Genomic DNA, 576,716 nt, shown 5'->3' with positions numbered 1-576,716 from the left:
CACAGCTCCTTCATCTTTGTACAAGGTGAAAATAAACTGATTTGATTTGATTTGATTTGATATTATTGGACAACTTTCTGTGGCCATGCAGCGAAAGTTACGAGCGCACGTGCGCTTGCGCATATTGAGCGCTCATCGAGGCTGTGCACGCGCACTCTTCTGAAATAGCTGTCCGAGAGTATGGTGTGGTAACGGTGGTTAAGCGTAACTGCAGTTTAATTACGGTTTAGGTTACCCGCGTAACTATGGTATTAAAGGGACCATGAAGTCGACTTTAACGGATTTTTTTTAGAAAGGGGTGTTTTCCGAATCTCTAGTGACCTGCCAATATGTTCGATCTTTTTATGCAGTTCTATGATGCTTATTATTTCGTATAAAATAAATCAACAAAATCAAAATTCACGTTCGGCTTTCCCGCCATTCAACCAAACGAAGGTGATGTCAACAGTGAACCGGTAGGTTTCTATAAAATTTAGTGATCATGAGCGTAGATGGAGCAGTGAACTGTCGTAGCGTTTTGTGGTTTGAGAGCGTTGAAGCAGTCGTACTGCGTTACGACTGCGTGCAACCAGGACATTTGTGCTTCGTATACCTTTTCCAAGCTACTCTTTGAATAGAACTACTTCCAAAATCCCTGCACCCAACACTGTACGCTTTGCACTACATGACTTCTTTGGCCATGGAGAGAAGTGCAATGGCTTCAGTTTCCATTGCCCCGGTGACGAAGTGGTGAATCTCTGCACTGCATAAAAATAAGGCAGTGACTATTTCGACGTCCTTTGGGAAAATATATCAAATTATGTGGACGACTGTGACGTCACTTAAGTAAAATTTCAAAACAGTGGCTTTCTTATTTTTGACGTCCCCCGTCGATGCCGCCCTCGCAGTGATAGCCGTTTTGCGGTTTCGTTCTGCTTAGTTTCTGATAGTGTTGTCGGTGTTGTATTGACGTTGTTGACGGAGTCATGTGTTGCGTGCCTAAAAAGTTTCGATCCTCGTTGGCAGTGGAAATGCCCTATTCAGCGTGTGTGTGGGGCTGGCTCGACAGTTGATCCTTTGAGAAATGACACGCCCGGCGGCGATGTTTTGAGCTCTCACACGTTATTTCGACACGAGTTCAACTTAAAACTTTTTAAATACAGCAAAGACGAGCTGGATGTCCCTCTGTCCTGCCAGCAAGTAACAAATGCAAGTACGTACACTACGTAAACTGAGAGAATTGACACCGTCTTTTCTGCTTCCATATTGTGCGAGCGCGTCTTCGTAGGATTGCAGTCTCGCTTTGCGTCTGGCTCCCGCCATGTTTTTAACTGGATATCGTGAGTTCGTTGTTTAGATTAGATTTTCTTTTTGGTTCGTGTATAACGAGCGGGTGAGCGACAAAATTATCGGAATATTAACAAAAAGGTTGTGAATGCAAACATCGCCTCCTTGATGTTTCTTGACCGGTACGAATGAACGAGGGTTCTGGCACTGTTACGCGATATGCGCATTTTCCAATCGACTGTAAATTGTATGACACGACATTCAGCTTATTTGTCTATATAAAACACGTGAAATAAATCGTGGAAAGCCACGGTACCTCCTTATGTAATGTTGGGCACAACCAAGCAAACGTTACGTGCGATCATAACCTCCTCTATACTGACAAAGCCTGACAGATCGCCACGAGACGCGGCTGCCGAAAGTGAAAAGTAGAGCGGCAGACAAGACGCTAGGGTGCCTAGATGTCTGTCTGTCTCAGGGTGAAGACATCCATTGTTGTCCGGAATGTGCCAGCGCGTGACGCTCTCGCGCACTCGGTGCGTGACTTGGGCGGTAAGATGGCGTCTATGCATCAGCCAAAGCTACGCGCTCGAGCTGAGTGACACCGGATTGCGCGCACTTCAAAATGCATAAAAAAACGATTGGGCGGAAAAATGGCCGAGATGTCACCACTCAAGCAAAAGCGCGCGTGTGTATGAAGGCACTCTACAAGACGCATGTAACGGGCGCCCCGCTGCGGCGAGACACCGAAACACACTTGCCCCGAGCGATGGAATATCTGCTCGTGCTTCTCGCGTTCCTCGGGCTACCGCTTCTTTTCTCGTCGGGTGTGAAAACCATGTTTCGGGTCCTCGCTGCTTCAAAAGCTGTGCGCTGACTACAAGCTCCCCGAGAAATGCTCTGTGCTAGCAGATCCTCGCGCTCCAAATCTGCGACGGGGCACTCTATGGCTCCGTCGTCGAACTGCCAGGCTTTGTGAGTATAGAGGAGGCTATGGTGCGACCTGATAGCTGATGTCCATTGAGAAGGTTTTTTGCATGCCACAAAGGTCATAAAAACTGCAGTCCACTGCATATTTGTTTTCGGAAAATACGTGTTGAACCGAGATGCCGCCTCCAAGCAAACGATTTGTTTGACCTTCACTTTCGATCACTTTCCAGGGGTGCTATGTTGCGCTTTTTGCACTCCCAGGAGACTTGGAAGAGGGAAGTGACGTTAACGACACAGCAAATGCAGATCGGATGTTGACAGAAGAAAACGAAATCAACACCCAATCTGCGTTTGCTGTGTCGTTGACGTCACTTCCCTCTCCCTAGTCTCCTGGGAGTGCAAAAAGCGCAACATAGACCCCCAGTCCAGAGTCCTTACTTTGAGATGTCAAAATAATAAGAATCAAATATTGTGGCGGGGGACATCAAAATACTTTTGAAAATATTTTCACGTCTTCATAAAGTGGCGTCACGGACGTCAAAATAATATTTAAAATTCTTTAGAAAGTAGACGTCGAAATAGTCATTACCTAAAATAAACTTAGCGCTCGTTTGCATTGCACACATTCACCTTTGTGAGGGCTCCCGTTGAAACACGGACATCCAGCGGCCATAAGGACCTGCATAGGCTGATCGAGGATTAGGATCGAGTACGACCGGCCGCGTCCCTTACCTCTCTGGCGGCTTGGATACCACTCTAGGGTGCTGCATGACCCTCCCGGGTTATTTAAAAAGCCCAAGACGCAGGACACAATCGAACAGGAGGATCGGTTCAGTATACTTCTTCTTCCATGTTATATCGTAGTAGTCTGTTTACCTGCGCACAAACTCTGACACGTCGGGAGCCCCCAAAATATGTGCGTCAGCATTATATCCGTAATGGCAGGCAACACAAACAGTCATTTAAATTTAAGGAAAGTCACATATGTGAAAATTCAAGCACTGTATTTGGTCCTGACGGGATGTCGTCAAGTTAGATTGGAAACTCAGAACCGAAATTGTAGCCAAGGGATCCCAAGATACTTTCCGCGGAACTACACCGTTAGGATCGCTTCGAGATTGCAAGAAGTTTATTGGTTGCCACGCTTTACACGAAGCACTCGACTCGCGACCGTTTGTGTACGCAACGCAGTCAAATGCATTCAAACGCAACTGTGTCTAAACCTTTCTTCTTTCTTTTTTTTTTTTTTTTTTTTTTGTCGACATCGTTTATTGTTAATGGCGTTGCGAGCGGCGCTATCGCATTATGAAGAACAATAGGGAGTTTTCGTGGATGGTTTCCGCTGTTCCGCAACGTTCTCCACAACCCGCTACGAGATCCGGGACTCTGCAGGCAAGACTATAGTGCCGCGCATGCGCAGTAGTGGCGTCTTCGTTCCAGAGACCGTAGCGAAGGTTGTGTTTGCAGCTGTTACGAACCAAGTGAGACCGAACACCGTGACAGGCTTAACGCGGGCGCCATCAGCTTTATTAATCCAAGACATGACATAAGTATGATCCTATACTCGAGGAGGCTTGCCGTTAAAACGACGGAGTCTTGGACTTGCGAAAAGGCTTTTACCGATGTCCTCATTTGCGGATATTCGCGCACAACACTTCAGTACACCATAGGAGCAGAAAGGCCTCGTTGGATGAAAGGCTGGATGGATACGCAGGAAAGATCGGGGCATTCTAGGCGAGGTCTTATAGAAGTTTCTTGGCATCGCCCCGGAGGTGTACCGGAAACTGCAACGCGTCATCCTGGAACAGTTTCTGCAGCTTCCTTCACGCGTGGAACTAAGAATTGCGCGACAAAACGAACGAAACACAATGATGCGCCATTTTTGTTTGGGTGAGACTATTTTGCCGGCAGCCAGCACAATAGCCCGGGGAGAAAAATGCCGGCAATTTCGGACGGCACGTGTATCAATGGAGAGCGTGTTAACCCCCCCACCCCATTCCGGCCTGCGTTCACGCCGCTTCGCGGCGACAGTCTGAGGCTGCTCATTAGAAAAATAATAACATAATTGGCCCACCCGTACACGCCGCTTCGCGGCGGCCCAAGCCCCGCTGTCCTCCATTCACACCCAGAAAGGAAGTCCATACCTTTTAGTTCAGCGAAGTTTCGTCGACAACATTCAGTTTTTTTCAGTATTAATCGTAAAAAAGAAATGTCTTAAATATCGCCAAATGCCTCAAAAATTGCTCATCTACATGCCGAAACAGGTTCGTTCGACTAGTCCGCTCCCATGTGGATCCCCATATCATCACGGCAAACACCCGATGCAATCTCTGTACATTCACACGCGAACAGTGCAGCACCTGCAGAACATACCATAGCTTGCGTACAGAAAACAGGTTACATACTGTGGCGCGTGCAAAAATTGATAGATCCCGCCCTTTCCAGTTTTCAGCCTTTTCACGTAGTTCGACTACCTGCCTCCGCCAGTACGGATCACTGTCTCGGTAATTTTCCATTGGGACCCCTAATTATTTTGCAGGTGTTGTTACCCAACATACATTTTCAAACACAGCGGGCGTTGACTCCCACTCTCCGTGCCAAAACCTTTTTGCCAATTTACAGTGCTTCCACTATGTTTCAAAATTTATTAATTATCTTCCCAGTCCCTCTTATACTATTCTTATCGACACAAAATATGGCAATATCATTGGCCTACGACAACACGTGGACCTCGCACGACTGCAGTGCAAACCCACGAATAATTTTGCTATTAATTATACTCAAACAACAGGACTCAATATATGTGCAAAAAAGAAGTGGGAACACCGGACAACCCTGGCGCACCACCCGGAGAACTTGAATACGTTCACCTATCGATTTGTTAATGATCAGGTTAGTATACTTCGTTTCAGCTTCGGTCCGAGTGTGGCCGATGTTATGAGCCGAAGGGCCAATCAAACAGCGAAACAGGCACAGCGTCATGGCGTGCTCTCTGCAGTTGATAGGACCAGCCGATATTCGCCGTCTCTCTGTGCGTGCTCCTCCGTCGGCTCTATCAGGCACAGGGCGCCCGCCATGACGCTGCGCTTTTTGCGCTGTTTGATTGGCCCTCCGGCTCATAACATCGGCCGCGCTCGGACCGAAGCTGAAACGAAGTATATATAGTACGTACACCCATCGTATGCCATGCGTACCCCATTGTGAATTCTACGTTTATACGTTCCAGAATAGTAAACAATTTTTCAGGCGAGACCTGGTCGAAGGCTTTTTTGAGATCAAACTGAAGCATCGTCACTACTTGATTCATACAATCGCAACAGTTAAGAACGCTCCGGGCTACTTGAATATTGGTTACTATTGATCGACCTTTTATCCCACACGTTTGATGGGGACCAACTATATCATTCATGACCGTCTGCAACCTACCAGCCAATATTTTCAGAAATATCCTATAATCGACATTAGTCGAGCTAATTGGTCGATAGGCTGCTACTTGCCTTAGCTTAACCTTATCTTCGGTTTTGGGAATGAGAACTGTGCGTGCACGGGAAAAAGACGGTGATAGCTTTCTTTGCTCATACGCTTCACAGAGTACACGACAGACCACAGGGCTGATTTTATGCTTGGCTGTCTTATAGAAACCCGCACTTCGACCGTCAGGTCCAGGCGATTTGCCGGGATTTAAATTATCGATAGCTTTCTCAACCTCCTCAACGGTGATCCCTGCCTCTAAAATTGTAGTTGTGTCGCTGTCCAACTGCGGCAATAAACAAAAAAACTCGTTTTTAAAATTGTCTATGTCTACAGGGTAGTAAGAGAGCAATCGTTTATAGATATAAAAAAAAAACGCACGCCCTATATCTTCACGGTTACTAGTAACACACCCGCAATATCCAATTTACGCTATCTCATTCCGACTGGCATTCCGTTTCTCGGCGCCGAGTGCTTTCTTAGTCGGCGCTTCGCCAAGCAGCAGTTTTTCTCCTCGCGCTCGAACAGTCGCACCATGATATCGGTCTTTATCCAAAACCTCTAGTTGCGCATTCACAGTACAGATATCGTCTTTATAGACGCCAGGCGACCTACTTTTTTGGCCGAGAAGAAGTCTAAGATTACCTCGAAGGAGTGCTTCTCTTTTTCTTTCACTGTGTTTGATCGCGCTCGCTCTTTCTAGTGCTTTCATTTTTACTTCCTGCTAGAACAATTCCCATTTTATGCCATAGTTGTCCCCCACCGATTCGAACTAAATTCTCCAGGCGGTCCTCGACCGCTGCCATAAAAATATCCTCGCTCAACAGCCTACCATTCATCTTCCATAGCTCCCCAAAAAATTGTTTTCTTCTACTGTTGTCAGCTCCAAGCGTGAACGACACGAGACAGTGATCACTGAAAGAAACAGGCATCACACAATATTTGTAAAAAAAAGGGGCAGCAACTCCAATGAAACATACAGCCTCTCTAAACGAGCGTGATCGGACCCTTGAAAATGTGTAAAACGAAACATTTGCGCATTCCCCATGATATCACCGACATCGTCCAGCCCACTCTCATTTATAATTTCAATTAAGGTGTCCGTGCTAGCAACTCTGAAAGAGGTTGCACTAGATTTATCACGCGCGGAACATACACAGTTAAAATCACCAAAGAGGATGACTAAGCGTTCTGTATGAACAAAGAGCCGAATATTTTCAAAAAACTAATTCCTTCTCTCAGAACTGGGGCCCTAATCTGGACACTTGGCGAGAAACTCGGCGAGAAATCTGGCGGGCGTGATTGGCCAACGCCGCACTTGACCTTGGCGCCGGCCTATCAGAGCCGCGGGATTTCTCGCCAACTTTTTCGCCAAGTGTCCAGATTAGGACCCCTGGTAGGAGCATAAATGCCTAATAGCCCGCCATTCATGGCACAAAAATAAAAAAAAATCACAGACAACCAGCCGGCCCTCATCACAGGTGGTGACAGCTTGAACGACCGCCCCCAAACTCTTCCGAACCAACAAGACACACCCTGCCGAGGCACCTACCGCATGGCTGACGCCCACATCGTAACGCGCCGTAAACTGAGGCCACACCAGACTTGTACCGTACGCATTACAAGTAATCAAATTACTTGTAATCGATTACTTTTGGAGTAATTTTGTAATCTTTTATTAGGCAGAAATCACAAGATTAATATGATTACTTTTTGAAGTAATAAAAATTACTTCTAACCGTTACTATTTTTCCAAGCCCCCCCCCCCCCCCCCCCCCTTGCACACACCTTTATTTTTTTGTGAAATGACAAAAATAAAATTTGCTTTTTTTTTTCGAACAGGAAAAAAAAAATTCTTTTTCGGGGATCTGTAGGAAACGAGGTCAACCCCTTTGTATGTACAGTTTCTGTGAAATGTCCGTTTTTCGAGCTGGGACCGGCGGTGGGAAGCCCCAGGAAAGCCCCAGTGCGTGGCAAAGGCCATTCAGGGCGAAGTTTGAGGGAGCAGAATGTAGCTTTGTGAGTCCTTCCTTCAAACTAGCCCCCTCGCGCACACACACACAGAAATAAAAAAAAATAAGAACAATCCTGCTTACGGCACCTACTCGCAGCCTGTAGGAGAACCAGAACCGAAGAATGTCTAAAGCAGATGCAAAATATAACAAAGCCAGTTCAAATATTTCCCTATTTCCCCTAAGTGGTCTTTGTGACAAGCAAGATTTCGAGTTGAGAAGTTGTCGGGGCGATCTCCTCCGCTAAAGGATACTACATATGATCCGTTTCAAATCCTGGAGATGCTGCTTTTTTGTATAAGATGCGAGTTCATTTACATGTGAATAATAAAATGAGCGACGCAAACTTTGAGCAACAACCCTTGCTTAAGCTTAACAAGATCTAGAACTCCCTCCGCTCCCTCCCCCCCCCCCCCCCCCCCTTCTCCAACTGGCGAACGCCCAAATCATTAAACTTCTTCAAGCGACTGCTATCCTTGTGTCCGTATTGTGAGGGTCCAACGACCACCGACGAGGGAACCCGTTTTTTTTCTTCAATACTTGTGAAAATGTGAAGTTTAAGTTGGAAGTAGCTCATTGTTATGAGCGCTAAATGTAAGTCTTTCCACAAAAAAGTAATCGGAAAAGTAACGGTTACTTCCTAAAGTAATGTCCAATTACGTTTGCTGTCGAATAACCAAGTAATCTAATCGAATACTTTTCAGCCAAGAATAATAATAATTGTAATCGATTACTTTTTTTTAGTAACGTGTACAAGACTGGGCCACACCAAACGCCCCGTCTGGTCCTCTCCTTCCACTTCGATTTCCTGCAACGCGACGATGTCAATATCCCGCTCTGTGACGAGGCGATACACCTGCCTTTGTTTCCTACGGTTCGATAGCCCCCGAACATTAAGGGTCGTTACTTGCACAGGCTTTTCGACTGAAATCGTCATCGGCTAGGACCAAGCAGGGCGCATGGTGCTTACCTTCCTCGTACTGAGTGCACCTCTCACTCAGCATCTACTGGGACAGTCTATCGCCGCGCTGCGGCGACAGCGACTACGGCTGGTTCAGGACGCGCTTCTTTGCCAGATTCTTCGACCATTGCCGCTCAAGCTGTTGCAGCCGCTTTTGCTGTGATGCCTCGACGACGTCGTTTTGACGGCGCTTTACTGAGCTCGCTTCAATGTCCATCTCGGCAACAGGATTCTCGGTAGCAGGGTTCTCGCCCTTAGACGCCGGGGCGACGCTTGTGGCGATTGGGTCCGCCACTTCTGCCGACGGACGCTCAACTGCCGGAGCACTGCAGGAGCAACCGTCGACCCCTGTGACGTGCCAGCGTCGCTCACCTTGGCTGATACGGTGCCAGACTTGTCCTCCCGGCCTGGCTCCTAGGTTGCCGACACGGAAGACGTGTCTGCTTTTTCCGCCTCCTCCTGGTCTATGAATAGCTCGTTCTGGACATCAACCGTGCCCCTTCTTGCGGCCCGAGCGTACGAGCGGACACAGTCCGCTTCCCCGTGCCCAAAAGTGTGGCACTCGGCACACCTGGGAGCTCGACAGTTGCAACGAATATGCCACCCGGCATATTCGTCGCAACCCCGACGAAGCAGACCGGGGCCCGCCCAGGCACAACCACGACAGCCGTTCCGCTGCCGAGGCGCAGTTGATGCGGTAGACGGTCAAAGGAGGCGCCCTCCCGGAGCACGAGACGCACGATCCGGGTGGTAGACTCGACCCCGACAAAGTCGGGCACCCTTCACCGGTCATAGCTCACCCCCTTGACCTCGCCGTGTTCTTCGAAGGCCCTCTTTATGGTCTCGTTCGAGACATCGAACGACACCCAGTGGAGCTTTATACGGAGCTTTTGCCGGAACGGGTCCACGACGAGGCACGAGTGCCCTCTGACGAGGAGCCCCCCCCCCCCCCTTCCCCGGAGCACCTTGGGTTTCGCCGTATCCGTCTTGAACTTCACTAGCCAGACATGGGCCATTTGATAGGCCCCAATACCAGCTACGTCGCCGATGACTCCTGCAGTACGGTCGTCCAGTCAAGTCGCAGTGCAACACGACTGCATGCTTCATTGATTTACTTGATGGCAGAGGGGGCAAAATAACTCGATAATCCTGAGAATCGCATGCCTTGTCACCACGGCCGGCGTTGGCCGCTATCGCAGCTCGCGGGGAGCGTTCAGTTCTGCGTCCACTCCTATCGGTGGCTGGAAACAGAATCCTAAGCTACTCTACAGCTTCAAATACCTGTGTTCACAATTCATTTTATGCGAGACCCAATTGGGGACAACTGCCGGCATCTTTTTCCCGGGTTATTGTGCCGGCTGCCGGCAGAATATCCACTTCCTTTTTGTGTATCGCATTAGGAAAAAAGAAAAACCATGTTGCTGTTACACTAAACGCTTTTCAAGTCAGTCCCCGCCCATTATTTGCGAGAGAAAGGCGCTCGGCTTTTCAGTCTTTTCAGTCCACGCGCCCGCGGACTGATTCTTTTGGCTATATAGTATTTTATTTCTATTACACTATTCTTTCTGACATATATTATTTTTTTTATGATGTGTAATCTTTGGTTCTGTCAGTTCTTTTGTTGGTTTGACCCCATTGTTAGAGGTACGGTGTCGTGTCGTTTGTGGAGAGAGGTGCTGTGAAGAAGGGTTCTCTTTCCTTCCTTCTTTTTTCAACCCTATAGACCAACACGCGGCCCTGACGTCACACAGCTGCGGTGGCGCTATCGACGGCACTGCGCATGCGCAGACGCTTCAATTAACCCGAATTCGGCTTCTACGCACGCGCAGTGCCCACACCTGGTGTGGGCAAATGCGGGCTTGATTGTAAACAGCGTGTCGGTCTAGATTTGCTAGATTATTTGCTAGAGCGTTGTCGGTGTGTATTAATGAATGGTAAAAGTTCGGCATACGATAATGTTACATCGGGAGTCCCACAGGGCTCTGTCTTAGGGCCGCTTTTGTTCTTAATATATATCAATGACATTTCCTTGGGTATTTCATCTTGTGTTCGATTGTTCGCCAACGATTGTGTGGTGTACAGAAAAATTAGGGTAACAAAGATGATGCCACCCAGTTACAAATAGATTTAGAATGCATTACTACGCGGTGCTGTACATGGAAAATGACCTTAAATCTCAAAAAGTGTGTGCATTTATGTTTTACTAAAAACGAGACGAAAATTGAAACACAGTATTATATAAATAACAATATAGTAAACAAGGACTCTAAATATAAATACTTAGGTGTCATGATATCAACTGGCTGTTCATGGAATTCGCATGTGGATGACGTGATTGTAAAGGCTGGCCAGGGCACTGAACTTTATTCAACGAAGCCCAATATGCTCACTTTCTAACTTAAAAGAAACTGCGTATTTAACACGTGTTAGGTCGATTTTGCAATATGCCTGTGTCGTCTGGGACCCGGAACAAAAACCATTACTTGACAAACTTGAAAAATTTACAAAATAGAGCTGCTAGGTTCGTTCTGGGACGGTACGGGCTGAGAGACAGCTGTACTCAACTGAAGACTGAACTGAATTGGGAACCTCTCAGCCCGCCGTAAAAAAAAATTGTGTTTAAAGTTTCTGTTTTTGATATTTAAAAATAAAACTAGAATGAACAGTGAAACTTATTTAAAATAACCCTATTATATTTCTAAACGGAACGATCATGCTTTCAAAATTAGAGAGTACCACGCCAGGACGAGCATGTACGCCAACTCATTTTTTGATAAAACGATACGGGAGTGGAATGGGCTGTCGAAGCTGCAAGTGTGCAGTGAGAATGAAGATATGATTTTTTTCAGCATAGTAACCCTCCAGCTGTAACGCCCTCAGGCACTGCAGGGTAATCTCTGAATAAATAATAAAGAATAACGCTTCGAAGTGCGACTGCATTACATTATATTCTTCGGCATCCTACGCTATGCTCTCCCTGCGCCTTTTTGCGTCCGCCAAGAGTTTTTGTTATTAGAGAGTTTTCGTAGACCCTTTTCCCCATTCCGCTTCGCTCTCCGCAACGAAGACGCCACTAGTGCGCGTGCGCACCGCTGGCCTTGACTGCAGAGTTCCGGATATCATAGCGGGTTGCGGATAGCGTTGGGGAACGGAAGAAACGATCGACAAAAACCCCCTGTTGTCAATGTCTCGTTGTTGCATATCTGAGACTACTTTAAATCATTTAGTATTGAACGGCTGTCTAGCATTTTAATAATACAAAATATTGAAGAAACCGAAAAAAAAAACGGTTTTAGGAACGTGTAACCGGAAACCGAAACCGTAGATATTAAAACCGTAAAAAACGGAAACGAAACCGGTATCACCAGGACACGGTAACCGTAACCGTAACCGAAACGTCATATTTCTTTCGGTTTCAATCCCTGGTCAGGAGAAACGACATGCAGGCATAGCCCGAATCCCCGAGCAGATGGCCAGGAACAGGCCGGTGCTGGTAAATGGCCCGGGCACGACTCTTGTCGAAGATTCGGCTGTCGTGCACGGAGCTGGCCGGCTGGCGACGAGGTAAAGAAATTGCAGCTGGGGTCCTGCGATGGCCTGTGGACAGAAAGAAGCAGCACAGTGATGACTGGGTTGCCATGATGGGGAAACAAAAGTGCTCAAGCTGAAATTTCTACTTAGGTTAGCGTATGGAGTGCATCCGCAAGTTTTGAAAATAAATATGTTAGAGCATTCTGGCAATTTTATTTTACTTAAATAAGCTAAAAGTAGCTTCATTACAAGCTTTTTCACGAAGTACAATAGAAGGAAATTTGAATGTGCGACATTGTGCAAAATACCACCCCTCCCCCCCCCCCCCCCTAAAAAAAAAATAAAAAATAATGAAAACAATTGTAGAGTATTTTAAGGATTCTTCACTGTGAAATACTGAGAATAATGCAAACGACAAATATTTTATATCTGTTTTCAAAGACGAAGTGCGTCATTTTGGGTTTTGAAGAATCCGGCACAGTTTGTGATATGTCAAATAAGATAATTGTTGTTTTCTTATATTCTAGAATATTTTGAAAGTAAGCAGAATCTTTACAGAGCCCACCAAGGGCTCTCCGCACTATTTTTTCTTTTCACACATTTCTCTACTTTAACCGAAGCGACGCACTTTAAGGACGTTGTTCCTCGTTTCTGCTGAAGCCAAAATATCGAAATGATGAACTGTGGAGACTTTTGCAGAATACAGATTTGTTCTCAAGTTCTGGTGTATATCGATCGCAATATCTCCGCGCTCTCACGTACGGCACCGCGCTCCGGGGAGTCGTTGTATTTTCATTTTTTATTATTATTTTGCTGTTGCTATATAACAGCACGAAGAACAACGGAGGTGAACTTACCTGCACGTTGATCGACAAGAACCCCTTCCGGTTCCTGTAGACCTCACCATTGGGATCGCCAGGTGCCTTTATTTTGACTTGGGTGCAGTCGATGCATCCACTAACGCCTGGGAAGTTTCCAATCCCGTCAAACTCCAGCATCCTTTGATGGTAGGCCGCGTCGCTCTCGGGGAATTTGACCAGCCGGGGGAAGAGCCAGGACCCGCGACACTCGCTCGATCAGCCGGCAAACCGTCGGTTGCGAGACGTTCCCAAGGTCCTCCGTAACTATTTGGGAAGTTCCGACTCCATAAAACCTCCGAGCAATCAGGAGCTGCCGCTTCGGAGAGAGCGGCAGGCCGCGATCTCTTTCGCTCGCCTCCAGCGGCAGAGACTCGAGGAGGCTCACCGCGGTCGTCTTTCTAAAGCGGTACCGCGCATCAGGAATCGGCGGTCGTTCAAATGTTCGAGTGGGTTGAGCCTGTCCCTGCAACGACGTTTGTCGACTTGCTGGTTGTTGTCTCGGTCGCCATGAAAGAGCTCTTCCGCGCGCCGGACGAAGCCGACGAAATCCTCGAACGACGCGTCGGCCGCCAAGACTGAACTCCACTCCAACTCTCGAGTGCCGCTCAAGGTTGTTCCAACGCATACTCGAGATCTCGAGTAAATTTTCGAGTGTTTTCTCAAGTCGAGTGAAGTTTCGAGTGGAGATTTGTTTATAAATCGCAAAACCACCTCAAGTCGAATTTCGAGTCGACTTTGGAGTCGAGTAGCGTTTAACAATACGGCGGTTAGTTCAGGCTGTCTAAACGTACCCGCGCCCCAATTTGTTTTTCTTTTTATTTGTAGGCTGACAAGCTATTGTGAAACAGCTATGCAGCTTTGTCTAGAACCTCGTCAGAGTGCGGATAAGGGTTCGTATTGATTTTGTCTGATGCGCAATTTGGACGTCATCCTCGGGGTCACGTTTGAAGAAAACAATGTCCAGCGGCTATAGGCTGGTAAACTTTTCTAGCCACGTATAATTTATTTTAGTGTACAAACAACTTGGTGACCGCAGTCATTGGGCCATCAGCGCCCCCCTCCCCCCCCCCCCCGCATACTTTATATTTTAGAAAAAGATAAATAAACTATGCCGCAGTCAGGCCGCTCTGCCGCGGTTTCACCGTATTTCTAGGTTTAGAAGTCTACAGAGATCGGTTTTTCTTGCGTTAGCAAGAGAATGCCTTATTATAAGTTATGTCGAGCATTCTCAGAAGCGTGAAGGCGAAACACGACCCGAGTACACTTGGACAAGAAAGATCGACAACGACGTGGAAATGAGTTGTTAAGGTAAGCCTGCGCTAATTATGTTTCAAAGATTTTATTGCTAGGCAACCTATTCAGAATCACGTATCATACTATAAATTATTACTGCGTACTTGTGAAAATTGAAACTGATGCAGAACGAAGTGAAAAGTGAATATTGTTTCTGCAGTGTTGACATTCTTCCTAACTTGTCGCCATGACCGATTCATTTGGACAAATTCATTTGTGATGCGCAAGAAAGAAAAAAAAAAAGAAAGAAGTTTCCCTGTAAATTAGTGTGTATAATACCCTATTCACACGAGAATAAAGGTCCCTTTAGCTAAGGGACCTTTATGGCGAAAGGCGAATCACTTCGCGATCCTCCGCGCGTGGCATATGCTCGCGATCTACTAGCGCGGGCTGATTCGCTGGCTGCAAAGGGACCTATGTTAAAGGTACCTTTATGCTGGTCGTGTGAATCGGGTATAAGGCGGGACAGTGGGCTTGCACGCAAATTAGTACGCCATCGTAATCATATTTGACAACCTTTGTGATGACATCTGAATTCGTTGACACATTTAATAGATTGAGGTTCTGATATTATTTTTGACAAACAAATAGTGCATAAGAATCAAGGAAAAAATAAAACCGCTTAGGGACAAGGACAGACAGCACAGTTCTTTTAACCAGCAACGAAAATTTAAAGGGGCGGTGCAATGATTTTAACACTGAACGAATGTGCAGCTTGTATTTTTTATATTGTTTACTTCGGCATAAGCAAGAGAAAAAGTGCCACCATACCCCAAAATACCTATATTTCGCTGCGTAATCGCAAAATAAAAAAACCCTTTTTTTCCCAACCTGCGGCCACATGGTGGCCGCAAATGGAACCTGTGGTGTGACGTCATTCGGAGTGGTTTTTGTAAGTGATAGTGTTAGGCAATTGTAAGCTTGATTTAAGGTTAAGTTTAAAAAATCTTGTTGTTTAGACATGCAGAAACGCTTCAAAAGCCTATTATTGCCGCTAAAAGGGTATGAATTATTTGTGGCGCCATCTACCGCAAGTCAACAAAACCTGCCGTCGCCGTCATCCGTCGACGCCCGAGGCGCCTACGGCGGCTACACGAGCAACCCGGACGTTTTGTCTTTCCCTCGCTCGACGGAGTGCGTTGGTCGTGGTCCGTAGTATTGGGGTATCGTTATTATTCCTGGTGTCTCGACCTCGACTTTGACTTCGACTTCCGCCGCGCCGCCATGTTGGTCGGGAATCGACGGGCGAGCGGCGAGCCTGGCGAGCCGGCGAGCGCTCGGGAAACGGAAGCCAAAAGAACCCAACCGGAAATCAACGCCACTCCGAATGACGTCACAGGCGAAGCTGGTGCCGCTTCAATGTTGAGTTGAGGGGTGCCGGAGATACCAATTTCTTTTATTTTTTTTTTAATGAAAACTAGGGCAAGGAGGAAAGAATAGTTTTCGGTCCTTTGTTTTATATGTGGCCGGGATCAATTCCCGCAATTAATTAGCCAAAGTCCGCAAATTGTTGCACCGCCCCTTTAATGATGTCGCCTCCAATTCGTACATTCCTTCTCCCCACTTCTTAAACTGAAGAAGATACATGAGAAAAAACACCCAGAAAAGGAAGAAACCCCCGAAATAAAGATATGAGAAAAGAAAATAAGAAAAGAAAAAAGGAAAAAAAAAACAAAAAAAAACATTGACAAATTCCATTTTGACTTCAGGTAGTTGAGCCTAGAGCAACAAAATGAACCGCGCTTCGAGTACCATCACTCTGTTCCCCGATATTGTTGTGGGCGCCGCCATCTTCGTGCTTGTGTAGAGCACCAAGACGAACCATGACGATCGGCAACTGCCGATTGTCATGTTTCAAAAGTAGGGCTTCCTCAAAATTTGATTCGGTGTTAGGAAGCTCATGTAATATTGCTTTTCTCTATCGTGAACAGTTTAAACATTTGTGGAAGAAGGAGAAGCGTTTCCTGCGATTTCAGATAAAGCTTCAGATAACTGGCAACCATGATTTTAAGCCACAAGATTGGCGAGTGTCGTTACTCTAAAGCGTAGCTTATGTAGTGGCACTAGTTGAGCCTGTTGACTAATACCCCTGTTACACGGGCACACTTAACCGCGGTTAACTCAGCTTTAACTGCGGTTACGTGGCAGCACAGATGCCGCACTATACCCTCGGACAGCTATTTCAAAAGAAGTGAAGAGAGCGCGTGCACTGCTTTGATGGGTGCTCAAGATGCTCAAGCGCACGTTCGCCCATAGCTCTGAATGCATCGCCGCAGAATGTTGTCGGCAAGTATTGTGCGCTAATTGTGGTTTAGCGTAACTGCAGTTAAGTGTGCCCGTGTAACAGGGGTATAATTCAGTTCTGGCTTCAGGTAGTTGCTCCCAAGAGAAATAGCAGCGAAGTTGTTATCGTGACCAGCTATCCTGTGAGCTACTATAACCTCTCGGCCGAGCTTGTTCTTGTGCCTCCCAATAGTCGTTCTGATAAATTACCGAAGCATCAAATATAATACTGGGAACGTAGGTATACGCGTTTCACGCGTTCGCCTTATCAGAAATAAATTTGTCGACGTTTAGCGCACTCATGAACAAACATGAACAACCAACTCGCCCACTCTCAAGTTCTTACAGAAATAAATATTCCAAGTAAACAACCAAATTAAGAAGTTGATGAACGCGCGTTCAAGGTGCCGTTTGTTATGTATTTTTACTTTAGAACAGTTACTGCTGCAGAAGGCAGTACGCGCAACGCGTGTAACTATACGCCCCCGCACGCTGTGGTCGGCCTTGTACGATTGGCCGAATGCTGACTATGACGTCGGCTAAGGATTTCTCATCTACAGAACTAAGAGGAATGTAAGAACTTCAATTTTGACGGTGTTGGCAGTTTGGGTTTCAAAACACTATGATTTCAAGCTTCCACCATGTTCATTATAAACACCATCGAAATCGTTGTTCGCAAGGTAATGTCGTCACGAGAGGTAACCATACGAGGGCGCCACCGAAACATCTCGCCGTTAATGGACTATAGGGAGTATTCACTGGCGGCCATAGCTGTGTGCGTGAATGCTGAACGCGTGCTGATGGCGAACTTGCACAGTTCTTTTGCAACGTGCATCCCGCACCATCAAGAGCGCCGGTCTTAGCGGCCTATTGATGTGAGCTCGTTCTGAGCATGCGCTCTAAACAGTATTACAGCACCCACAAATATGGCGTCCAGTGAATACTCCCTATACTTCCATACATCCGTCATCGCGCGTGTTGCATTCCGGCCAGGAGCAGAGCGTGCATGGATTTTGCTTCCCACTGATTCCCCAATGCATAATGTGGTATTACGACGCGATGAGGAGCTTCGAGATTTGTAATAAATCTATTATGGTGGTGTCCTGGAGACGGGTTTCGCAATTCGTGCCAAGAAGCGTATGTACTACAGCGTAGTACACGTTAGAGGAACACTGACACCCCCAATTTAAAAAAAAAAAAAAAAAATATTCAATTTTGCCAGGCGATTTATTATGGTGTCAGGAGACTATCCAATCAATATTTTGCTTCAGAGTCATGTGCAGTTTTAATAAAGGCTGAAGACTCAACTGCTCGAAACCGAAGACGTAACACAAGCACGGAACCTCATGGCCGGAAGTCACGTGGCTACACCCGACCGCGTTTTACAGCGAAGCTGTATATGACTCGTTGGTCGGGTTTGTTCGTGTCCGTCAGCAGAACAATAGTAGACAGAAAACCATCGCGCGCGTCTTATGACCTTTCGCGTGCGCCTTATCATCTATCATGTGGTTTTGACACTTGTTTCAATAAGAAAACCAGAAAGAAAAATGTCAAAACCACATGAAAGATTATAAGACGTGCACGAACAATGCGAAGCACGTAGCGCTCCCCGCATGCGTTTCTCAGTAGACACTGCGGTTGCATAAGCTGCCGCGGCAACGGCAGAGTACGAAGTGGGGAGTGACGTCACTAGCCGCGCTAACCATGCGAAGCACGTAGCGCTCCCCGCATGCGTTTCGCGGTAAAGATTGGGGTTGCATAAGCTGCCGCAGCAACGGCAGCGTATCATGTCTTTCATATATAAAAAAAGTTTTGGTACAGTGAATTTACTTTTTCTTCGTCAATCATTTGATATTATAGATCCTTTTGCTGTTTACAAACATGAGCTGCCGCTTGCGTCCCAAGCGACTTCCGGTCACACCATCTTTGCAAGCCTGTCGAGCTTGCTTATGTCACCGGTCCTAGAAAGCATAAATGGTACACGGACAACAAAGTTGGAGATTTAACGAGGGCCTTCGGCTCAACAATATTACATCTCAGAGGAGATAAGATGGTTTACAAGAATACTCGAAAGATTTTAACAGATCTCGCACTCCTTCGTTCTTTTAGCGTTCACCTGGAGAATTGGTGGTTCTACGTTTCATATACATTTCAAGCAGCGGTGTTAAGCTGGTCGTTGTTCATTTTTTTATAAACCGGAAGTTGTCAGTGACGTCAAAGACTCCAGTATCACCTCGAGGCGTTTGCAATAAAAAGGGTCTATAATTCAGTGGGCAACCGTTGCAGGTTATACCCCAGCTTCGCTGTCCAACCACCTTCACAGCGTAAATTAAAGGCTAAAAAAAAAACTCTTTTTTTTTTCCCTTTTCGCCGTGTGAGGCAGACGACGAAGTTGCGTGAACCGTTTGTCCTGCGGTTGTTACGGAAATACATTATAGTGCCTGGAAATCGTCCCCGACTGGTGTGTTTACCACGTAAGAAAGCGGCCCCACGATTTCCGCCTGATGACGTCACAGACGTGTCAATCTGCCGCCGGTGGCGATCATGGCGGTGCTGTAACAAAGGTGGTGGATGTAGCTGACGCCTGTTATGCTGCAGGTCGCTGTCTAGAGTGGCAGTCCATGGAAGCTTCGGCAGCCAGCAGTTGGGACGCCACGACGACAGCGATATTCACGTCTGCTCGTGCTTTTCGCCAGCATTTCTACGACCAACCACCAGGATCGCGACATCCGAGAGCAGGACACCCCGGCTTCTGTGACGTCATTTGTTGCCACTTCAGAACCACTTTTGATGTATGAGAAGGGATAGGACTTTAAACATTCCAGTCGGAGAGGCGCTCCAGGCACCATACTTATATCCCTTTCGCTCGATGTTCTACGCTTGAAGATCGATTGGCCAGTACCACGAACGACAGTTCCGAAGTAGCGGCCCGACGTCCGTCGCAACGTTGGTCCGTCGTGCGCCGTCGTCGCGTCGTCCAGCCCGCGGCACGTGGCCATATTGAGAATGACGTGTACATGTACTTCCTGTGATCTGTGCAACTTAATTTTTTTTTTTTTTTGTATGCTTGATATGCTCCCAAGTGTCCGCTTGGGAGCATATCGAGGAACCCTAAGGGAGGCTAAAGCCCCTCAATGTGTTTGCGCTTTATTAAGGGGCTTTATACTGTAAGAAAAAAATGAGGGAAAAGGTAGCAACGGCGAGTCTTCCTCCCTTCTACTGACGCGCCCCCAAGCGGACACGAGAAACAGGGAGGAACGAAACGTTTTCCTCCTTCTCCAGGCAGAGGGGAGGAAGCTTTCGCCCTCCCGACTCATCTTTCGGTTTCGTTTTTCGAGCACGTCGCGCACGTTGTTTTATAAATGTTGTTGAGTTCATTGAGCGTCAGCAGCAGGGCAGGCAGGCTTTTGTTTCGGGGGAGGGGGGGGGGGGGGGGGGGGGGGGCGCCCATGACAAAATGCTGTATGAGGGAGAGGGGGGAGACGAGGTCCCACCAAAATTGAAGATTTCGGGGGGGGGGGAGGGAGCCATGCCCCCCCCCCCCCCCTGGCTACGTGCCTGAGGGAAGGCCGCCTGTTATATTGACGTTTTTATCACTAATTTTATGAAACGAGCAAACGAAGCCGCTAGAAACAGCGAAGTTCCGGAGCAGTGCCAGCAGCGCTACATACACTGGGTAAGATGGCCGTCTCCGGATTGCGGGACCCACGCCGAACTGCCGTAGCGGAACCACGCGAAACTGCGTCGACGTTTTGGACGTTATGGAAATCGCAGGAACTGCTTCCAAGAGAGGCAGGTTTTGCTGCCGGCTGCCTGCCTTCCATGCCGAGTTCGGTTCTGTTTTCCGATGACGAGTGCCAACCGGCGTTCAACGTGGTTCTGTATTTCTGCGTGTCAGCAACATAGCTGCAGCATCGTGATGGCAGTGTTGTGGGTTGTGAACAGAAGACTGGAATTATCGCCGATGTGACCGTGTGTTCGCGTATCAGTGGTGTAACAACAAGATGAGATTACGTAAACTCTCGGGCATTGATGCCGCTGGTCGGGCCGTGATCGGAGGGGGCGGGGTGTCGCAGGTTGACATTTCGCTTTACATTAAAAAGTTTAATACCACTTGAGGGATTAGGCACGTGCAATCGATCGACTTGCGGATAGTCATGATGGAACGCTCGTCTGAACAGTTAGATACTATCGTACAGTGGTCAATGTGACTGTCAGTATATATGTCCTCGCCGAGAGCGATTGCGCTCTGGGGTAAGGACTGAACAGTACAAAATTATGACGGAAAGTACGTATATTTCCAGTGTGGAATTTTAGCAGTAAAAAACAATAGTAGGTAAAATCGAAAAAAAGCTACCCTTTATTTTGCTGTTTAAATGTACTACGGTTCCTCGAGAAACTGCCCTTTAAGGTGCAACCCCACCGTGCATGACGTTTTCATGCTTTTTTGACGGCTTATGACTTTCTTTCTATGTATCTTACATTTATAAAGTTAATGTCAAATTAAAGAGCTGTTTTTCAACGATACTTTAATGTCTCGATATTACGATTATTTGTAGTGGTTAGTTAATTATTTAGCTTTTAATAGACCACAGTCTCTAATATTGGAAAAATTATTTCTCGAGTTATAACGTCTCATTGTCCACGATATTTTACGTGAGCGTTCGGTTGGATGTAATAAAGTAAAAAAGTAAGCAACGAACTGTACAGATGATGTATATTTTAAAATAAAAAATAAAGTTTAAAATTGTATTTTTTTATGACGCTGTAAAAGCGGAATCACGTCAACTAATCGAAATAACGAGACATTAAATTATGAAGCATCTTTCGATATTACAATTTCCAGAACTTCCATATTGATATATTACACGTTAATAATGTTATAAGACCTGAAACTTTTCCCATTCAGTTACGGCAAATTGTAGTTTATTATTATAAAATACAGATGGCGACACGTGTTCAAGAAGACCTTGATGTGCATTTTTCGTCGTGTGCCGCTTGGAACGCCACGGGAAAGACAGAAAAAGCGCCAGATGTCAGGGTGTCAGATGCCTGGATGCTCGCAGTGAGCGAGCCAGATATGTCAGAACAACAAGCGCGAGACTGCGGGTGCACCACAGCTCCTTTTCGCGCGTTCTATTTTGCGTCGGTTCACATGCCAGTCGCGATCCAAATGAAATGGGCGCCATGAAATGCATTCTGCCATTTCAGATTCCGCCACGTATGCGAAAACATTTTAATGTTTTTATCACTTGCAAAAATTATTTTCGCAATCAAACTATGCTTGTCGGAATGGTTCGGCTATATTTTGTTTCGAAAACCACCTCGGTGGCTCTTAAGTAGCAATGATATTAAAACAAAACACAAAACATTAAATCGTCTCGGTGTCTCTGAGCTAACGCGCTGGCCCATAAATCTATATTTGTCGAATTTAAATATCGGCCGAGGTGCCCACAATCCGACGGAGGCCAATCTGAGATTTCGGTTGCACGTCAAAAGATCTCCAGTTAGTCAAAATAAACCCGCATATTTTTTTTATTAGGGCGTGTTAAGTAATTTTTGTTGGTTTGGCTCGTGAGATACTTAGTTCAGAGCGCAGCAAACGCTACCGGCTGATGAAGCCACTGAAGCATCGCCAAGAGCGCGAGGTTAAGCTGTTCGTTCTCTTTCTGTGCCTGTACGGTCGGGATAAACTAGAGCCACTAAATAAGCTACGCTTTCATACACATCCTGGTGCATAAAATGATGGTTGTCAGTTATCTGAAACTTTATCTGAAATCACAGGAAACGCTTTACCGTCCTCCACAAATTTTTAAACAGTTCGAGAAAAAGCAAAGCAATATTACGTGAGCTACCTGACACCGAATGCTGAGGAAGTCGCACTTTTCAATCATGACGATCAGCCGTTGCGTTCGATTTGCTACTAACCAATAAGATGGCGGCGCCCACAACAATATCGGGAGGACAAGTGCCGATATTCTAAGCGTAGCTCATTTGGTTTACTTCACAGGCTAATTCTAGCAAAACCTAAAGCCCCTCCATCTTGGGAAAAGTGGCGCCATTCATTGTTGTGGAAATGCTCGAGGCACGTGCCGCGCGCCACTTCTGGAAAATTCATGGCGTCTGATATCTAGCTCAGTGCTGCGCTGTGCCGCCGTGATCTTCCCAAGAGCTGCTCGTTGCACGTGCCTCGTGCATCGACGAAGCTTGCGCTACTTTTGAAACATGGAGGGGCTTTAGCTAAACCAAGTGCGGTGGGGGATCGTTGACCGAGTGTGTTGTGGCCGGTTGTGGCACCGCAGACCAGAGCACGTGGAGAAATGCTCCTTTCAGGGCACGGAGCTCACGCTGCAAAACCTGTAGGGACTAAATCCCCTCGATGCCGTTTGCGCTGGTCTTTCATGTAACCTCAAACGTGCCAGTGCACGAGGCCCGTCTCTCGAGCCGCCCTTGGAGGCAAATGGCGGCGCAGCACTAAAATGACTGGCCCTTGAAAGAGAATGGCGGTGGAGCACCCACTCGTGGCACGTGTCTTGCGCGTTTCCACAACAATGGTTGGCGGTACTTGTTAAAAACGCTTTTACCAAGGGGCTTTGGCAGGGACCCTGGGTTCAGTCGCCCATCTGCATCCTACCGTCGTGCGATCGTGTACCACATATACTGCGTAATGCACGTTAAAGACACCGAGCTGACAGTTGTACAGCACTTTTTATAATCTTCAACGGGTAACAATGTCGCCCTACGAAACTCCTGGATAGCTAGGTTCGACATTGTACATGTACCTTTTTTTAGTACACGGAAGTGACGTCATCACGTCTGATTGGTTGGAAACAAAAGTGACCTAATTTCCCTAGAAAAATGTGGGCGGAGTCGGAAAAACTGGGCGGAGTCGGCTACCGGACGTGACAACAAAATGACGTTTCGTTTTGTACCGAGTACGTTTCAAAAGGTACTTGCTCGGAACTAGGTGTCATTGGCAGCATGTTTTCGGCGGCGAGGCGTCGCCGACGCCGTCTCGTCAGTTCGACTTTTTCTTTAATAGAGCTTTTTTTTTCGCCCGAAAGGCTGTATCGGGAACACCGCGATGCATTCGAGCTCCCGGAGGAGATCTTTCGGAAGCAATACCGCCTGCCCAAGATCGTGGTGCGGTGGTTGTGCGACGAACTTCGCGAGGAACCGGAGGTGAGGAGAGTGCGTACCTCGTGGACGGTCATGACTGTGGAGCTTCAAGTGTTGTGTGCACTGCGCTTCTACGGCACGGGGAGCTTCCAAGGCATGGTGGCGAGCTACGAACACGTAGCGCGGGACCAAAAGACAGTCAGCGTTGCGGTCCACGCCGTGTCCGTCGCTATCGTGCGTCGTCTCGGGGTCCAGCGTGGCTGGATCCACTTCCCCGAGACGCCGAGCGAGAGGTTCGACGCGGAGAAGGGCTTCAAGCTGCTCGGTAGGATACCCGGCGTCATCGGTGCGTGGACGGGACCATGGTCTCCATCGTCGGCCCGTCCAAGAACGACCCCACCGTCACGAAGGCGGCGTACTGGTGCCGCAAGTACTTCTACGCCCTCAACGTGATGGTGGTAAGTACACTCATGTTACGTTGTCAAAACGCGCCCCAAGTCTGTAGAAAAAAAAAACGTATTGCCGATACGGTTTAAGTATGCCGTTTTATGACTGCGGGCTGTGGGGTCTCACGACTGCGCGACCGTGTGCTCTACGTAGCATGTGAGCCGTGAGACTCTTCTCCCAAAAATAATACTTGTCTGTTAAAACGTGCAAGCTTCCGTAAAAAAAAAAAACACATTATTTTTGTTTCAAGGTAGTTAGTTGTACCTTGCATCCAGGAAGGTGTGTTGACATGCATGTGTCAGACAAAATAACTTAAAAGGTTCTGAAATTGCGACTGCTTTGTGAACCATAAGTACAATCTACTACTTGTGGATTCAGGTAATTACATGTCAATATCTCTCTCACTTTCAGGTGTGTGACGCCGACTGCCGGATAATGTGCATCGACCCACGGTATCCCGCGTCGGTGCACGACTCCTTCGTGTGGCAATTTTCCTGGCTCCGAAACCAACTCGAGCAAGGGCAGGTGCCACGCGACGGCCGGTTCCTGCTTGGTGAGCATACTAAATTCATTCCTTACGCACACGGTGGCTCCCACTGCTTGAAAGCCACAGTACCACACATACTGTGCTTGTTGTGAGGCACACAGACACAGTTGCTGGAACTCCTTGAAGTGAGACAACACCCAAAGTTTGGCCATTAATCTCTGTTTATGTCCACATAACTCTCACACTCTGCAGGCTACGAAAGCCACACTACACCAATCTCACGACAGTGATAGACTATGCAAGGCATGCGACCGCAGTGCGAGTCGCTGTCCGGTTCGGCCCACTCACTGTTACTGTCTGCCTGTACCCTCTTGCTGGTTGGTTTTTGCATGAAGTTGGAGCTCTTTCACTGATACCTGGGGGCTCGCCTGGTCGCTTTGACGGTCGTCCGTTTGTACGGAATGGCATCAATTCCTCCTTGGCCACTTGGGGCTCGCCAAATCTGTCCTCGGGTCATCTCTGTCCCACACACTGGATTTTTTTCCCTGACCCTTCTTCTTCGGTCTCCTTATATAGCTCCTCCTATTAGACCCTCCGTGTCCCAACAGGACCTGACTCCTTTCCAATCTAACCACCCCCTCTCTTTTCCTCATCTCCAACTCCACCGAGGATTAGGAAAGAGGTTCGTCGAACTGGCGCCTTATCCCCTTGCTTGCCAAAGACAAGGCCAGCGTGTTCTGCTCTGCCCGTGCCTAAGGTCACGGCCACACTCCCAAAAGCAACAGAGCTTTTATCTGTCGGATGCAAGGGCCTAATAATGCACTTGCATACAACACAGCACCCCTAAGGAATCGTGCACACATCCCATACAACCCACCAGGAAAACACATAGTTACATGAAATAACAGGGAGTTTGCAGGCAAGCTGGTGCTAATTAATCATAATGTAAACTGATACTGTAGTGCAGAAATATTAACACACTTTTAAGTCCCACTTAAGTTACATTATAATTGACATAGTTGCACACAGCTGTTTTCTTGCCTTTTATTTTAAAAAGTAAAGAATGTAATATGTTCCATCCTCTACATGTGCAGGTGACAGCGGCTACCCCTTGGAGCCTTGGCTCATCACCCCTGTCCCCGGGAACCACGCGACCTCCACCGCTTGCGGCCGGTTTAATAATGCGCATTCCTCGATCAGGTCTGTCGTGGAGCGCTGCATCGGGCTGTTGAAAAACAGATTCAGGCACCGGGCTCTGTATTACCACCCTTCAACAGCCACCGCCATTATTTCGGCATGTGCAGTGCTCCACAACATCTGCCTTGCATCGAGCGAGCCAGAACCGGAGTCAGACTCCGACCCTGAAGAGTCAGAGTTGGAGTCTGAGCCGAGCTCGGACGGTTCTGAGCCGAGCTCGGAGAGGTCAGCGTCGGCTCCCGAGAGGCTGGCTCCTGCCGGCCCTCCGGTCGGCCTTCCGGTCGGCCTCTCGGACAGGGGGAAGGCTCTGAGGCAGCGCCTTGTCGCCCGGTTCGGAACCCGCCGCAGACGTGCCCGTGCGGAGCGCCACACGCAAGGGGTCCGCCGCCACGACGGTAGTCCCGACCACCAGGGACACCGTCGGGAAGCCCCTCAGCGCCCTCGCTGCGGTGGTGCCCAGCACGGACGCCGCCAGCGACAGGGAACCTCTCGCCACCATGACTGAGGTCCTGACCAAGGAGCCCGTCACATCCTTGCCCTCAGTGAAGCCCTACGCGTGGAAGCCGTGAAGTGCACACTTCGCTTCCTGCTCCACAGTCATGACCGTCCACAAGCTACATACTCTCTTCAGCTCCTACACCTTGTGAAGTTCGTCGCACAGCCAGCGTGCTGCCTCCGGATACGTGTCGAGTGCATCGCGGTGAAATCGATACAGACTTTTTTTTATTCTTATGAGCAGAAGGCACGAGACGCAGTCGACAGTGACAGAAAAGGTTCGGAGGTTTAGTTGCCAGACCAACAGGTCATCTGGATTGCCCCTGCAAAGAACTCAGAAGTAATTTAGACTACCTCTAGAAAGAAATGCTTGCTTTTGCAGAGATTGCTTTCTTAGTTGCTGATTGAACCAGGGATATTGTTGTCATGGACATTGTTTCATTTTACAAATGCTTCAAAGCGTCTTGCCTTCTGCTCCATTTTATTATCTCTTTTATGGTACTTCATCAAAGTTAGGTGATTGTGTTATCTCAAGACAGTGCACATGTAGTTTGTTTTGAAAATTGCTTTATTTCTTAAAGAAAAACCTGTGACTTCATGAATAAAAGTGCGATAACATGGAATGTAATATTTCATTCTTGGAAGTAAAACTGAGCATCGACTGGAACCATGTAAGCAATTGGGCAATCTTAAGTATATATCACAGATATCTTGTTGAACACTCTGGTCTTATTGGAGCACAATAGTTAAATTTCGAAAGGAAAAAAAAAATATATTCTCTGACTAGCATACCACCATATAAACACTGGACCACTTTGAAAGAATTATCACAGATGTTGCGCCAAACATTCTTATTTGAGCACAGCAATAGCAAGTTCTCGAAAGATAAAAAAATTGTTTCTGACTAAAGCAGCCGTCACTCGCGCGCTCCCCGTTGGTTCCGCCGACCCCTCCGCTGCCCCCGGCACACCCGGCTCGGACCTGTTCGTAGTTTATTGCAGGGTATCGAAAAGTGTTCTTATGACTTTCAGATGACTGACTTGCAATTCCAGCAGCTTGGCGTGAAAAGGTAAAATATCTAATTGATACAACAAAATGCCATCAGCAACCCATCCAGATTTTATTGCGTGATTGACAGTAGCTACAGACCGCAACAAATTGTCAACTGAAGACATAGGTACTAAGCGTGCACTAACTTCGAAGCGGTAGAAACCCTGAAGTTTAAACGTCAACTTACCACAATGTTGTTAATGGCAAAATGGTGTTTGCGGCAAAGTGTTGGAGTCCTTCAGAATGGTGACGGCCTCCTTCAGACCGATGATGACGGTGACGAAGGTTTAGTTAGAGTTTAGTCAACGCACCCGACGACGTCGGTGTGCTTGTCATGGTGGCGACGAAAGCCTTCTTTCGCACATGCCTCAGCTGCCTCGGTCCGGGGTTTTGTCGACCCAACCGTCTCTTCCCAGCCGGTTGACAGCGATACTCACGACGGCCGTCACGGCTTTGATCACCATCCACTGGGCATTAGCTATGTGATCATCGGGGGCAACCGCGCCCTTGTAGTTCCCCGTTGCGAAAAATCTCAGTGCGATTGCTCGACGGTCATTATCTCTCATCGTCGCCGTCTCTCGTTGTCACACTGCGACCACACGGTGCTTTTCGACAAGCGTTATTGTCGTCAGAAACAGTCGTCGTGCATCGCGAAGGCAACCGGGTGCTCGCGGAAAACCCGTCATTGTACGCGTTCGTCGAGCCATCGTTGAGCAACAAGCATCGCCGCCATTTTTGTACGCTCTAGAATCCTGCCCAAATCTTGTTCCTCCGACCAATCGCTTAGTCTTTCTGGCCGCAATTAAAGGTTGCCTGCTGCTGCTGCTTCGTGCAATAGAAAGAGAGGTTAAAAGCACGAGCGCATCACCCCGAACGACCTTGCACGAACGTTGGCTTGCACTGCGCAAGCCCGCCTGCTCGACAGGGACGTTGAAAGCCCGGAGCACGTTCTTGTAGCTCCTACACCCGCACCCGCACTAGCTCGCACTCATAGTGAAACAGAGAGTAGGGTGTGTCGAGGAATACCGCAGTTAATCTAGTGACGCGACTTCCGCTATGTGCTACGTAGGTCGGACGTGGTCATACGTCACTTTGTCGTCACGGTCCGAACTCGAAGAGCGACAGTTACGGCAAACGGTTGCTTTCGTGTTTCGCGAACGTTCCCATGGGAACCGCGTGGAATTATCACGCGGGCTGTGGCCAATAGGAGCGCGCGGTTTGTAGGGGGAAGGAGTTTTCGAGAAACACGAACGTGACCGTTTGTGACCAGAATAGCACCCCTGCTCCCTAAAAAACTAACGACTTATTCTGAATGCCCCGTTACATTGCACTTTAAGTTGTGTTCGCGTGTTGGCGTTCTTTTTTTTTTTTTCTACATCTTTGATTATGCGGTTCTTACTTATGAAACAGACTATAGTTGTCGGACTACTGGAAAATATTATATAACTAAGAAAATGGCACGTGAACGCAAGAGACAAAAAAAAAAACGACAACAACAACAAAAACATACACATAGGAGCACTTAATAAACATAATTGAAATAATAGAATTGATTATAATTGTCTTTTCAAAGGTTTGAGCGCACCAAAAAGGCTATAAAAGCAAGCTCGATGCATTGGATGGTGCGCTTGCTCGCTGGAAGTGTAGTTCAGGGCAGTATGCTCGCACTTTTATGTTCCGCTTCGCTCACACGATAAAATCAAATACTCTACTGGTAATGGAATTTAGTGAAGCAAAGCTACCTTCTGCATATGTGCAAGGCCCTCGGTTTTCGCGTGATTACGCGGACGCTTGTTTATCATTTATGTTTTCGTTTCCCACTGCGATTCATTTCGTGCTTTTTTGTGTGCTACATGCATTAGATACCAAGCTTAGTAACCCAGGAGGATTCTATTTCGCGGATTCAAAAAAAAAACTATGCAGTTTGACACGGGTGCCACAATCAATACAAAATATTTTATAAGCTTCACATGTGACCGCTGGCCTGAGTAAACATTTTTGTTTGTCAAAAACAATTGCGATTGTATAAAATCACGTGGGAAAAGCTCGTTCTAAGCACACGACCGTTAGCATGCCGTGAATACTCATAATCGGCACCGAGATGATTGGTAGCTGTCAGCGGGTGGAGTTTTTCTATTAACACAGAGTTAGAATGTTTCCTTCTTTCTGTTGTAAGCAAACAGGAGACAACTTACACCAAATCTTAGGGTAATAAAGTGCTATGAACATTCAAACATTACTGCCTGAGCAGTATATGCGTGCAAACTTTAGCTTTTGATGCACGCTTAACTTTCGATACGCTCAACGCTAGCGTAAAATGTAGCGCTGTTTCAGTCTTAATCAGCGTACGATGTGCGTGCTTACACTGCATTTTATGCAACGTCATACTCTACCCGTTTGCATCTTTTTTTTATTTACGCACACCACTACTTGCGCGCATAAATCACCAAATTAAGACTGGCACAGGATGTCACAAAAATATTATTTTTTTTTTTACCGCAAAAATTAGCTATGCATCGCCTAACGCTCATTCTCCGGCCAAAGGCAGCACTAGGTCACAACCAGATGCCAAAGTTTTATCCCGAACGGACACCTTATTCAAAAGTTATGTGATTTTCTGAAAATTTCAATAGGAAAATGGAGCCCGTTTTTGCCCGTTTTCGGTTTCTGGTGCCATAGAGCCCCATGCATTCGAAAACTACGTCGGCCGTTATTTTCCCATTGAACTTTTTAGAAAATCACTTATAACTTTTGAATAAGGTATCGGATCGGGCTAAAACTTTGACATCTGGTTGTGACCTTTAGCGCTTCCTTTGGGCGGAGAATGACCGTTTGGCGATGCCTAGTTTAGTCTTGCAATAATAATAAAAAAAATCCTGTAATTCTTTTTTTGTGACAGACTGTACATTGCTTAAACTATGTGCAAAAGCTATCCACAGACCCAGAATCTTTGCCTGGCCAGTCATGCATTTATCACTGGATTCGTATTAAAATTAATTATTATAATTTATTGCCGTGAGTGAATTATTAACCTCGGCATTTTTTTTTATTATGACTCCCGCACCAGTCCTGCTTTGGATTTACCAAACTCAACATCTAAACCTGAGTGTCATTTCTTGTGTTTTCCAGCCTCGTGGTTTTGGTCAAATTAAACACCCAGCTACCTAAATGAGACACCTGACCGCCCAAAAATAGTTAATTTGTTTTGATATTTTAGGTAGTTAATTTCTCAAGCTAGAATTTCGGAAACCCATGTCTATCACGTCATCACGTTTTCCTGTAAATCCACGGAGAGCCAAACACATGCACGACAAAAGGGCCGGCCCGTCTCGTTGCCGCCCGCAGAGCCGAGAAAGCAACGCTCGGTCACGGACTTCTAGAAGATTCGCGTTCATTCTTGCACCAGACTTAACTTTCGCCCTGATTTCTTGTTCTCGAAAGTGCCAGTTCATCCTCGCCCCGAGCACGTGACGCTTGAACTTTCTTTGACGAACTTTCGAGATAGTGACGCACTGTAGATAAGCAGCTGCCTGCGACATTGTCGAGTCAGTCTCGCTCTCGCTCTCTGTTACGCTGCCGAATCGCCGCCATGCTTCTGCTGCCGGCCTCGACGCTCTTTCTTTACTTTTTTTGTTTGGCACAAGTTCGCCGATAAAACCTTTATTTTTCAGTTCACTGTTCGTCCTCTCGTCACCTTCATTCATGACAATATAAATCTGATCATATTGAAATATATGTAATTGGCCCCTGAAATATCCAATAGCGGCGCACGGGCAATTTTATATTTTTCAACGCGTCGGTGGTTTTGTTATGCATGTGCCTCGTCATTTGGCTCGGACGATTTTCGCATTTTTTTCTGCCCACATTTGCTGGAGACGTGAGCTCGAAGCGTAGGTAATTGGCCCCCTTGCACGAGAACTGGCGCAGCCGTGCGCGCTCCAAAGAAAGCTCGAGCAGAGAAGAACAAGCCAGGGACCAGGGATGTCAAATTCAGGAAATAGAAATATACCCCACTGTATCGGAGCGCCACCACGCACGATTTCTCGCATTGATGTACAGGCCTGGAAGGCGATCCCACCGCCATCTATTGGTTCAGAATCACACTTAGAAGTTTTCGAGCTCGCCACGGCGTAGCTCCGTGCACTTAACACCTGCCGCAAGTCGCGGCTTTGACCGCATTCCGGTTGATCGAAAAGCGATTTCTCTCCCTGTGAAGCATCACTTCCAACTGAGTGAATATCCGCTCTACAGAGATTAACTCAAGACGGCAATTGCAGCCAAATAGAAAAACAAACGCTACAATAGAGATACAGGCTACGACGTGCCGTACGGGGAAACAAACTCATGGCTTCGAACCGCATTGGAGCGATTTGATTTATTGGCTTTCAGATAATTACGGCATGATCGAGCGTTTACTTTTTAATAAGATATTCTTCCCCTGAGCCATTCAAAATACTCTCAGAGGTATAACATTGCTGGAAAAAATGAACATGCTGGGAATATTTTTTATTGCTTTGGGAGTCACCGAGAAATTCCGTACGTTAAAAACGACCAGTATGAAAGACGGAAACGCAGAGCTCGGGTGTAGGGTTAGGGTCAGTGTGCCGTTGTATTGATGTCTGTATGTGCCATGTATGTGTATGCGCCCAATGCATGTTCACCTGATGTTTGTGGTATGCGTAATGTGTCTACATGTGTGTATGGCAGAGGTCGCAGAGGTTTCCGAAGATCCCGATGCGTAAGGCGGCCTGAGGAAATAAAATATTTTTTGTAGAACATAAATTGGGCGGTACCTAGCGCTACCTAGCTTAGCTACTTGCAACTACTCTGCTTCACCCTGCTAACTGGTGGCAAGCGATTTAACCATCTTTCACGCTACAGTCAGTCAGAGTTTTGAAAGTAAGGAAAACAAAGCGCGATAAACAGCGGCTTCGAGTTTGTTCTTTTGAGAGCGGCTTTTGGTTTCGCGGATTGGTTTTCCATTCCCCCTGATTTGCGGTTGACGACAGTAATTGTGACTCAAGGAACAGCAAAGGTAAGACGTAAAGGGCGCAAAGTAACTGGGCATCGGTTATCTCCGCTTAATGACGACGAGAAGAGTGAGTAACTGCTTTCGGAAACGAAAGTTTCTGTAACTGCGGGGGGAATCTGGCTTCGGAAATAAACACAGCTCGCGGAAAGCTCGTGTTACGCTTTTATTTGCTGCTCCTCTCCTCCCGTACAAGAGACGTAGCGTCCTCGTTAAGCCTCACTGAGCTCGATTTGCTCCATTCAGGGCCAGCATAATGAGATGCAGGCGACGGAGGAACTACTTGCTCCCCTGCTTCAGGGACGAAAGTTTCTCCCTTTCTAAGGGAACATAGTTTACAAGACCGCCCCCCCCCCCCCCCCCAAAGGGAGGACTATCCATAGCCTTTTTTCTAAGAGTGTACGGGAGGCGGACTGAAGGGAGGGGGGAGGGAGGGGGGGGGTACCCCCCTCCCTGGGAGTTCAACAACTGAGGTAATGGCAATCTAGTAGCGTTGGTGCTAGTTGAAAGAACTGTAATTGCGAAGGGTGTGTAAGCGCGAGCAGGTAGCCTTGACTGCCTTCACTGGAGCCCTCGCTACACGAGCGCTCGTGCAGCCATCGAGGCTTCATTCAAAGCAACCAGCTCGCGCTTTTAGCATGCGCGACTATGCTAAGGGGAGAAAAAGTATAAGTGGTTTTTATTTTATTTTTGTATTCTTGTTCAGTTCATAATGCGTTTATTGGCCATAATCTAGGGGAAAAGGAGAGGGAGGGCGTCGGTAACTACGCGGTCTGGACGCTGGCACAAATTAAAAGAGAAGGGATTAGATGAAGATGTCCAACTTGGCCTCATAGATAAAATCTAGGAGGCCGTTCAGGATTCTCCTTTGGTTGTCCTGGGATCCAGGCGGGTATGTCCATCCCTCCAGGGAGCTAATGTTTGGGGGTCGGTGCTTTGTCCTGGCTTCCTTTGATTTGGGGCACTCCCATAGAATGTGGTGAGTGTCGGCCTTCTTGCCCATGGTGCACCTAGAACAGGTTCCAGACCTCGTTCCTTTGCTCCATGATGCGATGCGGGCGGGCGCGCAGGTGGTGTCCGTGCGTATTTTCGTGAGGAGAACGCTGGCTCGTCTGCCGAAACCCTGGGGAAGGGGATCTGCGTTCGGAGGAAGTTTCTCCCACAGTGTGGTCCGGTAGTGCTCTTTAATCTGGGCCCGTTCTTCATCCGGGTCGTATCCTTGATCTGTTTGGCCAGCCGTGTCCTGATCACAGGCGGGGGCATAGCCGTGGTCGTGTATATGTGGAGGGACGTCAGCAGCTTCGCGGAGAAGGGAAAGGGACGCGCGAGCTAGCTGATGAGCCTCTTCATTGCCCTCGATGCCTGCATGCGCAGGGACCCAGGAGATTTTCGTAGTCGTTCCTTCCTGCAGGAGTCGGGAGGCGAGCTTCTTAATTTCCCGAACTATGCGGCTCAGGCTTCTTGCTTTTTGGCATTCTTTAATTGCTTCTCTTGAGTCCGAGAACACTCGAAGTTCGCGAGGGAGCGGGTGTTGTGACTTGAGGACTGTTTCGAGGGCGAGGTGAATCGCCGCAAGTTCACCCCCTTTGATGGAGGTGCGCATTGGAAGTGCGTTCGCGGCCGAGGAGTCGAGAGCTGGAAAGTAGACTGCCGCGGTCTTCAGCGGAACCGGGGAGTCTTCTGCGGCGGTGTCGGTATATGCGGCCATGATGTGAGTGGGGTTTGTCCATGTCTCAACCATTCTGGAGTGCGCTTTTGCGATTTGTGCTTGCTGTTGGGAGTCGCCTTTTCGAGCAGTCGGCTTGTTTTCAGTAATGTTCATGTGATCCTCCCAAGGAGGGAGTTGCTCGGGAAGGTTGGGGAGGCCTTCTGTTGCGCGCCATAGAAGTTTCAGGATTTCCCGTCCTTGCTTAAAGTGCTTAAGACGTTCGCCGTGTGCAACCGTGCGAGCGACGACGGTGTCATGAAGTGAGTTGATCTGTGCGTGCTCCTTTAGTTTCCCGAGCGGGGTGAACCGTGGGAGGCCTGTGATGATCCTCATAGTTTGGTTATTCAGGGACTCAAGTTTTCGCCATTGTGCCTTGGTGAGCCAGTGGTGTCGGGCTCCGTAGCAGACTCGGGAGACTACCATGGCCTTTACCATCCTTCTGGCGATCTCGTCCGTTGCACCGCCCTTGGCGCTACAGATTCTTCTGATGGCATTGAGGGCAGAGTTGCAGTACTTCAGCGTGTCTCGAAGCCATATGTCCCCTTTGCCTGTCTCCTCCACGGTAATTCCCAGGATCTTGACAGATGTAGAGGGCTGGATTCGCTTTCCTGCGAGCACGAGATGGAGCTGGTAACCAATCTTCATTACTCGTTGTCGTTTGGGTGCTATGGTGACATAGTTAGTCTTGTCTGGGGAGGCTTGGATGCCTACCTTGTGAAGGTGGGCTTCAATCATGTCTAGGCCCGCTTGGAGTGTGTCTTGTTGCCTCTCGATGTCTTCGCTCTTGGTCCAGATCGATACGTCGTCGGCGTATATCGTAAACCCTAGCTTGTTAATTTTTTCGAGTTCGTAGGGTAGGGCCGCCATCACGATGTTGAACAGCATCGGTGAGATGACAGAGCCTTGCGGGACACCTACGAGGTTGGCCTTGGGTTCACTGCAGTTGGCTCCGCAGCGGACCGAAAAGGTTCTGCCTTCGAGGAAAGTCTTGATGAAGTTTAAGGATCTCCCAGTGATGCCAAGGCACTGAGATTCTTCTATGATTGTTGAGTGTGGAACAGAATCGAAAGCCTTTTTGACATCAACTGTGATGATGGTTCTGATGTTGGAGCGGTCAGGGTTGATGTTGCGGATAATATCCGCCGATATCAGAGCCAGGCTTTCTTGGGTGCCGACGCCGGGTCGAAACCCCGTCTGGGCCGGGTGAAAAGAGTTGTTGGATTCGAGAAGCCATTCTATTCTTGAAAGTACCATGCGCTCCATTATCTTGCAGGTGCAAGAGGTAAGGGAGATCGGTCTGTAGTTTGTGAGGGTACCTTTGTCCTTGCCCGGCTTGGGGATTGGGATGACGAGGGAGTGTTTCCAGCTTTTGGGGAGCTTGCCAGTCTCCCAGATCTCATTAATCCACTCTAGAAGGTCGGATTTGGTAAGATCTGGGAGATTTCTCAGCATTGTCATGGTGATCTTGTCGGGTCCGGGGGCTGTGTGGGTTTTTCCGCGTTGGAGAGCGCTTTCGAGCTCGCCCCGCGTGAAGGGCCGGTCCATGCCGTAATCCGGAGCCAGGACTTCGTGGTGGTATGGCGAAGGACGATTCCTCAAGTCGGGCTGGGGAAAAAAGAGGTCCCCTGCCGTTCCGGCGAGTTGTTTCTCAGTCTAGTTGAGCTTAAGAGCAAGTGTGAGTGTTGCCCCTTTGCATTTCTTTTTTCCAAGAAGCGCGCGATTCGTGGCCCACAGTTTCGATATCGACGTTTTCTCGGAGAGCGATGCGCTGTAGTCGAGCCAGCGGTGTTCGTCGAGTTTTTGTGCGTAAACCTTCGCTCCAACTGTAGCCCTGGTGATGTTGAGTCTGGCTTCGGTGCTTTTCGGCCCTTTACGGTACTTTTGTATCTTTTGAAGTCGCTTGGCCCACAGCTTGAGAAGGTGGAGATCGGGTGTTGGAGTATCTTCACCGATGTCCTTTTTGATGGTTGCAGTCCTTAGGGCGCTGTTGAGGCGCGATTCAAAGTCAGCGTCTTCAAGTTCCTCGCTGTTAAGGGCTTCCCTAAATTTGTCCCAGTGTACTATGTTCGCCGTGCGTTTTTTAACCTTGTCCTTTACCCGTCTCGTTGGCGAGAATTCGAAGCGGATGGGAAGTGGTCGCTACCCCACGTATCCGGTAGGCATTTCCACTTGTGGTGTTGGATGTATGAGTTCGTGGTCCAAGTGAGGTCGGGTGTGGTATCCGACTGCCCCGAACCTCCTAGTCTTGTTTTGACTCCTTTCTTGTTGACCAAGTTTAAGCGGAAGGTATGCATCTCGCCCACTAAGTCTTTCGCCCCCGGAGATTCATGGTTGTATCCCCACATAGGGTGGTGGAGATTAAAGTCTCCTCCGTAGAGCTTTTGCTCTTTGGGGTAAAGATCGTGAATATGGAAGATCCATAGGTTGGTTCTTTGCTGTGCCGCTGACTTGAGTGGTCTGTAGTAAATGGATGCTAGGACGATGTGGTGCTGCTGGACCTGGATTCGCACCGCCACGATTTCCTGCTTATCGTTGGAGTACGGGGTGAGGTCGACTTGGTGCTGAGGCCAGTCGTCCCTCACGTAGACAAGAGCCTTCCCTGGAGGAGAAGTCGTTTCTCCAGGGCGTTTGGTGGTTATGGAGGGACTGGAGTATACCAGGTATCCATAAAGATTGACGGCTGTGGTGTTCGTTTCCTGAAGTAACAGTACGTCAGGGCGTTCGTCAGGTTTATCCAGAAGGCGTACTCGGAGCTCCGCTGCCCGTTTGCGGAGCCCCTGACAGTTCCACTGGAGAACTCTGATCATTTTTCGTTGAGGATTTGGGCTGCTAGCGCCTTTTGCCGGTTAGCAGTTTCCCTGTATTGCTTGATTTCCTCTTGCTGGGACTGGACTGTGGCTTTAAGCCTGTCGAGTTCAGCTTTGAGGTAGCTGCACATGTTGCGAAGCTCTTGTGTTTCTGACCCTCCAGTGGGGGCCGGTGAGGGTGCTTGGATATTCTGCTTCACCTTGTCAGCCCATAAAGTGCCGCTCTGTGTTTTCGTAGTATTGTTTACTCTTTCTGTGTTCTCCGACGGCTGTTGGAGTCGGTGTTGTTTTTTTCAATTTCTGGATGTCCTCCCGCATCCGTTTGTTCGTTGCCGACCACGTTGGGCATTTGCGATCGGTACCCAGGTGGCCTTTCTTCTTGCACCCCTGGCAGTAGGGAGTAGAGTCCGGACATCCTGGTTCCTTGGCGGGGTCAGTGTCGGCTAGGTGAGAAGTTCCACAGGTCGGGCACACCGCCTGATTCGGGCAGATGTCAGGTTTGTGGCTCAGCCTGTGGCAGTTACGGCACGTAACAGCCTTTGGCTTGTGTGGAAATACCCTCATGTAGCGCTTGCCGTAGAAGATCGACCTCGGTAGTCTCTCTCCGTCGAATGTGATGACAGCCGTATTCGACTTGCCTAGACGACGGGCGGCCACGATGTCGACCTTCTCCGATTCGAGTTCGCGGTTGAGGACTTCGTCGCGCGGGTCCTGCTCTTTAGGGTAGATATCATAGATGATACCTTTGGTGTATGACGTGCCAAACGTGCGGAAGACTTGTACAGGAAGTGCTTCGCGCCCCTGCACTTTGATTTCTGTAATCTCACTCAGCATTTTTGCCAGCTCCTCCGTGTCCGTACGGACCGAAATGGTGTTGGCTTGCTCAATGAGGTGCATCGAGAACGAGGCTGTAGTGCGCAGCATGGTGCATTGCGTCTTGAGTGGTTGAAGGTAAGGCTTTATCGAGACTTGAGAGTTCGTAGGGCGAACCTTGTACTCGAACAGGCGCTGTCGGGGCCGTACCGTTCCATGGGCTTGGAGTGAGGGGTCTACTCGTACCCGCTTTCTTCTCTTGTAGGTGACTGGTGTCCATTTTTCGTCGTCTGAGGGCAATGGACCTTGCCACTCGGTTGCGGCCGCGCCATCTTGCGCACAGCCAGCTGTAAATATCATCAGCGCAGTTGTATCGGCGTCTTGGCGCCGACTTGCCGCTGTGATCGGCGTTTCTTGGGCTGGCGTTGTTGCTTCGGGCATAGCAATGCTTGCTGAGTTCGGCGATAAATTCGCCGTCGGCGGGTTTGTCTTGTCCGATTTTTTTCTTCTTGCCCTTGCTGGGTTTGCTTGGACTGGACTCTTCGAGAAAGTTCTTAAAGATGTCAATGAGGCGTACTCTCGGAATCGCCGCAAATAGAGCCTTCAGCGCGATTTCCGCCGAATCTACGTTATTGGTAGTTGTGGAAGATTCACCAAAAGAAGGTTTCTCCTCCGCGGTGCGTTTTGCGGGTGCGATCAGCGAAGTGGGAAGCTGGTCCGTCGCGGCGGCGGCAGGACTTGCTTGGCTTGCTGGGCGCGTGTCCATCTCCTCAAGGTTCCCGTCCACGGATAAGGCCGCGGCGGGGTGAGAAGCTGGGAGTCGGTGGTGTGTTCGAGGTCATCGGTATTAGATACTAGGCCTAATAGCGGGAGCTCAAGAAAACGCGTCCGAACTCGTCGGTAGCTTCCTCTTTCTCCTGTATTCTTGTATTCTCACCGACACTTTCTTTGTTCTTTGTGAAAATATACAAACAATATTTAAGTAATCGATTAAGTTTCTTTTTACATGGGGCAACTTTATCGGTGGTCTTTCTTTTAAAAATCTACTAGACTGAATGGGCTTAACTACGAGTTTAAGGTGGGAACGTGTGTTGCAAGATATTACTTTTCATCTTGCGGGTGAAGGATATTGCACACCATTAGGGTGTTCGTTCGTCCTTGTCCATCCCTCTTTTTATTGTGGCACCGCTGTGATGCTTTCGGTGCAGAGTAAACAATAAAAAAAGAAGAGAACTGGGTATATGAATTTTTGCAAAGCACAAGATAAAGGAGAAAAATTGTGGTGGCTTAGCTCGGATATGCCAGGATATACGTAGCGTGAGCTTATGCGCACAAAATGAGAGGCGCTATCAAGCGGCTCCGGTGCAGCGTCAGACTTGGCTACGGCGCAACGGAGGCGCACAGCTGGGCACACGGCGGCGCCAGTGCGTCTGACCCGGCTATGACGTCACTCCTGGAATGCGCAGACCGGCGAGGCGCGCGCGGCGGCGGCGGCTCCGGCGCGCCAGCTGTGCGCCGTGTGACGTCACTGCTCCTTGCGCATGCGCAGCACGGCTCTTTGGGAGCCACGCGAAACTGCTCAACCTCGGCCAGTGTAGCTTAAGCTACAAAAAGGAAGATAGAAAACGCGAGCGCGTCGAGGATCGGCAGGCGGTCTTTTTCTGGAGAAGGATTGAACCTCGGCTTCGCTCCATTCCAGGGGCGTAGCCAGGGGGGGGGGGGGGGGGGGGGGGGGGGGGGCTTATGGGGCTTCAACCCTTCCCCCGCCGACCCTATAATATACACATGCATTTTGACCGCTTCCCCCTCTCCGCACCCCAAGTCATGAACATCCCAGCCATCGTTACTGGATCGGAGAAGTTGACAAGCTTTGAGAAAAAAGTGACGCGCTGCCATTCACTGCCGCGCTGCGGCGGTCGTGTCCAAGCCCGCCCGACCCGTGCGATCTGGCTGGCCTCGGTACCCGTGGACTGGATACACCGTGAAACATCGTTTTCGTGTGGGTTCACAAAGTGTATTATTAACTACTGTTGCCAGTGTGATAATGTCCGGATTGAGACAACATTTCCTGGGGCTTTTGAGGTAAATTGACGCCCGCCGGTCCTTCTTAGCTTTGGCAGTTTTCCGACATTCGGCACCAAGGGAGGCAGCTCGGAGAAATGGCTACGTCTATCGCTCGTGGTTTCCGGCACATGGACCGTTGTGTTTTGGCCGTCTGCGGACTAAAATGCAGTCAACTTCCCTCTTCTGGTGTTCTGTATGTGTGTCAGAAGTTCAGGCGTAGACTGCTGCATACATACCAAAGCCGCATTACGAAAGAATGACAATTTGAAGACGTCTTCATCATTCAAAAGAATCGGGCTGTTTCTGTATTTGTATTCGGCTACGTCGAGGCCTGCTACTGGTGAAAACAACTCAGTTATTCCTCTCGTGTGTTCTTTACGTGTGTGACAACATCGCTCCCTTGCGTGTGCGTGCCATTCGGAGACGTGGGACTAAGGGGTAAGAATTTCAAGACATCACTTCCGATCAGCTGATCAGCGCAGATTCGTGTGTGTATATTTGAAGATTTATGTATGAACGTGGCGGTAGATATTAGAAGCGTTATTTTACAGTACCTGCTACAGCTTCGCGGCAGCAGTGCACGAATTGCGAAACACCCTCGTTGGCTATGTGAAACGAGATCATTTGTGTAAGTGTATGCATACTCCATGTGCCTGGCAGCAACATGCTTGTTGACGTGTTTATAAGCGGGCGTTAATTTAAATTCGCTTTATGTTAACTACTATTTTCTTAACGTTGCAGTTGTCCATAAATTATAATGTTGTTTTATTGATCTCGTGATGTTTCTGCGATCTATCTCGAGCCAAAATAAAGACATTTTAGCTACCCTGAGATTGCGATATAGGAAGGCGGGTATGCAAATACCACTTCTGATAACTGCAATGCCTCTTCGTTGTAACGCAAATGCTCTTCTACGCGAGATACATTAATCGAGGGATGACGGAAAAGGTGACTGTAGCAAACAAGAAAGCTCGAACCCTGTAATCGCCAACTACAGGTATTTTCAGTCCTGTTATCTTGCATTCTGCTCGGAATTTTTTTCATGCAAACAGAAAGAAACGTTGCACAGTATTCATCAGCAATTTTAGCCTTGCCGAAGATTTGTTGTGGTAACAAATAAAAGGCAGAAAACGTATTTTGTTCGTTTTCTTGTGACAAGTGGGAGCGCTTATCGAGAACTGCATACGACGCTGACAGCGCACGCGAGGCCCTGTTTGTGGATACTGGTCATAGACGAATATGAGAGATATCAACTATGATATAAATCCCGGTGTACGTATTTTGATATTACACGAACATTGAATCGCGCTCGGAAGCCAGACCCAGTGATTTCCCTACACACCCCTTAGGCGGAATGTACCCCCCCCCCCTTTTTTTTTTTCTTTTTTTTGTTCTGAAGGCACATCCCTTTATTCGCGACGACTCCTCTATTCTCAATGCCTGCCCCCCCCCCCCCCCCCTTCCCCAAATTTCAAACTTGGGGGAACCCCTGTAGGCACCCATGCAGCTATCCGATGAATTATAGAGTAAAAATCGAATAAATCGATTGCGTGCATAATTACAATCGTGACTGCAGCAGAATCGACTTGCAGCGTCCCGAAATTGCCCAGAGCTTGGCCGGGCACGCGGACCGGGCGGGCTGCGATGACAGCGCCACCACTCTCGCGCGAACGGAGGGGGCCCGCTTTCTGAAGCGCGGCTAATGCGGAGCTTGTCAACTGAGCTGATCTAGTAACGTTAATCCCAGTCACCTCAGCCCCCCCCCCCCCCCCCCCAAAAAAAAAAAAAATTCCTGGCTACGTCACCCTTAAAGAGACACTGCCACTCCCCAAAATTTATTTTTCATTGTTTGCCAGGTGATTCATTATGGTGTGAGAAGACTACCCAATCACTATTTTGCCACAGCGTCACGTATATTTTTAATAAAGTAAAAAAGAAAACGCAACTGCCCTAAACCGAAACCGAAACTGGACTGGGGAGGAAGAAGAACTATAGAGGAGGAGAGAGGTGGCGGAAATCACGTGGCTGTGATACTTTTTGCCCCAAACAACGCATTTGCAGATTTTTAGAAGCCTCAAAAAATAGGTATCATATTTCTTTTCTAGTTTTAATATTGTGTGCGTGCCATCGATGACCTACGACTTTGATTATATTTGGTGGTTGTGTCTAAACCATAGAAAATGGCACGTGACCACGAAGAAGAGAGTGAGCACGACTCAAACCGGCCAGTTCTCGATCGGCGGTATTCGGGCGGAAAGATACCGAATTTCGAGCCGCAAATTCTGTTCTGGGTAGTTGGGCCCTTATATGTCACCTACAACTAAACACCTCGGCGAGCATAAATACCCTCTCAGTCTTCCTTTAAGCTGAGACTAGAAGCTCCGCTTCCAGCGCCAACTTTCTTCTCCTGCTAACACAGTGGGAACGCGCAGGCACGCGCAACCAAAGTACTGCGGAAGCCAGCAAGCTCGCGCTGAAGGCCGAGCTTCTAGTCACAGCTTAAAGATGAACGGAGTAGAGTCAAGTGCTCCAGCAACCGGCCGCGCTCCAGGACCGCTGGGACACTCCCATCACACCGGTCAGATTGCCGCCGCTGCCGACGGCGTCTGGACTGCCAATCATGAGTTACAATGGGTATTAGATTTGGAGACGACGTGGACTTAGAACTATACTTGCGGACGACGTATACTTAGGATTTGTTACAGCGGAGCTGTTAAGGGCTAGTTTCCCCAGTTCTCTGTTTCTGGACCAAATATTCTCGACAAAACCCTCTGGACAGCTACCGCTATCGAAGAGTGGCTGCGGCAACCAGACAACCGGCTTGCCGGTTGTCTGGTTGCCGCCGTCGCTCATAGATGGCGGCCCATAGTACAGCTCCGCTGCCCTTCCTTCTTCACCAGAGTGGAAAGGCTGAAAGTTTTTTTGTTTACGTTTTACATAATTTGAGTTCTTACAATCCGAGTGGTGTTTTGCTCATGTAAATATAAGCATTTCATTCTTCTCTATGTTTCATCTCGCCTCCCATTTCGTGCGTCATTCCGGGCGAACGTGACAATGGCGAGCCTGCCAGGATCACTTTTCCATTAACTAATTCTTTTTATCACGTAGCCCGGGATGCGCGCGGTTCAGCGTTAGGCCGAGTTAGACAGGATGGCGAATGAGAAATTGATCGCGACGGGAAAAGTGTTGAGGTATTAGGGAGACGAGCTGAAGAAAGAGGTAGAGGAGGAAGAAGCTTATTCGAGACAGGAAAGCGTGAAGGCGAGGCAAGAACGGGAGATCAGACTTGTACACGTTACTGAAAAATTGTAAGGAATTACATTTACAATTACTCGAGGCTAAATTGTAATTTTTTACTATTACAATTACCCCCTCCTAAAAGTAATTGACCGTTTCTCCCAAAAGTAATCCGTTACTTTCGTGGCGTTACTTTCAACAATATTTTCCTCAATTAAGAAACAAAAGGAAGAAGGTTGTTCAAGTTCTTACTGTTGCCACATGTCCCATTTATTGATTTTGAGTATATTGAGCAACAGCTGGCTCTTGAAAAATCTTGTCAGACATATATTGCGTCATTTCTTACTGAAGATGTCGAATGCTACGCTGAGCACCATTTGAACTGAGTCACTGGATGGGAGTGCCGTACTGTGCCTCACGAATATTTAATTCTCAGCATTGAGCTTGTTCAGCGAAGCAATGGAAGTACCATTTAGCTCGAAAATAGAGCAAAGCTTCATCGTTGCAGCCGTTGCCTGATATTCGAGAGTTTGGCTCGATATTATTCTTCCTTTGATTCTGAACAGTTCGAGCCTCGGTTGAGGCGCGTTGGTGAATAAGAAAACATTTTTAATATATAAATAAAGGTCATAGAAAAAAAATCAGAATGTAGGTTAAAATAAGAATTGCAAATGCACGTTTGCCGTGTGTACCTTTCTTGATGCCGTTCAAAAACGCACGGAGCACGGACCGATTGCAGTTTACTCCGGTTTTCTCCAGATAAACTTCTGCTGATGCCACGGGCAGCGAAGGGTAGAGAACTGAGCCACACTATGGCTCCCCACTCATGAGTTTCACTCTCTCTTCAAGCCCAGAATCCCAAGTCTACCTCAGCCACCATTATGTTTTATTTGTAAAGATCTATCTTTTATTTGTAAAGATGCGTCGTGCTGAAATACAAACAGCGAAAAAAAGAAAAAAAAAAAACGAAGACAATTATTATTTTCGGAGTGATCGCAAAAAGCTGACTCACAAAGGGTGGCTGAGATGCGGATAACCTGACTGAAATTCACAAATAAATTGGGCCAACCCTACAAATTGGACCACAAAAAAAGTAGCTTTCAAAACAGGTTCCATAATGTGAAAGAAGCAGAAAAAAAAAATACATCCTGTTTTCTAAGAGAAGATTATAAGTGTGCAGCAACGAACGAGGATGCTTGTGGCAATAACACCTTCACGGATTATCACATCCCATTTAGTGGTTTTTAGGGCAGACGGAGCGTTGTCTCGTGTTGTGACATTATGAAAATGGTCGTAGTCACTATAACCGAGGACATTGTTAATTTTTGTCTGTGCATTTACCACCTAGAGTTTCTCGATGAGGCGTACAATCACTTGGTGTCCTCCTCTCCCCGCCTTCGATCGCAAAAACAACAACAAAGACACTAAAAAAAGCGGATAAAACTTGCCCCCTCCCCCCCCCCCCCTTTTTTTTTTTTTTTCGTACAAATGCTTATTTGGATTTTAGGACAGTTGTTAGGGTCTAAAAAGAAAATAGATTCAGGGGCTTGGTGTTGCAAAAAAAGGCTTTGCAGAACTGAAAAGTGCCAAGCCTCCCTTTGCGCTGGTCAATGCGCGTGACAGTGTCACTGCGCTCAACTTTACTAACATAAAAACGACCTTTTCTTTAGAAGGGGGGGGGGGGGGGCGGGCTGGTCCTGAAAAAAATGTAGCGGATTACAAGGAATCCGCTACGTAAAAATGTAAGGGAATTACTTTAAAATTACTCTAGAAAAGATGGAATTATTCCGTTACTAAATTACCGATAAATGCATAAGGGATTACAAGTAATTTCGTTACTTGTAACGGATTACGTACAAGTCTGCGGGAGATGGGAGGCATCCTACGTGAATACCAATCCCAAGTCACCTTCACTTTGTACCAGGCTTGTGCCTATCTCAAATACTCTACTCAAGATACTGTATTTCAAATACTTCTTGAAGTATCTTGTTATTTTGCAAATACTTTTGATCGAGAGTATTTGATACTGTATTTTAATTATATTTCTGAGAATCTTGTACTCAGTATCTCAAATACATTTTTAACATTCCGCCATTTTCCAAGTTTTTCGGTATCAAGTGGCGTCGGCGCGGCACGAGCAAACGTGAAAATTCTTTCGAGCAATCAAATCCTTTTGCTAGCTTGGATTAGCTACGGTGACTTTGATCGAGCTCGTGAAAACATCGTTTTTTTGCCGATTGCGACTCATATTTCAGCCCAAAGTTTGTACAATGAAGGTTTACCCTTCGTCTTCCCAAAGGCGCCTTTCGTTTCCTAAAGTTTCCTCCAAAAAACCCTCAAACAAAAGGTGTGGTTCTACGCAAGTAAAGATTGCCACCCTGAGGCGCAACGCAGAACGGGAAACGACACACGGCAACATTGCAGACACCAGTGTAAAAAAAAAGTAACAAATAGAAGAAGGTAAGAAGCGCACACAAAAATAATACACTTTTCTTGCTTGTTGTATATTTAACACCGCTACAATAACGTCAAGCATTCTGTTTGCTTTTTTGTCCTCAGTTCGGCATTTATTGCTGTCGCGAAGACTGTCTGTAAGCGAACATTGATGAGCAGTGAACAGGACAGGAAACGAACTAAGAGCAGGATGACCTCTCAAAATGCCAACAAAGCGTTTCCCATCGTTGTGTGCCTTTCTGTACGCAACCTGCTTAAAGAAGGTGTGACCGGTGCCCTGGCTATTATGTAGGCTCTCTGTGTTATCCATTCACTCATTACCGTATACTCCAAATATGAATTGTAGTTTAACGATACGTCTAAAGTGCGCCGCAGGACATGATATTCAGCGATGTCACTATAACTAAAGCGACCTCTTTTTTTCGTTTTTTTTTTCTTTTTTGTTTTAGGAATTATTAGTAACACGTATCAATGATATCCTGCTCCTTATAGTTGGTCTGCATAAATGACTCTACGATGTTTTTTTGTTTTTTTTTAATTTTTGGCCGTTTCGTGCTGTTGTTGGTTAATAAATTATTCTGGTAAACCAGATTTGCGCAACAGTATAATTGTGTTTTTCACTGACGTCGATACAAATTACAGAATGCGGAAGTATCTTCAAAAGTAATTCCATTACATTTCTAGTATTTGTACTCTACTCACGATACTTTACAGTGAAAGTAACTTAAGAGGTATTCAAAAATACCTTATGAAGGAGGTATTAGTAACTTAACTTAAATACTTTTATCGCGCATTTTGTTTAACACTGCTCTGTACCACGGCGCGCAATGCACGCATCAAATGTATTGATCCTCTCTTTGCGTGGACCCAAAGGCACGACAACTCCGGTGTCTGTCAGCTTCTCAAACGACGTTTCATCGGAAGATCGTTTGGTCGACATGCAACGCCTGCAACCGTGGCACGGCGCAAGCATATAAAGAAACAGTCAACACCCGCTTGATGAAACCGTGGCACGGCGCAAGCATACCGCAAAGGCGTAGCTTAGGAATATGATAAAGCAATCATAAGACGCGCATATGCATTAAAAGTTAATTCATGACTTGCAAGCACCTCAGACCTCTAAAACACTCTTGATAGATGAGCAGCTGTCATTCTTAGTTCACAGATATCAACAGATTAAATTGAGTGGCTCTAGAATGAATAGCATAGGAATAAAATTGGTGATAACTGGGATTAAATTATTGAAAACTTGGATTAAACTGGAGTACAGCTGGATTGTGCTCAGGGATTCTCGAATTACAAAAGTTGGCACTTGGATTATTATGATCGGGAAAAACTAGAAACAAAATGCCGTACCACTGTCAATACTAAGAGCTCGTACCGAGAGACGCTCTTTCACGCGATCCAGAGCAAAACAAGTAAAAAGAAAACGTTGCGAGTAAAATGGTACGTGTCACTCCATTCTTGTTGCTGTGCTTAGAGTGCTATGACGCATGACTTAAGAGCTAGTTGATGGCAGTTCGAAGCAATGAAACAGCCTGCTATGAGTCGTTTCAGAGGAGTGGAAAAGCGAAAAAGGCCTTGTCTTTCAATGCAATAGGGCGATAGCTAATCTTATTGAAGAGGTTTTGTGAAACGAATTAGAATAAAATACAAGCTTTTGCTAGGAATGTTTCTGGGGTTTCTTTTTTTACTGTCCTAAAAGGAACTTCTGGTTGCTCTAAAGTGGGTTTCAAAAAGATTCAATCGCTTCACAGCACTAAAAACTACCATGAAATATTGATCAAACCAACCAGAAAGGGGGGATTTCATGCCAGAAATTTATATTTAAAACAAGCTGACACTAATTTGTGAGCTTCCTTCCGGCTTCCAGCAACAACAGAACTGTAGCACCAGCTCACACTAGTACAAGTTATGGTATGCACTCGAACTGCCTAACTTAGAACGGTGTTTGAATCCTGAGGTATGTGGGTCGCAAGGCATATGCTATCATGTCCTACTTCAATGTCCGAGTTTGGGCGATTTTCGACATCGGGGGATTCTGTAGCTAGATTAGCGTAGAACGTAACAGACTAATCCAGAGGAATATATTTTTAATACTTCAAGGTATACTCAACAGATGAATAAATAAAGCTTATATGTTCGTCCGTCTAGGAGCACTAACCAAATATGCATAAGTTAAAAGTTGTCCTAAGTTTTCCAGTAGCTAAACCCACCTCACATTTTAGCATAACATTTCTTGCAGACGACTCGTGGGCATAAACCCGGAGGACGAGACCCGGCAATCTTCAAGGATGATGACTCTGGTGCACCCGAAGGTCCAATAAGCCCTTCAATTGAACTTTGAGAGCTCAAGAAGTAGCGACAGGACAGTTTAGCACTATAGTTTGTTGCAGCATAAGAAACGCAAGACAGGCTCCTCCCACAATACCCTCCACTCTTTCCACTATAGCAGACCGAACGCTGGAGAGGAGCCGAATGGAAAAGAGGGTATCACTAATCATGGTGAGCAGAGAGCTTTGCAGGAGCGCCTTGGGCCGCGCTTCTTAATCTGCGACAAACTATACGCAGGATTTTTTTTTAATGTTTTATAAGCCCAACTTATCCCCATACAGAGATTTTAGTGATTGAGCCAAGAGGTTTTGTCTGTTTGTTCATTCATTATGACAGATCTTTTCACAATTTATTTTCCAAGGAAAATTGTAAGTTGGTAAAATGTCATTCTATCTTCAGCTTGTGTTATTCATTTTTGGAAATAAATGTTAAGAATATTGAGACAATGAACACTTGGTTTGCTTCAAAATGTGTAGATTGTAATGGTTCAATACCATCAGGACCCAAGAATGTATCTTTCACCTTTCTTCAAATTTTTATGATTTTGGAAGTTTATTTCCTTTTTGATATACATACTCATATTGAAGGCAACCACCGATGTTCCTTGCACAATGGATGCCGTATCCACACAGTAAAGAACTTCGTCTTGATCGGCTATATGTGCATGTATACGTTTGTATGACACAACAGGAGCATGCAAATACTTTCACGAAATGGTACATGTTGCAGAACTGGGCTTTCAAAACCTGTTCAATGGCATAGCGTTTTCCCTAAAAACATTTACACTGTTACACTGTTTTTTGTTTTTTGTTTTTTTCACCCCAAAAATAAGCTATTCATTGCCAAATGCTTAGTCTCCGCTCAAACGTAGCGCTAACAGTCCAAACCAGATGCCAATGTTTTAGAACTTGCCATCTTATTCGAAAGTTATGTGATTTTCAGAAAATGTCAGTGGGAAACGATCGATTCAGACAGAAAATTTCAGGGGGGCACACTACCACAGCCGTGATGGAACATTCACGCATCCTTTTGCAGTAGACTATACTTCTGAGCATCGCCAGCAATTACGGGGCCCAGTATCTGGACGAACCATGGGACTCCACTGAACCGATCGCTCTCGAGCCCACCACGAGAAAACAGCGGCTCCCGGAACCCGTGCATGTGGATTTTAAGTTGGGAGCATTCGAAGACTAACACTGGTCGGCAGCTACGATGCCTGTACAAAATCCGCCATCCCACGCCGGTCATTCGGGGCACGCTACCACAGCTGTGATGGAACACTCGCGCATCTTTTTGCAGTAGTTTGGTTATTTGAAAACTTCAGCTTACCGTCGTTCAAGCAACTATTGTATGATTGTGGTATCACGCCTTAGTGATTGGTTGTGCCGTTTTCGTCGCGTGTGCTCTTGGTTTCGGGACGTCATGTCCGCAAGTTTGTCGTGCATCATTTTAATCCAATCGGGTGATGTGGGATCAAACCCCGGCCGGGATCTGACAATGACGCTATTGTGACAGCGGCCATGGGGGACCTTCTCGCAAATGCTTTTGCTACCGTTCATAGGACAGAGAATGAAAAGAGCGCCATACTTTCCGAAATAAAGGAGCTTTGGAAAAACAAAAAGCGAGAGATGGTACTGTGCAGCAGTTTTCCTCGAGGGTGACCGAAATTGAGGGCGACATTTCTAAAAATCTAGTGGCTGGAGCTAATGCCATACCAACTGACAGTTTGAGCGCTGTCGCATCTCAGATTCACGATGTACAATCCCGCTGCGATTATGCTGAGAATAGGCTTAGACGCTGTAACCTACTATTTAACGTTATCAGAGGCGATAGCAATGAGCCATGGAACGCGGCCGACGCCAAAGTTATCGAGTTCTGTTCAACGCAGCTTGGAATAACGCTACTACAGACCTTATCGAAAGAGCACATCGCTTAGACAAATTTCTATCAAGCAAAGATCGTCCCATCATTGTTGAATTATCTCGATTCAAAGACAAGGATGGCATAGTGAGTTTGGGACATAGGCTAAAGGGTACTGCCATCAGAGAGGATTTTTACTTAACGGTTCGCCAAGAAGTAAACTACTCGGATACGCTAAAGAAAAACAGGTTCTTTTTAAACTTCGCTTCGACAAGCTAAAAATAAATGACAATTTTTTTTTTTTTGTATGACAACGTGTCTGATTGCGTCAAGGAATCCAGATATCAACGCAAAGGCGTTCCTAATCGCACACATTGTGCACGGTCTTTATCAAGCTAACGGACGGCGTGCACAAATTCTTTCTCTTTCTTTCACTAACATACAAAGTGCTCTTCGTAAGCGCGACCAGGTAGGTGGTTTCATCACTTACAGCAAAACAGATATCATCGTGGTAACCGAAACGTGGCTGAAACCCGAACATACTGAATATGAAATACTCGATGTCAGCTCCAACTTCGAAATCGATCGTCGGGACCAACAAGATAAAGGGGAGGAAAGGGGGGTGGGGGTGGGGTGTTCCGACAAAGAAAAACTTATGTACAAGATATTTTAGCCTTCATTGTGTATTTTTTGGTGTGTGTTATGGGCCTCCTGATTTTGATGGAATGTTTTGTAGTGAATTGCAAAAGGTGTTATCGGTATTGAAAACGGGTTTTTCTAACAGCAAGATGCTCTTCAGCGACTTTAATTTTCCCAGCGCTGATTGGCCTACTTTAAGTTCACCTTAGCAGGAAACAAAGATGTTTATCGACTTGACTGTTGAATTTAATCTTGTTCAAATTATTGATCAACCCACTCGTCTTGGCAACATTCTTGATCTCGGTCTAACATCTGATCCTGAAATTGTAACGCCGGTATCATTCATTGACAGATTTAGCGACCACCAGCTGATTCACATGAATGTGCTACTCTCGCCTCAAACAAATATCACTTCTAAACTTATACTGGATGATAATCAGGCGGATTATGCCAAAATTAACGCAGCTCTCTATATTTTCAGAAAATTTCATTGTAATTTTTTTTGATTGTGCAGGTAATGACAACTGGTTACATTTTAAACAAAAATTACTTCAGCTTTTTCAGCTATGTTCTAATTCTGCGAAATGTGTTTTCTCCAACTAAGCCGTTGCCCACAGACATTTCAAGAAGCCTGAAGGTTTTCCCGACCCCATTAGAAAAGTTCTTGACAGGCTTTCAGACATTTCAAGGCATTGTAAACGGCACTTCAGGCATTTCAGGAGAGCCTCTGACGGGGCCAGCAAACCCACCAGGAAATATAGGTGCCCCCTTCAAACATCTTAGAAATTCCTAAAGTCCCCCTTCACACCCTTAAAGGGTAACTGCAAAGAAAAAAAAGTTTTTTTTAAATAGCCTAATTGGGACAAGCATGTCAAAAAACTATTTTTCCGCGAGAAAAAACATTTTTTACAGCAATATTTATTGCGTGAGACTCATTTTAGTTTGCGGCTATTTCGTCCGTTTTAAATCGCGCGCCACGAAGTTGTGATTATGTGACGTCAATCCCAAAAGGTTCTCATTGGCTAAGAGTTTGATTGACAGCTTAGATCCGGTTGTTAAACCTTTGTTATATGTTGCAATTTCCTTTTGAGCGGCATATTTTTACGTTTAAAGAATAACCCATATGATGCGAGTTATTATTCTTTACAAAAGGTTTACAAGACGGGCACTTCCGTTTGGATTCATACAAACAAAAGGCCGCCGAAGTCCCTGATCCCGGCTGTCTCGCCTACCTCGACTAATCGTTTCACCGAAGTGATCAGTGTTTCGTCGTTTCGTGCTGACCCAGGTGCTTGAGTGAGACTTCTTGAAGTGAAGTAGTGTGTGTTTAGCAGCTGTCGCAGGTGTTAGTGATAGGAAGCGACGCGGGGTTTTGGCTTTCATAGCGCGGTTCTTTCGTTTTCCTCTTTGCTTGCTTAGCGTGTCTTTTTTTTTTTTTTTTTGCTTGTTTGCGCGTGCAAATGCTGACTTTTCGGAGATGTCAGATGTGTGATCCCGACAGTGAGCCTTCCAGCAGCCATGTCGCCCCGAAAGGAATGCTATTTGGCTGGAGGCAATCGGGCGTTCGCGTAGCGACCAACGTGTCTAGTTACGTTCTCGTCATATCGCTCTGGAGGCCGTCGAGATTCGCCCCGTGTGCACCTAACGTCCGCGACTAGACAGAAAATAAAAAAGCACTATGTCCACTACGTAAAAATGGTCTCGGTTCATGCATCTGTAGGCAGGTACGAAATCATGCCCAATTGAATTTATTCACACCGCACGATGCAACACGTCGCTGTACAAACGCAGTCCAACACGAAGCATAAAAACGGCAGATTTAGGACAACAATTCGGAGTCCATTGTTGAATTAAAACGACGTAATTTTGTTGAAAACGCCCGCAGCTTTTTACTCACGGTATGCGTCGGGAAACTTCCACATTTTGAAACAGAACGAGGCAGATTTACTTTTAAAAACGCTCCCAGCGTCCTCCCGGACCAGTTTGACTGGATCAGCTGACGACGACGGGACTTAACTGGTTGAACGTCAACACCACAACAACCAATTTGCGCTCCGTGTTAGCACCGCATTACACACACCACGAACGTTTCAGCTCTGTCGCATCGCCGTGTTGCACCAAACAGAACGAGATCGCCGAAACCAACGCAGCGCTGTCGTGAACCTTGGCTTGTGGTTGCGCACTCGTGGATTCTGTGACTCCCTTCGCTTTCAAAGCGCGCACGACGATTACGAACGATACTTTTCGTCTTCCGGGAACATCACAGGAGCACTTCTCCGGTCACGTCTTCGCTACATGTGCTCGCAAACCGCGTCAAACCAAAACAATACGACAATACCGCGGTACCGCGGCCCGGCGTAGTTGCCAGATCTTGCCGGAAGTCGAGACGCTGCGTCGTTCAACTCCGCAACGCAAGGAGAGTGAGGGGCGGGGCGTACTCCTCTTCCGCGGGGGTCGAAAGAGCGGGAGTTTCAAATGTGGAGAGGTTCTGACTCTACTAAATTACGTTTTGTGGCGTAAATATTGATAAAAAAAATCATTTTTTTCGCGGAACATTTGTTTTGTGACATGCTTGTCCCAATTAGGCTGTTTAAAAAAAAACTTTTTTTTCTTTGCAGTTACCCTTTAAAAAACATCCTGAAGTCCCATCAGGGCGATTTTCAATAGGGTAGTGTTTATACGATTAGCTAGTTTCATAAGGTTATGCGCATGCTGTCTTGTGCATATACGGCACGACTGCTATCTTTTGTTTTCTTATGGTTTCTTCTGGACTATAGAGTTTAATTTTGCCCGACGCCTCTTGAGAAGCCCTTCCGCAACCGATACCAGCGCAGCCTTCGGGGAACCCGGCAGATAACAGACGTTCAGAGTGCTCCAACGAACTCGAATGTATCACATGGTGGCATGACACACACATAAAACCATCTCTCAGTTCACTGTCAAAACTGCGGCTGCAGGCCTTCGGATAAACACGTGCAATGTTCCGGCCAGCCCTTGGTAAGAACTTGTGCACTTAAAGTATATTCCAAATGTATTTAACGTACGTATTTATTTCATTTTCATTTCATATTTTGGCCACATACAGCATGCATTCAGAATGCATTTTATGTAGATCACAACTGCAACTTTATATAAATTGTAAATACATAACAAATAAGCCAGAAATATATGTGAAGTACATTCCAAATGACTTTAAAACAAGTATTCATTTCATTATAATTACTTAAGTTTGGCTGTATACATGCTGTATAGCATGTATACAGCATGTATACAGAAATACATTCTAGATGCATGCTGCATCTAGAATGTATTTCAATTATTCAGAAATGCAACTTTAAATATATTGCAAATGTATTACAAACGAGCCATAAATACCCGCATTCTGAGTATATTGCAAATGTTATTGGAAAAAGTACCTTTTTATTTTACTATATTATACACGATGCCCAGGGATGGGCAAAATACATGCAAATATGTATCGAAATACAAATACAAAATACTGCGTCAAAAATGTATTTAATTACAAATCTAATTACATTTCCAAAAAAGCATTTAATTACAAGATACAAATACAACCAAATGTATTTGGTCTCCTCCAAATACTTTTCCAAATACATTCCTCAAAATTAGCGTCAGCGACTTCAGGGCACCTGCAACGGGTTTCTGGGTATCTCATTTTAATTTTGCATCGCACACTCAGTAACGTAATAGAAATATAATCACACACAAAAAAAAATGTAATCCGCTTGGACGTAATAGGTGAAAAAAGTACAGAGTTTCAAGCAGCTTTTTTTGTCGATTACATTTTGGTATAGACCAACAAAGAACCGAGACGACCAAGACGCGCAGCACTATATAGCTAGAGAAGTTTTTATTGTTGCATCTAGCACCAGTTACGAAAGTCTGGACGGCCCGAGCATTTAGAATGTTCCGGGCAAAAATATGGATGGAAATCAGGCTGGAAAGCATGACGAGTTGTCAGAGGCACTTATTTAGCCAGTCTGCCTGTGAACGTCGATTTCGTCACTATTCTTGCCCTGGACTAGCACCGTAATCACAAAGTCACTAAACGCTTGTGCTTGATTGAGAGACACTGCATTTGGTGCAGAACGTAGTTATCTTCCTGCTCTGGACAGTGACAGTAAATTTGAGGGATGTATTTTCGCCCACAAAATTGTATTTAATTACAATTGTATTTGAAATACCCACGTTTTAGTATTTAAATACACACGTCAAATACATTACCCAATTTGTAATTAAATACAAATGCAAAATACACGAAGTATTTGAAATACGTATTTCAAATACTTGTATTTGAAATACTGCCCATCCCTGACGATGCCTATACATTATGCAGTGATGCATATAGCATCACTCAACATGTTTGTAATGAGCCATCGCAGACTGTCGCCGCAAAGCGTCGTGAACAGGTGGACTGGTTTGATGAAATCGTGCCCGAGTTCCACATGCGCGACGAAATTATACAGCGTGCAATCCGCGTATAACGAGTGTCGATGACATGTTAGTGTCGACGAAACGTGTCTATGAAACGTGTATCCACAAAAAGTTGTCTATGAAACGTGTTTCCGCGAAATGCAAAATTCCTGCGTATCCAGGTTGAAGACGAAAACAGGCGTAACCGATGGTGGGGGATGTGTCTTCGCTGACGTTGCGTTGCGATGGCGATGAAGCACCGCGACACACGACTTGTGTAAACAGTAGAAAACGAAAATATTTAGGACGTCCGCATACGCACGACGTCCGCCTACACAGGCGCCGCGCGTATGCTAACGTCGTCCTAGAGGTTGTCCTTGAGGTCGTCTCAGAGATCGCCCTAGACGTCGTTCATGAGGTCGTCGTTGATGTCGTCCTTGAGAACGCCCTAGAGTAGGTCCTAGAGGTCGTTTTAGACGTCGTCCTTGACGTCATAATCTAAAACGTCCTCGACATCGTCCTAGACGTCGTCCTTGAGTTCGTTCTCTAGATCGTCCTAAAGGTCGTTCTAGACGTCGCATTTGACGTCGTCCTAGACGTCGTCCTTGAGGTCGTCCTAGATGTCGTCCTTGAGATCGCCCTAGAGATGGTCCTAGAGGTCGTTTTAGACGTCGTCCTCTAAGGCGTTGTCCTAACAAGCAGATAAACCCGCGCCGCGCATTGGGAGCGGTAATACGCACACATTCACATGTGCACCCAAAATACGAAGCAAGTATCGCTTTGAGTTGAGCTAGTAGACCTTTTGCTATGTTACCCAAGCATCAAGGAGAATGCAGGGATTGGTGTTCCACGCGCCGTACGTGCTGGCCTCAGCAGTAGTAAATTTTTTAAAGCAAAAACCTAAAACAAATTGTATCTTGCACGCGCGTTCGTCAAAGCTTTATTTTGGTTATTTACTTCGAATCTTTTATACGAGGAAGGCGTGCACGTGTAGCGCGTGGAACACCAATCCCTGCATTCTCCTTAATGCTTGGGTAATATAGCAAATGGTCTGTTGGTACATGGTCAATGGTGGTGGTGAAACAGCTTGAACATTGAACAATGACAGAGACAGGACAAGGAACACACGAAGCTGCACTGAAGGTGGGAAACAGCTTAAACATAAAACGATTATATGGACACGGAATATTAAACGATTACGCAGAGACGAAGCAATCACTCCATTTCGAAGTGGCATGCAGCAGTCGCGCTGACGTCAATGATTGCGTCGTAAACCATTTATAAAATAAAGTGTCTACTCGAAATTTGCGTCGTCATATTCACAGTGAGCTGCTCCGTGAATCTCATGAAGAATGCTCTCACACTTAATAGACAACCAACAATAGTGGTTTCTGCAGCTTTTTTTTTTTTTCGCGTTTGCTTCAGAAATTTTGAAGACTTATATTTGCCGGAGACCTTTGCGTTATTTGATCTTGATGGGGTAGATTCCGTTGTTTCTGGCCGATGGCGCGCGCCTCCGGAGAGATAGCGCAAGTAGTTGGTGTCGATCGTAGTGTCCCGTCGAGTTCCTGTATATACGGTATGAGAGTTGCGCGTTCACACTCGGCGGGTGGCCGTAGCGCCGGCTTTCCTGCACGGCCCTGGATTCTTTGCTCGTCACGTGACCGATCTCGGCGAATAGCGGCGCGGCAGCACGTAGAAAAGAAACGCGCAACTCTGGCTCACGTAGGGAGCCTATACATGAACTCCAGTGTCCCGGAATCTTCTGGACCAGAAGAACTCAGACAGCAAGCCAGGAAGTCCAAAAAGACTCACCTGGTTGCAGTGCTGCCCTGCGACTGCTCTCCCCGCCCCCCTGAGTATCCAGGTGCGAACGGGTCTGCCTTCGCAGGTTACAAACACAATCAGTCATCACTCCTGTTTGATTAGCTAAGTTCTACGAACCCACCCCGCCAGGGGACACGGGCCTTAGTCTTAGTCCAGTGTGCATACAATGTCGAACGCCGGCCACATACACCAACTTCATCTTGTACTCCTCAAAATGCTTTCTTATTTTGGCCGTGGCCCTGGAGTATCACCCTTGAAATTTCACAGAGTGGACAAGCCCCACTCCATGAACCTCTCGACCACCGCAAGCAGATTCTGGACCCTCTGCTCTCTTGAGTGCGAGAGGTCATTCTCACTCGGTACATCTAGTCACCCATCTTTACACACATTCTATTTCTCTCGCTTCCGCACCCCTTTCCCTCCGGCTCGGATGACTTCAGTCAAGAAAACCGGCATTTCTTTTTCATGTATATACAAGGTGTTTTTTTTTTTTTTTTAAGCTTAACAGATTTCTTTAAAAAAAGCCGTGAAAGTTACACTTATGCCGCTTGTGGAGGTGAGTTATACGGCCAGGGGGACATAATATAGGGGGCTAATCGTAACAATCAGTCGTCTAATTAATTATAAATCGTTAATTAACTTTTTAATTAATAAAAATAGACATAAGGTTCCAATTAGAAACTTGCTCAGCGTCAACGAAAACCACTAAATCAGTCATTTTCAGAAAGCCTTTCGGCGCGTGAGAAGCGTAGTAGTGCACTAAAGTTACCACTCGTGGAGCAGGTACAAGGCTGGGGCTAGATAAGAGACGGAAAAATCGCGCGGGCGCCTTATCGCAACCGCTAGCTTTGTACCTGCTCAAAGAGCGGTAACTTTAGTGCACTACTACGCTTCTCACGCGCTCAAAGTCTTTCTGGAAATGACTGATTTAGTGGTTTTCGATGACGCTGAGCAAGTTTCTAATTGAAACCATATGTCTATTTTCACTATTTAAAAAGTTAAATAACAAATTTTAATTAATTAGCCGACTGATCCTTACGATTAGCCCCCTATAATATGTCCCCCTGGCCGTATAACTCACCTCCACAAGTGTCATAAGTGTAGCTTTCACGGCTTTTTTTTTTTTAAACAAATCTGTTAAGCTTAAAGAAAAAACACCCTGTATAAACGACATTGCCATCATCTTTGGAATGGGTCCCTAATTAGTGCTTGGTTAGACATACTTTTCAATTACCTTAAATACTCTGAATTAAGTGCGTCTTTTGAATCGTGTCCTATAGTGTGACGTGAAGGTGTGAATATACTTTGTTTCGGGGCATGGGAAGTCAACGTTACGAGCTCGAGAATGGGACACTGCCTCCAACTACAACGGCACTTTCACTGCGCGAGCGCACGTGCATAATGCCCGTTCAAGGCGTGGCCATCGCTCTCTTTCAAGCAGTTCCAGCTTCTAGCTGCTTCACTCGCACTTACGGTGAAACGGAGCATGGTTTACGAGATTTTTGGCGCGCAAAACTCCCTCGCCCCCTTCCAGCCGCTCAGTTGCCCGTCAGAAGAAGCGTATTGGTGACGTGCGCGATCGAAAGCGTCGCTGTGGTCGGCCTACTACGATTGGCCGAACACTGACTATGACGTCAGCAAAGGATTTCTGATCGACGGAAATAAGAGGAATGTATGAACTTAAATTTTGACGGTGTTGGCAAAGATGGTTTCAGAGCAGTATGATTACAAGCTTCCAACATGTTCGTAACAAATACCGCCGAAATTGTTGTTCGCAAGGTCATGACGTCAGGAGAGGAAACCAAGCGAGGGCGCAACCGTAACATCTCGCCGTTAATACAGAGCCGGCATCAGCATCTCAAGCGCTAAATGTGTGCACGCAGTAGAGAGCTTGTGTTTTCGTTAACACTGCGAAGGCTGAAGTGCGCGAGCGCGTTGAGAAGCGATTCAAGTGTTGCTCAGCTCATGCCCTTGTTATGGCAGTGCTTTCTTTCACCCAGCCCTTGCTAACACACGGCTTCTAGCAAACCGGCTCTATTCATCATTAAAGAGTGAGCGAGACTGCCGCACAAAATTCCACTTCGACGACAGGGCCGATTCGAAGCCGTGAAAGCCTGTCGATAGCCCAAGAACACTTGAGAGAAGCACCGAGAAGACAATGAAAACGATGGGTAAAATAAACAAACATACATACCACGAAAGCAACAACGTAATTTGAAGTCCCAAGCGAATGGCAAAACTAAAAAAAAAACAAAAAACGAACCCATCTTACCTCCTATTCAGTAAAACGATCTGTGAGGGAATAATGAGCATGACGTTTAGCCTGCTCAGTCACAGAAAGAAAATGGTATTTTGGGATTAGAAACTTTCTTAAGACTCGTCATTCAAACTCCCCTTTTTTACCAGATTCCATAAATATTGGTCACGCAGTTCGCCTGAAAACGATCGTGCATGTATGTATTTTATATATTTCCCGGTCTTAAAAGAACAACTTGGATTTCAACCGACCGCTTTCTTAAAAAAGTAATGCGCGGTGCGGTGAGAAGCAACGAGAATAATTCGTGCAAACGCGCGCCTTTTTATCCGAGCAGATAGCCGAGCAAGCTCGATTATGAGGATTTCCGGCCCTGTACTTAGCGCCACCTCGCGGCAGAGACAGCCTTAAGTCATTTTTATTCCTCCTCTATGTCTGTAGAAGCGTATGCACTTGGGCTAGTTGGTGATCCATGTATGTGAGGTTAAAAGCGCTAAAAACAACGGACAAGTAAAAGAAACGAAAAGCGCTCTGTGTTGTACGTTTCTTTTACTTGTCCGTTGTTTTTAGCGCTTTTAACCTCACATACTCCTCTATGTCAGTTTCTTTCGGCGAATGGAATGGCCGGAGGAGAGCTTTGTGGGCCAAGAATGTGTGCCATAAACGGGGGTGTTTCGGGTGTAGGACAAAATGGTCCCAAGGAGTTTTTCACACTGCAGGGATGTTCTTTGAGTTTTAGAGAACTGCTACTCGGAAGGTTTATTCAACACACGTGTATTGTATATTTTAATTATTCGAGCTTTTTGTGATATATTTTAGAGTGACAAGGCGAGAACGGCAGTGATAAACTTCAGTTATATACGGCCTCCTGCGCCAACTTCCTACCTTCGACAAGAATTCGGCATGAGGCGCGTGGTGGAGGCCAGGCGTTCGAAAGGTATACGCCCTGCCGTTCTCTGTTCAAAAGTTCATTAAATTTCTATTACCACTCACATGGCATGGCTCTATGGCTCATGTTCGGAGAAGTCAGAGAAGTGTATACAAAGCCGGATCTTGGAAGTCACTACACAAATACATATGCGTAGACTAAAAGCGCAAGGTCGGGACGCACTCTGCGCTTGATTGGCCTATCCGGTGATAGCAAATACGCAGAAAGGTAGGCGAACGCCTTTTGTAGGTTTTGTTTTTAGCACTCCATGACTGGTCCTGTCAGCTCGTGGCGTCGGCTGCACTCTGACTTTTGTGAAACGTAGTGCAGGTGCGGTGTGGAATGAAAAAAGTCACATTTTTCGAAAGTTTTTTTTTTTTTTTTTTTTTCGGTATTAGCGCTATGGAGCTGCAAGAAAACACATGAACTTAATGAATATCAAAGGTGTTATGATGCACATATATTTGTAATAGCGCGTTAAAGAACTTTTTTTTTTGTGCTGATTATGTCAAATATTGTAAAAGCCTTTATTTTCGCGGCCCGAATTTTTCGCTAATTCGGCAGCGGGGTCATATTCGCGACCAATAAGTGTTACGAATTCTTAAGGCTGGAATTCGTCTCTCTAGACAATAAAAATATTCGCGCCCGCTAAAGTTCACGACTTTCCAAATCTCGAAATTCGTGAAAATTAGGGGATCGCGAACATTAGGGGTTTTACAGTATTACAGATAGAATATTTGATACAAAGGTACTTTAATTTGTCTCTAGAATAGTTTCCTCTACTCCTTAACCTAGCTACTAACATGTAATGTGTTTCAAATTAAATATATAAACTTTAAAGTGGTTAATAACGTTCCATAACTTAGGTACTAAGCAAGACATTCTCTTTTATTTATGTTCAAATTGCATCGAATACAATCAACCTACCTCCGAATCCAAAATACACGTAAACTATGCCGCAAAATTTTCCTGGAATAATTGTGTTCGTGTTGGCAGTAGGGACCAATTTGACCGGGATCACTTTGTTCGAGCCATTTTGTCCGGGTTCATTTTGTTTGGATCCCCATGAACGATTCGTGCCGTGCCAAACGCCACTTCGACGCACAAAACTCAGGTTTAGCATGGAAGCATTGAATTCAAAATAATTTGCTCGATTTTTATCCAGTGAGTTCCAAACCTGAGACGGTACGTTAGCGTCATGGAGCTTCCAGGGGCTTAGCCTTCTTCGTGGAAATAATGAAAGAACTACTTACTTTACTTCTACTGCGCTGATGGACGTTGATAAACGCACAATGGTCACGCGGTTGCGTTGCTTGCATTCAGAGCGACCTAGGCAAGACGCTGATATGACAGTAACGACAGAGTCACCGGGACAACTTTTCACCCGACATAACATGACAAGTAATGCAAGGCAAACCTAACTGGTTAGGCCATTATGAGTCACGGTTTAACCGGCGGCCTTGCCGTTGCTGCCGTTTTTCTTGCTGTGGACAGAACCAATGCAACTTCTGTCGCTTTACGTCGGTGGCCATCGCGCCATACGCCGAAAACATGAAATCACGTAAGTCACATGTGACAAGCAGAAATCGCGAAACGACCTGAGGCGAGATTCACGAAGAGCTTCTTGCGACACTTTTTAGATAAATTCGCAAGTTACGCACATTGTTAGAAGTGGAGAAATCGGGATTCACGAACACTTTCTTAAAGGCGGACGTACAACCTCCGTCTTCTCGAGGGAAAATAATCCTCTTAGCGCACACCTCCCCTAAACTGCAAGAACAGCCGTGTTAGAGGAAATTGAAAGGTGGAGAGGATAAAAGAAAAGAGGGAGTAAAGAATGTGGAAAGCGCGAAGTGTACGTAGGCCTTAAGTAAGGTGAGGAAAGCGACGTCTCGTACGGAAAAACGAGAACTTCAGGTGTCCCCGCAAGCTCCCCGTCACTGCGAGAACGGGCTGTTGCTATGGCGACAGTGCTTTCGTCAACACGAACAGCCAATCGGAGAGCTCGACATGATCGGACATGAATTTTGGATCACAACAGATGTATGCGGCCTTTCCGGCATCGCACGGACAATCATGTTCTTGGGATGTAATGTGGACGCTACGAGATGTCCATGTAAAAGGGCCCGACTGCCCAGCTCTGATGAAGACGGGATAACCGCCTTGGTCGACTGCTAGAAATTTGATCACTACGAAGTCAACACAACTACCATCGTTGCTAAAAGAAGACGGCCCGCACGGCTCTGCAAAGCGGTATATGAAAGCAAATCGCCGCGGCGTTTTTCGTGGCCTCGGGGATGCAGAGGGAGTGAAGTTCAGGAAGGTATGATTGAACTACAAGAGTGTTAGCAAGTGCCACGTAAATACCTGTTCACATTGGGAGCGAAACCGCACTGGCAACGCGCTGTTGGACTGCGCCTTGGTATCCTCTTCAGGAACTATCTTTTAGAACCGATTATATGAACCGCTGGAAGCTGGGCCACTGGGCAATCGCAAGGGGGATCGGTGTCCAAGTGGGCTAGCGCACACTAAAGTTCCTGTATAGGCTCCCTACGGGAGCCAGAGTTGCGCGTCTGTTTTCCACGTGCCGCCGTGCCGCTATTCGCCGAGATCCGATCACGTGAGGAGCCGGATCAAGAGCCGTGCAGGAAAGTAGACGTTGCACGCGCCCCTGTTTTTGAGCGTGCCGCGCGCCTCGAACGCGCGGCGCCGCTATTCGCCGAATTCCGTCACGTGACGAGCGGGATCAACATGCCGTGCAGGAAATACGGCGCTACGGGGATGAACGCGCAACTCTGGCTCCCGTAGGGAGCCTATACACGGTATACAGGAACTTTAGCGCACACCAGCCCGGAGCACGTGGAGCGAAAGCTCGCGCTGCAGAACCCAGGATCCTGGGCTGAATCCCCTACCCTGCCCGTTTGGATCTGGATGAGCATCGTACCGGCGTGCGGTCTTGTATCACTACTGTGTGATGCACGTTAAAGACCCCAGGCTAGCGGTTGTACTGCACTGGCTAAATTGCTGATCTGTAGCTGGGAGACTCGTCGCCCATTGAGGCAGACTAAGTTCTAGGCTGTATAAACATAAACACAACCAAATTCTTTTTAGACAATCGCAACCCGATGTTGACGTAACGCTCAGTGGAGGAAGGTTGGACTGGCATTGCGTAACTACCAAAAACTGCGCTTTCCTACATGCGTTGGCAAGTCGGAATAAAAGAGACATTCTAGAAAAGTGCACATACCCATGTGCAATCCATACGGCGTTTATTTGAGCTCTATAACACAAAAAAGGATAATCTGTGTATACGGCACGCCCGCAAGTTTAGGCGTGACAACGTCTACGTGATAGGTCTAGTGAAACGAAACGGATGTATCAAAGTAAGATTTATTTTGATGTAACGGAATTAATGAAATAAAACGGAAGAATGAAATGAAATACATTTATTTGTTAGTCAAAGAACCAATTGAACGAAACAAATATTTAAACACGAGGTAAACTTGTATAAGTTTACCTCATGAACCGAAGAAACCGAACGAAACAAATGTTGAGACAACACAAGCGTATTCAAACAGAAATCACACAGTACATCGAAAAAAGTGCAGATCGAAACGCCAATTACATTTGATCTTTGGAGACAAAACTCATCGATGGGCAGACGAGAACAGATTATAGGACGATGGTAGGAGAAATATGAAATATCTCGTAGCGTTAAAGCGGTGATGTGGCCTCACGCCTCCCCGAGCGCCGACCGACGCTTATTGCACTGCCTCCGGGATCGACCAATACAGTTCACGACTCCACGACGAAAGACCGCATCCCCGAGCGCCGAACATGATTAATATAAGAATCTAAGAGGGAAAGATCCTAGGCGTTCGGGCCGCTTCGGAATGGTGGGGTATAGATGCGGACCTCAATGGTCAAAATTGGTGGTCCCGATGGGCCCAAATCACGGGCGACGCCTCAATATGCAGAAAGAAGTAGCAAAACATCGCTTGTAACGTCTGTACTTAGTTCTTGTCTAGCTTACTTTGCATGAAAACACAAGAATCTTAAAAGGGTATTCACTTGGGCTAGTTGGTTGTACATTTCAGGATTAAAAGCGCTAAAAAACGACGACCAGTAAAAGAAGACACACAGACAGTAGAGCGCACATGCAACTGAGGTTTAATGTGATTTAAACCAAAGAAGAAACATATATGCCTTGTCAACAACCATCCACGTCATGTAAAAACATTGTTCAATAATCTACACATAATCTTTCTAGCTTGGGCTAACAAAGGACTGAAGATACGCGACCTCCGAATCGTACAATGCTATCGATGCTGATGCACGTGTCGCTGTCGCACTTCCTTGTGAAAAACGCCTCCAAAATTTCCCTTGTCATTTTATTACGATTCCTGCTCAGGATAACAGTTTCCTGAAGCTTTGGGCCACAATCGCATCGGCTGCAATGTATCGCAAGATTACCCGAGGGCGAAGATCTTACAGCCAGTGCGTGTTCCCTTAGTCTGTCGTTGATGCACCTTCCGGTTTGTCCTATATAAACCCCCCCACACGTTAAAGGTATTCTATACACAACCCCCTCCTTGCACACCACATATTTAATTCCATGCTTCGTCTTACATATACCCACCCTCAAATCTCCCCTTTCTATTCTTGCACACAGTTTACCCAATTTCTGAGGCACTGAGAGTAGTACCGGTACTCCATGTTTTTCGCCCACTTTCTTCAGACTATGGCTAAATTTGTGCACATATGGTATCACGGTCGGTCTCACATTCCGCCTGACCTTTCCACTACCCTTTCCTTCTCCCCGAAGCTTTCGCACCAATCCTTCTGCCACATGTTTAATAAGCGTAAGAGGGTACCCTCCATCTTCTAGTTTCTTTACTTGTATATCAAAGCCGTCCACCATTTTGTGTGAGCACGACTTAGTCAGCGAGGCTCCTAAGCCCATAGTGGCAATACCTCTTTTAATAATTTTAGAGTGGTTTGAGTCGTAGGGTAACACCGCTTTCCTCGCTCTGGGGGAGTACATCCAACATATATGGGACGGCATAAATATCAGTTTCACGTCCAACAATTGTAAAATGCGCTGTACAGGGTCTTCTGTAGTGAAACTCAGACCGGCGGCGGAGCTCTTAAAAACATCCAAGGTTTTTGAAATAAACTCTGCTCTTTTACTTTCTACCCCCGAGTGGAACAGTACCAGGTAGTCGTCTACATGTGCGGATACGGATGATATTACTATCTAGTTTAGCTTCAATATCTCTGCCGCATTTGGCCAAAAATAAATCACTCAGCACAAGGGCCACGTTCGTCCCAATACATATACCTTCCTTCTGTATGAATTTCGAACCTTCAAACGCAACATAGGTGGACTCCAGGTAAAAGCTCAACATCTCCAAGAAACTTCCTCCATGAATACCGCATTCATTTTGGAACTTAACATCCCCATACGTCTCGACTGCATCTCGTACACTTTCGAAGAGCTCCTTATGAGGTATCGCGTAAAACAGGTTTTCCACATCAAAGGAAACCTGGGTTAGAGTCTCTCAGAAATTCAACCACGCCCTCCGAGTTACACACCTTGAAGGGGTCCTGGCACTGAAGACGTGACAGGTGTCTTTGAAGATAAGATGACATCTGTAGTTGCCATGATCCCCTCTGTGTAGCTATAGCCCTGAATGGCATACTCTCCTTATGTGTTTTTACTGAGAAAAAAATCTTAAGATGAAGATCCTTAGCCCGTACTATTGAGGCCTTTAGCCTGTCAAGGCCCAGACTGTGTCACATTTCGACGGCCCTATCCTTTACCTTCGTGAGGGAGATCTTTTTCACTTCTTTAAAATTCTTTATGACCGCCTGTTTGAAGTCGCACCAAAAGCGCTATGGAGCATGATCGTACTGAAAACGTTGCTCGGCCAATATTTGCGTCTTTGGCACTCTGCATGCAATAAACTTATCACTCATGCTTATTTCACCGGATCTCTTACAATCACGTTGCTCTTCTTGCGAGTTTCAAGAAAGTAAAATTATTTTTCAATGCTCACAAGCACTGACGTTGAGTGTGATGGCGGTACGAAGATGTACGGCATCACACGTGATGTCGGTGCTTGGGGGCATTGAAAAGTAAGTTTACTGTCTTGAAACACGCGAGAATAGCAACATAATTGTAAGAGATATGGGGAAATAAGCATAAGTGATAAGTTTGTTGCATGCACGGTGCCAAAGACGCTCATGTTGACCGAGGAACGCTTTCAGTATGATGATCCTCCATAGCGATCTTCGTGCGACTGGTTTTAAGGACCCTTTCGAAGCTGCGAAGCTTTAGAAATGTTTAAAATGGCGATCCCCGTGGCAGCCGACAGCGATGAGCCAATCATCTTGAGATGTTCTGCAGTCTGTATGTTGGTATTTGTTTGTGTCCGGCTAGCAGGTGGGAAGGCAATGGCGCTACTTTCACAGATCCAGTGACTTCAGCTCTCCCCACTTCTCTACAGCGTCATGTTGGACGAGTTCCTCCAGAGCCTGGACCCTGGTATTGGGTACAGTTAAGACCAGATGCAACTGGTTGGGATGGCTTTTGAAGATGATCTAATTGTCTTCGCATCGACCCCGGAACGTGTCGTGCCGAGACCGTCCCAACATCTTGACAGGAACCAGCGTCGCCAAGGTGGAAATGAGAAAGCAGATTCCAAACTTCGTCACCATCCAAGGGTACCGAGTAATGGCGGACTATCGTGGCCTGCGACGTGCGTGCAACCGGTGCGGACAAGAAGGGCATATCGGGCCAGCCTGCGAGACCGCAAGCTGTGTACGTTGCGCCGTTTTCGGGCATCCAACAGCGGGCTGCACCGCTTCTGGTTTGTGGCGCGGTCACACCCACGCTACCACGGACTGTACATATCCTACGCCGCTGTGGCCCGCCCAGCGGGAGCTCCTGGACCCCACCAGCCATTGCAGGGTGCTGCAGGCAAGAGCCTCCCCTCCCCCCGTTCCTGAGGTGCTCAATGACCATTCAGAACCCTCCAACCGTCCACGGGCTCGTCCATCGGCCCTAGGTGACACGCCCTCCGGTGATTCATCGAGTGAGTTTTCCTGTTACCCCTACCGCCATCAAATCACCCGATGTGTTTTCTAGGAAAACCCCTGTCAAGTCATCGTCAAAGCCCAAGTCGTCACAGCGACGCCCCCCATCGTCCCAGAGCAAGTCGCCGCCGCGACGCCCTCCATCGTCCCAGCGCAAGTTGCCGCCGCGACGCCGCCCACCGTCCCAGCGCAAGTCACCGCCACGACGCTCCCCGTCGCTTCGGCGCAAGATGACGCCGCAGCGTCTCGGCGCCCTCGACTCCCAGGAGTGGCGTGGCCAACTCGAGTCATTGCCCCAATCGTCTGGTCATCTCCGACGACGCGGACCCAACCGGCCAACGACAGCCTTCCACCCGTTCTGAGTTGTCACCGTCAACATAACGTGAGTCGTCCCATGTTTTTTTCTTTTGACGAAGGCGAGGACGGGCCGGCTGACCATGTCGGGAGGCACTCACTTGATCGAATGACGTTTTAGCGAACGCCCACGTTTGACCGAATGACACTTTAGCGAATAGTCGGACGCCGCGAAGCGGCGTTTTCGGGTGGGCCAAATGGGTTCACATTTTTGTAATGAGTTGCCGCAGACTGTCGCCGCGAAGCGGCGTAAAGCGCAGCGCGACGGATGGGTTAACGCGCGCCCCCGTTATTCGCTAAAACGAGCATTCGCTCAAATGTCGCCGTTCGCTAAAATGTCATTCGCTCTTGTGATATGGACCCGACCATGTCAACGCGAAGCGAACTTTTCCGAGCACTAGCAGCGACCCGAACGGGCCCATCGCGTCCACCGTCAAAAAAAAGCGTTCCGGGCCTCGTACGACTCTGATGAGGAATACACCCTTACGTTTTAGCCTATCCTGTGACCATGCTGTTTTGTTCTCATTTCTTTCTGTTTATGGGCCTCCATCTTATTACCCTGAATGTTCAAGGTTTTCGCACCCCGAACAAACAACGCGAGGTTGTATGTACAGTACATTTTGCTCAGGCGCAGCATTACGATCTGCTTTTTCTTCAGGAAACAATTTTTCCCCGTACGGGATGTAGCCGAGTTTAAAACGAGGTTTTCTATACCCTGTTACTTTCCTTTTGCAGTGTCACGCTCATGCGGCGTAGGCGTTTTAATTTTTCGTACCTGTTTCCTTAGAGGCGCTTTTTCTCTTTGTGATCATGACGGCCGAGTCCTTGTTTACTCCTTTTTCGTGGGTCATGCTAAGTTTCCGGTAGTGGGTGCTTATGCGCCTGCGAGTGTTTCGGCGTCTAACAGTTTTTTCAATAGTCTTTTTCAATATGTTTCCGACGGCGGTTTCTTTTTTCCTGCGGGGACTTCAGTTGTGTAGAAGATTATGTTCGAGATGTTCGCGGCTCTGGACGCGGACGTCCCACTTTGAATTCCCGTGAGCTTGTACGAATACTTGTGCTCTATAATTTGCGGGATGGCTGACTCGAGTTGAACGGCACGGCGTACATGTCCACGTGGTCGCGAGGATCCTCGTCGAGCCATCTTGATTGGAAATACGTTCCTTCTTGCCTAGCTACTCACATTGAAACATGCACGGTGCTTTCTTTTCCGACCGCCGCTGGCTCCATTTCGGGCCATTGCCCGGTATCCATTGTTTTCTACGTCTCTAGTTTTTTTTTTTTTTTTTTTTTTAACCGCGAGGCGACACATGGCAAATGGACGTCTCCCTTCTACGAGATGACCTTGCCCTTTCGAGCCTGCGACGATCTATACATGAACTCATCTCTGTTACGTCACGCCGCGGTGGTGGCGCGCCGGACGCACTTCCAGTCCGGGGCTGTGGGCGGAAGTGCCCATGTGAGACGTGTATTCCTGCGTTGTTTTGAAAGGAACCAGACAAAAACCTGCCTTCTCGTCAAAATGCTGCGACTGGGGCTGTACCAAAAGTGTCTAGAAAGATTTGAAGGTCAGTTTTCATGCGCTCGGTTCATCCGAGAACGTGGATATGTGCCGTGAAAAGGGAAAACCAGACGCCGTCGGGCCATGATTGCTGAGGAAGCATTTTGGGATGAATTCACGGATTCTTTTGGCCATCAGATTTATTTGCTTTGTTCCAAAATGTGCACCGGAAAATCGTCAAGTTGTACGGACCACCTGCGGACTACGTTCAGTGCGTCTTCAAGTTCAAACGGCCGCCTGATCGTTCGAATTGTCGTCTGCTCTTTCAAACGTTTCTGCTTGTCGTCTGCTCTTTTAGAGGACACCGGCCCGTAGATCAAACGTGGGCCCGGTACTTGCGATAAAAAGTAAGTGCAGGCCTCAAAAGACTCGGTTTGAAGGTTGGTAAGCAGGCTGGACGTAAACAGTAGATACAAGGAGATGTTGATCCTTGTTACCAGTGGCCATCACCGACTTGTTATGCGTGATTCACTTAATTGGATTCTGCTTGCGATTTTCAGTATCGACGTCGACATCTCAGCTACGGTTCACGCTTTTGCGGTCCGAGCGACGTCGCTACTGAAAATTGCGAGCAAAATCTCTTCATGTGATTAGGCTTTAGCGTACATTCTGCGGCGTCCACGCGGAATGAATCGCCGCATGTCAGATGAGTCACGCGAAGTTTTGCAGTGTAACGAGCCTCGGTAATTTCGCTGACGCCGCTCAAGTAGTCAGACGTCGTTAGGAGGACGTCGAATCAACAATTTCAACGCCAAAAAGAGCGCGGGGACTCACACCGACGCCGAAAACATCGCATTTCAATCGTTTGTTTATGGGCGACGGCGAGCTTCTTGCCCACAACCCCAGCGCGCATGCGCGGCGCCGTTGGTGTCCGCTAGGGGCGCTCCGGTTTGTTTGTAAACATGAGTTGGTGTATAGGGGTGTCATTGGCGGTCGGTCCTCTGTCTCACACCCGGTGGGATGGGATCAGGGCTGACTGCCGTTTCCTTGCAACAGCAGCCGGGGAGATGCTTCGCCGCAGGACGGATAGATGGATGGATGGATGAATGAATGGATGTTACTGGCTATACCCTTTGTAGCTAGTGGTAGCTTGCGCTACCTAGCCTAAGTCTAAGAAACCCCGACTACCGACGACCGATGCCCTCAACGAGGTTGTCAACCGCATCCGCGAAGTGCAGCGTGGAGTCGCGCGCACACCCCCGATGTCGGAATAGCTGGACGCGTCATCCGTGATCGACACCAGCGCGTTTTACGCTTGTTTTCCCGAACGGATGTCGAGCAGCGACTGCAAGACCGGCCTGCGGGTGACCCAGAGGCTCTCCGGTGCCTCCGCGTCATGCGAAATTATGGAGGCGGACCGCCTTTCATTCATAATGTCCAGCTGGCGGACGGGAGCTTTTCCGACGACCCACACGGCATACACACGGTTTTCAGGGATTTCTTTTCACAACTTTTTTGTTCGGATCACCTTGCACCCGAACATGTTGCTGAGCAAGTTCGCCATATTTGTGGCGACGTTCCTGGTTGGCCCGAGTCTTGGCGTCGTCTCCCGTGCGTCCCACCGACCGGGATGAACTTTTCGAGATCCTTCGCGCTATGTAGACTGGGTCTGCACCAGGGCCGGACGGCTTGCCAGCCGAATTTTACGTTTCTTTTTTAAGAGATATTCGGGGCCAGCTTGTCCAGCTGATCAACAAAATTCTAAAAACCAGCGCCGTTCCGCCATCATTCAAAAGTGGTCGCGTGGCGCTCGTCCCTAAGGAAGGTGGCTTACCGTCGGACCTTTCGGCGTGGCGGCCCATAACGCTTTTCAACAAACTACAAGTTGGTGACGTGGCTGCTGGTCTCCCGTCTGCTCCACATTTTGCCCCATGTTGTAAGCCCAATACTAGATGTGTTCCGTTCTCTTCAAGAACAACTTCTCGTCCCTGTCCCTCACGCGCGATCTCTTTTTGTAAGCCAATTTTACACACTTGTCAGGGTGCTTCGTCTCCCTCAATCAGGCCAACGCCTTCGACCGAGTCGAGCACTGTTTTTTGTTTGTTATTATAAAAGTTTTTGAGTTTCCTGTCACCTTTAAGGCCCTGCTCGGATCCCTGTACAGTGGGCTGACAATCTTGCTCCTTTCTTCGTGTCAAGGGGAGTGCGGCAGGGTTGCCCCCTGTCTCCCCTGCTTTGTGTCCTAAGTCTGGATCATCTCCTTCGACGCCTTGCGTCTTACTCCCGCATACGCTGCTTTCCGTTACCTGGCCATGATGTCGCGGTAGCGCGTACGCCGACGACGTCAGTTTGTTTTTGTGTGACTCACAGAGCTCTGAGTCCGCTCCACAGCTTTTCTCAGAGTGCGGTTTTCTTTCGGGAGCGCGTTTAAACACCTCCAAGAGCCAAGCTCTTCGTTACAGAAGCTCCCCTCCCTTCTTACATGTAGACATGCAAACTGTAGCCGTGGTTAGTGTCCTATGTGTGCTTTTTGACGGTTGTGGAGTGTCGCCACGCACATAGGAGACTATAAACTCCGCGCTCGAGCGCCAAGTTGCCGTGGCGGAAACGTTTCCGTTGTCGCTTCGTGACAGAGCGTATCTTGTGAGAGCAGTTTTTTGCAGCCAACTCTTCTATACGGCACAGCGCACGGAGCTCATGACCAGAGCTGTCCTCCGTCTCTCGACGTAACTCGGAGGAAAGTGAATGCCTTGTATCGACACCAAGTCGCGAGTGCTCGCGCTTCGCACCATCTTGGGGGTGCTTGAAGGCACAGAACACCCGGCGCACTGTTTGGCCTTGTATTTCTTGGATCCCTCACGTCGAAGGCTTGTACCTTGGGCCCTCGGAAACCTCTACCCGAGTGCTAAGACTACACCCCCTTTCTACCAAATGGTGGCGACTTTTCAAGAAGATTTAGGCATAATGGTGCCAGACCTAATCATGCGAGACGAGCCACCGGCTCGTTTAATCAAGGAGGCCTGCTTGATGGGGATCACAGCTGATGAGCGAGTACAGGAAAGCGCTTTTCCGTGGGACTCCTTGGTTTCCCGAAGTCTTCCTAAACACGTGGGAGGACCTCGAGTGGTGTCGACGATGGAAGGTTCTTCCGACCAGGGATCGTCTCCAACGTTAGGGCATGGTGCCCGATTCCCGGTGCCCCGACTGCGGAGAAGTGAAGATGAACTCCTACGTTTCTGAGACTTGCAGCGTTGCACCATTATTTTGGCGTCCCGTGCACCATGGTTTTCGCACTTTAGCATCGTGCACTACATATTGGGCCGCCGCTATCTTCGAGGCGGCTTCGCCCTCCTCCTCTTAGCAGTCGGCCAGCATATGCTCTGCCAGAATCGTTGTGCTGCTGTGGGCCAGCAGCATCGCACGCGAGCAATGTGGCCTCTGCTGTCCCGTCTTCGTAGTTCTTTGTACCGCTCTCTAGACCGCGAACGTTTTTAGCTGGGGGAGCAGGAGTTCCTGAGACGATGGCCCTGCCTCAACGTCCGTTTGGCCAATGGCCGAACATCCGCAAGATTCCGGGACATGACCCACTTTCGCCATCTCTTGGCGCAAGTGGGTCATGTGCGCGATCGCCCAAATAACAATAGAATCTACCCGATTAAGATAAAATAACAAACAGTTCCCCTGGAATTATTAAGATAGGGAGATTTATTAGTATGGGAGAAACTTCAACACGCTCAGATTATTTTTCTAGGTTCCCAAGGAAAAATTAGTTATCGCTCCCATAGACCCCTATGTAAATCCCACTTTTTTTTTTGTAGCTCTCGTGAGTTTAATAAACAATCATTTGGTATTTCGGAAGGTTCCCCTAGGTATATTAAGTAGAGACTGTATGCTGCCAAAATGTATCAACAGCTAACATGTAACAGCATTCTCTCAGGTTCCCAGAGCGGGCACAACAACGAATTTGGGAGAGAAATCATCGATTCATTTGCCATGGGGACTGTAAACAACACTTCTGCACCTTCATTATCACTGACAAAGTCAGAGTTCGAATTCCTAACACCAGAGATGACTAGATTACTGACACCTCGTCGTGACGCTAGAGCTTTTTAAACTTTTATATTTATAGTATATTTCCCTTTGGGACTGTAAAGAACAATTATCATTGACAATGACAAATGTCGAATTCTAGGTAATCAGAAATAACTAGGTTAGCGATACCTCGTCGTGACGCCAGCGCTTTTTAAACTTTTATATTTACAGTAAATTCCCTTTCCTTTTTAACAATTATCTACTTTTCCTCTTTGAGAACGTTGAAACCTTTGGGGGCGGTTTTATCGTTGTGCCATTCTATGTTGTTGCTAAATGGAAGATGCACTTTTCCCAACCAACAAGCTCGTTTTCAATTGTAACCGCGCCCAGCAGTGTTTTTCCCGCAGCACTTGTCTTGCTGCGGGAAAGACCGCTTTATGTTTTTATGTCTACATTCATGGTGAATTCTATTCGCAAGCCCGGTATGTCTCGAATTTGGCGCAAGCTTAATTTTTGGAAAATTTCCAGGGTACATATTTTTGCGAAGCGGAAGATCAGTAAAAACCCAAGACCCCTCGTAGGGTAGCAGTATTGTTGTTAATGATCAAAGCATCGCTCTCCGGAACACAAAAAGTAGATTAGCTTTCGCGATAGCTCTCTCATGGTCTTTGCTAACGGCATCGGATTAAGTTGACAAAAATAAACCAAGATTAGCATAGACAATAAGATCATGAGATTTTTCACTTAGTAACTAGTGATTTAGCGCACGAGCCAACTGACAATATGATGCCTCTCAACCTGAAAGAAAACATAACTACAGTGAAGTGTGACACGTTTTCATGCACCAGCAATGTATTTTACCCTAATGTTTCAAGTGATTAGCACAAATTACAGCCGAACTCCACGCGATACTAAATGAAACGCAGGATTTAACACCGCATGTTACACCGGGCATTCTTTTGAATTAAGAAATGGAGGTGGTGGTTATAGTGGCCAGCGACGACTCACTTGTTCGTACTGTGTCAAGACGCAATACAAGCCGGCTACTACCCAGCAGGAACTGCAGGTGGCGTTGTGAAATAAAGCTGTTAGGTGGAGGTGTTTTTTTATGTTATTGATTTATTATACGCACAATCGCGTATGACTCTATTATGCGAGTTTTGAGCATTTATATTGATGCTGAACGAAGCGGAGCGCCTTAATATTGTTTGCACAATATTGAAGTATCCCCAAGATTGTCAGACAAAGACTAGTCGCACCATTTCTCGGCTGAAGTGGCGTGGTCGGCCAAATAACAATAGAATCTGCGTGATGCAAATCGAATAACGTAAAGTTCTTCCAATATTACCTAAATTGGTGATATACACTAAGCGAGGAGAAATATCAACAATAGAACTGTTTCTCGGTTCCTCGGGTAAAACAGGTACTTGGCTCTTTTGAAATTGTACGTTTCTCTTGTTACTTTTATTAATTTTATAACTGAAAAAATGTTGAATTTCGCGGAAGTTCCCACATAATGTAGTAGGACGGGTACGCTGATGAAAATAGTAAGCAACTACGTTTAAATACATTACCCCAGGTTTCCTGGGAGATAGTTAATTACATCGCCAACTCGCTCGGCGTATAGGCCTTCCCTGCATGGTTGCATATCCTACGAGAAAGGCCACTTTACACTTTTGTGTTTACATGCATAAAAATGACACGTGTCACGACTACATTGTTTGACACTTGCTTTAGTTCTAGAATGTTTCTCGGGCACAAACTTTAATGACATCGAAGATGCAAAAAATACAAGCTTTTTATTAGTCACAAGCTTCGTTTTTGTACCAGAAGTATTGCATTTCGCACTGCCAAAATTAAGAATAGCCTTCGACAGATCAAATATGCATCCTAGTGGTAGTACTATACGATTCCATTGGAGGTTTTTTCAAGTTACGACTTAGTTGTTAATATAAAACGTGCTGAACTTAGCTACTTCGAGAATATAAGCGGCCGAAGTAGTGAACTGTGCATATTTTGGGCAAGTGCGCCTTCTCTGGAACTGGCAGGAAAGGACCTATACGACTTAAACAAAATTAAATAGACACTCTAGAAAGTGTACTACATGATTACCGGGAACATCGCGAGATAAAGCGACGTTGACTAGATAAGAAGCCCCAAGTTGGCATGTTTGACATAACGTCACCGAAGGACCAAACGGCGCGGTTTTCAACGAAGTCTGCCTTCGAAGGGAACCTACAGGAAACGCCTTAGGATTACAATTAATGAAATGCGTACACCAGTAGCTGTAGTGCATGATTTACGGGGAACTTTGCGCGATAAGGCCTTGTTGCCGAGATATCAGGTCCCAAAGTTGGCATGTTTTACATAATGTATCCCCCAAATGAGCTGACGGCGCGCTTTTTGACGAAGTGCACCTTCGAAGCGAACCTGAAGAGTCAGATTACAATTTTAAAAAAAATGTGCACACTGGTAGCTGTACTGCACGATTCCAGGGGAACTTTGCTCGATATGCGCTTGTTCCGAGGATAAGAGGTAAGAGGTGTTGTACTTGAAAATGAAAACCTTGCTTTTATTGTATGCGAGGAGCGCATATCTGTCTCTTGAGCTTTGTCAGAGACCCTAGAAAGTATAGCGTTTTGAGATTACTCTTTAAAAAAGCACAATAAGGACGATTTTAAGCTTTCTTTTTTTTTAACAAGTTTTTGGGCACCTTGGGGTCCTCGCATGCCGGTCAATTTTTTATAGAATGTTGTGAGGCTTATTTCTGTGCATGCAAATAAATTGGCGCTATCAAGTATTCAATGGTGTTGTACAAATTGTTTGAGTTATATCTGGTGATTTGTCTCATGCGATTTCGCGTGAGCTTCGCTTGCGTGCACCGCCTCGTTTTTGTTGATTTATTTTAATGTTTTTATTCGGAGAAAAGGGCTTCATTACGAGGCAGTCACCGGAAAAAATAAAATCTACGAAAACTAAACACTAAAGACTAGAAAAAATAGAAATTACTGCCAGAACGTTTTACGCAGGAAAAGCTTAGAAACGAATACGTTCCTATCGTAAATTATTATGAGTCGGACTGAAGAAAAACAGACCTGAACGACCCGACATAATATTTCTTAACAGGCTCATTCCTCACTCAATTTTAGACATTGGTAATTTAACCCACGGCCGGACTGGAAGCGCGCGCTCTCTTTCTCTTCTTACGGCCTTTGCAATTGGGGCAATCGCCACCTCCCGCCGCAATTCGCGGGGGGCGCTGTCACCTCACCCCTGGAGGGGCTTTAGCTCCTGGGCTACCCTTTGCCGTTTGCACAAAGCGCGTCTGACAGTGTATCTCAGCGCTGTCGCAACTTGCGGCCGAGATTTTTATAGCCTTTGACACCTGATCCTTACGTTTAGACCCTCAGCCACTACCTAATGCGCTTCTGATGAGCCCAAAACGGTGAATATTTGACGCACATCTCCGAGAGATTCGGGAGTAAAAAGTACGAAGTAGAGGCAGCGAATACTCGGAGAAACTATACTCGTCTTTACCTCCAGGACCTCTGTTGCAACTCAGGAACGCGGAAACGGACCCCTTCTACGTAGAGGATCTTTAAATGTTAAATAATTCGAACACTCTCGTGATATGTAAGGAGGCCCAATCTATGTATTGCCGTGGTCTGCATCATCATTTCATAGGCCGCACATGAAGTCGGTCAGCTGCCCTAGACGAGGGTGTAGTAGTCTGTACAATTTTCGCGCAGTGCATAATACAACCTAAAGTGCTTCCTCGAGGGCCTGTGCACATATCCAGCTGATTTTTCGTTTCTGTCCGTGACCGTCTTTGGATGGGTAATCAAGTATTCTGAGGAACTTGTTGCAAATTAAACCAGCCAAGCGCTCTGAGTGACTGTTGTCAATGCCCTCTGGGCAACTTAGGATTGGCGCGTCTTCAAGATAGAGTGCAATGAGTTGCACCCTATCGAGTTACAGAACTTCGTGCACATTTGTACGCGGAAGGTGCTTAACAGCCTTTAAAAAAAAAACAGCGATGTTTTCTAGAAGTGCGAGGAACCTAGGATTTGGATATTGAAATCCGCTTTTATCCTGGCCTTGCAATAAGACAAACAGAGGATCAACTTGTAGTCAACAGCCATAACACAGGCGTCGCACCCAAACCCACTAATGAGTTTCACCAGATAGACACAAACGTACACTAGACCAAAGTTGCCAAAACAACAACCTACGAAGCTCGAACACCAGCGCAAAGCATCTCGAAGGGACTCTTGAGTGGGGTGAAGTGGGGTGAAGTGGTTGCGCTCCTGGCGGCAATCAAGTGAACTACATACGGAGAAAAAATGCCATTGACTCCCGGGCGATTGCAAAGGCCGTAAGAAGAGAAAGAGCGCTTCCAGTCCGGCCGTGTTTAACCTCACCTTAGTATTTAATCCTCCGACACTCAAGGAACCGTTTTCGTGCATTCACTGGCGATATACGGCCCGACCAATGCATGGTTTTGCGTTATGACGAAACTGGAGATTGAAAAAATAAAACTGATGCCCGCCGCATTCGCGAGCAAGAAGTGATAGGTCACTACTATAGTTCGTTTCAGCTTAAGCCCAGACGCAGCCGACGGTACGATGTAATGGGACCAACCATGCCTCGTCAAAAGGGCAAGTCACCGGGCCTTTTCCGTTTATGATTGGTTCGGTGATGATAAAACACGTAGAGAAACATGGCCAACACAATGATGGTGCTCTTTTGATGCTCTCCGATACGTCCCATCAGATCGTAGCGTCGGCTGCGTCGAAGTACACCACTCATTTTTGTTTTATCATATAGCAACTACGACAACTTACAAAACAAAATCGCGCTCTACCGCGCATTTTGTTTTCAGATTTCAGCGAGTGTTAACCTACAAAGTTCGCAGGCTCACAAGTTTCCAGCCAGTGTTGCCTGGTCATGATCCTGATTCTTACGCTGAATTAAACAGTTTACAAACTTTAAAATAAAAACCAGATTACAATTTCGCTTTTGCTTTGATCGAATTTGTCACTTGTGAGCTTGTAAGGGGGCAATGAGAATGTAGGTGAAAATGTGCGTTTTACCCAGGAGGGGAACTTCCGATGTGTCACTGAAGTGGTCGCTGCTTGACGAATCGAAATTGAGACTTGACGGTTTGTCGGCGACAACTGCATTAAAGTTTTTGCTGCCCCAGTCTTGTCTGCGTTAGAACATGGCTAAAATTTTATGCAGTGATACTGAAACAACGAAGGCTCGGACGTCTCTTCCAAATTCACTCCCGTCTTCGTCATTGCCATAAGTTAAAAACTCCTAACCAGCAGCGACCCCGGAAGTGTATTTTACGTGGGGGGGCTGGCGGTCGAAATAAAGGGTGAAGTGTGTGTGTGTGTGTGGGGGGGGGGGGGGGGGGGGGGGGGCGGGGAGACAGAGAGAGAGAGAAAGGGGAAGGGAGGAATTAAAATTAAAAAAAAATAGTTATTACCAAGATTTCACTGTTTATGAAGGTTAATTATCATTTCGTATACCGTGTGTCCCTACATTAATCCAAAATTCTCGTCACAAGGCAATGAAATGTTAACATACAATTATTTTTATACATTAAGAGAAATGCGACTTTTTTTAGAACACATCACCACAATGCAATGCTTTTGGAAATTAAATCCAAAAGCCAGCCGTCTCCGTGGCTCCGGATTCCACTTCCGGCCGCCGAAGCGAAAGGACGTGCGATCATGAGCTCCGTCGGAGCGGTTTCAGCGGCCTCTTTGGGCCGCGGTAACAGGACCGAGGAAGGAACGCAGGAATACTCCGTTGTTTTGCCACCACTGCCAACAGGGTCAGTTGTTTTAAATACTGTTTTTCTTCACGCCGACATCAAGGGGCGGCCTTACCGCGTCGAAGAGTTCCGCGACGCCCTGGTTCGTCTCGCCTTACTGCCCGAGGTTATCGCCCTTGGGGCGTATCAAATGAACCATGTGTGGGCGGTGACCTTCAAAAGCGAGGAGGGCAAAAAGAAGTTACTGGCCGCGTCCGAGCTCGTCGTAAAGGGCCGTCGGTGCATCGTCATCGATCCAAGCAACCAGGACGTGCGGATCAAACTGCATTGGCTGCTCTACAACGTCGCTGACGACGACGTGCGGGCAGCTCTGGCTCCGTACGGAAAAGTCGTCGAAGTTGCCAAGGAGAAGTGGCGCGTCGATGGCTGCGGAAGCGTCGGCACAATGACGCGCACGGCGGTCCTCCGTCTCAAGGGAGGCGTGACTGTGGACGACATCCCACACCAGCTGCGGGTCGGCGGCGAGTTGGCCCTCGTCGTGGTGCCAGGTAGGGCCCCTCTCTGCCTGCGATGCCAACGGACGGGACACATCCGCAAGGAGTGTCGCGTCCCCAGGTGCAACGTCTGCCGGCGGTTCGGCCACGAGGGCGCCCAGTGCGTGCGGACGTACGCGGCGGCCACGGCCCCTGTGGGGAGCGACGAGAAATCGGAGCTTCTCATGGACGAGGCCGACGCCGAGGAGGCCGCTGCGGGCTCTGTTGGCACGTCCCCGGGTGCCACGCCTGCGCCCGTGGGCGACGCGGCGACCAGCGTGGACGGCACGGCACAGGGTGCGGATGCGACGCTGAAAGCGGCGCTGCGGGACTGTTCGGCCGGCGAAGTGACCGCGCCGAGCACCAGGCATGCTAAGGCCCACGACGACGGGAACGCAGAGGCCGTCGGAGATGTGCCCATGGACGACGCCGTGGCCTCTGCAAGTGGCCTGACCACGAAGCGAACCAGGGAAGACGGCGGCATAGACCCCGCCGCGGCAAGCCAGGAGGAGCCGCCCATCAAGACGGCGCCCATCAGGAGAATGCGCATCACCCCGAAACCGAACATTCCCGTGGACGAGAGGAGGGCGGCCAAGCCACCCCCTTGAGTGTGTGGGACAGAGCCCGATTGGGACCTCGGAGTCTGCGCGACGGGCAGTCAGTCGCCACCACTGCGTCGCGACAGAGCGAAGGCTGTACGGTCCGAGGTAAGCGCCATACGGTCTGTCTTTTCTTTGAATGGCCATCAGCCTAGAGGCAGCCCTACGTTTTGCCACGATTAACGTACGCGGGCTAGCGGCGAGGCGGCGGCAATACCAACTTAGCAGGTTGTTTGCGGACAACGAGCTAGATATTATCGCCGTCCAGGAAACCAAAGTGGAAAGCCAAGAACAGACAGACCGTATGGTGCAGCCTTTTCGAGCTCTCTTTAATGTCTGTGTCTCTCATGCTGTCGGGACGTCGGGAGGGTGCTGTTTGTTTATTCGCAGATCAGTTGGCGCTGTCGAGACGGCTGTAGGCGCGAGCGCTTTTGGCCGCTTCGTTTTTTGTGATTTTTCTTATTCAAATGTTGAATGGCGCGTGATTTGTGCATACGCCCCAAATCGCGAACGCGAACGCAGAGAATTTTTTGAAAGTCTCAGTCCGTACCTCGAATGTAATAGAGTTATTGTTTTTCTGGGTGATTTTAATTGTGTTTGCACTCTAGAAGATCGTTCCGGCCAAGTACGCCTACACGACCAAAGTGCTTTTTATTTAAACGATATCGTTGGGAAGAACGCTTTAGAAGACGTTGGATACTGCGCGTCTAACGGCAACGTACAGTTCACACATTTTCAAGGTTATAGTCACGCGCGACTGGATAGGGCGTATATTTCACTAGACCTTATTCACTTATGCAGCCAATACGCGGTTCAGCATGTTTCTTTTAGTGATCACGCGATGGTTATGTTCACCTTGGGTAACAGAGATAAAGCAAAGAAATGGAATTGGTCACTGTGGAAGTTAAACAGTAGTCTGGTGAAGGACGAAGTGTTTAGAGCTGCCGTCGAAGAGTCTTTTAGGACGTTACACGAAAGTGAACAAGTAAGGTGGGGGGTAAGGTGGGAACTTTTGAAAGAGGAGGTAAAAATGAACGCGATAGAAAGAAGTACTATATTAAACCATCAGAAAACGAGGAAAGAGAACGAGCTGAGGCGCCAATTGAACGTCATTCTAATCGAAGAGAGCTTAAAACCCGGCGAGTTTCAACAGGAAATAAGGAACATAAAGAATCAATTGGAAGTGATCGATGCTGAAAGATACAGGGGGGCCATTGTGAGGGCGCGATCCGAAAAGCTTTGGTTGAGCGAAATGCCTAATAAGCGTGCGCTGGGCGATGAAAAAAGATACGCGCAGCGAAATGAGATAAAAGAAATTTGCTGCCATAACACAGTCACACGTGATAAGAAAGCAATCGAGCGGGCATTTGTCGAGCATTATCGCAATCTTCTCGGGCAGAGCACACAACAAGGGGAGGGTTTTGATTCGGAATTTTTATCTTTGATGCCTCAACTCGACGAACACATCCGTGATAGTTTAGAGACACCGATTAGTGTTCACGAAATTCAGATAGCCATCGACGACCTCAGCACTGGAAAAACACCCGGACCAGATGGTCTTGGCGCCGAATTTTATAAGGAGTTTAAAACTGAGGCCGCGTATGTTCTCCAGAAAGTGCTAATCGAGGCGTACGAGAACAATAGTTTGCCACCGTCATTTTTAAGAACACATACGGTACTTATTCCGAAGTCAGACGATCCAGTTAAGCTTTTGTCTGTTGCTTCTTACAGACCGATAAGTTTAGCAAATGTAGATTATAAAATCTACATGAAAGTTTTAACCACAAGATTACAGAGTGTTATCCAATGTCTTGTAGGGTCGCATCAGACTTGCGGCATAAAGGGACGAACTATTGGCACTAACATACATGTTGCAAGAAGCATTTTGGAATGTTGTGACGCTCTCGACGGCCGAGTTGCAATGTTGCAGCTCGACCTAGAGAAAGCTTTTGATCGTGTGTCACATCAGGTGCTTTTTAGTATTTTGGAACATGTAAACGTCGGCTCTGTAATAACGAAGGGTGTAAAAATGTCGTACCATGGTTGCTCTACATGTTTAGTAGTGAACAAAAGTGTAAGCGAAAAAATCGAAGTTCGGTCCTCTGTGCGACAAGGTTGCCCTTTGTCACCCTTACTCTTTGCCATTTACTTAGAACCTTTTTGCTTAAGACTCATCAGTAATCATAATATCCGGGGTTTTAAACTGCACTCTAGCGAGGTGAAAGTCCTTTCATACGCGGATGATATTGCCGTTTTTTGTGTTGACCAAGACAGTTTGCGCGAAGTAGTCAGCACTGCTTCTTCTTATTGTGCGAAAACAGGTAGCTTAATTAACTGGGGGAAATGCACAGGGTTCTGGCACGGGAACTGGGACACAACACCTAAGGTTTTTGTATATGTTCAGTGGACAACCTTGCCTGCGAGGTATCTCGGCGTGCCGCTAGAGCATTACCGAGATACTGAACCATATTGGAACGACGAAAAAGAGAGGGTGAGAACAAAAACGGAGAATTGGAAAGGCCGGGATTTGTCCATGTTTGCGCGTGCCACTGTTTGTAACCTTTTTCTGACGGCAAAAATATGGTATGTGTTGCAGTTTTTGTCCATGTCGCGCATCAACGTGCAGAGGCTGCACAGAGTGTTCGCAGTCTTCATCTGGGGTTCAACCTGGGAGCGCTCAGCTCGTACGAACTTGTTTCGATCAGTTCGATGTGGTGGGCTAGGCTTATCTCACTTGTTTATTCGGCAAATTGTATCGAGGTTTATGTTTCTGCGCGATCAGGAAGATATTTTCTTACGCACTGTTATTCAAACGCGATTAAGAAACTTGTTGCCTGAGTTCGTAGTGTCGTCAAGCAACGTCATGTGTTTGAGTGTCCGGGGTTATTTGCGTGAAGTGGTGCTGTCATTCCAGATGTTAAAAGTGCGTTTTTCTTTAGAGTATTTGGGTTCGGTTTCACGGAAAAAACTGTATAAGGACTTAGTGGGTGTTTTATTGCCAATCCCCCTGTACAGATCTTTATACCCCAATAGCTCAGGTTTAGACGTTTTGAAAAGAGTTAAAAGAATGCCGGTAAAACCAACCGTTAAATCGTTTTTCTTTAGATTACACTGCGGCGTCCTGCCAGTTAAGACATGGCTGGAGGAAAAGGGCGTATTTGTACCGTGGTCTACCGATTGTCTCTTATGTAAAAAGCCTGAGACCATAGAACATGTATTCATTGAATGTTGGGATGCCATCTTCCACTGGGACATCCTCCAGCGCACTCTTAAGAAAGAGTTACCCATAACAGCGCAGGGAATTCGCTTCCTGCCCGTTGACAATGACGGCGGGGTTCCCTACGACATGTTTATGGCACTCAGCCTTCACAGTATATGGAAGACGAGGATGGGGGTGCGCCATGCGGACGTGAACGTTCGCACGGTCAGAGAAAACTTTGTTGAAAGTGTGGCCTACATTCGCGAGGTGTATCGGGCTCTACCTGAACCCCCAGACTGGTGGCAGGTCCTGAATGATTTGGTTCTCCTGAAGAGCCTTTAATGTAACCTCGTCGACAAAGAGTGATTGACGTGTCTTAGCATATTACCTGTACCAAATGCAAAAACAGGCAATAAAAAAAAAAAAAAAAAAAAAAGTCTCCGTGGCTCCGAGGCAAAGCGCCGGCCTATGGATCCCCGGGTGGTGGGTTCGAATTCCCTCAATCTGACGGAGGCTTATTGCAGAAAAGGCGCCCGAGCTTTTGGATGCACGTCAAAAAATCCCCAGGTGGTCCAAATTAATCCTCAGTCCTCCGCTGGGGCGTGCCAGATGCTCGTCGTTGGGTTGGCATGTAAAACCCCTAACTTTGACTTCTAAAACCAAATGCCCACCTAAAGCGGTCGGACGATCTGACATACCTACTTTGCCGGGAGTTCACGTACGATGTTTCGTTAGCAAGTTTGAAGTGACCGCGCAGATTGGCTTGCTAACGTAGCGTGCTACGATTTAGTACAGAGGTGCCCAAAAATGGTGATTCATTTTTATTTTCTTTGAAGTATGAAGACATAAACCTTTTTAGTGAAAGAAAAGAAGCATTTTTCTATGGGCAAATTTCCGCGGAATCTCTTTTTCGCGAAACTATCAAATACGTTTTGGGGTAACTGAGGCGTCTATTATGACTGAGAAAAATGAGCTGAATAAAAATAAAATACAATAATACATAACATTGCCTTCATTTCGCCAGACTTAACGCCACAGTGGCTTGAAATATTTGGTGTTTACGATTAAAAAAAGTTTTTTTTTTGTTTACGTGAACTAGCTTTATAAAATTTCACTGATTACTTCTACTATATAACTACGTCTGTGTGCTAAATACCTTCGCAATATATTGCAAAACTCTTTTATGCGGTTATTTCATAGGGGCAAAGAAACATCGTGAACTCCCTAGACTCCCTGCAATGCAGTTCATGCGATCTAGGATTACAGAATCCCCTCTTGATTTGCTACGCATGCACACACACAAAATTGAAACAAAACCTACCAGATTTTCGTAAATTCTGGGTGACCCTTGGTACGGTACGGTACGGTCCGCTGCTGCCGTGCCGATATTTTTGGATATTTCCGGTGGCTGCTTCCCCTGACAAACTGCCAATTTCTTGGGTCCCCGCAACCACGTATCAAGGAGCGTCCTTTTGGTCGCCATAATGATTAAGTGTAAAACTTTAAATACTGTTTTTTTTTTTTTTTAGTGTTGCACTCGTTGAAAAAAACACATCCGCTGATGTTCAGATGTCCGAAGAAACCGTCCGCGGATTTCAGTGACAGGTCTACAACTGCAGTTTCAGTGGAATGACAGGGCGAGGAGAAGGAGGGCTGGGGAAGAGGAAGCAGATGAGCTGCTAGAGATGAGGAAAAAAACATCCTTCTCGTTCCAGCAGCTTCACTGGCGATGCCTTTTTTTTTTTTTTTTTTTTCAGCATGTTTCCAGTGTTTATGGTCGTCTTTGAAAATAGTGTAAAACCGTCTGGGCGTATAATAGGGTGCCCGCCTGAACATAGCAGGCTGGCTCGGCAAGAACCAAATGGTGTTTCGGAAACCAGACACCGAAATGCAGGCGAGAATGCCGCGATTCTTTGATGTCTCCGACGACCACCGTGGTAGCAGCGCTTCAACACAGACTGCAGTGCGATCTCTCCCCTTACAATTTGTGTCGCTTGCTAAGGCCTCCTCTTGCCTTGGGAGTTTGGGAAACTTTTTCCCTTCAACTTGCTACCCCCATCTGTAGGCAGTCCCCCCCCCCCCCCCCCCCGTTCAAAAAGGGCTTTCTTCTCGCGCAGACCGTCTCCCCACCCCGCGATCGGCTCTCCACACGGAAGCAATTACCCGACCTTCGCGGTTACTCAGACCCCCAAAACAACAGGAAACACAACAACAAAAACGCAGTTGAAAAAAGAAATAGCTAGGAAAAGATTTTTGTACTTTTTTGGGGAAACGTCATTGCCCAAAATAGAAGCAAAACGAAGAAGCCGGCTAGCTGGGTGGACAAAAACAGTGCGCTGCGCGTTCCCCCGCATGGCCAACACGCGAGTGGAGTGTGGGAGGGCACGAGTCCCTGACTGTGCTGCTATGCAGGCCGCAGGCGCCGGCTCTTTTTCTTCTTTTTTTTTACTCCCTCCATTTTTTTTTTTTTTTTTTTGAAGCTGCTTGCGTTGTTTGCAGTTTACTGACACTTTGCTTTACTTCGTTTTTGTTTTTTTCGTTTTTTTTTCTAGAATTTCGTGGGCGAATGTCGTGCCGTTATTCGGTAAGTAAACCCCGGCAAAAACAGAGCCAAGTACGTGGCTTGGCGGAGCTGAGCGACAACGGCAACAGTGGGGAGGGGTGTGCAGGCATTGTTAAGTACGCCTCGAGCCAAACGCACGGGGGCTCGTCATATTGCCCAGCACCTCCTGGAAAATGTCAGCGGGTGCTCGAGCCCCCGTTGCCCCCCCGGTTCCGGGGTCCCTGCTAACCAGCGTTACCGAAATATAGTAACGAAATACGTTGCCCGTTACTTGCAAACAAAAGGAACGCGTTACCTACCTACGTTACCTCAAAATAAAAGAAAGCCGTTACCGTTAAAAAATAACGCGCGTTAATTTCCGTTGCTTTTTTACATTATGAATTAATACGTTTAACTTAACGTTGCAAGCATGCATAAGCGCCATATTAAAAAAAAACAAAAAAAAAACATTGTATTCATTTATAAACTGAACATACTTACCTTTTTTTTTTTACTGTTCCACTTAAAAGGTCAGAAGAAAAACAAAAGAAAACGCAAAATAAAGAGGAAAAAACTTAAAAAGTTATGACTTGGCGATTGGAAACACGAAAAAAATATAAGTAATTAAAAGGGGGAATATGTAACCAGTAACGTAACTAGGTTGCACGTTAATAAATAAAAGTAACGTAGGTACGTTACCCATTACTGTTTGTAAAAAGTAACGGTTACGTTACAACGTTACCGTGAAAAGCAACGCGTTACTGGTAACGCTGTCATTAGTGACGCATTACCGCCAACGCTGCTCCAACTACATATGTATTCCGTATCGGCGCCAACAAAATGTATACAGGCGAAGAAAAGTTTACTTGGTGAAATATTCGGACGCGAATAGGCATGAGCTTGCTGTCTCAAAAAATACAACTGCCGTTTTTTTTCTTTTTTTTTTTTTTTTTGTTTCTTTTTTTAGGTATGGTGAAAGTTTCGTGCTCAATAGTGCCAACTACACAACAGCTAGTGTGCAGCAATTGGTTCTCAGACGGCAGTCATTTTAGTGTTAATATTAGGTGGATGACAATGCAATAATTTTGTTTCGCTTGTTTTCTGTGCTCTGCTATTTTTTTATCTTAAATGACTGTAAAATCGCTTTAAAAATACGTCTTTAGATGTCCTGAGAGTGTTGCTCACATAATCCGTGTTGGCAGGTCAAAATACCTGTCTTCTTGTATTTATATATGTATTTACTTATTTATGTATTAACACAATAAGCCTTGTATATTCGCTTTTCGCAGAAATAAGAATGCATAACTCAAACTCAAACGTGATAAATCACGCCTACACAGTTCGCGCAACGAAAACATGTACAAGAAAAAATACAGCCAGGTAAAATAGTCGGTGCAAAAGATACGTATGTAAAAAATATGACCAACGCAAATGAAACACACCTCAGAGGTGTAAATAAGATAGAAAATCGGCACTTACAAAATGTAAATGTAGCTTGATATAAGCACCAGAAGAACAAGCCTCAACGCTTATCCCAGAATAATTCGCGATAAACTAAAGCCCTTCCAGCTTTGCTACTTTTGACGCGTGATGCAGCATTTCCTCGGAAAATGCGGCGGCCGGATTCAAGTGGTGAAAGGATGGGAGGACAGAAAGATGCGTACGAGATGAGGTTAAGATAGCGGAAAACCCGTTCTTTCCTATCTCGCGTTAAATGCCTCATCTTCTTTAAGGTTTGGTATTCGTATTCGTATTTATTACGTGCCCAAAACACCGTGAAAGCTTTGATATTGGTGCACATAAAAGTCACAAATGAGTTCGACATGCAGGAGTGACACGTCAGTCATGATAAAACAAATTAGACACAACTCGGTATTCAAAGTAAAATAAGGCATGAAAAAGAAATCATGCTGCGCAAGGCTATTACAAAAAAGTTGATACGCCACGTGGCGGGAAAACCTGGAACTAGGCCGCCGTGTTCCGGAAAGCTGGCCATGTCCTTTCTTTCACGCCACTTCCCTTGGTGTGATAGGACCTTTACTGAAATGGCATCCGAGTTTGACCTTTTTATCTCTCTTCACGTATTTTTCGTTTTTTCTTCCTGAATCAGTGTTTTTGGTACGCTATTTTTGCGTGAGGGATAAGATACTGTGTTCAGTTCCTTTGTAAAGTGTGCTCATTGTATCGAAGGGTCCAATAACTGTAAAAAAGCTTGAAGACCAGTGTGTAAATTATGTATGTGTCCAGTTCCATTGAACTGATGTCAATAAACATTTTCTAAACAGGTCTGCAGAAGAGGACAACCTGCACACATTCGTGGATGCGCGGGGACTGGCATTCAACACGGAGAAGTCGTTCACAGTCTCAATAGTGCCCTCGGGTCGCGAGAAGAGGACGAAGGAGGTGTCGACGTGCAGCTTTTCTGTGTCCGGGATTCCCTTCCCCGCATGCGGAATCGAGGCCAGGTGGAAGAGTTCACCCCAAACAGACGGAAAGTCTCATGAACTAAGGACGTAGCCAGTATGCTGGACAAAATAGCGAAGGCGCCTTTGAAACCCCAGCAAAGACTGGTGATTCTCCGATCCTACCTAATACCCCGACTCTGCCACAGGTTGGTGCTCAGAAAATGGAAGCGGAAGCTCCTAAAAAGGCTTGACGTCTAAGTCCGAGACGCAGTGCGTAAGTGGATGGCGCTCCCGCACGACACGCCCTTGGACCACGCACCTGTGAATAAGGGCGGGTTGAGGATTGGATTTTCCAGCACTGCAATCCCCTGAATGCAAGTACAACGGCTGTCTCGGATGGCCACCTCAAGCAGCCCGATCTGCCGACAGGCCGCGCACACCTACATGGTGAAAACGGCACTGGGAAAAGCGGAAAAGGCTTTCGTGGTGATGGGAAACATCCTAAGTGATAAGCAGAGCGTCGGAAGGCACTTCAGTCCACTCCTCCACGCTAGCAATGACGGCAGTGCCCTCCGTGAGGTACGGCATATGCCAGCAGCTGAGCGTTTAATCCAGGAAGGTACCAGCTTACTCAAGGGGAGAGCCTTCATAGATGCCAACAAGCTGAGGATCAACGCCCTTCCCGTACGCACAAGAACAAAGAGGGCGCGACACCAACACGAATTGTCGAGGGGGCTGTCGTGCATCCGAGACGCTGGACCATGCGCTGCAGAAATACCACAGAACCCACGCGGCTCGGTTCAAGCGGCATGATGGCTTGGTCGGAATAACCAGGGACCGCCTGAGGAAGAAGGGGTGGACGGTGGAAACTGAGAAGAGGTTCAAAGATCCACAGACACTGATTTCAGACATCGTTGCACGACGGGTCAAAAAGGAGAATACGGCGTTGAAAAAATAGAACGCAGTGATCGATGCCACGGTCATAACCTGTGGGTATTCGCTCCTGAGGTCCCACGAGAGTAAAGCGCGAAAGTATGGCGTGAACCAGATCACTTCGAACTGCAAAGGAAAGAGTACCAGGCACCGTCTCGTCACCAGTGCAACTCTCAATTTTCGAGAAGTTTGGTGCAAACAGAGCGCACAGGACCTGCTGTCGCTCGGGCTCCCGAAGCAAGACCTGAAGATCTTGTCCGTCCGGTGTCTGCAGGGGGGGGAGGGGGGGGGGAGGGGGGGCATTTTCTGTTTCAGGGTCTGCCACGGAATGACGCCCGTCTCGTAATGGACTCTCTGAAAGTGACCAAAGGCTGGCCCAGCTGCAACACCTGGTAAACTAGGGGTTTGAAGGGAACCCTGTGCCGGCCCCGCGTTGCCCGGAACAACCCTTGAGTGGTTTCGCTCCATTCGGGAAATTCCGGGGTGGGTGGAGGCCGACACCTTCACCCTTCTATACAAGTGAGTGACTGTTACACCAAAAAGTAATCCGTTACTTTCGTGGCGTTGCTTCTAACATTACTGTCCTCAAGTAAAAACAAAGGGATGAAGGTTATTCAGGCATTTATTGTTGCCACATGTCTCAATGATTGACCTTGAGTATTTTGAGCAGCACCTGGTCCTCGAAAGTATCGTCAGACATCTTGAATAATTTCTTCGTGAAGATGTTGACTGCTACGCTGAACACCTTTTAAAATGATGCACTTGATGGGAGTATATCGTAGTCACTATCACCAAGAGGGAAATTGTTAACTCGTGTCTGCGCACTTACTGCCTCGAGCTTCTCGAAGAGGTACACAACCACTTGGTGTCCTCTCTTCTTCTCCCGGTCTTCGATCGGAAAGAAAAAAAACAGAGACAAAAAAAAAAAAAAATATAACTTGCTTCCACTTTTTTTTTTTTTTTTTTTTATACACATTTGGAGATTTTTAACCTGTTAAGGTCTGCAAAACTAAAAATAAAACATTCAGGTGCTTGGCGTAGCAAAGAAATGCTTTCTACAACTGAAGAGTGGCAAGCCTCGTTTTGAGCTGGTCAATGCGCGTGACAGCGTGACTGCGGTTGACTTTACCAAAATTAACACTTTTTTCTTTTCGCTCGAGGGAAGGGGGGTCGTTTATTAATATGTAACGATTTACAAGGAAGCCGTTACGTAAATATGTTCTGTAATTATTACGTTACAAAATTACTGAAAATGTAGGGGATTACAAGTAATTTTGTCGGCGACGGGGTTATCTGCAAACATTAACCGCCTGACTCTACAGATTCCACACCCGGCCGAAGAAAGTACGTCTTCAAGGACAAGCCATCGTCTGCTCCGGAAACGAGGAGGGAAGCAACCGGTCACAGCAAGTGACAGCGACAACACTCACGGCAATAACTATTATAATGGAGTGACAAATAAACTAAAATTTGGTAAATGTTTTAATCAGTGGCTTTATTGGCCTTGTTTCAATAACATTTTTAAAGACAGTCATCGTGGAAGACTAAAGGAATTCACGCTCATGGCCTTTCTCCTCCACAATTGAGCGGCTACGTCAAGTAGTTGTGCAAGTGCAAGAGCAGTGCTCCTAGAAAAGTACCTCGTTAATTTTTGTCTGTGCCACTCCCCCCCCCCCCCCCCCAAAAAAAAAACAAAGTTTACCCCCCTCCCTCTCCCCTTCTCGGAGGGCAATTTGACATGGATGGACCCCCCCTTGTACAAGAAAGAATGGGAGAGAGAGAGAGAGAGCGGGCGAAAGGAATGGGCGATCCTACAATGGATCGCCCATTCCTTTTCTGTGTCTATGAAATTACACACGCACCTACATAAAATGGCTCGAGCGCGTAGCTGTGGGTCATAATTGACATCTTCTTACAGCCCGAAATCGATTTTAATCTTTGCTGCTACATGGGCTTGTACCATTCAACGACATAAAACATTTCTCCGCCGTGAAACGCGCGTAGATGTACTTATCTGAGGTACATGGCGCTTACCTAATTGAGGTTTTTTTTTTATTTTTTCATACCAATGGCCCGGCCTAAAAATGGCCGCAGGCCCTAATATTTTATAATAAACAAGTAAGAAACAAGATGTAGCCACATGTTTTGTTGAAACGTCAACCCGCGCATGTGTACACTTGGGATAGTTTACCCCCGCAGGCTCCGAGCAGAAGAAAACGAGGTTTTATTGGTAGACCTCGTGTCGCATTTTGGGAGGTCTTCAAAAATTATCTTGACTAAGGTCACTTGAGTATCTTGAGAACAGTTCGCTCTTGAATGTGAGAATGGCTGACAACCTCTGTCGTACCCAATTCTGCTATATGCTTACGTAGCTAAAATGCGTTTTTTTTTTCTAGGGTAGCTTAGCGAAACTTGCGTAATTCAAATATACTCAAAATAGACAGGCGATTTCCGTAGAGCCAGGTATTTTAGTTTTGCGCTTTACCCAAAATATTATTTTATAATTTTACTTTACACAAACGCGTTTCTTTTTTTTTTTTTTTTTTGAAGCCTCGGTATTTACAATGTCGTTCAAAAGAGACACCATGATTTTCTGCAGAACGCGATACAGTATGCAGTAGTAGTGCACTGAAATCATGCAACATATAAAGTTTAATAGTAATGCCTCGATCTCCCATTTCATCTTTCAGTGCCTACCTTTTAAAGTGATATTTCTACTGCTCATTTGCAACAATCAAGTTTTTTTTTTTACGTTGACTTTATGTAGCAAAAAAAACAAAAAAACATTACTCCACATACGTGTGACTGATATCACCTAAATATTTATAGGTCTGTGTTAATAATTTAGTTTTCAAATCATTACCCAGCTGCAGTAGTGGTGAGGCTACTATGCCATGGTAAAAAATCGACCGGAGAACTTCATCTCTCAACTGGTGAGTGATGGTATGGCTAAGTCAGAGAACTATAAATGGCTCGGGAAGTATAAAAAATCTGCAACAAGGCAGGAGTTCGTGTCTCCTGCCACAAAAGCAACGCAAGATGCCTTTAGTGACACTCATTTGGCTCTTCCTCAAGATGCCTGGTTCTGTTGATTTATGAGGGTACCAATGGCTCCTACAAATCACAGAACTGTTAGCATGAACAAGAAAGAGACTGCTAGTTTTTTCTGTGTTTTTTTTACGTCTGTAAGGCTGTTGCCAGAACTAATAGTGCTGTGTGCAAAACATATACCTTAGCTTGTCTTTACTCTGGTAAACTTGGTGAGCACAAAATGTATATTGCGTTCATTGTGCCTTTGTTATGCATATGTTATCAGTTGTCTTGCGTGGTTAACAAGTGCTATGGTCTTTTCGAATGTGTTGCAAAAAGATTGCACACACCCCTCCCTATTTTTTTTTTAACCACAAAGATAATTTAATGTTGGTTACTTTGAGTGCTCCGTGTGCTGCGTGTTGACCGGTGTTCAGCACGCACCTCTTGCAAGCATCGATTTGCGCCTGTTCTATTTATTCTCAGTGTTTTATGTGCCATGCACTGGTCGAGGCTTGGCACGCGCTCTCCGCACGTGCCAATCTGCGTGTGCCGGAAGTGCGCGCCGATCCGCACTTTTCAACCACATATTGCTTTGGCTAGCGTTTAGGGGTTTCACCTGCAATGACGCTCGATCTGTCCATCGATCGCTCACTCAAACGGTTTTTTTAACAACGCGCAACCCCATAACTCATCTTGTGTTAGAAATGATCAGTGCCATCCGCGACGTGCAGTACATTTAAGGAACACATTTTTCTGGAAATCCATGTAAAACGATAACATTATTTCGATCTGTAGGTTTTGGTGTTCGAGCATTGTTCTGAAGACTTGCTTGTGATTCATAATGTCACTGCAACCTCTTTTTCTGAAATTTGAAAAGAAAGTTAAAATATCTCTCTTTTTTTATCATAGCTGAGACTTAGAACGATCAAGGTTTCACCGGTGGTTGCTTTCGGCATTACATTTGGCCGTGGGCAAAATTTATTATATCTTCACTTCAAGCGTACTTACAAAAGCTTCGATCTTTCTATTTCAGCGTCTAGACTGTAATTCAAGCAATCCATCACCTCTTGTATCTGATGGCATTTTCCGCACAAGAAAACACTTCTAACTGTTAACTCTGTTGTGTGCATAAGCGCCAACTACGGGGGGGGGCAGTGGGGCTCGTGTCCCCCCCCCCCCCCGGACGGCTTCACGGGGGGGCAGAGCCCCCCCCCCCCCCCCCCCCCCCCCCGGCCCCGGCCCGGGATTTTTTTTAAAGAGCTTGGCTTGGGTCTGCGCCCATCGACAGTGGACTGTTGGCCGTCCTGACTGGCAGCTATTTCACAGGGGCCTGTTTATTCCCGCTTCTTATTTCCTTTCAGGCTTTTAAATGGTGGATCTCGGGACAGTGACAGGTCAGACATTCAGTGGAAAATTCCCCTCAGACGGAGTTAGATGCGCGGAATATGTTGTCTGAATGAACAGCTGAAGTGCCCGCTTCAGTTATGACAGGCTAAAAAAAGTCTTGAAAGCGTCGCGACATCTCTGTCGGTTTTTAGACAACTAAAATGCTTCTGAGAATAGGAAGCATCCCCGACACAGTGAGTCAGTGACTGATTCTGCAGACCTGCTCGCCAAGAAAAAAATTTTAATTTCTTGCGCGTCTACAAATGAATGCCCTTTCGGCCAAGAAAATATTGTACACATTTTTGATTGGTCAGTGAAGGGCTTTACTACCAGTCTTGTCACCGAACAGCGACTCGAATACTCGTCCAGAAAACAACTTTTGGCGGAAAAATTTGTAACCCCAGCTTCGCACAAGGTATAGTGGTATCAAATGGTCTTTGCTACCGTCTGAGAATTATTTTTGGCCCTCTTAAAATTGAAGTCAGTCGTATAATTAAAGCTTCTTGTGCCACCATTACCCCACTCTCCCCTGCTGCATGTGTTAACAAAATAAACAAAACATGACAATAAAATACACACCAGAAGCCAAATAACAGCATCGCAAAACACAACAAAAACAAAGGGACACTGCTTTGAAACAAAAGCCTGTGGGGAAGAGAGCGATTGGGCCTTCGGAGTCTCTACGAAGGCCAACTTTGGGGAAAGAATAATCATCATGCCCGATACGTGTTCCTTTTGTCATTTTAAAAACGTTTGTATGGACAGTGCGGCGCTAGGCGGCACAATCCGTTCCCCTTTTCACGAACATTCCCAGGGAAGGCATTCATACATATACGCCGCAAACGGTCAGTAGAATAGCAAGTGCTTGATCACTTCCTTTGAGGCAAGGTCACCGGAGCTTATTACCTGTGGAAACTATTTTATATTAACTCCCTGGGTTGAGGCTTATTTGACAAAGAGACGGAAGCAACTGAAGGATCGTGATTGGAGTCCCGGAATAACGAGCGGGGCCAAGCGAAGTTCAATTGAAACTTAAACCGTGAGCCGACACGAACACCGCAAATGGAAACCTAAACTCAGAACCCATTGACATTCTTGAAACGTAAGCCGTTCTCATAGGAAGTCGACTCGCCCAGTTCCGACTCGGCTAAGAACGTGACAGTTCGTCCGGTATCCTGTGTAAAAATTAAGACGAATGGCTCTCCGATGGGTCCCTGCGTTGAAAAGCGAAGTCCAGCTCGTCAAAAAGTGATTACACGAGGCGGCGCACCGAAAGGAACGAGCATCCCGGACATCAAGGTCGCCGCGTGGGGAGCGTGCCTCCAGGCGGAGAGTGCGCGTAGACAAGCCCTGCCGACGGCAACTTGTGTCTGCTAGGGATCAAAGGATTAACACTTTTGGTGCGCCTGCGTATCCACTCGGAGAGTTTGGTACTATATGGGCATCTCAAAATACACTTTACACACAAAATAGCCCGCAAAATTTAGATCCTTGGTGCAACAAGTAGGAATATTCCTGAAATACGTGTTTTACTGGTCACATTTATGCAACAAAATTTTAGACCCGAACTACCCCTGCAGAAAAAAAAAAAGATTCGCTTTTTTGTACTGGTAGTTTAGTCTTGCAATATGTTTGCATAAATTTGGCCAGTAAAACACGTATTCAGAGAAATTTCTACTGGATGCGTCAAACCGCTGAAGTTTCCGGGTCATTCTTTTGCGGAGCGTCTTATTTGGGGACACCAGGTAGTTAGCTATCACAATGTCCGTGTCCGTTTGTTTATGTCCTTGTCCCTTTTTCTCCAGTCTCGGGTTTACCAAAATGCTCGGTAAAGGCTCCGACTGCTGCAGGTGACCCTTATGGGGAGAACCCACGGAACAAATAAAACAAGGACCTTCTCCTCCTCTCCCCCCCCCCCCCCCGCAGCCTCCCCCCCCCCCCCTTTTTTTTTTTTTTTTGAGCCACATTCCGGGTCTGCCCCCCCCCCCCCCCCCCCCCCCCCCGGGAAAATGGAAACTCTACGCCGCTGGTTGTGTGTCCTAATCCTATTTCAGTAAAAAAGGTGCTTAGTTCCTTGTTACGTAAAAAATGCTATACTTTTCAGGACCAAGAGAAGATGTCTGGTGGGAAAACCGGGAACCAGCCGGAACAGGTCGCTTTGCGCCTCTCCGCGTCTCGGGTGGCTTTCGCGGACACGTGTTGTCGGCGCGGTGGCGAACAATGTAATTTGACGAAGGTCCGAATATTTTTTTAAGTTTGCCTGAATGTTCATTGGTGTGGTGAAGCCTCAGTAAATTGTTTCCTTCCATCACGTGTTTGAAAGCCCGTTTACTCCACAACACACGGTCGCGTGCTTTCGATTTCCTGAATGGAGAGGAATCACGGAAAAATGTTTTGATTTCTTGTCTGTCTCGAGTCACATTCAAAGTGACGACTACTTGGTAACTGATAAGGGGTTTCTTTATAAGGATGTGCGACAGTGGACTGATGACGACCGACGAGGTGTTTCACTGGAGGGAACACCAATGCTGCAGTCAAGTGAATGGGAAGGTTCGATGGCTGCTTTTCTTGAGTTTTGTTTTGTTCGATTAGCTTCAAGATTGAGCCACCCACGCCGTTCGGTGCTTTCGCTATTCATCTCGGCTGCTTTTCGCCGAAAAAGCCTCTGGACCATACCAAAGGAGTTGGGCTAATTTCGCAATTACATGATTCCGGAAAACCTGCTCGCTGCATGCGATTAATGAGGGAAATTGTCTGCTTACAAAAGGTGGGGGAGGCGTCTCGCAAAGTTAGAAGTTGTCACGACATTATGTTTTATCGCGCCTCCAATATTTATATTATACCCCCGTCGAAGCCAGCAGCACTATACGTCTACATTGCTCAGATCTTCCGGTCACAAAAAAATACTCATTTTCTCCGTTCAGGATTCGAAGTCAAGTTCAATGCAGAGAGGTTCTGCGTGAATCTCCGATAAAGACCCTCTTCGCATTCGTCTCCGTGCTGCCAGCTAGAACCATTTGGCTGAGTTTAAGTGGTGTCTCTCTGTCTGTCAAATATACTTTTATTCAGCAGTTCACCTAATAGCTAGTCAACTAAGCTCAGTGTTGGGCAAAGTACATCTAAAAGGTACTTCAAGTAAAGTGCAAAGTAAACTAGACGTGATGTACTTTAAGTAAAGTATTAAGTACACTGGATGCAACGTACCTGAACTAAAGTACTATAAATTCAATGTACTTTCAAAGTAAAGTACTATAAGTATTTTAACGCAATTTTTCATGATGTCCTTTCATTCCCTTATACAGTGATTTTTTAACAGGTATGCATTGCCCAGGGGTACTAGGGTGCATGACCTATTTTCAAAAGCAGGGGCGAATATTCGATAAAGTCAATTGTTGCCACAGAGTAGTTATTTTCAGGAATGGAGCCAAATTCAGAAGTCCCTTCTGAATTTCGCACCCCTTGCACTGGATTGTTACACCCAAGGGAGTTGAAGTGTACTAGAAAAGAGCATGCCGCCAGCCCCGTAGCTTCCGCAAGCAATCTTCTCATAGAGGAGTTTCCTTTTCTTAATGAAAAAAAAACATAAAAAACAGTGAGTGTGCAAGCGAGCTGGTGATAATTAAACATAATGTGACACCCGAGATTGGGGTGCGAAAAAAATTAAGGAACTTTCAAATAGAAGGAAAAGACAAAAGAGTGTCTCAAAACATTGTGACGTTCTCCTTTGTTGTGTTTTACTTAGACTTGAAATTTTAATTTTTCCGCACCACAGTCTCAGGTGCTACATAATCATTGATTTTGCTCTCCTAATATTTTAAACCTCCTCCCTTGTGCTAACCGACCGAGAAGTAGCAAGAGTTCAAAAAGCTACGGGAAAGCCGCCCCCAGAACAAATAGAGCGATGCGTCGTCTGCTCACGTTTCCGGTGAGAGTAGAGTATCCCTCCCAGTATTTCTTCGGAGTTGACAAACCATCATTTCGCGATACAAATTTAACAACACCAAATTTGGGGAATGTACTTTGAAGTCGGGAATTGTACTTTCCTCGGAAAGTACCAGAAAAAAATACAGAAAAAGTAAAGTACAAGTACATACTCATTGAATGTACTTCAAGTAAAGTACAAGTTTCCTAAACCTACTTGAAGTAGTACTTTAAGTACTATGTACTTAAAGTACTTCCCAACACTGACTAAGCTCATATTTCAACCTGAAGATACTAATATCGCTTTAGTGAGACATGTACGTAATATTATACATAACCTGCATATTCGTGAAAATGACTTCTCGATTGCTACTAAAACCTGAATTGAAAAGACGACTGGAGCTGTTTCTTAAACGCGAATACGCACAGAAGCTCCATTTCGCGGACAGATAAGTAGCATGGTCGAGGCATGCGAGTTAGCTGAAAATTACTCTCGGTGGAACAATTCTGTAGTCATCGCCGCTTTCCTTAGCTGATCAAAACTGATTAGAGTCTTAGCGTCTCTCTGGAGCCCATAGTTTCGGTTTTGAACGAAATCTCCGAAACAAAAGTTTGACATAAAAGAAAACAAAAAGCACCGGGAAAACAAAGGTATGCTCTGCAAGTTTATGTGCACCGGCTACACTTAATCGTCGTAGTTTAAATACCTATAAAATAGGGCATTAAACGAAAGAAAATGTATTAAATTGAATGCACCACCCGTTCAGGCGGCCTGGCCGAGCCGACGTGACCTGTTCCCAACCGCCATTTTTGTTTGGTGGTAGCGCCCCCTATAGGTTGCTGGAGTCGGGAATACCCTTTTTTCTCAAGATCGCTCTGGATCATCTGGATATTAACACGTGTAAGACAGCATCAGTCGTATCACCGTAGTGGTGCTCGGATTCCCGGATGTGTTCGGGGATCGATACAACTTTAGTTCTTTTATCGTGAATTTTTCGCATTCTCTTAGCTTTGTTTGAACGTTAGAATGTCTGAGAATCGATGTGAAATGTATGCGTCGGGCGTAGGGCCTAAAGGAACTTCTCTCAGCTCTAAATAACCGCTCGATCACAACAACCGAGGAAACTCCTGTGATTTTTACCTTTTGTGCTAATCCGCGATTTTACGATATAACTTTTCGCATAAAAATTTTCGCATCTTTCTAGCTTCGTTTGAACATTGTAACGTCTGAGAATCAAAGCGAAAAGTATTTATACGCCACGTGTAGGGCCTAGGGTAAGGAGTTTCAGCCCAGGGTCACCAAAAAACAACCACAGCAACTTTTAGCGAGAAAGCTCCTGCGATCTTTAAAGGGATACTACAACGAAATTTCGGCGCTCATTTTCTGGTCTATATGTGTTCAAAGGAGCAGCATCACATCGAACATATACCAATATCTTGCTAAAAAAGTCACGAAAAAGAATTTCAAAACGAATTAAACGATTAGCAAAGACCACCTGGTGGATGTTGCTAACGCCTCGCTTGTAATGCCCGTCTAGGAACCTTGACTGCTAGCAGACTTGTACACGTTACTGAAAAATAGTAAGGAATTACAGTTACAATTACTCAAGGTTAAATTGTAATTTTTTACAATTACAATTGCCCTCTCATAAAAGTAAGTGACCGTTACCTCCAAAAGTAATCCGTTACTTTCGTGGCGTTACTTTCAACAATATTTTCCTAAATTAAGAAACAAAGGGAAGAAGTTTATTCAAGTTTTTATTGTTGTCACCTGTTCCATTCATTGGCCTTGAGTATTTTGAGTAGCAGCTGACTCTCGAAGCTCTCGTCAAACATATTGCGTTATTTCTTACTGAAGATGTCGAGCTGCTACGCTGATCACCCTTTCAACTGAGGCACTGGATGGGAGTGACATATTGTGCCTCACGAATATTTAATGCTCTGCATTGAGCTTTTTCAGCGAAGCAATAGAAGTACTACTTAGCTCAAAGATAGAGAAAAGCTTCATCGTTGCAGCCGTTGCCTGATATTCGAGTTTTAGTAGAGTTGGTAACATATTCTTCTTTCTTGGTTCTGAACAGGTCGAGACTAGGTAGAGTCGTTGGTGAATAAGAGTTTCCAATATATAAATATAAGTAATAGAAAAAAAATCACCAGGACACTCATAACAACAATTAATTAGAACGTTGGTTTTAATTAATTAATTAATTAACAAGGAAATCTAAACGCATGTTTGCTGTGTTTACCTTTCTTGGTGCCGTTCAAAAACGCACGGACCACGGACCGACTACAGTTTACTCCGGTGTTCTCCAGATAGACGTCCGCTGATGCCACGGACAGTGAAGGGTAGAGTATTAAGTAAGCCACACCATGGTTCCAATCACGAGGTTCGCTCTCCCCTCAAGCCCAGAATATCAAGTCTACGTCAGCCACCATTATGTTTTATTTGTAAAAAAATATCTGCTTGAGATAAGATGCGTCCTGCTGGGGTAAAAAGAGGCAGAAGAAAAAGGAAGACTATTACTATTTTCGAAGTGCTCGCAAAAAGCTGACTCAGAAAAAGGGTGACTGAAATTCAGATAACTTAAGCTTGCTGGAATTCACCAATAAAGTGGGCCAACCCTAGAAGTTGGACTGCAAAGAAGTAAGTTCACTAAGTATATAACTTTTAAAAAAGATAAGTGTGCAGCAACGAACGAGGATGCTTGTGGCAATAAAACCTTCACGTATTATCACATCTCTTTTAGTGGATTTTAGGGTAGACGGAGCGTTTTCTCGTGTTGTGACAATATGGAAATGGTCGTAGTCACTATAACCGAGAAGGACATTGTTAATTCTTTTCTGTGCACTTACCGCCTCGAGCTTCTCGAAGAGGCACACAATCACTTGGTGTTCTCCTCTCCTCGTCTTTGATCACAAAGAAAAACAAAGAAACAAAAAAAAAAAAAAAAAACGGACATAACTTGCTTTCCCTCCCCTTTTTTTATTTTTTTTTTTTTTTTGTAGAAATGCTTATTTGGATTTTGCGACATTGTTGTTAGGGCCTAAAAAAATAGATTCAGGGGCTTGGTGTTGCAAAAAAGGCTTTGGGGGAACCAAAGAGTGCCAAGTCTCCCCCTTTGCGCTGGTCGATTCGCGTAAAAGTGTCACAGCGCTCGACTTTACCAAACCTTTACCTCAACCATTTCTTAAGAAGGGGGGGGGGGGGAGTCGGGTCCTGAAAACAAAATGTAACGGATTACAAGGAATCCGTTACGTAAAATATGTAAGGGAATTACTTTAAAATTACTCCAGAAAATATGTAATTATTCCGTTACTAAATTACCGATAAAAGTAATGGATTACAAGTAGTTTCGTTACTTGTAACGGATTACGTACAAGTCTGACTGCTAGTGACGGAGGTTGTCTCGCCTCCGGCCACGACGAGAGAAGAGGGGCAGGGGGAACTCCCCTCTCCCCGAGAATGCCTTTTGTGTGTCGCAGAAGTCGCTATTGTTCCCCTACAAGATTACAGAAGATTAACCCGTCACTCAAAATCCGTACAAGAGCAGCCGCTTCGGTGGCTGGAACGACTAGGCCATCCTCTCGACGTCAGCCTCACCATAGCTTTGCTCGTCCTGAGACGACCTACGTCACGATTGCGTTGGATGTCACGTGGTCTCCGCTGGGCCTTCTCCGAGCGCTTGCCAGAGTGGGCCGTTTAGAACGAAAAATACAGCCACCAGGCTCAAAATACAAACGTGCTATTGTCATTTACGGATATTGTGGATCATATTCAACCTATTTTTGAACACGACGGGAATATTTCAAATTTCGTTGAAGTGTCCCTTTAACCTTTTATGCAAATCGCCAATTTTACAAATTGGCAGTTCTCAGGTTGTTTATATAACGTGCTTTCATTGCAGTACCTTGAATTCGATTGTAGTACTCTTTTTTTTTTAAGTGAAAAGCTGATCTTTGTTTAAGTGACGTGGACTCGAACTCTAACAAATCATTCGAACCAGTCATTCAGAAAAAGGCTCCTTACTAACGTTCATAAAACCGTTCATTTATCCCCTTGGAATTCAGAACACAGTTAGCAAGTCTTCAAATTCCCCAACGTTTCATGCTTAGCTCGGTCCCTTGTCACGGGTGACTGTGGATTGGACGGAGGGGGAAGCTGCTTACGAAGGCCGGTTGTGATTGCTGCGTCCAGGTTCTTCTACGAAGCGACGAAGTTCTGACACATAGACGCTTGGGAGAGTGCCCGACGACCTGTTGATGTTACCTTTTGTTGTCTGGATGTACCAGGATTCTAGGTGCACACGTTTACGCCAGTGCCGTTCCGTGCCCAGGATCTCGCTTTTGTCGAAGGACACGCTGTGGCCCAGTTTCGCTGCGTGTTCAGCGAGGGCGCTGGCTTCTTCAGGTTGTATTTGTGACGACGGAAGCGTTCCAGGAAGTTCTTGCTTTCCCCCACGTAGGTGGCAGGGCAGTCTGCGCATAGGATGCGATAGATGAGGTGCGATAGACGTTCCTCATGTACGGCAGGCACAGACAGCTTGAAGGAGCCGGAACTGTGGAGAGACGGGGACGGTGCAGCGTCTTGCAGACTTGGTTAATAAATGTTTTGGTGTGGCCGTTGTTTTGGAGGTCGGCCTTGATCTTGTTGACCTCTTCCCGGAGATAATCGGACATGGCACGTCTGAACAGCGCAGTGACCACCGACATCGTGTGGGTTGTGAGATGGTAAGAGTCAAAATTCAAGTACCTTCCGGTGTGCGTAGGCACACCGGAAGGTACACCGAAAAGGTCAGCTTGTCTGAAGCCTTCTTCACACTGATGTCCAAACACGGAAGCGCGCCATCTTTCTCACGTACCACCGTGAACTGAATAGCGGGTGCGACCAGATGTAAGTGTTGGCAAAGATAGTCGATTCAGTATTCTTAATTACTCAAAAGCAGTCGTCTACATAACAAAGAAAGATCTTCGGCTTGAGCACGAACGAAGCAAGGCTTGCTGCTCAACATGTTCCATGGTGAAGTTGGCCATGGTGACCGAGATAGCTGCTCCCATGTCGGTGCCGCTTGTCTGCTTGAAGTGGGGCCCATCGAACAAGAAGTGGGTGCTGGTGAGGCACAGCTCCAATAGAAGGGAGATCTCATCAACGGACAACCAGGTTATGTCCGCTAGACTCGTGTCGTTCATGAGCGCAGTCCTAGCCGCGGTGCATTCAGACAACAAAAAGTAACATCAACAGGTCGTCGGGCACTCACCCAAGCGTCCATGTGTCAAGGCTTCGTCGCTTCGTGGGGAAACCCGGACGCAGCAGTCGCAACTGGCCTACATAAGCGGCTTCCCCCTCCGTCCAACCCACAGTAACCCGTGACCAAGGGACCGAGCTGGTCCCGAAACGTCGGGAAATTTTGTTTTTATTAAACTTTAGTATTGTTTCGAATTTCAGTCACTGTATTACTTTTCTAACCAGACAGAAAGATGTTTACGTTCACAAAATACGGCATCCCTTAGGAATTAGTAGGCTCTTGACCTTGCCGATCGGTATCAATAGTCCACAGTAACCTCCATGTGTATGATCGGGCTCCTCTTAGATGGTTGTTTAACCCATCCTTCTAACATCTAGAATCTTTAAAAAATGCAGCCCCACTCTTCAGAGGTCCAGAGATAGCACGACACATATAAATTCGTTAAATGCAATGCAACTCGGAAATAGAAGATTAACAGCACGTTTTTCCCTTTCCTATGATATATCGCAGCCATAAATTTATTCATCAAGAGTGCATTATATCAATCGGTCGACTGTTTACTCTTTCGTTTACTCTTTCTAATTACCTGGACAAGATGACCGGCATTTGGTAAGACTAGTATTTATGTTTGTCCCTTGCCCGAAGAGGCACTCTTCTTGCAAAATGTGTACTGCCATTCCTTTCAGCACTTTGGAGTGCAGACCGGAACCCTGGTTTATCGCTCTAAGCCCCTCTACCTCGTTGGTCAGATCACCCGCTCAAAGCGACAAAAGCGCGCGCCCGGGAACGAGACACTTTTTTGGCTGTGTTCGTTTCTTTTTTACTACTTTACAAATAAATAGCGCGAAGGTCATGCACACAAACCTTGAACTTCGCGCTATTAATTTATAATATGCGCATCCAACTAGCTCACCTTAATATTTTAGTGGGACACTTCGCGGATTTCACGCCGTCGACCGCGCGCCATACCGACGCGGCCAATTTTCGGCACTCCGCCAAAAGATTCCACGTTGACATCACGCCGCTCGACACGACTTCGACGTCACGCCGCGCATTACGTCACCTGTTACATGGCGTCAGCTGACACCGTGACGTTACATTGTCAAGTCACGTTGCACAGTGACGCCAAGCTACTTATGACGTCAGGTGACACTGGGAGTCACGTGATGTCATGACGTCACGTGACATTGTGACGTCACATGACAATATGTCGTCACGTGACACCATGACTGCACGTAGAAACATGAACATGAAACTAATAACAATGGAAACAATAAAAACAAAGCGTTTTCGCTAGGGCTGGGCATTTGACCGATTAACCTACCGATTATTCAATTAATTCTTTAATTACGATTAATTTTTTTAGCCCGTTAATCGGCTAAGTTTTAACCACGTCAGAGCACCTGCAATTGGCCAAGAGAATCGTAGCGCCGCCACCGCTACGCACAAAAGAAGACCACTTCTACGTTTCCCGGCACTTGGCAGCAGCGACGACTTGGAACTAGCGACTCTTGCAGGTTTGCGTGCACTCTTATATTAAGAAATTATATCAAAATCTCACGTCGCTGCTGCCAAAGTTGCTGTTGAAATTACATAACCTTGGTTGTTTGTTTGTTTCTTTTTTTGTGTGTTTTTGTTGTAGTTGCTTTTTTTTTCTCTCCTTTTTTTTTTTTTTTTTTGGGGGGGGGGGGGGGGTTTACTGCGATGGCGAAGAAGTTGTAAAAATATTCAACGAATTTAACGATGAATTCCGACAAGAATTTAAAACATTTCGCGAAACCATGGAACGAGACTTTCGTACGGACATTCGTGGTATGCGGGAAGATTTAAGAACTGTGCAAGAGAGAATTAATTTTATGTATGCCACTTTTGAAGAAATCAAGGAAAACTTTGATTCACCCATGAAGGAAAACGAAGGGCTAAAAAGGAGAAATCTGGGTCTTCGCCTAAAGTGCGATACGATGAAAAAGCATCTGAGAGAATGTGAGGACCAGTTGACAGGATGCGAGCATTACTCTAGGAATGCAAATCTAGAAATTAAAGCAGGAAAATCTTTCCGACTTGCTCGGCAAGATCGGCGAAGTGATCGACGAGATGATTACAGACACCGACATCGCAGCCAGCCATCGTGTACCAAGACAGAACCCCGAAAAGACCAACACTATCGTTCAGTTTGTAAGCCGCAAGAAACGCAATATGACCCTTGAAAAAGCGAAGAAAAAACGCTTCATTCACTCAGACTTGGGAATCCCATCGCAAGCGCCCGTGTTTGAGAAGGAACATCTTTGCATGTCCTTTAAACGAACTCTCGGAATGACAGTGGCGAAGAAACGCCAATGTCACTGGAAGTTCGTCTGGGTGCGCAACGGTAAAATCTTCGTCCATCAGTTTGATAGTACACCTGTCATACATATTTCTAACGAGGTCGACATTAATCAGATATGTTAGTATAAATTATTCCTCCTCTGGCGGTTAGACTACTTTTTTTATGCGCGTTCTGTAAAAAATAAAATTGATCAACTCGTTTCACTTTTTTTTGTGAATTTCGCGTATCATTTGATATAATAATGTTTTCTGAAACACGGCATTATGAAGACACTGATATGCTCGATTTAGGAGGTTTAAAAAATATTCAGTTTTAGATCGTAGAGGTAAACGTGGTGGAGATGTTTCAGTTCACGTAAAAGAAAATATTGCGGAAGTTCGAAATACCCACTCAATAATCACAAGCGACTTCGAAGTATTGAGCTTGAAACAAGGCAGTAATGCCATATCTGTCTTGTACCGCCCACCAACGGCAAACTTCGGTAACTTTATATATTTTCTGTCACAATTTTGGGAGTATTTTTCCGTTAATTAGTGTAATCAAATTTTGGAGGGCAATTTCAACTTTTACATGCTTCACGCCTCTCCTCGTCCCCCACAAGAGTTACCATTTCTACGTCAAACTCTATCGATTTTTTTATGACGAATATCATCACAGAGGTTAAGATTGCTGGTACAGTCAGTTGTGACGTCAGTGATCACAATCCAATATTCCTTTCTTTTTGTAGTAGGGACGCAAAAAAAGAAATCAGTAAATAGAACGATACGATTACTTTCTATAACATTTCAAATGCTAACATTAATGCGTTTTGAAGTGCTGTTGGAAACTGTAATTGGAGCTTTTTATATTCTCAAGTAAATGAGGACTATGCATATAATGAATTTATTCGAGTATTTAAAACACCTTACGATGTACATTTACCGAAAATTGATTATAAAAAAAAAATACAGGAAGACGCTTAGGGCCCCTAAAAAGGAAAAAAAAAATTTAACAGTTTGGTAGGGACACGAGTGTCAAACGAAATCAATTTTACGTGAAAAACACTTTAGAGCAATATTAACGGCGCGAGATGCGATTTAGTTGGTAGCCACCTCCTTTCCACTTGTTTTCTCTCTCGGCATTGCGGTCGCGTGGAGGAGAGGCGGATCGGCTTCGCCTTCACGTTGAGGTGGAAAGAACGAATGACCATCTCGTTGAGCAAATAACCATTCCGTGACGTCATGTACTTCGCGCCCAGAATTTCAAATAAATCTCCCGCCGTCAATATTGCTCTAAAAAAACATTTTTTGCGTAATATTTTTTACACGCGTGTCCCAATTAGACTGTTTAAAAAAACTTTTTTTTTTTCTTTTTAGGGGCCCTTTAAAGGGGCCCTACAAGGATTTTTTTAGTGGTTTTTAATTTGCACCGAACCTGAGCGCACTGAGCGTAGTAACTTCATGAAGCTTTGTTTTTTCTGAATTTCGCTATATTTAGAAATTATAGGCAAATTATAATTACACAACCAAGCAGTAATAACCTCCTTCATGACATCCTTGGTTGCTTGAGTGGCCGTGAACTAGAGAAGCTCTAATTCACGGCCGTGAGCTCAGCGAGCACTCACGGCTGCCGCACTCCGTGTCGACGGCTCGAGAGGGCGCCACTAAGCCATGTTCTGGATAGGCTGTATGAAGCGGGCAGCCAGGGCGGCTCGCATTGCATTTGCTGCGCAATTGAACACTAATTAAGCATGACACTTCATTGACCACAAACGACAGCAAACACGGGATGAAGATCAGTTCAGAACGGGAACCACTTCGCGCTGCCATACCACCAAAGGGCCAAACCGCAAGCCAAAGCTGCTCGACGAAGGCCTTGGAAACGCTTGGAACCGGTCGGATCCTCGACTGCAGCGCCGCCGCGTACATCCGGGACCTTTCTACGCTCGCCGCTGGTCGGTGCCTGACCCCACTACACATTTCTAGTATGCGCCGCCTTTTCCACCGCTTGGTGGCGGGTGTGTCGACGGGTCATTTCTTATTTCCGCACTTTATAAACTGCATATGTTTTTTTTCTGATCTAAAATACTGAACAAAAACTACTTTTATAAATGATTGAAACGGCTCGCGCCGCTTTATGTTTTGTATTTCGACTAAAAAGGAGCTTTTAGCGGCTCTGAACAGTAGAAAGGCCAGGACCTAAAACGCCACGATGTCGTCACATATTGCACGCTTTCGGCACTGCAGGTCGCCCCCATAGGTGGAGGAGGTTTCCGCGTCGTCCGGTTAAAATATGACACGCTAATATTTAGTTACTCTCTACGTGCCCGTTCGCTTGCCCGAACCCCAAGAGACGTGGAAACCGCAAAAAAGGTAGACGCTTAAATATGATTGCAGGGCCCCTTTAAGCTTCGCCTCGAAGAGTGGAACGCGAAAGCCGTTGAAGTGTGTCTACGTGGCCTCAAGGTTGCCCACTGTTTCCGTTGCTGGTCTGTATATTTCTAGAGCCTTTTTGTATAAACCTAATTAAAAATAGACTTTTATTAAATTGAAATGTTCTCCAAAATATATAAATAAAACTTCTAACTTACGCCCAAAATGTTGCCAGTTTTTTTTTTTTTTTTTTTTTTTTTTTTTTTAAGATAAGAGAGAAGTATTGTTGAAGCGATGCGTGAAGAAAAGTCCTACTGCGAGCTGACCAGCGCTGCCGTTAATTGGCTAAAATGCAGCGGCCTTTGGCATGAGACATGGGCCATGAAGCCCGAAATTTTTGAAGATATCAGCTTTATGTCAACGCCAACCGAGCATCTTGGTGTTCCATAGCAACGTTATAAAATATCAAATGAGTACTGGTCAACGGTAATTCAGGAGACGCGAGAAAAAGCTGGTAAATAGGTTGGGTGTCAATTTTTACGCGTGCCACTGTCAGTAATATCTTCTTAATAGCAGAATTCTGTAATGTACTTCAAGTTTTGGCTTGCGCTAGAGTAAATGTACAAATATTACGCCGTGCTTTCGCTGTATTCATTTGGCGGTCTGGGTGGAAAAGAGTATGTCGCGACAATCTGTTTCGCTGCGTCAAGAAAGGAGGGCTGTCCTTATTACATTTATTTGTCAGGCAAGTTCTTTCGCGGTTTTTCTTTCTTTTTTTTTCAAAGAATAAACTAACCCTTTTCTTTGTGCTCTCATCCAGATAGACTTGCAGAGGAAATTCCTTCGTTCGTTGTTTCTACGTGTTACACAAAGCAAAGGCGAATTGGTGGTTCTCTTCGACAGGTGATTGACGCCTGCCAGTTTTCGACTGCACATTTCTCTCTTGAATATTTGTTGGGTGTCACCCGAAAACGGCTTACGCGAGATATTATGGACGCTGTCTTTCCTGTACCTGTGTGCCGTCCTATGTTTTATGCTGGCCCAGGCCAGGCCGTGTTATTTTTAGAGTTAAGAAAATGTCAATACCACCTTCCGTAAAAACCTTCTTTAAGTTACACACAAACACTCTGCCAGTAAAAACGTGGCTCCATCAGAAAAATCTTTTTGTCCCTTGGGGCGTTGACTGCCTTCTGCGTAAAAAGCCTGAAACTAAACATGTATTATTCGACTGCTCGGACGCATTTCTTTTTTGGGATGTTCTCCAGAGAACTATTAAAAAAGATTTTATCTTAACACCGCATGGTATTGACATTTTCTTGCTTCTGGGCCTGCATGCAATATGGTGCAGTAAAATGGCTGTAAGACATGCTGCCGTGGACGCGCGGCCCGTTACATTATATTTTATGGAATCCTTTTGGCTGCCTGAAATCTGTGTACCCCACGTTAGAGTGTCCGCCCGATCGTGTGTTTTTTTATGATGCCAATCGACAACGTCCTGATGTTATGTGGAGATAGACTAAAGAAGTTTTTAATCGCAATAGAGGGTCAAAACGTATAGGTACATGAGCTAAGCATAAACTATAGAACAGTGTCTGGAGCCTCTCTGGCGGCGCATTTAACACCCATTTCGTAAATGCAGTATCTAGGCGTCATAGCGACAGCGTCTTATCATTTGTTCGTCATATCGGTGACATCAATTTTTGTTCAGCCTACCAATGAGCAGGAGGTATTTAATATCTTATGGGACTAAAAAATAGCAAGAGCTGTGACATTAACGACTTTCAAATTAAGTCCATTAACTTCGTAATGAATAATATTGCACCGCACTCGGCATATCTGTTCAACTTATCTATAAGCTCTGACCTGTTTCCGCAAAATATAAAACTAGCTAAGGTATTGCGGTAGGGTGAAGGAGGAGAACGGCTAAAAAGGGAAAGCTAAGGTGTTTGTTATTTTTAAGGCTGGTGATAAAAACACGCTAAGCAACTACAAGACTTGTATCTGTTCTTCCTATTTTGTCTAAGGGGTTTGACATTTTTATTTGTAAACGTCTTGAAATTCTTTCTTGTAAAACATTCTGTACTAACAGATTTCCAATTTGGCTTTCAAAAATGTATATCCACGGAGGCGGCTTTATTATTACAAAAAGCAATTACACTATAAAACATTGAAAGGCGACTTTTAACGATTGGTGCATTCGTTGATTTCAGTAAAGTTTTTGATTGCCTTAGTCGCGAAACTTTGTTTGCTCAGCTAAATGAATATGATCGATGCTCGCGTCATACCACTGATGCTTTTAAAATCTTACTTAAGTAATCACCAGCAGTGTGTAAATACTGACAATAAACATTCCTCGTTTCTGAACATCGTGTGTGGTGTTCCACAAGGCAGCGTACTTACGCCTCTTATTTAATGATTATATAAATGGTATTCTAAATATTCACAATGAAGCTTAGCTAATAATTTATGCAGACGACACCAGCCTATTTTTTTTTTTCGGACGGCGGTGCTAGTGGTTTCGTTAGAACTGCAAATTTAGTCTTAAATACATTTTTTATGTGGACTGAAGTTAACGGATTAAACGTTAACACATTGAAGTCTAAAGCAATTTTCTTTTTCGTCCAGTGAATAAAGTGGTGCATTTTTTAAGGCCCCTAAAAATTGGAACGACAATTAGTGCAGTAGCATAAAACGCTAGGGATATTTTTTTTCTGGGTTCATGCCTGAGAACTTTTATATTGATTACTTAATTAGAAAGCTTTCTCGTGTACTTGGTGTTATTGCTAGGTGCCACAACTTCTTGCCCGCTAATATTAAACTTAAAATTTATTCTGCCCCCTTTAATTCTCCCTTAGCCTACTTCCATCTCGTCTGGGCAACTACTGTATACAAAAACAAACATAAATAACATTCTACTTATTCAAAAGAAATTGTTGCGTCATATGCGCCCCTACGATTCTCATTCAGAACCTTCATTTTCTATATACAAAGTAATTCGCATCGAAAACTTGTATGAATATCGCTTACTTGATTCCGTTCGTGTTTCGTCTACAGCATTTACAATTTATTTTGATTTTACTTTTGAAATGACTAGGTACGAGAGCATTATGAACACTCGTCGTCAGGAAAAATGGCTGGCCCCTCGATACCGCACAGATTATACGTTTACAATCTCTCCATTACAACCTCTCAACAGTTCTAAATAAATGGTCTTTTCATGAAATATATATTTCTGATTTCGAAAGCTGATTTACGTTTAGGTTTTATCTAGTTTTTCGTGTTTTGATGTGTTTGATGTATTTTTATATGTATTTTCTTGTTGTATTGTATCATGTATGACTAGATGTTTGTTGTCGTTGTTGTTGTTGTTGTCGTCGTTGTTGTCGTTGTCGTTGTCTTCTTCTTGGAGCTGTAACGGGCTCCCAGACCCCGTCCAACTGCCTTTAGCAGTTTTTTGTCTGAGAGACCCCTCCAGTGTACATCTGGAAAATAAAAGCTTTGAACCCTGCGGCGTTTTGACCAGAAGCCAGGTTTCTGTTGGTTTCTTGAGCCGGTGAAACCACGGGCGTGAAATTAGGTGGAGCTACAACGATTGAGACTTGAGTGCGTGATTTTGCAAGTGTTCTTCAGTGACCACAAGGCGGTGTTAGTTTGTGTCCAATAACATTGCATAATACTTTCAGGCAGCCACACTAACGACAGGGAGCGGTTCGTGCTTGCACACGCAGTTTCGTCGTTCCCTGGATTTCAAACTTGGGCGCACGATTTTCGAAGTGTTCGTCAATGACCACAAGGCAGCCCTAGTTTATGGCGAATAAGCCTGTTAAACGGGTTTACGAAATGCTCTGTACTTAATGCACCGTTATTGGTTCTAAAACGCTATGGACTTTTCGTCCGGTGCGTTACTCGGTTTAAAGCCGGGAACACATTTGCGAACAAACGAACCAAAAATCGGACGGAAATCGGAGGCTGCGAAAATCGTAGCTTTCGATTTTCGGAATACAAGTCACATAAAGTCGAATGCAGGGCCGGCCTTAGAGTAGCAAGCGCCTTGGGCAAACTGCGGCCGTGGTGCCCCCCCCCCCCCCCCTCCCCCTATTTTCGCACCCAACAGCACGTTATAAGTAAATATGCCAGAGTGACCCAGCGCGAATGGTCGCGTTATTTTTGTTGTCAGTCGAGAACCATCCTAAAAACAAACGACATTCGCGAGTATTGAGAGTTTTGTCGGCACCGTGACCAAATATTTCAATATAGTACATATATTTCTCAGATTAACCAAATTTCAGCTGTGGGTCTCCCATAGCAAGCTAACGTCTGATAGAAGGAGAAAACAAAAGCACAAGTTAGCCATGTCAAATACCCTAGAAAGCAACCTTCCGAGCCTTCAACATCGCAAATTGGGCTACGGCTTGCGACATATCCAGGCTAGACGCTATCCTGTTTTCAATGGACAAAATTTCCAGTGACTATAACGTGTCATCTTCCATGGTTGATCTTAGGTATGTCTTAATAAGCTTTAATTTTGAGAAACTCCTCTCAGCGGTGGCCACTGAATTAATTTAACTGTTGGGCTAGTTGGTTAGACATCTTCATTACAAAAGCGTTTTGCGCTTTTGTAATTAAGGTGGCCACTGACACCGGCAAAGTGAGGAGGATCCTCAATGACATAAGGGAAGTTGTCACGTAGATGGTTGTGCAGGATGAAGTGGAGGATGTCCTGGGGATCACTGCATCCAGTGGGCAGCAGGCTGCATGGGTAGATCAGCTCTTTGCAGAGATCTGTACCGTCGATGTCTGCACTTTCTAGGTGTCTCAGTGCATGGTCAAGGCCTTGGCACAGTTTAACAAGTTCTGCTTTGTCGGGAAGTCGGGTGAGGTCCTAAAGGGACCTCCAGAGGCTCACGTGCTGCTCCATCTGCGTGAAGCGCTCTTCAATTGATATATTTATGGTGCCAATCATCTCTTAGAAGAACTCTCGTTTGAATTTTGTCTCGACATCATCAACCTCGTATTGGCACTCATAACTGAATTGACGCTTTTTACGTCGCAGTCGAGGGGCCGGTTTCATCATTCTGTCATCACCCATGCTCTCGGCAAGACCGTTCGCAGTTGCCAGTGCAGATTCGTACCCGACTTCGGGATGATTGTCGATGTAATCACTGCATGCTTTCAGCAGCTGGGTGGTTGCTACGTATAAGGTCCGTGAGCTGCCCTGCAAGAGTTCGAGCTTCATGTCGGACGCCAGGGTCTGCATGCGGTGATTCGGCCACTCCTGTGCAACATTATACATTTAGCGGTTTTTAGCGGTTTTCGGGATTCTTGCGGCGTGTTTCTGAATTTTTAGTTGGCAACACTAATCGGCATTGCGAGTCCAGAGTCGTCACTGGTCGCTCACACACACACAAAAAAAAAAAGAGCTGCGGATCCAAAGCTCTTTACACATGTTATTTTCAGTTGGGTTGAAGCCTCTGGGCACAGAGGCTCACCGGATGCCGAGGAGGCATTGGTTCGTTTAGCCTACTTCTAGAGACTCCAGAGCGAGCGTTGCCCAAAGCGCAGCTCGAATGCCGGGAGAAATCGGGTTCAATTTACCCCCGGTCAGACCTCCAGAGCGAAGGCATGCTTCAGCTCAGAATAACTTGGCAAAGGGGCGAAGCTTACATTTTCTGCGAGCCAATCAGAGCCTCTGAGCGAAGCACGTGATAACTAAGACCAAAAATCCGTTCCATGCAATAGTATTTTGTCACGTGATACATGACGTAATTGGCCCTCAAATATGAGGGCAAATTACGGCCCTTATTTTTTTAATATTTTATATTGGATTATGGTGGTGCAGGTAGAGAGAAACAGTTTATTTCCTTTTTTTTTAGCTCTCACTTAGAAATTGAGTAATTGAGTATTTTGTCACGTGACTCGCTCCGACACACTGATTTGCTCACCGATGAGCTTGGCGCCACCGTTTGATAAGTATCGCTAAGAGTGCGGCATGCGGACTCCATCGCTTTTTGCGAGTCAGGTTTTGCTCCGCTCGTAATTTGAGAGCTGTGCGGAGGTGATCGCTTGCCGTTCATGATTCATTCCCGGACGCTTTGAATTTCACGGAGGAGAGGTTCTCAATAGTAAAACATCCGCAGGTGGCTGTGAGTCGATGGACGCCAGTTATAACAATAGCCTATACTTGGTTTCAGCTTAGGTCCGAGCGTGGCTGTTGTTATGAGCCGAAGGTCCAATCAAAAAGCGCAAAAAGTGCAACGTCATGGCGTTCTCCGCTTTTGATAGGACGAGCCGGCGGAGGAGCACGATCTGAAAAACCGCGAACACCACTGGTCCTATCAACTGCGGAGAGCACGCCATGACGGTGTGCCTTTTTCGCCGTTAGATTGGCCCTTCGGCTCGTAACATCGCGCACGCTCGGGCCTAAGGTGAAACAAAGTATAGTCGCTGGTTTTGCGGCCGTAATGCCAAAGAGCGAGCGCCATCAACTTTTTCTACATGTAGGGGGGAGGGGGGCGCCCCTCAGCGAAGCGATCGTGTTTTTGTTTTTATCCCGTCGAGATACGGGTCCTGCATGAGCTGGCGGCCCTTTCGGCGCCCCCCTATGAATGGCGCCCTGTGCGGCTGCACAGGTCGCCCACCCCAAAGGCCGGCCCTGGTCGAATGCGCGGCGCGGACATCGCAATGCACTGCGGTAGTCTGGCGAACTGGCGTCCCATATTTCGCACCTCTTAAAAAACTTCAGCTATTAAAAGCTCGTTGAATGCCACGCGACGCCTTATCGCACCGGTAGCCTTGCTTTTGCTGCACCAGTGGTAATTTTAGCACACTAGTGCGCTTCTTACCTTGTCAATGTCTATCTAAACATTACTGATTTTGTGGTTTTCGATCACGCTCACCAAGTTTCTAATTGGAACCAAATCTCTCTTTTCAATAATTAAAAAGTTAATTAACAAAGTTTACTTGATTATCTGACTGATCGTTACGATTAGCTCCCTATATAATGTCCCCCTGGCCGTATATTACTCACCTGCACAAACTGCAAATACAGGGTGTCACAAAAGAAAATTTACACGGTCGTTTTTACCGCAAAAATAAACTAGGCATCGCCGAACGCTCATTCTCCGCCCAAAGGTAGAGCTAGAGGTCACAACCAGATGCCAAAGTTTCAGCTCGATCCGATAACTTAATCAAAAGTTATAAATGATTTTCTGAAAATTTCAATGGGAAAATGGTGGTCGACGGAGTTTTCGAACACATGGGGCTCTATGGCACCAGAAACCGAAAACGGGCAAAAATGGGCTCCATTTTCCCATTGAAATTTTGAGAAAATCAGTTATAACTTTTGATTAAGTAATCGGATCGGGCTGAAACTTTGGCATCTGGTTGTGACCTCTAGCTCTACCTTTGGGCGGAGAATGAGCGTTCGGCGATGCCTAGTTTATTTTTGCGGTAAAAAAGACCGTGTAAATTTTCATTTGTGACACCCTGTATGTAGCTTTCACGGCTTTTTAAACAAATTTCTTAAGCTTATAATCAAAACGATTTTAAGATATTTAAATATAAGTCGGGGTTGAGAGACGGATTGTCACGGAAGTTCACTAATTAATTCAGATATATTAATTAACTATTTATTTATTGCTTTTAGGGGTCATGTTGGAATTGCAGTTATGACGGATTACAATTAGAGGCTTTAAAAAACTTGTGAAAAGGTAATGGGTTTGGAGATATTAATCAATCAATTACCGCGTTTTAACGCCCGTTTTAACACTTGCGCGCAAAAAGAGCGCTGCAAGCCCTGCCACAATTGCGCATAAACTTGTGACGTAGTCGTTCATATTACGTTTGTTTACGGGTAAAACAGCGCGAACAAGGACAGAGAAGGTGACTACAGCGCTCCGTCTGTGTGCATCTTCTCTGTCTTTGTTCGCGCTGTTTGACCCGTAAACACGCTTCACCAACTAACCCAAATTTCAACGTTTATATTACGTCGTCACTTGCGTCGTCGGAGCAGCCACCAAAGACAAGCTGCCGACATAGTGACGACATGATTAAAACGGCGACGTCACTCTTCCAAGCCTCATTCTGGGCAGGGCCTGCGACGCTCTTTTTGAACGCTATTTTTAAGTCTGTCGAAAAAACGAGAAAATTGATCGATTCATGTTTCAAACACCCTACATTTTCGCAAATTATTGAAATTGATCTAGCCACCAATAGTCATTTCTGTCAATACCGCAATTCAAACATTGCCCCTAAATCCTATAATTAAAAAGTTAATTAAGATAGTCTGTTAATTCCTCAAGTTACCGAGATGATTATCCCCTCATCTAATGTCCGCCTAGCCTGATACATACTCCGTTTTTTGTCGAATTTAAATTACATACATTACACCGGGGTCTGAAGTCAGCCACAGCCGGAGCCACTTTCGGTACGAATATATGATACAACTAGGCGAGCACGGTCATGACTGCGAAGGCTGTTGTAGAATGCCCGAAAGAATTTGCTTTTATTTTTTTGAACAAGGTAAGTTTATCAGTTGATATTTTCACTCCAAGCTTCCACCACTTGGCCGCAACTCTGTGGTAAAACGCAGCGTGATACGTTGAGAAATCGATTTCAGCGGACTTTTTAAAGGGAGTTCAAATTTGTGTTAGTGTACATGATGCTGAAACGTCCTCCAGCGTGGTTCGATTATGTCGCTGGCATGCCACGTATTCATGGATTGCACGCAACGTCGCCGCACCATGCTGGTTGTCTTTCTTATTTCTCCTTTCCGAGAAGAAGGAGTTCAATGGTGCCAAACGTGTGCCGCAGAGGGTACGTGCTCAGCAGCAAGGATCCCTCAATGGCCGCCCATGTGGCCACACACTGGATCTGGCTACTTACGGACTCGCTACGGATAACATGGAGGACCGTCATCAGGCACCTGGATGACGGTGGGCGCCCAGCGTGGATGAACTCCTCTTGAATGTCGGCAAAGGATCCCGAGGGTGTTGCCCCCTCTTTAGACTGCAGAGCGATTCTCAAATTTCCAGCGGGCCTGAGCCTGCCCGCCTCCCTCCCCTGCGAAGGCCCTATAGTTACGATGGGGCCTCGTGCCATGTGTAAACGGTCTTGCGCTAATGCGTTCATTCAATGCGCGCCGGCTTTGTCGTCTTTGTCTCTTCAATGTGTCTCGAGACTTGAGGTGAGCGAGAAAACGACAAAAACACTTATAGCAAATCCACTTTTTTTTTTTTTTTTTTTCAATTAGTAAGTGTTGTTCTTTGTCGGGATATCTGGGGGGCTATGTTCGACAAATGTTTCGTTTCTCCTAAAAAGAAACGGAAGTGACGAAAGTGACGATATCGCGTCTGATTGGTTTGAGGCTCAATTGACGAAAGTTCCCTCTTTCGTCATTTGAACCTCTAGTCAATCAGACGCGATCTCGTCATTTCCGTCACTTCCGTTTCTTTTTAGGAGAAACGTAACATTTGTCGAACATAGCCCCCCTGGATTCGAGAAGGAGTGGCTAAAAAAGAGCAGGCCTGTGTGAATTACCTCTCCTGGCACACCCTGGGGTCTGCGCGGCCAAGTCTGTTGGCTTGGAGCTGCGACGAAGACGGGTCGCCGCCAGCGCGTATTTCAGCGTCTCGCAACAAGCGCGACGCTAGCACGCGGCGAACACCAATACGCCGGCATCTGCCGCTTTGCGCCGAACTCTCGTTAAGCTTTAGCGCGGTTGCCGCTTAGGCAACTCAGGGGTCCACTAACGACGACGTCATGCGCAAGCCTTGTATTCTAGGTGGAATAGACAATATGCGGGGGAAAAAATGAGCTGTATGTATGTTTATACAGTCTAGAACTTGGTTTGCCTTAAAGGGGCCCTGCAATGACTTTTTGACTGGTTTTTAATTTGCACTGAACCTGAGCGTACTGAACGTAGTAACTTAATCCAACTTTTCTCAAATTTCGCTTTATTTTAAAAGTTATAGGCAAATTAGAATTACAAAAACAAGCCAAAAATAACCTCCTTCATGACGTCGTAGGTCCTGGCTTGAGTGGCCTTGAACTAGAGGAGGAGTAGTGAGCTCATCGAGCGCACAGATTCAGCTCCAATGCCTTGCATTGGAGCTGAATCTCGTTATTAAGCTGAATCTCGTTAAGTTCCAGTCAGGTTCAGGTATATCGGTAGGAAGTTTCTTAACAATTTTGGAGTTTTATCTCAAGTCAACGGTAGTGGAGTACGAAGGAAGAACAGAACGTATATGCAAAAAGAAGGTGTTTGTATAGGGTCTTCAGTCGCACCGATTTTAGCAGAAGTTTACTTAAATTCTTTGGATCGTGCAGTGCACGGTAAGCTACAGGAGTTGTCCCCGGGTACGACATTAGTGAGGAGATATGTTGATGACATCTTAATATGCACGTTTAGGGACGGTCTAACAGAAATCATAGAAGGTGTGATAAGGTCAACGGCTCCAGAACTTAAGTTTACTGTGGAAAAACCGGAGGATAATGTTCTGCAGTTTCTCGATTTACGTATTCACGTAAATCGAGGGTTATGTTGGGAATATGGTAAAGAAAAATCGAAACCAGTTTTGCCAAGAATGAGTTGTCATTCGAAGACCGTAAAGGGGGGGATTGTAAAGTCATTGGTCAGGAACGCGTTAGAAAGGTCATGTGTCCATCATATCACTGAATCAGTAGAAAGGCAATGGAAAAAGGTTGATAAATGTAGGTTATGATGATAGTTTTATAAAACGGCAATTAGAATTATTTATAAAAGACGGGAGAGACACTGAACAAAAACCAAGAAATCGCTTTGCTGTCATCCCTTATTTTCATGACATCTCTCACAACTTGAAGGCATGTGCGAGGCATTTCGGAGTGGACACTGTCTTTAGTTCAGATTTCAGGTTAAGTAAACTGACGCCATTTTAAATAGCTACGAGTAAGTGCAAAAAGGCTCATCGGGAAAAGTCCGTATGTTGCGAGACTGGTGTGGTGTATGAGATGCCATTAGAGTGTGGATTTAAGTATGTAGGACAAACGTCACGCTGTATAAATGATAGATTGGACGAACATAAAAGGAATGTAATGAACAATGCACAAAACTCGGAAATAGCGAAACATATTCATGAATGTAACAACTGCACGGCGCACTGGTCGGAGACGGAAATAATACACAAAGAGAGGAACGATGTAAAGAGAGTAATAAGGGAGACCGTGCGGATAAAGTCAATAGGCAACTGCATAAGTCAGGCTTCACTACAGTTTGGAAGCAATTCAAAAAGCTTTCTAAAGATGTAATTCTCTCTTTTTTTAGATTGTCTGATTTTTCCAAAAACCTGTAAAACTTTTTGCTTTGTGGTTATCCATGTGTTTTGGCCCAACTACCGTTTCAATGTTTTTTGTTGTTTTTTTTTTTTCCTTGTGGAGAGGTTTTGTTATGTTTTAATAGAATGGACTGTGTATAGAATAATAGGGGAAACGATCCTTTTGTTCAAGTCTGAGGCTGGATGGATGTTGCACTTATCGCGTCGACCTGTAAACGTGGTCAACGTTCTTGCATTGTTTGACGAAGGCTGTGGCGCTTGAACTGTTAGGCTTGATTCTTTTGTGTTGGTGGAGATGACCTTGAGTTGGGTCTATATAAGGAGGCGGACAAAATAAATGGAAGTTAGCTGAGTTTGAGACGTCGTCCTGTCTATTTTCTGTCCCTTCTACGCTTTGATGCTTCTCCTCTACCCCAGTCTCAGGTTATTTCAACATGGTTAATATTCACCAGCTCACCTGCACCCTTACGATTTTTTCTATGGTCATTTCTCGTTTCCGTACTTTCTAAACTGCATTTGTTTCTTTTCTGATCTAAAATAGTGAACACAAACTACTTTCATACATAATTGAAACGATTCGCAACACTTATATTTTGTATCTCGTTTAAAACAAAAGCTCTTAGCGGCTTTGACCAGTGGCAAGCCCAGGACCAAAGACGTCACATTTTGCGCGCTTTCGGTACCGCGGGTCGCCCTCATCGGTGGAGGAGGTTTCCGCGTCGTCCGGTTAAAATATGACGCACTGATATTTAGTTACTCTCTCCGTGCCCGCTGGCTTGCCCCAACCCCAAGAGACGTGGAAACCGCAAAAAAAGGTAGACGCTTAAATATGATTGCAGGGCCCCTTTAACGGGCAACGAGTCTTCAGCTGTAGATGAGCAATTTAGCCAGTGCAGTACAACCGCTAGCCTCGGCTCTTTAACGTGTGCCACGCAGTAGTGATACACGACCACACGCCGGTACTGTACCGGTACGATGCTCATCCAGATCGAAACGGGCAGGGGCGGGGATTGAACCCAGGATCCTTGGGTTCTGCAGCGCGAGCTTTCGCTCCACGTGCTCCGAACTGGTGTGCGCTAGCCCACTCGTTCACCGATCTCCCTTCCCTTTGAACGGAGTACAGTTGAGCTCAATGACAGTTAGGAGATGCCAATGATTGTTGGTTGAATGACAACTGAGAGCGCTAGTGTAACTAGGGTTTAACTTGACCGTTACTAGCTGCAGTTACCAAGAATGTGGCGAATCATCAGACAAGTATAGTTAGTAGGCAACTACTACCATAAAGAGGAGACTATGGTACTACTAACTGTTTTTTCCTAAAAGTGTAGGTCAGGCACGTAGCCAGGATTTTGTTTCGGGGGGGGGGGGGGGGGGGGGGGGGGGGGACACGCCGCCCATGACAAAATGCTGTACGGGATTGGATGGCAGCGCCCTGAAGCCGGACTTGCAAACGTTGGCTATAATCATCTGTTCCTGACTTGAGTGGCTTGAATTGGCTACAAGTGGCTTAAAATGACTAGTATTTATAATTAGCAGCTATTCTTTGTCTACAAAGTGAAATGGTTTCATATGGCTAGTTTTGGCTATTACCATCTAACTGGCTTCAAATGGCTATTCGTGAATATAGTTGACAATTCTATGCTATTTCGGTGATTATGATTGAAAATGACTTCAAATGGCTATTATTGGCTATTAGCATGTATTTTTTGTTAGATTGGCTTGAAATGGCTTACATGGCTATCAGCAACTATTATTGGTCTCCGGTGATAACAAACACTGACGTAAATTCAGCCTGTAACGCTTTCACTGACATTGTAACAGATGGTATTCAGCGTTTTATTCCACTTAAAGGCCGGCCCGCAAGCAGAGAGAAGGAGCCCGACCCTCACTTTCCTTCTCGCCACTGTAAAAGGAGGAAATCGCCTCTCGTTTCCTCCTCGCCATTTTCCGATTTTTTTTTTTTTTTTTTTGTTAACTGCCTTTTCTTTTTTTTTTTCTTTTTTTTTGTTTTTGTTTACAAGTTTGGGGTGGAGGAAATGAAAGCTTCGAGGATTTGAAAAGATTATCCAGAAGCCAGCCGGCACACCTGCGACAAGGAGCTGGACCAACCGAGTAGCTGTTTTGAGCGAGCTTGGCACTTGCTCTTCCCAACGAGTTGCATTGGCTCTTTTTTAGCATTGGTTTGGAGGATGATTCTTGCTGGTTGTGAGAGCACAAATACCTCGTTCTGCTCAAAGAAGTAGTCATTAAAGTGTCAATTTTAATATAAATATCTGATTTATCATCTTTCGTTGTGGGATTCATGGCGACAACGGGAAGTACGAGCGGCGTTTCTGTATATCAGGGATGGCGCTCCACAGTCCAGTGGTTCTGAATCATTATGGTTCGTAAACCGCCAGAGGTGACGGAGGACCCCATCCGTAGTGGGTCTAGGACTTTTCGGCGTAGAGCGTTTTGCTGTAGGGCATTTCGGTGCGGACTTTTTGGTGCACAGACATTTCAGTGTACGGACTTTTTGCTGGAAAGACTTTTTGGTGTGGGACTTTTCGGTGCGCGGATATTTCGGTGCACGGACATTTTGATGCATGGACATTCGACGCTATGGTTTGCTCGCCGGTATCTCTTTTCCAACATACGCAGACACGCTTCACATCGTGTTTGCGCGTTGAGTTGATAGAGATAGTCTCCTCTATAAGGTTTTGGCTCTATTATTGGCCCTACGTGTAGGAAAGGACCCAAACAGCAAGACGTTTGAGGCTGTTTGTGTCTTCAGAACAATTCTGAATATCTTCAAATGCGCCTCCTCCGCTTAATCGCACAGCTCCGATTGTTAATAATAAATTGTGATGACCTCGCACGACAAAAAAAACAATGTAATTATCACTTGTAACTCATTAGGGAATAAAGGAGGCGTGTGCGGGTACAAAATAAGTGTAATGAAATCAAATATCGATTTGAATCAAGTAAAACAAGTCGAATTTGGTGAATGCTAAATCAATTTTATTTGGTATGAAATGTTTGCTCATTCTCGTACGAAAAGAAAAAAAAAAACAGTGACCACAGAATATACACAGCGTATGATCTGTGGTCAACGTCTCCTTCCATGCCGTAATGATGTCGCCGGACGTAAAGAACTGCCTTACAATCGTGTTTATACAGCTATGGCGATTTTTTTTTAACGACTAGACATTTTTCTAGAAAAGACGTCCGAGTAACGCAATTTCGGTTTGTGCCTTATCTGTAGTCATCAAAAACACCAAATGATTCATTTTTAAAGAGATGTAGTGCACGTGAAGTGGTTCATGGCGTCTTAAAAAGCCTAATTTGGACGCGAATCGTGTTACCGCAATCTTTTCGGCCACCGCACTCCTCGCCCCTTCTACAGTGGCGTTGTCACAGCGATGCGCATGATTTGTCGTTTTGGCTTCATGGCGTGAGGCACACGTGCCATAACTATGTTTTCGCACCCAAATTAGGAGGACGCCGTATCAAGACGCCGTATAATAGTGTACGCGTGTTACATCTTTCTAAGAATGGACGGTTTGGTAGCTTGCGATTTCGGCCAACAACTTTCTAAATACACGATGTCGTTTTTCTTTTCTAACTAAAAGGTTAATTAGCGAATTTTAGGCAATCGGTCGGTTTTAGTTGCGTTCTTTCTTGAACCTAATCCTCGCCTGGCCGTATAGCTCACCTACACAAATCGCAATGGCGCTAATTTTCACTGGACAATTTGGTGGCTTTCGATTATGCCCAACAACTTTATGAGTCAACTATCCCGTTTTCTTTTATATTCAAAAAGTTCATTAACAATTGTTAGGTAACCAGTCGGTTTTTGTTGCGTTCTTTCTTGAACCCAATCTTCACCTGGCAGTATAGCTCACACCCACAAAACGTTAATTTGCACATTTTTTCTAATATCTAGTAGGTGAAAAAAACATACAAAAAAACCAACGCTGTATATAAAACAGAGGGCAGTTGTCTTCTGATATAAATAAAGCGTGAGGCACACGTCTTGCATGCATCTCTTTTTTTTTCTTTTTTTTCCGGCCTATAAAAACAAGTTTCGGGACATTCGAAATTGAGTTTATGATGGGGCGGGCGCTTTATGACGGAGTATTTTGTCATGTTTCATAAGCTTTGTTACAGATCAGAAGGAAGCCACGCGAGCCGTATCACGTTGCAAACAGCTAATTCGGGTGTTTCTCAAGGAGCTCTAGAACTTTCCAATTGACATTTCGGTTCTTAATACATTTAAAAAAATTTGGTACTTAGTCCTAAACATTTAATTTATGTGGCATAATTAAAAATACTGCAACTCTCGCAAGGCGTCTGCCCAAAACATAAAGTTGGTTTCATTGGCGTAAAGTGGCTGCGCTCTAATTTCGCGTTACAGAGATTTGTAAGCGTCTTTCATTTTTATGCCTGGTCTTTAAAGATTCGTGAAAAGCATTCGCGACCTTATCTGTCAAGTCGCGTACGCGGACAGCGCGGCCTCCCCGGCAAGTTGTTCCCTCATCGAAGACGACAATGAATAAAAGGTACAATCAAAATCTTAATTACTGAAGAAAGCGCAAGTTTAAAATAATTCTAAGAGCGTCAATTGATTTTATTTCTACTATGTTCAAATTTCAACACTCGTCGCAGGCAGCATGAAAGGAAGCACTGCACTCTTGGCGCAAACCAATGCCCAGTCAACGGTCCTACACTCAAACACGCATCACCACCCGACCTGTTTGAAAAATAAATAATTTCCAGTACTTTTGGTACAAAAGGCGAATTTTCTACTGAGCGTGATATTTTGTGGACCCAAAAGTCCTGTAGCCGAGATCGGTATAGTTCATAGCTTCAGGGAGATGAAGAACGACGGATGCATTATTTCCCGCGGAAGTACTGTTTTGACGTTGAATCCCACACAAAATTGTATTTGCACCAATTGGTGGCACGATACCGAACTTGCTTGATTACTTTTCTTTTAGCGACAACATAACCAGGCATAATCTACAGATATTGCAGAATTTATTTTAATCCGCGTACAGCGCGAAAGACAAGTATAGACATAAGGACCACAAAAGAGCTCTGCATTTCTACTGCATTTATTTCTGTACTTGTGGACTGTCCGTATGACTATATTCAAAAATTGCAAAATCGTTTAAGCCTACCCCTTTTTATAGTTTTTTTTTTTTTTTTCATAGATGAATTGTGGCGAATCCCGGCTGGGTTCGGGTAAAGATCTCGCACGTGTTCAAGGACACATTTCGGCATGATTTCCCGCTTGGTGACAACGTTGAGCTGGCCTCTGTTCCACTTCTTTTCTAACTAGGCCGGGCAACGCCAGACGCCTAAATTAGTCAAGCAGCCCCAAAACTTGCGGTAGTACACCTTCCGAACTCCTGGGGGTTTTTTTTGGAGATGGTCGCTGGCCTTCGCCCACCCTGACAGAGCCCCGAACAATTATGATGCAAGGGCTGCAGAGGCTATCTGCGCATTCCATTTCTTAATCAGCGAACAAATGGGAAAAGAAGAGAATGAAAGCTTCGTAATACCTTTTATTAAATGGCATAATATGCTACTATTGCTAGTTACACTATTTTACGTGAAGAAAATTGTGATATTGCGGTTCAATCTCCGTGTTTCCCGTTCTCTTTGCTGATACGCAAGATATTTGTCGGCTGTCGAGTTTTCAGTTACATTTGTTGACAGAAACTAAATGCACGTTTGGCCACGAAGAAATTTTTTTCAAAGGCTGAAGATAGATGAAATATACCATAAACCGTTTCACTTGTTATGGAAGTTTGTTTTTACTCTTCTTAGTAGCTTCAACGAGGCGGCCGTCACTCTAGAAAACACCTGTAATGCGAACCTAAATATTATGCCCCAGAAATGGTTAGACTGTGTCCCTCTGACTGCAATATCTTTGACTTGTAATTACTCATGATTATTACTTTGTACAAACAACAGAAAAACAAAAACACAATAGTGATACAATCACTCTTCAGTGTGCCGTTGTTAGAACGACCAATTTTCAACTCTCTGGGTAGTGCTCAAAGTTCAGATAAAAATACCCATCTTTTTTTCCTTCTGCTGTGATGTTCAAGTTCCGTTCACTCGAGATAATATACCGTATACGGTGTTGTAGCGTATGTGGCCCACGCGGAAGTATCTGAATGTAAAAGAACTTGTTGTTGGGCTACTTGGTGTTGACTGTCTGAGTGTTTTAGAGCTGCAGAAAAAGAGTAAAAAAAAAAGAAGAAAAAAAGGAGAAAAGCGAGCCAGCCCGAACCCTTCCGAGCTCATGTCAAGGCTGCCTAACTAATCCCTGATGTTTGGGATTGAAGCAGAGAACCTTGAAGGGCTACAGAGATTTTGTCGGGGGACCGGTAAGACCATTAGCATTCGTGCGAGAAGGCCGTAAAAAAGCGAGGAGAAAAATAGAGGAGGGAAGGGGAGGAGGAAAAAAAGAAAAGAGGGGGAATTTCTGCCACGCTGAAGAAAATTTTGAGCGCCCGCCTTTAAAGGCCGGCCCGCAAGCAGAGAGAAGGAACCCGACCCTCACTTTCCTTCTCGCCACTGTGAAAGGAGGAAATCGCCTCTCGTTTCCTCCTCGCCATTTGCCGACTTTTTTTGTATTTTTTTGCCAGCTGCCTGTTTTTTTTTTTTTGTTTTTTTTTTTTTTGAAGTTTGGGGTGGAGGAAATGAAAGCTTCAAGGATTTGAAAAGATTATCCAGAAGCCAGCCGACACACCTGCGACAAGGAGCTGAACCAACCGAGTAGCTGTTTTCAGCGAGCTTGGCACTTGCTCTTCCCAACGAGTTGCATTGGCTCTTTTTTAGCATTGGTTTGGAAGACGATTCTTTGCTGTTGTGAGAGCACAAATGCCTTGTTCTGCTCAAAGAAGTAGTCATTGAAGTAGCAATTTTAATATAAATATCTGATTTGGCATCTTTTGTTGTTTAGGCGGATTCATGGCGACAACGGGAAGTACGAGCGGCGTTTTTTGTATATCAGGGATGGCGCTCCATAGACCAGTGGTTCTGAATCATCATGGTTCGTAAACCGGCAGAGGTGACAGAGGATCCCATCCGCAGTGGGTCTAGCACTTTTCGGTGTAGAGCGTTTTGCTGTAGGGCATTTCGGTGCGGACTTTTTGGTGCACAGACATTTCAGTGTACGGACTTTTTGCTGCAAAGACTTTTCGGTGTGGGACTTTTCGGTGAGCGGATATTTCGGTGCACGGACATTTTGATGCATGGACATTCGACGCTATGGTTTGCTCGCCAGTATCTCTTTTCCAACGTACGCAGACACGCTTCACATCGTGTTTGCGCGTTGAGTTGATACTTTATTATTGGTCCTGCGTGTAGGAAACGACCCAAACAGCAAGACGTTTGAAGTTGTTTGTGTATTAAGAACAATTTTGAATATCTTCAAATGCGCCTCCTCCGCGTAATCGCATAGCTCCGATTGTTAATAATAAATTGTGATGACCTCGCACGACATAAAAAAATACAAAAAACAATGTAATTATTACTTGTAACTCATTAGGGAATAAAGTAGGCGTGTGCGGGTACAAAATAAGTGTAATCAAATCAAATATCGATTTGAATCAAGTAAACAAGCCGAATTTGGTGAATGCTAAATCTATTTTATTTGGTATCAAATGTTTGCTCATTCTCGTACGAAAAAAAAAAAAACAGTGACCACAGATCATACACAGAGTATGATCTGCGGTCAACGTCTCCTTCCATGCCGTAATGATGTCGCCGGACGTAAAGAACTGCCTTACAATCGTGCTTATACAGGGCGATATTTATTTTTTTAACGACTACGCATTTTTCTAAAAAAGACGTCAGAGTTACGCAATCGCGGTTTGTGTTTTATTTGTAGTCATCAAAAACACCAAATCATTCATTTTTAAAGGGATGTAGTGGACGTGAAGTGGCTCACGGCGTCCTAAAAAGCCTAATTTGGACGCGAATCGTGTTACCGCAATCTTTTCGGCCACCGCACTCCTCGCCCCTTCTACAGTGGCGTTGTCACAGCGATGCGCATGATTTGTCGCTTTAGCTTCATGGCGTTAGGCTGTGCTACGCGGAGATGGAGTCCACATAAAATCAGAACTATATTTTCGCGCCCAAATTAGGAGGACGCCGTATAATAGTGTACGCGCGTTACATCTTTTTAAGAATGGACGGTTTGGTGGCTTGCGATTATGGCCAACAACTTTCTAAATACAAGATGCCGTTTTCTTTTCTAATTAAAAGGTTAAGTAGCGAATTTTAGGCAATCGGTCGGTTTTAGTTGCGTTCGTTATTGAACCTAATCCTCGCCTGGCCGTATAGCTCACCTACACAAATCGCAATGGCGCTAATTTTCACTGGACAATTTGGTGGCTTTCGATTACGCCCAACAACTTTATAAATCAACTATCCCGTTTTCTTTTATAATCAAAAAGTTCATTAACACGTGTTAGGTAATCAGTCGGTTTTTGTTGCGTTCTTTCTTGAGCCCAATCTTCGCCTGGCCGTTTAGCTCACATCCACAAAACGTTAATTTCCACGTTTTTTTCTAATATCTAGTAGGTGAAAAAAAATAAAAAAATAAACGTTGTATATAAAATACAGGGCAGTTCTTTTCTGATATAAATAAAGCGTGGGGCACGCGTCTTGCATGCATCTCTTTTTTTTTTTTTTTTCCAGCCTATGAAAACAAATCCCGCGACATTCGAAATTGAGTTTATGATGGGGCGGGCGCTTTATCACGGGGTATCTTGTCATGTTTCATAAGCTTTATTACTAGTCAGAAGGAAGCCACGCGAGCCGCATCACGTTGCAAACATCTAATTCGGGTGTTTCTCAAGCAGCTCTAGAACTTTCCAATTTGGTTCTTAATACATCTAAAAAAGTTTGGTACTTAGTCCTAAACATTTAATTTATTAGGCATAATTAAAAATACTGCAACTCTCGCAAGACGTCTACCCAAAACATAAAGTTGGCTTAATTCATTGGCGTAAAGTGGCTGCGTCTTTCATTTTTATGCTTGGTCTTTAAAGATTCGTGAAAAGCGTTCGCGACCTTATCTGTCAAGGCGCGTACGCGGACAGCGCGGCCTCCTCGGCAAGTTGTTCCCTCATCGAAGACGACAATGAATAAAAGGTGCGATAAAAATCTTAATGCCTGAAAAAAGCGCAAGTTTAAAATAATTCTAAGGCTGTCAGTTGATTTTATTTCTACTATATTGAAATTTCAACACTCGTCGCGGGCAGCATGAAAGGAAGCACTGCACTCTTGGCGCAAACCAGTGCCCAGTCAACGGTTCTACACTCAAACACGCATCACCACCCGACCTGTTTGAAAAATAAATAATTTTCAGTACTTTTGGTAGAAAAGGCGAATTTTCTACTGAGCGTGATATTTTGTGGACACAAAAGTCCTGTAGCCGGGATCGGTAGTTCATAGCTTCAGGAAGACGAAGAACGACGGATGCATTATTTCCCGCGGAAGTACTGTTTTGAATTTGAATTCCACATAAAATTGTATATGCACAAATTGTGGCACGATACCGAACTTGCTTGATTTCTTTTCTTTTAAAGACAACATAACCAGGCATAATCTACAGATATTGCAGAATTCATTTTAATTGGCGTACAGCGCGAAAGACAAGTATGGACATAAAGAACACAATAGAGTTCTGCATCTCTACTGCATTTCTTTCCGTACTTGTGGACAGTTAGTCCGCATGACTATATTCAAAAACTGCCAAATCGTTTAAGCCTACCCCTTTTTATAATTTTTTTCGTAGATTAATTGTGGCGAATCCCGGCTGGGTTCGGGTAAAGATCTCGCACGTGTTCAAGGACACATTTCGGCATGATTTCCCGCTTGGTGACGACGTTGAGCTGACCGCTGTTCCACTCCTTTTCTAAGTAGGCGGGGAACGCCAGACGCCTAAATTATCCAAGCAGCCCCAAAACTTGCGGTAGTACACCTTCCGAACTCCTGGGTTTTTTTGGAGATGGCCTTCGCCCACCCTGACATAGCCCCAAACAATTATGTAAGGGCTGCAGAGGCTATCTGGGCATTCCGTTTCTTCATCAGCGAACAAATGCCAACAGAAGAGAATGAAAACTTCGTAATACCTGCATGCTGTCTTTTAATAAACGGCATAATATTGCTAGTGGCATAATATTGCTAGTTGCACTATTTTACGCGAAGAAAATTGTGATTTTGCGGTTCTATCTCCGTGTTTCTCTTTGCTGATACGCAAGATATTTGTCGGGTGTCAAGTTTTCAGTTACATTTGTCGACAGAAACTAAATGCACGTTTGGCCACGAAGAAATTTTTTTCAAAGGCTGAAGATAGATGAAATATACCATAAACCGTTTCACTTTTTTTATGGAAGTTTGTTTTTACTCTTCTTAGCAGCTTCCACGAGGCGGCCGTCACACTAGAAAACACCTGTAGTACGAACCTATATATTATGCCTCAGAAATGGTCAGACTGTGTCCCTTTGAGTGCAATATCTTTAACTTGTAATTACTCATGATTATTACTTTGTACAAAAAACAGAAAAACAAAAACACAATAGTGATACCACTCTTCAGTGTGCCGCTGTTAGAACGACCAATTTTCAACTCTCTGGGTAGAGCTCAAAGTTCAGATAAAAATACCCATCTTTTTTTCCTTCTGCTGAGATGTTCAAGTTCCGTTCACTCGAGATAAATATGCGGTGGTGTAGCGTGTGTGGCCGCATGCGAAAGTATCTGAATGTAAAAGAACTTGTTGTTGGGCTAGTTGGTGTTGACTATCTGAGTGTGTTTTAGAACTGCAGAAAAAGAGCAAAACGAAAAAAAGAAGAAAAGCGAGCCAGCCCGAGCCCTTCCGAGCTCATATCCAGCCTGCCAAACTAATCCCTGGTTTTTGGGATTGAAGCAGAGAACCTTGAAGGGTTACAGAGATTTTGTCGGGGGGCCGGTAAGCCCATTAGCACTCGTGCGAGAAGGCCGTAAAAAGCGAGGAGGAAAATGGAGGAGGAAAGGGGAGGAGGAAAAAAAGAAAAGAGGGGGAATCTTCTGCCACGCTGAAGAAAATTTTGAGCCCCCGCCTTTAAGACGAGGAAAAGGCAGAAGTTTCCATGGTGGTTTTCATCTGAACTGAAACGTACAATCGAAGAAATATTACGGTTTCATCGTCATTATAAACATGGCCACGTAGTGATGCTTGGTACGTGAAATTTAGTAGGGCGAGGGTTGAAGTAAAGTTTCTTTATCAAAGAGAAAACTTCAGGAATAACATTGAGAACGAACTGCTAAAAAGTCCTAACAATATTTGGAAGTACAAAAATAAGGTACTGGGCACAGAAGCCAGGTTCATTACGTTGTCAAATGGTTATGGCTTTTATTGTGACCCCCGTGTTGTCGGCGAAATGTTTTCGTCATACTTCTCAAGTGTATTTTTGTGTGATATGCAATCTGCGAGCTTAGACCCACAAGCGATTAATCATGTTGTTGCGAAAACTGGTAGCCCCATTTACTGTCGATCATACTGTAGTGCACGATTATTTTAGACGTTTGAAACCTAAACTTTCATTGGGTTCCGATAGCATACCAGCGTTTATTGCTAAAGGTTGCTCTGATGCGTTTGTGCCGGTCTTGAGTCAAGACCGGCACAAACAATGTTTTGAATAGACAAGTTAAAAAGGTATGTCAATGACCTACCTTTTTAACTTGTCTATTCAAAACTGTATTTTTCCACAAAAGTGCAAGTCAGCCGTTGTGGTGCCTATTTTCAAATCAGGGGACTCTGCAGATGTTAGAAAGTATAGACCCGTTTCCTTACTAACCACATTCTCGAAACTGTTTGAGATTGTGGTAGAAATTCACGTTTATAGCTATTTCAAAGAAATATGAACCTCGGCACGGTTTTGTTAAATCTGTGTTGAAACTAACTTAGCTGAGTATTTGAGTCACGTTGGCCCCATTGTTGCCAACCATGGGCTGGTCGACGCCATTTATTTTGACTCGAGTAAAGCCTTTGACCTTGTGTAGCATGACTTCAGTCATATCTGTCCAAGCGCATTAACAATGCTTGTGTTAGCGGTGTGTTGTCGAGATCATGCATATCATCCGGCGTTCCTCAGGGTTCTATTCTGGGACCGTTGCTCTTTAATATTTTTGCCAACGACGTTTCTCTTTGCGTCAAACATTCAAATCTGCTGCAGTTCGCTGATGATATTAAGATCTTCAAACAAATAAAATCACATGTTCATTGTGACAGGAGGATATTACTGCTATTTCATCATGGTGTCTTCAAAATAAATTATGTCTAAATGCCAAAAAAACATGTGTTACCTCCTTATCGAGGAAGAAGTGTGCGCTTGATTTTTTTTGTATAAGCTGGACAATCGGCCATTGGGACACGAATATTGCGTACGTGACTTGGGAGTTTTACAAATCATGTGCCAAATTTGGCCAGCTCTTGCTTGCGACTTTTAGGTTTGTTTTCACGTATTATACCCATCATTTCAAAGAACCGTCCTGCCTCGTCAGGCTTTACACATCGATTGTGCCCTCAAAACTGGGGTTTGGCTCTGAGTTTGGAACTGTCTGGCTGTGACCAACTCTGATGGCCTTGAATGTGTGCAGAGAAAGTTGGCATGCATTGTTTACGACTGTTATTACGGCCGCCGGTTTTTTCGGGCTACGAGTTCATATTAGATCGACTAAACTTGCAATCACTGGAGGCTCGTCGCACTTTTCGTGATTATGTATTTTTGTATAAAACTGTGCCCTCGGCTTGTTTCTCTGCTTTCTATACATGTCCCTCAAGTAAACTGTCGACACCACAACACGTTTTACGTGCAAGACATATGTTCATTATCCCCAATTTTACAAATTCAGAGCAATTTTAATGTGCAGTGGTTGACGTTTTCGGGAGTGAGTGGAATTTTAAAAGCACACTAACCATTCACATTTACTAACATCAGTGTTCAGGTTTTATATGTGCTTTGCCATTATGTGTATGTTGTTTTTTTTTCTTTTTAAACTGTATTTTGCACGTGAGTGTGTAGCAAGGCATTGGCTGTTTCTAGACATAAGGCAAATAAATAAAGACAAATAAACATATTGGAATAAAGGTTGTTGCCAAGTTTAGTAAAATGGCCTCTTGTTATATATTAGCTGCGACATTTCTGAACTGTTGGTGATCTTTGATTGGTACCATTGGTACAAGGTGATTCCACTCTTCTGATGTGAGTGGAAAAAATATGGAAAAAGCATTAGCTCTGCACATTGAAATTCTGACCTCATGAACATGGTTTAATTAGGAAGCCATGTTTTTTCGAGCAATGGAACATGTGCCAGCCAGCACTCACAATGGACACTGTGTACCACTAGCTACATATTTCATCCTTGGCTGAAAAAAGAGTATGTGATATTTTACAATCTAATGTCAGTCTTAGCAGTGGCGGTTACTCGTCAACTGTAACAATCCGTTTTAAAGAACCACACCAAATATTGTTAACTGCAAAAGCAGATTTATTTATAAATGTAAAGCTGTAAAAACTATGTGCTCCACAATTGTTCTGCAGCAGAGCACATGCCCAGTGAAAAACATTAACGCGAGTGCTGGCCAAAAAACAGGGCCACTGCGGCAAAGTACCGAAAAATTATGGCGCACAAAATATTTACCAATGCCTGTCAATGTTCCCATGGTTTGTGACTGTGCAAAACCCACACAGCACTCTCAGCAACTAGCATAAAAGAACACACCAAAGTGGGATTGTCAAAAAAACAGCCGTCATGAGGTGAGGTCAATGAACATACATAAACTGTAAAATGGGATTAAAAGCAGTATGAGAATCCTTTTCCACAAACCACAAAAAAACTTTTTTTTTTTTTCAGGTACTGAAAAAGGGAAGCCAGTACAGCGTGGACAAAAGGAATTGAACAAACTTTAAACTGACCGCATAATTTGGTTTCTTAACTTATTGCACTGGGATTTATTTACTATAGAGGTGCCTGAAGTTGGTGGAAGCTTTCACTAAAATTGTGGAAAGATTGGCTCATCCGAGTAAATCGAGAAAAACCTACTAAAAAGTATGTGTCACTGTGGCACTTATTTGGGTCAAATGAAGTGAAGAATATTTAAGCCAATTCTATTTTCTTTCCATTTCACAAATTTTTTAATCGAAGTAAAAGCAACAGCGATTTTCTGACGATTTTCAGAAAACATAGATAAGGCCAGTTTTTATTTTCTTTCTTTTGACTCCGGAGGTTTCATGTATTCATACTCTAGATTAATGAATGCACCAGCTTAGAGCAGCTCTGATAAGTTAAGAAACCGATTTATACGGTCAGTTTAAAGCGCATTCAATCCATTTCGGCCACATTGTACTGCAGGCTGCCTGCACCAGCTTGACAACAGAAAGAACCACAAAAGCTTTCCCGCAAACGAAAAAATTAATTTGGATAGAAAATTTTTGAGATGAAAAAATTGTACGCGAGGCCCGAAAATGTGATGTAGAGGAATGCCCTTTCGCACTGGTCATATAAACTATGCAGCGTAGGATAAACATTTGTACTTTGTGAGGCAGTCAGTTTGAGCAGAAAACGGAAACGAAGATAAATGACTAGCATGTACCGCTTGGCGTGACCGTCCCCTTTGTAAGCCACATGTAATGCGGTACATTCCAAAGGCACCTTGAGTTAGGCAAGAATGTAAACTTTCAGCCTTACACACAGCTGTCATGAGAGTATATCCTACCAGGAATGATAACAACTGTGACTAGCAGAAACTAGCGGTTAGCAAGTTTGGCAGTTGCGAGCTCTTTCTTTGTAGCTGCCAGAATGGCACACCCAATGGCGTCTGTCGAATTGGCAAAGCAGTCCAGTTGGTGGGACAGCGTACAGCCACAAGCTAAAGGCCGCCTGGGAAGGGCAACTCTGGCGTCTTCTGGTCATCCTGCAGCCTCTCGATGACGATCGGTCCGTAAGGCTGGTGTTGCGACAGGTGCACCAGGTTCCGCTTGTGCATCCCTGCGTCATCAGAGAGTTTCACTGTCAGCTGTTGATTTCGTGTGCTCCCTGAACAGCCAAATCGCCTCGAATAGGATCGATGCACACAAAAGATATGAAACTAGCTGATATTTCAGTGTCACTTTAATAGGTTATATTGACCATCAGAAAGAGCAACTTGTTCCACACTAACCAAAACATCAAGTTTGTAATGCCAATATCTGCAATGCGTCGTGAAACACCATTGCAGATATGTTGCTCACGCAGTTGGTGTCGTTCAAAAGATACCCCTGTCCTGTGGCAAGGTGTAAACGACGGGGCTCGTACATTCAGCCGCATAACTGCAATTGGTGTGGCTGTACTCCCTAGCTACATATAGTAATCAAATATTGGCCAAGCATCCTAACAAGACCGCTGGAGGAATCCACAAAGCATTTTTCATTCCGCACCATGGACCCGACGTTTTTGTTAGTGTGAAATGAGTTACTCTAGATAAGTATTGTTAACCTTTTAATCAGACTGGCACATCTCTTTGACAAGGTTGTACAGGATGGTTTATGGTGCCTGTCTGGTCTTCTTTGTTTCTTACAGAGCATTAAAGAGGGGTGGGGATTTGGGAATACAAACGTGAATAGAGTAATAATTAGCTAGTGCAGCCTTAAACGTAATATCATTTACTGTCAGTATTCGCGACTCCAGCTCGCTGCTCGCCCTGTCACAGTGGTAACGGGAAATGCTTTAGTGAGGGTCCCCTATCTTTCTGTTCAGCGGGCACGGCAAAACTGCTCCCGATTATGACTCTCCAACAGTCACTTCTCAATGGGCAAGCAACACTCTTCACCAGAGTGTCAAACCGGAACCGAAAACTAGAACCAAACCGTTATTTTTAGCCGAACCAGAACTGAACCAAACCGAAATCTTCGACGCCATCTTGGAACTGAACCGGGAAAATAAAAAAACTTTTTTTTTTGTTTTTTGTATTACAAAATGAATGTTCGATAAATAAAAATTGGCAGCTGTATTTATTTGTAGCGATCAAATAGTCATGTACCAAACTGCAATCAGTGATGTGATTGGTCCGAGTCATTTTGGAGCAGCTCTTGGAGCAGCCAAAAGTCAATTTTGGAGCAGCAAAAATAACTTTTGTAGCATCATTCTTATTCATACCAATGCAGACATTATGTTAAGGTTGATGTGTCGGCGTGTCCAACTAAAATACAATGTCTACATTGCCCTCTCACTGACATGCAACCCTTAGTTTGCATCAATTGCACAGCAGGGAGGGAGTCCCTCAAACACAAAACTAGCGTTTAGTTGCGTGGAGAAGCACCAGACACGGTGAGAAAGTGAGTGAAGAAGGACAGCACAAACTGCTGTGAATGGTTATTTTAGGTACTGAATCTCACTGAAATAATACAATAATATAGAACCCATAAATAATGGTTCCTTCGAGTTCTAAAGGTTGTAACAAAACAGCCATTTATAATTCAGATAAAAAAAAACAAAGCACTTGTCATTTGATTATGAACGTCAGTTACATTTTATGTGTAGAACTTCATAACAAAAACGGTATGGGAACAAAACTTCGAAAACAATTCTGCCAAACTCATTAAGTTGTTCCCAAGCTTCCATTCACAGTTCCTGCCAACTTGGTTCTAATTTACTCACATCTATATGACAGTGAAAGCTAAACAAATTAGTTGGCATAAATAAAGAAATAAACATACGAAAGAGAGCATATAAATGTTCTTGCACTACCAGAGTATCCTTGCTAAATCTCGATATGGAAATAGGTACCGCCGGGATATCGTAGTATATCACACATACCAACCAAAGTTACATTCAGGAACTGTGTCGCGTCTCGCTCTGGAGGAGTGCCTTCCCCTCATCACGGTGTTGCGCTGTGGCGAAGCAAAAAAACGCAAAATCGCAATGCTTACATTGCGGTTTTCGCTTCTCTGCAGTACACCAGTGCATGAGGAGGACCGCACTCAACCAGACTAACTAATCCTCTAGCAAAACAGACGACGAACATGAGAATTATTGCGAGACTTCCGAGTACTGTCAGCCTTTCATACGAAATGCGATCAAATACAGTAGTACTTTATTTCAGACGATAGCCAAAAGTTCTGAGCATTCGCATAAGCATATCGTAGCGGTCCGGCCGAGCAGCAAGGCCTGAGCTATAATATTTTCAGTATCATTAAAGTGCAACATTGCGCCAAAACTAAATTTGGCGCAACGTTGGCGCGAATTTCTCACATTTTGGTAAAATGTAGCAGGATGTAGCAGGGTAAGCACTTTGGCACAGTTTGGCGCAGCAATCACATCACTGTGCAATGTACAAGAAATTGTGGGTTTTCATGGCGCTCTTTCATTGGCACTATGTAGTTCTTTTTTCAATCCACAGTAAACAGAATGGCCGGCTCGATAGAGTTGAGGGAACGTGTGCACTTCGGATGTATCTAGAGTAGTGAAGCAGTCGTCTACACACCGCAAGAACACCTTGGGACATGTGGCGAATGACTGCAGCGCCATTTGTTCAATGGCTTCCCTGCATAGGTTTGCTGTGGCAGGTTGTCTACCAAGTTGACATTTTCAAATTCCCTGAGTTTTCAAGGTTTTCCCTGAGTACTTTTGTGAAATTCCCTGAGTGACACAGGACTTTGTTTTAGGTCAAGATGGACTGACACAATGTCGCCAGATGCTGTCACTCTCTAAAAAGCATGTTATAAAATTTAAAAAAAAAACCATAATACAGTTTTAATGATAACGAGTAACTTTTATGAGATTCAAAAAGAAAACAGAACGGAGTGGTTAGTAAAATTCATAGCGATGTGACCTCAGAGGTGGGGGGGAGGGGTGACGTGACCTTACGGTTACGCCGACGGCGACGCCGCTCAAGCCAGAAACGGGTGCCTAATGGTACGTTTATGGTACGTTTACATTTGCGAATCCGCCAGCGAATCCGTCCAGCTTTTGCCGCTGGGGTGAAACGCTGGGCGGAAAACGCGGCGACGAGTGGTATAGGTCCGGGATCTATTTCCTGCTGCCGAACGAGGCGTTTCGCTGACCGGATGTGACATTCTTGCGCAGCGCGACGCTGCCTACGTCATATGAGTACGCATTCTTCTCGGAGAAGCAATTTCCGGGAGAGACAGTTGAGGTAGGAACTCTCGCGCCTTCTCGTCATATTTGAAGGGATGTTACGAGAACAGCTGCCGCAGCCGACGTCGCCGCCGCCGCTCGAAGGAAATAGATGTAAACGCAACCCGCTCGTCGCCGCCGCTGCCGGTAGCGGATTTCTTATCAGGTGTAAACGTACCATTACACTTGCGAATTCGCTAGCGAATCCGCCCAGCTTTTGCCGCTGGGGCGAAACGCCGGGCGGAAAACGCGGCGGCGAGTGGTATAAGTCCGGGATCTATTTCCTGCCGCCGAACGAGGCGTTTCGCTGACCGGAAGTGACATTCTTGCGCGGCGCGAAGCTGCCTACGTCACGAGTACGCGTTCTTCCGGGAGCAGCAACGCCCGGGAGAGAGAGAGCCAGGGCGGGAACTCTCGCGCCTTCTTGCCATATTTAAGGAGACATTACGGGAACCGCTGCCGCAGCCGGCGCTGCCGCTACTGCTTGAAGGAAATAGATGTAAACGAATGACGATGCAGGAAGCCATGGGCACTCACCGAGCAGGGTGGCGAAGGTGTGGGCAACCTCCCGGCGGCAGAAGGCGTCGGGCGTCACGAGGCGCTCCATGGTGCACAGGCCGTGTGCGTCGCAGTTTCTCGCCAGGCGGTTCCACACTGCGCCCATGGCTCCCTCCTCCCGGGCGGCGGACGGACCGGCTTGGGCCGGCGCTGGGAAGTTGTTTGTGTCGCTTAGTGTGCTCCGTCGGCACTAGGCCCATTTGGCCAATATTCAATCGTCGACCGCTCTACACCGGTGGCGGATCGTGTGTCTAGTCTCGCACTTCAACCAGTTCGCAAAATGCGCACGCCTCGGGTGGTGGGTTTGAATCCCGGCCAAGATGCCTGCAATCCGACGGAGGCTCGACGCATGACCATGATTTCGGTTGCGCGTTGAAAGATAGTGGTCGAAATGAATCCTCCGGCCCCCACCAGGGCATGCCGATGCCCTTCGTTGGTCTGTGTCAAGCCATCAAATTTGACCTTCGCAATAAAGTGATTTTAAAGCACCTTTTGGAGCATAAGCACAGATTTCATTTGCATTCATATCACTGCCAATATCATAGTGGCACTATTTGAACCCTTAATTGAGTGGTTTCGATTGGCACAGCCTGCGTAGGTGCCGTTTCAGACACTGCTCGCGGCTAAATTGCTGCCTTTTCCGACTGTATTTTGGATTTCATGTAGTATGTGTTTCTTCAAGGACATTAGGAAAGCATTGTTTCATGTTTGAAACCAAAAACAAACTGTAAACCATTTTTGTTGGGTATGCGCACGACAGAATGAATGCGACTAGAATGTACATTATATTTCACGAGTTTTGACAGTGCCACCTGCTCAGCCGTGTTAATCGACAAAGTGCTTAGCTATCGAAAATAATTTATGCCAGAAGATAACCGAAAGGCACGCATATTTCACGCGCACAAATAAAATCTGCTTACCAATGGACAGGACTCGGACATAAAATTTATCGACATTCTGTAAGTACCACGCAGTGCGGCATTATCCAAAAAGGATTGATTTGAGAAAGAGCTCAAATAACACAGCTGTACAGTGTCGAGGACAACCACATCTTAACAAAAGGACCGAATCTAAGGGTTTCGGGGCACATTTTGGAGAGCATCCATTTTTCACGACCGAGGAACATTTGCTACGAATCCGTTGCAGCTATTTTTGGACATGACTGAGAATAACTCTGCGCAGACCATCTCTTGAGAGCGGGGAGAACCAAAGCTGAAAGTTGGGCTAGTCGGTGCAGGCTAAACGTAATTTAGGTAAAACAGCGTGGTGGTCGGGTGGAAGAATGAATGATGTATGTTCAAAGGTCGGGCATTTGTATTGGCTCGTGTATAGTACGGAGTGATTGAGTAGAGTTGATTGAGACATTGAAGGGTTCCACCATGGTTAAAAAGCTGGTTCGCTATGGCGATGATTTTTTTGTGTTTTTGACGGCACGGTGTCCTCAGTGGTGGATGTCTTGGCAATTTATGGCGAATGTGGTGGGGGCATCAGGTTTCCAAGGAGGGGGTCCTGCAGTTTTTGGACTTTTCCCTTCGCTTGGGCGGCAGTCGTATCTGCTGGGCGTACAGCCCTCAGTCAAAAAAAGCTGTCTTAGACTATAGGTCAGCCCACTCGAAGGTTATCAAAAGGGGCATTGTGACTTCCTGCTTGGACGCAGCCCTGAACAGGTTCTGCGTCCACACGGTGCATGAGAGGTTTCAGGCGCTGGGTTCCTGCATGCTTTGCTGTGTGATGTTGCCACCACCCTTGTTAAAAAGGGAACCTCACCCCCTAAGAAAGTGGTGGACAGGCGAAGGACTGTCGTCATCCCATACCTGCACAAGGTCTCACAATTTAGTTGAGCCAGAAATGTTCGAGGGTAAGGGCCAAGGCAGAAGGGCCCTCAAAGAGCAAGTGCAAAAACAAAACACGCAAAGCCGTTAGTGAGCTGCGTTTCCGGTGTGGGGTAAAGTGTTTATCGGACAGACAGGGAGGTGCTTAAATGATAGGCTCAGGGAGCGCAACTATTCGCTGGGAGCCACAATCGGAGGGCATTTGGATGTGCACCGTAAGACCGGTTTGAGCAAGCCGTCCTTCGAGGAGACTACGCTTGTAGATAAGCACAAAGACAAGGGAGGTGATAGAGGCCTTTTACATAGCAGAAAGTGGGGCCCAGTGCATCAGCGAGCCGTCGGTGATACTATCTGTAAAATAACTTCAACAATGACAAAAAAAAGAAGGGGGGGGGGGGGGGGGGGGAGGCGGGAGTTTGTGGCACGTGGATGACCGGTGTGCCATGTGATGAGGCAGAAAGGTTGGCGCATGTGTAGATTGCTACCTTGCGTGTTTACTCTTGATGTTTTCTGTAATAAAACCTTTAGCTATGAGTCAGCGCCTGCCCCGTCTTGGTTGTTCCTTCCTTCTAGTCTTTGTCGTTATGCGCTGTTTTACCCACATTATGTTTAGCGGGGAGAACAGTTGTCATTTTTCGCAAAATGGCGTCGAGGACCAATCCACGTTCGTCCCCTCCCCCATTTCCCGTGAATGTCGAGTGGCAACACTTGAATGGCCAGGCACTTACCAGCCCTATTTCTTAAAGGGGAATATAGCGCAAAAAGGGCACGCATAATAAAAATAAAGCAGAAGCTTTCAAGACAGGCTGGAAATCTTAGAATACAAAACCGCAAAATATATAGGTGAAGAATGACACTGAGCAGCTCTCAACAGTGCAAGAAAATGGCAGTATAACAATTCCACAATATTTTTGGCTTTTTTTAACAAAAACTATGCGGAGTGCTTTCACCTTAGCATGCGGGTGCACTGCGGCAAAGCAAGATACTGTAAACAACTAAATTTTCGCAAGGACCCAATTTTCGCGAATTTCGCGAATCGCATACAATTTGCGAAAAATATGTCCCACGAACAATTCGGGCAGTATGTGAACGCTACGGATGCTACACTCGATTCGCGAAAATTCAAACCCGCAAATAATGTCAAATTTTCAGCTTAAGCCTGATTCGCGAAAATTTGAGCCTGTGAAATTGAAGTTGTTTACAGTATGCAAAATTGCGACATCTACTACGCGGTTGTCGCTTCACTGCAGTATGCGGTGACAAGTACACTAACGATACTGGCCATTCCCTCAGAAAAGAGCATGAGAGATGTTGCACAACTTGAGAGTATGTTTGATATGGAGATCAAATTGAATACATCATTTTAATTGATATCCGAAAGTTTGGAAATGCAAACTAGCTTATTGTAACGGGGCCCCAATTTATTATATCAACTAATGGAGTGAAAATAAGTTTTGGCACAATGTTGGCACAAATTCCTCACATTTTGGCAAAATGTAGCAGGATGTAGCGAGGTAACTGCGCCAAACTGCACAGTTTGACACTCGCACCACTGTTTTTGGCCGTACGTGCCACCACAGCCGCCGTTTGGTAACAGTGCCAGTACCAACCGGTCAGCACTTCCGATCGATTCTAATTGTACGATGCTCGCCAAACTTACCCTGGACACGCCAACTGCGTCTCATCTCGCGGGAGCGTCGTCCCGGAGGCAGCCCAAAAACTGCCACGTGACGTAGCGCTCCATGGAACGGCCCGAGGAAGGCCACTCGCACGAGGCCAAAATCGTGATGAGGGAGTGGCTGAATGTGTACATTGCCCAGGGGGCAAAACTGGTTCCTAGTTTCCCGCCCATTCCAGATTTCGGCCTGGAGCGGCCTCTTCCGTGAGGACCGTTCCAGGAAACGCGACGTGGTGGCCCGCGAAATAAGACGCAGCTCGTGTGTTCCATAGGAGTGTGGCAAGCACTGTAAAATTGCATATAAAGTCAAACGAATCCTTCCCAGAATATGCTGTCCCAATTTTGGGTACATTTTTCCAAGTTGTGCAATGGCACAAGAGGTTGAACAGCTTTTCGGGTACAGAGACTTTGCCAATGTGATGTCTTAGGAGATTTGAGTGTTGATGCGCTAAGCCAAGCACCCCATGCATTATTGTTTACTCAACAAAGTCTATAGACTCTTGCACCGCTTTACTGTATCAATACCGAGAACAAGAGGACTTCTTTAAGATTGTATGAGGACCCTCAAACTCACGTTAACGAGGCAGCACACTCAAAAACCAAGCAAAAGGAGTACACGGTACGAGCGCCGATTGGAGCTCGTCCTGTACCTACCACATTTTCCCCACCGCAGTCCGCAAGAGCGAGTTTTGGTTGAAAAAGAAAAGAGTTTCCTCGGATGCCTGGTGCATAGCCCACACCCGTTTCGTTGTTTGCAGGTAAAAAAATGTTATACACTGCACACTTTGAAAAATGCCTGCTTCATTAACTCGCAAAGTAACTCGTATTGCGAATAAACTATCATTAACATACTAAGTGCTTCAGAAAATCCGTAACATATCGTAATAATGATAGGTCTGAAAAAAAAAGTAGGACAAGGTTCATAAATTTTCACCGAAGGATGAAGGGAAGTTTCAATTTTCAATTGAAACTTCCCTTTAACTTTTCACAGTGGAATGCCAAAATGCGAGTTCCTTTTCAGACAGTGCTACAGATGGCTGGACGACAGATTTATCTCCTGAACTGGAAATGCCGAAAGCTTCCCAAACTTTTCTGGCAAGTTTATCTCGATATACCCAATAATTGTGGAGCCAAAAAATGTTGCCGTTTCAGTTGCAAGTCATTTTTTCCCGTTTCAGTTGCAAGTCGGCACGTGTTTGTCCCATGTTCCTTTGTTTAGTCCCGTATCTTTGAGTGCCGTCTTTTTTTTTTATCATGTTCAACGATTTTTGGCTAGCTCATCTTACCACTTGGCTATAGATACTCTACAGTACGCACAATTTAGACTTCTAAACGCGTATAGTTCACGGACTATAGTTGGGAAAATACGGTACTCCTTCGGTTAATGCTATAGTCATAAACCAATCCGTCCACATTGCCACTTTCAACAGCTTTTGAGATGAAGCTGCTCAGTCTGCGCATGGCTGTGAGTGCAGCCAGAAGACCGTGCCAGTCTATGTCTAAGTCACACAACGAGCAGAGCGACATACTCCCATGATGAACCTCCTCTTGCTCCACAATGGGCTCCATGGAGGGGGGACGCCTGCAGGTGAAAACTGGGATGAGCGTTGGCAACAGCGACCAAGTAGGCTGGACACAAAACCGGCAGCTGCGACTGGCGGATCCCAAGCTTTCTCAGTTGCAAAAAAACCCTGATCAACGCTCTGTTCTGTCCCAAGTCGATACACCCAGTTCTCTATACCATTTGGAGAAATAGTATAGAGAACTTTGTTTTTCTTATTCATTCGCTAGACTCATTCAAACCCAGCACGTAGATATAGTTCTTCCATACTCATCTTGAACCTGCAATCAATATCACTAAACATTTTCACAGATTAAAAATATGGCATAATATAACAACGTGATGACTCATTTTTTGTCGGTTAAAGGTAATTTCTCATCTAACCTTCACCATTATACTAAAGCTAACAGAATGTTTTCAAAGCAGTGTTATTATAAAAATATCATTATTATGAAGAGGAAAAGAGAAAGATAATTTCCCCAAGTTACAGGAAATATCTTTTTGTACCTTTTGTTTAGGGTAAAAAGTGAGACTTTGGGATACAGTTCAGCTGCATAATGCAAAAACCAAATTAAATGAAATCCCCTCATAAAAGCATTGTCAAAACATCCATAAAACAATGACACGTAACCAAAAAACGAAAATACTGAGAATTTTTAATGTGCTATTTTTTAATAGAAAGCGACGGAAATGACTATTCTTAATTTGCGAGGCAATATTTTGTACTGGGAAGACTTCAAAATCGTGGTGTACGAAAAGTCCACAATTTTTTTGCGTAACTGTTCTCATTTTTTTAACGTGAAACATTCTTTGGCCAGCTGTTCCTGACTTCCTGAAGCCGGATTAAATTCCCTAGCTAGATTTAGTGGGAAAATTTAGGTCATGTGACCTCCCGTGACGTCAACATCGATTCAGCCCATAATGCAACGTGCGCAGTGTTGCATTATGGGACGTCACAGACCTACACACCAATCCAGTTTCCTCCCTAAATTTAGAGGGCAAGTTGAATTGGTGTATACGTCCTGTGATGTCCTATAATGCAATGCGCACAGTCTTACAAAATCATGTCGCATGACGTCATCTCCCGTGACCTATATTCAGTTTCCCCACTAGGTTTAACAGGAAAATTGACGTCACGTGACCTTAATCCCTTAAGTGCCACATTTCTTTTTAAAAGCAACCTAAAAATTAGTGATGCACCGAATCTGCCGAACTTCAGATTCGGCAAAGTTCGGCAAATGCCAAACTTTTGAAGGAAAGTTTGGCAAAGATTCGGCGAAAATTCGGCGAATGTCTGCGCACGTGCGAGAACGTGACGGAGCCATGGATTGCTAATGGATGCCATGCAGTTGTGCGGTTACCATCGTGCAGTGCAGTACAACCTGTGGTTATGGCGCGGTGTGGAGTAGGCAACACGGTAACTGTGCATTTGCGAGCGAGTGTGGTCCTCTTCACTATTTTCTGCCTCAAGAATAGAAGATTGACCAGTAATTTACGCAGTCCACTGCGCAAGTGACAAATGATGCGGTGCATTCTGAAACATTGGCCAACTATTACTCTAAAGCACTCCTCGCAATTATAACAATTCTGTTTTCGGCTCAGGAGTACTGTGTTGCAAAACAAAATAATATTGTTTTTTCAATTAGTATTAAACTAAACACAGAGCTATAATGCTCGACGTTGCACATCCGACTTTCCTAACTCTCCCTATCTTCCGAAACGTTTGTGTGTCCTAACACCAGAAACTGGCATTTTAAAGGTTAAAAATGACCGCATCTCCACGTGGTGAATAACATTGATTGGGGCGAAGCTCTAGTGGTGCTGATGATACTGATTTTATTGTTCATAGATAGTGCTGATGGCACTGAGTTTTTTTTTATTACTCATAAATAGTGCTGAGTTCCGGGTTGCGTTTTGACTTCATTATTATTGCTTTATGGACGGTGAAATGCAGAGCCAGTGGTTCTTCTAGCGGATCAGCTTGGATCCGCTAGAAGCCGTGGGAACGCATTTCCACCGCTTAAGTCAACGGTCCATGTCAGAAAGAGAATATGTGGTATGAATCGTGGTTATATACGCAGTTGAGCGTTTGACCGCAGCGCTCTCTCGTCTATAAACATTGAGCCAATGCATGCAAAGTTTAACGCGATTATATACGCATTTGACCGCAACGCCCTCTCCTGTATAGACGTTGAGCGGCCACATGCAACGTTCCATCCATGACATCCCCAGCTCTTGAGTTACTACCACATCTCAGAGCCCCCTACTCGTCCCGCAGTCGTGGCCGAGTGGTTAAAGGAGTCATGAAACGCTTTTCTAACTTTTTCCTGTTTAGCTTTCCTCCTCAACTCATAAATTGCGCATTGTACCAAACAGTTTAAGAAGTCGGAAAGAAGGGAGTCCCCTCTTGCTCGGAATATCGCTTGTGTAGCCCGGACACAGCCATTGTCCCCCTAGAAGATTAGCCCGTAGCTCAAAATTCAGACAACTTGCTTTCCCCACCCTGTTCACCCCAAAGCTGACAGTGCTGTGGAAGCTACGTGCTCGTTGGGCCCGGCCACACTTTTGCCACGTGATCACGCTTTCTCGCGCACACCGACCCGCAGAAAATGAGGTCAGGTGATGAAAGGAAAGCGGCTGATTGGTCCGGCAAGCGCGTAGCTTCCATCACAATGTCAGCTTAGGGGTGAAGGGATTAATTGAGGTCCGGTGCCGTGTCACGTGCATTTGGGCCCAATGACGTGCTGCGGGTGCCCGGTGACGCGCTGCGGGGTATCACAGTGAAAAGGCAGAGAGCTTACGAAGGGAAGGAGGTACGAAATAGTCCGCTGTGTTTTCAAAATTTTCGTACCAAAAGTCAGGCTTCTGACTTTCTACCTTTGTTCTTTTGGCCCACTGAATGATGCGCTATTAGTAAAATCCCAATATAAATTGATTTATTCCAGCCCAAAATTCGTTTCATGGGCCCTTTAAGGCGATGGACTAGAAATCCATTGGGGTCTCCCCGCACAGGTTCGAATCTTGTCGACTGTGCAAACATTTTTTCTTTTTTTAAGAAGACAGATGGGATGGCAATCGATGTGAGCACCGATGCCGGACAGACAAGGATAGACCCTAAGGAGCTTCGCCCCTAAAACGAGACGTTGCGAATATGGGACACACACTTTCATGCAGAGACGTCAAGTGACTCAAATCGAAAAACATTCATATTTACAATAATATTGTAAATATGAATATCGTCGACATGTCGCACCACAAAGTTACGTCATACATGGGCAGTGGCACCTTGCACAGCTGCATCGCGTGCGTATCTGTGTGAAGTTGGCCAAGCTCGGTGTCTGTTTTCTGAGCAGCAGCAAGGGCAGCAAAGTCCAGCACTGGGTGTTCAGCGGCGCCGATGCAGAGGCGTGACAGGGCGTCCACCACCGGGTTACCGCGGCCGCTCACGTGTCGCACGTCTTTCATGAACTCCGAGATGTACGACATTTGGTGAAGCTCACGAGTTGTGTGGGCTAGGCTATCCGACTTCAGCGATCGTATTGCGAAGGTCAGTGGCTTGTGGTGGTCAGTGAGAATGAAGAAGCTTCTTCGCTCTAAGAGATGGCGAAAGTGGCAAGGCGTCTGATACGCGGCGAGAAGCTCTTGTCCGAAGGTGCTGTATTTGCGCTCGGTGGGTGACAGTGTCTTGGAGAAAAAGGAGATGGGCTTCCAGATGTCGTTTCGCCATTGCTGAAGCACTCCAATCGCAGCGTCCGAAGCATCCGTCATGACGCACAGGGGAGCGTTGTCCTCGGGGTACACCAAAAGGGCTGCGTCGGCGATGTCTGCCTTGATTTTGGTGAACATGCGCTCTGCTGTATCATCCCAGGTCAAAGCGGTTGCCTCGTTGTGGCTCTTTTTGAGGAATTCTTGCAGCGGTTGGAGGGTTGTTGCGCAGTGGGGGACAAAACGCCAATAAAAACTGACAATTCCGAGGAACTCCCACAGCTGGCGTCGTGTTGACGGGCGAGAAAAGTTCCAGATCACCTCAACCTTTGCGGGAAGTGGACGGATGGATGCCTTGGTGGTCAATGTGGTGTCCCAAGAACTCCAGCTCACCTACACCGAACTGACACTTGGCAGTGTTGATGATGATGCCGTAGGTCTTGAGACGCTCGAACACAGCTTGGAGGTGTTGTTCGTGCTCGGCGGGTGAGGAGCTTGCGATGAGGAGGTCGTCGACATAGGCACGGCTGAAGGTTAGTCCCCGGAGTACCTCGTCAATAAACCTCTGAAAGGTTTGGGCTGCGTTCCGAAGACCAAACGGCATCCGGACGAATTCGTATAGTTCGAATAGCATGATAATCGCGGTCTTTGGCACGTCGTCCGGGGCGACGGAGATTTGGTGATAAGCGCACACTAAATCAATTTTTGAAGAGATGCACGCTCCGTCGAGGCTGGATGTTATGTCTTGAAGGTGGGGGATTGGATAACAGTCGGGAGCCATGACGCGGTTTAATACGCAGTAGTCGCCGCATGGTCTCCAGTCTCCGGCTGTTTTCTTTTGTACCATGTGCAGTGGTGAGGCCCATGAGCTTGATGATGGTCGCACGATGCCCAATTCAAGCATGTGCTGGAATTCCTGTTGAGCAATTTGCAGCATTTCAGGGGCGAGATGACGCGGTCGAGCATGAACGGGTGCTCCGGTGGTTTCAATATGGTGAGAAACGCTGTGCTGCACAGGGCGTTCGTCACTGCCAGTGCGCGTCAACTCCAGGAACTCGCGGACGATGGTTGTGAATTGTATTGGGGCGTTAGGGATAATGTGCGCTGGAGCTGGAGAAGGGACTGCGGATGTTACGCCCGACACGAAGAGGTTAGTTATCGTGTCGAGGAGACGCCTCGTCCCATGTCCACCAAAAGTCCGAAGTGTCGGAGGAAGTCGGCACCAATGATAGCATGTTACACGTCCGTGACAACGAACACCCAGCGGAAGGTCCGTCGAAGACCGAGATTCAAGGTTAGCGAACACTCACCGCAGGTGGGAATTGGCGTCCCGTTTACAGCTTGGAGCTGTGAGGTGCTGGACATCCACTTGTCTTTAGGTGTCGCCGCTAGTATGCTGACCTCGGCACCGGTATTCACGAGGAAGCGGAGCCCGGTGTCGCGACCGGGGACGTAAAAGAGGCGTTGGCGGCTGTCCGGAGTGACCGAGGCACTTGCCGCCTCTAGGGCTCCGCCGTTCCGTTTCCCGTGGCAGGGTGTGGTGCACTTAGTGGCAGTATCGCCAAAGCGGCAATGGTACCAACAAATGTCGGGTCGTGTTGGGGAAAAGGATGGGCGGCGCCGCTGGGACCGCGACTGGCTACGTCCGCGATGTTGCTGCAGGGTCGCGAAGGCGATCGTTAAGCGGGAGATCTCCGCTTTGAGCTGTTGTATCTCGTCGGTAGGACTTTGGACGGCCGATACAACCGGAGTCGAGATCTGCATTACCTTGTCGGCGAGCTCTGCCAGCTATTCAATTCCGAGGTCTCCAACGGACACCAAGATCATGCGCACGTTGTGAGGCAGACACTGGACGAACAGGTTCCGCAGGAACGAAGCGTCGATTGTAGATGTCTTCTCACCTATCAGCTGCTGCATGCGGCGCAAGAACTGGGTAGGCCGGTGGTCACCAAGTTCCTCGGTGATCAGGAGTTGTTGTAACCGCCTTTTCTCAGAAGCTGTTGCGCAGCGGATCAGCTGCTGCTTGAGGGTGGCGTAGGCATCTGTGACTGGTAGTTGGAGGAGCAGGTCGCGTGCCTCGGTGGCGATGTCTGGGGGAAGGCTGGCCACAATGTGATGATATTTGGTGCAATCAGCGGTGATCTTCCGAGTTGCAAACTGCACTTTCACTTGTAGAAACCACAGCTCGGGATCCGCAGGCCAGTAGGGTGGGAGCTTGAGGGCGACGACAGACGCCTTCCGCAGGGGGCGCTGAGGCTGAGGAGTTGGCAGAAGCACTTTCTTCTTCTTGGTTCATCGCAACGCTTGAGGTCGGCTTTTTCGTTTTTTCGGGTCACCAATCTAGATACATTTAATGTTCTACTGAATTTGTTTTATTTTTCTGAGGGACTACACAAGAATGACGACATTACAAGTACGAGGAATGTTCTTGCGTTTTGACCGGGCGCTGCTTGTAAGGCCTTTCTTCTCTTCTCTCTTGCCGTGGGGGTGACTCGAGTTGTTTAGTCTACCCTCACGGAGGTCTGGCCGTCTGGCCCCGCATCCGGGCCCCCCGAGCTGGTGTCGGGTATCCCCGGTGCGTGCCAGCCTCCTCCGCGGCTCGGGGGAGCGTGTTGCAGGGAAGACGATGTTCTCGCTGCAAGCCTCTACAAGCCTATGCAGAAACTCTAATGCACAATACACAAATTCAGTTTCCCCGCTACATTTAGTGGGAAAATTGACGCCACGTGACCTCAGCACCAATTCAGTTTCCCTGCTACATTTGGCGGGAAAAATGACGTCACTTGACCTACACATCCATTCAGTTTCCCCGCTAAATTTAGCATGGGAAATTGACTTCACGTGACCTGACGCCACATAACGCCAACTTCACCTATTCACCAATTCAGCTTCCCCGCCAAACTTGGACGGTACGTTACGTATCGCCGAGTGCATATCGGTGCAGCCACGAGCTGAGGCTATCGCTAAACGTTTGTGATGCCAGAATGTCCCATGCATCCAACAGAATTGCCAAGCAATTCGCCGTACATTTTTTTAAGATGTGCGGTCGTGCTAGCGTGTGCCTCCAGAAGCACCGACGACTGACTCAACTCACCTGACCTCTTCCCCGGCAGACACTTCCTGGGCAGCGAGCTGTTCCTCCCACTCTGGAACGACAGGCACAAGTGCCATCAGAAAGCCGTAAACCTCAAGCTCTGTTTAAGAAGAGAAAGGATGTGCCGGCCACGAATGCACCTCATTTACACGACTGTCTACTTCTCCACATTGCATGTCGGCGAAACAAAAGGGAAAAAAATCCTACTTATTCTACAGCAAACATTTATTTTACGGTTGGATTTTTTTTGGTTTTCCAAAAGAGGCGCTTTAATGGTCAAGGTTTCTTCCAAAGAGATAGAGCAAACAAAGAGTCAACGGACAGAGTTATTTTTAATTATGTAAGAGGAGTAGATAAAGTGCTTGCGAGCTGTCCAGGCTATATAGAATGGAAATACCGAGGGAGAAAACTTGTCGCCTTTCTTTCATTCGGTTTTATTTTTTGGTGTCCACTTCCGCAGCATTTCGGCAGTCTCAGACTCGCAATTGGAGCAACTTAAAGGAGTATGGAAACGAAATTCTGGAGCTCATTTCCTCAGAAACATCAATATTTCGTTGAAAAACACAAGAAAACATACTTTGAAATGCATTCAACGATAACCAAAAACCACCCGGTTGTTGCTCATGAAGCTTCCATGGACATATCACGACGGCATCAGCCTCCGACGGCAGTGCCGCTATATGGAAAGTACGCTTTTGTGCGTGGTAGTTTCTGCGCGACAATGTCAGAATTCAGCGATCGTCTCACCGACCAACTTATTCGCCGTTGACGTGCTAAGTGCTTTTTATTAGTGCTGTTTACCGTGAAATCACTCATTATCCTATAATTTTTGGAATTGAGCGGAGCTGCCCTCAAACAGAGTCTCGCCGTCAGATACCTAAATTAAATTTGGAGATGCATTAAAAGTCGGAACAAGAATAGTTAGTTCGACGTGAGCGCGTTGGTAAAGTTAAATAAAAACAGAAAGAATAAACATAGGGACGGACAGAACAGCACCTCCACCACTGAAAGAGGTGCTGTTCTGTCCGTCCCAATGTTTATTCTTTCTGTTTTTATTTAACAAGAAGAGCCAGCACTCGAACTGTCACTCGCTACCGCGAGAACAACCGACGTGCCAAGTGACAATCTCTCCAGTATAGTATCCTGCACACGGAGCTTCCCATTTCAAAACTCTAAATGGCAAGGCGAAACAGGATGTAAATACGAGCGGAGGAATCTGCGCCGTCTGCTCGGTCCCTGCCATCCGCTACGTCACCAACGACATCTAGAGAAGCACCCCCCCTGTAGTTTGCACATACCGCCAACAGGGATTATTTTCAGCCAATTTCTAACCGACGCAGTTCGACAGGGTGATAACTGCAGGGCGTCTCTTTGGAATGCCTCCAGCGGGAGCTGCCTGCCTTCCGCCTCACTTTGGCTGCGCATGCACGCTCGCCAGGCGCCCAAGTGCCATCCAAGGTGCTCGTGCTGGAGCCAGCCCATGCTTTTCCCCGCCATTACCGTCCCGACAATTAAAGAAGGTCAGACAATTTGGTGGCTGTCACAAAGTCCAAACTTGTTACGTGCAAGGAGAACACTTGCCAGGAGCTTCCTGCGGTAGCTCTTCCGGAATAAGCAGTTCCTCCGGCAAGTCCAGCAACTGGCCAACACTGAAAATTCCAAAATCCTCCGTATTAATCCCCATTGCAATTAGATTTACGACCTGCTATCATGTCCAACATTAATGCCAAACAGAGAACATCTCGATTAATTGCTAAAACGTTCCGACCGTTTCACTGCAAGGTTGCTTTAGCGAAGTTTGAACGTGTCTAACGTAAGATAGCGAATAAGTTCCAAACAAAAGTAGAGTTAAAAGAGGAAAATATGGACGGGCACCCTTGGGGGCTGCGACAGCCAAATTCTTTAGAAAAATAAGCGACACCCGCCACAGGAACCAAGCGTGAGAAACTCCTGTTTCGGATTATCCTCACTTTTACTTTAAGAATGTCGTCTAGAGCAACTACAGCTGTTGAGTGTCTAATGACAATCGCCAACCGCGACCTTTATATGCCACCCCATTGTGGGTAACCGCACCCCAAGTGCCTATGACCTGTAGGAACAAAATGCATCTGTATATTATAGGGTCGGCTGGATTTCAAAAGACATAAGCCTCCTCCCACGCCACTGCAGGCTGCATCACCCAGCCTCCACTGCCGTCAGCTAGCTCGTGCAGACTGCCGCCAGCTTGAAATCTCTTTGTTTACACACAGAATGTGTTTTTTTACCTTGGGTCTGAGAAGAGGGGTGGGTAATTTCATATAGGAGTAAACAAATGGTGGCTGGTCAACCTTTTTAATGTGCTTCAGAATTTTATGCTATTTCCCAGTGCCAGATATAAACAAAATCATAATTGTTGTCACCCACAAAAAATAATTATCGGACGCAAAAAAATAGTAGGTTGCCAAGAGGTGGAAAGTCGCATTTGAGTGCGCAGCCAGGATGGTCACCTTTGGTAATAAATAACGCAAGTCATACATTCTAAGTGAGTCTCTTCATATTTTGATACAATCAATGTACTAAAAAAAACTAATGTTATTGTTTATGTTTCAAAAGGAACTTATAAACATAAATTTTGGCTACTTGATCATTTTCCGCCCAACTTTGCAAGCCTGTATCTTGGGTCAAAAACATGATATTTTGACACAATATTTTACTCATAAATAAAACTAAATTGAAGCAAAAATAAAACTTATTTATGAACGGTTTGTTAAAGGATAACTGCAAAGAAAAAAAGTTTTTTTTAAACAGCCTAGTTGGGACAATTTAGACAAAAAACAATTTTTCCACGAAAAAACAATTTTTACAGCAATATTTATTTCGAGAGACTTATTTCAGGTTGTGGCTATTTCGTCGGTTTTAAATTGAGCGCCACAAACTTGGTATTATACATCACGGAGTGGCGTATAATACCAACGTCATGAAGTGACGTGCGATAGCAACTCTTCTCATTGGCTAAGGGATCGACAGCTTAGATCTTGGTTGTTAAACCACTCGGTCGTGGCACGTTCGTCGGAAGCTTTGACCTGCGAGCTAAGCTCGGAGAACGAAATAAAAAATGGGCTTCTTCCACAAAATAACAAGTCATCGCACCAAGAGGGCAGCCCGAGCCTCGGAGAAGGGTGTTGGTGGAAGGGTCGTATATATTACACCGTCAGTTTGATGCAACGTGTTTCTAATGGATATTACCTCCAAATAGATATACAGCCTAACCAGAGTTTAAAAAAAATATTTTTTTTGCAAGTTTTTTTTTTTAGTGTGTTGCTTTTCTCGTGCTTGCTCGTCAATATCTCAACAAACCTATTATAAATAAATTTTAGTTTTGCATCGAGTTACTTTTATTTATAAGTAAAATACTGCATAAAAATATCAAATTTACAACACAACAGTTTTCTAAATACGGGCCTGCAAAGTTAGGGAGATAACAATAAGTAGCCGAAATGGATGTTTGTTTATCATCTCGTTTCAAACATAATATACAATAATGCCATTTTTTTTCTTATTACTAGGTATACGTAGAGAGCGTCAAAAAATTATGAAACTCACTCGGAATGTTCTGTCATTTGACTTTCTGCCTCTTTGTGATCTACGATATTTTACGTCCAAATGTTTTTCCAGGGAAAAATGATTACAATTTTGTTTATCTCACGCACTGGGAAATAACTTAAATTATGAAGCAGACGAAAAAGGTCAACCGGCCACCCTACGTCCGACCTCACCCGAAATCAGCCGGGTAACGGCCCTAACAGACTTAATGTCACCCAACTCGGCTCGAATCCTTTTCCCGCAAAATTTAGCGAAGGAGCTTGCGAAAAAGTTTATTGCGCCACGAGACGCGTTGTCACAGCGTTGTGCGACAGCTGCGAACGTACGGTATTCTACGTTCGCGGGAGTATTTTTGAAACCGTTTTTTTAAAGTTCCCTTTCCTGGTATAAATACAACGTACCGAAACATAAAACGAGAAACGGTAAACCTCGGGAATTCGCTAGTAGCGATTCTCTAATTCAAGGTTGCGTGGTAAGTTCGCTTGGTCGCTGACGAACGGCAAAGCGCATCTTTGCGACGCCTCCAGCACGCACTCCACGCTTCGTGTGCGCACTCTTGCTCTAAGAGCATAAGAGCATCGTCCAAGGTAGAAAGGTCGCTGGTTATGTGCCAAGAAAGGCACATAACCAGCATTATCGTTATGCCATAAATGTGACTTTTTTTCCCCCCTAGCCTCCGCCATTTTTTAACAATTCACGCTAGGGGGAAAAACTGTTCGGCACGACTAATTTAAAAACAAAATAGAGCGCCGTTACACGTAGGTGTTCCCACTGTAGCTTGCACCTAAAAAGAAAATTGTATGATAAAGCTCGCTGCATCAGCATTGACTAAGTTTTCTAGGGTTTTTAGAGAAATCCTAATGCAAACAATGAATGGCCCCTTTTCTCAAAGGACAACTACCTGGTTATTGACTACCCAAATCCCAATACAGATGCCCTCGGGAAACGAGCTGCCAAGGAGATTTGGAGAGAAGTGAGAATGCTTACGACGGCCGCAAGGCTCCCTCGTCGCCTCCAACTGCAGGAAAAAGCCCGGTCAATTTACTACAACTTCTGGTTATCACCGAGGTTGTGATTCTTCATACGTTTGACGGGAACATTTGCAAAATTTTTTCGCGCCCACATTCGCAGGGTTTGGGCCTATTTAGAGATTTTTAGCGGCAGTCTTGAGCGAAGCAATTTACAGCGCGCGTCCCTGGTTTTTAAAACGAATGTCAGTGTTGCCAGACTGTGCTGGGCTGTGGGGTTTCTCATCAGTGGGCTGTGGCAGCCTGCGTAGGTGCAATTGCCAACACTGGCGATGGCTAAATTTGAGAGTTTTATTTTTCTTTTGCGTTCAATTGCGAATAGAATTCCTCCTGGTTTTTAAAAAAAGCATCATACTATTTTTGGGAACAAAAACAAGCAAATAAAATTTATTTTCGGCGAGTCCGTGGGCGCCGGAACAAATGCAACTTGAATGTTTTATTTTATGTTGATTTTTTTACAGCACCATACCTCACCCGTGTCAATCTATAAAGGTCTTAACTGTCGAAAATCTGTGACCACTCAGGACACCCGAAATGCATGGCTAATCCCCGCTGACAACGTGAAATTCAACGAGTCTCATCAATCACACAACATATATACCCCACAGGGCCGCATTATCTGAACAGGATTTGAGAAAGGTCTCAAATAACACAACGTATCCAACATACAGTGTCAATGACAGTCACTTCACGACAATCGGATAGAGTTTGGCTTGTTTTAAGGTGCGTTTTAAAGACGGCTGCTTTTTCTATTTTTTTTGCACAGCTTCAAAGCAAATGAACGAACGTGTCTATTCCCTGCCCATACCCCGGACCCGACCTTATCAGGTATTTTTCGCGAAGATCGGGCACATAGCCAGGAAGGCTTTTTGGAGATTTCCTTGACGGGAATAATTCCCGAAGAACGTCGAACGGCCCGCATCACTGGCTGCATGACATTCGCTCTCAACATTCGTTTCCTGCAAAGGCCAAGCAGGCTACGAGCTTTGGTATTACCTCACAGTGCAAGATAGCACAAAAAGGGTAAGCATCCTGAACAGGTAAATAAAGTAAAAGCTTCCAAGAAAAGCCGGCAAACTCCAAATGCACAATGCAGGTGGGGAGTCACGCTGACCGGATTCCCACAGCTCAGGCGGGTGGCTCGAATTTCTGGCCGATAGGGGTCGCTCGAATCACAAAATGGCGGCGGCCAGACAGCTCTTTTTGCAAAGGTCTATAGAAAGGTGCACTTGAAAGGTTTATGACTCCGCTTTTCGTGGCTCTAAGTTGGCCTATGCGCTTCGGAGCTCTCTGTAAAGCATGCAACCGAAATCGGCTGGACAGCTTCCAACGCTTCTGTCAGTCAGGAATGAAGCCTTAAAGAGGTTAGGACACGCCAAAAATAAAACACGAGAGAAGAACAGCGCTCCATCCTGTCCGGTTTGTTGCTTCCTTTTGTGGCTTTTTTGCGCCGTTTGATCTCATTACGTTTAACAACTACTAAATAGCCCAGCTCTCAACCTTATTTTGGATTTGGCTCTTTTGGCATCTTGAGCTTCAGCTCCCTCATTTAACTTGCATGTTTCGAGCATGCGGTCCGTGACGATTCCGTCTACGGCATCGCTCGCTTCGTCCAAGTCTTCGACACTGATCGCAGCAGCGACGAGAGTGATTGTTATCGAGAGATGTTGGAAGCTGTTCATTTCGAACGCGACCCGCTGGCGACCAGATCTAGCGACAGCGAGTTACGGACGAACTCGCCGTGGGTGCCGTCGTCTGTGGCAACCTCGCAGGTGCATGCCGAGTAGAAGGTCCAAGGGCCAGAATAGCATCGGGGTTGCCGAGCTGTGCGAGCTTAAGCGACCATGAGGGCGTCTACAATGAGCATTCATGATCCCGTGGTTTATGGACACCATGGTCTGACTAAGTTGGGCAGCGTTGCCTGGTCGCCAGATAAAAATTAACAAAATTCGTAAATTGACTATACTAGACCCGTAAAAATCGCAAAACTTGGTGTATACACTAAGTAGCCTATGAGCATTCCATTTCAAGAATAATTTGCCCCCTTTATTTTCATGCAAGGTAACTGCAAAGAAAATAAAGTTTTTTAGACAGCCTAATTGGGACAAGAATGTCACAAAACAAATCTTCCGCGAAAAAAAAAATGTTTTTTTAGCAATATTGACACCACAGGACATAATTTAGTCGGAGTCACAACCTCTTCACATTTGAAACTCCCGCTCTTTCAATGCACGCGAAGTGGCTGTTGTACGTTACTCTGTGACGTATAGCAGCCAATCCGTGACGTATAATACCAAATTCGTGGCGCGCAACTTAAAACAAACGAAATACCGCAGACTAAAATTAGTCCCGCGCAATAAATATTGCTGTAAAAAATTTTGTTTCTGTTGGAAAAATTGTTTCGTAACATGCTTGTCCCAACTAGGCTGTTTAAAAATACCTTTTTTTTTTTTTTTTCAGTTACCCTTTAAGAGGACACTAACAGGGTAATTATGCTCGCCAAGGTTTTTATTTGTACATGACATGCGAGAGCCCAACTGCCCAGAACACAATTTGAGGCTCGAAATTTGTTTTCTTTCTGCGCGAAAAGCGCCGCTCGAGAACTGGCCAGTCTGAGTCGGGCTCTCTCTTCTATGTGGTCGTGCCTTTCTCTATGGTTTAGACACACTCACCAAATATAACCAAAGTTGTGGGTCATCGAAAGCACACACAATCCGTATTAAAGATAGAAAAAAATATGATAAACATTTTTTGTGGCTTCTAACAAGCTGCAGATATGCTGATTGAAAAAAAAAAAAAAAGAAAAAGTTGCACTGAGGATTGGAAGCAATTTGTGCATTTCCTACGCAATCCTCAACATGGCATCGTATCGCGAGAGTCGTGGGCTGGACGAAGTGGATTAAGCAATGGCGGAAGATGACGGAGTGCGACCTCTACTTCAGAAATGTTGCTGCGGTATCGGCGAATCTGTCTAGCTTCAAAAGAGAAAGTGTTTACCAATCAAAACATGTGGGATTTATTCCGTTCGACACGCCCAACCATCGAGCTGATTCGCACAAAGACTACGTCGCCACTTCTCCTGGCCCAAGAGATTGGTCGTCTTACAAACACCAATTGGGAACAGCTTGAAACACGTGCAGACGTCAAGCACCAAGTCCTTCACTTTTGCATTAATCATGCGACGTGCACATTTTTTGTTTCCTTTGCACTGCCAAAAGAACGAAGAAAAAAAAACAACCCTGGTTGGTTGTTGCCCACGTTACTTCCAAGCTCTCTCTCGTCCTCTACATTTCTTCTTCCTCCCCAATGCAATTTCAGTTTCAAGCAGTTGCATTTTTTTTTTGTTTCATTGAAAATATGTCATGCTGTAGCAAAATATTGGTTGGGTAGTCCTCTGATACCATATGAATCACTTAGAAAAAAATTTTAAAAATTTCTTGGGGGGTGTCAGTGTCCTATTAAAGAGGGCCCTACACCTCGGAACTTATAATTCTCTTAAAAATATTTTGAATCGCAAATTGTGTTTTGGGTATTTGGGCTCTCATGTCACGTTAAAATAAAAACCTCGGCGAGCATAAATACACTGTCAGTGTCCCTTTAATGTGTAAGAGCAAGGCATTTTTTATTTTTTTTTTATTTCTAAGTTTAATGGGGGCGAACTTGTGCCAAACAAAATAAAGAACAAGCGTCGAGACAGCAGAAACGCAGGCTGCAATTCGGCAGTGTAAGAGCAAGACTGACCCAACAAGGTCACGCGAAGCTCCCTATCTAGTGCGAGTCGGCATCTCGAAAATTCGGCCCACAAGGTTTGAGCGTCCAGCGTTCATGGTGAGAATGAACAGGCACTTTCAAGAGCAAGTAGAGCGAAACAATAAAAGTTGCGTCCCGAGTGAGAAGAAACTCGAATCTTCTAGAGGTTTGTGACTGAGCTTTGCTCGGTCGGCCAAGCGCGCGGCATTACATATTTTGTTTTTGATAAAAACTAGCTTCACTACAGAGCTTTGTGCTCCTCGGATGGTTGGGCCAAAATCCCGCACTTACCAGAAGGAGGTATGCTGAGTGCCGTCCTGAAACAGAGAATGCAAATCTGAATAACAGGGTGAAAAGCAGAGATGAAGACGAGTCCAGGCTTAGAAGCTGATGTGACCAATATGAAAGGAGAAATAACGCTAGAAGGAAGCCTTCCTCATTCATTTAGTATTGTCTCATTTAGTGGGAACTTTTAACAAGACTATTTCCCAAACTTTAGGGCCCCACATTCAACATTTTGAGTGTTTAAACATGCACTTTTACTTTGTCACTCGGTCACTAATGTAACAGCTTCTGCAGAAATCTTGCAAAGGATGTCCCGTTTTCATTCAAATATTGATATTAGTTCAACAAATTAATTATTCGTACCACCTTAACATGGGTAGAAACTCCTTCTTTGTGAAATATATTGACAAATGAAACCGTCTATCAACAAATGCTGTAGGTAATGCCATGGCAGATCATGGCTACATACCATATGGTTTGACGCACCAGAAAACGCGACAGTAGAGGCAAAAGGTACCAAGAGCGTCCATATCCTCACAACGGGTGCCGAGAGACAGCGATGTACGGTCATGCTTTGTATCAAGGCGGACGGGCGCAAACTTGCACCTGGCATCCTTTTAAAAGAAAATGTGTACCCCTTTCCTAACGGCATATTTGTTAGAGCACAAGAGAAGGGATGGATGACGGATGAACTGGTGAAAGACTGGTTGACCTGCGTTTGGGAAAAGCAACCAGGTGCGAACCCCGGCACGCAATTGCTGCTCATCTTGGATAGCTTTTGGGGACACTTGACTGGGGGTGTGTCTAAAACAGATTTGGCCATCGTACCTGGAGGTATGAGCGGCATGCTTCAGCCACTAGATGTTTCAGTGAACAAGCCCTTCCAATCCGGATTTTGCCGCACATACACCAAGTGGATGGCAACAACTGTGCACGAGAAAACGCCGACTGGGCTGAACTGGACATCCCTTGTAGAGCGCAAGGTGCGGTTTCCTTCGATACCGTAGAAAAAAGCTTCAAAGTAACTAGAATTTCCAACAAGCTGGATGGCACAGAATATATCTGGGACAGAGAAGGGGAGTGCTCTACGACAAACAAGTGAGAAGGACTTTGCTTGCCTGTCTATGCAAATACCGATAAATGTTTTCTTGTTCTATTAAGACGTGCGAGTACTTCCATTTCATGAAGCAAATAGTAAAACTCTTGGCAGAAAAAAAAAAAATTCCAGAAAGATTTTTAGTTTTCCTCCCTGTAAAGGCCGCACCCCTAGTTCTCAAACCGAAATCATTAAAAAGATACTTGCGGCCATTACATGCGTATATACAATAAATAAAAAATAAGATGAAAAAAAAAAATAAAAATAGGAACTTCGTGTTTGCTGTTCTTAATTATATTATATTACAGTAAACTTTCGTTAATTCTACCTGAACAGAACCTTAAAATTCGGTCCAATTATTCGAATGATTGAATTCAAAAAAGGACAGAAAAACGGATATAATTAAACCTCCTTTCATTGTTCAAAATACCCACGGATTGTCTGCTGCCGTCTGCGCTTAAAATGCGTGTCCAAAAGCATGCTCCGGAGAGCAGCGTAACAAAATATCACAACCCCCAAAAGATTGCGCACTACAAAAAAAAAAAAAAAAATGAATGCTTTACGAGCCGACTTTGGTGCCAGGAAGCCAGATCGTCAACAACAAAAAAAAAGTAACAACAACAATAAAAAAGGAAGATAAAACTTGCGCTTTTCAGCGCACAAGATGGACCGCACACGGTGCTACAGAAAAGCGCTTTCAAGGCGTGCTGTCTCCACGCCCGACCAAGTGCTATGTTCTCCGCGCTACTCCACGCCAGATTGGTTGCGCTGGCTCATGTCATTCGCTACGGTCCATCTCAACGGCGTAGAGGAGCGGGCACATATTTGCGCACCTCTGGCTTTGCAGCAGAGGGCCCGTGTTTCGCCGTATGTTGGTGGTTTTTCTGCCGTGGTGCCATGCAATGTGAGCCCGCGTGCATTCGCTCAGGACAAATTATTCAATGCGGAGTCTTCCCGAGTTCAAATTATCAAATTCTTCCTCCCATAGAAATGTATGGGTGCTCGCCGGGACTTTTGAACACGATCAAACTAAAAGAAAAGTGAAATTAACCGAGGCCGAACTAATGAAAGTTTACTGTATTAGGGTACCCTATTTTCGGATGTATGAGTCACATTTTTTTTCCTATAATTTTCCTAGGCGCGTTATTAAACGGTTGTAACTTATAATAGGCATCTCTTTTGTCTAATAGCGAGTTTGTTTCACGGCACTTGTGCCCACGCGTGCCCACTCGCAGCGTTGAGTGGGTTCGTTTCGGGCGGTACTCCACGAGTGGTTGCACCCTCCGAGTTTGTTTCAGCGGCGGCGCCCCCCGTGTGCGTGCACTCACTGCACCAAGAAAATCGAGCGTGCGCCAAAATGCGATCCCGGCATGCCTTACTCCGGCAAGGAGCAGGAGCAGACGACAAGGGTATGTCTGCTAGAATGTGTCGTTCATACAGCGGAACCGAAAAGAAAAAAAGTTGATATTCTGATAGAAATCGTGTCCCGCAGGCAACAGAATCAAACACGCGCTTGAATTGTGAGCGTCTGCTATTTCATGAAAAAAACAAATGACAACCCATACTTTATTTGCTTTTAGTCGCCTTGTTGCTGTACAGACGCTGAAATATACCGGTGTGTAAAGAAATGCTCAGAACAAACGCATCAGCGGCCCCCAATATCTTTTAGCCCCATCCGTGTGCGGGTGAAAAATTGGACATTTGTCGACAAAGCTACCCCAGCAGAAACCTGTGACTGCCCAATAAGCATGTGAGAAAGCTTAACTTAGTGACTTTACTCATGGCTTGGGTATGGTGCCTGGAACGCGTCTCCGACTGGTGTGTTTACCGCGGCCAAAAAAGTGGTCCCTCGATTTCAGCCTGATGACGTCATAGAAGTGTCATGCTGTTGCCGGTCGTGACTCTGGCGGCGTTCCAACAGTTGTGGTAAAAGTGGCAGACGCCTGTACTGCAGCAGGTCGCTTTCCACTATGACAGTTCACGGAAGCTAGAGCAGCCGGAAGTTGGGACGCCTAAAGCGACGCTGTGACGACAGCGACACTCGCGTTCGCTCGTGCTTTTCGCCAGCATTTCTACGGCCAACCGCCAGGATCGCGACAGGCAACAGCATGACACTCGCGTCATTTGTTGCCACATTGGGACCACTTTTGATGTATGGGCGGGATAGGACGCTAAACACACCAGTCGAAGACGCGATCGAGGCACCATAGCTTGGGTAACATCATTATGTTTAACATTTACCTACGTCAGCTATCTTGCTCCGTCGTATTTTGTTTAAAAAAGCTCTCGTTCTCAACGAAAATCTGATCCACTTGTAACTACAATCGAAATCGAAAGTCCCACTAAACATTTTTGCTGGCAGTTCTAACAGACTAGTTTTAAGCCGCAACATTTCAGTGGTTAACACATAATACCATGCTCAAACAGGTCAAGCTTTTGTGCGGACAGCATCATCAGTTTTCTCCAGTGTAAACCCCAGCTGCTTTGGAGTCAGCTGGTTGCGGAAATTTATGCCGTCTGTAAATATCTCTATGACAGCCGAGTTGTTTGAAGTCATGGCAAATAAAAACAACACGTTGCAGCGACCAATGTTTATGGATAAACGTTGGTAGCGACTGCACTCTCGCATTTCCATCCCGTCGAACAGAAAGGTGCTAGTTTCGGTTTGAGATCGGTACTCTTTCTACAACATAGATGGCGACAGCATCAGTCTTCTGCACTCTGTGCATTTGGCAAGTTCGTTTGAGGCCAGTTCTCCGTGCGACACTGCGAGTGCGATGCATTCTGGAAGAGAACTCAAACGGTGCCAGTGCGTGTGAAAGGAAATCGCTATAACTACAAACCTTAGAAGGGAACTCCAGCAATTTTTTTATGGTTGCCGATCTGCCTCAAAATCGGACACGGCTGTACCAATCCCCCAAGTATTGCGCGAAAAAAAGAAATTCGCAAAGTTATTGAACTTTCTAATTTCCTTCTCATCGTGTTTCTCAAACCGAGAGCCCCTACTGCCAACACTGAAGTGTGACGACAGAAATGGTACAAAGTGGGCAGTACACCACGTTCCCAACCGATTACAAGATGTTTAATGGTGGGAAATGAATGCTTAGAAGCTCATTCTCCAAGATGGTCGAAAAAATGCTCGTCATGCTCCATGTAAAGCTACCTGCACGACCTGAAAGTCTGTACCATTTGTGACGCCACACCAACAGAGCACGGGCAGAAATTTTATTATTAGTTTCGGCATCATCTTCATTTAAAGTTTTCTCAATAGCTATTTTGAATTTCGAGAAAATATAAATAGCATACTGCGAAGACAAAAGTCCGGGTATTCAGAAAATGCATTCGTTTGGGTATGTAGAAAAAAACATCCAGAGTACCCTTTTAAGAGCGCATGGACCCCGATCTGTTTCTACCTTTTCGGAATATAGATGGTGCGCAAGATGTGACTCAGTTGTTGACTAGTCACAATATCTAGAAGTCGCCAACTCCACCACGATAGTGCAAGCCGGTTCGCGGTTCCCGCCATGTTTTTTATTAAAAAAGTAGACCTCTCACGCACACCGGGGACCTTTGCACCGTGCACCCAGCTATCTAATACACGCCGGCATTTTTTCGAGAAATCATATAGTTCCCAGAATAACTAGAAATCGCCCGACATTGTTTGTGGGGACAAGAAAAAAAATTGTCCCCACAAAAAAATTACTACAAGCACATGGCTAGTATTTCCAAGGTACGTGTAAGAATTGAATACCGCGACCACTTTTCAGATTAAACTTGACGACACGCCGAAGTTGAGTTATTAACCAAGATGAATAAATATTGGTCGTCTTCGGAGAGTGGTGGCACCTTCCTCAAATTTGCATCTTGCGAGGCTACCCAATCCCCAAACGTAAATGCGAGGGTCCGCAAAGAAGCATCGGCAGTTACGAGACACTCACCTGTCTGCTTCGGCAATTCCTCCAACTGGAAAAGATAAAAGACGGGCTGTCCAGACCCATCACCCCCAAAGCACTGAGTAGACCCATCAATGGGAACAATTTGCAAGGACGGCGTTCTTGCAAAGTGGCAAGTAAGAGGACGCCGCAGCTGGACGAAAAGCTTCCCTAGGAGCTTTTCCTGGCGATTAAGGGTTTCCAGGCAAGTTCTCGACCGCTTTAAAAGTATGGTGTGTCTCCGAGCGGTCTTCGGGAATCAAAAAAGGTTTAATAAATACACCACCGAATTAGCATTTAAACTTTTCACGAGGGTGTCTCTCGGTGGTGCATTTCTCATCCTCAATTTCACGTGTCAGTTTTGGGAAAAAAAAAATGTAAGCCTATCTTTTCTCTTTACTTACAGGGTGAAAAACGGCCCGTCTCGTTGACTCGCAGGTGGTACCACACACACTTGGATCTGCTCAATCGACAAGTGAGGCTTTTCAAGTTCAAAGTTTTCAAAACCAGATTTCGGAATTTTGTGCCAAGTTGGTTACGCCTGAACGGCACTAGGAAACGCCGTCTCTTAAAGACAGACAGGGTAGCTCCCGTATTTGCAGAAATATAACGCAACTTTTTTTCAAAATTCCACGCTCCAAAAGGGATTAGACATGAGGAAGATCCAAAAGGGACTTTGCGTTATATTCGGAATTGAGTTCAGCCACAAGGCGTGCGAGCCTGGAGAAATCCAGGATACGGTCCATTCGCCACATGCATCACAGGACGATTGGTCACAAGACAATTCGTCACACAGGAAGATTCGTCACGCGGGCAACCAAAAAAGTATTGTTCCATTTGGTTCGGGCGGACAAAGTGGTTTGCCTCATATCTTAGTATGTCTTTCGCTTCTCAAGGGCAAAGAATTTGTAACAGATGTTTTAGCTTTTGGTTCCATCCCAAACTGTGAATGCGGAGGCCATATAAGAGCAACTATTTTTGAACTGCCTTCATAAGGATAGAGGTGATCGCAACAGAGAGAGGTGGAGCTATGCTGCTTCATGAGGGGTACACATGAGGCAAAAAGAATACTGATTAGTTACTGGACTTGTAGCAGAAGAGGTGTATGCAAGGCAACAGTAACAATTGATTTGGCTGCAAGTCGGATTATTGCTCGTTCAAGGCAGCATGCACAGGGGGGACCCAACTGAGATCAACTTGCTGAAGACTCATCATATGATGAAAGGAAAACCAAATGAGTGCCAAGACTCTTTTTACGTGGAGTATTTTAAGCCGGACCAGGTCCTGCTTAAAAGTTGGTCCTGATTTTAAGATTAGTTTTTCTAACCAGTCGTCCCGTGACCAATCGTCCTGTGACGAGTGCGCATGTGACGAATCGTCCTCATCCCGAGAAATCCATCCGTCTGGCTCGGTGCAGGAGATCGGGTGGGAACAGAAGGGGGATGTGGGAGAGAATTTATTAGCTACAGTCGCCAACCGATTTTTCAGACGTCGATAATTCGGACTTCTTCGATATTTCGGATCTAAAGGAGGAACCGTGACCTACCCGATAGAAATAGTGCATACTCAGGACTGATGTTTCGGACAGCTTGAAGTCCGAAAGTTTGATTTTTCTGACAATATCGTCGCGAGCGATCAGCGGGAAACACCACTGAGAAGCGGCCATTTTGAATTCTATGTTGGTGGCACATGAATCGGCTTGGTTTGGCAGCGCTACTTAAGTACTCCTGAGTCCTACTGCTAGGCGACGCTGTACGGCTTTTTTTTTTTTTCTCCAGCTGCGCATCATTATCATCATCCTCACTGTTTTTTCCATTTTGCTTTGTTCATTCACCATTGCAGTCATGGACTTGCACCTCTCATCTCGATCTCGTCTCAATGAATCGTGTTTTCGGACTAAGCTGGCTTGGACGTCGTAGCCGCATCTGTTCTTCCGCCGCTGCGATGTGTCGCTAAGAAGCGCAGAGAGTACTCCACCTTAACGCCAGAAAAGAAGGCAGCGATTCTCAAGCTAACAGAAAGTTGCCGAACACAAACGGAGGCATCACCTGAAACAAGGTGCGCAGGCGTAACCTGAAGCAAGGCACTATTTACAGCTTTTTTAAGCCCGCTTAGGCGTAATCAAGGCAAGTTTTTTAATCTGCGGATTTTTCGGACTGCTCTATTATTCGGACGTCTTTTCGGTCCTGGCAGTCGCCGACCGAAAAATCGGTCGGCGACTGTATTCGGCCACATGAAGGGGGAATAGAAAACATAAAAATAACTTTTTATTGCTTTTGTGTTTGTAGAACACATGCCCGAATAGCATGGCGCAAAAATGCAGCGAAAATGCGGGAATGCGGGCACTGGCCAATTGAAGCCAAGTCAAGTCAACACAAGCCAAGGCAAGTCCACCAACTGCGTTTACGAATCGTGCAACACGAGGTGTTTATGAGGAGGGACCAGAACAAGGATGAGTGTGATGATGTGTCGGGTCCATCAGTCTTTTGTCTGCCTGCGTTTTGTTTAGTTTCTGCTCCAGAGTGGTCTGGTGTTTGTGTGTTCGTGCCTCGCTTTGCTTGTGGGCTGCTGAAGAGTTCATGTCGAAGAAAAAGGAACTACAATACAAGCAGCGCCTTGCTGCTGCATATCTGCCAAGTCGCCAAGTGGATTGCGAACAGAAGGACCCGAGCAGTGAGGGTGAGTACAGTCAAAACATAAACTGATATTTCTCATATTTCCATAGGCTTTTCACTTTTGCTATGCCCCTGAGTGCGGTAAACTTACGTGGCCCAGATCGCGGTATAATAGTAATAACATCTTTTTAGGGGCGAAGCTCCTTAGGGGCTTGCCATGTCCGTATGTCCGTTTGCCGTCGGGTGCATGTGCTCCTGCTCATGAGCACGTGCTCCCGTGCTCGTGTAGGGCAAAAAAAAAAAAACTGCATCTCCACGTGGTGAATGATGTTGATTGGGGCGAAGCTCTGGTGGTGCTTGTCTGCGTAGACGGTGAGCCGCAGCATGCCGAGCCTTTCGTTCGTTTTCATCCATGTCAGAAAGAGAATGTGTGGTATGGAACGTGGTTATATACGCATTGGAGCATTTGACCGCAGCGTGACAAGGATGAAAACGAACGAAAGGCTCGGCATGCTGCGGCTCAGCGTCTACGCAGACAAGCACCACCAGAGCTTCGCCCCAATCAACATCATTCACCACATAAGGATGCGGTTCTTTCATTTTTTTTTTTTTTTTTCTTTTAGTGGGAATCAAAACCTGCCCTTGCGTTATATTTGTGGTCACGTTGTACTCGCACAAATTTGGGTATTTTTTTTTAGGTGGTGCGAAATACCCGAGCATGGCGTGTGCCAGCCGAGGCAATCGCGCCGCCCGGGGAAACCGATGATTGGTCAAATTCTCGAATCTCACCGTCGACGGACACCTCCAGGGCTGACAGCCGGCTGGGATCCCTGGCGACCTCCATGCTGGCGTCCTCCGTTGGCGCCATGCTGGCGTCTTCGGCCGGTGCTCCCTCCTGCGACGTATCCGACTCATGGTTACCGTCCTACATGGTCGCTCCTCTTTGGGAGTTGCCCGGAGCATCCATCCTAATTTGGTGCGTTTCCAAACTCCCCGACTGCCCATTTGTTTTGGCGTGGCATCCCACCCCGCCACTCTTTGAAAGAACAATTGCAGCAGTCATTCCTAAACATTATTCCCATTGACGATGACATGGCATGGGCATTTGTAAATGGCACTTCATTAGAATGACGTCGAAGCAGAACAATTTGGAGCATAAAATTGCATATGTTCTGTTCAAGTTCTGAAAGTTGCAACAAAACCACTATTTTTATTTCCGAGTAAAAATCTTCCGTCATAGTGCACACCAGGAGCCGTTTACGAGTAGAATTATGTGGTGCAACGTCGGCACAGAGACAGTGAAGGTGCCTTCCTTAAAAACTTGAGATGAACTCGATTATGCTGGCATTCATCAATATCATTTACATTTGATTCGAACTTGAATGACACTGCTCCCAAACAGTTGGAGGCTAGTAAAAGCATTATAGCTAAATGAGAAATTTTTTGTGTAAAATTAAACCTACGTGCAGCCCAGCAGCAACTTATCAAGGTTGATGAGAAACCTTTATATCTCAAATTTGAAAAAAACAAAATAAGCCCAATGGTGAAGGAAACTCTTCGAGAATCTATATTACGTACCAGCCACACTTTTATTATCAAAATTGTACTGTTGCATAGGCAATAAAAAGTTAAATCAAGTTTCAAAGCACACGCATGCGCCATCCCACTCTGGAAGAGTACTTTTTGCCCCGAGCACGCTACTGCACTACGAGAAAGCAAAACAATCACGATGCCTCCGCAGCGCATCGGTGCGCTGTGGAGAAGTGCACTCGGCAGAGCCGACAAAGAGGTCCGCCTGAACAGACCACCCGGCACAGCTAGAGCTCGATTCAAAGACGGCAAATTGAGTAGTACGTTATTCGAAGCGAAAGTTTCGAAAATTTGCACCCGCATTCCTTAATGACCCAGCAGTGTAGTCGGTGTCGAGAAAGCTAAATGGGCCAATGTTTGCATAAAGCCATAACCAAAATAGGAATTGCAAATGAATATGAGGGGGCATAATGCTTGACTCCAAATATTAGGTCATCTGCCCCCCCCCCCCCCCCCCCCCCCCCAGTTTGAGTTTTTCCAATATAAAAAATGGGCCGACCCACAATCGTGCAACTATGGTAGCTGTTGCACACAGCCACCTTCTGGCAAAACAGCATTGCACGTATTGCACCAAGTTGTCTACCAAGTTGACATTTTCAAATTCCCCGAGTTTTCCAGGTTTTCCCTGAGTACTTTTGTGAAATTCCCTGAGTGACACAGAACTTTGTTTTAGGTCAAGATGGGCTGACACCATGTTGCCAGATGCTGTCACTCTTTAAAAAGCATGTTATAAAATAAAAAACAAAAAAACATAATACAGTTTTATTAGTAACGAGCCACTTTTATTAGATTCAAAAAGAAAACAGAACGGAGTGGTTAGTAAAATGCATAGCGAATAAAATATTAAAAAAAGGTAAACTGAGAAACTGAGGTTTACGTGACCCCCCCCCCCCCCCCCCGTGAGGTCATGTGACCTCAAGGTGGGGGGGGTGTCACGTAACCTCACGGTTATGCCGACGGCAACGCCGCTCAATCCGGAAACGGGCGCCTAGAGCTGCGCTCTAAAAGAAAAACGGGAGCAATAAGTGGGAAAGGAAAAGGTAAACAAAGATAAGGCGTTCAAAGTGAGATTGCTCAACCCTTGCTGTCAACACACTCCACTTGACAGTTTTTTTTTTTTTTTGTTCTTTATTTTTGGGGCTAAGGAGTCGCGCAGCGACAGCGGTGTTCGGGAAAAAGAGCGCACGCGACCAACGGCGGGAACTCCCTGCCCTCCCTACAGGTGCCCTTCCCCTTGCTTTTGCCATCCTCCACTTTTGGTTTTATTGGTTGCTTTTTTTTTTTTTTTTTTTTTTTTTATAGAATTGCTTTTTCGCTGCGCGTCCCCACGTGCGCGTATGTCAGCTTGGCAGTCTGCCAGCCCCGCAACCCGAGCTATGTGCTCCCCGCCGGAGCAATCCGACCCCGGCAGAAGCGAAGGACGGCCGTGCTTCCTCCTCGTTCGCTACATCGAGTGTCCCCGCCATGGGAGTTTTGGACATTCGATACAGAAAAACAATGTGATTTTCTAGGGGATTTTTGGACTGTTTCATATAAACAGTAATTCGAGATACACGGGTGTGATATAACCAGGCTCGACTGTACGTTTGGCCCATTCCATTGATATCTGAAGAATTTTGGACTGCGAAAGTTTACCTGTAACACTTTTAAAAATAAAAAAAAAAAAATTCCCTGATTGAAGCACAAATTCCCTGAGTTTTCCCCGAGATTTTTCAGGCTATTCAAAATCCCTGAGGATTCCCAGTTGGTAGACACCCTGCACAGTGCGCAGATCCCTCGTTGCACTCACCACTCGGACGGGCTGTATCAGACTCGGTGGCGGTGGGGAGGCATCGCTGCCTGCAAGAAACGGGCCGAGGCTATTGGAAGCGTGCGACGAGACAGTGGCACCACGATGCGGTTTACAGGAGAAGCGTTTCGCGCAGATTTCGCGCGTGTCGGTCGACTTTGGTCCCTCATCGATGTCGGCTAGTCCCAGCCACACGATCCGACTCGAGCTCTGAGCAACTCCAGCGGGCCGAATGATGCAAGATCACGCACAGAGTGACGCCGGTTGGGAATAAATTTTTTAATGTCTAGGTGCCAAACCTTCGCGGCAGGGAGAGATCGCAAGAACGCGGCCGCGGGAAAATGCGAGCGCAGCCGAGACGCTACGGGCGCGTTAGGCGAGGCCGGAGCAGATGATGCATTGTGACGCGAAGACGTAACAAGGACGCCGTCGACGGCCGCGAACGCTCGTCAGGCGTTTCGCGCTCCCATCAGTTGGTGCACAAAACGGGCCTCTTTTGAGCGGCAAATGCAGCGTCCTTCTCGGATGGTGAAGCGAGAGCAAGCAGGCGACAAAGGGTGAACGGGAGCACGCGGGCCAATCGGGAAGGTGCGCCTTAAAATAGCGCCCGCTTCGTCCAGTCCAAGTCTCTCTACTCCGTTTCACCTCACAGTCGACTGCGGACGAGCCGACAAAGTAAATCGAATGTCGTGCAAGTGTGGGAAGGGCGCGCCGACGTACGAGATGCCTACACGAGTGACAAGTTCACGGCGCTCAATTTACTGGAATGGCTCGTAGTATCGGCTGCGGTCCGTCGTAAAGTGAAACGAAATATAGTGCTAGTTTGGATCTGCAGAATGGTGCCCACGATAATGCCACCTCCACGCGCACGCCGCTTTTAGATGTGCCAAAACACAGTGAGAGAAACCGACGTAATCAACACCGATCGTCGGCGTCGGAACATGGGGTCGCACATGTACGGAGCTTCGGCAAGTTGAAGTTGCTCAAATTTCGGAGCTTGGGCTCGTGGGCAACCTGGTGATTTAAAACGTCGGACCAGGTTGCCCACGGGCTAAATCGTCCGTGAGCATTTTTGCCGCGAAGGGACCAAGAGCAATCGGTAGAAGGCCGTCGCACCATATGTATGTGGCTTCTTTTGGGTCGTGGCACGTGATGATAAGAGCCAACAAATGGCTGCGTGTTGTTGAACCAGTGCGCTGTGTAATTCTGCAAGATGGGTAGCAGCGAGGAAAATCCCACAGGCTCCATGTCGGGCCCTTCGACGCTGACAAATCGTCATTTATATTTCTTTTATTTGAATGCCTTCTCAGTCTGAGACATAGTCTGGGCTAAGAAGGCCTCAAAAATGGGATTTTTGAAAATTAGAGTCTGCAATTTTTTCGGTACTTTTAAAATTCTTTTTCTTATCTGTATATTATGGTAGCGACCAATGTGGTAATCATGCCAATTAGCTGCACAAATAAAGTTGCAGGCTTTTAAGAAACATTCGCGCAACCGAACAACCAAGAACTAGCAACAGAACGAAAAATCCTGACCTGCGTAGAAACTCTGTCCAAACATTTAAGCGGTATCTTTTATCCACTTTCATGTTTTACGCACAACAGTGAACAAAGAAAGTTCTCGGAGCATTTAATTGAGGCTTTAGGAGTATTTCAGACAGTACAGTCAAACCCGCATATATCGAACTCACAAAAAAAACGTTAATTAGATCAATATATGGTGTAATTTGATAGAATAGTTTTCATGAATTTGACTCTCAAAAATCCACTTTCTGCTGACATGTTACACAATGAAATAGTCATGCATCTCCTGCTGCTTTTTCTTCATTGCATCCGCAATAACAATATTTTTCTACACTATCAACAAACTCCAATATACTGAGGCCCACTTCCTTCTATATTTGCGCATTAGCGCCGAACTATGCTGAGAGCACGGTGCACGTCCGAGCAGGAACACCTTCTCCTGCAGAGCGCCGTTTTGCTCTGCAAGGTGGCTTTCCCCTAAGGCAGATGGCTGCGTTGGGGGAAAGCCAGCTACCAGAGCAAAATGGCACTCTTAGCAGTTGGATAAATCGGTAGCGGCTGCTATTTTTGTTTGATGCAACCACAGTTTTAGCTATATATTATCACTGTAACATTACTGTGCACAAAATATTGTTCGATATAAGGGACAATTCATATAAACAGTTTCGATATATAGTCGGGTTTGACAGTACTCTTGCTGCATGCATGGTCCCACAGGCTTCCTCAGGCTGTGGATGCATGGTGGACATTCGCAGTATATTTGTGCCACCTCTGTGGTTTTCATGCCCAAGCAAGATGTGACATTTAATAATAACAAAAATAATAATATGATGATAATAATGCGCCCCAATACTGTTTGGATCCCCATTTTTTTGTTCAATCAAAGGCATTTATTAGAATAAATAAGAATGAAACTAAAAGTGATGAGAATGCGTTGCACTCACTCGGGGCATCCGGTTCTGGTAGGGTACGCAGCCGCTGCCAGGGAAGCAGAAGTCTGCGGGACAGGAGCCCTGCCAACAAACTTGGTGGTTACCACAACTCCGGATGCACCAATTTCTGGTATGGTGTTTAGGCTGCAAATTTCTCCCAGTTCATTTCTGGCTAAACTCTGTGCAGTACTATACCAACGTAAAATCCTGAGAGATGCCCCACCCCCTAAAAGTAGCCCACCCCTGTTTTTGGCTTGATTTGCTATATTTTTTTAAACATTGAAAGATAGCCCACTCATAGTAATAGTAGTGTTGAGATCAATGATGGCCTCGGCATAAATGCAGCTAGTTCGCTATGGCCAGGGTATATCGTAAAAACCTGCATATAATATGAGGTCTTTTTGCAAATTTTGCCATGTAAAATTTGCGGCTTGTATTATACGTGGGTCCCAACAATTTTCAGCTTCGATGAGGCGCGATTTAACGGTGTTTGAAGTAGTTTCGGTTTCAAAGCAATATGACGCTCAAAACAGCTATCCGCATCATTAAAATTGCAATGTTCAACGCGCCACCATCCGTTTACAGTGGTCCACAGTGAGGCTCGGCAATGGCGTCGGCGCGAAAACGATAATTATCCGCCTTCATAAAGTCCTTTTTGTTCCGGAAGGCATCGGCAACAGTTCTGCCGGATGACAATTCGCCGTAAATCAGGGCAGCATCCGTGAATGGAGACGACAAAAGCAAGCTGTGTTTGCGTGCAACGGAACGAGAAGAAGCTTTAGAGGACCAAAGAATGGCGCGTTGGCCGACGTCGAGGCAAGCCTCAGCGACTTTGTAAAAGAGCAAAGTGAACAGCACCTTGCCGTAAACATCGAGCTTCTGCACGAACTTTGGCGAGCCGACATTGGGTTGCTCGCCTTATGCACTGCGCCGGGTTCTCACTGTGTGGGCACGCTGGTCCGCTGGTCGCTCGCCTTTTCAAGAAGTGCAGGATTTTAAATGCGCTCTGGAGGCGTCGGACAAGGAGTCTGATGGATGTGATGACAGCAATTAAGGTTCAGTTATGACGCAAATAAACCTTCTTAAGACTTCCTGGGTCGTATTGTATGCGGAATATTTTCATTTTCCTTATATTGTTTTGTATTATATGTGGGTTTTTACGGTAAGCGCACGTTGCTGACTGGGAATTAGTCGATCTTTGCTTCGTTGCCCCTCGCCACCATAAGCTTGGAATCGACACGACCTAAAAATAGCAATTTTTTTTTAACTTTTCTTGATTGTACATTGAAAGTTAGCCCACTCCATATTTTCAGCCAATTTGCTCTTGATGGGCTATCTCAGGATTTTACGGCAGTAATATCTTTCAGCGTTTGTTTGTGCAGAAAAGGTTGAAACTTGCTGGCTTCCTATTTAACTCCGGAGCCACAACTAGCAGTTACCGGCAGACTCACATCGAACAAACAGATAGAGCCTCATCACTCGAGCAAACATTTGTTGAACACATTCTTTTATAATAATAGTGGGTTTGTTACAGATCCCGAGCCTCGCTTTGGGATCGGCTAAGAAGATAGGTGCCTGCATGTAGCGATCTCTCGTTTTCATAAAAGGTGTATCTTAGTGGTGATTTTCACCCTCCAAACTTGCAAAGCATAGCTGTCTTCCTGCGACAAATTAGACCAACATCCTGGACAGTGTTTACGCTGATGCCGCTACAGAGGGCAGAGCAAACCAAGGATTGTGCTTCTGGTACCATCTCCAGATAGGCGCAGTAACCAGACCGCAGTGACAACCACTTTCAACCACAGGTCGTTGTCTGCTTGCAGCTCCTACCGGGAAACAGCGTCACAAGCATAAAATGGCGTCGCGAGGTAAAATCCACCACTACAAGGCACCTTTTATGAAAATTTGAGGTTGCTCCTTGAAAGTTCCGACATCTGTCCGGCCGATTTTAGAGCGAGCCCTGGAATTCGTAGTATCCTACAGAAGCAAAGGTCACAAAACTCTATTGCTGTTTGGGCCGAAACAGTCATCAAGCCGGCTAGCTGCAGCGGCTAGTGACATTAGGGAAAAAAGTTGTTTTCTGGCTCAAAGCAGTTTCATATTTTATTTTTATTGGTGAAGGTGTACGAGCATATTATGCTTAGAAAGAAAAATGATGCTTCGAGATAGATTGTCTGTATGCGATACACAGGCATGCAGCAAAGAGGCTAGAAGGCTGTCCGAGAGGAGGAACTTCAGTGCAGAACATGATTGAGAATCGGCCCAGTTTTGATAATAATTTACGAACAAAGAAATCCCACAGGCACCTTGGCACGCTACCCACCGACTATTTTAAAATTGAGAGTGAGTTTCGGATACTCCAATACGACGTAAGAATTTAAAATCAACTCAAAACACCGCCACTGCTTGCTTTCTCGGAGATCCGAGAGTCCAGTTCAAAACCACGTAACAGGGTTTTCAAACTGCTGTCTCGACAAAACATGGTCTCAGAAGCTGACACCCCAGGCATCCTCAAAAAACGCGGTGCGCGACGTGAGTGACCGTTTTTCTGGTGTGCGTGTATTTTCAGTGTGAGTTTATTTTTGCGCTTCTTCTACAATATGAATATCCAACTCGCCCAAGCATCCATTCTAAGAAAAAACGCACTGCAATATGTCAGACTTCTGCGACACTCATCAGACACTCTTTTTTTGAGTTTACTTGCAATGTACTCGCACAATAGCAACGGTAACACGCAAACCCCGACGCAGCCGTCAAGACCAGGGTGCACGTTGGGAAAAAACAACACAAAATGTCTGCGAGTGGCACTATGTTCGACTGCCGGGCCCATTCTGTCACAGTTTTTGCTAGTTTGGACGTACGCAGTAGTTCGAATTGCGCGAGCATCCTCACTGCGACAAGACGCACGTGACGACCAGAATATACCCACTCTGCGATTGGGCCAAACTTTTCAATGCTAGCATGCCGCAAACTTTACAAAAATATTCCCGTATCAAAATTTTCCCAGGGCAATTAGACCGTCTGTCCAATATCAACTGTCTAATGTCGGCCGCTGCGCCGAGTTGGAATACAATCTTTCGGGACAAGTGCAGTGGGACTCGCTGGCACACAACTGCGAGTACCTCGGCGTGAAGCACTTACTGCGCCCAGGTCCCCGCAGCAGCCCCGCGGCGTCTCGTAGTGTTGGCAAGGCAATGGGCTCCTGGCACGGAAAAAAAAAGACCACTTCTTTCGCACATGTCCGCAAGCGGCAGACATAATTAAAACTCCCGCGAGGGATCCGTCAAAGTCCCACATATTTGAATGGAAGAAAGCTCCCGGTAATTCAAACGCACAAAAAAATGTGCAACCGCCAAGTGACTTTTATGCTGCGCATGGGCAAAACAATACTGCCCCCCCCCCCCCCCCCCCCCTCCGGGCCGAGAGCAACTGCATGTGCGGCCGAACTTGAGCCTACATTGTACCAGGCTGCTGCGGAAAAACAATATACGTCGTAGGTCGCCTTATTTCTCGTAATGCCGGCGAACTGTATCGCCGAAGGTTGCGAGAATTCATTTTACAGGAAAGAGAGCACCTATGGTATTTTAGATTTTGGTCGGCCAAGCTGTGTCTCGTGGAAAAAGAAGCTCGGATAGCCGCTGTGAGGAAAAGGAAGTCCTCGCCGTAGCGCCCAAATGAGCACCGCCAGACACGCGGCATCACGGGTAAGTAGGAAGTCTTCCATGCGCTAAACCTCGCTTTCCAGCCCTCTTCCAGCCTTGAGCCCAAAGAAACGAAGCGTCTGCCAGTGTATGATAGGTGTCACATTGCAGCTAGCATGGTGTCGAGCTGCCGTAAGCAACTCGTGCTACCTACCGCTAAAGGGCGTAAGCCACCGCCAGACTCGAAGAATTTAGCAGGTTTCGCCATATCTACTCATCCATCTGTCGCAGCTCCGCATCCCTGCACAGCACAGGCTGAGCACTTTTACGCTCGTTTAGGACTGACAGACCATCCGCTTTGTTTTCCGGTTAGCAGCCGAGTTGGAGACACCCGCCTCATGTCGCAGGCAGTCTTAGGTCACGTGCTGCACTACGCTGCCCTTTCGTGACGTCGTCGTCAGACATAAAGTTGACTGAAGTGGCATATACTTTTGCGCAATGAGGCTTGCGCTAGAAAAGCACTCTTTAAAGCTAGGACCACGTGCTAGCTCACGGGTGTCGACTTGGCTACCCTGTAGACTGAAAGGTTCCTGGGATCAGGTTGCAGTGTCAACTATCGCAGTCCGTTTCCACTAGGAAGGGGCAAAAACAAAAATACCGCTCAGGTAGAACCAGGTGCTCCACTCAAACCGCATGGAGCTGACAGTGATGCGATCGGTTTGAATCATTTTCGAGCAGCTTCTGAGCAGCCGTAAGTTCATAATGGAGCAGCAAACAACACTTTGGGAGCACAAACATATTTTTTATTCTTGTTCATTCTACCGTGAAAACTATGTTAGAACCTGCGTGACCTGTACAAATAAAATATGGCGCACCTTTGCTCTCCCATTCTGTGCGTAACCACCTCTTAGCATCAATTGCAAAGCTTGATTAAACTGCGAAGCTGCGCATCAATGATATCTTACATGTAGACATTTATGATGGAGCAAAGTTGGCATGTGGAGAACAAACGTGTTTCCCAAGCTTTCATTTCACCGTTGAAGTTAAAGAGGCACTGACAGATCAAAATCATATTTTTTTTATTACTCGAAACAATTGAAAACGATGCCTGGACATTAACCTCAAAATTCAAAACTTGGGAACTCTGCATTTGTGAGGACAAAAATGCAATTTCCAAAACCTGAACTTAAAGTTCCTGCACAATCAAAAGTGTAGTGACGTCAAAGATTCAGTCGTCCTGCAACTTGAGTTTCTCTCATGCCTCCAAACCGTCCCGACCGAACCGTCGTGTTTCCCGCAATCAAACGCTCTTCTCTGAGCCTGGCGCCTATCGCTCTGAGCAGACGACGCTTCACTTTCAGGTTTGAAGTTCTTTTAGGGCCTTTACGGGAATCTCAAAATCTTTGAAATTCTGCCAAGTCGAAAAGAACGCACAGTGGACTTTCGTGAGTGACGTGGGGGGCCACATCGCGCCTGTTGACTGTTGCACAACTGAAACTACGGTACAGACACCAAACCCAGTTGCTTTTACCGTTTGACAAGTTCCTTTTCAAAGTCCGAGAGGTCATTGGGCATCTAAAAACAAGAGAACTTTGTCCGATTCCTCGACTCACCGATCATCCTCGGTGCTATGTGTGTCGAGCGCCGCCACGTCCTCCGAGAGAGGATAAAAAGCTGGGAGGCGACGTCACTCCCAACTCTGACTTTCAGTATTTCAAAAAGAAGGGCCATAGCGTGTTTGCAATTGCATTAAAAAGCATGTTTTACGAATGCCGTTATTAAATTATATATTATAGAAAATTTGCTTACAATGCTTGTAAATTTCATAATCGATTGCATCACAAATAAAAAGAAGCAAGGAGGTGAGGAGAGAAATAAAAAAAGTAAAAATAAAAAATGCGCGCAATTTTTTTTTTTTGCATTGTGTTTTTTTTTTGTGTCTATGACTACACTTTGCATTGTTTTAGACAACAAAAAAATATGGCGTTTGGCGTGTCAGTACACCTTTAACCTTTAATCTAACGACGCAAACTTTTAGAGTACGCCAGGGAACAAAACGCCAAATTCAAACTACGATACAACAAGTTAGTTATTCGTGGTAAAACATACCAGTACAATCCTGACGCCGACACAGTGTTTGAAACCTCTCTATAGCCACGACAAAAAAGTGATATCAGAAGGCCAGGCGTACAGGAACTTGTCTTTGTTACAGTGAACCAGGGTGTCGAACCGAAATGTTTTTCGTTCCGGTTTTCGTTCCGGTTCAGGAAAAACGGTTCAGCTCCGAAGTGAAAAAACAAAGGTTCAAACCGGTTCATACTCATATCCTACAAAAACAATTGACGACAGCAAAAAATAAACTATGGATATTTTATAAAAGTGTTACATATAGAATGCAAAGGCTCACATTAGTGTGTGGAACGAACGAGCTCGTGCTGTGGCACCTCGCGACGTTGGTGAAAGCGCAGTTTAATATCAGGCAGCTGACCGAAGAAGCAGGACATCGTCATGCATATCCGGGGAAAAGACGGCACCTATTAGTCAATAGAATGAACTTCAGTGCAGAAAAGGATCGTTCCGCGGTGACCTGGGTCGCAAACACTCCCAGGGCTACTTGCGCTAATGCGTAGAGTTCTGGACGGCGTCTTCTTTCCTCCCAAAACAGCAACACGTTAGCATCCCTTGAAAGCCGCGGCTCCTTGTGTAGCAATGTTCAGAAGAGCTGTGCGCCTTGCTGTTTGTGTTTCTTAGGAGAAAACGTTTTGGTCCTTGTTGTTTCTGCTATCAGAGATCGAAGGCTTTTTGCTGTTTTCTGTTGCTGTAACTGTTGTTTGAATCCTCCCTCCCCTTCCCGGTGCTAGACTTTAATTTCGGACAGAATATTAAATCCGCTGAGTTATATTTTAAAAGCATATTGGATGCGCCAGAATATGGCAGATACTGCAGGTTCTAAAATATCAATCGGCCTTTGTATCGCTTTCTTATCCATTCAGATGTACAATGAAATCAAGGCGTTTAATGTAAATTGCACACAACTCTACAAAATTGAAGACAAGAAACACTAAACAAAACTCGGACAGAACGCCAAAACAAACAAGGACAAAAGAGGTATAGACAACACTTGGCGTGTTGTCTATATTTCTTTTTATCCTTTTTTTTTGTGTGTAGTTTGAGATAAAAAATTAACCAGCCCAACTCACCGTTTTGCCACCAAACAGGCTCATTAATTGGTCATCTTTGGTGACGTACGAATTGGGTATGTTCTAGTGATAAATTTCCTTTGATGAGCCATTTCCGGTCCCCAAGAAAGGGTTGGGACGAATATGGGCATTTGTTTAAGAAATACATAAGACCAGCAATCCCGGAGAATTTATAGTTACGGTGCTCATTTCGTTTGAGTTTTCGAGACAAACTTTATAAATTATGAAGACGACCGTTATGTGAAAACTTGATCATGAAACGTTACAGAGCTTTCCGCTACCTATTTTTCTCGCTTTTTGACTTCCTATGTGAAAGAAACACCGCAAAAATAATTTATCAGTTTTTTCCCAGAACGAAAAAATAATTATTTCGGTCCTATTCATCTCCAATTTGCGCAAAAATAATTTTTTCTTTAAATTTTTTGGTTCACTATTTTGGTTACCGTGTTTTTCGCCACGCCTTTTTCATGCAAGCTGACTTCGCGTATGAACCGAAAATTGCATGGAAGGAATATCGGTTCCGCTCCGGAGCGAAAAAAATGATTTCGTTCCGGTTCAACTCCGGTTGGCGCGAAAATAACGGTCTTTTCCGGTTTTCGGTTCACGGTTCGGGTTTGGTTCAATACCCTGCAGTGAACTGTAGGAGTATCAAAAATAAAAAGGATGACCTTGCTTTTCTTCTTGCTACAACAGATGCTGATGTTGTTTGTGGTACCGAATCTTGGCTTGACCCTTCCATAACCAACTCTGAAATATTTCCACCCAACTACGAACTCTACCGCAAAGACAGAAATTCAAGGGGAGGGGGGTGTTTTTACTCGTCTCGAAAAACCTACAAAGCACAGCTCTTGAATTTCCATACTGTATGAGCGAATCTGTTTGGTGCAATATAAAACTCCAGGGTTATAAATTTTCAACTGTAGGCGCATTTTATAGACCCCCAAATAACGATTCACCGAATCCCCTTTTGTGTCTTTCTATTGTGTTATCTGCAATAATGCCTGATGACGTCATTCTTGGTAGCGACTTCAATCTTCTGGACATTGATTGGGTCAACAATCTGCCACTTTTGCGAAATTCTTCGTCACTGTATAAAACTTTCAAGGAACTCGTAGACACCCATGAGTTGCAACAGTGTGTATTGCTTCCAACAAGGTATGGCGCAACAAGTGAATCATACTAGATCTTTTCCTTACTAATCACTCGTCCGCCATCCATTCGGTAACGACGCCTCCGGGCGTCAGTGAGCACAAAGCTATCATTATAAATGTTACATGTAAGCACACTGCGACTGATAAGCCATGCCCCAAAAAAGTTTATCTCTTTGACCGAGGGGATTACGACAGCTTGTTTTTCGACCTCCTGGCTTATCTTCCCGAGTTTGAATGTGCGTGCACATTGCTTGACACTGAAGAATTATAGAATCTGTTTAGGAATGAACTTTCTTCTCTTATCGCTGAATATATTCCTTCTAGGATGTTGTCGAGAAGGCGCAGGAATGACAAACCGTGGATGACAAAAGAGTTGCGACATCTTCTAAATAAAAAGCGAAGATTCTTTCTAAAATATAAGAAAATGAGGGACCCAGCCACAAAAATTTAACTTTGGTGGCTGGATAATATCTTTAAGACTAAAGTTAAGGAAGCGAAGGAACACTACTATTTGGCACTGGGACCAAAAATTACTTAACAACCCAAAAGAACTATGGAAAACGGTTAGAAAAGCGGACAAGAGTGAATCTGTAGGCATTCCAGCAATTCTGAACAATGATGAACTGACCTCCGATAACTTTTTCAAGGCTGTTTGCTTCAATAACTTCTTTCAATCTGTCTTTTCGACAACCGAGCTTGTTGTACGAGAATCTTTCGAGACAACTTTCGATACAATGCCTGAGTTTGTTGTAGAAGATTATGGCGTACTGAAATTACTGCGTAATCTGAAATCTCATTCAGCCATGGGGCCTGATGGCATTCCTAACCACGTTCTGAAAGTCTGTGCTACAGCAATTTCACCTTTCCTAGTTATTCTTTTCAACAAATCGCTCTTTACTACCAGGCTACCTTTGGAGTGGAAAACGGCAAATGTTGTGCCCATACATAAGTCAGGCCAAAAAAGCCTGGTTAATTACAGGGCCATCTCATTAACTTGTGTTTGTTCCAAGTTACTTGAACATATCATATATTATAATATAGTTAACCACCTTGAGTCTAATACCTTTTTTCCAAGTCTCAGCACAGTTTTCGGGCTGGTTTATCGTGCACTACGCAGCTCACTGAGTTTTTACATGACCTCTCACTTTCACTAGATAGAAATGTTCAGGTGGACTGCTTGCTCCTATATTTTCAAAAAGCATTCGATAAAGTACCACATTCACTTCTTATGCACAAGTTGTCGTTCTTGGCCCTTCCCGACTATCTTTTTGGTTGGATAAATGATTATTTGTTAAATGGTAAAAAATGCGTAGTCGTTGGTGGTCAAAATTCTCCATATGCAGATATAACGTCGGGTGTCCCACAGGGGTCTGTACTTGGGCCACTTCTATTTTTGATATATATCAATGACATAGCACAAAACCTAACATGCAGATTATATGCAGATGATTGTGTAATCTATAGAGAGGTTCAATGTGAGAATGATTCTCTTCTACTTCAGTCAGACTTTGAAAAAGTGATGACCTGATGTGACAAATGCAAATGTTTCTTAATATCAATAAATGCAATTATGTTACATTCACCAAAAAAGCAGCCTTATCTATCAAAATATCAGTTGAACGGTGTTGCCCTTCAGGAGGTAGCTGATGTCAAATATCTAGGGGTTTATCTTAGCAGCTATCTTTCCTGGACTAAGCACGTCGACGCAATAACAGCAAAGGCGCAAACCACATTTTAAATCAAAATGGCCCAACAAATATTAAGGAGCTGTTATACGTAACTAATGTTAGTTACGTATAACAGCGGAGTGGACCACCTGCTAAAAATAAATAATATTAGGCGTAGAACTGAAATGTTTAAGAACTCATATTTCCCAAAATCAATTAGTGATTGGAAAAGTCTTCCGCAGCACGTGGTCACTGAGACTTCGGATGCTATGCTTTCCCCCTCATTATTAGACATCCTTTGATAGCGGTGAGCTGTAGTTTTTGTTTTGTACTGTTATGTTTCTGATTTTGTGTAACAGTTTTGTAACAGTCTTATTGCACTTCTTTCAATCAATGGTCTTACTTTTTAAGAGCATGTTTGATACAATTTGACGTCTAATCGTTTTACTTTCCTGTACCATGTACCCCCTACAATAATGCCCCTGTGGCGATGTAGGTGCTGTGTAAATGAATAAATAAACATAAAAATTAAACCAATGACCCAGCCCAGCCATACCTAATCAATGTCATTTATTAACCCTCTCCCAATACCCAAGTAGGAAATATCCTCAAGTAAAACTCAAAATCAAAAAAAAAAGAAAGAAACAATTATGACCAATGATGGAAGCAACTTCTCAAAATTACACCATCCATTATATAAACTGACCACAGTTTTATTTGCAAATTTTACTGCCACGTATATGTTGTCAATCAGCATTCAGCATATATTTTATTTCCTATATTTTTTTTTATTACACGAAGCACGGTTCTGCGTAATTCCACCCCGGAGGAGTGTTTTGCACCTTAAAGGGATTGTCCAGTCAAAACCGGAAGTACTTCAGTTCTTGCGCTCGTTACGTCGAGGGAGCCTTCATATAGTAGACAAACATAACTTTTACTTCGATATATGATGTCCCTATAATAATTAAACCTTTCATGAGCAAGTGTACGAAACTGCACCCTGAATTTCGCCAGTGTCAATGGCCGATGTCTGTAGCTGCTCCGTGACGTCGCGCGATGCAAAGGATCGTCGAATGGTCGGGATGACAAGTCGGTCAACGGACATCTCGTATCTTGTTTCGAATTATATAGTCTCCTAGGCTGTACCCTACTGGAATATGTTTCTTGTAATGCAGTCTCCAAGCGTGTGCAAAAAAGTTGCGCCTTTTGGCAGGATATTACTCGAAAACAGCCGTTAGCTCTGAGTGAACGTATGCTGTTTCGCGCAAATGCAACTGCGTGGGCCTCTAAAGTGGCATCCACGAAGTCCACCAAGCGACATCTGGGTCCACCCATCGGCAGATCCACTAGATCGGTGATGCGGCTGTAGGTCGTTTCCTCGGAGGCGATGCCCGCGGACTGAATGCAAACGGCGAATCGTTCAAAATGCATGCAACATTTCTAAATCGTCACTTGACTCAAACGAGCTTGGTGAATCGTAGCCACGCTCCATTTTCGCACGTGGGTCAAACAGAATCAGGCTGCATGCGTGCTAAATGCAACTTCTGACATTGTTTCAAGGTGGCCTAGCTGTTGGTTTCGGTTTCGCTGCATAAACAAACCAATTGGTCCGATTTGGGTGAGGTACGAGCCTTCTGTCCGCTTAGAGCTCGGCACGTAGCTCTCTTTTAGTGCAATGATAAGCGGGATCTTGGTTTTAGACTTAGTGCTCCCTGCGCATGGCGACGATTCATTTTCCTCGTCACTGCATGACTCGCGGAAAACTGTGGAACGACATGTCTTAGCTCGCGGGTGCTGCCCGGTGGTTGTGACACCCAACCGCGCAACAAAAATCTCACCCATCCACGAGACAAGTCGAGTGCAACAACAAAAATGAAGCACGCTGTGGCATTCACTAGCAGGCAAACAACGAGGATGCTCATTTTGCGTTATGTGACGTCAGAGCTTCCATGCTGCCAACAAGAGCATTGTTTACGCTAGGATGCAATTGGAGCAGTTTAAAATTCAGTTACTCACGCAGAGGGGCATAGAAAATTCAGATATTGCAGGGATGATGCGTTTCGAGGCAATAACAATGATATTCCATTGCTTTCTCAAACACAAAATTTGACCGGACAGTTCTTTTAACATAATTCTCCAGTGCAGCGAAGAGGCCTAAACAAAATCCCTGCAGTGGACCGGTGCACAGTGACAAGCGCACTCAACAAAGAATTAAACCACCCAAACAGAACCCTAAGAAATTAGAAATGTTCTCAAACTTTCGAGGACCGAGTCGTGTTCGATAGAAAGATCATATCAAATCATACTTTACTCTAGGCTATACCTCAGAATTTTAAAAATTTGTGCAAGGTTTTCACAACAACTGGCAGCTAGTGTAGTGACGCCTCATCCATTACTTTGCCTTTGATACAATGTTGGAGCAAATTCCTCAAATTTTGTTGAAATGTAGAAGGATGTAGGATGGTAAGCGCTTTGGCGCAATTTGGCACAGCAATCGCATCACTGTGCTTTGTCGATCATGTTGTTTTTCTTGCCTTCCGTTACATTCACTTCCCCATGACCCTTGCTTTTAGAAAAAAAAAAAAGTGTTCTGGACAAACAGAAGGTTCTGAACGTTCCTGGGTACACCTACGTGGCCCTTTGTTTTTAACTCTCACTAGCTTTGTTTAGTTCATACTATTTTAGCCAAGAGATAGTACTGGATGAAACTGTGAAAAGGTAGCAGCAACGCGCGACAGGGTCTTATTGCGCGTATGTGCGTCTTTTCTCATTCTGTTTCGGTTTGCGCCTTTTAACTTTTAATCAATATGTACCAAGTACCAAAGTTTTATTGCGAATACGGTCTTGGTCTACACACTTTCCCGGCTGTTCAGTCGTGAAAGCCGCTCCCGTTGCGTACTTGTGGGGATATGCCTTAATTTCCTGCCTGTTGCGTTTGCCTTTCCACTCGCAATGTCCGAAAACTGCTGTCCGACGTGTCGGGCCACCCTCTTGGTTGTGCTTTGCCACACCACACCAAAGAACATATTCATGATTCGTATGATTTTCATTCTTCTTCAGTCTCATGGTTTCATTCATTGCGATGAGCTTTTACCGGCTAGTTAATGATCAAACATTTTGTTCACAAAAAAGAAAGGAATATTGAAGATTGAGATTTAAAGCACCCGACCTACTACAGCTTTCTCGAAAATGTTGATTATAATTTTCGCTATTTCTTCGAGGGAGAGGAGAGAGTGAAAGAAAATAAGTAACCAAAAGAAACCGTGCTTTTTGGCTGCCCGTAGTCAGGAGAGAAATCTGACAAATTTTTTTATGCGAAAGCATCAACTATCCCGTGGAGCAGAGCTGGCGGCGTCTGTAACTGCAAAAAAAAACGCAAAAGAAATGCCCATTCTCCCATTGGCCGAGCAAAACGGCTTCTAGATAGCCATTGGCCGCCGCTTGACGAGAGCACGCACTCGGCCACTGCTCTCGTGGCAGGTGTTGCCAAAGAAGGGGGGCTTGCGGCCGCTTTTGCTCTTCTCGGCGCCTGAGGCACCTGTATCATCGGCAACCTCTGCAGTAGCGAAATGTTCACGCCACTACGCTGCAGACAAACTAAGAGAGCAGAAAAACGACATTCATGCTTTCACATTCACAACTCATAAGAAATGCTTAGGTGTCCTCGGAATTTTTTAACTTAAAGGGGCAGTGCAATGATTTTCAGACTTTGGCCAATTAACTGAGGAAAGTAATCTGAGTCACCTATGGAACGAAAAACCGAAAGCCACATTTTTCTTGCGAGCGCTAGTTCTTACTTAAAAAAATGAAACAAATCGAAGGTCGAAGTGCCTCTGAACTCTCCACGCCGACTTTCGAGTGACGTACTCTGGGGGTTCACCTGGTTTCCCCTTGGGCCCTCTCTTGAGAGACCCCAGCCGCTTCCTCCGCGATTGTCGACTTTCAAAGGATTAGCCTCGTCGAAGGTCGCGGCGAGCAGTGGACACAAAGGATGGTTCGCCACGGGGCTGACGGCGAGTGTAGCAGCGGAGGGGGACAGGGTTTGTTGACTTCCGCGTATCCCCCAGAGACGCCGTCATTTTAGTTCCCGTAGCCGCCACAGGCGGCTGCAGATCGGCAAATAATTCATTTTTTGCCTTGCAATTACGCAGCAGAATAGCCGTTTTTTGGGGAAAGGTGACGCGTTTTTGGTCACTTGGGTTTGTATAAACAATATAAAAAATGCAAACTCGCAATTCTTTCAACATTAAAACCGTTGCACTGCCCTTTAAAAGTGAATCCCCATTTACCGCAAGTTACCAGCACTGAGTGTGCTTCATTCAGTTAATACTCGTGTTTGCAGAATAGAAAACTCCCGAAGATACTCCTCGGGTATCAGAGAAAAAAATTATCAGCAGCCTTTATCACCAAAGTCTTAAAATGCACAGAACGCAGTATTTCAAAAGCAATCGTCTAATTTGTTTGAAAGACATTAAACACTCATTTTGGGAACTAAAGTACAGATTTGTTTATTAATTTCTCCTTTAAAGTTAGCGGCTGAATTGTTTATTATTATTTCCACTAAATTTAGCACAAAAATTGACGTCGCAAGACCCGACGTTGCTCAGAGTAATTGCGTGACGTGACGTCACCACATAGAGTGGCAGTGTCATGTAATACCACGACCTCACGTAACGTACATTTAGGAGGAAATTGGCGTTGTGCGACCTTAATTCCCCGCTAAACTTATTGGGGATATGCACGGCTGGACGGACCCGATTTTGGGATTAGAGGGTTCTGCTAAATAGCGTTCATAGCTTCTGTCAGACAGTGCATTGGACTCCCTGATGCCAAAAATGGCCCCTTACGTCTCTCCAGAGCTCTGCAGTCAGCCGGCAGTCATCCACATTTCTGCGTAGCTCCTCCATGCTCAGCTGAGTCTCAACGTCGATGATGGGATAACACCGGGGACGTGGACGGTGCTGCCTGGCTGGAGCCACTCTTCCAGGCCTCACTCTGGTTCTGAGTTGCACATCGGGCTGCGCCTCGGGCTGCGCCTCGGGTTGCGCGTCGAGTTGCACGTCGGGTTGCACGTCAGGTTGCACGTCGGGTTGCACGTCGGGTTTCACGTCGGGTTGCACATCAGGTTGCACGTCAATTGGAACCGGAAAGGTGGCATCACTGGGAGACGGCGGCAACGCCGGAGGAGACAGAGTTGGGCGGGGCGTGCCTGGGGGTGTTGTCGAGGGTCCCCTGTTGCAAACACAAGCAGGCACTCGTGCTGTATACGTGGGACAAGAGCAGCTGTGCTTATCTAGGAGTAACGACAGCCATTTTGGTGCATAGAATCGACTGGCTATCATTGACAAAGACCGCTGAGAAGAAAACTGCTGTTCCAGTAGAGCATCCCCAGAAGCACAATGACAGCAGCCCGAAAGACGGACGTTGCAATCATCTTCAGATTAAAAATTAATAGAAATTTCCTAACAAAAGCCTCTACTTCAGTTACCGGCAATACCTAAAGGCACACCCGCCGGCAATATGAAGGTGAACACCTTACCTGGTTTCTTGCCTGCTTTACGGCTCCCTAAAGCTATATTAATTCTTAACGTCTCAAATGGGACGTGGCTTGGGGTCTAAACTTTGCGTTCTAGCCCTCTTCTGAAACAGAGCTTGTTCCAAAACTTGCAGGAGCGTCAAAAACAAGAAGAGGGCTGTTCACCTTCATATTGCTCACGGGTGTACAACTGAGATATAACTACAGTTCTAAAGTCAACAAAAAAAAAATGAATCAATGCAGATTGTTGGGCTAGTTCGTACTGGGAATTTGACGTCATGATGGCGCTTAAGACGAGGACGAAAGGGAGACTAGACAACACGGAGCGCTACTTCAACTGTTTATTTTTGAAAAAAGGGGGGAACATATATACACTCAAACCGCTTCACCTCAGCCAATCCCAGGCCTCACCGTCACTCGCAAAAATGCTATCTCTTTGTCTAACAGGTCAATGAAGGCAATGCTGACACATTGTGCTCCAGGTTGTGCAGATTAACAAACCCCTTTCGCGGAAGCCCCCTGTGCTGTAGCAAGAAGCATAGAAACCCGTTTGTCGGTTGCGCAGAGGGAGTAGTGTACGTGATTCAGTTCTCATGCGGTAAAAAGTACATCGGGCAAACAGGCAGATGCCTAAATGATAGGTTACGAGAGCACAATTTGAATTTTAATAACCACTGTGACGGTCATCATTCAGTTCATGGTCATGATTGTGGATGCAGGCCCTTGTTCAACACGTGCGCGATTCTAGTCAGACACAAGGATAAGACGGTCAGTGAAATAATAGAAGCAGACTTGATAACACAGTCTGGAGCACAGTGTTTCAACGTTGCCTCCATTGACCTGTTAGACAAAGAGGTAGCATTTCTGCGAGCGACGGTGAGGCCTGGGATTGGCTGAGGTGAAGCGGCTTGAGTGTATATATGTCCCCCTCCCCCTTTTTTTTAAAAATAAACAGTTGAAGTAGCGCTCCGTGTTGTCTAGTCTCCCTTTTGTCCTCGTCTTAAGCGCCATCATGACGTCAAAAAAAAAAATGTTTGTGCGTACCATAAATCAAAGAGCCAGAGCTATAAATTGAAACTTTCGGATTCCAGCACCCTAGTCATCCCACAGAAACACCGTACTTTCCGACTCCAAGCAGAATTGTAACCAGCTTTCTGGACGGTCACTAGACGACCCTTGGAAATGACGGGCTTTACTCCAAGACTGTTGACAGCCTCGTAGGCCACGCCTTCTGCTCTTCCCGCACTAGCACTGTCGTCGGCAACTGAAGAAACACGGGGCTAGTATGTCCTCGCTTCTTGCTTCCTTTTGTTAGCTAATGCCACAGTCTCGCTGGCTACAGAGTGATGACGAGAGCCATGCAACTCGCCACATATTAAGATCAACTGTTGAGCTAGTTGCGTAAACATCTTAAATACAAAGACCGAAAGCGCTTTCGGAGCAAGAGCCAGAGAAACTTATGAGCCAAAATTCATAATGGAAAAAAAAGGAAATGCGTGCATTAGCACACTATCAATACAGTTGCACCTCGATTTAACCAAGTTGTCTTTTGAGTCGAAAGTTTCGTTAAATCGCGAAAATCGTTGAATCAAGGTTTCTTTTCTTTTTTTTTTTTCTTTTTTTTTTAGCATTGCAACTGGTTTTTTAGGCTCCCAAAACCCTCTGATTACCTCACCTCTTCCGAGCGAGCGTTTAGCAGGAAGAGTCCACTACAAAATGTGGCGGTAAGAGAAGAATGCAGTTCATTGACCTTCATTTTGTATGGTTATGGCAGCAGTGTCAAGCACCGCAGGAAAGTGTGCAGTCGGGAAAGCAACCACTGGCACTTACGGTAGCCATAATACTGTCTTTCAACTTGAAAATCGTCGAGAACTCTACGAAATTGCATACTTCCCGACAACCGTCTTTTAGAGCGCAGCTCTTAGGCGCCCGTTTCCGGCTTGAGCGGCGTCGCCGTAACCGCATGGTGCATTATGGGTAAATTTTCCCGCTAAATCTAGCGAAAAAATTTCCCCGCTAAATCTAGCGAAAAAATTTCCTCACTAAATCTAGGGGAAAAATTTCCCTGCTAAATAGACCCTTTCCGAAATTCAGTCTGGCCACTTCAATAGCTATCATCATTGTCATCTTGACAGTGCTCAAAAGTGCGGCTGGCCACATTGTACGAGGGAGACGCCGCCAACGCCGCCATGAGCATGTACGGCATCGCGAGTACGAGCACTGCTGCTGCTGGCAGTCTAACAGTCTCGTGGACCACACGTTTGTCGCCCATTTCAGACTTTCAGCCCGGTCGAGGACTGTGCCTGTGGCAGCATTAACGCAGTCGTCGATGTTACAATCGTTCACTATGAGGTCTTCAGTTGCAACTGCGTGGCACATGAAGTCAGCAATGAAGTCTTCCATAGCGTTGACAGTGACGATTTTGCCGCTTGCATTCTTCTGGCTCGACGCCCCAGGTGCCGCATGTCCACCGGTCAGATTGGCGAATGCGTAGCTTGCCTCTTCACTAGCGGGTTCGCTCACCGCGTCTTGACTGCTCGGATCGGCGATTGCGTCATTCGTCACTCCGGCATCAGCGGCGGAAAACTTCGGCGTTGACGGCGGCGCCTGTCGTACTCGTGGTTTCTTTCTGGGCGGCCTTTTCGCGACGTTCAAAGCGAAGATGCATGGCACTGCTTCCTGTCTGAGGTAGCGACGTTTACTAGCGACGTTCGGAATGTAGTCACCCTCTCGAAAGTGTCCTGAGCAAATCTTAGTGTACTTCGTAATGGAGAAGTGCTTGCCTTCGTCACGTTTTATTGCAACAACCCATTTTTTTCGGAGAGTGGGGTCGGATGGGATGGCGAACAAAGATACTTTAAAAGAAAAAAAGTATACAAATTCGCGAGAGGTCACATGAAATGCCCGAATGTTAACATTCTCTCGATACCCCAAGCCCAGCAACATCGCTTCTGTTTACAAAAAGAAAAGTTGCAGGTGCATGCTCCCTTCCGTCACGCTAGCGCTTGAGAAGCAGCACGAGAGGGCTTATATCATTCCATGCTACTAATCTGGTGGGATCTCTTCCGTTTCGATTGTCGCAGCGGTCGCGTGTGTGCACCGCCCAACCGCGAGCCAGAGGCATCCTTGAGTCCTTTTTGCTTACACAGCGGCACACAGCAATGAAAAGGCATCGCAGAAGCAGCATGTGGCGAAGTATCAGCCGCGCAACACCTTCTGTGGCCGCAGTGGTGTCGGTGGTGTAGCGCACGTTGAGCAAGCGCCGATGCGACCATACATGCTTATGGCGGACGCACGCCGCACCACGCCCACCTGTGAAGCTTTGCAACCGTTCCGGTAGATGGCGCTGAATTTGTAAAAGGGTCTATATAGCGGAAAAATTTCGCCACTAAATCTAGCAGAAAAATTTCCCCGCTAAATTTAGCAGAAAAATTTCCCCGCTAGATCTAGCGGAAAAATTTCCTCGCTAAATCTAGCGGAAAAATTTCCCCGCTAGACCTAGCGGAAAAATTTCCCCGCTAAATCTAGCGGAAATATTTCGCCGCTAAATTTAGCGGAAAAATTTCCCCGCTAAATCTAGCAGAAAAATTTCCCCGCTAAATCTAGCGGAAAAATTTCCTCAATAAATCTAGAGGAAAAATTTCCCTGTTAAATCAAGCGGAAAAATTTCCCCGCTAAACTTAGCGAAAAACTTTTCCCGCTAAATCTAGCAGAAAAATTTCCCCGCTAAATTTAGCAGAAAATATTCCCCGCTAAATCTAGCAGAAAAATTTTTCTGCTAAATCTAGCGGAAAAATTTCCCCGCCAAATATAGCGGAAAAATTTTGCCACTAAATCTAGCAGAAAAATTTCCCCGCTAAATTTAGCGGAAAAATTTCACCACTAAATCTAGCAGAAAAATTTCCCCGCTAAATTTAGCGGAAAAATTTCACCACTAAATCTAGCAGAAAAATTTCCCCGCTAATTTTAGCGGAAAAATTTCACCACTAAATCTAGCAGAAAAATTTCCCCCCAAAATAAGCGGAAAAATTTCCCCACTAAATCTAGCAGAAAAATTTCCCCGCTAAATTTAGCGGAAAAATTTCCCCGCTAGATCTAGCAGAAAAATTTCCCCGCTAGATCTAGCAGAAAAATTTCCCCGCTAAATATAGCAGAAACATTTCGCCACTAAATCTAGCAGAAAAATTTCCCCGCTAAATCTAGCGGAAAAATTATGTGACCCCCTCCCTCCACCTCCACCCCCCCCCCCCCCCCCCCCCCGAGGTCACGTGACGCCCCCCAAGAACACGTGACCAATACCCTTTCCTCCTCCTCCTCAAGAGCTGCGCTCTAATTCAGCGTTACAGAGTTGTAAACAGCTTTCACTTTTTTTTTTCTTTTCGCCATTCGTCACTTTAGCTATCATTTTCGCCTTGATGCCAAGCGATAGAACTTTCCTTTTGCGCAGTATACTACTTACTGTTCCAAGAGGAACACAACCACTTCCAGCACAACACTCGAGGAACGAAACAATTTTTGTTGTAGACACGTAGGAGCTCTAGTTCACTGGGCATAAGTGTATGTGATGGCGGACATTTTTTTTTCACGAGAGGCAGAGGTTAGGAGGCTATTCATCATCATCATCACTTTTTTTTTTATTTTGTGAAAAAGATAATGATTGCACATTTCTATGCTTGGATTTTAACAGTAAGGTTTGTTTCTGTTAATTTTTTTCCGCGCAGAGGCTGATGTGCACAACAAGGTAGAGGGCCTTAGTACTATAAACTAACAGCTGAAAGTGACCCCCAATTGGCCGCCGCCATGTTGCACATTTTTTACTACTAGACACGTGACCTCATAGTTTTATGTCTAGATTTCAACGAAGTACCGTGCACATATAATTGCTTGTTGATCTTTAATAACAGTACTGACGCTATAAGTTATGTTTCGTTTGTTTTAAGTCCAAAATGTGCTTTTACGACAAAAACACGGGCAGCTTCATAATGCCTCCACAAGATGCTGTCAGCCGCGGTGCTGTATTTTGGGTTTTTATCGTAGCTAGCCACTGATCTCTGGGGTTAACAGCAGTGAAAAAATAGTTTATCGTGTTTTTTACAGCAATCGATCGCAGTACAAATCAGTTTTGCGTAAAAACCTTAGGACTTGGTGCAGTAACTTGTCTAGTAATCAAGATTGTACAACATGGCGGCAGCCAAGTGGGGGTCACCTTTGCCTGGTGAATGGGATACCTTGTTGGATATGTGTGCGCGATTTCCAAAGACGCGGTTAAATCAGAACTGCAGCACAAAAGGACTACGCTCAATCGAAAGATAAAACTGTATTCATTGGAAGCAAGATAGGGAGACAAAAAAATGCTGTTAAATCGCGAATTTCGTCAGATCGAGGTTCAACTGTATCACTCACCAAGAAGGAGAACCTTCTTTCCTTTTGGGGGGCGATGGGCCTAGGTTTCAGAAGTTTTTGAAAATATTCATTTTTCAATTTTGAGGTTTTCGGTTTCAGAAACTAATTATACAGCCTTACACTACATTTCATAACCATGCGCCAAATAGTTACGTTGATATCAAATATTTTCAACACATTATGAGGCAGTAATGAAGTAAAGGAGTTCAATGTTTGAATGCATTTTTCTGTTTCACTTTTTGCTGCAAATTTCATACGAAGGAATCTTTTATTTGAAGGTAAAATTATTCTGATACCACGATCAAGATGTTTCTGAACTGAAATCTACTGGGGAATCGGCCTATCTGCTTTATTTTGTTTCATGTTTTCAAAAATTGACATAGAAAAGATGTGCATCTCATATGTTGAGGTAATCACTCTTCCTGAAATATTTACATTTGAGTTACAAAAACTAGATAGCCCAAAGTCCCACATCCCCCACTTTATATTTAAACAATTAAAATGATGCTTAACAGCTTCATTTGCATATCATAGATTTCTTAACGAAGAGTGACACATCTTCTTATGCAGGTATGTTAAGTTGTCCTAGCGAGCTGAAAGTTTGCACAGTATGCCTACATCTGAAGTTAAATCTCCCCTGCAAATTTCATTCTGATCACTTGAGTAGTTCAGAAGTTCAACCTCTAGCCAGTGTCCCCCCTAAAAGGGATGCTGAACCGAAATCTGGATTCAACAAAACACGACGGCAAAAGCGTCCAACGGGATGCTACAAACACCAAAACATCACTCATACAGTCATATCTCAAACGCATGACCATATTTTTCAAAAAAGGAGGCGCATTTGACAGAAATGTTCACGTCATGTTTCTCCGAGAAGGAGGGGGAACGGCCTCGCGCCTTCTCCACCTCACCGCCTTGAAAGGGCAAAGCGAAGAGAGGAGGAAACGAGGTATTTTCACGTCACGCGCCTCGTCGGCCTGGTTCAATCTTGACCTTGTTTTCCAAAAATATGGCCGTCCATTCGAGATATCGCCTTACGAGTAGTGTCGTAGGGATTGTAGCGTCCCGCCTACATCTCCTGCATTGTTTTTCTTTTTAAATCCAAATTTCGGTTCACCATCCCTTTAAGGGGGGCACTACCCAAGCGACTTTTGAACCGTTCACTGAATATGAATGAAATTTACAGTATATACTGGCAGTTGCGAGGCAGACTGCAGTGCAAAGTTTCACCTATGTACATGAATTGTAAAAGAAATTATAGTTGTTTTTATCAGGAACACATTGACTTTATTTAGGAAAACTACTGTAATATGCAATGTTTTTTTCACTAGATCTGCAGGAGAATGCCTGAAGAGAGCAACTCTGAAAACAAAATTTCCAAAAAGTAATTTATTTTACGATAACATTGCGGTGAAAAATCAAATACATCTTTTGCCTTTTATGTCGTCGACAAAATCTTAATATTTTTTATAAGATATCCAGAAAGTCAAAAAACAATTCCACAGTTGCATTGCCCATAAAATTTCAGTTCAGAAAATAAATGAGCAAGTCTTTCCTCTCGTTCCATTAACAAACTATAGTTCTCGTAAAGTGATATTTACGCCAAAAGGTGGAACAAAGAAAAATGCGTTCAAAGTACTCCAACCTCCTCCTTTTCTTTAGCATCTATGAACCGAAAATAATTATTAAAACAATAACTATGTAGTGTAAACTAATGAAACTTAATGGGAATACTCTCTAGATATTGGTGGATGGATGTAAATACAGCATTTTCCAAAATCAACTTCTTTTGCAGAAATTGATTTTTTTGGGTAGTGTTCTTCCTTAATCCGGCTGCTTTATTCTTCCTATCTCTCTCTTTCCTTTTCACTTTAATTTTTTTTTATTTATATAGCTTTTAAATAACTTTTTAAAATTTTTTTTTTTGCAAATGCTTTTAGCATTTTATTTTTGTCTTTATCATTTTCGTCAGTCTCTCTTTTCACGCAATAAACACTCAGTTGATAGTAAAAGGGCGTCTAGCAAATTATTATTTTGAAATTCCCTGACTTTTCCAGGCTTTCCCTGACATTTCACTGTAGAGGCGGCTAAATATACAAGACCATTACAACAAAAGGCATTGAGCATTGTGAGGATCATTTTGCACGGGCTTAATCCAACTTGCATATTCCGAAATATTCAGACTCCGGATTAAACGAGCACTTTCTTGCCGCCGACATCGTCAGTGAAGAGGCCACTTCCGGAAACACAATGAAAACATGAAGCTCAACCCCACACATCAATGACCGAATGACAGCATGCCTGCCAGATGCACACGTCTGGGTACTTGCGCTTAAGGCTTGGATTAAATTGGGGTCTGCGGCTTTCCTATTTGTTACTAAATCTACCGTATTTTCGCGATTCTAAGCACCCCCCCCCCCCCCCCACTTTCAAACATAAACACCTGAAAAAAAGTTTGCATGTGAATGTAAGCACCCCCCTCCCAACAACAAATTTGAGATCGGAGACACCGGTATCGCCGAGCGCCGGAGTCGCGAACGGCCACTGGCGCTTGGTTTCAACATCAGTTAATAGATGGCAGCACATACCGCCATTTTCCACTTTCACATCTGTGCAGGTTGCGAAAGAGGGTGCATTGCCAAACCCTCTGTCGAAGATGTTTGGTCTGTCTGGTCTCCTTGCACAATTGCAGTCGGTTGTTTAGTCTGTTAAGCCTATTCGTCGGTTTGCGGAAGTCGTCCATCATGAGTGCAAAGAGAACTTCATACACGATGAAGTTCAAAAGAATGGTTATTTCTTACGCAGAAGACAACGGAAATCACAGCGCTGCTGAACAGTTCGGAGTGTGGCGTTCCGCGCAAGCCGAGGCTGGGTGGAGCGGATGTTGAAGAGGAATGGTTTCTCTTTGAGACGCCGGACCAGTATCTGCCAGAAGCTACCGGTGGACTTCGAGGACAATCTTGTCAACTTCCAACGTTATGTGATGAAGCTGCGTTGCGAATCTCGCTACGGACTCGGGCAGTGAGACCCCTGTGTACATCGACATGCTAAGGACATCCAACGTGAACGAAGTAGGTGCACGTCCTTGGCCTGAGAAGTAGAAGTGCGTACGACTGGCTATGAGAAGCAAAGGGTGACCATAATGCTGTGCATCACAGCCGACGGTCGGAAGCTTGCGCTCTACATCATCCTCAAAAGACTAGTCGCGAGAGCGACCAGTCGACCGTGGTGCAAACTGATGGCAAGCGGGCTACTCTCCAGTCTTTACTTTATTTATTTCCTTTAGAGCATTTATTCTTTCATTCTGATTATAATAAATTCATATTTCTTGTGCAAATTTCGTATTTTCGGGGCATGTTCTGGATCTAAGCACCCCCCCCCCCTCTTTGAACATCGCGGGTGTGAAAAAAAGGGGGAGCTTAGAATCGAGTAAATACGGTAGTAGCTCTAACTGGATCTAGCATAGTGTCACGCCCTCAATCCAATCCAATCCAAGCCTTGGACTGAATTTGGCGGCTGTTCCCTCTGCATTGGGTAGCACACTCTACATCGGCTGAGCAGAGCCCACGCTCCGCTCTAAGCAGAATTTATTGCCTATTTTTTCTGTCCCGAAGCCCTATCCCCGACAATTCCCGGTTTTCCCGGCCGCTAGACACCCTGGTAAGCGCTTGCCCTTTCCGTATCTTTGTTCTGTCCTTGTTTTTCGCACTTGTGTATTTAAAGGGGAGGGGTGCAATGATTTTAAGATTAAAAGAATTTGCATCGCGTAATTTTTAGGTTGTTTATCGTGTCCCGGAGGACAAAGAAAAGATGTCCTTGATTAAAAAATGTCGCAATTCCGCTGCATAATCGCAAAACACAAGCCTAGCTTTTTCCCCCCCTGCAGCTGCGAGTGGCAGCCGAAGGAATTACGGCAAGAAGCTTACGTGACCTCCCTCGGCTGTAAGGTGCAGCATAACGCTCGCTAATGTACGCAGAGAGAGGAAGCGTCCTCCGAGAGAGCACATGAGAACCTACATGCCAATATTTATGGGGTTTTTTTACAAGGCAACTGGGACACATAGCTAAAATAGGTTTTCTATTCTTTGCTTCAAAAGTGTCAGAAGGCAACTTGCAAATTTTTGACCGCAGTCAGGAAATTGTTGCACCCCCCTTTAAGAAACTCACCATGCCACGAGTTTCTTAAGCCGTCGGCGGTAATAGGAATCAAGACGCGTTGCCAAGGCAATCGAAAAGCCGGCCCTCACCTCAGGGCGGGGGAGGTGGGCCGGGACTTGGCTGCCGGAGCTCCGGCGGGCGGCCTCGCTCCCAGGGAGGTCGAGCTTCCGCTCAGCTGCTCCAGCAACTGCTCCAGCTCCTGCAGCTCGGTCGGGTCCTCCGGAGGGAGGATCTGGGTGCAGCCACGAAGAGGCTCAAATAATTACCGCACCGTCGTGGGGGTACTAGAACCGATCATACCACGCGTTGCTTCATGGCTACATTGCGGATCGACTCGGCAGCGAAAACACTGCCATGTGTAGTGCCTCCGAAGGAAAATTATGCCGAAGCTTGCCGACGAAATAAAAACGACAAGGCGCGTCTTCTGAGCGTCCGGCCTCCGAGATGAGCCTTCCAGCGTGCTTTGGCTGCGCGCCCGAGGGGGGAAGCTCCTGCCATTCTCATGGCGAATTCCACTGGTCGTTTTGGAGCACGCCGGGATTGACTTTTCTGGAGCGATCCTATTTCACTGGGCGATCGGGATCGAGATGGACGTGTTCCACTGGGCGTTTTGGATTAGCTCCCCCTCCAGATCTCGATCTGGATCCGAGAAAAATCGCTCCGTCAATTTCGGCGGATTCAGCCGGAAACCAGCCAGGCCAGCCCCCGGCGCACACACGTGACTTCCTTTCTCGCGGGGCATCTCGCCTGATCTCGCCTCAGAAGAATTCGTTATGGCCGCTCGAGATGTGCTGCCTGTACCGTCCGCCTTTCTGCTGCTGCTGCTTGACGACAGTTTGTTGTCAAGTTGCTCAAGCAGCTTCCAGCAATCTTTGCTAGAAGCTCCCGAGCCATTCCTGCCGCTCGTGCGTTGAACACGTGTTAGCGCCGCGACTGCGAAAACGTCTTCGAAACAACTGCGGCGGCTGCGGAAAGGGGATTCCCGGGCAGGTGAATGACGCGAAGGCATCCGTCGATCCCGGAGCAGTAGTCATATTTTACAGGGGATCCCCAGGCGAAAATTTCTAACTGGGACCAGTTGGCACCTCAACTGGTTTCAACTGGGACTAACTGGTGCCAACTGGGAAGCAACTGGGACCAATAGGAGTCCAACTGAGACCAGCTGAGGAGTCAACTGGTTTCAATTATTCCCAGTTGGGAGTCAACTGGTTTGAACCATTCCCAGTTGGAAGTCAACTGGTTTGACTCCCAGTTGGGAATGGAGTCAACTGGGACCAGTTAGGGAAGGAACTGGTTGGAGCGATTCCCAGTCGGACTTCAAATGCCTTTCGCGTTCCCAGTTCACACGGGACAACAATTTGGACAAGTTGGGGGTGCATTGACCTTTGATAATGAAGAAAACTAAAAACACTTACATTCTTAGATTTATACAAATAGGGGAATTTTTAATTACTGGGTACATTTATATATTTATAAGAATAATATAAAAATTTTAATTAACTAAATAATTTTTTTAATTTGAAAATATAATTAGTGACAAAATCTGTTCACCTAAATGAACATTTAGTGCATTATTAAAATATATTAAAACATTTATTTAAATACCTACAGTATTTTTTTCTTTTAATAAATAAATTTATCTTTTGCCAATCAGGCCGCCGTGGCACGCGGGACGCGGGTGCGGATTAGTGGTACGCGCTGTCGACAGATGGCGCTACCTTTGCTGACGCACGCCTACTACGCACGCAGGAGGCGGACGGACGCCGAGACGCGGCCGACGCGGCCATCGCCCAAGTTGGCGTCGTCCAAGTTGGCGTCGTTATGAAAATGTCAAAACTACAGCTGCGCTTCTTTGGACCTAACTGTGCACACACCATGGTGGCGGCGGTGAACTTCGAGGATGGAAAGATGCAGTTCAGCGATTGGAGGGCACCCAGGAACGACCGGACGCACATAGGCCGGACAAAAGAGAAAACGCCGCGGAGAGCACAATGGCGAAAATGGCGGGAGGTCTACCTCGAAAATGTTCGACTGCTGTGACAGAGATTGCAAGGTGGGAGCGCTACCGCATCCTATCAGGACTTCACCTGCGCAACGCGGGATCACGGGTAAGCATCTTTCTTCACGCGATGGGAAGAGAAGCTGAGGACGTCTTTACTAACAGACGCCAGCGGCCGATATTCCTTCATCTCATGAATACTACCTCTAAAAAAGCGATTCAACCGTCGCAAGCAAGTGGCTAAACCTGGAGCGTGCACGTCACCGAACCTATTATTTAGTTTCATTCTCCAAGTTTTCGACAATAAAGTCTTGTCAACTTTCCATTTTGTGCCGTGTTTCACTGTTGCTGGAGTTGGTACCAGCGGTAACTGGGACCAACTCCAACTGGGACCAGTTGTAACTGGGACCAATTCCAGCTGGGAAAAACTCCAACTGGGACCAGCTGCAACTGGGAATTGTTCCATAAACCAGTTGCAACTGGGACCAATTGGTCCCAGTTGAAAATTTTTGCCTGGGTCCGTAGGCAGCGTGACCCCCTTCGGATTGTGCGCTCCATTCCTGATCTGGTCAACTGATCCCGGCGCGCTCTAAAACGACCAGTGGAATTCGCCATCAGCTGGTCGCCGACCATGACGCTCCAGCGTCTCTCGCAGCCGCAAACCTCGGCTTTGCCCCAGCTATGCACCCTCCCCTCCCACGCACTTTCCTAACCCGTGGACACAAACGCTCGCTTAAAGGGATACGGAATCGAAACTTGAAATATAGAGAAAACATCAAGAAATGAGTTCAATATGATCAGCTAAGCCTGTAATGAATAATCGCACGGTCGTATTTTGAGCAGATGGCTATATTTTATGCTCTAAATGCCGCGATTTTGACGAGCGCTTCAAAATCAGCCATGGAGGAGCGCGATGCATCTCGGGAGATCCGGCAGACGTCTTGACGTCATCATGCCTCGGACGACCAAGCGTAACGTAGTGACGAGTTTTGCCACTTGGAGGCGTCAACGCGTTACAATCTCGCTTTGTCGAAGTACCCAAGGGCTGTAGATATCGCGGGGCCAGCACGCGCACCAAACCTGAGAACAACCGAAGCACGCGTTTGCACGTCGCGCGAGAGCTGAAACCAAGGTGGCTCACTTCGTTTTGGCTCTTTCCACCAAGACGCCTCGGTATTGCGTTCAGGCCTAGGCAATCTATACCAGTGAGCGGACATACCGCTGCGGCGCTGCTTTCAGAGGCATGTTGTCGTCACGACATTCCATTGAAGCTTCATAACCAACTACCAGGTGGTTTTTGATTATCGTTTAATTCACTTTAAAATATGTTTTCTTGCGTTTTCTAGCGCAATATTTATGTTTCTGTGGTTGTGCTGCTACCTGCGTCGTGTTGAAACAAAGAAATGAGCTCCAGAATTTGGTTTCCGTACCCCTTTAAGGGGTCCCCAGTCTAACGTTGGGGTTGTTGGTTTCATGTAAAAACTTCGTGGCAGGTTTCGTAAAAGTGTTCAAGAAATTTCGGTTTGCGATTCGAAGAATAAAGCACATGTGGAAATATCCGTACCGCAACTCGCTCGATGAACAAGCCACGACAAAGCGTTGTGTCCTTGGAGCGCTCCTTCCTCCCAGCCTCCTCGCCATCTATTCCTCTCCCGCCGCTTGGCATCTCTTTTGAGTGTGACGCAGTAATGAGGGGAACCGAAAAAGGCGCAACATCACAATCAATATCTGTAGCATCCCATTACGACGGAGGTTTCGTCGAGTGACGCATCAAAATCTGAGCTTCTCAAAATAACTTCTGGATGAAATCTTAGTAATTATGGTTCTATAATCTGGCAGCATAACGGAAGGTACCGCATTTATTCGAATGAGACGCGACCACGATTGTAACGCTAAAAGTAACTTTTCACAGGGAAAAAAAACAAAAAAACACGAATGTAATGCAAGTAAAGTGAGGGAAAAAAGAACCTTTATTTGAATTTGTAGGCGGTTTTGATGCTAAATTAAGAACACTGCCACTTTGCCTTTTCGGCCCGACTCGTACTTGAAGAGCGCTTCACAAATAGTCAGTTCTGTCACGTCTGGCTGTCGAGCCACGTCAGAGTTTCCGATTTCCTCAGCTATCAGAATTGCACTTCTTTTAAAGCGGGCATCGTACTGAGTTCGTCGCATTGCCATTTGCTCGAGTCCAAAGTCGCAGAAACACAAAAGAGCAGCCCGCGACACAAGGGCATACGGCGCAATGAGTCGCAAACAAGAATAGGATTGGATTGGTTGTTTCCAGCGTCTATATGTTGCCAGCACAAGATTCAAAGATTGCGAGATTTCTCATAGCCATTTTAAAGAGCCTGTGCTGCGACACCGACAAGGCAAATTTTGAGGCGTTTCAATTATAACGCAAAAACCCAAATTAGGTGAGAAAAATTGTGAAAAAAAACTCGCGTTACATTCGAGTAAATATGGTACGTTAAATGGCGCAAGGCACCATGACCTAGTATAGCTATTTCTAGGCCAGAGAGGCCCTTTAACACCTCCTGAATAATCATGTCCTAATGATGGAAGAAGGGAGACGGAGAAGTGGGCGATTGTCCCAGTTGGCAAACCTGTGCCGGGGGAGAGGGACACAGATTAGAACAGTGGTAGAAAAAGGAATTAAAGCAAACACGGCAGTCTTCGCAAGCACAAGCAAAAGTTTAGGTATGTTTCCCTTAGGAAACGGGCAAAAGCCTTTAATGCCATTGCTCAGCTGCGTGTGGTTTGCCACAAAGAACGGCCGGTTATTCGGGTTTGCTAGTCTGCTTTCGAGTTCACTCCTCTCTTTTCCGCATTAGCTAACCAGGCCACAGACGGCATGTGGCGTCAGCAGCCGACAGCGCCTCGTGCCAGGACACGGCTTCAGCGTTCGTGCAACATACTTTTGTTACGAGAGTGCGTTACCGGAAGTGACCAAGGGCATTAAAAAGGAAGCCCAGTGGTCATGTCCTCGGCTTGCTCTTGTCCTTCCTCAAGAGCGAATACGAACAAAGTCCGCCAGCTTGGAGCCAGTGGACCTTTCCCGAGAGTTCCGCAAGCTCTCCTCACGAAGTGGCCAAAGCGCCGAGTATGACTGGTGCACGGAAGAAAAAGCTGTTCCCGAGTGGATTCGAACCCGCAACATTTGATGCCAGTACTAGAAAAAGGGTTCAATGGCGCAAGACTGCTCGGCAATGCCGGCACACCCCCCTGCCCGGCTCAAAACACTTTAATGAATCTCGTTTGCAGACTCGGTTTTCTGGACGGTTTTGTTTCCCTTGAAATCTCATCTAACGTCAACTTCCCCGCCACTAGCCGCTTGTGCAGTACCGACGCGATTCGTTTAGCTCAAATTTTCAGCCGCCTCGCACTTGCTCTGCGAGAAAAATTGAAATTCTACGATCGAAGAGACACGAGCAAGAATGCACCGTTGGTGCGTAGCTTTGAGTTTGTCCCGCAAAGCTAGTCGGTGTTGCGAGCCGCCTCTGGATAAAGTTTTGGTCGTGAGCATTTATCTGACCTCCCACTGGGTGCACTGTGCGTACCCTCCATTTGTGTCGTCTTAATGCGGAAAAAGTCCATTGGTCAGTCGCTCCTTCGTCGTCATTCCATGATCAAACATTTGGCAGTAACGCCATGCAACTTAACTTTCTCTTTGCATTTGTACGCTACCTCCACCTGTAGCTCCGTATGGAGTACAAATGTTTGCAGAAAAGTTTTGAATGACCAATTGTACCGGCATGCAGTGATGTATAGCGGCTGCATGGTGCACGGTAAAAACCCCAACCTAGCGGTTGGACTGCACTGACTACATTCCTCATCTACAGTAGGGATACCAGCTGTTCATTCGAGCTGAGACAAACATCCGGCTGTCTAAACGTACACAGAGTTTGCAATTAGTTTTACAAAACATTTTTCGGTATGTTGTCGTGTTTCTAAAGGGAAGCAAAGAGGTCCCTGAATTCAAACAAAGAGTAAACATTGTACTGTAGACACCTTAAAAATGATACGTCTTAAGTTTTATTTCGATCTTATTAGGAGGAGCATCGTAATAGCTAATTAAAATTTCTCCAACAGTAGGAAAGCGGAGAGAAAAACTAGCCAAGTGCAGTCATCAGCGGGGTCAGATGACCGTGGCTTGCCACTAAGCAGACTCCGGGATGCCGTCAATGACCTCGCGACACTCTGGACAGATAACAGGCGGCAGAGAGGACATATTTTTCAAAATAAATATGGCTTACATTTACTTCTGCCCAAACTAAGTGCGATAACTGAATTCACGGGACAAAAAGGTATGCCCCTAACTCGGATTTCTTGAAAAGTGCTTCAGCTTGAGAAGTGCTTCAGTGAAAAGCTGGTCGACAGGTGACAGCCACCCTTACTCATTCCAGAGCATTAGATATATATACGTGTGAGGAGGGCGCCACTTTCTGCTTAACACACTGTCGCAGAGATGGCAGCCTCTACAATTGTCAAGTGGTCCCTCGAAGGGCACCCCGAGGAGATTCCCAAAGTCCGATTTTCGGGACTAACGCGTGGAATTTCGGACGGAGTCGACCGCACCTCATGTCCCACAAACTGAGTAAACGTTTCCAGACTTGGCCGCAGTCCTCCATATTGTGTTTGGCTCTAACGTTTCGTCCACATTCTCTCGGGTGCCCAGAACGTGTTTCGGTCTCGGTGGTTGCCGCCGAGTTTCCAGTGATCGTATCCGGCACAAAAAAAAAGCGCCCAAAGATTTGGAAAGAATACTGCGTGCAATCTTTTGATTCTGTCGAGAATAGATTTCCAAACTGTCTTTAGTCTGATTCTATGGTATGAGAATGGCAGAGCGAGCGTAAATACCTCAAAGTTCACTTCTTCTTCAAACCGCACACTCGATACGTCCTCCCTCAGGGTGATGGCACTCCTGTCCGCTTGCAGGGCACCGCCGGTTGGAACTAGAGAAAAAAAACAACACAAAGTCACCTCAGACAGGCTCTGGGAAAGTTGAGGGCAGCCCAAAGTATGTCACATTACGTGATGATCACATGACTGCGGTAGTCTCTGTTTCAAATATATATCCCGGTCTTCTGTCGTTTGGTAACCATCGGAGCCATGCTACTCGTCCCGCTGTGGCTCCCATCCGTTATGGAGCCTCATTGTGAATTAGAATTATGATAAAACATAAAACAAAAAAATTACAATCATAATTTGACGAAATCAGTAGCAAGGAGGGATGCATGACCTCTCGACTATTGGCACATATGTTTTGGGCAGCTTATTGTTGTGGGTGCAGGCGTGGTATGCCGTAGTTTCCCACGACCGGCTTTATGGTGGTGAGTTTTCCATAAATTTTCCTTCACCAGGATCTTCCTCAGCAGTAACCTAACATGCAGCTACTCGAGTACTACGGTTTAAGAAAGGAGGCTAGGTGAAGACACTCTCCTACGCTCCTTAGAAAGTGCACGACCAGATTGTGTCCGCCTCTACTCCCGTGAGCTCTTCTCTCCGAGCGGTCACAGCGGCACTGTTGCCGGGGGGCTACAGGGAGCAGACGACAGACATGCCGTCTGCTTTAGAGAATGCTGTAAGATGCTTTAAAACATCGCTCACGTTATGAAAAGAACACACCACCTTGCTGTCATACAACGTTCAGAGGTTGAACAAGCTTGTAGCTTGTTGAATTTGGGTGTAAGATTGACATTTCACGAATGCTTACCAAAAAGTGTGTGCCTTCCACCATGGCATCGCCCAAAACGCAATGTTGCGCAAGGGTACCCCGAAGTACTTTTGGGGCAGATTTTGTCCATGCAACCATTTTCGTGCCAATCAGAAATTGGCGGGAAATGGAGAAAGTTGTGCGGTAAACCCAAAAACCTTAAAGGACACATGCAAAGGAAAAAAACATCTTTTTAAACAGCTTAGATGAAAAAAGGATATCATAAAACAATATTACAACGAAGAAAAAAAATGTTTAGAGCTATATTTACGGCGCTATACGAATTTGTAGTTGGCGCTCGCCGGCGCCGCGAAAAAGTGGCCCTTATTTATCACGTGACTGGCCCTTATTTATCACGTGGTGCTTGCGCTCTCTTCGTATGCCGTCTAAAAGTAACTTATTCATCTTTGTTTGAAGTATAACAAAAAACTAAGATTAATAGGTAACTTTTAGAGCCCAAAGGAAACTCCTGAAAAAGCGCCAGCAGACGTGATAGACCTGTGCACCGGTCAGACGACGGCGGCGGCGCCCCGAAGCAGACGAACTTGTGCGACGGCGGCGACGGCGGCGTGGAAAAACGCGTTGAAGCGGCGTTCGCACAACGCTCAGCGTGCAGCGGCAGCGTGACTTTGCGGCGGCGGCAACGCAGCGCAGCGGCGAGCAGGCCTTCTACAAGATCAGCGGCGGCTCCCGCGGGTGCCAACTTCAAATTCGTTTAGCGCAGTAAATATAGCTCTAAAAATTATTTTTCTTCGTAATAAAATTGTTTTATGACATCCTTTTTCCATCTAAGCTGTTTAAAAAAAAATGTTTTTTTCCTTTGCATGTGTCCATTAACCCCAAGTGCCAATTTTTTTTCCCAAAAGTAACCTAAAAGTGCCAGATTTTTTTATTTTGAATTGTTACTCCTCTAGTATTACACATAAAATTTGAAAAGTTTATTACGCGAAAATCAGCGGAGGCGAAAAAAATATTTGCCAACTACATATGAGTGCTGCCATCTGTGATTAGCGCCGCAAAACTACTCGGGAGAGCCGGGCTCGTCCGTGGAATTGAGGGCAACCGAAAAAACCACTGGACGAGCAGAGCTCGTCCAACGGCATTTTTAGTCAGAAAGTGGCCGACGAGCTCAGCTCGTCCAAGGCACTTAAGGGGTTAACTTTCGACTTTCTCGCCACTTCCATGCCAGCATCTCTCTATCTCCGTGTGTTGAGCTCCTCAGAATGGGCAAGAAATGTTTTGTACCGAATTGCAGCTCTCGGTACCATTCGTGTAAGGAGTGAGTCTTGTTTAATTAAAGCACTCGTGGACCCTAATCATCTCGCATTATGATGTCGTGCAATCCCCATAGATTTTTTTCTTATGAGCAAAGTACTTGTACTTGGCGTTGTCCAAGCCACCGAGGAAAGCGCCGAGGAAACGACAGCTCGTTCTCGTGAAACTTGTGCAAAGCAACGAAGGAGCAAATTGAGTCTAGCACGCGCGGCGGCACTCGACACCACCCAAGCAGCGGTGCTTCCAGCGACCTCTCCCGGCAATGAAACAAGCAGCGCTAAGGAAGGTGTGGGGGAAAATTAGGAAGCAGAGCCACCAGTCACCCACGCCGCGGAGGAAGAAAGCTTTGTCGCGGGCACGGTGTTCACGGCGAGCGAGCATTGCAAGACCCTCCGGAAATTAAAGGCCCTCTCCTGTGAGTAACGGAGCGCTTGATAGTAGACACACACACACTCTTCAACACTGAATTTCCACCCGTATCTCCACCGGTGATGTTTTCCTCTCGTAGAACGGGGCACTTGACAACCATTTCTGAGAATAGCCCAGTAAAGAGCAAAATTATCGAAGAGTACTGGAGCTAGGTGAGAGTAGGAGCGAACATTTGTTTGTCCCCTTGTGGCAGAGTGTCTTCATATAATCTCCTTTCTTACACCGTGTCAAGAACACAAAGGCATTTTGCATATATTTCCAGCCTCCTGTTTCTACGAGCGGATCAGCACTTCAGCTCGTCATTTGACAATCGTATAGGGACTCGGCCGATTGAAGTTGCAAATAATTCCCTCAGGCTCTCCTCTGTAGCACGACATCACAAGCAACATACGGGGTCGGCGTACGACTCCAAACCCCGACCGCGGTGCAAGAGGCGACGCTAGAGCCTAATCGTGTCGGCCATCTTACGGGTTTCTGAGCATATCAGATGTCACCTTTTGACTTGCGTGCATGACATCATTATGGCGCTGCTGTTGGAGCAATATCCGATCTCTGGCTTCGCCCATTAAGTCCCATCTATGTCGCCATCTTGCGCAGACTACAAAAATTCCCTATTGGTTGCCTATTGTAACATATTTGTAGAACTGAGAGGGAAGCTCCCTGTTAAACCGAAACTATCTTTTTTACGCTAGTAAATGAATCTGGACAATCAAAAGAATGAATGACGTCTAGGACGACCTCTAGAACAATGCCAAGGACGACCTCTAAGATGATGTCAAGGACGACGTCAAGTCACATCAGATTCAGCTGCCGGCACTTACGAGCTTCAGCCACGGGCATTTTGTGACCTTGATTTCACGATCTTGAGCGTGGTTGGTCCTATAAAGTTATCGCTTAAAAAAAAAACTGCCAAGTCTGCCACAACTTCCAAAGTTTGCCACGAAAGCACATTTTATGTATACCGCCTACGTCCATAGGGTCGAGATAAATTTTTTACTTGGACCACCCGAGGACTTTGAGGGCCCCGCCCACCTTGCAGGAGGTCACCTTCGCCCTCTGGCAGCGGCACAGCAGTCCATTCACCTGCCGCCTGTGCCAGCCGCTCCACCACCTCGCTCTCCGGCGTCTCGTCGTTAGGGGGCACATTCCCGAAACGGGAGTTGCCTTCCAAGGCGTCCTCTGTCGCGGGACTCTTCTTTCTGCCCTTCTTCCTGCACGCGGATACACGGAGAAGCTGGTTGAAACTCGAGCCCCGCTTGGGTAACGCTGTCCGCCGCAGAGTTCCCATTATACAGTTGATCTCCTTATTGCAAACGTCAGATTAACTGCAGATTTTAAAAAAATTTCTAAATCCTCTTACGATTTTTTATGCTTTCAATGTAACAATATTTCAGTAGTACGAATTCAAAACACAGAATATTTCAGGAAAATGTGCATAATTAAATCGCTCTTGTATGCAGTAAACTCCTCAATATTACAAACGTACCGTATTTGCACGAATATAACGCGACCACGAATATAACGCGAGGGCAGTTTTTGATGCCCCCAAAAAGAAAAAAAATATTATTACTATTATAACGCGAACCGATGCCCCATCAATTTCTCGCACTCTGCGGCATAGCAGAAGTGAAAAGTCAATGGAAATAGAAGAAATATCAGTTATGTTTTGACTGCACTCATCCTCACTGCTCAGGTCCTTCCGTTCACAATCCACTTGGCGACTACGCAGGTATGCAGCAGCACGGCACCTGCTTGTCTGGTAGTTCTTTTTTCTTCAGTGGGAGCTCCTCGGCAGACCACAATCCAAACAAGGCGCGGAAGCAGAAGCACCAACACACAAACACCAGACCACTCTGGAGCAGAAACTAAACAATGCGCAGGCAGAAAAAAGACGGCTGAACCCGATACACTATCACACTTCTTGTTCTGATCCCTCTTCGTAAACAAATGCCTCGTGTTGCACGATTGCGTAAACGCGGTCGGTGGTCTTGGCTTGGCTTGTGTTGACTTGACTCGGCCCGGCTTGGCTTGGCTCGAATTGGCCAGTGCCCGCATTCCCGCATGACGCGCGCGCGCGCCGAGTTTCTGCGGCGTGCGCGCGTTGTACAAACACAAAAGCGATAAAAATGCTTTTTTATGTTTTCTATTCTCCCCTTCACGTGGCCCAATAGCTAATAAATTCTCTTCCACACCCCCACTTCTTTTCCCACCGGATATTTTGCATTGAGCCGGAGGGATGTCTTTCTCCTCTGGCTTTCTCCAGACTCGCGCGCCTCGTGGCTGAACTCGATTCCGAATATAACGCGAGGTGCGTTTTGGAGCACGTAATTTCGAAAAAAAACTCGCGTTATATTCGTGCAAATACGGTATTTCCCAAAAAAGTTAAAAAAAATATTCAGTAGGCTCTCAGTACTTGGCAGCTTCTGCCACTAAACTTCGTTTCACGATAACTTAGTGAACTGTGGAGGCTACAGGCCCCGCGACCCAATAAGAGCGTCGGAGCGAGGCACGTGACACAACATCACGGGAACGTGTGCCACTGCACCAAGGAACCTGCTGTCGTCTGCTGGCCAAGAGTCGTCTGCTGCGAAACCAACCAACTTCGGATGAACGTCCACTGCCGCAACATTGCCGTCTGCTAGACTAGCAAGCTCTTCGTGAACAGCTCGGGCCTCCGACATGGCCGCTTACGATTCGCCGCATTCTGTCCCTGGCATCTGCGGTAGAACCCAAGAACGTGGGGCACGTCGTTCGTCGGATTTTGCGGCTGGTAGACTGGACAAATATACGGTACATTCCAGATGCGGGCTGCACGTTTCTAAACATATTGAAATCTAAGGTGACCCCAAATTCATGAGGACCTCCTAAGGCGTCGACCGATTTGGGGAAGAAGGTGTTTTTCGTAACCTCACTATCGCTATTACAGTAATGTGATTGGTTCGAGTCATTTTGGACCACCTTTTGGAGCAGTCGAAAGTCCATTTTGGAGCAGGGCAAAGTACTTTTGGAGCATAAGTGCACATTTCATGTTCATTCGTACCAGCGCAAATGTCATATGTTAAGACTTATGCGTTTATGTCTACTTTGCCTTCCTCCTTCTGTGCAACTTTTTGATAGTATCAACAGCACGGCAGGGTTGACTCACTAGCTACAAGTTTAATTGCACATAGAAGCACAAGGCACGGTAACAATATGCTGATTAATGACGGGCAGTAGAAAGTGCTGTGCATTTTGGGTATGAGATCAAGCATAAACCAAATAGCATATTCCACTGAAATATTGTTAGAATATAATAATTTCGAGCACCCAAATAGATCTTTTCTTAAAGTTCTTAAGGTTCTAATAGAACTGCAGCTCTTAATATAGATAGGATACAAAGATTTTATCATTTGATTCTGAACATCAACATTTTGTAAGCAGAACTTCATGATAACAAAATTCAGCGTGTGAACGATAAATATGCTTTCTTAAAAATATCCTCCTGCCAAACTCATTCCAGTTGTTCCCAGGCTTGCATTTACTGCTCCAGCTAATGTAGTTTTATTCACTCTGCCATCAAACAAATGGAACCTACCGTAATATCCCGAGTCATCGCCCACCCCCCTACCGCCTGAAATTCGTTAAAAAAGTGGGGTGGGCCATGTCTCGGTGGGTGAGCACAAACACTTAAAAAAAAAGCAGAAAAAAACGCCTATTTTTCTCTGTGTATCTAGCGCTGATGCACAAGAGATACATCAAACTCAAAACTCTATTTAGTTTCATTGTTTTGAAGAAAAGAATGCTCACGAAAGAATATTTTACTATAGCGAAGTCCGCTGCTTGCATACGGGCTAGAAACACCACCGATCTGCATATAGCGCGAACGTTTGTTCCGTGAAAGAATGTCACCATTATGTTCTCCTAGTTAGTAAAAAAAAAAAAGAAAGAAAAGTCTACAAGAAATAGAAAAACCGACAAGGCGCAACGAGCGAGCCAGCGAGCGAGCGGTCCAAAGAAGCTACCAAGAGCAATGCTGGGAAAGCGGGAAAGGCGGCGGTTGCGTTGGCAAATACTTTGGCGTCAGGCCAAGTCGGGCGCCTTGTCAATTGCAAGCTCTTGCGCAACTTTCTTGTTTCGTGCGTACATACGTGCGTCCGTGCACGGCGGGCTATCAATGCACGGTTGGGACGCTCTGCAAATGTCTGTGTAGGACGTTCCAGCAAAGCTTTATTTACGCTTTGGCTTTGCCTAAAATATTGCACAACCGCGGTCGCGACGGGCAGGAAGAAGGAGCGGGTTCGCGGTGACCTTACTTCGGCGGAGACAGATTTTGACCTAACACTCCGCGGTTACATTAACAAACTCTTATTTTGTTATCTCCATCGTTTTCTTTTCGCACGGATACACGACCACTTTGGGGTCGCTCACGGAGGAAATGCGTAAACAAAAAAGTGTCTTTCCCTCCTTCGTTTTACTTTGTCACGGACGTCCTCCAACTGTAAGGTCCGCGGCCGCGTCATTCGGGTAGGATGAGTGTTCGCGGATCGCAGAGTCCGCGCTGGGGTATTTGAAGGGGTGGGCGATGACTCTGTGTTTTTTCGGAAATCGATATTGGCCCAAAAAATGGGGTGGGCGATGGCTCGGGGATGGGCGATGACTCGGGATATTACGGTATATAAACGTAACAACTAAATAAGAGTTGAGATAAAAAATAAACATATAAGCCGGGAACACATTTGCGAAAAAAAGCCGAATTTTGTGCGAAAACCGCACACAAAAATTGCACGGCAGCTAGGCCCCTTCCCTTGCTCCTCCGCTTTTCCGAAAATCGAGAGCGGTTCAAAAGATCTGCAGCGCCAGATATTTTCGCACGGCGCCTCCGAATTCGGGGCGGAGGAGCTCAGTGAGCGAAAGCCCGGAACTGGACGGAACAAAAAGATACGATCGGCTCGCAACATGGCGGCTCACGCAGCTTCGGAAGCAGCGCAAGCAACATCGTATGCCATCCCTGCGTTCTCATCTCTACTTTCGTACAAAACCCCTTCTGTCTCTATCAAAGGGTGGTGGTACAAAGGCTCGCATGGCATTCAATGAGGTTTTAATAGCTGCAGTTTTTAAGAGGCGCGAAATATGGGACGCCAGTTCGCCAGACTACCGATCCAGCCTCCTGAAGTCGGAGCACGAAAACCGCAGTGCATTGCGATTTCCGCGCCGCGCATTCCACCTCATGTGGCTTGTCTTCCGAAAATAGCAAGCTACGATTTTCGCAGCCTCCGTTTTCTCTCCGATTTTCGGTTCGTTTTTTTCGCAAATGTGTTCCCGGCTATATCGATAAAAGTTTTTTCACGATACTCAAGCATCCTTGATGAATTTCGATTGAGAAAAAGATATTGTCTTCCTTCAGAAACTGTGCGTAATTTCCCACCCTGGAGGGCCGCTTTCCCCTTAGCATGCAGGTGCACTGCAGTGAAGCGAGATTTGCAAAATTGCAATGCCTACTGCACAGTGACAAGTGCACTCAAAGACGCTAGCTATCCAGCCAGAACAGACAACCAACATGATCAATATTGGAAAACCTCCGAGTACTGTTGATGTTTGATATCAAATTAAGTATGACCTTATTTGAGGCAATCATTGAAGGTTGCATAAATTCTCACGAGCCTCGTGTAACGACCTGGTCGCAGTGTTGGAAATGGCATTTGACTTTTTGTAGCAGGTCTTGTAGCAGGCAAAATGCTGGTTTGGAGCAATTGACACTTTCGGAGCAGATGCCAACCCAGATGTTACCATGTCCTTTGAATATGATGACGATCGATGGTTCACTTTTTGATATAAAAACATAATACTTATTTATGTTCATAACCAAAATAGTAAAATATTTAAAAGATAAAAGATCAAACTTTGTTTTGCTTATAACACATATCAAGGAAAAACAAAAACAAAAATGGCTAAACCGTTCGTTCCTTGGACAAATATAAAAAAACTATTATGTGGATCATAGTACAACACTTGAGTTGAGATGGCACATCTTTCTCCAATATTATTCCCATAAAATTTCAGCAAAAAAGCAGCATATTCCCGGAAATATTGATTGATGATCCTACATTATAATTATTGATATAGTATGAACCCACCTTACTCACAGTATTAATAACATAAACTGCAAAACCAACCACCCATAGAAACTGTGACCACTTAGGTATCTGCTTTCGAGACCAACATTGCACGTTACTCTGTAGCATTGGGAGCCAAGCTGAGTCAAGAGTTCAAAGCATTGTCGATAGACTGAGGCAGGGAAACTAACTTGACTACAATATTGTCACGAATGACAAGTAATGAGGCGACGAAAAGTGAAGTAAACTAAACGTTTAATGGGGCGAACTTGTGCCCAGAAAATAAAAAGGAAACAGAAAATAACAATAGAGCGTCGCGGGTGTCGATAGCGGCATAACAGCAGGATCGAGCGCTTGGGCGAGACTGACTCCGGCTTGCCACGCGGAGCCCCTTTTGTACATGCGTGGGCTTCTGGAACAATCGGCGTAGAAGGTTCGGCGTGTAGAACATCCTAACCTCGAATCAGCAACACGGTTCTCGAATTTACCAGAACATTACGTTAGAGTCAAGAAAAATGCATCACCGTGGTCAGGAATAAAAACCCTGGTTTTCTGCGTGGAAGGCACGCGTGATAACCGTTAAGCCACGAGCACGCTGCCTGCTTGGTCAGCTGCGCTCGCGGCAATATTTATAAAGTACGCCTTATGTCCTTTCCTAGGTATGCTTTTCTTTCTTAGATTATCGGTCGACCAGTATTACTAGTGGGCATAAATGCTCATCGAGCAAACGCAAATGCTTTCCCGCGTCGGCCACTAAGAGCTTTTTTTTTTTTAAGCCGAAATACAAAATATAAGTGCGCGAACCGTTTCAATTATTTATGAAAATAGTTTTAGTTCAGTATTTTAGATCAGAAAAGAAACGAATGCAGTTTAGAAAGTACGGAAACAACAAATGACCCGTCGACACACCCGCCACCAAGTGGTGGAGAAGGCGGCGCATACTAGAAAGGTGTAGTGAGATCAGGCACCGACGAGTGGCGAGCGTAGAAAAGGTCCTGGATGTATGCAGCAGTGCTGCAGTCGTATGGGCTCGAGGATCCGACCGGTTTTGAGCGTTCCAAAGGACTTCGGCGAGCAGGTTTGGCTTGCGGTTTGGTCGTTTGGCGGTATGGAAGCACGAAGTGGCTCCTGTTCTGAACTGATCTTTACCCTGTGTTTGCAGTCGTTTGTGACCAATGAAGTGTCATGCCGAATTAGTGTTTAATTGCGAAGCAAATGCAATGCGAGCTGCCCTGGCCGCCCGCTTCATACAGCCTATCCAGAACATGCTTTGGTGGCACCCTCTCGAGCCGTCGACGCAGAGCGCGGCAGCTGTGAGCGCTCGCTGAGCTCACGACCCCTCCTCTAATTCATGGCCACTCAAGCAACCAAGGAGGTCATGAAGGAGGTTATTTCTGGCTTGTTTTTGTAATTTTAATTTGCCTATAACTTTTAAAATAAAGCGAAATTCGAGAAAAGAAAAGTTTCATTAAGTTACTACGTTCAGTGGGCTCAGGTTCGGTGAAAATTAAAAACGAGTCAAAAAGTCCTTGCAGGGCTCCTTCAAGGCTATATTAAAGGACACATGCAAAGAAAAAATACATTTTTTTTAAACAGCCTGGTTGGGAAGAGAAAGTTATAAACCGAATTGGCGCTATACGAATTTCTAGTTGGCGCCTCCGGGCGCCGCGGAACAGTGGCTGCTGTTTGTCACGTGGTACTTGCGCTCTTTCGGAAACTTTCTATGGCCTCTAAAAGTTACTTATTCATCTTTGTTTGAAGTGCAACAAAAACAAAAAAGATTAGTAAGCAACTTTTAGTGCCCAAAGGAAGCTCCTGAAAAAGCGCAAGCAGACGTGATAGACCTGTGCGCTGGTCAGATGACGGCAGCGCCGCCGCGGAGCAGACGAACTTGCGCGGCAGCGGCGGTAACGTGTACAAACACGTTGAAACGGTGCCACACCACGCTCAGCGTGCGGCGGCGGAGTGACTCTGAGGCGGCAGCAGCGCCGCACGATGGCGCACAGGTGTACCATGTGACCCACAATGGCTCTCGCGGGCACCAACTACAAATTTGTTTTGCACAGAAAATATAGCTCTAGAAGTTTTTTTCTTCGTTGTGAATATGTTTTTGACATTCCTTTGCCATCTAGGCTGTTTAAAAGAAATGTTTTTTTCCTTAGCATGTATCTTTTAGCACAATCTGTGCAGGTGAGTTATAGAGCAAAGAGGGGCATAATATAGGGGGATAATTGTCACAATAAGTCAATTAATTACCTGACATCAACTTTTCAATTATTGAAGATATGGTTCGAATCAGGAATTTTTTTATAAATTTAGCAGGATAATTTTACTTTCGTAACGTCACACATGACGCCACGAGGGTAAATTTAGCGAAAATATTTTCCTGCCGAATTCAGCAGAACAATTTCCCATCTAACTTTAGCGGGAGTGTTGGCAATGTTAGATGCATGTGACGTCCCTTGTGACGTAACAGGTCACATGATATCACACGTGACGTGTTTCCTATAATGACGTCATACGCCACGTGTTTCCTATAAAGACATCACACGTGACGCTACCCTCGTAAGGGTAACCCTGATAACCTTCGTGAGGGTAAGCCTTGTAACCCTCATGAGAATAACCCTCATGATGTCACACGCAACGTCATTATGGGAAACGTTCTAGAATGCAACACGCGGTTAGACCGACGCCGCTCAAGCCGAAAACAAAGAGCTGCGCTCTAAAAATTGCGAAGCATGCCAGAAAGTAGGGGGCAGGTTATCTTTAGGAGGTGGGACATCTATCGGGATAGTACAGTAAAAGAGAAAATTTGAGGCCTGTGGGAAGTGCGGTGGTGCACTAAAGTTAGCACCTGTGCAACAGGCACGAGGGGTGCAAAAAAACACCAGCATTGTTTTTTGTCTCTTATTACACAGCATTGCGCCCGTTGCACAAATGGGAACTTTATCGCACCACAGCGATACCCATGCATCCCAGATTTTTCTAAAATATACTTATTTAGCAGTTTCCAATGACGCTCAGAAGGTTTCTGATTGGAACCATGTTTATTTTCACTAATTAAAACTTGAATAACGTATTTTAGTTCATTATTCGATTTATAGTGATGATTAACCCCTATATTATGCCCCCCTGGCCGTGTAACTCACCTGCACTGAGCACATTACGGTAGCTTTCACAACTTTATTAAAGTATTTGTAAAGACTAAGAAAAACAATGGTAGATGCCAGTACATGGATTATTAGCACCATGCTAGTTTGAACCCAATAAAGACATATATGTAACAATAAAGAGTTGAATCACATACACAAGCCATTAGCTAGCATACACAAAGCTTGAAAAAAAAAAAAGTGTAGAAAAAATGTAGTACAACGTACCGCTAAACAGTCGAAATTGGCCGATACGAGGCGATTAATATATGTGCCAGAAAGGAAAGAGATTTTTTAATCTTTCGGCTTTTGGTAGGTTGTTCTTTTGCCAAAAGTTAACAAAGTTCAGGTTTTGATCCCCTAACTCGTGGTCTGTTGAGCTACGACAGGGTGACCACACTGGCCGCACCTGTAGTGCGGCCAGTTGTATAAAATACGGATTTGGAGAAGAGGCTTTTTGCAGTTACGCTGTCCACCAACTGCCCACTTATTGTCGTTCTTTAGAGTCCTTTCTGGCGTTCTCTCGAGAAGCCCCGTCCAATCCAAAGGCAGCTGAACACACTCACTTGAGGTGGAGGCCCATCTTGTTTCGTTCGTCCAAGAGCTGCAGCGTCTTGTCCGCATATTCTGGCGAGAGAAACATTTGTCAAGGTTCGCTCGAACAATGGTTTAAGGAACCATAAAACTGCCTTGAACTGTTCCTCTCTTGGGAGGCAAGGGAGAACAAACCACACTTGCTGCATTCCATTGACCTGCACCAGCTGCACTCTGCCCAGTTCAAAATTCCCATTAAGTTCCAATTGAAATTTTATTGGTACCAATTGGGTTTTTGGACAACCAATTGGTCCCTGCCAATGGGAACTATTAGGAACTCATTCAGGTTCAAAAATAATTCCAATTGGTGAGACCCATTGGCCAGTGTGCTTCCAGTTGGAACCCACTAAAAGATTTTGGTTCCAGCTAAAACCAGCTAGAATTCCAATTGGATTTAATAAGAATTTTTAGCTGGGTGATCACACCGCCGTATTCGATTTACGAGGGCAGTCCATCTCAAAACAGGACCGGAAGTATGTTGCCCTGCACTTTTCTACACCTGTGAAGCCTGGTGCAGGTAAATTGAATGAGCCCACCGAAAGACTTATGTTCCCCAGACCTTATTTAAGAAAGGAAGGCTGATCATTCCCCGATCTAAACAAAACGTTTCAAAGCATTTTGAATTTGAGCTTGATGCTAGCCGAGGGAAAATGCATCACTGCACGCGTTAGCCTGAGCTATAATGTTTACTTCGTGTACAATTTTCTCCCTGTAATAATCAAGCAAGACTAACGATATTTCAAATTTAAAAAAAATTAAAAACTGAAAGACGTTTACAACTTCCCGGAATGCTGAATTAGAGTGCAGCTCTTGAGGAGGAGGGGAAAGTAGAGAGGAGAATATGCCCCTCCTCCCCCCCTCTGTGCCCTCTCCTCCTCCCCGTTTCCTCCATCCTCCTTCTCCTCCCCCTCCCTGTCTCCTCCCTTGTGACGTCATTTGTGACCCTCATGACGTCACTCTTGAAAGCCTCGTGAAGGTTGTGACCTTCACGAGTGTCACTCGTGACCCTAGTGGCCCTCGTGATGCCACATGCGACGTCAGGTGAGAAGTCATTATGGGAAACGTCCCATAATGCAATGCACAATTACGCCGACGGCAATGCCGCTCAAGCCGTAAACCGCCGCCTAAGAGCTGCGCTCTAAAATCCGGACTGATTTCAATGGCTAGGGCCTTGAATTCATACATTTCCTGAAAGCTGGTCGTTATAACCGATAGGTCGTTATATTTGGGATCATTATAAGTGAGTTTGGCTGTACTTAGTTTCAAGCTCTTCTTTTTTAAGCATTGTATCGTATTGCGCTTTACAAGATAGCCACGCGGTGAAGCGAAGAAGTGCTCGCGCTACCAACGCGAGCGCATGGGACATGGTTCGGAGCTTTTGGACTGAAAGGAAACCGTAACAGAGCCGCACGGCAGGCCATTAAGGGACGATGCGAAAACTGCGCTACTATTGAGCTTGGCGGGAGAAGATGCCCCATCGAGGTCTTCAATAATTTCACATTCACCGAAGGGGAAAGCGCCAACAACTACGAGACCATCGTAAACAAGTTCGACAGATGGGAAGCTCAAGCGGACAAAATTTACGAGCGGTACATGTTCCGGAAAAGGATCCAGGCAGAAGGAGAGACCTTCGAGCAGTTCCTTTGAGACGTGAAGAAACGAGCACGTTCATGTAACTTCAGAGGGCTGACGGAGTCGATGATTCGCGACCAAGTTGTTTATCGGAATCAACGACGACCACCTAAGGGTGAAACTCCTGCGAGACAAGCAACTTACGCTGGCGAAGGTCGAACAAATGGGCAAAGCGTCCGAAGTAGCAGCCCTTCAAAATGAAGCCTGGGGGCAGAAAGAGGAACAGGTAGATCCCATGAAAATAATGACGGCAACGAGAGAACTACACAAGAAATTCAAGTGTTCCATGTGCGGCCAGGAGCACAAGCCACGTAGCTGCCCGACACAGTCAGCCAAACAAACCCTATATCTTGAGCCCAACACCGGAGTTTCCATGGTACAGGGTTGGTGCTTATCTGTACCAGTATGGAAGGAACTTTCCAACTTTCCAGAAGTGGAGGAACTAAACGACACGTCGTCAAGCACAGTCATCGAGAGGATAGGGGCCATATTTGGGAGATACAGCATCCCAGTCAAAGTATGCACTGACAATGAACCCCAGTTTTCAAGTCAAGAGTTCACCTTATTTGCTTGCAAGTATGACTTCAGACACACAACATCAAGCCCTGAGTTCCCTCGGTCAAACGGTTTATCAGAGAAAGGCGTGCAGGTAGTGAAGCGGATCCTCAAGAAGACAAAAGAGAGCCGAGAAGATTTTTGGCTGAGTTTGCTGAGCTATAGATCAACCCCACTAGAAGACAAACGTTCACCAGGGGAGCTGCTGCAAGGAGGATGGCTGAGGTCAAGTCTTCCGGACTTTGGTGACCACTCAGGTTTGAAGGCGCAGAAGCACGTCCAGAGCGAGCATTCCAGACGTCCACTTCCACCATTGGAAGAGGGCCAGGTCGTCAGAGTCAAAAAGAGGCGGTTGTCTAAGACGGCAAAAGTCGTCGCCAAGACACGCCCGAGGTCGTACCAAGTTTTAACCAAGGACGGCAGGGTTATTCGGAGGAACAGGCAACATATACTAACGACAAGCGAGCCTTTCAGACCGAACACACTGCAAGATGACACCTCGGACGAGGGAACTCATATAGACTTACCGCCGGTGGCATCACCGGGCCATCAGGATGCTTTAGTGCCTTTAAGCAGGCATTCACACCCTCCTCCACGAAGATCCCAGCGACAAACAAGGCCTCCTACGCGACTACGCTATGACTGTACCTTTAATCAAGTGCCTTGATGTGTTTTCTTTTTTTTTTTCATTTTCATAACTAACGTAACTGCAATGTAACCAAATTTTATAAAAACAAAAAGGGGGGGGGATGTATTGTATTGCGCTATACAAGATAACCACGCAGTGAAGTGAAGAAGTGCTCACGCTACCAACGCGAGCGCCCGGGACATGGTTCGGAGCTTTTGGACTGAAAGGACACACGCTGGTCACAGTGCTAAATAACATTGAACTGATATTGATGTCTTAAGAATAAACATTGATACAAGCATCAGATTAATACATGCTTTCAACTCGAACCTTGAGAAGTGGAAAAGCATAAAAAGTTCTGTGCCTAGATCCCTAAAAAGAGGGAAATATAAAAGGAGAGAGCAGTCACCGCTGAGTGCCTTGCACTTCCTGCGGTAGAGGAGCCAGAGGCCGCCGACGAGCTTGCTGCGCAGCCGAAGGGAGGAGCGCAGCAAAGCCCTCCCTCCCAGGCCATGGGCCAGCTCCTCGCTCAGGTCCTTGCTGCTCACGGGGAGACGTGAACGGCACGAGTGCCATTCATTCTACACAAGCTGCAAAACTTGTATACTTTTTTTTTCTAAGAATCACCTCGCTGTCTGCTCTTACCTCTTAGCACGTGCATCACACCACTTCATTTGTTTCTTATATCAAAATACCATCATTTCCTCGTGCGACTATGATACGAGAGGGCATAGACGTTTTCTACAAATTTACCAAAAAAAAACAAAAAAAAAATTATAATTTTTCTTGGACAAGTTGGCCAAATTGGCAAAAACAAATACAAAGGGTCAAGCTAAGTGGTACTCAGCAATAGGCTACTTTGACTAAGTACCACATAGAGCAACAGGTGCCAATGTGAAGAGGTCAACTCTGCCCTCCTTGCTTGCGCTACCCTCCCCCACCATTGCCATGCCAGAAATGCACCCAAAACCTGAGATAGCTGCCATTAAAATGCACAATTCTGCATTAAAAAAAAAAAAGAAAATTGTGGAGGGGGGTGTTTTTAATTTATCTGTTAAAATTTAACAACTTTTACAGGGCTTTCCTGGTTATCCCAGCACAATTTCCAACTGATTGGGAGAAAAAAAGTGTTATGGTTTCTGGATTGCAATCCCCCATAAACAATTTTTCAGTAATAACAGCAATAATTTTGAAAAAAACGACCCAAATATTAACCATTTCTAAAACCCAAGACAAAGGCTAAAAAAGGGCAAATGTTAGTAGTATCTGTGTTTGAGATGTCTTGTGTTTGTCCCTTTTTTATAGCCTAGCTCAGTCTTGGGTTTTAGAGATGTTTAACTTTAACCAGCTCGCCTGCCTTATTACGTTGTCTTCGATCCAAATATACAGATTTTTTTATACACTTTTGCAAGTCCACCCTCAGGGTGCTGCCATCTTGCTCAGTTGGGGTGCGCTAGGACGCTGTCATAGGTTCGTGGGGATGTCGTGTCATAAATAATGAGAACGAGACCATTTGCTTTGAGAATTGTTTAAACAAAGAAGATATAAAGAAAAATATTTACAGCAATGGTATTAGTAAAGGTTCTACAAAAATATTTACAACAGCGGTATCAGTAGACGTTATACACGCGGCTTTCACAGATCTTAATGTCAATAGAAAAAATACGTTAGGACTTGAAGTGTTATGTCATTTCGACGGTGATGATGGCTGGACGGGTCCTTGAGTTTTCGGCCTTGTGGAACCGGGGCCAGCTCAGCGGGAGCGGTGGCCAGGCAGACGGATTCTTGAGTCCCCGGCGTTAGGCCTTCAAGTGTTCTGTCATTTCGACGGTGATGATGGCTGGGCGGGTCCCTGAGTTTTCGGCCTTGTGGAACCAGGGCACTCAGCGGGAGCGGTGGCCAGGCAGACGGATTCTTGAGTCCCTGGCGTTAGGCCAAGTGTTCTGTCATTTCGACGGTGATGATGGCTGGGCGGGGCCCTGAGTTTTCGGCCTTGTGGAACCAGGGCAAACTCAGCAGGAGCAGTGGCCAGGCAGACGGATTCTTGAGTTTCCGGAGTTAGGCCTTGTAGTGTTCCACCATTGCAATAATAAAGATGGCTGAGCGGGTGAACTGTTGGGTTCCGGGTCTTCAGAAGCCCGGACAAACCCAGCGAGGGCGGTGGGCAGGCTGACAGGTCCCTGAGTTCCCGGCCTTGTGGCCGGAGTCTTGAGTTCCCGGCCTAGTCGAATCGGGAAAAACTCAGCGGTAACGGTGACCAAGCAAGCAGGGTCCTGAGTTCCCGGCCTAGTCGAACCAGGATGAACTCATCGGTCGACAAACTCCTTGGACCGCTCGTCGTCTTCTCCCTTTTTTTCCGTTCTTCCCCGCTCGTGCTTTTTCTCCGGCCATCGACGGTATATCTCGTCACACGCGGAGCCGTGTCATGGCGAAAACATCTGTAGCCCAATGATGGTTCTCGGCCGCGCGCATCACAGACGCGTCATAATCCAATTACAAAGCCTCGCTAAGGCGTCATAATCAGATTATGGTCGCGCATAAAGCACACCCCAACTCAGCAAGATGGCAGTGCCCTGAGGCCGGATTTGCAAACATGTATATGTATTGTAACGAGTTTGCATCACCTGCTATGTGAAGACTACTCATCTGTATGATTTTAAGAAGCATTCATTGTGAAAGACATTAACAGCCTTGGCCGTAATATGGCAACAGAAAGGTCACTGCTGGATGTATGATTCCGGGATCCCAAGGAAGTGGCTGAAGCGATTGAAAATCTCAGGAAACTATTGGGAGCACAGCAGTAGAGAATCTTGGATGAGGAACTACCAAGGAAGTTGAAAATCTGCTAGGCACTTATTTGTAGTACAGTCATGTCCCGTAAATATGAACACCTTCATTCCCCAGAAAAACCGTTCGTAGTGAGAGTCGTCCATAAAACGGCACGCGACGGGCCTTCCCAAAAGTAGGGGGGCGAGAGCGTAGGTGGCGTCAGTTGGAGAAGAGGGAAAGGAAGGACTCGTATCATTGTTTGTGTCCCAGATGGCTCCCCCAGAGCCTGTCACTCATAATTTGTACAAAAGCAGTCTCTCTCTTGCCCATGTCTTGGACAATGCTGCACACACCCCATGCTGCACGCACCCCTCCGACCTGCAGATTGGCTCGCTTGGACCGTGTCCTTCGCCATTTGCCAAGTTACGGTGGAACTGAGTGGAGGAAAAGTTAGCTTGGTGGGCCCAGAGCTACTCTCCTATTCCCCAAACCGAGTCAACAGTCAGGTGACCTAGCTGCTTTCGGGTTCATTCTTCTTTGTTCCTGGTTGTAGGTCACACAACATCTCAAGCAACAATGGATAGCAAGCGGTAATCACTGGGGATGCTGCAAACTTTTTTCGAACTGAAGGTTCGATGATCGAATCAAGCGGTTCGAAAGATTTCGAATTTTCAAACTTTCCATATCCAGAAGTTCGACTGAAATTGAATTTGCAAACTTGCTAAACTAAGAAGTTGAACGCTTTTCGAAATTTCGAACTTTGCACGTTTAGAAATGCAATGTTTTTCGAACCTTCGAACTTATTACGCTAAAAAGTTAGACCTTTTTCTGACTTTCGAATTTATTACGCTGCAAAATTCGATGCTTGTCGAAGTTTTGAACTTGATAGAGTAAAAACATTTGAATGATTTTTGAACTTTCAAATTTTTTGCACTAAAAAGTTTGAAGTTTTTGAACTTCCTACGCTAAGAAATTCGACAATTTTCAAACTTTCGAACTTATTAATCTAAAGAATTAGAAAAATTTTGAACATTTGAATCCTGAAAAGTCAGAAGTTCAATGAACTTCTAACTTTTAGGGTAAAAGTTCGAAGTTCATCGAACTTCAAAAAACCGGCGGGAGGTATCATTTGGAATCAAGCAGGGAAGTACATTCATAATTTTTTTCTCTCGCATTTTGACATGCAATGTTGCATTCCTTGCGAAAGGCAATGCCGTCTATTTCAATGTTCTGGCATGCTTAGTTTTAAAGAAATAGATTTCCAAAGGAGTGAGGAAGGACGATGAGTTTATGACAATTGTCGTTTTTGCCATATTTGAAGCGCGCTATAGCCGAAGCCATTCATGATAGAGATGTTAAACTTTTTAAGAATGATCTATGTATAGCCTGGGTAAGTGCCGTTTTAAGATATGATTATTGCTCAAGATGAAGTTCGAAGAAATGTCAAAATATGTATCTACAGGCAATTATGCCCTAAACTTGGTATTTTTTTCGTCTCAATTGTTTGAGGTATCGCATTTAAATTAACACCACAAACGGTACATATCATTGCCATCTGCAGAATACTAAATAATGTATTTATTGTTTTTTGTTGTTTTTTTCACGTTGAGGAATAAATTAACTGAAATTTCTAATATTGTACAACATCAACACGTCATTAAAAAAAGCCTTTTTTTATTTTTTGTTCCTGGGACTTGCTTATTTTAGTATGTACAGATTTTGGCAGGAGAAACTTGTTTCAAAGTTGTGGGCCTCTGAATATGCAAGAATACAACACTTCCACAGGTTCTTAATAGTTTTTCTTTTTTTTTTATCCCGCTTTTTATTCTTGCATTTATTGTTATGTTGATTTTTTTTTTCTTTTTGACCAATGGCACAGTTATTTAGTTTGAAAAGACATAGCTTTGCACTTCCAAACCCCTAAGCATGCGACGAGTAGTGCCTTCTGACGAGTAAAAATGACCACCTATGCAATCCTTTTATGCAGTAAAGAGCGACAGTAGATATACATCTGCATAAATAATTTTAGATTAAAATAAGCTCGACAACACCCTCTTTCCCCGTATTGTTTTCTTTAAAGTCCGACCTACAGAATCGTCTTCTACCGGGGAAAAAGCCCGGTTCCCAGTTTCCTTCTCTCCATTCCCACTCGCCCACTTTTCCCTCCTCCCCACACAAGAGCGGATCTCTGAACCACTCCCGGTAAAGAGGACGGTCTCCCTCTTTCTCAAATGAAATGCAGAAACTGAGGGAGTTTCCTTCTTTCTGCTTGTTGGTCGGCCTTTAAGAAAGGAAAAGAGGGTACATTGTTTTTGTTATCTTAATTAAAGTCCGACCTACAGAAACGTCTTCTACCGGGGAAAAAACCGGTTCCCAGTTTCCTTCTGTCCCATTCCCACTTGCCCACTTTTGCCCTTCTCTCCACACAAGTGCGGATCTCTGAACTACTCCCGCTAGAGAGAAGGAGGGTCTCCCTCTTTCTCAAATGGAACGGAGGAACTGAGGAAGAGTTTCCTTTTCTCTGCTTGTCGGTCGGCCTTTAAGAAAGGAAAAGAGGGTACATTGTTTTTGTTATCTTAATTAAAGTCCGACCTACAGAAACGTCTTCTACCGGGGAAAAAAACCGGTTCCCAGTTTCCTTCTGTCCCATTCCCACTTGCCCACTTTTGCCCTTCTCTCCACACAAGTGTGGATCTCTGAACTACTCCCGGTAGAGAGGAGGAGGGTCCCCTCTTTCTCAAATGGAACGGAGAAATTGAGGGAGAGTTTCCTTCTCCCCGCTTGTTGGTCGGCCTTTAAGAAAGGAAAAGAGGGTACATTGTTTTTGTTATCTTAATTAAAGTCCAACCTACAGAATCGTCTTCTACCGGGGAAAAAAACCGGTTCCCAGTTTCCTTCTCTCCATTCCTACTTGCCCACTTTTGCCCTCCTCTCCACACAAGAGCGGATCTCTGAACCACTCTTGGTAGGGAGGAGGAGGGTCTCCCTCTTTCTCAAATGGAACGGAGGAATTGAGGGAGAGTTTCCTTCTCTCCGCTTGTTGGTCGGCCTTTAAGAAAGGAAAAGAGGGTACATTGTTTTTGTTATCTTAATTAAAGTCCGACCTACAGAAACGTCTTCTACCGGGGAAAAAACCGGTTCCCAGTTTCCTTCTGTCCCATTCCCACTTGCCCACTTTTGCCCTTCTCTCCACACAAGTGCGGATCTCTGAACCACTCTTGGTAGGGAGGAGGAGGGTCTCCCTCTTTCTCAAATGGAACGGAGGAATTGAGGGAGAGTTTCCTTCTCTCCGCTTGTTGGTCGGCCTTTAAGAAAGGAAAAGAGGGTACATTGTTTTTGTTATCTTAATTAAAGTCCGACCTACAGAAACGTCTTCTACCGGGGAAAAAACCGGTTCCCAGTTTCCTTCTGTCCCATTCCCACTTGCCCACTTTTGCCCTTCTCTCCACACAAGTGCGGATCTCTGAACTACTCCCGCTAGAGAGAAGGAGGGTCTCCCTCTTTCTCAAATGGAACGGAGGAACTGAGGAAGAGTTTCCTTTTCTCTGCTTGTCGGTCGGCCTTTAAGAAAGGAAAAGAGGGTACATTGTTTTTGTTATCTTAATTAAAGTCCGACCTACAGAATCGTCTTCTACCGGGGAAAAAAACCGGTTCCCAGTTTCCTTCTGTCCCATTCCCACTTGCCCACTTTTGCCCTTCTCTCCACACAAGAGCGGATCTCTGAACCACTCTTGGTAGGGAGGAGGAGGGTCTCCCTCTTTCTCAAATGGAACGGAGGAATTGAGGGAGAGTTTCCTTCTCTCCGCTTGTTGGTCGGCCTTTAAGAAAGGAAAAGAGGGTACATTGTTTTTGTTATCTTAATTAAAGTCCGACCTACAGAAACGTCTTCTACCGGGGAAAAAAACCGGTTCCCAGTTTCCTTCTGTCCCATTCCCACTTGCCCACTTTTGCCCTTCTCTCCACACAAGTGCGGATCTCTGAACTACTCCCGCTAGAGAGAAGGAGGGTCTCCCTCTTTCTCAAATGGAACGGAGGAACTGAGGAAGAGTTTCCTTTTCTCTGCTTGTTGGTCGGCCTTTAAGAAAGGAAAAGAGGGTACATTGTTTTTGTTATCTTAATTAAAGTCCGACCTACAGAAACGTCTTCTACTGAGGAAAAAACCGGTTCCCAGTTTCCTTCTGTCCCATTCCCACTTGCCCACTTTTGCCCTTCTCTCCACACAAGTGCGGATCTCTGAACCACTCTTGGTAGGGAGGAGGAGGGTCTCCCTCTTTCTCAAATGGAACGGAGGAATTGAGGGAGAGTTTCCTTCTCTCCGCTTGTCGGTCGGCCTTTAAGAAAGGAAAAGAGGGTACATTGTTTTTGTTATCTTAATTAAAGTCCGACCTACAGAATCGTCTTCTACCGGGGAAAAAAACCGGTTCCCAGTTTCCTTCTGTCCCATTCCCACTTGCCCACTTTTGCCCTTCTCTCCACACAAGAGCGGATCTCTGAACCACTCTTGGTAGGGAGGAGGAGGGTCTCCCTCTTTCTCAAATGGAACGGAGGAATTGAGGGAGAGTTTCCTTCTCTCCGCTTGTTGGTCGGCCTTTAAGAAAGGAAAAGAGGGTACATTGTTTTTGTTATCTTAATTAAAGTCCGACCTACAGAATCGTCTTCTACCGGGGAAAAAAACCGGTTCCCAGTTTCCTTCTGTCCCATTCCCACTTGCCCACTTTTGCCCTTCTCTCCACACAAGTGCGGATCTCTGAACTACTCCCGCTAGAGAGAAGGAGGGTCTCCCTCTTTCTCAAATGGAACGGAGGAACTGAGGAAGAGTTTCCTTTTCTCTGCTTGTTGGTCGGCCTTTAAGAAAGGAAAAGAGGGTACATTGTTTTTGTTATCTTAATTAAAGTCCGACCTACAGAAACGTCTTCTACCGGGGAAAAAACCGGTTCCCAGTTTCCTTCTGTCCCATTCCCACTTGCCCACTTTTGCCCTTCTCTCCACACAAGTGCGGATCTCTGAACCACTCTTGGTAGGGAGGAGGAGGGTCTCCCTCTTTCTCAAATGGAACGGAGGAATTGAGGGAGAGTTTCCTTCTCTCCGCTTGTCGGTCGGCCTTTAAGAAAGGAAAAGAGGGTACATTGTTTTTGTTATCTTAATTAAAGTCCGACCTACAGAATCGTCTTCTACCGGGGAAAAAAACCGGTTCCCAGTTTCCTTCTGTCCCATTCCCACTTGCCCACTTTTGCCCTTCTCTCCACACAAGTGCGGATCTCTGAACTACTCCCGCTAGAGAGAAGGAGGGTCTCCCTCTTTCTCAAATGGAACGGAGGAACTGAGGAAGAGTTTCCTTTTCTCTGCTTGTCGGTCGGCCTTTAAGAAAGGAAAAGAGGGTACATTGTTTTTGTTATCTTAATTAAAGTCCGACCTACAGAATCGTCTTCTACCGGGGAAAAAAACCGGTTCCCAGTTTCCTTCTGTCCCATTCCCACTTGCCCACTTTTGCCCTTCTCTCCACACAAGAGCGGATCTCTGAACCACTCTTGGTAGGGAGGAGGAGGGTCTCCCTCTTTCTCAAATGGAACGGAGGAATTGAGGGAGAGTTTCCTTCTCTCCGCTTGTTGGTCGGCCTTTAAGAAAGGAAAAGAGGGTACATTGTTTTTGTTATCTTAATTAAAGTCCGACCTACAGAATCGTCTTCTACCGGGGAAAAAGCCCGGTTCCCAGTTTCCTTCTCTCCATTCCTACTTGCCCACTTTTGCCCTCCTCTCCACACAAGAGCGGATCTCTGAACCACTCTTGGTAGGGAGGAGGAGGGTCTCCCTCTTTCTCAAATGGAACGGAGGAATTGAGGGAGAGTTTCCTTCTCTCCGCTTGTTGGTCGGCCTTTAAGAAAGGAAAAGAGGGTACATTGTTTTTGTTATCTTAATTAAAGTCCGACCTACAGAAACGTCTTCTACTGAGGAAAAAACCGGTTCCCAGTTTCCTTCTGTCCCATTCCCACTTGCCCACTTTTGCCCTTCTCTCCACACAAGTGCGGATCTCTGAACCACTCTTGGTAGGGAGGAGGGTCTCCCTCTTTCTCAAATGGAACGGAGGAATTGAGGGAGTTTCCTTCTCTCCGCTTGTCGGTCGGCCTTTAAGAAAGGAAAAGAGGGTACATTGTTTTTGTTATCTTAATTAAAGTCCGACCTACAGAATCGTCTTCTACCGGGGAAAAAAACCGGTTCCCAGTTTCCTTCTGTCCCATTCCCACTTGCCCACTTTTGCCCTTCTCTCCACACAAGAGCGGATCTCTGAACCACTCTTGGTAGGGAGGAGGAGGGTCTCCCTCTTTCTCAAATGGAACGGAGGAATTGAGGGAGAGTTTCCTTCTCTCCGCTTGTTGGTCGGCCTTTAAGAAAGGAAAAGAGGGTACATTGTTTTTGTTATCTTAATTAAAGTCCGACCTACAGAATCGTCTTCTACCGGGGAAAAAAACCGGTTCCCAGTTTCCTTCTGTCCCATTCCCACTTGCCCACTTTTGCCCTTCTCTCCACACAAGTGCGGATCTCTGAACTACTCCCGCTAGAGAGAAGGAGGGTCTCCCTCTTTCTCAAATGGAACGGAGGAACTGAGGAAGAGTTTCCTTTTCTCTGCTTGTTGGTCGGCCTTTAAGAAAGGAAAAGAGGGTACATTGTTTTTGTTATCTTAATTAAAGTCCGACCTACAGAAACGTCTTCTACCGGGGAAAAAACCGGTTCCCAGTTTCCTTCTGTCCCATTCCCACTTGCCCACTTTTGCCCTTCTCTCCACACAAGTGCGGATCTCTGAACCACTCTTGGTAGGGAGGAGGAGGGTCTCCCTCTTTCTCAAATGGAACGGAGGAATTGAGGGAGAGTTTCCTTCTCTCCGCTTGTCGGTCGGCCTTTAAGAAAGGAAAAGAGGGTACATTGTTTTTGTTATCTTAATTAAAGTCCGACCTACAGAATCGTCTTCTACCGGGGAAAAAAACCGGTTCCCAGTTTCCTTCTGTCCCATTCCCACTTGCCCACTTTTGCCCTTCTCTCCACACAAGTGCGGATCTCTGAACTACTCCCGCTAGAGAGAAGGAGGGTCTCCCTCTTTCTCAAATGGAACGGAGGAACTGAGGAAGAGTTTCCTTTTCTCTGCTTGTCGGTCGGCCTTTAAGAAAGGAAAAGAGGGTACATTGTTTTTGTTATCTTAATTAAAGTCCGACCTACAGAATCGTCTTCTACCGGGGAAAAAAACCGGTTCCCAGTTTCCTTCTGTCCCATTCCCACTTGCCCACTTTTGCCCTTCTCTCCACACAAGTGCGGATCTCTGAACTACTCCCGCTAGAGAGAAGGAGGGTCTCCCTCTTTCTCAAATGGAACGGAGGAACTGAGGAAGAGTTTCCTTTTCTCTGCTTGTCGGTCGGCCTTTAAGAAAGGAAAAGAGGGTACATTGTTTTTGTTATCTTAATTAAAGTCCGACCTACAGAATCGTCTTCTACCGGGGAAAAAAACCGGTTCCCAGTTTCCTTCTGTCCCATTCCCACTTGCCCACTTTTGCCCTTCTCTCCACACAAGAGCGGATCTCTGAACCACTCTTGGTAGGGAGGAGGAGGGTCTCCCTCTTTCTCAAATGGAACGGAGGAATTGAGGGAGAGTTTCCTTCTCTCCGCTTGTTGGTCGGCCTTTAAGAAAGGAAAAGAGGGTACATTGTTTTTGTTATCTTAATTAAAGTCCGACCTACAGAATCGTCTTCTACCGGGGAAAAAGCCCGGTTCCCAGTTTCCTTCTCTCCATTCCTACTTGCCCACTTTTGCCCTCCTCTCCACACAAGAGCGGATCTCTGAACCACTCTTGGTAGGGAGGAGGAGGGTCTCCCTCTTTCTCAAATGGAACGGAGGAATTGAGGGAGAGTTTCCTTCTCTCCGCTTGTTGGTCGGCCTTTAAGAAAGGAAAAGAGGGTACATTGTTTTTGTTATCTTAATTAAAGTCCGACCTACAGAAACGTCTTCTACCGGGGAAAAAACCGGTTCCCAGTTTCCTTCTGTCCCATTCCCACTTGCCCACTTTTGCCCTTCTCTCCACACAAGTGCGGATCTCTGAACCACTCTTGGTAGGGAGGAGGGTCTCCCTCTTTCTCAAATGGAACGGAGGAATTGAGGGAGAGTTTCCTTCTCTCCGCTTGTTGGTCGGCCTTTAAGAAAGGAAAAGAGGGTACATTGTTTTTGTTATCTTAATTAAAGTCCGATCTACAGAAACGTCTTCTACCGGGGAAAAAACCGGTTCCCAGTTTCCTTCTGTCCCATTCCCACTTGCCCACTTTTGCCCTTCTCTCCAAACAAGAGCGGATCTCTGAACCACTCTTGGTAGGGAGGAGGAGGGTCTCCCTCTTTCTCAAATGGAATGGAGGAATTGAGGGAGAGTTTCCTTCTCTCCGCTTGTTGGTCGGCCTTTAAGAAAGGAAAAGAGGGTACATTGCTTTTGTTATCTTAATTAAAGTCCGACCTACAAAATCGTCTTCTACTGAGGAAAAAACCGGTTCCCAGTTTCCTTCTCTCCATTCCTACTTGCCCACTTTTGCCCTCCTCTCCACACAAGAGCGGATCTCTGAACCACTCTTGGTAGGGAGGAGGAGGGTCTCCCTCTTTCTCAAATGGAACGGAGGAATTGAGGGAGAGTTTCCTTCTCTCCGCTTGTTGGTCGGCCTTTAAGAAAGGAAAAGAGGGTACATTGTTTTTGTTATCTTAATTAAAGTCCGACCTACAGAAACGTCTTCTACTGAGGAAAAAACCGGTTCCCAGTTTCCTTCTCTCCATTCCTACTTGCCCACTTTTGCCCTTCTCTCCACACAAGAGCGGATCTCTGAACCACTCTTGGTAGGGAGGAGGAGGGTCTCCCTCTTTCTCAAATGGAACGGAGGAATTGAGGGAGAGTTTCCTTCTCTCCGCTTGTTGGTCGGCCTTTAAGAAAGGAAAAGAGGGTACATTGCTTTTGTTATCTTAATTAAAGTCCGACCTACAGAAACGTCTTCTACTGAGGAAAAAACCGGTTCCCAGTTTCCTTCTGTCCCATTCCCACTTGCCCACTTTTGCCCTTCTCTCCACACAAGAGCGGATCTCTGAACCACTCTTGGTAGGGAGGAGGAGGGTCTCCCTCTTTCTCAAATGGAACGGAGGAATTGAGGGAGAGTTTCCTTCTCTCCGCTTGTTGGTCGGCCTTTAAGAAAGGAAAAGAGGGTACATTGTTTTTGTTATCTTAATTAAAGTCCGACCTACAGAAACGTCTTCTACTGAGGAAAAAACCGGTTCCCAGTTTCCTTCTGTCCCATTCCCACTTGCCCACTTTTGCCCTTCTCTCCACACAAGAGCGGATCTCTGAACCACTCTTGGTAGGGAGGAGGAGGGTCTCCCTCTTTCTCAAATGGAACGGAGGAATTGAGGGAGAGTTTCCTTCTCTCCGCTTGTTGGTCGGCCTTTAAGAAAGGAAAAGAGGGTACATTGCTTTTGTTATCTTAATTAAAGTCCGACCTACAAAATCGTCTTCTACTGAGGAAAAAACCGGTTCCCAGTTTCCTTCTCTCCATTCCTACTTGCCCACTTTTGCCCTCCTCTCCACACAAGTGTGGATCTCTGAACTACTCCCGGTAGGGAGGAGGAGGGTCCCCTCTTTCTCAAATGGAACGGAGAAATTGAGGGAGAGTTTCCTTCTCTCCGCTTGTTGGTCGGCCTTTAAGAAAGGAAAAGAGGGTACATTGTTTTTGTTATCTTAATTAAAGTCCGACCTACAGAATCGTCTTCTACCGGGGAAAAAGCCCGGTTCCCAGTTTCCTTCTCTCCATTCCTACTTGCCCACTTTTGCCCTCCTCTCCACACAAGAGCGGATCTCTGAACCACTCTTGGTAGGGAGGAGGAGGGTCTCCCTCTTTCTCAAATGGAACGGAGGAATTGAGGGAGAGTTTCCTTCTCTCCGCTTGTTGGTCGGCCTTTAAGAAAGGAAAAGAGGGTACATTGTTTTTGTTATCTTAATTAAAGTCCGACCTACAGAAACGTCTTCTACCGGGGAAAAAACCGGTTCCCAGTTTCCTTCTGTCCCATTCCCACTTGCCCACTTTTGCCCTTCTCTCCACACAAGTGCGGATCTCTGAACCACTCTTGGTAGGGAGGAGGAGGGTCTCCCTCTTTCTCAAATGGAACGGAGGAATTGAGGGAGAGTTTCCTTCTCTCCGCTTGTTGGTCGGCCTTTAAGAAAGGAAAAGAGGGTACATTGTTTTTGTTATCTTAATTAAAGTCCGACCTACAGAAACGTCTTCTACCGGGGAAAAAACCGGTTCCCAGTTTCCTTCTGTCCCATTCCCACTTGCCCACTTTTGCCCTTCTCTCCACACAAGAGCGGATCTCTGAACCACTCTTGGTAGGGAGGAGGAGGGTCTCCCTCTTTCTCAAATGGAACGGAGGAATTGAGGGAGAGTTTCCTTCTCTCCGCTTGTTGGTCGGCCTTTAAGAAAGGAAAAGAGGGTACATTGCTTTTGTTATCTTAATTAAAGTCCGACCTACAAAATCGTCTTCTACTGAGGAAAAAACCGGTTCCCAGTTTCCTTCTCTCCATTCCTACTTGCCCACTTTTGCCCTCCTCTCCACACAAGAGCGGATCTCTGAACCACTCTTGGTAGGGAGGAGGAGGGTCTCCCTCTTTCTCAAATGGAACGGAGGAATTGAGGGAGAGTTTCCTTCTCTCCGCTTGTTGGTCGGCCTTTAAGAAAGGAAAAGAGGGTACATTGTTTTTGTTATCTTAATTAAAGTCCGACCTACAGAAACGTCTTCTACTGAGGAAAAAACCGGTTCCCAGTTTCCTTCTCTCCATTCCTACTTGCCCACTTTTGCCCTTCTCTCCACACAAGAGCGGATCTCTGAACCACTCTTGGTAGGGAGGAGGAGGGTCTCCCTCTTTCTCAAATGGAACGGAGGAATTGAGGGAGAGTTTCCTTCTCTCCGCTTGTTGGTCGGCCTTTAAGAAAGGAAAAGAGGGTACATTGCTTTTGTTATCTTAATTAAAGTCCGACCTACAGAAACGTCTTCTACTGAGGAAAAAACCGGTTCCCAGTTTCCTTCTGTCCCATTCCCACTTGCCCACTTTTGCCCTTCTCTCCACACAAGAGCGGATCTCTGAACCACTCTTGGTAGGGAGGAGGAGGGTCTCCCTCTTTCTCAAATGGAACGGAGGAATTGAGGGAGAGTTTCCTTCTCTCCGCTTGTTGGTCGGCCTTTAAGAAAGGAAAAGAGGGTACATTGTTTTTGTTATCTTAATTAAAGTCCGACCTACAGAAACGTCTTCTACTGAGGAAAAAACCGGTTCCCAGTTTCCTTCTGTCCCATTCCCACTTGCCCACTTTTGCCCTTCTCTCCACACAAGAGCGGATCTCTGAACCACTCTTGGTAGGGAGGAGGAGGGTCTCCCTCTTTCTCAAATGGAACGGAGGAATTGAGGGAGAGTTTCCTTCTCTCCGCTTGTTGGTCGGCCTTTAAGAAAAGAAAAGAGGGTACATTGCTTTTGTTATCTTAATTAAAGTCCGACCTACAAAATCGTCTTCTACTGAGGAAAAAACCGGTTCCCAGTTTCCTTCTCTCCATTCCTACTTGCCCACTTTTGCCCTCCTCTTCACACAAGAGCGGATCTCTGAACCACTCTTGGTAGGGAGGAGGAGGGTCTCCCTCTTTCTCAAATGGAACGGAGGAATTGAGGGAGAGTTTCCTTCTCTCCGCTTGTTGGTCGGCCTTTAAGAAAGGAAAAGAGGGTACATTGTTTTTGTTATCTTAATTAAAGTCCGACCTACAGAAACGTCTTCTACCGGGGAAAAAACCGGTTCCCAGTTTCCTTCTGTCCCATTCCCACTTGCCCACTTTTGCCCTTCTCTCCACACAAGAGCGGATCTCTGAACCACTCTTGGTAGGGAGGAGGAGGGTCTCCCTCTTTCTCAAATGGAACGGAGGAATTGAGGGAGAGTTTCCTTCTCTCCGCTTGTTGGTCGGCCTTTAAGAAAGGAAAAGAGGGTACATTGCTTTTGTTATCTTAATTAAAGTCCGACCTACAAAATCGTCTTCTACTGAGGAAAAAACCGGTTCCCAGTTTCCTTCTCTCCATTCCTACTTGCCCACTTTTGCCCTCCTCTCCACACAAGAGCGGATCTCTGAACCACTCTTGGTAGGGAGGAGGAGGGTCTCCCTCTTTCTCAAATGGAACGGAGGAATTGAGGGAGAGTTTCCTTCTCTCCGTTTGTTGGTCGGCCTTTAAGAAAGGAAAAGAGGGTACATTGTTTTTGTTATCTTAATTAAAGTCCGACCTACAGAAACGTCTTCTACCGGGGAAAAAACCGGTTCCCAGTTTCCTTCTGTCCCATTCCCACTTGCCCACTTTTGCCCTTCTCTCCACACAAGAGCGGATCTCTGAACCACTCTTGGTAGGGAGGAGGAGGGTCTCCCTCTTTCTCAAATGGAACGGAGGAATTGAGGGAGAGTTTCCTTCTCTCCGCTTGTTGGTCGGCCTTTAAGAAAGGAAAAGAGGGTACATTGTTTTTGTTATCTTAATTAAAGTCCGACCTACAGAAACGTCTTCTACCGGGGAAAAAACTGGTTCCCAGTTTCCTTCTCTCCATTCCTACTTGCCCACTTTTGCCCTCCTCTCCACACAAGAGCGGATCTCTGAACCACTCTTGGTAGGGAGGAGGAGGGTCTCCCTCTTTCTCAAATGGAACGGAGAAATTGCGGGAGAGTTTCCTTCTCTCCGCCTGTTGGTCGGCCTTTAAGAAAGGAAAAGAGGGTACATTGTTTTTGTTATCTTAATTAAAGTCCGACCTACAAAATCGTCTTCTACTGAGGAAAAAACCGGTTCCCAGTTTCCTTCTCTCCATTCCTACTTGCCCACTTTTGCCCTCCTCTCCACACAAGAGCAGATCTCTGAACTACTCCTGGTAGGGAGGAGGAGGGTCTCCCTCTTTCTGAAATGAAAAGGAGGAACTGAGGGAGAGTTTCCTTCTCTCTGCTTGTTGGTCGGCCTTTAAGAAAGGAAAAGAGGGTACATTGTTTTTGTTATCTTAATTAAAATCCGACCTACAGAATCGTCTTCTACCGGGGAAAAAAACGGTTCCCAGTTTCCTTCTCTCCATTCCAACTCGCCCACTTTTGACCTCCTCTCCACACAAGAGCGGATCTCTGAACCACTCTCGGTAGGGAGGAGGAGGGTCTCCCTCTTTCTCAAATGGAACGGAGGAATTGAGGGAGAGTTTCCTTCTCTCTGCTTTTCGGTCGGCCTTTAAGAAAGGAAAAGAAAGGACATTGTTTTCATTATCTTAATTAAAGTCCGACCTACAGAATCGTGTTCTACCGGGGAAAAAACCGGTTCCCAGTTTCCTTCTCTCCATTCCAACTCGCCCACTTTTGCCCTCCTCTCCACACAAGACCGGATCTCTGAACTACTCCCGGTAAAGAGGAGGGTCTCCCTCTTTCTCAAATGAAATGGAGAAACTGAGGGAGTTTCCTTCTTTCTGCTTGTTGGTCGGCCTTTAAGAAAGGAAAAGAGGGTACATTGTTTTTGTTATCTTAATTAAAGTCCGACCTACAAAATCGTCTTCTACCGGGGAAAAAACCGGTTCCCAGTTTCCTTCTCTCTATTCCAACTCGCCCACTTTTGACCTCCTCTCCACACAAGAGCGGATCTCTGAACTACTCCCGGTAGAGAGGAGGAGGGTCCCCTCTTTCTCAAATGGAACGGAGAAATTGAGGGAGAGTTTCCTTCTCTCTGCTTGTTGGTCGGCCTTTAAGAAAGGAAAAGAGGGTACATTGTTTTTGTTATCTTAATTAAAGTCCGACCTACAGAATCGTCTTCTACCGGGGAAAAAACCGGTTCCCAGTTTCCTTCTCTCCATTCCTACTTGCCCACTTTTCCCTCCTCTCCACACAAGAGCAGATCTCTGAACTACTCCCGGTAGAAAGGAGGAGGGTCTCCCTCTTTCTCAAATGAAAAGGAGGAACTGAGCGAGAGTTTCCTTTTCTCTGCTTGTCGGTCGGCCTTTAAGAAAGGAAAAGAGGGTACATTGTTTTTGTTATCTTAATTAAAGTCCAACCTACAGAATCGTCTTCTACCGGGGAAAAAACCGGTTCCCAGTTTCCTTCTCTCCATTCCAACTCGCCCACTTTTGCCCTCCTCTCCACACAAAAGCGGATCTCTGAACCACTCTTGGTAGGGAGGAGGAGGGTCTCCCTCTTTCTCAAATGGAACGGAGAAATTGCGGGAGAGTTTCCTTCTCTCCGCCTGTTGGTCGGCCTTTAAGAAAGGAAAAGAGGGTACATTGTTTTTGTTATCTTAATTAAAGTCCGACCTACAAAATCGTCTTCTACTGAGGAAAAAACCGGTTCCCAGTTTCCTTCTCTCCATTCCTACTTGCCCACTTTTCCCTCCTCTCCACACAAGAGCAGATCTCTGAACTACTCCCGGTAGAAAGGAGGAGGGTCTCCCTCTTTCTCAAATGAAAAGGAGGAACTGAGCGAGAGTTTCCTTTTCTCTGCTTGTCGGTCGGCCTTTAAGAAAGGAAAAGAGGGTACATTGTTTTTGTTATCTTAATTAAAGTCCAACCTACAGAATCGTCTTCTACCGGGGAAAAAACCGGTTCCCAGTTTCCTTCTCTCCATTCCAACTCGCCCACTTTTGCCCTCCTCTCCACACAAGAGCGGATCTCTGAACTACTCCCGGTAGAGAGGAGGAGGGTCTCCTTCTTTCTCAAATGGAACGGAGGAATTGACTGAGAGTTTCCTTCTCTCTGCTTTTCGGTCGGCCTTTAAGAAAGGAAAAGGACACTGTTTTCATTATCTTAATTAAAGTCCGACCTACAGAATCGTCTTCTACCGGGGAAAAAAACGGTTCCCAGTTTCCTTCTCTCCATTCCCACTCGCCCACTTTTGACCTCCTCTCCACACAAGAGCGGATCTCTGAACTACTCCCGGTAGAGAGGAGGAGGGTCTCCCTCTTTCTCAAATGGAACGGAGGAATTGACTGAGAGTTTCCTTCTCTCTGCTTTTCGGTCGGCCTTTAAGAAAGGAAAAGGACACTGTTTTCATTATCTTAATTAAAGTCCGACCTACAGAATCGTCTTCTACCGGGGAAAAAACCGGTTCCCAGTTTCCTTCTCTCCATTCCCACTCGCCCACTTTTGACCTCCTCTCCACACAAGAGCGGATCTCTGAACCACTCTTGGTAGGGAGGAGGAGGGTCCCCTCTTTCTCAAATGGAACGGAGGAATTGAGGGAGAGTTTCCTTCTCTCTGCTTTTCGGTCGGCCTTTAAGAAAGGAAAAAAAAGTACATTTGTTTTTGTTATCTTAATTAAAGTCCGACCTACAGAATCGTCTTCTACTGGGGAAAAAACCGGTTCCCAGTTTCCTTCTCTCCATTCCCACTCGCCCACTTTTGACCTCCTCTCCACACAAGAGCGGATCTCTGAACCACTCTTGGTAGGGAGGAAGAGGGTCCCCTCTTTCTCAAATGGAATGGAGAAATTGAGGGAGAGTTTCCTTCTCTCTGCTTGTTGGTCGGCCTTTAAGAAAGGACATTGTTTTCATTATCTTAATTAAAGTCCAACCTACAGAATCGTGTTCTACCGGGAAAAAACCGGTTCCCAGTTTCCTTCTCTCCATTCCCACTCGCCCACTTTTGCCCTCCTCTCCACACAAGAGCGGATCTCTGAACTACTCCCGGTAGAGAGGAGGAGGGTCTCCCTCTTTCTCAAATGGAACGGAGGAATTGAGGGAGAGTTTCCTTCTCTCTGCTTTTCGGTCGGCCTTTAAGAAAGGAAAAGAAAGGACATTGTTTTCATTATCTTAATTAAAGTCCGACCTACAGAATCGTGTTCTACCGGGGAAAAAACCGGTTCCCAGTTTCCTTCTCTCCATTCCAACTCGCCCACTTTTGCCCTCCTCTCCACACAAGAGCGGATCTCTGAACTACTCCCGGTAGAGAGGAGGAGGGTCTCCCTCTTTCTCAAATGGAACGGAGGAATTGAGGGAGTTTCCTTCTCTCTGCTTTTCGGTCGGCCTTTAAGAAAGGAAAAGAAAGGACACTGTTTTCATTATCTTAATTAAAGTCCGACCTACAGAATCGTGTTCTACCGGGGAAAAAACCGGTTCCCAGTTTCCTTCTCTCCATTCCAACTCGCCCACTTTTGCCCTCCTCTCCACACAAGAGCGGATCTCTGAACTACTCCCGGTAGAGAGGAGGAGGGTCTCCCTTTTTCTCAAATGGAACGGAGGAATTGAGGGAGAGTTTCCTTCTCTCTGCTTTTCGGTCGGCCTTTAAGAAAGGAAAAGAAAGGACATTGTTTTCATTATCTTAATTAAAGTCCGACCTACAGAATCGTGTTCTACCGGGGAAAAAACCGGTTCCCAGTTTCCTTCTCTCCATTCCAACTCGCCCACTTTTGCCCTCCTCTCCACACAAGAGCGGATCTCTGAACTACTCCCGGTAGAGAGGAGGAGGGTCTCCCTCTTTCTCAAATGGAACGGAGGAATTGAGGGAGAGTTTCCTTCTCTCTGCTTTTCGGTCGGCCTTTAAGAAAGGAAAAGAAAGGACATTGTTTTCATTATGTTAATTAAAGTCCGACCTACAGAATCGTGTTCTACCGGGGAAAAAACCGGTTCCCAGTTTCCTTCTCTCCATTCCAACTCGCCCACTTTTGCCCTCCTATCCACACAAGAGCGGATCTCTGAACTACTCCCGGTAGAGAGGAGGAGGGTCTCCCTCTTTCTCAAATGGAACGGAGGAATTGAGGGAGAGTTTCCTTCTCTCTGCTTTTCGGTCGGCCTTTAAGAAAGGAAAAGAAAGGACACTGTTTTCATTATCTTAATTAAAGTCCGACCTACAGAATCGTGTTCTACCGGGGAAAAAACCGGTTCCCAGTTTCCTTCTCTCCATTCCAACTCGCCCACTTTTGCCCTCCTCTCCACACAAGAGCGGATCTCTGAACTACTCCCGGTAGAGAGGAGGAGGGTCTCCCTCTTTCTCAAATGGAACGGAGGAATTGAGGGAGAGTTTCCTTCTCTGCTTTTCGGTCGGCCTTTAAGAAAGGAAAAGAAAGGACATTGTTTTCATTATCTTAATTAAAGTCCGACCTACAGAATCGTGTTCTACCGGGGAAAAAACCGGTTCCCAGTTTCCTTCTCTCCATTCCAACTCGCCTACTTTTGCCCTCCTCTCCACACAAGAGCGGATCTCTGAACCACTCTTGGTAGGGAGGAGGAGGGTCTCCCTCTTTCTCAAATGGAACGGAGGAATTGAGGGAGAGTTTCCTTCTCTCCGCTTGTTGGTCGGCCTTTAAGAAAGGAAAAGAGGGTACATTGTTTTTGTTATCTTAATTAAAGTCCGACCTACAGAAACGTCTTCTACCGGGGAAAAAACCGGTTCCCAGTTTCCTTCTGTCCCATTCCCACTTGCCCACTTTTGCCCTTCTCTCCACACAAGTGCGGATCTCTGAACTACTCCCGGTAGAGAGGAGGAGGGTCCCCTCTTTCTCAAATGGAACGGAGGAATTGAGGGAGAGTTTCCTTCTCTCCGCTTGTTGGTCGGCCTTTAAGAAAGGAAAAGAGGGTACATTGTTTTTGTTATCTTAATTAAAGTCCGACCTACAGAAACGTCTTCTACAGGGGAAAAAACCGGTTCCCAGTTTCCTTCTCTCCATTCCTACTTGCCCACTTTTGCCCTCCTCTCCACACAAGAGCGGATCTCTGAACCACTCTTGGTAGGGAGGAGGAGGGTCTCCCTCTTTCTCAAATGGAACGGAGAAATTGAGGGAGAGTTTGCTTCTCTCCGCTTGTTGGTCGGCCTTTAAGAAAGGAAAAGAGGGTACATTGTTTTTGTTATCTTAATTAAAGTCCGACCTACAAAATCGTCTTCTACTGAGGAAAAAACCGGTTCCCAGTTTCCTTCTCTCCATTCCTACTTGCCCACTTTTGCCCTCCTCTCCACACAAGAGCGGATCTCTGAACCACTCTTGGTAGGGAGGAGGAGAGTCTCCCTCTTTCTCAAATGGAACGGAGGAATTGAGGGAGAGTTTCCTTCTCTCCGCTTGTTGGTCGGCCTTTAAGAAAGGAAAAGAGGGTACATTGTTTTTGTTATCTTAATTAAAGTCCGACCTACAAAATCGTCTTCTACTGAGGAAAAAACCGGTTCCCAGTTTCCTTCTCTCCATTCCTACTTGCCCACTTTTGCCCTCCTCTCCACACAAGAGCGGATCTCTGAACCACTCTTGGTAGGGAGGAAGAGGGTCCCCTCTTTCTCAAATGGAATGGAGAAATTGAGGGAGAGTTTCCTTCTCTCTGCTTGCTGGTCGGCCTTTAAGAAAGGACATTGTTTTCATTATCTTAATTAAAGTCCAACCTATAGAATCGTGTTCTACCGGGAAAAAAACGGTTCCCAGTTTCCTTCTCTCCATTCCCACTCGCCCATTTTTGACCTCCTCTCCACACAAGAGCGGATCTCTGAACTACTCCCGGTAGAGAGGAGGAGGGTCTCCCTCTTTCTCAAATGGAACGGAGGAATTGAGGGAGAGTTTCCTTCTCTCTGCTTTTCGGTCGGCCTTTAAGAAAGGAAAAGAAAGGACATTGTTTTCATTATCTTAATTAAAGTCCGACCTACAGAATCGTGTTCTACCGGGGAAAAAAACGGTTCCCAGTTTCCTTCTCTCCATTCCAACTCGCCCACTTTTGCCCCCCTCTCCACACAAGAGCGGATCTCTGAACTACTCCCGGTAGAGAGGAGGAGGGTCTCCCTCTTTCTCAAATGGAACGGAGGAATTGAGGGAGAGTTTCCTTCTCTCTGCTTTTCGGTCGGCCTTTAAGAAAGGAAAAGAAAGAACAGTGTTTTCATTATCTTAATTAAAGTCCGACCTACAGAATCGTGTTCTACCGGGGAAAAAACCGGTTCCCAGTTTCCTTCTCTCCATTCCAACTCGCCCACTTTTGCCCTCCTCTCCACACAAGAGCGGATCTCTGAACTACTCCCGGTAGAGAGGAGGAGGGTCTCCCTCTTTCTCAAATGGAACGGAGGAATTGAGGGAGTTTCCTTCTCTCTGCTTTTCGGTCGGCCTTTAAGAAAGGAAAAGAAAGGACATTGTTTTCATTATCTTAATTAAAGTCCGACCTACAGAATCGTGTTCTACCGGGGAAAAAACCGGTTCCCAGTTTCCTTCTCTCCATTCCAACTCGCCCACTTTTGCCCTCCTCTCCACACAAGAGCGGATATCTGAACCACTCTTGGTAGGGAGGAGGAGGGTCTCCCTCTTTCTCAAATGGAACGGAGGAATTGAGGGAGAGTTTCCTTCTCTCTGCTTGTTGGTCGGCCTTTAAGAAAGGAAAAGAAAGTACATTTGTTTTTGTTATCTTAATTAAAGTCCGACCTACAGAATCGTCTTCTACTGGGGAAAAAACCGGTTCCCAGTTTCCTTCTCTCCATTCCCACTCGCCCACTTTTGACCTCCTCTCCACACAAGAGCGGATATCTGAACCACTCTTGGTAGGGAGGAGGAGGGTCTCCCTCTTTCTCAAATGGAACGGAGGAATTGAGGGAGAGTTTCCTTCTCTCTGCTTTTCGGTCGGCCTTTAAGAAAGGAAAAGAAAGTACATTTGTTTTTGTTATCTTAATTAAAGTCCGACCTACAGAATCGTCTTCTACTGGGGAAAAAACCGGTTCCCAGTTTCCTTCTCTCCATTCCCACTCGCCCACTTTTGACCTCCTCTCCACACAAGAGCGGATCTCTGAACCACTCTTGGTAGGGAGGAGGAGGGTCCCCTCTTTCTCAAATGGAATGGAGAAATTGAGGGAGAGTTTCCTTCTCTCTGCTTGTTGGTCGGCCTTTAAGAAAGGACATTGTTTTCATTATCTTAATTAAAGTCCAACCTACAGAATCGTGTTCTACCGGGGAAAAAACCGGTTCCCAGTTTCCTTCTCTCCATTCCCACTCGCCCACTTTTGACCTCCTCTCCACACAAGAGCGGATCTCTGAACTACTCCCGGTAGAGAGGAGGAGGGTCTCCCTCTTCCTCAAATGGAACGGAGGAATTGAGGGAGAGTTTCCTTCTCTCTGCTTTTCGGTCGGCCTTTAAGAAAGGAAAAGAAAGGACATTGTTTTCATTATCTTAATTAAAGTCCGACCTACAGAATCGTGTTCTACCGGGGAAAAAAACGGTTCCCAGTTTCCTTCTCTCCATTCCAACTCACCCACTTTTGCCCTCCTCTCCACACAAGAGCGGATCTCTGAACTACTCCCGGTAGAGAGGAGGAGGGTCTCCCTCTTTCTCAAATGGAACGGAGGAATTGAGGGAAAGTTTCCTTCTCTCTGCTTTTCGGTCGGCCTTTAAGAAAGGAAAAGAAAGTACATTTGTTTTTGTTATCTTAATTAAAGTCCGACCTACAGAATCGTCTTCTACTGGGGAAAAAACCGGTTCCCAGTTTCCTTCTCTCCATTCCCACTCGCCCACTTTTGACCTCCTCTCCACACAAGAGCGGATCTCTGAACTACTCCCGGTAGAGAGGAGGAGGGTCTCCCTCTTTCTCAAATGGAACGGAGGAATTGAGGGAGAGTTTCCTTCTCTCTGCTTTTCGGTCGGCCTTTAAGAAAGGAAAAGAAAGGACATTGTTTTCATTATCTTAATTAAAGTCCGACCTACAGAATCGTGTTCTACCGGGGAAAAAACCGGTTCCCAGTTTCCTTCTCTCCATTCCAACTCGCCCACTTTTGCCCTCCTCTCCACACAAGAGCGGATCTCTGAACTACTCCCGGTAGAGAGGAGGAGGGTCTCCCTCTTTCTCAAATGGAACGGAGGAATTGAGGGAGAGTTTCCTTCTCTCTGCTTTTCGGTCGGCCTTTAAGAAAGGAAAAGAAAGTACATTTGTTTTTGTTATCTTAATTAAAGTCCGACCTACAGAATCGTCTTCTACTGGGGAAAAAACCGGTTCCCAGTTTCCTTCTCTCCATTCCCACTCGCCCACTTTTGACCTCCTCTCCACACAAGAGCGGATCTCTGAACTACTCCCGGTAGAGAGGAGGAGGGTCTCCCTCTTTCTCAAATGGAACGGAGGAATTGAGGGAGAGTTTCCTTCTCTCTGCTTTTCGGTCGGCCTTTAAGAAAGGAAAAGAAAGGACATTGTTTTCATTATCTTAATTAAAGTCCGACCTACAGAATCGTGTTCTACCGGGGAAAAAACCGGTTCCCAGTTTCCTTCTCTCCATTCCAACTCGCCCACTTTTGCCCTCCTCTCCACACAAGAGCGGATCTCTGAACTACTCCCGGTAGAGAGGAGGAGGGTCTCCCTCTTTCTCAAATGGAACGGAGGAATTGAGGGAGAGTTTCCTTCTCTCTGCTTTTCGGTCGGCCTTTAAGAAAGGAAAAGAAAGAACACTGTTTTCATTATCTTAATTAAAGTCCGACCTACAGAATCGTGTTCTACCGGGGAAAAAACCGGTTCCCAGTTTCCTTCTCTCCATTCCAACTCGCCCACTTTTGCCCTCCTCTCCACACAAGAGCGGATCTCTGAACTACTCCCGGTAGAGAGGAGGAGGGTCTCCCTCTTTCTCAAATGGAACGGAGGAATTGAGGGAGTTTCCTTCTCTCTGCTTTTCGGTCGGCCTTTAAGAAAGGACATTGTTTTCATTATCTTAATTAAAGTCCGACCTACAGAATCGTGTTCTACCGGGGAAAAAACCGGTTCCCAGTTTCCTTCTCTCCATTCCAACTCGCCCACTTTTGCCTTCCTTTCCACACAAGAGCGGATCTCTGAACCACTCTTGGTAGGGAGGAGGAGGGTCTCCCTCTTTCTCAAATGGAACGGAGGAATTGAGGGAGAGTTTCCTTCTCTCTGCTTGTTGGTCGGCCTTTAAGAAAGGAAAAGAAAGTACATTTGTTTTTGTTATCTTAATTAAAGTCCGACCTACAGAATCGTCTTCTACTGGGGAAAAAACCGGTTCCCAGTTTCCTTCTCTCCATTCCCACTCGCCCACTTTTGACCTCCTCTCCACACAAGAGCGGATATCTGAACCACTCTTGGTAGGGAGGAGGAGGGTCTCCCTCTTTCTCAAATGGAACGGAGGAATTGAGGGAGAGTTTCCTTCTCTCTGCTTTTCGGTCGGCCTTTAAGAAAGGAAAAGAAAGGACATTGTTTTCATTATCATAATTAAAGTCCGACCTACAGAATCGTGTTCTACCGGGGAAAAAAACGGTTCCCAGTTTCCTTCTCTCCATTCCAACTCGCCCACTTTTGCCCTCCTCTCCACACAAGAGCGGATCTCTGAACTACTCCCGGTAGAGAGGAGGAGGGTCTCCCTCTTTCTCAAATGGAACGGAGGAATTGAGGGAGAGTTTCCTTCTCTCTGCTTTTCGGTCGGCCTTTAAGAAAGGAAAAGGACACTGTTTTCATTATCTTAATTAAAGTCCGACCTACAGAATCGTCTTCTACCGGGGAAAAAACCGGTTCCCAGTTTCCTTCTCTCCATTCCCACTCGCCCACTTTTGACCTCCTCTCCACACAAGAGCGGATCTCTGAACCACTCTTGGTAGGGAGGAGGAGGGTCCCCTCTTTCTCAAATGGAACGGAGGAATTGAGGGAGAGTTTCCTTCTCTCTGCTTTTCGGTCGGCCTTTAAGAAAGGAAAAAAAAGTACATTTGTTTTTGTTATCTTAATTAAAGTCCGACCTACAGAATCGTCTTCTACTGGGGAAAAAACCGGTTCCCAGTTTCCTTCTCTCCATTCCCACTCGCCCACTTTTGACCTCCTCTCCACACAAGAGCGGATCTCTGAACCACTCTTGGTAGGGAGGAAGAGGGTCCCCTCTTTCTCAAATGGAATGGAGAAATTGAGGGAGAGTTTCCTTCTCTCTGCTTGTTGGTCGGCCTTTAAGAAAGGACATTGTTTTCATTATCTTAATTAAAGTCCAACCTACAGAATCGTGTTCTACCGGGAAAAAACCGGTTCCCAGTTTCCTTCTCTCCATTCCCACTCGCCCACTTTTGCCCTCCTCTCCACACAAGAGCGGATCTCTGAACTACTCCCGGTAGAGAGGAGGAGGGTCTCCCTCTTTCTCAAATGGAACGGAGGAATTGAGGGAGAGTTTCCTTCTCTCTGCTTTTCGGTCGGCCTTTAAGAAAGGAAAAGAAAGGACATTGTTTTCATTATCTTAATTAAAGTCCGACCTACAGAATCGTGTTCTACCGGGGAAAAAACCGGTTCCCAGTTTCCTTCTCTCCATTCCAACTCGCCCACTTTTGCCCTCCTCTCCACACAAGAGCGGATCTCTGAACTACTCCCGGTAGAGAGGAGGAGGGTCTCCCTCTTTCTCAAATGGAACGGAGGAATTGAGGGAGTTTCCTTCTCTCTGCTTTTCGGTCGGCCTTTAAGAAAGGAAAAGAAAGGACACTGTTTTCATTATCTTAATTAAAGTCCGACCTACAGAATCGTGTTCTACCGGGGAAAAAACCGGTTCCCAGTTTCCTTCTCTCCATTCCAACTCGCCCACTTTTGCCCTCCTCTCCACACAAGAGCGGATCTCTGAACTACTCCCGGTAGAGAGGAGGAGGGTCTCCCTTTTTCTCAAATGGAACGGAGGAATTGAGGGAGAGTTTCCTTCTCTCTGCTTTTCGGTCGGCCTTTAAGAAAGGAAAAGAAAGGACATTGTTTTCATTATCTTAATTAAAGTCCGACCTACAGAATCGTGTTCTACCGGGGAAAAAACCGGTTCCCAGTTTCCTTCTCTCCATTCCAACTCGCCCACTTTTGCCCTCCTCTCCACACAAGAGCGGATCTCTGAACTACTCCCGGTAGAGAGGAGGAGGGTCTCCCTCTTTCTCAAATGGAACGGAGGAATTGAGGGAGAGTTTCCTTCTCTCTGCTTTTCGGTCGGCCTTTAAGAAAGGAAAAGAAAGGACATTGTTTTCATTATGTTAATTAAAGTCCGACCTACAGAATCGTGTTCTACCGGGGAAAAAACCGGTTCCCAGTTTCCTTCTCTCCATTCCAACTCGCCCACTTTTGCCCTCCTATCCACACAAGAGCGGATCTCTGAACTACTCCCGGTAGAGAGGAGGAGGGTCTCCCTCTTTCTCAAATGGAACGGAGGAATTGAGGGAGAGTTTCCTTCTCTCTGCTTTTCGGTCGGCCTTTAAGAAAGGAAAAGAAAGGACACTGTTTTCATTATCTTAATTAAAGTCCGACCTACAGAATCGTGTTCTACCGGGGAAAAAACCGGTTCCCAGTTTCCTTCTCTCCATTCCAACTCGCCCACTTTTGCCCTCCTCTCCACACAAGAGCGGATCTCTGAACTACTCCCGGTAGAGAGGAGGAGGGTCTCCCTCTTTCTCAAATGGAACGGAGGAATTGAGGGAGAGTTTCCTTCTCTGCTTTTCGGTCGGCCTTTAAGAAAGGAAAAGAAAGGACATTGTTTTCATTATCTTAATTAAAGTCCGACCTACAGAATCGTGTTCTACCGGGGAAAAAACCGGTTCCCAGTTTCCTTCTCTCCATTCCAACTCGCCTACTTTTGCCCTCCTCTCCACACAAGAGCGGATCTCTGAACCACTCTTGGTAGGGAGGAGGAGGGTCTCCCTCTTTCTCAAATGGAACGGAGGAATTGAGGGAGAGTTTCCTTCTCTCCGCTTGTTGGTCGGCCTTTAAGAAAGGAAAAGAGGGTACATTGTTTTTGTTATCTTAATTAAAGTCCGACCTACAGAAACGTCTTCTACCGGGGAAAAAACCGGTTCCCAGTTTCCTTCTGTCCCATTCCCACTTGCCCACTTTTGCCCTTCTCTCCACACAAGTGCGGATCTCTGAACTACTCCCGGTAGAGAGGAGGAGGGTCCCCTCTTTCTCAAATGGAACGGAGGAATTGAGGGAGAGTTTCCTTCTCTCCGCTTGTTGGTCGGCCTTTAAGAAAGGAAAAGAGGGTACATTGTTTTTGTTATCTTAATTAAAGTCCGACCTACAGAAACGTCTTCTACAGGGGAAAAAACCGGTTCCCAGTTTCCTTCTCTCCATTCCTACTTGCCCACTTTTGCCCTCCTCTCCACACAAGAGCGGATCTCTGAACCACTCTTGGTAGGGAGGAGGAGGGTCTCCCTCTTTCTCAAATGGAACGGAGAAATTGAGGGAGAGTTTGCTTCTCTCCGCTTGTTGGTCGGCCTTTAAGAAAGGAAAAGAGGGTACATTGTTTTTGTTATCTTAATTAAAGTCCGACCTACAAAATCGTCTTCTACTGAGGAAAAAACCGGTTCCCAGTTTCCTTCTCTCCATTCCTACTTGCCCACTTTTGCCCTCCTCTCCACACAAGAGCGGATCTCTGAACCACTCTTGGTAGGGAGGAGGAGAGTCTCCCTCTTTCTCAAATGGAACGGAGGAATTGAGGGAGAGTTTCCTTCTCTCCGCTTGTTGGTCGGCCTTTAAGAAAGGAAAAGAGGGTACATTGTTTTTGTTATCTTAATTAAAGTCCGACCTACAAAATCGTCTTCTACTGAGGAAAAAACCGGTTCCCAGTTTCCTTCTCTCCATTCCTACTTGCCCACTTTTGCCCTCCTCTCCACACAAGAGCGGATCTCTGAACCACTCTTGGTAGGGAGGAAGAGGGTCCCCTCTTTCTCAAATGGAATGGAGAAATTGAGGGAGAGTTTCCTTCTCTCTGCTTGCTGGTCGGCCTTTAAGAAAGGACATTGTTTTCATTATCTTAATTAAAGTCCAACCTATAGAATCGTGTTCTACCGGGAAAAAAACGGTTCCCAGTTTCCTTCTCTCCATTCCCACTCGCCCATTTTTGACCTCCTCTCCACACAAGAGCGGATCTCTGAACTACTCCCGGTAGAGAGGAGGAGGGTCTCCCTCTTTCTCAAATGGAACGGAGGAATTGAGGGAGAGTTTCCTTCTCTCTGCTTTTCGGTCGGCCTTTAAGAAAGGAAAAGAAAGGACATTGTTTTCATTATCTTAATTAAAGTCCGACCTACAGAATCGTGTTCTACCGGGGAAAAAAACGGTTCCCAGTTTCCTTCTCTCCATTCCAACTCGCCCACTTTTGCCCCCCTCTCCACACAAGAGCGGATCTCTGAACTACTCCCGGTAGAGAGGAGGAGGGTCTCCCTCTTTCTCAAATGGAACGGAGGAATTGAGGGAGAGTTTCCTTCTCTCTGCTTTTCGGTCGGCCTTTAAGAAAGGAAAAGAAAGAACAGTGTTTTCATTATCTTAATTAAAGTCCGACCTACAGAATCGTGTTCTACCGGGGAAAAAACCGGTTCCCAGTTTCCTTCTCTCCATTCCAACTCGCCCACTTTTGCCCTCCTCTCCACACAAGAGCGGATCTCTGAACTACTCCCGGTAGAGAGGAGGAGGGTCTCCCTCTTTCTCAAATGGAACGGAGGAATTGAGGGAGTTTCCTTCTCTCTGCTTTTCGGTCGGCCTTTAAGAAAGGAAAAGAAAGGACATTGTTTTCATTATCTTAATTAAAGTCCGACCTACAGAATCGTGTTCTACCGGGGAAAAAACCGGTTCCCAGTTTCCTTCTCTCCATTCCAACTCGCCCACTTTTGCCCTCCTCTCCACACAAGAGCGGATATCTGAACCACTCTTGGTAGGGAGGAGGAGGGTCTCCCTCTTTCTCAAATGGAACGGAGGAATTGAGGGAGAGTTTCCTTCTCTCTGCTTGTTGGTCGGCCTTTAAGAAAGGAAAAGAAAGTACATTTGTTTTTGTTATCTTAATTAAAGTCCGACCTACAGAATCGTCTTCTACTGGGGAAAAAACCGGTTCCCAGTTTCCTTCTCTCCATTCCCACTCGCCCACTTTTGACCTCCTCTCCACACAAGAGCGGATATCTGAACCACTCTTGGTAGGGAGGAGGAGGGTCTCCCTCTTTCTCAAATGGAACGGAGGAATTGAGGGAGAGTTTCCTTCTCTCTGCTTTTCGGTCGGCCTTTAAGAAAGGAAAAGAAAGTACATTTGTTTTTGTTATCTTAATTAAAGTCCGACCTACAGAATCGTCTTCTACTGGGGAAAAAACCGGTTCCCAGTTTCCTTCTCTCCATTCCCACTCGCCCACTTTTGACCTCCTCTCCACACAAGAGCGGATCTCTGAACCACTCTTGGTAGGGAGGAGGAGGGTCCCCTCTTTCTCAAATGGAATGGAGAAATTGAGGGAGAGTTTCCTTCTCTCTGCTTGTTGGTCGGCCTTTAAGAAAGGACATTGTTTTCATTATCTTAATTAAAGTCCAACCTACAGAATCGTGTTCTACCGGGGAAAAAACCGGTTCCCAGTTTCCTTCTCTCCATTCCCACTCGCCCACTTTTGACCTCCTCTCCACACAAGAGCGGATCTCTGAACTACTCCCGGTAGAGAGGAGGAGGGTCTCCCTCTTCCTCAAATGGAACGGAGGAATTGAGGGAGAGTTTCCTTCTCTCTGCTTTTCGGTCGGCCTTTAAGAAAGGAAAAGAAAGGACATTGTTTTCATTATCTTAATTAAAGTCCGACCTACAGAATCGTGTTCTACCGGGGAAAAAAACGGTTCCCAGTTTCCTTCTCTCCATTCCAACTCACCCACTTTTGCCCTCCTCTCCACACAAGAGCGGATCTCTGAACTACTCCCGGTAGAGAGGAGGAGGGTCTCCCTCTTTCTCAAATGGAACGGAGGAATTGAGGGAAAGTTTCCTTCTCTCTGCTTTTCGGTCGGCCTTTAAGAAAGGAAAAGAAAGTACATTTGTTTTTGTTATCTTAATTAAAGTCCGACCTACAGAATCGTCTTCTACTGGGGAAAAAACCGGTTCCCAGTTTCCTTCTCTCCATTCCCACTCGCCCACTTTTGACCTCCTCTCCACACAAGAGCGGATCTCTGAACTACTCCCGGTAGAGAGGAGGAGGGTCTCCCTCTTTCTCAAATGGAACGGAGGAATTGAGGGAGAGTTTCCTTCTCTCTGCTTTTCGGTCGGCCTTTAAGAAAGGAAAAGAAAGGACATTGTTTTCATTATCTTAATTAAAGTCCGACCTACAGAATCGTGTTCTACCGGGGAAAAAACCGGTTCCCAGTTTCCTTCTCTCCATTCCAACTCGCCCACTTTTGCCCTCCTCTCCACACAAGAGCGGATCTCTGAACTACTCCCGGTAGAGAGGAGGAGGGTCTCCCTCTTTCTCAAATGGAACGGAGGAATTGAGGGAGAGTTTCCTTCTCTCTGCTTTTCGGTCGGCCTTTAAGAAAGGAAAAGAAAGTACATTTGTTTTTGTTATCTTAATTAAAGTCCGACCTACAGAATCGTCTTCTACTGGGGAAAAAACCGGTTCCCAGTTTCCTTCTCTCCATTCCCACTCGCCCACTTTTGACCTCCTCTCCACACAAGAGCGGATCTCTGAACTACTCCCGGTAGAGAGGAGGAGGGTCTCCCTCTTTCTCAAATGGAACGGAGGAATTGAGGGAGAGTTTCCTTCTCTCTGCTTTTCGGTCGGCCTTTAAGAAAGGAAAAGAAAGGACATTGTTTTCATTATCTTAATTAAAGTCCGACCTACAGAATCGTGTTCTACCGGGGAAAAAACCGGTTCCCAGTTTCCTTCTCTCCATTCCAACTCGCCCACTTTTGCCCTCCTCTCCACACAAGAGCGGATCTCTGAACTACTCCCGGTAGAGAGGAGGAGGGTCTCCCTCTTTCTCAAATGGAACGGAGGAATTGAGGGAGAGTTTCCTTCTCTCTGCTTTTCGGTCGGCCTTTAAGAAAGGAAAAGAAAGAACACTGTTTTCATTATCTTAATTAAAGTCCGACCTACAGAATCGTGTTCTACCGGGGAAAAAACCGGTTCCCAGTTTCCTTCTCTCCATTCCAACTCGCCCACTTTTGCCCTCCTCTCCACACAAGAGCGGATCTCTGAACTACTCCCGGTAGAGAGGAGGAGGGTCTCCCTCTTTCTCAAATGGAACGGAGGAATTGAGGGAGTTTCCTTCTCTCTGCTTTTCGGTCGGCCTTTAAGAAAGGACATTGTTTTCATTATCTTAATTAAAGTCCGACCTACAGAATCGTGTTCTACCGGGGAAAAAACCGGTTCCCAGTTTCCTTCTCTCCATTCCAACTCGCCCACTTTTGCCTTCCTTTCCACACAAGAGCGGATCTCTGAACCACTCTTGGTAGGGAGGAGGAGGGTCTCCCTCTTTCTCAAATGGAACGGAGGAATTGAGGGAGAGTTTCCTTCTCTCTGCTTGTTGGTCGGCCTTTAAGAAAGGAAAAGAAAGTACATTTGTTTTTGTTATCTTAATTAAAGTCCGACCTACAGAATCGTCTTCTACTGGGGAAAAAACCGGTTCCCAGTTTCCTTCTCTCCATTCCCACTCGCCCACTTTTGACCTCCTCTCCACACAAGAGCGGATATCTGAACCACTCTTGGTAGGGAGGAGGAGGGTCTCCCTCTTTCTCAAATGGAACGGAGGAATTGAGGGAGAGTTTCCTTCTCTCTGCTTTTCGGTCGGCCTTTAAGAAAGGAAAAGAAAGGACATTGTTTTCATTATCATAATTAAAGTCCGACCTACAGAATCGTGTTCTACCGGGGAAAAAAACGGTTCCCAGTTTCCTTCTCTCCATTCCAACTCGCCCACTTTTGCCCTCCTCTCCACACAAGAGCGGATCTCTGAACTACTCCCGGTAGAGAGGAGGAGGGTCTCCCTCTTTCTCAAATGGAACGGAGGAATTGAGGGAGAGTTTCCTTCTCTCTGCTTTTCGGTCGGCCTTTAAGAAAGGAAAAGAAAGAACACTGTTTTCATTATCTTAATTAAAGTCCGACCTACAGAATCGTGTTCTACCGGGGAAAAAACCGGTTCCCAGTTTCCTTCTCTCCATTCCAACTCGCCCACTTTTGCCCTCCTCTCCACACAAGAGCGGATCTCTGAACTACTCCCGGTAGAGAGGAGGAGGGTCTCCCTCTTTCTCAAATGGAACGGAGGAATTGAGGGAGTTTCCTTCTCTCTGCTTTTCGGTCGGCCTTTAAGAAAGGAAAAGAAAGGACATTGTTTTCATTATCTTAATTAAAGTCCGACCTACAGAATCGTGTTCTACCGGGGAAAAAACCGGTTCCCAGTTTCCTTCTCTCCATTCCAACTCGCCCACTTTTGCCCTCCTCTCCACACAAGAGCGGATATCTGAACCACTCTTGGTAGGGAGGAGGAGGGTCTCCCTCTTTCTCAAATGGAACGGAGGAATTGAGGGAGAGTTTCCTTCTCTCTGCTTGTTGGTCGGCCTTTAAGAAAGGAAAAGAAAGTACATTTGTTTTTGTTATCTTAATTAAAGTCCGACCTACAGAATCGTCTTCTACTGGGGAAAAAACCGGTTCCCAGTTTCCTTCTCTCCATTCCCACTCGCCCACTTTTGACCTCCTCTCCACACAAGAGCGGATATCTGAACCACTCTTGGTAGGGAGGAGGAGGGTCTCCCTCTTTCTCAAATGGAACGGAGGAATTGAGGGAGAGTTTCCTTCTCTCTGCTTTTCGGTCGGCCTTTAAGAAAGGAAAAGAAAGTACATTTGTTTTTGTTATCTTAATTAAAGTCCGACCTACAGAATCGTCTTCTACTGGGGAAAAAACCGGTTCCCAGTTTCCTTCTCTCCATTCCCACTCGCCCACTTTTGACCTCCTCTCCACACAAGAGCGGATCTCTGAACTACTCCCGGTAGAGAGGAGGAGGGTCTCCCTCTTTCTCAAATGGAACGGAGGAATTGAGGGAGAGTTTCCTTCTCTCTGCTTTTCGGTCGGCCTTTAAGAAAGGAAAAGAAAGTACATTTGTTTTTGTTATCTTAATTAAAGTCCGACCTACAGAATCGTCTTCTACTGGGGAAAAAACCGGTTCCCAGTTTCCTTCTCTCCATTCCCACTCGCCCACTTTTGACCTCCTCTCCACACAAGAGCGGATCTCTGAACTACTCCCGGTAGAGAGGAGGAGGGTCTCCCTCTTTCTCAAATGGAACGGAGGAATTGAGGGAGAGTTTCCTTCTCTCTGCTTTTCGGTCGGCCTTTAAGAAAGGAAAAGAAAGGACATTGTTTTCATTATCTTAATTAAAGTCCGACCTACAGAATCGTGTTCTACCGGGGAAAAAACCGGTTCCCAGTTTCCTTCTCTCCATTCCAACTCGCCCACTTTTGCCCTCCTCTCCACACAAGAGCGGATCTCTGAACTACTCCCGGTAGAGAGGATGAGGGTCTCCCTCTTTCTCAAATGGAACGGAGGAATTGAGGGAGAGTTTCCTTCTCTCTGCTTTTCGGTCGGCCTTTAAGAAAGGAAAAGAAAGTACATTTGTTTTTGTTATCTTAATTAAAGTCCGACCTACAGAATCGTCTTCTACTGGGGAAAAAACCGGTTCCCAGTTTCCTTCTCTCCATTCCCACTCGCCCACTTTTGACCTCCTCTCCACACAAGAGCGGATCTCTGAACTACTCCCGGTAGAGAGGAGGAGGGTCTCCCTCTTTCTCAAATGGAACGGAGGAATTGAGGGAGAGTTTCCTTCTCTCTGCTTTTCGGTCGGCCTTTAAGAAAGGAAAAGAAAGGACATTGTTTTCATTATCTTAATTAAAGTCCGACCTACAGAATCGTGTTCTACCGGGGAAAAAACCGGTTCCCAGTTTCCTTCTCTCCATTCCAACTCGCCCACTTTTGCCCTCCTCTCCACACAAAAGCGGATCTCTGAACTACTCCCGGTAGAGAGGAGGAGGGTCTCCCTCTTTCTCAAATGGAACGGAGGAATTGAGGGAGAGTTTCCTTCTCTCTGCTTTTCGGTCGGCCTTTAAGAAAGGAAAAGAAAGAACACTGTTTTCATTATCTACCGGGGAAAAAACCGGTTCCCAGTTTCCTTCTCTCCATTCCAACTCGCCCACTTTTGCCCTCCTCTCCACACAAGAGCGGATCTCTGAACTACTCCCGGTAGAGAGGAGGAGGGTCTCCCTCTTTCTCAAATGGAACGGAGGAATTGAGGGAGTTTCCTTCTCTCTGCTTTTCGGTCGGCCTTTAAGAAAGGACATTGTTTTCATTATCTTAATTAAAGTCCGACCTACAGAATCGTGTTCTACCGGGGAAAAAACCGGTTCCCAGTTTCCTTCTCTCCATTCCAACTCGCCCACTTTTGCCTTCCTTTCCACACAAGAGCGGATCTCTGAACCACTCTTGGTAGGGAGGAGGAGGGTCTCCCTCTTTCTCAAATGGAACGGAGGAATTGAGGGAGAGTTTCCTTCTCTCTGCTTGTTGGTCGGCCTTTAAGAAAGGAAAAGAAAGTACATTTGTTTTTGTTATCTTAATTAAAGTCCGACCTACAGAATCGTCTTCTACTGGGGAAAAAACCGGTTCCCAGTTTCCTTCTCTCCATTCCCACTCGCCCACTTTTGACCTCCTCTCCACACAAGAGCGGATATCTGAACCACTCTTGGTAGGGAGGAGGAGGGTCTCCCTCTTTCTCAAATGGAACGGAGGAATTGAGGGAGAGTTTCCTTCTCTCTGCTTTTCGGTCGGCCTTTAAGAAAGGAAAAGAAAGTACATTTGTTTTTGTTATCTTAATTAAAGTCCGACCTACAGAATCGTCTTCTACTGGGGAAAAAACCGGTTCCCAGTTTCCTTCTCTCCATTCCCACTCGCCCACTTTTGACCTCCTCTCCACACAAGAGCGGATCTCTGAACCACTCTTGGTAGGGAGGAGGAGGGTCCCCTCTTTCTCAAATGGAATGGAGAAATTGAGGGAGAGTTTCCTTCTCTCTGCTTGTTGGTCGGCCTTTAAGAAAGGACATTGTTTTCATTATCTTAATTAAAGTCCAACCTACAGAATCGTGTTCTACCGGGGAAAAAACCGGTTCCCAGTTTCCTTCTCTCCATTCCCACTCGCCCACTTTTGACCTCCTCTCCACACAAGAGCGGATCTCTGAACTACTCCCGGTAGAGAGGAGGGTCTCCCTCTTCCTCAAATGGAACGGAGGAATTGAGGGAGAGTTTCCTTCTCTCTGCTTTTCGGTCGGCCTTTAAGAAAGGAAAAGAAAGGACATTGTTTTCATTATCTTAATTAAAGTCCGACCTACAGAATCGTGTTCTACCGGGGAAAAAAACGGTTCCCAGTTTCCTTCTCTCCATTCCAACTCACCCACTTTTGCCCTCCTCTCCACACAAGAGCGGATCTCTGAACTACTCCCGGTAGAGAGGAGGAGGGTCTCCCTCTTTCTCAAATGGAACGGAGGAATTGAGGGAGAGTTTCCTTCTCTCTGCTTTTCGGTCGGCCTTTAAGAAAGGAAAAGAAAGTACATTTGTTTTTGTTATCTTAATTAAAGTCCGACCTACAGAATCGTCTTCTACTGGGGAAAAAACCGGTTCCCAGTTTCCTTCTCTCCATTCCCACTCGCCCACTTTTGACCTCCTCTCCACACAAGAGCGGATCTCTGAACCACTCTTGGTAGGGAGGAGGAGGGTCCCCTCTTTCTCAAATGGAATGGAGAAATTGAGGGAGAGTTTCCTTCTCTCTGCTTGTTGGTCGGCCTTTAAGAAAGGACATTGTTTTCATTATCTTAATTAAAGTCCAACCTACAGAATCGTGTTCTACCGGGGAAAAAACCGGTTCCCAGTTTCCTTCTCTGCATTCCCACTCGCCCACTTTTGACCTCCTCTCCACACAAGAGCGGATCTCTGAACTACTCCCGGTAGAGAGGAGGAGGGTCTCCCTCTTTCTCAAATGGAACGGAGGAATTGAGGGAGAGTTTCCTTCTCTCTGCTTTTCGGTCGGCCTTTAAGAAAGGAAAAGAAAGACATTGTTTTCATTATCTTAATTAAAGTCCGACCTACAGAATCGTGTTCTACCGGGGAAAAAACCGGTTCCCAGTTTCCTTCTCTCCATTCCAACTCGCCCACTTTTGCCCTCCTCTCCACACAAGAGCGGATCTCTGAACTACTCCCGGTAGAGAGGAGGAGGGTCTCCCTCTTTCTCAAATGGAACGGAGGAATTGAGGGAGAGTTTCCTTCTCTCTGCTTTTCGGTCGACCTTTAAGAAAGGAAAAGAAAGTACATTTGTTTCTGTTATCTTAATTAAAGTCCGACCTACAGAATCGTCTTCTACTGGGGAAAAAACCGGTTCCCAGTTTCCTTCTTTCCATTCCCACTCGCCCACTTTTGACCTCCTCTCCACACAAGAGCGGATCTCTGAACCACTCTTGGTAGGGAGGAGGAGGGTCCCCTCTTTCTCAAATGAAATGGAGGAATTGAGGGAGAGTTTCCTTCTCTCTGCTTGTTGGTCGGCCTTTAAGAAAGGAAAAGAAAGGACATTGTTTTCATTATCTTAATTAAAGTCCAACCTACAGAATCGTGTTCTACCGAGGAAAAAACCGGTTCCCAGTTTCCTTCTCTCCATTCCCACTCGCCCACTTTTGACCTCCCACACAAGAGCGGATCTCTGAACTACTCCCGGTAGGGAGGAGGACGGTGCCCTCTTTCTCAAATGGAGTGGAGAAATTGAGGGAGAGTTTCCTCCTCTCTGCTTGTTGGTCGGCCTTTAAGAAAGGAAAAGAAAGTACATTTGTTTTTGTTATCTTAATTAAAGTCCAAAGATTAAGAATCGTCTTCTACTGGAGAAAAAACCGGTTCCCAGTTTCCTTCTCTCCATTCCCACTCGCCCACTTTCGCCCTCCTCTCCACACAAGAGCGGATCTCTGAACTACTCCCGGTAGGGAGGAGGAGGGTCCCCTCTTTCTCAAATGAAATGGAGAAATTGAGGGAGAGTTTCCTTCTCTCCGCTTGTTGGTCGGCCTTTAAGAAAGGAAAAGAAAGTACATTGTTTTTGTTATCTTAATTAAAGTCCGACCTACAAAATCGTCTTCTACTGAGTAAAAAACCGGTTCCCAGTTTCCTTCTCTCCATTCCTACTTGCCCACTTTTGCCCTCCTCTCCACACAAGAGCAGATCTCTGAACTACTCCCGGTAGAGAGGAGGAGGGTCTCCCTCTTTCTCAAATGAAAAGGAGGAACTGAGGGAGAGTTTCCTTCTCTCCGCTTGTTGGTCGGCCTTTAAGAAAGGAAAAGAAAGTACATTGTTTTTGTTATCTTAATTAAAGTCCGACCTACAGAATCGTCTTCTGCTGGGGAAAAAACCGGCTCCCAGTTTCCTTCTCTCCATTCCCACTCGCCCACTTTTGACCTCCTCTCCACACAAGAGTGGATCTCTGAACTACTCCCGGTAGAGAGGAGGAGGGTCTCCCTCTTTCTCAAATGAAACGGAGGAATTGAGGGAGAGTTTCCTCCTCTCTGCTTGTTGGTCGGCCTTTAAGAAAGGAAAAGAAAGTACATTGTTTTTGTTTCTTAATTAAAGTGCGACCTACAGAATTGTCTTCTACTGGGGAAAAAACCGGTTCCCAGTTTCCTCCTCTCCATTCCCACTCGCCCACTTTTGACCTCCTCTCCACACAAGAGCGGATCTCTGAACTACTCCCAGTAGGGAGGAGGAGGGTCCCCTCTTTCTCAAATGGAACGGAGAAATTGAGGGAGAGTTTCCTTCTCTCTGCTTGTTGGTCGGCCTTTAAGAAAGGAAAAGAGGGTACATTGTTTTTGTTATCTTAATTAAAGTCCGACCTACAAAATCGTCTTCTACTGAGGAAAAAACCGGTTCCCAGTTTCCTTCTCTCCATTCCTACTTGCCCACTTTTGCCCTCCTCTCCACACAAGAGCAGATCTCTGAACTACTCCCGGTAGAGAGGAGGGTCTCCCTCTTTCTCAAATGAAAAGGAGGAACTGAGGGAGAGTTTCCTTCTCTCCGCTTGTTGGTCGGCCTTTAAGAAAGGAAAAGAAAGTACATTGTTTTTGTTATCTTAATTAAAGTCCGACCTACAGAATCGTCTTCTACTGAGGAAAAAACCGGTTCCCAGTTTCCTTCTCTCCATTCCCACTCGCCCACTTTCCTCCTCCTCTCCACACAAGAGTGGATTTCTGAACAACTCCCGGTAGAGAGGAGGAGGGTCTCCCTCTTTCTCAAATGGAACGGAGGAACTGAGGGAGGGTTTCCTTCTCTCTGCTTGTTGGTCGGCCTTTAAAGGGCAACTCCGCTCAATTCCGAAGATTTCGGGATAATGATTGATTTCGAATTAAAAAGCCCTGGTAAAACACACTACGTCGTTTGCTTCACGAAAAATGGGATATATATTTTTAAATCTAATTTTAAACACGAGCGGAAATCGAAACCGAAACTTCGGCTCCGCCCGGCAACATTGGCCTCGGGTTGCCAAGTACATGGCCATCACGTGGTATGAGATGTCACGTGATCCTCAACGCAACGACGGGCCGGATTGGGGCGGGCGTGTGGCAGGCGCGAGTGTCGTCTGCACCGCACTCTTCGCCACGTTTTGGTGTCTACGACATTCGACGACGTCTGCACAACTGCGGCATAAGTCTGCGCACTTGGTGTCCGGAGTGTGGAAGAAACTCCAAGAGACAATAATCACAATCAGTGAGACGACGACGGCGGTTGTGACGCGGAACACGGCGGTAACGGCGGGACCACGGCAGGCGGCCGGACGGCTCCCAAGAATTGATAGACGTGCTGCGCTGCGAAGTTCTACAGAACAAACGCGTGACTAAAAATTGAAATGAAAAGGATGAGTTTACATTGAGATGAGGAGAAACACAACGAACACAAATGGGCGCAGACTAACAACTGTTTATTCTTTTCTTTTTCCTCCATGATTTTCCCAATGCATGAGTTTGAAAAGGAGCGAACGCTATGAAATAATGATAAATGTCTTCATGAAGATGTGTGGACTTTCGATTTTTGTGGTGTTTTTCCCGTTTTCTGATAAACGTTCGGTTTTTGTGGTGTGAGAGGGGAACTTGAAGCTGGTGCTGGTGTCCGCCTCGTTATGCTATGTATTGTCTCAGCAGTTCAATTTCCTTTTTGTTCAGTGCAATGGAAGGATCACTGACACACGTGCCGTGCTTCCCTGATGCCATGTGGAAGGCTTCTATGATTTCTCGTTTGTTTCTATTTTTCGATCTGTCCATGACTGATGTGTTTCCGAATAGCGGTTCGCAGCTGCATCTCGCGCAATGCGCTGCTAAGTTTCCAGGTGCTTGCAATTGCCCGCATGAATATTTATGTTCTCTGAGTCTGTCATTTAAGCACGTCCCCGTCTGCCCGATGTATGAGTTTCCGCACGTCAATGGTATTTTGTAGACGACCCCTTCTACGCATTCGACGAACTTGTTTTTGTGCTTTACCCGACACGACGATTGACCCAATGTGTCGCCTTCCTCTTCGTTAACCTTTTTGCACAGTCCTTTAAGCTTAAATGGGGCGGATAGGGCTACTTTGACCTCGTGCGTTTCCGCGATCTTTTTCAGTTGGTGCGAAAATTTATGAATGTATGGCATCACTACCAGAGGTTTTTTGACCTGATCCTTTTCCTTGGTTTTGTGATTGCCTCTGAGTGTTGCTATGCATTTTTCTGCCACAGATACTAGCAGGGACTCTGGGTAGCCGCTTGCTTGTAGCCGGGTGATTTGCCTTTGTAGGCCTTCTGACATTCTGTGGTGGCAAGATTTCTTTATGGCCTGCCATACGCACCCAGAGGCGACGCTCCTCTTCACCAACTTGGTGTGCCCCGAGTCGTACGGTAGTATGCCTTTTGCCCTCTTGTCTTGTACATCCAGCATGTATGCTTTTCTCCAAATGCCATTTCGATGACTAAGAATTGCAGCCTGCATCTCTCCGGTGGTTCAAATGTGAATTCTAGGCCTCTGTGCACTTGCTTGAACCTCTGTTTGACCTTTTCGCACACGTGGTCTGTCATTTTGTTCATCGGGAAACATACCAGGAAATCGTCCACGTATCTAAAGCACTTTGTAACTCCAATCTCCTGGAAAAACGGCACTAGATCTCTGTTTCCTCTTGCAAGGTGTATGTCGCATAAGGCTGGTGCTATGCACGAACCTATGCAAATGCCCTCTTTTTGCGTGTAAACACTTCCTTCATACATGACGTGCAGGGAGCTTAAGTATGTGCGGAGGAGATCGAGGAAATCGGATGTGCTGATCCCACTCTGGTTTTGGAATTTTACGCTTCCGTAGACGTCGATGCACTCTTCCACTGCCTCTAAGGCTCCTTGCTCTGGCACGTTGTAGAACATGTCTTTTACATCTACCGAGAAAGCAATGATGGGTTGTGTTCCATTCAGGAATTCTACCACCTCATCTGAGTTGCGCACCAGGAACGGATCATCGATTTGTAGAAGTGACAAGGATTTCTGTAGTACTCTTGCAATCACATGCTGCCATGTGCCTTTGTCTTCTACTATTACCCGGAATGGACTGCCTTCTTTGTGCGTTTTGACTGCAAAGAATGGGTTTAGACATAGTTGACTGCTGCCTTTTACTTCCTTCGCTATCTTGGTGGTGCCTAGTTCTTCACACTGTCTGGCCATTTGTGCTCTGGCGTTTTTCATACACCTTTCATACACCAGGGTGAGAGCCAGTGGACTAAATGCATGAACAACATGCCGAAAAAGAAAAAAAGGATGAAGGACGAAAAAGAAAGGCTTGTCAACATGACCAATCTATCTATCCCAGACAACGTCTCCAAGACATTAGAAAAAAGCCCAAATATGCAGTAGAGCCTAAAGCCAAAACTGTGGACTTGATCGGTATGGTGCACGACGTTGCAAGGAAGGTTTCTGAAGAAGAGAGAAACGCATGCATAGCTGCCGGCATCAGAGCAGTTTCCGACAAATTAAAAACAGCCAGGCAACCAGGCGTGAACACCAACCACACGGTATGTTGGATTAGAAGAAACAACTGCAGCCTCCTGCTAGCTGACAAGACAGGAGAGTTCGTCATCTTAGAACAGGAAATGTACAAAAACAAAGCCAAAGAATCCATGCTGAAAAACTTCGAGGAACGAAAAGACAACAACGAAAGGTGTATGAAAAACGCCAGAGCACAAATGGCCAGACAGTGTGAAGAACTAGGCATCACCAAGATAGCGAAGGAAGTAAAAGGCAGCAGTCAACTATGTCTAAACCCATTCTTTGCAGTCAAAACGCACAAAGAAGGCAGTCCATTCCGGGTAATAGAAGACAAAGGCACATGGCAGCATGTGATTGCAAGAGTACTACAGAAATCCTTGTCACTTCTACAAATCGATGATCCGTTCCTGGTGCGCAACTCAGATGAGGTGGTAGAATTCCTGAATGGAACACAACCCATCATTGCTTTCTCGGTAGATGTAAAAGACATGTTCTACAACGTGCCAGAGCAAGGAGCCTTAAGGCCAGTTCACACTCTTGCGACTGCTTGCGACCTCTTAAACCTGGGTTCCTTAAAACTTCTTAAACCAGAGAACACACTGGCGCCATCTATTGGGAAGCAGTGTAAACTCGGCGGTCCGGCATATTTTTTTTTATTTCTCGTGCAATATCCTTTCTTTTTTGGCTCAAAAAACTTTTGTCAATGTTATAAACGAGCCTTTCTATGGGTATTACGAACATTTGACCTCGGAAATCCCGCAAAACCTTCGCTTTTCTGAAATGCAGTTCTAGGGTCACCGCATAGATGGCGCCACAATGTCAGTGTGTCCCCTCATTCTAGAAACATTTAAGAAGTTGTAAGAGATCTCGTCTCTCTCAGTCGTACTCGGTCGCAAGAGTGTGAACGGGCCTTTAGAGGCAGTGGAAGAGTGCATCGACGTCTACGGAAGCGTAAAATTCCAAAACCAGAGTGGGATCAGCACATCCGATTTCCTCGATCTCATCCGCACATACTTAAGCTCCCTGCACGTCATGTATGAAGGAAGTGTTTACACGCAAAAAGAGGGCATTTGCATAGGTTCGTGCATAGCACCAGCCTTATGCGACATATACCTTATTAAAATACGACGACCAACCAATCCCTAAATCAGGGGCCCAACGTTTCGAAGCCGGTTCGGCTTCTTCTTCAGGGCGACTATGGAGGAAAGGAGCCGTAATCTTCTTTTTCCTCTATGACGGAGGCGAATGTGCATGATCCCATCTTCTTCCTCTTTGATCGTTTTTTGAAGACAACTGGTGGAGTCCGTTCACATACACAGATGGCAGTGCACCAAGAGACCTATTAATGTTTGTTGGCGTGGTCTGAATGCGCCAAGATTCAAGGAAGAGCCTCTGGCGAGGATTAGTTTCAATGTCCAGGATACGTGTGTTTAGAAAATCAATGCGGTGGTCATTTTTTTCACAGTGTTCAGCAACCGCGCTGCGCTCTTGATTGAAGTTGCGCACATCAGCCTTGTGTTGACAAATCCGTTCATGATAGTTCTTTGTTTCCCCGATGTACGAGGACGGGCACTCCGCGCAGGGAATCTCGTACACCACACCTTCAACCCTTGGACGCTTTATGCCACGACCAAAAGATCGGCCCCCTAAAGAGAAAGCGCAAGGTGTGGTGTACGAGATTCCCTGCGCGGAGTGCCCGTCCTCGTACATCGGGGAAACAAAGAACTATCATGAACGGATTTGTCAACACAAGGCTGATGTGCGCAACTTCAATCAAGAGCGCAGCGCGGTTGCTGAACACTGTGAAAAAAATGACCACCGCATTGATTTTCTAAACACACGTATCCTGGACATTGAAACTAATCCTCGCCAGAGGCTCTTCCTTGAATCTTGGCACATTCAGACCACGCCAACAAACATTAATAGGTCTCTTGGTGCACTGCCATCTGTGTATGTGAACGGACTCCACCAGTTGTCTTCAAAAAACGATCAAAGAGGAAGAAGATGGGATCATGCACATTCGCCTCCGTCATAGAGGAAAAAGAAGATTACGGCTCCTTTCCTCCATAGTCGCCCCTGAAGAAGAAGCCGAACCGGCTTCGAAACGTTGGGCCCCTGATTTAGGGATTGGTTGGTCGTCGTATTTTAATAATCATTTCCCCAACCAGACAGACTTCTGTCAAATGTTTACTTTTAAGTCTTTACGTCTTGACTACGGAGAGGAGACTACACAGCTGGCAAAACGGAATGTGCACATCGCTCGCACCATCTCGACGTTTAAGACCCATCCCCAGACAACACCAAACGTCCCTCGGACGTCCTAAAAACGTGCGAACGTCCCACGTCCCATTGCTGACGTCCTGCGGACGTCCCACGGATGTCCGGGACGGCATAATCCGGAACACGTCCCAGCGCGACTGTGATCAGGACACGCATTTTTTTTTTGTTTTTTTGTTTTGACGATTACAGCAGCGGCTTCACGCACTGTCACCGCACAAGATCGTGGCTCGTATTGCAATCGTCGCTTTTGGTTCAGCCGTTAGAAAAATCAGTTTCAAGTTATTTTGGGTTTTGATCATCCGCGCTTGCCGTACAGTCGGCGTACGCGCCCCTACAAATTGCACCGCCCTTTCTCCGCAATAAATGTGCCGGCGTGCAACCACGGCGAACGGAGGGAGCCAAAAACAGAAAAAGCGACCTATCGTATTTCTTGAGTCTTGTCGCCAACAGAATCACTCGCGTTGCTTCGCAGACACACCAAGAGCAAGAGCGATAGTAAAAAGCCTAAAGGCAGCTCTTTTAAATTCTCAGGCACACAAGAACAAAAATTATGTTAAAAAATGAACCGCTTTAAATACATTCGAAAGCGGAACTATGGCGAAACCGAAACGGTCCTAAAACTCGGTTAGTTTCTATTTTTAATTTCACATTAATCATTTTTATACCATATATTTATATATTTTTACAAATTATTTTTTATAATAAAACATAGATAATTACATTAGTGAAATTAAGTAATTCAGGCAGAGCTTTCAATCGCCACCGCTGTGCAATCATCATCATCATTAATAGCGTGCGCGCGGGAAAGCTGCAGCCCTACAGCCGACTACAGCCCGGAGTCCGGAGTGCTGCCGTGCTGCCGTGCTACCGTGCTACCGTGCTACTGCGCTAACCTGACAACTCACTAGCCACCATGGCTGGAGGAAGTAAGTATGATTTAACGTTTTGTTTGGAGCGACAGTCGGGATTTTTACCAAACCGGTCCCCTGATCCGCCACCGCGGTATTGAGGCTCGCGCTCCCCCTTTGAAGCAGCGCGCGGCCAGAGGGCTACCGCGCTCGCAATAGCCAACAGTAACGCTTTGCTAATACTCCGTATTATGTGACATGACTTTAGGCCGAGTAATGAAAGTGTTACAACATTTCCATCGTTCGCAGAGCTTGGCTGTTGCAAGACAAGGCGAACCACAGAAGATCGTAGATATGGACAATATGGCTGCTCTACCCAGAACAACAGCTTATCGGCGCGTTCGTCGTGCGGCGGAAAGCGATCTCAAACTTATACTGTCAGTTAGTAGAGAAAATGCAATGTGCTCAGCTGAAGCTTTGGATGAGGCTTCTGTAGAAAGGCCCGCTGGGTCGCCGGAACTAGTTGCAGGAGCGCCGCAAAAACACGCGGGATCGCCGGAACTAATTGCAGAACCATCACGTCTCTCGTATCAGCAAGATGTCCTGACAACGTGCTGTTTTTCTGAGACTGTGCCTGATACTCCGGAACCGGTCTTCGGTGCAAGCGCCATTCACTCGAGACGAGGCGTCCCTGTCGATTCGGAAGGCTTGCCTTACAGTCGTGAACACCATTTAGAAAGAGACAATCGAAGGAATGTCGAGTTGGATGAATTGTCTGAATCAGAGGAATCCGACGTTTCACGTTTCAAGGAAAAGCTGCGGCGGTGGAGCGTAGAGGGGGCTGTCCCTCATGATACCGTTACAAAGCTCCTGAAGATACTGCACTCGCATTCTTGTTTCTCAGACCTCCCAACATGTGCCAGGGCACTTTTGTCTACACCAAGAGTCACTGATAATGTGAGGCCCATGGATTCCGGCCATTACTGCCATTTAGGCTTGAGTGAGGGGCTCAGGGCAGCGCTGCAACCTGTGCGCAATATACCGGATCCAATAATCCTTCATGTGAATGTAGATGGACTACCATTGACGAAAAGCACGCGGGATCAGTTCTGGCCCATTCTCTGCCAAGCTGCTAACTGTGCAGGCAGTGACCCATTTCCAGTTGGTGTCTATCATGGCCAGTGTAAGGCTCTTCAGTCAAATGTCTTCCTTAGTCCGTTTGTGTCTGACCTGAAAGGTGTTCTCTCTGAAGGTGTTGCTATTGGCAACAGGGTCTTCCGAGTGCAAGTTGGAGCAATAATCTGCGACGCGCCTGCCAAGTCATACATTCTTGGCACCAAAGGGCACAGCGGCTACTTCAGTTGCTCAAAGTGCACGACTGAAGGAGAATTTGTGCGGGGACGAATGTGCTTCCCTGATCTTGATGCTCCATTACGAACAAATGCTAGCTTTAGGCGTGCAGAGCAAGAGGACCACCACATCATAGAAACTATCTTAAAAGAACTTCCCATAGATATTGTTGACCAGGTGCCACTTGACTATATGCACCTCATCTGTCTGGGTGTTGTGCGCAAGCTTGTACTCCTTTGGCTGAAAGGTGATAAAACCTACCGCATTGGAAGTGCATCAAGAGATTCTGTGTCAGGAGCTAACATTGAAATGAGGCACTATGTACCATCAGACATGTCTCGGAAGCCACGCAGCTTGTCCGACATTGATAGGTGGAAAGCGTCAGAATTTCGCTTGCTTGTTCTTTACACGGGGCCAGCGGTGCTGAGGTCAAGGATCCCCAAGCCTCTGATGGACAACTTCATGACACTTCACTGTGCAGTCACCATACTTTGCAGCCCATTACTCTGTAGAGAGCACTTAGGGTATGCAGAAAGGCTCTTAAGGCATTTTGTTGAGACCTACATAACACTATATGGTAGACATGCAGTCTCTCACAATGTTCATGGCTTGATTCATGTGGCAAGCGACGTAAGAGTTCATGGACCTCTTCACAACTATAGTGCTTTCCCATTCGAAAATTACATGCGTAAACTCAAAAGCTATGTACGCAAACCAGAAAGGCCCTTGCAGCAAGTCTACAATCGAATCGTAGAAGAACGATTTTTGGTTGCATCTCCTGCTGTCAACACTGGAGAGTCGGCAGCATCGACTCCACCCGTCTCCTCTGTATTCCTTGGAGGAGAAAGTTTCAAGCTGACAGCAAGGCATGAAGGTCGACCATTGCCGCTCGGATGCATTGGACCTCAGTACAAGACCGTGACGTTTCCTGCTGGCATCACCATCAAAACAAACAAAAAAGACTGCACTTGCATGTTAAAAGACAAGAGTATCATCAAGGTTGAAAACATTGCACGCACTGCAGTGAACTATCAACCAGTGTTGGTTGGAAGGAGGTACCAGAGTCTAGAAGACCTTTACAGCTATCCCTGCAGTTCATCATTGCTGAACATCTTCCTTGCATCTGAACTGTCTGACATTCACTTCTGGCCACTTTCAGAAATTGCAGTGAAATGTGTGAGACTCCCATTGGCAAACAAATTTGCCGTTATTCCAATGGTGCACCTACAGTGAAATGTTTTTATGGCTGCTTGTTTATTAATAATCTAGTTTATGATATTGTTTGTAGATGAACTGGACAAGCTAGTTCGGTTTTAGTATGCTGCATTAAAGAGGGAAAAATAACTCGGTGGACATGCAAATGCTTGCCTTTCCTGCTTCGCTCAGGTGACAAGTTTGCTATTGTAGCATTTCCTGAAGAAGATCACAGCTTGGCCATTATTCACAAAACATGGCTCGTTGAAAGCACTGAAACGACATTTTGGCCTAAGGAAAAAAATCCTAACAAGCGTCGTCGAATGACAATCGAAGGCGTCAAACCACAAGACAGTTGGATGCAGGTCAAATGCCTGATCAAGGACTGGGCTGGTAAGTGCTTTTTTGCTCTAAATTCTTTCCAGTTCTCAATGCGTAAATTTCTTTCAGACACATATGAGAAGGCGCTGGAGAAACTTCAGGCTCTGGAGTATACGTCAGACTTCACTAGTGAAGAAGAGCTAGGTCGTGGCAAGCGAAAACGCCGTCCGACCTTTCCTTTTGACTATGATGACAGCACCGACACTACAGGTTCCGACGATGAATATGAACCACCAAAACCACCCACGCCACCCCAGCCACGAAAGAAAACAGGTATGGCATCGTGCATTGTTGGCGATGCTCTAGGACGGTTGAAAAAATTCTTTGAAAACATCTAGTGTAACTTCAAACGGCTTACTACCAACTATTCCTCCTTTTCCAGGTGCCAACTTCTCTAAGTCACCTCTGCATCACTCTGGTGTGTATACCTTATGTCTCTTCAGTGCATGTTCAGGTACATGGATTGAGTAAGTGTGACTATTTCCTCTGCAGCCCTGTACGAAACTGTCACGTCCCAAGCCACATCCCAAGCACGTGCCCAGTCTTCACGCATGCAGCCACAGTACATAGGTAACTGCTTGTGCACAAGGTGAGTGTTCTGTAGATAATTTAATTTTGATTCCAGGTCTCGACAATGTCCAGCTTGTACACGCATCCCACACGAACAGGATGATGTCCCGCCCGAGCATCCAGCCTACAGGTAGATCTTGCAGCTAAAGTTATGTTTTATGGATTCGACTCCTTTCTTTCTCACATGTTCTTGAATTTCCTGTTAACATTCAGCATTTTGTAGAGAATCTGTTTTCAATTTCAGGTGATGACTTGGGTCCACCAGTGCACACACCATATGCGAACATTTTGCCCCATTCAAGTATCCAGCCCACAGGTAGATCTTACAGCGGAAGTTGCATTTGATGGATTTGACACATTTTTTTCTCGCATGTTCTCGGATTTTCTTTAACATTCGGCATTTTGTAAAAAAAACTCTTTGGTTTCAGGTGTCCACAGCGTCCCCCCAGTGCACACTCTATACAGGAGCAGGACACCTCACTCAAGCATCCGGCCTGCAGGTATATCTTGCAGCTTAAGTGGCATTCGATAGATTTGACTCATTTCTTTCTCACCTTTTTTAAATATTTTTATAGCATTCAGCATTTTGTGCAAAATTGCTTGTCAATTTCAGGTGCCAATGATGTCCCTCTAGCGGCGGCGACACTGTGGCAGCAACACCACGGTGAGTTTTATTTTGTGAATGCTAAAGTTTTCATATCCTTCGAAATAACATCAAAGCTGAGAACTGTTATGTACTGACTGACAGACCGGCGCTTATCAGCTCGTGGCCACTCGAGGAGCGAGGGCACTGAGCGCTCGAGGCTCGGGGTGCGCGGGCTGACGAACGCCGGGCTCCGAATTGATTAAACCGATTTGACCAGTGGTCTCCTGTGAGCCGACTCGATGTAACAAGAACAGCATTTTATAAAATTTCAGATGCACCTGTAACCCCTATGAACATGTCTCACCCTGGCACTGGACGGGTAAACACAGATGCACAGGTGCCTGGTATGTAATATCTATTTAGATCTTCAATCAGAAACAAATTTTGCGATAGTGGTTTCTGGGCTTCTACTTCTTATGCTACGTGCATGACAAAGACGATTCGGAAAAGGTATTGTGTCTAGAAACGTTTTTTTCTAATGAGTGTGAGTTGTCGTGAGGGGCATGGCTTTCCTAAAACATACAATATATGTCAGGAGCAGTATTTATCTTAGTGTTTTTATTTAAAGAGGCACTAAGGTGGTTTCTGAATAAGATTGTTCTTGATGTTATTTTATAGGTGCCAGTTAATAAATATGTCCAGTGCCAAATTACGAAACTGCCTATGTATCTCGAGGCAACAGAAATACATGCATACTATACACACTAGAGCAATGAAAACACTTGAATGTGTGGAGATTTTGACTGTTTGTACTATTATAGTTTGTTTTGAAAAGAAGTCCGATCCACACGTTCAGAAATCACGCCACTCGTTGGCTGCACGAAAAGCCATCGCTAGCAATTGGCTGACAAGCGCCCCTTGTTGGCTGCCTCACAATAATATTCATCTCAGAGAAGGGGGCGTGTAACAATCTTTAATCGTGTTTTTAGTAGGAAAATGGGCCACGCCTGATTGTGTAATTTTGGGTTTTCAGAACGCTTGGAGCACTTAGATTGAGTTATTGTCACTAAAGAACTCTCAGAAACTGCTTTCATACTCCTTTAACTTTGCTATATTATGTTATGTTTCTCGGAGGGCATTCTCTTCATCGTCTCCAAGGAATTCTTGGCCTTGCCTAAAATGTCCATGCCACTCACTTATACATGTTTTTACTAAATCATGGTCACCAAATGCTTGGTGAGGAGTGTGTGGTATTTTGACATGTTCTTCCCAATTCTCACAGGAAATTTGATGTAAACGTGCTGTTTGAGCTTTTTATTTGCCTTATGCGGTCAGAAAGTTGTGAAATACCTTTTAAACAAACAAGCATAGCTCGGAATTCATTTTGTCACCACACAGTGACTGGCAAGCCTGCTAGGAAGGGTCAGGTGTGTCGCACTGTGGTGCTGCATTTTCTTTTTGTTCAGTGGTGGCTGTTCAGATACTTATTGATGCCACCTCATATGTTATTTCTCTGTCTTTGCTTTTTACATTGAAATAATAAAGGTTTATTTGTTTCGAGACTTGTGTGGTCTTATCCCACTGTAGTGTAAATTAGTACACCAGTATGAAAATATACAATGTCCTATATATGTCCTAATAAAGTCCAGGAAACATCCTTTCCTGGACATCCTGAGGACGTCCTTTGGTGTTTCACTTCGGATGTCTTCTGGACATTATTCGGACATCCGCAGGACGTCCCTAATGTCCCAGTCGGGACATCCTTTGGATGTCCAGCGGATGTCTGTGTGTTGTCTGGGTCTTGACTTTACAAGAAACTGCCGAGATTCACACGTGGTTCCCCGCAGTCTTCATCTCAAACGCATCGTCCATACACCAGAGGGACACAAGATTATCGACCAGGCGGAGCACAGGTTAGTTAAAGCTCGAATACACGAGTGCAACTCAACTATAAAGAAGAAAGAGCTGGACCTGTTTTTCACTCGTCGGAAGCTGGAACATCAAATTCCCGACGTGTTTCCAGCTTTAGAGTCGTTCGCCACAAGTGTCGCTGCCACCGCTGCAGCAAAACAGCAAACAGCCCAGCGTAAAAAATTTTCGAGACTGACGGAGAAAAACAAGGCAACGTACAACATCGACGGGTTTGTCACGAACCTTTCTTCAAGACTACTTTCTCCTTGTGAGACTGCAGTATTAGCAAAGGGTCACGGTTATAACATGACAACGACGAAGCCGCCTTTACCAAAAATGGTTGCCACAATAGAAGACGGCATCGCGCAGCTGGATTCAAACGCTCGCGAAAGAGTCCGACAAAAAGTAGTTGGTGTGCTATCAAAACTTCCACAACATCACCGACACAATTTATCAAGAGAAGAGGTGCAAGCCCTTCGGAAGCTTCGAGAGGACAACAACATTGTGATCCTGCCAGCGGATAAGGGCAACTCAACGGTCGTCCTAGACCGGGATGCCTACGAGCATAAGGTCCGCGATCTCCTTGACTGCTCTACGTATGAAAAACTCAAGAGAGACCCAACATCACAAGTCCAGACGAAGTTAAACAAGATGCTTACGGATATTTTCAAAGGTCACCCAGATTCCAGGAGCCTTCACCTGCGCCTTCTTTGCCGGAATGGCTTTACCCCCGGTTTCTACGGACTTCCAAAAATACACAAACCTGACGTCCCCCTCCGACCCATCGTTGACTTCACCACCTCTCCGCTCAAAGCATTGTCAAACTACCTTCATCACACTATCTCTCCTCTCGTTGGGAAAACCCCGACATATGTGCGCAATGCCAGCGACTTCGTGGAGCAGATTTCGCATTTAAAGATAAGCGCCGAGGAGATTCTGGTATCTTTTGACGTGATATCCCTGTTCACAAGCGTTCCGGTCTCCTTAGCAGTCATGACTGCCAGAAACACCTTGGAGAAAGACAGCGATTTGAGCAACAGGACCAAGCTCAACGTGGACGAACTTTGCCGCCTCCTTGAATTCTGCCTGAGTAACACTTATTTCAGCTTCAAAGGAGAGTACTTTAAGCAGACCAGTGGAACCGCGATGGGGGCCTCCATCTCTGTCGCCACGGCAAACCTGTGCATGGAAGCCATAGAACAAAAGGCTCTCCAGTCCCTCGCTGAAAGCCCCAAGGTGTTTCTAAGATATGTGGACGACTGCTTCTGCGTCATGAAGAAGTCTCAAATAGACAACTTTTTGACACACCTCAATTCGATCGAGCCTAACATCCAATTCACCGTGGAACGGGAAAAAAACAACACCTTACCGTTTCTCGATGTGCTTGTACGAAGGCAGAAAGACCATCTCGAGTTCTCAGTTTACCGCAAACCAACGCACACCGGAAGGTACTTACAATTTGACTCCAACCACCCAACGAGCCATAAAGTATCGGTGGTAAACACACTCCTATCAAGGGCAAAGAACCTTTGCTCAACTGATTCTGACCGACGAAAAGAAGAAGAAACCATCATTTGCGACCTCAAGAAGAACGGATATACGGGCAGCTTCATACACCGAATTGCCCGTTGTCAAAACCGCAACCGACAACACCGCCAGTCGCAGGTTGACACGAAACGCCGGCCAACCACGCGCATCAGCGTCCCATACATCAAGGGAACAAGTGAAGCGCTGGCACGGGTGCTAGCAAAGGAGGGCATTCAGATGGCCCACAAGCCAATTTCAACCCTTGGACGCTTTATGCCACGACCAAAAGATCGGCCCCCTAAAGAGAAAGCGCAAGGTGTGGTGTACGAGATTCCCTGCGCGGAGTGCCCGTCCTCGTACATCGGGGAAACAAAGAACTACAGTAAAACCTTGTTATAACAAAGTTGAAGGAGCGGTCGTAATTATTTCGTTATAACCATTAGTTTGTTATAGCCAATGTCCATTTCTTCCCACTATTAGCAAGCAAGGGGAATTATGATTGCTTTGTTATATCCATTAGTTTGTTATATCCCGTTTTGTTATAACGAGGTTTTACTGTATCATGAACGGATTTGTCAACACAAGGCTGATGTGCGCAACTTCAATCAAGAGCGCAGCGCGGTTGCTGAACACTGTGAAAAAAATGACCACCGCATTGATTTTCTAAACACACGTATCCTGGACATTGAAACTAATCCTCGCCAGAGGCTCTTCCTTGAATCTTGGCACATTCAGACCACGCCAACAAACATTAATAGGTCTCTTGGTGCACTGCCATCTGTGTATGTGAACGGACTCCACCAGTTGTCTTCAAAAAAACGATCAAAGAGGAAGAAGATGGGATCATGCACATTCGCCTCCGTCATAGAGGAAAAAGAAGATTACGGCTCCTTTCCTCCATAGTCGCCCCTGAAGAAGAAGCCGAACCGGCTTCGAAACGTTGGGCCCCTGATTTAGGGATTGGTTGGTCGTCGTATTTTAATAATCATTTCCCCAACCAGACAGACTTCTGTCAAATGTTTACTTTTAAGACATATACCTTGCAAGAGGAAACAGAGATCTAGTGCCGTTTTTCCAGGAGATTAGAGTTACAAAGTGCTTTAGATACGTGGACGGTTTCCTGGTATGTTTCCCGATGAACAAAATGACAGACCACGTGTGCGAAAAGGTCAAACAGAGGTTCAAGCAAGTGCACAGAGGCCTAGAATTCACATTTGAACCACCGGAGAGACGCAGGCTGCAATTCTTAGACATCGAAATGGCATTTGGAGAAAAGCATACATGCTGGATGTACAAGACAAGAGGGGCAAAAGGCATACTACCGTACGACTCGGGGCACACCAAGTTGGTGAAGAGGAGCGTCGCCTCTGGGTGCGTATGGCAGGCCATAAAGAAATCTTGCCACCACAGAATGTCAGAAGGCCTACAAAGGCAAATCACCCGACTACAAGCAAGCGGCTACCCAGAGTCCCTGCTAGTATCTGTGGCAGAAAAATGCATAGCAACACTCAGAGGCAATCACAAAACCAAGGAAAAGGATCAGGTCAAAAAACCTCTGGTAGTGATGCCATACATTCATAAATTTTCGCACCAACTGAAAAAGATCGCGGAAACGCACGAGGTCAAAGTAGCCCTATCCGCCCCATTTAAGCTTAAAGGACTGTGCAAAAAGGTTAACGAAGAGGAAGGCGACACATTGGGTCAATCGTCGTGTCGGGTAAAGCACAAAAACAAGTTCGTCGAATGCGTAGAAGGGGTCGTCTACAAAATACCATTGACGTGCGGAAACTCATACATCGGGCAGACGGGGACGTGCTTAAATGACAGACTCAGAGAACATAAATATTCATGCGGGCAATTGCAAGCACCTGGAAACTTAGCAGCGCATTGCGCGAGATGCAGCTGCGAACCGCTATTCGGAAACACATCAGTCATGGACAGATCGAAAAATAGAAACAAACGAGAAATCATAGAAGCCTTCCACATGGCATCAGGGAAGCACGGCACGTGTGTCAGTGATCCTTCCATTGCACTGAACAAAAAGGAAATTGAACTGCTGAGACAATACATAGCATAACGAGGCGGACACCAGCACCAGCTTCAAGTTCCCCTCTCACACCACAAAAACCGAACGTTTATCAGAAAACGGGAAAAACACCACAAAAATCGAAAGTCCACACATCTTCATGAAGACATTTATCATTATTCCATAGCGTTCGCTCCTTTTCAAACTCATGCATTGGGAAAATCATGCATTGAAAAGGAGGAAAAAGAAAAGAATAAACAGTTGTTAGTCTGCACCCATTTGTGTTCGTTGTGTTTCTCCTCATCTCAATGTAAACTCATCCTTTTCATTTCAATTTTTAGTCACGCGTTTGTTCTGTAGAACTTCGCAGCGCAGCATGTCTTTCAATGTACAATCAACTAGCCCAAACCCAAGTCCAAGCTTTATTAATTAGGCTCCCAAGAAACACGCTGCGCAGGCGCGTTACATCAATCACGTGGACACCGCTGAGCGCCGAGAGGCAACGTTGCTGACGTCATGCGCTACGCTCGCCCGGAGAAGTGAAAACAAGCAAAAGGGGGCCATGATAATGACATTTAGCTCAATGTTGGCTCCGCCCATGCCGTAGCCTTGACTCCGCTGTTGGTTGCGCCTGAATTCGCCCGCTCAAGTCAGGCGATTTCGGCAACTTGGCGAGTTGCAAAGTTTGCCGGACTGTTTAAGAAACATTTAGACAGAACTGTGTCGTAACATTTCACATGTGGTCTTCCTAGGCGATACTGAAGAATACTGCATTTTTTTTTCAATACCAAAAATGAAGCGAAGTTGCCCTTTAAGAAAGGAAAAGTACATTGTTTTTTGTTATCTTAATTAAAGTCCGACCTACAGAATCGTCTTCTACTGGGGAAAAAACCGGTTCCCAGTTTCCTTCTCTCCATTCCCACTCGCCCACTTTCCTCCTCTCCACACAAGAGCGGATCTCTGAATTACTCCAGGTAGAGAGGAGGAGGGTCTCCGTCTTTCTCAAATTGAACGGAGGAATTGAGGGAGAGCTTCCTTCTTTCTGCTTGTTGGTTGGCCTTTAGCAGTCCGAAATATCGGGGGGGGGGGGAAGGGGGGGGGGGGGACTGGAGCGCTTCCCCCCCCCCCCCCTTTGTTTTTCCTTTTCGGACGCCACTGGTATGGTAGAACGCTCCTCGACCTTGAGTTGGGTCGGCTTCTGTGCTTTTTGCTCCGCGTTTCTTCTGTCCCGGAAAATAAACCTCCAAAGCAATTACAACCTAAAAATTGTCAAGGTGCAGGCGAGCTGGTGTATGTTGAACATGATGCAAAATCCTGAGACTGGGAATGAAATTTAAAAGGAAAAGTGAAAGAAGACAGAAAAAAAGGGACAGGACAATGTCTCAAACTCAGCTGAGTTGAGTTTGAGACGTCCTGAACTGAGTTTTCAGCTGAGTTGAGTTTGAGACGTTGTCCTGAGCTTGAGATAAGTTTGAGACGTTGTGCTGTCCCCTTTTTTTTGTCTTCTTACACTTTTTCTTTCAAATTTTATTCCCAGTCCCAGGAATCGGCATCATGTACAAACTAAACTTACTATATGCCAGCGTCACTCGGGCGGCATTTGATTAGATTGCTACCAGCGTGCAAGGGGGTAGGGAGGCAGTTTTCCTGATCGTTTCAAAGGTTTTTCTAAGCCTCAACCACCAGCCTGCCCCTGGCTGTTTCAAACTGGATGAGTATCGTTAAACAGTGCGTTCGTGTGATCACTACTGCGTGATGGACATTAAAGACCCCCCCCCCCACTCCCCCTTGGGTCACTTGGTCACAATTACTGAGCTATGGTCACATGTCACTCTGCACTGACAACTATTCCAGCACATCCGGGACACTCGTCGTCTCATTTAATTGTCTGACCAACTTCGCGCAGCCTAAATATCACACCTAAACTTTTCTACCGTAATATCCCGAGTCATCGCCCACCCCCCTACCGCCTGAAATTCGTTAAAAAAGTGGGGTGGGCCATGTCTCGGTGGGTGAGCACAAACACTTGAAAAAAAGCGGAAAAAACCGCCTATTTTTCTCTGCGTATCTAGCGCTGATGCACAAGAGATAAATCAAACTCAAAACTCGATTTAGTTTCATTGTTTTATAGAAAAAAATGCTCACGAAAGAATATTTTACTATAACGAAGTCCGTTGCTTGCATACGCGCTAGAAACACCGCCGATCTGCATATAGCGCAAACGTTTGTTCCGTGAAAGAATGTCACCACTATGTTCTCCTAGTTAGTAAAAAAAAAAAAAAGAAAGAAAAGTCTACAAGAAAATAGAAAAACCGACCAGGCGCAACGAGCGAGCGAGCGAGCGAGCGAGCGGACCAAAGAAGCGACCAAGAGCAATGCTGGGAAAGCGGGAAAGCCGGCGGTCGCGTTGGCAAATACTTTGGCGTCGGGCCAAGTCGGGCGCCTTGTCAATTGCAAGCTCTTGCGCAACTCTCTTGTTTGGTGCGTACATACGTGCGTCCGTGCACGGCGGGCTATCAATGCACGGTTGGGGCGCTCTGCAAACGTCTGTGTAGGACGTTCCAGCAAAGCTTTATTTACGCTTTGGCTTTGCCTAAAATATTGCACAACCGCGGTCGCGACTGGCGGGAAGAATGAGCGGGTTCGTGGTGACCTTACTTCGGCGGAGACAGGCTTTGACCTAACACTCCGCGGTTACATTAACAAACTCTCATTTTGTTATCTCCATCGTTTTCTTTTCGCACGGATACACGACCACTTTGGGGTCGCTCACGGAGGAAATGCGTAAACAAAAAGAAGTGTCTTTCCCTCCATCGTTTTACTTTGTCACGGACGTCCTCCAACTGTAAGGTCCGCGGCCGCGTCATTCGGGTAGGATGAGTGTTCGCGGATCGCAGAGTCCGCGCTGGGGTATTTGAAGGGGTTGGCGATGACTCGGTGTTTTTTTTTCGGAAATCGATATTGGCCCAAAAAATGGGGTGGGCGATGGCTCGGGGATGGGCGATGACTCGGGATATTACGGTAAACTTAATTTCGTGACAACCAGTTAGGTGTGAAAACATTATTTGAAACTGAAACCGTGGAGGAAAGTGGAAACTGGACAACATCAAACTCTGTGCACTTGGACTTGAAAGAAATTCGAAACGTTCAAAGTTTTTTTTCAAATTTAGCTCTAAAAGAGAATTGAAACTTCAAACTTTTTTTTAACTTTATGTAGAAAGAAATTTGAAATATTCAAATTTATCGAACTTCATATCTATAAAAATTCGAAACATTTAAATTTTTCGAATTTCAGATTAAAAGAAGTTTGAAATCTAATTTTTCAAACGTCAAATTTAAAAAATTCTAAATCTTCAATTTTTTTCGAATTTCAGATCCCAAGAAATTCAAAACTTTTGAATCTCTCAAATTTCAAGTTAGGAGAGTTCGAGATCTTCAAATTTCTCGAACCTCAAGTAAAAAGAAATATTTAAAATAATCAAACTTAAACTTTTAGAAACCGTGAAAGCTCCGAACTTCCGAATTCGAAACTCCACTGTGTCTGAAAGTTGCGAACTTTTCGATGGCGAACCTCGGTATGGTCGACAATATCGAAATCTTTCGAATTCGAACCTCAGTTTGGTTTGAAAATATTGAAACCTTTCGATTTCGAACCTAGGGTGGTTCACAGCATCCCTAGTAATCACATGTTTGAAGTAAAAGAGAAAACAAAAACCTCTTTTGGGGCGCGCCTCTTATCGCAAGACCCGCAACAAACGTTTGGGTGCACACTGTGACCTCTTGGGCTCACCGATATCTCGGTCGAGTTTTAAAGCACAGCTCTTAGGCACCCGTTTCCAATTTGAGCGGTACCGTCGCCGTAACCGCGTGCGTTGCAATATGGAAAAAATGCAAGCGGCCGTAACCGCACGTTGCATTAAGGGAAAATTTCCCCACTAAATTTAGCAAGAAAGTTATTGTTAAATTTTTCTGCTAAATTTAACGCGAAAATTTTCCCAATAAATATGACGAGGAAAAGTTACCGCTAAATTTAGCAAAAAAAGGTCCCGCTATATTTAGAGAAAAATACGCCTCCTAAATTTAACGGTAAAATTACCCAGCTAAATTTAGCGGGACAATTTTTGCAAAATTTAGCGGCAAATTTAGTTACAATTTTCCGCAAAATGGGAGGGGAGTGGGAGAGGAGGGGGGAGAAGGAGACGGGGCATACCCTCCTCCTCCTCCTCAAAAGCTGTGCTCTAATTCGGCGTTACAGAAAGTTGTAAAAACGGTTAAAGTACAGGCGCGCTGGTGTAAGTTATACATGATGATTGAAAGCTGAGACTGTGGTTTTAAAAACGGAAACTCGTGAAGTGACAAGAAAAAGGGACCGACGTCTAACTCAGCTAAAAGCTTCATTGCCTCTACGCTTAATATACACCTCCCAGAACGTCGAGAGAGGTGTACACCTCCCCCGACATTTAGGGGAGCTGTATATAAGGCATAGAGGCAATAAAGCTTTTAGCTGAGTTTGAGACGTTGTCTGTCCCTTTTTCTTGTCACTTCACGAGTTTCTGTTTCTCAAACCACAGTCTCAGCTTTCAATCAACATGTACAAGAGAATTGTAAACGTCTTTCATTTTTTTTAACCTTTTTTCTTTTCAACTGGAGTACTGGCATCCGTAATAAGGGGAAAAAGTGACTGTATTTGCCCAGTTCATCCACAAAATAGCTGTCTATAGTCCAGACTGGAGTTTCCGTATTAGCGGGGCAAAATTGCATGGCGAAAGATAGGTCGCAGAAAATTTCTTTCATTATGTGGGGTGTCCAAATTAACTAGACATGACTGTATATTGTGTGTGTGTGTGTTGGGGGGGGGGGGAGGGTAGCAAACTATTTTACTTTGGCCACCCCTCCGAAAAGCGATTCTGCATAGGTCGTCTGCTCCAAATGTTTTGCTGTGCTCAGGTAAGCTGACATTGATTAGAAACTAGGGTCAGGTGCTACACACAATGCCTACGCAAAATGATTCTGCTAGGAGCACACCGTGCCGCCACTTGTCACATGCCTGAAGCTTCCAATAGCAAAACCTGGTTTCCTCGTATTTATTTTATTCAAATATTATCCGTGGTTATTAAACTCTCCGAAATCATGCACAAAAAAAAGAAACTGGAAGTATTAGTTCTTATCATACATAATACCAATAATCCAGTTTTTTGCAAAAAAGTTACCACAGCATTTTTCTACAGCACAAAGGGCTAGTTGGGCACAGACGAGTGTTGGGCTTTTTCGTACACTTGATTGGGTCAGCCAGACTCCCTGCCACATACGTTATTACAGCACAGACTTCCTTTCAACAGTCAACTCATATAACAAGCAAAAACAATGAAACCATCAAATTCCAAAAAAAAGATTAGCGTGTCCCCACACCAACAAGCAAACTTAAAAAAAAAACTCACTTATGCGAAAAGATACAAGTGGGATAGGTTTAATGGTAGTTAAACCTATCCAGCTTGTGCAGTGGTGATACACGACCGTATGCCGGTATGATGCTCCCCCAGATCGAAACAAACAGGGGTTCAATCCCCACCACTGCTTATTTCTATCTGGATGAGCATCGTACCGGCGTGCGGTTATGTATCACTACTGCATGGTGCATGTCAAACACCCCAGGCTAGCAGCGGTAAAGTGTACTGGCCAAGTTTTTCATCTACAGCGCAAACCAGTGTCGCCGCACCTCACAGACAGACCAACTTACGCCGTATAAACACCAACAACAAATTTGGTTTTTCATTAGCTTTAAGAACATAAAAAGGTACCTTCTACCGTGTCCCAGCAAATAAATGACTCAGGTTTCATTTACTATGCTCGATCTGAAGTACATGCCCTGTGCTTTATTCTGTAATTTTAAAGGATTGTTATGAGTAAACATTGTACAAGGTATGTTGTTGCGTTTTTGCTACAACATATTTCCTCCAATTTCTCGTCTTTTTTCTGTCTTTTGCCAATATTGTTTTGTTGCCCACTGTGCAATATACACAGGTAACAGGACTTGGACAAGCGGAGAAAGTCTGCTTTTTGACAGATTACGCTAAATCCGGTGTAGGAACAAACAAACAAGCACCAACACAGCAATTTTCGCGAGCGTGCCCGACTCCTGAGACAGAAGCGCCAACAGTCGTTGCATCCGGGTGGCGAGGATTCGCACCTGAGTTTGTTGAGGGAGACTGCGAAGGTGTTGAGCCGCTTCAGGAATTTGGGTTGGCACGCCGCCAGCCTGCGATTTGAGAGGCGGGAATGATTGAGAGATCCTCGCGGGAGCGTGGCACAACATTCTTTCGACAAACAACTAATACCATTCATTTTTTAGGGCATGAGGAACTAAACAAAAGCCATACTCCAAATCAACCACTGTGAGTTCCCCCCAAAACAATGGAGCATGCCGGCAATGGGAGCTCTACACCACTTACTTTTCTAGACCCCCAAACGGGTTTTTCCTTGCCGACAAAAAATGCCACGAGAAGTGCGGCATACCTGCCGAGTTCGGAGAAACCAAATCCGGGAGATTTTCTATGCCGAAAAAAAAGGAGGAGGCCTGCGGTTTATTTAAAAGTAGGGGTGTGCAAATATTAAAAACTTTGAATACAAATCAAATATTTTCCTTATTTAAAACCTATTCAATTCGAAAATTTCATATTCGGAAGTTCCCGAATATTCGGCCAAAGCCGAATATTCACAGAAACTATGAATATTCGAGCAAGTAACGAATAATCTGCTTGTCGCGCATTCCCCTATGAATATATTTATTCATTAAGAAAGGCGTATGATGCGTGCATTATCAGTCTGCCTTGTTTCTATCTGTCCGATGGCAGCAAGACAGGATCAGTTTCAGTTTCTTTTTCACTATGCCCTTTGTTGTGTGGCGCTTTTATAGCAATATGTGATGCAATTGCATGTTCTATAAATTGATACAATAAAATAAACCTCGAGAGTGAAATATAAATATAAAATGAATCTCAAGAGTGTTATCTAATATAAATGTTTGAAAATTAAAAAAAGAAAAAGCTAGGTCTGAGCAGAACATTGCATCGCCATCGACAAAACTCCTGCCACACCAGTGAAGTCAAAACCAACGTTATTAGAACCAACTCAGTTCTGGAACTCCGCTCCGGAGGGAGGTCCCTTTGCGTGGCGCCTGTTAGAGGGCGCGCACTCTGCTTTAATACTCGCTATCATCATCATTGACGGCGCGCTTGTCACCGTTGCCATAGAGATTGTACATGGCCGTTGCATCTGGCCTACTGAGCTTACAGATGTTCGTGGCACTTTTTCTGACAGTAGCAGACGACTCTCAAATTGTTTCTGCTGCAGTTGGTAGTCATCGGCACATCTACTATTACAGTGTGTACAAACTTGCCCCGATTGTAGCCACCGGATTGTGGTGCCGACGAATTTGGGTGGTTCGAAACGCTTCGGGCTGTCAGCACAGCTAAGGCGGCAGCATTTTACAATAATGCAAAGCGTATGCCAAAACAGTTGTAGCGCTTTTCATGCTCAAATTGTAATTTTTAATGGCGAAAGGGCAAAAATTAACTAAAAACCACGCTGAACCTCGAGAGAAGTCGGGACTCGCAAGCAGCCGCGGAGCAGTAGCAGACGAAAACGCGTGGAATAATGCGCCGGCAGCGCCACTTAGCTGCAAAAAAATCGGACACTGTTTCGGACCCCCTCTAATGCACAGCGTCTATGGGAAGTTCCATAACTGAGTTGATCTAGTAACGGTGGTCAAAACTAGGGATGTCGCGAACCTGCCCAGGTTCGAGTTCGACTAAGTTCGACTTTTTCTAACTTTCAACGTGATGTTCAACAAAGGTTCAACTAAAGTTATACTTTTGTGCGCATCCACGAAAAAAAAAATAATTGATTTACTTGGCAGAGGAAAAGTGCAATATCTGTTGGGTTTATTGGCATCACTGGTTCACAATAATAACCAATGAAAGTGTTAAAAGTGCATATGTTTGCTTTTATATGGTGTAAACATTGGAAACCATTTTATAAAATATTTATTTATTTATTTATTTTATTACATTTTCAGTCCCCTCAACAGCCCAAGAGCCTACAAGAGGGTGCACCAAAGTGCGTACATGCAAGAAGACAAAACATAAAAATACAAAATACAAAAACATGCATAGAAAAAAAAAAGTTTACATGTTTGATAACAGACAGCACTGATGCAAAAACATGCCTAGTTAAAGTTATACAAAATATACTACTTTCTAACTTTTTTGTTTCCCGAAATTCGAAATATTCTTGTAGCAGATGGGCAACACTGTCCATAAGTCAAACTTCTTCGAACTTTAGTGAAATTTCGCAGGTTTCACGATTAAAGGGTCTTTCTACTGGCGGAAATGTTGTGATGGCGCGGAGGGAGCGCTTACTTTCTGAACACGTTGAACAGTTAATTTTCCTACACGATAATTGTAATGAGTGCATTACTAGAAGCATCTTTAGCCCAGTAAAACGCAATTACATCGATTTATTTTAAAAAAGGGCAATAAAACCTGCTGTTATCTCTTGTTTTGCAATTTTTTATTACAGGACACATATTCGATTCTATATTTGAAGCCCATTTCTTGTTTTATTCGTATTCGATTCACATTTGAAAATTTCAATATTCGCACGTGCACCCCTATTTAAAATAAATATGGACACTGAATTTACACAAAGACAATTCCATTACATTTGTACTGCACTGCTCATGCTAGCGAGATCCAGCTGGGCCTCGCCATCATTGCTGCTGAACGGCAAAAACTTTTTGCTACACCACTGTCGTGCGATGTGCCCGAGTATTCCGTCTGGGCTGTGTCTGGGATATGTCTGTGCTGACATTTTTAAACCCAGCCATTTACCGTTTCCTCATCCCTATTAGTTTTCAAGCAAGCCGTCCCTATATTGTGCAGAAAGCCATCGCTTGTTTAACTTATTCATTCTCTTCGGAGCCTGTAGGAATGGCCGAAGGAGCTTAGCTGAAAAAGCTTGGGGAATTGGCGGCGTGGTCACCCGAAGCGTCCTTCGGAGCCGCTCAATGCCTCCTGTTTTTCCCTTTGGCGGCAAGTGGTGGCCAGCTCCCGAAAGTGGAAGCAGGTTTCTCCGCGTGGGAAGTAAACAAAGCCTTCGTTCCCAAGGCGAAAGCGGGTGGTCGCCCTTGCCACCGGGGTAATTGGGGAAATGACTTTGTCAAGGCCATGTAGGCAACTCCAGGGAGAGAGGGAGGTGCGGCCCCCCTTCGGAATGTCGGCGTGCCTTTTTGGAGAAGTTGAGTTTGAATGAGCCCGTGCACGGAGCAAGAAGTCATCCTCCCGCATTCCCAAGGACTCCGCATACTCTTGTCTTGCGGGGCACAAAACTTGTTGTGTGCAGCGACGGACTTGGCGCCTAGATGCTTTTGTCAACATAGGGCTGCCACGAGCGGCAGCAGCAGCGTGACAGCCCTTGTACCATATTCGCCCTCCATTGTAAATATATTCATCAAAAAATGTCCACCAAGCCCTCCCGTTCCCGACTGCCGAGAACGCCAGGCGGCATTGCACAGCACTCCACGGACACCCGGCCCCATCGAAACCCGAGGGAGACGAGTATTGGGAAAATCACAACCGTTTTGGGAAAGACAAATCTTTACTGGCGCAGTCGATAGGATGGTGGACATCGTCAGCCACTTTCAACGACTTCAAGGGCGGAAACGACGACGCCTGTGTTGGTGCGGTGCACGGCGGTACAAGGCAACAGACTCCGCGTGCTGTAATTGATGGACTCGCGAGTTCGGCGGCGTTAACAACTTTCGTGGACTCTACAGCACTGCCAGGTACGTGGTCGCTTTCCTTTTCGTTGCCGGCTGACACCCGCGAGCTTAACTGCATGGCGAAGTGCAACTTGTGTAGGAGGGGGAGCCCTAGTGACGGAGGCGACGAGGGGTCGCATGGGGAGGCAGTTCTGCTAAGCGTTCAGTTAGCCCTTGCAAGGAAAAAACGAAGGAGCTAGAGCTGCAGAAACGACTCGCAGAACTCCGGGGAGAGGAGAGCAAGAGCTCAGCTCCTACGGGACTGCCGTGAACAGACGCAGCTTTGGGCAGCAGAACACACGGCGCCCAAGGCTCGATGTGTGAGGAAGACAGAACCGGACGTGCGAGGCAACCCGGAGACAGCTGTGGGGTCTGAGGCCGATTGTGTCGTTCAGGAACAGGAGACTGCCGTGGGGTCCAACGCCGATCGCGCTCTCCAGGAACCGGACACTGTGGGGTCCGAGGCCGATCGTGTCGTTCAGGAATCGGAGACTGTCGTGGGGTCCAACGCCGATCGCGCTCTCCAAGAACCGGACACTGTCGTGGGGTCTGAGGCCAATCGCGTCGTTCAGGAATCGGAGACTGCTGTGGGGTTTGAGGCCGATCCTGTTGTTCAGGGACTGGAGAGTACGGTGGGGTCTGAGGCTGATCCTGCCGTGGGGTCCGACGCCCATTGCGCTCTCGAGAAACCGGACACTGTCGTAGAATTCGAGGCCGATCAAGCCGCGCGCGAACGAGGGTGTTCTTGCGTCAGGAGGAGCTCCCGGAGAACCAGGAGTCAGGCGCTGGGGAGACTGGTTGACTTCGAAGTCACGAAGGGAGCTACTGCAGTTGTTCAAGTTGAATTTCAGAGTCACCATGACGGGCCTTGTGCAGAGGGTGTGACTCGATGGCTGCCACCAAGTGGGCGGCGCGGGGCGACCACCTCGGAGTTGGGAAGGATATGGCGCGCCAGGGATGCAGAGCTGGTTCTTCCTTTGACCAAGTTGACCGCGAAAAAGCACCAAACACAGTTCCGTGGAGAGACCGAGCCGGGCACGCCTTCAAGGGCATAGAGGAAGCTCTGGCGAGCGTCACTGTCCTCGCGACACTTGACACAGCTGCTCGGGTATGGTGTAATTGCAGGGTGGCAGAGGAGCACTTAATCGCTCTACGGAAATGGTGTCAGCCGTGGGCGGATCAGGAGGTGATCACCGCTGCGGTAATTTTGTGCAACCAAACATTCCAGCGTTGTTCAGTGTTCACCATGCACTTTCAGTTTTTCCTTAAATGTTGGTTTGCCGTGCTTTGTTAATTCTTTTTTTTTTGTGTGGTCTTTTGTTTGCGGAAGTTCTTGCGGCACCAATGCTGTCGTCGTTGCGAGCGATCCCCGTCCTCGGGAGACCTGCTCAGAAACAGAGTATAGTAAAAAGTGTTCTCCTTTTTTCTTATTTTTTTTTTTAGCAATTAGTGCTAGAGGTGCCTTGTTTGGTTATTTCAGGCCATGTGTTTTTTTGTTTTTATTTTTCGCTTGAGTTTAAGCGGTTTGTTGTTGTGTTTTTGTTGGGGTTTCGGCCATCCTGTTTTTGTAACATGCTGGCTAGTCCAGAAGTCCTAGCGCAGTTTTCGGGGAGACGTGTAGGAATGGCCGAAGGAGCTTAGCTGAAAGAGCTCGGAGAATTTGCGGCGTGGTCACCCGAAGCATCCTTCGGAGACTCCAGATACTTTGTGTTTTTCCCTTGGGCGGCAAGCGGCAGCCAGCTCCCAAAAGTGGAAGCAGATTTCCCCGCGAGGGAAGTAAACAAAGCCTTCGCTCTTGCCGTCGGAGTAATTGGGTAAATGACATTCTCAGGACCATGTGGGCGGCTCCGGGGAGAGAGGGAGGACCAGCCACCCTTCGGAACGTTGACGTGCCTGTTTGGGGGAGAAGTTGAGTTTGAACGAGCCCGTGCGCTGAGCAAGAAGTCATCCTCCCGCGGTCCCAAGGGTCCCGTGTATTCTGTCTCGCGGGACAGAATGAATTTGGGGTTTTTTGGCGCAGCAGCAACTCAGGCCATAGTGCGCCATCGCCGGACAGAGAACTTGCTGTGAGTGGCAAGGGACTTGGCGCCCAGGCGCTACTGTTGGCGTTGGGCTGCCGCAAGCGCCAGAAGCAGTGTGGCAGCCCCTGTATCATATTCACTCTCAAGTGTAAATTGTGGAAGCCTCTGGCTCCCTTGCCCTAATCCGACCTTCGGGCCGCGTGCGCGACGTTGGGAGCCGCCTGGATTCCGACCGGAGCATGCCTTATCGTGGCAAAAAGAGACAGCCATCTTGGTTGTGTACTCTCACCACTCCTCCGCCCGTGTCCCCCCCGTTGGGGAGGACGTAGAGAACTTTCCTCTCGCCCGCCTCCTGGGGATGAGGCGGGAGCCGCCAGCAAGGAAAAGAAAGAGAGAGCGTATCCTCTGGCCGCTCGGAGAGGGGACTGTTCTGCCGGACTTCAAACTGGTCGGACATGTGGCCACGCACTCTGCTGCCCCACCTCCGTCCAGGCTCTCGCAAAAGTATGGCAAGGTAAGAACACCCCTTGCCATTACTAGTCTTACTCTATTTGTATTTAATTGGCGGAGCCAATAAACCCCTGGGTGTCCCTCTATTCTGCGTGTCCGTGCACTCCCTTTGCGAGTTCCGGCTAGGGGGTGCAGCCAGCAGTCGAACCCATCGTAGTGGTGACTCTGATCCGCTGCGGGGTGGTGGTTTCGCAGTCGACCTCCTATCTGGACGCCTCGCACCCCTTTGAGATCTCCACTAAATACTGTAAGCGAGTTAATTTTCGCAAGGAGCTAATTTTCGCAAATTGTAGGCGTCCCGCAAACAATTCCAGTAAAAAGTAAACACATTGGAATCTATATTGAGATCCCCCCGTGTCGCGAAAATAAGAACCCACGAATTATTCTAAAATTTCAGCTTTGACCTAAATCGCGAAATATTGAGCCCGCGAAAAATGAGTCGTTTCCAGTATATTTATCAAAACGATCATCACGAGTTTTCTGGTTCCTGACTGCCGAGTACAACAGACACCCGCAGCACCGCACACAGCATTCCACGGTCACCCGGCCCCATCGAAACCCGAGGGAGACGACGAGGACCGGGAAAACAACCATCGTTCCGGGAAGGACGAAACATTGCTGAGCCGCTCGAGTAAACAAGACTTCCGCAATTGGCGTTTCGAACACTCGTAGAGCACCGGAAACTAATTGTCTTTTTTCCCCCTTTATTTTTTGGAACCTGTTTGACCTGCTATGTTTAGGCCTGCTTCCGAGTATATATCCCATAAGGTCATTATGTAACCATCTCTCTCCTCATTCGTTTCAGAGTGAAAAATAAACCAAAAAGTTCACCGACATGGGCCGATGACAATTTTGAAAAACGGTTGATTCTAAGCTATAACAATGCTTGCAAATAAATGATGCATATCAAAATTTTGAAACGGCAAATGACGCAAAAAAAAACAAAAAAAAAAACCTTCGGGTTTAAATTTTTTTAATTTTCTCAGTTTACCTTTCTTCTCACCATAGTCTAACAAATAAAATATTGTTTTGGTTTGTGATTTCTTGTGTCAAAGTTTTGTACTGTAACAAGAAAGTAGTGGCGTTATTGCTTTTGCAGTAACTGTAACACTAACACTAAAGCATGTTTTTTGAACGCGGTAACTGTAACAGTTACTTTTTCCCCCTTGGTAACTGTAAGGCCTCATTCGCACACCCCGCGTTTCTTCAATCCCGGCACCGTCGCGAGGGGCGTTACCGGCAGGGGAGAGGATTTCCGGTTTCTGACGGAAAGCTGTGCCGCGCTGGGTGCCAGGCGACGCAGGAGGTGCTCTATGGCACCGGCGTCCCGGCTGATGACGGAGTCTCACCCCCATCGAAAACCAACCAATCACAAAACAGAAAAGTTTCGCTAAGTTTGCAAGATTTTTTGTCATTCGGTTGCCAACAGTCAGCCAACGCTTGTGTTGTCTTTCATGTTCCTTTTCGGCGGAAATTGCTAATAGCAGACACAAATCCTTAATTTACAAAAAAAGAAGTGTACACATTAATGTTCAGGCACAATAATCTCTTTATTTTGTAATTTAAGTTGAATAAATAAGCAATCCGATCCAATCCAATCCTGCCGTCGCGGCCGCCATCGCTTTGCTAGAGCAGCCTGTTCGGACACCCTGCCATCGCGTCCCCGGCCTGGCATGCTCCCGTGACGGTTTTAGGGTGGAAAGGCTGCGTGAATGAGGCCTAACTGTAACACTTATGGTAACGTGCCCATGAGTGGTCTAAACCGTAGAAAACGGCACGTGACCACGAAGAAGAGAGTGAACGCAACTCAAACCGGCCAGTTCTTGATTGGCGGTTTTCGGGCAGAAAGAAAATGAATTTCGAGCCATAAATTGTGTTCTGGGTAATTAGGCTCTCATATGTCGTGTACAAATAAAAACCCTGGCGAGCATAAACACCTTGTCAGTGTCCCTTTAAGTGCTGTTTTTCAAGGATGACGTTACCCGTATTGCCCTACCGTTGGGTTGCAGATGTCCTTTATCAGTTTTCAAGCTGAATCCCTCGTATACTACCAGCAGAGGAAAGCACCTCAGAGACTATCACGTAATAACAATTGATACTACCTAGTAAAGCTCATTTACAGGGTATCCATGAGTGCAATCGGGTACTACAAAGGACCATGTCATTACGTAAATAAATGGAGTGCAATTAAACCTCCCAGACAGGTGCCTTTATGTGGTTTGTTTATCATGTTCGAATATCGAAATATGTGTTTTCGAAAGGAGATGAAGAAAAGCACAGGCAACCACCAACATTAAGGTAGGGAAGATCGGTGGCCGAGTGGGGTAGTACACCCACTCGGAGCACGTGGAGAGAAAGCTCGCGCCGCAGAACCCAGGGATCCTGGGTTTAATGCCCACCCCTGCCCATTTCGATCTGAATGAGCATCCTACGAGCGTGCAGTCGTGTATCAATAGTGCGTAATACACGTCAAAGGCCCCAGGCAGGCGGTTGTACTGCATCGGCTAAATTTCTCATCTACAGCTAAAAGACACGTCGCCCGTTGAGGCCGACTAAGTTCAGGCTGGATAAACATACCCACACCCACATATTAAGGTAGTTGTCCATTTGTTGTGTTTGCTCGTTTGTCTCAGATATTATTCAGTATTTCCCCCCCCCCCCCAAAAAAAAAAATTTAAAGGGGTTTTTCATTGCAAAAATAAACTATGCTTCGCAAAACACTGTCCAAATGTAGCGCTAGAGATCCAAACCAGATGCAAAAGTTTCAGCACTAGCCGTTACCTTATTCAGAAGTTATAAAGTAATTTCCTGAAATTTTTAATGGGAAAATGGCGGCCGACAGAGCTTTGTGACACCAGTTACCGAAGACAAAGCAGAAATAGACCCCATTATTTGTTGAAAATTTCAGAAAAGCATTTATAGCTTTTGAACAGATAACAGTTACTGTTGAAACTTTGCTACCTGGTTCGAACCTCTAGCGCTATATTTGGAGGAAATGAGCGTTTTGCAAAGCATAGTTTATTTTTGCGGGTAAAAAAAGAAAACACTAAATATTTGGGGGAGACACGCTGTAATTCACTTGTTCATGAGTCAACAGAGGGAACACAAACATATTGTCAAAACCAGTCGGAAATATATCTTGAAAATAATTGAAAAAAGAGATCACCAACTCCCATAATCTCTTGGCGAGACCTTTGCTGCCCACCACTCCTACTCAGCTATCCAGTATTTAGAATTCCACATAACACTTGCAGCCACTGCCACTTCTAACCAGTGTTGGACAAAATACTCGATAAAAGTATTTAAGTTAAGTTACAAAATACCTGCTTCATAAAGTATTTAAAATACTACTCGTTACTTTCAATGTAAAGTATCTTGAGTAGGGTACAAATACTTAGAAATGTAATTCAATTACTTTTGAAGATACTTCTGCATTGCATAATTTGTATCGACGTCAACGACAACGACAATTATACAGCTGCGCAAGTCTGGCTTACCAGAATGGTTTATTGGCACGCAGCAACACAAAATGGTGAAAAAAAGTATCGCAGGGCTTTTTTATGCAGTCCAACTGTAAGGAGCAGGATATTTACACGAATGACAATTGATACGGCGACCAATAACTGAAGAAACTGAAAGTTTAATGGGGCGAACTTGCGCCCAAAACAATAAAGAGAGGCTAGCGTCACAGGCGTCGATGCCGGCGAAACAGCAGGATCGAGCGCTGGGGCGAGACTGACTCCGGACCGCCACTCGGAGCACCTTTCGTACCCGCGTAAGTTTCTGGAAGTTTCGGCCTAAAACGTTTGGCGCGGAGAACATTCGCAACTTGATCAGAAGGCAAGGTTCTCGAACTTACGAGAACGTCAAGTTGAAGGAATAAATAAAAGAGGAGTCCACTCTTTAGGATCGAACCCGGAGCCTCCGCGCGACAGCCGAGCGCGGTACCCATTCAGTCACGTGCTCTTTTTTTTCTTTATTGATTGGTTACGCGCTTTCTCGGCAACGTGCGTGGCAATATCACTGATACATGCTACAAAACATTTCTGGGACAAGAAAGAGGTCGCTTTAGCTATTGGGGAAGAGATGAGATTGGAGCACCCCAAGCGGTTACCTTTAGAACTACACGGATGGGGACAATGAATACAATGCCTGAGCGCTCGGCTGAAATAACCGAACGCGGCATCAGCGTTCGGCTGGAGTTTGTGTTCTCTGGTGAGGGGGAGGAAGGTCTCTTTTGTTACCACTCCAGCCTGCATGAACAATGCAGCATGTACGGTGCCCAGCTCAGTACAAAAGCCCTCAAGCTCCCATCCTCTGACAACTGCTTTCGGAAGAGATTTGGCACATCACGTCACTTTGTTTATTATTAGGGAGTTTTAGTAGACTGTGTTTCCCCCTCCGCTACCCAAAACTCTTCAGTCAAGGCCATCGGCACGCAGGCACAGTGGCGGTTTCTTTGTTGCGGAGGGTTAGCAGAGGGGGAAAAATGGTCTACTAAGACTCCCTATTAGTATTTTTACATTACATTGTGCCCCGTGCTTTATTAAAGAAGATGACATGAACATTCCCACAAGGCCTGTGGGCATGTGCACAGGCCTTGTGTTGGGTAAACACCGAGGGGGGGGGGGGGGGGGGGGGCAACAAACAGGTCAGAGCGCTTCGCCAATAGTAACATCACTGAATATCACGTCCTGCGGCGCACCTTAGACGCATCGGACCCATATTACCCTAAATCGGGAGTTCACTATAAACGAACTTGGGATACGGATATCAGTGAATGGATAACACCTAATAGCCACGGCAGTGGTCGCACCTTCTTCAAGTAGGTTGCATTCAGAAAGGCATTTGACGTTGGGGGACGCTTTGTTGGCATTTTGAGAGGTCATCCAGCTCGTAGTTTGTTTCTTGTCCTCTTTTCTGCTTATCAATGATCGCTTAGGGACAGTGTTCGTGAGAGCAAGAGGTGACGGACTGATGACAAAAAGAAAAGAAACAAAAGAAAACCTCAACGTTTTACCGTAGCGGGGTCAAATATACAAAAAGCAAGACAATTTTTTTGTGTGTGTGTGTGTGTGTACTTATCACTTTCTTCTATTTGTTATTTTCTTGACACTGAAGTCTGCATTGTTGTCGTAAGTCGTTTCCCGGTCTGCGTTGCGCCTCACGGTGGCAATGTTTACTTCCGTAAAACCACCCCTTTTGTTTGAGGATTTTTGGGGGGAAACTCTAGGAAACAAAACGCGCCTTTGGGAAGACGAGGGGAAAACCTTCTTGGCATGAACTTTGGAATGAAATATGAGTCACAACCGGCAAAAAAGCTATGTTTTCATGAGCTCAATCAAAGTCACCGTAACTAATCGAAGCTAGAAAAAGGATTTGATTGCTTGAAAGAATTTTCACGTTTGCTCGTGCCGCGCCCACGCAACTTCACAGCAAAAAACTCGGAAAATGGCAGAATGTCAAAAATGTATTTTAGATAATGAGTACAAGATACTCAGAAATGTAATTAAAATAGAGTATCAAATACTCTTGACCAAAAGTATTTGCAAGGTACCATGATACTTCAAAAAGTATTTAAAATGCAGTATCTTGAGTAGAGTATTTGAGATAGGTACAAGTCTGATTCTAACCCAACTGAACAGGGAACATTAACAAACAATAGTATGCACCCATTTAGAAAGATAAATTATTAATAATATTCTCAGTAGGAGCTAGATTTCGAGGAAAACATCCATTTTGCTTTAAGCCCTTGAATTACAATGTGTTAATGACTTTAGGAACTCCCGCATGGCTAAGCTGGTATGTTTTCCAAAAAAATGTGAATTTCCTCTTCTCCATCTTGATATTATTTCAAAATAGACCTTCAAACTTAAATATAAAACTAGAATGGGGAAAAAAAAAACATTTTGTGGGCAACTACAGTGCTTTTTTGTGCTGCAAGAAATCACTTCTGCAGAGTGTTTGCATTGCTCTCTGCCAAAATGAACTCACCAGATGAGGCCCAATTTGCCATGGCGCCTGTGGAGGACTTGATGGGCGTAAAACATTGTGCCTGAAAATGAAAGCGGCAACAAAATATATTACTCAATTAAAGACAATTACTTTCCTTGCGATGGAGACAACAAGTAGACTTGCACATGGTTGAAAAAACCCCGAGACTGCGGGTAAACGACACAACACTAAAGAGTCTCTAAACGAGACTTTTATAGACTTTTTAGTGTTGTGTCGTTTACCTGCAGTCTTGGGATTTTTTCAACCATGTGCAGTGTAAACCAGCTCGTTTGCGCCCTAACATTTTGTTCATTAGACTTGCACTTCTCCTTGTTTTGTTTTCAACCTTGTGGAGAAGATAACAGTGAATGCCGCATATCTGAACAGTACCTGTAATTTTACTCGGTCCATTCCAGCACTAGAGCTAACAAACCATGAACACCTTTCAAAACTCAATTCCAGCCACCCGTTCTAAAGCTGACCCATAGCACTGCTGGTGCACTGAACAATGCCAAATTCAAGGGTCTGGGAAAGCGAGCACAGCGGGAAACCATCGCCATCATTATAATTAATTTTTCCTTAAAGGGGCCCTGCAAGGACTTTTTTACTGGTTTCTAATTTGCACCGAACCTGAGCCCACTGAAAGTCGTAACTTAATAAAACTTTTCTTTTCTCGAATTTTGCTTTATTTTAAAAGTTATAGGCAAATGAAAATTACAAAAACCAGTAAAAAAATAGCCTCCTTCCTGACGTCCTTGGTTGCTTGAGTGGCCGTGAACTAGAGGAGGGGTAGTGAGCTCAGCGAGCGGTCACGGCAGCCGCACTCCATGTCGACGGCTCGAGAGGGCGCCACTAAAGCATGTTCTGGCTAGGCTGTATGAAGCGGGCAGCCAGGGCGGCTCGCATAGCATTTGCTGCGCGATTAAACACTAATTCGGCATGACACTTCAATGGCAACAAACGACAGCAAACACGGGGTAAAGATCAGTTCAGAACGGGAGTCCCTTCGCGCTGCCATACCGCCTAAAGGTCAAATTGCAAGCAAAAGCTGCTCGCCGAATGCCTCAGGAACGCTCAAAACCGGTCGGATCCTCCAGTCCACATAACCGCAGCTCCACTGCGTACATCCGGGACCTTTCTACGCTTGCCGCTCGCTGGTGCCTGATCCCACTACACCTTTCTAGTATGCGCTGCCTTTTCCACCGCTTGGTGGCAGGTATGTCGGCGGCTCATTTCTTGTTTCCGTACTTTATAAACTGCATTTGTTTCTTTTCTGATCTAAAATAGTGAACAAAAACTACTTTTATAAATAACTGAAACGGTTCACGCCACTTATATTTTGTATTTCGACTAAAAAGAAGCTTTTAGCGGCTCTGACCAGAAGTAAGCCAAGAACCAAAGACGTCACATTTTGCACGCTTTCGGCACATTTTGCACGCTTTCGGCACTGCAGGTCGCCCCCATAGGTGGAGGAGGTTTCCGCGTCGTCCGGTTAAAATATGACACACTGATACTTAGTTGCTCTCTCCATGCCCGCTGGCTTGCCCGAACCCCAAGAGACGTGGAAACCGCAAAAAAGTAGACGCTTGAATATGATTGCAGGGCCCCTTTAAGGGCACAGGGCAACGAGGTAAAGGGGATTAGAGAGAGATAAACTGTGTCACGTTCACCAGGCAAAGGTGACCCCCACTTGGCTGCCGCCATGTTGTACGATTTTGACCACTGGAAATGTGACTGTACCAAATCCTGAGGCTTTTACGCAAAACTGAGCCGATATTTGTACTGCGATCGGTTGCTGTAAAAAACATGATAAACTATTTTATCAACACTGTTAGCCCCAAAGTTCCGTGTTTGGCTCCGATAAAAACCCAAAATACAGCACCGCGACTGTCGGCATCTAGCGGAGGCATTGCGAAGCTGCCCGAGTTGCCGTCCACGTACAACAAACGTGACGACATTGGTTGGCAAGAGTACTTTTATAGGGTCTCGATAAAAGGGATCGAGCACAGCGGCCATTTAAGTCTTCTCGGACCAGAGTGCACGTCTACAACAGGGGCAGATTAAGGCGGAGGGGGCGACCGCTCTCCCCAGCCCCAAGGGCAGCCTTTTGCTGTTGTTTTTGTGGAAAAGGGGCATGCACCGGCATTCTCGTCCTTGCTGAAATGACGCTTGTCCGCCATTGCTTGCTCACATACTCTGAGCACGTATTGGACACGAGCGCTGCATCAGCGTTCGACGAGGACTCCGAATCCAATCACGTGCTTCGTCTGCTTGGTGCAATGCCGACCGCCAATGTTGAAAAGGGCCTACTATCTTCGTCCGTGACGCTGCATCTCTTTGCAGAACCCCCGAGCCAAATTCTCAACGCCCTTTCCCCCACCTGACCTAGAAATCTGCCCCTTGTCTACACCTCCTGCACCAGCTGCATTCAGTGCACACTGCCGTGTTCAAACCAGAAGCACATCGTTTAACACAACCAGAAGGGCATAGTTTAATTCCTTAGAGAGTTCGTAGGCCCTCAGTTAATGCAAGCATTGAAATAAACTTTTTTTTATAGCTATATCTAGGTGAATTTGTGAATTTTTTGGGGTACATACATAACACATATATAAGAGTAACTGCAAAGCTTCATAAAGCTGAGCCTATTTTTGTTCTCAAGGTAGTTTTTTTATTATTTATATTTTTTTGTTCAAAATATGGTTCACTTGTTTTAATAGTCCTGGGCCTGGAACGTACATAACATAAAACATAATGGGAATATGAAATTTATTATACACACTGTCTAGAGTACCGTCCGAAGGCACTCTTTCACAGCGTTCAAGTGCCGTCCAACGGTACTCCACTCACGCGTTCAAGTGCCGTCCGAAAGTCTCGTATAAAACGAGTTCTCAAAACGAGATTTAGAAGCTGTAGTGTAGCTTAGTGGTAAGATGTCTGCCTCATAAGCGAACAGTCCCGGTTTTTATCCTCAGTTTGGGCTAAAACGTTTTTTCGTCTCGAACATTTTGTTTGGTTGACGCATTTGGCGATATTGACATTTCTTTTTTACGATTAACACTGGCAAAAAATTAATGTTGTCGACAAAACTTCACTGAACAAACTGATATGGGACTTTGTTTCCAAAGGTGCATGAGGGACAGCGGGGCTTGTTTTGCCAGCTGGATGCCGCAAAGCGGCGTGTACGACGGGGCCAAATGGGTCAATAGTTTTGTAATTAGCAGCCGCATACTGTTGCCGCGAAGCGGCGTGAACGCAGGTGGGGGGGTGTGTTAACGAGCTCCCCAGTGATACACGCGTAGTCCGACTCTCTTTCGACGGCACTTGTAGGCGCGAGTGGAGTGCCGTCGGACAGCATTGTAGACACAGCCCTTCGAAAATCTTGTTTGAGAACTCGTCGGACGGCACTTGGACGCTCTGCAAGAGTGCCGTCGGACAGTACTTTAGACACTATGTTATTATAATCATTCCTGGGCAGGCAGTACCCCAGGGCATGATGAAGCCCTTTTATTTTCTTTGCAGAAAATGTTTACCGCAACGTTGACTTTTAGGTTGTTAGTCATTAAATGAAGAGCGTGTTGGGAACAGAAACAATCAAACTCGTCCCGAGTTTGTTTTATTCTTTCTCAGAGAGGCAGTTTATGAACTACAGGTTTTCCCGCTCATTTTAATCCAAGCGACGACCAATTTAAATCCGGGGTCACTCAATTTAATACAAGCGCCATACAATTTAATCCAAGTGCAACACAATTTAATCCCGGGGTCAGTCAACTTAATCAACAATATATATATGCACTTATTGTGTTCAGGGGTCGTGTTTCGCTTAAACATTTGGTAACTTAGAACAATTGTTTATACAATTAGAATTTTTGGGGGGAAATTGATAATTTGATCACTAATGTGATTACTTTGAGTCCCACTATTGACGAGGCTTAATTGATATGTTGGTTACTTTTTTTAGAGCGCAGCTCTTAGGCACCCGTTTCCGGCTGGAGCGGCGTCGGCGTCGCCGTTGGCGTAACCATGCGGTGCATGATGGGTAAATTCCCCCGCTAACTTTAGCAGAAAAATCTCCCCGCTAAATCTAGCGGAAAATTTGCCCCGCTAAGTCTTGCGGAAAATTTTCCCCGTTAAATCAAACGGAAAATTTTCCCCGCTAAATCTAGCAGAAAATTTTCCCCGCTCAATCTAACGGAAAATTTTCCCCGCTATATTTAGCGGAAAATTTTACGCTAGATTTAGCGGGGAAAATTTTACGCTAGACTTAGCGGGGAAAATTTTCAGCTAAATCTAGCTGGGAAAATTTTTTGCTAGATTTAGCGGGGAAAATTTCCCGCTAAATTTAGCGGGGAACATTTTCCGCTAGACTTAGCGGGAAATATTTTCGCTAAACTTAGCGGGGAAATTTTTACGCAAGATTTAGCGGGGAAAATTTTACACTAGACTTAGCGGGGAAAATTTTCCGCTAAATCTAGCTGGGAAAATTTTCCGCTACATTTAGCGGGAAAACTTTTCCGCTAGATTTAGCGGGGAAAATTTTCCGCAAGACTTAGAGGGGCAAATTTTCCGCTAAATCTAGCTGGGAAAATTTTCCGCTAGATTTCGCGGAGAAAATTTTCTGCTAAATATAGCGGGGAAAATTTTCCGTTAGATTTAGCGGGGAAAATTTTCCGCTAAATTCAGCGGGAGAATTTACCCATCATGTACCGCGTGGTTACGCCGACGGCGACGCCGCTCAAGCCGGAGAGGGTGCCCAAGAGCTGCGCTCTAAAAAGAGTAACCAACATATTAATTAAGCCTCGTCAATAGTGGGACTAGTAACTCAAAGTAATCACATTACCCAAAAATTCTAATTGTATAAACAATTGTTCTAAGCTACCAAATGTGCAAGCGAAACAGGACCACTGAACACAGTAAGTGCATATATATATTGTGGATTAAATTAACTGACCCCGGGATTAAATTGTGTGGCCCTTGGATTAAATTGCATGGCACTTGGATTAAATTGAGTGACCCCGGGATTAAATTGGTCGTCGCTTGGATTAAAATGAGCGGAAAAACCTGTAGTACTAGACAACCCAAAAATGTTGGGTTTTTTTTTTTTTTTTTTTTTTTTTTTTTTTTTTTTTTTTTTTTTTTCCATCATCGATTATTTCGCGTCGTTTCGGTTTACAAGGCCCGCGTCCCAAAAGTATTTTCACCAGCTTCCAATGAAGCAAAAATAAATATTTTTTAGAGTTGAAAGCCGGTAGCCGAAAGATCCTGTAACGTTGATCCCCATGAGAGCCCTTGCTCAGCATGTATCCGGATCATCTCAACCAACCTCAACCCTACCGAGGCTCTGCTAAAACTCGCCTGTCCACACAAAGCTCCACAAAGGCAATCGTGGGGAAAAGAAAAAGGGGCCTAGAGAAGCAATTTTTGAACGGACTCACCGAAGCAAGTGGTTCTCCCAGCACCTGCCCGCGCCTGACCCAAAAACTCCACCAACGGACGATGGAACCGTTTCAAATTTGAAGCGGTAACGGCAACGGCGGTAATCAACTACTACGCATGCGCAAATGACATGTTCATTCATCTGACGTTTCTGGGGTTGTTTCTGGTCCACTGGAGTGAGAACACAAAGCAAGTAAGAGGTATCATATTTTTTTATTGTTTGAAAACTAATTCACCGAAGCGCCGGATATTCAGAGCAGTTGTGGCGTTTTCGCTTTCACTTCAGTGCGCTTTCACAGTTCGCGTACAGTGCGCACGTGTGTGCGCGCGCGTTTCGTTGTTTGTTGTGTTTGTTTGTGGGTGTACGTGTGGATGGGAGGCGTCTGTGCGCGTGTATGTACGCGCGCGCGCGCTCGTATCTACGTGTAATGTTCGTGTTGATTGCAGCACGCGTGCGTATATGCGCGTATCTGTATACACTTCACCTGTGCGCGCGTGTGTGTATTTTTTCATGATGTGATATGTGGTTTTATGGGTAGAAGAAAGCAGTTTTTGAAGTAGCGATAGGATAGTCGGGTTAAAGCAGGCTTTTTTAGGTAGGGTCACGAGACCGAACCACCTGCACATTTGAAACTTTTGGCGGACTAGTTGGTTGTGTGGGCAGAGGCGTACCCAGGTTTTCTTGCTTTTGAGTTTTGGTGGGATATTTGTCGTGGGGTCGCGCTGTGTGTCGGTAGACAATGGTGAATACGCGACGGAAGAAGGATGCGCAGCCGAAAGTAAAAGAAGGATGTAGAATGTGACCGTTGGTGCTGCATGATGGAGACGGAGTTCAAAACTGTAGCAGAAGCCGAGGAGAGCAGCTTTTCCTGTCGGAGTTACGAGAAGGTAGAACTTGGTTTTAGGGGAATAGGAAGGGAATGGGCGGATACGGTTCAGGAGTTGAAGCGGGTACAGCTCGAGGCGCAGGTGGGAGATTTGATTAAGAGGGCCGAAGCGGATGCGGAGATGACCAGGGAATGGGAAAGTAGGGTAGATAGCGTGGCAGGAGATCTGAGGCGAGAACGGGAACAGAGAGCCGAACTTGAGCGACAGGTGGAGGAGCTTAGAAAGGGCCGGGAAGAGTGGAAGGCGGAGTTGGAGGAGCATAAGAAGTGTGAGTGAGGAGATGGTGCAGCAACTGACAGGAGTAGTTAATACGAAAAAGGGGGAGGTGGCAGAGAAGACGGCGGGGGGGCGGCAGATATAGGGGGCCAGCTAAATAGTGACGCGGTGTTTGTGTAGGAAAGGAGCCTGCACAGCTGTATGCTGCAGTACAGCAGGGTTCGAGGAAGGCAGCAGAAGTTGAGGCAGAGAAAGCACAGATAACTGGAGGGGATGAAGACAGGCAGTCGGGGGTTAAGAGGGTACTGGTGGTAGGAGACTCAAACATAACAAGGGTTAGGGTGGGGCTGCTGGAGAGGGTGAAAGGGGGTGGGAGGGTAAATGTAGTGGATCAGTCAGAAAAGTGCATGGTAGACGCTATGGTCAAAGCGAGGGAGGAGGTGTGGGAAAGCAGGGAGGGGAGAGAACCTAGTTGTAGTACGCGCAGGACTAAATGATGTGTTAAAGGGACGGAGCCAGAACCTCGCCAGGCAGATATAGTTGGGGTTACGTAAGCTGAGGAAGGTCTACGAGACTGTGCACGTGCAAATATGCACCATCCCAGAGGTCTGGAGCAGTCTTTGCCGATAGAGAAGCGGGTGGTGGAAGCTAACCGGGTGATAAGAGGGTTGAGCCGACGATTTGGGTACGGAGTAATGGAAGTAAACAGGGTGGTGTACGAGGCTCACTCCGACCCTTTTACATGGGGCATCCACTACAGTGGAACCACTGGGAGCACGTTAGGCGATAGGATTGGACGTCACATTGTACATTTTTTGGGGGGTCCTGGAGCCCCGAGGGTGCCGGTGTGAATGAAGGCCAAAATGTAGATACAGAGGGGAGGGTTTCGGAGGGTGAGAGGAAGCCTCGTAGGACTAGGAAAAAGAAACAGCTTAACATAGGGTTCATAAACATGCAGGGGGGCAGGAACAGAATAAAGTGGGAGGAGATTGAGGAGCAATTAGAGAGCGATAACTTTGCAGTGTATGGATTAGCAGAAACACATCTGAGGGATATGGAAGAACCACCATACATACTGGGATATCATTGGATGGGATGCAACCGGGCCAATGGGGAACGCAAGGGAGGGGGATTAGGGTGTTAGTTGAGGGTCAGGAATGAGAAAGGGAACGAGAGGGCAGCAGGGAACATATGTGGGTCAAAGGCAATATTGGGGGTTTGGACACAATCCTGGGATTTGTTTATCTAAAAACAGGGAGTGATGCAGGGGAGGAAAGTGCAGAACACTTGACATGTATATCAGGAGACATTAGGGAAATCGGCACTAACAAGGAAATAATTATCTTGGGGGACATGAATGCACATTTGGAAGACTTTGATGGACATACAGATACAACAGGGAGGATGTTAGAGGAGTTCTGCGAAGCTCTTGATCTGGTATTGGTTAATGTTCAGGTAAAATGTGATGGAAAAATAACATGGGAAAGAAAGAACTCTCACTCGACTATTGACTACTGTTAAATGTCGCGTAGGATATGCAACAGATTATAGGAGGCATGGAAATAGATGAGGAAGGCACAAAAAGTCTGGGGAGCGACCATAAGAGAATCAAGATCAGATTTGGCACAGTAAAACCAGAAATACAAAATCAAAAACAAGAAGGTAGGAATAACTTAAATGATAAACAACTACAGGAGGTATCTAAGCGAATCGAGAATATAGTATCCAAGCAACCGGAAAGAGAATGGACATATGAAGCAGCACTTTGGCGAGGTGAATATATTGCCATACGCACTGGTCGACATCTCGGGCAAGCGTTGCCGGTAGCTTGCATCGGACGACTGGGCTCTGGGCAACTCCTGGTCGATTCCCTGTTCAGCCCCTAGTGCCTTGCTCTGACTGGGGAGTTCCCCAGAGGGCCACTTGTAAGCTAGCATAATTAGCAGCAACATTTTCTGAAAACTTGTAGCTTGCCACATGCAAGACTTTTGTAAAAATAGAAAACTTTAAAGTACTGGAACCAGAATGTCGAGAGTCAGTCGGAGGCGTATCCTTCTGGTAGGATGCCTCTTAGTCACTCGCTTTAATTAACATAAGGAATGGGCAGCCTCATTAAGGGGGGACATGGCCTCGGAATTCAAAATTTTCAGAAAAAAAACTTTTTTTCAAAAATGATATGTTTATGCTTATTAACTTCCAAAGAATGGTTTCAGAAACTTTCATTTATAAAAATGCAGGATTTATCTCAGAATAAAATATTTTCGGCATGTTGGCAGCCCTCAGAGTCAGCAGGGAGCAAGTTTTTTGCGTTTTTTATTTACCGCTGCTTCATACTCGTTTAACCTAGCCAGAACATCTCACCCTCATTGGAAGTGCCATTTACTCTAGATTTAGCCCGAAGGAGCTTTCCAAGTTTACAAGTATCAATGGCCAGGAGAACCCAATACATCCAAATAGAAAAAATTCTGAAAATCTGGTATGAGCAATCTTATTGGTTGAGACCTGAAACAAAGTTTACGATTGCTCCTTCCCGGTGACGTGATATTGTGTCATCTACAGTAACGCCTCTTTACAGTATTTTCCACTTCAGATCCTATTCCTGCTTTGCTGCTCTTTCTCAGTGTGATTTGCCTCTTAGTTCTTGCCAGTTTATCTGTCAGAGAATGCCTGCTACAAAAGTTAGCGTGCCTACAAACAACAGAAACTGGTAGCTATTGCCAGGGGAACAGGGAAGTCTCAAAGAGGAAGGTTCTAACAATGCGTCGGGTGAATTTTGCCTACCTCGGACTCACAGAAAAGAAAGAAGCCTAAAGTTAAAACTTCAAATGCATTTTTCTCAGTTTCATTTTTTGGCAGGAAATGTGGTATGAGGAAATGTATCATCGGACATTTTGAAAGTGTAAAGATTTCATTCAGTGGTGTCCTGGACTGAAATTTTCTGAGGAACAAGTTAACGTACTCATATTCTGAAAAAGCTAAATTCTTCATGACGAAAATTGAATATTTTAGAACGCAGAAATTTGTTAAAATCGTTTGCTCTTTTTGGGTGTGATTGTTTTTCTCTAGAATTGCATTTTTTACAATTAATTTTTACCTTAACTTGCACTATGGGTATTCTACTTCACATCAGACCAAACATTTTGTGGATTGCAATTATTATTTTTCTTTAATACATTTCCTAATAAAGTAACTTTTTTCTGGAGCTTATTAAGCATAGTATGTTGTAGAATTAGCCTATAAGACTGCAACTTTAGGTGTCATCAATCCTAATGGGGTTCAATTCACCCTGAAAGTTTGAATCAATTTGAGGCATTGGTTCAAAAGTTGACCCTCCCAGGCCATGTCCCCCCTTAAGACTATTCCTATTGCTGCGATATCTACCGATTTTATGAAATGATTCTTATTATAACTTGAAAAATAATTTTCGGGGGGGAATGCAAGTTGTTTCATAGGCCCAACTTTTAGGGATCGTGGCTTTTGCCTAGAGTTTTTAATGTCGGTTATTTACACAACTTATTTGTGGAATGACAATGGACTGCTAAGTTCTTGTGGCGATGCCGACTGACAAAGAATGTCGGACTGCATTTTTCCCCAATTATACACTTAAAAGAGAATATAAGTGTGGTGCAAATATTCTTTAATCTTGTAGAGGGACAATAGCGACTTCTGGGACACACAAAAGGGATTCTCAGGAAGAGGGGAGTTCCTTCTTCCCCTCTTCTCTCATCGTGGTCGGAGGCGAGACAAACGTCGTCACTATCTGCCAAGGTTCCTAGACAGTCATTACAAATGAGACGTTAGCGACACCCATCGGGTGCTCTTTGCTAATCGTTTAATTCATTTTAAAATTACTTTTCGCGACTTTTACAGAGGAGCTGTTAAAGGGACACTTCAATGAAATATGAAATATTCCCGTCGTGTTCAAAAATAGGTTGAATTTGATCCACAATATCCGTAAATGACAATCGCACATTTGTATTTTGAGCCTGGTGGCTGTATTTTCCGTTATGAACGGCTTATTCTGGCAAGCGCTCGGAGAACAGCCAGCGGAGGGCACGTGACATTCAACGCAATCGTGACGTATTTGGTCTCTGGACGAGCAAAGCTATGGCGAGGCTGACATCGAGAGGATGGCCTAGTCGTTCCCGCCATCGAAGCGGCTGCTTTTGAACGAATTTTGAGTGACTGGTTAATCTTCTATAATCTTGTAGAGGGACAATAGCGACTTCTGGGCCGCACAAAAAGGATTCTCAGGAAGAGGGGAGTTCCATCTTCCCCTCTTCTCTCGTCGTGGCCGGAGGCGAGACAGTTACCGTCACTACCTCTCAAAGTTCCTAGACGGGCATTACAAACGAGGCGTTAGCGACATCCACAAGGTGCTCTTTGCTAATCGTTTAATTCGTTCTAAAATTCATTTTCGTGACTTTTTTAACAATATATTGATGTGTTCGATTTGATACTGCTCCTTTGAACACATATAGACCAAAAAATAAGCGCCATAATTTCATTGTAGTGTCGCTTTAAAGGGATACTTCAACGAAATTTGAAATATATCCGTCGTGTTCAAAAATAGATTGAATATGATCCACAATATCCGTAAATGACAATCGCACATTTGTATTTTGAGCCTGGTGGCTGTATTTTTTGTTATAAACGGCCCACTCTGGCAAGCGCTCGGAGAAGGCCCAGCTTAGAGCACATGACATCCGACGCAATCGTGACGCAGGTCGTCTCGGGACGAGCAAAGCTACGGCGAGGCTGGCGTCGAGAGGATGGCCTAGTCGTTCCAGCCACCGAAGCGGCTGCTTTTGTACGAATTTTAAGTGGCGGGTTAATCTTTTATAATCTTGTAGGGGGACAGTAGCTACTTCTGCACCCAACATGACTCAGGCCGTCGCTGCCCTCGCCGTCGGCGAGGGCCGGAGCAATGCCTCCGTTGGCCTGAGTCATTTCATTTCATTTATTTGGCTCAGGAGAGTCGGGAATACAGCAGAAAGGCAGAAGGCCCATACCAGTTGGTGTGCAAACACCCAAACTAGAGGGGGGGGGGGGGGGGGGGGGGAAGCAAAAGCAACAAAATGAACAAAATACTTTTATTGAATATTGTCAAAATCCAATATTGTCATATTTAGGGGTGTCGCGAACCGGCCGAGGTTCGAGTTCGACCAGGTTGGACTTTTTCGACCTTTTTGTGGAAATTTCGACGAACCTTGTATTCAGGTTCGACTCGTGTGCGCATGCGCGACAGGCTGGCCAGTTGGCTTCGGATTGGATGGTAATGGCTAAGGGATGAATTAAGGGCACCGCTGATTGGTTATTTCAGTTAATACAGTACAAAAAAAATTAACTTAGTAACGTCTTCAGGGATTAGAATTGGTTTAATTTAATTGCAACTGTTAATAAAATAAAATAACCCTTTGCATACAAATAAATTCTCCAAACCTAGACATGCGTGTATCAAGGTCTGGCCACACTGTCCGCAAAGTCGAACCCGGTCGAACCAGTCGAGTTTGGTGAAAAGGTCGAAGGTTTGTCGAACCGGTTCGACCCAGTCGAACCCCGAAAGTTCGACCTAAAAATCCGCTTCGACAAAAGTTCGCGACACCCCTAGTCATATTGGATTTTGAGCGGCTTCATCTTCACAAATGGCTAGGAAGCCGCTGAACCTTGCTCAACGGCGTCAAAATTTATAATTGAAACATTAGGGCTTCATTTTATCAGCATAGGTTTTGCTCTATATTTTAGTTTTTCAATATATCGATAGAGCAATGAGCGCTTCCGGCCACGGAAGCGCTGCTGAGTGCCCAGGTTAGGCGCTGTGACGTCATTCTGAGAAAATCGTGGGGCCACGATTGAGGACGCGGTAGGCGCACCTAGAGCACTATATAGCTCCTTCTCCCTCTATACTGGAAAAGTAGCGACAACCTTTGATCACGCCGCCGAGCTCAGCGGTAGGCCGGTGTGTGGCACGTGACCTTCTCCTAGCGCTCCGCCCCTTTGGCAGCCATGAAGGATCCAGCCAGCAAATTCTCCCGTGTCTCGTGTGTCCCGTCGCCAGCTGCGCCGCAAGCTACGCCGGACTCGCGTTGCGTCGGACAGATCCGGACTTGCTTAGACGTTCGGGCCACTTTTGCTGTTGTCGTTGGTTGTGTAGCTTTTCGTTTCTTTTTGTAGCTGGACGTCCGTTTCGCATTTCGCCACGGATTACGTTGTCGGACGGCCGGGGAAGGACGGGAGGCACTCACTTGATCGAATGACGTTTTAGCGAACGTCCACGTTTTACCGAATGACACTTTAGCGAATAGTCGGACGCCGCCAAGCGGCGTTTTCGGGTAAGCCAAATGGGTTCACATTTTTGTAATGAGTTGCCGTATATATTAGTGTTGTATACATAAATTTCCGATGAGGGTTTTTTGTAATAATACTTCTGTGTACTGTCTTTGTTGTTAAAACTGGCTAGTGTGAGACCTTCTTTATAATTTTATGTTTTGCCTGTTAGATTTGTGTAGTGACTCCTTCTAATAATTTTTCATATATTGTCTTTGTTGTAAAAAGTATATCTGAGCATGTGTATAAGTGCTTCCATTCACTGCTGTCTTGGCTATGGTAGTCTGTGGTAATTTGAAAATAAATATATGCCACATATTTTAATCTCGAGTCAGTTGCCTTTTCTCTGCAATTTTTTTCCCCATTCTGGTAATGACCAAAACCAAAGTTGGATATTTTTACTTTTAGTAAATATAAAGGAGGCAAAACTTGTAAACTGTGATGCTATGTAATACATCATATGAATAATCTGCCACGATCTTTTTTTTTTACGTAGCTTGTGCAGATTATGTTTATTTCTGGCAAATAACTGTAAAATTCATTAAACTTAAAAAAGTGCTTGAAGTTACGGTACAATCGAAGGAACACTAGTTTCCAACGGTATTGCAGTAGTATGGCCAGCCGACACCGCCGATTCGTAAGTACAGAAGGGCTTTACAGATCGGAATACAGTAGCACTGCATCAATGTCAACCGTACCCCCCTCCCCCCCCTCCCCCCAACCCCCCTCAAAAAAAAAAAAAAGGGAAACGAATATGAAGAGCGACGAGTGACAAACTAGCCCTGCTATACATGCAGTCACCCGAATTTCGTAAGGCCCCGGTCGAAACCAGATCGACAGTAATGATCGCAATAGTCCGGCGTCCTTGGTAGCTCATGCATGTTTATCTACGGTATGATTGCTATAGCGTTTCAAGCTCTTTTTAGCGCGGAGGCAGCAGCAATCGCAATTCGCGCTTGTAGTCGTTAAGCTCGTGGAAGACTGCAAGATCTAGAAATTTTCGCGATTACGTGGGGCCGAATATTATGAAGGCATTCTTACGTATTTAATCACTGACAATGACGGTGCTTACAACAATCGTGAGAACCATATCGTTGCATTGTTACTCATGGAAATAAAGCTGTGTTCTATTTTCTATGTACTCAGTTCTGTGAGCTTTATCCGAAGGTTGAAAACGTTGCCGTCACGTTTAACTCATTCTTTCTTGGTGTTTAACACTTGCTTGGCACTATGCAATGTAAGAATGCATCAGAAACCTGCACTTTCAAATACGCAACGCGAAAGATTGTGCGCTCTGAATGCGCAGAGAGGACACGGCCGTCGTCTGCTAGTTCTCCTTCTTGGTACCCCCTAGGCGGCGCGCGCGGCGCCAAAAGGAGAGAAAGAGAGAAACGTAAAGGGTGAGGAGGAGAGATGGCGCTACCTTTCCAGTATAGAGGGACCTTAGAGTAGCGCAATCTAGAACGCCGTCTCTCGGCGACTAGCGGCGAACGCCCGGAGGTTCCAACTGCGGTCAGAAATGCATGGAGAACGTGAGAAAATCGTTCTTTCTTCAGTTTTGTGGGGATGTGCGGAATGGAAATCATTTTTGACATAATAATGAAACATTTTAGAATAATATGCGATAAGTTTTGTGCCATACAAGGACGTAACTTTTTTTTAAAAATTGCTTGAGCGGCATCATGCAGCAGACGACACGGCGACGTCACACCATTCACGTGACCCGCTCCGGCCAACTCGAAAAGCCCATCTCCGCTGCGAGCAAAAATCGTCTGCTTCAAACGCCATTGCCTTGGAAATTGCCTTCTCAAAATTTGCACACGCATCCGATATTATTAAAACTTTGATAAAGTGTTTAGCGCTTTACTAACTTCACGACAGACTAGTTTTGAAAAGTGTGAACTCGCCGTTCATTTTTTAATCAGCCGTGTTATGTCGATCTCCATGTATTCTCCCATAGGGCGGGCCGCCTCCTGGAACCCTGAGTACCACGTGACTCGCGCCGAGCCGCTCTGTCGGCCATGTTGTCGGCAAAACACGGGGTTCAAAGGATTGCGCTACTCTGCTCCGTAGGAGCTATATAGTGCTCTAGGCGCACCCACAGTGGGCGCACCAGTCGGACTATTTCCGCTATTTCCGTCACTTCTACGCATCGACTACGAGTGGAGCGAAGCTGGCGAAGCGCCAAGCGGACAAGCAGAGCGCCGCCAGCGTCAGCGTCAGGTGAACACACGTGTCAAGTCGCCGTATGTCCGTCGTGTGAGAACTGCAGCGTTCATCATTTCCGACATCACCGTGCTGTATTTGACAATGACAGAAAACCTCGACAGACCGAACGGCAGTGAGCTGGATCTTGAAGCCAAGGTAAACTTGGTTTCTAGGAACCTGCAAGAAGTGCTTGGTGATGCCCGAATGAATGAGATCATGAAGGAGCGAGACCTCAAGATCTACTGGGGGACGGCCACCACCGGAAAACCACATGTCGCCTACTTCGTCCCCATGTCCAAGATCGCAGATTTTCTGAAGGCTGGATGCGAGGTAACGATTTTGTTTGCTGACTTGCACGCGTACTTGGATAACATGAAGGCGCCTTGGGACCTGCTGGAGTTGCGAGTACAATACTACGAGCACGTCATCAAAGCCATGCTCACGTCCATCGGCGTGCCGTTGGAGAAACTCCGCTTCGTAAAAGGATCCAGCTATCAGCTGGGCCGTGAGTTCTCTCTAGACGTGTACCGACTCGTATCGATGGTCACCGAGCACGACGCCAAGAAGGCCGGTGCCGAGGTGGTCAAGCAAGTCGATCACCCGCTCCTCAGCAGCATGCTCTACCCGTGCCTCCAAGCCTTGGACGAAGAATACCTTCACGTAGACGCCCAGTTCGGCGGCGTCGACCAGCGGAAGATCTTCACGTTCTCCGAAAAGTACCTGCCGCAGCTGGGCTATGAGAAGCGCATCCACCTGATGAACCCTATGGTTCCTGGGCTGTCTGGCGGCAAGATGAGCTCGTCCGAGGAAGACTCCAAGATCGACCTGCTCGACACGGCCGCGGCGGTGAAGAAGAAGCTCAAGAAGGCCTTCTGCGAGCCGGGCAACCTCGAAGACAACGGGGTGCTTGCCTTCGTCAAGCACGTGCTGGTGCCCTTGACTGGCACCCTGGTCATCGAGAGGGACGAAGCCCACGGCGGCAACACGGTCTACGAAACGTACGACCAGCTCGAGGAGGACTTCCGAAACCTCAAGTTGCATCCGGGAGACCTCAAGGCCATGGTGGAGGTGCAGCTGAACCGGTTGCTTGACCCGATCCGCGAGGTGTTCCAAGACCCGGCGCTGCAGAAGCTGGCCGCCGCGGCCTACCCGCCCGCGGGCAAAGTGGCCGTCGTCGAAGAGCTCTCTCCACGGCGGCTCGACCTGAGGGTTGGCCGCGTTGTTCAGGTGGACGATCACCCGGACGCGGACGCGCTCTACGTCTCCCGCATCGACTTGGCCGAGCCCGTGGGACTGCGCACCGTGGTGAGCGGTCTGCGCCAGCGGCTGCCCCGAGAAGCGCTACTCAACCAGATGGTAGTCTTGCTCTGCAACCTCAAGCCCGCAAAGATGCGGGGTGTCGAGTCGCAGGCGATGGTACTCTGCGCGTCTCGGGACGACCAGGTTGAACTGCTCAAGCCTCCCAGGTAAGAGTCCCAAGTAATTACGGCACAATTCTAAAATATGCAAGACATGACAGAAATGATGCAGGGGTTAGCAAACTTGGCGCAGTGTCTGCTCACTTGAAGGGCTGTGACCTCTGAGAGTACCTCAAAATAGCAGAAAAGATGGCGATTGAAAATAGTTCCATAGAGAAAGTCTTGCCCAAAATATGAAGTACTGGGTGTCCCCCGAACAAAAAATTACATCCTTGTTTTCACCGCAAAAATAAACCATACATCGCCGAATGGTCAGTCTTTGCCTAAACTTGATGCTGGCGGTCCCGACCAGATGCCAAAGTTTTGGAACTAAGTGTTTCCTTATTCAAAACTCACAAGCGATTTTTGGAAATCTTCAATGGGAGAGTGGTGGCCGGCGGAGCCCACGAATATGTGGGGACGAATGGCGTCATCTACTGGGAACGGGCGCCATTTTTCCATTGAAAGTTTCAGAAAAGAACTTATAACTTTTAAATAATGGTTAGTTCTGAAACTTTGGGATCTGTTCTGAACCACTAGCACTACGTTTGGGTGGAGAGCGTTCAGCGATGCGTAGGTTGTTTTTGCAGCAAAAAAAACGCTGCACATTTTTGGGGGACGACACACTGTACATCTAACACCACATATAGGTTAACTGTATTAATAAACAAGTCTTCACCAAAGAAGTTGTAAACATACAAAAATGTTTGAACAGCAGAAGAGGCTTTATTACACATGTTTCGGGAAGAGACTTCCCTACTTCAAGTGCAACCACATATGGGCTAAATTTAGTGATATTCTATGTTAGATGAGGAGGTGCATTAGTCCCGGAATTGTGTCTGTGAGGGGTCTGCCTTCCAGGTAAGCTTTTTTATCTCATGGCCTTCGATCCTTCCAAGCACCCCAAGTTGGTAGTTCACCTGCAGCTCTTGTTAACTTTTTTTTTGTGTGGTCATTTGGCCCATTTTACAGCGGAGCTGTTAAGGGCTAGTTTCCCCAGGATTGTGTCCACCAGCAAAGAAATGATGATACCAAACTCTGGACAGCTACCGCCATCTATGAGCGACAGCGACAACCAGACAACTGGTTGCCACCGTCGCTCATAAATGGCAGCAACCTTTCTTCGGAGGAAGAAGAGCAAGAGTGGAACGAGCGGCGATGTGCGCAGCAGCACGAACGGTTCCATAACCGCCGCGAAGCCACTATCGCCTAAAGTTCCACTGTGTCGAGCTCTTTAGATTCCCTTGCCAAAAAAGAGCAGATTGCTCGCCTGAAAAGCCACCGCCGAGAACAGAAGCTACAACTCTGCTGCTCTTCCTACTTCACCAGAGTGGAAAGGCTGGAAGTTTTTGTTTGTTTGTTTTACAGCATTTCAAACTAGCCAATGTACTGCCGGTGCCCCGACAGACTGACACGGGCGGTGGGTTACTACGCTTTTTGGGCACCCCACTCTGGCCACCAAAAGACTCTCCTCAGTTGTGGCCTGCGACGGGACCACAGTCAACGTGGGTCCGAGTCTCAGCCTGCCCAGAGTGGCATCCAGAGCAGTTTAGTTTGGCAAGGTTGCTGAGGACCAGTCAAGCTGTTTGGACAGCTTTTTTTTTTCCCCAGCCCCCACCATGTGTATAGTGAATAAATTACTATTATTATTATTAATGTGATTAAATTAAGAGGACAGAGTTGATGGCAATAGGTTTCAGATGAGGCACATAGAATATGAGGAACTGAAGACACTTGTCAAAGCAACCCCTCATTGCTGTGAACCAAAGCAGCAGGTACACATTACACATATATAGGGTTCTGTATTTGCGGGTAAAACCCAATATTTCCCAATATTTACACTCCAAACATGCTTCTTGAAAATCTGGTTAAACCTTATTTTTCCCCCAATTCGGAAATTGAATTCTACCATTTTCCAAATTATTCAGAATTCAACAAAACCTTTCCCCCTCCACTGCTATACTTGCTGGCAGCCTCGTGGCGAACAGTCTTTTGTGTCGATTGCTTGCCACAACCTTCGACAATAGGATAATCCTTGAAAATCTACAGTCGCAGCGGGAGCGACTGGGGTTTCCCAAGAGAGAACCCAACGGGAAACCAGGTGGTCCCCCAGAGACGTCACTCGAAAGACAGCACGAGAGTTGAGGGGCACCTTGACCTAAAACTTGTTTAATTTTTGTTTTTAATAAAATTTAGTGCACTCAGGAAAACATGGTTTTCTGTTCCTCGTTTTATAGGTAACACAAATTAATTTCCGCAGTTAATTGGCCAAAGTCCGAAAATTGTTGCACTGCCCCTTTAATGTGGAAGCAGGTTACACGAGGTTGGGCGCAGCCACAGCTAGAACCAGCAAGTCCAGAGGAGAGTGTCTTCCGCCATTTATGGCATCTTTGTGGATAGGGCTATTTCCTCCCCGCGGGATGGCAACAGCCCTCGCCAGGCATAGTGTTGTGCCGGTTCGTACGAAAGGATTTTTTTTGCTCTTCTGCAAACATTTGGAAAGAGAGCAAAGGCCCGTTAACACACTTGCAACTGCTTAGCACTGTGTGCCTTAATATCTCTTGCAACTAGAAAAACACACTGGCACGCTGGCGCTGTCCAACCCTGGAAATACATTTCAGTAGAGCAAAAGTTTTGTGGTACTTGCAAGATCAAATGTACTATGAGAAATGGTTGTCCATAACATTGACAGACTCTTTTCTAGCAAAAAAGAATGATGAGGAAAAAAAATGTATGGGGGTGCCAAGTGTATGGCTGCCCTGATAGATGGTGCCAGTGTGTCCGTTTAAATATTCTTAGCTTAAATGGTAAAACAAAATGGCTAGGTGGCGTAAGCTACCGCCCGATCCAAAGGGCTCAGCCGGATTCATTCATTCATCCATCCATCCAAGAAGTTTCAAGGCACACAGTCCTAAGCAGTTGCGAGTGTGTGAGGCAGCTTTACGGATTTGGACCCTGTTAAAAGATTTTGCTTAAGTTGGCCCCTCACAGGGGTCAGCCACACAGTGGAAGCGAGGGGTGCATGATTTGTCCTTTGTTTGCTCTCCCCGGTGCGCAGCGGCAGCAAGGCCGGAGACCGTGTCTTTGTGGAAGGGTACGAGGGTGGCGATCCGGATGCCCAGCTGAATCCCAAGAAGAAGGTGTGGGAGAAGCTCCAGGTGGACCTGAAGACGTCTGCCTCCCTGGTGGCAGAGTGGAGAGGCTGTCCCTTTGTCGTCGGCGGACAGCCGGTCACCTGTCCTTCGCTCAAGGGAGCCCCGATCAAATAGAAGCCTCCAAGGCCGACCAGTGCCTGCTCTCGCTGCAGACGAGCCAAGGAGGGGCTGCGCCACTTTGATACTGGACGAATATGTTTATATACTCCACTTATTTATCTCGACGTGCGTGGTACTATCCCGACTGGTGCACAATTTTGCTACGGTTTATTCCAAGTGATATTTATAGAAACTGGGAGTGGGCCAGACCTCTGAACTGAACGTTTCGCAGCTGGAGCCTGCTTGCTGAATTTTGTCCCCAAAATGTGGCGAGGTTTGGTAAAAAGAAATATATATATATGTATAGAGATCGGAAAATTCGGCGTAATATGGCCTTTGTAAGGATTAAAGGTGCTTATATATGTAGCATATGTTGCCCATTGTGGTTCCTGGTATTGTGTTTATATTGAATTCGCCCATTGGCCAGTTCGCCGGAGCTACAGAGTTGGGCCATGATCAGATGTTTTTATGTTTTTTTTTTTTAATTAATGGCCCGATAAGTCATGCTGCAATTGTAGCTTTAAAGAGAAGCTGAAGAGGTTCCTGAAAAAAAATGAGTTGGAGCTGAATTCTTTGTCCTGTGAATTTGAATATCTCCAGCATTTGACCTGAACGTATCACTAGACGTGAGAAAAACTGAAAAACCAGCCGCTAAGTGCAACGTCATTCCTGGAGGTTTCAACTGCCTTGCGAGTGCCGATTGTGAAGGAACACATGCACCGCTTTTGACTGCTCGGGTGCGGGAAGGCTGAGATTTTCGCATAATACATCACGATTCCCTCCTCCCACCGAACGCACCAGGAAGGAGGCGCTTCAGCGCTATTTTGAAGGTGCTGTTATGGCTATTGGCACATCAATTTGAAATATAATTTTGATATTCGTGATCCTGGAGGCCAAATGAAAACGATTTAAGCGTTTTTTCTTGAATACAGAACCGCTTCAATTTCTCTTTATTGGCAGTCATTATCGGACTAAAGCGGGCAAAACAGTTTGTAAAAAGGAAAAGGGTTTTGATATATTCATCGGTCAGTTTACGCGGTTTCGTCACTCGCTTCTAACACTGGATGCAGACAAAACGCCGGAAGTCCTGCCCACAATGACGGACAGATGAGAAACAAGGCGCTTCAATTACATTTTCACTTTCTCGCCACTACCTCTTTCGAATGTGCCGATGGCACAGTGTAGAGATAGTGGCGAGGTGCTGGGAACGAGTATGTCGCCCTTCTACGCATAATTCCGGAAAGGGCTTGCGGCGCTTTTTTGCATCAAGCTTCAGAATTGGTTGACAAAAATGTGAAAATTGATCAGTGAATATCTTTAAGCCCGTTGCATTTTTGCAAAATATTTAAATTCAGTCTTCCTCTAATTGCAATCACAGTCAATACTACAATTGCAATGTGACCCATGAAATGATTACTTTGCAAGTTAATTAACAAATTTTAGTTCATCAGTCTACTGATCATGTTCATTATCCTCTCATCTAATATCCGCCAAGCCTGATACACATGCAGCGAAGACTGTATCCATGTACCGGCCACTCTCTTTTCTAAAAGAAAATCTTAAAATTAAAATCAAATGCTAGGTTTATGTAATATGTTGAAGACATCTCATAAATCAGTAAAAGCAGGAAGGATGCACTGAAACAGTTGCTTACAATAGGCTCAATTGATTTACCTGCACCAGCTTGCACATGTGCACAAAAGTGCAGGCTCTGTTTTCAGATAGGCTGCACTCGTAAATTGAATATGACAGTGTACAGAAGGTGCAAGTAAATTGAATAAACCCACTGGCTACCAAGTAGTCCATTGTTTGAAATGGAGCACTCAATAAGCGTGCCGGATATGAAAAAGAAAATAATGTTCCATTTACCCGATGTAGGTCTCTGCTGGCAGGAAATTTCAACACCCACCAACATACAATAGGAGCTTATTGCTGTAGCTGAAAATACCAAAAAATCATTTGAAAATGTTGCCATCAGTTGTTGAGTAGCATGAGGCACGTTTAGACTGGCCATGGGGTTGAAGGAAACTGGCAAGCAAGCAACATGCTTGTTGCACTGCCCACTGTTGCGGCATAGAAGGATACTTTCACAGTCGAGCAAGACGTTTCATTGACACACATTGACAGAATAAACTAATTAAATCTGAATACTCGCGAGTCATTCTAATCAAATCTGGTTGTGCTATTTGAATTACTTGTGGGGAAGAGGGCACACGTGATTAAAGCCCAGCCATATTTTTTAAAAAACGCTCAATTTGGACCCGTTTTGGTTTCCTATGCGGAGAAGAAGTCGTCTGCTTTTTGCGCAGGAGTTGTGGTGACATCAGAATGACGCCGAGCTCCAATTGGCTTTGATTGAAAGAATAGTGGATAGACATCAATGCCTTGAGGTCTACCCACTATTTCTTTAAATCAGCCAATAAGAGCTCGGCACTCCGACACCATCGCAACCCTTGGGCAAGAAGCAGACGAAGTTGCGCTCTGCATTGGGGAGCATCTTTGTGCCAGCGGTCCTGCCCCCACGTGGCCAAGACACGAAGCAACCGCCTCTCCTCCCTCCTAGGATGGAAGAAAGTATGGTATACGTGCATTGCGTGCCTCGGACACAGTGGGGCAGGACCGCTGGTGCAAAGATGCGCTCCGATAGGAAACCGAAACCAAGAAATGAGTTCAAATTTACTAGTGTTTTTTGGAACGCTGTAAAATGCAGCATGTGCCTTATATCTTTCTCAAATGAATACGCCTCACAAGTGGGCTCATTTTCGTCTTCTGCGCATGAGAAAGGAAGTAGCGGTGACGTCAGAACGCCGAGCGATGGCTGTTTTACCTTTCCTGCGTCTGTCGGAGATTCACCGCTTTTTCACCGGCGAGAGTCACCGTTGCCTCGGGAAACAAGGAGATAACAAGGGGAAGAAATTGACCTCTTAATCTAAAATTGAGGTCAGCGATCAAAGTATAGTACGGGAAGGGTTTACAAGGGTTGTGCGGGCATATTCCTTTCAGCACGCCAGCCGGTCGTGGGCAGACGGTCGCCAAGTCGCGGAGTGCCTGCTAGGCCTAACTGCCGTGCTCACATTGTCGCGTTCGGTGGAATCGTGGCCGTTGGAGCTTTTCCCGGGTGTTTGTGGATCCAGCGTTCTTGTTCGTCGTGGCCTATTTCAAGTGCGTTTTACTTTTTTCTTGCTGCTTGAAGTCGGGACGCGTGAGAAGCGCACATAGAAAAATAAACGTCTGTGGGTCGTTGCGACCACGACGCTGTCGGCCATGCTGATTTGATCGTAAGAAGTGCGTAAGACAGCTTCGGAGCTGTCGTAGGATTTCGTCATAACCTGCCAAAACTTACGAAAATTTTGTTTCGTGAATACGAATTTGTTCTTAAGTTTTGTCTCACGCACATTTTTGGCATAAGATTGTTTCATGAATCTGGCCTCTGCACTTCCAAAAGTCGCAGGAAAGGTAAGACAGACGCAGACGACGTTGTGAGATGACGACGTTGCAAAGGAGCAGACGACGCTCAGATAGGGGGTCGCGATCAGCCAATCAGGGCTCGGCATTCTGACGTCGCCACTACCCCCTGCACAAGAAGCAGACGAACTTGCCCTCCGCATTGGTTTAGTGGTTTTTGACAATGCTTAGCAGATGTCTAATTGAAACCATATGTTCATCTTCACCAATTAAAAAGTTGATTAGTAAATTTTAGTTCATCATTCAGCTAATTAGCATGTTTTGTTTTGCAATGTTTGACGTCCGCCATGGCTATCAGCTTGTTCTTGTAGTCTTTTTTTTTTTTTTCAACCACCCCATTTTTTATGGATTTTTAAGTCTTCACTGAAACTCCCAGCACAATAAAAGGAATTAAAAATTTATGCACTGTGATACCACATGTCAGTGACTTAATCTTGTGAAGGAGAGAAGGTTGCCACTACCAGCTCATTTCGTGATCCTCCTTTGGTGGCGGTACAACATCAATGCACTGCAGCAAGGATAAATACAAGTTATGTACAGTGGGGATTTGGAGCTATTCTTTCAGATTAGTGGCAAGCTCTCTATTGGTTGCTGGTGGGGAAAAACGATTCCTCACTCATTCCTCTAGGAGACCCCAGGTTGGCTCAGTAATGTTAAGATTAGGTGACTGCACAGGCCATGTACTTCGCTTCCATATTCGTCAAACCATTGTCACCCTTCTTGCCGTGTGTGCATTATCATGCTCCTATGCTTTCTTGGTGCAAGGTTAGAATTACTGGGTGAACCTTGTCCTCCAAAATGACCCAAGTCCTTGGCAGTGATGTGCTCATCGACAACAATCAGTGGCCCTAGAAAATCCCAGGATATTGTGACCCAAACCATCATTGATACACTTTGACTTTGGACACGATACAGTCCGGTTCGTAAGCTTGTGAAGGGCTTCTCCACCCTCGGATTTGGGGATGACAGTGAAGGTGAACTCGTTGGGTTATATTACACATTTAACATCATCCAAAGTCCTACAAGATATGTACTACTGGCACTACCAAACCTGATGCTTGGCATTGGCACTGGCTACCAAAGATTTGGCAATAGCAGCCTGGCCATGAATATTCACCCTGTGAAGCTTGCAACAAACAGTTTTGTTAGAAACAGGCAAGTGGACGTGCGTATTGAATACTGCAGTGACTTGGGCAGCTGTGGCTTTGTTTCCTGGATACAATCTCGTATTCGGACTCCCCTCCCAAACAGCTTCCCCTCGTCACGGCAGTTGCTCCTATTCGGTGTGCTTCAGCCCTCCTTGCGATATGTCAACATGATTCTCGCTACACTGCAGACTTGCCGTTTTGGTCACGGATGCAGCAGCAAGATACACACCGCCAATCTGTCCTCTTTTCAACTGCGATGTCTTCCATTAGGTTCTACCATTTCACGTGCAGCCATGCTTGTGCTCGTCTAATTCCAGGCAACACTTTGTCTTTCCTATCAAATGCATGATGTAAAAAGTTGGCAAAAAGTTGGCAACCAGCTAGCTCATACATTCGCCTTGTTCCGCCAGAAGAGCCGGTGTTTCAGTTTCGCAGTCCAACCCCTGTATGTGTATTGAATGTGGAACAATAATAGTTTTAATATTTTTTTCCGGCAGTGAATGCATTGCCCCGTCCTTGATACCTTTACAAGACCTGCCACCAGTACCCAGAGAAAGGCCCAAGTTCTGTGCATTCCCAGCCAGAAGCACGTCCTCGCATTGATTCACTGAGAAGACCAAGTTTACAGGCAAGGTTGTTGTGATTAGGCTTTGAAGGGGCAAAGTACCTACTAAGCACATGCTACCACAACGAAGTTCATCTTGCAAGGTTGCAGTTCTGCATTTTAGCAGATCCCCTTCCAGGGTTCATATTCGGTGAGTGTAAATATCTTAATCCAACAAAGTCAAACTCCAACACGAGCCAGCTAATACTTATCGGTTGAATCAGGTTAGGGCGAACGTGCACAAATAATAGACTCGGTCCGGGTGCAGTTGGGCCTTAAAATTTCGACCCGATCTGGATTCTACCGGGAGGTCCCTTGCCCAAGGAATCTTTGGGGCATTGCTCACAACCCCATTTGCTAGGTGACATGAAGCCCCACCATTTCCTTTATCAGGGTGCTGGAAACGTTTATTGCAGCTGGCCTTGCCTGAAAAATAACTGCAATTGTTCCTTTTCCTAGGAAGTTTTAATTAAAATCCTTTTGGGGGTTTAGGTGCCAAACCAACAAAGGACACCTGGCATGCCCCAGCAAAGGCCAAGGCAGATGACCGGGGGGATCTTTGCAGATGTAACCGAAACCTCTACCTTCTTTGCAATACGCCTCTGTCAAATCGTGGGCACTTCAGCTGGGAACCTAATCTGCCAATGGGTGTCCATAGGTCAGCACTTTGCCTTGGAGCAAACGAGACGCCTTATTAAAGCAATAGTTTTACAGGCGACACTTTACCGAGATTTTGACGTTGCCGCAAGCGCGAAATATTTTTTTTTTCTTTCTGCTCTTGGCACGAAAAGAGGGAGGTCTGATTTTCCCGTCAGCCGCGCAGCGCCAAGAGAACAGTGGCCCCGGCGTCTTGCCAGGAATGAAGCAACGAAAGGAGAGTCTTCCTGTAGTCTGCTTGAAAAACTTGTTTTCAAACATTACTTGCATTATACGAAATCCCTCTTTGGCAGTATCCAGTTGCTACGCGTAATGTTGGATGGTTTTAGAAACATCTACCGCGCTTACCCACTTACTTCACGGAGCACTGGTGGCGGCTGTCAGTGGCATCCACGAGGCTAACCACAGAGGCTATGAGAATTACCTAATCACGTAGCACCTCCATCCTTAGGTACGTGAGGGCACCATTTCACCCGCATTGCACAACCCTGCTACAGCTATCGCTTTCGTCCCTTCGCGCATTGTGGGCAGAAAATATGACTATTTTTTGTAGAAACCATATTGCTAGATATTAATTCGTTACCCTCAACTGTCTGCATGATCTTATTATCCTAAAATGCCCTTATAGTCTACACTAGTAGCCCGGGATTTTATCTACGTTCATTTTCCAAAGCAGATGATGCAACAGTGCCCTCCCAGCAGGGTGGTCGCCCGGATCCTTTGAAATGACCAGGCTCAAATTGACCCCCAAATATTGCTAAGAAGAACTCGCATCCCCAATTGGTTGCACTGGGGCAGCTTGGTGGGAGCCCGCAAGGACTTCCAGTTGACCAAAAAGCTTGAGCAAATGGAAGGGCACATTTAACGTGCCGGTTGTCATATGGCAATTTTTCATGCTTTCCTCCAAACCGTGGCATCTGTGTATTTATTTAAATATGTTAAACTGCCGCTGCGCATAAGTCGTGGAGTACACGATGGAAGAAATTTTGTCTTTTAGTGATCGGCATCCAGTCGGTAGTTACGAAGCAGATTTTGTACAAATCTCAAAATCAGTAGGCCACTAACCAGAAGTGTCAGTAATCCAAGGCAGAGCTTCTGAGAAAGCTGAAATACTGTACATAACTTACACTTCGTGAACTGGAAACTGCGAAAAACTATGCATGGGGTCGATCTCCGAACAACCTCCAATTTCCCCTCCCCTCCCCTCCCCACCCCTCCCCCCGACTGTGGAATTCTGTCCCAGAAATGTGTGGCTTGCAAGTTGTGTGTTTCATATGCGCAAGTGCACCCTCCCCCCCCCCCCCCCCCCCCCCCCCCCGAGGGAGTACCGGGGAACAACTTTCGCGGATTTACTTTAGCTATCCAAGTTGAAATTCCCTGGCTTTGGTCCGATCTACCGATGCTTCCATTGAGCACACCGCAGTGCAAGATAGTCCTTTGTGGCAGACAAGGGACAAATGAATTAGCTCTCTTGGTAAGCGCTCTTCAGTCTTCTCAAGATGTGGCATAGGTGTTTCTTTTTAAATAAATTTGTGTTGCTCTCTTCTCAAAGGGCAGGAAACACCAATCAAGCTATAGATGCTGCTGCTTTGACGTAGCTGAAACTGTCCTCTTCCCATGCACTCGGGAGTGCCTCCCATGTGTTCTGGTACCACAAAACGCATTCCACGAAATATTAAGTCCACGAATATGTGAGTGAACCACTTGCTCGACAGAATGTCATGCATATTAGTCAGTTGCAGCCCAGCAAGCCATCTGGGGCAATTTCAAGTGTGCACTCTGCTGCTTTCGTCAGCTAGAAACAAACAGATTTCTGATCACATAAATAAAACATGTTTAGTATATGCTTCTGCAGAAACAATTTCAGCTCTTCCCAACACAGTAAATACATATGTACAAACAAACAAAATAAAACTGTGACATGCATACAATGTATCTATCTCTGCACTGGCACGTGCAGTAAAAAGACTGCGGTAAAAACACTAGCCACACATTGTTCACTATATTGTACACCACAATGTAAGCCTACATTGAGATGCATTTGACATCCGGTGACCTCTTGTTCATATCCTATTGCTTGTTCATTGGACTGTCAACGTTATTTCTTAAAACCAACAGTGCACATCCTATCATTTAAAATGTCTCCAGCACAACAAATGCTCATCAATCTAGAAAAGATTATAAAAATTTCAAACTGACACTGAATAAATTAGTAATAAAATGACAACATGGATGCACATAAAAATGATGGTTACAGACTTGAATGTACACAATGCACATCCTATGACTTTGCTGATGCACGATGTTCATTTTGTAGATCATTCTTATCAACTAGTAAATTTCAATGCAGCTGGTAAACGAGAGTTCTGTCTTTACCATCACCAATCAATATAGACAGGCAAGAAAAGGCTATCACCGATAAGTAGGCCATAGACTTTCCAGTCTAAACCAAAAAAACATTGATACACATTGCCGGTGTCAAAAAATACAAAATCGGTTAAAACTGAGACACATCGAGCTGGTGTTAAAAATACAAATTGATTAAAAACGAAAAACACTGAATTCTGAAAAGTTTTTCTCTGAACAAGGGCTGTTTTTGTTGAAATCCTCCCACAGATGTCTGTTGGATGCATTCTCCAACCTAGAATCAAGCAAGAGGACAGTGGCACGAGAGTTAGGTCAATCAGTCGGTCACCAGGAAATATCAGGACTTTGTTCTAGTCAGACCACAGTTGGATGACAGTGTTGGAAACTACACCAACGGCTGTTAACAATTAAAATTGGCGAAAGGAGCAAGAGCAACTTGGCTTCCTCTTTGCTGGAACATTTTTCTTGAGAAGAATTTTTGTCATCACGCAGAGCAGAAGAGTAGCAGGACGCAAAAAGAAGCTCCCGCCGCTCACCTTCAAGAATAATTTAACTTTGGCCCGTACTCAGAGCCATCGTCCACGGTTTCCAAGTACTATCGCATAATGGCAAGTGTAGAGAGTTATAAAGGTATAGTATACAAACTGAAAAATAAATACACTTAGTTTTTCGCAGGTATTTTTTCATCGATAATCATAGCTTCTAGCGTCTGTACAAATAAATCACCGAAATGCACCCATTTTCAAGAAACAAATAACACCGAAAAACATCTTCCCAACTTTTCTTTTAAATGAACACCAGAAAATCTACGGCCTACTGATGGGGGACTGTGAAAACACAATTGTTCAAGAAGCAGTGATGTCCACTTCAAAGTCTGGCTCCGAGAAATTGCTGCTGAAACAAAATGCTAGTCAAAAGTGTCCAAACAGCAATATTCGATGCAAGGGTACACAACTTCCGCACTTTAGAAGAAAAACAAATGGCCATATAGAAATCAGTAAGCCTAATCCGTATAAACAATAAATGCCAGAGCAATGAGATAATTCCAAAGATGCTACGTATAGCGCTTGCATAAACGTGTCACAAAAGTCACTCTGCGGTGTATTGTAAGGCGCATCCGTTTTTATTACAGGGTGTCCTTGAGCAGCGCGCTGCAAGGCAACCCAGTCTGGTCAGCGTGACTCAGTCACTTGTGGAGGTTGCCTCGAGGACACTAGAAAAATACTAATTGGATGCTCCTTCCGTACAGGCGGCAGCAACGAAAAGCCACTCCAAAGCCGAGCATGACCGAAACCGGGTCAAAAGCCAAGAGACTCGCTTTTCGTGCAGCTTCATCGTCCGCGTCAACTGCTGTAACACATCCATAAAAATCTGCATCCCCACTGTCGACACAGCAGAACAAGAACAAAGAGGCACAATTGTCAGCTTTTTCAAAAAAAAGAAGAAAAAAAAAATGCCATGGGGCGTTGCCACATCCTTTGACGAGGTGCGCGACACGGAGAGATTTAAGTAGGAACACGTCTTAAAATACTATGGGACATTGCCAACGCGGAGACTCGCTCCAATACTGTCAAAGTAACAACCCACTTCCCGTCGGTGTCGCCGTCCAGCCGACGCAAACTCTGGTGCGGTCGGCTGCCATGCCCCGCCTACAAAAGCTGGGACCAGGCGTTTTGCACGTGCGCAACTGCCCTCGGAGAATGCCGGCACTCCCCCGTTCCGGCTCGTGCGGTCACTACGTACACGGCATCTGGCAGTGCAATGCACTAAAACTGGGCCCAGTTCATTTAGCTGCATTGCCCCGCACCAGTGCAGGAAGAGTAGACGGTGTACGTTGCAAGTACAGCAAAGTACAGCCGTACTATCTGCACGGGTGTAGAGCAGTGTCGCAACCGAATCCAAAGTCACTCAATATGCGGTGAGCACCGAGACCCTCCACAATGCCGCACCTATATCCGTCCACGTCTTTCTCCATAGACGACGGCCAGATAAAGAAGCGGGCCCCTAATATTTTAAGTTCTTTTGATCGTGAGGCTCCAGTCGGAGCCCGTCTCTGTCCCAGATGGGGGAAAAACGCAAGTTGGTTCTGCTCGTTTCGCTCGCGTCCATCTAGCTTTCGGAACGAATGTACACCGGGACAATTTTGGGCACATGCAGCATCGTGCCGTCCGGTTCCGTGGAGTCGACCGACGGTAAGTAAAAACTCACAAGTTCCAGCAGTCCGAGAGTATTGAGCGACTCTTGGCCGATCAAAGCAAATCGGGTCCAAACGGCCGTTCCGACGAGGTGGGAAATCAGGACGAGCTCGACGTATTGTACGGTCGCAGCTCCGACTGCGGCGCTGTGCCGCGGGCTGTTGGCGAAGTGCCGGCGCATTCGAACCTTCGCGCCAACGCCGCCACGCCCGTCGGTGCCGGCCGGTCGGGGGTTGCGTAGAGGGGTGCGCTCTGCTCGCCGTGCACGAACGCGAGCGGCGTGCCCGCAAACTGGAGTGAAGTTGCACAGTCGTCGTAGAGGGTGCCCTCCGGCGGCCGTGGCGGAGGGGGTTGGGCAGGGCGGGGCCCCGTGCTGCGCTGGCTCGCCGAACGTGCCACGCGCGGCCGCCCGGTGCCCTGCGCGGGGCACGATGGGGCACGCTGCACCGACGACGGCCGCGCAGGCGCCGGCCGCAACGGTGCGGGCCGACTCGGGGCGGCGCGGCTGTTGCTCGTGCTCTGCAGCACTGGCCGGGAGATGTCGGCGCTGCGGAAGCTCTTCTGGCGCACGGGGGGGCAGCTCGGCTGCGTCAGGGGAGGCGAGATCTCGAGCGCCTTCAGGGCCTCTGCGTCCACGTTGAACTTGGAGAGCGGCCTGCTGCCACGCCGGTTGGCCGTCTGCTGGGCACGGCTCCTGAGCACATTTAGAGCGGCCGTCCCGAGGCATTAGCTCGGGCGTAGCTACATAATCAGCATCTCTTTTAATAATTGTCTCAAAAGCTTCCCGAACATTTGAATCGCTAGACAAACGCACTGTTCACAAACAAGTGGCCCGAGTGCGGGCAGTGGGCAAGAGTTTTGGTTTGGAATGGCGCTTAGTGCCCACGTTCTTGCCACCCGTTTCTCAACGGTGTGCTCACCTGAAATGAGATAGAAATTGTACGACGACGCTAAATAATTATAGTCTTCCTTTCTAGAAGAGTCACGAAAGATGCACAAGAGCCATGGCCTCTTACTGTTTTATGCAATGTTAAAAGAAAGGAAGAAAACCTACCGTGAAATCCTCGCCCACTCAAAATGTGGAGATGTAATCGTGTATAACTGGGGGATGGGCGCTCCTTAGCTCAATAATACATGTAAAGATATGTCCTTTGAGTATTTTCGAATGTTACAAAATTGAGGGGTGGGGATTTATTGTGGAAAGGCGGATGCTCAGTATTTTACGGTATACAGTAGAACTGCACTGACACGGTCAAAAGCCGTTATAACAAATCCCACGAGACTGGCAAAAATTTTTGTCATACAAGTCTCTTCGTTGTAAGGGTTGAGCGCAAAAAATCAATTGTGCAAAGCAGAATGCAAGTCATCGCGTAACGCTGCAGCTGCGCGACATCGCGACCGTTTCTGTCCTGTTCATTGGTCTCGCTTAGATTCTTCTATCACAAGAGGACAGCTCAATCGGAACACGCCTGCCATACTGCAGATCGCATATTTAGACCGAGATGGAAGCGGGTAGATAGAGTCGAGGACTTTGGGCTTGCTCTGACCGAGACTCGGAAAGAGTCCCAATGAAGATCAGCACACTCATCAAGCGATGGCGAAAGGGGGTTGCGGCTGTCTACAGGAAAACTCATATAAAAAAAAGAAAGCTTAATTTTGTGCAAGCCTGGGTGATCCAAGACCACCGACACAAAATAAAGTGAGCATCCGTTTTTTCCTGTTGCATCCATTCACCCATACACAGCCATCAATAGTCGCGTTCACTTAAATCCAGAAATATTTCTTTTCTTTTTTTTGCAATCTGTTGTAAAATTTAGAAATGAGGTTTTATAATGCACTATTTATCGCAAAGACCAGAGTTCTGGCTACACGAAATGCGACAGAAGTATTAGCGCACAAGTTGCAGCAACACGGAAAAACTTGCGGAAGTCCATCGGCTTCTCCTATATATTTGTTTTTTCCTTCAGCCGCTTTGGTTTCTGCTAAAATTGACCCGACGTGCTTGAGATGCACCATTTTTATAAAAAAAAACACATACTTGATGGCCGCCTTGCGGGCTTTGGTCATCCACCATGTCTTCAGGTGCCTTCGGAAGTAGTAGATGGAGAAGGTGGTCACAGCAGCCAGAGGCACAATGCACAGGAAGATGATGTACATAGACACCATGAAGCCATAGCCGCCTGCAATTCACAAGGACAGGAGTCAGCAGTGCCATGCTGGCAAGTCAGCAGCTGCAGGCACCTCGAGTCACTGGACCTTGAGCGTTTTGAGTACTGTAGCGGTACTCAAAACGCTTCCACCCTTACCATCACTTCTCAATGCAGGAACAGGGGCCTTACCCAAACTGAATCCATTGAATAGAACTTCTTAGCATAAAGGTAAATGAATGTACCAACGTCTTTCCCTACGCTCATTCCAAAAGTTTGATATGCACCAAAGAAGCTCGTAAAGCTAACAGTAAAAGCATATTTAGAAGTAAAATCTACAAACAAGTTATGTAGAAAGAAACAAAAAGGGCTCCACGCAAGCCGTTACCAATACCAGCATGCCCTTCAAAGATACAATCTGTTACCTTTCACGTTTGAACCGAAGAAAATCGATCATCTCGAAATGGTGTTGTACAACCCCACTGTAGGGGATCATTTGGACAGTGTAGCCTAACTGCTAATCTAAGGTCCTTGATGCATGTTCCACAGCAGTGGTTACAAAACGCCAGAACAACGCCCGTCCACATCAAAACTGAGAAGTGCAAGCATGCAGCTTGGGATGTCCGAGTCTGAGGCCCCAATCCTCACTAGTATTAACCCACTCGCCAACCAAACCCTGCAACAGCACACCGAATTCAGCTAAAACGAGTCTCAAGAGGCCAACTAAACTAGCACACATCTCATTTCGAGTTGCATGCTACACTACCCCTTGGTCAGCTCCGGCAGCCTTAAAAAGACTGGCACACCCCCCCCAAAAAAATTTTTTTTTTTTTTTTAATTTTTGTTAGGCAATTTAATATGGTGTCAGAAGACTTTCCAGTCAATATTTTGCAACAGCGTCACATATATTTTTAAAAAGTAAAAAAAAATGCAACTGCTTGAAGCCAAAACCGAAACTGAACTGGGGAAGAAAAATGTAGAGGGGGACAGAGTTGCCAGAAGTCACGTGGCTGCACCCAACCGCATTTTCTTTTTTTTTTTTTTTCCTTTATTTTTCCGGTTGTGCGAGGCAGATGAAAAACTCACACGTCGCACGTTGCACGAAAAACGCCAAAGTCAAGCACCAAGTGCTTGACGTTTGCACACTTTTCAAGCATTCGTAAGACGAGCAATGTCTTCAGCCAGGAGAAGAGGCGACGATTCGGCAACGCCTTCGTGTGAACCAGCTTGATGGTCAGGCGTGTCGTACGGAATAAATCCTGATTGTTTTGATCGGTAAAAGATTTCTCTTTCGAAGCTAGACAGATTTGCCGGTACCGCTAACAATAGTTTTGAAGTAGAGGTCCCACGACCCCTGTCCGCTGCATTCGCTCAGTCCGCTTCATTTAGTCGTCCAGCCCGCAACTCAGCAATAAGACGCCATGTTGTGAATTACGCAGAGAATGCACAGAGTACTTCCCGTTCTCTGTGTACCTTTCTTTTCTTGTTTTTCAATAAACCTACATATTTGCAGCTTTTTAAAAGCCACAAAAAATAGGTATCTTATTTATTTCCTATTTTTAATATTGAGTGTGTGCCTTCGATGACCCACGACTTCAATTATATTTGGTGTGTGTGTCTAAACCATAGAGAATGGCACGTGACCACAGAGAAGAGAGTGAGCGTGACTCAAACCAGCCGGTTCTTCATCGGCGGTTTTCAAGTGGAAAGGAAACAAATTTTGAGCCGCAAATTGTGTTCTGGGTAGTTGGGCATGTTCGGGGTAGTTGGTTCATTTGTACATGTCATGTACAAATGAAAACCTTGGCAAGCATAAATACCCCGTCAGTGTCCCTTTAAAGGGGTGTCCAAACAGGACACTACAAAACCCGCGACTCCGACAAATCGTGAAAATTGAAGCGGACGCTTCTATTTTTACGGTCTGTTGGAGTCGTGAAAATGTTTGCAGGAGTCGTGAAAATTTTTACGATCACGACTGCTCTCCTCTTCAGATTGACGTCACACGCCACCTGTGTCTGGCTTACCTCGCCAACGCCCTCGCGTACTGCCGTCGCCTCGGCTCGAAGGCCAAGGAGGTCCTTGGGTGGATTTGGGACATTCCTGCGTCGAAGGGTGCGTTTCGCCCGCCTCGGATCTGCTTTCTTTGTCGAGATTCACTTTCGTCGTTATGGCGCCCGATGCGGTTCCGTATTGTGAGCGGAGGCCTTGAGCAATGGACCGACAGCCAACAGAGCGTGTGAGTGGCTCTCCGGACCCACGTGATAAGCAGAGCAAGGCCGCCGTGGAGGAAGCGAGGGGGAGATTTGACGGAGGGAAGTTTCCCCCCGGGAAGAATTGACGGAGGGAAATTTCCCTCCGACGGCCGGAAGCGGATCGCGGCAGAGCGCGGCACGATTTGCCGGAGTCACGGGTTTTGTAGTGTCCTGTTTGGACACCCCTTAAGATGACAGCATGCAACGCCGACACCCCCAATTTCTGTTGCAAGCAGGCACCACCAAGCGCGGCGGGAGGGGGCGTGCTTCGGCAAAACTCACCGGAAGGGTCCGAGGCAGGACCGCTCTCCGCGCTGCCCCCAGGTCCCGGGTAGTTGCAGTAGGGAGGTGCATAACCCACCATGCAGTGGCAGTTGCCGTGGCTGTTGCAAACCTGCACAAACGTTTGCCAGAGTTGCTCACGTGATGCAGCAGTTAAAATGCCCAGCAACACTGGCGTCAGGGGTTGTCTCGGTGCCCCTTCGTTCGACGGCTCGCTCAGTTTGTGCACATATGAGTCAAGGAGCAACATGGGCTTAAGAGGTAAGTAGTCCAAAGTGTTTTTGATGCCATAGCTATGGTGCCTCGAATGTGTCTCCCACTGGTGCTCGAAGTGGCCACAAAATATGCTTACAGGAGCCACTGGGTAATGCTACAAGGTATTGTAACCATGGAAGTTAGTTGTAGAAGCATCGGCAAAGAAGACAACAGGACGCAGGCGTCGGCGTCCTCGCAACGTCCCAACCAGTAGCTGTTCTGAGGTTCCGTCGAATGGGCGGCTACAGAGGAAACTACGACAGAACAAGGCTTCTGTTTCGCTGAGACCCACTGATCTCGCAAGCGTGCAATGTCACAACATTACACAGTTGTGACATTCATTACCAGCTACAAATTGGTGGGTCGAAATAGACGTGGCAAACACATCTGTCACAGATGCATTCCAGGCACCATACTACAGCAAAGGTGTTTTATGACAAAAAAAAATTGCGTATCAAATTGCTGGGAAATTGCGTTACACGTGAAACGTTCCGGTATCGCTCCAGAACGTTACCGAGCCCGGTAACGTTAAGGAGTAATACCGGAACGTTAACTGTCCAGCAACAAGAGAACCAGTACAGTCTAATCACACTTAAATGCAGCGTGGCAGTGAATAATAATGCAGAAAAAAACAAGTATAATAGTGCAGATGTAATGGGACATAAAAGCAAATAATGCGGCAGTAGTGCAAAAGCATGTACGGGCACATAGAAAAAAGACCAAAATATGCGAAGTAGGCTTCGAATTCGCTCAGTTAAGTGCGGTATGACTGTGACTGTACAAGCCACATGGAACACGAGAGCCAGGAGATTGAGCAACTCATCTTAATGCTTTTGGCTGGATGCCACTTGAAATGCCCGCGCAAAAGATACTAGGCTCACAGAGCGCTCCACAACAACAAAAAGGTGAGTAACCTCAATGAAAGGGCCTATCAAAGCTGGGAGCACTGTCTCAGGCCCACACTACACTTGCTCCCACGGTGCACCTACCACTGACATGACGGTTCTGAGAAATGCTGGTTACTTACCCCGTTGTTGTAGCAGTCGTACGGACACTTGACACCATACAGCTTCTCGAGGGGAACACATTTCTGGTTCAAGCAGGCCTGAAAGGAGCAGACACAAAGCATTCCTACACCTTCAAATGCTCCTTCTAATCGCTCATTTATAGCAGAAAAGAACAATGTTTTTCGCTGAAGTGCCACAATTCGGCCCGACTCGAGGGGTGCCCCTTTCTGAATGAGGGCAGACAAACGCCCCGTATGATGCAAGGCCAGGAAAGGATGTTGCAGGGCCCACCTTGTTGGTGCCGCACTTGGCACCATTGGGGGACTGGCCTGGATCCTGACTGAACAGGCCCAGGTCCACAATCACCGAGTGGCACGTGAAGGTCCTTCCTTTCTCGTCTGTGATGAAAAACTTGGACTGGATGGCCGCCGACTCAATGCCAAACTCCAGCCGTTCATTCAGGTGGACGCACTGCAGCATGCCACACATGACGTCGCTGCACAGACGGAAACCCTGTCAGTGCTCCTGCCAGACGATGTGCATCCCCAATGCCTTGCCGTTCTCACACGTGGCATGTGAAGTTACTGTCGCCGTATATGCCCCATCCCAATTGTACTCTTCCTTCAAACAACTGCAACATTTACAAAATCGCAGCTATACGCAAAAATCGTCACTTGGGCAAGCGTGGAAAACGGTGGTCAAATTCCAAACACCTGCCGACGGCAGCAGCCAAACAGCTTCTATTGCAACAGGGTGCAATTGTGTAGCGTTCGGAGAGGCATGCAACCATACAATTGCCCACAGGTTTGTTAAAACTGCTATACTACCGAATAACTATCTCCCCCAAGGCCGGATTTCTCGTGATATCATGTAAAAGCTGAATAAAATTTGCAAATGTAAGTTGGTTTTTTTTTTTTTTTTTTTATCATTTTATGCACATTATTTTTCATTACTGACTTCCACTTGACCGTTGTTAATCCAATGAATATTTTGTGACATTATCTTATGGTCTCTACCAGAAAATTATTTTCTTGTTTATGTCTTCACGTTGCTTTGTTTTGCTATATTATTTTGTACAATACTGTCATTAACTTTATTATTGCAGGCTCGATATTTCGCTAATTTTGTGAAATGTGGGTTTCGGACATATTTCAAGGGCATAATATTTTGCAATTGAGAGTGGTTTGCTATGTATCCGTTACCATAGGGCAATGGTTCTCAGCCACCAATGTTCCAGAGAGCCTTTGGGCAATTACAATGACCAAAGGGTAAATGATTAAAACTAAATGTTTGCAAACCTACTTTCAAGCCCTGAAACTGAGAATAATCAACCCTACTCACTGGGCACACATGGTTTGGTCTATTTAGCTTAGTGGGACAGCCATCAACAATTTTAGAAGAAAGTTTTATTGCTTGGCTGGACCGACGATTGAGGGCTTCACAGACCCTAGAAATTCCTCCAGGGACCGGTCCACAGACCCTTATTCGAGAACCACTGCCATAGGGTAATATATTCGCAGGATCAATCTTTGGTAATAGTATTATTAGAGTCGCAAAATATGCAAAAATTAAGTTGTTTACGATATCGCATATTTAAAATTAAATGATTATCTCGAGCTCCTGATCCATAGGGGAGCAGAGACCCTGTCAGGCATTGTGCCTTTATCTCTGATCCACATAAAAAGAAATGCAGAACTAATTTTAAAAAAAAACTGCATTCCTCTAGCAACCCTACGCACGAGCCGCAGAGGCTTATCAGAAATTTACACTTGCACGTGAGATCAAAGACAGAGTAAATAAAATTGGTAGATTGACTGATTATTAGTGCCTCCCCACTCTCATTTCTTATGCCTCCCCACTCTCATTTCTCGCCAAAGAATATCACGCATCTGTCTTTTCCAGAAGATTTTTTATTACCACCCTCTACTCAGGCAGTCTCTACTGTTAGAACCGCATCGTTCATCCCGACGACTTCTTAACTCCCTTAGTGTACGTCGCATCCATGGTTCCACTGTCACCTTTAACAGGTCATTTCTTCCCCTTGCCATAATAGAGTGGAACAATCTACCGGACCATGTAGTGCTCATCAGTGACCCCGACTTCTTCAGACATGCTGTATAGTCTATATTTAATATGTAATCAGTGCGATGCTCCTACCTATGGCCAGTGCTCAGCCACATCTTGTTTCTATGTTTTGTTTCTTGTTTTTATTGTATAAAAGTTCTACTTGTGTGCTTCTTTGTATTGCCCCCCCCTTATGCAATGCCCCTGGTGGGGCCTTTAAGGGATAATAAATGAAATGAAATGAAAAAGCATTTGTAGTGTTGGCCCAGTCTTGGCGATAAACCGATCACCACGAGCCAACCACTCTCCACCTTCCTTCGCAACACCTCAGCGAAGCTTGTGAGCTCGCCGCATGTCTAGTTGCTCGCTGCAAGACCTTTGCAGAAGGAAAAGGTCTCATGGCTGTCTCTCAAGGTCTCTCGAGATACAGGAGCCCTTGGAGCTTGGTGAGCCCCAGCAAAAATCGGAGAGGAGTGCTGCAAGGTGCTCAAATGTGTCTTTGACCAAACCGTTTCCCCCGCCCTTATTTGGTGCCCCAAATTTCTCCTGCCCAAAGAGGCATCCTGGACCGTCGCAACACTGTCCTCGCCCAAGGCATTGGGCGGCCAAAGACAAACGCTAGTCGGACATGCGTTCCGAAAGCGTCAACCGGGGTGTGGCAATTGAAGTAGGCGAGGCCCCTCACTCTCTGTGGCACTTCTTGTTGGTCTTGTTGAGGCGGACATAGCCGCAGTTGGCGTTCACGGCCCCCACATCGTTGCGTTCGAAGCAGCGCTGGTCCGCCATGCGTCCCGTGGGCCCCCAGAGCAGCTGGCACTGGTCCTCGTGCGAACGGCACTGCTTCCGGAAGCAGTAGGCCTGCAGGGACCCGCACGCTTGACTTCACGGGGAACCACCTCTCCACAAGTCTCCAAAGTGACGCTTCCAACTTCCACTCTCGTGGCAAAGAGGGACGATAACTGTTCGCCCTCTCACCGACACAAACTGAGAAAGCTCCGAAAAGAATTCGTCTGTGGCATTTCTTTTGGGCGACACGGAGACATTTCATTCTATTTCATGCGCTACATTTTACACCATCAAATGCATTGTGCAGTGCAATGCACTTATAGCGACGCCATATATAACAATCTATCGCGTATAACAATCAGCTTCTTGGGAATCGTGCATTTTTGCAATGGGTCTATGAAAAAGTTATCCAGATACAGCGACGGAATATCTTAGGCATGTTCGATGCAACGAGCATAATTGAGCTGCTGGGAAAGTGTTTTCTTTGAAAAGTGGGCAAAAAATCAAGCTAAAGATGAAAGAAACTACCGGCGAACGATATTGAACATACCGCGGACGGGTGCTATATCGGTGCGACACACTAAATTAGTGCGTAGTCACTATGTGCAGCCTGAAAGTCGACCACTACCATCATCATCCTCATCGGCTATTGCATAGGCTTGCCGGAAGGTTGCGCCGGCAAGACGCAAGCAGCAACAATGCAAGTCTAGATAGTGTGAGGGTGATTATGACATACATATCAGATGGCGACCTGTAGAAAGAACAGGAGACCTGACCGGTAAATATGGCAGAACTGCTCGAGCAAAAACAGCATGCACTCGTGTTTTGTCCTTCAAGTAGCTGTCCATCATTGTCTCTGCAACAATAGTTTTGGTCAAAATTAAATAAAGCATGCCGAAAGATTCGCATAAAGGTTTGAAAATAATTACACTAGCTTGATCATGCTGACAAAGACCAGGGAACATAGGATGTGCTGTGAATGAGCTGGGCACATGCTATGTGTATATGTGGCTTCACACGGGTGTCATGACAGAGTCGTGTGATGTCATGATGTCACGTGATGTCAATCTTTCGTGAGTTCTTCACAACAGTCCTTCAAAATGGTTTTCTCACAGAATTCGGCTGAGAAGACACATTCTCATACATATGTACAAGCTCATCACATGCGCTGCTTGCTGCCTCGTGACGGCAATGTGGCCCCGCAAATGTGATCGCTACAGCCACCGTCGACAACTGCAGCCACAGCAACATCGACGACAACTACAACAAATTTGGGGGTTTCACGTGACAAACCAACGAAGGGCATCTGAGACATCCCAGTGGAGGATTAAAGATTAATTTGGACCACCTGGGGATCTTCTGACGTGCAACCAAAATGATCTTTGCAATGAGCTTCCATGCAAATGCGGAGGCTCATTTGAACCTGCCACCTAGGGACCCTTAGGCCAGCACCTTGCCTTAGAGCTGGCAAAGCATGGATGATGACTGATCAATGGTGGTCTGTCGCTAATTTATATGAATCATTCTTTTTTTGGGGGTGTCAACAAATAAAAAAACGGTATAGCAAAGCGATTTCCGATTCCCAAAGACTTCGTAATAACCGGTCTTGACAGCACTAATACATTGGGCTTGTTTTACTGTTATGAGACTGTTTAATTGCTGTAAGAGTAGCTTCAAGGAATGCACTAGTCCATATATGCTTACACAAGAATTACTATTCATATTTTTTTAAGTGAAGAGTCACATTTACAAAGGGCGTACGAGAGCCGCACCCTAAGTCACTAACCAGAAATCGGAAGAAACAAAAATTACATAATGGCTGCAACCGTATTTGCACGTCTACATTGTACGTTACCAACATGGTCTTGCATGTTCCATTGTGTCGCAACAACTTTGTGCAAGCACTTTATGGCCAAGTTTGTCACGCAGCTATTTAATTTTTGCCTAGACAATAATATTCTATCAAAATTACTACTTGCTTCGAATTCGCTTCAAATTCGAACCATTATTGATAGCTACTCGGCATACGCATGTGCGAGCCCAGAACATGACATTGGTGAAAGGGAAACGTACAGGGAAGCTAACAGCACAGCACAAAAGCGTGCAAAACTGCAATGAACATGTGAAACATTAGTACAGTGCAACCCACTTATAACGATAATGAGAAAACCCAAAATTTCAATCGTTATAACCGATTATCCTTGTATCTGGGCTAGAAACTGATTATTTCCAATCTAGAAACTCTAGAAACTGATTGTTATAAGCGGTACACCGTTATATGTGGTATCGTTATAAGTGGATTCCACTGTATGGTTGGTTTCTCTAGCCTTTCCAATGGCAGATCTGGAAATGGCAGTGTTAGCACAATCATTATGTGTACGCTTATCAATGTTTTTAGGTGAACACAACCAACTGGAAACCCCCGATATGCAGCACCGTTCCACCTGAGCCTCCAAATGATTGGAGGCGGGTGTCACGCGCGGACAAGTAGTTCATGCCGGAAGGCAGAGCGTGCAGAAAACCCGTCGGTCAACTCACCTTGCCACCTCCGCACTCCGTTCCATCCTGCACGTGCACGTCCACAGGACAAAACTCCGAGGTCCCGTCGCAGTATTCTGGGAGGTCGCACTCGGTAACAGCATCGCGGCAAAGCGTGGCAGCCTTTTTGATCTGAAAGGCAGGTTTTGAAGTCTTTGAATTACGACAATAGCACACTGAGCACGCTCAGCCGTGCTGAGAAGGACAGCGCCCCTAAAAGTCGATTGTTCTCAATGACCACGGGCAAGTGAGCCAAGTGCCCTCCACGGAGCTGCACCGAAAATGGCACCTCCGAGTTCAAAGCACATCTCCTTCGAAAACTCGTTCCTCTTGTGGAAAAATACGAACAACAAAAGACAGTTTCAACCATGCTGGAGGTTTTATAGTTTGGCCTTCAAAGGGAGACCGAAGTGGCCTTTTGGTCTAATATGTCGAACCAATTTAGCCGATAACGAAAAACAAAAGCAGGTTTCCATTTCCCATATCAAGGTTGAATTAAGAGGAGATTCGCATAAGTCGCACTTCCATCTGTAAGGAAAAACAGTGGAGTCTTATAGCCATCGAGACATGACAGCTCGTAAAAGATAAAGCGTGCAACGCATTCACGCGTCACTGAAGCCTGCCTACTGTGCACTTCGAACTGACGAATCCCGCAAATCTGTTGGTGCACACCCATCTCGTTTGGTTTTACTCGCCATTTGCTAGTGTTCGCGGTGCAGGTCACTTCCAACTTTCGAGTTTACCAATGTACACTGAATACTCGCATGAAATTTTGTTCAATTATTTCACGAGCTCACTCTCCTTCAACCTTTTTTTTTCTTTCACGCACAACGTCACTTCGGCAATTTTTTTTTTATGCATTTCAATCTGCTCACCTCGAAAGCAGGCGCTCTTTTTTAGAGTTTGGCATATGCTTTCATACCAGTGATTCCAAAGAATACTCGCGGTGAAAAGAGACATTGCTAGTAAAACTGGGAAATCAAACCAGAGGTCCAGAGCTTGCGGCAAGCACTGTTAGGACAAAATATTAAGCTCTCCGTACCAGATGTAGGGATTCAGTGATAGCCCAGTTATGAAGCATAGCAAGCTGCTACAAGACGTTTTCAGGGCCTCCAGTTTTGACTTCTCTTTGCGACGAAACAAACTCAATCAAGTCACCTGGCAAGTGGAAATGTCGCAACAGGCTCCAATGGCACACACAGCCTGCTCCTTAAACTTGCAGGTGGCTGCGTCACAGCACGGATTCTTGCAAAACTGCAAGAGAGCATAATGTGACAGCTGGCTTGTACAAGTGGCTCCAGAAACGTACCCAAAAGAAAAAAAGTTCTGCAAAAAATGTTGATTTTGAAAAATGCCATATTTACATCTGCCAACATCTAGAGAGTATTCCCAGAAAGTTTCATTTGTTTACACTGCATAGTTATTTTTTTCAGAAATTATTTTCAGAGTACCGATGCTAAAGAAAGGGTAGAGGTTCAAGCACTTTGAATGCATTTTTCACCGTTCCACTTTTCGGCATAAAGTTCACTTAATAAATCTATCGTTTCAGTATGAAACTATAGAGAGACTTAATTTTTGCGATGTACCGAAATTTATGGATCCAATTACTATGAACTTAGATTTTGCATTTTCATGTTCTTTTATAGCCGCGTCCCACTAGAGCGACAGACAGCAACAAACGACAGCGACACACGACAACGAGCGACAGACGACACCGGCAGACAACCTGTTTGTCGGAGTCCGCCGTCCCACCTGGCGGACACGACGCAGAATACGGGGGCAAGGAAACATGTTTCCTAGTGGGACTGGAGTTGTCAACAAAACACTTCAAAATACACAGACAAACAGAGTCTGGCGACGCGGTTTCCGTGTTTTGCTCTTTGGGCATAAAACGCGCCGACAAACACGGTGAAAGTGGATACGATTACTTTATTTTTTGATTAAAGCTTCCGCTTCTCTTCATTTTCCGTTGGCGACTTTCTTAAACAGTAACTTTTTCCGAACTAGAAATACCCGAATCGTACCTTTTTTGGGCTGTTCGAGGCATTCTAGGTGAGCGCCACGGAGTTTCGCACTGATTTTAAGGATGTTTATAACTTCATATTCGAATAATCGAGGGCAGGCGCTCTTTGGTGGACAATACTGCATCCCGATTATCACAGACGTGATGACAAGTCTCTCGTCTGCCGGAATGGCTTGCCGCGGAACGTCGTGTCCTACTTCGTGGTGAGCGGTCTTACTTTGGTCAGTCCTCGCACATGGGTGTATCCATCCTGATGCAGGGGCGTAGACTTCGGTGTCTTGAAGCACCACCTCGAGCACAAAGTTTTCGCGAGCAAAACCAGCCACAGCAGAGTCCCTTTCGTAACATGACCGCCCGGCGCCAGCCAGCAAGCCGCGCCCGCGACCTCTACGTGCAATCGAGGGACCGGAACTGCGGGGCCGGGAACGAGGAGCGGCCGCCAAGGGCTTCTCGTTCCAGGAGGAAGGGTAGAAGGGTGGGAAGGGAGGCAACAGAAGGCATAAACGGGCGAGGAGGATATGTTTGTCTCCGAGAGATGTTCCTCAGTGGGACTGCTTGCTGTGCTTCAAGTCCAACGACAGACAAGAACTCGTCCGTCGTCGATCGTTTGTCGGCGCTTGTCGGCGATTGTCGTGGGTGTCGGTCGTTGCAGTGGGACAGCATTGGCGACACGGAACTTTGTGGTGTCGTCGGACAAAAACCGGTGTTTGTCGCTCTAGTGGGACGAGGCTATAAGTATGAAAAATTGTAATTTGCAAAACTTGGTAAATGTGGGGAATATTTTCATTAATTTTTGATCAATGATTAATCATTAATTTAAAAAATTAATGAAAATTAATTTTTCATTAATTTCATAAAATTGGTTCACAGTGTTAAAACTTTGCATGCCCTCCTTCTATATGGCTACAAACACCGCCTGGAAATTTCACGCCGGTTGAGTAGGCGTTTCAAAAGTTGTCATTCCCAGGTAGTGTCAAATACAGGTTCCCCCAAACTCTCTCTCATCATAACTCTACTCAAAACAGGTGAACCCTACTAAGAAACTTCAAATGGCTTCAACTTGCTGATCTTCTTAAAAGATTTGGGAAAGTACAATGCTTGCCATCTAATTACACTTCTCGATATCCCCCATGCAAGATATGAACTACAAAACCATGCTTCTTCAATTCTAACTACCTAACTGCTGGGAGCTGCACTCTGTTCTCACCAGGCAGGCAAAGAGACAAACGCATTGCTACGTCTGAAGTTGGGGAAGGCTTTCCTGCAGGGCTTTCAACTACAGTTTAGCAACACTAAGCAACAATTTAAAAAATACCCGTTTAAACGATTGCTCAAGTCGAGCCTCTCGACGGAACTATTTTGTCGAAGGGAGCAGGGGCATAGGGCAGTTTCCCAGAGACACAAAGGTACAAAAATGGCATGATATTGTGTCTTTCAAAAGCTTTGCCATTTTCAGCATCCATCAATCAATCATTTTTCATGGCTTACATCTTATTATTATTTTATTTATTATTATAATTATAACTTTTTATTATTGTATTTTGTGCGTGTACCACTCCTGCTACAGCCCTGACGAGGCGAGCAGTGTCAATAAAAAAATAAGTAAACAAAATTGGAGAGGAAAAGGCCAATATTGTATTTTAAAGACCTATTAATCTAGTTGAGCATAATATCCAGTAAATGCAAGAAAATAGTGAGCTAATATGCAATAACACACATCTACAGTCACAATCAATGGGATGGTGAACACACGATTGCCAACCACTCGTATTGGCAGCATCTTAAAATGCCGGTTTTGGCGGCTTGTATGCCTTAAAAGCGAACACACCGCCGACACTTCACGACAACGCAAGTACAGAGCGGTCAACGATTATGTGCTAACTCTCATATGGATTATGACTTATATGCATTAGCATCGCCGCTCGCTGATAGAAAATACTTTTTGAGGCAAAATCCATACCGGATGCACAGTTCATTAAATTGGGCACAACGGAAACACACTTGGAAGGGAAGACATCAACTAACTCGTGTACCAATTAGAAAAGAGATGCAAGAACTTTCCCTCTCGAGCTTGGGTAAGTCTTAGTTTATAAGCCAAGCACTCACCATTTTACTAGAGACAGTAGACAAAAAAACTTTGATTCACTGAATGTTCCAAAATGAACGTCGGCAGATTAGCAAATTAGAACACTATACAGTTGAACCTCGATTTAACGAAACCAGATTTTACGAATTCCCCAATTTAATGAGCAAATTCGGATTCCCCGCGTAGCCTATGCGCGAGGTCTCCCTTCCTCGGTTTTACGAAGTTCCCTATTTTAACGAAATAATTAGCGGGTCTCGGTGACTTTGTTAAATCGAGGTTGAACTGTACTGAATTTTGGTGGTCACAGCTCCTCTCTGGAAGCTGGTGCATTAATACCTAGCTTCAGGAGCGCTATGTTTGTCACCACTGACATTGTGCCATCGAGTTACTTTATATATGCGCAGCGAGATAAATCGATGGAATAAAATCTTAATCTGATGACATTGTTATTTTTATCTCCATCATTACTGACCGGACAGACAGATTAAACATTCTAGCACTCCAGAGAGGGAGGACACAGAAAGTAAACATTATTATTACTATTATAGCAGTTTGAAAAGGTTACTTCGGGCGAATGAAAGAGTATGAAAAATCTTGCGTGGAAAGGTTAATGTATTTTACAATTAAAGTATACTGGACATACTGTACAGCGACTTCCCCTGCTCAGGCTATTCCATCGAGTGCTATGTCACAAAGCAGTTCTTAGGCTGCTGCCAGGACAGCCCTCCTGTCAGACAGGACACAGTTTGCACATTCTGTATAAGCTTGGTGACCAGTGTACATTAGTCAAAGTACATTGCACCCAATGTACCTTACTACTTTGCTCTAAGTAGCACATAGGTCCTACGTTACTTTGCACTTCGACTCGAGGCACAACTTGGACCAATTTTTAAACATACGGTAGTACTTTATCTTCACATTTCTTTGTAATTGTTGCCCAACTGTTTCCATGAAACAATCCAACAACTTCAGTCTACGCTCATTACAGCAGACCTGGTTACAACAGATATTCGGATATAACATATCAATTTGCGAAGTTCGGTTGGTTTTCCTCTACATACCATTGACTCAACTTCATATCTGCATACAACATGCTCCTCTTAAAACAGACCGAAATCTTTGTCAAAATCAAAGTCTGTTATAATGAGCTTAGAATGTATGAGTCACGGCTAATATGCCCTCGCAATATTTTAACCAGGAAGAGTGGCGTCGAAGGAGCACAAGTGGAGAAAGAGCCGCAGTCCGACTGGGACGGCAGCCGACGGAGCCCACCTCGACAGGGCCGCAGTCGCAATCCTCGCCCGCCTCGAGGAAGCCGTTGCCGCACACGGGCCCCACAATGTCGTCCGGGAGGTTCCACAGGCAGTGGTCCATGCCCTGCTCAAACGCCGACTGGAGGTACTGCTTCGAGCAGGAAGACCACTGGCTCGGGCTGGGCGGGCTGCTGCGGGGCCAGAACAGCAATTCAGTAAAACAGGCGGGATTATGCTGCTAGGTACACATCTCCCGACTGGTGCATTCACTGCATCCTAAAAAGTCCTGGAGGCAGGAAGCTTCTGGAAGCGACATGAGACCACCAGGGGCGAAGTCACAAGCGTGAAGGGACATGCCCAAACGATGACCAAGACTAAGAGAAGCTGTTGGACAGAAAGCAGAGCTGACTCAACAGCTGTTTTGGTCACCCTCGGGGCCCCGTCTCTTGGTTTTGGTCATTGTTGGGGGCTTGTCCCTCCACACTTGTGGCTTCGCCCCTGGTAGCCTCGTGTCACTTCCAGAAGCTTCCTGCCTCCGCGTAAAAAGGTGGTCCCTCCATTTATATCTCACGACGTCATAGAAGAGTCACGCTGTTGCCAGTCGCGATCCTGGCGGCATTCCGGCAGCTGTGGGGAATGTGGCAGACACCTTTCCTGCTGCAGGTCACTCTCCAGTGAGGCAGTCCACGCAAGGTCAGCCAGTGAGGATTTTGGCCACTGCCACGACGGCGGCGCTCGCGTTTGCTCCTACTTTTTGCCGAAACTTTTACGCCCGGCAGCGTGACACGGCAGTTTTTGCAAGGTTGCTTGTTGCCACTTGGGGACCGCTTTGGATGCGCGGGCAGGATGAAATGCCAAACAGACCAGTCGAAGAAGCATTCCAGGCAGCGTAGGCGGCACATGGCGCTCGCGGCGGTGGGGATGCTCCATTAGCAATGCCACTGGACTCACTGACAGCTTCAGAAACGTGGGGCTGGCAAGTCCTGAGCACCTCATTGATGCTCCGCAACAAAGACGCCTTAAGAATGCAAAAGACTACATCACGAAGCGAGAAGCGTGACCACAATAAGTCACACCCTGCGTTTCTTCGGCCGTCAGTGACTATGACGCAGCAGTTGTACCCTCAAGAGGTAATATAATGTCCAGCCTGCATGGTTCCCACCAGATATGCTGCAATCTGCTTAGAGAAATACTGCGTGCCTCAAAAACGTTTTTTTAAAATATAATTATTGCATTAATTAATTGCATCAGTTTTTTTTTTAATTAATTAATGCAATATTTATGCTGGAAGATACAGTTTAAACGGAGCCATGAAAGGAGTGTATGGGTCAATCCTCCTCCCCACCATTTAGGGGGGATCGGTGGCCAAATGGGCTAGCGCACACCAGCTCGGAGCACGTGGAGCAAACGCTTGCGCTGCGGAACCCGGGGATCCAGCGTGCAATCCCCACCCCTGCCCGTTTGGATCTGGACAAGCATCGAAGTGGCGTGCGGTCGTGTATCGCTACCGTGTGGTGCATGTTAAAGACCCCAGGCTAACAGTCGTACTGCACTGTGCTAAGATTCTCGTCCACAACGCAAATCAGCGTCGCCACACCTCATGAGAAACCAACCTTACGCTGCCTAAACACAAACGTCTAATTTGCTTCTTTTTTTTTCCTCCCATTTTTCTCGCTCGCACCCTTCCACAGCACGTGGAGGAGAGGCACGCAATGGACCTTTCTTCCATGCTCTTTCCAGCCAATCGAAGGCTGACGAAGTAGCTCCTATTTCGACGTGACTTTGACCTCAAAATAAAAGACGCTTTAGAGCCAGTTGCTTCGAACTCGGAATGCGTCTTCTGACAAAAATAATTAACTTTATTTTTATTTTTTTCGGGAAAGCTCATTTTGTGAAATACATAAAAAAAAAAAAAAAGTTATTTGATTGTGTGTTTCTTTAAATAAAACCAAGCTGCATGCGGTCTGGCGCCTGCAGTTGATTTCCCGGGGTCACCTGGAGGAAAATGAAGGACCAATGTGCCACCCTTGTTGCTTTGTCCCCTTTTATGCAACCCTCAGTCTCAAATGCTAATTTTTTTTCTTCCCATTCAATAACTACCAGCTTGTTTGCTTTCAAAAGGAAGACTGTTAAAAAGGTTAATTCTATAGTATCGACACTTGGCAGAGGCACTGCAGACAATTCTGCCCTTGCCCTAAACAGACCTCCAACCAACAGAAACAAACGAAGTGTACTGCTGGTGCCGTGCACGGCGGGAGAGGACAGAAACGTGAGCACAACATCCCCGTTTCCTGTAAATGGCTGCAACTATGCATCCTTCTTCTCTCATGTGATCTCAGCAGAAGTTTCAGTCTCGGTGGTTGCCACTGGTTTTTACATGTTCTATTGCATGAAAACAATATTAGCCTGTTGAAAAACAATTCTGTAAAACACCCAGCAGTGTACTCAGCCCTCTATAAGGTAGCGAAAAACACCGCCCTTAGGAGCATTTTGGAAATGTCTTTGGTGGCCCTTCACGTGCAATGGGCAACGCTTTTGGCTCCAACAGGACTTGGGTGCTTTTATATGTTTTGCTCAGACAGGTCACACACCAACGGCAAATTTTACCACCCAAGTTGTTGTCCTGAACGAGCCCATTTCCGAGCCCATTTCCCCCCCCCCCCCCCCCCCCCCCCGCTAAAAACTTTGACGATAGATCTTGAGTTGCAAGCGAAACAGAGAAAAAAAACAGTGATCGCTTGTCAGCACTGTGTCACGCTTTCCATGCAAGAAGAGCAGATAAACCCGCAACTAGACGAACAGTATGGCCCCAGGGGCCAAGAGAAAGCGGCGGTACCTCGATGCAGACGCCATGATGCACCGCTTCTCGGGGCAGTGGCACTTTGAGTCCTTGTCGTCATGCTCCATCCCGAAGTTGTGGCCCAGTTCATGGGCCATTGTGGTCGCCACCACTCCCACCACCTGATGATGGTCCTGAAAACAGTGATCCGGGTCAGCCTGGCTGCCAGAACAAGGTCAGCAAGTGGCACCCTTACCATGTTGACGCCGCCAGAGTATTCGTACGTGCAGATGGGCCCCTTCAGTGCCTTGCCAACAACGCTACTGTCCATAACAATGTCCCTGCACAAAAACAGGAGTCGAAAAGCTAAAACCATTTTCCCATGGCCACTGCTGCAAGTACTATGCCGGTGCAGGGTTTAGCGACATGACCTCCAATTTTCTCCGTTTTACACCATTCGAGATGTGAAAAATCAGCGTGCGCATTCTCCAAAATATAATTTTCTCAATTAGGAGGAGTTAGATGCCAAATTACCGCGAGGCTCGGCATATGGTAATGGGGGCGTCCCTCTCGCAGAGCAACAATGCGCTGAACAGCTGAATCGCCATTCCTCCCCAGTCCAGGCACAAAGCCCCCAACTCACGTTATTAGTTGCGCATTGTCGTTTGGATGCTCTCGAGCAAGGCGCTCCCGCCGGTACTGCAGGAAATTGTTCAACGTTGAATCGCCATCCGATGACATGACAATTTCATCGTGATCCGTCCAAACGATAACTCCAACCAATGCAATGAATATGTTCAGCGGGGCATAAAGCTGAAAAACCATGAAGCCACATTCAGATTCTGCCCAGAGGTTGCACTAACATCACTAGCGAAGTCACACGAAGGAAAAGAAGACTCACCGCATTCACTATATTGGCTATTTGTTTGCTACGCTCAAAGACTGCATCCTTGTTCTTTTTCATTTTTAGGAACTGAAAGAATGAGAACCAAGAGTTAACCACGGCGCAATGTAAAGTAGCAATCCCCTACAAACTTTTCCGACTCACCTCTTTGTGATCATTTACAATAAGAAGCTCCACATAGCGAGACCTTGCATTGCTCTTAAAAGGGGGCTGCATTACAATGGACCTTTTGCCCTGGAACAAAAAAAGCCATTCGAGATATCCAGTCTGCGTACACAGTCAGAAAATTCTCCGACAAGTTGGGACTGTCGCATTATATCCACCTTAGAAACACTCACCCGCTTATGGAAGCTGGTCCAGAGACTCTGAGTGTCGTCGTACCCTTGAAAAGCACACAAACGAAAGGGGATGTTCAAATATCCGAACAATACACAGACATATGCCACAATCAGCCGGCAGTTTCATTCATTTATTTTATTTTCTGTGAGCAATCTTGTCAGTCACTATGTGGTACTTGGAGCATGGTGCTATTTGAGCAGCTGAGTAAGTCCCCATAGTGAGCATGTCCATGCGCTTGCTAAAGCTACGGAGGTCTAATCACTGTCATGTGTATAGTTTGCTATTCAACCCTCTATTATGGAGGGGCCAAGCGAAAGTTTACTTTATTATATATATACTGTAAACGACGTAATTTTCGCGGGCTCGAATTTTCGCAAATCAGGCCAAAGTTGAAAAATTTAAATTATTTGCGGGTTCTAATTTTCACGAATCCAGACTGACACCAGACCCCCCCCCCCCCCACACACTTTCCGGCCCGGTTGTCTTTCCATCTTTCTAGGATTCCGTGGCTTCAGCCAACCAGTCAAGATCTAGAAAAGTTAAGACGGCAGTAGTTTGCGTGACTAATAGTCCGGAAGTCACCGCCGCTACCCGCGGCTTCGAGACGCCGACAAAGGCCATGTTAGTGTTCACATCGGTTTTCTTTGACATGAACCTATCTCGAGTTCACTTTTTGAGGTCACACACTCTGCATGAAAGGACAACCGCCAAAGGCAATGGGGTCAAACCAGTGTGTGTAAATAAGTTAAGGGTCCAAACTAACTGGGTCACACACCCCTGAACCTTTCTTGAGTTCGCTTTTCGAGGTCACACACTTTGCATGGAAGGCCAGTGACAAAGGGCAATGGCGTCCAATGATTGTACATAAACCGACTCAAAGTAGGTTTAGGGGCCAATCAAACTTGGCTGCGTACCGTGGTCATCAACGCCAGCACGCTCTGTGTCAGTGTGGTACACTTTCTTGTGTCCGTCAGTCTGCTGTCCTGCGATGTCGTTACTACGTTACTTCAAGCCAGTGGTCGAGAATGCAGGAGATCATCATACGCCGAGACTGCCTTATCCACAGGTATGCCAAAGTGTTATTGCTGCTTCTACCGCCGTGGACTCCCGAAAGCGGAAACAAGGGCCCTACTCTGCTTACGATGACGAACTTAGATGTAAGATGGAGAAATATGCTGTGGAAAATGGGACAACTGCTGCAGTAAGTAAGTTTTCCGATGGAAGAGAAAAGCTTCTCAACGAGAGCACCGTCAGGGGGATGAAGACCGCCTATATCCAAGCCTGCAAGTCCTGTCATTCAAAAGGGCTGGCTACCTTGCCTGGTAAACTTCGAGGTGTCAAGCCTGTGCTTGGAAACTTGGATGATGACGTACGGGCGTACATTATGGAGCTCAGAGAAGGGGGCGGGATTGTAAACACCAGGATTTGTATCGCTGCTGCACTGGGCATTGTGCGGGCGACCAAGCCTACACTCTTGCCAGAGTTTGGTGGGACTCTCATTCTTGACAGACCCTGGGCAAGATCTTTCCTGCACAGGATTGGATTCATCAAGTGGAAGGCCACGAAGACTGTGCGAAATTTTCCGAATGATTTCGGGGGTGCCAAGAAGAAGTTCCTGCAGACTATCGACGAGAAGAGAAACGACTTCAATATTCCCGACGACTTGGTGCTCAACTGGTACCAAACAGGTGTCAAGCTGGTTCCGGCCAGCAAGCGGATGATGAAGGCCCGAGATTCCAAGCACGTTGGGGTGGTTAGCTTGGACGACAAGAGGGAAGTCACCGTTTTGATGACCACGAAGCTTTCTGGCAAACTCTTGCCTCCTCAACTGATATATGCAGGCAAAACAGACAGGTGCCATGCCAAGGTGTAGTTTCCAAATGACTGGGACGTGTGGCACAGTGACAACCACTGGAGCAACGAAGCCACAATGCTGCGATTTGTCGACACTGTTCTTCCGTACGTCGAGACATGCAGGAGTCGTGTGGGTGGTGCCAGTCAACATGCACTTTGTATTTTTGACATCTTTGCTGCACAACGTACAAAGAGTCTTCTGCAGAAACTAGCTGCAAACAACATTGAGTATGTCTTCGTCCCCACAAGCTGCACGGGACTCCAGCAATTGAATGACCTAATTATTACCAGTGTGTTCAAGACTGCCATGATGAACTGCTTTACCCAGTGGTATGCCGGATATGTACAAGAGGTGATGGAGAAACGACAAAGTGCAGCGGACGTTAAGATCAACTTGCAAGCAAGTGTTATGAAGCCCGCCCACGCAGCATGGCTGATTGAAGTGTACGCGGATCTCGGGAACCGTAAAGACACAATCCGAACCGGCTATATTTTGGCAGGAATTGTCTGAAGGTGCCAAATAAACTTTTTGAGGTGAGCTGAATTCCGACTTATTGCGTTATTTACTTTACGATACTTTCCATATCATATTTACATATCGCGTATAATGATATTGTTATGCTTTTTGGATGCGTGTTTCCCCGGTGTCTCAATGCCGCTTTCAAGGCGATTAAATTTTTCCCGAATTGTTCGCGGGACCTATTGTTCGCAAATCGGAGGTGGTTCGCAAAATTCGCTAAAATTAGGTCTACGGAAAAATTAAGTCGTTCACAGTATGTGTGTGTGTGTGTATGTATGCATCTATGTATCTCTGTGTATGTGTGTATGCACACATGCACGCACATATGTATGTATTTCTTTTTTTTGTATTGTGTGTGTGACTGCACCAGCACCTTGAAACACCCCCCGAAAATATTTTCTGGCTACGCCACTGGGAGGGGCACAAAGTTTTCAGGACCCCTCAAATATGCAAACACTGTCGGGCAAGGAACAAAAAAAAACAACATGACATTGCACTTTGCATAAGGATCATTCTCGACTCCCGCCAGCAAGCTTAATTGCTTCTTACAAACCTAGCTCAAATCAAATCAAATCAGTTTATTTTCACCTTGTACAAAAAAGATGAAGGAGCTGTGAAAAAAAGCTACAGCATTGCAGCTTGACGGGTCCACAGACCCTTAATATTGGCAGCTAGGCAGCATCGTGCTAAAGTATTCTCTATTCTCTTAATTCTTCAAGTTCTCTTCTACTTGATTCCTTTCTGAAGTTCTATGTTGGATACAAATAAAGTCTACCTCAGCAGCAGTATCCTAAAGACACCTGAGGTGCTTACCACATTTCCACGGTTTTGGCAGCATGCGCGATGCCTCGAGAAACAAGTGCCCCCGCTCATCAGGATGAATGTAGTGCAGCTCTTCCCCGTCATAGACAACCCCACTGGGAGAAGAGAGAGGAGTCAATGAAGGGCCAACTTGCCCATAGGTGCTGGAGCAAGAAAACTCCAAGCTTATACCCCTTCTGTAAACCCAGATTCAAGATTATTCTAGCTGGCTGGCTCCAGTGTGAGGCTCAACCCAATGTGCTCACACTGATGACATATGCCGTGATATGACAATTCAATGTCCACTTTCGAAATACTCTGTACCACCTACATAAACAAACACTGTTTCAAACTGCCAACAAACAAAGTTTCTCAACAAAAAAAAATAGCAGGCAAGCCTTCTCAGCTGTTCTTTTTTCTTCTTCCATACGAAACAAATACCCAGCTCATGAACAAACACCCAACACAGTTCAAAACATGCTGCACATTTATTGTGCAGCGTGTTTATCCGCAGGATTAGGATACCGTACGTATTTATTCGAATATAAGGCGAGGTTTTTTTCCAAAATCCTGTAGTCTCAAAGTCATACCCCGCCTTATATTCGAAGCTCAGTATAGCAATATGACGATTTTTTTTCTTTTTCTTGGGTCCTTCAACTGCCCCCCTCGCCTTATAATCGTGACCGCCTTATATTCGAATAAATACGGTACATTAAAATTTTTCTTTCAGTTAATTTGAAAGGCAGGCTGTACGCTACTAAAAGTGTGCATTTATGCTAGCGGTTTTTGCTTTGCGCTGCCATTTTTATCCGCACTTTAGATTAATAATCTCCCATGTTATCCAGGGGGTCATATTTACGCATTTCATTTTCTGGGAGACATACAACTCCAAGCAATGATGGACCTTGTTTTTCTTGTTTTTTGTTTCTTAATACACAAAGAGACATCACTTGCACCATCAAGATCAACTATAGGCAATTCCCCCAAATGATTCAGTATAAAATATTTCTACATGTGCACACGCGACATCTGGTGACATTCGGTAATGAACCAATATTGCAAGTTAATAAAACAAGGCTGTGCTCTAGAATAGCTTCTTAAAGAGAAACAAAGAAATCACATAAAAAGGGGACCTTTCGCAGTATTTGCTAGCATTTTTAAAGAAGAAAAAGGCTATGTGTGATTGCAATTTTGGTTTTTAGAGGATGCTTAGGGTGCATAGACTGAGCTTGTGGGATCAAATGACGAGCTCAAGATCCACCTTAGAGACCCTCAGTGCCATCGTTGGGCATCGGAAATTCGCTAAAACACAATAAGAAATCCGCCAGATTCGGCTGAACTTTAAAACATATCTGCTAAATTTCCCGCTAAGACCTATTTTAGTATTTAAAAAAACAGTGAAATTTCGTATGATTGACCTTCATCATTCTTAAAAGCTCCCCCAAACTGTGAGAGCTAAAACAACATAAAAAAGTCTTTGAAAGAGGGTGACTAGAATACTAGAGATTTCAGTGCTGCAGTTGCACATACTTGGTTGCCCGTATGTTGCAGATGTCCCAACTGCACTTACAACCGCCATAGGAAGCTCGTAATCAAAACAACTTTTCTTGTGTCACTTCAGTCCCACTCTTACGAGGATGGTGTTTGTTGTTTCAGGCTTCAACTTGTTCCTCAGCTTGGATTTTACCATGTTAAGCTGACTAAATGTCCTTTACACTTCGGCATTTGAGTAGGGCAACACCAGGATCGACATGGCAAATCCGGGAACTCAGTGAAAGGGTTTTCGCCACAGGCGTCCTTATAGAAGTGAACTTCACACAAGATCGACTATGTTGATGACATTTACTCCCAACTACTGAGGAGGATTTTGCTCCACTGGTTTTGAATTTTTTCTATTTCTTCAGGGGGCACTGCCATTACTTTTAACAGAGGAATCAATGACTCCTTCAGGATGCACAAAATGTGTTTTGGACCGATAAAAGTGATGTCTTCTAGAGAACTTTGACGTTGTCGGGGAGTTTCTGTCTGATTTGATCTCCTAGCGTGCTAATTAATCTTATGCACCTCTCTCGCATCACAGCTTCAGCAGCGAGAGAGAGCCCGTCGGTCTTCATGATGTCAACGTATGCATTCCGTTGAGAATCAGCGTAACAACAGCAGAGATTTCGGCACATTTTTTGTTTCTTCTTCAGGCTCAGGAATACAAAATACCACATTTGCACCTTTGCTCGCGGCTCGTGAGCCCCGCCAGCCTGGTCGCCCTTGCTGAATGCACATTCTAGATTCCACGCTACATTGAAATTAGTTCGGTATTAGTTATGCACTTTGTCCTTTGGCATTTGCTCCACCTTTGATTTTTTAACCGACCCGACAAAGTTCAGCACAGAAGTCAAATCAGCGCAGCATTGATTGAACTGCGCTGCAAAGGATTACAAATAATGACACTGAGACGAGAAAGCCAATGCAATAAAAATAAAAAATGCTCATCGTGTTGTGCTGTTTGTCGCATCGGCTTTCTCGGCTCAGTGTCATGATATGTAATCTTTCTAAGCGCAGTTAAATCAAAGCATGAATAACCAACTAGCCCAATTCCAACTGTACCGTTAAACAGCACAACTTGTCGGAGGAGTGCAAGCAAGCATACCTCAATCCGTTGCAGGTGCTCACAGCCACCCAAGAGTCATTCCTCCCTTCCAGCGACCCATGATAGTAGCAATGCTTGTTGTTCTAAAGAATGGCAAATACTTGGGTCAGACAGCCTGTACAGCCCTTTTCACAGCTATGCGATGCCACCCACCTTTCTCATGGGGCGCTCCACCACGTGGCTCCCATTCCTGTGGTGCTTTTCAAAATAGCTCAAAGGCAGGAGGTCCTTCGTCATCCGCAAGTCCAGAGTGTACGGCTTGCCAAATGCGGTGAAGGTCACCCGCAAACCGTCTTTGTGATTCTGGAACACCCAGGCCCACACGAGAGGAAAGCAAAGTTGCAGGTCTTTCCACCACCAGAAATAAAACAATGAGGACCTCCGAATACCGAGGACATGCACATCTAAAATCTCGGAGCAAACGCAACGAAATTGGGGAGGACACGGGTACCTGCTTGGTTCGAACGTATGTACACTGCATGTGCAGTGAAATTATATGGTACTATCAGAATGGAATGAAATGCAAACACTGGAACGCATGGCCTTCGATACATGCTGCAGTACCTGGAGGCGATAAAACAGCAGACTGAAAGGGAGGCTGCGAGGGTGTGTACAATGGGGAAAGAGCACACACTTTCGCAGCACCCTTTCCACTCCACTGTTTTATCAGCCTGCAGGTAGCACAGCATGTGCACCAACATGCGCACCGGCATTTGCATTTCATTCTGTTCCGACAGTTTGTATAATTTCACACACAAGGCGTGTACACTGCGCACATGAAATACCTGCAAGTGTGACCAAGCTTTTTTGTCAACACTTCTCACAAGATCCAGTTAACTCCACGAAGAGGGAACATGTTTGAGCTCCCTACCCTCTCCATCATTACCTTGATGCCTTGGTTAGATAACAGTGCACAAGAGTAAGCCATCAGTACTGCCATTCAGGAGCGGTTAATTGTGTGTGCACATCGAACTAAAGAAAGCAAGTCTCACTCGATACTTACAGAATGCTTCAAAGTGGATACATCGCGCCGAGACCTTCCATGACCAAGCACTTGGGGATGAATTTGAGCATGCCTAAGGAAGTCTTGCCTGACATCTGAAAGGAACAAAATTAAACATTAAGTGGTGCCATCTTTATGTGGCCAAAATAACAACCAACACAAGTTATTCGGTACTACTAGATCTCATTCAGTTTTAACCAAAATCATTGGCTAAGAAAACTCGGGTACCAAAATTACTGAAATTGGTTTGAAGCAAAAAATGCTTCCTTCATTTATTTTAATTTTCAACTGCGAAAGACTTCCTGAGTGTTCCACCAGATGCTTAGAAGACAGAAAAATATACCAAAAACTATGCTTAGAACACACAAAAGAAACAAGGTGTGGCTCGGAGACACATTGTTTTTCAACACTTGCTATAAAATAATAGCTACTCATAAAGTTTTGTCTTCCCTTTTCAAAACAATCATTGGTTTTAATGTAGCTTCCATAGTTTTGTGTTCAGAGGCAGAAACAACTACATGAAAAAGGTTTTTTGAGCACACATTACGCACATTAATTTTTTACATGTACGGTGAAATAGCTCATTTTGCTTTTTATGAAGTGTAGTGTGTTAATAACTAGCCAAAAGTTGTGTAAAATTTTCTAATCACCAAAGCAAAAATAAAGAGGTCATAAAGCCTTAACTTTATAAGCCCTTAAAAGTTAGTTAAGCTATGCAAAAACATAATTTAGATATTGCAATTCCAAACAGATACCTGCACTCTACATATCCTCAAAACGATACATAAAAAATGCATTACGAAGGGAAGACTCTAAGTACCGACAACTGAGTGGACCAGCTGAGAAGAGGACCCAAAGTTGCCAAACTAGGAAAATGCATTTGAAAGTTCAAAAGATGCATGCTCTCGAAAAATCAGCTGGAATTACATGGAATTGGGACGTAACATAGACAGGGTGTTCAGGAATCATCCCGAGTCACTAAAAGCGTCCCTCCCTCTATCCTGTAACTTTTATGGCCCCTCTTGCGCCATGTGCCATCAAACACCGTTACGTTAGCTGCTCCTCCCACGTCAGCATTTCAGCCTTCACAAGGTTTCGGCTGGCAGTTTTCGCGGCAGTTGCATAAACTTTCTTGCTAGTGAAGATCTTGTGGTGCATTGCTGTTAGCAGGCCGAGAAATACACTGAAGCACAGAAGTTGACGGCTTTCAAGTTGACAGACTGCAAAACGTGTGCGAGCTTCCACTGTCGTAGGATTGCATGGCACTTACTTTTCAATCTGACGCAGCACGTTTCGACGTAAACGTAGAAAGAAAGAACTTTGTCTAGGCACTCACTCTTCCCTGAGTGTAGTTTGAGGGGGGATGATAGGGAGGGACAATGACAAGTGGGGCAGATCGCATTGCTTAGAAGTATAATCAGCGTGTCAATGTCACACATCATTGAACTCGCAGAGCCACAGCCACATGTCCTGTAAACGTTTTTGAAGAACTCGAGCTTCTTTTCCGAAATGCTAACACATGTGAATGAAGTGCCAATTGCATCAGAACAGTCGCTGTTCCCGTGGTAAGGCTTAGCACACCGAGGTAAACGTTCTTCCACTGGCGTTCTCCGCTAGCTTTTGTGCCACCTTTCTTAAAACTTGTTCTTGCTTCGGTAGATCCAAAAGTGCTTTTTAGTGTTGTCTGTTGCAGATCTAATCGGAGAAACATAGAAAGCACTGCTGTTCTGAGTGACAGCCTCTCGAAGATGGCTGATATTCATATGAACTTGCAGTGTTTTCAGCCAGCGAAGTTTAGTCGAATTATTTTGGCTCAATTTTATCGCCCAAATTTTGTTTTAATTTTTTTTAAGCAAGAAAGTAGGATGTTTAAAAATAATATAACAAGCAAAATAAAATAAAAAAAAATAAAATTTTGGGTATAACGAGACTCAATACTCCGCAGGCGCCTTAACACATGCATCGTATCGTTATCAGAGGTGCGAATAGTGAATTTTGAGTTTGAAGCGAATTCGAAGCAACTAGTGGTTTAGGCCAATTATTTTTTAATTAAATATTGAATAGTTTTTCTAAGCCTTTTATTACTGCACCATGCTTAAATAAAAACACAGCTAAACTCATGAAAGTTGTTCCCAACCTTCCACTTGTCTATATTTAAGCTAAGTTAATCTTAATCTAACTATATTTATGAACTGCAGCCTCAGAAATAAAGAATGCATTTGACATAAAATTAAACCCAAAGGTGCCCAGCTATACCTAACCGAGGGGATCTATAAATCTCCTTGCTACATGCAAATATCCTTTTTTCAATCTTGACTTTGAAGAAGAATAAAAAACAATCATTAATGATAAATGCAGGTTGTCAGGGCATCTCTGACTAAGATATACTCTTGCATAGTAGCCACAGTTTAATTTTGAAATTTTTACTGCAATGTAGATAAACATCCACAAAGTTTCTGCTTCTATGTTAAATACACGAGGCGCGCGCGTGCACCATCCCGCTATAAAACTGTGCTTTTCTCGTGCGCGACTGCACTATTTGTATGGTTTAGTGTTGATCGCGGCGGGTTAGCCCCGTTGAGCGCGCTTCTCACCGCGCACCAATGCACCGCGGAGAAGCAACACCCGCGGAGCTCGCTCCCGCAGGTGTTGCTTCCCCGCAGTGCAGCGGTGCTCAGTGAGAAGCGCGCTCAACGGGGCTACCCCGCCGCGATCAATACTTCGAAGAATACGAATATCGCCCTTCATCTTGAAGCGAATGTATTCGAAAATTCGAATATTCACAAAATCCTAGAGGTATCGAAACAATCTATTAAAACTCTCTTTTTCCCCTCTCACTCCACTACTTCACTCATTTATTTTAAGATGGGGGAAAAAAGTGACATATTCATCAACCTCATTACACACAGAGCCGTGCTTTGCAGTAGCGTAGTCAGGATTTTTTTTTCGGAGGGGGGGGGGGGGGGGAGAATTGAAACCCCATAAAGCCCCCCCCCCCCCCCCTCCCTTTTCTGGCCACGCCACTCGTGCCCTGCAAACAATTCAGGCCCCAATAAAAAAAAAAAAAAAAAACCGCATCTCCACGTGGTGAATGATGTTGATTGGGGAGAAGCTCTGGTGGTGCTTGTCTGCGTAGACGCTGAGCCGCAGCATGCCGAGCCTTTCGCTAGTTTTCATCCATGTCAGAAAGAGAATGTCACAGTCAGAGTTTTGAAAGCAAGGAAATGAAAGGAAGTGTTGCTGAGCCGGAGGCTCTGGTATGGAACGTGGTTATATACGCATTTGAGCATTTGACCGCAGCGCCCTCTCGTCTATAAACGTTGAGCCAATGCATGCAACGTTTAGCGCGATTATATACGCATTTGACCGCAGCGCCTTCTCCTGTATAGACGTTGAGCGGCTACATGCAACGTTTCATCCATGACAAAAACCCCAGCTCTTGAGTTACTACCACATCTCAGAGCCTCCTACTCCTCCCGCAGTCGTGGCCGAGTGGTTAAGGCGTTGGATTAGAAATCAATTGGGGTCTCCCCGCACAGGTTCGAATCCTGTCGACTGCGTAAACATTTTTTTTTCATCTTTTTTTTTTATTTATTATTTTGCCCTACACGAGAACGTGAGCACGTGCTCACGTGCTCGTGAGCTCGTGAGCTTACGAGCACAATCACGAGCAAGATCGATGTGAGCACGGACGCCGGACGGACAAGGCTAGACCCTAAGGAGCTTCGCCTCTAAAAAGACCCGCATTACTAGACCCGCATTTTAATTGCATCATTATTATTAGGAAGTTTTAACAGATCGTTCCGATAACACCGATAACGAATAGCCGACATTCCGCCGCCGCCTTTATCTTATCGCTATCGGATGGAGTTATCGGAGCGCAAAAATAAAATTATGAATGGGCCATGCCACTTCTCCACATGACTTGCAAACTGCGAGGGTTGGCCACCGAAACGAAATCAGTGGCGCCAAAGAAGGGGAACGGGGGCCTTCACACTTGAGACATCTGCCGGGAGGCGGAAGTCGCGATGCGGCGGAAAGAATCGGTGCGCGCGCACGGAAGTCTGCGGGGAGTCGTGCGCCCACTTGCACGGCTGGATTCGTCACACGACGCGGAGTCGGAAGGGGTCGACCGAGACACCGTCACCCGATGATGGACTGGTGGCACTCGCTCCATGGCGCGCCTCCTCTTCTCTGCTGGTGGCGGAGAGCCATTAACGGGGCGACGTCAGGTGCAAAGCGTGGCCAGAAAACCGGGTTTCCCATAATTCTCTCACGGACCCGCGGTAGCATGGGCCATTGATTATAATGTACGCATGAAGTTAGTGGCGCTAGCGCGCTGTTTGAAGCAGACACCAAACAGTCAAAAACTGACTTCCGATAATGCATTCCTTCAGAGAAAAGCAGGTGCATTAAAAAAAAAAAAATATATATATATATATATATATATATATATATATATATAATGGCGCAAGCGAGCTGGTGTACATTAACCATGATTAAAAAAAAAAAAAAAAAAAAAAAAAAAAAAAACGAGATTGCAGGTAACGACACACACACTCGAATTTCGGAGTGTGTCTGTTGTTGCCTGCAGTCTCGGGGGTTTTTGGATCATGGTGCATTTTTTCTGCGCGCTATATTTATAAGAGCAACTATTACGAGTTATTATAACGTAGTAATTAGCTAGGAACCATTCTCAACCACGTAAATGAAAATATTAGTGACAGTATTTTTTTTCGAAGTCATGGCACATTAAACAGAGTGATGAAGGAGCTTCATACGGGCATTTATGTGCACTGTCGGACATTGTTAGCGCGAACTGCATGGGGAATTTACGTGACAAACGAACGCCATCTGAAAAAAAAAAAAACAAACGAGAGACAGCGAGAAATCCGCAATATCACTGAATCAATAACTCCTTGTGTATGAAGGCGATCAAAATAAAGTGAAGGTTAAGTAATACAGTCCGATTTACAATAAATAACTATAGCTTTATTTTCTCTGCTCGTGCACATGTGCGAAGATGCTCGTTCTGTATTCGAAACAATATCACCCCGCAAGCTCGAAAGCTTTGAAAATAAGGAGAAGCCAGAAAACAGGTGCTCAATAAAAGTCGCCTGTCCTCGGAAATAATAGAAAGAGACACCTTTCATAGCCCACGTACTTCATTCTTACGTTTTGAATGTTTTTAACTGCTCGTAGGGATGCACGAAGGGGTCATTTTCACAAATGTGACAGGACTGGCATATTAGCAAGATATTAAGCGTCACCGGAACGCTGGCGAACCTCGAACACACTCCCACATTCCATTCGATTGTTAGTTTGCTTAAAATCGTCGCTCGTTTTTGCACACGTACTGCGGAACAGAGGTAAAGCAAATAACTGCACCTTTACGTTGATAATAAATGTACATACTAATCGGTATACGACCCAAATAACAAAAGTCAGCCACGTCATTTTCCGGCAAAGAGAGAAAATGCACGCGCGTTTTTCCATCGGAATGCAGAGGAGCACCGCCAAAGTACACTCGTTGATTCAACTTGCATCCCGGAAGTCGCACAGACAGTAGCGCCAGCTGAGCCGTCTATGGAATGGCCGCTTTCCGTTCCACCTTACGACCGACTGCTCTAATGGACGCCGGGGCACGCACCAGTCGAATCGGCGTCCTCTTCGTCAACACAAAATTCGCATTCTAGTCTGGTGGGCCTCGCCTTGGAGGAACCTCGACGCCTACTCGATCGCTGTTCCCGAAAGCGCTTGCGAGAAGCCGCGCTGCTCACGCGCCAGCCACATGCCGACGTCTGTCGAAATTGAGACCTGAGGCCACGGCCTTGCGGGGGGCATCTGCCCCCTCGCCGCAACTCGCCCACGCCTACCTGCGAGTCACAAATACTACAATCTCGCTGTTTTCTAAAAAAAAAAAAAAAAAAAAAATTAGATTTTAAACGTTGCTCGAGCAACTCGTATCAACACACGTTTGAGGGGAGTTTTAGTAGATCGTTTCGATAAACGATACACCGATACTCCGCAAGGCACCTTTTGCGCAGGTACCGTATGGTTATCGGGAATCATTATGGGAGTTGGGACGATCTGCTAAAACTTCCTAATAACGCGTTCAGCCGCGAAAACGTAGGGTGGCCGTTGCGCCGAATTATACCCGCTTCCTTGCCTGTCTTCATACCCCTCCTGTCCCAAAGGGAGTCCAGCTCCCGACACGATACACCCCTCGGAGTACACCCCTGCACCGACAGGCAATAGCGTATCCAGGGGGGGGGGGGGGGGGGGGGGGGGGGGGGGGGGGGGGGGGGGGGGCTTATGGGACTCCAACCCCTTGTGACGCCCATTGTCTGCTCATATAACGTGTTCGCGCACTTTCCACTATAGTGCTTTTCTTTCGGACGGAGTGTTGCTTCGTCTAAATATTTGCTTCTTGGGCCTTTCTCGAGTAAATCAACCCGAATTGCAATACCGGTACTATAGCTACATGTGCGAGCTCTTTGCTCCAAAAAGGCACCTAGGCTGGACAAACTCTCGCTCAGCAGGAGCAACTGCCCAAGATAAAGCTAGGAGCTCGGGCTTCCAGCTGTCGGACGATAGCTCTACGATTAAAGTATTTTCTTGTAACAGTACTATAAATATCGTCAGGAAAGTAAAAAATGCCGTATAAAGAGACTTTTTTTTTTTTTTCATTGCCCGTTAAGACGAGTAAACTGTGCGAAAAGCCAGGTCGGCGTACTTGCTCTCCTATTAAAACCTGCCAGTACCACGGTGTGGCCGTGTTGTGGATCTTCTTAAAACACCAGGCGTCGGCCCAAAGGATATTCGTCCATGCAAATGAAAGCTATATAAAGATGGCAAGACGGTGAGCTTGCAAAAAGCCGCAGAAAGCACAAGCCGCAGAAAGCACAAGCCTAGAAAATCTCTGGGGTGCCGCTGGGATAGCCGGCGCTGCTTCGCAACGTGAAACAGCCACATGTTGCGCTTGGCGGCGAGTCTCGTGAAGCTTCGACATGTTTGTCACTTGGGGCGGGGGAATCGATGACGTCAGAACAGGGCCTTGTCTTCCAGCTGCTATTACTACAACTTCTCCGAAAACTGCCGTCTCAAGTTTCCAGTCACCGTCGAGTTATTTCAACCTTTAAAGTCGGACTGTAATTGAGAAATGGCCACGACTCATTACCCGATGACGCGTTCTCGCTGCCTCCTTTCTCCGCGCATTTCTAGGCTGGCAGCATCCGAGGGTCCCGGAGAGGTTACGTACACGCGGGGCACGATCGCCCGCTTGGAATGGGCTCGGAGCGGTACTGGCTCGTGCACCAATCATGACGTCGATTCGTACACGCGACGTCGTCGCAGCGGTGTTCCGGGGACTGCTTGTGCGCCGGTGCACAAACTCGCTGGCGCCGTACCACGCGGAGGCTCTCCCGTGACGTAGCGGCTAGGGTTAAGTGGTCGCAGTGGTTATGTTAGTTCGCATCTGTGCCAAAATATAACTCTTGATTTTTTTTTTTAATGTGCATAATGTTTCGCACGTTTCCTTTTTTTTTTTTTTAGTTATTACGGCGTCTTTGGATTTCTTTTAAGAATCCAATCTTTAAATAGTATAATAATAAAAAAAAAAAAGCCTAATTTGAGAGGACAGCTTGCGCGGCGTGCCTCACGGCGTCTATGATTCTTGTTCCGTTGGATCTGTGAAGGCCCCTGGGGAAAACTTTCTTTTGCTGTCACCATGGTCCCACTGCTCGTCCATGACCCGAAGGACATGATGACATCTGCGGGCCTCAGGCACATCTTCGGAGCAGGCTCATGGACTTCGAACATGTCCACAGACCGTTCTTGTATGAACGTACAAGGAAGACCTCAGACAGCAGGGAGTTGGAGTAGATCCGTTTTCCTCCTCCGCTATGGTAGCCGTTAAGAAAACGCCGCAGTTGCGCATGCGCGCCGCCAGCCTTGTCTGCATAGTTCAAGACTTGCGGCGGATTACGGAGCGCTATCCGGGTGCTCATCGGGCTGCGGAAACGGTCTACTACAATTCCCTAGTGTCACTGTGGGCTAGTGGTCTGGGGATAACCCATGCCACACAAACGTTCGCGCGAAGCAGCGGGGGCCGCAGTCCCTTTCATTCTGAAATGGACCGGCGGAGTCGAGAAAACATCAACGCCCGCAGCCGGTCACTCAAAATGAGCCTGAACCACGCGAAATGCTCGAGAGAAGTAACGACAACACTGAGGCGCAGTAAGGTGCAAAGCCGAGGCCACGGTGGAAGAAACACATTGCCGAGGCGCCTTGTCCACCTGGTCTTGTCGATGCAATCAATCTGCCGGTGGAAGGGATGGTTTGAGAGGCCGCAATAACCGCTTCATCCTTCACTTCAAGTGACCGAGGGCAAAGCGAAAAAGTAAACTCAACACTCGGGTTCACCTCAGAAATGGACAACTTACTGTTGTTGTGATCTTTGCTTTGCTTTTTTTCTTTTTTTTTTTTTTTTTTTTTTTACTTGGATTTAAGTCACAAACAGATGTTTACAAGTACCGAATGACAGACTCTAAATCTCAATAAAAATTTAAAAATTATTTTCCAGATCATTTGTTTCTGGAAAGGTCCGATTTAAATCGAAGTTGGAAAATCCCCGTAAATTAATGAACTTTTTTTTTTTTTTTTTTTTTCTGCATTACACGTTTAGGCCCGTGTTTTTTTCGATCGGAGGCTTTTGTGATAGTTTGTGCTTTCGGGCAACGGCCGTGAACTCCTTGGGCTCAGCCCGCAAATCCGGCCCCGCGCCGACGAAAGTTTCGCATTTCAATATGGAAATGTGTAGGCCACGCCGGAGGACCCGAGTGCCGGAGTCACGCTTCGGTGAGGCTTCTCGACGACAGAAGCGAACGCAACCCTCGAAAGAAATTGCATGCAGAGTCATCCCGGACCACCTGTAAACATGGAACACTCAGGTCCATACCGCTGGTTATCGTCGTGAGAGAAAACGCGCGCGCGTCACCGCTGAAGGGAGCGGTTCCAGGTTGTGCCTACTGGGACGTTTCGCCCCGTTCTAGGACGCTTATTCCCTAGGGTGCCTTCATGACCAAGGCACCCTATTCTTCCCTCTCCTTCCCAATGCATGCACTGTTTCATCCTGGGAATCCTCGAACCCCATTTTTCGCGCACCTTTGTTAAAAATCTGGGCTGCTACCTAGACACGTGACTCGGTTCCAGTCACGTTCGACGCCCAAAACGTCAGCTCCATCCTGTTTGCCCATTGAGCCACTGTGACCGCAGACTTGTGCCTATCTCGAATGCTCTACTCGAGATACTTTATTTTTAATAATTTTTTTGAAGTATCTTGTACTCATTATCTCAAATACGTTTTTGACAGGTCGCCATTTTTCGAGTTTTTCGGTATGAAGTAGCATCGGCGTGGCACGAGGGAACGTGAACATTCTTTGCAGCAACCTAAGCCCGTTGCTAGCTCCGATAAGCTACGGTGACTTCTCGCCTGACAACAGGCGTCATGCGAGGCTTTCTTGAACGATCGTTAGTCGATCCGATCAGGCCTTGGACTTAGCGGCGCATCCGGCGGCTGGCTGACACGAAATACCGTGAGACTCGAGGCGGCTGCATCAGCACGGCGAACACCATAAAAAACTACTCTCACATTATAAAAGCCACCTTCTCGACAATCCATTGTCTGCGAAGCACTTCCTATGCTTTCCCTTCTGCTCTACTGTCACTCACTCAAGCATGATAAAAGACGAAGGTTCTGTCCTACCGTGGCCGTATCTAAAACCTTATTTTGAATGTGTGTCCGAGAAAGGCAGTGAAATGCAAGCTATAACTCCACAAAACAAAGATGCCCTCCGTTGGAAGAGCTTCAAATTCCAATATCAGGAAGCACCTGAAGGTACGTTTGAATTTGTATTCTTACCTTCAGCTCTGCATGTACAATTGTTTAATGCTACCTCAAAGCGTTTGCATTCCAGACAACTTGTCTGTATATTTTTTCGTTCTAACTGCAATGAAGATGAAGTGCAATGAAGATGAAGAACCTAATGCGTTCAGTATTGCATTTGGCGATTGTATTGCATTTCGTCAGGGTAAACCGAAATTATGCGGTGATGTCTTTCCGCAAACGAGGACGGAAATCCGACGAGAAGTTCGAGAATCAGCTTATGTTGCGTGCTAATAAACCATTAACCATTCTGGTAAATCAGATTTGCGCAACTGTATAATTGTGTTTGTCACTGACGTCGATACAAATTACGCAATACGGAAGTATCTTCAGAAGTAATTAAATTACTTTTCTCAGTATTTGTGCTCTACTCAAGATACTTTACAGTGAAAGTAACTTGATTGCATTTTAAAAACTTTATGAAGCAGGTATTTAGTAACTTAAATACTGTTATCGAGTATTCTGTCGAACACTGGGACCTGGATACGTGTCTCCCTAACTTGGCTTTTGTCCGCATCGTGGGTTATCTTCGGCCCCGAAATGAATACCGAATTCAAGTATCTGTTGATACCATCTTCCTTATCTGTTCGGCCAGAGGGAAGAGAGAGAGAGAGGGTACCCTCGAACCGACATTTCTGCAAAAGGCATATTATTTTTAAAATGGTGGATTGCCTCGCAGCTTTCCTCCTTCAAGAGTAACTGCCGATTGCGAAGAACCCGAAAATAGATGAGAACACCGACCGAAATTCTATGTTAGACGACATTCGTTCGTAAGGATGATAACTGTATACATTTGAGAACGCTTTCCCCCCCCGCTACCTTCAGGAGCACAAACAATGACGATTAGTTTGCCATTAATACGCGAAAGGAGTCCCACTCATTTATGCCACTGTAGATCAGGGGCGAGCTGAGCCGTGATGAAAGGTTCGTAAGCTACAGAGCAGCACTGCTCCAACACCAATCGTGTTTCGGTGGAGCTCCGAAGCGAAGAAACGCCTTGTCACAAAGATGAAACTCAACATGGAGCCTATTGGGCGACTGCCCGGTCGTCCAGAAATATACAAACGACACTTCTCCAGGCGAAACCGCACATAAACGAACGGCGCTCCCGTGCGGTTCATCGAGCTATAGCAGCTATAGTGGCTATAGCCGAGCCAACGCAAGATGGCTGACCGCATTCCACCACATGACGGACTTCGAAGCGAGCATTCCCCGCTGTCACCAGCTCAAGTTCTCGAGAACCTGTCGGGTCGGACAACGTCCGCATTGCTGCATTGGCCCGCGATGGCGGTGATGATTTCAGCCAAGGGTGGCCACGGACTGCTCTCTGCGCCTGCGTGTCGACGCTTCGACTGATTTTTTTTTTTCGGGCACACGATGAGAAAGACCCCTCGCGGGTCTTTCTCATCTTTTTTTTTTTATTTTATTTTTTTTTTTTTTTTTTTTTGGGGGGGGGGGGGGGTTTGATTATTGAGTCTTAGGTTTTTCATTATTGAGTTAATTCACCAACTTGCCTGCGCTTTTTTTTTTTTTTTTTCTTTTACCGCAAACTATATACGTATACTATCGGAGAATTTGAATATCGCCGATAGTACCTGGAGGTGAAACGATTTTGGCTCTGAAGTGTGTTTGTGACTCAGGATCAAAGGAAAACGTTCGTAGACGGATTCATTCGGGAAGTACCGGGCTACTGCGGAGATATCGCATGTCGCGCTGCAACCTCGGGGCTCGTCTATCATAACACGTATGACACTTCCAGCTTCGGTCTTCAAATGACGCCAAGCCCGATTAGACATCAAAGGTAGCAGTGGTCCAGCCAGGATTGTTTTTGGCACCTTTTCCACAAGGACGCAGACACCTTGCATGTCGTCACTTCTGGTGCGCGCGTTAAAACCTCGTTTCGATCTCTCCAAGCCGCTGGAAGGTGTTCACGACAAATGCGTGATTGTCCCACACACCCCAGCCCGGAGATAGGAGGTTTCGGTGTTGTGCACGGCCTCGGGTTGCTCGGCAGCTGTCCGCTGAAAACCGACCACCGTCACCGTCCGAGTCTGTCGTCGAGAAGCAAATGAAGCATGCCCCACTGGTGTTCCTCCTTCCCAGACGTATAAGTAATCCGTTAGAAGTAACGAACTTACGCTTACATTTATCAGTACCTTATATATTTAGGCAATGGCTTCGTTGTAAATGAACCATTTTAGAAAGTCGCCGGTTCGGGAGGTTCTGTTATGAAAATACGTGATTAAAATAAGAGCGCCGACTTGACACAACAGAAAAAACCACTTCATTAGACGTTTCGCCTCCCAAGCGGGAGGCGCAGTAAGAGGACAGGACATGCCGATCTACGCGGGAACTGTCCGCCATCAACACTCGGTGGTACCGGCGGCCGTTCGGGACTTTCTCGCGGTTCCACTTGGGGTCCGGACGCCGCTCCCTGGGGACCGTGCGGACTCACGAACACTGTGTGGGGAATTCTCTAAGCAGATGACAAAAGCTCGACTGCCCCGTGTTTACTGGCATGGGCTCTGCTTGGCATATGTGTTGCTGCGTTGTTGGAGACTAAGGGCAGTGGCGTTCGGGTTTTTCTGGGCGTGTGTGGGAGCTTCTGGTGGTGGGGGATTGATGGTGGCTGTGGGAAGCTGGTAACTAGTGCAGTTACTGCCTCCCTCTGACCGTTGCTGGCTGGTTAATAATAATAATAATAAGTTTATTCACAAAGAAAGCGGTTGGTGAATGTTTGGCTGCCGCGGGGTCCCGCACGCTTGTATGGGCTTGTCTGTTGCTGTCTGCAGTTGCTGGCAGAGTGGTGGCATGTGTGGCGGACGGTTTCTGACTTGTGTCTAGTGAACACGGTAACCTTTTTGTTATTGTTTTGTTATGTTGCTGTTTTTCCTTGTGTGGTTGGCTGGCAGGCGCATTGCGTACGGGTTTTTCACCTTTTGCTTCTCTTTTTTGTTTTTCGGGCCAGCCTAGCACGTCACTCAAGGTTACTTTTTTATATAAAGATTATTATTATTATTAGTTCCAGGAAGGTCGTTCCGTACAACACTGCGTGCGTGCAACCTGACGACGACTGGAGTTGCATGCATCATTCGCACACAAAACTGTTGGCCCGCTCTCCATGTCTGCCCGGTCAGCGCGCGATCTCCGCAGAAGCGGGTGCAGACCGCACCCATCTGGGCCACGGCCAGCACTCTCTCTCTCGACGAGACTAAACAGCGTCCGGGGAGGAAACAGCGGAAAGACCGGAGCGCCACGCAGGAAATGGAATCGGCAGGGCGGGAATTGCCGGCGACACATCCCTCGCGCGTCCCTCCCGGGGGGGAGCAGAGGCAGCCGCCGATCTCGAAGGGGCCCCAGCGAGAACAAGAGAGCGCAAGACGCTGTCGATTCTCGGTGCGGCCACTGAGAGAAGCGGCATTTGACCCTTTGTAGCGGGCAAAATATTGGTTTGGAGCAGCCAACGACGCTTTTGGAGCAGATGCCAACATCTGTTGCCACATCACTCGAAAAATGAACTGACTGCATGGCTAAATGAGTTCATCTGTGATAATGATCGAGGGTTTCTCTTTGATACCGGAGAATATTACTTATTACATTTTGTAATGAGAATAGATAGTGCGCAAAAGGAACACAAAGCCTTCTTTTCAGAAATAATTGGCTCCGGCTAGAGTAGGGTTCACTTACCATGGGCACTTAAAAAACGGTTGAAAAATGAAGCATAGCGCAACACTTCCCAGCTGGGATAAAACCTCACCCCCCTTCTCCTTTTTACACTCGCTAATACATTTAGCCTGTAAACGCTTTTTTTTGTGTGTGAAATGCCAACGTAAACCAGCATATCCGCTAACGTGTCAGTCCATAAAAATGTGCCCACCTACAAAACTCTAATATCATAAACTGCAAAAACAACCACCGACAAATATTATGAAAGCCAACGCGTTGGAACCAGAGTTAAGACAAAGTTCGCCACTCTTTCGATTGATAGCTGCAGGGGAGCTACCTTGACAACTGTATTTATCCAAATACAGACCCGTGTTTGTTTTAGTTATTTTCCCCCTCTCTCTCCCTTTCTCGGTACAGCTTTTAAAACTTAGAGATGAACCTACCACCAAAACCAGAGAAGGTCAACCTGTAATACTACTTAGCATAACTTCTGTGCCTACCACGCTAATCCAGGCGCTCTCCCACGTCAGCCGCTGCTCCCAGCACTCCGGAGCAAAGCGGTGAAGTCTGACGCGCGCGCGCTGGTGAGAGGCTGAAGGGCGGTGTGAGAGGCACATGTGCTACGGTATACACTGTAGCCACGGCACGGAGGCGCCCGGCAGACACGATAATAAAGTCATCTCATCTGGAGTACAAGACCCTGGTTCTGTCTTATAATAGTAGCCTCCATCCTACTCTTTTGTAGGATGGAGGCTACTATCAGGGGGTGAAAGCCTTTCCCCTGGCTACGCCACTGGTTAGGATGTCAGCATCGATTTGGCCATATTTGGCAGTTACCCTTGCAAAATCATGTGCCATAGTTGTTATTTGGGTTAATGTGAAAAAAAAAAAAAAAAAAACGCTTAACGCTGTGCATCGGAAAGTATATTGTTCTTATCCAGATACTCAGTAAGCTTGAAATCACGCGCTCCATAACTTTACACGACAAGCAAGTTAAAGATATTGGACGACAGTTGCAAAATAATGATAAATCGCTTTTTTTTTTTTTTTTTTTTTATTGGAACCACACGTGTCTAGCGCCAGTCACGAGGGACAGTCCCATTTGAAAATGAGGTATTGAAGATAACAGTTAAGAAGTTTGCAACCATTTCGGCATACCAGTTCAGAAAACGATCGGGAATTCCCTCAGAACCACACGACTTTTTGGCGTTAATATTAAGTAACATAGCAAACACCCCTTCATATGTAATTTCAAAATCCAACTCATCTTCCCTTTCATCTTCAGAAACAGAGGGGTAAGTTTCGTCTACGCCGGAAAAAACGGCGTGAAAACACAGGTTAAACAGGTCAGACAGAAATTGCTCTTAAATTCTTCTAGCTTTGCTTTTAACTAAACACTAATTTGCGAGATTACATTTGTATTACGTGATGGCGACCTCCTTTCAGGTTTGATTTTTCGTTTTATAAGGATTATCTCTCGCGTCACCCAAGGGATAGTGGAATCGACACGTTTTCGTTTTTCAAGGACAAAATTCTGCAAACAATATTCACAATGGCCTTTGAACTTGTTCCAGAACACACCCACATCATTATTGCCGAATGACTCAAAAGCTGTATCGAGATAGTCAAGAATGGAAACGTCGTCTGCCTCTGACTAATTCTCGACGAACGAACCCGCTAGAATTTTTTTTTTTTTTTTTTTTTTTTTAGAGAATAAACATTTGCAGCAAGGCAACCTATGGTCTGAGATACTGCCTTCAACAGAAACACAGGAAGGTCAATACTAACAAAAAACAAACCTAGAAGGGAACTACTCGAGCTAATAATTATTGTGGGCTGGTCTACTATCTGGGCAAGATTGAAAGCAAGCATCATATCCAGCACTTTCTCCGAGCTTTGCACGTCTGTACGACCGTTAGTAGAATTCACTCTGTCAATTTCTGGAAGGTTGAAATCACCTGCAATAATTATGTTGTTACTGTTAACCGTCGAGTCTGTGCCTTTATCCCAAACGTAAACAGTAACAAAAAGTTTATCGTGAATCAACCGAACCCTTTCATTTTGTTCCTCATTGGTTCTAACTGAAGCCCATAATTTCTTACGCCTGGCTTGGCGAAAAATCATTTGATACCGACAACCTTGTATCCTTTAGCTTCAAGCAATTCCTAAAAATGCAAGTTGTTGTTTTTTTTTTTTTTTTATTAAAATTGAACAGCCATAAGACGAGGTGTAATTCTGCCCTCCTGGGGCCTTGCTACCTTAGGAATTTGCTCCATGGATGTGATGGTTACACCAAGTTTTTCTGTGAAAATTTCATCTGTGACTGCTTTTTCGAGTTTCCTTTTTGTTTCATTGACTTTCTCTGGTAGGCCGAAAACTTGAAGGTTATTTCGGAGGGCGTAATCTTCATATTCGGTAAGCTTGTTGCTCCGTTCGTGCAACATGTTCATGGAACGTTTTCTCCGGGGTTCTAACAGTGGTCCCTAGCAGTTTGAGTTGCTTTCGTTTTCTTTTGTTAATTTTAGAACTTCATCCAATTGCGACAGTTTGCTACGGATTCCATTGAGACGGCTGTGCCACTGCTCGTCTTTGGCTCTTACTTTCTGTAATTGGTCCAGAACTGACTGGAGCATTTCCTTGATCTCGGGACCCGGGTTACCGTGACTCTCGGCGAGCCCGCAACTCTCTCCGCTACGAAGATGCCGCTAGTGCGCATGCGCACAGCAGAGTTCCGCATCTCGTACCGGGTTGCGGAGAGCGTGGCGCAACGGCGGAGACGATCTACGGAAAGTCCCTATTCACGTCACGGCGCAGCCTCTGTAGCACGACCACAATCGAGCGGACATTAATCAATGGACGAAGAAGAAGCAAAAAGGTAGCTTCCCACTCTTCACATTCGACTAAAGCCTGGTTCAGTCAGTTGCATTTGAGTGCGTTTGACTGCGTTGCGGCAGCGAGAACCCGGGACATCCCTGCTGCTTATATCGCGTGCCAAGATGATTCCTTGTGTTCGATTCCACGCTTCATACGAAGCACAGATGTGCCGGTGACCCGCTTTCGGTTCTCGACGCAACGCAGTCAAACGAACTCGAACGCAACTGTCTGAACCGGCCTTAAATTCTACCCCTGTCAGACGGGCACGTTAAATGACATTTAAGCAAATTGATATTACAGCTCAGCCGCGTGTTTAATACGCCACGCTGCGCGTGCACCCGCCGCGAGCAGAACCAGCATCACGAGCTGATTCGCCGAAAGGTGAATAACATTCGATCAAAATGTCATTTACTTTCCCGTCTGACAAGGATATTACATTTTCTAGAGAAAAAAAAAAAGTAAAAAAAAAATAATGAGCTAGCGTTCTGCATCTCTCGCACTATCGTGAAACGCACGCACGCACACACACAAAAAAAAAGGGTCTTGAATTGTCTCCTGTGTCCTTTCGAGCCATTGTTACGTACAAAGGGCGATTGCGCAATTCGCGGAATGCGTCCGACGTGTTGACCTCGATTTGAGCGCCGAGTTCGTGCGTTTCCGTGGTAACGAGAAATCTCCTCGGTGCCAACGCCTTCAAAGTTTAACCTCGAGCACACGGTGCTAAATACAGATAATCGAAGAAAACAAAATACATATGCCCGTTGTAACAATCCTAATGCTAATAATTATGACCCTGCTCTGACCACAAAAGAGCGTTTTTCTGCAACGCTCCCCCTCCACCCCCCCCCCCCCCCCTCTAAAAAAATATATATATAAATATATAAAAAATAAAAAGTCAGAGCCAATGAACAATTTCCCGTATAATCGTGGCGTGTCTTTGCTGGACTGTGCACGACCAGCCAAAATCCAGCCCGTAGAAATGCAGGGCGATCGAGACAGCCGCGACGAGAGAAGCGACAGACGCCTCCGACGGCGCCGCATGGCAACCGACTCGCGATGCAGATGGGTGGAAAACGTCGCTTGCGACACGCCAGTCGCAAATGAGGCGCAATGCGGGCGCGCGCCTTGTCGACTCGTGACTGCCGGCAGCATGCATACTCCTTGGCTTGGCTGCCACGTGGCATACAAAGTACCTCTGCCCCGCTGTCTTCTTTGAACTGCGAACGCAACCAACGCCGACGGCAGAGACCTTCGCCGCGTGTTTCGCATGCGGCAACCATTCTAAGGAGGAGCTCCGAGAAAAGCAATAGCCACAATCGACACGTGGGGCAGTCGGGGCGATGCGTGAACCAAAGACTGAGGGAACATGCCCTGTCATTGAGGTCAGCCCCTTCTGGCAATCTCGCAGTACATTGCAGTAGGTGTGAGTGTTTACCCTATTTAGACAACACCGTCATCTTGGCACGAAACAAAAATAGAAAGACAAGGGAGATAACGGAAGCGTTTTTTTATTTCCGAGTGTGACGAGGGTACGTGTGTAAGTGCCCCATCGATAACCCTGTTTGAATCGGAGTTATCGTTTTTACGATCATGCATGGTGTAAGAGTAAGAAGTGTGATTAGCGACGGTTGGGAACTGAATCGGATGTGTGTCTTGTTGGTTTCGCGGTACGTGTGGTTTTTCCAATAATAAACCAGTTGCAAGTAGCGCTCTCTGGTGTGTGTCTCTCCTACTCGTCCGTCGTTTTTAGCGCTTTTAACCCCTAAACATGTTCAACCAACTAGCCCAAATCCAAACCCTTCTGCAATCGACAAGAAGCGGTCGATGTCAAGCAATGAAAAAACCCCGAGACTGCGGGTAAACGACACAACACTAAAAAGTCTCTAACACAGCTGAAATTTGTATTTCAGCTGTGAAAATAAAAATAAAAATTTCAGCTGTGTTAGAGACTTTTTAGTGTTGTGTCGTTTACCCGCAGTCTCGGGTTTTTTTCAACCATGTGCAATGTACACCAGCTCGTTTGCGCCCTTACTTTTTGTTCATCAAGCAATGAGCAGCATATGCCACTCGGGGCTTCAAGTTCGAAACATTCCAACATTTTGAATCTATGTTAAATTTCGCTAAATTAAACTTCTTTTTTTTTTTTTTTTTTTGTATGGATTTGTTTATTAATTCAGGGGGCTTCTTCGGCTTGTCCATATTTTGCACCCTAAAAAACAAAAGTTCTTTTAAGCACCACTAGAAGGTTTCTTCGCGAAAAACCGATAAAAATTTCTTTCAAGCTCATTTATTTATTTATTTATTTATTTATTTATTAATTTATTTATTATGCGAAAGAGTTTGCCTTGTCCTGTTTCCCTTCGTCTGTGTCCGTTTTTTTTTTTTTTTTTTTTCGGTTATGGTTCTCGTTTATAACAGGGACCCCGTTTACATGTGAGCATGCTTTTTTTTTCACGTAAGAATTATAATTGAACGGCCATGAAATTAATTTTGTGTTGGAAAATGATTTTAGATTGGGACATGGTAAAAACACCCCGAGAAAACCACAAAGCTGTGTTTGAGACCTCTGTGTTTGTCCGTCTTTTCTTTTTCTCAGTCTCGGGGTGTTTTTACTATGTTCAACTACCACAAGCTCGTTTGCGCCCTAACTCATTATATTGGGATTTTACTAATCATTGCGTGTCATTCAGTGGGCGAAAAAAAAAAAAAAACCAGTACGAGGTTATACAGAGACTTTTCGGTACGAAATTTTGAAAATATAGCGGCCTAGTCCTGATCTTCTTTCCTTCGGAAGCTCTCCGCCTTTTCACTGTGATACATCCGCGATACCCAAAGCACATCAGCCAAACCCAGTTCGCGTATTGGACGCGAGAACTACGTCACTCGGACGTAAGCGCTGGTCAACAATCAATCCGTCTATGAATATTTGGATTCGCGTTCGTAGCGGCCAGTGGCGATAAGTGCCGTGACGGCACTTATCGCCACTGGCCAATGAGAAGTTGCATGGTGTGCTTAAAGGGGCTGTGCAACAATATTGACGCTGAAATAAATCGCAACCTGTACTTTGTATCCATCTGCCTTGCCCTAAGTGACAGAAAACACCCAACCTTCCTCGGAAATGCTGCGATTTCACTAATTGGACATTTTAAAACTGTTCTTTTACCGACCTGCAGCCGCACAGCGGTGGTCATCCGAACCATAGGGCCCGGCCGGCGTGACGTGGACGTGACGTGAACATGACGTGAGCGTGACGTTAAATGGGGAACGTGTAAAACATTGGCAAGTTGCGCAATTATCTGCTAAACATAAGGCCTATTTTTAGAAATCTGGTCGTATTGACATAAACAAATGTATCGAAAGTATCCTACCATTACGAAATATTATCATTCGTAGTTTTAGTGGCGACTCATTCGTAGTTTTAGTGGCGCCATCTATCAGAGGTCAACAAAACCATTTCTGCTCTGTGGCGTTGCTCACTCAAGTTTTGAGCAGCGCTCCAGGCGAGCAAAATAGAATATTCGGCTCACGTTTCGAACGTGCGTCATTACGCTTTCCCAATATAGTTTTTTTATACTCCACTTCGTTCTAAATGCCAGCGTAGCTGAGGCTACAAGAGCGAGCTGCGAGCTTTCAGCGTCCCTGCCCAGCACGCGCGCTCGTGCAGTGCGAGCATCGTTCAGGAGAACGTGCTTTTGCGTGTAACTTCTGCTTCGCTATCACGTGAAGTGAAACATACGGGCTCACGGAAGCTATGAAAGAAATCGACGCCGCGCCCCCGTTTCGTCGGGGTGCCCGCGTAGGGAACGAGTCCAGCGGACATGCTAAAAGACTAACATCTCACGCCCGATCTCGCTCAATCCGTTCTTCCAAGATGCCATCTTGTTCGTCCTTCTTTCAACGCTGGCAACCATGATGACGCTCGCTGAGGACCAAGCCAAAGCCGCCTGCGAATCCGGAAACCTACCTCCCCATTAAACGTCACAACCACGTGACCACATTACCGGAAATACGGTGTGAGAGTTGGGAGTGGCCGCGGGGGGCACATATTTCCATCTGTTCTTATATCGTTTAAAAACAAAAACAACTAGGGCACATATCGAGAACACGGTTTTCTGTTCCATATTCCACGGGTGGTAGGGATTAACTCCCACACCCATCGACCTGAAGTCCGAGAATTGTTGCACAGCCCCTTTAAAAAGTACGGTGAAGTCATCGCATTCCGAAACCAATACCGTCAAAGTTGACAATCTAACACAAGTCTTATTGACGTCGATGACAGCAAAATTAACCAGACTGGCCAGCTCGTGGAAGGAACCACGTCGGCAAGAAGGCTGTGACGGCTGTCGCTGTAGCTGAACCTTTATCGACGATTGCATCAGACGCAAGGAACACGGGCGGCTAACCCCGCCGACCCTCAGACGGATCTTCCGGTTCCGGTGAAATACTACGTCACGACCACGTGATTTCTCGTTTCGCTTTTGAGTCGAGGAGGAAAGCCAAGGAGGAAGTTGAAAAAAAAAAATCATTTCGTGGCCCCGGATGTCGTAAACTTGAAACGTTTAACATATTATCGACGAAGTTTCACTCCAGAGTTCTCTGCCATACTTCTAAACAAAAAATGACAAAATTCTGAAAAAAAAAAAAAAAAAAGTATATATATATATATATATATATATATGGTGTTTTTTTGTTTTTTTTAAGCTTAACAGATTTGTTTTAAAAAAGCCGTCAAAGTTACACTATGCCGCTTGCGGAGGTGAGTTATACGGCCAGGGGGACATATTATATGGGGCTAATCGTAACGATCAGTCGGCTAATTAATTAACATTCATTAATTAACTTTTTAATTATTGAAACTAGACATATGGTTCCAATTAGAAACTTGCTCAGCGTCATTAAAAACCACTAAATCAGTCATTTTCAGAAAGACTTTGAGCGCGTGAGAAGCGTAGTAGTGCACTAAAGTTACCACTTGTGGAGCAGGTACAAAGCTAGCGGTTGCGATAAGGCGCCCGCGCGATTTTTTCGTCTCTCATCTAGCCCCAGCCTTGTACCTGCTCCGCGCCAAAAGTATTTCTGCTTTAGTACAATACTACGCTTCTCACGCGCCAAAAGTATTTCTGAAAATGACTGATTTAATGGTTTTCGAAGACGCTGAGCAAGTTTCTAATTGAAACCATATGTCTATTTCCATTATTTCAAAAGTTAATTAACGAATTCTAATTAATTAGACGACTGATCGTTACGATTAGCCCCCTATAATATGTCCCCCTCGCGGTATAACTCACCTCCACAAGCGGCATAAATGTAAGTTTCACGGCTTTTTTTAAACAAATCTGTTAAGCTTAAAAAAAAACACCCGGTATATATATATATATATATATATATATATATATATATATATAGACGGTAGTTTGTTCTAAATGTTAGGCAATCATTACTCCAATGTTCGCAGAATATACACGCAAACGTACGAACTCTCAATTATTCGATTCGTTTTAACGATGCACCCCGATAACTACAGCCTCCGCCAGGTGGATTCAGCTCGCCTTCAATTTCTGCGCGCATGCGCACAATAGTCGAACTCCATTCGAACCTTTGTCGAACTTGGCGTTAAAGGCTCGAAAAAGTCGACGCTGGCGGATCTCGAATCTGATCAGGAGCTTCACCGCGTCCCTAACTGCAGTTTTGTATTCAGCCCCACCCATAGGTAATAAACGAGCGACGGGATGTTAAGCCGCGCTCATACAAAAGACAGTGTGCAGACGCTGGCGTGTTCCTTCCTTGTACAACCACTGCCTGCACATATGTTCGTGTCCTATGTGCGTGATGTGTGAGCAACGTGCGAGTGCAGCTTTAGAGCTCGAGTGGGCGTGCCAACCTCGAGAGAGAGCTGTCTGTGCCCTTTTTCCACCATTGGCCCAGTCACCATGATAACCTTCCACCAGCTCGCCTGCGCACTGACTGCCTTTTCGTGGCAACCGTTTGTGCGATAGGTTTGAGCGACGCGATACCACGCGCAGGGGCGGATCCAAAGCTCCGTTTTTTTTGTTTTTTTTTTTGGGGGGGGGGGGGGGCGGAAAATTTTTTCTTGTGCACCGGCGGGTCCACCCATGTCAAATTGCCCTCCGAAAGAAGGGGGACGGGGGGAGTCGACTTCGTTTGGGGGGGGGGGGGGGGCGGGGGGCGGCCGCCCCCGTCGTCGTCGCCCCCCCCCCCCCCCCCCCCCCCCCCCCCCCCCTGGGATCCGCCACTGGTATCGCGTCGTTTTTGCCCCGCCGGCAGTGGGACGGGCCCGAAGCGGAATGCGCACGACAAGCGTGCGCTAAAGCGCTTCCTGTGTCGTCCACGGGTTGATGGGCGTTACGACACCCGAGGTCTACCCGAGGCCTTCACTTCCCCCGTCTAACAAGCGCGAAAGGGGACAGCGACGTGCGGCTCGGTGCGCTTCCTACCGTCAGATTGAGCGCAGCGGACGCAATCGAACCGTCCCAACCAGCGTTACTAAAACCACTCAGTCGGGAAACTGCCATAGGGCCTGCTTTGAAAAGGTGGCTTCGATCCCTACTCGAGAACCGAACCAATGGCGATCGCAACGCCGCCATCTCTCCCGCAGCGGCCACTCCGGGAACTGCACGTCTGCATGTGTCGGTTCAGGTCGAGTCGCGCAAGGGCCGGTGGTGCCATCTAGCATCGCCATTTCGCAGTAGCAATATAAATGAAGTTTCATGTTTTGACTAGTCGCTAAGGGGTGTCGCTGTTACCGTATTTGGTTTGGTCTCGGTGGACGCGAGCGGTCCAGGTTTCAAGGGTGAGTTTCCCAACTGAGTGTTTTAGTAACGTTGATCGCCACCAATCGAGCGCGTGACTCACGTGACCTTCCGGTTCGGCCGTATACCACGCGCAGTGCACGAGGTCGCGTGGCACGCTCTCAGCGCCGGATTACAAGGCACGACGGCAATTCATTTGATGGGGTTTAGCGCCACGAGGGCCAAATTTGGCCGAAGAGCGCCAACGACATACTATAAGAGAAGAAAACGATCAAACGAGAAAATGGCTATGCAGAATGATTAAACCTGGTTCAGACAGTTCCCTTGGTTGAGTCTAGAGCAAATGAAACGACAGTAGCGACAAAGTAACCGGGACAACTGTCACCCGTACAGGACGTGGCAAACAATGCAAACAACGTAAAGCTAGTTCCCGCTGTGCCGGTGGTCAGGTCGTGTGGTGGACACACCGTCTGGTCTGGTGTGAACGCAGCCGCGATGCAAATGTCTGAACCAGCCTTTAGTGTAAAAAATTACGTCGGCACAGCTCGACAACTTAGAGGTACTTGAGGATCTTTAAAGAGGTATGTCTTCAAACGCTACGATGTAATCATGGCCACGGAGGATCGACAAGGACGAGAAACTGATAAGGTATTTGCTGTTCATAAAAAAAGAAAATGAACGCGGTCTTTCCGATGTCATTCGCACGATAAGACAGATTAATACATCTAAGAACGTGGTGCACTATACTCCGAGTCACTGGTTGTGCGCAATGCAGGCGAAGGCAACGCCAGGCGAGGAGAGCACGGCCGAGAACAAGGAAGGCGGGACGGGAGAGGAGGGCATTGGAGGGCGAGGGAGAAAGAGAGAGCACTAGGAACGCTAGAGAGGAAAGGAGGTTTTTTCTCCTCCTCCCCAGCCTTCCATAGCGCTTGCCCTTTTTCCCCTCGCCTGGCGTGTCCTTCGCCTGTACTGCACGCAACTAGTGACACGGAGTGTAGACTTTGCACACTCAGGAGAATACGTTCTGAAGATGCCTGCGAGTGTGGCCGTAGGTCGGCAAATTGCAACATCTTTGTGTCTGGGGGGTTTCGAGATGCCCGTTTATGTACGATGGGCTATATCAGGTGGAGCTATGTGAACGTGTAGCAAATGCTACTCTCTTTTGACTGCAGTTTCCAGAGCCGACTTCAGGTCTAGAAGAGGAATCAAGACATCTGGTGCTATGACTGACACGCGCCTGCACGATCAGCCAGCCCATTGCCTCGAATATCAGAATGGCCAGGTATCCAGCAGAACCTTACAATGTGGCAGGGATGGGCAAAATACATGCAAATATGTATCGAAATACAATTACAAAATACTTCGTCAAAAATGTAATTAATTACAAATCTAATTACATTTCCAAAAAAGCATTTAAATACAAGATACAAATACAACCAAATATATTTGGTCTCTTCCAAATACTTTTCCAAATACATTCCTCAAAATTTGCGTCAGCGACTTCAGGGCACCTGCAACGGGTTTCTGGGTACCTCATTTTAATTTTGCATCGCACACATTTGGGAGTTAGTGTGCGAGGCTCTAGTAACGTAATAGAAATATAATCACAAAAAAAAATGTAATGAGCTTGAACGTAATAGGTGAAAAAAGTACAGAGCTTTAAGCAGCATTTTTTTTTTTTTTCGATTACATTTTGGTATAGACCAACAAATAACCGAGACGACCAAGACGAGCAGCACTAACTAGACAATTTTTTATTGTTGCAACTCGCACCAGTTACGAAAATCTGGACGACCCGCGCATTTGGAATGTTCCAGGCAAGAATATGTATGGAAATCAGGCTGGAAAGCATCACAAGTTGTCACAGGCGCTTATTTAGCCAGTCTGCCTGTGAACGTCGATTTCGTCACTATTCTTGCCCGAGACTAGAACCGTAATCACAAAGTAACTAAACCGTCTTGTGCTTGATTGAGAGACACTGCATTCGGTGCAGAACGTAGTTTTCTTCCTGCTCTGGACAGTGTCTTTAAAATAAAGCCTGAGGAGAAAGAGAGAGAAGCCCTATGGCCGAAAAAAGGATGGAGACTTTATCTTACAACCAAATGCATAAAAACAAGATGTATTTTCGCCCACAAAATTGTAGTTAATTACAATTGTATTTGAAATACCCACGTTTTAGTATTTAAATACACACGTCAAATACATTACCCAATTTGTAATTAAATACAAATGCAAAATACACAAAGTATTTGAAATACGTATTTCAAATACTTGTATTTAAAATACTGCCCATCCCTGCATGGGGTTATACTTATGGAGGTGCACCCCCCCAGAACATTAAAACTAAAACAAAAAAACTAGGGGGTTATTTGTCGTGCTTTTTGTTACATGAGCCGCTAAAGCACTACGAGTGTCGGTGTAAACAACCGCGGTCAGACCGTTCAATTCTTTTCCCCCTAAAGAACATTCTTCAGACTCCTTAGGACCGAGTGCCTTAAAACCTCTTACGACAGGAGAAAGAGAGAGAACACGCTGGCGCCATCTATGCGGTGACCCTGGAACTGCACTTCACTAGAGCGAACGTTTTGTGGCATTTTCGAGGTCAAACGTACGTACTATCTCTGAGAAATTGTCGCTTATAAAATAAAATAAACATTTTCAAGCAAAACACAAGCGTTCGACCACTCTGTTTTCTCGGAGATCTTAAGAGGTTTCAAGCAGTTTTAAGGCACGCGGTTGTAAGTCGCAAGGGTGTAAACGGGCCTTTAAAATAGCGCAAAGTTCCGCGCTAAAAATGTTAAATGTCTTTCGAAGCTGTATGTCGGATGTAGTTGAAGAGGAAGTGAATGCAGCAGCCACACTGATGTGACGTTATCATCCATCACTGTATGCCGATTGATACTCTGCATATGAATGTCACATGGTGGCGTATGTGTCCTTTCGAATAGGGTCGCACTGTTTCAGTAGGGCGCGCGTTAACGCACTCCTCCTCACCCCCCCCTCCCCGTCTCCCCCGTTTACGGCACTTCGCGGCGAGTCTGCGGATGGCTCATTGAAAAATATTAACCCACCTGGCCCACCCGTACATGCCGCTTTGCGGCGCCTCGTTGTCCCCCATTGCACCTCCGAAAAGTCAATTCATTTCGAATATTTCGTTACGGTGGCTAGAAGCATATAGTTTTTATAATGTACGCTAGAGGTTCAACTGACGCGAGTGTACTGTCGCAAATGGAAGCAGAGAGGAACCAATCGAAAATTGACTTCCGGTAATGCATTTATTTGGGAAAAAGTGAGCGCATATTTTCTCGCTGCGCTCGATTATAGGAGCAAATATCCCGAATAATTCATACGTCCATTTCTCAGTCAGGCAGACGAATTAATTGGTCAGTTACGGCGTTTATCTTTCAAATGCATTGCATTAAAAAAGGTGCCATAACGGTTGCGTGCATGTATTTATGTGCGCTGTCGGACACTGTTAGCGCGAACAAGACGTCGGCGCTTTTCATACGTGCCAAACGAAAGAATGACCATCTGGAAAACCAAGAAAGATGGCAAGAAATACGCAGTAACGCTGGATCAGTAACTCGCTGTGCATGTACGATCAAAATTAATTGAATACCACGTAATACAGTCCGATTTTAAATAAGAATTGGTTTCTTCTTTCTGCTCTGTGCGATGATGCTTGTTCCACGTTCAAAACATCACCCGCCCGCTAGAAATCTTTGGGAACAAATGCCCGATGAAAGCTGCCCGGCATAGAAAATAATACAAAGAGACACCTTTCATAGCCCACATACTTTATTCTTTACACTTGGAATGTTTTTAACCGCTCGTAAAGATGCAAAATGGGGTCATTTTCGTACAGTGAAAGGACTGGCACATTAGCAATATATGAGCGTCACCGGAACGCTGGCGAACCTTGAACACACTCTATATTCCTTTCGATTGTTATTTTGCTTAGAATCGTCGCTTGTTTTCACATACCTGCAGTGTTACACAGGTTTGGGCCTGGAATATAGCGAAGTTAAACATCGTTTACTGATGAAGAAAAATGTTACTTTTACATTGTTAATAAGGGTGCATACCACTCGACACAACCCGAATAACCAACCAATGTGTTCGCTGTCATTTTCCGGGGAAAAGACAAAATGCAGGGGCGTTTTCCCATAGGAATGCACAGGAGCACCACAAAGGTAGACTGGTTGCTGTCTGCTTCAATTTGAGTCCCGGAAGTCGCAAAGACACTAGCGCCAGTTGAACCTAAAAGGGAGTTTTCGTAGATCGTTTTCGCCGTCCCGCAACGCTCTCCGCAACCCGCTACGGCACCCAGAACTCTCCAGTCAAGGCCATCGGCGCGCAGGCGCAGTAGCGGCTTCTTCGTTGCGGAGGGCTTAGCGGAGGGGGAAACGCGGTCTACGAAAACTCCCTAATAACTCCCTGGCTAGAAGGGGAGGTGTCAGCAACGGCGCGCGAGAGGAGCATGAGAAAACATGACTGCGCTTTAAAGGGCAACTCCGCTTCTTTTCCAGTTGTGCAAAACTATACAGTTCTCTTTGTTATCATCTACAAAACCCCCATGGCAAATATTACGACGGAATTCCACCTAGAAGTTCATTAAAATCGCTGTCAAAGTTTGACAAGCACGAATCCGCTGGTTTTGGATGAGACGTGCGGGCCAGACAACACTGCCCGGCTGCATTTCCGCTTCCTCCAAATTCCTTCTACCGGCACGTCCGTGACGTCATCAAGCATGTACAGCTTCTTTTTTTTCAATTTTGTTTTCTTTCCCGGGGAGAGCACGGGTGGCTCCAGCGCCGTGCTCTTCCCGGAGAGGGAAGCTGCTTTTGTAAGAATTTTGAGTGACAGGTTAATCTTCTATAATCTTCTGGGGGGAAAATAGCGACGCCTCTGCTAATCCAGGAGGCACAAAGGAGGATCCTGATAAGAGGGGAGCTCCTTCTTCCCATTGTATATCACGTGGGTGTACATGCTTAGTGATGCCGAATATACAATGTTGTCCGGCTTTGCCACTGTTTCGGTTTCGGTTTGTGATCATGGCTGGAGTAAAATTACACGAAAAATATTTTATTTTTCGAGAAACAAAGGGTTGGGGATTGTTTTTGAGTGCTTCAAAAAGCAAAATCGGCCACTATCTCAAAATTTTTGAAATTAAGCGGAGTTGCCTTAAGACAAGGACAGAGGGAGAACGGACACCACAGCACTTGTCAGAGAAGGAGCAGCCGGCCAGGATGCGGCGGTAACGCTGCTGTCGAGATTAGGGAGTTTTCGTCGACCGTTTTCCCATCTCCGCTCAGCTATCCGCAACGAAGGGCCGCTACTGCGCCTGCGCGCCGCTAGCCTTGACTGAAGAAACCCGGATCTCGTAGCGGGTTGCGGAGAGCGTTGCGGGACGCCGGAAACGATCTACGAAAACTCCCTATTGAGATGCGTCGTCCGCTCGCGTCCGCTGCGATTCGGCTGCTTTCTTGCTCCGCGAGGAAGTATCGCGTGCGATATGAGCTTCTTAAAATACTTTTCAAAGTTGAACTATGTTGATTTTGGACTTGCGGTTCACGTAACACAAGAATAAACCTGCCGACGCTTTTGTCGTCGTCGTCGGGAACGGCGAAGAGGGAGGCTTCCTTCTCTTTCTCGCAAAGATGTACCCCGTGATGCATCCGGGAACAAAGTAGCGTGTTTGCAATTTTGCCGTCGCGGTAGTCCGGACGCACGGGGTAACCTTTCCAGGAAAAGCACCACAAACGATGGATGGATGGATGGATGAATACGGCTGAGCCCGTTGGATCGGGCGGTAGCTTACGCCACCTAGCCATTTTGTTTTACCATTTAAGCTTAGAATATTTAAATGTGAAATCTATATTCACTCCGCAGTGCAAAGAAAGTGAGGCTATGAAACCCCCTTGCCATCAGTGAATAAGAAAATACCTAGTTTTCTCTCGATTTCTGCCACCATTCACTTAATCTTTGCTTGGTAATCTCTACAGTCTTGAAATCGAGCACGTCGATGGGCGCGCCACCTATCGTCGTCATGATACACTAGCGCGCCGCCACACACGGAGAAAGCTACGCGACAAAAAGTCGCGACTCTGACACTAGCCACCGTAACTTCGTCGTCGTAAAGTCGCGGGTAACAACTCTCCCTCTCCGTTGAGGGATCTTGTGTTCAGATAGAGAGCATGTTTTACTAAATGATATGAACATTTCATGGCACAGGGACCACACCCGCAGTCCAAATGGTGGCGTGAGAGAGCTCCCGGGATTAAATACTCCGTCCTCTCCTGGTGCACACTCCGTTTGGTAAACCGGATGGCCTGACAGGGCGACTATCTTTGCAGCCTAGCGACAACGTAGCTGCTCGAGAGAGGGTCCGTGGGCCTCCACATATCGCCATACAAGCTGTGTACTAGAAAGCTTCTAATTGCACCAGCGCATATTCGCGAGGTCATATGACGAACGGGACCCAACGATCGAAGTGTTGACGGCCTTGCAGAGCCGTGCACTACTGAGCCATAATCGAGTTTCGAGCGGACGGGGACAGCGTGCGCTTCGGCTGTCTGAACAGGGAAAAACCGACTCCCAAATGCAGAGCAACAGAACATTCATTGTTCGTGCAAGGGTTCATCTGGGTCAGAAGTCTCTTTTTTTATTGATTTTCAAGTAACGAGTTTTTCCAATTTTTCATCAAGTTCGTAATGTCATTACCAAAAAATAATTGGCTTCTCTTTTTTTTTTTTTTTTTTTTTGTTAAAGCGTTAAAGGTCGAGCGCGTCGACTCGCACTAGGTCATTCGCAAGCACAAAAAAAAAAAGAAAAGAAAAAGAACAACGATCGACCCATCCGCAAATCCCCCCGGATCGAGGCAGCACCTATTGCATTTCTTTCTTCAGTAGTTCGACTGTCGTAAGCAGCGCATGGGCTGAGAAGCTCTCGGTCGGAGTTAATCGGTTAATCCGCCAGACAACGCACTACTCGAGGCCAGAAGCTAGACCAGAAGCACGATCCAATGTCAAGGTTAACGTTAGTCAATGCCACCGGCAAGCGCGCGTGACTGTATCCAGCGTGTTATTTGAGCGGCAGCACGCGCAAATTACATTATTAGAATAGAATAAAACGTAATGCGTTTATTTCACAATTTACAGATTAATGACAACCTAAGTCAAGAAGGCTTGTGTGTGGAAAGCGGCAGTAGCGGCAGTCATGGGCGTACGAACCGGGGGGGGGGGGGGGGGGGGGGGGGGCAAGGGATGTTTCGCCCCCCCTTTGAAACAGCCGCCACTCGGAAGGGCAAACACTGGCCGGCGGCGCCCAAGGGATAACAAGGGCACCGCCTCCGGGCCCTGGGGAGAGGGAAGGGGGGTTGGATGCCCCCCCCCCCCCCACACACACACACACACACACTCAAAAACAAGTTGGTACGTCAAAAAACAAGTTGGTACGCCACTGGCGGCAGTACAGGGGAGAGCAATGTAACGAGAACACATTTTTTACGCTCAACGAAATCGATCAAGTCACACGCTTTTATAATTATGACTTAATCACTTTTTTTTTTTTTCTGAATAAAAATTGTTTGATCGAGTCACACTCGCGCCAGTAGCTTTGTCAGCCATGCACACAGTGTACTTAAAGTACTACTTCAAGTAGGTTTAGGAAACTTGTATTTTACTTGAAGTACACTCTCTGAGCATGTACTTGTACTTTACATAAAGTATTTTTATTTCTGGCACTTTCCGAGGAAAGTACAATTCCTGACTTCAAAGTACATTCTCCAAATTTGATTTTGTTAAATTTGTACCACGAAATGATGCTTTGTCAACTCCAAAGATACACTGGGAGGGATATTCTACTCTCCATGAAGAAACGTGAGCAGACGACGCATCGCTCCGTTTGTTCTAGGGGCGGCTTTCCAGTAGCTTTTTGCACTCTCTCTATTTCTCGGTCGGTCAGCACAAGCGAGGAGGTATAAAATATTGGAATAGCAAAATGAATCATAATGTATCACCTCAGACTGTTGTGCGGAAAAATTTAATTTTCAAGTCCAAGTAAAAAGGGAGTTTTCGTAGACCGCGTTTCCCCCTCCGCTAAGCCCTCCGCAACGAAGCAGCCGCTACTGCGCCGGCGCACCGATGGCCTTGACAGTAGAGTTCCGGCAAGCGTAGCTAGTTGCGGAAAGCGTTGCGGGACAGCGGAAACGGTCTACGAAAACTCCCTAAAGACAACAGAGAATAACGTCAGAATGTTTTGAGACATTAGCGAGTTTTAGTAGACCGTGTTTCTCGCTCCGCTAAGCCCCTCCGCTACCCGGAACTCTACAGCCAAGGCCATCGGCGCGCAGGCGCAGTGGCTATTTCTTCGTAGCGGAGGGCTAGCGGAGCGGGAAACACGGTCTACTAAAACTCCCTATTCTCTTTTGTCTTTTCCTTCGATCCGATCATAGGTGTCACATACTGATTAATTATCACCAGCTTGCTTGCACACTCGTTGTTTTGTTGTTTCTTTTTTTGTTTTTTTTTACTCCTCTATGAGAGGATTGCTTGCGGAAGCTACGGGGCTGACGTCATGCCCTCTCCTTGTACATTTAACCCCTTTGGGTGCAACAATCCAGTGCAAGCGGCGCCAAATTCCGATGAGGGACTTCTGAATTTGGCCCCATTCCTGAAAATAACTTCTCTGTGGCCACTTGACTATCAAATATTCGCCGCTGTTTTTGAAAATAGGTCATGCACCCCTGATTACCCCTGGGCAATGCATACCGGTTAAAAAAAATCACCGTATAGGGGAATTAAAGGGCACCATGAACGATTGTGTTAAAATACTTGTACTTTACTTTGAAAGTACATCGTGTTTATAGTACTTTACTTCAAGTACATTGCACCCAGTGTACTTGCTACTTTACTTGAAGTACATCCCGTCTCATTTACTTTGTACTCTACTTGAAGTACCTTTGAGTTGTACTTTACCCAACACTGCATGCACACCAATGTGAAATCAAACGGGGCACCTTGGGCGATCCTTGCTTTTACTGGTTCACGCGCTCCTCACGCGTACCGATCAAATCGAGGTCGTGCTCGCTTGCAAGAATAAAGGTATCCTCGTTTTGGGTTGCCACAAAAATCCACGGCGGCGTGCAGGAAGCATGCAGACTAAAGCAGACTTGAAGATGCGCATATTGTTCAAGACGGATATTGCTACACAAAAGACAAGCGATGACTCATTGTTCGCGGCCATAAGAGAGTGGCTGACTCCAGTGCACAAAGCTGGATAACAGAAGACAGACACAGTGTGTCGCCCTACCGTAAAGGGCACTTCACCCTGAAGTAGTTGAAAGTGCGAGTGATTTGGCAAACGTGCTGGGGTTTAGGACAGTGAAAGATAGACGTGGGGAAGAGAAAACCAAGCAGAGGTGATCCGCCTGATGTCGAGGGAAGGATCAATCATAAGACTTCCCCCTCCCAGCGATTTGCAGATGCTGCGCGTACCCGATTGCGCAGTGACGCTTCTGTCATACGGTGTTTACGAATGGGGAAACTTTCATCGCAATTAACATGTACATGAGCTGAAATTAACAAACACTGGCTAGATGGTGCTAACATCACCGGATCCTGGGAAAGTAGCGTCATTGCGTTCCTGTTAGCCAGACACAGACATGCTAACATACAGACGACCAAACCTCGCAAGGTGATTGGCTGATCGGCTCAGTTGCTATGGCAATCGCCATTTCGGTCCATTCAAATATTCGAAGCTTCAAAAGAGTCGTTCCGAACCACCTGCGCCAAAATCGCTATGGATCCTCACCGTACTGAAAGCGTTCCTCACCAATATTAGCGTATTTAGCACGGAGCATGCAATCATCTTATCAATCATGCTTATCTTCACAGATATCTTATAAAGGTATTGTTGGTCTCGCGTATTTACAGAGAGGAAAATTATCAGTCAATCCCCCAAACACAGTTGCGCGTGTGGTGGCGGTGCGATGATGTGTGCTTGTTTCGTCGGTGTGTGGATAACAAAATTTCAGTATTCAAGAAACGTCCCTCTAAAGCTACCCGTCCCCACCAAATTTAGATCGGCTCACCCAGAATGAAGAGGTCAAGGAGAAACTGTTAATTCTATGAACCAAACTGGTGACCATGCGGAGAGCGTGGCGTTACGTTCCCAGCATCCCATGACATTAGATGGTGCAAGCAGCCGCTTGATTCAAAGGGTTCAGCCGTATTCATCCATCAAAAATCCCTCGGCGCCTTGTATTTCGTGACGTCGTGAGGCAGAAAACAAGCGAGCCTGGTGGAAGTAAACCTCGAACGTGAGCGAAAAACACCTCGGAGGGTTACGACGTTTGTACCAGACGTCGCACCGCTCGAGTTCACGTTTACTGTGCACACACAGTATAACGTGCAAAAAAAAAAAAAAAGAGAAAAAAAAAGCTTTTGGAGTTATCTGGAGAGTACAGCACGGCCGCGAAAGCGCGGTTTTAGAGAGTGCTTTTCGTGCAAGCATTTTCGGAGCTTGACAGGCGCACCCCTTTCAGGTTCTTCTCGTCGATTGTGCACTGGCTCTGCGGGCGCGTACTCAGTCCGTTGTACGAAGTGACAGCACCCGCTGGCAACGCAAAGCTCTGGCGTACGATCAACGAAAATTCCCTAATGCGTAGAGGTAAACAACGTGCACGTGTCAGCGTCTTTCGCACACAGTACATATGCCACCTATCACGCAGAGTCCCGTTGGCACTGGGAAAAGTGTCCCTGGTCGGGGTCGACCCCTCGGACCGGCCGGACACAACGGGGAATCACGGCAGCCGTGGCAGGAAGGTGACCCGTCGACCGCCCTCAGTCCCCGCGAGCGACTTCCCTCTCATCCGACGGCCAGGGCGGAGCTGGCGGCCAAACCCACGAGCGTCAACAGTGGTCAAACGTCGTTGAACTACACATGGGAATACCTGGCGGCGGAAGCCTCTGGAGCAGGCGCAAAGGCTCCCACGAATGAAGCAAACCGCCGGACGTCAAGACGGTTTCGAAGAATTGTCTACTTCGGGTCTAGCGTCCAGCTGACTAACGTTATCACAGCCTCCGCCGATAGCGCCAGCTGGCTGGAATGCTAGGCGAGGGAGCAAGGACCGCCACGCTCTTCGATGAGTCAGCCGCCTCACCTGCAAGTGCTCGATGGACGAGTTTCGCCAGCACGCGAGCCCGCGTCGCCGACGGTTAATGGAGCGCGCCCGAGCGCACGAGGATGCCAAACCGGACCGAATTGCGTCGAGAACGCACCAGAGACGCGGACGGATCAATGAGTTCGCCCCCTTCTGCGTCCCGTTCGCTCAAACGCTGCAGAAGATTTGAACAACGGAAACGTCACTAACGGCAGTAGCTTTTCGAGCGCCGGGGGTTCTAATCGGGCCTTGGTACCGAGCACCCGCGGAGATCGCCCTCGCGGCAGGACGCGTGCTCGCCTCGGCTTGGTCGTCGACAATCGAGTCAGCTCACGCGGACACCGCCGCGACGTCAAACCAGACCAGGCAAGTCGCGCCACTGAGGAATACCCTTACTCTTGAAAGAAATCGGCGGTCACTACCAGAGGCAGGCGATTACACAACATCCGAGGCGATCGCTCGAGCCAAGTCAGTTGAAGTCCCCGCGAATCGTGTACACCGAACTGCCGAAATTATTTCAGCGCCGAGGTGCTCTGACAACTGCTATTGGGGCCATTTCTTTTTGTTTTGCTTTCCCCGTCGTCGGACAACAGCAGTCCGACCGATGCTTTGTCCAATTGAAGCTAAACGAGCAGTAGGTCTTACCTGGCGTTCCTCCCACGGCGAATGGCGAAAATTCCAGCAGCGTCAAAAGTACTATAACGTTTATATCCCAAACTAACTTGAAACAACCCCTCATCTTGTTCCGCCAACTTCTCAAAGAGACATCGCTGCCATTATTTGGAAAACACTCGGCGGCTGCTGGGCCATCGCTCACCTCCTCGGTTCGGCCCGCTGAAGGAAGGAGCCAGAGGGCGCCACGGCGCCTCCGGATATCGTGTCATGTCGTCACATCCGCCGCTTAGCACTTCCGTAGTTTATCCAGCTGGCGCTCAAGTGGCTGAAGCACCATGAAGCACAAACGGTCTTGCCTGCCTTCGTGTTTCAACTTCAGTGTTCTAGAACGCTCTAGCACAACATGAGTACAACCTCTTGTGCACCTGTAGACGCAGCACTGAAAACGTACGAAACCAGTCCGATTTTTTTGTAGCAGTGGCGCTGCCGGCGTATTTGATTAGGATCAATCAGGCGAGGCCTAGGCCACCTAGGCTCCCTAGGCCCACGTCGTCTGCTAGAGAGGTGGTGTGCGCGACCGGCGGTAGCGTGACGCGGTGACACCGCCCCGTTTTTTTTTTTATCAGCGGCGGCATCGGCTGCTCTGCCAGCGCCCTTGGCCAGCGCGGTGACGATCGTCTGCGCCGTCTGCGCGTGCGGTGTCAGCGGCGCGGCGCTTTCGGCGGTGCCGGTGGCGGCGTAATGCCGGCGTGCTGGTGTGGACTTGTGTGGACCAACACAACACACAGAGTCGCAAACACAGCTCAAACGAGCTGGTGAAGGTTTAACATAATTTAAGACAAGCCGCGGAAAGTGTCTCAAACACAAATATGGTTGGATGGATGGATGGATGGATGAATACGGTTGAGCCCTTTGGATCGGGCGGTAGCTTACGCCACCTAGCCATTTTTCTGGAAAATAGCAGCGCCCCTAGCGGTTGAGGTGCACTCCGGGAGCAGGAGACTGTCAACGGGAAGTTTCGGTTTGCTGGGTTGTGTCGTCTGCTGTCGTCTACACACTGCCATTGCTCCCGCCGTCGTGGATTGCTTCAACGCGCGAAGCAGTAGTACCCTTTTCTTCTCGTCGCTACATATCAGACACAGCAAATAACGAAACAATTACGACTTTGCTGGCACTACGAGGGAACGAAAACGCCGCAACGGCGAAGTCTAATGAACGCAGGTCGACGTAGTGCACCGAACACTGTGCCAGCTCCGCGTGTATTCCTTTACAGCCACGAGAACAGCCACTGAGGCTGCACTGAGGCTAGTACTCAAGTTGTATAATACCCTTGCTACGCCGATCGCTATTTTCAATCAGGCGCGGTACATAACGAACCTCGAGCTGTACGGGAACGCGTTCAAGCACAAACGTGGACTTCTTGCTAGGTTGCTGTGAGGAAATTGGTCACGGGAACAATGGTGATATAAAACTTGAGTACTAGTCTCAGTGGCTGTCTTCGAGGTTGCAAACAAATGCACGCAGTTAGCTGGCACGGCGTTCGGCGCCCGCCGATCTGCGTTTACTGGGCTTCGGCGTTGCGGCGTTTTCGCTCGCTTCCCCGTGCTAGCAAAATCGTAATTGTTTGGTTGTTTCTGTGTCTCGTACGTAGTGACTAGAAGGAAGGGGTACTTCTTGAATCGCGTGTAGTGTAGAGAAACCTGCGACGACGTGAGCAATGGCGGTGCGGAGGCGATAGCAGACGAGAGATACACAACCTGGGGTTCTTGCGCTCTTTTGGGAGCTTCCTATGGGCTCTAGAAAGTTACTTATTAATCTTAATTTTAAGTACAACGAAAAAAAAAAACAAAAAAACGAAGAATAAAGGCCGGTTCTCACATGCAGCGAAGCGCTGATGCAGCGCTGCTCACGTGTTGTCAGCTACTTATCGTCTTGAGCAACAGTTCTGACGGTGCGATACAAAGCTGGTGAACGCTCCCGTCAGCACGCGCCTTGCGCGAGGTCAGCGCCATGCTTGTAGCGCTCCGATACATGTGTGAACACGCCTTAAAGGGGCGGTGCAACAATATTCAATTGAAATGTTTTTCACTTTACACGAGCTTACTGGCACTAATGCGACTCAAGGATACTCGCACGCAAAGCCACTGACCAAGAAACTCTTGTTTGCGCTGTAATTTTGAGGACAAAACCGAGCGTTTTCATTCAATCTCTCCTTCGCAAAACCTGATGACGTAGCTCGGCGGTAGCAGTACCGCCCAGTGACGATATTTGAATGCGGCTCATAGATTGGACCCGAGCGTTGCGTGGGCACTCGATTTCGGCTCGTGATAATCTATAGCTCGAGAAGCATTCGGGTAGTGTCGTGTGTCCAATCGCTGCAATGACGACAACAGCCGAACGATAACAATGCCTGGAACTCAGCGCGTGTCCTGTGCCTTGCCAACCCCAGCGCATGGCTACGATCAACATTGGCGGCATATAATCGCTCCAGATCACGTGACCGCTTGTTCTGGCTGCGAGTTGAGGGGATGAATTCTGATCGTTTTTTCGTTATTTTTTTGTGCGACTTGATTGCGTGTAGTGAAAAACGAACGGGTATTTCACAGGTCATTAACGTCAGGGATCCGTTCTAAGCGGTATTTGCGCAAAATACAAAAATCGTTGCATCGCCCCTTTAAAGGGGTCATGAAACGATTTTCCTACTTCTCCTTAGCTTTAATCCTCAACCCAAATGTGAATTGTGAAATCACGTCCTCGTGACGTTCTTCGGCACCGGTGCGATGACTCCTAGCTTCCACCGTGCTTTTTACGCACACCATAGAACTTGTCATTCGCCAGTGACGATAAGTTCCGTCAGGGCACTCATTGGTCACGAACGCGAATCCAAATATTCGTCGACGGATTGATTGTTGACGAGCGCGTACGTCCGAGTGACGCAGTTCTCGTGTCCAATGCGTGAGCTGGGCTCGGCTGACGTCAGGTTGGCACCGCTGACGCGCTTTGGGAACCGCGGATGTATCATAGTGAAAAGGCAGAGAGCTTTCGAAGGAAAGAAGGTACAAATAGTCCGCTCGGTTTTCAAATGTTCGTGCCGAAAAGCTGGCTTTTTGACTTTGTATCCTCTTCCTTTTTGCCAACTAAACGATAGGCGATTAGTAAAGTCCCAAATTAAAATCATTTATCCCATCCCAAAAATCGTTTCATGGCCCCTTTAACGTTTAGAGCCCATGGAAGCTCCCGAAAGAGCGCAAGCACCACGTGATAGACCTGTGGCGCGCCGGAGCGTTCACACGCCCGGCGGCGCGCCACGCTCAGCGTTCGGCGGCGGCGGTGGGGATTCTGGGGACTTCAGTGGCCGCGTTAAAGAGGCACTGACATGGTATTTATGCTTGCCAAGGTTTTTATTTGTATATGACATATGAGTGCCCAACTACCAGGAACACAATTTGCACCTCGAAATTTGTTTTCTTTCCGCCCGAAAACCGCCGATCCAGAAGTGGCCGGTTTGAGTCGCGCTCACTCTCTTTTCCGTGCTCACGTGCTGTTTGTTATGGTTTAGACACAACCACCAAAGGTAATCAAAGTCGTGGGTCATCGAGGGCACACACTCAATACTAAAAATGGACAAAAAGTATGATACCCATGTTTTGTGGACTCTAAAAAACTGCAAATGCGTTGATTGAAAAACAAAACGTTCCACAGCCACGTGATTTCCGGTATCCTTCTCCTCTTTATTTCTTCTTCCTCTCTGTTGTGTTCATCATGTTTCGTTATCACTTCCTTTTCTTCTCTGTGTTGTCCTATCTGTCATGTTATCATCATTCTGGGATATAATGGAAATGTCTCGTGACATAAAGCAGTCTTCCTGAGAGCTCCGACTGGACTGGTCGTTCTTCACACACGTCCCCATACCCGGGGACTCTACATTCATTTTGGCGACGAGGAGGTCCCTGGGCCTTACCGTTCACCTGGGCAAGCAACGGCTCGGTCTCCGATTTCGTCGGTTGGGCCCCGACGAGTGATCCTGCTGGACAAGCCTTCTTCGTCCCAGCGACAATCAAGATGGCGGCTGAATAGAACGGCCTCCATACAGAGCCACCTCGACAATGGCGTCCGGTGGCCGACTCCCTCCGGAGTTCTTGACAAAGCCGGGTCCTCCGCCCATTCCATGGGAACAGTGGATTCGGATGTTCGAGCGATATTTGTTGGCCGCTGGTGCTCGAGACTACGACCCAGAGCGTCGGCAAGCAACGCTGCTCAACTGTCTCGGCCAGGCCGGTCAGCAAATATTCGACTCCCTACCAGTGCCACAGCTTGCTGTTGAACGGGCGCCAGCAACGTCGGCAACAGCAAGCGGCGGAGATGCTGTCGGTCAACCTGCGACAGACGTCTACTCAGAGACCGTAAGGCTTCTGGAAGCAGAGTTCACGCAACCTACGAACGTAACTCTGCAACAGCTTAAATTTCACAGTCGGAAACAAGAAGAGGGTGAGTCGCTCAAAGACTTCCTGTCGGCGCTTCGAGCACTTGCAATTCCGGCCAACTTCGGAAACCAAACCCAAGAGCAGGTTCGGAAGCAGTTTATGGTTGGCGTCGCGTCGACCGAAATTCAGGAGCGTATGGTTCTGGATGCCGCTCTTCCATTTGACGTGGTCATCCAAACGGTTCTGAACCTTGAACGCTCACGACGTGAGGTGCGAGAATGGGCGTCACTGACAACTCCGCCTGCGAACGCTCAAGCATCTTGTCAGGTTACCACCAGGAATAGGGTCTTTGAAGCAAGATCACCGGCAAGGGAAGACTTTTCATGGCAACGGTCTCTGCCGTCTTCAAGAAATGAGCCACCTCAGGAGGCACAGCGCCGGTACAGTAGTCGTCCTTCCAGGCATCAGCCGGCAGACAGGCGAAGATCGTCCTCCCGCAGCATGCGTGACAGACAGTCCTCGACTGCTCCGTCCTGTACAGCCTGCGGCGGTACCGGTCGCGACCAATCTTATGGAGGTGGACACTCAGGATTCAAACAGTCGTCGGAACGCAGAGTGGTCCACTTTACACTATCAACTTGTTCGCGGCAAGACTTCGCGAGACACCAGTCCCCCCGACGGGACTACACAAGAAGTCATGGGCGCACGTGCTCCAATTGCGGTCACGGCTGGGAACGTTGCCGGAGCTATGACACCTGCCCAGCACGGAACCTAATTTACTGCTACAACTGTGGCCGTCGAGGTCATTTCGGCGATGTTTGCAGAAGCGTGCGCAGAGCTTACTCTCAGCGGCGCCGGTGCGAAGAAGTTGAACAAATTCTATCAGATTTCGATGACGACGATGAAGCAGAGCGTGAATCACATTACGGGAGCCTCTAAAACGCGTATTTTTATCAGCGTCAAAGTGTTTGGGACACCACTGTCGTTCTTGTTAGATACGGGATCGTCCGTTTCTATAATGGACAAGTCCACATTCACACAGCGATTCGCCAGTGATGCAAAAGTCGTGCCACCACCTGTTACATTGCTGAACTTTTCCCGTGGACCCATCAACGTCCTGGGTGCCTTCACGGCGACAGTAATGTTCAAGACGCGACAGGCACAAGTCTTGTTCTACATCGCAGACAGAGGCACGTCGCTACTTGGCATGGACGCTATAGTGGCACTGGACATTCAAATGAGTGGAGCGACCAAAACGTGCTTCTACACGGAGACCGGCGAACTTGACGAAGCGTCATCGAGCCCGTCAGATCCTTCTCTGTTACAAACACAGACTGCTGACATTGTAGAAGGTCGACAACCAGATTCTTCAATATCAACCGCCGTACCGTCACAACCGGATGACTTTTCGGCGGCGCTGGAGGAAGAGTGGGCGGCTCGGCAACAGCCACAAGCACGGGCGACAGTGATGCCACCGTCCGCAGCTACGCCGGCAAAGCCTGCATCTATACAGCCGAAACTTCCACCGTGTCTCGAGCACTTTAATCACCTGTTCACCCCTGGCCTGGGTAGAGTCAAGGGAATCGAGTGCAAGGTGAGAATTCGTCCTTCAGTTACCCCTGTCAAACATCGCATGAGGCGAATTCCACAAACTGCTCGCCAACCTGTTTCGGAAGAGATTAAGCGTCTCGAAGAAGCGGGGGTCATTGAACGCATCAATGCCTCAGAATGGGTGTCGCCCATTGTGGTAGTACAGAAAAAGGACGGGACCATTCGGATGTGCGTGGACCTCCGTAGCGCAAACAAAGCGGTGGTAATTGACAGCTACCCCCTCCCACACATCGAAGAGCTACTGAATGCGCTTCACGGCGCACATCACTTTTCGAAATTGGACCTTGCAGCAGCATACCACCAAGTGCCCTTACATCCCGACAGCCGTGATATCACAGCGTTTATCACACACGAAGGGCTGTTTCGCTTTAAAAGAGTATGTTTCGGCTTGGCTTCCGCGCCAGCAATTTTTCAAAATATGATGTCCAAGATCCTGCATGGTTGTCAAGGAGTCTTGTTTTACCTCGACGACATTCTCGTGTTCGGCAGGACCCCACAGGAGCATCTGGAACGTCTGCGGGAAGTGCTTCAACGGATTTCTGACGTGGGCCTAAAGCTGAACAACAAGTGTGTTTTCGACGTCACAGAACTTTCTTTTCTGGGACACAAAGTTAGTGGAGCCGGAATTGCCCCTTTGCAAACAAAGGTGGATGCCCTACAGGCTGCTCCCATTCCAACAGATCTGACGCAACTGAGATCGTTTCTCGGTATGGTCGAATATTATTCTTGTTTCCTACCCCATCTGGCTTCAGAGGTGGAGCCTCTGCTTAGGTACCTTCAAAAGGACACGCCTTACATTTGGGATCAAGATGCGGACCAGAGCTTCCGGCGTGTGAAGAGGTTGCTGTCATCTGCTAAAACCCTCAAGATGTTCAATCCAGGCCTGCCCATCATCGTAGCCACGGATGCTTCCGCCTATGGACTGGGAGCAGTGCTGCAGCAGCTTCACGGCAAGGAAGTTCAGACTGTCGCCTTTGCTTCACGTACGCTCACTCCGGCTGAGCGCAAGTACTCCACGGGAGAGCGAGAAGCCCTTGCCTGCTTGTGGGCGTGCGAGAAATGGCACGCCTACCTCTGGGGTCGCCGTTTCACCTTACGCACAGACCACCAGGCTCTCGCGTCGTTGTTGAGCACGCGAGGAACTGGACTTCGTCCACTCCGAATCACTCGGTGGTCGACACGCCTCCTGAAGTATAACTTCCAAGTGGAATACCGCCAGCGGGGCAGCGAAAATCAGGTCGCGAACGCACTTTCCAGGCTCCCTGTACCAGCTGACGAAGGTGGCACAGATTTTGACGAAGAGATCGTGTCTTTCACCGCGCTGGAAGACGAATGCATCACAAAGGCTCAGCTTCAACAGGAAACAGCTGACGACCCGAAACTGACCGCCGTGATGTCCTTTATCACCTCGGAATGGCCACCGTGGAGGGAGCCGTCTTCTGACGAAGCCATCTTCTACAGCATTAAAGACACACTCTCTGTGTACGATGGTCTACTGTTACGGGGTGATCAGTTCGTCGTTCCTGCAAGCATGAGAAAATCACTCATCGCGCGGGCGCACGAGGGTCACCCAGGCATCGTCAGGACACAGGCTCGCCTTCGTGATCTCTACTGGTGGCCACGCATGAACGCGGACGTAAAAGCGGCAGTACAAGCATGTGGTGTTTGCAGAACCGCTGACAAAAGCGCGAAGACATCGCCAACACCCTTGCAACCAGTCCCACTGCCAGAGCGGCCGTGGTCGAAGGTCGGAATTGACATAGTCGGTCCCTTCGAGAGAGCACCACCGGCTCTCCGCTATGTAATCACGTTGGTCGATTACTTCTCCAAGTGGCCGGAAGTACACTTCTGCCCCAACGTCACCACTAAGGCGGTGACAAATTTTCTACATATGGTCTTCACGCGCGAGGGGTATCCAGAGAGTGTCGTATGTGACAACGGGCCCCAGTTCACGTCCGAGGAGTTTAAGAGGTTCCTGGCTCATCGTGGTATAAAGCACCAGCTGGTCTCGAACTACCATCCGCAAGCCAATGGGCAAGTTGAAAGATTTAATCGCACATTCAAGTCCTACGTACAGTGTGCTTCACTCGAGAACCGATCGCTACAAGCCGCAGTTCTTGACTACATTTTCATTTACCGGTGTACACCGCACGCGACTACGGGACTTTCTCCCTCTCTTCTCCTCCACGGTCGCAAGCCGCGCAACAGGCTACACATCCTTGGACTCTCGTACACGGAGTTCCTTAAGAACCCTGTTGAGGAAATGCAGCGAATGCGCGACCGCGTACGGCAACGACAAGAGAAGAGCGGGTTCTACACTGACGGAAGACGGGCGGCCAAGACACCGCGTTTTAGAGTGGGTGATCTCGTTAGGGTAAAGAAGCCGGGCCATATACGCAAGGGAAGCCCAGCGTTCACTCCTCCAATGCGAATAATCAAGCAGGTCGGGAGATGGACGTACCAACTTGAGGATGGCAGGGCGTGGAACGCTTCAAAGTTGTCGGTCGTCCCAGAGCCCGAGACGAGCATGCACAACCAGAGCAGGCCAGCAACGAGGAACAATACACTTGTACAGCCCACTTCAAGTGAAGCCAAAAGAGTTCCTCAAGGTGTAACTCCTACCGGAGGTGCAAGATGGTGCCACCATGACTGGCAGCCAACCGCTGCTACTCCCACGCAGTGGCAGCGACAACAGCACCGACCACACATACAGCCTTCCTTGACTAGTCCGATACGGTGGCAAAGACAACAGCGTCGACCTTATACACCGCCACCCTTCGAGACCCCAAGGCAGCCACGTGAACTCAGGATGGGGCCCTGTGCAACGCCGTCGGGACGTGGCTCGGGACAAAGGGGACAGTTGCCGGTCGGTGAGCCTTTCCCCTCCGGAGAGGCAGCGCATTCGCCAGGCAGTGCAATGGAAACGCCCCGACTGCCAGGACTGCAAAGGCCACGTCGAAACCGTCGACCACCGTTGTACTATGGCGATTTTGTTTGATTAACGAAATGTACGTAGGAGTCTATGGAAATCGATGCGTGTGAGTTAGCCTGATTATCTTTATAGTTCCTGGCCAGGAACACCTAAGTCTGAATGATGTGAATGTGTTTTGATGTAATAACTGTATTGTTCGCATGCGTGTTAAAACTGTGTTGAAACTGTATTGACATATATGTAACTGATGGTGTGTTGCTTATGTGTCTTCTACGCTATATCCTATTTCTATCCTCTTTGTCTCGACTGTAATATATTCACTTTTAGTTGTCATTTAAGGGGGGGAGAAATGTTGTGTTCATCATGTTTCGTTATCACTTCCTTTTCTTCTCTGTGTTGTCCTATCTGTCATGTTATCATCATTCTGGGATATAATGGAAATGTCTCGTGACATAAAGCAGTCTTCCTGAGAGCTCCGACTGGACTGGTCGTTCTTCACACACGTCCCCATACCCGGGGACTCTACACTCTCCAGTCCAGTTTCGGTTTCGAGCCGTTGCGTTTTTTTACTTTATTAAAAATATACGTGACGCTGCACCAAAATATTGATTGGGTAGTCTTCTGGCACCATAATAAATCGCCTGGCAAAAAATTGTAAAAATAAATTTGGGGGTTGTCAGTGTCCCTTTAGTTGATCGATGCTCGCCTCGAGGTGTGCGAGCGCCTGACCGTGGAGGCTTCAGCAATATTTGAGAAGGGTGATAACACTGTGAAGGCGAGTGAGTGAAAAATCCTGTGGGACAAGGACGTGAAGCGTATCAACGTCGAAGTGCAGACCACCAGACGTATCAAAGAGTTCTGAAGTGACACAGAAGTTGCTTTAGAGCACGATGTATTATGATATCAAACGAACTGTCCATGACAGATATACATTCACCCGGTGTTTTTACCCAGTTATTTCGCTATTTGGGGGTGTTGCTGAAAACAAGAATCAGCAGGAACTTTTTTTCACACGGCGAGGTAAGCAGGTACGAAACACGCTCCCATATTGCAAGCCTGAAAACAAAATGTTCTCGAGTCGCTCATATTAGAGTCAAAATAATTTATCCTTCATTACAATGCACATAGCAATTGCGAAATCAAAAAGAGGCCGAGACTGGCGCTTGTTTGATATATAATTCATAATTCATAATTTATAATTCATAATTTATTTGTGATGGAGGAGCATATCCACAAAAAAAACGCAGGTTTGTCAAAGCCTTCAAGGGCTTGTATGACTAAACCGAGGTTGCAAAGATATCAAAATAATTATCACAAAAGAAGAAAGAAAAAGGAAATACATAAACAAATTGTGAACTTAACCAGAATTAGCAATAGTTCCAGTTGAAGCTTGGGCTTCCAAACCACAAAAAAATATAAAATTCAATAAAAATAAAAAAGAAAGTCAGGTAATGTCACTAGAAAAAAATCACAAAATCGTTCCTTGAAGAGTCGCACGATGCAGGATACGTCCAGATGAAGATTGAGATTCTCAGTGCACGAGAACAGAATAATAATAATAATAATAATAATAATAATAATAATAATAATAATAATAATAATAATAATAATAATAATAATAATAATAATATTTATTCCGGCTCAGGACGGTCGCGACGCCGCAGAAAGGCCCGCGAAAGCAAAGGAATGAAGACGGCGCGACCGCGCAACCAGCGCGACGATCCCACAGATCAATTTTCATTGGACACTAGCTCGGGACCAAAGCTGCATTTCGATTGGTCGTCACGTCACCGCCAGAGTGCGCTCGTGCCTGCGTGCGCGCGTGCGCGCCCGCCCGTAGCTGGCCCGTCCAAACCAAAGCGCACGCTTCTGACTCAGAAAGCGCGCCCGGAAACAGCAAAAACGACGCGGAATGCGTCACATCCGCAGCCGCACGACCTACAGGCGCAAAAAGAAGCGTTGGTTTGGATCGCGCTTAAAGGTCTGCGACGCCGCACAATACAAGGTTGAACAGTCATGAATATGTACAGATGGCAGTGACGTAATGATGTGAAAATCGGAGGAATACAAACAGACGGAAAAAGGGGGGGGGGGGGGGGGGGTAGGGCAGAGGTCTATGGAAGCACACTTGAGGCCTGCCGGCAGAGAGCTCTAATGTCCTTGGGGTCATCGGGAATGTCTCCAGTCAGCTCAGGGGGCAGCGAACACCAATTCCTGGCTGCGCGCATCAAGCATGACTCTAGGTGGCGTAGCGTACGTGCCAGGAAAGGCTTCATCTTTCCGGTGCGGGAGTTGAAGCGAGGAGCGTCTGAGGGCTTCATTGAGGTTCCCATCAGGTTGCAGAAGAGGCGGATGGAAGCCATATCTCTTCTGTGTGCAAGGCTTGCCAGTTAGCTCCCTGTAGGAGGGGCGTCGTAGATATGTCCCTGTAGGGTGAGAGCGTGGAACGAGACACACTGCGCCTATAGAGCGTGTAAGCAGCCCTGCGCTGCACACTCTCCAGGGCTTGTTTGAAGGGATTCTGGGAGGGGCTTCACACAGGTGAGCAAAACTCTAGGTGATGTAGCACCAATCCCGCGTATAGGTGCCTGAACACGCTCGGTGGCATATGCCACGTGTGACATCTGTTACAAAGCCTAGTGACCGACGCGCCTTTGCCACAATGCCCCTTATGTGGCCTCCGAAGCTCAAATGGTTGTCAAAAACAGATTGTGTAAAACAGATGCTTGTCTCGCCGTATTTTTAAGAGATCTCCACACGTGTGATGATTTTTGCAAGAGAGTAACGAGTTCACACTCGCTCTTGCTTTTTGCCAGCATTTCTATGACCAACCGCCAGGATCGCGACATCCATAGCATGACACTCCGGCCTTTGTGAGGTAATATGTTACCAGTGCGGAGAGCAAGTCGTCTGCTTTTTGCGCAGGGGTTGCGATGACGTCAGAATGATGACGAATTTTGAATGTCTTTGATCGGAAGAATAGTGGATAGACCTTTTTTTTTTCAATCAGTTAATAAGAGTTTGGCGTTTTGAAATCATCACTACCCTTGTGCAGGAAGCTGGCGAAATTGCGCTCCCTTGCGCTACGCCACGTTCGCCTAAGCTTCCCGAGGTCAACTCTTTAAAAATAAAACCACTGATATCCACCATCCAAAAGTTTAGTTTAGGGTGACATAGCGAATATTGGGTCAACAAAATAGATCTGGGCAACGTTTCGACCTTAACGTCATATCTCAGCAGGCTCCTCCTCCCCCCCCCCCCCCCCCCCCCCCCCCCGCCAGCCAAACACCTCCCCCATAAATCCGCCCCCGGCGCATAACAGAGCCTTCAAGGTCATATGTTCCAATTAAATACAGGATCAAAAGCGTATAGTAATTATGCAAACGATTCAATCTCTTGCAGACGACACACTTCTGTCATTACCATGTCATTCCGCACGCGTACGTTCGTCGTCTGCTGCAGGCAAGGCTGCAGGCTTAGCTGCAGGCATCCCGAGAATCGAGGTGTAGTCGAGACCAGAGTCAAGTCGAGACATGTCTCGAGCCGTCTCGGGCTATGGCAACGTTGGGCTATGTCTATGGTCTCGGGGACCGAAAGTTGCCATCGCAAATATTTCCTGTCATGTTTAAATCCCACGTCCGATTTTTGACCGACTGCTCTTTTGGAGTGAAATCCGATTATATGTATTAGCCTATAGCAATGGTTTGTTTGGAGCAGTGGCCTTGCAATAAATACAACAAGTATTATAGCGCGTTCACATTGGAAGCGGATCCGCGCGTTCTCAACCGCAAAGCGGCTAGGATCGAGCGGTTTCCTCCCCCAGGTGGTATCAACTCGTTTTCAAATTTTCGTGCATGCGCACAAAGGTTGCAAAGGTCGAACGGTCGAACTTTGTCGACCTTAAATCTCGGCTGGTTCGCGACATTCCGGCTTTATTGTTTTATAGGCCTCGCTCGGTGATAGTTTGGGGGCGGTGGGGGGGGGGGGGGGGGGGGGGGGGGGGGATAGGCGGGAGGAATCATATGGTTGTTTTTCTAGAGCGCAAGCTGGAGAGTGACTCTAGCGCAAGCTACCGCCTGTTAGCCATCACTATTTATCCATCCATCCAGGGTTGTGCCTTGTGCCCGCTTGTGCCACCTAGAGCACCTACAGCACTATATTCGCGACTCCAACTGTCTATAGGTGGCGCCACTCGTTTTCGAAAAAGCTGCCTGCTGGTATACCAGTTGCTGAGCCTGTTTAGTATGCTTGTTTCGCTGAGCGACACAAATTATTCCCACCTATGCGGAGGGGCAAGTTCGTCTGCTTCTTGCGCAGGGGGTAGCGGTGACGTCAGAACGTCGAGCCCTGATTGGCTGATCGCGACCCCCTATATGAGCGTCGTCTGCTCCTTTGCAACGTCGTCTGCGTCTGTCTTACCTTTCGTGCGACTTTCGAAAGTGCAGAGGCCAGGTTCACAAAATGATCTTGCGCGAAAAATATGCGTAAGACAAAACTTGAGAACAAATTTGTATTCACGGAACGAAATTTTCGTAAGTTTTGCGCGGGTTACGACGAAATCTTACGACAGCTCCTAAGCTGTCTTACGCACTTCTTACGATCAAATCAGCATGGCCGACAGCGTCGCGGTCGCGACGACCAACAAACGTTTACTTTTCTACGTGCGCTTCTCCCGCGTCCCGACTTCAAGCAGCAAGAAAAAAGTAAAAAGCACTTGAAACAGACCACCACGAACAAGAGCGCTGGATCCACAAACACCCGGGAAAAGCTCCAACGGCCCCGATTCCACGGCGACGACCAAGCGAGCTCGGCAGATAGGCCTAGCAGGCACTCCGACTTGGCGACCGTCTGCCCACGACCGGCTGGCATGCTGAATGGAATATGCCCGCGCGACCCTTGTGAACCCTTCCCGTCTTATACTTTGATCGCTGACCTCAATTTTAAGAGGTCAATCTCTTAATAATATGTTTTATTTTCCGTCAAAAGTGTGTGACGGAGGGAGACCGAGGAAAAAAGCTGCATGATGCAGCTTGACAAGTCCTCGGGCCCCCATCCTTACACAGAAAACAAAACAAAAAAGACAAAAATTAATGTAAAAGAATGTTCACCGAAAAAGAAGACATACACGCAAAGCACAGTTCAAATCAACAAAGTAAGGTAATACATTTATGTTAGTATTGTCTAAAAGGTAAATATCATACATTTGCTACGCAGTCATATTAGAAGAAAAGAATGCTCAAAGGTCTTTAAATGACATGATAAGAGGGTGCTTGCTCGCCATATGCTGTTTTGTAATCCATCCAGTACTCCGTGTTACGGGTGGGATATGCGGTCCACTCTTGGCGTTAGGGACGCAAGTTCCAGAAATTTATGAGCATTTTTTTCTACATGTGATTTATACGTTATACACAGTCGATATTGATAGAGACATATTACAGGCGTCAGACTCAGGCTTTTAGAAAGAGGCGCACTAGGAATGGTCATATGGAACATTACAAATGTTTCTTAAAAACTTTTTTTGAAGGACAAGTATTTTATTTAAATAAGCATTTGTTGTATTTCCCCAGACTAGATGGCAATAGTTCACATGGGAAAGAAATAATGAATTATAAACTAGTACTTTTACATGTTTTGGCAAAATATGGCGGTGACGGTATATCGCGCCGACCACCGCGTGACAGCTTTACCAATACATAATTCACATGCTCGTCCCATCTCATTCGATCTGTTGAAATGACACCAAGCATTTTAAAACTAGAAATAACTTTTATTATTTTTGAATTTAGGATAATATCGGCTGGTAATATTATCATTCTTGTTTCTTGGACGAAAAATGATTGCTTTTGTTTTGCTCTTATTAATTTTTAAGGAATTAGGACTACTCCAGGTAACCAGTTCCTTGAGAGTTTTATTTGCTTTCATTACTAATTCGTCGCAGCAGCCGCTTGAAAAAAATAAGCTAGTATCGTCAGCATAGATTAATATATTTAATATCTGGGTTTACGTTTACAATATCATTCACATACAGGTTAAACAAAAAAGGTCCCAAGATACTCCCCTGCGGAACACCGGATAAGGCAACGAGGGTTTACATCAGGACAGAAGCCGTTAATGTGAACATATTGTTTTCGATGCGATAGGTATGACGTAATTAAAGTTGAGGCATAACCACGAAATCCGTATAATTCCAGCTTTCTGATTAATAGATTGTGGTTTAAATGATCGAATGCTCTGCTGAAGTCGATGAAAATGCCAGTGTCATCTTTTTATCTTCAAAACTGCGCAAAATGTAATCTTTTTGTTCTAAAAGTGCAAGTTCCGTAGATCGGTTTTTGCGAAATCCAAATTGTGACGAAGTGATTATATCATGCTTATCAGAAAATTTCACTCGGCGCGAATGCAGAATTTTTTCAAGCCCTTTCGAAAACGACTGATAATAATGAAATCGGCCTGTAGTTGCTGTGTCATTCCTATCACCCTTTTTATACAAAACATTGACCTTTGCAATCTGCATTCTTTTATGAAATACCCCGTGCTCTAAGCACAAATTAAAGATGTAGGTAAAATAGGGAGATATGAGATTTATAACATATTTTATGGGACTTATCTGCAGGTCGTCAGGGTCGCAACTTGTACTGTTTTTTAGCGATTGAAATGTTCGCGTCACTTTTATTTCTACAGCGGGCTCGCGAGAGATCGAGCTTACATTTCCACGCTAAATATATGCGCAAGCGCTTTCATTAGGGGTCTCTCTAAGTTTACAAAATAATCATTAAAGGCATTTGCTAGTGGTCGTTCTGTTAATTCGTTTTTCAATTTGCTTTATACCGTGGGAACGGTTTGAAACATTGTTTAGTTTTTTCCATGTCACGTCAGTTCGCATGGCAGAAAGACATAAAGTAATTATTAAAATATCTTGCTCTAGCATTCTTTAGTTCTTTTGTAAGTCTATTACGGTATATTTTAAAAGTTTTAAGGTTTTCAGGGTCCCTTGTTACAATGAATAGTTTATATAAAGCATTTTTTCATTAATTTTTATTCGAAGTTCCTGAGATACCCAGGGCTTACGACTCTCTTTCGACACCCTAACAGGTTTATTGGGAAAAACACTCTTTATATGTGCGCTGAAATTTAAGAACAAGTTGTATGCTTCATCAGCGTCTAGTTCATCGTAAACCTCATTCCAGTCGAGCTCTGAAAGTTTTGATCTAAATTCACAAAGGCTGCTTGCTGTAATATTCTGAAAGGATCCACGAAATTAATTCCTCATAGTTTTGACTTTTTTTTTTTTTTCTACAGAAAGAAATATACCCTGATGGACACTGATGTCCGTGCTTATTATCCCCGATTTTAGATCAGCTAAGTCAAAATTTGTTATAAACAAGTCGAGTAATGTTGAGGATTCTGCCGTGATTCGCGTAGGCGATGTAATTACGTTTATACAACCACTACTGTTTAGTAACAGTTCTAGTTGTATTTTATTAGGTGTATCCTGCAGCATGTTAAGATTAAGCTCTCCTCCCAAAATAATATCATATCCATTCTCGGTTGCAAATCTGAAGTAAGTTTCTAAAAAATGAAAGAAAGATACCACGTTTCCATCCGGCGGCCTATAGATTACGGAGATAAATAATTTTATCAACCAGCAAGGACAGCACTTCGTAATCTCGACTGACACATGAGTACTCTTCTATTTTTTCACCCACACATATTATTTCTCAGCATTAATGGGAGAATACACGGAGATTGACGCAACACGGCTGATTAAAAAATCAGCGGCGAGTTCACACTTTTCAAAACTAGTCTGTCGTGAGGTTAGTTAAGCACTAGACACCTTATCAAAGTTTTAATAATATCGGAGTTGGAACCTCCGGGTGCTCGCCGCTAGTCGCCGAGAGATGGCGTTCTAGATTGCGCTTAAATGGTAAATCAAGATGGCTAGAAACGTTACCTGGCTAGGTAGCGTAAGCTACCGCCTGATCCAAGGGGCTCAGCCGGATGTATCCATCCATCTATCCTCTGCTCCCTCTGCTCCCTCTGCTCCAAAAAAAAAAAAAAAAAACTAGGTGTTTTCTTATTAACTGATGGCAAGGGGGTTTTATAGCCTCACTTTCTTTGCAGTGCGGAGTTAATATAGTTTTCACAGAAAAAATCGTAAGGGTGCAGGCGAGCTGGTGAATAGTAACCATGTTGAAGTAACCTGAGGACTGGGGTAGAGAAGAAGCATCAAATCGTAGAAGGGACAGAAAATAGACAGGTCGACGTCTCAAACTTAGCTAACTTCATTTATTTTGTCCACCTCCTTATAGAGTCCCAAACTCAAGGTCATCTCCACCAACAGATGACCTTGAGTTTGATCTGTGTGCAAATCACTCCTCCGACGCCGGAAGTGACGTAACGGAAGTGACGTCACCTTGTTAATTATTAATAACTAATATAAATCATTACTACATACAGAATATAATGTGCCTTTGAAAATAAGTACAAATAAAAATAAACCCGTTCGATTTTAATGTAGCTTTACAGTAAAAGGTCACGTGACTAAACATTTTTGGTCACAACATTTGTTTATTTTACAACTTCTTAAACGCAGCCTGACAAAAGTTGTGAGTTATAAAAATAGTATTAATGCATATAAATACATTTTTATTGTCTTTGTGTCACGTGACGTTATTATCGTGGGCGTGGCTGCCGTGGCCCTAGCGCGTGCGTCGCGTGACACAAAGACAATAAAATGTAATTTATATGCATTAATACTATTTTTATAACTCACAACTTTTGTCAGGCTGCGTTTAAGAAGTTGTAAATAAACAAATGTTTGTGACAAAAATGTTTAGTCACGTGACCTTTTACTGTAAAGCTACATTAAAATCGAACGGGTTTATTTTTATTTGTACTTATTTTCAAAGGCACATTATATTCTGTATGTAGTAATGATTTATATTAGTTATTAATAATTAACAAGGTGACGTAATTCCCTAATGAGTAGTTTTCAACGAGCCGACAGCTGAGTTACGTTAAGGTTCTCAGTTACAGGTGGTAAGTGTGCGTAACCCAGCTGCAAAAAGGTTGAACGGATAGGAGCGACCCCCGGGACCTCCCGCGGAACCCCGGGAGGGAACGGGGGTGGGAGGGGGGAGGGGGGTCGTTGCGGGTACGCCAGTTAGATTTAAAACTGGGTCCACTTGGATTCACTACTACTGAGATATGCCGGTTCCAGTTGGGAACCAATGGGGACCTAACTGGGAATCAACTTGAAGCAAAGAATTGTAACTGCAGATTTAACTCGATTTGTAATCATGCATATTAATTTTACATATTATGCATTTGTTCTTTTTGTTTGTTTTTATATAGAACCAGATTTAGTTTTTTCTTCTGAGGCTGATTTTTGTGTAGGTGTTGACACTTGCGCCTTCGATCAAACCGAGCAGTACTGAAAAGGTGTGCCCACCATATGACACACTCACGGTTAAAGCTGACCGGACCACTCGGTCACATATGTTGCCTGGCCCTGTCACTGCAGTAGAATGCGTAGAGTGTTATCAGAGTAGAATGTGATACATGGTAATAAAACCCGAGACCCAGGAACACAGAAGGGGACGAATGTATGAATGTGATACTCGAGTCATTCAGTGAGCGCGTCGCCCTCACCGTCCTGCAACTCTATTAAATAGCAGCGTATACTCTCTGTTGTGTCTACAAGCTGATCCTGGCTGCTGGTAGACGAGGACGAAGAGGAAGGGGGATACGAACGGAGCACGAGATGGAGCAGCTGGTTTTTCTGTACTGTCTGACATAGGCGTTCGTATTAAAAACACAATTGGTGCAGTCGACAGGACTCTAGGACTCCTACATGAGTCTGAACTTTCCCTAAAATCTGCTCTTGCCATCGCCTCTCCAGTTGAGCAAGCGATGAAGGAGGCCAAGCTCTTGACGGAAGAGGGATCCAGTTCACAAGTGGCAAAAATAAAAGCCAAAAATTCGAGGGCAAGTCCCAGCAAGTCGTCCGGCACTTGTTACAGATGTGGATCACCGCACCACATGGCGGACCATCCTAAGTGCTGGCAAAGAATGAAGCTTGCAGAAAATGCAACAAGAAGGGACACTTCGCCTCCGTTTGCAAGCAGGGAGTTTCACAAGCAAAATCCCATGTACGAAGAGTGGAACAAGCGCACGACCAAGTCCAGGTGCTAACTACCAGCTTTACCAAACAATCGGTTACGTGCGAGATACATCTGGCACATGTTCCCACCAAACGCTTAGTCGACACAAGTTCATCCGTTTCAATCCTGCCAAAAGACGTCTACCGAAGACACTTCCACTCTTACAAGTTGGAATGTTTGAGTACAACACTTCTGGACTACTCCGGAAAAGACATTCCTGTTCTGGGGAAATTCGACGCACCGGTACAGTTTGCTCAAAGACGCAGCACCTGCACATTTCACGTCGTACGAACAGGCGTGGCTGTCATGGGCCTAAACGACTTTTGTGCATTGGACATCCAACTAAACTTTGCTCCTCCCACCGGAGGACAGGTGGCAACGGTCTCCGCGAGAAACCTTCCAGAGATCACACAAGACTTCCCCCATCTGTTCTCCGAGGGATTAGGTCATGCGAAAGGATTTGTACATAAGGTAAAGACAAAAGATTCCGTCGCTCCTTTCCAACAAAAGCTACCAAGACTACCTTTCGCAGTGCGGGAGAAAGTTTCTGAGGAACTGGTGAAGCTGGAACACTCCGGGGTTATCGAGCGCATCGATGCTTCGGAGTGGGTGTCTCCCATCGTAGTGGCCCGCAAAAAGAATGGGCAGATCCGGCTCTGTGTAGGCCTATGCAAGCCGAACACTGCAATAGTTTTGGATTCCCACCCTCTACCGTGCCCCGACAAACTTTTTCATCAGCTTTCCGGTGCCCACATCTTCAGCAAGCTAGACCTCTCATTGGCATATCACCAGTTGGACCTGGCAGAGGAAAGCAGAGACCTAACGGCATTTGTGGCACATGAATGTCTCTTCAGGTTCACCAGAGTATGTTTCGGGCTGGCATCCACCGCCCCTGCCTTTCAAAAATGATGGACTGCATACTCTGAGGTACTCCAGGTACCATCGTCTACCTGGATGATGTACTTATTTTCGGGCGCACAAGAGAAGAGCATGATGCCCGCCTGAGGCAAGTTCTTTCACGCCTTCAAGATGCAGGCTTGAAACTAAACTAGCACAAATGTTTTTTTTTGCAGTCCAGCAGCTTCAATTCCTAGGACACGAGCTGACACCGCAGGGAATCAAGCAATGCGAAGATAATATTGAGGCTATCATGCAGGCTTCACCCCCCACAAACATAACATCACTACGATCATTACTCGGCCTGCTCGCATATTACGTCAAGTTTGTACCAAACTTTGCGACCATCGTGGAGCCTCTGCACGTGCTCCTGCGGAAGGATGTTCCCTTTTAATGGAAAAAGGCACAAAAAGAGGCATTCACTGCTGTGAAGGATCTGATACGAAACAGCAATCCACTGACTTTGACGTGGTGCTGCCCACCGTCGTCACAACCAATGCATCTAATTACGGATTAAGCGTGGTTCTGCAGCAAGTACATCCGGAAGGAATTCGAACGGTGTCGTTTGCATCGTGAAAACTTTCAAGCGTCGAACGCAACTACTCTGCAGGGGAGAAAGAGGCATTGACGTGCCTTTGGGCCTGCGAGAAATGGCGCTTTTTTCTCTTCGGGCACCATTTCACGCTCAAGACAGATCATCAGGCTCTCGTTACTTTGCTTTCTACACGAGGATCCGGTCGACAACCAATGAGGATAACCAGGTGGACTATGAGACTCCTCAGGTACGACTACGAGGTACATTACCAGAAAGGAAACAAGAGTGTCGTAGCAGACGCACTGTCACGCCTGCCTACTCCGAATCCTTCGGATTGCAGCAAGTTTAGTGACGACAAGGAAGAATTCACTTGCCGGTACGCAATCTATGCACAATCGATCAAGAAGAGATCAAGAAAAAAACCAGGCAAGACCCTAATTTGCCTCGAGTAATCCAGTGTATCTGCACTGAATGGGGTCACGAGGAACAATGTGATAAAGTACTATCTACATACTACAAGTTGCGAGAAGAGCTTTCCTCCGTGGATGACTTACTACTACGTGGTGAAGTGTTGGTTCCACCTATTTGGCTACGGCATAGACTCATTGATCTAGCTCATGAGTCACGCCCTGGAATTGTGCGGACGAAGCAGCGTCTACACGAGCACTTCTGTTGGCCCAGAGTCGACATCGAGGTCGACACCTGCATTAGAGACTGCAACACCTGTCAGACGAACGACAAGACAGCTGTGACGGCAGCGGCACCCCTACAACCAGTTCCATTCCTATCGGGTGCATGGAAACAAATAGGAATAGACATTGTCGAACCTTTTTACAAACTTCCATCGCAATTCAGATTTGCAGTCGCCCTAGTCGGCTACTTCAGTAAGTGGCCAGAGGTAGCTCTTTGTAACCAAGTTACTGCTGAAGCTGTATGTGAATTCCTCATTAGAATCTTCAACCGAGAATGGTATCCAAAGGTGATTGTTTCTGATCATGGCCCATAGTTTGAATCCCGCATATTCCAGGAGTTCCTGAAGTCCAGAGGGATTTACCACCATCGGTCTCCGACATACCATCCACAAGCCAATGGTCAGGTTGAGCGCTTCAACCGAGTGCTTAAGCAGTACGTCCAAACTATCCTGCAGGAACAAACCAACGTCCGTACAGGCCTTGAGCTTCCGGGTGTCTATTGAAGTACACCACATGCAGCGACGAAGCTCTCCCCCGCTGAGCTCATCCACGGACGTAAAATGCGTACCCGTATGGACATCTTAGGCTTCCCAAGTTTTGACGAGCCCGTTCACATCGAGATGCAGCAACTCCGCCAATGCATTGCTGATTACCAGAAGCACAGCAAGCAATACACAGATGATAGGCAAAGAGCCAAACCATTTACAGCGGGTGTAGGAGATTATGTCTGAGATTATGACCGAAGGGAACACCATCATTTGACCCCTTTGAAAGAATTCATGAAGCTGTGGGGCCAAGCACCTTCTCTGCTTATTCTTCCATCTCTTTTACTTCTATCCCCCCACAGATTGGTTGATCCTTTCTTTTTACCTTCCCTCCACAATCTTTCATTTATTAATCATATTTCACACAAAGACCACCATCTCCTTCTCATTAAAATTTGCTGATGAAACCTTAAATTTTGTATGATTATTCAGAAAAAATTATGTATGAAATGGCAAAGCCTGAGTCACTCGAGCTGGAGTCCTATGCGAGGCTAGGGTAGCTTATGTGTCTGTGCAAGGGAATGATCGATTGAACTGGTGAGTATGGGATAGCTGGAGATGACTTCCTGAATGTAATTATTGTTTCAGAGGTTAGATGGTACTGAATTGTGGCGATTATTAATTATTAAAGGAACTCTCCAAGTGTAGGAACTATTAAACAGGCAAGAAATAAAAAGAAAGCATTATTCTAGTACATCGTTACTTATGCAACTTTACATTTTAACATTTGAAGTGTTCCTCCACCACAAAGTTTTATTATTATTACTGTTTTATATTGATTTAATCATTCAAATCTATACCACCATGTGTTTTCTTTTACATACACATTGTATGCTGAGTACAGAGTTTTGGCTGAAGCTAAGACGTGTTTTGTACACCATTTATTTCTACTAACCTTATAATTGGGAGGAAACATGTGCTTCATCACAATAGCAACATTGCTGAAGTAGAGGTTTCAAGGAACAAATACAATTAACTTGGAAGTCTGCTTGCCAGTGGAAGGACATTTTTCTATGACATCTGTGCAGTAAAAGCCCACAAGCGTGCTTCTAATTAAAAACGCACGCTATCCAGAATAGCGCGACCCGCAAAAGCGGTTCTTCCTACGAGAATGTGCCTTGTGGAACAGTTTGAAACTCAGAAAAGAGCTTGTACCCTGGAAGGAGGGTTTCCCCCTTCTATTTGCTGTACGGCGGGAAAGCGGCGGACCAAGTAACTCGCAAGTGCGCTTCCTTTTGCACGTATTTTCCTTGTGGGAAAGCGCAGAACCAGCAAATGTACTTGTCAGTTGCAGTAAGATGGGAAAGCAGTAGACCTAACGTTCCATAAGCGTGCTTCTCCGTTAAACACCGAGTTTTGCAGGAAAGCAAAAAACCCGCAAGTGCGCTTCACCTTACGAAGTTGTGTACTGCGGAAAAGCGACCTAGAAATACTTCTTCATTATCTACATTTATTGCAAGAAATCCATGCGCGAATCTCATCCTCCGAAGAGCACTTATGGCAATAGGCCACATTGATTGACTGAACATGACTTTACAACTAACCAAATTACAGATTTCTCACTGGCGAAATTAAAAAAAGAAAAAATCATTGATTAGATTTAAACTGTTTTCTCAAAATAATGTTTTGAGAGAAATATAATTTCTCTGAAAATAATAAATACACTAGAATATGCAAGATCAACCAGAGACATATACTTTAGTCTGTCTGCCTGATTCTATACCTCTCTCTGCTGGTATTTGAGTTTGTATGCTTGTTCACGCACGCAGTTCTTTGTTGACTCTACCCTTTCCCTTGTTTTGCTATACCTGAAGAACGAGCTGAAAAGTAGAGAGAGCGTTCAATCCTACAATTTATTTGTGCCTCGAAGAAGTCTTATATTTGCTCGTTATCCCCATATCAATATTACTTGATAATTATTTTACATTGAATGAAAATATAAATACACCTGAAAACAATAAAATAGTTGAGGTTCCAGGGGTAAAATTAATGTGTTTTTTTTTAATATATCAAAATGTTTGATTTGAAACATCGGTATTCAAATCATACTTGGGTAGTCATTTAATTACAGTAATTAAATTACTGTAATTTAATTACTTTTCTGGTAATTTGTAATTCATCACTTCCTGCTAAAGGGAGCTGCAATTGTACTTTATTTGCTTTTTAGCATCAGTAATTACAAACTTTGAGGCACAATTACTTTTGCAAGGATTTCCGGTGCCAACCGGAAATCCTTGCATCATCAACACTGATGATGACATCAGTGACGTCACTGATGACGTCACCGACATTAGCATTGTCATCATCACTGATGATGTCATCAGCAAAGTAATTTGTAATTGCAATGAGTTATTTCTCAGGTAGTACTAATTGTAACTGTAGTTAAACTACTTTTGGAGCAAAGTAATTAAATTACATTTTAAAAGTAATTTACCTGTATGATTAAAGTTGTGGTCTAAATCATGATTTCGATTTAAATCAACTTGATTTTTATCCTCCACCCTGTGTATATGTGTGTCAGTGCATGACCACTGCCAATCATTTCATTTGCAGCATGCGACATTGAGCCCTCAATTCTTTATACGAGGGCAATGGGGGATGGCCAAGGGATGAAGATGGGCTGAACAATTTTTTTCCAACATTTTGTTGATATACTATTAGATAACTTTGCATCCTGCAGGTGAAATTCGGTACGGTCTGCTTTTCTGGAATCGATCGGATGGACACTGAATCTATAAGTCGATTGAATCAGGATGTCCCATGCAGGAACCAAACTGTTTAATTTTTTTATAGCTAACTTACTAATATTGTAATATTGCTGCTTTTATGCTTCAAGTGTGTAGATAAGTGGGTAGCACAAATGCTCAGAAAGAGTGCCAATGTCATGTTCTTTATATAGTTGATTATAGTGGAGACAAGAGCTTCTGGAAAAGTATTTGCGACTCTGTGTAGGTGTCAATCAGGCAAAGGCAAACGCTGCCTTGTACCGCAGAGACACAAGGAATTATCTTACACCACTTTTCTTTGCAAATAATGATTTGGCAGCGCTACAGCGATAGTAGATAGTGCTGGCAAAAAAGGGCTGTCATTTGTGGCCCTCGAATTAGGAGGGTCAGCAACAGGTTTATAATAATAATCATCTTTATTTTGGTGTCATCAGTCTTTATCTTGGATGCCCCGTGGTGCACCAAAACAAACAATAAAACCAGCAAACAAAAAAAATCCTAAACACACTTATAAAGTTAACAAACAAATAAATGCAAGATTATCCAAATGGCGACGGTACATTGCAACAGGTGCAGATATATAAAGGCGAGGTGGAGCGATGGCATCATATGACTGAATCCGAGAGACGTGAGGTATTCACAGTGAGCACACATAAAAGCATACGAAATGTCTGGTTACACATGAAGGAACATGAAACAGTTCTGCTCTAGTTTGCCTGTAGTTCTTTAGAAAGGCATCGGTGGACATCTTCACAGACTCCTTCTTTAAATAGGGTGGACATGCCTGCAAGAAGCAGTAACATCATTCCACATCGCATAGGCTGTAACTATTTGCTATTACCCATGTGCAATAGGTGTTCGTTGCCCGTAGTAATTACTCTGCATGTGATGTGCAGGAATTTGTGGCTCCCGTGTCGACCAAGGCAATGAGTTTGGGAGCCAAATATTAATGTCTTATTATTGTCACTCCCAATAAAAGGAATTTCCTTGCATCTTGTGGAAGTGGAACCTGGGCTCCGGATCATTTGTTTCCTGCAGTATGGCACCCAGGCCCAATCCCATGCCATTCAAGAAAGAAAATCGAGACGGCACGTGCAGTTGCCTGGTAGAAAAACAGCTTTTCTACCAGGCAACTAGAACCCAGTTATCTGGTAGCTGTGATGCTTGGCCGAACAATGCAAACAAAGAAATTGTTAGCTATCTGGGCCAGCAGCCTCTGAAAAGCATTCATTTAAGGATTAGCAGGAAAATAAGAATAAAGTGTTGGTTTCAAACTTTTGGACATAAAAGGAATAGAATACTAACTCCAGACGACTACTACTTATTTCAACCAGCAACAAAATTCATCACTGTCATTGCTGGTTGAAGGAAGCAGTCCACTGTAGTTTCTTTCCATTCTTTGTGTTGGAAAGTTTTTGTATAATCTACTGATATGGCCATACATCCTTCGACAGTAAAACAAATTTTTTTGAAAATGCTGTAAACAAATGCCTCCACAGCGCACTTCCAGCTTGTCGGAGTAATGAACCACGTCTCTGCAAACTGTGGTGTTCTCAATACAATGCTAGTATCAAGCTTAATACTTTGCGACAATGCTCTCGTGTTAAGCTTTTCCTTGTTGCACCAGTACACGCGGAGAAGCACTCGTGCTCTCGCTGTAAGTTTTCCCACATCGCACCAGTGCATGTGAAAAGCACCAGCTCTTTTTTGGTAACCTTCTCCACGCTGCGGAGAAAAGCCAGTGCTCTCGCAGTTAGCTTTCGTACGTTGCTCTGGTGCACGCAGAGAAGCACCGGGCATTATTTGTGGAGTGATCAGAAAGGAAAAAAGGGGCCCATGTGCACTAGCTATTGTTGGGGCAGGATTGATATCAAATGCAGTGTGTTGATGTAACTACTAAGGTATAAGACAAATTGGCACCCCCCAAATGTAAGTAAACAACATCAAACTCGATTTGCAATGCAGAACAGTTTATTATAACACAAAATTCCGATTCCCTCGAAGCACTTCAGACTCGGAAAGAATCATCGGACTGTGCAGCGCCTAGTTGTTGGTTTCTTCAGAGCCAATTTACACAAGTAGCAACTTGCTCAGTTTTCAAGGGGCCTTGTTTTTGGAGTCTTCTTGTTACCAGATGTGAGGCCCACAAACTTTTTGCTATAATTTCCCCAGCCTCTTAGAAAGACTATGTCGTCAGATTAACAAAACTTTGCTGGAAAAGTCGGAGAATTCTGAAGAGACAACATGGCGCGGTCAATAGGGCACCCTTGATGGTCCAGCCATCCCACGAGCGGGTCCCTGGCATTGCCTCCTTGTGGTCCTGCTGGATCTTGGCCCTGGCCATCTTCTCCAGGATGCTCCATACTTGCTGGCCCATGAACCCAGCGAGGACCTGCACACGGTACTTGACATTAGCACCAAAGCTGATTGTCAGCTGCAGTCACCTCACTCGTTCAAATTGTTAAAGATGTTGCCTTGAAGATTCCACAGAAAAGGTGCTGCGCCTTTAGCTTTACATACAAGGCACCTATGCCAAAATGTCTAACTGGGACCAGTTGGCATCTCAACTGGTTACAACTGGAACTAACTGGTCCCAAGTTGGAATTGGCTGTTATCAATAGGAGTGCAACTGGGACTAGCTGAGGGGTCAACTGGCTTGACTATGCCCAGATGGGGAACGGGTAGGGGTAACTGGGACCAGTTAAGGAGTTAACTGGTTGGAGGGATTCCCAGGGGAAGTTTCAATTGCTTTCCCATTCCCTGTTAGGGTTCACATGCCGTGTCCATTTCGACAAGATGGGGGTGTATTGATCTTTGCTAGTGAAGGAAAAAAAAACTTAAATATATAGATTTACAGAAATGGATAAACCTTGAATTACTAGGTATACATTTATGTATTTAAAAAAATATGTCAAATTTTAATGTACATATCATTTTATAAATTGCAATATAATTAGTGGCATAAAAAATATTTACTTAAATCAACATTTATGTACATGTATAAAATGTATTAAACATTGAAGCAAAGACCTACTCCCTTTTTTTTAAAAATCAGACCCAGCAGGCCGTTGTGACACGCATGCGGATTAGTTTTGCGCGTTGTCGACAGATGGCACATGTGACGCAGTGAAAAATCACCAATCATGATTTTTAACGATGATGAAGTTGAGAGGCTGAAGGTACAGAATATTACAGTTGAGAAAGCTAGTAAATACAAGTACCTAGAAGTATGGATATGTGATGGTGCAGAATATCTCAGTGAGCATGAAAAGTATATAATAGGTAAGGGCAACAGAAATGCAGCTGTAATGAAAAATAGAGCACTTTGAAATTACAACAGGTATGAGGTGGCGAGAGAGATTTAGAAAGGGGTCATGGTGCCTGGCTTGACTTTTGGAAATGCAGTGCTATGCGTGAAATCCGAAGTGCATGCGAGACTAGAAATAAAACAGTGCAGAGTAGGTAGGCTGGCTTTGGGGACACATTGCAAAACACCAAACCAGGGAGCTAGTACAAGGAGACATGGGATGGGCGTCATTTGAGAGCAGGGAAGCGGTGAGCAAGATAGAATTTGAGGATTGGTTGAGGCAAATGGATGGGTGGCAATGGGCACAAAAGGTTTTCAGCTATTTATACATGAGGAGTATAGATGCAAACTGGAGACAGTGCACTAGGGAGTTAGGAGGACAGTTTTTAAGGCTATAGTGGACTTAGGAAGAGCAGGTGTCAGTTAAGGCCACAGAAAGAGATTGGTGGCTAGAGAGAATGCAGACAAGGACGGCTCTGGAAAACTATAAATTAAACAAAACAGTTATTGCCAAAGAAAGCATTTATGACCATTCTAGGGGAAGCTCATTGTTGTTTGAGGCGAGGACGGGTGTACTGCAAACCAGAACACACAGAGCGAAGTACCAGGAAATGGATACAGTGTGCACTGCTTGTGGAGAGGAGGACGAGACGGCTGAGCACTTGATACTTGATACGAAGAGAACATAGATTTAATAAAGTCATTGGGTTTTAGAAACAGCGAAGGAACAGTGGATTTCAAGACAGTAGAGATTACCAAGCAAATATTAAGTGAATGGTGGCAGAAGGCGAGAGAAAACTAGGTATTTTCTTATTAACTGATGGCAAGGGTGTTTTATAGCCTCACTTTCTTTGCAGTGCGGAGTGAATATAGCTTTCACCTTTAAACATTCTAAGCTTAAATGGTAAAACAGAATGGCTAGGTGGCGTAAGCTACCGCCCGATCCAAAGGGCTCAGCCGGATTCATCCATCCGTCCATCCAGTGGTCGGTAGAGAAGGGAAACCATCGCCAAAGTTGGTGTATTGATAAACGTGTCGCTATGAAAATGTCAAAACCATATCTGCGCTTCTTGCGACCCAACGGTGAACTTCGAGGGCAGAAAGATGCAGTTCAACGACCGGAGGGCACCCAGGGAGAAACCAGACGGAAGAGAAAACAGCCGCGGAGAGCACAATGGTAAAAATGGCGGAAAGTCTACCCGAACTGGCAGCTGTTGTGACACAAGCAATTGGAATTGTTTGATTGTAAGGTGGGAGCGCAACCGCATCCTATCAGGACTTCACCTGCGCAACGCGGAAACACGGGTGAGCACCTTTCTTCACGCGATGGAGAGAAGCTAGGGACGTCGTCACGGATGCTGACAGACGCCAGCGGCTAATCTTTCACCTCGCACGAATACTAGCTCTGAAAGGGCGATTCAATCGTCGCAATTAGCTAACGAGGCAACTGAAGCGGTCCTTAGAGCTACGCTGTGCTTCCTTCAATCCGAAAACGTGAACGTCACCGAACCTATTTATTTTCATTCTCGGTTTTTGACAATAAAGACTGTTCAACCTTCCAAGTTGTGCCGTGTTTCGTTGCTGGAGTTGGCACCGTTCTGTCAACCAGTTGAATCCAACCAGTAATTTAGCTCGCCACGTGCGCAGGTCAATTTTCAGTTCCCCTTTTTACGGTGAGCCTTGCAATCGTAGCCGCCCTATATTCGCGCTCTTTAGTGCAGCGACTTAACGCACGTGTGCATACCTTGTTGCCGATCCGGTTTGGGTGGACGCCGTCGCGGTGGATCCACTGGTGCCACTCGTCAGCTAGCCCGTCAAGGAACGTGAACCCTTCCCTGCGACACAACTCTCGCAGCAGCGAGTTCACCTCTCGGTAACGGTCATTCGAAGCCTCGATCTCTGCAGCGTGACTACGCTGCCATTCCAATGAGCAGAACCTATTCTCCCGTCTCGGAAGAACGGCAGAAAAGGCGATCTGCATCATTGGATTGCGTTCACAGATCTGGGCAGCTAGACGACGATATTTGTCGATGTACACGCTGGCACTAATATGGGAATTATTAGTGCCAACGTGTAGGATGACAACATCAAAATCGGGTAGCTTCTCAGACACCTGGGAAAACAAGTGCTCGATTCTAATACCACTAAACGGCGCAACCTCAACAGCCAACCGACTATTCAATGGCAAGTACTTCACCATCGAATCGCCGGCTACCAAAACTCGAGGCACGCTGGGGGTGCGATCAAAGCTAAAATACAAAGAGTAGCACTAGATACGGAAAAATGTATTGCTAAAAAGAACAAGACAATGCTAAACAAAACGCTTCAAAGAGTGCGAAAAATCAGTCAAAATAGCTTGCGTGAGCGGAGCCGACAGCAGCGCGGCCAAGACCCGACCACAGAAGACTACAGCCGCTACAGCGGCAGACGATGGTCGGCCACATGTCATAACAAAGGCAACATCCGGGGCCGGGGATGATACGTTACTTCCGGCGTCGAAGGAACGATTTCCACACAGCCGTCTTTCCTCCGACGCGACTACGTCACTTCCGGCGTCGGAGGAACGATTTGCACACAGGTCCCACTCCTCCGACGCCCGTCGGAGCCGTCGGAGGAAGCACTTCCTTTAAATATTCTAAGCTTAGATGGTAAAACAAAATGACTAGACGGCGTAAGCTACCGACCGATCCAAAGGGCTCAGCCGGATTTATCTATCCATTCATCCTCAGCTTCGCCACCTGGTGATGAAATAGTGAATTTGAAGCGCCATCTGTTGGACATTAATAAAATAAAAATATTAATAGTGTTCTCTTGGGTTCAGAAAAACGAAAAAGTAAATATATTTGAAAATATGCCCATGCTCAGCCTGTATATTATAACCGGGATCATGTTCTACAGCGGGACACTGGCCGCTTCGACATAGCACATAGCACTGGGGCTGAAACAGCTGAAATTGATAGCAATGGGCTAGTATCAGTACGCCAGTGCAGTCAGTACCAAGTGTTGTTGGAATGTAATGCGCGATCGATTATCCCCCTAAACATTCAAGCGATAAAAGCGTAGATTCTAATTTGTTGCGCCCCTGTCCGCGTCTCCACGTGTCCTCGATCCCAGTGTCGTGTTTTGATGCGGCTACTATTTTGGTGCTCCATGCCAAGTGCGGCTCCGGCAGCTGCGGTGGAAAGCCGCTAACCGTGGCAGGACGCGGAGATGGCGGCGTCGCAGTTTGCAGACGATCTCGTGCGTGATTATTTAAGGTACCGTGGCTTCTTCGGCTCCCTGAAGGCATTCGACTCCGAGGTTAAGGCGGACAAAGACAAGGCGTTCCGTGTAAGTAACCCTGCGACCGTCCGTAGCTGACCGGTGCACGGTCGAACGCGTTACGTTGCTCCGTTGCTGGACAGCGTCGCGAAAGCTCGAGCCGAATGCGCTGCTCTTTGCGACACAGTCCACAGTATCCACAGATCCGAAAAAAACAAAACAAAAAAATTAGTCGGCTTTTGGGGCTACCTGTGCCTGGGGCGTCTGCATGCTCGCTCATTTTCTTACCACCATCTCCGCCATGGGGCGCATGCGCGGCCCCTTGTTGTGGTGGCTACGAACACGACCGACTTTGTTGGTCGTGGCCACGAACATGTTTCGGCGAACTGGCAGCAAGATGGCTTCGCGTGTGTTTGCTGTGTCCGTCTCCGGGCTGGTCCGGAGGCGGGGGCCGTTGTCCTGGGCCCCGCGCGTGCGTCGCGAGTCGTCGTGGGCCTCAATTTACACGACAGACCCCATCGATCCGAGCGAGGCCAAATTCAGCAAAGTCCTCGTCGCTAACCGCGGAGAAATCGCCTGCCGCGTCATGCGCACATGTCGCAGTATGGGCATTCGAACCGTGGCAGTGCACAGCGACGCCGACTCGCGGAGTTTGCACGTACGGATGGCCGACGAAGCATTCTGCATCGGACCAGCGCCGACCAACGAGAGCTACCTGCGCGTCGACGCCATCCTAGACGCCGTCCGGCGCTCTGGCGCCGAGGCGGTACACCCGGGCTACGGCTTTCTGTCCGAGAACATGGACTTCGCCGCCCAGCTGACCGATGTGGGCGTCACCTTCATTGGACCCAACTCTAAGGCCATTCACGCGATGGGCGACAAAATCGAGAGCAAGAAGCTGGCCAACGCCGCCAAAGTGAACTGCATTCCGGGCTTCGACGGAGTGGTCAAGACCCCGGAGGAGTGCGTCAAGATTGCCCAGGAGATCGGCTACCCGGTGATGATCAAGGCATCGGCCGGAGGGGGCGGCAAGGGCATGCGCATAGCTTGGAATGACAAGGAGGCCATCGATGGCTTTAGGTTCTCCACGGAAGAAGCCAGGTCGAGTTTCGGTGACGACCGCCTGCTTGTGGAGAAGTTCATAGACAAACCCCGCCACATCGAGATACAGCTGATGTGTGACAAGCATGGGAACGCAGTGTACCTCAATGAGCGGGAGTGCTCGATCCAAAGGCGGAACCAGAAGGTGATAGAGGAGGCACCAAGTGTGTTCCTCGATCCAGACACGCGTAGGGCCATGGGAGAGCAGGCCGTGGCTTTGGCTCAGGCGGTCAACTACGACTCGGCAGGCACCGTCGAGTTCCTGGTGGACTCCAAGCGGAACTTCTACTTTCTGGAGATGAACACGAGGCTCCAGGTGGAGCACCCCATTACGGAATGCATCACCGGGGTTGACCTAGTTCACCAGATGATCCGGGTTGCCAAGGGCCACCCACTCAAGATCTCGCAGAAGGACATCCCGCTGCGTGGCTGGTCCTTCGAGGCGCGGGTCTATGCAGAGGACCCCTACAAGCACTTTGGGCTCCCGTCCATTGGCCGGCTCCATCGATACATTGAGCCTAACCACATTCCCAAGGTGCGTTGCGACAGCGGCATCATCGAGGGTAGCGAAATCAGCATTTACTACGACCCCATGATCTGCAAGCTGGTGACTTACGGGGACGACAGGGAGGCGGCACGCCAGACCATGCTCCGAGCACTGGATGCCTATGTCATCCGCGGGGTCACGCACAACGTCAGCCTTCTGCGCACCATCATGACAGAGCCCCACTTTGTGAAGGGCGACATTCACACGGGCTACCTACCACTGATCTTTCCGGACGGCTTCCAAGGGAAGCGGTACTCCGAGGTGGAGGAGAGCCACCTGGTGGGGCTTGCAGCTTCCATCTACGTGCAGGACGAGCTGCACGCACGCGACTTCCTGCAAGGCGAGAAAGTGACCGCCAGCGAAACCTTCTCGTTCTGGGACGTCGAGGTGCTCTTTGGCGACCGAAAGGTGGCTGTGACAGTCGTGGTCAACAAGAGTGGCTGCTACTCCGTGACGGTTGGGGGGCACCAACTGGACGTGACCATTCCAGCAGACGTTTCCAAGCCGACGGTGGCTGCCGATGTCTCTGGCACCGAGTACACGCTTCAGCTGCTGCAGCGGGACTTTACGGGCACCATGAAGCTGGTGTTTCAGGGCATAGCGCTAGATGTGACGGTGCTCACCAGGGAAGCGGCCCAGTTCCTCGACCAGATGCCCGAGAAGCCCAAGCTGGACACAAGCAAGGTGGTGGAGGCTCCCATGCCGGGACTGGTGAAGCTGGTGTCCGTCAAGGTGGGCGACATGGTTGGGGAGAACCAGGAGGTGTGTGTCATTGAGGCCATGAAGATGCAGAACAGTCTGGTGGCGGCGGCCATGGGCAAGATTAAGGGCGTCTTTGTCAAAGCTGGTCAGACCGTGGACGAAGGTCAACTGCTGGTGGAGCTAGAGTGATGCTGAGCATTCCGAGGTATCCACTGTGTTGGAATAAATGCGCCGGAGCAGCGGTTCTCATTCTTGCCAGTTGCTTCTATTCCCGGCCTGGGATGGTTTGGCAAATCCTGGGAATGCGCTACTTGGTTTTGCATTATATTGATTATACTGCTATGTTATACATTAAACAATACTGTTAAGTGGCTGTCTTGACCCAAGTTTCCGTTGCTAAGAGGACACTCTGCACAGCAACCATTGGCGACTAAAACGTCGCACACACCACAGATTTATTCCCTCCTGCTGTTCGTGCAGTTCCACAAGTGTGGTTGCTTCATTTACCATTTAATTAATCTAGGGCATCTAAGGGCCTGTTTCAATTAATTCTCAGTCACCATTGTCCTGGATTCAAGCATAACTTCGACAATGAGTCGAGTGCCCATTTTTCTTGGGCTCATTTGCTAGAAGCTGGTTAACTTTAACCGCATCAGAAAATTAACCACATTTCTCTACGAAGTGGAATTTTAGGTCACGTGACGGGCAGAGTAGGGACGGTGAGAAAACATGGCAGTGCCCCTCCCAGCGAGCGTCACTTGCTTTGGAACTAATGTGTCATAATTGCTGCTCTATCGGGCATGTTTGTCAGCAATGAATGGTGGAGGGGGTTTTCGCTTTGCCTTACCTCACTTAAATCGCAAAGTATGAGCAATGATCTTGCTCCATTTTTTTTAGATTGTCTTTCGATTCTGGCTATTCCTAAGCCTAAAGGGACGCGGTAATTGTCGACATGGCAACGTCTTTAGAATCCTTGTAAATTGTCAATTCGATCTGCAGGGCATTCATGTTGCACAGAAGCAGACCGCATACCAGTTTCTGCTGGAGCTGAAGTATGCGAATTTCAATTTATGAAGACTGCTTCATGTTCAGTGCTTGCATGCTGGCCAACCATGCTGCTGGTGTGCCATCTGCCTTTCACTGCTCACTTCTTCCTCATTGTTTCTAGCACTGAACTCCATTGTCCTCTTTCACACTGGGAAGAAAATTTCAAGGGGGCTTGTCGACTTCCAGCAGCCAAACATTGACTAATTTGCCTTACATGGGTTGATTTGGTTTTACCTTACTCATTATTTGTACCACGAGCGACAAAAAGTGTTCCTTGAGCTCAAATGTATGCGTGCTAAGTCGCGAGAACCCGGCAGCATGTATACTCTGGTCCTCCTTTTTCAGAAAGTTTTCCACGAAAGCCTCCTATATTCGCTACAACTAGAGTCACTAAATAGAGCTACGCTTTCAGAGTACCGCATTCCTTTTCTTTGGCACTTTGCCGACAATGCAGTCGCTCTATTCAACAATATTCTGGTTCGCTGCGGCATCATTGGACAGCGGCAGTCACGTGTGTCGCTATCATCATCATCCCGTTTTTTCAACACCACCATCTTGGGTCCAGCAATCCGCTGCCTTCTGCTGTTTACTTTTTACAGCGCGCGCACGCTAAAGTGTGTTGCTCAGCACGCACTTTTTCCTTCTTATGTCGAGATACGAACAACACGACCTTGATTCGCTGCCACAGCCTCGGCTATGGCAGCTGGCCCAGCGACGGCTACAGCTCGGCTTGGCTCAGCTACAGACATTCCTCCATCTGCGCGTGAACCCAAGAAGGCGGCGCCTGACACGCTTCAGACGCGCAGTTTGGGAGTTTCGGTACTCTGAAAGCATAGCTTTATTCAGTGACTCTAGCTACAACCAGTAGGTAGCACGAGCTACAACCCTGTAATAAAATACAAGCTATCGCGCATCCAGGTACATACTTGTACGTACCTAGTATGGAAATGCAGGTAACTTTTTGCCGGGGTTAAAGGCAACTGGCTTCGAGCAAACAGGCCCTGGAAGACGTCTCTGGGTTTTTCAGGTTCACCCCTCCCCAGTGGCCTGCTGGCCTGACCCTTTTGCTCTGGCTTACAAAACTTGAGTGGGAGCAAGGTAGACTTTGCTACCTTGCTCTAGGCACGCAGTACCCTAAGTACAAAGTGCCTAGGAATGCAAAATTCAAACCTAGGGAAATTTGGATCCCTAGTGCACTTTGTGCCTGGGGATGCAAAATGCCCTAGGCACCTAGTGCCATTCTGCTTGTCGAGAAGCATAAAAATTCTTGTTTGGACGGAGACACTCGCCCTCAATAATTTTTTTAAAGTGCCTGGATAGGACACGTGTGTCATCAAATGAATTCCCTCCGCCTCCTGAAAAAAGGCCATGAGACATTTTGAGTTGGAGTGATTCCAAAACGAGCTCCTGTTTCGAGGTTGACTCCTCCAAGTACAACTTAGTTTCCAAATCGCTCACAACTCAAAATGTGTGTCAACTAAAAATATTGTAGCAAATGTATACGTATCTGGGTGTGTTCAAAGGACGGTCATGGGGTGTCTTGCCTATTCTTTGTTTTCAATCATATTTTTATAGAAAGTAGCAAAACATGTCGATAGAACATATAGACCTTACTACTGAAAAAAAATAAAAAATAGCATCAGAGGAGGTAGAACTACGATTTTCCCAATTGCACATAGACGCAACTTTGAGGGCCACAGAAATAAAAACAATTAATTTTCTACAGCGTAAATATTTTTGTGTATAAAGCACACCAACTGGTCTACCTGAAGCTGTTGAATTTTGTTTATTTAAGTTTATATTTCAAGTGAAATGAAATGACAAACTTGGCCTCTTGCGCTACTCTTTTATATTTAGGCATTTTTCGGCGATTTTTTGACACGTCTTAGAATTAAGATTTTAGGCTGAAACTTTTTGTACCCTACAAAGTATGTAATGTTTTGTTCACTTTTAACAAAAAAAGTTGGCGCTCAACTAGTGTACCGTAAAATCCCAAGAGATGCGCCACCCCCGAAAGATAGCCACCCCTATTTTCGGCTTGATTTGCTATATTTTTATAAACACCGAAAGATAGCCCACTCCTAGTAATAGTAGTGTTTGGATCAATGATGGCCTCGGCGTAAATGCGGCTAGTTAGCTATGGTGGGATATAAGCGAGCACTGCTGACTCCATGCGAGCACCATGTTGTGACGTCATCACTTAGGGGGTCAGTTCTAAACCGATTTTTTCAAAAACCCCATTTTTTATTTGCTTCATGTTTTATAGTTAGGAGGGTATGGTTGTGGTTTATCAGCAAATATAAAAAGAAAATATAGTATTTTGTTCGTATGACCGCTCTTAAAGCTTGTCTCTTTTCAGTTGTTAATTTTGACTGCGCCCTCGCATAGGTGCTATTCTGGCCAACATTGTGGCATGGTAGAGTCAATTACCTAATATTTATACTTTGATTAACATGTAACCTTAAAAATAAGTGAAATCATGTGCAATGCGGAGTAAAAAGTATTTTACTCCGCAACAAAACTTGTCGTTTACAATGCACATCTGGCAAGGTTGAAGCTTTACTTGCGGTCATGTAGACAAAATACTATATATTAATATATTTTCTAATAATACACTATTATACCTTGCTACTAATAAAAAGTAAGGTTTTTGAGAAAATAGATTCCGAATTTGCTAGATTTTCGAAATGTTCCTTTATTAAAATTCTGTAACGGATTTTATTTTGTACATATAATATTGAATTTTTATTAGCTGAAAAAAGCTAGATTCGAGCTTTCGGGTTTAACGGTCACCGATAAAAACTTGCCATACTTACTGAAAATCATAATAAAAACAGTTCAACATATTTTTGTTATTATTATTCCAAATTTAGTTTTTTTTTAATGCCTTAAACCTAATGAAATCTATTTTGAGTGTGTCCAACAGAGTCCTAATGCTTTATTAAAAAAAAAAAGAAAAAGAAAATGGTAAGCGATCAAACATGCAATCCCCGGCCGGTGGGAAAAACAAAAGTTTTTTGCCTCTGTCACTTTATGGTCAATAACTCTAAAAAAAAAACAAAAAACATCTGCATAGCTTGCTTCTTTTCACTCTCTTTCATTTCAAAAATGCTTCCAAAACATATACATTTTTCGGTAATAATTAGTTTGACACCAAAACCAATATGTTTATTTTTTTGCATTTTTTGTGGGATTTATGATGTGCTATTCGGGCACCTACAAGAAATACCTTTTTGGGAGTTCATTGTTTCTTTAAGGTGTTTGCTTTTTTAGAGTCAATTTTGCAACATTCACTTCTGTAGTTGAATTCAGCTTAAGTTCCTCCCTCAGCTATTGAATCAATACTTGGAAGAGTAATGTTTAAACAAAGAATTCGTCCCCCGGCAGGGCCAACCCTACACCACCAAGTGCCCTGGGCAAACTCCGGTTCGCCCAGGGCACTTGTGTCACTGTTGCAGTGTCACTGTTGCAGTGTCGCTGTTGCAGTTACAAGTTACTTTCACTAAAAAAGAACTAGCTACCGGTGTTAATATACTCCAATCACTCCTAAGCTGAGACTGCGGTGGGAGCTACGTTCTCCCCAGACCCAATCGACCGCCTCCCTTTCATCACCTGACCCAGCTCTCCGCGCGAGGATGTGGGCGAGAGCACGATCACGTGACGAAGGATCGACGTATGACTGGTCCAATGCACTTGTAGCTTCCACTGGTGTCTTGGCTTGGGAGTGGACAGAGTATAGTGACTAATTAACGCCCAAGGCTGGCAGGAAGTCAACATTTGAAAGGTATCTCCAGCCCCTGAAACATGTGGAGATGCAGTGTAGGTTTATTTACAAACTTGTTTTGGTGTTCCTTTGTACAATTCACTTGCTAATGTATGCTTTCCATCTTTCTATCAATTGAAACAGACTTAATCGAACCTTTAAAAGGAAGCTGAAGAGGTTCTTGAGAAAAATGACTTGGAGGTGAATTCTACCGTATTTGTGTCCTGTGAATTTGAATATCCCAACTGTTTGACCTAAGCGTATCAATAGACGCGAGAAAAAACGAAAAACCAACTGCTGGGTGCGACGTCATGCCCGAGGGGTTTCAGCTGCAGTGCTTTGGACTGCTCAGGTAAGGCTTGCGGAAAGGGCGGAAAAGTTGAGATCTCGTTATAATATGTCACGATTCCCTCCTCGCACCGGATGCGACAGGAAGGAGGGGCTTCAGTGCTATTTTGAAAGCGCTGCTGTGTCTACTTGGCACATCAATCTGAGATACAATTTTGATATTCGTAATCCTGGAAGCCAAACAAAGACGATTTAAGTGTTTTTTCCCAAATACAGAACTGCTTCAGTAGGCCAAATAAGGACGATTTAAGTGTTATTTTCTCCAATACAAAACTGCTTCAGTTCCCTTTAACTGGATCCTTAAAGTTTAAAAGAATGAAGGCCCTGTATTTTATGAAGTTATATACTCAACAGTCAGACAATCGGGAGTTTTGAAGATATGCATGTTCAGGGCAACAAAACTGACATTTCTACTCTAGCACTATGCTGATGCTTTGATACATCAGAGGAAGCAGACATTTCTATGAAATCAATCTTCAATACTTCCCACGAATGAGCCTCCCTTTTCAAGCATATTTTGTGATATGAGATGCATCCAATTTATTAAGTTTCAAGTAAGAGGAATCCGATAGTTTCTTCAAGAAACAAAACGCTTGAACGGCCACAGGCCCTGATAAACTCTGGCTCTGTATAGTGAAAATATGTTCCCAGATCATAACATATTCTTTTGAAATGCACGCTTCCCCTGAACTAAAAAAGCTTCTCATTTTGTTCCCATGCACAATGACAGAGTCATGATGAATGTAGCCAGCTATAGACCTCAACGTTTGAGCTACAGAGCCTCTCTAACTGGTAGAACACAGACGGTACAGAAAACTCGATAGGTACTTAAATGGCGCAGTTATATTACTAAACATCAACACCGGTCTAGAGCTACAGCGTTACTTGAACACCACCAGACTGTGGCTAGGGTTGGACGACTGTATCGGTTGCTGGATGGATCCATGGAAGGCAGCCAACTTGACTCAGGAAGAGATTGGGTGAAACTGAAGTGCTGCAGGCCCGCACTGTGCATCACTCTGTGCTCCCTGCCACCCTCGAAGACTTCCCCTGTCTGTCCCGTGTCCCCTCCCTAACGTTGGGACAAACTGCCCTACGTCATGCTTTCTCGCCTTGAGGGGCACAAGTGTGTTCGTGCCCAGTGAGTGCTCTGCTTTTAATGTAATTGTGTCGGTTGCTTTTGTTGGCTTATTTTTTTTCCTCCTGTCCTAAGTGGCTGGCTAGCAGACGCACAAGCGCATGCGCTCTCTCCTTTCTGTTCTAGCCTTACAAGCCACCTGCGGTAACATTTCTTTGCAAATACAGATTATTATTTTTATTGTTTCTTTCCTGTAGCTTGAGTTATTTATACATATACAGTCGGCTCTCATTAATTCAAACTCTCTTAATTCAAACTTACGGATAATTCAAACTAACATGCAGGTCCCATCCTATGCGTCTCTATGGGAGGAAACTCCTGGTAATTCAAACTTCGCTTTATTCAAACAAATTTTCGGCCTCCCTCAAGTTTGAATTAACGAGATTCGACTGTATTGAGCTTATCTCAGTTCAAAAAAGTTGGTATTGAAAAGATTTGATTCCCTTTTACAGAATAGTAAAGTTGCTGGATGAGAGGAAATGCTGATTGGAGTGCGTGGTTTTCTAGTCTGATGAGGATGTCAATGGAGGTACTTAAGGCGCTCGTTGACTGTTAATATGGGTGTGTGGTGGTGAACTAGTTCTTACCAGCAGCAGGCAGTCATGAAGTGCCACAAAAGTTGAGAGGAAGGTGAAAGAAAGTGCCTCCATCCAAAACACTTTTTGTTTCAGCCTGGTAGTACTTTCCTCGATAAATAAAAAGGAATTCTATGAAATGGTTTAGAAACGAAGCTGATGTTTCATCAAATGACTTGACTCCTTGAGAGTCCTAAAAGAGTCCGCTCTTCGAGCCAGACATCCGATGCCGTTCCGAACACCTCTGTTGTACTCCTTGTCCAGTGCTCTTTTCTAGTCCCAGCAGGCTAGTTTTGTTTTCTGGGGCTCCCACTTGGTTGTATTAGAGTGCAGCGTGCATACACTTTTGCTCCAACCTTTGGACTGTCCCATGGTGGTGAAGGCTAATGGCAGGTCCCGTACGTGTCTTTGCAGCCCGACCGTGTTGTGGAGCACCTGAGTGGATGCGTCGAGTCCATGGATCTTGTGGGCCTGAGGGATGTCTGGGCCCACCTGGACACCCACATCTTTCGGCGCTTGGAGCAGTCATTTACGCCAACGGTACGCAAGCTGGAGATGGCACTGCTGCGCATGTACGCCGTTACGTGCATCTCCAACGGGCGGCAGGACAAGCTGACCGAGTTCTTTGACAAGATGGCTGCCGAATTGCACTCTCAGCAGGAGTGGAAGGAGTGGTTCGGTGAGTCAAATGGGTACCTCTCTTCGAGGGTGCTGGGACCTTCAAATGGTAGCAAACTCTAGGGAAGCATTTTTTTCTTACATTTTGAGCCTATGGAACTTGTGTGTGCCGTCCACTGACCTGGTACAGGGTCCTTCTTCAATGCTGTGCCTGCAGAGTAGTGGTGTTTTGTAGATTTGTCGACTGTCTGCAAAACAGCTCTGCAATTAAAACTTCCAAGCTTTTATCCACTGTCATGTAATGGTGTAGGCATTGACTCGAGGTCGAAATGCATCTAATGTACCGTAGAATACCGCGCATCTGCCCATTCCACATTAAGCACCCATCCCCAAATTTGTAAGAAGCGCCCATCCCCCATTTTTTGTGATTATCTCCAAAGTTTGAGTGGGCGCTTGCCCGGTATTTTACGGTAGGTACTTTCTTAGCCATACCCATAGACATACATCTCGGCATACAATTCTTCTAAAAGTAAAGAGACACTAATGAAGTGAGCAAAGACGACGATTGAAGCGACCTGTTTCTGAGTGGAGGTTATGCTCTTTGTAAGGTGACATAAATCAGTGCACCACCTATTTGCACAGGTGATGGGGTCCTCTCCATTCTTGGTAACTTTAGTGCCAAAAGCACAGCTGCTGTCAGCATTGTTGCAAGCTACATTTTTATTCTTGGCAGACATTATATTCGGAGAAGGGTGCCCCACTTGATTTAGCTGGGTTATGATGAGGTCCAAGGCACCACTGTTATGCCAAGCGTGTGCGGAAAAGCCATCGAATTTCAGGCATATATGCCTAAGTATCCGGGGCGAGTTCTAGTAAACTGCACATATGATACACATTTTATGCAATACTAGTTGTAATACAGTTTAATTTGGTGCAGTATTGCTGTTGTGCCATGAAAATCAACATCATCATACATTCTGATAAAGTGTGGTTTTACCATTCCTTTACATCATCATTTTCTTCATTCCAAAATTGTTCCATAAAGTTTAATTAAATTTGATATAAAATTGATAATGTAATTTTAAGAATGGAATGTAACTGTGTTGTGATTACAGGTGTCTTTAAGAAAATGTTGTTATTGTTTTATTAATGGAGATTTCACATTTTTCTTTTTGTATCTCACAACTGACTCTTACCTGTTGATATTTTGATGGAAGAGACAGACCTCTTCTCGCATGTTCTGTGTTTATTAGACCTTATCAAGAACGAAAAACATTTTCTTTTAGCTACCACTTGAACAAACTTCAGGGACCTCAAGAAAAAGTTTGTTTAAGAACACGTGCAAAGGAAAAAAATTTTTTTTTTTAAACAGCCTAGATGGAAAAAGAATGTTATAAAACAAATTTACAACGAAGAAACAAAATTTTCAGAGCTATATTTTGGGCGCCAAACGAATTTGTAGTTGGCGTCCATGGGAGCCGCCGTGGGTCACGTGGTAGACCTGTGCGCCATCGCGTGCCGCTGCTACAACGAACGCATCGTGGAAGTTCGTTGTAAATGGTCTTTGCTATATCGAACTACTTGCTCTATCGAACTGGTCGTAGCGTTTCTTGTTGTTCGTTATAAACAGGTTTGACTGTAGTTGCAGGCAAACAAGGTGTCGATCCTGGTGCCGCGAAACGTGACAAAGCGGCTGTTATAATCATACGCGATTAGCAGGAAGATTTTAACCATAATGTCGAACCAAGCCTAAACCGGAAACTGGAGCAAAATTATTATTTTTATCTGAACTGGAACAGAATTGTTACCCAAATCAAGCATTTGATATTGAACCCAAATCGGAATGGAACCATAATCTCATGTGGTGGTTAGCGGTTCATTGGAAACGGTTTGGCGTAATAAAATGTGAGCCTTCTTGCAGGTGGTGGCACAAAATACATAAATAATCGCGACGGTGGCATCAGCGGCATCAGGGGCTCAGTTTGGCTAAACAAACGGCAGCGACGACATGGAGATGACTCCATAATAATGAAACAAAAAAGTATATTTCGCGTGTATGTGCAGTATAAATTGGTGTCGGCGAGTCTTTGTCCTGGCTACGCCACTGGACCCCATGTCTTTCATGCTTACTATTTGGGCGATTGCATGCTCTACTTCATAAGAACGACAAGTCATGAAATAGGTATTGTTTACAAAGGAACAATACGAAAACCTGTCAGGTGCTGCTGGCCTGATAGATTTGAGGCTGTCATCTTTGGACCCTACATGTGTCATTGCCTCGTCCTTGAGCTCCTGTGCATTTCTTTCCAATGTGGAGCTCAAAATCTTGTGATAGTGTCAGGTGCTGCATGCTAAAATTTAAAACAGCTCATATTCAGTTGGTAAGGAAAATATTTATATGTACAGATTAAGCACCCTCCTCTGGTTTGTGGTGGTTTGCTTATCTCTGTTTTATGCCACACACAAGTTCGACTCTTCAACCGAGGAGTCTCAGCCATGCACCAGGCGTACCCAACAACATCTGAGAGCCCCCCCCTCCCCCCCCCAGCTGCTGGTGGCACAATAAACATTCCAGCGCTCCCCAAGAGGTCCCCCATGGCATTATTTCGATTCTTCCTTTCCATCCTGACAATGGAAAGAACACTCGCTTTATGTGGGCCATAGAAAAAATGTAAAACTTGATATACTAAATCCTCAATGGCAAAAAAATGACAAATACATTTCAGCATGAAAAAAATGCTATCACAGAAATATATAATTGACTATGGATAGCTCTAAAAATGTAAGTGTGAGGTATTTGGATTACTTTTGGAAATAATGCATAATTGTAATATACAAATTACTCTTTGGATGCTGGTAGTTTTAATTGTAATGAACTATCTTTGGAGCTAAGTTATTAAGTTTTAATTTCTGAACTAATTTATCCAGTTGTGGTTGTGCTGCCACGGCCGATGAAGTGTGTTTGTGTGTTCTAGTTTATTTTGTCCTTGATCATATGGTGCTTCGGTAGAGAGACTGTAAAAAGCTTGAGATAGATTGAAAGATCGGATGAGATCCTTTGAAAGCAAAGGGAGTTTTAGATTGGTTACACTTGCCTAAGAAGTATGATCTGAAAATATAAATCTTGCTGTGCAGCATGGGGGGGGGGGGGTTGTGTGTGGTTTGTGAGGAATCGACTAATTCAGTTAGTATCCCACTTAGTGGACACACATTCAGATGTGCTTGTACCACCGGTGTCTCTTCAGCACTTCCATTCCTGAAGGGTGCAGAGGACAACCCGAACTTCCAGGTGTACTTCACCCGCCAGTGGCAGGACATGATGATCATCTCTCTGAGGAACTTCCTCAGTGTGGTGTACCAGAGCATGGGTATGCACCACTCCAGACTTTAAAAAATTTTACTTAATTGTTTGACTTATTCTGACTATTAGCCCCTATATCATGTCCCCCTGACTGTGTAACTCACCTGCATGGGCTACATGCGTGTAGCTTTAACAGCTTTTTTTTTTATAGAAACATCTGTAAAGCCTAACCAACAACACCTTGTTTGAAAGAAAAACTGAGATTGGGAAAAATATAAAAAAACAACAGCACGACACAGAATCCCAAACACAGCTGAGTTTATTCACAGGAGGACGCCAATAGTTACCCGTCCAAAGATGTTTCCTAACCATCTCGCCTGCATACTTTCCCTCCTAACACCCTGTGTATGATAAAGATATTTGACTTGTGAATTTAGACATCATTACTTTTTAATCAGTATGTTCTGTCCATTGTTCTAATTATAAGTGGCCATCTCTCTCAAGTATTCAATTTCTTCCCACATGTATATAAAAAATTCTTACACTGGTATATGTGTACGCCTAAAATTGTTGGCACTGCGGAAACTTCCAGAGATTTGTTGCATTCCTTGATTGATAGGGCTTGGTGGTCTCACGTCTTTAGTTTTGTCACCTCTAAGAGGACATTCCTTGTGAACTCGATTGCATTCACCTTTGCGTCTTTTCGTAGCAAATGCGCGAATGGCACACAAACTGTCATCCCGCAGTTCGATGCAATAAAACCTGAGTCTTGAGGGCAACAAAGTGGAGAGAAACGAGGCTGGTCATGTGGGTTTCCTTTTTTATCCTCTCTCTCGAGGTTTAGCATGCATAGCTTTAACCAGCTCGCTTGCCTTATTACTCTTTCTTCAATCGTCATGCTAATTTTTCTTGCGGTACTCGATTGGCAGTCCACCCTCTTGACTGTGCTAGCCCTAGCAGTGTTGCAGAGTCATTGACGGGCCAGAGAATGCTAGGTGGAAGTTTTCAGTTGCACTGCCTTTTGCAGTGTCTGGACCGAGACTGCATGTTGAACATTGCTGAAGGTAGAAAGCTCACACTGGAGCTGCCCGTCGTTCGGAAGCTTGGTATACTCTTGGGCAACTTTTTGTGGCTCTGCAGTCAAAGGCTCAGGGGCGCAATCTTGAAGGGCAATTAATTAGCTGCGCTCGCACACTTTCATCAGAAATATCGCAGAAAGTTGTCCACGAGCCTATCGATGGCTGGAGTAAGTAGTATACTGCAGACACCACTTCTAGTCACGTTGGTTGTGGTTACAATCCGAATGAGATTTCTCTCGGTTATCAATCGTTTGATATACTTCTCCATACAAAGGACTTCATGTAAATGTCACTTGTAATCATAATAAAGCACCTGAGCAGCCTCCTAGCTACGATAGCACTTCATTTTGGGAGGGGGGAGGCCTCTATGTAATTAGAGGGTTGCTGCTTATCTCGGGGTTGCTGACTGCCCTCACTAGCCCGTTGTTAATCACTCCGTGAATGCCGGTATCTCCTTGCCGAATCGTTTGGGAAACTTGAAACATAGGGGACTGTGTCCCCTACGTTCAGTCTTTTCCCTTCATCCTGATGACTCTTATGTGTGACTGCCGATTTGTTTGAGACCACGGTTCTACTTCCGTTTGTCTTGAAAACGTGCTACGTATTCCACCATGCACACGCCGTGCTTGATAGGAAATACACTGAAGTCGCTTTTCGGTGACACGTTTGGTTATTGTCATACTCCGATATTAGGGTAGGCTTTTTTTTTTTTCCGGGCTGTAACTGAACTTTACGCTTATCGTTGGTGTGTTAACTTGTAAGTGCACTTGGGAGGCTTGGTTGCTAACTTGTGCTCGCTCTGCGTGCTTGCCTTCAGCCCTGCCGACGCTCCTGAGCTACGACGAAGACATGAACAGGATGCAGTTCCTGCAGGAGGAAAATGAGTCGCTGAAGCAGCAGGTGGGGTACGGTCGGGTGCACTGCAGGGAAGCTGAACCTGTGTTCTCTGGTGCAGCTGGCTTCTGGTCGGCCCCAGGTGTGCGAGAGCGCCGTCCTGGCTGGCCCCGAGGAACCCATGGACGACTTCTACGTCATCGCCCAGTGAGTTTGCGTCTCCCGCATTTGGGGCCACTTCGACAGCACGGGGGTTCCCAAGTGGACTGCCAGGAACCCAAACTTGACGGGTGTGCCAAAAGGCACTACCTTGGGGCATTTCAGTGTTTATAGTCGTGGTCAAAAGGAATATGAACAGCAGAGCATATGCCATCCTACGCCTATGGAACCTTCTGGTGGAATTAGGTGGTACATACTTCTCTGGCGAGATTATTATTGGAGTTTCTGGCCGTGGCATTACCTTCACTCTTGGCTGCATGTGGCATGGCACTCGCTATTTTAATAGTTGGCGCACCCTCGAACCTTTGCTCTACATGGTCAAAGGACTGTTGGTGATCGCGTGGAAACGAGAGCGCACAAAATTGAGCGTTATCATCTGGACTGTGAAGTGATGTCACTGCGTGTTTTTCTGTTTCAATCGACGAAGGTTGTCCTTTATTGCAACATAATGATTGCCTCGGTGGCACAGATGCCACAGTGCCAGTGGATTATTGGAAAATGACTCCCCTTCTAAACGAAATTGGGATGGCGTCGGTCGAATGACTGAGTGGAATTTGTCAATAAAATATGTAACTCCTGCCCCTGCACAATCAGTCGTCGTGGTGCCGCGAATTCCTATGAAGGAACAACATCATTCTCGCAGCCAGCCACTCAAGAGCACAATTCGCGCCTTTGGCGGTCAATCGCAGAGATAAAATTTGTCGTAATGAATAAAAAATGGTGAACCAATCTCTTGCTTTAAACACTACCCGCATTCGCTGCTATGAGGCACCCTAGGCATCATTTGGTTGCCGCTCCATTGTTTGTATTTCTTTTATCGCAGAATGTGTTTTATGAGTCGTTGTCTATGAGAAAATCGTCATAAACGAACCTTATAACGAGCGTCATAGATGATTGACACGCTGAGAGCACAACAGACGTTAAGATTATATAGAAAGTTTATATAGAGACAGTTCGGGCCCCGGCGGGACTGGGTCAGTGTGGTGTGGTTGGATACCACAGCCACTCGGCTACTAGCACAGCTGTCTGGAAGGGTACACGATTTGATTTGAATGCAAGTGTGCCAGCGAGAACAGCAGGTTTTTAGATGAAAATAATGAACAAAATAACAAATGAAAAAATAAAATAAAAAAATATTAAAAATATTATAAAAAAAAAGATAACAAAACAAAATAAAAAAATACATAAAAATAAATTCAAAAGGGAAAAAAAACATGCAACCCATAAGGTGAAACACTGCAACAGCTGAGGTGTGACGTTGGAGTCGCTAAGGTGTCATTTCGGAGCAGATGGACTAAATGAACGGTAAAGGTGCAACCGTGCACCATAGAGTCTGCATGGGCGCTTCACATTAAACCGAGTAGCACACCGGACAGAAATTTTATAGCGTTTTGGAATCAATGAGGGTGTATTAAGTAGAGGGCATTTCAGCTGTCTGCGTAAGAGGGTAGCATGTTTTTGTATGTCACTTCGGTACAAATAGTGACACACACTAAAGGAAAAGCGCCGAATAAACAGGGACACGGAAGTAGACGAGACGAAGTGCACTGTCAAACGAAGGTTTATTGAAACAAACACCCACTATTAATACCATCTTTCTGGCTATTAGTTTAGAACATAAAACCCTGTATCTGTCAATTGCATTGACGGGGCATTACCATACTTGCTTTCCCCTTACTTTCTGATACAGAATGCATCGTAAAATTAAAAGGCAGTTTTACCTGCGTATCTCCCAAGAATTCTTGTTTGTGCTAATTCTGGGTCATATATGGGCTCCTATCCCAGTGCATTGCCAGATTGCGTGGTGGGGACTGTTTTGCTGACCATGCATGTTATTTTGCGACCATGCAAGGCTATGTAGTAGCATGTAATCTTGTTTGCCTGTTATTTTGTTATCAGCGGCCCGTGAAATGTTTTGAGGGAGTGCCGAAAATGGCCCGCATCAATATGGAGCGCGGTCGACGGCGCGGAACCGCTATGTGTCCCACTAGCAGCTATCGCTGTAGAAAATTAATAGTAAAAAGAATGAAAAAACTGTCGCAAACCCCACACAGAGTGTGGTTTCTTCAGTGGGACAGGTTCTGTGCTCCCTGGTTTTTGTGAGCATGATCAAGCCTGTATAATGTTAACCATGACTATATGTACACATTTTCAGCTTAAACTGTCCATTTTCTTGAAACCAAAATTTCAGCCGCACATTCCGTTGGTGGAGCTGTGCTGCAAACTAGTATAGGAGCTGTCACGAGTGTCACGCTGGCACTGCGGGCAGTCACTGGGTGGCGCCGGCGACTGAGGCAAGCCACCCCCAGTTGAGGGAGAGAGCCGGACGGATTGGGCTCAGTTGTTTATAATAAAGTTGTTCTCTACACTTATCTCACTCTTTATGATACTAAGTTTTGCAGCAATGCCTAATGTAAGCAGAAGGTGCTGGCATTGTCAGATCCTTTAAATACTGGGTCAGACCTTTCAAAGCTTTTTGTAGTTCACTTTACTATGATGGTTTTTGGGTTGTTAGTCAATAAAACTTCCTCCCATATTTTTGAAGCATACAGTTTTCTCAAGTCAAAAGTGTTTTTACCTATAAGGTAACATTTGAAGTCATTTGGCAGTTGTGGAACAAAGCTCTATTTTGCTAGTCCTGCAAGCTGTTCGAGAGCTTCGAACAAATAAATTGTACTATTCATGTTAGTATAAAGCAAAAATTACCTGTAGAGATTTTGTGGAAATGGATATTTTCCTCGCATCACACAAATATCTTTAACATTTAGCTTTATTGTAGTTCTTTGGCAAATAAGATCTCCTACTACCAATGTCTTGCACCAAATCACTTGTCGCAAGATTCTTGAGGGATGCGAGAGGGGGTGGGAAAGGGGGGAATTTTTTTTTCTGAGGTCAGGTTTCAGAGTGGTTAGGGGATGTGGGACTTAAATGTTTGAGAAGCCTCTCTGTGGTGTGCACACAGCAACTTAACATTGTTGATCAGTTTAACGGCGCATATAGTATAGAGATGGGGCATGGTGGTACTTGTCTTTGTACTGTAGAACGTTGTTGATAGGTTTTCCAGCAGACAGTATTAAAATACTTAACGACAGAGAAACGTAACAACCAGTAACATTCTTGGGGCAGGAGTTCAACGGGACTAACATTCATGAACATAAGAGCCGGGAAAATGTATCGACCGACAATGTACCGAAGGGGTCCTGCTAAAGTTTTGTTGCCAAGGGGCACCATCGGTTAAACTGGTTGGGACTGGGAACTTTAGTCTTACACCTTTTTAGAGCAAAGCCAGTTTCATTCTTTTCTATGTCAGCATCATAAAATGCCTAGGAAGCGCCCATTTGGAGGTTGTTGAAAGCACAGATCAAGTGCCCCCTCCCACAGAAGAGTCTGGGTCGGTCAAAAAACGCTTGCATTTGCTCTGACATTAGCCTGTAAATGAAAACAAGGAAGGAATTGCCACTACCCCTTCCTTTCGATGCCTCTTTTTTATTTGTTATTTTTTTTTATTTTACAGTCCCTGAAGGGCAGCTTTCTATAGGAAAACTGTAGCAGTACTTTGGTGAACCTGAGAAAATTGTCATATGTAGAATATGATTTTGGGTCGGTAAATCTCAGTGCAATAGACCTTTTGCCAAATTACCCAAGCAAGGAGAACGCCGGGAACGTAGGTACACATGCTGGCGTCTGCAGCAGTGATTGTTTGAAAGCAAAAATCTAAAACGAGTGGCACTTACCACGTGCATTCCTCAAGGCATTGTTTGGATTATTTACTTGGAATCTTTTATACAGGGAAGTGAGTGTGTGCAGTGCGTGAACCTACATTCCCAGCATTCTCTTTGGGGCTTGGATAATTTAACGAAAGGGTTTATTTACCGAGGCCCGCACTGCGAGTTCCTCCGTTCATTGGTTGTCACTATGGTCACATGATCACTTACGCTAGCCAATGAGAGTGGGGCACTGCCCATGAGAGAGTTCCGCTGCAGTGTCCACGCCATTGCAATGGACTCTAAAGTTCGAGATGTACCAAGTCAACAAAATCCGCTAAATTTGGTGGGTGTAGTGGGTGATGTCACTTCCAAGTACGTTTTTGCATCTATTTTGTCCTATATAGCCTCCTCTATGACATATTCTATGTTAAAGATAAAAGAAATGCCCTTGACATGCTGCATGCAATTGCTAAGTATTGCATGCATTTGCAAAATACCTTTTTTTTATATTGCCGAGCTCGATTTGTTTTAGAATTTATTTAAGCTCCACTTTTGGAGCAAATTAATTTTTCTCAACTTTTCAAGTTTTGAGATAATTGGTCAAGAAACATATGGTACCAGTTATCATTCAATTTGCGGCGTAAGAAACTAGCTAGACTTCGGGTTTGAGAGAGGTTGCAGGAGAAGGAGGAAGCCCAGGAAGTATTTTGCCCAGAAGTTTCTTTATTGGATCTCGTTTTTACCGTCAAAACTAGAGAAGTGTCCTTACCTTTTTAAAGGGGCACCAAGTTGGATATTGCGTATCCACCCTAAGCACTCCAGAAAGCCACAAATTTCAGTCAAGCACCGATCAGTTCACTGATGTGAGATGCCGCGCAGAAGACAGGCGCATGCAGGGGACAGCGACGCTGCACAACAGATGGGGAGCTTCCCTTTCCTCAAAGGAGAGTGTGCGAGTACACCGCTTGGGCGCATTGAAGATGCAAAGGCATCTTCGATGTTCTCGAGCCAGGTGAAAAGAAAAGGATTGCAGCTTCATTGATGTGCCCGCAGTGGAGGCTTTAAAGGTCTTTGTAATCTGATTTCCTGCCAACCAGCGAATGACTCTAATAAGTGTTGTGTTTTCAATAAACTTTTCGAGTCATTATTTGAAACAGTTGAAGCATTCAAGCTGCTAAGAACGCATTGCCACTTGAATCAAATTTCCAAGTTTGATGCTTGCCGTTAAGGACATTCTATTCTGCATGTGCAGGGAGGCTCCAGTTTCTGAGGGGAGGAGGATCTTTCCATCCCTGATGCGCACCTTCGGAAACATTCAGACGTCTCCCATCACGGGCCGCAAACTGCAGGGTGATTCCAAGAGGCAGACTGGGGATGAACAAGGTTCGCTGCTTGTTTCTCTACCTGTCTGTGTTGTAGTATTAATGAATTGCGTCGAGTAAGTTTTTGTTATTGAATCGTGATAAAGTGCCATTGTAATTGTACTATACTAGGTTTTCTAATTAAATAATGTGCTCCAGGGGAAATTTTTCTTTTTTATTATTTATAATAGTTGAATGACATTTCAACAGTTCATGGTGCTTAATCTCTTTTTTATAAATATAATGTTAGTTTTGATATACTTTGTCTTTTTCAAGTTCTGGATGCGATGCACATGGAAAAGAAAATTGTGTTTTTGCACACACGTAGGGCATGACAAAAAATTGTTGTGTGTATGTTTATACAGCCGGAGATTAGTCTGCCTCAGAGGACGTCTGGTATCTCAGCTGTAGATGAGCAATTTAGCCAGTGTGGTACAACCACTAACGTGGGGTCTTTAACGTGCACCACGCTGCAGTGATACACGACCGCACGCCGGTACGACGCTCATAGAGATCGAAACGGGCAGGGGTGGGGCTCGAACCCAGGATCCCCGGGTACTGCAGCGCGAGCTTTCACTCCACATGCTCTGAGCTGGTGTGCGCTAGCCCACTCGGCCACCAATCCCCCTTAGGGCATGGCAACAAACTTAAAAGAGCCAAGTAAAATAAGCAATGAACAACAAAAATATTGTGTGCGAAACCTCTTTTATTAAAAAAAAAATTAAAAATAGCGAAAACGTCTTTGTCAAAGGGCTAACAAAAGTTTGTTTAAGTTTTCGTAAGAAATATAAAAAATATACATTCTAACAAAACATTGATAGTTGCATTTTACATATCCTAAAACATATTCATGCCAAATTTGGTTGTCATAGGACAATATTAAAAACAAAAATTCTTTGGCTCAAAATGTGAAGATGCCCCAAAATTACACAAAGAAAAAAAAATGTGTTTGGATATTACCATAGATGTGTAACTACACTGTGAGAAATTGAAGCTACGGAAGAATGGGATGAAGAGGGGACGGCTAGGCCTTCTCAAAATAAATGTGATGGCGGGCGATATCCCAGTTTGAAAAATGGCGCTCACAAAAATGGCTCAAAGTTATGCCTTTTTGAGTCGGCGGGAGTTCTTCTAATGCGTAATTGACTGATTTCGCGATCATATCCGGTCCTTAATATTTTTATCTATAAAATTTGAAGATTCAAACTAATAAAACACCCTAAAACCCGGAATCCCTCTTTTTTTTTTTCTTTCAGAATATTGCCGTTCTTTGATTCACATCTCCCCTTATCCGTTTGAGGTCATATGTCAAATATAGCCCGACAAAAAAATATTTCCATTGTAATCAGGCATCGGGGCTCCCCCGACAGTAACAACGCTTTTTATCGTTTTTTTTGTTCTTCTGGACCAGTGGAATTTTTCCCACACATTCCAGCGGCATTTATCATGACAGCTTTTTCCCCCGTTTGCTTTATACGGAAAAAATGTGTGAGCTATTCAAGTGACGGTGGAGGTTATTTTAGCCGAGAACTCTGAAGACTGCTTGGAAAGTTTGTGTGATGAACCCTCGGAGAATTATTGAGACAGTTCTGTGAATGAGAGTGATGAAAAGAGTCTTACCGTCATTGCCATTTCTCAAAGTTGGACACCCTAAACGGATGCAGACAAAGATTTTTAAACTCCTCATTGTACAGTCCAAGATGCAGCACTTTCAGCTTTTTCTCACCGATGCTTTGATGATGTTAGGGGCGAAGCTCCTTAGGGTCTAGCCTTGTCCAGCGTTTGTGCTCACATCGATTGCACTGTCTCCGGGATCGGCCCACTTTAAAAAAAAAAATGTACACCCGCACGGGGGTTTGAACTCAGGACCGCTTGCTTACAAGGCTGACATCTTAACCACTACGCTACACTCCAACGTTGCACGTAGCTGCGGTCAAATGCTCAACTGCGTATATAACCACGATCCATACCACTCATTCTCTTTCTCACATGGACCGCTGACTTAAGCGGTGGAGATGCATTCCCGCGGCTTCTAGCGGATCCAAGCTGATCCGCTAGGAGAACCACTGGCTCTGCATTTCACCAACCATAAAGCAGTAATAATGAAGTCGAAACGCAACCCGCAAGTCAGCACTACCTATGAGCAATAAAAAAAAATCAGCACCATTGGCACTACCTCTGAACAATAAAATCAGTATCGTCAGCACCCACCAGAGCTTCGCCCCAATCAACATCATTCACCACGTGGAGATGCGGCCTCTTTTTTAGTTATTACCACTAAATGATTGTATTGTTTTTAGTGTGCAATATTTCTAACCAGAGAGACCAACAAGGCAAGAAATTCCATGACCCCAAAAGGTTAAACAGTTAATGTTATGCTCAAGGTTTGTAACTTCTAATAATGTACAGGAGGCCCACTTCTCAAGCTGATTGATTTTTCATAGAGCTAAGTATGCTATTACAGGGATACTGAAGCATATTTTTTTAATAATTTCTTAAAGCTGCATTTAAGAGCTTAGAGTGCAACCCTTTCCATACATACATGCTTTTATTATATTTAAATGTAATACAGATATTTTCAAATACTGTAGTCATTCTAAGAGTAGGTTTTGGCAACAGTGACAGCTGCCATACTTTTTTTATTTATTTTTTTCGTTCATTTGTTTATTTTCTGTGCTCATGAACAGCTTGACGCCTTGGTAATGATGCACAACACAATGTTCACAGGTTAGTTACAAAAGTCTTAAAAGCTACGAAATTTGGGTTGAAAACATCAATATCTGCTCCCCTGAGGGTATTGCAGAAGTGTTGAATACGGGTCATGGGACTGGGGGTTTGGATGATGTGATTAACATGGAAAGTTGGAGAAACCCGCAAAACTCGACTCGGAACGTGAATATTAATTGCAGATGTGAGATCTGGGCAATCAATTAATCCATGAATACATTTATACAGGAAAACAAGATCGCGCTCACGCCGTCTGGAACTCAAAGTATTTGCATTGTTCCAAGAGTCTCACATAAGAATAATAAACAGTACGACCAATGTAACGATCGTAAACAATTCGAAAGAAAAAAAACGCTTTTGAACATTTTCAATTATCTCTTGGCTCGTAGAACTAATACAATTCCAGACTACAGAGGAAAACTCCAACTTGGTCCGGAATAACGAAAAATATAACTGAAGAATACAGGTTGATGTGGAGAACTCACGCGTGATTCTAGAAATTACTCCCAGCTTATGCAAAGAGCCATTTATAAGTTTGTTAACATGTACAATAAAGTATAACGAAGAGTCTATGTACCGTATTTACTCGCACAATGGACGCACTCGCGTAATGAACGCACCTCCCAAGTCGGCTCTCAAAATTTCGACTTTTTTTTCACTCGCGTAATAAACGCACCCCCAACTCGGACGTCAAAATTTTGACCCCCTCCTCCCACGCGCGCGAAATGAACGCACTTTTCTATCCTGGTGCAGCGAGGTCGCGAATGCATGGGCAGCGTGGGCGAACAAAACGCCTTGCAGCAGGCGTTAAAAAAAATTCGCAAAGATTCAACGGAAGCAAAAAAAAAAAAAAAAAAACATAGAGAGAAGCTTTTTTTTTTTTTTTTTTGCACAGGGCAGTCTGGACTTTGGGTTCGCGCGCCGCCGCGCGCAAGGAGGTAAGAAAGAGAAGTGGAGAAGCGCTCTAAGCGAACGAAAGAGCTTGCAAAAGGCGGCAGAAAGAAAACAAAAAAAGAAAAAATAAACCAAGGAACTAAGAAAAAACAAAAAGGAGCTTTTTTTTTTTTTTCCTTTTGCACAGCGCAGTTTGGTTACGGGGGGTCGCGCGCCGCGCGCGCGCAAGGAGTTAAGAAAGAGTAGCGGAGAAGCCCTCTAAGCAAACGAAACAGTTTGCAAAAGGCGGCAAAAAGAAAAAAAAAAAAAAAAAACAAAAAAAACTGAACTGAGAAAAAAAGAAAGAAAAAGAGGAGCTTTTTTTTTTCTTTTTGCACAGCGCACTTTGGTTACGGGGGTCCTGCGTCGCGCGCAAGGAGATAAGAAAGATAAGTGGAGAGCCCTCGCCTAAGCAAACAAAACAGCTTGCGAAAGGCAGCCAAAAAAAAAAAAAAAACAAACAAAAAAGAAAACAATGTTTTTTTTTCTTTTTGCCCAGCATTGTTTGGTTACGGGGTCGGGCGCCGCGCGCAAAGAGATAAGTTACTTCGATTTTTCAGGATAAAAGGTCTGTTCATTATGCGAGTAAATACGGACGCAAAAATTTTACTTCGCATAATGAACGCCCCCCCCCCCCCCCCCCCCCCCCCCCCCCCGGCCCGACTTTGCATCGATTTTTCGGAAAAAAAGTGCGTTCATTCTGCGAGTAAATACGGTATACACAAGATCACGCGTGCACTCGACTCTTCGCAGAGAATCATTGCCAATCTGGTAACAAAAGTTAATTTTTTCTACCTTTCTAGACGAAGACATAATAACGGTTTTAGAAGGATTGAGGGTTAGCATGTTCTGACAACACCAATAGACTACTTCCATAAAGCCCTGCATGCAACACGGCGCGCGTTGCACTCTGGGAACTAGTTGGCCAGGGAGGAGGGTGGCATGGTTTCGGTTTCGATAGACACGTCGACAAGATATTGTTTTTTCGTCCAGAGAGCGTCATTTGTGGTCTCTAAACTAACCTAAATGGCCAGACCTCAAAGCTTTAGCACAAGCCTGAGACGTATAGCTTGTCTTAACACATGCTTGTTGTATTTTTGTACTTGAGCCTTCCTGTTAGCGCACCAATCGAGGTATGTGGACGAGCCAGTGCTGGGAATCTCGACGCTGCGAAGCTCGAGGATCTTGGGATCTTGCTTGTGTACGAATCAACAAGCTGTAGCAACCAATAAGTATGCATACATCGAGCTCGCGTCTTTACATTAGTGTTGTTGATCAGGAAGTTTGTTTCGTGCGTCCATACACGAAATATTACTTTTTGCTATTACTGTTTTTCTTAATATGCCTGAGTATGGGAGGTAAAACTCGGAGGCGCCATTGAAAAGCTAAATTTTAGCACACTTCTTATCTCTTATTTATCTCTTATCTGAACAGACCCGCAGCACTGCACGAAGTGAAGTTCCCACCCGCTTGCATTCCACTAATATTCAACATCGCGTATGCGCATAAAGTTATCCTGCAATCATATGGGAAAATTCGCACATACAGACCGTTTTAAGACAGCAAAAGTCGAGCACTTGTGTGAAGAATGTCGCACCGTTCGCCGGAAGTGCGCCGGACGGGCATGAACCCCTATCATGCCCGTCCGGCGCACGGTGCGACATTCTTCACACAAGTGCTCGAACGAATTCAAAGCGCGTTTAACGGTTGCTAATGGCCATAATATTTGTTATGTGTTTGCTTTCTTCCTGCCTGAGTATGCCGAGATAATTTCAGACACACCGTTCAGGCACAGATCGTGGGCGTCAGTAAAAGCTCGTCCAAAAAGGCTTAGCGAGGAGTAGGGGACGCTTGTTAGGGGCTCCGTCGTAGCTAGCCGATCTCAGCGTTTGCGAAAAGTTAATCTTCTATCAGCATAAAATTTGAGTGTGAGATAGGTGATGACACGAGGAAGACATCATAGTAACTTTTGTGCAGTAGTGTAGTCGAATTTATTGCGTTTCCTTAAAAGTTCATGCGTAAGCGCTGGGCTCAACTTTGATACCCTGTGAGGATGCGGCTTGCTTTTCGCCCAATGAAGTAACAAGAAGCGGACGTTTGGCAAAAAAAAAAAATACGTGTAAGGCTCCAGATGAACAAATTCCAGTTCTAGTTCACTGGTACTAGACGGGATTATTGAAATTGAGCTCAAACATGCACTCGTGGGGTGAGGTGACTAAGCCACGACTTACTACGTTCGCATACGCACGTACAATATCCGGTGTTTCGGGAACTAAGGAAAGTGCCCCGGTCTTCGTATTGTATCGCTCGAAAATGAGTGCATTGTACGTATGTTTGTGAAAAGTCAGATAATCGAAAACGCAAGCAGCGCGTTCGGTCGCGGCGTGATAGCATGAGATGAAGCTGCTCAGTCGAAACCGAAACTGAGTGGCCAACTAGTTCCCAGAGTGCACTGCGTGGTATCTCGCCGCAATGGGGCGCGTCGGTTTTGGAACAAGTCCATTGCACACACGCCTAACATCCTCCGTAAGTTTTTCACAGTCTTCCAAGGATATGATCTGCCTAAACAACTTGACATCATCTGCATATTGCAAGACTACCGAATTGCGAACAATCGAGCTCAAATCATTAATAAAAACATTGAAAAAGATCGGCCCAAGTATGGAGCCTTGCGGCACACCCGAAGAAGAAACATAAGGCCGGGAGTGATGTCCAAGAACACAAACAAAATTGTGTCTATTAGACAAATAATCTAGGAACAGGGAACAAAGGGAGGTACTCACGCTGTAGGATTTTAGTTTGTGTGCAAGGAGCGAATGGTCTACTAAGTCAAAAGCCTTAGAGAGATCAAAATATACAATGTCTACCTGTCCACGTTGACACACTTTGAAGTCATTGTGACGTTGATGACATGCGGTGACAGTAAAAGGAGATGCATGTGCGCTAAGTTTTAAAACATGATATGTGTGGTGCACCTGACACCAGGACAACAGCCATTACTAGTCAATTGGAGCCAGCCTGATCCATGAGGACCCAAATCACTGCCCAATTGCTAGTGGTCTCCAGCTACCCCTAATAACTATCCGTAGGCAGTGTCGTCTGTGGACACCCATATAATTCGAAATACAGTTGAACTTGATCTAACAAACCCCGGTCTAACGAAATTTGCAATTCAAATAAATGTTCTTTTGTCTCCTTATCTTGCTTCCATTGAAGATAAGGTATTTTGTCTCTCGATTCAGCGAAGTACTTTTGCGCCTCAGTTTCGATTTAACGATGTCTCTGGAAATCGCACACACACATATCGGCGGCCTTTGCGAGAGAAATGAAATATTTAACAGAAACAAACCTTATTGTCGAAAACTAAGCATAAAATGTGGTCATTATCTTTTTTACAAAATAAAAAGCATGAGAGCATAAGAGTACACTAAAGTTAGCACCGTGCAGCAGACACAAGGTTGGGGATGCGAAAATGCAGATGATAAGAATATACTGTCGAGACTGGTTATAACGAGTGATGGACTGAACCTGCCGAACTTCAGATTCGGCAAAGTTCGGCAGATACCAAGCTTTTGAATGAAAGTTTGGCAAAGATTCATCAAAAATTCGGTAAATGTCTGCACACCCGCGAGAATACGACGGGGATGCCGCGTGGTCACCATCGTGCAGTGTAGTACAACCAGCAGTTACGGTGAGGTGTGGAGTAGGCAACACGGTAACTGTGCGTTTGTGACCCTTTGTGAGTGTGGTTCTCTTTAATATTTTCTGCCTCAAGAACAGAAGATCGATCAGTAATTTATGCATTATGATGCAGTACATTCTGGATAACGTGATTTTCAGTTGACCTTTCCAGTGATGCAACAATGTAGTTGAAACATTGACTGACAATTATTTTAAAGCACTCCTCGCATTTATAACAATCCTGTTTTCGGCTCACAAGTAGTTTTTGCCAAGGAAAAATAATATTGCTTTTTAATTAGCGTTATTTCGCGGTTTTCATGTATGTGCATAAAACTAAACACAAAACTATCATGCTCGACCATTGCACATCTGACATTCCTAACTCTTCCCATATTACTAAATGTCCTTGTGTGTGCTAACATTAGAAACCGGCATTTTAAAGTTTAAAAATGAGACGTTGAGAATATGGGACACACACTTTCATGCAAAGCTGACGTCAAGAGACTTAAATTGAAAACATGCATATTTACAATAATATTTGTTATCTCTTCTGGTGAAGGCTCAGAAACCGTTGCATTTGTTTTCACACACGTAATGGTGACTTGCAGAGAAAGTAAGAACGCAGCATTATTGCCTTTATTTTAACAGTGTACACACACTTGCAGGCTTGCGCTGGGCCTCAAAACCGAAACTAGCATATCGTGATATCGTGACTGCGCCTGCTACTACCCCACCTCGTTATCACGCCAGTTCTACAAGAAGTCACTAAAATTGCCAGTAAACTTACAAAAATGACACCGATACAATTATCTTGTCGAATATCCCCTTATTTAGTAATGACTGAGTCAATATGCATTACATGTTGCATTGCAGTTAAGAAAAAAAAGAAACATTTACCTTTTTTCGCCAGAAAAAAATAAATATCAACGTTAAGTCTGGTAACAATGTATTTTTGCTGAATCTTTGCTGAATTAGAAAAGTTTGGCAAAAGTTCAGCTTTGCCGAATCCCTTCTCTCGGTCCCGCTTGGTATTGCCGTGTAGATTAGGACCCCTGGGGTGCTATGTTGCGCTTTTTGCACTCCCAGGAGACTTGGAAGAGGGAAGTGACGTCAACGACACAGCAAACGCAGATTGGATGTTGACAGAAGAAAACGAAATCAACATCCAATCTGCGTTTGCTGTGTCGTTGACGTCACTTCCCTCTCCCTAGTCTCCTGGGAGTGCAAAAAGCGCAACATAGCCCCCCTGGTGGGACATTTCAGTGATATTGTGTCGTGAATGACTGGAAATTCCGGTGATGTTGCATCGTGCGGTGTCTCGCGTAAACCACAACCGATCACGCACAGAACAACGAGCACCAAACACATGCTTGCGGATGCACTGCACAAATTGCTCGGTCGCACCAGAATGTCCGTTCTTCGCTCGATGACGTTCTCTTCTATGTGCCACTTCACGTTCACGCACAGCATGATCTTGGCATCAAAGCGTTCCATCCTAACGCCCAGGGTGAGACCGTCACATCGACAACATTCTCTCACGGGCACGTTTACGCCGTCTAGCAGCCGCTGCTTGCTCCGGCGTATGCTTCGGCCTTCGGCCGCCCTATTCTTGCTCGCAAAGGAAGAGGGCGCCCAAGGGACGAGCAACCGAAGGCGAGAAAGAGCAGGTGGTGAGAAGCGCGATCGCATGACCCGCAGCGCAATCGCGATTGGCCGAACGCTCTGCGGCTCAACCGCGATTACCATCAGCAAAAGAGCGAGGGTATCACTGTTGTACTCGCCGCCCTCTCCTGGTGCCAAAGCCACCCGCGATAAATGTGTGCATACTCCGTTAATTTTTTGCAACATGACACTTGCCCAGTACAACATGCCCAGGACAGCCGATGCTGTCTGGGCCAACGGGGTTTGAACCTCGTACCTTCGCGTGGCAACTGTATGTGCTGTCGACTCTTCCACACTCATGGCAATATTGCACCGAGGCTTCACTTAGCCTATCCTAGGAGTGACCTTGATCTCATACCCGAGGCTCTTTGCTTTCGTTTTTGCATGGCAGAAGGCACAGAACCTGTCCCTGGTAAAACAGTGTATATGTTGCCCCGAAGTAACGTGGGGGCCGACAGATTTCTAGTCTGCCACTTTTGAATTCTGACTGTTGTGCTCTGCTGGGGCATTGTTCATAACCTTAGTTGTTTATGAACAAAGTTTCCCAGTTCCCTCGTGTAAACAACTTACTAGAGTTGGGGAAAATGTGCACAGGAGTGCGACACGCCACAGGAAATGCTGGATCAGTACTTGCTTCATTATCATTTGTTAAAGGACAAGTAGCCGACTGCATTTTAGAGTGACCAAAATCTCCACTTATCTTATTTTTTTAAGAAGAAAAGTGTGAGAAATTTGTGATTGTTAAGCCTGGTGCACGACCGATTGTGACCTGATGAGCTGCATTTTCCGGAGATCATCCAAGTTTGATTAGCTTTCACAGTAAAATTGTAAAACTGTTTTCTAAACTTTTTCTATTTTTTTTTTTTAAATTTTTATTTGACATGCTGCAGTCCACTTCCATTAATTCAACCTTGACGGACATGTGAAATTGGGTCTAATTATCCGAAAGTCTAATTAAAAAATATGTGCAGAATTCTGAATATCCAGTGCTTTAAATCAGGTGGGCTAACAGTTTTATAATGAGCCGCCGCACAACACCACACGGCAGTGGCACAGCCGTTTATGTCCTTCGTGCGTTGGGTGCGGCAGCGACAGCGGTACCCGGCTGGCACCGGCGGTGCAGCACCACTGCAGGGCAGCGATCGCTGCTCCGCAACGGTGTTGCAATGGCTGTTTTGTGTTGAGACCCGGCTGCGAGCCCTTTTTGAGATCCACTGTCTTAACGGATTAGACCATCCCGGCCACTGGTTTCAGTGAACTCAATTCTTGACCAGCTCTCTGAGTGCTGTTAGTTTTGAATTCGCTTAACTGGCTTGCTTTTACATCTCACCAGCCAGTTTGATAGCGCAACCGCTGCCGCAATGCATTGAAGGAACTTTAGTCTTTCTGGACGTGCAATAACTTTGCTGGAGCTCTGAGCTTGTGGAGCACGAGACGGCACGAGCCCTTGCATGCATGGCTGTCTGCCTTCCGTGAACTAAAGTTATGGCGGCGTCACGCATGCGCCGAACGCTTAGTGAGATCAGTCTATTGGAAACTAACGGTACATACAGCATTGGTCAAGAATTCAGTCTGCCGAAACCAGTGGCCGGGATGGTCTAATCGGTTAAGGCGTCGCCCTGGATATGCGAAGATGCAGGTTCAATGTCCGCTTCTGGCCCAATTTTTCGCCACCTCTCTTTCCCTTTCCCTTCCCCTAACTGTAATGCATTTCATTCTCGCACCGGGTGATTGTATTTTTTATGGGCATTTTACTTCGCCATTGCAAAATTCGATTTTTGGTCTTCGGTGGTGCACATGCGGTGCATTTGCAACTAGTCTGATGCGACGTTGATATTTGTTTTTAATTGTTCCTTCATGCGCAGCCAAGATAAAAAGGCTACAGGCAAACAGTGCTCCCGAGAGCCAGATCTTATCGCAAGATGCCTCTGTGCCAGCTTCCTTGCAACTAAAGGTATGTTTTTCTTTACAGCCATTCTATTTGTGTTTCTTTGGCCTACAACGGCGCAGTACACAATCTTGTGCTGCACTGCGGTTTCAGGACGGTGGCCGCCTTGGGGACAGGCTGGAGCCTTTGTCTGCCACCAAGAACCCGTCCGGTAAAAACGCCTCGTAACACGCGACGCAACTAAACGTTTTTGGATCCACTCGCATGTTCTGATTCTCGGTGTTTGCCCTCTGCCAGGTGAGCAGGACAAGCTGCTTCTGCTCAACCAGGTGAGGTGATGGCATCCCTCGAGCGGCATCTCGTAACGCATCCCCGGCCTCGTAGGAGGAGTATGGCGAGCACCAGTCCTGCGTCACGCACTGCAAGTTCAGCCACTCAGGCACGCTGGCCAGCGCCGACACGGACGGGGTGATCAAGTGCGCTCGCTTCCCGCCCCTCTGGATGGGCATCTAGACCCACGGCCTCTCTTGTACCCAGGGTCTGGAGCCCGAACCCGTCTCCCAAGACGCTGGCCACGGTGGTATCCAAGTCGAGCGTGACGGCCCTCGACTGGGTCCACAAGCACCAGCACCTGGCAAGTTTCTCTGGCAGTGCCGCCGGGGCTTTTTTCGGCTCTCTCAACTCCCTTATTGAAAAACAAGTACAACAAAAGAGTTTTAATCTGAACATGTCTGACAGATCTCCCTGGTTAGTGAGATAGAAAAGAAAAAAAATTAAGGCTCCAGTCTACGCTGTGAAGGTGGCTGGACAGCGAAGCTGGGGTATCACCTGCAACGATTGCCCACTGCACTCTAGACCCTTTTCATGGCAAACACCACCAGTTGGTGATCCAGCCTTTGACGTCCCAGAGAACTTCCGGTTTATAAAAAGAATGAACAAAAGCCACCTTAACACCGTTGCTTGAAATGTAGATGAAATGTTTAACCATCAAGTCTCCAGGTGAACGCCAAAAGAACGAAGGTGTGCGAGATCTGTTAAAACGTTTTGAGTATTCTTGTAAACCAACTTCCCCTCCAAGATATAATATTGTACAGCCAAAGGGCCTCATTAAATCTCTATCTTTGTTGTCCCTGTAGTATTTATGCTTTCTAGCACCGGTGACATCAGCAAGCTCAACAGGTTTCCAAAGACTGTGTGACTGGAAGTTGCTTGGGACACAAGCAGCAGTTCATGTAAACAGCAAAAGGGGTCTTTACCAAATGATTGACGAAAGAAAAGTAAATGCACTGTACCAAACTTTTATATATGAAAGACTTCATAGGCTGCCGTTGCCGCGGCAGGTTATGTAATTTACCAAGAAACGCATGTGGGGAGCGCTACGTGCTTATCATCTATCACATAGTTTTGACACTTGTTTTGTGGTTTTTTTGTTGAAACAAGTCTCAAAACCACAGGATAAGAGATAAGGCGCACGCGATGGTTTTTTGTCGATTGTTTTATCTGTCAACTATTGTTCTGTCAACGGACACAAAAAAACCCGACCAACGAGTCATATACAGCTTCGTTGTAAAACAACATCCTCGGCATTTTGGGACCAGCTTGGCATGTGACTGTAGGTCGGACTGTTGGGGTGTTGCTCATGCGGGCTGGTTACATCTAGGTTCGTTTTTGCGATGTGACCAAATCAAGTCGTGTACCCGACAACCTTGTGATGCTTTCTTTCATTGTCTGGATGTGCCAGGATTCTATTGTAGAATACCGAGCATGCACCCGTGTTGCAATAAGCAGCCGTTGGCTACTTCTGAAATATTTGAAAACTAAGGAAAGATCACATCAAGTGGCCTTCTGAGACCACTATAGCTAACCGAGATGCTCCTCCTTGCCAGCTGCTTCTCCCCGGTGCAAAAAGACACGGCCCAACCTGTTGGTGCCCCTTCCGCATATCTGCTCTTGGACCTAATGAGTGCTCATTCCCCAGTTTGTCAAGATTAGTTTCAAATTTTGGGGGGGGGGGAAGGGGAAGGGGAAGGGAAAGGGAAGGGGAGGGAGGGAGGGAGGGAGGGGGGGGTACTTGGTTGATATCTTACAGTAGGAGGAGGCATCTCTGCCAGTGTCTATCTGTGCCCAGGACCTTGCTTTTGTCAAGCGACAAGCTGTTCCCAAATTTGATCCATGTTCAGGGGGGGCACTGGTTTCCCGCGCTTGACGACCGTTGTTCCTTTGCCGGAAGAAGGCTGGCGGCTCTGGCCAGGGTTGCCGCTTCCGGCCGCAACAGTAGACAAGTACAAATATCTGAGTGGATCAACAAAGGGAAGAAATACCTCGATGAATATGAGAGACATATAATTGGCAAGGGTAAAAGGAATTTGGCCATTATGAAGCACAGGGTGTTATGGTTAATAGATACAAAGTTGCAGTCTTGAACATGAGTTCTGAAGTTCAGGCGAAATTAGAGATAGGACAAAGGAGCCTTGGCAGAGTAGCTCTAGGGGCACATGGGAACACTCCAAACGAGGGAGTACAGGGTGATATGGGCTGGTCATCGTTAGGGAGCAGAAAGTCAGTAAGTGTAAAATAAATTTTGACCAAAGACTAACAGACATAGAAGATACGCGGTGGGTGTATAAAATCTATAAATACCTGTATACTGTAAAACCCTTTATTTTCGCGGCCCCTATTTTTCGCGAACTGGACACAAAGGTCATAATCGCAGCCTCTAAATTTTGCGAATTCCAGACGCCTGCATTGGAATTCTTAAGGATTGATTTGATATTTTCGTGTGCCCTTAATTTTCGCGAATTTTTCAATTCGTGAAAATTAAGGGCTCGCAAACTTAAAGGGTTTTACAGTATGGGGAGTCTGAACGCGAGATGGACGAAACAGACACGAAGGACGGGGAATGGGGTGGAGCAAACACATTCAGTGGAAAAGGCAGTTAAAAGAGATGGATGTGGGAGGAAAAATGCAGGGGAAATCAGCTTTAACGATTTATAGGTCACAAAAGCAAGATATAAATACGGTAGGTTTATTTGATAGTTCAAGAGGGAGTGCTCTGCTGTTTGAGGCAATGAAGAAAGTTGAACAAAAACGTATGAGGCCAAATTTGAAGGCACTGATACAATGTGTGCAATATGTAAGGGGGAGACGGAAACAATTGAGCATATGATTCTAAAAATGTAAGAAGCTTAGTCCTGGCCTTCCCGAAGGGGCGACAGACATACCGTATTTATTCGAGTAATAGCTGCACTGCTTATGAAGAAAACCTGAGGGTTCGCTTTTCCGCGGTGCACGCAGATTGCCAATCACCGCAATCGACAGCATGATTCCAGCTGTTTACAAGACAGAGATAAAACGTCTTCGTGCGAAGATACCATCTGTGAAGATTGCATTTGTATGGACCATCGTGTTCTCGATCTGGTTATTCGCTATGTTATTTATGCGCAACGCAATGATTGGCTGTACATGTGTTCTGTGGGAAAGTAGGCGCAAGGGTCTTCTCCATAAAAATTGTGGCTATTACTCGAGTAGATACGGTACCGGTGGCTCTCGGTTCCGCTGGAGAAGATAGAAGGGTGGATTACAAAAGAGTAGAGGCAATGAAGAGGATATTGGAGTTACAACTACGTATCTAGCACAGCTGAGGGACAGGCAGGACAGAGGACAATTGCGACTTGCTCCTGCATGGCTCCCGCCCAAAGTTCCAACCCTGTCCCCCAGTGGGTTGGGCGTGAGGTGACGCCCACAAGGTTCGACCAGAGGAAAATTGGCAACTCCCTCGCCTGGGGGAGGAGGGTAATGCTTTGAGTTTTTTTGCCCGATCCCCAAAGGTCTGCCTGGCAATCATCTTCATGACCTAGTGATAGTTAGAGAAACGCTTTGGCTTGAAAGGGGAAATCGGGTTTTTGTAATTGTTTTTAGGCTAGGTGGCACAAGCTACCGGCCGTTACAAAGGATACGGCCGTTATGATCCATCCATTCATCCATCTGTCATGGGCTCGCCAGCGCGGAAATGCGTGCTTCACCAGATTGAAAAATTGTTTAGCTCAATGGCATGTCAGTCATGTGCGTTGAATTGACTTTTGGTTGGTTCTCAGCTCAAAATCTAGCTTTTGCAGAGGTTTTTGTTGTCAACATGGGAAACATTTCATATATGTCATTTTTTTTATGTATAGACAGTAGCTCTATTTGCACTTTGTTTGGACCAATGTTTGAAGAAAGGTTGCGTTTGACGAGTTATATTTTGTGTTAGAATTCATGTCTGCTTTGACGTTTATGTCATACAAACACATATATTTACCGTATTTACTCGCGTATAGGTCGACCTGTTTTTCAAAAATCGCCTCATCAAAACTGGGGGGTCGACCAATACGCGAATCCCAATATTATATTTTTCAACTTTTTTTTTTTTTTCGGGGGTCCCGAAGTTAGGGGGTCGACCTATACGACGTATCGACCAATATGCGAGTAAATACGGTATTTAGCTTCATTTCTTTGTACGGCATAATATTTTAAACCTAATAGTTTCCTCGGGGGAAGAAAAATTAACAAGAAGCCACACAAAATTATAATTTTTTCCACGGTCAGGAAAGAGTTAATGAGAGCACACTTGGCAACAAAAGTCCTAAAGCTGGCAATTTATGTAAAAGTGCACATGGAACAGTAGGATATTTTTGTCGAAGATCTAAAAATGTTGCATCAATCTAGGATCCTTTACTACAGAGAAACTTTTCTATCTCGAGGAAGCCCTTCCTGCCCCAAACGGCAGCCAAGGTTCCCTTTCAAGTCTCTGCATTGATGCAGTAAAGCATGGCAGGTGTTTACGGACATTGGAGACAACACTGCAGATTAACGGGGAGTGTTTGGCCCACAGTTTTGAACCAATCAGTGGCTCAGCTCTGCTAAAGCAGGGCTTAACCTGGAAATACACTTTACTGGGGTGCACAAACAGTCGAAGAAATTCGGGAGCTCGGGGAGGGTACTCTGGGGGAACCCATGGCTTGAGAACCCACACATAGGAGGTTGGACTAATGAGGCACACAAAGGAGAATCGAGCCATCAAGAGGCCACTTCTTTCGCATGGCCACCACCCGGGGGAAGGGTGGCCGGATGGGATCGGGATTTTGCTAAACTTGTGTGGCGTGCTCCTGTGCAGCCAGGTTGGGGAGGGAAAATTTGTGGATACTGTGGGAGAGAAATGGTGATGCATCTCAACCTTGTTCCCAGAGACGGAGGCCTCGGTTCTTGTCACATGTGCTGACACCCTCTTCTTGGCCCTCCAGCTGGTGTACGGTCTGAAGCAAGGAAACCTCCGGCTGTACGACACCAAAGAGCGAAGGGCCCTCTTCGACATTGTTCCAGAGTCGGCATCCGTGTTAAGAGAGCACAGGTCAGGCTCCCTTTGGCACATGCGTGAGCCCCACAGATATATTCGTGGTTGCACGTTTCTTCAAGCTTCCGAGTGCCACGCTCGCGAGTTCTTTGCAATTTTGCCCAATTTTCCCGCATTAAAAGAAAGGGAATTTTCTGGGCATTTGTATTCGTCGTTCATCGTAAAAAGAAAGACTAGCGTTTCAGTTATTCCATCTGTTAGTTTCGAGCCAAGATTATAAATTTACCTTGACCCATGTGAGAAATAGTCTGAGGTCGATGCTAGGAACATTTTGCTCGTTGAGCAATATGTGAAAAATCATTTTGATAATAGTAGTTGTGCAGATTGTTCTCAAGAACAAAGTAGTAGTTCGAGATGCATGGAGTAAAGGATGTTTACCCGGAGCCCAGCCAAGCATCAGGAAGTGCCTTGAGACCAGTAAAACAGTAGTTGGGCTAGTGCATACATTACTTAAAAACGGTAGGTGGCAATAATTTGGGGTCCAAAAAGTAGAGCCACCAGTCCTTCACGGTGTCATCTCCTTTTTCATCTTTGGTATTGATTGGTGCCTCCTGTTTTAGATGCCCCGAGAAATTCCAGGTAGACTGGAAAGGGGCATCTACAGTAGCTAGAATTATCCTTTGTTAGTATAACGTTTTAGTGAGTTATGTTTTTCAAGTGTTTCCGTTACAACATCAAGGTTTCGGTCAAAGTCTTCATTAAATAAGTGTTGAGAAAGAAAAAGGAAATCCTGGCTCTGAAAGGGTCACAGCACATGAGAGCCACATTGCTGTACCATACCAGGAACAAATAATTTGGAATAGGCTCATCATTATAGCATTCGATAAAAGATACAAATTAGTTATATGAGCTCCCAGGCATTCAAAGTTTGGTATTATGGATGTTTCTTTGTTTAGACAGTCAACACCCATAAAATGTGGCACTGCTTTGTTTTGTGAGCGGATGGTACTCCAGGGGTTGTGTTTTCATATTGAAAAGTATGACATGCAGGCGTTAAAAATGTGCCTCATTGTTTCAAGGGTGTACCAATAATGTTTACTTTAAAAAAATATGTGTGCTCACATGGATTCGAGATATTAATCCACCATAGTGGCGCTGTTGTCAAGCTTGGTACCTCTTCTAGTTTTCCATTAGGGAACTCGGAAAAGAACACACTCGAACGACCACAATACACTGTTAGCTTTGTCCCATTCACCTTGAAGAAGGCACAATAAGGCAATTTGGAAGGTAGCATTTTGGAACGGGACATTATTTTTATTTTGGGGGTTCTCGTAATATTTTTTTGAGAAGGGCACTATATCAATAAATAATAGTCAATCTATCGTGTTATCTTTTTAGGGCAAGAACACTTTTTGTGGACGCTCCATTGGTACAATAGGAGAAGCATGTCGCTCGATAAGGTACCAATGGTCGGCGTCGGGGCATTGTCCAGCAGCACAGATATGTACAAAACAAAACTCAAAAGAACAGTTATCTTTAATACCGATTAAATTCTGAGCTATTTCGATTGTCGCAAGTTGCATACCGAAACATATTCCAAAAAAAGGTATGTTATTAGTATGGGCATATTTTATTGCTATAATTTTTCCTTCAGTTGCCCGTTTTCCAAATTCGCAACACATACAACACCAACAGCAATACTGCAGCAATTATAAAAGCATGAACAGAATAACAAAAAATGTGCAGAAACATATAATGGTGGGGAACGTGCAAAAGTACACCATCTGCCTCAATCATTGTTGGTTCTTTGTAAAAACAAAAATGCATTCCAGTAAAAATAGTACAAAACTGCATAAGACAGCTCTGTAATGGGCGTATACTGCACCCTTTCCAGTGTGGCCTGCCTTGCCTGCAGCCCAGTTGAGCCTGCCATGGTCAGCTCTCTGCATCTGGAATCCACTGCAACGCCTCCGCCCGGAAAGCTCCTCTTGTGGGATTTGAAAAGCAAGCAGCTCCAGGTAAACAGCTGCGCAGCTGCCTTTGTTTTGGTGTACGGCACTGAGGGATGCTGAGGCAGTATCTGAGTACTTATCTCTCGAATGTATTACAATCGAACCCGATTATAATGAAGTCAACAAAAATAGGAATTATGTTTGCTGTATCCGGGATTCGTTATATCTGGTCTTCGTGAAAAATTAATTTTTTTGCACAGTGTATGGCGTGATGCTGGTTGGAGAGCCGCTATCTTAGTTATGATTTCAGTGCAAAGCAACTCTAGTAACATATTTTAATATGCCTGAAAGTGGGCTGCTTCCTACATATTTTTGCGCTGTGAGAAGCTGGTAGAGCCTGTGATCTGTAACTTGCGGGGGTAAAGTGTAAACTCCATAGAAAATAAAAAACATGTTAGTGCAAACTTTTACTGCAAAACAAAACTGTCCATGTGCGACTAGAATGTAACGAAATGAGTCTGGAAAAGTGATTGCCATTCATTCCCGCTGCTTTTGTTTTAGAAGTGAAAGGCTGTTGTTATCAAAACTTTCAGTATGGTGAAAAGGCTCATTCCAGGCACCAGCCTCTTAGCAGTGTAAATTAGGGCTCACCAATACAGTCGAGCCCGGTTATAACAAAGCGAGAATGGGACATATGTTTGCTCTATCTGGACCAGTGCTGCAGAATGAGCACACCCCATTCCATTCCAACTCCGTTCCGGGGAATCTGCGTTTCCGATAATTCTATTCCTTTCAACTCCTCGGAATGAAGGGCCAACACCCACTCCTGGAATGGCTGAACCATTCCATTCCATTCCTCTAATTCCTAAAGCTGAAAAATGGCACTTGACAGCTACATTGTGTTGCCGACAAAAGCAGCGTACAGCTGACATTACCAAACGCATTGGCAACTTCAACGATACATAAAACGCGTCCTCGAAGCACGATTCTAGTAAGCTGAACGGTGATTACACAAAGCACTTGGTGGCACTCGTGGCCACTGCAGACTTCAATGTGTATCACAGAAACATGAGCCAGATATGCAGTGTTGTAGGCATTACAGAAAAAAAAAAGCAACAAAATATGTTACTCATCACTTGCAAATAAAAGGAATGCATTACCAACCCATATTACCTGAAAATAAAAGGAATGTGTTACTGTTATTGATAAAAAGTAGCTCTCATTATTTTTGCGTTACTTTTTATTTATAAATTAAAATATTTTACTGTTTGACATTGTAGGCATACATAAGTGCCATATTTCAAGAAACATGATTTCCATGCAGAAACTAAAATAATTGAAGTATAATTTTTTTTAAGTCTTCGGAAAAAGATGTTATGGGGGAATAACAAAAGTTATGTTATCCGTTACTCAAACTAAGTAATGTATATTATATGTTACTGTTTTGAAAATGTAATGAGTATAATTACCGTAAAAAGTAACATGTTACCACGAACACTGCAGTCATGTCACTTTTGACACTGTGCATGCCTCTGGAGTGAGAAGTCCTGCATCCCAAAAAAGACAGGCAGCATGTCTTTGTCTTTACCTGGTAGCCTTTGACTGGCGGCGTAATTGTGTGTGATCACAATAATCGCTTTGTCACATCTCACGGCGCAGGAACGACAGCTTGTCCATCTACAACTACAATCAAACTCGTTTATAACAAACTGTATAAAACGGCCGGTTTCGTTCGATATACCCAATAATTCGTTACAGCAAAACCCAGCCGCTTCTAACAAATTTTTACAATTTGTTTGTTACTGTATTTACTTGCATAATGAACACACTTTTTTTCCCGAAAAATTGACACATATTTGGGGGGGGGGGGGGGGGGAGGGGGGTGCGCGTTTATTACACTTCGTGCAAATGTCATATTGGGTGCCAATAAGACATGGCAAGGTACTGTGGCACGTCTCCACTGATGGAGGCGCACCCACGGCTGGTCGGGGGCGCGCCACAGTAACCATGCTTTATAAATTGCGAACCTTCTTAGGGCACTTTCGGCGTGCCTTTTCCCAAAGGAAAAGCGCCCTACAAAGCTCACTCAGCACTGAGAGCAATGCAACCGTTCTTAGGCCCAATCACTTTCACGATTTCACAGTCCGAACGCGGACCACAGATGACGGCGTGTTTGTTGACATCAATGCATCCGATAGGCAAAGAATGTTCGGGGCTGGGCAATTCCTCGACCCAAGCTTCAACAAGTGTGCGCGCTGATCGGTTTTATGGTTGATCACTTCCGCAACTACGCACTTGCAGCCATTATGAGAGCGGCTTGGCTTGGCTTAGCCTGACCACTTGTTGACAACAGAAAATTGGCTTGGTGGGCTTGGTTGGTGGCTAGCTATTTGGACACAATTTGAGACTCACAGAGCCGAAAATTGGAGGTGCATTCATTACGCAAGGGAAAAAAAAAGTCCAAATATTGGTACCTGTTGTGGGGGGTGCATTCATTATGCGAATAAATATGATATACGCAGAGGTTGCTTAAACGGATGCTGAACCAAACATTTCATTGTCTACAATAAGCGGTGCACAATCTTTCCATGAGCCAACAGCCGCCGGTGTGCGTGCATCATATCCCCCATTCACGCTTAAGCGTGAATGGGGGATATGATGACGTCAATTTCGTTGCATCTGCTCGCGCACACCGGCGGCTGTTGGCTCGTGGAAAGATTGTGCGCCACTTATGCGACACTGAAATGTTGGGTTCAGCATCCCTTTAACATACTACTCCTATATGTGTTGAAGATGGCGGCAATGTTAAATTTTTTTTTCACCACGTTCAACATGACGAATATTATTGCCCGGCAAAGAATTTCACTCTGTGCAGAACCAGTGACGCTGGTTTCGTAGGGAGTGTGTTTAGACCTTATTTTACGGTGGTCCTGCCAGCACATATTGGTTTTTATTTTTATTTCTACATTTTCCTAAATAAACCATTCAGTTGAAAGTTACACCAAGTCTTGTCTAGATCTTTCTTTGTTTTGTCAATGTTGTTTCGGCGTATTATCCAGTAATGGTGTCCACTCTGTCCGAGAGCTGAAGAGCGTGCCACTGCGTCGTTATCTTGAACCGTAAACCGCACCAGATTGCAGACCACAATGGCAAGTTGCAGGAGGCCTAGGAAAGTGAAGTTTATGAAGCCGAGGCTCGGTGTGTAATGTGTGACTGCGAGCGCGGCCAAATTTTGTCTGCTCCAAAACCTCCGGTTACAACAGAGTTGATTGGCTAAAGAGCACCGCGGTTGTTACGAAATCAGAAACCTGATAGGGCTACAGCGCTAGGGCGTGACTAAGTGTAACTAAGTGGAGGTTTCATGCCAGGCGAGGAGGAACTTCCGTCTGCGTTGTAAGGAAGCCGAACACCGTAAGTGTTGGAGCTCGCGTGTTTGCTGGTGGTCATAGACGCTGGAAACTTTATTGTGTAGTTCATTAAGCGAGATATATTTTAATGCATACTGATAAAACATTTTCGCTGTGTTCAATATATAAGGGTTACTTTGCTGTATTCAGGTTCATTGTAATCGGGTATGGCTGTATTCAGTTTTGGTTGCTTCACTGAGGGAGCCACTTTCATCCTCGAAGGAGTATGAGCCAGTCAAACGATTAAGCCATCATTGCCTTAAGTGCAATGATGCTGTTTTCAAGAGCCACTTTCACTGTTCACAGCAGGCTGTAGGCCCTGGCTGAAGACCAACACAGCCAGTGGCGTGGACTTTCCATTTTCCCGGGGGGGGGGGGGGGGGGGGGAGGGGGGGAGGGGCGGTGCAGGCTGAGTTCTTCCGGGGGGAAGGGGGGGGGGGGTGCTGCGCGTTATTTTTTCGCCAGAACTGGAGATTGAAGCTAACGAAAACATGCTGGAATTCCATTTCCCATGTATTTTGTCAATAAAGGAAACATGCGCGTTATTTTGTTTACATGCCGCTACTAGAAGCTCGTTACATGGCATTTAAACAGCGTCTCGGTAAGGATCATGGCCCGGGCCCGGGGGGGGTCACGAGCCCAGTTGCCCCCCCCATAGTCTACGCCTATGAACACAGCGTACGTAAGAACTGAGCCTCTTTCATTTCCCACTGCATTCCAAGCAAAAGGCATCCAATTCCACTCCAATTCCACTCCTCCCAGCGATGCTGCCGTTCCATTCCCATTCTATTCTGGGGTTGCGGAAGCACGGAATGATTCCAGAATCATTCTAACTCTGTAGTGGCAACTCCACAACGCTGATCAGGGACATTGCGAAAAATCATGATTTGTTTATACATACGGCACATCAAGGCCATGCAGCATACAGTACAAGTAGGATTCAGTGTTTTCAGAGTTCCTTTTTCGTCAAATTTGGAGGGTGTTTTTTTTTTAGTTTATTTTTTTCCGAAAATTCGGAGTTTATAGGAGTTTATTTTTGTTTGATTCCAAAATCTCCGAAATTCTGAGCTTATTTTTGCAGTGTTTCTTATGAAAAAATAAATAATATCCGGGTGTATATGTATGCTAGATAAGGAAAAATAAAATGCGCTTATATCAAATATTTCTTCAGCTGGGTTTGGTGTTGGTGCCATTGCCATTGGCAATACTAATTTGTCCCACGGCAAAAGTTGTACACATCTGTGGCTTGGATAAACGTCGATACCTTAAAAATAAACTCGTGGAGGTAGTCGCTGGGAGCACGTATTCACCCCATCCTATTCCATGCTACCCCGCGGCCGCGCGAGGTGGAGTGGTAAAGGATGGAACAGGGAAGTTTCAACTGCCCGTCTTCCAATTTTATGCAATCTCTGTAATCCATAGCTTTATCTGTTACAAAAACACAACCTCTTTTCCTCTTAAAACACAAATGGTATGGCCGAAACTGGAAACCAATACAGGGGCTTTTGTCGTGACCCAAATGCACAATGACATGTCGTTCTGGTATACCTCGACGAGATGATCGGATATTTTCGAAACAGTCAGAAACCAAACCTCGGGTGTTTTGTCTCATCACTAATTGAAAGTATACAAACAATAGCATGAAACAAACATTAATTAATTAAATCCAATATTTCACTACAGTGAAACCCGTTTAGAGTGAACCCACGTACAGCAAATTATTGTCAATATCGAACTCACGAAAATTTTCAATAAAAATGCATGTAAAAAGTACTTTTTATAACAAACAACATATTGGCTATATCAAACTTTTTCCTCCGGGAAGGCTTCCAAAAACGCGCAAACAGTCGTCTTCTAGCCTGTCCATTCCTCCCCAAAAAAAAGTAGGAAAGGGAGAAAATTCCAAAATCTGAAGCCGCAAACAAAATTGAGCGAAGAGAAGCAATTCAGAAGGGGGGGAGAAAGCTAAAAAACACTCTGCCCGCACGCACAGAAAAAAAAAATAAAACTGTTCATTCCATGCGGTTGCTTACGAAGCGAAGCGATTCAGAAGGGGAAATAAGCTAAAGAAACAAAATCTGCATGCATGCAAAAAAAAAAAATAATAATTACAGCGCGTTGTTACAAGGCGGAAGTGAAGAGATGAGAAAGAAAGAGAAGCTCTCGCCTTACAACGAACGCATTATGGAAGTTCATTGTAAATGGTTTTAGCTATATCGAACTACTTGCTATTTTGAACTGATCATAGCGTTTCCTGCTGTTCGTTAGAAACGGGTTTGACTGTATAACCGGGTTCGTTATAAGTGAGCTCGACTGTACCGCTTCAAAATAAAATGTAAAAAAAAAGCGCCATTGCCGTGTTTGCGCTGTGTCAAGCAATGTACTCTGTGCGTTAAAAACCCCTTTACGATCTCGGCTTCGATCGTATCCTACTCTAGAAAATGCCAATGTACAAGAAGGATATCAACAATATATGTGCGAATTGCATCAGCAACAGCTTGGTAGCAGCTTTTTTCTCACCGTTGCTCTTACTCCAGTGCCTTTTCTGCCTCCGTTTAAATGGCGTGGTTTGCGAGCACTTTGTCTGCCAAAACCTCTGTGGCGGCTCTATTGTTGTGGTTGTAAAAGGAAACTAACATCCAGCGGAATGATGTCTTCTGAAGCCATGCTCTCCCAGAGCTGCTCTGTTCAGAGCTTGCAGGCATTTGGCTTTTGCATTGCGTTTCTTCCTGTAGATGCCTACTCATTGTCCACTCACTATTCTTGCAGTCTCAGATTGCATTTGTGTAGCTTAGACGGCTTCTTTAAAAACAGTCTGTAAAACCTAGCGAAAAACACCCTCTATATTATATTTGACTACTACTTCTGGGTTTGTTATAAGTGGGTTCGATTGTATTCCTGAAATGCATGATGCACAAAGATCCCAAAACTCGTAAATGTTTCCTGTGTTGCTCTAGCATTGAGACGGTGCTAACTCCTTTTCAGCCTACAATGGATTGCAGTGGATGCTACGTGCCATGGAAGTCAATCCAGTTCCGTGTCTGTGTTACATCATGACCTTCGAGAGGGACACAGTGACATGCGGGGTGTCCCTCCCGACGTGATGTATGACAGCGCTGAATTGGCTGGGACGGCTCGTAGCGTCCACCACAGTCCACTGCAAGGAAAAACGAAGTATAGCAGCTGTTGTTCTTCTAGTGTGCCTAACTGTAATGGAAAGAAAAATGTATGCAAGGAAAAGGAAATGGGACCTTCAATCGCTTGACAACAGCAGGATACAGGGGTTACACTTTGCCGTTTGCAAATTGGTTTTGCTATCATCTTTCATTTCGTTCATGGTGGTCGCATCTATGTAGGGTGTAGAGCCTACGTAATAGAGTGCAGCCACAATCATACTTCACCGGAACTAAGCCTATTTTTGGCATATTTTGCTTCTTTCCTTTCTGCTTGCCCATGGTTCCGCATCACTGCCAAGTCATCTGCCCTCTTAGTGCCCTGCTACTTCTGTACTGTGCAATTTGGTACTCCTAAATTTGCTCCCAGGTTGTACGGCGGTTTTTTCTTTATAAAATGCAATCTTGTGCCCCACTTAATGGGTGTAGGACAAGATGGTGCCGAACAAAATGGTCTTGATCAAAATGTGGTTTCAGATAAAATGGCTGCAAACGTAAACCAGGACAAATGGTCCCAAGTGATATGCTGACACTTTGGGTGTTCTTTGATAGTTTTAGTGAACTGCTATTCTGAAGCTTTCTTCAGCACACATATAATGTATATTTTGATCTATTCAAGCTTTTCCTGATATATTTTGGGTTACTGAGGATCCCAAAAGTTAATTCAGTTTTCATTATCGTTCATTTGGCTCTATGGGTCCTATTCATATAAGTCGGAGCACTATACAAAGCTCAAGTATGGAAGTCAGTGCACAAATACATATATGTAGACTACTAAAAGAGCAAGGTCGCGATGCATTCTGAGCTTGATTGGACTAGCTGATGGTAACATACACAAAACTTTAAACGAATGCCATTGGCGGGTGTAGGAAAATATGGTCCCGGACAAAATGGTCCTGAACAAAGTGGTCCTGGACAAAGTGGTCCCGGACAAAATGGTCCTGGTCAAAATAGTCCCGGACAGAATGGTCCCAAGAGCAAACCCAGACAAAATGGTCCCAAGTGATTTGTTGGCACTTTGAGCACTCTTTGAAGTTTTAGTGAACTGCTACTGTGAAGCTGTATTCAGCACATGTGCAGTGTATATTTTAATGTATTTGAGGTTTTTGTAATATATTTGAGGAAACAACTAAATAATTCTAAAAGTTAATTTAAGTTCTATTATCGCTCACTTGGCTGTATGGCTTCTATTTGCATAAGAGCACCGTACAAAGCTGGAGCTTGGAAGTCACTACAGAAATACACATGCGCACACTAAAAGCGCAAGGTCACGATGCACTCTGCGATTGATTGGACTATTTAGTATTAACATGCACAAAAAAGTTGATGAATGCTGTTAGTATGTTTTGTTTTCTGCACTGCTTGGCTGGTCCTATCAACTTGTAGCGTCGGCTACACTGTGACTTTAGTCTTAGACTTTAGCAGGAAGAAAATTTAAGAAAATTCGACAGTATTTTCTATATATATAATTTCGAATTAGTGCAATGGCGCTGCAAGGAAACAAATGCACATGATGATTTAGACATTATCATGCACATACTACATACGGTAAACGACTTATTTTTCGCATGCTCAATATTTTGCGATTTAGGTCAAAGCTGAAGTTTAGCAATAATTCGCGGGTTCTGGTTTTCGCGACGCAGTGGATCTCAATATAGATTCCAACGTGTTTACATTTTACCGGAAGTGCTCGCGGGACCTATTTTTCGCGAACTGTAGGCGATTCACGAAATTTGCAAAAATTAGGTCCTCACGAAAATTAAGTCTTTTACAGTATTTGTGATGGCGTGCATGCAGTCGTATATCGCTACTCCGTGATGCACGTTAAAGACCCCAGGTGTACTGCACTGGCAGTTTCTCATCTACAGCGTAAACCCATTGCTTCTTTACACTGTATAAACACGAATCTCAAATATATTTTTTTGTGATGGCGTGTTATGAAACGTTTTTCTTCTCGTGTTGATTATATCAAATATTATAGACACATTATTTAATATATGTACTTGTATATTATTTCTATAATATATTTTTCTCTTCTTGACTCGGCTACTGGCGTGCAATGTGTTTTGAATTGAATATGTAAACTTTAAAATGGTTAGTGTTTCATATCTTAAGTATTGAGCAAAACATTTTTTTCTCTGTGTCCAATTTGCAGCAAGTGCAAACAATCGAGCAACCCTTGAAGAACAAGCAAACTGTCTCAAAATTTGCTTGAGACCGTTTAGTCTGGGTTTGCACTGAGGACTATTTCGTCTGGGGCATTTTGACCAGATCGCCCATGAGCATGTCATGCGCCAGGGGAAAACATTTTTTTTACAGCGAAGCTGTATATGGCTAGGGTTCCATGGATTTTTCATGTGAGTCAACAAAAACTCGCAGCGCCCTCTCTTTGTTGTCATTCCAAGCGCTTGCGTGCCTAGTTTCCTTCTGCTCTCCCAGGATGGCAGTCCCGTCACGCATGTGTACGTGTGCGTCGGCGGCGGCAGCGGTGACGCATGCCACCGATGAATTGAGGGAAAAAAAACATGTTCTTGTGCACACGTGTGGCACGACAACACACTTAAAAGAGCCTAGTAAAATAAACTAATTTGCTCCTTTTAAACCCCTGAGTGCAATGAGCGGCAAGAGACGTTGTCTGTCACTTTTTCTTCCTACTCCACGAGTTTCTGTTTTTCAAACCACAGCTTCAGGTTTTCAATCATCATGTATACTTCCCAGTCAGCAATGTTTGCTTATATCCCACCATAGCTAACTATACTAGTTGCATTTATGCCAAGGTCATCATTGATCCAAACACTGTGATTACTAGCAGTGGGCTAGGAGGGAAAGTATTTTCTTACATTTCAAATTAGTGCAATGGAGCTGCAAAAAAATGCATGTACATGATGAATCAGACATATTATCATGCAAATACTACATATTTGGGATGGCGTGCTATGAAACAACCTTTTTTTGTCTCGTGCTAAATATATGTAATATTATAGATAAATTATTTGATATATGTAGTATGTACTTGCATATTATTTCTATAGTAAAATTTTTCCTTCTCCTTGGCTCAGCTACTGATCCAGTATGTTTTAAACGGAATAAATTAACTTTAAAGTGGTTAACATTCTATAACCTAAGTATTCAGTAAAACATTTTCTTTTCACTATGTCCAATTTCCATCAAGTACAAACAATCAAATAACCTTTGAAGAGCAAGCCAACTATGTCACAAAATTTACCTGGGACCATTTTGTCCGGGTTTGCGCTTAGGACTATTATGTCTGTGACCATTATGTTTGGGACCATTTCAACTGGGATCACTTTTTCTGGTACCACTTTGTTTGGGACCATTTTGCCCGGATCCCTCATTTATTATAGGGTGCGACGGTAACTCCACAATCTTTAACAGCACGAAATACCCAGTTGGGGTGCATGGTCCAGATAGTGACTGAGAGCGGCACGCATGCATAACAAATAGAGCTGAGATTTCCGCGACGTGTCCCGATTTTGAGAAATGTCCCAATAATAGTGTCAGCTACCAGTAGACATCTACGAAGAAATTTCCATCTGGTTTTCATCAACTTCATTGTCCTAAATTGTCCCAATAGATTACAGATTGTCCCATTTAATTGACACTCCTGTACACAATGTGCCTTTCACCCGTTGATATCATCTTTGTATAAAGCGAGTGTGGCATTCTTTCGCGAATGCTACAATATTTCTAAGAGCAGCAATGTACAATGCAAGAAAAACATGGCAAGGTGACAGCTCTTGTGAAGGAATTAAAGCTGACAACTGCTGCCACAAAGTGACTCTCTTGCCAGTGAGCTGTACAGTATTGTGAAGTACAGATTTATTCTGAACATGATTGCAAGGCTGGAAATCGCGAGGCTCGGTCTAGAGATACAGTTTGAAAGCTTGGATTTTGTGGCAGAGAAGTGGGACGGTCCTGCGAAAGACAAACTTGGTAAGTCGTTTGAGAAAAACGGAGTGGGTTCGTTCAACAAGAATTCTGAATGGCGCTTATGCTTTGGATGCAAAATGAGCACTCAGGTTTTTGCCTTTTTGCCCATCGTCTCTGTAGAAGTGGAGCGATCATTCTCTGACTCATATTTTCGTCCCGGTATTTCTGGCTCTAGTTATGGCCAGTACCATGTTATGCTGAGGAGAACTCCGTAACGCAGCCAGTGTTAACTGGAACACCCTGGCCTAACTCGTTTGCTGTTCCCTGAACGTCACACTGGCGACGACATGGAGCTTTTCCGCATTTAAATTGGCACCCATAGTTACCACTTTCCACCACACACAATAGTTTTGGTGACAGCCATTGAATTCCAAGAAGAAAACAGCAAAATTTGCTAATAAACCATGAATGTATCAACGAGGTTCAGCTATATCAGGGGTATCAAACACGCGGCCCGCGACTCTCTGGGGTGCTACCTGTGGGAAACTGGCTGCGAGTGTCCGTTTCCATGTCTCGAGCGCTAGAAATGGCGTGCGCCGTAGTGATCTCATCTTGCCGATCCATTTCCGCTTTTCTAACATATTCACATAGTTTGTACTTATCTGCGTTCATTTGCCAGCTGTGTTTCACTTTATTTTTTGCTTCCCAGCTTTTTGCCATGTTAATCACCTGTACAACAATTATGCTACTAGACTGCAAGCGCGAGCTCTTCGTTGAAGGATGCATCTCGGCTGCTCAAACTCTGGCTTAGCAGGAGCAACTGTCAAAAATAAAGCTATGAGCTCGGGATTCTCGCTGTCAAAAAATATCACCATTAAAATACAAGTGATTTTTCAGAACATTGTTATAAAAATTGTTAGGAAAGCAAGAACATATTAACAGATTTTTTTTTTAGAGGCATGTTGAGCTTGGTTAATTTCTGAGTGAATAGATTAATCTCACAAGCCAGTTTGACTATGCCAATTTATTGAGGGAACTAGTCTTTCTGCAAGTGCGACAACCTCGCTGAAGCTCTGCGCATGTAGAGCACGAGATGGCACGAAGCATTCAGCATGAGCCGAATGCTTCATGAGATCAGTCTGTTGAGCAACGGGAACAACAGTGTGCTTGCTCTCTTGTCCCATTAAAAATGCCAACATGTTGGTGGGGTGGTGCCATTTTATTTCTTGTTATCACATCAGGTGAGGGCCCATAGTCTTGAGCGAGCAGAGACTGAGGGAGAGAAGACAGGAGGGGACGTCAGAACGCCGAGCTCTGGTTGGATTGATTAGTGGGAAGACTCAAAGCTAGCTGCCCTTGCTGCACTCATTGAATGTGTTTGAACATGGAACACTGGTGTGTGGCTTTTGCATTCAAACTCGTTCGACGAGTGCAGTGGAGACAAAGGTTGCAAGCTTTGTGTCTACCCACTAATCATTCCAACGAGAGCTCGGCATTCCGACGTCCCCTCTTGTCTCCTCCTCTCCTTCAGTTTCTGCCCGCATAAACAAATCAAAGGTAAAGATGTCATTGGAAAAACTGAGAGTAAAGCATAGAGCACAAGGTCCCTTCGCTTCTAAAACTTTTAAACCCCCCCCCCCCCCCCCCTCCCCCCTTTAAACCTTACGTTGGTCCTCGACCTTTTGAGGGTGGGCTACCTGGTTCCACACTCAAGTGAGTGTGGTAATAAATTACAGTCGTGCCTCTTTAATACGGACTCCGTTAATAATCATGCCCCGCTGTATAAACAAATATTTTGGGGATGACCGGGGTAAATACATGCATATTTTGTCTCGTTATTATGGGCAGCTCGCATTATAGATGCTTTCTTGGGGTGATTGAGGTTCCCATCTTAACAAGACATTGCTGTACCGACGCAGTGTACAAATGTGGGTCCTATTGTTCTTGAGCTTGCGGGAGGTCCCAGTCTACAAAGGTATGCTGTTGTCCATCGTGTGTTTTACCCCTGGCGCATCACTGAGTCTTCTCCGGTCATGCAGGGCCAGCTCAAGTGCGGCGCGACGGTCAACTGCTGTGCTTTTAGCCGCAATGGCCAGCTGCTCCTGTGTGGCACCGCGGGCGGAACCATCTGCTTGTACGGTGAGTGCCGGCTTTGGGCAGAGCCGCTCATCTCTATGGTTGAGTGAGTGGTCACGCACGAGGACTGGGTTATCCGAAGGACGGCATCCCGGGAGTGATCAGTTCGTGTGGAAAGCATCCCTGACTTCTCTTAACCCCTTAAAAATGGGAAGTTATTTTTGAATGCGCAACCATGGTTTTGGGAAGGTTTTTTTTTTTCTTTTCCACTAAAAAATCTCGTAATTAATTTTTGGACTAAAATTTCAAACTTGTTTATTTATAACTAGGGTTCGGATTTTTCGGTTTAAACCGTTAAAAACCGATAAAAAGTACACCGAATCCATTTTCACAAATTTGGTTTTAACCGAAAGAGGTCAGTTTTTAAGTTCGGCATTTTCGATTTAAACCGATAAAAACCAATCAAAGTATGTCGAATCCATTTTCTAAAATTCAGTTTTAACCGGAAAAGATCACTTTGACCTTCCAGTTGTTCCACAGAGCCGTGGCGAAAAAGTGGAACAACAGTGTCTATCGAAACGTGTCCTAATGTATGGGATACATGGATGGGCATTACAACGTTTTGATTTAATGTGTGCATCATCGATCAAAACGTGAAGTCCGAACTGCCCCATGACTTTGCCATGTACGAGCGTGTTTTCAAACTCGTTGTAAGGAAGACTGACTTGATGCAAGCTCTGCATGTTGTGTTGTGCTTCAAAACGTCGCACCGTGTCTTGGCTGTCACAATTGGTTGATTGGCCGATTTTGGCTCGGGCAGCGCTTCATCTCCTCAGCCTGCCAGTGTCCAGTGTTAACGTTGAGAGGGCATTCTCAAGCTCAGAGTCATATTAACAGGAAAGAAAGAGTGCAGATCAACAAGGAGAACCTGGGAAAGTACATCTGTGTACTATAATAAGATCACATAATCCTGATATACAGAAGGTGTAGTTCCACGATTTTGGGCACAGACTTCATATCTGACTTGTTTGTACTTGTGTTTTTTTTTTCTTGTTTCTTTCACAGTTGCATACATTTGCCAAATGAAGTGTCCATTTCTTTTTCAATGTATCTGTGCGGTTAGTCTTTGAGTAATCACAAATATCAGAGCTACAAGGATAATCTGATCCAGTGTCCGCTGGTGTTTATTTTATATTCACCAAAAAAAGCCGATAAACTTTTGTGGGCGTAAATATACGCCGAAAAAACCGAAAATTGATTTTTAAAATAAACACCGAAAAAAGTATGCCGAATTTTGAAAAAATAGAAACCGAAAAATCGAACCCTATTTATAACATTGTTTCTTGTGTTGAAGTACAGAGAAAAGGAGACGCTTTTCATTTTTGTGCATTTGTTTTGGTACGGCAGGTCACAAAAATGGGCATTTTCAAAAGTGTGTTTTGGGAAAAGTAGGATGCCGCGTTTGGCTCGGAAATAATCCCTCATACGACCGAGATGGCAAGGAACAACTTGATCTCCTTCTCACTTGTCGTCTCTTAATCTTGCTCCTGGAGCAAAGCATCCAGACATGCTCTGGAGATTTTTGGGAGGTAAACACATTAGTTTGATTAAAGATTAAAACGGCGCAAGGACACGGACAAGAACAAGAAGGTAGACAAACAAGGCGCTGACTTACAACTGAAGTTTATTTGTTCTAACAGCGAGTATAAATACTGTATTGTCACAACAAACAAACATGAATAAAAAGCTTGACCTGGATGCCACGTGCTCACTAGCCATCGCTATGCACTGTCACTGTGTGTCTAAATAGGAACGTTCCTTATCCGATAAAGATAGTGACGGAGTGCTGACACAGTTTTGCCCCAGTCTTCCAATTTCGCGCGCCTCAATGATTTCCCGAGTGAGTTTGTCTTTATTTTTCCTAACCACTTCACACTTGTCAAAGACGGGAGCGCAGCAATAGTCTCGGCAGTGCAGGCCAAGGTGACCTGACACAACTCTAAACACGTTATACTTGTGCTGCCGCAGCCGATCATTGAGGCATCGCCCCGTTTGCCCGACGTATCTCCTGCCACACGAGAGGGGAATACAGTACACTACTCCCTGTTTTAATCTTTAATCATGAAATACCAACTAGCCCAAACTTCTACTTTAGTCAACATTAGTTTGATCTATGGTTATCTGCGTGAGCCTGTCATCCACAAAGTATTGATATGGTGAGCAGACTTACATCATAAAGTGGAACCTTTATGCCTGAACTTCCTGGGTAAGAAAATCTTCGCAGGCTCCGCTGTTTTTTTGTACAAAAACATAGAGGAAGCGGTGTTGGCACATTGTCCAGGTCTCCTCCATAAACGTTAACTGAAAAGCTTTTGCAGTCGCTGAGCATGTATTCATTGTCCGAGTCAATGTCATCACTTCTCTGAAGCAACGCTGCAATTTCCGCATCTGTCAAAGCTTAGCTGCGCCACTTCCGATCATCCATGATCCTGAATGATAACAAAAACAGAGATATTTCCCCCTAAAACAATCAAATTAGGTTGGCACCCGGAAAACGCAAGTGTTTGATATTGTCTTCAATAGATGGCAACACCTATAACTTCAGGTTAAGGTGCTGCCATCTATGATAGGGTTAGAAAAGTATGTGTTGAATGAAAGTAAGTAAAACATATAGCGGCAGTTTGATATCAAATCATAAAAAGGTTGTGTCTTGAAAAAAAATTTGAATTAAGGGTACTTTAAAGGGGCACATAAGTGTTTTTTAAGATCCTCCTTTTGTGCTCGTAACTTAATATATAAGCTCTAAGCATCCTAAAAAAAAAGATTACATTCATGCGTGGCCGATTTACGCATCAAAAAGTGATCAAAGCTCCTGAAACTTACCGGTGGCACAGAACGACAGATGGCACTACTGAAACTTGCTGAATATGGTCGAATGACGAACGGCATTTGTCAGCCACTCACGAGCGATGGGTTCACGCGTAAAAGAGCGGGACTGGTCGACCGCTCGTCCAAGCGTGAACCCGTTCCTCGAAAGTGGCTGACAAATGCAGTCTGTCGTTTGACCATATTCAGCAAGGTTCAGTAGCGCCATTTGTCATTTTGCACCATCGGTGTCGGGAACTGTGATCACTTTTTTATTACGCAAATCGGCCGCGCATGAATGTAATTTCGTATTTTTTAGGATGCTTGGAGCTCGTAGATTGAGTTATGGGCACACAACGAGGATCTCGAAACCCACTTTAGTGCCCCTATGAGCCTGCTGAGCTTTTTCATACCTATTTTAAAACGGGGTGCTTTTTCGTTTCAGACGTCAGGACCTATGAATGCATCAGCAGCTGGGTCTCCCATGAGGGCGAAGTGTTCTCGGTGCAGTTTAGCGACGACGAAGCCACCTGCTTCAGCATGGGTGCGGAGGGCAAGGTGGGTGTGCCCCGGGGTCGGGAGCCGAGGCTGACGGCCCTGTCTTGCAGCTGCACCAGTGGAACGTGTACATGACGGGCCAGCGGGTGGCCGAGTTCCCCTTGCACCCGGACTGCACGGGCCCCGCCGGCTTCCGGCCCGTTGGCAAGCTGTTCTCGCTCGGCGCCGACAGCGAGCACATCCTGACCTGTGGCCCCAACAGCGGGATTGTGTACAAGGCAAGTGGCGGCCCTTCGTGGCAGGCACCCGGTGGCCACTTCCTTCGTCCACCTCGTGTACCGAATGATTGTTTCCTTCCCCGTAATATGACGTTGCCTTCATTTCACTGGCAAGGGAAAAAATGTTGTTTCATGGTGCCTCTTTGAAAGGATCTTGTCCCTCGATGATGCTGAGCAGTCTGACACTCCTATTGTTACGAAGACGACGACGGACAGCTTCGTGAAAAAAGAGACGAGTACGCGCCACTCTGGCTCGAGAAATTTTGTGGTATTCAAAACCAGCCATCTCCTCTGTTCAGTCCACATTTCACCGTGAAATGTATGTTTTGTAATCACCGTCAAACATTTCTCGTAGGCACAATGATAGGATAATCAGAGTCCAGTTGGGACAGGGGTTAGCAGAATGCTTCGGGGAAGACCTTTCTTTATATTACATTTTCCCAACTGGGAAAAAAGAGAACTTGTCTAAGAATGCAAAAGGTGAACACAAACGTGAGCTGATATTTTCCGATTCGTTTGTTCGAGACCGACAGTGAGAACTGGTCCACTACAGAGCACTTAATGCCGCGCTGCATTATTTATTCCGGAGTGCTTCTCGACAATGTGGGTCACACGTTACTTTAGGAGACTTTGGCAACCCTTTCTTTGGTTAAAAGCCACCTCTTTCATCAATCCATACACTCCAAAGTGCAAGAGTCGCAGCATCAGTAAAAAAAATGTACAGTGCCTGCCATTTGGGAATGCGGGGTGTTTGTACTTGTCTTTCACAGCAAAAGAACTGCGCATTGAAATTTCGCCAAGTAGCACTTCTACTTGGCAAAATTTTAATGTGCAGTTCTGACCAAGAACCTCAAATAAAAATGGCATGCTCGCCATGACAAGACACCCCTTTTTGAGGTTCATTTCGTGGCGTCGACGACTGTTAGGACGCCGCAACGAAGCACCATTCTGGCAAATTACGCTAGCTGTCTGAAGTGCCGCAGCATCGGCCTCGGAGGGCCTAAGGTTCCCACCTTTGCAACTGCAGATGGAGGAGAACGGCGGATTCACCAGTGCCCTGACTGTCGGAGCCCACAAAAACCACGTGATCACCGTGGACTGGTCCCTTGCGGGAGACTGCAGCACGTGTGTGACCGGTTCCATCAACGGCACGATTTGTGTCGCAACCCTGTTCAGCCAGATTTGAGCAGCCTCGCACTACAAAAGGATTGACGAATGTTTTGCCCCTTCCTCTTTTGTTTTTTTAAGTGCCAGTCATCTTACAGGTCCAAGCATTCGAGGACAATCACAACAATAACCACTCGCAAAAAAAAAAAAAAAAAAAAAGGCCCAATTTTCTCAATTGTAACCTGCACTGTTTGTTAGCCACGCCCGGGCATCTGCCTTTTCCCAATATGGCAGAGAGCCAGGCGTTGCAAGCTAAAGGAGAAGCCTAGCGAACGACGAATATCTGAAAACATTTGTTTGTGAATTTGCTCTAGGTCTGAATTGTTATCATTGTTGGTAGCATTTCTGTGTGCGGGCATCGACTCCTGCCTCTGCCTTTTTTTATAGACTCAAATGGTGCGGGTTAATACCGAGAAAATGCTAGTAAAGCGCCATTATGCCACAGTCTTAAAACATCATCGAATGAGTAAAAAAAAAAACGTCAATGGCAACTCCACCATTGCAGAAAATTTTTTAAGGACCGTGTTTTATTGGAGTCACGGTAAACCGACTTGCCTGGAAATGCGCAAGTGTGTGTAGATTTGCACACGAGCATCTTGTGGAAGGTGAATATCCATGCATCGACAAAAAGAAAATAGGGCCGTAATTCGCATGTTTCTGGTCGTTTGTATGGCTATGAAAACTCCATTGAAAAGAAGGGCACAAGTTTGGCCAATGTTGAGTTATATAGTTGTGTTACTGCTTTCATATTGTTGTTTTGTCCAACTAGGACTTTTCTCTTACGGAAGTTAAAGTGCCACGAAGGTGATGCACTAGAACCTCTCTGCAGTAAAGACTGATATTGTTAAATATGGATATATGGGGAGGTCAGGTTGAAGCATGCTTGTATACTATTCAGGCTTTTCATGTACTGATGTAGTGAAGATACTGATAAGCGTACATTCTCTCTGAAAAATTGACTTTACTATAGAAAGGTTCTAGTGTGCCAGCTGATACTGCATTTAAATTTTCTGGCGAGATAGGGCAACGTGCGGAGCATTTTCATTATTGTAGCTTAGCAGCCATCGCCTCGTGCTCGAGATGCAAGCAAAGCACATTCCATTACAGGGGCAATAAAAGTATATGAATAGATCTTCAAGGTAAACGAGGAAACAAGTGTGCAAAAGAAGAGATCAACTTGTGCTCCAAGTAAACTGAACATCTATGCAGATCTTTTTGTTTTCACTTGTGCTATCGCAGCGAAACTGAAAAGCTGGTGAATATGTACTGTATTTTATGTATTAAAACATAGTACACAATTTGTACAGAGAGATATTCATGTTGGAGTTGGGCTTGCCCCTTTGGTTACTTCGGTTCGCTTTGGGTTAGACAGCTACTGTTTGTGCATTTCCTGCGCTAAAAAAAAAAAAAATTCGCGGCCCCCAGCCATTGCAAGAAGAAACCATTCAATTTGTGCATTTTAAAAACAAAAAAAAGGCTATCAGGACTCGTGTTGCAGAAACGAGGGCAGCAAAAGAAACATGTTTTATTTCGTTTTCTGATGATGATGGTTTGTCACTAACACAATTCTATGCAAACTACCTATGTGGTCATACAGGTGCTCGGAAACGGTACCAGGGTTGCTAGGTTGGGTTATAAAATTCTTATAGTTGCCAGGAAAATCTGGGGGTTGGCTATCTGTCTATATTTGGCCTATTTTATACAATGTCAAAGCACCTGGTTTCAAAGCCTTAAACATGATGTTTTTGAGCCAGGTAGGAAACTAAGATCAACTTGAGAGAGTAGGAAAGGAAACTATCCAAATCACAAGCGTGAAAATACAATAAGTGGGTCCTCAATAGTGTTGGTCATGAAGGCGCAATCATTTTTATCTGGAGTACTACTGTCTGAAGTTTTTTTTGACGCGTTTTAAAGGGCTATGGAAATGAATTGTGAAATATTCAAATTTTGTTCGGAAACGAGTCGAGCATGACGGATAATAACCGTAAAAGATAATCGCATGTTTGTATTTTGAACGACTGGCTATATTTTTTGCTCCAAACGGTGCACTCAAGCAAGCGCTCGAAGAGAAGCGAACGGAGAGCACAATGCATCATGAGATATCCGGCATCAACAAAAACAAAGATTCCCTGCATTCATGATGTAGCAAGGCTGGCGCGGTTATGAGCTTTATTGTTGCTGGCATTGTCAGCATTGTGGTGGTGTCAATAGCGTCAACGTGTTACAACCGAGCCGTTCAAAGTACCCATGTGGTGACCAGCGTGTGGCTGGCCCAAGGAGCACGTAGCTTCCACAGCACCATCAGCTTAAGGGTGAACGGGGTGGGGAAAGCAACTTTTGTCCAAATTTTGAGCAATGGGCTAATCTTCTAGGGGGAGAATGGTTGTGTCCGGGTACACAAACAAGGGTCCGAGCAAAAGGGGAGTGCTTCCTTTCCGTCTTCTTGAACTGTTTGGTACAATACGCGATTTGTGAGTTGAGGAGGAAAACTATGAAGGAAAATGTTGAATTCCAAAGAGCAGCGCTGCTTCGATGGAGCTTGCTACGTCACGACTACGTAGCAAGTTCCCCAACGTTGCTAGATTACCTCCCAAACAGGCTCCACATGCATCTACCGGGTGCACATTGAAAGATTGTTTAATTAGCTTTAAAATTAGTTTTCTTGTGCCTTTATACGAAAGACTGGTATTTTTGAGGTTATGCTGCAACATGCAACACATCAAAGCTAAAAAATGAGTGCTGGAATTTCGTTTCCGTACCCCTTTAATACCGCAGTGATGTATCCTGCTCCACCATTGAACCCGGGAACTAGTAATATGTTTTGCATTCTTTTGTAAATACATGTATTATGTCATCTGTGTTCCAAAGAGATGTTTCAAAACCCGAGTTGAAAATGAAAAACGACGACAGGCCTGGGAAAGGTAAATCACAAAAAAAAAGGACTGGGCGGCCCCCCCCCCCCCCCCCCACATGCTGCACTTGAAAAACAAAACAATTGATTCAGGCAGTGTCCAGAGCCCCCAGCGACTGGTGCCCGGGTGACGAGTACTCCAAAGTCTCGCTCCTACACTCAGTTTCACCTTGCGATGGACGCTAAGAGCTACACGAGCCAATCCATAGTTTGTAGCTTGTCTCGCGACTTCGCACTCCCTGGGTCGCTTCGACTAAAGTCACTGGATCTGGGAAAGTAGTGCCATCGACTTCCCACCTGCTAGGCGGACACAAGCAAATACCAACATACAGACAAAACCTCTCAAGGTGATTGGCTCACTGCTGTCAGTTGCCATGGTGATCGCCATTTTGGACCTTTTTAAAGCTTCGAAGGGGTCGTTAAGACCAGCCGCACCAAGATTTCTACGGAGCATTATCAAAGCGAAAGCGTTCCTCGGCCAATATGAGTCTCTTTCGCACTGTGCATTCAATAAACTTGTCACTCTGTGCTTATTTCCTCAGATCTCTTACAATTATGTTGCTCTTCTTGCGTGTTTCAAGACATTAAATTATTTTTCGATGCTCCCAAGGACCAACGGCCGCGTGTGATGCCATACATCTCCGTACCACCATCACACGCGTCTGTGCTTGATCGGTCTTGTGAATTGAAAAACAGTTCAAGAAAGGTTCGTTCAAGGCTGAAAACTAGCAGAGTCATCGGAAGGTATACAGTTCCTGAACGAAAAATCTTCCGCAGGCCTCCGAGTATGACCAGAGTGCCTCCAGCAGACTTGTGAAATACCCTCAACCCCTATAATACAAGGGTGTGGAAGATCCGTCACAAAAATCTGACAGGAATGATGGTTTCTGGTCGGGCGAACCAGAATTACATTTCAATTATCAGGCCCTCAAGATCAGCGCGCTCATCCTGATCCAGAATTTCTCAAAAGCAATAAAAAAAAAATTTTGTTGAATAAATTTAGTTGTTTGAGACTTTTGTCCATATGTTTTTTATTCCTTTTTCTTGGGTTTACTATACAGTTGAAACCTCGATTTAACAAAGTCACCGGGACCCGCTAATTACTTCGTTAAATCGGGAACTTCGTAAAATCGAGGAAGGGAGACCTCGCCCATACGCTGCGTGGGGAATGCGAATTTCTTCGTTAAATTGGGAAATTCGTAAAGTCGGGTTTCGTTAAATCGAGGTTCAACTGTATGTCAATTTGATTGGCACTTTTGTTTTGTATTCATGGAGGGATTGTGGTCATCCAAACGTACGGGCACCGTTTGCTGCCGTTCTGCACGTGCCGTCTGCTGTGGTCTGCAAGCAGTGTCAAATGGCACAGACTGCATTTTTAACTTCATTGTCTGCATCAACAACTAGGTTGCCCTCTGGCTTTCGTTATGTACTGTACCTCTGGGAAGCTTGTCAAATCCAGAAGGATCGTGGTCGTAGAAACATCTGGGGACCACTTCGATGTCTGCCGCTGTTCTTCGTTTATACCTAGTTTTATTTCTGGACAACTCGACTGACGCTGTCGTGACATACAAAAGTTCATGGATGCGGACAGTGCATTCCGTACAGGCCATTGTGTGGCCCTCCAACACTGATCACTGAAAAGTAAAACAATTTGATCACAAAGAGGTGAAGCAATGTCCAGCAAACTACCAACCTGTTTTTTTTGGATAGCTTAAGATTTGTCGGCGATCCTGATTGAATCCGAATAATCAATCTGCAACTGTATAGGGCTAACTTTCAAGAGAGAGACATATATGTGCAGTATAATGTTAGCAACAGTGAAACGCCAGAACACATGGGTTTGAAGTGCATGGGGCTTCATCCTGCCCTCCCTAAAGGGGTAATGAATTTGGCAGGAACACTGGGTTTTGCTGGGAAGGCTAGAAGAACAGACAAGCAATTGAAATTAAAGAGGTCTTCGTCTCCAGTTAATCGGTGGAATTTGGCCTTCATCGAAATGTCGAAATGCTACACCATTTCCAATGTCAACGGTTTGCAGCAAAGCACCACAGACACGCAGCCCTGGTTTCCCATCCTTGAATGGAAACTAGTTATCTTCAAGCGTAAATTTTGGGCGAGCAAAATGGAACAGGAAAAAAAGCATCTCCCAGGCTGTGGCAAGTGGTTTGTACACATTTTATTCAAGATATGTGGCCCCCAAAAGAAAATCTTTGTGCATTTAGCGATAGGCAGGAAACAACGCCAAAACAGACTCTTCATACACGGGTTCCTCATGCACTGTTGGAATGATGGGACTGCTTTGTGCGGAAATGCCAAAAAGCCAACTGGAGCATCGCCATGGCCACACAGCTGGAACACCAATGCTCGCGATACAAAGCCCGGAAAAATCGGCTTTGCAAACTTCGTCGCCAAACCTTAGTAAACAAGCAGCAGCTTTACACTACACATAAATAATGTACCAAAGACACTGTCATATCCTCGAGAGAATAAACAACGGCAGAAAGAATACTGCTAGCATAAACCTGAAAACTGTACAAAAACGCACAACAGTAACGAGCTGCAGATCACAGTGGTGAACAGCGAAGCAAGGCTCTCTATCTGGAGTCCCAATTTCCACGTGGATTTCGCCCCATTGCTTTCAGGCGTTGGAAACTCTTCTCAACTTGGGAGGTATGTCAAGAAAAGAATAAAAAAATAAATAAAAGGTAGCTTACGCTCCCATCAAGGGCTCCCCCGTCAGGAAATCAACGACGACAGGAAACAAAGCCACTTGCAGACCTGCTCGAGTCAATTTGGAAATTATCGCTTGCTTTCAAATATTGACTCAAAACTGCGTCACCCTCCGGGAGAAATGGGTGCTTTGTGACTGACCGGTTTACCTTGAGGCTGCTGTAATACTTTGAGTTTTCAGCAGAGGTTACGGCCCCTTGGCAGTGATTTTGAAAAGGCAGCATTATTACTTGGGCTGTGAAGGAAACCCGAAAACGAGCGACACCACCGACACCGAGAAAAATTAACTTGGACCAGAGAGCTGGCCTCCATCACTGATGGAGAGAAATTGCGTGTAGACTAGGATTCTTATAGCAAATTATTCCAATGAAAGTGCCGTAATAATTGTTTCAAATTTTCCTTTTTTTCTGCAAACGTTGGACGAGTGGAACAGCCTTCCTCGTGATGTAGCTGACCAGGAGTCTGTAGAGATGTTTGTTGCACATCTTTTTCTTATTTCTTACTTTGTCACGGCTTTCCTCGCATCATAGTAGACAAAGAGTCTGAAGAGATGCTTATTGCACATCTTCAGTTTTTGAATGCATGCTTTCTCAATGCACTTTTTTCCTCGATCAATGTTTTTGCCAGTCATCATTTTTTTTTCTGCAATTTTGTCATTTGTTACCTGCCAAAATCTCGTGAGATTGGCAGTGCTCCTAAATAAATAAATAATGAGATGTTTCAAGTACACAACTAGCAATTTGAAATGAATGTGATTTAGGACAAATGGATCCATTTATCCTATCATGCCCATTTGTTCTTTAACAATCAAATTGTGGCTCATTTAGTTAGTGAAGTGTCTGCGCATACCTAAATTTAATTCTCTGGCAAACCCTAGTTGTTTCAATAGATCCGTTGCAAAACGTGCAGCGCCACCTGTAGTGCTGAAAGGAATTCCGGGAATGGTTTGTACGGAACCGGTTGTAGCAAACGACCGATGTGCTGGAGGAAGCACAGGTGAGCGGGTGAGGGCAGGCAAGCAACTGCACCACCCTCTCTCACTTTAGTGGCGCATGGTAGACACTGCGGGGCCAAGGAGCAAGGTACAGGACTTTGCACGCAGCTCTGTGGGATGTTTGCAAAAGGCCTATCCTTCCTAGGCGCTTTTAAAGTGAAAAGAAAAAGCACAAGTCCCAGCACATGTTGCACAAATTACGCAGACACTTCGCAATGCGTGAATAGCTTCGCACCGACTGGATGGCTACGAGCTTAATCACTAGTCCCCCAAATATCCGCGAATAGAACAAGCACATTCTAAGTCGCTCGTCACTCGAGAAAATCAAAACTGCTCATTTCTGATGACTGCTACGGGACCCTAACCTCGAGGAGAAAAACAATGGCAGTGAGCCCCCACAGGCTTTAAACTAATCGAGCCGTCAAACTTCTATCGAAGCCCGCAGTAATACAATTCAAAGCAAGACTCTCGTCACGAATAAAAAATGAAGAAACATTGATTGTACCGAGCCTTAAGTCTCCCTTTCTTAGCTTAAACCGAGAAAGCAAATATCAAGCTGTTCTTCGAGCCGATTACATATTTAAAAAGAATGCATCCGCACTTGGTTCTAACAATGTACAAGCATAAAAAAAAGTACCTTTAAAAACAATATAAGCGCATTATAATCTGTCCAAACTTTGCGCACAAGTATGCGTCAGTCACTCGATCGGGCCAGCTTAGTAAAATTATTCAATAAATAGAGTGGGCAGAGTCAAACACTAGACGGCGGCCTGGACCCCCTCTGCGTCGTCCGTGTCTGTCCAGAGAGGGCCTTCACATGTTGTAGGCCACGTAGATGGGGTCGAGCTGGTCGGCGAGGAAGCCGTCGCGCAGGTGCATGCGCTGCTTCTCGCCGCGCGAGTTGATGGGCACCACGCCGGGGTCCACCACCACCACCACGCCCACCACCAGCTGGTGCTCCTGCAGCACCGCAGACGTCACCAGGGCCACCAGGTCCAGGGCCTCACTCTCCAGGCCGTCCAGCTCCACCACCACCACCAGCAGGTGCGTCCAGGTGAACACCGCACTGCGCCCAGGCGGTGCATAGCTCGAGTTTTCTGGCAACCCTTAATACATGCAACAGTTATGCTTAACCAGAGTTACCACACTATACTTTTGGACAACGTTCTGTGGCCGTGAAGTCAAAGCTATGGGCGCGTGTGTACTTGCCCACCTTGAGCGCCCACCAAAGCTGCGGACACACACTCTTCACATCTGAAATAGTTCTCCAAAGTATAGTGTGATAACTGTGGTTCAGCGTTACCGCAGTTAAGGGCGACTTAACTGCGGTTAAAGGAGCTGTGTATCGATTCTAACGTAGAAAGAATTCGCATCTTCTACTTTTGACATTGTTTACCTTGTAACAAAGGATAGAAAACAGATCTCTTTCCTTCGAAATGCTGCGATTCCGCCGCATATTCGCAAAGCAAAAATTATAATATTTCCCTATCTGCAGCCATGAGCGGTGGCCATGAGAACCTCGTGGGGTGACGTCAAAGGGGGACTTTCAAAACACGTAGCAAGTTGCGCAACTACCTGCTCGATAAAAGGTAATTTTTCTATAAATCTTATAGTTCCAACATTAATATAAATGCGTCAAAAACCTGGTATCATCAACCAAACTTTTATTATATGGAGTTTCAGTGGCACCATCTATCCGAGGTCAACAAAACGGTCACGCCAGAAGCCGGACGGCCGGACGAGCACGTTGGCATGTTGATCGCGCGGCGCAAGCACCACGTGGTAGCGAGCAGGCGAGTTCTCGCTGCTCACTGATTGTGCTAGAGAGAGAGAACTTCACTGGAACCCCGCGCGTACCCCTTTCACATCACAGTGCACATGATTCGGAAGATGGTGAAGGAGTTGAGGTGCCAAAAACCTCTATCTCTGCAATTTTTTTGTAATAAAAACTAGGACATGCAGGCAAAAGCAGTTTTTTGTTCTTTACTTCAGAAGGAGACACCAACTCCCACAATTATTTAAGCAAAGCACTGAAATTGTTGCACAGCTTCTCTAAGCGTGCCCGTCTAACTAGGGCGTTAGACGCTCTACACAGCGGTCTATGCCAAACTATCGGGTCCCATGCTGCAGCAAAGCGTGCAAAGTTTTCTTTCCGTCCCAGTAACCTTCCTGCCTTAGAGCTGCTTTAAGCCGGCTTTTATCCGCGAATTCGCATCCCTCTCGCAGACACGACAAAAGTGATGTTTCTCGTTGCATTAAGTTTGGGGAGCACTGTGCAAAGGCTCGAAGTCTTTGCACAGCGCAACCACAATGTGTTTTTGGCACCTTTTGTGCTATTCCCGTTCCCAATGATACAACATGTGGTCCAAGTTTTGAATTTCCAATCTCAAAGCAGCCTAGCCGCCGGAGTGACTATTTCAGTTTTGAGTAGCTGGCAATAGTTTGATATTTGGGTAACAAAGCGGCGGCATAAAGTCTGAGGAGTACTGTACATGGCAGCTTTACTACCACAATAACGACACCGTGTTGGCGACAGGTTTTAGCGACGTATGACCCACAAAAGATTTGGTACCACTCTGCCAGCCACACGCTCCTGCTCACCCATCCAGTAGAGTGCAGGATGTAGGTATCACCCACCAGAGCAAAGGTACTAGATGCACGACACCAGAAGTGGTAATGGTAATCTATTTTAGTCATTGTGGCAGCAGGATAGCTAGCAGAACCTAGCGAATTTTGTATGAGTTGAACTGCCTAATTTATTTGAGCACATTGCAAATATAAGCTCTAATTATTTTTGACCTGGGGCCAGAAGCAGTTAAAATATCAAGTCTACTGCAAACTTGGTGCATCGCAAAGTGTTCCTCCAGGCAGGCAGGGGGGACACCCACCATTCGGAGATCTTCTTGTGGCAGCGTAGCACGCTGTTCTCCACATCGATGGGGTGGTAGCGCATCCCGCGGAGCAGCATCGTCTCGTCCAGCGCGCCCACCACAAACACCGCGTCGTGAAGTTCCGGCCCATCTCCAGTGGGTACTGCATCCGCCTCGGCTGGGGGCAAGAGCAATACGTCTCACCTGCTGCATCACGCTACGGCAGTGACACTCGAAATGTCTGGGAATCTGTCCTCATGTATGGGCACTTCTGCACTTCATACGTCTGCAGCCAAAAATTGTAGTACTAGACTTCAATGACCTTCTAATGCTATCCTGGTAGCTCCACAACACTTCTTAGCTCGTGCAAGCAATATTAATGTTTTAGAAAACTGTGCACGAGAATGCATAAATGTCTGAATGCAAGAGGCAAACCACTCCGTAAAGGGCATATTTTTGGGGGTTATCTTTTTATTTAGAGGTACCTGCAGCTTGTCTCGCTAATGTGGGTGCTTAGATGAAGGGCTGGGCATATATTAAAATATCTGACCAGATTATTACTCCTAACCTCTTTCCTGACCGCACCCACAGGGCATCGACCACTTGTGATCAATGGGCGCGGAGGACCATTTGAAATCTCCCAGTAGTTTTAGGACTACAGTATTCGTTTCTGGGTTTCTCCTTTTTCTGCAAGGCAGCGATGTTTAAGCCTATCATGAAACTAACTGCACGTCATCGTTGTTCACACATCCGTGTGTGCTTAGCAAGCGTGCCAATTCTCGCGAATCCTTCGCCCATTTTTTCGGACTTTGATGGGTCCGATGATGAAGCCAGTTCATCATATTTCAGTTCTGACAACCTACGCTTCATCAGATTGAGAAACTGCTCAGCCCAATGGCATGTCAGTCACGGGGGGTCCAACTTGATTGTCGGTAGCTTAAAAAGTTTCCAAGCTAGAACTTTAGAATTTGCGGAACTTTTTCTTGTCAATAAACTAAAATTTAGGATGTTTTGACTTTTTTTGGTACACTTTTCTTTTTTCAGATGTAGCCATGTCCACTCGGTTCGGACCATTTTAAAAAAAGTTTGCTAGGCGAAATAAATTTTATGTTAAAATTCATATCTCTGCTTTAATACTTGCATAATTCAAAAACCCACTTATTTAGCTTCACTTCTATGTGTGGCCATCATACTGTAAACCTAACAGTTTCCTAAGAAAAAAAGTAAAAAGTAACATAAAACAGGCATTTTTCCGATGGTCAGAAAAGACTTGAGTCAGTTGATCTCAACGTTTAAAGGGCAACTCCACTTTATTTCTGTTACTCAGAAAACAATGCAGTTCTCCTTGATACCATCTAGGAAGACAACATGTCAAATACGATCTACTTCCATCTAAATGTTTATTAAAAGAGCCAGCAATGTTTGACATGCACCAAGTGCCCAAGCTCTGCTTATCTGTTAAACCTAGCAGGCGATGCATGGCACAATTAACAGTAGCTTCGTTCGATTTCCCAGCACCTCCTGCACCAGTGCAGAAAAGTGTAGGGCGATGTACTTATGGTCTTATCTCAATACACATCCCGGAAGTAGACTGCCCTACACTTCTCTGCACCAGCGCAGGAGGCCGAACGAAACTAGTGTGGCCAGTAGTTTAGTATTGGCACTGCCAACAATGAGCTACCATGTGAGAAACATACTTTTTATTAATTTTTTGAAACAATCCAACAGATGCTGCCAGCAGTGCACTGTGCAAGTTTGTTCGTCACTGAACTGCATGGTTAGCCATGTTTCCAACAGCAGAGGACCAATGTTGCCCGTCGGTACCAAACTTCCCGTTTCTAATCCTGTCTAAACAAGACTGCACAGAATAGATTTTACTTTTTGCGAAATAAACAATGTTAGGGAGTTCTTAGTGCTTTTTAATGAAAACTTGGCCATAATGAACTAACAATATGAATAAATTAATAATTGTAGCGTGTTTGGAATTCAGTGAAATTGCCCTTCAAGATCTAAAAATGGCCAATACTCCACATTTCGTTTTTGACTTTTTTCTTTAGTCCTATCATAAATATTCTTATACACAGCCTCATTTTGAACTTGACATTGCCCAAATAATCAAAATGAGTGAAATTTACTGTCTGTCTGTTGTTGCACTCTTCATACTTTTAAAAATGAACACCCTAGCACAATCATCTATGTTAAAACAAAATATTTAATGAAATGCTATGAGCAGTTTATTGTGGAGTGCTGCCTCGGAAGAAGGAATAAACGACAAAGCCCACACTTTTACTTCCCAGCTTAGAACCTGAGCATAACAAGGTCAGAGCCGTATATGTAGAGAGTGTGGCCATTCGTTGGGAAGTATAGGAGACAAATGAGGAGGCGCCATTGGCCGAAAGCGGGCCAGGCGTGTTCCACGGCGTCTTCAGAAATTCGAATGTGGCCAACCAGAAGCCGGAAATAATACCCTGGCGGTGGTTGCGAGAAACAAACTTAATAAGTGCGTCAGAGTAACTCTCGCTGACTGAAGTTATGGTGCACGTGATGTTTCAACCACGGTCATCCAAAATCATGGTGGAAGAGTGTGACTAGCAGAACGATAGACATAATCCGTACGCCAAACGCCCAGAATCTGCCGTCCGAGCGGTCACACACTGTCCGAGCAAAACAGAGTTTGAGCGGCGCATTCGTTTCTTACATCTTTCTGCATGATCATGATCGAAAAAACATCACGTGCACCCTATTTTCAACCATGAAGGGTTAGTAAATTAACTCTTACGTGCTTATTAAAACGACCACAACAGTTTCTCGCTACCACCACTAGGGGATTCTTTTCGGCTCCTGGTTGGCCAAGAGAGCATGCCAAGCCCTCTTTCTGCGTCTGGTGCACGCCCTGGCTCTGCCTGCGCCTCCCATTGACCAAACTCTCTGTATACACGGCTCTGGGCAAGGTGAACCGCCCACCTGCCCTCCCGGGGCCGGGCAGACTCACCGTCACTGGAGGCAGCCTCAGTGCGCCGCAAGAAGCCCAGGTAGCCAGTGCGGGCATACAGGCCACCCGTGTCACCGGTCATCAGCCGGGCGTTGAAGTGGTCATTGGGGTGGGTCTCGTCTCCGTACACCGTGAAGTAGCCGCTTGCATTGTGGGCCGACTGCACCCAGATCTGCATGAGAACCGTCCCTTAGGCCTCCCGTGGGCCCCCGGCCAAGCAAAATGGGTTACCAATGCTCGTGCCGAGCAGAGGTGCACACAGTGCGCAAATGAGACCAGGACAAGTGAAAACAAGCAGACGCAACACTTCTCAGAAAGACCAATGAAGTAAGTGCTCAAGTTGGGACGAAATCAAAATGTGTCCGAAAATGCAGTCCCTTTTCGAGAATGCATGTCTGGCTCCTCTCAATCCCAAGGTTACGTGCGCTGCGCCAAAGTTGTGTCGTGGTTATCGAGTCGGCCAGTACCTGCACGATCATTCCGATGGTTTGGAGCTTTTTGATCCGTTCCTGGTGCGCGATTTGCAGCCTGAGACTATTCTGTCTTTTACAAAGACAACTCCCAAATCACGGATAGCACTTAGGGCCAAGCCCATAGTTTGCAAGTTTTAGCAACGACAGTTAATGCCCGACTTTATAAAAGGCCTTAGACAAATCTAGATATACAGTGCCTGCTTCGACCCCGACTTTGAACAACTGGCATAAAATAGCTTAGAAGTGTGTGCCAGTGTCAACGGATCTGCCCACAAGGAAACCACGTTGAACAAAGACTATTTTTCTTTAAAAATAATTATCAGAATGAATATGCACCACCTACTGGAGCACCTTTGAAAAAGTGTTTAGAAGGATATGGGACAATAATTACAGTCATCAGAACAGTTACTCAAGTAAAAAATTGTGACAATTGATGATGACTAGGAGTTTATTGGCGCAGCAGCAACGAGGGCTGTAATGCACCAAGCTTAACGTATTTGGAGCATACTATAACATGGGACTACGACTGAAAATTTGCATTTTTCTGGAAAGACCCCATTCCATAATGACAAGTTTGACACTTTTTCAAGAACAGAAGCAAAAAGTTAGGAGCATCCTTTTACAATTAAGTTGAGAACACCGTCTCAACCTGTTGATAGCTTAGAATTCAGTTTCGCAACAAGTTATAGGACTTAGTCAACCGTTACGCTAGTAAAAGGTAAATAGTCCTTGGGAGTCACAAGTAATATCGACACTGAAAAAAGCATGAATTAAAATTATGCAAAAAGAACTTGCAAAGTGATTTGGGGAAAGCAAGTGTTCGATTTTTTTTACACTTTTCTGGTATGCTTTGTCACAAAGCACCAGAATTCTTTGGGTAGCCTAAGACTTTGCTCCCCTTGGTTATGGTATTGTGACTGGCCATGAGATAGAAGCTTTTTTGTTATTTCATGACATATCCTATATTTTACATAACATAAGCGGAGTCTTTTTTTTTTTTGTAATTTATGGTAATGCAACCTCAAGTAATATGGTAAATCTCTAAAAAAAACTGTTTAGAGTACTTTTCAGGATGATAGAGACACTTGGGAAAAAACATACATAACAATAGTGAATACTGATGTGAATCAACACTGTGGAATCACAATGGAATTACAATGTAATCTACAGTGGGAAAAACGGCCTATGGAAACTTCCATTGTTCACACGCATTGTCACGTCGCGGGCCATTCGAAGGTCTTCTCTCCATTCCAATTTAAATGAAGGCCAAGCAGAAACTCTTGAATAGGAGGCACTGAGGCTACAAGTCCTGGTTCTCACAGTGGAAGATAACACAAAAAGGGAGTGAAAACTTTCCAGAAATGCCGGCAAACTTGGAATGCACAAAGCAGGTGGAGAGTCACACTGAGCAGGTTTCCACAGCCCACAAGGGTGACAGAAAATTTCTAGGTGCTAGGGGTCATGAGAGTTGCATCATCGGCAAAATGGCGCCAGCCAGAGAGCTGTTTTTGGAAAGGTATATAGCAGAGGTTCGGGGCCAGGCTGAGAGCCGCAAACAAAACCACGAAATAAAGTTGAGTGGTTTTGTTACCATAACCAAGTGAAGCAGAGTCTTAATAGGCTACCCGAGAATTCTGGTGCTTTGTGACAAAGCATACCAGAAAAGTGTAAAAAAAAATCGAACACTTGCTTTCCCCGAACTTTATGTAGCGCATTGGGTTGTCTCGGTCCTACTCTCGTCCCCGTCGTGAAGCGCCTATTATGTTCTCAAAAACCGCAAACTTCCAAGAGCCATGGGGGGGGGGGGGGGGGGGGGGGGGGGCAAACCTTTGTCCAGAGCACAATAAACGAAACTCGAACTACAAACCACTTTCAATATATCCGAGCCAAAGCAGTTACTCTGTATGAAAGGTAGTAGTAGCACAGGACTACCGAACCGCAACCTGGCTTTTGATTTAAAACGCATTCCATTTCTCTTTTTGAGAAGTGCTCGTGTGACCGGGAGGGAGGCGGGGAAGGGGAGGGAGCCGCAAGCCGCACTATAACACGCAGAGAGCAGCATAAGGCTTGCGAGCCGCAGCTTGGCCACCCCCAATATACAAGGTCCAAATATTAAAAAAAAAGAAATAGTGGATATGACAAAGTAATTTCTGATTCTCGCTGACTTTGTTGTAACTGTGCTACACTGTATTTGTCTTCCTGTTTGAATGGGGAGAATGTTAGTTTTCAGGCATGTGGACGATTACATAATATTTAGGAAGGGGTTTGAGGGCGTTTTTAAGGACACGTTTTCAAGGACAGTGTTGTTGAAGCAGTCCTGAATGGTCTTAAACAGAATTCTAGGGGGCTAAAGTTCACTGATGAACATAAGAATAAGATGCCTCTAGAATTTCTAGATCTTGGTCTATAATTCACAAGAAGTTGCATGTGTCGCCTCTATCATAGAGTACGACTACAGGCAGCGCTTGAAAAAATCAAGCCGCCATTCAATGCCCAACAGTTTTAGACAGTAGATAGAGCAGTTTTTAAGCATGAAATGCTTTATAATAGAAGCCCCTACTCCCAGCACACCCCATGGCAGGGCATGTCAGCACAATTGGTACAATTAGAGGTTTGCGAATATTTGGAACCAATACCTCGTGAATACTGTTTGCTATTAGATTCGATTTGTAGCACACTTATACAGTTTGAAGTGTTAAAGTTTTTTTTTTTAATATTCTGAAAGTATGAATAATGTCTTCAAAATTCTCCAGTTTCACGCATCAACCTCTACTGCTGTGCACCAGCACTCTAGCATCAAGCTTCACCAATTTGTAATGTGTGTGCACATGCGTGCATCAAGGTCCACTGCTATGCACCGAAGCACTAAAAAAACGGTCGTGTCAGAGCACCTCAGTAGTTGACTCAATGGTCCCGGAAACTTGGTTCACTAGGGTAGCCTTCTTTGGTTGTAATTATACTCAGCACCAGATTTTAAGACAGTGGCAAAAAAAGAAAACCTAAAATCAATTTAAAAAAAGAAGTAGGCTTATTTCAGGTGCAGTGCACTATATTGGGCCAACATCTGGCAAAGGTGAGGCAATCTTCAAGCAGTCCACAGCATTACAAAAATATGATTAATATCTTGGGTCCAAATAGCAACAGTGCTGCACATTAAACTAGCGAAATTGGGACTATTTAAAAAAAAAAGAATAAAGGTAGGCACTGCTTTGTTTGCAAGGCAACATTGTTTTTTTCAACTAATCTTGTCGGGTTTTTTCTTTGCAAGTATACTACCGTATTTTCCAGTGCACAAGTCAGTTGTTTTTTTCTAAATTTCTGTTTGTGCATTTTGTACAACAGTGCAATTTATTTGCATTTGTTTTTTATTATGAAATTTAACTGTGCAATTGGTGTAGGCCCTATCCACATTCACGACAAAGAAAGAATGGCAGAGTATCTGCCGACTGCCCTCTCTAGTGGGCTGCAAACGGTTCCAAGTGCGGCGGCATGTTGGCAACTGACGCAACTCCACACAGCCACGGACCTAAGCACAGCTTAGGAAAAGGAGCTACGAATCTAACTTTCGTGAAAACGTCCATTTATAGAGGGAGGAGGTGACTTATACAACGATACGACTTGTAAATAGAAAAACATGATACGTGAAATGCTTATAAAATAAATCTTACTTTTCATTGGTATGCTTTCTAAGAAAAAAAAAATTCCACCCACAATTTTTTAATCATGCTCAATTCAAAGTTAAATGAAAAATATTCAAATTAGAAATATTTTATTTGCAGTCAAATTTTAATATTCATATTTGATTTGTAATAAAAAATTAATATTTGCACACTTCTAAGAACAATGAACACAAGCACAAGCCCTTACTCAGAATTAAACCAATACTATATACTCGTTCCCCACTGGGAATCGAACCCCAAACCTCTTGGTCCGCAGCCCAACGCTCTACCTCTGCACCGGCTAAGATGCGCGCCTTACGTCCACCACATGCAGATACTCTCCATAGTGCATGGTGATGTTCAGAAGGGTGATGGCACTTACTGTGAAATACCATGGAAGTGTCTACTTCCTCTAAGTGCCAACTATTAACATTTCCCATACTTGGGAATCCTGCAAATTATACGCTAAGCGCCTGATTTGACCGGACATGCACTCGTGTCTATATTAGTCCAGTTTTCACCGAAAGTGGAGTGAGCACGCCCCCAGTAATTTCACGTAATGTACAATACAAATTTAAACAATTCCTCTTTAAATACTGCATGCCACACATTATATAGGGCTTTGGAGACAAAGATCACTGCCAATTTTTCATCCACTCGCTTCCCAACCACAGCTTTACTAGCAGTAGCATTGCTAAGAAAAGACGAAGGAAAGCATCAGCATTGGAAGGAAAGAGGAAGTATGAGGTCACAAGTTATCCCAGGGTCTCCCTGCACCCTGAAAAAAGTACTGAGCAGTTTGGTTTCCCCGCTGTGTTTTTCCTACCCTATCCATAAGTTGCCAGAACTGTGCCCTAGAGTTGCCGAAAAAAGGTTGGGATAGGTGCCAAAGCTCCAAGAAACACAAGAATGACTACTATGTGAATTGCACGGTCTGTGTGGCTTTTCAGGTCCCACCAATTGGTGGCAGAGTTTACATCGGGCAAAAGGGTTAGTGTGTACACAAAAGGGTGCACAAACATGACCGATTGTTTCAATGAATGTAAGGGAGAAGTCTGCTTCTATGTCGTGCGATTTGCAACTGTCTTCCGTACCTCAAAAACATAGATTCTTCAACTGAAAGGGGTACTGATAAAGCAGAGATGGAATAGTTGGAAGCCTACGCAATAAAAAAGGAGGGTGAAGGTCATGCACTAAACATCGGTTTGTCTACACAGAAGAGAGCTAGTGTTTTTAAATATGTGCTGATTCCGTCACGACCTCATTCGTGTTCTTCCAATAAATGTTTAGTAAAATCCCAATTAAATGCCCACCCCTGATGAAGAGATAAACGGTAAAAAATATCAGGTGAGCAACCTAATAAGCAATTAACAGTAGGAACTCTCGTATTGGGGGAAATTATACCGCAGATCGCGAAAGGAGTAAATTCATGCTTCATGGTGCGATAAACACGTGGGAACCAGCAGCAAACTCGCGTGTCAAAGTTACCGGTACCGCAAATTGCGTAACAATGACGAGTGATAAGTGATTTATTTGCACTTAAATTGGTGCGCACATGGCGGCATGCCAGGCAAAGCAGATAGGTAAAAACCCTTATGTGCCTGTGCCTGCTAGCCTGCCACCGTGTGCGTTGGGAGTTATGGCACAACCCCAGCTTAAGAAGCATTAAAATGATGGCAGTGATGACGGTGGCGGTAATGACGATGGCAGATGTTGTGCAAGGTTTGACCGAAAACGGCGGGAATGCCCGGGGGTGCCCACCTCTCCAAGATGCGAGTCCCCGCACTGGCCCCTGGTGTCCGGGTGGGCAATGACCACCTTGACTCCCGGGAGCAGCTTCCCGGACTCCAGCAGGCACAGGCTGTGGGGGGCACCACGCTCCACCAGCGTCACCCGGTCGTTGCGCAGCGCTCGCATGTCCACATACACTTGGCTCGGGTCCGGGCTCGACGCCCCCTGGGGGCAGAGAGCAGCCGAGGTGACGAGGAAGGGCTTCGACGACCCTTTGAGAGGCGTGCGAGCGGAGGTGCAGTCATAACGAATGCCGTCAAAGCTTAGTGACAGAGAGTGCTCCACCACGGGGCAGGCTCAATACCAACCCCCAACCCCCAACCTCCCCACCCTTCCCCTGTTGCAAACAGAACTATACTTTCTTACTTTTAAATTTCGGGGTCAATACTTCGAAAACTGTCACTTCCACATTACAAGTAGGCGTGACAGAGTTCTACGAGGCTCCGAGGATGTGCAAAAAATTTGTCCACCTCAAATGACCCACGTAACAGAACTGCGGTAAGGCTCAGTCGTGGCGGTTGGCAACGAAACGAGCACACACTATCCTCTACGCTCTGCTTGCACGTACGGGGTAACTGAGCAATTAGAGGCTGACGACAGAAAAGAAAGCCAATCCAACCAGTTTTTATAATTGATTCGTGCACCAAAAGTTTTAGAAGAGTCAATGTGAGCATGAGACAGGAAACAGCAATGTAACGGGTAACAAAGCTGCACAAGTTTTGCTGTCTTTAACGCCCAACGGAACAGCCGTCGTCCGAAGATGCCTCACCTCTGCCACTTACTGATGCCAGAGTCCTCGGCAGTAGCAGTCATGCACAAATAGTGCATTTTGAGTTTGAAGCCAATTCCAAGGAAATAAGAGTGGTTTGGGCTAATATTTTCGAAATGAATATCCAATAGTTTCTCCAAGCCTTTCTCTACTGCACTATGCTTAAACAAAACCCAGCTGAACTCGTGAAGGTTATTCCCAGGCTTCCACATGTCCACTTCTAAGCGAAGTTAATTTTAATCTAACTCTATTTATAAGCAGTACTTTCAGAAAGTCCAATGCCTACATTGGGATGGCAAGTAAATAGCACATTTGGCATAAAATTTAACCTAGAGAGATGCACAGGTGTATCTAATCCGGGGGGAGGGGATTTATAAATATGTTTGCTGTATGCGAATATCCTTTCTTGAATCTCAGACTCAGAAAAGGAAAAAAGACAATCATGACTGATGAATGCAGGTTGTCAAAAAACCTCTGCCTAACATGTATTTTTGCTTAATACTACATTTTAATTTTGGAAGTTTTACTGTAGTGTGGATATCAACATTCACAAAGTTTGTTTCTTTTTAAATATACCAGGCATGCACGCGTACCATCCTGCTTCGAACGTCTCCTTTTCTCCTGGGCACACGACTGCAATATTCATCATTTTTTTAAGTGTTCATCGTAGCGGGTTAGTTCCGTCGAGTGCACTTCTTACCGAGCACCGGAGCACTCAACATCAGCGTAGCTCGCTTCCGCGGGTGTTGGTTCTCCGCAGTGTATCCATGCTCGGTAAAAAGTGTGTGAAATGGGACTAACCCACTGCGATCAACTTTGAAAAATATGAATATCGCAGTTCACCTTGAAGTCAACATCAAATAGCGTATCATTGAAAACTTCTATTTGAAAATTTCGAGCTTTCCATTTGGCAGACAGTTCCCCGCAATCTTACGGGTACTCTAAATGTTGCAAAACTGACTGTTTTGGTTTTAACTCATGAAACTTGCAAATCATCGCAGAAGAAGGCAATACAGCCAGAAATTGAGGAAGAGGAGGAGACGAGAGCGTGCGGGTACGTTTGAATGCCTAGCTCTGCTCGGAATGATTAGTGGCCAGATACAAAACTAGCGGCCTTTGTCTGTACTCACACTTCCAATGCGTTTGATTGCCCAATGCTGGCGTTTGGCGTTTTTGTTCGAAGAGTGAGTAGAGACCAAGGCAGCTTTGCGTCTACCCACTAATCATTCCAACCAGAGCTCGGATTTCCACCGTCTCCTGCTCTCCCGCAGTTTCTCGTCGCAGAAAACGGAGCGACTCCAGCCCTCCGAGACCAGCTGACCTGGAGGCAGATGGCCACATTGACCCTGCAGCCGAAGCTGGTGCTGACCGCCCGTGGAGACAGGCCCAGCCCGGAGAACAGCTTTGAGAAGGAGGTGGTGAGGGCAATGCGGGGACGCTCCTCCGCCACCACCACGCACGTCCGGACACAGCTCAGGTTCACGCCGCGCTGCTGCGTGCCCGGAAACAGCGTCAGGGCCCCACCCGCTCGCCCTGCCCTCCCCCGCTCACCTTGAGCTGCGCGATGGACGAGCCCAGTCCCTTGGTGCACAGCTCCATGACGCCGTACGAGCAGAAGGTGTCCCGCACTGCGGGCAACGGCGGGCTGGAGTGGACCGCCACCCCCCCTTCGAGCACCCACCTTTGAAGTGGCTCACCGTCGTGAGCCAGATGGCCGGGTTCACCTCCACCTCCGACGGGGGGATCAGGATCGAATGGTGGCCCGAATAGACGCTGCGCGCAACCCGCGGGTTATCCTGGCAGCCCGGATGTCCTCCCACCCTCCAACCCTCACCTGTTGAGGCACCACAGGACGAAGCCAAGGCCGCAGTAGGGGTCCAGGCAGAGAGCAATGTGGCGAGACGGGTACAGTTCGCACGCCAACTTCATGCTGCGGCACAACGAGGTTGCAGCTGCATGGGACACCTAGAAACAACCGAGCAAAACGTGCTAGTCTGAACTACGGAGCCCACAGAAAAACCAACCAAGAGCCACACTTTCTGTCAAGTCAATTACGCCCTTAAGGACTCCTTACAATGCGAAGGGAGATTGGTTGTTCCCATAATGATCGGCCCAAATTCTGGAGGCAGCCCTCAACTGAAAGCCATTGAAACATTAACTTCTTTCTGGCACTGCTTTGACAGCACTGCTTTGACACAAACCTTTTAACCTATTCATTTCCAAAGCCGGCAATCTGCCAGCCACCGCAGCAAAGGCCAAAGTGCACAAACCCGGTAAAATGTTTTCGAAATTTGGCAAGGATGGCGATGCTATTGCTTTGTATTTCTGACACCAGATGGTACTTCATGTTTTATACTTTTATACAGATAGTAAAAAAAGTTTTTTTTTTCTTTCTAACTAGAACATGGCACTCCAAAAGAGTTGACGTCTCTCCACTGGTGAAATCATTGATCTTGCGCATGACAGCAACAAAGAGGGTGACTCTGATGATTCAGTTATCATCATGAACACCACAGCAGTGATAGCGACACAGCATGAAAAAGGCGAGGTCTGAAACCGCAACCTATTCCCTGGCGATGCCTGCACCACCAGTTTTGAATGCTCCATGGCAGTTTGCTTCTTTCCCACCCAGCATATGAAAAGTGATATATTATCTGTGGGGTAGATGTAGCAGTTTACAACGTCGACATACACTACAGGGAACCAATTGGCAGGATGGCGAGCCAGTGTACAAGGGCTAGAAATTCTAACACCTTGAGTAGACAGGCAAGAGGGCAGCCTTTCCTGGAAATAGACTAAACATAATTACGACTCTTGGTGCACTGCCGATGGTTTGAGAGGCCCGTGAATGGTCACACTTTCTTCGGAAAAGTTCTGACAATAGCATGAAGCAGAATTCGTCAAGGCAATGCCACATCAGCAAAGTTCAAGGTACAAGAAGTGAGCGCCGTTGACTGTGAGGAATTTGCAATCAATATTTGCATACTTCTGTAGTTGAAACAGTTTTATTTCTGCAAAGTTCCTTAGGCACATTGCATTTGCATACTATTCAAGATCAACTCAGCAGAACAAATATTATCCTCCACAAATGTATGCTTCAAAAGTTAGAGGTTTTTCTTTGGCTCCATGACGGGTATCAGTCCGATAGAAATGGGGCGCGGAAAACTACTGCACAGTTGAGAGCGACGACACGACGGAAGCGAAAGGGTTAATTGTCGAGATGCTTAGCAAAGGTTTGCAGTCTCTTTGGTATAGCTCCACGTGGACTGCTCAGTTGCAGCAGTTTAGACATATCTGAGCTCTTTTACTATATTTACTCAGAGCACAAAGCTTTCCTAGGTATCACTGTCATACGGCACTTGGCAGTCTTCACCTGGACACTGAGAAGGGAGATCGAAAGCGCTCAATGCAAGTTGCAGTTAGCTGTTAGCAACATACATTTCGTGATTCGTAAAGTGATGCTAACTAGATAAGACATACCTTAACCAAAATAGAGATGCATCAGATATGAGAGAAATTGCTAAGTGAATGATTAATCATTCCTTTACATCTCATTAAAAAAAAAATGAAAGGCGTTTACAACTCCCTGTAATGCTGAATTAGAGTGCAGCTCTTGAGGAGGAGGAGGGAAGGGTACTGAGGTTCACATGTTCTCGGGGGGGGGGGGGGGGGGGGGGTCACGTGACCTCAGGGGGGGGGGGGGGGATGGCCACGTGACCTCGGTGGGGTCACATGACCCCCTCCCCAAGGTCACATGACGTTGAGGGTATCACGTGTCCACGGGGGTCACGTGACCCCCCAGAGAAATTTTTCCACTAGATTTAGCGGGGAATTTTTTCCGCTAGATTTAGCGGGGAAATTTTTCCGCTAGATTTAGGGTAGAAATTTTTCCGCTAGATTTAGCGGGGAAATTTTACCGCTAAACTTAGCAGGGAAATTTTTCCGCTAGACTTAGTGGGGAAATTTCTCCGCTAGATTTAGCGGGAAAATTTCTCCGCTAGATTTAGCGGGGAAATTTTTCTCCTAGATTTAGTGGGGAAATGTTTCCGCTAGATTTAGCGGGAAAATGTTTCCGCTAGATTTAGCAAGGAAATATTTCCGCTAGATTTAGCGGGAAAATGTTTCCGCTAGATTTAGCGGGGAAACTTTTCCACTAGATTTAGCGGGGAAATTTACCCATAATGCACCGCGCGGTTACGCCGACAGCGACGGTGACGCCGCTCAAGCCGGGAACAGGCGCTGAAGAGCTGCGCTCTAAAATATTCAGACCAACATCCTTGCTTTCATGAACAGATTTAGTGGTGGTCCAGCCATCACTTTAAGATTTGGAGCAATTTTTGAAGAAAAAAAATATTTCGAAGCACATTTGTATTGGGTAAAGTCCCATTTTGAAGCAGTTCTGGAGCAGCACCAACGTAATTTTGTAGCAGTTCAGAGCAGTTTCATGTTAAAGGGCAACTCTGGTCGAAAACAAAACCAAAATAAATTACTAATATATTGCTTCAGTGGTATGAAATAAGATCACAACCGAAATATGTCAAAGTGAAGCCGCATACTTGCACTAGAGCAGATTTTAAAGATGCGACCAACTGCTCTTAAGAAGGTGACAAGCGGGTTAGCTTTTAGCCAAGCAACACTGGGCGACGACGTAACCTGGCGTCACGGTGGCGCATTTGTACTTCTTCCATGACTTCCCTTCGTTGTGTGAAGTAGTGATTAGAGCTGCTTCCCTCATTTTCCCCGTCTGCTTCACTTTAGCAGTTTTTGTGAGGCTTTTAGGTGTTGAGACCGGTTATTTCGAAGTCAACGGGAATCGCAAATCGCTTCGCCATATCTGGCATCCATAAAAATAACACGCAAAAAAAAAAAAAAAGATAAGATGGGCCGTCACGTGCATATGCTTATCGTACCTGCAGAAAGCGGTCGAGGCTTCCGTGCACGCGCTCTCTGCCAAATTGGAGCCACTTTTCGCCAACTGCAAGAAGCTCCGATCGAAACAAGATCCTGTGAGCTACGTACAGACCGTGTCGCCAGCTGCGACGGCCGCCGCGGAGGACGCCAGTGGAGGATGCCATTCTTTACATTTATGCACACTTTGCCAAGGATGGCGGCACGCTTCTGTTTCAAAGAGATTGCCTTCATCTTCCCTGTCGAGGTGCCGGCGGTGACTGGACTAGCCATCGTTGAGTGGTAAAGAGTCCCCAAATCGGTGCTTGATCAAAGCTAGACTTTCGCGCAGAGAGCGACCACACAGACTAACGACGCCCACACGGGACACGCACGGCACCAAGTTCACACTCAAGGGCTGAAGTTTGTGTTTCGTCGGTATAGAGAGCCTAAATTTAGGGGAGAGAGCAACTGCTTGATCGGGGTCACATGGTCTGTGTTTGCAAAATGGGCTGCAGCCTTCAAGGAGTTGAAAGCGTCCACAGTCTGCAAACGTGTCCGCCTCTCCGCCAGTTTCCTCGCCACGCTGGCCGCAAGACAACCAAATGCAGGCGTACCTGCGCCAATCTGCCCAGGAGGCGTCCGCCATTAGATTGCAAATTGCTCTCCATGATTGGGGCTGCTCCATCTCTTAAAGGGACACTGACACCCCCCAAAAAAAGGTTTTTCCTTTTTTTTGCCACGCAATTTATTATGGTGTCTGAAGACTACCCAATTAATATTTTGCAACAGAGTCACATATACTTTTAATAAAGCCAAAAAACGCAACTGCTCGACACCGAAACTGAAACTTGCGGACGGAGGTCAGAGTGTAGAGGAGAGTGCGTGGCAGAAGTCCCAAAGCTACACCCGACACAATAATTCGATGTTGCCGAACGCCCAAATTTGAGTCGAAGCGAATGCTGTATAAAATTTGCCCGTTCCTGCTCTAGATTATTTGAACTTCTCTAGGAACGTCCAAAGCACCTATCCAACAGAGGGCATCCCAGACAGTCGACGCGGAGGTGCTGGGGTGAGGGGATCAAGGTCACCCACCTTGATCCCCGCTAGCATGCCAGTGGTGCTGACGCTGAAGTCGAGGTACGCTATCATCTCGGGGGTCGGGGCCCGGTAGATGCTGGCCAGCTTCTTCTTGGGCAGGTCGTCCGTCTCCAGGACCAGGGGCCAGGACTTGACGTCCACCACGTTGCTCGCCTCCTGCAAGGGCCCCCCCAGTCGGTCTCCCGCAGCCGCCCCGGGCGCACACCCACCTTTGACCGGAGAAGCTTGGTGACCGGGGCAGTCGAGAGCACCATCACCGACTTGCTCACGTCCACGATCATCCGCACCGTGGGCAGGGTCGTCTGGAGGTTCTGCGGGTGGGGCGGCCGGATCGTCACAGGCACCACACCTGCAAAGGTATGGAGTCGGACCTCCGGACTTGAGCGGTTCCCCGGAGCCCTCGAGAGATGCCCACCGACGTAGAGGCAGCCGTAAAAGGCGCAGATCAGGTCCACCCCCGGCGGGTAGACCAGGGCCACGTGGTCGCCTGTGTTCAGCTTGCCCTTCTCCAGCAGCAGGCAACCCACCCGTTCGGCCCGCTTGTGCAGCTGCGAGCAGGTCAGGCTCGAGGCCGTGCCCCCCTTGGCGTTGAGGAGGGTGAACACGCAGTGGTCTGCCGTGCTCGTTGCCCGCCACCGCAGGATCTCTGAGATGAACTGGTACTTGCGGGCCGTGTCGCTCTCCTCGTCTATGATGCCGATGTCGCGGCCCTGAGCCACCGCCAGCCGCACCCCTTGCACCATGTTGCCCACCATCACCGAGGCGGGGCCCACTTCTGGAACGGGGTGCCCTCTGTACCACCCCCTGCCGCCGGGGCAACCAGCCGCCGCAGCACCCCCACCCCCCCGACCGGAGAGGTCCGGACGGTGCAAAGGGGAATTTTCCACGCAAAGAAAAATAGATATTTAGTGCAATTTTAGCGCGAATTGACCTGGCAGAGCATAGTTTGCGGTGATGCGACTGATCCGAGCCATTTTGGACCAGCCCAAAAATCCATTTTGTAGCAGCAAAGAAAAGAACTTGTGGAGCATAAACACACACATCATTTTCATTCATACCACTGCTAATATTATGTTAACTCTTTCCTGACCACAGGAAAAGTAGCAATTTTCGAAGGATTCATGCAAATGCTTTTATTTTCCATACTAAATCGCATATGGAGCAATATGACACACCAAAATGTGGCCAAATAGTGGTTCTTTCAAAAGAAAGGGGGGTTGGTATAATGTGGGAAAAAGATTTTTTTGAAAGTGCAATGTTTCTGCGGAAAATGTATAAACGCCAAAACCTCTGCAGCTACCGTAGAATACCGCGCCATCCGCCCATTCCACATTAAGCGCCCATTACCAAATTTGTAAGATTTGAGAAAATACGCACAGTACATTTATACATAAAATTGACGACAGGACAAGTGCCCATCCCCCATTTTTTTTTAGATTATCTTTAAAGTTTGAGTGGGCGCTTGCCCAGTATTTTACGGTATGTCAAATTGAACAAATAAAAAAAATTCAAAAAACAGAAAATGTGCCCCACACCCACGGCTATTACTTTTGTAAGTTAGTGTACTCTGATGTCTATTTTTGGTTCGTCAGAGTTAACACGTCTGCTTTTCAACGAAGAAATGCTTATATCGGTGAAACACAGATAGTACACCTTACATCCCCAGCAGAATGCTTTCTTTGTGTTCTATCTTGGCGTTGTCATAGCCCTGATTGCAGTTCTTTCATATTTAGCATTCTGGTCAGCCTTGTTGGGAACACAAAACGTGCATGCCGGCTCAGGAAAGCATTGAAATTTAGTGATGCTTACAGAAAAACATTGGTTAAGTGACGCCTATAACATCATTTAAATTGTGCAGCTCTTGAGGTCTAAAAATTATGCCACAATACAGTTGAATTATGTAAATAATGCCATCTTTGTTACGAAGACTGATGCAATCAGTTAGCCATGTTAGACAAGTGCAACCACCATTCCCAGGACTGTTTTTGACAGCCCACCAGATTGTGATAAAGCTCAAACCTACGTTGAAATTAAAACAAGAGTTCTTCGGCTATTCATGAGATTGTGGAATACAATTCCGCGCACTAAATTTAATTTCTTGACTATGCTTGGAAACTATCGATTACCGGTGATTGATGGCCTATGGACGCGGTCAGGAAAGAGTTGAGACCCATGTGTTGGCCTGTCCAATTAAAAGGCAATGTCTACGTTGCTGTCTCATTTATGTGCAACTTTTTGTTAGCATCGACTGCACAGCAGGAGTGATTACCTCAAACACAGAACTCTACTTAGTGTGTAGAAGCACCAGACACGGTCACAAAGTGGTAACTGATGAAGGACACCACAAACTGCTGTGGATGGTTATTTCAGGTACGGAATCCCATTGAAAAATTGTTGCAGGCTTTAGTTGAGCTAGCTGGTACATGTTGGTGATGGGTCAGCTTCAACTTGGAAAGGGCGAGACAAGGCAAAATAAGATGACAAACAACTTGGCTTTAGTACACTTCTTCATATACATACTGGTCTTCTTCAGAGGCTGTTCACATCTACACAAAATAACTATTGGTTTAAAAAATATTTACACAAAGGAATTAAATTTACCATTACCCTCTCCTCCTACGACTTATCTGGGAGTAGCACAGTGCAAATACTGTCTTGTATCATCCTTTGTATCTGGAAGTTCAAGCTGACCCATCATCAAAAATATTCTTAAATTAGAATATTTTGAGCACCTAAATTAATGTTTCTTCAAAGTTCCAGAGGCTGTTAGAAACCTGCAATTCTTAATTCAGATAAAAAAAAAACAAAGCTTTTGTCATTTGATTGTGAATGTCAATTACAATTTATATTCAGAACTTCATAACATAAATTGGCATGTGAAATAAATATGCCTTCTGAAAAACAATCCTGCCGAACTCGTTAAAGTTCTTCCCAAGCTTCCATCCACTGCTCCTGCTAATTTAGTTCTACTTTACACCCACCCATATAAAAGTGATAACTAAACAAAAAAAAAAAACAAAAAAAATGACCGCATCTCCACATAGTGAATGATGTTGATTGGGGCAAAGCTCGGGTGGTGCTGATGATACTGATTTTGTTCATAGGTAGTGCTGATGGTGCTGATTTTTTTTTTATGGCTCATAGGTAGTGCTGAGTTCCGGGTTGCATTTCGACTTCATTGTTATTGCTTTATAGTTGGTGAGAGCCAGTGGTTCCTCTAGTGGATCAGCTTGGATCCGCTAGAAGCTGAGGGAACGCATCTCCACCGCTTAAGTCAACAGACCATGTCAGAAAGAGAATGTGTGGTATGGAACGTGATTATATACGCATTTGGGCATTTGACCGCAGCGCCCTCTCGTCTATAAACGTTGAGCCAATGCATGCAAAGTTTAACGCGATTATATACGCATTTGACCGCAGCGCCTTCTCCTGTATAGACGTTGAGCGGCTACATGCAACGTTTCATTCATGACATCCCCAGCTCTTGAGTTAGTACCACATCTCAAAGCCCCCTACTTGTCCCGAAGTCGTGGCCGAGTGGTTAAGGCGATGGACTAGAAATTCACTGGGGTCTCCCCGCACAGGTTCAAATCCTGTCGACTGCGCAAACATTTTTTTTTTTTTTTTTTTTTAAAGGGGGCACTTTGGTTGTTTTTTGAGCTACCTAAACAAATTGCATTTTCACACTACCCGGATTTCAGTGGTCATGGTATGCTATTTATTTTCTCGAAATTCAAAATATCAATTGAGAAAACCGTAAATGAAGATGATGCCGAAACCAGCATTCGAATTTTCGTGCGCTCTTCAGTGGTGTGACGTCACACATGGTACAGACTTTCAGGCCGTGCATGTAGTCTTAAACAGAGTATGTCGAGTGTTTTTTGCGTGCTTCTCAGTGAATCAGTTACCAAACATTCTTTCCCCCTTGTAATCAGTACGGAACATGGCTTACTGCCCACTTTGTACCATTTCTGTCGTCACACTTCAAAGTTGCCAGTAAGGGCTCCGGGTTTGAGAAACACAATGAAAATGAAATTCGAAAATTCAATAACTTTGCGAATATTTGTCTCTTTTCAGAAAATACTTGGGGAACTCGTAGAGCCATGTCTATCGGTGTGTTCAGCCAATTTTGAGGCAAATCAGCGACCTTCAGAAAATCGCCGGAGTACCCTTTTAAGACAGATGGGATGGCAATCGATGTGAGCACGGACGCCGGACAAACTTGGGGATAATTTCTTAAGGGACTTAAAATGTATACAGCTGCCACACCAAACACAGTTCTAAGGATAGTGAAAGCTGTGCATAATGTTCAATAGACACTTCTACCATAGTCCCTTTCTACATTATGCGCATATTCAAAGTTCGACTCAGTATTTGAAGAGAGTGCTTTGCATTGTTCATATTAGATTTGTAACAGCAAATTTTAACGATGAAGGTGCAAAAATGTTAAATGAACAGGCATTAAATCGAATATGAATCACATAAAATCAATTACTTTAGAAACTCATACTACAAACTGTCCTTCATATTTGGGTAGGATCTCGAGAGAAGCTCCATCTCTGCTTAAAAAACGGCCCATTTTTCGTCGCGCTCTATGCCTGCCCCGAAAGAAGTAAGCAACAATAAGGTCAGAGCAAAGGTTAAAAGCCCTTTGATAAGTTGCCAATGGATCGAGCCCATTCCTGGTCCCGACCCATTCCAAATGTGTACCGGGTTTCCCGACGTCAATAGGCCATACTCCATTTCAGATTAAGTCGAACTGCGGCCAATGTTACGTCCGACAGCGCCAATCAAGCAGCGCCAGAAGTGTATTATCACGACGGTCAGAACTGTATCGTCACGACACTCAACTGCTGCAACAGCGCTATCGGGGGTGGTAAGATCAGCGGACCATTAGTTAACGACAATAAAGACAATCCACTTCTACACAAATGGTCCTTCTCTCAAAAGACCAGTAACTAGCAAAAATGAAATCGTTTTCTATTGGACAATTAAAATCTCCATCAAAGAACTTGCAACATACCGAGTTTAGAGAACAACCCAATACCTATGCCACGAGAGAAACGAGCAAATTTGCATCCTTTGTTTGGCCATCGCAATCGAAAGCACCTCCAGGTAGCTCGGCGCGCTCAACGCAGACGGATATAGTTTGATGCAATCGTGGCGTTACTTCGTCCCTGCATCTCTGCACTTGTGCGTCATTCGAGCATTTATGGACCGAAAAGGGCCTTGGCGTTTGAGTCTCGAGCAGCACCCCTAGCGAGCACAGTCAAATAGTTATAGGTTGTGTTTTGGCTCCGAGTCATCAGGCCCCATTCCTCGCAGATACCTAGCTAACAGAATTACGTCGGTCCATATAAATTGGTGAAAGATGAGAACAAACAAGCTGAAAGGAAAGAATTCTTAGCATTTCAAGAAGGTGCCAAGGCACCAGCAGCAGCTTTGCTCGTCCCAAGTTTTGTTTAGTTCTTTCAGATGCCCTGGTTGAGAGAAACATGACTGGAGCACAGCAGCTCAAACCTACTAATTTGTAGTGGAAGTTAAGCTTCAATCGTCTCTCACAGATATAGGGTTGTTTTCAAAACTTTCGGTGTCATAATTTGTCTTTTATAGGAATTTTAATTGGCCAAGAAAAAAATTTTCCTTTTGCCTGGTAGTAGTTCTTTAAAGGCGTGCTAAACAGGACATTGACATTGCAAAAAAAAAAAAAAAAGGAAGGAAGGAAAAAGGTAAAAACCCAGCCCCTCTCTCCCAGGGTGTCAAGGAGCAGTTTCCTCCATACACTTCCCAATGCAGACCCTGCAAGAGAGTTCCAATGCTAAGGATGTGTAGATATTTTCTTTAGAAGAGAGAAATCTTGAGACAAACTAGTTTTGTATAAAGCAATGGGGCACAAACTTTCCTGACACGACATCCAAGCCCGAGAGATCGGTTTTGTGAAGTTTCAGAAGAGCGATCCAAGTACGGAAGCCTAAATGGGTTCCTTAACTGTGGAATACTTGTGTACCAAAACAGTATCCAACACCCTGAAATGCATAATTTAAACTTTCTCTATTGTCTAATTTCGAGATAATTTTCTTTTCATGTTCCGATGCATTTCTCAGCTATCGGCACCCTCTGCTCTCTGGGTCAAGTGCTATGACATAATGTAGCGAAAAAGTATTAAGTAATTCAGAAGTTTCGAAAGTTACTTTTTTATAATATATACAGCAGCATCTATAAAACATTTCTGCGACCATCACAAATTAACCACCTAGCCGATTTAAAAATGCTGTTATATGATGTACTAAATCTTCGAAGTTAGATGGCGTTGTCTAAGCGACGTCTTCAGTCATTTTAGCTCATAGACAATATCTATTTTGGGGTGTGAAGGCGCTTTTAGGGTGAAAACCTAAGTACATTTATTTACTGGTAACTGTACAAGTTTGCAGTGCTCACAGCGTTGCAGGCGACACAAGGTACTTGTATTAAAATTGGCGACTGGCATAGTTTGTAGCTCTTTACCGAGCGTGTCCAAGAAGTTCCTTAGAGAAATACAAGAAACGAACTGCTTTCTATCATGAAGTTTAGTCAGTTGAGGCTTCTCAATGCAGTCTGGATCTAGATCAAGCAGAGGCCCAAAAGGAATATGTCACCATATGGACACTGTTTTTGAAGAAACCCAGATTCTGTAGAGCAGTCCTGTCAAATCTGTCAACTACCTGGAAACTCAAATACCAGGAATCCAAAAGTCAAATAGAATGATTTAGTTAATCACTATTTGATTGAAAAGTGAAACAGGAATATTAGCACACTTCTATTAATGTTGCTACAATGCCAGCCCCACAATAATTATCACACTGCTTCCTCAATCTTAAAAACAAAAAAAATATTGGAGAACAAAAACATATTTTTGAAACAACTGCACCTTTATCTATCCTAAAATACCGAAGAAATGCTCCCCTCAAATTTTAGTAAAAATAGCTTAAAACAAGAGCATGGGTGCTTGCTCAGTCAAAACGGCAAAAGGGATGACGGCAGCCGATTAAGAAACTTCCCTACAAAAAAACAAATACTTCTCTAGCCCTTTTACTTGAAAAAAAAAAAAAAAAGTGCAAAAACAATTAACTATGGCATTTACAGAAATCCCTCAAAGACTTAAAGTCAATTACCCCAAAAACGTTTCGCGTTACAAATTAGATCTTCACGGTTTTTGTTTATCACTTCCATGTGCCGCTGAAGGCACTCTAGCCCCTACCATGGAGGCCCACGGTGCCGTGTCTAGTGATCTCGAAATTAAGAAGAGTAAATGCTCCAAAATAGAGGTAAACCTAAATTAAATTCTCCAAGAAGAGAGCTCAATGGGAAGGTAAAAGGACATACTATATAGCGTAACCAGAGACAATCTGCTCGGCAGTTGCACAACGCACGCATGCTAAGCACGTTATATGGCTGGCTTCTACTCCTGGAACGGAAGAGCGTTGCCTGAGTGCAGCGTCCGAGTTCGCCCTCACTGACTGAATACAAAGCCAAACGCTGACCAAAAACACTCGTGCGTAGTCTGTTACCTGCACTACCTTCTGGTAGGTAACATACTACGTTCTCATCATCTAGGAGGCAATGGACATGTGGTGAGTGTGCAGGAAGGGAAAGGAAACAAGCATGTGCTTCCAACGAGGAGACTCAAAACGGCGGGGTCAAAGCTGGGATGTGCAACCACAACGTTAGACTCCAACTGGAGCACTAACCTTGGCAGGCCTTCTTTTCAGAGATGCCACGCAAGACCATGTTCGCATCGTCGAGGCACAAAATCTGTACCAAGTTATTAGGTTCATTTGTACTATGTTGCCATGAAGCAACACGCAATACACTATTACCTATGCCTTAGCCACAATAATGTGGGAAAGGGGAGTTTTTTCGTTTGTTTTTTTTGTTGAGGGGGGGGTCAACATTAAGAAAAGGAGAGTACGGAGAGAGAGTGGTAGATTCGTGGGCCCCTGGACCAAAAAAAAATCTGGAATCTTTTTTTTTTTTTTTTTTTTTTTAGTTTACACGTTTTTGTAAAAGAAAATTATCCCAGAGCAACTATCCACTATTTTGGTGGATAGTTGCTCTCGGTTAAGAAGAGTGGACACGACATGTACTTTTTACAATCCTCAAAAAGTTGATAGTAAGCACTTGCATAAATATTGCTATTTTTTCCCCATTTTATGGAAGATTCATTCGGAAAAAAGTGTCTAGGCAAGTATGGTAGAAATATACTGCCATTAGCGATGCAACGGTATGTTAGGTAGACATTTAATCAACTTTTACAGCCCTGGTCAAGACCAAATTGACAGTGCACTCACTTAGAGCCACGGCTGTGAACATGGTCACTGTTGGGCACTGGCTGCCCAACTGTTGGGCATTGACTCCCAATATCCAGGAAATTTAATGTTTTCATACAAATCTTGCATGCTTAATGAACAGTGCTGTATACACTGTATAGACAGCTTGGTGAAACTGTTTAAAATGCAGGAACTGTCAATATTTTACACCACAATGTTGGGGACATCTCTGGAACTGTAAAAAACCGAACCTCGGGTGTTTTGCCCCCCCATCGCTAATACTTAGGCCATCTTAGCCAAACTAGCCCGAGTTTTTTTTTTTTTTTTTTCCTCCAGGTGGACAATGTCAATAGCCCGTTCAGCACACACACAACAGGTGCCACACATTCGAGCAAAGTGGCAAAGAAACAGCAAGGCAAGCAAGGGCATGCAACAAAAGGGGGTGGGGAAACGTTACTTGAAGAATCTTGCGACAGGTCCGCTGGAGTGCATGACAAATGAAGAATGCTCCGTGTCAGTTTCACCGCAACTCGCCTCCCACAAAAATCTCGCTTCACACTCAATTTCACACTTGACACACAGCACATCCCGAACAGAGTTATGCGTGCAGACCAGACATGCCACCAGATTTCTTTATTGCCTCCATATCCGGCAACCGACGGCCGGTCGAAAGATGAGCAAAAATGACACGATGGACAATAGGAATTCCCGGGGAAGCGGGAAGTGAGAAAAACTGAGGCCTTCATTTTCTCAGGAACAAGCGTCCAGTGCCTCTTGAAGGCAAAAGGAAGACATGTGCAGAACAAACTCTCGGCGGAGCAAAATGTCTGGCTGCCGAGTCACGCTTTCTTGCTCGGGTCCCGTTCCTGACCGCTACCCAGACCCCCCTCGAGACGGAACCCAACCGCAAACCCAGCCTACCTGGGTGGGTCTCCCGGGGCTTGGGCAGGTTCGTGACACAGGTGTGGGGGCAGAGTAGCACGTTGGCCGGGTGCAGGCTGCCCTCAAGGAAGCGGCGCTTCGTCTCGGGCAGGTGGATGCCGCCCAGCGGGGTCTGAAACGGGGAACACCCGCTCTCATCAACGCCCACCATGGCACCCCCGGGCAGCACGTGTCAAGCTGGCCAAAATCGAAGCTGGGCTGTCAGTTTTTCTTTTCTGTAGCAGCATTTATGAGCAAGCAATGAAAACAATGTCTTATCTAGCGACGTCACGTATGGTATGCTCCTTCGTTGTTACAGAATAGTGAATCTATGTTGCTCAACCTCGCACTTCATGACACGCATTGAGATGTAGAGATTAGAAATTAACTCTGTATTCAACGACTGTGAAAACAATTACAGTGCCAAATAAACAAAGGCAGAGTAAGGCAGCTCAAAAGAGCGACCTCAAGGTGCAAGGTCAAGGTACCACTGTATAATACTGGATCTCGAAAAAAAAACAAAAAACGTGGCAGCTTGTGTAGACAAGCTCCAGATGCAGGCTGTCAATGTCGCTACGCGAGTTTTTGGGAATGCTCAATTTCTACCGCCACTTTTCACCCAACTGCGCCGAGAAACTTAAACCACTCACCGATTTGTTGGAAGAAAAGCACAACCCAATGACAGAACTTCAGTAAGACAACACTGCCCACCAGGCATTTCACCGCGCCACAGAGCAACTCGTAGAGTGCACAATGCTGGCGCAACCAAAGGAAAACGCATTGCTTAACCCGTGACTGACGCCTCCGCCACCGCAGTGGGTGCAGTGCTACAGCAGGCGGTTGACGGGTAGCCCCAGCCGTTGTCGTTCTTTTCACGTAAGCTCTCACCAACCGAGCAACGTTACAGTGCCTTCGGTCGTGAACTGCTGGCAGTGTACTTGACAGTAGGGCATTTCTGTCACTTCATGGAAGGTCGCGACTTGCCCTAATGACCGACCCCAAACCACTTGTGCACGCCTTCCGCAACTGGCGGCCGGACGGTGGAACTCATTCCCAATGGGAGCTGCATCAGATGTCCTGCGTTGCACAGTTTACATCTGAGATTCGCCACATCCAAGGTCGCGACAACGTCGTTGCTGACGCGCTCTCCAGTGCAAACATTTGCCATCTAGAATCCTCCGCAGTGGTCGACTTCAAGGAAATGGCGAGCGCTCAGCAGACGGACAGCGAGCTGCAGAACCTGTGTAACGCACCAGGTGGACTCGAGTTCTGGGTGGTCGCACTACCGATGTGCGACACGGAGCGCCTGTGCGACATCTCCACCGGAACGCCTCGACCTTACGTACCCGAACCTTATCGACGCAAGGTGTTCGACACCCTTCACAAACTCTCCCATCCGGAAATCAAGGCAGCTCAGCGCCTGCTGACCACAAAATTTGTCTGGCCCACCATCAACCGGGATGTCCGGCAGTAGGCAAAGGCCTGCCTTCAGTGCCAACGCTCCAAGGTTCACCAGCACACAGTCACGCCCCTAGCAAACTTCCCACTGCCGGACAACAGATTCGAGCATGCGCACCTAGATATCGTAGAGCCTTTTCCACCATAAGAAGGTTACATGTATCTACTCACCATGGTGGATCGATTGACACGCTGGCCAAAAGCCGTCCCAATCATAGATGCTACAGCGCCAACCATTGCTTGCTGTTTCATATCGACATAGATCTCCCGTTTCGGAGTGCCGTCCAGGGTCACAACTCACCGGGATCGCCAGTTTGAGTCAAATCTGTTCAGGAAGCGGACGCAACTCTTTGGCACGACGCACCTGCACACCACGGCCTACCACCCTTCAGCCAACGGTCTCGTCCAGTGAATCTATCACCACTTGAAGTCCACCCTCACTGCACACGGTGACAGCACCCGCTGGACAGACCTTACCGCTAGTTCTCCTCGGCACCTGCTCGGCGTACAAGTCCGACCTTAGGAGCACTAGCGCGGAGCTGATGTACGGGCAGTTTTTCGAGCAATTGGAAGACCGACTGCCAGATCCAACAAACTATGCCGACCGACTGTGTGCAATGATGGACAGCCTTCAACCAACGGCCACGAGGACATCAAACAGCAGCCGCCCTCATGTCAGCGAGAACCCGACACATTGCACGCACGTTTTTGTCAGGCACGGTACCATCAAGCGTCTGCTTCAGGCCCCCTACGACGGTCCTTCCCGCGTGTTAAAACGCGGACCAAAACACTTCACACTCCAAGTTAGAGGCCCGGAGGAGGTGATTTGTTTGGACCGTCTCAAGCCTGATCACATTGAGACATCACTCCCCAGGTACATGACAACAGAACCCGCCACGAACGTCAAAGGAGGCAACCACAACAAAACACTCTCGGCTTCCTCATTCCTCAACCCCAAACCTGCAGCTGTGCCAGACCCCCGGGGCAAGCAGGGCTCTCCGACGGCCGCTCAGAATCCCCTTCCGGGACGAACGACGCGTTACGGCCACAGAGTTCACTGGCCAGATCGGCTCATTCCCAACAAAGCACAACGTTCGCCTGCTCACTGGGAAGGGAGTGCTGTGGCAGCTCGTGTAGACAAGCTCCAGACGTGGATGGTACTGCAACGTAGACCACGCAAGCGGACAGCGGCCGCTGGGGTAAAACTTGGTACCGTGCATTCCGGAGCAGAAGAACTCTGTGCCCGAGCATCGCGGGACCATCAACTTAAAGGGGCACTGACACATCAAAATCATATTTTTTTTTATTATCCGAAACGATTGAAAACGATGCCGGGACATTACCCACAAAATTTGAGATTTGGGAATTCAGTATTCGTGAAGTAAAAAAACAATTTCCAAATGCCGAATTCGAAGTTCCCGCGCGATCGGCGCCGGTGCCTTGACGTCAAAAATTGAGGAGACCTGAGAGTCGACTTCCTTTCACCACTCCCTGCTGTTGCCATGGCGACCCAAAGCGAGGAGGAAAGGAGTGAGCGGCGGCGCGGACCGGTTTTGAGCGGTGTCGCCTGTTTTCCGTTGGAGGACACAAGTCCAGGAGACGACACCACAACGACCTCCCGATTTTTGGTATTTCAAAAAGAAGGGCCGTAGTGCGTTCGCAATTGCGTTAAAAAACATGTTTTAGGATTGTCGTAATTAAATGTTCTAGAGATGTCGCCTACAAAGCTTCTAAATTTCCTGATTTTTGACGTCACCGATCAAAAGAAGCGAGGAGGCGAGAGGCGGGAAAATCAAACGCCCAAAATAAAAAGGCGCGCGCGCGCGCGGGAAAATTTTTTTTCGCGATGCGGTTTTTTTTGCGTGTCTATGACTGCAACTTGCATCGTTTTAGACAATAAAAATAAATACGACCTTTGGGGTGTCAGTGCCCCTTTAAGAGCCAGACGTCTTAATGGCCTCTCCCTCGCCAACGTGAAGGCAACTCGCCGAGTGGGAAGTCTTCATCTGGTGCTCGTGAAGGGAACACGTCTTTCGGTCCACCTTGCTAGCTTTGCGACCACAAAACAATACGAGAAATATGTAAGGTGAACAGACATTCTGTTTTGGACGGGACAGTCTCATTTTAGACATGCATTTCCACCGTCTCGTCATTTATTCTCAATGAAGCCTCATGTCTCGTTTTTGTGGGAATGTACACGCATACATAGTTAAAAAATATGTACTAAGTGAGTGGAAATGAGTGCCAAGTGAGTGGAAGTTTCCTTTCAGAGTAAATTTAGAGCTCTTTCTGTGGTTCCATCGTTCAATACATTCTGTTTGCACAGATGTTTGTTTGAGGCAGTTATTTACATTTCTATATTTGGCATACCTCGGGTTTCTTTAAAAATGAAGAGGAAAGGTGCTAGCGTACTCAACTAAACTAAGAACTTTGGAAAAATGTGCATTTGTATAGAGAACGGAATAGTAGCAGAGCTTGCTTTTCCTTTCGGCCCCGCTCCCGGGTCCCGCCCCGCTCCCCCAGATGTCTCGCTTTCTACGCTGTAGATTATAGTCACCCTAGAAATATGTCATAGGTTGGAAGCATGCAGACATCAATTATAACTTATTGCCCACAAAATAGTGTGTCTTCTATAAATAAACATCTTTTTCACATAGCATGCTCAGCGTTACCGAGACCCAAATCTGTGTATGGCAATGCAGGGAAAAAAAACTCTGAACTCAAAGGGTTAACAAAAGATGCACGCTCACACCCACTCGGCATACACATGGAGATTCAAAGGGCAGAGCCACCCCGAGATCGTGTGATGTGGAAATCGCGGTTCACCGTTTTTCTCAACTCATTTTGTAAGCCATCTTTCGGTGCCTGCTTACGGCTAGTTGCCCCTCACCATTATCTGTATGTGCCATCTATAAAAATTGCTTTGCAACAGGTTTTGACACGTTTGGAATCTACACGTGGATCTGTAGGCCACGTCAAACGCCGACAACAAAATCGCCGTCTGTGACACGATGAAGTAGAAAAGTTAACTACCCAATATCGATACATCGGATGAAGGCAACGGTGTTGCAAGCGCCAAGCTGCGTGTGAGAGCATGTGCAGAAATGCCACGTTTTGATGGCATGCGGCGGTTTGTGTACGCCTGAGATGGCATCATTCACTTGCTTTAGAGGTTGCGACCTCCGAAAAGAAACTAGTGGTCACTTTTCTGAAAATAGGGCAAGGCGAAAATAAAATTTGATCAGCATCTTTACCGCACCACTTTCATTTAGTTTTTATTTATTTAGCAGCTTATGGCGTGGTTGGGGGTTCTAAAAAAAAAAAAGTGAACTCTCGCTCTTTTACTAGCCCATGCCCCAACCCCGAATTTCATCTTTCAACCAGAGGTGCATGCCTGCACTAAACTAATGCAGACTGTCAAAATCACGACATCTATTTCAGTGAAATGCCTCATTAATAGAGATATGCAAATAAAACGAGAAAGTTCTAACAATTTAAAAATTCACGAACAGTGTTTGATATGCCATTTGATCTGCAGCACGCATTGACTGTTTAAACTATTCGAGTGTTTTGACTATTAAAAAATTACGAATGACATCTTCAGAATTCCCGTTTCTTGTGTTAAGTTTCACCGCATTGCACCAGTACACTTGCATCAAGCCGCAAAGCTTCATATTGGCGCACGTGCGTCAAGCTTCACCGCATTGCATCAACATGGTTGGAGAAACTGCTTGCATGGCAGAGCATCTCGGTTTGCTCAATGAGTCTGAAAATTTTGCATATTACTGTAGGTGAACCTTCTTCTTTGGTTACGATTATAGTTTGACCCCTATAACTTCATAGTACAATGCCGAAAAGAAACCTATCAGCCTTCGTTTCAATAAATGAAGTATTCACTGCTTTGCCTGGCACATAACATTCAAACGTTTTATCCATCTCCTCTTATCACGGCCCAATACAAGCACTACGTGAAATGTTTCTTAAGCAATAAAACTTCCTTTTCATATGTATATTTGCTGAAAAAGAACTCCAGCTGCCATGCACTAAGTATCCAAGCTCGATTGACATTAAATGTAAAATAATCACATTCCACTTGCAGTCATTTTCTAATTAGTACTCAAATTTGATGCACAGTCAAAAATTCAAAATCGTGAAATTCACACATCTCTAAAGCAAATAAGTATTACGAAAATGTTTGCTTAAAGGGAAACTGAAGCGGTTCTGTATTTGAGAAAACACTTAAATAGTAGTCTTCATTCGGCCTCCGGGATCACAAACAGAGATTATTTTTCAATTTGGTGCACGGAGGGTGCAGAATTAATTTTCAAAGTACCACTGAAGCCCCTCCTTCCTGGAGCGTGACATCCAGGGTACTTCCCCATGGAGGTCAGCCCACCGCTCTGACTGACCGCCCATTGTTCTGACTGACCGCCCGCCGCTTCATTATGCCACAGGATGACGATGCGATTTTGCCTGCGCACATGGCTGCAGACCATCATACTTAGCAGGCCTGCACATCACCACCATATTGCCTTATTATCGCCCACTGCCGCCACTCTTTCAAACAAGGAGAGCGGAGCTGCAGAGCGCAGCCGGCAGAGGGGTTACTCTGCTGAGGAGAAACACAAGATAAACAGACACCACGAAGGCGCACCGTGCAGCGGTTCTCTCCACAGGCAGTAAGTGGCAGAGAGCAGAAAGCCAAGAGGACTTTTTTTCCACTGCTCAATGCTCGCTCGCGCCATGGCTTCCTTTATCTTCGCCTCTTCGCTCCCCTTTCCTTCCCACTTTTCTTTTTCCAAGGCAATTTGGTTTTGGTTTTATCACCGCGGTGTGGCGCAACTCACAGGGCAGCAAGTTAAAGCCTACACAAAGTGTGCTCTGCCGGCAAGCCCAGATTGTGCCCCATTGCAAACTAAACTAAACCAACCAACCGTTGTTACCCAAAACTAAGATGGCCGAATGGAGCCCATGGCAAAGAAAAAACAGACAAACCACATGGTTCGTTTTCGTCTACCGCACTGCTGGTTTGCCTCGGCGGCACTGTAAACGCCAGCAATGATACGCCGCCACTGCTGGCGGCGGGGTGGCGGGCATCGGCTACACCAGCACTGCAGAGCACAAAACTTCGTTGAACTGACTGCAAGAATAATCCTGGGTCCACCGATCAAGTTCCTTGAACTGAAATATTCACTATTCCAAAATTCGTTTAACTGAAACATTTTTGCATAAAAAGTTCGTTATTTTGAAATATTTGTTAAACAGACGTTCGCTCAAGTGAGAGTTTACTGTACCCCGCTCCAAACCCGGCGCTCCGCAAGCGCCTCGTCAAGCAAATGTGACCCCTTCTCCACCAATGAGGAGTTGGTGGCAAAAAAAAAAAAAAAAGAAGGGCGATACTCCTGCCATTTAATTACTCTAGTGAAACCTTGCCCAAAGCCTGTGCAAAGAGGAGGGGGGTAGCTACCCACCTTGGGCAGGTAGTTTGGGGGCACCAGAGCCAGGCAGTAGATGCCCACTTGGTGGATGCTGTCCACTGCCTGCAGGACCCGGCTCATCCACTGGAAGCTCTGCACACACACACACACACCGCTCAGTCCCCTTTCGAACCACCTTTCCTACAATGCCTACAGTAGGCCAGCATGAAGCAGATTGGGCATGGGTGCTGCTTCAGCATTTGGCTAAAACTTGTGTTCTCTTTTTCTTAAATTTATGACAAAACAGCAGAGTGCTAAGGGCACTCACTCCTTCGGTCTTTATTTAAAGACCTTTTAAAGCAAAGCAAATTTAGAGGATATATGGCCATTTAAGTCCCACGTTGGAGGGGGTACAGAAAATAAATGAGAACAAAACATAGTACACTGGAAAAACTATGTGGCTATACAGTTTAAGTTGAAGAAAAGAAACAAAAAACATATCAGTAAACAGGCATTCAAACGATACAATATGCAGGAAATAAAAAAAGTGAAAGCCGTTTACAACTCCCTGTAACACCGAATTAGAGCGCAGCTCTTGAGGAGCAGGAGGGAAGGGTACTGGGGGGGTGAAGTGACCTGGGGGGGGTCACATGACCTTGGGGGGTCACGTGACGATGCCGATGATGTTATCAGTGACGTCACTGATGACGTCATCAGTGACGATGACGATGTGGACTCCGATGACGTCATCAGCGATGATGACGATGACGATGCGGATGTCAGTGACGTCATCAGTGACGTCACTGATGACGTCATCTGTGATGATGACGATGACGATGCGGATGCCCCCGAGGTCACGTGAAACCCCCAGGTCACGTGAACAACCCCAGGGTCACGTGACCCCCGCCGAGGTCACGTGACCTCCCCGATGACGTCATCGTCACTGATGACGTCACCGGCATCCGCATCGTCATCGTCCTAATCACTGATGAGGTCATCAGTGACGTCACTGATGACCTCACCGGCATCCGCATCGTGATCATCACTGCTGACGTCACCAGTGACGTCACTGATGACGTCACCGGCATCTGCATCGTCATCATCACTGATGACGTCATCAGTGATGATGACGTCACCGGCATCTGCATCGTCATCATCACTGATGACGTCATCAGTGACGTCACTGATGACCTCACCGGCATCCGCATCGTCATCGTCATCATCACTGCTGACGTCACCAGTGACGTCGCTGATGACGTCACCGGCATCCGCATCGTCATCGTCATCATCACTGATGACGTCATCAGTGACGTCACTGATGACCTCACCGCCATCCGCATCGTCATCGTCATCATCACTGATGACGATGACGATGCGGATGCCGGTGACGTCATCAGTGACGATGACGTCATCGGCGAGGTCACGTGACCTCGGCGGGGGTCACGTGACCCTGGGGGTGGTCACGTGACCTGGGGGTGTCACGTGACTTCGGGGGTGGTCACGTGACCTGGGGGTGTCACGTGACTTCGGGGGGGTCACGTGACCTCGGGGGGTCACGTGACTTCAGGGGGGTCACGTGACCTTGGGATGACCTTGGGGGGCCACGTGACCTTGGGATGACCTTGGTTACGCCGACGGCGACGCCGCTCAAGCCGGGAACGGGCCCCTAAGAGCTGCGCTCTAAAATCGGCAATCAATCGGCACAAGGATACATCAAACCCACGAAAGCATGAAAGCAACACAATCGAAGCAAATAAAGGATGTCAACTTAGACAACATTTTGGATGAAAGGAAGTATGAATGCACAAAATAAATAAACGAAAGCTACTACGCAAGGCAGTGAGACCTCAAATGAGCTGGGTGCTCCACTGACACGAGTCGCAGCCGGACGCAGCACTCGTGTCCAATCAAGGCCCCACAATGACACCGCTAGGAGACGTGGAAAATCCTCCGCTGTGGCCTTGCTATCTATGCATGTTGAGCGAGCACACTTGCACATACACCAACTTCACGTTGCACTCCCGCTGCAGCACTAGCTTCGGCAAGGCCTTTTAGAAACGCTACGCACGACTTTCTACCTGTAGAGGCACAAAATGGGTAGTTTGTCTGCGCAATGCTAGTGCAAGGCAATTAACGATACATTCGGTGTTACCACTGCCTTTGCCACGACAGTGCAAGAATTTGGTGAATTTTTGCTTACAAGCAGGAGCTCCGGACATTGCGCGCCCTTGGTAACGTTCAATGCTGTAAAGGACAAGTCTACTTGGCAAATCGGTCGAGTGAACTACACAACCCAAACTTCAAGATAAATAAAAAGGCCATTAAAAAAGTTAAATATAAAACACATGAAAAACAAAAACTGAAATGCCGCATGATGAACGTTGGGTCCACTATTAGCTTTTTTTTATTATGTTTTGCCCGTAACTAAACATTCGCATAAAAAATGATTGTACCTGGCCTCATTGTAACATTGGTGGTGGACTCGACGACAAGAGATGTCGCAGAAAACTAGTTTACCACCAAGGTATTTCTGCGCGCACCCTTCCCACAATAGACCCTTTCACAAATTTGGTGCCATCTGGTGCCCCAAATATCAGTCCACATCTTTGTATGCTAATGGCAGTAAAGATATAGTACCTATTCATCAACGGCAGGCATACGAAATTTACCGCGTTTTTTGCTGTACATTGTTTTCTCCATTCGTTTCATTTTCATTGGTGTCAAAAAACTAGCACTTTGTACGAGGTGCTTAGTTTAATAACTCTTCATAACATTCACCACATTTTACTGTCATGAGCATGAGCTGTCTGGGGTGCTGAAGCCGAGCGTTCCAAAGATTTACATGACGCCCTCAAATGCATAGCACACAGAAGCTTATAAGTCACATCACAGTGACAACAAAGACACAACGAACGTCTGGGATGTTCAAGCTTATAATAGGGGTCAGTTTTCAAATTCTTTCTTTAGCATCCACCAAAAGGCCGCCATTCACATGTACAGACGATACACATAGGTGACGATAGTTATCAAAGTGGCCAGACTGAATTGCGGAAAGGGTCTCTTGCGGGAACACGAGCGCGAGGCCGAGGTGAAAGTCAGTGACAGCGCCACCAGCTTCCACCATGGCCTCGCGCCCATACTGAGCCCAGAGAAAAACCCGACGACAGAGCCAAAATTAATTGCCACCGCGCCACAGAATGACGCACGCCCGCCAAGAGCGGTTGCCGCCTCCACAGCACCCCGCTTCCGACTTTACATTACAGTACCGAGTAAACACTTTTGGAACGACTCGGCGACGCTGCGGGCCCGACATGCTTGCGCGAGAAGCGCACCCTGCCACTGCAAACATGTCCGTCCGTCGGTTTCAGATACCAGCTCGTCAGACGCGGTCCCATTGTGCCGTCAATGTCAAGCCAACAGTCCTTGACCAGTCGCGCTCGACGCACAAACTCAACCTTGCACCCCAGAACCTCCAGAAAGAGTCTGCCAGACACACCTCTTCCTCGGTGCAGTCGGGCCGCTGCTCAGCCACCACGCAGATGCGTTCGTCGCGAAGCACCTTGACCGAGAAGACTGCAATCCTGCGAGCAGAGGGGGATCTCACGGGGGGGGTCCCTGCTGGCCCCCTCCCAAGTTCCACTTGCCTCCCGCGGTAGATGAACTTCATGGGCTCCACAGCCAGCACGGTGGCGATCACGTCGTCCGTGTTGTGCTTGCGGCTGCTCACCTGCATCAGGCCGTCCCGGCTGCCGCAGACGAACACCAGGCCCCCCTGGGCATGGACGGGACTGTCGGGACGGCGCCCCACAGAGCACCCTCCCCCCGGACACCCACCGGTCCCACAAAGCCCAGCAGTCCCGAGCGGACAAAGGCCTGCTCCGTCACCGCGCGGCCGTCCGGGTGCAGAGGCTGCATCTGAAACGGCCCGTCGGTTGGCAGAACTCAATCATTGCAAGCCTCATTTCACTTCCAAGCGCTCGGTTCGATACACAGACACTTCCTCAAAAGCTTCAACCGTCTCTTATGCAATCGTCTTCCAGAAAGAAAAAAAAAAAGATTGCGTATAAAACGGACAAAAAGGTACTAAACTCGAGAATCTCTTAATAGAAAACAGTCAGTCGAAGCGAACAGCATTAGTTCACCTTCCCGTAAATATCCAATAAATGTTCCCCGAGGACCCACTGTTGGCCCGCTACACTTCCGCATAAATAACACTCTCCAAATAGCACAAAATGAAGGAGTCTCGTATTTGCTTAAAAATGTGCAATGCACCAAAAAAGATCTGGTGTAGCTCACTGTTTCTCCCTAGGAAGAGACTCTGTAAGGGCATCTTCACGGTGCATCAGCACTATCTTTCTAATGGCGACTCCAGCAATCTAAAGGGAGCGCTCTGGTTAGGAAAAATGGGCGAAAGGAGGTTTTCATTGTTTAGGACGCAAAACACCGTAGATTTCTTGCGCTGCAGCGTAGAATCAATGTTCGATACAAAAGCAATAAGCTTTTTGAACAGTAAGAACCTTCTAGTTAGTGCTAAGAGTGACAATCAAGCTGGCAACCTGGTGAATCAAGATGGCAAAAGAAAAGACACTGTTCACAGTAATTATTACTGCAAACAATGTTTCTTGTTTTGCCAGATCGATCAGGCCTTTTGCCAAAGCTATGGTCCATCGCAACTCAAGAAGGTAGGGCGAGGGAAAGGAAGGCTGGAGAGGAGGAAGCAGACAGAATGCTGGAAAGAGGAGGTTCCCTCCCTTCCTCTTCTCCAGAGTTCAGTCTGCTTCCTCCTTCCTAACCTTCCTTTCCCTCACCCTACCTTTTTGAGCAGGAACTTACTATAGACTAGGTTTATTTTGGAGGTACTAAATTTTGCTAGGTGAAAGATGCGTAAAATTCCCAAGACTGACTCTCCATAGGGTGGCAAGCTATTGCAAAACGATAGTGTTCTGTGAATATTCTAATAGTAGTTTCGAATAATACACAATACAAGATTCACTTCGAGATTAACTGCAATATTCCAACTTTTCGTAGAGTTGATTGCAGCGAGTTAGCAGCACTGAATGCGCTTCTCACCGAACACCTGTGCACTGCAGCAAAGGAATACCCGCAGCACTTGCAAGTATTGCTTCCTTGCAGTGCACAGGTGCTCGATGCACCTGTGCATCGAGCACCTGTGCATAATTGCGGCTAACCCGCCGCAATTATGCATGAGTACTATACAGGGTGTTTCACGAAAGGTGGAAAATTTGATTATGCGAAAACTATGCGTCGCAACAAAAAAATGCTTCTGTCGTTTTGGTCCTGGGCCAGGGGCCCATTTAGGAAAATTATTACAGTTCGGGATAATTAGATTGTTAATTATTTTCGTGTAATTAAATTTTTTAGTATTCTTTTAAGGGCATGGTTTCAATTAGAATATTGCTCAGCATCATCGAAAAACACTAAATGACAAATTACAGAATGATAGAAGGCACGTGCAGCATTATACGGCTTTCTGAAAGACCGCACAAATTAGACAGGATTTTAAGTTTCGGTTTGCAATCGGTGTGCATCTCGACCCGGGCGGCACCGCGCCCCGTGGAGAGAGAGTGCAACCAGCCTCAGCTGCGTCGCGCGATGAGAGCGCAGCAGAGGTTGGTTGCACTATCTCTCCATGGGGCGCGGTGCCACCAGGGCCCAGATGCGCTTTGACTGATAACCGAAATTTAAAAACCCGTTGAATTCGTGCGGTTTTTCAGAAAGCCGTAAAATTCTGCGCGCGTCTTCTATCGTTCTGCAATTTGTGGATTTAATGTTTTTCGATGATGCTGAGCAATATTCTAACTGAAACTATGCCCTTAAACACAATATTAGAAAGTTAATTATACAAACATAATTAACAATCTGGTTATACCGGATTTAAATAATTTTCCTACATAGGCCTTTGGCCCAGGACCAAAACGACACAAGCCTTTTTTTAGTTGCGATGAGTAGTTTTTGCAATATTGAATTTGTCCACTTTTTGTGAAACACCCTGTATATTTGGAAGTCATGTCTTGACAACCGCCGTTCATCATTCATGCTTTTTTGTTGTTGTTTGTTTTTAAATTGAAATTGAATTTGACTGAAGCCAAAACTGAGGAAAGAATATTTTTATATAGCAAGCAGATTTATAAATTCCCTGAATCAGAATAGCTGCGACAAATTTGTTGTTTACATGCCACGGCTCATAGGTATACGGTCTAGCCCGTTTATAACAAAGTCGGCGGGAATTGAAAATCATTTCGCTATATCCACTATTTCGTTATATCCGAACTAAAGAAAAAGAAATTGTTCACCTGGGGAAACGTGTTTATTCCTTCTACAAGAAGTCATCTAGGGTTCCCTGCACGCTGTTCGCGAGCGAGCGTTTAACGATCGCGGCCTCAAACTTGTCAAACTGCAGATCAAAGCTTGGATTGGAACCTTCGAAGTACATTCGCAGCACGTCGACCGCAGCAACGGCTGCTCCCGAGGTCACTGGCTGCGAAATGCGACCGTCGTCACAATCGTCGTCGGAGGCAGTGTCATCAGCACTTTCGTCCACGACACTCTTGGCAAGGTCCTCGGTGGACACGTCCTCCGTAGCGACGATGTTGTCATTGGCAAAGGCAAAGTCCATGTGATTCACATTGGGAGGCATGAGGTCGACCTTGCTTGCCGTTTCCCAAAGCCGCCCCAAGCATGTCGCCGCTGCGTCACCATCAGCGGCTGCTGCTCCATTTCCGGCAGGACTCTCGTCAACACCGCTGTTCCTCGAAAAGCCACCTTTCTGGAAGCAGTGGAGGATGGTCTGTGGCTTAATATCCCTCCAGGCTCCGCTCGCAAAGAATATGGCCTTCTCCAACGGGACCTTCAGGCTGGCTGGGTCAACCGAGGTGCGGATGTCAATCAGCAGGCGCTCGATCACTCGGCGCCGGTAGTGGACTTTGAAGTTTGCAATGACCCCTTGGTCCATCGGCCGTAGCTTTGCGGTCGTGATTGGGGGCAGGAACAGTACCTCGACAGCACTCAGATGAGCATTCACGTGATGAGCGCTGCAGTTGTCCAACAGAAGCAGCACCTTGCGCTTCTTTTTGTCCATCGCCTTGTCGAAGTCGGTGAGCCACTTTGTGAAGATGTCTCGTGTCATCCAGGCCTTCTTGTTATCGCGATACGCTACCGGCATGGACAGCACCTTAGCGAAGCCCCGTGGCTTCTTCGCCTTTCTTATGATCAGCAGATTGCGCTTGTCCCAGCCGTCCATGTTCGAACAAACAAGCACCGTAATGCGGTTCTCGCTATTCTTGCCCCCCACACATTTGTCAGTCTTGGCCGCTAGTGTTTTCGCTGGTAGCAGCTGAAAAAAAAAAAAATCCGGTTTCATCGGATATCCTTGTTGGCGTACGTTATAGATATCCTTGTTGGCGTACGTTCTAAGGATGCGGTCCAGGTTCTTTTCCATCCACTTCTGGAGTGACGGATTGTCAACGGAAGCGGCCTCACCGACAATGTTCTTGCACGTGATGTCGTGCCTGTCTTTGAACCGCTGCAGCCATCCAGTTCCTATCTGGAAGTCGTCGTGGTGGAGAGCGAAGCCCAAATCCCTTGCTTTTTGTAGCATGAGCGGTCCACTCAGCGGGATGTTCTTCGCGCGGGCATCCATGAACCACTTGTAAAGCACCGCTTCTATGTCGGGGTAGGTGGCACATCGGATCCGTTTTCGGTCACCGCCACCAACGTCGTCATCCCGAACGGCGTCGATCTAGCCGGCGTTCTCGATAATCTTCGACAAAGTAGACTGCGCGATATCATACTTTCGCGCGATATCAGTCTTCTTGACGTTCCTACGGACTTCGTCCAAAATGGCGCACTTCAGCTTTAGAAACAGCACATTCCTTTTTCCCGCCGACGTACCGAGGCTCGCGGAACTCGACATGGTCGACAAAGCGGTGATTCAGAAGAATCAAGGGGCAGTCCGAGTCTTTTCCGTGTAATTCTAACACTAGTGTAAGTCCGTTGTCCAAAAGTTGTCAGGGGGAAGTCAGGATGGCAAAAGCAGCGAAGTGGTCAGTACGATACGAAAAGCAGAGAACGAAGAATGATAACGACGAGCGCCCCCCTTGCCCGTGTTGCGGTGTGTTCGAAACTCCAAACGATACGATTCTGGAGTTTGCACTGCACGACACCTGCACCTTGCGCGAGAGTTACGAGTGTCACTCGCGAGTACACAAACGGCGCTACCGTGCGTTAGCTACCCCAGCCGACTCCGAGTTAAACTGGCGACTCCAGCGACTACCCGTCACGTGACAGCAAAGGGAGAGAGAGAGAGAGAGAGACAACGATGATTGGCCGCATGAGAGTGCTGTCATGAGAATTTTTTTTTTTTTTTTGTTTTGAAAAGTTTAAGTACACGGCGGCGCATGATGTGGTGCGTTGAAGCAATCTTACAGGAGCTACGCGATAGGGAGAGCAGACGATACTGCGGAGGCTGCCGGCAGCCAAATTTTTAGTAGTTTTTTGCTTAAAATTTACCAAAAAACGTCGTAAATTATTGCGATTGCTAGATATTTTATCTGCTCGGCACGACATTTGTCTTCGTTATATCCGCTGAGGCTTTTTTATTTACTTCGTTATAACTGTACCCAAATTGCATTAAAAATGCAGAAATGAGAATGGGAAATCCATATCCCTTCGTTATAACCGCTATTTCGCTATAAACGGGTTCGTCATAACCGGGCTAGACGTACCGTAATATCCCAAGACTGCCCATCTAAACTCGAGAAAATTGGGTGATAATAAGAATTGGGCTAACTTTCGATGTGCAATCGAGAGAAGTTGAAAAAAAAGAAGCTATTTTTAGAACAAGTGTCTCTGTCAAACTTGTTATCGCAGCGGAGGGCAAAGGATCAACCGAGTAAGCAATGTTCAATTACAATAAACTTTCGTTAATTTGACCTCGACGGGACCTCGAAATTTGGTCAAATTATCGGAATGATCGAATTAAAAAAAAAAAGGACAGAAAAACTGTTCAAATTAAACTTCCTTTTGTTGTCCACAGTACTCACGGATGGTCTGCTGCTGTCTGTGCTTACAACGCGTGTCTAAAAGCATGCTCCGGAGAACAGCGTAACTAAACGTCATGACCCCAAAATATTGCATACAAAAAAAAAAAAAAACGGAAAAATAAAGTTTTACGGGCCGACTTCGACGCCGGGCAGTCAGACCGTCGGCAACAGAGAAAAATAAAAAAATCGGAAAAGGAAAAGAGAACCCGAGCCTTCTGATGCGCAAGATGGACTGCACATGATTCTACAAAAAAAGCACTTTGAGAGCTCGTGCTGAGAAAGCTTTACCAGCGAGCGACTTTGGCACCGGGCGGCCAAACTGTCGGCGACAGAGGAAAATAGCAACAAAAGAAAGGGAAAGAGAACTCGCGCTTTCCGGCCCGCAAAATGGACTGCACACGATGCTACAGAAAAGCACTTTGAGAGCGCGTGCTGCACGCGCTGTCTCCGCACCCGATTACGTGCTATGTTCTCCGCACTACTCCACGCCAGATTGCTTGCGCAGGTTCGTGTCATTTGCTATGGTCCATCTCAACGGCGTGGAGGAGCAGGCGCATATTTGCGCACGTTTGGCTTTGTAGCAAAGGGCCCGTGTTTCGCTGTACGTTGGTGGTTTTTCTGCCGTGGTGCCCTGCAACGTGAGCCCGCGCGCATTCGCTCGGGACGAATTATCCGACGCGGAGTCTTCCCGAGTTCGAACTATCAAACTTCTCCTCCCATAGAAATGTATGGGCGCTCGCCGAGACTTTTGAACACAATCAAAATAAACAAAAAGTCGAATTAACCGAGATTGAACTAACGAAAGTTTACTGTACAGCCCGCCATGGCTAACTAGATGCATTTACGCCATGGTCATCATTGATCCGAACACTGCGATTACTAGGAGTGGGCTATCTTTCGGTGTTTCAAAGAAAATATCAAATCAAGCCGAAAATAGGTGGCAGGTTACCTTTTTTTTTGGGGGGGGGGGGGGGGGGGGGGGGGGGGGTCATTTCTTGGGATTTTACGGTAGTTGTATTAAAATTAACTGAGCTTAGAAGTGCACGAGTGGAAGGAACCTAACCTATTTACCTTTAAGCGTGGTGCACAGTAGTGAAAGGCTTGGAGAAACTATATTCGACATTCAATTAAAAACTAGATTTTTTCACATGCCTACAAAACAAAGTATAGTCCTCTGGAAGGTCGTCAAAGTGCAGATAAGGTTCGCATTGGCTTCGTCCAATGCGCTTCGAGTTCCTGAAGTTGATTTTTGAAGAAAATATAATTGAAGGGTTCGATATGTTGGCACACTTTTGTAGCCAAGTACTGTTAGAATATAAACTACTCGTGAACACCGTTACAAGCCCCAAAAAGAAGCGAAGAAGCTTCATCTCATCGCATCCTCTGAGAGGGAGGGAATACAAGAGTTACGGCTGGCGGCGTTCAGGCCATCGTGCTCCGGTGGTACTAGATTCGCAGGATTACAAGTCTACCGGGAACACTGATTTGCTGCACTAGCAAGTGAAAGTGAGATTGCAGCAGTTAAGTTGAGAAGTCTCAGGAGCATGAAGGTAAAACACAACCCGACTACCGTATTTATTCGAATATAAATCAACTTTTTTTTTTTTTCGGAAATGTTGTCAAAAATTAAGGGTCGACCAATAATCATGACCAAAGAATTTCGACCTACATTCGTGACCAAATTTTGCGACCCTACCGAGGGCATGGAGCTATTGAATCACCGAGCCGGCGTTGCCGTAGAAACCGCGCCGCTTCTTGTTTCAAAAAGCTTTTGGTGCACGAAAACAACCGCAACAGCAGCAACCGACAGCCCCCCCGCCGCCGTAAACGCGGCTCGCGCCAACCCTCGGGCGTCGGGTTTCGCCATTGCGCCTGTAGCGTTTCCCTCACTGGGCAAGGGGAGGGAGAGGAACGCAATGCGCCATGCACCTTGCCCTTCATTTCTCTCCCTCGCAAATGCACACACACAAGAAAAAAAAAAAGGAGACAGCAGAGGTTACTTTAGATTGTTGCTTGTGGTGGCTAGCGTGTTGCTCACGGTGACTCCGGCGTTGTTTGCGTATTTGTATTTGGTCTTTCACAGCTTCGCCCCCATCTCCACCTTCTTTCGTTTCTTCACGTTGTCATTTTACAACGGATGGTGTGAGTGAGGTATAGTTGCGAATTTGCGAGAATATCTACCAAGCCGACGAAGCTTCGGACGACAATGACATGTCCGGAAGTTCTGATCATGATCAAGTTTTTGGCATCGCCCTGCGATTTAGCCGAGAGTGTTGTGAATAAAGGTTTGGCTTTTTTTTTTTTTTTCCCCAACTTTCCCCTGTTTCTAAAAAAAAAATGTTGACCTATATTCATATTATTTTTTTTTTATTACTCTCGGTGGGTTCAATAAATAGGGGTCAACCTATTCTCGTGGTCAACCGATTTTCGGGTAAATACGGTACATTTCGGCAAGAAATGTCGGCGAAGGTGCGAAAAGAGAGTTTTAGACACCTGTACATTACGATTTACTATATTTCGAAGATCTTATTGGCAAGGAACCTACACAGAATTACGTGCGGTGCCATCATGCGAGTTTGTGTCAGTTTAAACTGATGCTCAGCAGAGCAGAGAGCCTGGACGTTTTACAGCGAAGCTATATATGACTCGCAGGTCAAATTTCTGAAATTTCTTCGTGTCGTCGTCCTCACGGAAAAAAAAATTTCTTTCGAGGACACCTAAGCCCTTTTTACAAGTTGTGAATGCGAAAGCATGAATGTCGAATTGAGTGCCGCTGAGGGCTCCTTCAAGCTTTGCAGTGCGAGTATTGGGGCACCACCATGTTCGTCAGTGCCGAGAGGAGCACCCGCTGCTCCTCGCTTTGTCGATGGGTTTTTCGCACAGGAGTATGTGTTGAGCGACAGAATTGTTCCTCATCTCGCAGATGAAGGAAATTGCACACCATTAAGGTGTTTTTCCATTCTTGTTCATCCCTTGTCTTGTTGAAGCACTGCTGAATTGCAATCATGGTGGGCCAGGATTAGGAAAAGTGGTGATCGCTTGCTTCTCGCGAGAGCTGAGAGCAGTCCCATGCTTCATGCATCATTATTGCCATGGTACCATCTGTAAGCTGGCAACAGTACCACAACAGCAAAGACCAGTTAATTCTTTGGAAGATTCCAAGTGAAACGAAGCAGAAAAAACATAAGGGGTAGCATTGCTATTTACGACTGAACAATACTTTTGCAGAGTGGGATAGAATGCTCCACCTGCCCATATTTGTTAGCACTTTTTTTTTTTCTAGCCCCGGAGTGCTAAGTGGTGCTGCTCCCAGCATACTGATTATTTTGCGCTTCATAAGCATGAATCACGGGACTGCTCTCGCCCGCACTACTGCCCCTCCTTTCTTCTAGACCACCGTAACACTGAAACATAAGCCTGTAAAGCTATGCCGCTAACGAGAACTAGTAAGCAGCAAAAGCAGACGACGGTGGCGAAAAGACCTCCTTTCGAGGCTTCTTGGTGTTAACGCCACGCAGCGTTGATTTCGCTGGAGTCGCCAATCAGACCACAATAGTACTCCGTCGTGAAACTACTATTTTCAGTTTTAGCTTACGATGGACCCCACAGGACTCTACGAGCCATTGAAGCCAATCCAATGGCGTGCGAGTGTCACAGAGTGTAGCAATGCACGGGACGCACAGTCACAAAATACATTCACAGTGCCACCGAGGTCCATCGTAAGGTGAAACAGACTACAGTTGAACCTCAATATTACGAAACCCAATTTTACGAATTCCCCGATTTAATGAACAAATTCGGATTTCCCGTGTAGACTATGCCTGAAGAATGACTTCCTCGATTTTACAAAGTTCCCGATTTACGAAATAATTGGCGGGTCCCGGTGACTTCGTTAAATCAAGGTTCAACTGTAGCATATTTTTGCAATGAAGCAACAAATGAGACCGACCATTTCCCCAATTACACCAAAGCAGTGCGCCCAGGGCACTCTGGGTGCAGGGCGACGGGTCTATCACTTTTAGCCCTCAACCTAGACCAACGATGTCCGAGCAATTTTCTTGGCAACAGAGGAGGCTGCTCACAACCCTTGCCAAGAGGCCCTCACCTTGAACACATTGTTTGACAGGCCGTGGAGGCCCCAGTAGGAGTAGCCGCACGTCGAGGCGCTGACGCAGATCTCGCCCACTTCGTCCGTCTTGCACAGGTAGGGGGCATCATTGATCTTCACCACAGCCGCCACAGCTGTTCACAAACAGTCCACCCTTAGCCAACACGAACCAACCCACAATTTCACCCCGGGTAATTACCCCTGCCCTAACAAAAGCTCCAACCTTCAATTGAAAATGCCTAGCTTAGCATTGAAACATACAGCCAGTTCTAGCCACACTCGAAGGGTCTCCAACACGTCATTTTTGCGCGACTAGAAGCCTGGAAGAGAGAAAACATCTCCTTCATTAAAAAATATCGCAATTCCATTGCATAATCGCAAAGCAAAAGTCTAGCTTCTTCCCCCACCTGCAGCCACGAGTGGCAGCCGAAGGAACTACTGCGAAAAGCTTACGTGACCTCGCTCGGCTCTAAGCTGCAGCATAACGCCCGCTAATGTCAGCAGAGAGAGGGAGAGGAAGCGTCCTTCGAAAGAGCACCACACCCCGAATAACGTCACTAGGAGTGCGACCAGGTGTGACCCTGAAGACTGGGAGTGAGTTGAGGGGTGCCAGAAATGCCAATTTTTATAGTTTTTTTACAGAACAACTAGGACACGCAGGCGAAATCGGTTTTCTGTTTTTTACTTTAGAAGTGTCAGAAAGCAACTTCCACAAATTTTTGACCGAAGTCTTATTAAAACAAACTTTCAGGATATTAATATTCCAATGGCTGCAACGCGTATAGTATTTATAGCCCCAAATTTTAGCTTCAAACTGCTGTTGTCCTTTAAGCGAGAAATATTTCTCCCGAGATAATTTCCTATTTTACCATGCACAGTACCGTTTTTCTGGCAAATGAAGTCCGATAAAACCTTGATAAAAATGCCATTGTGATTACAAGTAGTAACTCTATACAGAATACCTATACTTTTAAGTCTGGCAACAATGTATTCTTGCCGAATCATTAGAAAAGTTTGGTAAAATTTCGGCTTTGCTGAATCCGAAGATTCGGCAAAAGTTCGGCCCATCCCTAGTTCCCACTGAAAGTATGGCTGCAGAACAGGCGTCTACTACCTCCGCTGCCATGAAACCTCCAGGATTGTGGCAGGTGACAAAAGAATGCAAATCTGACGTCATCAGGTGGAAATCGAGGGATCCCAAATGAGAATGCGGCAAACACACTAGTCAGAGGCGAGAGTCAAAGAAAAAGGCCAGACCTCCGGGCAGGATGTGGCCGCAGTCCTGGAGGGTGAGCGAGGTCAGGCTGTTCTCCATGTCCACGCGGATCACGCCGTAGCTGAGGGCTGCCATTGAGAGCACGCCGCGGCCGCTGGCGCCAGCCCCCACCCGGCCGGGGCGGCGCACCGCCACCGTCAGCGCTTCAGCAGACGCTGCGCAGGGGCACACCGCGTCCGGATGCAGGCCCCGGCTGTGGAACACGCTGATGAACTGGTCGCACGATGACAGCGACCCTGCGTGCGACGACGAAACGTCCAAGCTTGTGACCATGAGGCATAAGGAGGAAGCTATCTATTTCGCATATTTCACAGACCCTAGAAACTCTTCGGTTACATTTGAAGATATGTCCAGGCTTGCCAAAGTCCCCACCCTATTTTCTCCGAGGCATCAAGCTGGCGAAAGGCAGAGGTATGCAACAGACGTCTTAGCTTGAGCCAAACTGCAGCGATAAACGTCGGCCGCCAACAAAAACTAGGGGTGTGCGAATATTCTGAATTTGAAATACAGACTGAATATTTTTAATATTAGATTCACGTTGGATTCGAGTATTTGATACTCGGCAATTCGCAACATGTTTGACAAAGTAATGAATATTGGGGCAGAGAATGAATATGCGCCATGCAGGGAGTGCCGCCAGAGTGCAGATATTGTTGAGAAAGGATAGAGTGGACTCGCGATAACTCGGATATTTCGTACTTCCGGTTAATTCAAACAAAGTAAAAAACTTTGGTTATCCCGCTATGTTTTTAATGCATTTATAAGCTGCTTAATTCAAACAGTGTTTTTTTTTTCATTTATACTAATATTTGTTTATTGCGGCAGGTCAACTCCGTTGAGTGCACTTCTCACCGAACACCCGTGTACTGCAGGAAAGCAATAGCCACGAAGCTCGCAGTCATTTCTTTTCCACAGTACGCATGTGCGCGGTGAGAAGCGCACTCGATGGGACTAACACACCACAATTATGCAAGCAGAACAGTACTGACAATCTGCTTTCTCTGTTCGTGCTTGTTTTTTGTATTTTTCTGCAAGGGTTAAATTTGAGATTAAAAAGAATATTTGCATATAGTAAGTAGATTTATAAATTCACTCGATTAGGATAGCTGGGTTTAATTTTATGTCAAATCTGTCATTTACATGCCACCCCAACGTAGGCATTGGACCTTCTGAGGCCGCGGTTCATAGGTAGTTATATATTAAAACTAACTGAGCTCGGAAGTGGACAAGTTGAAGGTTGGGAAAAACCTTCACGAGTTCACCTGAATTTTTGTTTCAGCACGGTACAATGGCAGTAAAAGGCCTGGAGAAACTATCCTATAGTATTTGATTAGAAAATATGCGGCCAAAACCACTATTCGCTTCCAACTTTATCTATGTTTCATGCGTGTGACTGCTTAAGGCCCGTTCACACTCTTGCGACCGAGTACGACTGAGAGAGACGAGATCTCTTACAACTTCTTAAATGTTTCTAGAATGAGGGAACACACTGACATTGTGGCGCCATCTATGCAGTGACCCTAGAACTGCATTTCACAAAAGCGAAGGTTTTGCGGGATTTCCGAGGACAAATGTGCGTAATACCCATAGAAAGGCTCGTTTATAACATTGACAAAAGTTTTTCGAGCCAAAAAAGAAAGGATATTGCGCGAGAAATAAAAAAAAAATATGCCGGACCGCCGAGTTTACACTGCTTCCCAATAGATGGCGCCAGTGCGTTCTCTGGTTTAAGAAGTTTTAAGGAACCCAGGTTTAAGAGGTCGCAAGCAGTCGCAAGAGTGTGAACGGGCCTTTATAAATAGGCCTGTGTAGAGGAAAGTAAGAAGTCTGCTTGGTATGTGTAGCTATTCTAATAGCAAATTGCTACTTTGCCCCATATCATTTTTAGATCAATATCTGACAATTCAAACTTCTGATATTTTAAACTAAAGTCTGTGGCTTCCTGGAGTTTGAATTAATGAAAGTCGACTGTATTGCAGAGTTTTAGAATAATCTACACAAAAGCTTTGTATACACAAAGAAACAGCGTCATCACCACTGCACATGTACCGAGGCCGGACCGCATTTTGGATTGGTACACGGCGACGACGCCATTCCTTCGTGTACGCAGTGCTTTCGCACCCCCCTCCCCCCCCCCCATGCTATTCAAAACTCGCTATTTAATATCCCATCTTCATTTATAGAGCAACCTCGAGCGAACAATCCACCACCGATACGAGCCTGTAGCACTCTGAGGAATGTATGGGAACAGATTTACATTAGGAAGCCTAAACCACCCAAACTGCAAAACGGCCAACTTGGGCCGTTCTCTGGCCCAACCTAAAAGAATGCCGCAAGCTCGCCACCACTGTCAAAGATATGAGCACCGAAGGGAGGGCGGTGCCCCACTCACATGGGTTCGCTCCGTCCGCCACCAGTAGCAACCTGAGCGAGCTCAGGTTCACGTCCTTGTGGTCCTTGGTCGCCAGCAGGCCCCAGTGCAGGTCCCGAGACTTGCACACCGCAACGTTGGCTGCAACCGGCCCATGCACAGGGCACAGGGTGAGGCACCCCACGCCCCACAACCGTGCCACCCACCTTTGAACTTGGTGATCATGAGCATCCACGACGCCGGGTTTACCTTCATCAGCGAGTAGGGAATGAAGATCACGTGCATCCCGTTGAAGACGCTCTGAGACAGAGAGAGAGAGAGCTGTGAACTGAGTCCCAGGGGAGGTGGAGGAGCTTCTCACCGCAAGGACGCCGTGCCACAGGCCCATCTCCCGTTTGTAGTCCAGCACACACACCATCACCTCCCCTGAAAGAAGCGAGGCTGTCAGCAGGCTCCCCGGCACCCCCTGTGGTTGCTCACCTTCCGTGTAGTTGCAGGCGGCTGTCAAGGCTCGGCTGTGATTGACTAGAGCGGACCTGGACACCGCCACGCCTTTCATTGCCCCGTCTCGGTCGACGGTATACTGCATCCGAGAAGAACATCCTTCGGCATCTAGAAAGTTCACTGCTTCCAGCTACGTGCGACAAAGCAATTTTGGGAACCACTCCAAATGGAAACGTGTGAGCTCCAAGAGAGCTCCCAAAATATCCGAAGTCTTGACCACCGCCCTCGCTAAGCGGAGTTACGTCTGTCCCCCGCCAGAATGACACAACACGCTTCAACGACACGACTCTTGAGACTGGACGATGCAAAGAAATACGACAAACTTTGAAACCTCATATACGACAAGTGCAGCAGAATCACACTTATGCTTTTTGGGGGACCGCAGCAATGAGGTGTATGATCTGGGAAAATGTAAGAATCAAAGCTTTTGGGGGCCTACAGACAAAACAGAAAGACTATAATGCAGTAATTTATTTTGTGTGGACTTTCAAGGCTGTGGATGACAACCATACTTATTGAAAAATATGCCGACCGTTTTTTCTTTTTTGTTTGCAGATCAAAGAGATTACTAAAGAATGTCAAGCTATGAGAGTGAGCAAAATTTTAGAACCCATAGAGCTAGCCCAGCCACTCCCCTGCATCAACCGCCACTCGCAACACACCAGTGCAGAGCAGCGAAGCTCAACACATGTGCAGATGCAAAAAATGGCGAAGCTGGATGCACCTGCATCTCAAGCGTGTTAATGTGCGCCATGCATGATGCACTACTATTAGAAATATTGAACTCCACACAAAATACAAGTAGCAAAACCGTGACAACTGGGCACAATGGAAGCTTGCACGCGCATGCTGGAGAAAAAGAAGGAAATATGACCGGGCCAGAGTTGCTTCCGAGCCTAGTTCCAGCTCATGCCCACCCGGGTGAAGAGCTGAGCACAGAGGCAAAAAGGAAGCGAGAAAGAGGCCGAGTAGAGCAAAAGGAAGAGGGCGACTGCAGCCAGGCAGACAGAGTTCCCACTTTGGAGGGCAGTTTTTGGATGCAAGAATTGCTCAAAACGGTCATACGCACATCTTTATGGGAGTTCAAAGAGACTGGTGTACGCAATAGAAGAGAAAATCTGTGTAAGCATCGACGAGGCTCTACCGTATATGTCCCCCTTGCTGGCCCACATCCCCTCCTCTCCAGTTGCCATTATTGCGGACCGACCAACGTGCACCTGCCTAGCCGTCGCGCACGTGCCCAGTCGCATCATCCTGAGCAGTCACCTCAATGTAGGCTGCCGTTTCATCGCTGGGCCTTGGGGGGGGATTCCAGTCCTTGGGCGGCTTGCTCAGATGCTCCGTCACAAACCACTGGAGCTTGGGCCAGCCTGGCAAAAAAACAAGCACGGCATTGCTCGCGACGCACCATTTCGCCACTCGTGGAGCACTGCGCTTTGCGACAACAGCGAAAAATCATCAAAAAGGATCTACTCTGTGTGCCTGCTTCGTGACACAAGTTGAGAGCAATCAGAATGTCATCGGCTTATGCGCATCCCAAGATTAAGTGGCCTTTGATCGACTCAGTTGTGAAGCACTCCTCCAAGGAAGCTGGCCTTTGGAAGAGGCCCCCAAAAGTGCATGCACTCTGCTGGGGAATAGGTTAGCAGCTCTGGCACTGGCCGCTCTCCCCACTGTTTCGTACCAGCTCTTAACACCATCTTTTTTTTTATGTTTTTGGAGGCTTAGACATTGTAGACAAATCCCAGCCATGACTATGAATAAAGCACTACCCCACTCGGGATACATTTCCATTACGGGTATGCAAATAACCAAATTTTCCAATACGAATCGAATACAGATACTGACTTGGAATATTCAATCAAATCTTAAATATGCACATAATGAACAAAAGCAGAAATATTTTAGACAACATTACACGCAGCTCTTTGGAGCTAATAATATATGGCACCTACAGTCTGAGGTCACCCCAAAAAGGCATAGCCCCAAGGAATCTAACAAAATCCAAAAGTTAGCCCAAAGCTAAACGCAACAAGCGGCTGCTGTATGAAAATGGTTCATAAATGTCAGTGAGAAAAGAACTATATTAGAAAGCAAGTTTTGCAATGAACTGGAAAAACCAGGAACTACTATGCAAGCATTCTTTAATTGGACTTTTCTCCAATATAGTATTTTAGAGAACCAACAAACTGCAACCACCCGCAGTAGACCTTACTTTTAACTTATCTTGTTCAAATGAAAAAAGAAAAGTATTACATGTTTGTTTTTTTGTTGATTCTCAATTGACCACTACCCATATTCCCAAATATTTTTGGGTGCCTAAAACAAGGTATTTGTTTGTGATAAGGACACCGAACCAAAAAAAAAAAAAAAGAAAGCTTTGTGCGCTCAAATACTAAAAAATGAAAACAAAAAGTCCCTCCTGGTCAAGCGTGTGGACACTGGATGAGCAATAATGCCAAGCTTTGAATGAAACATCCCACCATTATGTTTCTGCTTTTTTACCTTCTGCTGTACTTCGTTATTGCAGTTTTCTTTTGCTCATTCAAACTTTCTTCATGGCTGAAAAGGGAGAAGCTGGCTTCTCTGTTTATGCTTCCTATCTTAAGACTGCTTTCTCTCTCGTTTCCTTGTAGTCAGTTGGTGAAGAGTCTATGGCTCTGCACCAACTGAAGTATTATTCTGACTTATATGACATGACTCCACTTTCTAGAGATAAAAATATTTTTTTAATCATTTTGATTTTATATCAAATATTTATTGTATTGAAATATTGCACTATTTTGACATCCCACATCAATTTTTTTTTTTTTTTTTGGGCTTTCTGCCTAATTTTGGACTTTGGACTGGAAGGTGAGCAAAAGTGGAGGTTAAAAGATTATTGCCTTGCTTGCGGTGGTGTTGCAGTTTAACACATATTTTTTGACAACAAACGTATTGCAATCGACTGCAGTTTATGACAAAACTTTTTCAAGCAATGCGAAATGCAAGAAATATTTTCATACAACTCGGTTATCAGGCCGCACGTAACGTCTGCTGGGTTATGCTAAATGTCACAAAATGCGGCACCCACGATTTTCATGATTTATTTGTTATTTATACCACATATAATAGTAGATTTATAACATTTCTGAATCTTTTAAAAAACTGTCACATAAAAACTGCTGTCGACTGTACATTCTCTGTTGGAAAATGTCTATATTATACAAACGTAATGCTGACTGCTGCTTGCAGTATGAAAAGTTTTTGCTCTGTGCATCGCAAGTGTTGTTGTTTGTTTGCCCGGCTGAAAAACATCAAGGAAGCAGTGTTTGCATTCAGGACACTAATGTTTCGATTGTTTATTAGCTATTACAAACAAGTCAAAAAAAAAAAGAGAAAGAAAATCTAGACACAGAAGTGCAGGCACAAAGATTGTTACAAACTCTCAGCGTTACCTAGTGTATGCACTTAATTAGTTATGTGCAGTCAAGATAAAGAAATGTCCAGCTCGCTTTTGTTGTAAATTAAAAATTTTAAGCGAGAGATGTGCACCAAAGACGTGCAAGAGCACACATCGCCACCGGACAATGTTACAGTCACGTCCGAGAGAAATTGTTCAAATGTCGAACAGACACACCGAATATGACATTTCCAGTGTCAAGTAGGACCAAAGCTTCGTAGACATGTGACACAGCGACACAAGAGTCCCTCAGCACAACTCTGGCAGAAACTACCACTATGACGGCTACACTGACGGGATACATCAAAATAATAAAGCTACTATTCTGATGAAAAACAGTCATTATTTTGAAAGGGGATGTCAAAATAATTTAAGCTATTTTCCCGTTTCAGATTTCGCAAGCGCTGAAATCATTTTCGAGGACCGACGTTGAAAGTCGCTGCCAATAGGGAATTGCCGAATCGGGCACAAACAGAATAATAGAGATATTTTATTTGTATTCAAAATTTTGAACATTAACACATCCTTGTTTCCACCCGATTCACTCGGTTGTTCTTGACCGACAAAATCGGCACCTCCCTTTGTTCCAGTTTTATGCCAACATAGCACAGATATCCGTGACAGGCATCACAAAAGCCCAGTGCGCAGACTAAAAATAACTTCCAGTCCACACGGTGCCACTAACGCCAAAAATGATTCCATTTCAGAGCTTTCCCATTGTACAGCGCCCATGCGGAGGTCCACAGAGATCCACACACATCATTGCTAAATGATAGAAGAGAAACAATAAGGTACTACAATGAAAGCAAACTGAAGGCGGGTTCACACACTTGCGACTGCTTACGACCGAGTGCCTTAAAAAAACACTAAAATTGAAAAAAAAAAAATGCTAAAGGGCCTAGGATAGTATGCACACTTTAAAAACATTTTACCACAAAAAAAAAAAAAAATTTTTTTAGCAATATTTACGTTGCCAGATGCAATTTGGATGCAGAAGGTGGAGGTCGTAGCCCGCTAAGCCCCTCCTTGTGCTTACACAGTGCTTATATCCCTCATTGGATGGAGAGATGATTGACATGTAAAAAGTTGGTTGTAAATTTGTATCTCCTGCTCCCAGCGAGCCTGCTGCAACCAATGCAAAAGTAGGCGCGAGGAAAAAACTGTGCCGCAAAGCGCACCAACCGCGTAAGCGAAGGTACCAGACAGAAACGAGAGAAAACTGCTATCCGATTGATGCATTATTAATTCAATATGCTCTCATTATATCATTCATTGGACATTGCCATAACCGCTATATTTAATCCCCCGTTTTATAGTTGGGAACCTACATATGTTAAAATTGCTTTACGTTCCGATGTATACAATGTGCTTAGTGCCCTGTGTCATAGCTATTGCATACTGGCCAATCTATTGCATATTGCTCTTCTACCCTATCGGAACATGCCGAAATTCCTATACACTTTGATTTATGCCTGGTGAGTTTTCAGGGTCCCAATTATTGTGTAATGTCGTAATTAGCTAAATATTGAATTTATACATAAAGTAAATAGGTTTTTTTGGTTTTTTTATGTTAATTTTTACTTTTTTATTTATAGCATTATCTAGGATTATGTGTTTAGTTTACCTTGTTTATATTTGCTTATTTATTCTCTAGCCCTCGAGACAGCGAAAAATCCCCGATCCGGCCCCCTAGCCAAAAAGTTTGAAGACACCTGTTGTAAACTACCATTTCCCGTATATAGTATATACATTTGATCTTGTAAACACTGCAAAACCTTCGCTCTAGTGAAGTGCAGTTCCAGGTTCAGCTCATAGAAGGCACCAGCATGCCGGCGTGTTGTCGCAAAAGATCGCAAGAACTCGGTCGCAAGCAAACGCAATTGTGTGAACGGGCCTCAACGCTTCCTGTTCAGACGAGATAAACGAGCTCTTACTTAAAGCTGCAAAACTGCACACTTATACTTTTTTTTTTTTAAGCCACTGGCACGGTGTCTTGCGTCGGCGCAACCCCCAGGAAACCATCGGTGGGCTTTAGTCACAAACTCCCCCGACCCCCTCGCACCTTTGAAGGTGTGGATCTCGCCCGTGGCCGTCTTGGGGAGTCCCTTGTAGCATCCTTCGGAGGTGAGCGCATAGCAGACGCCGCAACTGCCCAGCAGGAAGCCGATCTGCTGCGAGCCGGCGTCCTGGCACGGGGAGCTCGGGTTAGGGCAAGGCCCTCACCACAAAAAAAAGCGACACTTTCGAGAAAAGCCCACAGACCGCTCCCAACCATAGCCACACATTTCACTTTTCCTTCTGGAACTTTCAAATTTATACCAAAAGGCTCGAGACAATCAGATGGACCATTTCGAATGTCGTCATCGTCGCAACACTCCCCAGAGTTCACAGCGCGGTATTTAGGGCACCGAGGGTATCGAATGAAAATGTCAATGAATCATCCAACGTTTTGTCCTTATTCCTTCCTGCCTGACAGAAATTCGATCTATCAATCATTCATCATCTTTTATCAAAAAAAGATCTTCTCAAAAATATGGTGTCAGAGGAAGGCAAGGCTGAAGAGCCGAGGTGAATACAGGAACAAATGATGTCAAAATGTTGCTAAATTACCCGACCATCAAGGAGTATGCTACGACTGTTATCACATGTGCTCCACATGCTGGCATCTGCAGCACTAACTCTTCTAATGCAAAATCTAAAATAAATGGTGCTATGTACATGTGTTCAAGGCGCTATTTTGGTCATGTACCGTATCTTCTGCTTTATAAGTACAGTAAAACCTCGTTATAAAGAAGTTGAAGGAGCAATCATAATTACTTTGTTATAACCATTAGTTTGTTATAGCCAATGTCCATTTCTTCCAACTATTCAAGCAAGGGGAATTATAATTGCTTTGTTATATCCATTTGTTTGTTATATCCCATTTTGTTATAACGAGGTTTTACTGTAGCACCTTGGTATAGGTAAGCCACACTTGTTTTTACATAGTTACAAAGCGCTGCAAAAGATGGTGTGAGGAGTCACTGCAGCCGTGGACCTAGGCCGGCACTCTTTGGACTGTCCTCGGACTGCGCCCCCCCCCCCCCCCCCCCCCCCCCCAGAGTACCCTGCCATTCATACTTTGTCGTAAATATCAATATGACCTACATCTTGCACAATTAAGTCCATATTTGCATATAAGTCGGTACACCGAAGGCTTATACACTGGGAAACACGGTCCTTCAAAACTTTTGTACAGATAAAGCGAGCGTATGCAGCGCATGTACTATTGGGCAGGAATGAAATGTAAATGGTGGGGTGCATGGCCTTCGACACATGCTGTTATGCCAGAGTTCCCTGGAAACTGACAAAACTGTAGAGCCGAGAGCGGGGCTGCGTGTGCGTCCCGTGTTCGTTCCTTTGTCCCATCCCTTTGAGAGCCGGTTTTTATTGTGTACAACAATCACCAACTGGCCCAACTTGCCACGTTACTGCAATGCTGTGCACATCAGAGAGGCGCACACCTCCAGGTAGTGCAGCATGCATCGAAGGCCATGTGCTCCACTGCGTGCGTTTCAATTGTGGCCGATAGTATACTTATGTTCCCAGCAGGGATGCTGAAAACCTCCCAAAACTCAAGTTTAAAAAAATTAGAAAAAACTAAAAAAAGATTTTGAATAGTGGAATTCAAGTTGAAACATAGGATGTTGTAAGCTAAAAACAGCAGGACAATCCCCTCCCACAGAGCTCTCTGCTTGCCATGATTGCTGGTTTCCTTCTCTCCTGCGTTCGCTCTGTTAAAGGGTAACTGCAAAGAAAAAAAAGTTTTTTTTTTAAATAGCCTAATTGGGACAAGCATGTCAAAAAACAATTTTTCCACGAGAAAAAACATTTTTTACAGCAATATTTATTGCGTGAGACTCATTTTAGTTTGCGGCTATTTCGTCCGTTTTAAATCGCGCGCCACGAAGTTGTGATTATGTGACGTCAATCCCAAAAGGTACTCATTGGCTAAGAGTTTGATTGACAGCTTAGAGCTTGGTTGTTAAACCTTTGTTATATGTTGCAATTTCGTTTTGAGCGGCATATTTTTACGTTTAAAGAATAACCCATGTGATGAGAGTTATTATTCTTTACAAAAGGTTTACAAGACGGGCACTTCCGTTTGGATTCATACAAACAAAAGCTTCGCCATTCTTTCATGGCCGCCGAAGTCTCTGCTCCCGCCTGTCTCGCCTACCTCGACTAATCGTTTCGCCGAAGTGATCAGTGTTTCGTCGTTTCGTGCTGACCCAGGTGCTTGAGTGAGACTTCTTGAAGTGAAGTAGTGTGTGTTTAGCAGCTGTCGCAGGTGTTAGTGATAGGAAGCGACGCGGGGTCTTGGTTTTCATAGCGCGGCTCTTTCGTTTTCCTCTTTGCTTGCTTAGCGTGCTTTTTTTTTTTTTTTTTTTTGCTTGTTTGCGCGTGCAAATGCTGACTTTTCGGAGATGTCAGATGCGTGATCCCGACAGTGAGCCTTCCAGCAGCCATGTCGCCCCGAAAGGAATGCTATTTGGCTGGAGGCAATCGGGCGTTCGCGTAGCGACCAACGTGTCTAGTTACGTTCTCGTCATATCGCTCTGGAGGCCGTCGAAATTCGCCCCGTGTGCACCTAACGTCCGCGACTAAACAGAAAATAAAAAAGCACTGCGTCCACTACGTAAAAATGGTCTCAGTTCATACATCTGTAGGCAGGTACGAAATCGTGCCCAAATTTATTCACACCTCACGATGCAACACGTCGCTGTGCAAACGCAGTCCAACACGAAGCATAAAAACGGCAGATTTAGGACAACAATTCGGAGTCCGTTGTTCAATTAAAACAACGTAATTTTGTTGAAAACGCCCGCAGCTTTTTACTCACGGTATGCGTCGGGAAACTTCCACATTTTGAAACAGAACGAGGCAGATTTACTTCTAAAACGCTCCCAGCGTCCTTCCGGGCCAGTTTGACTGGATCAGCTGACGACGACGGGACTTAACTGGTTGAACGTCAACCCCACAACAACCAATTTGCGCTCCGTGTTAGCACCGCATTACACACACCACGAACGTTTCAGCTCTGTCGCATCGCCGTGTTGCACCTAACAGAACGAGATCGCCGAAACCAACGCAGCGCTGTCGTGAACCTTGGCTTGTGGTTGCGCACTCGTGGATTCTGTGACTTCCTTCGCTTTCAAAGCGCGCACGACGATTACGAACGATACTTTCCGTCTTCCGGGAACATCACAGGGGCACTTCTCCGTTCACGTCTTCGCTACATGTGCTCGCAAACCGCGTCAAACCAAAACAATACCGCGGCTAGAGCACTATATAGCTCCTACGGAGCAGAGTAACGCAATCCTTTGAACCCCGTGTTTTGCCGACAACATGGCCGACAGAGCGGCTCGGCGCGAGTCACGTGGTACTCAGGGTTCCAAGAGGCGGCCCGCCCTATGGGAGAATACATGGAGATCGACACAACACGGCTGATTAAAAAATGAACGGCGAGTTCACACTTTTCAAAACTAGTCTGTCGTGAAGTTAGTAAAGCACTAAACACTTTATCAAAGTTTTAACAATATCGGATGCGTGTGCAAATTTTGAGAAGGCAATTTCCAAGGCAATGGCGTTTGAAGCAGACGATTTTTGCTCGCAGCGGAGATGGGCTTTTCGGGTTGGCCGGAGCGGGTCACGTGAATGGTGTGACGTCGCCGTGTCGTCTGCTGCATGATGCCGCTCAGGCAATTTTAAAAAAAAAAGTCAGGTCCTTGCGGGGCACAAAACATAGCGCAAATTATTCTAAAGTATTCCATTATTATGTCAAAAATGATTGCGATTCCGTACATTCCCACAATACTGGAGAAACAACGATTTTCTCACGTTCTCCATGCATTTCTGACCGCAGTTGGAACCTCCGGGCGTTCGCCGCTAGTCGCCGAGAGGCGGCGTTCTAGATTGCGCTACTCTGCTCCGAAGGAGCTATATAGTGCTCTAACCGCGGCCTGGCTGGCCTGGCGTAGTTGCCAGATCTTGCCGGAAGTCGAGACGCCGCGTCGTTCAACTCCGCAACGCAAGGAGAGTGAGGGGCGGGGCGTACTCCTCTTCCGCGGGGGTCGAAAGAGCGGGAGTTTCAAATGTGGAGAGGTTCTGACTCTACTAAATTACGTCCTGTGGCGTAAATATTGATAAAAAAAATCATTTTTTTCGCGGAACATTTGTTTTGTGACATGCTTGTCCCAATTAGGCTGTTTAAAAAAAAACTTTTTTTTCTTTGCAGTTACCCTTTAAGGTAGAAAGAGTGGAGGGCTTCGTGGGATAAGCTTGTTCTGCTTTTCCTGCATAAAAGATCTAAAATGTCTGTGAGCTAACTAAGAAAAATTACAAGATTTCAAATTTATTCCAAATCCAGGTTCACCAAGTTTTAAGTCTTTGGAACTCGCAGACAAAGTCCAGCGGTGTCAAATAGTTTCCATAAATTCATTTTGAAAAATTGTGATAAGTGTGACAAATTTCACCCAAAACGCACCACATTTCTTCGTGCTCTAAAGTCTCCTTCCTCATTCCTCATTTACGGGGTGTGCTACGGGCTGCATTGAAGAAACTGCGCGGTGCAACAATTTCAGTTTCATAAACTTTCACTGATCCCTCAAAGTTTGTTTGAGCGGCATTTCGCTGTACACTTGTCTTTCGTAACGTGGGCACAAGCCCTCGGCAGAAGCGGGCACCGGAGCCACTCACCCTCCTTGTCAAGGGCACCTCAATGGGTACAGGGACCAGGCCAGCCATGAAACAGCCGTACAGGGAACACACAAATGCCACAGGGTCATTGTTGGGGTACACCAAGGCCACCTGAAACCACACACGAGCGAGGAAAATCACACCCCCCTCCTCAACCGGTAAACCCTTCAATTAAGGAAGATTTTTCCCTAAACTTGAGATCACCAAAGGCATGTGGGGATCCCAGCACGCAAATGTCTGGGGCATGTTTCGCACATCTGAGATTGCTCGAACGAGTAAGTCAGCAAGCATTTCAGCCTCTTCGCGGTGTATCAATGTTTTGCTTAGAATCAAAATATCCTACTTTTCCGCCTAATGTATGGGGCTGTATAACTGCAAGAATGGCAAGAGACAGGTTTTAAGAGGTGACCCTCGTCAGCCTTCCTCTTGGGCCACAAAGTTTATAAACCCTACGAGTAGCGTAAAAAAATAAAGCATTGAGCAAAAAGAAAAAGTAACTCCGGCGGAGCATGTAAACATAAATTTCCACCTCTTCCTAGTGTACAATGTTTTGTCTAAAAGTTTTGTTTTCTGCGGGCGAAAATATTTATGGATTTGTTTGTACTATTGATTAGTCAATAAAACGCCAAGTGAAATAAATATGTCGACCCCCCTCCTCTCCCTCCCTTCCCTCCCCCCCCCCTCCCCCCTCCTTGTTCGTTTGATCTCATCCGAAAACATTGGGATCTTATTCGAAAAAGTTGGGAGTGTTCTAAATGCCTCCTCCTGGCAAAGCAAGTGGACAGCACTCCTGGAAGAAATATGGCAGGTAGAGACGTCCGCAATTTAGGGGTGTGCGAATACCGAATAATAGTTATTTAATCGAAGACCGAATCGAATTAAGAAAAAAAAGCAGAATTTTGAATTGTATATCGAATGCAGATTTTATCTGTAGGAATGTTTCAAAGTGTGCTCTGAATGAGAATATGCACAGAGTATACACCTGGTGCAGAATATGCACCTGGTGCAAAACAAAAGCCCAAAAAATAAAAAGCAGCTGCTGGACATGAGGCATCTAAGCCGATTGCGAGATCAAATTCTGATGGAGCAAACGTAATCTATATACCTTAAGTGTCGTAGAAAACCCAAAGTTACAGCCATGCGTGGCTTTTTTTCCTCATTAAAAGCATTACCTAACACCACGTGCTCTCATTTTTTATACCTGCGTACCCCAGAAATTTGCGATGTTTGATCCCAATTTTTAGGGTGAAAAAGGACTTGTGCACACACGCTCAAGGCTGCTTCGCCAAACGAGCTGATGGGGGCCCGGAGTGCAGAAGAAACGGCACTCACCCTGTCTCCAGGTTTCAGGGGCAGCCCTTCGCCTTTCTGGCCCAGTTTGGTGAGCAGGTTAAATGCAATCTTGCGGGACCGGCTCAGCAGCTTTCCTGCCAGTGGGGAAAAAGAGCGCCGGTCAGTGGCCGCCGCCCAGTGGCCGCCGCCCAGACCGCCGTGGCGACCCACCGTAAGCGAGGGGGCTGCCGATCTTGCCACTCGTGTCCAGCACCGTGGCCGCCGGGAACTTGAACGTGCCCGAACCGTACCTCTTGATGGCCGCCTCCAGAGACTGCGGAAGTCCCGACGGTACCTGGGCGGTCCGATCGGCTCGTCATCACTCGGAGCCTTCTAGAGACACCAATTCCCTTTTGGGAGTACCAACAACAATAAATCTAGTCGAAAAAAAAAAAAAAAAAAAAAGAAAAAAAAGCACCTTTCCAAATAGAGGAAGTGCGAGGTTGAATCGAAGGCTTAAAACGACGTTACCAGATGAACTCAGTGGGGAACCGCGTTGTGCCGCTGTTCGCCAAAATCAATCACGGGACAAACAAAAATCTAATGCTGCGCAGGAAAGCCTCTACTACGGCCGCTCCACAGCTCCTTTAGCCACTAGCCAACTGTGCTTATGTTCTTTGCTTTTGTATGAGGTTGTGTATCATCCATGTATCATTTGCCTGAGCATTGCAACGACGACAAAGAAAGGCACTGGTCCACCGCCTGCCCAGGTCTTGCCCGGCTCCAGCCCATTTGGGTACATTTTTCACCATGCAGTCAACCGAAAACGTGGACATCACGCGTGTAACATCAGAGGCTGACAGGGAACGCTCACGGAACCATGGCAATTCGAGTGTGCCACCGCGTGCCAACTCAGGGGGACTAGGCCTATCCACTTGGCCTACCGTTAATATGACTCCTGCAGGGCGTAAAGAGTGGCTTTCCCGCATAACTTCGGATTTTAAGATTGATGAAAGTGCAACACTGCTCCCTACAGGATTAGTGTCGTGATGTAGGCGAGTTGGTTCATGGTAACGGAAATAAACAGCGCGCAAAAAAAGCGCTTGTGTCGTTCACACCTTCCTTTCGTCCTGTGTATTTTTTGCACGCTGTTTATTTCCGTTCCCTACAGGAGCTTATATACAGGAACTCTAGCCAAGGCCACCTAAAGGTGCCATCTAAAGGCTGCAATTCAAAACTTTTTTTGGGAGAGGCTAGGATGAAGGGCCATCCAGTCGCCGCACTCCAGACGTACACTCTACGCGGGTACACAAGATAGCTATTATTACAGCAGTCTCCAAAACCCTGGTGCTTTGAACAACGGGAGGCAAACCTTTCGGGGAGAGAGGGGGTTTTGTGGAACTGCCCATAGACACACTCATGGCATCTATGGGCAGTTCCACGAGTTGATCTAGCAACGTTGGCTTAAGAGGGAAAAAATTGATCGTAGAGTACCGCACATCTGCCCATTCCACACTAGGCACCTATTCCCAAATTCCTAAGATATGAGAAAATATGCGCAGTACATTGATATGTAAAATTGATGACCGGAGAAGCGCCCATCCCCCATTTTTTTGCGATTATCTTCAAAATTTGAGTGGGAGTTTTTCCGGTATTTTACGGTAGGTGGGTATCGAGGACATTAACATGATACAAGAACACTGTTCCAAACCTTTCTCTTCAAAAATCAGCAGCATGTCACAGGCTGCTACAGAAAAACGCCAACGGCCAAAAGCAGAATGAATATGCAAACATTTCCATGCCACATGGACCAGGGTACTACAGTTCAACCTTGTTGACACGTTTTGCAGGGGACCACAGTAAAAACAATGCTATCGGCAAAAACAATTTATGCGCCGGAAAAAAATTATTAATAACTACTTCTTGCGGCCCCCCCAGATAAGCCAGAAAGAAATTACAGTAATCCCTCGTAACGAAGTCAATGGGACAGCAAAAAAATTATATATAAGCGGTGATTCAATAAGAGCGATAGAGCCCAAAAAAATGGTGCCGGCAGCCTTGAAGGTGGACAGGAACACTGCGGAACACTCCGACCGTATATTAAATCAAACAAACATTGGTTATGAACATCTCGTGGCAGCTTTACCCAGTAAAAAATTATTAGTAGGTCAGTGGAGTTTGCCAATAATTTCATCCCGGCATCAGTTCTCCTCGAACTGCTCCAGGCATCGCAATAACGCTGTCACCGCCGCTGCACTCCACTTTGTTTTGAAGTAGCCATAGGATGTTTCGTGTCTCTGCAGTCGTCGGCATTTTTGAGGTGCCTCTCGGACATCGCTGGGTGTTTACCTGGCCGCACCCAAGGTCTACGATTGCAGCATCCATGGCAGGAGCAACAATGGGAATGTCTGCATCGACAAGCGCGAAAGAATCAGTTATCCTCTATGGCTTTGCCAACATGTTTTCATGCATTCCTGTAAAGATCGTTGCAGCTATGGAAATCGTGCGCCGGCTCGGCAAGGATGCTCACGAGAGAAAACCCAACGTTGCTTAAGCAGTTGGCAATCTTTCATCTTCGGGCCGCAGGCACGCTTTCTTCTGCACAAGAAACTTCTCGAACACGTCCAATATGCCTTGCTTGTTCTGCAAAATGGTGGACAGTATCGAACAGCCGATGCCGGAATGTCGAATTCTTTGGCGATTTCAGACTTGGGCCAACCACTTTTCTCAACCTCGCAAATCTAAGCGACTTTCAGTAAACACTCCCAATCTCCCATACAACCAAGGAGGTTATAAGTACTAGGAGGGGGCACGTTGCAATATTGATAAAGCCTAGTCAAAAACTTTCAGCCTTTCCGCTCTGGTGAAGCAGGAAGACCAGCGAAGCTGTACTATGGCGAGACGACCTCAAGGACAACTTCTTGGACGACCTCAAGGACGACGCCTAGAGGAAGATATCTAGGAGGACCTCAAGGACGACTTCTAGGACGACCTAGAGGACAACCTCAGGGACGACGTCTAGGGCGACCTCAAGGACGACGCCTAGGACGAACTCAGGGATGACCTCAAGGACGCCGCCTAGGACGACCTTAAGGACGATCTTTAGGACGACATGAAGATGACTTCGAAGACGACCTCGAGGACTACCTCTCGGACAACATCAAGGACGACGTCTAGGGCGACCTCAAGGACGACGCCTAGGACTAACTCAGGGATGACCTCAAGGACGCCGCCTAGGACGACCTTAAGGACGATCTTTAGGACGACATGAAGATGACTTCGAAGACGACCTCGAGGACTACCTCTCGGACAACATCAAGGACGACGTCTAGGCCGACCTCAAGGACGACGCCTAGGACTAACTCAGGGATGACCTCAAGGACGCCGCCTAGGACGACCTTAAGGACGATCTTTAGGACGACATGAAGATGACTTCGAAGACGACCTCGAGGACTACCTCTCGGACAACATCAAGGACGACGTCTAGGGCGACCTCAAGGACGACGCCTAGGACTAACTCAGGGATGACCTCAAGGACGCCGCCTAGGACGACCTTAAGGACGATCTTTAGGACGACATGAAGATGACTTCGAAGACGACCTCGAGGACTACCTCTCGGACAACATCAAGGACGACGTCTAGGACAACCTCAAGGACGACTTCTGGGACGACCACGAGGACGGCATCTAGGACAACGCCTAGAAAAATTCAGCCTTTCGACTCTGATGAAAACCAGAGTGGAAAGGCTGGAAAGGTTACCGCCATCTATGAGTGAGGGCGGCAAGCCGGTTGCCTGGTTGCCGCCGTCTCTCATAGATGGCAGTAGCTGTCTAGAGTTTTGTGTCGACATTTGTTTGGTACCGGACACGATCCTGGGGAACCTAGCCCTTAACAGCTCCGCTGTAAAAGTTTAAACAATGTTGTGGCCAACGTGACCGTAGATCTCTGGCAATTGGTGCGCGTGACATGTCACGTGTGAGATGGATGGTTGATTGTAAAAGGATTCCTCACAGGCTTGCGCGCGTTCCGTCTGGTCGGTTTTATCAGATCGAAGGCTAGACGAAGGCTAGCTACGGTCACGTGATGTGGCCATGTTGGCCTGATAAGTGAGGAAAGTAAGGAGGAAAATGAGAAAGAGGCGAGTCGTCAAGGGAGCATAGCTTGTGGAGGCTACACGGCTGACATCATGCCCTCTCCTACCCTTCTATCCTTCTTGCATACAATGCACGTGTGTGCGTAGTACACCGCAGGTGCGCCCACATCGAGGGCTCTTGAAGGGATGATCTCCTCCAAGCTCCATTGCTCCCTTGACTCGATTCCGACAGGAGTCGGGCAGCGTCAAACGCAGGCGGCGTGAGTAGCTTCGGAACGTGGACGCTGCCCCCAGCCCGCGAAACCCGCGTCGGCGCATCGGCATCGGAAGCAGCGCTCTGCCAGCTCCACGCACTCTGCCTTCTGTCACTTTTTTACTCAGTTTTCCCAGTTTGCCGTTTGCTTTGGTGGAGAAAGGGAAGGGAACGCAAGGCTCTCCGTGCGTCTCCTTTTAGGATTGCATGCTTTCGGCATCTTGGAATCATAATAGGCGTGGTTGGCCGCCGGTACTCTTCAAATAATCCGGTAAAAAATGTGTGCATTGCGGTCGGAACCACGCTGAACTTTGATAAAAGCGATAACTCGAAAAAAGCGATTTCATTATAACGAGGGATTACTGTACCTGCCCTGAACTTTAATGGCTGTAGACAAAAGAACCCTATTCATTCGACTAGTATAGGTCAACCTTTTCTTCGGAAGAGTTTGTTAGAAATTGGGGCAACCCATAATCGTAATAAAAGTGTAGGTGTATGAAAATGAGTGAACTTTCTGAGCCCGTCAAGTTAACCCAGTGCATCTCCCGCATCGGCCACTTCTCCCTATAACTTCGTCTCAGATTACAATAAACTGCAGCGGATACCACGAGCCATCAGAGCCGATCCAACGCTGCGGGAGAGGCGCGAGACCTTCGGGAACGGTGCAGCGATGCGTGGAGCACTTAGTCACGCGACATGTTCACAGCGCTGGCGTGGCAGGGATGGCTCGTAGCGTCCATAGCGGTCAGTCTTAAGATTAAACAAAGCACACTGGTACAGAGCGGTGAAGCTCTATGCGCATGCAATGCACCGTTACCAATTCCAAGCTCCACGCAAAATAAAATTAGCCGAACCGGGGGGGACCGGGTCGCCAAGTGCGTCAGACGCGTGCACACGCAACAGAGACGAGTGGACTGTCACCCCGCTTCTCCAGGCACAGCAAAACCAACACGCCTGGCACAAAGACAGGTGGGCTGTACCTCCAAATTTTCGCCAACCGTGGGGGTCATCGTGGCTCCTTCCGGCTGCGGGGCGTTGGGGTCCGTCGGATTGGCTGGGGAAAACGAGCCACCCTGTCACGACCGGCGGCGGGGCCAAACAAGCAGAGCACTCACAGTCCAGGTCGGCCTCGTCATCGACGTAGAACTCGGGCAGCGGCCTCCTCTTGGGCCTCTGCAAGAGAGCCGCCCTGGCAACCGCCCTTCCTCCCCCGGCACCGGACTCACCTTCAGTGTGTTGAGGAGCTGCTGGATCTTGGCAGACACCTTCCACTTGCCCGTACCTGGATACCCGCCACACTCTGAGCAGGGGCCCTTCCGGGAACCCACTCAATGCCGTGGGGACGCCAGGCGCCCCAATTCCCAAAATTATTGCCCCCGTCGGTTACCTGGGCCCTTCTGCAGACTGCCTTTAAAGTTCAGCTCAGGGCACGAGCAACCAACCAACCAACAAAATGCAGGCAATGTGCCTGCTCAAAGTCCCCTCCCCTCCCCTCCCTCCCTCCCTCCCTCCCTCCCTCCCTCCCTCCCCCCCCCTCCCCCCGGTTGGAAGAACCTCATACTTTTGCAGAGATGCTACTGTGCCAAACTGAGACCATTCATTACTTCTAGCGAGACAACAAAACTAAACTAACTCCCAATGTTCACAATTCTTTTTGTTTCTTTGGCGCATGGCAGATAGAATCGGTAGCGTGTCCGGGTGTGCTGTTTAGACAGGGAAAGAGAAAAACTAGGTGCGCGTCAACAGGCCCCCCTCCAGAGTGGACAAGGCCTCCCTGGCCACCCAGTGGTTCTCACCTGTGCTGTACTCGAAGCCCGTAGACGAGTGCTGGGTGACCCGCACCGAAGACATGTGCGCCTGATTGTACCGGTTGGCATTCTCCATGGGACTCGCACACGTGTTGGTCACATCCGGCTGAGGGTTGGAGTCTGTGGCAGACGGGCAGCCGATCAACGTGGCTGAGACCGTTGAATGCGCAAACTTTTCTAACACATCATGCCTGCGCTGCGGCTCAGGGGTGACCGAGGTACCTGTGCCATCTCATTTGAGCATAAAACATTTTTATTTGAGCATAATGCTTGTTTGTTTTTTCATATTTTTAGTGGGTTTAGTATACATTATTTACTCATAAACAAAAAAAATTTAAAAAACTCAGCACGAGAACAGCCTCTCGAGCTTAGCTCTGCTAACTTCTCCCTCCCTTTTTCCCCTCCCTCCCTCCCTCCCCTCCTTTCCCCCCCTGCCCCCTTTTTTTTAATCGTACGTAAAGTACTAACGGAGTAGATCTACAAGCTTTGCAAGTTATTTAACCATACAGAATTATGGCAACATCCACAACATTTTTTAACGGCTACCAGAAAAGAATAATTTTAATTATTTTAAAAATCTAAAAAAATAAATCTTAGAACAAAAAAAGCATAGAGTATTCCTAATATTTTCCATTATAGTCACATTGGCACTGCCTTGCACTTTAATGAACACATGTCCCAATGCAAGCACAGTTACATTTTACATTTTCCTTATTCGCAGATGAGCCACAGCTCCTCGTGGAGCGCTGCTAATTTCCCCCATTATGTGAATAACTGAGATATATATTTTAGATTAGATATATGTTCTCTTATCAAGAGGTACACATTCCAAACGCCAAAAGCATCACTTTTTCCTTTGACAGGTTACACAACAAAAGATCCCCAGGTGGTCGAAATTAATCCTCAGTCCTCTGCTCAGGCGTGCGGAGATGCCCGTCGTTGGTTTGGCACGTAAAACCCCTAAATTTGACTTTTCCTCCGACAACCAAATCTCGTAAGAACTACTTCACTCCGCATATGAACAATGTGCAAAACTTGCTTTTTTTTCTTGAGGTGAAAATGGATATAGCTTCGTAAACGATAACGAGACAATCTTTTCTATCGTCCAACAATTTTAAACAGAAAACTTGGGGTGTAATGAAGCCGCACAGCGAGATCCATTCTTCGACCAATCGCCAGCAAAAAGGCCTCCCCCGCGACGTCACCTCTTCGGGCCCACACGAGACAAGCGACTGACGAGTAACGACCCCTTCGAAAGCGAGCCCCCGAGATGCCCGGTTGGGGGCCACCGCCTCACCGTGGTCGCCAGAAGCCAGGTTCTGCATGACGTCGGCCAGCTGGGAGCCCGAATCGCCAGGCCGGCCGTTGCGCATCTCCCGCGGCGACGACGCCCCCGACGTGTCCGACAGCGGCGGCGTGGGCAGGGGACGGCGCTCTGGCGTGCTCCCCTCGTTCAGGACGCTGTCGTCGTCACTCGAGCTGTCTGCACAGGTGCCCCGGACACTCAGGGACCAGACACTACAAGCCGGGAGAAACCCACCACCCTCTGGCTCTGCTTCCCCGAGAGCTGCATCATTGTTAACCCTTCTGTTTGGTAAGGGCTAAACCATACGTGCTCCGTTTGTGGAGCAGAGTGCCGCAACCACCTGTCAGTATCTACAATTTAACATTCTGGTAGCACAGGAAGTGACAGTCATTTTCATAGCAAACGCCTCAGCGTGTGGCGGTGCGCCAGCGGTAGCGCATGCCCACATCGCTGTCTACTTGTCAAAACATTGCAACCAAGCTTTAAAACAATGTCCCCGCAATGAAAAACACTACCAGCTGGTACACGCGTTGTTCGAGGATTGAAGAGGCCTTCTTGCTCAGAACAGTTCGGGGCAAGATCATTGTGCCGAGCAAATGATGCGTTCCGCCGCCCAAAACTCGGTGGCCCGTGAGGCCGCCTCCCAGCGGCACTTTCGGGCAGTTTTTGCGCGTGTTCCTCCTCCAGTAAGGACTCGGGCAGTGAAGGGAAAAACAATGCGCTACTCTAGCTCCACCCCATTCAGTGACATTAACAACTTGCATCTAGGCGCTTGGACACCAAAGAAAAGTGTGTTCTTGCAAAGAGGGCCGAAAAGGGTTGCAGACGAAAAAAGAATATTTTGGCGAGATAAGCACAATGACCCAAGGGGCAAGACAACACCAAAAGAGACCATGAGAGCACCATACATTTGTCGTGATTCACCCAAGTTGTCACCGGAGTCCCACCTTTGCTTGCCTGTCGCTTCAAATCACTTTGGCAAAGCCTCACCCCTTTGGTATTTGCCCCGTGCACTTGTGTAGCGTTTCATCTGTACGCATGTTGCTGCTCGTGAACAAATGACATGCGCATATAAACACAGTCATTGTGTTATGGAAGCAAAACTCGCGTAAAAGCGCAGAACAAATAAAGGTCGGCATGCTTGGCATGCAATACTGATTAACAATGACTCGTGGTGCAACAATCCGCAACGGAAGGAAAAAAAATATCCATGTGCTTAGAATACGAGAACAAAAACTGGGTGTCATGAAAGATTCGCTTCAACTTTTTCGAAAACTGAAAAACTCGTATCGGTCCATTATTAGGTTTAGGGATGCCACGAACCTCGCGAAGTTAGAGTTCGAAAGGTTTAGAAAATTTCAAACCTCGTTAAGGTATGAATTCGAAACGTTCGCAACTTTCAAATCCTGCTAAGGTTCGAATTTGAAAAATTTAGAAATCTTGCTGCCCGCATACTAGATTTTTGCTGCTCAGTCGCTTTGGTTATTCAGCTTCTGTGTAGTGTCATCTTCAGAAAGTTTGTCTTTTCTTTCTTTTTAGGTTGGTAAATATTTTAGTTCACCTTGGAAGCATAGAATATAAAACTTTCAGGAGCACGATACAGCTACTACACATGCGCGACACAGAGAATGTAGCTCGTCCACATACGCAACACAGACTGTGCATGCACGACCGGAACGTTTCACGTACCATAGAATACCGTGCATCCGCCCATACCACATTAAGCGCCCATACCCAAATTTGTAAAATCGGAGAAAATATGCACAGTACATTGATATGTAGAACTGATGACCGGACAAGCGCCCACCCCCCTTTTTTTTCATAATTATCTCAAAATTTTGAGTGGGCGCTTGCCCGGTATTTTACGGTAACACCCTACTATTGCCTAGCGAATTTTCCATCCATTTTTTCCATTAGTGACCGAAAGAGATGCCAAGATTCTGGTGGACAATGCATACGTAGTCAGTGTCTATTAGAAATTAGTTAAAATCGGATTTCTTGTGTCAAGAAAAAAAAATTAAATCAAGGAAGGGGGTTGTTGGTAATTGTACTCACTCTTAAGAACTAGGCTCGGTAAACATCAGAAATACTACAAATATAAGAAATATCTGTTCATAGTTTAACGAATTGTCATAGTGACAAACTTCCTATGATGAATTGCCCTATGTGATGAATATCCCCGCTAACCAGTTGACGTGTGACGAATTGTCATTCGACGAATGGTCCTACGACCACTTCCACCATAGTCGCAGCTTACGGGTGAACAGAGTATAGCTATATATGCTTCCTCTTCTCTCACAGGTGAAGGGAGAACAAAGCTGGATACATTTGTAATGACGTACGATTCCACTATCACTGGAGGCCAGAAAATGACAGTTGGGCATTTTCAAATATAAGATCGAACAACCATGTCCGGCAACCATTTAGTTTTGATGAAAAAAATATTTTGCTGGCTTTGTGCCCAGGAGAACAAAACCAACCCTTGCTCTAAAAAAAGAAAAAAAAAAAAAAGGAAGAAAAAAACTTTTTTTTTCGTTTTTGCAGGCTCAGTCATGTGCGTGCTTTGCACATCGCGTGGTGCTAGCATTTCGGGTGGCTTCCCCCAAAAACCTGTTCCGGCTACGTGTCTACAAATGTTCACTGACAAATGAGGCATACGAAGGAGTGATAAGAAGCATTATTCATCAAGTATTAGTGTCGTTACATTTAGGAAAAAAAAAAAAACAGCAAATACAGCACATTGTGCAATAACGCTTTGGATAAAAAATTTTCTGCATACCTATAAAAGCTAAGGTCTTCAAAATTTGCCAGCGTGTTGCCCTGTATTTACCGTAAAGTTCGGAAAGAACGCCCACCCCAATATGAAGATATAAAAGGTGAAAAACATGGGGTGGGCTATCTTTGGGGATGGCTGGCAAAACTTTATAAAAAAATTAATGATAAACACCCTGGCATCGGCTACAAGCCATGTAACGCAGGAACTGATACCACAGATCACGGACACTGTAAATTCGCGTTCCACGATGCAATAAACACGTGGGAATTCGCTACGAACTACTGTGTCACAGTGAAGAATACAGCACGTTACGGATGCAGCAGATCCGAGTTTCACGGTGCGAAATACCCGCGGAAATCCGCCTAGAACTCGCATCTCACGGGAAAGAATACCGCAAATCACGGACACAGCGGATTCAAGTTTTGTGGTGCAATAAACACGTGGAAACCCGCTACAAACTTGCCTGTCACGAGAAGCGATAATGCGCGCAACGGTTGCATACAAAAGCTCGGGAATCCACAACAAACTCTTATGTTACAGGAACAAATACTGCAGATCGCGAATGCAGCAGAATCATATTTCATGACGCCATATATACGGAGGACCAACTCGCGTGGAATCGAGATAGCACACACAGATAGCGAGCAAAAACACGGAAGAAATTTACAAGAATTGCTAGAACGGGGGCATTTGACTAAGTATCAGACTTGTGCTCGTTACTTGAAAAATGTAATGGATTACTGTTACAAATTACTTTCGCTAAAAAGTAACAGATTACTTTTACTTGTTACGTTACTAATTACTTTCACGTTTCCAGAATCTTGTTCAGAAAATAATAGAGACACTTAGGTTAAAACAGCGCAAAAAAAAAAATTGACGGACTGGATGAAGGAGGATACAGACAGAGTGCTCTGTCTGTGTCCTCCTTCATCCAGTCAGTCGGTTTTTTTTGCAATGTTTCAACCTTTTAAGTATGTCGTACCAACACGCCCAAGCTTCAACTTTAGTAATAGAAACAATTCTGATATTTTTCAAAAATGTTCTGCAACACTACTTTTCATTTCTCATACGCCCGTATAATGGTAGTCCTTGTAAAACTAAAATATTGTATTGAAGAAAACGAGTGTAGGTGCGCTCCGTTCACCTGTAAGCTGACAAGGCGCCGAAAGCTGCAACCACACCTGCCATCCTGCTAGCTTACGGCCTCCGCAAATGATCCCTGGAGCTGTGCAGACAAAGCTAGCGGTGCGCATGCTCAGTAGCAGCGTCTACCTCTGCTACGAGAATCGGAGCTAAAGAAGCGATATACGAAAGCTCCCTTTTGACTCGGGTGTTTCGCCTGTTATTCAAAAGAAAAGAAAAACTTGGTTCTAACGTTACAATATATAGCCAATGCAGAATGCAGGTGTCCCAGCTTACCTTGATGTGTTTAGATTAGAGTTTGTCGTTCTTGATGACAATGCGTTTTTTTTTTTTTGTTTGTTTTTTTGGCAAGCAAAGTATGCACTGAAACTCAAGGTTTCCGTTCTCCTAAATGCCCTGAATTTTTAACATCTCATTAAGAGATGGCCATGAAGACAACGCACACTCCATGACCGAAAAGGTCATGGAGTGTGCGTTGTCTTCATGTGCGAGGCGGTTATGGGTTATCGATCGTTCATCTCATACCAATATTCGTGGAGGCCAGGGGAGGGGAGGGCATAGAGAGCGAGAGAAGCGGTGGCCATCGGTCTCGCAGAACAATAGAGGATCACACCTCTTTTACGCATTCTCTCTCTCCCCCTGCGGCACTCCTTAGATAGCCAAACCCTCCTTTTGTTGACAGTTGACTGTAAAGTGAGAAGTGGACTCGACCACCATGCCCAGACAAGCAAACCAAAAGTATCGTCCGAACCTTCAAAGATGATGCTCTTAGCCTCGCGCCGGGCGCTTTTCAGCCGTGCCTCAAGAGCGTGCTAGAAAATTCGACCCCTTGTGCAAGGCTACATCGCCTGTTACGCGAGTGGGAACCCGCGAATTGAGGGGGTACGGACCCACATTTGATGTCTGTGCAGGTGGCGCAAGATGTTGAAGAAGTTGGAAAGGGTGAAACGGTGTAAAAGACAAAAACAAACAAACAGGAAGAGCTTTCTCCTGCCTGGAAGAACAAAAAAAAAAAACGAAGGAAGGCGATGGAGAGCCTATTCGGCGTTGTCTTACTTGATCTTTGTTTTTCGTATATTTGTACATGCCTTACTAGAGATTGTTCATACCAAAATTCGTGTTTTCTTTTCTGCTATTTACCCCCTCCTGATGTTTTCTATTGTGTTGAACTTGCTCTCTTTATGCTGCTGAACGTTTGCACAGATTGCTCCAGTTACTGTATTACGCTTATATTTTTAAAAAGTTACAAGTAATTAAAGTAATCCGTTACCAATATTTTGTAACAAAATTACATTGCAAATTACTTCCAAAAAAAAAATGATGTGGCAATTACAAAATCACCAGAAAAAGTAATGAATTACAAGTAATCTGTTACTTGTCACGGATTACTTCCCAAGTCTGCTAAATATACATTATTTTGAAAATTAAAAAAAAAAGGCCATATTCAATATTCTTTAAACTCTCCGAAATTAACGTTCATAATATGTACTAACAGAATCTGTTAACCACGTCTGCACAAGAATGTGGTTTTTTCTACATTAAATATTGCATCCAGAACATAAAAACAAGCTATATCAAATTTAACATCAGATTAATAGAGAAGGTTAAGCACCATAAACTGTGAAAACTTCATTTGGATATCGTAAATAATTTAAAAAAGATTGTTTTTAATCTGTTCAAAACAAATCAGCATGTTTCATACTTTCTAACTACCATTGTACTGCTAGTACAACCTCTATGAAACTCATTATCAGTAACGAATCTTGCCTTGCATAGACAGTGTTCTTTATCTATCCTCACAAAATGATAAATTACAAAATGATGATAGAGGAAACATCACAAAATGATGATAGATTCACAAAATCATTCTTCCCTGAGGAAACACCTACTAACACCCCCTTATACATTTCCAGTAGTTTTAATCACCAAAACAAGGTTGGCGTTCTTCTATGTAACACAAATGCATTTTTTCCCCTCTGTAATCCCTTGCACCTCTGTAGAATGGATCCGCCTCCTCCAACGAATTGCAACCATCCCTGACCAAGCTGCTTTCAAAAATGTGATTTCTAACTAGTATTTGTTTTGTTCCGAAGAAGAATTTTTTTTTCTGAGTTGTTTTTTTTTTCTTTTCTTTTTTTTTTGCATTGCTATTATGTTTTTTTGCGTTTTTTTACCACTCTGTATTGTCTAACAACCTTGAGGGTAAATAAATAAATATGCCATTTTAGGCAACCAGATGAATTAAATCCCATCGTCATGCCATTTCAGTTTCTGAACCCTTTTAGCCACAGAACATGGTAGTGCACAAAAGATGGGCAGATGACTACTTTTAATGCACACGTAAAAGCACCAGTAATTTCATTGTTTGCTGAAATACCAGTAATGCACACATCAATCAATGTTTCACTTTCCAGTGTAATTCTAGTCGGTACACCAATTACATTGTTTACTGTTGTGGGACTCAAACAACGTCAAGAAACTGTCAACGAACTGGACTACAAAATTATAAGTAGACATTCGCATCCCCAATGGCAAGTACAGGTAAGTTAACTAACAACACCCTTTCCGGAAAATTCCTCCACATAACCAGAAGGACCTAGTAAGAAAGAGCTGAGGGGGTCCCGCACTTTACAAGAGATTTGCAACAAATGTTAAAAAGCGATAATTCTAAAGTAGTGTTGAAGGCGATACCATCATGAAACAGAATGGCATTCGGGCATAAAAAGCAATCAAAAACCGATACAACGGTAAGACGCCATTGTATTCTGACGGGCAGAGGCATGTTGGGCTGCCCTTAAATTGTAGTTTGCAGACAACCTTCCAGACGGCGCTCATTACTCGAAAAGATTCCTCGTCTTCCTTTGTGTGTGTATTCAGCAAAATTAGCTAATATAATGTCGCGTCTTAAAGCACACAAAGTCTCGGTAAACACCAACACATCGAACTTCAGATTTAGGGAATTCAAGTACACACCCATCACTTCTATTCCTAATGTGGCATGGATTTAGGTGGAATAATGATAGATAGCCCATGAATAAGGCCTCACAATCATGCAAAAGACAGGCCAACTAATTTTTGTCCTTATAACATTCTTCGCCCCCACCAAACTGACGAGGGAACTAAATGAAAACATAATCCATGTCATACTTCATGCAAAAAGAACCAGCATATTTTGTCAAGGTCATTGTAAATTGTGAAACCTCATAGTTGGTTTGCAAAATGCTTGTCTGTAAAAAGTAAGGCAAAATGGCTTGCTTTTAACAGACAAACACTTTGCTGCATTTTTTTTTTTTTTTTTAGCTACACAAACCGAGTCACTTTCCTATTCTAGAATCCCGATAACCAACCTCTTGTTTTGCATGGTCAGGCTATCGAGAAACCAGATTTCTCATTTCGCATCCTTTCGTCTTGTTTTTATCCATCCCTCTTCTGTTAATTGAGAAGCAAAGCGAACTAACACAGCTGTACAGTGAAGCTTTCCCTGGTATCGAAGGCAGCCAACGAACGCCGCCTCAATCTTGGTCAGACAGCTTGAGCAGCTCTAGTTCCTTCACAATGCCATTTAGCATATGTAGCACATTCTCACCTTCAGTTAGTGCAGCCCATGAACCTCCAAGTTTTGTTTTCTAAATTCTTAAAAATTAGTTGCCTCGTTTTTGTTTTTTTTACTTTTTCACTTCATCTTCATTGCTTTTGGTCTCGACCAAGTCTAGCAATTTGTTCTATGGTAGCCACTTCTTTGGGCCCGAGTGTTCAAGTGTTTTAGCACGTTGCTGTATTTCTTCAATAATTGCTAGACCGAGTTCTCGATGGCTACAGCAATTTTGATGGTCATCAAAGTGTCCAACCTCAATGTTATCTCCATGATTCCAACTAGTATTCATTTTTATTTAATCCCAACTAGGTCATTCAAATTTTCAGACCCTGGTGCATGTTTGCACTATTCCGAGCCTCGCTTTCCTTTAGGTTTCGCACCACTCGCCACATTTCCACGTCTTTCCACAGCAGTATCAGACCAATTTGCTGCTTTCAGGGCAACTGAAGTAGAGCACTGCACGGGCCGGAATTTCTAGGCCCGGCCCGACCCGGCCCGGTAGGGACACGGCCCGGGCCCGGCCCGAGCCCGACCGAATTTTTAATTTCTAGGCCCGGCCCGACCCGGCCCGGAAGAGACACGGCCCGGGCCCGGCCCGAGCCCGACAGAATTGTTAATTTCTAGGCCCCGCCCGACCCGGCCCGATGGTTGTAGCCCGAAACAACCCATTCCCGTTTGAACCCGTCCTGTTTGGACCCGATCCCGAAACGAGCTTCCCATTTGAACCCGTCCTGTTTCGACCCATTCTTTAAACACCCTTCCCATATGAACCCGTCCTGTTTCGACCAGTTCCCTAAACGCCCTTCTCGTTTGAATTTGTCCTGTCTCGACCCATTCCCTAAACGCGCTTCTTATTTGAACCAGTTTCCGAAACACCCTTTGCGTTTGAACGCGTCCCGTTTCAACCTACTTTTAAAAGTCCCTGCACATCGCAACCTCTTCGCAAAAAGTCTCCATCGTTCTAAGCCTGGTCTGCGCACCTTTTCTGTTTAAGAATATGTTCTGAAGTAGCTTTACATATCAACGCGTTCTTAAAATATACAACCCTTTCAGGCAAGCTTAAGTTTAATATATTCCTACTTAACCCCTAAAAACGTTTTTTTAAGATGGTTCCCAAAACGTGCAAGCGCGGAACGGACTATGTACACTGCGCGACATTGATACCGCGAACACGACGTTGGCTCTTTTTTCGAATTTTACTTCGAAATGGTGTTAGTAGGCACCAAAGTATACCGCTTAGATCTGTGGCCCAGATGAGCACTTCCAAAGACACTAATAGTTTTGAAAACAGCGTTTTGATTCTATGAGATAAACATAAAAACACGACGATCGCTTGTTCGCGCTACTATAGTGTCGCGCTCTGTGCAATAAGGGAGTCATAGAATAAAGTACTCAAGCACTTTGGGCAAGCTAAAATTAGCATCGCCATAGGTTTTACATCGCAACGCTATTTTTACGGTACCCAAAGCGCTTGCGTACGTTTTTCTAAATCTTCCTAATTGTGAACTAGATATTTTTGAGAGAGATGAATCAGACAGGTTGACAAGCATATGACTGGGACTTTATTTTGTTTACAATTTATAACACAATCCTCGCTCACACGGTAAAAGCTTGAAGGCTTTCTAGCTTCAAGACGTCTTTTAGTTATTATTTTTAACGACGCTGTAGTGAATTTGCACTTCGCTTTTTTTGTATTCAATGAACCTAAAATATTAATGAGCAAACCTCTTGCTATCAACAACAATTTATGATTGACGGCACAAGATTGCCCACGCACGGCCCGGGGCGGCCCGGGCCGGCCCGGGCCGGCGCGGCCCGAGAACTTTGTTGTTCAAGCCCGAGCCCGGCCCGGGCCCGAGAAAATACGTGCTACCCGGCCCGAGCCCGGCCCGTGGGCCGGGCTCGGGCTTTCGGGCTGGCCCGGGCTTGTGCAGTGCTCTAAACTGAAGCACCACTCGAAAAAGCACTTTTGCAGCACATTCCAGTAGGCTACCCAGCAGCACAGGTCCTCTTTCAGCAGAAGCAAATGCAGAGGATGTGGCTGCAGCAAATGTTTTTAATCGGTGAATTGGTTGGTGGCTTACGCTGCATGGCGATGCCTCGGGCAACCCTGCTTGAACGCCATCTACACCTGAATACACCACACACCCCCGCTTCGTTAAGTGCCACTGCACTGCCCACCCATGGGTATTTATCCCAACCAATTTTCTCAAGATTTCCCCAACAATTCCAGACTTTTCCAAACGCTCGAAAATTCCCCGACAACTCCAAATTTTCCAGGTTGGTAGACATTCTGCCAATGTGCACCTCTAGACAGTTCCGTCCACACATTGCACAACCAGGCAGCAGCTTTTCATGCACTTCCCCAAAGAGAGCCCCGCGGTCGAAGGTGGACGCCCACCTGAAGGGTGCCGCTCTCTCGAAGGCGAGGTGGTCATGGCTGAGGTCCTCTTGGAGGGCATCGGGAGAGATGGTTTCGGCTTGTTCTGCATGGCCGCCAGAGCCTGCTGGACTGCCTCCTGCCGCACCTCTGTGAAAACAGACCAGTCTCCAGTCTGCCCACTCGGACAAGCCAAAACATACAGTTGCCACCAACTGCATCTTTTGGGGAGTTCACAAATACAATTCCAGTGTGTGCGAGCAAAGTAACCATTTAGAAAATTCAATGACACATATTTGTACAAAGCGTCAGTTCTCTGGGAGTTCTTGGTTCGCTTCTTCCACCAAATTGTCAGTGACCAGAGATGGCCTGTTGCAACGCAAGACATCGCAAACACTCTTGTTGCCTTCCATTAAATGTTTTACCCCATTTACATGCCATCATTTTGCTTGTTGCATAGAGTTTAATTTCGCAAATTTTTCAATGGATCTTTTGTTGTGTGCATGTCCGACATTTGATGCATTCAGAAATCATATTGCAGGCCTGACTTCAGAGTCAGCAAGCCGTTCTATTCACATAAACAAAGTTATTCCGAAGCATAAACCACAAAAAAATTCCTATTCTCACAAAAAGGGATCAGGATGTGACTAAATCAAGGAGGAAACATGATTGCACATGCACGAATCAGAAGGAAAGACACTCCTGGGACTTCCGCGTAAACGGTACTTACTATTTGGATGTGCCTCAGATGTCTTTAAACTAACTCCTAGGGCTCTTAAAATTTAAAGTTTAGCGTAAGTGAAACACAAACATGACCCAGAAACTTGGGGAATTGAACTGAGCCTAAAATAAATTCTCAAAGTATTAAAAAGTGCAAAAATGAAAAATAGTTGCATGTGTGCAGGATTCACACAATGCACTCCTTTGTCTTTCACTATGCTTAGTGCAGGTCAAGAATGCCAAAATGCCACCAAACCTACGGGTTTGTGACTTTCTGCAAAGACTCCCCCCCCCCTCTTTCTCCGGAAGTCCCAGAGTAGAGCAAAGCTCTGGAGATATCCACCAAGCGAAGTCCATCCCCCTTTTGATAATGAGCGCAACCACCCTACAGTAAATCTAGTAAACGTATGAGCAGTGTGAAAAGAACTTCAAGAATGCTTCTAATACTGATACACCACTGATACAGTGAACATACTGACAGAGAAAAAGACGGTAATAAAAAGTGCACACAAGCTGGTGGAAGTTTACCACAATAACCAAAGACTGGGGTACGCAAGATTAACATTTATTAAGTGAAAGGGACAGGCATCGTCTTTAGCCTGTTCCTTCCACTTCAAATGTTTGCATCTTGCACGCCCCAGCCTCGGGTTACTTCAGATCGTGGTATACTATGGTCGGTGACAGGCTAAGAGTTCAGGGTGAGGGAAAGGAAGGCTGGGGAGGAGGAAGCAGACGGATTGCTGGAGAAGAGAAAACATCCCCCTCTCCACCATTCTGCCTGCTTCCTCCTCCCCAGCCTTCCTCTGTCACCGACTACAAAAGAGAATAAATATTCCCTGAAGAAAGAAAAGGACCTTGTTACGGAGAGGTTTTACTGTATAAAACAAAAGATGGTGCAAAACATTCCCCAATTTGCCAGCAAATGAACATGCAGCTGTCAGCCCAACACGTGCAACACCAGACAACACACAGCAGAGACGAGTCATAAAAGATGATAGGTTTCACCTACGCTGCAATAAGAGTTTCCTTTCAAAATACACTAGAATTATAGAACTCCTTACAGGAAGGCCACTGCTGGTACTATCACGATCAATATGAGTGCGAACACAGCTCCGCGTCGCCCGCGGTACTATCAGTGCCCCTGCCGATTGCTCTTTCAACTATAAGTGCACCTTGCGTTCGAGACAAATTGTCTCTGGCGAGCGCCACACCACTCTGCACTTCCGGGTCGTCTGCTCGCGCAAAAACGGTAGGCGAAACCGTGAAACCGTTTGCCAATGACGAGGACCATTTTTTGGTAGCAACGTGCGCCAGCAAATATGACTTGTATAAATATTTTTAGGGTCATCTTTTTTATTAAGAAGTTTTAGTAGATTATTACAATGACTCCGATAACAATCCCCGATACTTTGCCGATGCCTTTGCATGCATGTTATCGGAGGTATCAAAACAATCAACTAAGACTGCCTATTGTTTACTTCGCGTGGGTTGTGCGAGAGTAAAGGACTACCGATTCGCACCGGCAAGAAGTTAGTGCGGTGCGAGCGTGGGTGATATCCTTTATAATAGAAAACAGGGCGGAAAAAACGGAGGACGTAGAAGAAACACACGGGACGTCCTCGTTGTTTTTATCGTGCTGTTTTCCATGATGATTTCGAACCCACTCGCCCAAATATCCATTCTTCTAAATGATACCATTCGCACCTTGGCACTGTAAAAGAACATGACACAGCATAATGTTCAGAGTCGCTTCGGGTTATTATGCGATAATCAGTCCGCTAGTTTGCAACTCGAACGCATTTACCTTTCAGTAATCGGGCGAGACACGTCAAAATGTCGAGAGTGCCGATGGACGAACGACAACTCATTATTAATCTGTGCCCGAGAGAATTTCGCAGAGGGCTATTGCAGATATGACAGGACGGCCATTATCGACAGTAAATCGAATAATTCAGAAATACAGGGATGAAGGACTTCTTGAGGACGCGCCGCACAACAGGCGCCCTCGAGCAACGACGGTGGACGAAGATCACCATATTGTTGCAGCTGTAGCTGTAAATCCCTTTCAATCGGCACGGGAGGTTCGGGAAGCCCTGGCGATCGAGGCATCCGTCCAAACAGTGCGCCGAAGATTCTCTGAGGCCGGACTGGCAAGCCGCATGGCGGCCCAAAAACCGCTCCTCACAGAATCAAATAAGCGAGACCGGCTTTGATTTGCCAGGGAGCACGAGTCATGGACGCGGGAAGACTGGGCCAAGGTGGTGTTTTCCGACGAGTCGACGTTCACGACCCGGTGGGACCAACGGCTCCACGTGTGGCGGCCAGTGTGTTGCCAGTGAGAATAGCTTTTTTTTTTCCCCTATCCGTATTAAAACGTGACTTTAGAAGATCAAACATTGTTTTTTCAGCTTCGAAGAGCAGTTTGTGCAGAAGGTCGTCTCCAGTGGTCGAAACGCCATCAACGTCTGGGGCGTGGTGTCTCCAAATGGACTTGGACCGCTCTTCAGGATTGAGGGCAGCATGGCGTCAGACGACTATTGCACAATAATCGACCACGTCATGCTGCCTTACGTCCTGGATGGCCCGTTTCCAGATGGAGACTTCGTGTTCCAACACGACCAGTCCCCAGTTCACATGTCACGCCAGGTCCGGTCCCTCCTGGAGGAGCGCTGTGTCACGACGCTGCCTTGGCCCCCAAGAGGAGCCGACCTCAACATCATTGAACACGTTTGGGGGCGGATCAAGTCAACCATGGCACGGCGTCCTCTACACCGCGCCACTTCCGACGAACTATGGGAAGAGGTCAGCCGTGAATGGGTACGACTTCGGGGCGAGCCGGACTTCGTGACCGCGCTCTATGGCTCCTTGCCTGACAGGATGAGGGCTGTGGTCTCGGGTAACGGGGAGATGACACGTTATTAATTTCCCTATTCAGTAACACTACTGTTAAAGACCCCCTCCAATGACCTCGATCCGGTTGGAAAAGCTTTACAGACACAGTTGCGACATTCTTTTTTGCCGCGGTGACCATTGCAGCGAATACTTTTGATAAATATAATTAAATTTCTAATCACACGATTGCTATGTTGTGTCCGATATTGCCCTCTGTGATTATTTTCTCATCGTCCAGATTTCTGTTCTCACCACTACGTAACTTTTGTCAAATTGTTCAAAATTGGAACACAGTCAAAGTAAAGTGTCATCTACTGTATTTCAGAAGTTTTGTAAACATATGCGATAAACGACCAAAAAATAAAACATGTGGCTCCATGCTGAACGTCCACACCTCTGTAAAAGCGTTTGTTTCTACTCGCGTCTCGAGACACGTGCTTTTAAACCCACAATAAACAGCTTCATTATTTATCTGCCAAACGATTGTACAATCGATATAGAAAGGCGCCTTAGCGCGAGACCCTCATTCGACAGCTTGGAATTTCGAACGCTTGGAGCAGTTTGCTTATTTTTTGAGTCAAGAGAATTCCTCGATGTGCGTCTGTCACAGGGGTGAAGACAGCCACTGTCGTCTTGAGAACTGCCCGCGCTTACCAAATTGACCTCAAAATGACGCTCGCTTCGGAGCTAAGCGCTCGCTCCGAACAAGACCGAAGCGCGTGCATTCTAGGGTTTAAAATGGCGGAGATGTCACCACCCTAATAGAAACGTGGCGCGTGTGTATGAAAGATTTTAATTGAAGACTGAGATACCACCATTCTAAGCAACAACCAAGCACGCGCATGTGCACTCCTTGAGAAAGCGACGCAAGCACCCGCCATAGGCACCAAATTTCAAGATGGCACCAATGTGAGAAATGCAGGTAGGGGCTTCAGTTTTCCCGCCTCCAGCGCGAGCTTCGTCTTTGTTAATATTGCTTTTCGTGCGTCGCGTGCATGCACACGCAGCCAAAGCACTCCAGATGCAGCGAGCGCGCGCTCGAGACCGGGAATACGGGAAAAAAAAAACGCCGTGACGTTCTTACCTTGATAATGATTGTACGACACAAAAATACCGTGCATAATATTTATAGAACGAACAATATATTACAATGTCTTTAAAACCAACAAAAACGAAAATGATTTTTTCCACAAGTTTATGTATTATTCATGCGAGGGAATTCAGTCACAATTGGAATATTACAAATGTCTGATCTGCAACACGCGCCAGATTGCGCTTAAATTTTGTTGTGTAATATTGCTTTTATAAAGTCCGAGTGCAAACGGTATTGTTCACGCTGGCACCGCGCTAACTTTTTTCCTGTGCGCATTGGTGGTCCTTTGCTGTCGCAAAACGCACACGAAGCAAATAATAGGCAGCCTTAGTTGATTGCTTTGATTCAACTGATAACAGTATGATTCATGCTTAAAGGCGTCGGCAAAGTACCGGGGATTGTTATCGAAGTCATAGTAATAATCTACTAAAACTTCTTAATAAAAAAGCTGACCCTAAAAATATTTATACAAGTCACATTTGCTGGCGCATGTTGCTAGCGAAAAATGTTTCTCGTCATTGGCAAACGGTTTCGCGGTTTCGCCAACCGTTTTTGCGCTAGCAGACGACCCGGAAGTGCAGAGTGGTGCGGCGCTCGCCAGAGACAATTTGCCTCGAACGCAAGGTGCAGTTATAGTTGAAAGAGCAATTGGCAGGGGGCAGTGGTAGTACCGCGGGCAACGCGGAGCGGTGTTCGCACTCATATTGATCGTGATAGTACACCCTTGGGGAAATGGTTCATCCGTCGACTCCCTCATTTTTTGCGACTTGGTGTTAGGTATGTTGCTCTTAGCCACTACTACGTCACTTTCTTTGCCCCCAGACGATGATACAGTTAGTACAGCAGTTGGTTAACATTTATTACTATTAAAAACACTGCAAGCTTAAAATCGGCGTCAGCTGAGAAAATCTAAGTGTTTCTCGCACCGCAAAAATTAACTACGCATCGCTGAAACCTCAGACTCCATTATGCTGTGGCTCGAGCAGTTGGAATGGGATGATAGAGCATCGAAACCTAACCTCATCCAATTAAAGTTGGAATTAAATTTTTTGAAAATGGCATTTGTTCTTGGCATCAGGCGCTATTCCTCTCCACGTATTTATGAGCTTTGTTCGCCACCACTTTTTCATCTAAAATTTCCGAAAATCGCTTCAGACCCTTGAATCGAACAACGCCAAGTTCTGAAAATTTGGCATTCCATCCCAACCGCTGTCAATACGTTTGGGCACAGCCGAATCGATGGTTAAAAAAACGTACCCTGCTGTTCTCAGCGAACTCTCAATCCTCCCCTCGAGCTTTTCAGATACTTCACTCCACAATAGACCAAACTCGCCAAGCGTTCCACGCGTGTGTGATGCCGCCATAACTGTAGTTCACAGGAAGCAGGCAGCAGTACACAAGGCAGCTTGTGCCATCTCATGCTCTGCTCGCGCAGACCCGCAGCAGGCTTGTCGCGTGTGCAGAAAGACTACAGTTCACATGACTCATGCCGGCAGCGGTGGCATAACAAAACAGGCCGGTGATATCGGTCTATTGCCCACAATCAAACTTCCCCTCAGTTTGATGCAACTTTTTATGGGAATGACTAGTAGGGTCCCTCAATAGCCCGAAGAACGGAAAAGGAAGTCCTAATCGAGCTGCAGCGTTATACCACATTAGCCACGATTGTGAAAATTTCCTGAAGAGGTATGCGTACCACAATTCAAAATGCCCGTATTCATGAACACTTGGGCTACTGAAACATTTCTTACCGGCACAATGAAAATTGAAGTTTTAATCTAGAGAGCTGCAATTGTCCTCATCCGTATTTCGGTGGTTGCATTTATCGGAGGAGGTTTCTCAAGGCTGGCTCAGACACTTGCGCTCAGTTTCAACCAAGTACGTTGTGCAGTCTTACGATTTCTTACGACGAGCGAATACACTGGCACCATCTCTCGAGGCGCCATTGTGAGATAGCATTACACCACCGGCAAGCTGGCCCCCCCCAATGTCCGTCGTGCATTTGTAGACCAGGTGCCACATACACAAACATTGGTTCGTTCAAGAGAGTGGACTTCCACTCCCATCCAGAAACAAACATGCGCCATGAAACACTGTTGTTAGTCCTCATAGATAGTATGTACATTTGATCTCACAAATACTACAAAACCTTCACTCCAGTGAAATGCAGTTCCAGGATCAGCTCATAGATGGTGATAGTCTGTATCTCAAAAGGCACAAGGCTGCATAGTGCACTCTGCTGCAACCAAACGCTAGCGTGTGAACCAGACTTTAGACCATGATGCATTTCTGAATGGCCCTCAACTGTCTCAAGATCCCTAATCTCCAACAGAATTGGGCTTTCAATTTTTTGCAGGGTGCGAGAAACTGCTAAAATGCACCTCGAAGGTAATACTTGAGCAAGATACAAGCCACAATCCAGGTGCCAACTTTTCCAGTTGATCTCGCTGCACCAGAAACGTACGAGACAAAATTGAATAAGAGAGTCTATCATAATCAGGTGTCAAATTTTGTGAACTAGGGCATATTTTCCTCCACTACTTTACCAAACATTGTCTCCCCCGCCCCCTCTCGTATGAAGAAAGGTGTGAAAGTGATAAGTGATGTTTATTTGCACAGATATAAGTGCGTACCCGGCGGCGTGCCAGGCAAAGTAGAGGTACAAACCCTTACGCAAAATGCGCCTGCTCGCCCACTGCCATGTATGTTAAGTAAACAAGGGGCGAGCACAGAATGAGTGAATATATGGTGGTAGCTGATGGTGATCGCAGATGATGACAACCTAGAACCATCGATCCCACCTTCAACAAGCTCAAAGAACATTTGGGCTTGGAGTTCCCACTGGCACTGGTATACAATTACCGACTAATCGTTAAGGGAGCTACCAACACATCCAAAGGTCAGGCTCTGGTCTTTCAAACTTGCGATGCAATGCAAACATGCAATTAGAAGCATGCACTCGCAGGTGTCCCCAACTCTGGCAACGGTTTCCCCAAAACCACAACCTTTCACTAGGGACGGCGCACCGAGCAGTGGGGCAGACGTACCTGAGTGGTACCTGCTCTCGTTGCGCGTGAGCCGCCGCTGGGCTCTCCTTTTGGCTCGGGTGGAAGGACTAGCAGAGCCTGTCAAGAAAGCCCCAGCGTCAAGTGTGCCACAAACCCCTCTCCACCTCGGAGCAGAGACAATGTGTGCGCAACGAGTCTCCCAACTGCACGATTACTCAGTCTTTCTTTCGTACGCTCAATTTCCACCAAGCAACGTCCCCAGAGTTGTCGCGACATTGAAGGCTGTTCTCGGAACTGCCAACACCATCGGCAGCAAACGAGGCAAGTGACGGTTCAACTGGCCTGCCCTTGCAGATGACCAGCCAATCCAAACCGCAGGAGCCACAAGTTTGAACCTCGCCTTGTCAGCGACCCCTGCACCCGTTCGTCTGCCGCACCGTAGCTTCTACAACAACCTTTAGCATCACATCTATTACAGCCCTTCCCTCGCACACCCCCGAGACAACTTGCTGCCTCTTAAACGAATACTAGCTATAGCTAGTTCACGCTGGAAATAGGATGTTCTACCTCGCAGTTATTTTGTCAAATGCAGGCAAGACATATAAGGCGAGTATAACAATTTTATTGGGATAAAGCTTGAAGTATCTCCCATTCGACTGTTATCTTCAAAATCTGCAGATTTCCAAAGTCTCAAAAACGGCGCTACCAAACGAGACACAACACAGAGAAAAGTATGGGTTTCAGAGGCTTAGCATGTTGAGAAATATGGGACGTCATGTGCACACCGTAACCCGAGACACACAAGCAGTTTCAGCCTCACAGTGTCTCATACTCCGGTTACCAGTGCTCCGTTTATTGCCATTGCCTCCGCTGCACACCGAAGGAACGCTTGGAGAGGCAATCCCATGATTCACTGAACTCTCACACGAAAAAACAGGGCGACGTTCGACACAACAGCTTTGAGGCACACTGAAACGGCCTCATGCACCCTCCGTGAAACTCTAGTCCTACAGCCAGACTTAAAATATACATATAGCATGTGGAAACCGTACATAGGAAAAAAGAAACTTGCTAGGAAACCTGGACTGACCATAGAAAAGCACTATTTGGAATTTGAGTGAGGACGGGGCGAAAAAGAGGACAACACATTTTCATGACAAAATATGACAAGATATTTGTATTAAGATGCCAGCGACCCACTTGAAAACTATTGCACTACTAAGATACACCAGTTTAAGATATACTCAAATGGATAAAGAAACAATTGCCAGATTATATTAATATTTGTACACCAATACCACCCAGTTATGTCACTCACTGCAAAAATAGCAGAACTGCAAGCAATGCGCAAACATAAAGTAAATTAAGAAGTGTTTCGACAGAGTCTAGCATCATATGAATAGTATTAATAAGGTTGAATTAGTTGGGTGCATTCACTCCATCTATGTATTTGTTATAAAGTAACCACACAATGTTAACAGGGAACTTAAAAAAATGGCAAGTTCATCTCAGCAATTAGAAACTTTGTGCAGAAACATATTCGAGCATATTTCATTTTCTGCAAATACACCAAAAAACCAATAAACCTCGATGTTACTAGGCTTCAGTGCTTAAAGTCTCCCGTAAGTTGAGGGGGGTCCCTACAAGAAGGTGGTGGTGGTGGGGAGGGGGGGAGGGGAGGAGGGGGTTCTGACGAGATGTACTAGATGCAGATGAAATAAACCACACTGCTGACTCTGCCCACGCTGTACCTGCCTGCAACCCTCGAATTGCTAATCCACAAATGTCACATCCCTGAAAACAAGCCATTTTATTGCAAGATATGATTTTGATTTCACTAATGCTGGGGCTGTGGAGGAGGGTCCCAGACCATCCGTTATAATCAGTGGGGGGTCTGAGACCCCTTGAGACCCCCCAGACTTGCCCTGCTAGGCTTACATGAGCCCTATATACCTATAACATACGCCTGTGGGTCTGTCATACAAGTCTATTGTTCTCTGGGCAGGGGCCCGCGGCCCATACCAGTGGTAGAATGGACAAAAAGAAGATTGGACCACTGGTGGAAGAAAAACCAAGAAGAAAATAACAGATCAATTTGGCTAGATCCAGTATGCTGGGATCCCCCGCTACGAAGGGGTTAGCCGCATATCCAAATCCAAATAGGCCATCGTCTTACCTCATCGGAATTTGCCCTAGTAGCACGCTTAGTTCTGTGATGTTCTTAGGATGTCCTAACATTCTGGGGATGTCCTATGAACGTCCACAGGTCACATCCCCAGAACATTAGGACATCCTAAAGACATTCACAGAACCAAGTGTGCTACTAGGGTAGGAACTGCCTATGCAAACTAAGCAGCACAAAAGCAAAACTCTCACAAAATGTAGCAAAGCAAGCTTTCAGATGCACACACAGTCCTAGGGCCTCAAACAAATGTTTGGTTTCCAGCAGACTGGGCAAATTCGCCACCCTATCCTTCAGATGCTCAACAAGAAATGTGCCACGCACGTGGCTGCAGATCTGGTCAACGGAAGCCATGGACCTAACGACGTGGGACTGCAAGACCTTCAAACACTACAGGGTCTCGCTGCGGGGTCTGCCTTGAAGTCAAACGTTTCCTACCTGTTGGATGGGGTGGCAGGTATGGAGCCAAGAGTCGGCCTCTTTTCTTTTCATAGCCTTTCTGGGTGATGTCACCTGTAAGCAACAGAACAGTCAACAGGAGCCCAGCCCAGCGAAGAACACAGAGGCCCGTCAGCCCATTTGCCACTGACCACACACCTTGAGGCATTCTCCAATAGAGAGACTGCAGGTTTCATGGCACAGCAGAAACTAAGGCTATAATGTGTCAAAGCAGCAGCTATTGTAGAAACAAGCATGAGCATTGGAAGAGAAGGAGGCTCTCTAGTAGTCAATTACAAGACGAAAGACAAAGTGTCAGCCAATTTCCCGAGAGTTGTCACGCGGGGCTCCGACTATGCCGCGAGCCACCATTTCCGACGACGGGCAATCTGCAGTCTAACAAGAAATGGGAAAATCAAGAGGCCAGAAAATGTTACAGGTACACTAATTGTTTTCAAGCCCCTTTAAAATCAATTGCACAAACTGACCTCTAAGAACTATCGCACAAATATTTTTATTCAAAATTGTTACTTTACAAAGAGGCAAATTCAATTTATATATGCACAAAGAAAAGATCAGTTGTGTGACGACACTGGAGAAAAGGCGAGCAGCCATGAAAGCAGTGAAGCGACTGGCCATTTAACTGCAGGCCTGCAGTGTGGCGGGACTTTCGAGGCCACTTTACTCTCATCGGATTGCTCCCGAGACAAGCGAGAGGAAAACCCAGTCAGGACAAAGGGGCAATCCAACCAAAGACATACATTTTAAGGGTGCCACTTTCATTCTATTGTAGTTCCTTCCTTTAATGGTGTCGCAAGTTTGCACACATTTCTGGCACTTCTGGTGCTGCAGTGGTTGCCCACGCGCTTGTCACATTTCACAACTGTCTTTTGAGGCAAACATAACCTCATTCTGCAATTCACCGACAAGTGGATTTGTAACACACTTCACCAACGTGAGCGCCCTTAGAGAACTGGGAAAATCTGTGCACATAACTGAGCAACAATGCTCATCCAATTATGCCGTCAACAGGTCACAATAAACTATACATCTTTGAAATTGGTGCAGCAACTGTCGAGTTTTCTGCTTACCTGCTTTAAAAATGCTACCGTAGAAAAAAATAAAAACCAAGTCCGTTTTAGCTCTATCCATATCAGAACTTAAGTACAATTCATATCCCATCTGTGAAGAAAAAAAAAGTACCCGACTTTACTTGAAGCATCTTTTATTTTTTATCGTACTTAGTGATCAACTGCAATCAATGAGGTGGTAGACCCACATACCTACAAAGGTCAACCACTGGCCCATTTGAGTCCTTGGATCCATCAGATCCTTTATTGTAAGGAGAGGGCGATAGCTGACTTATCGTGAAACATCATCCAGAATCTCCAGTCTTTTATCCTATAAAGTAAGATGCTAAGGGACTGAGCAAACACTTAGGAGTAAATGAAGGTGAAGACATGTCTTATTGTCCAAGGACAATTCATTTGCCTCTAAACAAGAATTTTTATTTCCCCAGAACCATCAATGACTGGAATAATCTGAATTAACACTTTGGTTTGAGCTAGCTGGTTCACGAGTTTAAAAGCAGCAACTGTCTGTGTCGTGCGGGATTTTTTCTTCGTCCTCGTCTTGTTTTGCACTTTTAATTTCTTAAATCTGAATAATCTGCCTAGCGAAGCCTTTTTAACGGAGAGCACCGTCCTGCCTTACATTTCAAAATAACTTCAATGTCACATTAGCACAATATTTTTCCCGTCATTGCAGCATTTAGAAGTTAATACAATAGTCCAGGCGCGTCTTCTTATTTTTTTTTTTTTTTTTTACACTGTATTTTGACACCAAGCAAGCAATTCCCAGTAGCAGACTGGTTGAAGCCCATATTCACCGATGTCCGACATTCCTGGAAGATGACACTTGCCTCAGTGTGCAAGTAACGGGAGCACAATCGGCAATGCTGACAGCCTGTCAAGGCACCTGCCCAAAACAGAAGTTTAGTCACCGACAAGTTGAGACCGGCGAGGCATCCTTTTCTCTGCCCGGCCTCCAGCATGCTCCCATTGCCTTTTGCCGCGCTTCGGCTGCACACGCAAGCTCCAAGGTCACGAGGCGCTCAGGCCTTATCTAAAGAAGGAAGCTCACACTGGAGGCTGGACAACAAACTCCTCCCTGCTGTTCTCATCCTGTCAGTGACTGTAGAACCCCTACACGTGCCCAATCCCCACACACGGAAGTGCACCAGTGCATGCAAAAACGAAGCCACCCAAACGGCCATACCATCTCGTGCCTTTCGTTTTCACAATACTGCATAAAAACGCCGAAGAGGAAGAGACGGCACGCGCCACAAAAGGCATCGCACAAGCCAAACTAATGTCCAAATTAAAAATTCAGTCACAGGATTGTCACCAAAGAAGAGACGATGACCTTCCCGCGCTCCGCCTTGAGCAGTCTCCCACGCCGGAAGAGGTACACTACAGAAGTTGCACCATGTATCAAGCAACCTTTATGAGCATGTCTATGAAACACCTCCACATTTTCAATTTCTGTGGCAACATTTTATTTGAAGAAAACATGCTTTCGTCCCTACGATTGATTGCTGCTCTACTGGAAACGCTTTGGAGAAGCGATGAAAGGGCCACATGCGACACTAAATTGTGTACCGATTTGCATGGGATGCTTTTGCCGGTTCAGTTTGTTATAACTATCTCGAAGGGCAACTCCGGTCGAAAACGAAACCAGAATAAATGACTGGCATCGCTTTAGAGGCACGAAATATGATCTCTGCTGAAATATTATGTCAAAGTGAAGCCGCATACTCCACTAGAGCAGATTTTAAAGATGCGACCAGCTGCTCTTAAGCAGGTGGCAAGCAGGTTAGCTTTTGATCAAGCATCACTAGGCGATGCCTCCCTCAGCACCATAGTGACGTCACGTCGCAGCATAATGGCTGATGATCAGTGTTTCCATGCTTCTATAGCAGATAGTTGCGGTCTTACTGTGGACGCCTGAAACCAAACTTTGAGCCAAGATATTTACAAAACTACACTCTCTACTGGAAACAAAATTGTACCTCATAATTCAGGGATACTGACTGAGCTGTAAACAGTCATAATACCAAATTAGAAAATACTGACCAGAGCCGCCCTTTAAGCAGATGTGAGGAAAAAGGAGATCCCTGTATTGGTACACAAACACAAAAGAAAGCATAGCAACATTCCACCATTTTAGAAGCCTCTCTGCAACACCGTGCAAGACCAAGCCTCTGCTACGAACATTTAGCACTTCCATGGAAAGACAAACCACTTCACTTCCGCTGCTTCACACCCAAATGCCATAGAGCTACCGTGCACGAGTGAGAATCGAGAGGCCCACATCATGCCAAGGCACTACTGCATGCAGAGTGCAGAAAACTTCACATCAAGAAAAATTAAGCTGCCTCCGGTATGAAAGGAACAAATTTGTTCACACAATTCAGCTTTCGGTGTTGCATCGGACTTCACGTGCCAGCGGTTCAGGAGGATGCGCAGTCGTCTGTCATTTCCTAGGACACTATGCCAACAGAGTGGAAGTATGGATTCATGTTGTCAGTTTTTTTTTTTTTTTTATTTCTTTCAAATTCAGTTAATTAGTTTTAGCTTTTATCAGGAAAGAAAATTTGTTTTAATTTCGGTGAATATGTTTCAGCAACAAAGGTTACCTTTTTTCTTGCAATTTATGCAGCATGTTCATTCAACCGAAGTCACATTTTTTTTATTTATTTTTGTGAGTACTGGACAATTCCAACGGTTGTAACCAATTATTAAATGGTAATGATTAGGTCGGTGCCATCAAGGAGTATGCAACAGCCATATCAAGGGGTCACAATTCAACAGCTAAATGATACAACTAAAATTATACAAGATAAATACGAGGGATAGCACATCTAATTGTCAATGTCAAAGCACGAAAAAAAAAAAAAAAAAGCACAGGCAAGAGAAGACGAAACGGATGTCAACAGGCTTTACCCAGGTTTAATGCAAGAAATTTTTAATTTCAATGGCCATTTATATACACCACAATTGCTTTATTCAACTGACAGGGTATCTATGCTCGCCAAGGTCTTTATTTGTACATGACACATGAAAGCCCAACTACCCAGAACACAATTTGCAGCTCGAAATTAGTTTTCTTCTCGCCCAAAAACCGCCGATCGAGAACAGGCCGGTTTGAGTCGTGCTCACTCTCTTCTTCAAGGTCACATGCTTTTTCCTATGGTTTAGACACAACCACCAAATATAATCAAAGTCGTGGGTCATCGAAGGCACACACTTAATATTAAAAAAGAAATATCATACCCATGTTTTGCAGCTTCTAAAAAGCTGCAAATACGTTGCACATTTTTGAAAAACCGGAGACGACAGACGAAAAAGGGGACAACACACAGGAAGTCTCAATTTGAGACGTGTTGTGTGCTGTCCCCTTTTTTGTCCGTCGTCTCCAGTTTTTCAAAAATGTGTAACATCAACCAGTTCGCTTGCCTACTCACTCCACCTGCAAATACGTTGGCTGAGAAAAAAAAAAAGATGCATAGCCACATAATTTCGGCAATATTCTCCTCCTCTCCAAAAACATTTCTGGCTATGCCACTGATTTCCACCCCCGAACACCTTTCAGCTCACTAGCTGTGCCATATTGCACAAAATTAGTGACCTTTTCAGTTAAAACCAAATGTTAAAAAATTATTTTGCCATACTCTAACTGTATCTTTTCTATCTATTTAAACAAAAAAGAACCCTAATCATAAGCAAATTGATGGGTCCTCTAAAATGCTGCCACCAAGTCCACCAAATTTGCTGAACTATAGCCACCCCAATCATACTGGGAGCTAAAGGTGAGAAAAGAGCAAGCTGCCCTCATATTAATGCTTATGTTGACATCATAACCTGCCAGTTCAAGTTTCAGTGCGAACTATTCGAAATTGCATTACCTTCCAGAAAATAGCTCTTGTCCTCGGCAGTTTGTTACTGCCGTTCAGAAAATGTATTTTGTTGAAAATGTTCGCATTGATGGTGGAGCTCCCCCTTCATGAGAAAAAAAAGCATAGCCATCGAAGCACGAAGCAGTCCTGAGCAGCCACAGTCTTGTACCTCTTAATCATTTCTATCCATTTCCCCATTCACATTATGGATGAATGTGGAGATTACAATAAGCCTGCATCCACAGAATACCACATCTGCATTTAATACCTTACCAGCAGATTTGATCAATTTTGATGCACAACCACCAGCTCAATGCAGGTGCTTGCGTGTAGATAAAGCTCTGCCGACGACCAAATTGTCAGTGACCTTGAATCATGCTACGCAGAAAACGGCAAAACGATAAAATTTAATGTGCCATACATGCAACGAAGTGACCCAGTTGCCTTCAGAAAGCAGCAAACAGAGGCACTTTTACATTTGACATTTGACACTTTTCGTCAATGTGAGGTGTCAAAGTCAAATTTGGGCGTTTTACGTGCCAAACCTACGATGGGCATCTGGCACGCCCCAGCGGAGGACTGAGGATTAATTTCGACCACCTGGGGATCTTTTGACGTGCAACCGAAAGCTCGGTTACACGGCGCCTTCTCCGCAATAAGCCTCAGTCATATTGCGGGCACCTCGGTCGGGATTCGAACCCGCCACCTGGGGATCCGTAGGCCGGCGCTCTCGCCTCGGAGCCACCGAGGCGGCTAATGTGAGGTGTCATGTTTGGGACAACACAGTGGGTGTTCAGGTAGGTGCACAATATAGCGCACTTAGATCACTGCACATGCAAAGCTTTGGCATACCAAGAGTTAAAGAAAAATATTATGGCCAAGACTAAAAAAAAAAATGCCAGACAAAAAAGTTTGTATGGTCTGTTCCGGAGCTGCGTAATTTGTAGTCTGCCCCCGTGTAGTCATGAAGACTAACAGCTGAAAAAGGGTGCACTTAGACATTTGCAAATTCTTGCTCCAAATGGCTAAAAGATGGGTCATTGACCACTGTGCAGAAAACGAGATCAAGTGCACTGTCATGGCATCAGCTCCATCCTCCACAGTCAACCCGTGCAACAGCGAAGGCTCTTCAGTGGCAAGATAGCTGTTCAAGCAGCTTCTAATAGACTAACAGCTTAACCAACAAATGATTCTGCAACATTTATGCTACAAGATTTCCAAGCCTGGGGCGATCTGGTGTACAACCTGTCAACGGAGCATATTTTAGATGGAAGGGTAAAACCTCCGTTCTGTTGACCGTTCTGCATAGGAAAACAAGAGCGAGAATTGTGGAAACGGTAGACACACGAGCCAAAATGCCAACGACCTGCCAAAGCCAACTGCGTTCATACAACTCTAGCAGGAAGTCTGCCAGCTCGTCAAGACACCAGAAAGCAAAAAGTGAAGTCGGAAGAGCGGCTGCAGCAACTCTCAACGAGCTGAGGAACGTCGCTAGTGTGAAACCTGTTGTCTGTGATTCACTCTGGTGACTGACAGGACGAAGACGGCAGGGCGGCCTCCAGCCTCGATGCCTTTCATGGTGCTTTGGCAGCGCATGCACGCTCAAGGGTCACGAGACGCCGAAGGTCGCGCTGGAGAGACCCGACAATCGTTCTCATCCTGTCGGCGACTACAGCAACACGAACCAGGCGAAGCCCAGGCTGCCCCCGTCTCGGTTGACTCACCCCGAAGGGCAGGGGTGGCAAGAGTCATACCACCCCGCTACGACATGGCAACGACGGAGCGTGCGAGCAGCGCGTTAACACCAGCCCCTTCTAAAGATGACTGGCAAATTATCCTGCGGAGATTAACGACGGTTCGTCAGCTTTTCCAGCACAAATCGCGTCCACTAGATCGAATACGTCCGCTAGAAACTATCCGAAGCGAACAGGGAGTGCGAGCTCCAGGGCGGAAGTTCAGTGCCGGGGGACCCGCGCCCGAAGGGATGAAGCTCACGATCCCACTGGCCGAGGCCAGTGCCCGAGGCCAGTGCGACCAGCTCCGGAAGCGGCTCATGTGGTCGGCATGCCGTCACGCCAGCCAGCAGGCCTCGCGCTGACCCCAAAAGCCGGCGCCGAGGAACCCGCACACGCCCAGAGACCCGAGGTGTCAGACGCTCCCCTGGGCAGCGGCGGGTTCGTCGGGCGCCCGTGCACCCCGGCGGAGACGGTCGCGGGACCCCCTGCGCTGACGCGGGGTCCGCCGTGACGCAGGGGACGCCATTGCGTCAGTCCGACGAGGCGTCCCAGTGACAGCTCCGGACGAAGAGCCAGCGCCGCGCTGCCGGAAAGCACCAAGGTCTCCGTGCGGCGCGGCCCGACGGGATGGCTGCCGCTTCCCGAGGGGGCTTCCCAAGCGAGCCCCGCACAATACGCGAGTCGTCTGCTTCGCCGCCGTTAGGCCTAGGCTCAAAGTCGGCCAAGGAACTCACCTTCAGACAACTCCAGTTCCAGTTCTGCGAGCTTCTCTCGCACGTCGGGGGGCAGGCTGGTAATGTCGATGTCCTGCGCCATTTTCGCCGTCAACGTTTCTCACGAACTGCAAGACCCTCGGCTCGCACGGGGGTTCATAGACGGAGCGCAGCCATAACTGGCCGACTCCTTCCTCCCACGGCGTGTGCACTGCGGATTATGCTAACTGTCCTAGCCATCCGTGCGCCACATCGAGATCTCAACAAACGGCGTCTCTCAACGATAACGCGTGTCTCCCAAAACCGCCCAGACCGCCTCGCCCGTTCACGAGTAGAACTCTTGACAACATCGACAGATGAAAGCAGCGACCCAGCCAGCGTAGCTGGCGTAGCCCGTTGGTCGGTCGCTCGGTGGTCTCGGTGCAGCGGCGTAATCCCCACTCCAGTCAACACGATTCTCCACACAATCCACACTGGCCCATTCCTAGACGCTGCCAACGCCCGGGTAGATAGATAAATAATATTGGTTCAGTCTTTTGAACTAGGTGGTAGCTTGCGCCATCTAGGCTCTCAAAGGAACGCCTGTGACGTTTTTTTGGAAGCGACCGCCCTGATGCAAAAGGGTTTTGGTGCACGGTGCACACCGTGCGTCGCTGGCAAGTGGAAGCTTCTCCCGCCCTCTTTCCTCTTTAACAGACCCTCCTCCCCAGCGTTCGCTCTGCTAAAGTGAAAAGGGGTGGGACGAGCTTCCTCTGGAAGGTCACATGACACTCGTACTGCAAAGGACTGGCTCACGGTGGACTGGGTTTGATGACCCGCAGATTCCGTTCAGGTTCATCGTAACATTTATGTGGTATTGTTTTGTTTTACATTCTTCTATCACCCGACTGCGGCGCCGCCTAGACATGTGCTCTGGAGCCATACGCCCCAGAGCACATGTCTAGAAGGTGCCGCTTTCGGGTGATAGTTCAGCGCCTCCACCAGCAAAGAAACCCAATGATGGGTAGTCGCCGGCGCGCCGTCTGCTTCTCCTGCCCCCTTCCTCGTTGCTAACAAAGCGACCTTGGCTTTTTTGATTGCGTACGTCCCCGCATGTATTATAAACATAGTGACCGGTTTGTCTGGGTAGAACTGAGCTCTTATTTTTGGTATTGTGGACATAATGCTCCGGGCATATCCTGGATCAGTGGTTCTCAAGGCATTCAGGGGTCCGCGAAGCCTTGTCACATCGGTCAAACCTGGAAATAAAAGTTTTTTGGTGTTTTTTTTTTTTTTTTTAGATCGAGAAGAAACGTTTAAAGTTTTGGCTGAGTTTTCTCGTGTGTACGTCAATGAGAAGTCTACTTCGCACTAGCCCTTACTTGTATCCATTCATTAAATCATTATCATAAATAATCTATACCTTTCCTTTT

At 46.0% G+C, this 576,716-nt stretch overlaps 8 protein-coding genes across 22 annotated transcripts; 4 read left to right on the top strand and 4 right to left on the bottom strand.

Moving 5' to 3' along the window:
• Window positions 1-131,755: 131,755 nt before the first annotated feature.
• On the bottom strand, window positions 131,756-295,934 carry LOC115319638 (proline-rich protein 36). The gene is made up of 21 exons (XM_040216711.3): window positions 295,841-295,934; window positions 290,409-290,469; window positions 278,254-278,322; window positions 218,284-218,414; window positions 215,032-215,092; window positions 206,257-206,435; window positions 202,665-202,759; window positions 195,898-196,040; window positions 185,559-185,943; window positions 174,194-174,254; window positions 171,065-171,133; window positions 168,598-168,647; window positions 166,008-166,113; window positions 162,610-162,634; window positions 157,582-157,607; window positions 153,500-153,530; window positions 150,512-150,579; window positions 148,931-148,982; window positions 142,100-142,152; window positions 137,040-137,210; window positions 131,756-133,376 (listed from the first exon to the last, which is right to left on the bottom strand). Exons 2-21 carry the CDS (start codon window positions 290,462-290,464, stop codon window positions 133,258-133,260), a joined length of 1,950 nt encoding a protein of 649 aa, XP_040072645.1. The 5' UTR covers window positions 290,465-290,469; window positions 295,841-295,934; the 3' UTR covers window positions 131,756-133,257.
• On the top strand, window positions 262,461-285,252 carry LOC115322420. 3 transcript variants are annotated; one of them, XM_040216709.3, is made up of 11 exons: window positions 262,468-262,599; window positions 265,258-265,458; window positions 265,516-265,719; window positions 265,829-265,864; window positions 265,939-266,016; window positions 266,072-266,146; window positions 266,261-266,332; window positions 266,445-266,516; window positions 266,630-266,680; window positions 266,935-267,006; window positions 280,141-280,566. In XM_040216709.3, exons 1-11 carry the CDS (start codon window positions 262,587-262,589, stop codon window positions 280,275-280,277), a joined length of 1,011 nt encoding a protein of 336 aa, XP_040072643.1. In that variant the 5' UTR covers window positions 262,468-262,586; the 3' UTR covers window positions 280,278-280,566. The 3 variants fall into 3 exon arrangements, with proteins under 3 accessions (XP_040072642.1, XP_040072643.1, XP_040072644.1); XM_040216710.3 differs by lacking the exon at window positions 280,141-280,566 and adding an exon at window positions 285,220-285,252 and having other exon boundaries at window positions 262,469-262,599; XM_040216708.3 differs by lacking the exons at window positions 265,516-265,719; window positions 265,829-265,864; window positions 265,939-266,016; ... (4 more) ...; window positions 266,935-267,006; window positions 280,141-280,566 and having other exon boundaries at window positions 262,461-262,599; window positions 262,831-265,350.
• Window positions 295,935-304,849: 8,915 nt separating the features above from the next.
• Window positions 304,850-310,557, top strand: LOC8024563 (tyrosine--tRNA ligase, cytoplasmic). The gene is made up of 2 exons (XM_002406213.5): window positions 304,850-306,946; window positions 309,996-310,557. Exons 1-2 carry the CDS (start codon window positions 305,583-305,585, stop codon window positions 310,204-310,206), a joined length of 1,575 nt encoding a protein of 524 aa, XP_002406257.3. The 5' UTR covers window positions 304,850-305,582; the 3' UTR covers window positions 310,207-310,557.
• Window positions 310,558-317,882: 7,325 nt separating this feature from the next.
• LOC8024561 (zinc metalloproteinase-disintegrin-like EoMP06) lies at window positions 317,883-383,440 on the bottom strand. 2 transcript variants are annotated; one of them, XM_029979683.4, is made up of 20 exons: window positions 383,230-383,440; window positions 348,165-348,259; window positions 347,315-347,464; window positions 347,162-347,244; window positions 344,530-344,633; window positions 341,342-341,385; window positions 341,148-341,237; window positions 341,001-341,072; window positions 340,743-340,912; window positions 340,356-340,440; window positions 340,157-340,293; window positions 337,340-337,511; window positions 333,117-333,212; window positions 331,959-332,090; window positions 329,320-329,492; window positions 326,862-327,066; window positions 326,591-326,668; window positions 325,309-325,420; window positions 322,666-322,807; window positions 317,883-321,321 (listed from the first exon to the last, which is right to left on the bottom strand). In XM_029979683.4, exons 1-20 carry the CDS (start codon window positions 383,321-383,323, stop codon window positions 320,727-320,729), a joined length of 2,829 nt encoding a protein of 942 aa, XP_029835543.1. In that variant the 5' UTR covers window positions 383,324-383,440; the 3' UTR covers window positions 317,883-320,726. The 2 variants fall into 2 exon arrangements, with proteins under 2 accessions (XP_029835543.1, XP_029835544.1); XM_029979684.4 differs by lacking the exon at window positions 383,230-383,440 and adding an exon at window positions 353,651-353,823.
• Window positions 383,441-409,703: 26,263 nt separating this feature from the next.
• Window positions 409,704-413,447, bottom strand: LOC120838676 (GDSL esterase/lipase CPRD49-like). Its single transcript, XM_040208692.3, has 2 exons — window positions 412,776-413,447; window positions 409,704-410,116 (listed from the first exon to the last, which is right to left on the bottom strand). The coding sequence occupies exons 1-2, from the start codon at window positions 413,229-413,231 to the stop codon at window positions 409,910-409,912; spliced, it is 663 nt and encodes a 220-aa protein (XP_040064626.1). The 5' UTR covers window positions 413,232-413,447; the 3' UTR covers window positions 409,704-409,909.
• A 394-nt stretch (window positions 413,448-413,841) lies between these two features.
• On the top strand, window positions 413,842-471,475 carry LOC8023516 (WD repeat-containing protein 91). Of its 2 annotated transcripts, none has more exons than XM_040208693.2 (17): window positions 413,842-414,361; window positions 423,928-424,192; window positions 427,377-427,499; window positions 429,329-429,411; window positions 429,467-429,552; window positions 434,524-434,654; window positions 445,501-445,589; window positions 445,677-445,734; window positions 445,821-445,852; window positions 445,908-445,999; window positions 446,061-446,157; window positions 450,803-450,909; window positions 452,747-452,870; window positions 465,315-465,414; window positions 468,662-468,774; window positions 468,825-468,992; window positions 470,020-471,475. In XM_040208693.2, the coding sequence occupies exons 1-17, from the start codon at window positions 414,242-414,244 to the stop codon at window positions 470,176-470,178; spliced, it is 1,947 nt and encodes a 648-aa protein (XP_040064627.1). In that variant the 5' UTR covers window positions 413,842-414,241; the 3' UTR covers window positions 470,179-471,475. The 2 variants fall into 2 exon arrangements, with proteins under 2 accessions (XP_040064627.1, XP_042143274.1); XM_042287340.1 differs by lacking the exon at window positions 413,842-414,361 and adding an exon at window positions 421,787-421,804.
• LOC115319637 (propionyl-CoA carboxylase alpha chain, mitochondrial) lies at window positions 414,481-417,015 on the top strand. The gene has a single exon (XM_029979682.3). The coding sequence runs from the start codon at window positions 414,561-414,563 to the stop codon at window positions 416,829-416,831; it is 2,271 nt and encodes a 756-aa protein (XP_029835542.2). The 5' UTR covers window positions 414,481-414,560; the 3' UTR covers window positions 416,832-417,015.
• A 3,756-nt stretch (window positions 471,476-475,231) lies between the features above and the next one.
• On the bottom strand, window positions 475,232-575,806 carry LOC8023515 (disco-interacting protein 2). Of its 11 annotated transcripts, XM_029967673.4 has the most exons (37): window positions 575,326-575,802; window positions 567,899-567,973; window positions 565,318-565,395; window positions 557,587-557,715; window positions 547,663-547,848; window positions 546,354-546,485; window positions 545,784-545,839; window positions 545,673-545,730; window positions 545,538-545,611; window positions 540,443-540,566; window positions 540,272-540,366; window positions 538,940-539,050; window positions 534,264-534,387; window positions 530,026-530,129; window positions 528,736-528,838; window positions 528,617-528,681; window positions 528,462-528,555; window positions 528,277-528,396; window positions 525,866-526,120; window positions 524,606-524,742; window positions 515,273-515,353; window positions 515,083-515,210; window positions 514,935-515,019; window positions 511,493-511,591; window positions 504,564-504,696; window positions 504,100-504,123; window positions 495,752-496,111; window positions 495,546-495,685; window positions 495,331-495,492; window positions 491,183-491,313; window positions 491,030-491,121; window positions 490,900-490,976; window positions 490,670-490,840; window positions 488,550-488,744; window positions 482,657-482,828; window positions 479,683-479,842; window positions 475,232-477,860 (listed from the first exon to the last, which is right to left on the bottom strand). In XM_029967673.4, the coding sequence occupies exons 1-37, from the start codon at window positions 575,405-575,407 to the stop codon at window positions 477,608-477,610; spliced, it is 4,665 nt and encodes a 1,554-aa protein (XP_029823533.1). In that variant the 5' UTR covers window positions 575,408-575,802; the 3' UTR covers window positions 475,232-477,607. The 11 variants fall into 11 exon arrangements, with proteins under 11 accessions (XP_029823533.1, XP_029823538.1, XP_040356331.1 ...); XM_029967678.4 differs by lacking the exon at window positions 504,100-504,123 and having other exon boundaries at window positions 490,670-490,837; window positions 575,326-575,806; XM_040500397.2 differs by having other exon boundaries at window positions 514,935-515,210.
• Window positions 575,807-576,716: the final 910 nt, after the last annotated feature.

The sequence above is a fragment of the Ixodes scapularis genome, unplaced genomic scaffold (assembly GCF_016920785.2).
Source record: "Ixodes scapularis isolate PalLabHiFi unplaced genomic scaffold, ASM1692078v2 PGA_scaffold9__187_contigs__length_104089568, whole genome shotgun sequence".
NCBI lineage: Eukaryota > Metazoa > Arthropoda > Arachnida > Ixodida > Ixodidae > Ixodes > Ixodes scapularis.
This window is presented reverse-complemented; position numbering and strand designations above follow the sequence as displayed.

What these genes read in the sequence shown, in the direction of transcription:
- LOC115319638 (XM_040216711.3), bottom strand. Translation starts at nt 290,464, where the DNA reads ATGTTTTACGCCCATCAAGTCCTCCACAGGCGCCATGGCAAATTGGGC. An exon ending in GGAATTGCCGAAGCAGACAG is followed by an intron (nt 157,608 to 162,609) that starts GTGAGTGTCTCG and finishes TCTCTGTTTCAG; the next exon opens with GACGGCACTCAGCATACCTC. An exon ending in TCTGCCGGGGAAGAGGTCAG is followed by an intron (nt 142,153 to 148,930) that starts GTGAGTTGAGTC and finishes TTTCACCTGCAG; the next exon opens with GCGTCCCCCCTCCATGGAGC.
- LOC115322420 (XM_040216708.3), top strand. Translation starts at nt 262,876, where the DNA reads ATGGACAATATGGCTGCTCTACCCAGAACAACAGCTTATCGGCGCGTT.
- LOC115319637 (XM_029979682.3), top strand. Translation starts at nt 414,561, where the DNA reads ATGCTCGCTCATTTTCTTACCACCATCTCCGCCATGGGGCGCATGCGC.
- LOC8024561 (XM_029979683.4), bottom strand. Translation starts at nt 383,323, where the DNA reads ATGAGGGGTTGTTTCAAGTTAGTTTGGGATATAAACGTTATAGTACTT. An exon ending in CGCCGTGGGAGGAACGCCAG is followed by an intron (nt 348,260 to 383,229) that starts GTAAGACCTACT and finishes TGTTCCTTTCAG; the next exon opens with ATGTCAGGCAAGACTTCCTT. An exon ending in TAGCCAATATAGTGAATGCG is followed by an intron (nt 340,913 to 341,000) that starts GTGAGTCTTCTT and finishes ATGGTTTTTCAG; the next exon opens with CTTTATGCCCCGCTGAACAT.
- LOC120838676 (XM_040208692.3), bottom strand. Translation starts at nt 413,231, where the DNA reads ATGGTGAAGTACTTGCCATTGAATAGTCGGTTGGCTGTTGAGGTTGCG. An exon ending in CAAACCGGATCGGCAACAAG is followed by an intron (nt 410,117 to 412,775) that starts GTATGCACACGT and finishes TACCGTGTGCAG; the next exon opens with GTCCTCGCTGGGTTCATGGG.
- LOC8023516 (XM_040208693.2), top strand. Translation starts at nt 414,242, where the DNA reads ATGGCGGCGTCGCAGTTTGCAGACGATCTCGTGCGTGATTATTTAAGG. An exon ending in TGTGGTGTACCAGAGCATGG is followed by an intron (nt 427,500 to 429,328) that starts GTATGCACCACT and finishes GCTTGCCTTCAG; the next exon opens with CCCTGCCGACGCTCCTGAGC. An exon ending in ACAGCGGGATTGTGTACAAG is followed by an intron (nt 468,993 to 470,019) that starts GCAAGTGGCGGC and finishes TTGCAACTGCAG; the next exon opens with ATGGAGGAGAACGGCGGATT.
- LOC8024563 (XM_002406213.5), top strand. Translation starts at nt 305,583, where the DNA reads ATGACAGAAAACCTCGACAGACCGAACGGCAGTGAGCTGGATCTTGAA. An exon ending in GAACTGCTCAAGCCTCCCAG is followed by an intron (nt 306,947 to 309,995) that starts GTAAGAGTCCCA and finishes CCCGGTGCGCAG; the next exon opens with CGGCAGCAAGGCCGGAGACC.
- LOC8023515 (XM_040500397.2), bottom strand. Translation starts at nt 575,407, where the DNA reads ATGGCGCAGGACATCGACATTACCAGCCTGCCCCCCGACGTGCGAGAG. An exon ending in CCTGCCACCCCATCCAACAG is followed by an intron (nt 565,396 to 567,898) that starts GTAGGAAACGTT and finishes CTTTCTTGACAG; the next exon opens with GCTCTGCTAGTCCTTCCACC. An exon ending in TTACGGCTGCCTCTACGTCG is followed by an intron (nt 495,686 to 495,751) that starts GTGGGCATCTCT and finishes ATACCTTTGCAG; the next exon opens with GTGTGGTGCCTGTGACGATC.